At 40.9% G+C, this 532,556-nt stretch overlaps 1 protein-coding gene, 1 long non-coding RNA gene and 1 other non-coding gene across 8 annotated transcripts; 2 read left to right on the plus strand and 1 right to left on the minus strand.

Annotated features, from left to right (window-relative positions):
- Positions 1-5,720: 5,720 nt before the first annotated feature.
- Positions 5,721-405,140, plus strand: EBF1 (EBF transcription factor 1). 6 transcript variants are annotated; one of them, XM_067031999.1, is made up of 17 exons: positions 5,721-6,004; positions 10,792-10,910; positions 13,109-13,265; positions 13,822-13,885; positions 14,520-14,575; positions 25,311-25,384; positions 35,109-35,177; positions 261,113-261,194; positions 278,141-278,282; positions 306,328-306,461; positions 324,741-324,867; positions 370,555-370,643; positions 387,091-387,156; positions 388,159-388,336; positions 388,991-389,170; positions 392,925-393,119; positions 401,945-405,140. In XM_067031999.1, exons 2-17 carry the CDS (start codon positions 10,819-10,821, stop codon positions 401,974-401,976), a joined length of 1,737 nt encoding a protein of 578 aa, XP_066888100.1. In that variant the 5' UTR covers positions 5,721-6,004; positions 10,792-10,818; the 3' UTR covers positions 401,977-405,140. The 6 variants fall into 6 exon arrangements, with proteins under 6 accessions (XP_066888100.1, XP_066888101.1, XP_058918904.1 ...); XM_067032000.1 differs by having other exon boundaries at positions 5,867-6,004; positions 278,141-278,258; positions 306,331-306,461; XM_059062921.2 differs by lacking the exon at positions 5,721-6,004 and having other exon boundaries at positions 9,918-10,910; positions 278,141-278,258; positions 306,331-306,461.
- LOC136794065 (uncharacterized) lies at positions 384,730-394,081 on the minus strand. Its single transcript, XR_010840290.1, has 3 exons — positions 393,922-394,081; positions 392,648-392,741; positions 384,730-385,001 (listed from the first exon to the last, which is right to left on the minus strand). It is a non-coding gene; the product is annotated as an uncharacterized lncRNA (long non-coding RNA).
- An 11,515-nt stretch (positions 405,141-416,655) lies between the features above and the next one.
- LOC131756527 (U12 minor spliceosomal RNA) lies at positions 416,656-416,805 on the plus strand. Its single transcript, XR_009335693.1, has one exon. It is a non-coding gene; the product is annotated as a U12 minor spliceosomal RNA (small nuclear RNA).
- The last annotated feature ends 115,751 nt before the right edge of the window (positions 416,806-532,556 follow it).

Raw genomic sequence — 532,556 nt, forward strand, 5'->3', positions numbered from 1 at the left:
GTTGAAGAAAAGAAGCACTATCTTCTTAAGAAGCAGTAGCTTTAAGTTGGGGATCATTATGAAAAAAATTACAAATGTCTCACAAAATAGTGCTGAGGATAGAAACAAGATTCTTGTACTACTGTAACATTGATTTCTAAAGCTGAAATCACCCAAGTATCTTGGAGTTCTAATTTAGTAGAACTGGATGGCATCCTAAGATGGTCTTCTCCAACACTCTTATTTTCCAGATGAAGAAAGTAAGGTCTGGAAATGTTAATTGATTTGCCCTAGATCATGTTCCTTAAACACAAGTTGATAAGTCAAGTATTTTTTCCCTTTCCCCAACCTGAAATTATAGAGATGAACCCAGTGGAGGAAGAAATGTTTCTCTGTTCCCACATACAATTGCTAATAAGAATCTCTTCTAATCAGAACCTATAAAATTCCCTACATTGTGTATCTGCAAGTGGACAAAGGGCCCACTGGAAATTCTTGTGAAAGTCTAGCAATGATTTTGACATTCCTTTTCTGCCTATCTAAAATTCAATTGTTTTGCCCATTTCAGAATTTTCAAAATGATGTTTTAATCCACAGGAAATGTATTAATTGAGTAAGAAAATAAGATACCAATTTCTCATTGAATAATTTCATTATCTGATTATTCTATTTAATTAGAAGTGGAAGTGTACTTTTCATCCTAGGAGAATTTTCACATTGTCCGCAAAAAGAAAAAGAAAGATAAGCTACCTTCCTAGGCATATTAGTCAGGAGAGGCTGGATTATGCTGCAGTAAAAAAATCTCTGGGACATACAGTAACAAAAGATTATTTCCCATTCACGTTAAAAGTCCGCTCTGGGTTGGAGGGCTCTTCACTTTTTGCAAAGGGTGGCAGGTGGGGCAAAACTCCATCTGGGGGTGGCCAGCAGCTGTGACACGGGGAAGGGGATTTGGTGCATTGCACACTGGCGCTTAAAGCTTCTGCCTATAAATAACACATACTGCTATTGCTGATTCCTCATTTGTCAAAGCAGATTACAAGGTCACATCTAAATGCAGAAGGATCAGAATACTTTCCTCTTACTATGCACCTGGAAGGAGAAAAATCATAATTTTGGTGAGCATCTCTAATGGCTACCATACTAGGAATACAAAAAGAAGAAAATAAACAGAACAGGACTCACAGCCCCACAGCACGTGACCCAGCTGTCAAAAAGCCAGCGTCTCACACCATCAGTATGAATCAGATCCCCAATCAGGGGTAATAAAATACCTGTCAGCTATACAACAAAATCTCTTAACACATTAATTTGAGGCAGGTAAGATTTCCTGAGTCCATTTCTTCATCTTCATACATTAGCATTGCATAGAATAGGAAGCAGGTACAAATGAACTAAACTAAATGTGGGGCTGGGATGAAGTTTCTAGAAATTCATTGTGGGCCAGCTAAATGGGGCGACACATTTATGCCTTTTGTAGATTTTATTAGACTCATTTCTCTGAGGAGAAATCATGATTATACCAATCAATGGAGTCTTTCTAAAATAATTTGACAGTAGAAAAGTTAGAGTCCGATCAGACAGAAAAGTTCATATTCACTTAAATTGCTAATAAGAGTAATTGTTTAATGGGTCACTTTACAAAGGCACCCTGAACCTTTAAAACTTAGCCTTTTGGGGACATGTCTGAAGGTCTGGAATATGTTTAAACAAGCTTCATTTGTTTCTTTTATTTAGGTACAATTATTTGGTTAGATACATATTTTTTAACTTTTAGTGTATTACTAGCAACAAAGTGTTTCAAGTGGGGGGAAAAACTAGCCCAGAATGTCCACAAAATTAAAAAATAGAGTTTTGTACTTTCCAGAATAATAAGCACTTTTATAGTCTTTGTTTAAATCCTTCTTGGTAAAAATCTACAAAGGAAAAGGAAAGGCTGAGAGTCAAAGTCTGCTGATTTACTGTCTAATTATATCTCCCCCCCCCTTAAAATCTTATAACAGAGCAGGGTTAACATTAACACCCTAACCACAGTAAACCAAACATATTTTATTACATATTTTATGCTCAAGATGAAAATGGAGATATAATAGTGAGATAATTTTATACAGAGGTACCATGAATTCTCTGTGAATAGGGGTAAGTCGATTTTGTGTTTTGTGCCTTAGTTTCTTAAGCTATCATTACTAATTATATAAATAGCAAACTACTTTTATTGAATATTGACTACAGTACCAGGGGCTGTACCAAATACTTTATATTTTCCCCACACTTATTCCTTACAGCAAACCTACTTTTACAAACAAAGAAATTGAGGATGAAATGACTTGACCAAGGTCACCTATCTAGTTAACAATGGAATCCTCTTTTGGGATAAATCGTTGTGGTAACAGTTCAACTAAGGTATCTGATAATTGCAGTGTTTTTCTAATCCAACTGTCCTGGAAAGACTTTAAATTGGCAGTGGTTCCGTTATTCATAAATATATGAATGCCCACTCTGTGCCTGGTCCTGTCTTAAAGCCTGTAGATATAGAGCTGAATAAATTTGCAAGGCACAGAGGTTAAGAAAAGTGGGTTCTGGCATCAGACCAACAGACTTGGTTTGGGATCTTCAATGCGACCTTGGACAGGAACTCTAGCTTCACCTGAAAACTGGGAAATTATACTGATGCTTACTTCCTGGTTTTCCTGGTAAGTTAAGTGAGATAATGAAAGTCAAGTGTTTAGAACAGTACATTGCATAAGATGCTCCATGATATGCTCTCAGTAAATACTAGCTTTTATTGTTATTTTTGTCATTGTCGTTCGTGTAAGCAACAACAGACATTGTCGAGGAGCTCCCTGATTAGGGAGGACGGGAAGACATTTAAAGGATATTTCCTGTCCAATATGATATGAACATTAGGCGAATCAGGAAAAGGCGTGAGTGACTGCCTATAGAATGGGTTTGGAAAGTTTTCGCGGAAGAGGTGAACTTGAGCCGGTAATTGCAAGGGGAGAGGAGCTTCTCCAGGTGGAGAAGGGTGTAGGCATTCCGCTCCTGTACAAAGGTGCGGCGGCAAAGGTGTGTTTGGAGGAATCTCTAGGCTCTGGCGAAGTGGAACTTTCTAGTGAGGGCAAGAGGAATGAAAAGCGAATGGAAAACCAGTAGTGGGAACTTGGGTGGTCTGAGCCAGGAAAGGCTCTGCCTTGGGCGGCAGTGACGGGAGAGAGGCAGGGTGATCGCGAGGTGGCGCTGTGGCTCCACGTAAAGGGAAGATTCGTGCACCCCGCGGGTCACTGCATGCCCAGGGCAGCCTCGGAGAGGCGGGGCAGGGCGGTCTTGGTGGGCTTGGCACCATCTTCATACAGCCACCAAATAATGACGGTGATAAAGATAATAAATACGCAGATAATCCGAAGCAGTCTCTTTTAGGACACACGGCATCAATAATCAGAAACTGTCCACGAGGAACAATTAAGAACGTGGAACTGTCCAGCAGGGATCAGTGCGCGCGCATCCCGGATAATTTGTGGACCCCGGGGGAACCTGCCTCGCCCGCCTGGAGCCGAGCTGGGCGCTAACCTGTAGCCTCTGGGCGGTTCCTGCGTCCCATGGACGACCTCCTGCTACCTGCAGGCCAAAGGAGCTACAGTTTCCACGACTTCCGTGGGGCACTCAATCCGCATCCTGCCTGCACCTTTCCTCCGATTGGACCTGAGATCTTTGGGGGACTACCTCGCTGTGTTTCACATGCACATATGGACACACGAATCACATATGAGCTCAGGCTCAGACACATGTACGATGCTTTTGCACACACATTACATGCACACCCACTCACATAAACGAGGAATGTCTACACGTGACACATGCACACACTATACACATGCACTCGTGTACTCACGGTTGTGTGCAACAATCCTCCTCAAGCACCCAAGTGTGCGATGTCACTCACTGCCACACACTCGTGTTGCACAGACCCACGATATGCAACCACTCTTCTTTTGTACAAACATTTGCACACTCACATCACACACATCCAACAAAGACCTCCAAGCGCGGAGCGGTGTGTAAATATCCAGTGAATTGCACGTTAAAGAAAACACACTCGAGAACTTTTTGTGACTGGGGCATCTCGAGGTTGTCTGCTAAACTCGTCCTCTCTTCTACTTTCCTCTAAGCAAACAGGCCTTCTTCCCTTCTGCTCCACATCCTCGAAGGCCTCAGTTTCCTTCTTTCAGATTTGCACTACTGAAGGGATGCTAATTTCCAAACAGCCCAGCAACCCCCGTTCTCCCAACCTGGAGTCTCCTTCCGTGCAGGAAGCGAGGGCCATTCAGACTCCAGAATCAATCAGCCTGATCAGACTCCAATCCTGCGGGCTGGAGGACTGTGGGGAAAGGTCAGGGGAGGAGTAAGGTCGCGCCCTGGGGCAGCCTTTGACTGGGACCTTTCTGGCAGTGCCCCTAACTGTGTTCTCTCTGCACAGAGTAACTTCAGCTTTTAGCTATGGTCATTCCAAAGCCATACGGCCTTCCTCCATTAAAGCGCATCCGCAGGTGTCCAGATTTCTGCCCTCTGATGGGCGTTCCAGGCATCCCCGCAGTCTTTCATTTAGTCTATTTCAATTAGGCGACTTTGCGTGCGCCTGGAGCTCTAAAACTTCAGCTAGGGCTGGGGAGAAGCGGCTGACTGGAGGTCACATAACAAATATGGCAGAGCCAGGGCTGGAGCTGGCACGACCCTAGCGCGCCCTGCCGCTGGCGGCCCCGAGAGACGCGGGCATCTGTATCTGACCGCTGGAATGCGCATACAGTCAGCGTATTAGGGCTTTTCAGAACCGTTTACCCTCCTCTCTACTCTCTGCTGCCTGCCTTCGGGGGGGACAACTTGTGCCCACGCTCCTTTCTCATCCAGGACACCTACAGGCTCGAGAGCTAAAAGGGTCTTCGAGCCATGGGGGGCAAGCACCAAGGCGAATGGGGGAGATAAGCGCCGAAGCTGGGTGAGTGGTTTGGATCCAAGGTTCAGAGCATAGGCTCTGGAGAAATTTCGGCTCGGCGAGTTTATTAGCAATGCGGCTGTGGACAAGTTGTTTCATTTTAATCACAGAGCGTCAGTTTTCTCACCTGTAAAATAGGGGTGATCTTACCTGCCTTGTTTGTCTGTTGTGGGAATTCAGTGAGTTTATGCCCATAAAACCTTCAACAGATAGGATCTATTCTTATCTGGGGGCCGCCCCAGAGGAAACCCGAGAGTCTGCAGGCTCAATCCGGGAAAGGTTTGTTCGAAAGCCTGGCCTCAAGCCCTCGTCCCATGCAGGCTAAGCGCTCCCAAGCCAGAGCCCCAGCGGTGTTATTTGCCTGATTTCTACCTCCTAGCTCTCTGTGGGTGACTTTGTCCCTCTCTAGACCTCAGTTTCCCTGTCTGTGCTGTGGGAAGAGGCACGCTCCCAGAGTCTGGAAGTATCAGCCAGACTGGGTGAGCAAACCGGGGCTTCTCTGCAGCGCTGGGGGTCGGAATGAGGGTTCATGGTCCAGGGAAATGACTCCTTCCCTTTGCCGCTTGCCAGAGAGGACTGAGAGCAAGGAGGGAGGACAGACGGCTTTGCGGTGGAACCGTGGCCTTCTGCTCCTACGCATTCCTCGAGGGCAGCGGGTAGAGGCATTAAGAGGGCAGGGGCAGGGTTTTGCCGCGGGCGGCCGGGATCCGTTGTTTGACCACCCCCGCCGGCGTGTGGGTGCTGCTCAGGGGCCACTGCGGAGTTGCGCCCCGCTCAGATCCTCTCTTTCCCAGGGCCCCGGGCCACCACCCGCCACCCACCTATCCCTCTCCTCTTTGGGGCAGTGCCTTGGACTCTGTCCAACCCTGCCCGTGACTCCAGGCCGCGGAGGGACGCCTTCGGAGCCGGCCGCCTGCGGCAGGACTTTGCGCCATTGGCCTTCATCGCCCCATCTTTCCCTTTTCCCTTCTTCCCAGCTTTGAAGGAGGCATCTTTCCTCCGGTGTCACTCTGAGTGGTCTCTGGCTAGCGGCAAAAGGTAAGCGGCATTTCCCAGACAGGCGGCCCTTTTGGGGGCGCGTCTTCATAAGGGAGACCGAAACGAGAGAATTTTCTAAATGACAGGTCCCAAGTCTGGCCTCCTGGGGGCGGACTAGCGGAGAAGATTCCCTCTTTCCCTGGGACGTCCCCCTAGTCTTAGCTGGGCAGTGTTTATCTTGTCTCCGCTCTTTTGGGGAGCGGGTGTGTTTCTATTTGCTCTCCCCGGGAGTTACCGCGGTGACTGATGCTCTTCAGGAAACGGAATTGATCTCTTTGTGCCTTAAGAGGGTTGGGATATCCAAGAGTGAGAAGGTGTCAAACGTCGGGGTGGGGAGAAGGGCTTGCTCACAGGGCCTGAGTTACCCCCAGCGCGGGGAGACCCCGAGGGCTGGGCAGCCTTGTCTACTGTCTGGAGCAACTGAGAGGAAGTGGGTGGACGCTAAACCGCGCCCACCGCCAGGCGGAAGAACCTCTGAGAAGCCCTGAGGGAGTCTTCACTCCAGGGGAAATATCAAGTCTTTCCAATTGCTCCTTCCACATATAAACTCATTCTGCTGTATATTTTCCTCATGTACATGTTCTTTACCCCTCACTTTCTTCCTCCTTAATTCTGCAGGTCTGAACAAGGCCTGGAAATCTGCATTTCTAACAAAATTCCTCCTTCCCCCATTTGATTAAGCTGATAAGCAGGGTTTACCTTGTAACTGACTACCCTGATAAGTTACCCTAAAGTCATATCACAGATATGCTACAAAGCCTGGGCAATGCTATACATACAAGTTTGTCTCTCCACAGAGGATGTGACTATAATGTAAAAAAGCACGAAGACAGTCTCAGTACATACTTTATAGTCACCCCTGTACACATATGTTTTGCTTTCTGGAGATGGTGCAAACCTTACATGAGGGAAGACGGAAAAGCGTTTAAGGGATTTTTCAAAGTTTAAAACTGCCAGTGCTAGTTCATTATTCACCAGAGGAAATCCACAAAAAGGTACCATTCTGCTGGCCTGGGTGTTGTTTCCAGTTTTCTATCACCCTCTTTGTCTCTTTTCCACCTTCTCTTTAGCTTCCTTCCTACTTAAACATTTATTACTGGGTAAGAAAGCAAGATTGAAAGCACAAGGATACCCAGAAGAAAAACTAGAATACACTCTGCTTGATTAAAATAAAGTACACTCACCATCCCAGGTGAAGTATCTGCTGCCTCTGCATAGCCAAATGGACTGGGTTGTATCAAAAGATACCTGCCCCCTTTTATTTTTCCTCCCATGGCCTGGTGGATGTGGAGGTTGCCTTCCTCTTATTTAGTTCCTGTAGATTACTGGGTCTGGGGCAGGAATTGGGCTTCCGAAGGCTTCTTTCTCTGGGCTATTTTCTCTTTTGAATCACATAGCTTCAGGCCCCTCCACAAACACATCATTTGCAGAGTGCTTCTAGATTTGCCTGATCCCCCTAGAAATCCATCTGTTGTGTTGCTGTCACTGATCCTGGTCCTCAGAGTGGCTGTGTCTCTCCTTTCTCTGTCACCTTTGGCAATGATCTGATGCCCCATTGTGTGTTCCCCATCACTGGGGTATGTACCTCACCAGACTCAACTTGAAGTCCTAACACTGTCTACTGGAGAGTGAAATGGAGGCTCAGGCAATTAAAGTGAGGGAGATCTCGGTCTTATGCCAGTGCTACCTGGGACTCTTTTCTTTTTTTTGCCGCGGCCTCTCTCCTTGCGGAGCACAGGCTCCGGACGCGCTGGCTCAGCGGCCATGGCTCACGGGCCCAGCCGCTCCGCGGCATGTGGGATCTTCCCGGACCGGGGCATGAACCCGCGTCCCCTGCATCGGCAGGTGGACTCTCAACCACTGTGCCACCAGGGAAGCCCCTCTGGGACTCTTTGATAGGAGGGTGGCCTCTGCTTCCTGGTCCCCCTTCTCTGAAGGATCTCCTCAGAGAAGGCAGGGGATGGTTCAGGATGGGGAAGGGATTGGCTCTGGGGACCCTTTGGGCCTTGGAGGTTAAACTTGGAGCTTTGGGAAATTTTCAGCAGGCCAAGTTTCAATTGTGCAATTAAATTCTTTAGAGATGGAGAATGTCCAGCTTCCCCTTTTCCCTCTTCACAAAACTATAATCCTTCCAGTGTTTTCACCAACATACACCTCATGAACATCTACTGTGTGCCAGGAACTCTGGTGGGTAGAGCGGGGATCCTGATGGATCAAACAGATCTCTTTGAGAGCTTCTTGGAGGAAATGGCATTAATTATGGTATCAGGGAGGAAAAGCTCAGCACATTAAGTGGTCCAAATTAAATGATATGAGACTGGGTAGGCTTTGTGCACAAGAGATAAAGCAGTGTTGAAGACAGTGGCCATGTATCCTCAGGCCTGAAACACAGTCTTTCAACTAGTTTATGAATCTGGAAGTGGCTCCCACTTTCCTGCTCTGCCAAGAGCACTAAGTTTAACTTCTGCCTGTCTCCATTCCATTCAACATGAGCATGTGTACTTTTCCATCACTGACCCCACGAGCTCCCTAAATCAAAGGGCCAAGAAAGGCCGGCAGAAAGGGGACCTGGATTTCTGGCAGAGAATTTCCCCGAAGGAGCCCTTAGCAGATTTGGCTGCAGTCAGGGAGTTCCTTTGAGGGCAATGAAACAGAAGTTCACCATGTGCTTATTAGAGGTTACAACCTGCTAAAAAATGATGGGGCACGTTACCCAGAAACATCTAGCTATTTCCTTTGCCAGCCACAAGCTTATATGTTGAAAGGTCTGAGGAAGGAGATCATTTCATCTTCCCTTCCTTCTTCCCTTCTTCCCTCTCTCCCTCCCTTCATTCCCTCCTTCCCCGATCTCTCTCTTTCTTGACAGGTGGCAGAGGCCGAAGTTTGGGGAAGGTTGTTCAAGCCCCCCATTTTAACAGAAAGAATGAGGAAGAGAGAAACCTACACCAAATAACTAATCAGAGACGTTGTTTTTGCTCTGGTAGTTACTCTAAGGACAAAACTATTTGGTGGGGCGGTGATGGGGTGGGGATTTATTCCGAGCAAATTTTAAAACGCAGCCTGGCACAGCTCCAGTGCGAGCATTCGTTAGGTAAACGGTGGTTTACCTATCCCGCGGGATGCTCCAGAGAAGTGAGCATGTGAGGACAGTGCCTAACGCCGGCGGTCTCCAGGCTAGCCGCGGAGCGAGAGGCGTTTCAGTGGCTTGGCTAGGGGCAGAGCCCGGGTCCCCCACTCCCTGGGGATCCACAGCGCCTTGCTTGCCGGAACCCAGGGTCCACCCCTCCCTCCCAGCGTGGAGGCAGTGCCGTCCGCGATCTCCCAGCGCCGATCTCACACACCCATTTTTCCAACCCACCACCCCCTCCTCAAAGCGAAGAGGTGGGCACCTGGCATGCGCGTCCTGCTTTTTCTGCCCGGGCTCTCCCGTCTCCTCCACTTTTGCCCCCGACGTCCCAGAACAGCGGAGCAGGACACGGCCCTGGGAGGGTGCAGCCTGTGCGCCTCGAGCGCGCTCAGGGCGCGGCGAGGATGCTTAACGGACTGCAATGGCCGGGATGCAGACCCCAGCTCAAATCCCTGAGAAGAATATCCTCCTCCCCTTCCTTCTGTCTCCCTTCTCCTGCCCGGCTCTGCCCAGCTCAGCCCCGCTCCTCTCCAGCTCGGACACGGGTACTAAGCGATCCTTCGCGCGCCACTTTGCGAGGAACTTTGGCCGGCTCCCCTGCGCCACCCGGAGAGGGATGTTAATGAGGGAGCGTGGCCCTGCGCTGAGAGCCAGCAGGCTCCTGCTCCGCGATTGGCTGCGGAGAGGCGGAAGGATGACGTTATGCAAATGAAGGGGCGGGCCATTGACGCTCGGGCCCCGCCTCCTCCCTTTGGGGTTAGTGTGCTTGTGTTTAGCTCTGGGGAGAGTCAAACTGGATTCCATAGGGAAAGCCTGCAAATCACTTCTACTTTAGCAAGGAGAAAACAGAATCTCCATTCAGCAGGGTCCACCTCTCTCTCTTTCTCCCTCTCCTCTCCTCTCCTTTCCTCTCTGTCTTTCCCTACCCCCCTCCCCCTTCCCCCCACCCCACTCTCCCTCTCTGGTGTATCTGTCTATGGCAACCAGCGTCCTCCTCATCTATACGTACTGAAAGGAAAGAAACATCTTTGGTTGGGAGAGAAGGAGGAAAAAAAGAGAGAGAGAGAGAGAGGAAAAACTTGCCTGGTTGTGGAAAATGACACTTGAAGTAGCAAAGCCGGCAGCGCGAGTTGAGTCTATTGTTTCTTAAATTGCCATCAGGGTTTTTTTTTTTTTTCTTCCTGCTTCTTCAAGTGAACGGTACCTCTACAAAAGGAAACTCCAGCCCCTCCTGTCCTCCACCGGCCTGTGATCATTACAAAAAAAAAAAAAAAAAAAAAAAAAAAAAAAAAAAAAAGCAAAAAAAAAAGCACCCAAACCAAAAATTAACCAACCAAACAACCCCCAACAGCCAAGCATACATCTCTATTTTTTTAATTTTGGTCTTTTTGTTGGATTTTCCCTTCATTTTTTCTCTCCTTTTTTTTTTTTTCCTTCGGGTTATCGCTCAGTTTTGAGCGAAGGTTTACATTTTTTAAAAATTTGCTTTCCAGCCCGCCTTGATCTTCTAGAGCGAGTTCAACAACTCAAAAAAAAAAAAAAAATCTCTGGCTGGCGTTTTTCTTTCTTTTTTTTTTTTTTTTTTTTTTTTTTTTTTTCAAATTTTCAAGGGGGAGGAGATTTTCCACAAGAAAAGGTTGTTTTCATGTTTGGGATTCAGGAAAGCATCCAACGGAGTGGAAGCAGCATGAAGGAAGAGCCGCTGGGCAGCGGCATGAACGCGGTGCGGACGTGGATGCAGGGCGCCGGGGTGCTGGACGCCAACACGGCGGCGCAGAGGTGAGTACCGATCGGGGACCGCGGCCGGGGAGGCAAGCCGCGAGCAGCAGAGCCGGGAGGTGGTAGCGGAAGCCGCCGCCGCGGGGCCGGGCCGCGCTCTTGCGTCTGCCGCTCGGCTCTGCTCGTCTCCGGGGCTCCGCGCTCCCCGGCCGCTCTGTCTTGGTTGCCTGCGGCCGCAGAGGCAAGAGCTGCCTGCGAGGAGCCCGCGCTTTACCGGCACTTTTCCCTGCCTGGTCTGTGACTGTTTTCATTTTGTTTTAAGCCTGAAGAGGCGTCTCACCAGTATGATGTTGGATATCTGTGTTTTTCTGTGATTGCTGTTTCTTTTCAGGCCGCCTGTCTTTTCTTTCTTTCTTTCTTTTTCCTTTCCTATTTTCTTCTTTCCTTCCTTCCTAACTTTCTTCCTTCCTTTCTTCTTTCTTTGCTTTTTCTTCTTTATTTCTTTCCTTCCTCCTTCCTTTCTCTCCTTCGTTCCTTTCCTTCCTCCTTTTTTCTTTCTTCTTTCTTTTCTTCCCCCCTTTAAAAAACTTTCCTTCTCCTTCCTTTCCTCCCTTTCTTCCTCCCTTTTTCTTCCTTCTTCCTTTTCCTTCCTTTCTTCGTTCCTTTCTTCCTCCTTTCTTTACTTCCTTTCTTTCCCCCTTTCCTTCCCTCTTCTTTCTTTCCTCTTCTTTCTTTCTTCTTCTTTCTTCACTCTTTCTTCCTCCTTCCTCATTTTCCTTCTCTTCACTCATTTTCTCTCCCCTTTTTTCTTTCCATTTCCCCCTAGAATCATCAATTATTTCTCCTCTCTGGTTCTCTCTCCCTCTCCCTTTAGCTTTCAGTTTTTCTTGGTCCACCCGAAGAACAACTCCTAACTTTAATTTTGATGTCTCCTAAAAGTTTTCCCCACCATCTATGACCATGGCCCCTTCTAGCCCCTCTGCCACTCTCAGCTCCTGCATGCTAGGCTGTGTGGCCTAGAGGCATTGCTTTTGGAGATTGAACTGGGGGAACTTTCCTGGGCACCCTCAGTACCCTTTCTGGGGACTCCTGGTCCCAAGTGAGAAATGGTCCCCTCCTTTTTTTAGGCCACCAGCTGGGCTTGGGGGAATGCGGGATCTGGTGGCTCCATGCTCTCTCCGGCCCAGAGAGGGCGGAAGGGGAAGAATGAAGATGACTAATTACATCATCCTCATCTTCTCCGGGCTGGGGACAAGTGTCCACAACACTGTTCCCATCCCCGATGATAATAAGGATGGGGGTGGTTGGTAGTAAGAGTGAGTTGGGTAACTGGGCTAGAAGCGAAAGTGTGTGTGTGTGCGTGTGTGGCGCGTGCGTGTGTGTGTGTGTGTGCGCGCGCCCTTGTGTCGGGCAGGTCGGGCTGTCAGTGGCCGCCCTGCGCCCCTGGCGCCCGAGGCTCCAGCCCCCGGGAGGGTGCGCTCAACCGTCAGCCCTTATCCATAGGATTGCTGGAAAGGGTGTGAGGATTTCTGCGGAACAGCGAAACTTTGTCAGGACAGGTCTTTAAAAAAAAAAAAAACACCCAATTTCCTTTCCCACAGCGACCACTCCTGACTGCTCTGAGTTCCACCCGCAGATCCTTTTTCTCCACATGCTTCATTTGTGGGGGTGGGGACAGACGGCTTCCCGAGGCCCGGCACCCGCGGCTGGCCGGGGGCGGTGGGGGGAGGCCCTGCACATGAGGTTTCCCGGAGGATGGCTGCTGCAGCGAGGAGCTGAGCATGTTCCCCATCCATTCTCACCTGCCCACGGGAGATTCGAGGGGGTGGCGAGAACCAACTCCCATGCCCACTCTCCCTTTAAGTTGTAAACGACCGGCTTTATTCCACGATAGCGCTTCACCTCATCCACCGCTACTTTTCTTCCTCCCCACGCAGCGCGCGTCAGGTTGGAGTAAACGCGTACAGCGTTTTACCTCGCGCAAAACCCAAACAAAACTTTCACACCTCTTCGTCAAGTTCGGGGGGCGCGCAGGCCCTTGGCGGGCGCGCAGGTCCTCGGCGGAGAGGACCGAGCAGGCGAGAGCACGCATGTCCCGTCGCCGGGTGGGCCCGGGGCGCCTGAGGGGGCGTGTAGGGAGCCCACAGGGCGTTTTGGGGCCAGAGAAGGTGTTTGAGGGTTCGCGCGTGTGTAAGGGGTGACAAGGGGTCGCGGTTGTTGTCCCACTTAGCCGTCTAACTCTGCGTCTTTGGCCGCAGCGGGGTGGGTCTGGCCCGGGCTCACTTTGAGAAGCAGCCGCCTTCCAATCTGCGGAAATCCAACTTCTTCCACTTCGTCCTGGCCCTCTACGACAGACAGGGCCAGCCCGTGGAGATCGAGAGGACAGCCTTTGTGGGGTTCGTGGAGAAGGAAAAAGTAAGTGGGCGCAGCGCCGCTGCCCCTCGCCCCAGCCGGGGAGCAGGCTCAGGCGCTTCGGGAGGCGAGCTCCTCGCGAGTGCAAAGCATCATAACACACTCCCGCTCGGGGTCCCCCAAGCCACTTCCCGTTCAGGGCGAACCCGGACTCCTAGTTCCTGAGGTTCTGCTCCAAAAAAGCTCGTGCTGAGTCCCCAAAGATGGAGCAAGGCGAGCCCGGCTTCGCACTCCAGAGTCAAGGGCGCTGGGGATGAGCCCGCCCTCGACCGCGCGACCACGCGTGGCTCCTGCCTCTGCTGGCCCAAGCTCGAGCCCCCAGGCCCTAGGAACGGGGTCGCCCGTGCGAGCCCCACGGAAGTTTTTAGCAAAAGTTAGAGGAGCAGTAAGGGTCGGGAGGGCGGCAGAGGGGTCACAGTTGGCCGCAATTTCTGCTGCTCCCGGGCCTGGCCGGCTCCCGGGGTCCCTGCCTGGGGAAGGTTGCCTCGAAGTCGGTCCACTAGCTCACGCCGACCTCTCTCCTGCGTCTCTTGTGTCTTTGCGTCTTGCTGCAACCCAGGAAGCCAACAGCGAAAAGACCAATAACGGGATTCACTACCGGCTCCAGCTCCTCTACAGCAATGGTGAGGCTCCCGTCGGGTCTGCGCCGGCACCCCGGGGCTCCGGGTGAGGGTAGGGGGCGCGGGGAGCTTCAGGTGGACGAGAACCCGCAGCAAAGCTCAGTCGTCCGCCATCCTCGGGGTGAACCGGCCTCTCCTAAGTTTCGCCTGAAGCGGTTTCACCTGAGGAGGTCCTGAGTGGCTCTAGGGCGGCGGCATTAGCGGACGCGTACCTGGGGCCAGGTGTGGCGCCTTGGCCCCCGCTGGGCTGCTTTCTCTCTTCTTCCCCTTCCTAAGGCCGCGTTCTTCCGCTTAGCATAGACTTCATGCCCAAGTCCCTTGAGTTCAGGGGGCTAGAGCGGTCAGGGCCTTGGTGGCTCCCGGAGAGCACGCAGAGGGACTCCAGCCGTGGGAAGGGAGAGAACCCAGGTGGGGGTCCGCCTTATTCCCAGCTGCTGTGCTTGGGGGTGGGGCTGCCTTCCAGACGCGCTCGGGCTGGGCCAGAGGCCCTTCTCCGGGAACTGGGGAAAGGGGGTCCTGGCTGTGCTTCTCCGGGACAGTCGGAGTTCCATCAGCCTTGGAGCCCCATTCTTTGTTTCCTGCAGATCCTCTCTCACTTAATTCTCCTTCGTTCCCCTATCCCCCGCCCCTCCCCCAGGAATAAGGACGGAGCAGGATTTCTACGTTCGCCTCATTGACTCCATGACAAAACAAGTAAGTTTCTTAACTTAGTCGCGGGGGCGACTCTACGGCCCCGAAATTTGGGAGAGTCAAGACGCTGGCTACTCCTTAGCGGGAGGGCTGGGACTCGAACTCTCAATGCCAGGGCGGACCGCGCTCTCAGCGTAGCCTTCCAAATGCCCCCAAAGCACGTTGACTCGCCGCGTGGAGGAGATGGCTCGACGGCTCCTTCTTTATAAGGGAAATTCGGACCTTGTGATTTAAGACTACGGGGTGCTGCGTGGGGAGAATATGGGTTGAACTTCCTTTGACCCGGCCGGGGAGCCCCAGGGGGCGCAAAGGTGCCCAGAGACCCTCGTGCAGATCGGGCTGAACTTGTGAAACCCAAACCATCAGGGCCTCCCCCGGGAGGCAGAGGTAGAGGAAGCGGGTGAGGGGCAAAGGCAGCTTCCCCAGAAATGGTGAGATGGTCTGAGAGCGCACTTGACCCACTCTACAAATTTTTTAAAAAAGAGATGGTGGTGGTGGTAGTGTTGGAAGACGGAGCGACAATTGTTAGAAGATATTTTGCAAAAATCCTCCTGGCTTTTGCCTCCAAGTTTGGCAAGAAGCCAGGCAGCATGAGTGAGCTTGTGGTCTTAAAGGTACATAGACGGCATTTTCTTAAGCTCCCAACACGCGGGTGCCAAGCAGTATACATTAAGTTTGAGTTATGGTTTAAAAGATACAATTATGAGCCGAGTCAGAAAAGAGGTCTGACGTTTTTACGAGGGGCAGGAACATTTTTTCTTTTTAATTTTAAGAAAAAGTTTACGAATAAAATATCTGGTTAGGTAGGTGGAGGATTTCGTGACAAAAAAGAAGACAGTTTTATTGGGTGGGGGAAAGAAATCAAAACAAAGAAAAGTTACCCATTGTGTACTAACCACCAATTTAGTGAGAGGGTTAAAACTGGTTTGCTTGGTTGCGATTTTAAAATATTCCCTTTAAAATAATGGATGTAGTTTTCATAGATACTGGCTTGGAAGGTTTCAAATTAGAGTATACATGCATACTTAAAAATTGTTTTTAGATACCCATGGCTTAAATATGTTGTGTAAAATGCACGTTAATAAGCTGTTGGGAGTTTTAAAATCTACTTAGCAAGAACCAATTTAATAACAGCTAATTGTAATTTTTACCTTTATTTCATTGTGAACCAAGTAAAAAACATGAGGGTATGACATGTATTTTTTTAAATGATAAATACATATCTCTTGAAATCTATTTCAAATTATTAGCTTAAAATATTTGACTTTCTTAAAGATCTGTTTTATTTCTTAGTTGATTGTTCAGAGTAAACGCACATTTATGCTTTTACTCTTGGTATTATTATTGTTTTTTATTATTATTACTACACTGGTTTTGATCATTACATAGGATAATTCCCTTTGATTTGGACGCTCTGTATTTTGTTAAATATTTTTCCTGCCAAGCAAAAAATGCAAAAGCCTTATTTCAGTAACTTAAAAAAAATGATATCAGAACAAAAATGTCTTAAGTGGAGTTTTGTTTTTAAAAAATTGTCTTTGATACCCTGGGTATCTTTTCCTGACATTCCCATCAGAAGAAAGACAAGATGGGAGGGGGAGAGGGAAAGTATGATTTCTAATACATATTCTTTATGTACTTATTAGAATTTATTTTTTAAAGAATAAAAACTCCCCACAAACCAGTATGTAAGACCTGTCTGCTTGTGAAACATTGGCCACTTAAATATTAAATTATCGGCAATTCTATGAAGTGAACAGTTGTAAGGAGCACAAAATTAGGACATGTTTGACGTGATAACTTCTCTCAAAACTTTATTTTAGGCCCCTTAAACCAAAAGTGCCACAAGAATTGATCTTCCCATTATGAGATGAACTGACTTTACACAGTCTTCTAAGGTGGAAGAATAATCTTGATTTTTATAAAGCAATATATCTAATATCATTTTACTAACAAGGTCATAGAGCTTAAGAAAAACTATAGCTTCAGGCATTCTTTGACTCCTTGGTTTCATAAATTCTATCGGTGTTGGGTGTGGGAGTGGGAACAGAATAAGATATAGTGTAGTAATAGCAGGTATAAGAGAGTTACTTGCCATACTGTGACATCTCACTGAAAGTTAAAATTATAAATGTAGGCAATTATATATTTTGGTGGGGAGTGACCTGAAAAAAAGGCTTAGTAATTATCTGAATTTAGTCTAAAAATATCAAGAAAAAAGATTTTTCCAGGCATACCTGTTTGCTTTCATAATAGTTGTCTAATGCCTTCTCTGTAGCTTTTACTTTGAAAGGCAATCCCTGCTCGTTATCCGGTTGCTTTTTCCTTGATTATGTGCTGTAAGAGTTTGGGAAGTAGGTTAGCTTCTTGTGTACACAGCTAATACAATAGTCTTCAAAAAAGCAGATCAACATGAAGAGCATGACTTTCCTTAGCTGTGACATAATTATTACATTTTAGCTTTGATGAGTAAAACAGTGGATTCTCATCTAGCTTGAAATTATTCTGTGATAATTAAATGCCAAGTCTGATTTTTAAGTTTCTTAAATTTTTTATTTTAGTTAAGTGTGCAGTGACCCCTTCAATCAGAAGTAAGTCTTGACATAAGGTGACCGATTAAATGCTTACTTTTTTTTTCCCCTGTGAAATTCGTCCAGGTAGATAGACTCAGGATTTTGATATTTAGAGTGCTGAATGGGATAATTTCAGTAATGTGATGAGTTCTAATAACATCATAAATTTCAGTGGGAATATCTAAGCAGAGTTCAAGTGTCTTCTCTTAGCTGCTTATTTATTGTAACATTTTTCACATCAGAGATGCAGCTTTATGTATGTGATGTCATATCTTTGACTCAGAAGTTGGGGTTAAAACTTGAAGGGAATTCTTTGGCAAGCAAAATTCAAAACTAGCTGTGCACTTTATATTTTCATAGAATGTTCATGATCTTGGGTAGAGTTAGCAGCATTGAGATCAAACAGAAATGTACTCAATCAACCAAGATGTATTGGTATGACACAGTATTTCACACCTTTTCAAAGTGTCTCATTACACTCTTTGGGGTAATGACTCTTAATTTTGGACTCTACCAGGAAAGGGAAAGCTTTATTAGAAGTGAATGTGTAAGGATCTAAGCCCTCTTATCCCTATGCTTTTCTTATAAAACACTAAGCATATAATTATATTTAAAATATTTGTCCACCAACTAGAAAATAAGAAGCTTGCTTTTGGGAAGGGTTTTGCAAAACCAAGTTTAGCTGGACTAAAAATAGGGTGGGGTTTTTTTTTTTTGGTTTGTTTTTTGTTTTGTCTTTTTTTTTTTTTGTCATTGCTGTTTTTGGTATTCCATTAGTGAGCATGCAAAAAGGCCTTTAGGATCCAGAAGTTTATGGCTGTTGCATCCAGAAATGGTATCTACTGCAGAAACTCAAATGAACTCAGTGGGAGAGGTCTGAGTTTTAATGTGCCTCAGTTCAGATTTTCCTGTAGTATTTGATATATAATTACATTCTGTGATTGCTTCAGTGAGTTATCTTTAAATAGTTAAAAAAAAAAACAACCTTTAACTTACCTGCCCTCTTACCATCTTGCTTTGAAAAAAGGGACATTTTTATAATTCAAAGAAAGAGTACCAATTCCATAAAGTTATCAAAAACAAAACATTCCCTGCCACCAAACCAAAGCTCTTTTTCGGAAAGGGAAAAATAATAGTCATATAATCCTTGTGTGTATGGATTTGAAGGTAGGTGATATGGTGAGGGGAGCCCTAAAAAGTCCCAGCACTGTGGGAAGTCTAAGGTACAATAATCAGAACTGCTGCCATAGTTCTCCTTCCACCTAATCTTTATATGTTTGTTCTGATGTTCCCAGTACTTCAAGTTATTGATGCGAGTGCACTTTTTCTGATTGATTGTTTCATCATATCCTGCCACAGCTACGTAGATTTGATTAACAACCCTTTCTGTTCATGGTTCTTCATTGGTAGATAAACACATTTTTAGTGTATCAGTAAGTTCCTAAGGAATTCAACTAGGCCAGCAGAGAGGTTCTTTCATATATTTGGGGAAACAAACAAAAAATGACAGGGCAAGTTTATAGTTAGGAGCCATATTATAGCAGCTTTCTCTCTTCTTTGGTAACATGTCAAAAATGCAGGTGATTTGAATTTCCTTGCACATAGAGGAATGAAGAAGTTTGGGATTTTTATGCATGATCAGGACCTGTGTTTGGGAAAATGTAAACTCATCACAGTGGAAAATGTGTTGTTTGGAGTCTGGGGGTGAAAACAAAGCTGATGGTTTTGGAGAGATTGCCTGAGCCAGATGGCCTAGTACTTTCCCAGTCTGGCGGTCCAACTGCTCCCTCCTGGATAATATACAGCCATTTGTTCAGGGATATTTACGCTAGAGCTGTTTCCATGTGAATGTTTGAACAGCATTAAAAATGAACGTATTAGTAGTGATGCATTTATCGAAATTGTATGACTACACGGATAGTCTATTCTTATGTCTTTACTTATATTGCTGAGAGGAATGAAGGAGGGTCTGGATGTTGGTGAATGGTTTATATAGTTGTTGAGCAAGAATGATTTGGTCTTAGTTATTAAAATATGTAAGCATTTGGAAACTAATTGAAGTAATGGTAGCACCTACCTGGAAGCTCAGTTGTGAAAATTAAATGAATTCATACATGGGAAATGCTTAACACAGTGACTAGCATACATTAAGTGCTTAATAAATTAGCTGCTTTTATTATTTTACTATTATTATCCCATTTAGTTGACAAAGCCAGTTGTATCTACTAATATAGATGTAAATGTAGTTATCATATGAGTGAAATATCTTTTATTACTGCTAGAAAAAGAAATATTGCATGATATTGTTAGAATGATTCAGTTTTTATCTTGGTGTTTGAATAATATGAGAGATTTTATTTCTTTGAGACACAAAAGATGCATTCTGAAGCTAACTGCTTTTGGTACACATTCTCTTTTTATTCAGGGCTGTGATGTAACTGAACAGCATACTGAATATGATATCATTCCTTTGCAACTTTCCTAATTCAGTTCTGCAAACAGGCCTGCTTAGCTGCTGAGCTTAAATTACATCTTTGTAATTTGTTCACCAGTAGCTAAGCTGCTAATTGAAGCAAAATAATTTTTCATTTTATTTCACTATTAATTTTGGATTGCTGTTTGACACAATTGTTTATGAAACGTCAAATTTGTAGTGTTTTCTTTGGCACAGATTAATTTTTAACTAAGGCTCCCTCACCTACTGGAAATTTCTCGAACCGCATTAGCTAACACTTTTTTTTTTTTTTAATGACAAGCAGTGGAACTTGGTGGTCGAAAGTAATGATTAATAATACAGCATGTTGATAATGTAGGTGGTCATATTTTTTTTTTTTTAGTTTTGATTCTTGGTAATTTGCTGCCAAAGTCGTGTTGACAGTCTGTATTTATAGGACACTTTACTTCTGGTTGAAGGAGATACTTTGTACATTCATGAATGTATTCTTTAAGGTGACAAATTAGGTTTGGCCTTTTATTTTGTATTTGGAAAAAAGAGTGATGTATTTTCAAGGTTACTGTTTTGATTTAAATGAAAAATTAGGAGTTTTTGTTAGTTATAGGTAACCTATCTACCTGTCTTCCTCCCTCCCTTCCTCCCTCCCTTTCCTCCTCCCTCCCTTCCTTCCTTCTTCTCTCTTTCTTTCTTTCTTTCTTTCCTTTCATTGTCTTTTTCTGTCTTTCTAAATTAATGATGACAAGTCTCCGATTGTTGGTTTGTAAACCAAGAAAGACTCCTAATGAAAACATTTTGTTCCTAAAAACCTTTCAGATTTTAATGAACCAAAGTCAAAAGTATTCTCTTTGCCCATTTTATTTTTGCATGGAACACAAAGAGTTAAAATTATTAGAAAAGTAAACAAAGAAAACTGTGCTCAATTCTCTGTATTTCTTTTGGCATCCCATTGAAGTGTGATCCCTGTGTAAGTTCACCGTCTATTTTTTGTTTTACTGTGTGGTCTTTATCCATAGTAAGTTTCAATTAACTTTTAAGACCCAGTGATATTTTAGAAAAGTGGAGATGAACCACAATTCACAAGATGCCTTCTAAAACAGTGGCAACAGAGGCAGATTTTTTCTATTGATTGATTTCTTTTCAAAGATGGTATAGGTTAATGTGTAATTGGGCATTTGAAACTGATGGCATTTCATCCTCTCACAGCAAACCTTCTGGCACTGTTGTTGTGTAAGGATGTGAAAGTTTAACAATTCCTATTTTTTCCTTCATTTTTGTTATAAAAAATTATTCTTGAAAAAACCCTCAATCAGAAAGTCAACAGAGTATTAAAAATAACTGTGATATTTCATTATGCTCATTAGAGGAGAACATTAAGAAAAGGGAGGCTAGTATATCAGAAGAATAAATCTGCTCCAAATATGTCAAGTTTTGACAACTTGTTTATCAATTTCACTAGGTTTTTAAAGTTAAGATAAAGTTCGTGCTGTTTATTCTTTTATTTTTATCCTGTACAAGCATTCCTGCCACCTTAAGGGATTTATTTGCATTGGCAGGATTAATGTAAACATCGTTTTCTATTTGATATTGTATTTTGTTATTTCTTAGGGTAAAACCTCAACTTGCTTCACCATCAATTCATTTATTTAAATAATATATTTGATATGCTTTCTCTCCCCCTCCTGACCATCTCTGTAACAGGCCTCCCATCCTTACTCCTGATGAACACACTGACTTCTTTAAACCACTGTTGTTTTTGTCACTCTCACAGCAGACTACCTTCCTCCCAGTGAGCAGACGCCTGACTTACTATGGAGGTTGAAGATAAGGCTTCTTCTTGGTGTTCCATTGTCTAGATCCTAAACCAGCTGTCTATTAAAATGGTTTCACTTAAAGTAGTCCGTGCTGTTTATATGCTTCTGTGATCTCCCAACTGATCTGGCCTCAATGAGCTTCACTCACACCCCACAGAGGCACATATTTAAATTGGGGAAAGAAGCAGAAACTTCTCCCTAAGCTGGTGTTAGAGAACCCCTTTCCTTTCAGGCTCTAAGTCTGGGTTTGCTGAACTGTGAGCCAGTCTTGACGTGTGTACTAAATGTACGTGGTAGAGATTTGCTATGTGTAAAAGCTGGAGGGAGAACTTGTAGGCATTTTTATTTTTTATTTATTTATTTATTTTTTGCGGTACGCGGGCCTCTCACTGTTGTGGCCTCTCCCGTTGCGGAGCACAGGCTCCAGACGCGCAGGCTCAGCGGCCATGGCTCACGGGCCCAGCGGCTCCGCGGCATGTGGGATCTTCCCGGACCGGGGCACAAACCCGTGTCCCGTGCATCGGCAGGCGGATTCTCAACCACTGCGCCACCAGGGAAGCCCTGTAGGCATTTTAAAAAAATCTGTTTTATTGTTGACACTCTACATCGGAGACGTTCATCAAAATAGATTTATCCTGTTTTCCTAATTTGGATCTCATCAGAATGTCAATTTCTTGGACCATACTTGTGGTGCGTGTGGTGTGTGTGTGTGTGTGTGTGTGTGTGTTTTAACAAGCTTTTTCAGTAACAAAAACTGCTTAGGTGAGGTTGGAGGTGGAGCTGCCTTTGACAGAGTTTCACTGTGTAGCTAACTCTATTACACTGAAGTTCTAGATTACTCTATTTCCAGGATTTTAGTTCTACTCCTTAGGAGAGGGAGAAGACTCTGTTTCCCTTGTTTTTATTTCAGAAGTCACAGAAGCAGCAAGCACTCCTTTATCTGTGTTTATGTGCTGTAAAGTATTGTTCTGCTGAGTCCCCAAGGAAAGGGACAGAAGAAACTTCATGCTTCCTTCCGTCCCCAGAGTTTAACTATTTCTGAGCAAATCCAAACTCATGCTTTCACTTTTCTATGCTTGATGTAGAGAAGATTCTCCGTTTTGACCCTGCTGCCAGAAGCGAAGTGGCAGGTTGACATTTCATAGAGATGTATTACGGAGGCCCTGGGCCTTCAACAAATGATGTTCAGTCACCAAAGACAAAAACATGGGATACCTGGGAGACCATGGGTCATCTACTGTTTGGGGGGACGTCAACATATTTTCACTGCAGCATATTTTTAATTGAGTATCATCATGGGCCCACTGATTTCAGTGGAACCAGCAGCCTCAGTAAAAAATAATATTGGTATTATCTAGAAAGAGTCAAAATGAGAAGGTCTGATGTAATTGATACTCCTTTCTCCTCCCCAAACCATTTTTTTTTAAACAGGAAGGAAAACCCCATTAATACCTGTGAATTTTATTCACCAAGTTATTTGTATTAGTTTAGCATGACAGAAAACTAAAGTTGAAACAGAGGTTTTCAGTGGTATTAAGAGAATACACAAAACATGTAGTGATAATGGGATTTCTCAGAAATGTATAATAGAAATTTTAGCACCATGTATGAGATCTCATCAGTTATTTACAGTGTTTCTTTGATTTTTTAAGGCAGTGATTGTCATAAATAAAGCAGGCAGATAAAAGTTTTGATTTTTAAAACATTTTCAATTTACTTAATGCATTTTCTCGTGTAAAGCAACTACCTGGGTATTTAAAAGGTCTTTTAAGATTGCAGGAATGCATCATCAGTGCATGCTAAAACTAATGGGTGAACATTTAAGTCATAATATGATGTTAACATAATCTAGATGATTTCCCCAGAAGATAGTTATGAATTACTTAAAGTGAAGTAGTAACTTTACAGTACACACATCTGGCTGTGCTCTCTGATGGGTGGCAGGCACCCCCTTAACCAAATAGTCAGAGTTTACTGGCATTAGTGGAACTAGTTGACAGTGTGATGTGATACAGGGAGAAGAACTCAGGGTCACGTCTGTGGTGTTCTGGCCCTGAACTACATAACTTTAGTCTAAGTCTGAGGAAACATTAGACAAACCCAAATTGAGGATGTTCTACAAAATAACTGGCCTATATTCTTCAAAAATGTCAATGTCATGAAATACAAAGACTCAGGAATATTCCTTATTGAAGGAGATATGACAACTGAATGCAGTGATTGGTATTGGTTTTGTTGTTGTTGTTTGCTATAAAGGACATTATTGGGTATTTGGTGAATCTCAGATGTTTAGATTAGATTATTGTGTCAATGTTAATTTTGTGATTCGGATAATTGTGCTATGGTTATGTAAGATAATTCCTTGTTTTAAGGAAATACATACTGAAATATTTAGGGCATCTCTGCAGCTAACTAATAAATGGTTCAGGAAAAGAAAATAGAGAAAGAAGAATAAAGCAAATTTACTAAAATGTAAACACTTGAGGCATCTGGGTAAAGAGTGTCTTGGAATTCTTTATATATCCTTACAACTTTTCTGTACATCTAAAATTATGGCAAAATAAAACATTAAAAAATATAGGGTTATAACAGGTTAACCATAAAATGCTTTTGATGGGCCAATGGTAGAGAAATGTTTTCTCCTTATGCAGGTACTTTTTGTCATTTTTTTAATTTGTTGCAATTTTTATTTTGTAATGGAGTTAGGTAACAAAGTCAGAGCTTACTCTGAAGGTCTGCACACATAGTGTCATAAGCTGTCCTCCATCATTTACAGTTCTAAAAGTCTCAGGTTCATAAACAAGCACATTCCAGCCAACTATAAGTTAGTTACTGCAGTTTCTGTGTATCCTAAAAAAAGGATAGTCTCTGGTTAATTTAAGTAGTTTCATCACCAAGAAATTGAGAATTATCTCAATGTGTGAAAGTAATTTTGTTAACAATTTGAAGCTGTGTTATATTAGCACTGTGCAGTGCTACGTTGTTAAGTTAGTTAAAATGTATCCCCATGGAGAGCAGTGTTCTACCCATAGCTGTGAGCTTTTCTTTGGCCCAGGTGTTAACATGTAGATCTGCCAGTAAGCAGAGGTCTCAAGGAAACTTCCTGGTGACCTTAAGGAAAATGTTTGTACACATATTACTAAAAACAGACAGAAATATCTTGGCTGGTGAGGTGGTTTGGGACTCCAAGTTTTGAGAGTTAGATGTAATTCTTCTTAGTTGAGGGAGATAACTATGGCTTAACTCCCCCCACCCCAACCCTGCCCGTCCCCCAGCATATGCGGGAGAGTATTACTGTTTGGGTGGTTATACACCGCAGAGAGCACATGTTTTCAACCTGTAGGCAGGAAGGATTTCCCCTGATTGATGAATCATCTCAAGACAGTGAGTAGACTCATTAACCATACCCTCACTTGTTTTCTACTACTTACCTCTAGAATATTACATGTTGGAGTTGGAAGTAGCAAAATGAGGCGACAAATACAAATCATTTAAAAATAAAATCCACGTGCTTTTCTATATTTTAAATCACTAGCATCTCAATCTGCTAAGACTTCTGGGTTTTTCCTTCCCCATTGATTAGATTTATTTTTATTCTGAATTGAAGAGAGAATTGTGGTTGTCTTGACAACAGAAGCCCATCTCATACAAAGATCCAAAGATGTGCGTTATAGTAAGGTGGTTGATGGGACAAAGAGGAACATATCCCCTTCCACTCAATTTGGGTTGATCCTTAACAACTGTCTTAAAACAATCAGCCCAGTGAGGGCTTTGGCTCTGAAAGCTAATTGGCCTTGCGGCAGTGGTGAATGGTCAAGAACTTGACTGTGGTAGTTTGTCCTCTGCTACTTGGTTCCATTCTTAGCTCAAATCGTGCCTTTGTTTACATTTGTTTACAGGCCATAGTGTATGAAGGCCAAGACAAGAACCCAGAAATGTGCCGAGTCTTGCTCACACACGAAATCATGTGCAGGTAAGAAATACCTTGTTCTTTCCCTTTAATTAGCAAAGAGAAGATGAATTTGTATCTCAAATCTAGGTGAATTCAGGCCTATTTTTTGGTATATGTTTATCTTCTGTTAGACAGTCTAAAAACTTTTAGATGTGAGTATTTGGTAGTAAAGTGTCAGGCATCACAGTGGTTCTCAATTATTTATTAGATTTCATCCTAAAAGACATACGTTTCCATTTTGATATCACATTGTTAATGGGCACAAAGCAGTGCCCTCCCCTTTTTCCTTTCTATCGAGTAAAATACAATGTAACTCTTTCAGTGTTAAGATATGTGCTCAACTGCATTGCTAGTAAAATAAGAGTTCTATTGATGTCAGCAGAAACCTCTGTTTGGATAAGGCTTGAAAGTTATAGTTCCCCTTTTTAATTCTTCCACTTAAAAATGTGACCATCGGTACATAGGCATCAGTCCTCCCCACACCAACCCTACATCTGATCTCTTAATCTTAGTTACCTTTATATATAACTATGACAATGTAGCTAACATTTCTTAAATGTAGCAAGCTTTTGGAAGGATGGCAAAGATGAGTCACTGAAAGGTATAAACATTCATGTTGTCCACAAATGAGTATCTTTATTTTTGTCTGAAGCTACGTTTGAAACCAGGCAAGCAAACCACATTCACTTCCATGGCCTCAGCCAACCCTCCACATGGGAGAGACTAAACCAGAGAACAGCCTTTTAACTTGCAGTTTAGGATTCTAATTCTTCGTAAAATAACACTGGCACTTTGCTTCTGATATATTCTGCGTAATTGGATAAAGCATGACGATGACACTCTGCATCAGGGAACGGCTACTAATTGCTTTGTTAGCCACGCAGGCTCTCCTGGCACAAAGCATGCTTGGCTCCTGACTGTTACTGACCAAACCATTTAGGACTTTCAGCTGCTGCTTCGGCATGGGTGGGTTTATTTGCTGCCCACAGACTTGTGGGGAAAGCAATCTGAAAACTCTACAGGTGGAAATAAAATAGAAGAGAGATTAATGTGTTTCCTTAGTGAAGTCCCAAGTAGTAACTTCTTCTATATCTATAATATGTATGTATGTAAAAATTTCTTTTTCTCCTTTTTAAAAAACATACTGCTAATATATTACTCTGAAATATACAGGAGTTTCACAAGTTTTCACTTTAGTGATTTGTAAAACTTGTTAATTGTTCCGAAAACAGGTTGCTTTTCTCTAACTTTAAAGCAGCAACAAAATCCAAAAATATGGTCATGGATTTCTTAGAAGATATTATTAGGCAAAGTTAGTGTTATACTGTATACAACAATTGCACAGCTAAAGCTGAGCTGCACTCTTCAGAATAAAATGAGTAAAATCATTTTGAAAAGCATTAAAAAAATGACCTCCTTTGTATTACTATTTTTCCAGCCATATCCCTATTTTATCTTCCCACAATTAGCATGTTGTTAGGATGAATTTTCCGTATTCTGTTCCATGTGATTCCAGCAAACAGGAGACAGGAAGATGGATCTCAACCAATAGGCCAACTACTATCTATAAATCATAGATTTGCATCTCATATCTGTACTTGTTTGGACTATGCTAGAAATTATTCTTAAAATACTTAATATATATTTTGCCTTTCACACACAAGCCTACACTCTGTTAATGCAATTTATATTTTTCTTGTTCTTAAAATTCATTGGTCAAAAGTATTTTATGATGCTGGTTGATGTGCTTTACTGCTGATGTTCTTTCTATTTTTTAGAAACATAAAAATAGCAAAAAATAAAATTCTCAAGCCACTGAGGGCAAATGATGTTTGTACTGCATGGCAAAGAGGGAAGAGCCATATTCAAAATGTCATCCTGCTAATGTTACAGATGATGGTTTTCCTGGCTGCCTATAGATGTGTAATGTGTAAGGGGTATTGTTTGTTTACCAGGCCTCCATGACCCTATTACACAAGCCTGTCATCTATTGTGTGGCTAACAGTCTTTTAAATCTGATGCTCTTTAGGGGGCTTTAGGAAAAAAAATACTCACTTTCCACACCATCCTATTTCTCTTGATTTCTTGCCGATTGTAAGTGGAAGTTGGGATGTGCTGAATTTGCACCAGGGGTGCAAATGCAGGCTCAATTATAAGCATAAAATTAGAGTCTGTTCACCATTAATCAGCCTGGCTAATTGCTATGCACCACCATTAACCATATGGTGTGAAAGACAGCCTGCTCTCCCCAAGATGAAATTTCTTCACTGCAGACATGAAATAGTGAGGGCCCTGGATTTTAAAATAGGTTGTTTTAGATATTTAATTTCTAAACAACTTTCTGCAGTGCCTTCTATCAAGGCTAAAGGCACAATAAAACTTTGCATTTATGTCACAAATGAGGTATATTTATAGTATGTTGGAGCTACGGATGAAGGAGACACAGAGAATTTAGATAGACAGGAAAGGGCTTGGGATGATTCTGTTTTATTGTCATCAAAGAAAAAAGAAAAAGAAAATAATAAACACCAGGGAATTGTGTATTCGGTGGTTACAAATTTTAAAAAATCAGTTTTGTTCTGTTGAGAGGGTAACCCTACTGCATGAGCTGTCTAAAGGACTTACTGCCATGGGATTGTTATTACTGTCTCTCTTTGAGACAAAACCCCTTTGACTTGATGGCATAAAACTCTTTCCATGGAATTCTGGGAGAAGTTCTGTATTTTTGGTAAACTGGAATTTATTATACCAATCATCATTATGACATTTTGCTAATACTTGGTGATTAAACTCTTAAAAAGTATGGCACCATGAAAGATTTTTAAAAGCAGGATTCATTCCACAAAGCATTTGATTATAAATGCATCTCCACATCCTGTGTTTAAAAAGTGAATGGAAAATAGGAACTCTGCTTGGTAGGTGAGTCCCGTTCCCAGCCCCTCAGGCAGGCCAAAGCAGATTTTCTCCCTTTCCAGTGAACAGGACAATTGCAGGGGATGGGTGCTGTATTTAGGAAGGCATTATTTTCCCACTGTCAGTGCCTAACCTGTTGTGGACCATGAGCTCCCAGGGTTAGCCTGGTCCCTTTGATATGGCTTGTTCTTCCTCCTCTTTGGCTGGTTTATTCTCATTTTTTCCTTCAGATTCCCACTTTAGCATCCCTGGTCGTTGGCCTGAGCAAGGTCCCCTTATTATGCATTCCTGTAATATCCTGCACTTTTCCTTCATAGCATGCAGCACATTGTAATTGTGTGTCCAAGGCCTGTCTTTCTTTGTTGGACTAAGAGCTCCTTGAAGACAAAGAAGTTACCCAGTTTTCCTCTGTTTTAGTTGCCCATGTGTGAAATGGGGAGAAACTATTACTTCTCTCATAGGGTGGTTGTTAAGATTAGATACTGTAATCCCGATAAATGCTTATTGTGGTACCTGACACATAGTAAGTGCCGAATGTCTATTGTCATTATTAATAGTAGCAGCAGTAGTATCAGTATTGATATGAACAGAAGCAGTGGATGGAAGTAGTGGGAGCAGTAGTAGCAACATCTGCAGTGCCTGGTTAAGTACCTGGCACAGAGCTGCTCAAAGGGAAAGATGGTAAGAGAATATTGAAAGGAAGGGAAGTATCTACTAAAATGTTAACATGCTTTCTTCATTCTAGGTGTGCTGTTAAGGACATTTGCTTTCATTCTTTTAGCATGTACTATGTGCAAAGCACAGTGGAATGAAGAGCCAAAGAGGACTGGCCCCTATAGTAGGAGAGCTGACAGGTTAGCCTGGGAGAATGAGACCCATAAAACAGATTACTAGACAGCACTGTAGAAAGGGTAGACAGGGATAAGAGGTGAGGCCAAGGACCACAGCTGCTCAGAGAAAGGAGGACATACTTGCAGGTGGGTTTTAGCTGCAGGGATTGGGAGGAAGGTGAGACAGGACCCGGATTTTAGAGGGTGCATGAAGGAGCGTTTTGGTCCATTTGTTGGCAGTCCAGGCAGGATTTCTCTGGGGAGAGGTCTGCAGATGGTGGGCCTTTGGCCTGAAGCTGGGCAGAGAGCCAGGGCGAAGGATAACCAACTTCTGGAGTCTTTTCTCAAAGGTGCAAAGTAAAACTATGGGCTTACATGGTATTGACAAGGATGGGTGAATAGAAAGAGAAGAGGCCATGGATACGTTCTTGGGAAACAATCTCATTTAGTGTGTTCGAGAATTAGGAAAAAGAACCTTGAGCATACAGAGCATAGAAATAAAAGGAGGGTATTTCAAAGGCAGGGAGCCGTCCATGTAATAAGTGGAGGGAGATCCAGATAAACTTGAATACTGAGAAAAGCACCAGAAAGTCACTGGTGAACTTCAAGAGAGGACATTCAAGTTGGTGCTGAGGCCCAGAAGCCAGCTTTTATGGGGTCCAGGTGGCAAGGAGTGAAGGCAACTCTGGCAAGGGGACAGGTGGACAGTGAAGAAACCAACTCAAGAGAAAAGAAGGAGTGTGCCTTTTTTTAAAGAATGGAAAAACTTAAGTTGGTTAACTGAGGGAAAGAATGAGCTTATTACTATTAATCAGACTATTCAGATAATTCAGATAACTCACATATCTCATTCTCTAGCCACTTTGGCTAAATGGGTAAGATAATCTTGCTTTCTGTTGTAAAGCTTGGAGATGGAGCTGATGCTTTCCTCCACTTGAGAGAACCTCTACTTATGGGAAGAAGTTCCATGTCCCTAAGATGCAGATCTGCAGGCCTCATGACCAGGAAACAAGTATATGTTTCTTGCCGTGAATTATGAAGCCATGTGTCAGTGCATTAGAGATATGCCACCTGTGTCATGCTGCGAAGGAAGAAACTCACAAGCTTACTTTTCCCTGGACTAGCTTGTCCGAGGGATGTACAATCTTGCTGGGGAAAGGGCTGCTCTTTTGAGTCCACAGTGTATGTAGCACTGTGGGGAGACCCAGGTGCTGGGTCCCCACTCCAGTGATGGGCCACATTGCTCTCCTGCCACTTGGATTGCAGGTTGCGAAGGGATGTGAAATAGTGGGAATCCTGCTCTGTGACAAAGCAAATGAGGAAACTCCAAGCCCCCTGACAGATTCCTGCTTTAGGAAGCAAATGCCAGGTCTGTGCCTGGTGCAGTGCCTGACAAACACAGTAGGAGTCTAAAGAACAGCATTTGAAGGGATGAAGATCCATCAGTCACACAGTAATGAGGACGTGATTAGCACTGTGATTTCTTCTGTTAACCTGGTAACTTTTCCCTTGAAGTGCTTTTGCATCTGTTGTTCCATGTACTGTATTGTTTCAGCCTGAGACCTCTCCTGCCTTAAACACAAGTGAATCTGTTCTCCCTTCATTCTGTCCTTCTTGCTTAATGCCTGCCCTGTGTATGGTGGTGGTTGGTACCCACCTTTCTCAGTCCTTCTGAGTTCAGTAGAGGGACATAGGGAGCAGTTCAGCTTGGAGCAGGGAGGAAAGAGAAGGAAGAAAGACCATCACAGGGAAGGAAGACAGGTCCTTGCCCTGCTTGGCTCTGGGTTAGAACTAGGGAGCTTCAGGGGGTTAGATGCCAGCTCAGCCTAAAGGAAGACCTTCCTTCCCCAATTTGCAGTTGATTTTTAGTCTTTTAATAGGAAAATAATATTGCAATACAAAGCAGAAGACTTCAGGAGTACAGAAATAAAATATATATCCTCTATACTTCCCCACTTATTCCACTCCTTATAGGCTATTTCTTTGAAGTTTCTATTCATTCATTCAAAAACTACTTCCAGAGGGCCTACTGTGTGCTGCACTCTGTTCTAGTTGCTGGGGACTCAGGGATGAACAGAAGAGTCTAAGACCCTTGTACTCAAAGATAGACAATAACTAAGAAGACAAATATAAAATATAATGTGATGAGTGCTAGGAAGAAAAGTGAAGCAGGACGAGGGGCTAGAGAGCTCTGGGGGTAGTCAGGGAAGGGCTTTTGCAGGCTGTCACTTTGTGCAGAAATTTGAGTGAAGTGAGGGTGTGAACTGGCTTGTGAGACTATTTGTCTCTTCCCCTCACTCCCTCCACCTCTGTCAGTGTTTCCTTTTTTTTTCCTAGAAGTAGGACCATACCGTACATACTATTCTGCAGCTTGGCTTTCTCAGGTCATAATATGATGTAGACTTCTTTCTGTGATGGTGTGTACAAACCCACCTTCGTTCTTTTTAATGCTGCACACAGTTACATATTTACATGTATATATGTACACACACATATATGTGTATGTGAATATATTTTATTTATTTATTTTTATTTTTTTTTTCTTGCGGTACGCGGGCCTCTCACTGTTGTGGCCTCTCCCTTTGCGGAGCACAGGCTCCGGACGCGCAGGCTCAGCGGCCATGGCTCACAGGCCCAGCCGCTCCGCGGCACATGGGATCTTCCCGGACTGGGGCACGAACCCGTGTCCCCTGCACCGGCAGGCGGACTCTTAACCACTGCGCCACCAGGGAAGCCCTATGAATATATTTTTTAAAGTGGGCTTAAACTGTAGACACTGTTTTGTTGCCACCCCAGACGCAGAGCAGAGCCCAAGAATCCCGTTTTGGGGATGATGACTGCGTGATGCAGTGACGTGACTTGAGAGGCAGGAAACCTGTTGGGCTATTTTTCATACTTTGTATAAGGTTTTATAAATGATAAATGACCTCCAGCCCTTTAGTCTGTTTTCCTTTCTTCATTATCCCTATTTTATTCCTATTCTATTAGTCCTTCTACACTTCTGTTCTTCGCATCGGCTTTTTTCCCTGGGTCCCTTGGGGCACAGCAGAGAAGGGTGGTTCTCAGGCTGTGCTTCAATTCAGCTGGCTGCACTCCAGGGCATTTTTATTTTAAGGGGATGAAGAAAGTGCTTAAGGCACAGGGCAAATCTCAGGCCTAGTGTGGCCCTTGCTTGGGGAGGTGGTCTGGTGTATGGGGTGGGGTGGAGGTGAACGTTCCTTTCCTCAGCAGTGTCTGCTCAGAGGGTCAGCTTGGCTTCCTCTATCTGCTACCTTCTTATTTTCTTGGATTGTATTTTCCCCAGTACATTACATTCATTCATGAAGTCATCCAATCCACCAACCAATATTTGAGCTTCTCTATTCTGTCCCAGGCCTTATGCTACTCCTTAGGTAAATAAAATTGACAGTGTGTTCCTTTATGAAGCATATGATTTAGTAGGGGAGGGAGTGGGAGGAGACAGTGACAAAAAAATATGCAAATATATATGTAAGTATATAATTTGCTTTGTGTTTCATGCCCTGAAAGGAAAAACCAGAGGAACCTATCAAGTGTCAGGGCCAGCTTCTCTGAGGAAGGAAGGAGCCTAGAGGCTGAGGCCCAAAGAGGGGGTAGAGGCTGGCTAACTAGTCAGGGCTTGGATGAGGAGCAGTCCAGGCCTGGAGGCTTGCCCGGACCTGGGCCTGAGGTCAGACTGAACGTGGCCCATTAGAGAGATTGAAATTGGCCAGTGAGGCTGCAGCTTGGCAAGTTGGAGGAGAGTGACAGAAGACTGGGAGGTGGTCTGGCCATAAATGTATTCTCAGTGTGGTGGGAAGCCATTAAAAGGTCTTGGGCGGCGAAGTGACACAGTCCAATTGACATTTTGAAAAGATCACTCTGTCATGGGGCGTGAAGAGTAGAGACAGAGAGACCAGGTGGGAGGCCACTGCGGGAGTTAAAGCGAGAAGTGAAAGTGACTTGGATGAGGGTGATGGCCGTGAGGAGGGAGAGAATCAGATTGTCTTGAGATGTAGATTCTAGTCTGAAATTATCATCAGGTGAGTTGGAAGAGTCCCTGGAAGGCATTCAGTCCAAGCAGGACAATGGTGAGGGTTTGACCAATGGAGATTTGCCCAGTCACTGTTTTGAAAAAGAAAGGAACAAATGGAAAATAGAAAGGAGAGATAGGCCTTCCCATGCATTGCTTTTATCCCTGGGTAAAGACCTGGGCTCTGTCCATGGGCTGCTTTTGGAGACCTGAGCCCTCACACTTAGAGGTGGGTACCACAATTGCCGCATGTTACACGTGAGGAAACTAAGACTCCAGGAGGTGGAATACCTTGCTCCAGCTGCCACAGGCCGCTCGGATTCCAGAGTCGGTGTGCTTAACCACTGTGCTCTTCCGGCAAAGCCCTTGAGATGTAGGTGCAGGGGAGTAGAGTTCAGGGAGGATGGAGTTTAGTTTGTGAATTATTATTATCATTATTATTATTTGTATGCATTTCAAAGACTGTACTTCTCATTCCCTGGTTTCTTCATCTTAGGGATTGGGATCCTTTGGGCTTTCTATCCCCAAAGTACTAGTATAGCAGAACTCAGGCCTGGAGGAAATAGTTTCCTCTGAATCAGAGAAGGAAAGGCTCTTAAGGGAGTGGCATGGTTTTTAGCTGGGGCTTTGACAAAGGAGATACAATTCTTGCTGTTGTTTTCTGAAGATACGAGAAGCAAATAGAATGAGCACCAAATATGGAAGCTGATTCTCTTTTCAGAGATATAGTTACAGCCAGAAGAGAGACTTGCTAACTTTGCTGAAAGACTCCCTGTGCAGGCGTATATTTCTGGGTCCTGAAAATGAAGTTCAGTGTTTGTTTCTCTCTAGTAGCTCTCTAAATTTAGGCTCTATGATTCACTAAGTCGAATGAGTCTGTGTGTATGTTTGTGTGTGTGCATGCGTGCTTGTGTAAGTGAGAGGGAGAAAAGTGCATATTTTATTTGTGGTGCAAGGCAATGTATAATGCTTGGAAAACTCCCTCACCTCCTTGACTGATCAGATACGTGCTTTTATAATGTACCCTTGGGTATAGACTGGCCAGTGGACACATTTCTTATTTGCAGACAAGTCTCAGATGGATAGTTTTCCATTGACCATGGGTAGTTTTCAAAAACCCTAATTTTTCACTTTGTAGAAGCATCTCAGTTTAAGAAAAAACTGTCAACTTTAAGGTCACACGTGGGGTGGGATTTTGATAGTAGATGCTTTTCTTGCCCACGTCTGCCTTTTCTCTGACCTAATAAAGAGCGTCCATTGTCAGGCTTTTGCCAGGCTTTGGAGCAACTGTCCTAAATACTTCCAGGAAACTTGCACAGTGACCAGAGCAGGGCACAAAAGCCAGAGGATGTGTGGATCTCTATTTTCTTTCATCTTGCCTCTTTGTCTTAATTATTGTGCTGTACTTTTATTCTTACATTCTGAACATGGTTCAAAAGCAAACAGTTATAGTTTTAGGATTTGGGAAAGGTTGTGGTTGAAGGAAACGTCTCCCATAAAAGAGGAAGGAGAAGAAAAAGGAATCCATTTAATACAAGATGACTGGAGGGGGAGAAATCACTCATACCTCATTATTGACGCGTTCCACACAATTAATGTGATCTTGAGGGAAGAGTGTTTAAGCCACCCACAACCCTGAATATTCTCATTGGGTAGATGTAATAATAATGCATTTCACAGTGAACTCTTCCAATCCTGCGGGCAGTGATGGGAAGACCCCATCTTAGGGCTGTCAGTCCTCGCTCCGTGGGAGTCCCTCTCCCTCCCTCCTTTGTGCAGGGAGAGGTTAAGCCTGGCCATTAACCCATAGGTGACCCAAATAGAACGTTCTGTCTCAGGGATCCGTTGATTGCCAGGTATGGCTTTGTGGTAATTCTAGCATTTGCAACCCAGCAATTTGAACCTTCTATCTGCCTAAATGATGATTTTACATGGTAATGGTTGTACTAAATCCTCTTGCTTTTCTCCATAGCCGCTGTTGTGACAAGAAAAGCTGTGGCAACCGAAATGAGACTCCCTCAGATCCAGTGATAATTGACAGGTAGGGACCGCTCTACTTTCTCTCGGTTCTTTTTCCTCATTATAATGAAACACCTGCCTTGCGTGGCTCATGGGTGAGGGTTAGGAAAGCATGTGGCCGAAATTTGCCTGTTGGTCATGACTTCAGCTGCGCCGAGCTATTGCGATTCCTGGGAAAGCCATATGGGATGTTCTTTGGAGGCCTGTTTTCTTGGATTGCTCCAGTTTTGTGTCTGATTCACGCTCCTAAAGGCATATTTTCTTCTTTCTTGACTTTCTGTGGCTCAATGCTCGCGCTGTGCCAGGAAGCTTCAGAAATAAAATAATAATAGTTTGTGATTTATGAAATGTGGTTGGGTGCTTATAAATATTTAACTTTTATTTGAAAAATGTTTGAATCATTATCACTTTTAGCTACAGTAGTTCTGTTGGAAGCAATCCATCTACATTTTAAGGTTTTATTTATGCATAAAAGCAGTTTTAAAGAGATCTGTGAACCAAGATTTTCTACAGTAATTTCCCGTTTGATTGTAGCTCATGCTGCCTTGTAGTTGATTAATTTATCCTGCTTGTCTTAATTATTGTGTTTTTAAACAGATCCATATTACTAATCTGACATGACCAAGTAAATCACTGTAGAACAATAAATCTGTTTTAGTTGTTCGGCGCAATTTTGAGTCAGTGTGTGCACAGATTATGCAAAGTTGCATTCCAAATATTCGTTTTACATTTTAATTATTGAAATTCATTGTATGGAAACATGTATGATAAACCATTTGTTACATAGCATTACTCATTGGGAGTTAAATGGCCTGGAAGGTTTATAGATACTGTCAGTTGTCAGCTAGGACAAGAGCTAGCACCCTCCGTTAGCTGGAAGAGTCTTGCAGGTAAGACTGACTGATCCCTCATTGAGGAAATCAACAGCTGAACAAAAGTCCCTTTTGGGGTTTGGTAATAATGATTTTTGACACCTCCCCCCCTGCCCCCCCCACCCATCTGTCTTTCCAATTCTTTACTTTTTGGAGGCTTGCTCTGTCATTTTTCAGTTGACTGAAAAAGTGTTTGCTTTACTGTAATTTGTGACAAAACATCGGTTGTTGATTTTGACTTATGTGATTCTTCAGGCTTAAAACTAATTTTGATTGCCAAGTAGCTTTATAAAACTTACATTTCAATCAGATATTTTAACTAAATATCTTTCACTAATACTCACCAAAGACATATATCTTTGCTTGATAAGTGAGGATTAATATCTTTGATTCAAAGTTAAAAACATCGTCGGTTTAGTGTGTAATGAAGTTGTGTGCTGCCTATAAAATTAGCATAGCATGTTTATCTACAAAAGCAGACATGCCATTATGTAATTTCTTTTTTCTGCAATGGCAGGTAAATCTTCAAATGAATAAGATAAAAAACAAATATAACCTTTATGTTGTTTGTTTCACTTAAATACCTCTCTTCAAAATGCCATTTGTTATTTTATGCAGATTTTACTCTTCTATCAAAAAGAAAGTGTTCTGATCAAAGGACCAGCCCAAATATTCCCCCAAACTTTGAAACTATCAACATTCGGTTCTGCCACACAGTTTCTTTTGGTTCAGTTGATGACAAGAGCCTTACTTTGCCACCCGCAATGAAAACACTTTTTTTTTGCTTTTGAATGGGTTAAGCTTTTAAGTTCTTGGTTTGGTTTTAAGCCGTGACTCTGATATAGAAGGTTGATATGACTGTGGTTTGAATAACATTTGATTTTGACCTGTTTCTGTGGGTTGCGATGGCATAAGAAACTTGACTCAGCAGCGCTGTAATTAGCCCGGCCCGTGTTTTTGAAACAGGATTGTGTTACCTGGATTGCATTAGTGTGGCTTCTATTGTTGCCGCCTTGCATCTGTCCCAGTAGGGTACTTAAAACCTTTTCTTGGCTGGGGTAGTTCAAACAATTTAGGCAAAATAAGTATGCACTTTATACTGTCGGTGGCTTTAGAGATATTACTCATGACATTTATCCTTTTCATTTTTTCTTTTTTGGTTTGACAAAGTAGAAAACGGTGTTAGCCAATCTTGGTCTCTTAAAAGAAGAGCACTTGAAAAACGTCTGAAACCCAGGGTATCTGCGTGAGTCCCAACATATGTTTATTTGCTGGCTGTTGCCACTGTCTCCCATGAACCGTCTTTTCAAGCAGTGATGCCAGCTGATATGCACAACCCCATTTAGCTATTTTTATTTGCATCTGAGTTTTCAGAATTTATTTGTCCTTCAGTCTGCCAAAGGTTTTAGAAGCTCCAGTCCTGTCTGTGCTGATATGTGAAACTTCCATTTTTAACAACAAGCGAAGAGAATAACAACAGGAAAAGAACTTACACAAGGAAGGGCAAAATAGAAAAGATTTTTCAATTCCATAAAATTGCTGCAAAGGAAAAAAAAAAATGATGACAACCGTGTTTGAATTTCATACTTTCCAATTTGATTCTATATTACCGATTGCATAATATCTGTGTTACGTGCTTAGGGTTTGATTTGCTTTCAGATTTATGGATGCGAATCCCTGCATATTTTGTAAAAATAGGTTATGGGGCCTGCATTCAGTAGCAATAGTAACTGTTTTTACAAAATGCATACAATGTGCAATTATAGAGCTGAGGGTACAGGCAGTCCTTGTGTTAGGATTTAGCATAGGTTTAACACGCAATCACCTTTTGGGCACCAATAATTTTTAGTTCCCTTTGCTTGTCCTTCGGATTTTGGAAGAACAGTGCTATTTTTATCAGTCAAAAGACTTTTAGCAGTGGTTATTCAGGAAAACTATTTATAGGATTGATAGAAGAGGCTTTCTGGTCATACGGCAATGGTACAGGGTAAGCTATTTCTGTGTTAAATTTTGGCTGTATTTTTTGCTGCCGGTGATTTGGGGACATCAGGTCAGCATACTCTATCAAAAAAGTGAAATTAACAAAATCAGCAGTTATATACTGTGATTTAGGAAATGTGTTTCTACTTTCTTCTTTTATATTAGCGTGTGACAAAGTAAGAAAAATATGACCCCAACTCTTTTTACGATTGTGACAATTTGTCAAGTCACTTCAAATGAGTTTGGAGGAAGATTTCTGTAAATGTACAAAGTGGGCATCTGGAGTTGACTGCCAGGTTGTATTTCTGCCTAATGCCAAATGGCTTGATTGAGAATTATAAAAAAACAGGCTGTGCCCAATGATCTAGATATCTGGGCTGTGTAGACATGGGAAAAGTCAAATGTGTTATGTTTAATACCTGATGACCAGGAGCTGATGACAGCAAATTTCATTATCATTGAGGTAAAGGGCTATGTGTGGTAATTATTGTTAAAGTAAAAAGCAAAAAATGACTTGCAGTTATTGGATTGAGGTGGAGATTGATTTAACATATTCACATAGCAACTCATATTTGAATTTAAAAGGTGTGCAATAAAATTCATGTTTAGAAATTGAATAAATTGTAGTTTTATTAAAACATTGGATATCCTTATGTCCTAACCTTTTTCCTTGGAGTTATCTTAGTTCAATAAATAAAACCTCATTAGGCTATTCCCATTTCAACGAGTTTATTAAATTTTGCAGGAGTAATTAGCATAAGCTGGGCTAATTTTTCTGGAAGACTAATGAGGGAGGTTCTTAATTAGGTTTACTTTGTAAGAATCAGAAAAGATGATAATGACAAAAGTCACATAGGGTAGTATGAATTGGGAACCCAGTTTTTCTGAATTCATAAAAACTTCCATTTTCTATGTGGAAACTTATTTATACATGCTTGAACTGAATATATTAAGTGTGCAGACTGTTATTCCTTATCTAGTTAGTTAGGATTACTGTGCATTCTAGATTTGCTTCACAAAACTCTTTATTTTCCTTTGAGCAATGACATGGATGAATACAGATGGTCTTACAAAAACATTTCTTTCTCCGAAGTATGCAATAGGATTCCTTTCACATAGAGCCCTAAAGTTTCTGGCCAGATTTGTGTCACTTACTTCCAGTAGGGCAGGATAGGGGATGGCTCAAAACTTGATTGTTTGTTTGTTTTTTCAATTTAAGATCAATGTGATTGATGAAATAGTTGGATCACTAAGCAAAGGGAGAAAATAAGAGCCCAGTTCTTCATTTCTTTGAGCTGTGGATCATGAGAATTGACAAGTGGACTGTTTTCTTTTAATAGATAGAAATAATAAAGGATGAAATTCCTCCTCAAATTATCTTCTCCTGTCTTGTGTGAATTTAGACATAGTCCTTTCGGGATATAATGTGGCCTGAGTAACTGGAGAGTTTTGGGTCCCTCATGGCCAATATTAAAAACATGGATTTTTAAAGCCTGCCAACTAATATCCCTCTAAAGATTTTGGGTTTGCTTATTGCAGCTTTAACAGATTTGTCTTTCTTTTCCATTTATAGGAATCTCTGTATCTACATTTGAGATGTAAGCCCTGACATGCAACATTTTTAAAAAAATACATGAATTTTGTAACATGAAGAATTTAGCCTGTTTGGAATAAGCTCTTTAGGCCACACTTACCCAAGGGTCTCCTAAAAAGAAAAAAAGAAGTGTATATTTGTTTTTTTTCTAGGATTTTCTAAAGACCTTTCAAAACTAGATCACTTTCACCTAGGTGACACTAAATGTGTTTTCTTTATGATTGTTGTCTGAAATAGAATGTTCAGGCAGGAGTGAAAATATTGTAATGGCCATTTTATCTGTTGATTTACGTCAGGGTTGTTCAGAGAAACAATTTTATTTAAGATCCATTCTTCATCTAAGAGGTTTAAATGCTGTAATAGGACTTTTCAGAAAAGCGCAGTGTTGTCTTATCACCAAGCTAATTTCTTGATTAAATCCATCCTGATGTGTTTATGTAACATATATATTCACTTGTATAATAGGAAAACAATAGTAAAACTTTAGAATTAGAATATAATTGAGTTTTTTTTTAAACATTGAGCAGGGTGGGCTATATTCTAATTCCTATATCTACAATCCTAAAATGGTGAAGGCATCAGGTTCCCTCGACAGTAAATGATTTCCCTGTCCTTTATAATATAACTTAAATCCAAAAATTCACTAAAAATTTTTCCTTTATTTTCTGTAAAAAAATAAAATCCTCAACTAACATGAACATAAACATACTTTTATTAAAGTTGCAGATGAGGCTTTTAGTCAGAGTTTCATGGCTTTATTTCATTGACCTTTCAACTCATTATTTTGGTCTTCATCAGTTTTTAGAAGGACCAACCACTAAACATAATCACTCTGTAAGGTGCACAAACAGCTATCTGGGGCTCAAGGAACCAGAGGTATCAATGCATTTATCAGATTTCTGATATGCCTTTTATATTGCCTGATTTCCTAACTTTGAGTGCTCCATTAAAATAAAAGGAGGAGGAATTCACTCTTTAAAATTGCCGCAGGCAGGATAATTGCAGTCCTCTTGGTTGGTTTGAGAGGTTTGTGTTTTTCCAAAAGTGAAAAGCTAGCGCTGACACTGAGCATGAATTTATGGTTGTTTATTAATCGTACCATATTTAAACATTTGTTTTCTCAGTGGGAATTCATATGTGATTATTAGCGATGAGACTTATGTGAGAGACTATCATTCTAAATTTTATCACATATCAGATAATACCGTTCTGAATAGGAGATGAGCCTGTACACTTGTGTGCAGTTTGCTACCGTGATAAGAAAATAATGAATACAAAAAAAAAGAAGAAAATAACGAATACAATCAGCTAATAGCAGTCTATATTCCATTTGCTATCAGCTGTTCCCAAATACACAACCAGAATACATTCAAATGGATTGCAAATATGCTGACAATATATCTTAATGCAAAGGACTTTTACATGGTATAATACTACTGCAGACACCACCGTATAATGAACAACAGTGGTTTTCCTGTAAAAGAAATAATGGCAGCAACTTCCAAGAAGTGTATTTAACGGAGCTTCAGAGAATCAGCAGTGCATATGTGTAACTAGCCTGGGTGTCAGCCCATGGTGTGGGTTTTAAATCCCATGTCATCATAACTTTGTTTTTGTAACAGTTCTGGAAAAATACAGAAAAGCAGTACAAACTCCTCTGTATGTCATCTAACAACTTTGCACAGTTTGTGATGATAATATATCATTATATTAAATACGCTTTTACTTTTCTAAAATAAATTGCTTAAAATGGGGAAAAAAACCGAAATCCCTCCCCAAATGCAACTCTCCATTGATAAATTTTACTTGTTTTTCCTTAGTGCAAGCACCTGACCAAACTCTTTAATAAAAATTGACCAGATTTTAAAAACTCTGTTTAGAGGCTCATGCGTATAAAGAGATGGCATTTTGGTCTTTTTAATTCGCATCAAGTATTATCTGAAATAGACCATTAATTTTTCCTTCTGTCTCCTCCCACCACCTCATCCCTCCCTTTACAAACTGTGTAATTGTATACCATCCTGGACAATATAAAAGTGACCTAAATACTCCAATTGCAATCAGTGAAATATGGTGAACAGTACAGGTTTGTCTTTGGTTGCTTGCTGCCTTTAAAGGTGTGTGTAGATGGAGATAAATCTCCCTCGCAAACTCTTTCTCCAGTTACAAGCCTTTGTCCAGAGGTAAATGAAGGTTTTAACGTTACAGTACTTATTGTAATAGAATTTTAATTGCCTTAACCCTGCTAATGTGTGAAGCTGAGTGTGTGTGTGTGTGTGTGTGTGTGTGTGTGTTTCATGAGGAGGGGAATCAAGACAAAAAAAAAAACCCTGCATATTTTTCCTGGAGGGAGAGGGGGTCACATATGGTAAATGATGCAAACTTAATGAAACTGGTTCTTGGGACGAGAATGCCATTGGTGTTTCATCCATGTAATGTATATTCCACTTTCAGTGGGAACAGAGTGATCCTCAGTGTGCTTTGGGGATTTTTATTTTTGAAGGTGAAGTGCTTGGTTCCAGGTCCAAACTTGCCTCCAAACCCTACTTGGAAAGATGTAACTAGACAAGCTGGCAAATTATATAGCTTGATCCCACACAATAACCTCTAAAATGGCACTTGGTAACTATACCATCCTGCTAACTGTTTGAGGCACAATAGTTTTGTAATATAATATAAAGTAATAGTGTTAGCCAACACATCTTTAATAAGATATTGTTCGTGCCTTTGCCATATGCTACAGAGCAGCCTCTCACTCGGTGGGCCTTTTGATTCCTCTCAATAAGATTATTTCAAATACTCTAATCCTGAATCATTGACATGAATACAAAAGCCTAGTGACATCTAATAGATGCCTCTTAGCTTTGCTTTTCCTCTTGTTCCTTTCCTTTTTCTTCTCTTTTTACCTGACAAAAAGCTTATAGACACTTGGGCTCTGTCTCTCAGTAGCAGCATGGGGGGGCTCCTCATGAGATATAAAGGAGGAAAAAGGACTGACAGAGGCCCGATAAGCTACAGAGTGAAGGGCCATAGATTAAAAGTAAATGCCAGTAAATCCTACCCTGTACACTTAACTTGTCCTTTCATTGTTTTCTTTAACACTTTCCATGCCAGGAGAGGGAAAAAAGAGAAAATAATAATCACATTGCACGTGTGCATTTTTAATCTGGACATGGTTACTATACGTATCGTATAGTGTTTTGGCAAGATTCTCAAATTTAGGTTCATGTCAACGTTATGGTGGTTTAAAAAAATGCCCCTTTAATCAATATCAAGACTCCCTCAAGAACTTATTTTTTTTGCTCATTTGCTGCTTGATTGACCAAATATTGATACTATCTATGTCTGGTGGGGCAGAGGGTGAGTAGGTCAGAAGAGCCCTTCTGTAGGGTATGAACACTCATGACATGGCATTTCCAGGTTGAAGTAACTTTTTCTTTTCTTTGTATTTATTTATTTATTTTAATTTTACTCATTTATTTAATTTTTGGCTGCATTGGGCCTTCGCTGCTGCACGCAGGTTTTCTCTAATTGCTGAGAGCGGGGGCTACTCTTTGTTGCGGTGCGTGGGCTTTTCATTGCGGTGGCTTCTTTTGTTGCAGAGCACAGGCTCTAGGCGTGTGGGCTCAGTAGTTGTGGCTCGCGGGCTCTAGAACCCAGGCTCAGTAGTTGTGGTGCACGGGATTAGTTTCTCTGTGGCGTGTGGGATCTTCCCGGACCAGGGCTCAAACTCATGTCCCCTGCATTGGCAGGCGAATGCTTAACCACTGCACCGCCAGGGAAGCCCTTTCTTTTCTTTTTTAATCAATGAATTGGAAATGATCAAAGTGAAAGATCAGGATATCTTGTTCCGTGATGGTAGCTTCTGCTTTTTTGTGTGACTTTGCTCCCTGCTGTGCTCCAAGCATTGCCTGCACTGGACGGTGCCTTCTACACAGGCTGGAGGTGAGACCAAGGCAGCAGAGTGCAGGCGGACAACTTGGCTAATGGTCAGAGGTTGTTTGCCCTCCACCTTCCCAAAGCAACCATGATTTGACTAAAGCTTTTTTTTTTTTTTCTATCTAAAGATCAGACTATCATGCTACTTACAATTTATTTATCATTGTTCAATAGAACAATAACTTCCCCCTATTTTGAATATGCTTTCTATTCATTAGTATTCTGATCTGTTAGTAGTATTTTAAGGCATCATTTCTGATAGTCTTGGATGCACTATTGGTTGAAGTCCCCTCACAAAAGGAAAATTTTGTTTGAAGAACCGTGGACCTGTGTCAGGTTTGGTTCCTCTCACATGTACACAGACACACACACACACACAGACACACACTTGTTACAAAGACAAAAACAAAGATGAAAAATGAGATGTCTCTTTTTTATTTATTAGGAAGTTCTTTAGAAAAGAAAGTTGGTTAAGAGTTATCTTTGAAGCTTTTACAATGTTGAAAACTTGTGTTTCGCTACATGTTTTTTTTTTTTTTCTTAAAGCCAGATTCTAATCTCAGGTGTATGGCGTACATCTCAGAATATCTTTCAGAAAATTGAGTACTTCTTTCTGTGGCTATAGGAGTGGGAATGTCCTCTTCTGGCCATCCGGCATGTTTTCTTGAAGACCAGCATCTGAATCCTGGCCTATGAGCACCTTAAAACAAAACAAACAAAATGCCTGACCATTGTGAATTTAATAGTAACTTACATCTGAATGGAACCTGCAAAGTTATTGGTGACCTTTAAGGTGTAGTATTTCAGAGAATTCTCTTCACACAAATGTTAGGGCACAAATTAACTCAATTTTACACATATGTAAACTGAGGCACATAGCTGAAGGAACTTTATTAGTGACAAAGCAAGTGATTAGAAAATCGGTGTTCTAGCTCTCAGCCTGATCTTTTTCCTTCTCAGTTGAGCAGCTGAAATAAAATACTGCTTTCAGTATTTCATGTAGCCTCATTTATTTTTCTTGGTATCCACATTTCATCCTTTCCATGAATTAATCTAAACATTTTTACCTAAACAGTTTTCTTAGTAGATCTGGCACTTAACTTCTGGGATTAAAAATAATAATAATAATATAACAGAAATTGTTGTACTCATTGCTAGAGCAATATTTGAGTTCTTGTGTCCTCATTTAATTTGATGAGTAAACCATTGTGTGTTTCACTAGGGGAGAAAACAGGCACTAATCCAAAGAGAAAGCTGGGAAAAGGCAGAGTATAATGGAAAAGGCCTAGAATTTGGAGTCCATTGGCGGAAAATCAAATCCCTCCACCATTAATTCCCAATACCTGAGCCTCATGGGGTTCAGTTTTTTTCATCTTTGAAATGGTAAAATCATCTCAATTTTGAAGAATTTTGTGGGTTAAAATACCTAGCACAGAGTTTGGCACATATTAGGTGCTTGAAATCAGGCAGCTCTTGCAATCTGAATATAATATATTCCATGTGGATTGTTATTCTTAATGTGATGATTGCCATGGTACTTTCTAATAAGCAAAATTACCTTACTGAAGTTTATCATGGTGACTAAGTCCTCTTGGAGGAGTTACTCATTTTTTTTCTTTCCACAAATATTTATTTAGCATCTACTATATGCCATGCACTGTCTTCAGGGTTGGGGATATAACAGTGAATAAGACACACATGGTTCCTGCCCTCATGGAGCTTTTAGTGCCTCAGAGTCGGAAAAAAAAAAAATTGGAATAGTAAGTGTAGAAAAGAATATATTGATTTTTTTTAAAAAAATAGGAGAATGTTATTTCAGATAGATAGAGATCACGGTGCAGAGGAAAAATATCCCTGGGTTCAAAGATGCCTGTTAGTTCTTACTCAGTGGTATTGAACTTGGGCAAACTCCGTGGTTTTATTGCACTCCTCTGAGGCAGTCTACACATCGGTTAAGACCACAGGCTGTGGAGTCAGACTGCCTGGGATCAAATCTGAGCTCTGCCAGTGTTAACTTCGGGCTACGATCAGATCGCCTCACTTCTTTAAGTGCCAGTTTCTTCATCTGTAAGACTAGGATAGGAGTAGTAGTTTCTACTTTATAGGGTTGTGGTGAGGAATAAGTAGATAATGCATGGAGAGCACTTAGCACAATGCCTGGCACATAAATCACATTCAGTAGAAGGTGGCTGTTATTTTTTTAAAAAGGGCTGGAATGAAAAGATCTCTAAGATGCTTTCCAGCTATGAAATTCTGATTTGAGTTCCCTCTGGTATTGCTGAGGCTGATAAACTCTTTAGGAGGTAGGCTGTATACCCCAGCGGGCAGTGGTTTGCGTGTATTGGTTGCTGCTGTATCCCCAGTACTGAGCACATTTGCCTCACTGCTGTGTAGCAGGTGCTTAGAGTATGTTTTTGTGAAATGAAAGAATGGAACTAGAAATGGAGTTGTTGAATCTGGTGGTCTCATCTCTCTGCCTAAAGATAGGCTTGTTATAACTAGTGAAAAGTGAAAAGGCACTGCCATTAAAGAATGATGAGAAACAGAAAATGTAAGATAAAATATTAAATTTGTTACAGTTAAAAATGTTAATCTTCACACGATTACCATGCAAATCCTCTCATTGCCTGTTTAACTGAACAAGTAAATCACAGAGCAGACAAGTGAAAAACCCTGCTGTTGACATTCGCACAAAGCACATTTTTAAGAATAAATTCTGTTAACTAGTATGTCTGTTACACACGATAATGTGAATTTAACATGCACACACACACACAGTATCCTCTTAAGAGCTCACTGTTTTTTCTTTCAGGCAGGTGTGATATTGATGTGCTACTCTGGTGATTGAAGGGTTAATGAATCTCCCCCCTCCTTCCAACCACCCCCCCACCCCCGTCCCCCACCTCAATCCCATCATGTGCCTGGTTGACTCTGAAAGAAGGGGCTTGAAGTTGCCCACAGGGCATCCCTTTTCCCAGCCTTCTCCAAGGCCACCTGGGCAGATGGGAGCTTGCCTCCTGTCCTTAGGACACAAAATCCAATCAGGCGCTGTGTCTGCTGGTCTCGCTGACCTGTGTGCGAGCTGGGAAGAGGGGGAAGAAGTAGAGGCCATTTACTGTTTGATAGGCTGCATCTTTGTGGCTTTGGGGGCTCCTGTGCATTCTTGAGGAAGGAAGTTCTCCCTTATTTTCAAGATAAGGTGTCATTCATGAGAGCAATGTGCTGAACTAATCAGGTTAATTGGGAGGCCCTGGATTGTCCTTATTGAGCCCCTCTCTTCTTCCTGTTAAAGGCAGATAGTGCAGACAGATAGATTACACATATTTTAGTTTTCCCCAAGCCCATGAAATCTGTAGGCGTTCGGGGAACGTAGCTTCAGTCGAGTGTCATTCAGGCTATCAGGCTGTCGGAGCATGGGTTCTTATAGAGCAGCACAGTATTAAAACAAAACACAAAAAATAAGCTCTTCAAAGGTCTGATATCTTTTTTGTTTCCTCTTAATGTTGAAATAATGTCAATGTTTCACATCAGCCGGAATGACTGTTTGTTCTAGAATCCAGATGGATTCCTCCCCAACTATTTTATTTAAGGTTGAAACTTAAAAAAAAAAATCTCATCGTGATATGCCATCATTGACAAGGAGTTTCTCCGGCTGTGTTTCGATTCTTCGGCGTCTAAGCCGGACACTGGGGGCTGTGGCCCTGACTAATGGCATCTCAGCCTCCCCTTGGAGCTGCAGCATGGAGAGAAAAGAGAGCTGCTTCCACCGAATTCCGTGAAGGGCGGGGATCCCTCCTCCTCCTTCTCCACTCCAGAAGATTTGTCATAGTTTAATTTTAAACACTGTCATTGACTATTCTTTCTTTCAATCCCACCTCTTTCCTCCTTTTTTTTTTTCTTGGAAGTTCCAGGAATGACTTTAATTATCTCCACAATCAAATTCTCATTGCTGCCTCTGTGAAAGTGTGTAGTCATAGATGGCAGGGATTATTTTCTTTAGCACTTGGGGATAGAGAAACCGGTTGTTTCAAAATGAGAACCAGCTGCTTCCACAGAGCCCTATTTAACGGGGAGCCACTTTGTACACAAACCTTCACTCAGGTCGGTCATTACGCCAAGCCCCAAATCAGCAATGTTTGGTGTATCACCCTTTATTAAATGTTGACCGAGGAGTGATTTAGCCAATAAGATAATAATAATAATAATTTTTTTAAAAACACACCCCATGTCTTTAATTTGCTTCTGCCGAACGAACACTTGGATTTAGAAGGAGCACATCTCAAACTTCCTCCTATGGTAATTATACTGTATACTAGTTTACCACTTCTCATAGATGCCGTGTGTGTGTGTGTGCGTGTGTGTGTGTGTGTGTGTGTGTGTGTGTGTGTGTGTGTGTAAAACTTTAACCCTCTCTAAATCTAGAAAATAAAATTAAGCTCCTCTTTCAACATAATCTTTCATCTGACAAGCACAGTAGATAGATGAAAGGTAGATAGCCAAGTTGTGGGTCCCATTAATAGAACCAATTGGAGGGCAGAGATAACCACTATTATCAAACATCTTTTATGCCATCCTGTAAAATAACAATGAGGGTGATATACCATATATATATTGCTGTCTTTCTAGCTTGTAGAAATTGGTTTGTTGTCATACCATGTTAATCTCTAGCAGCACCAGATTCGATTTGAAATAAGGAAAGTACTTTCACAGTTAACTGTACAAAATACTTTTGAAGCGTACAAAGAAGGGAAAAAAAAGCATAAAAGACACGTAAAACCACAGTAGATATTCACTTATGGGAATGATTTGTTTTTGAACCTGGGTTGCATTTTTATAAGATAACCTAATTTGGGGGCTGCAACATTTATTAAATCAGGGTTTGAAGGATTAAAAAAAAGAGCAGCTTCATAAAGATTTTTAAAAATCTAGTTTAACCAAATTTTGCCTTACAAAAGTGAGAGATTACTTTGCATTATTAATAAAAATATATGGCTACTTAAAAAAAATATGCTTTAAAAATTTTTTACAATGACAGTAACACAATCACATAATGTGAAGAAAGGATAAAAATTTAGAAATTTATTCTCACAGGGAGTTTGATCCGTAAGCTGAACACTGATATATATGATTTTACTTGTTTTATTTTTAGGATTTCCATGTTGAAACATGGTTTGTGGAAAACCTTACCTAATGATTTTTTTATTTCTTTGTTTACCAACTACTTTGATTATGTAATATCCCCTTAGTTCAAACTGTAGTTCTATTGTATATTTCCTCTATCTGTATTTTTAAAAAATTCTGTGGGTTTTTTAATATAAAAAACAAATAACTGTTATATTTCCAGTCACTCAAATTTGAACTGAATTTTACTTCCTGTTTCAAAGGTCAGGGCAGGCTGACCTCAACAGCAGTGTGGAGGCTGCTGAATTATTCATATCATTGACTTTGTGTCAGCTTCCACATTTGTGGAGAGGGATGTTTTATTCATTTATCTCATTTAGGGTTCTTCTCTGCACCTGTTTCTACCATTAAGTACCCTGTAATTTGCATTTGATGCTAATTTAGTTTCATATCAGCCTGGTCCCCCCTTGTTAATTTAATTTTCTAAGACCCTTTTCATTACAGTAGAACTGTTTTCCTCTTTAAAGCAAACATCTATACAAGTAATTGTATAAACTGCCTTTTAAATAATATCTTTTAGAAGATTCCATCGTTTAATTCCTTAATTCCTATAATTAGCCATGGTTTGATTAATGTTTCAAAGGGTTAAATTAAAATGCAGAATTACTCAAATGCATGCTTGAATAATTTCTTACATACAGTAGTGTTAGTATTTCGGTACTCTTCCTGATAATTCTCAGAACAGTACGTCTTAACAGCAGTAATTTTCTTTATTTAGAGTTCTGTTTAGTTTACTAAGAGTAGTTTCTTTCAGATCACGGTGTTCTCAACTTTTTTTGTGAGGTGTTAGTTTTTTCTTTCATCAAATTGCTGATAGACAGTGGCTTAAAAATGTTCCTGCAACATTAATAATGACATACCCCAGATAATCAGGGTGGAATTAGCTCTGATTCCTTAACATGTCATGGAAGTCTGGTATACTGAATTTCAGGAAACTGTGTTACATTTCATGTCTGTTTCTCCTTTTCCCAAGTCTTCTTATTTCTGTCTGCTGTTCAGAGTAGATTGCCTGGGAATGTCTCAGTTTCCCAGACACAGTGGTTTTAGCAAGCTTTTGTTTGTATCTACAAGTACCCACTGGGCTTCATTTGCCACCTAGATATTGTAGAAATTAGATGTAAATTGTTTGAGGGGGGCTGACTGAAATGGCGCCTACTGTGGTCAGAGTGGCCATGTTCTTTGAGTGTCCATTGGGGATTTGGAGGTCATATAAGCCAGGCATGCAGCCCCGCCGGTCTGGGAAGAAGAAACTTTACCTCAGTCCTTTCCCTGTAACTGTTTGTAAGATCCTTGACACAAACATGGCAGTATTCCTTATAGACTCCCTTAGAGGTGGGAATTTAAAACGGGGTATGAATTACAAAATCAAATTCTAAGGTACATGGAAATGGCAGAGAAAGAAAATTTGTGACAGGGGCTGAATGTTACTAAGAAATTAGCCCAGGCTCTACAGTGGCCCTTCACTAATCCACTGGGTTGGATTAGTTTTATCTCTTGCTGATATTCTCCGGGGATGCCAAATGGTGTAGATGCTTTGAGTTCCAGGAGGATTTCAGGTCTATTGAAACTGGAGTTTGAAGGTGGCTTCTCTTGTTCTCTCAGTTATAAATGATTCCGGGGACTCCCACAAACAACTTTGTAATTTGTGGAAAAGTGAAAGGGAATCTCGGTTTTCTAGTAGACAGCTTCATCTGTCTGGTTTCAAGAAGGACTGTGGGTAGACGGTTTCCCAAGGGTCCCCTTCAGCTGGGGACATGCTGTGTATGCACCATCACTATGAATTTTTTGCATCCTATGGTGTATTAAGCTTGCTTTATGTTCTGCTGATGGGCCTAAAATAAGGTGAGAATTTTCAGCAATGAAATGCAGGGTCTTTATTCATTAGCAAAACATGTAGTTACTGACTCCCTCCTCTTTCCCCTGCCCCGTTTAGATATCCTTTGTAGTTTGGGCAAGTCTGGGAGCTCCACCAGAAATGTCTCCTTGAGGTTTGATTAAACAGCCAGGTTTAAAAACAATAAGGAATATTTGCAGAGCTCTTAAGATGGCAGGCAAGGTTTTCCCACCCAACTCTGGCTGATGCTGGGAATTCTACTGTTAGAGCCTCATCCTTTTAGCTAAGAGCTTTTGATCTTTACTAAGACATATATAACTTTGGGAAGGCAAACACTTTAATTCTATCACTCATTTATCTCTCTGAGGGAATGAAAGAAAAATTTTACATGGGTTTGGCTGTTTTCAGTTTACGGTCCTACTCTTTGGCCTACATCATTTTAGTTCCCATGGCAACCCTGTGAGATAAGCAGGGGGTTTTATACCCATTTCCTGGAGATGGAGAATGAATAGTTTAGCTTCATCAAGCTAATCAATAAGCTACCCAGGTCTCAAGGGCAGGTCTTCTGAGGAATCCAGGTTGTTGTAGGAAGAGACAAGGTTTCTATCTGAGCTGAATGAACTCTCAGAGATTACAGTCCAGTCCCTTTATTTTACAGATGAGAAAGCTGGGGGCAAGAAAAGCTCAGTAACATTGCCCAGAGATCTAATTAGCCTCAGAGCCAGGACCTTAAGCCAAGTTCCTGGCTCTGATTCCAGTGGCTTTTCTGCTACTACCCTGGGCCATCTGGATCCTGCTCTGCTCTCCATTTCACCTTGTGGGAGATCAGCCTTAGGGAAGTGTATAAGTTGTATTTTCTGGATTTGGGTCCAAGGAAACCTGTGAGCTCGGCATCTCCAAAAAGGCCCAGCATGGCACACCACACATACAAGGAGCACATGTTAAATTGTTTCTAAGAAATTATAACAGTCATGGGGAGGAGGAAGCACAGAACATCACATCATATTATATTACTTATTTTTTAAAAACTCACATATTTCATTCATTTGCAAGTGTGCTTGTTCATGCTATGTCATAACACCATGCAAAAATAGCATTTTCTGTTTATATTTCATCAATAGTCATCTTTCAGCAGGAATTTTAGAAAAGTTCTTTCTATTCTAGATGTCTCATCATGAGCAGTTGTCTCTATTATCTTTGTCTGGAAGGTACTGACATAAATATAGAACTTGGCAATTTTCAAAGTTAAGTCCTAATTTAAAAATTATCTTATATTTAAACCTAAACAAATTTAATAAACTGTCCTTTCCAGAAATAATAATAAAGGAAATGCATTGTTATAGAATATAATTCGGAAGAAATCATAGTGAAAGGGGAAAAAAAAGGACATTGAACTTCTCCCTGCTCAAAACTCCCTTTGTGTAGAGTGTTGCCTGAGCAGATTTGTCACACCTTTTGAACTGCCAAGGAGGGGCAGAAGTCTGGGATGTGATGCTGAGAGAGACAAGTAGCCCCTGACATAGTCTGAAGTTGAGCTGCCAGAGAGTAATTCCAAAAGGCAGAGGGGGATTCACCTGGTAAGCTGGGGGTGAGGGGTGGGAATCAGCAGCTTTTGTACTTCTTCAGGATATGGGGGAAAGGAGGAAGCAACAAATAGCTCAACCTCTGAATTCTATGCCTATCTGGCCTGCATAAATGATTGGGCTGATTTGGAAGCATTTTCGGTTTTCTGTTTTGCTTCAGCTCTGTGACTGCATGTAGTGGCCAAGAGCTACATCTTTCTTTCCTGCATCCACTATCTGGTTATTTAGGGTCCATGCCCTAGTTTAAAAAAGATATATCTTCTTTTCTTGTTCCCCAATTATCATAAACAAAAAAGCTGGATTTGCTTGTGCTCCCAAATATTTGGTTGTTGGAACCCAGAAATAATATTCCTGTTAAACCTATTAAAAATTGTTTCACTATGGGGTATATTCTTGTTTTCATTCACAGAGGCGATGAGGACAAACACCCGTTGATTTCATTGACCTCAAATAGGAAAAATGAACCAGCATGTTAATTTATTCACTAAATGTTCATGAAGCATCTACTGTCTGACATAAATTGTAGCCCCCATCCCTGAGTGGGGACTGCCCTGGAGGTACCATGTGACACTTACGGTGCACTCACTTATTAGAGACATTGCATTCAGTGTAGAATCCCTTTCTCTTTTCCAGATCACCACCAGTTCCACTGAATCATTCATCTTTCTCCTGCCACCACCTGGCCCCCTGCCCCACTCCCAATGTAAGATTTGAAGTAATTCATTATACATCAGATTCAGTGTAGGTTAATGCCCTACTGTGCTAATTTTTGATCTTCAAGATACCCAAATTCAAGAATGTCCTTCAGTTATGAGCCAGCATGCTTTGGTTCTATTATAGGCCTGGTAAGTTAACTCGCTCATGCTGAAGTTGGGTTTTTCATTTATGATGAAAATGAGAAGCAACCTGGTATAGAATGCTGAACCAGGACAGAAGAGACCTGGTTTTTAATACTGCCTCTGCTGTTTTTTAGATATGTGAGCCTCAGCAAGTCTCTTAACTTCTCTGGGTTTCAGTTTTCTCATTTATAAAATGAGAGAATTGGACACTTAGGATCTTTAAGATTCCTTCTCTCTCAATGGTTCTAATCCTCTATACTCCTATAAATCTGGTCATTTCTTATATGTAACATTGAACGGTAGCCTATTATTAAACATTTGCTTGGGCATCACATGTACTGTACTACAAATGCAACCTCACAGTTAGAATTAAACAACCAGCAATATTCTCAACCAACTTTTATTCCTCCTTTATTACCTTGGCCCAGGTATCAACTAGGTGATAAGAAGGTAAGGCAGTAAGCACAGCCCACATCTATTGCTAAGATTTATATTAAGGCAGGCGGCTTTGGGGTGAGGTCTTTAGAGGATGTACCTTACAAGGCTAATTGAGTTGGTATATTTAAATTTATTGGAAGCGTAACTTGGACAAGATGGGGAAGGGATCTAGTAAAATGAAAGCTGTGGGCTTGTAAAATGTGAGGCACATGGACAGACACTTTCATCTACATGAGATAGTAACCAGCAGAAGCTGCCTATAGGACATCCCAGAGCGGTCTAACCGGATTCTTCTGGTTTAGACTTGGCTTCCAGGTGAAGCGACTAAATGTTGGTATATGTATGAAGATATATGATGAGTTGCACATAGCACATGCTCATGCAATAATTGTTCATTGTCAGCATATATATACTTTTGGGGAGGATAGTGTCCTTTAAGGCCAAATAACTCTGAGTATCTTTAGAATGAAGCTATGAAATTATATGCTCTGCCAGTATCCAGTGCTTGTATATGAGAATACAGTGGATATCCCTTAAGCTTAAAGAAATCAGAATCTCACAAAATCTCAAAAACAACTTTTTTTGGTCATTATGTGCAGAGATAAGAGACTGAGAAACAAACTTTGTTCAGGATAGGAACAAGATTCCATATATCTATAGCTTTTTTTTTTTTTTTTTTTTTCGGTACGCGGGCCTCTCACTGTTGTGGCCTCTCCCGTTGCGGAGCACAGGCTCCGGACGCGGAGGCTCAGCGGCCATGGCTCACGGGCCCAGCCGCTCCGCGGCATGTGGGATCTTCCCGGACTGGGGCACGAACCCGTGTCCCCTGTATCGGCAGGTGGATTCTCAACCACTGCGCCACCAGGGAAGCCCTATAGCTATTTTAAAATGTGAAATTCTTGAATCCTTTCATAGAAACATTGTAATATTTTGACAGATCCTCAAGGAAACAAATTTGTGAGTCCCATGCATAATAACTTTCTGAGAATTCCAGGTACAGAATAGGCCCTCTCAGGCTTTCCTGTTTTTTGTTTGCTTTCCTTCATTTCTTATTTTATGTCTAATAAACCTTTACTTTAAGCAAGATCAATTGTTAAACCAACTACAGAGCTAAAGTATAGAATATTAATTCTATAGTAATGCCCTATAAAAACCAAAAGAAATCAGACTATTAAAAGAAATCCATATGTCTCTGGAATTTTTATTTAAGTTTATATTAGCGATAATGACCTTGGTTCTAGGGAATTCAGCAACGATTAATGACCAGCAAGGGGTCACTGGCCCCATGGTGCTTTGGGCCAACAATCCCTTCCAGCATGGATAAGAACCGGTCATTTATCCCAAGGAAGTGCCCCCGAGGTGAGGTCCTCATCCTTTGCCATCTGATTATAATTTAACCTCAGCTTTTAAAGGGCCCGGAGGAGCAAAGATACAATGGGTCCGTGCTTTCAGTTTTTTAAAGAGTTTATTTTTGCCATGCAATTCATAATTGAGTATCATTGAATAGAGTTGTCAAAAAAGGTTGATAATTATGTTCCTTTCTTTCTGCGGTGTGTGTACTCATTTTCTGTATCCATATTTGCTGGCTTTTAATGGTGTAGAAAGCATCTGTGTATATTCTTATACTCATATTGTGTGTGTGTGTGTGTGTGTGAGGGAGGAGGAGAGAGAGGGAGAGAGAAAGAGCTGTTAAAACACTCAATGAAGCATAAACAGAATAAAATAAAATTTAGGTTACAGGAACCTTCAGTCAAATAAGTTTTATTTGCCACTTGGCAAGGATGTAGTTCTGTAATATGTAAAATATGAGACTAGAGGCAGAGTAAAATTAATCTTTTCCTGGGGTACAGATGACCGGAGGCATGGTGACTGGCCTTGGCTTTTACATGTTCTATGTGTTATTGTTGTAATTCCTATAATTACTGTTGATGATGGTGATGATAATAGCTAACCCTTATTAAGCTGCATATTTGCTAAGTATTCTCTCATTCAGGCCTTACAGTAACTCTATGTTGGGAGTATTTTTATTTCCCCCCATTTTATAGATGAGGAAACCAGCCTTCTGAGAGGTTAAATAACTCGTCCAAGGTCACCATAGCTATTAAGTGGTAGAGCCAGGATGCCAGTCCTGCTGTGTCAGACCCCAAAGATCAGGGTCTTAATCATGACACCATTCTGCCTCTATTTAAAAACTAACATTTCCATTTTCTGAGCACAGCCTTTAATATATTCATTTAGGCAAATTTCCATCTTTTGCTGGCATAATCACTATTCCTTTTGTTGGTCATTGCTCCCCTGGGCTTCCCTCAAACATGGTCAGAGGTGCCCCGGACTTTTTAAAGATGGAAGAAAGGCCACATGGCCCTGCATAATTTGACCGAGACAGCTGTGCAGTTGGTTGTCTCATTTAAATTACAACCACAGAAAAGATGTGCCAAGCTTCATTGACACAAGGCTAAGGGCAGGAACACAAAACGGTTTCCTGAACCTGCGCTGGGTTACTGCCAAAGGTAAGCAGCCACGCTCAGCAGGGTCTCATGGACCACTGAAGAGGCAGCAAGCTTCACTAAAACAATTATCCCTCCCTGGGCCTTTTCTAAAGGTTTGCAGCTCCAAATTCTCAGGGTAAATGATCTTCTGGCTCTTAATTCTAGCTTGGAATGGCTGACCCAGGAAGGAACTTGAAGACAATTTGTCTGAGAGTTAGGGAGAAAAACAAAGATTTGAGATTTAAAAGGTTGGTGTTGCAAAGTATCATCCTGACAGGCTATGGCTCAGATTTAGAGAAACCCCAAACTGATTTGCTGAAGGCTGAATGCAGAACCTTGTAACCACAGACCACGGAGGCATTCATGAGACCTGACAAGCCTACTTTTAATACAGAATCTGGTACAAAGTTTCATGTGTGTATTTTGGGTTTTTTTCTGTATCTTTTGGAGTTGAGTCTGATAGTCCAAATGGTAGCTTTCATGTGCAGTATTTCCCTCTTTGCTTTGAGATAGTTTAGGAGCTTTCCAGGGCTGTGAAGCAATAAATCTATATCTACGGGATATATGATTTCTTCTTTTTTCGGTGGAATTTTTACATAGTATATTTTTCCCTGTTAAATATATTTTAACATCAGTTACTTTGTTTTCTTTTTCATCTTTCCAAAACTTCATTCATGGAAGATGCTTCCCAAATCAGATTGGGTTTTATTAAAATTATTATGTCTTTCTGAAACAAACATATTAAATCTTCTAGGAAAGTTCATTATAGTGATATAATTTTTTTGCTTTTTGCATGTGAGTGTATTATGGGCCTGAGTGTGTGTGTGCCATGTAGGTTTCTGTAAACATGTAGTATGGCTTTTCTATTGCAGCTATTGATGACAAAAGAACATATTTCGAGACTAGTGAATTTTTAACTAATTATGATAAAAGGGAGGTGGCAGAGATTACCTTTTTTTCCCCCTTATAGAGAAAAGAATTACAACAAAGTGAATGAGGCCAAACCGTGTGTGTTGCGCTGCTGGGGGCTGGGCACCTCTGCAAATCGGGGATAGGCTCCAGGGAGGCCCGGAGAGGGAGTGCACGGAGCCTTTCCCCCCCTACCCGTGCTCTCAGTGGTGGCATTGTGGGGACTCATGAATTACTTCTTACAGTCGGGGCTCCTTGCTATAAATCCAGCCTGGTGCCGAGAGCGCTGTGGGCAGCGGAGCACAGAGCAGAGGCCGCGGTGTTTGTGTTGTTGTTAGCGACACGTAGCGAGTTCCTCCGAAACGGAAAGGCCCAGGCTCCAGTTTGTCGCCAGAGAAAGCCGAAACATGAGTCGCACATGTGCGGCGGGAGCCGCTGGCCGCCGGGCGCGCAGGGGGAGCGCCACCGCCCACCGGGGTATTTGTTGGGGGGAGAAGGGGAGGGAAGGGTGGGAGCAAAGAAAATAGCTCCGGGGGAACCGGGCAAAGGATGCCCTGACCCTTAACTGTTATTTGCTTCCCCGTTACTTGTCTGAATACTTGAGAGAATTTACAAAAAGAGGTACCCTTTGTGATGTGGCTTTAAATGGCTTTCTTTCTCAGGATATTCTGTGCCTGTCTTGTGGTGGGTTTTTCGTGGGTTCCTTGCTTAGGAAAGGTCTTCTATCCCTTTAACAGGTAGAAACATGAAAAAATGTAAATGTAGGGACTTTAACACTTCTCTCCTTCCTAACATTCATATAATTGCTGTTAAGCCACATTGAAAACCCTGGGGCCTGGTGTGCACCAGGGTAAAGTTACATTTCACAAGCAGAAAATTGACTCACCACTTAGGAAAATTGGCTACCAATTATGTGTCAAAGACTCTAAAGTCCGACCTGAGGTTTTCTTTTTTGCCAGAAACTGGAATTAAAAAGAGCACAGGCGTCCAGCTTTGTTCCCTCTCCCCGCTCCCTGAGCGACTTCTTTCTTACAGCTGAGTTTCTGAATTTCCTCTTGAGGCTTCTGGCCAGGGAAGAGGGCTCCTGGCCCACTGAGGGACAGGCTAGAAGGAGGAAGGGAGGCATGAGGAAAGGAGTCCATCAATAGTTAGAAGTTCAATCATGCACAAGGATTAAAAAAATTCTGCTTTATGGCACCTGGGGAGAACGTTGCTTTTGCCCCAGAGAAGCTGACCCAAGGTCTGAGAGCTGTGACTGAGGCTCCTGGGGCCGAGGGGTGCTGGGGAAAGAGATGCTGGGGAAAGGAGGTGTCCTGGGACATCTGCTGTCTCTGGTGACATGGCACCACGTACAGAGCCCATTCAGGAAGCTCAACGATGCCTCCTGTTGTAGGAGGGGTCACCTGGGCTGGAGGCGGGGGTGGATCCTCCGTCCTATGCGGAAGTGAGTCCTGGAAAGTAGGAGAGAGAACAAGAGCAAGAAAGGAAGAGTCAGGGATACAGAGACCACCAATGGAGGGAGAGAGGGTGGGGGGAGAGACTGAGAACATGGGGGAGAGAGAGAGACTGAGAACATGGGGGAGAGAGAGAGACTGAGAACATGGGAGAGAGAGAGTGAGAGGGGAGAGAGAGAGACTGAGAACATGGGAGGGGGAGAGAGAGGATATATGGAGGAGAGAAAGCAGAAGTAGATGGAGACAGGAGGGTGAGAGGGGAGAGAGCCAGTGCGCTGTACATCATCTTTTATCTCCCTACCCCTCCTCAGCCACTGTCCTTTGTTTCTCCTCTGTACAACTTATCACACTCCTTGCCTTCTTTCAAGGTCAGCTTTCTCTTTCTGTTGGAGTGGCTTATCCCAAGTTTTATTTCTAATGCCTTGAAATCAAGTCTTATTTAGTGCTTCATTTTCTGCCTCTAGAGGGAGAGAAAGAGAAAGCGTTAGGACTTGCCAAATTGAGTGAATCTGCTGTGGTGTGTTGGAGAGAGTTAGTTTTCCAGGACAACTGGGATGCACATTCATATTGGAGATGATCCCAAGATAAGCACCCCTCCTGACAACAGGATGTGATATGTAATAATTTTAGTGAGAAAAACCATCCTTGTTTTGCCTTCTGGGAAATTTTATGCTAGCTGTTTCTGTTTGATTCTAACTTTGGAAAATTTCCAGGCTTCTCAAGAGCCAACCATCTTAAATCCTCAATGATTTAGACAGAAAAGACTGTTTTGTCTAAGGGACAGCAATTCTAAGGCTGAGTCTCACTCAAAATATCTAATTTCAATTTAGTACTGGCTTCTTAGCTGGAACAAAGAGAGAAAGAATTTATACTTTGCAGAATAGTTAGTTCACCTCAAAGTCTTTATTGGGTTAAAAAATCTGTGGGTATGTGAATTTTTCTTATGTAGCAGTTCAGAATGCATAAAAGCTTGTTTTTCTAATTAAGACTAAAACATTTTGAGTGTTTTTCTGCCATCTCACATATTTAAGAGAGCTTCTCTAGCTTTAAGAATCTCACAGGCTCCCTCAAGTGATGCTTAATTAGAGAAGCCTTCTATCCACTAAGTATTTTCTTAAATGTATAATTGATTGTGCAAGGAAGGAAGAGCTGCAGGAGTGGAAATCATACATCATTTCATTATTAATGGCAATTTATAAATAAAATGCAGACTTTGTCATGCTAATGGATAGCTGAGTATGTTTCAATCAGAAGCTTTTTTTCTTTCTTTACTGTTCCGGGATGATTTGGGGAAGTTTAGGTAGCATTTAATATACTGACAAATATGTTCTAATGCACTGGGCCAAGGTTGGAAAAAAGAGCCAAATCAAACTGAAAAATGCAAGGGGATGTTGTGACAAAACCAATAATTTGGGAAGCCACATACATTACTTCCTTTCCTTTTTGCTATAGTGAAGAAGCTGTATTTTTACCTGGACTTAATTTGCAAGACATTCATTTAGCACTTACCATGTGCTCTTTGCATGCAACGTTCCACAGATGTCCTCTTCATAGAACAACAGAACTGGAAGAGCTCCTGAATGGCCCTCGCCCTGTTTTCAGTGTGGAATTCATTAGCCAGAGTGAAAGTTGGAGTATCTCATGGACACTGAAATGGCTGCTTTTGATTAGAGACTACCTTCAAATAGTTTGAACTTCTCTTGAAAGTAAACCTTCCACAAGGATTTGCATGCAGGTAGTTTATGTGAGCATGATCCTAGAGAGCAGGATGTGAGGAGAGGGAGAACAGGTAGAGAAGAAAAACTAAGATAATGGTACATTATCAAAGTCACTGGGTAGGCAACAGGTGTTTGATCCTGTTGGGATCTCCTAAGAGGCAGATTAAATATGCCTCCTAGAATTATGCTTCTGAAAGACAAGAGGCTGGGGCATGTATTTCCTGGCTCCTGTTGCCAAGGTTGAGGGTTGTCCCTGGGTGCACTGACACCTTGACAGTTGTAGGCTGTGCTTGTGTTCAGGCCAGGCAGCTCCCTCAGGGTTCGCATGCCACGGAAGGAAGCCTTCTTGTGATGGCATGAAGTCAGGGTGAGATATGTGGCTGAAATCAGAATGGACCACAAAGATGGGAGGCAGGTATCAGAGACATCTGTTAACAGAGGCTGAGTAGGAAAGCCTATGGGAAGGGAAGCTTCTGGTGCCTAATAGTCCATCCTTTGTTCTTTATTGAGCACCTGCAGTGTGCATGGGCGTTGTAGGCATTCAGTGATTCTTTGTTGACTCCATCAATGAGCACACAAATTCAATAAATATTCAATAAATGTTTGATGAGTACTTATTGTATGTCTGAAGGCTAGTCTGTCTTCTTCCTCTAAGTGTGTTCATGTTGTCCAACCAGGTGCTGTGATTTTGCTTTGAAAAAATATGGTACCAGAATGTGGAAATATGGTCCCTATCTCTTGACAGGTCCAGGAGATAAAAAGGTGAATGAGACACGATTGGAGCTATGTGTCTTCAGCCTGAAATATAGACCGTTCTGGGGTGGGTGACTCTGTTAGATGTTGAGCATTTGCCTCTCCCCAGGAAGCAAGGATTAGAAAGCAGGTTTGGATGGGGGATTTTGGGGAAGGAGATACAGATAGGGTTCCATGAGTTGCCTAAAAGTTTTGGGAAGGGGAAACTCCTGGGGGGAGGGAAATAGCATGGCAACTGGTGGGAAAGAAGGTTGGAAAGAAGGTCGGGGTTACTGTGTGAAGGCCTCTAAAAGCCATGATAAGAGGTGTGGGTTTTCTACTGTAGGGAACCGTTTTTACATAAAGATGGGGAGTGGGGGAACCTAAAATCCATGTTGAAGAACTCAGTGTCCAAACATGAACTCTTAATTCTGGTTCTCAAACCACATCATCTTCCTTCTATTATGGACAGATTTCTCTGTCCCTTCAGTTGTCGGAACCTGGGAATTATCCTTGATGCTGCCTTCTCCCTCATTCTGCACGGCCACACTAGGCATCTCTCAACTCTGTCCTCTCCACACTATCCCCACCACTACCATCACTCACCTTGGCTCCTGCCCTATCTCCATGTTGGTGTCTCTGCATCCATTTGGCCTCTCTAGAATCCACTCCTCCACACAGTAGCCAGAGTAAGCTTTTCAGAATTGACATCTGCTGGTGCTCTTCCAGAGCTTAGAACCCATCCGTGATTTCTTATTCCTCTTAAGATAAAGACCAAATTCCTTATATGCTGTGCACATTGCTTGTGTCAGGGACACTCCCTCCTGTTTTGATAGCTTAAGTTCAATTCATCCATTAGGTTCTAGCTGCCTTTCTTTGGATTCTTAGACACTTTTACTGACATCTCCAGCTGGGTCAGTTCCCAGCATAGTGTGCTGCAAGCTCCATGAGGCCAGAGGCTGTGGCTGTTTCATTCCTTCCCAGTACAGTGCCTGACACTTGGTAGGTGTCATATTCTACTTCTGTTGTAGAAGCATGTTTGAATTAGCAGTGTTCTTGTCGTCATGTGGACGACTCGGCACAGTTAAATGAATAGCTAAATTCCACAGTACAGCTAATGGGTTCAATACAACGAGATTATTGAGGGTCTTTTTTTGTGTGACATCCTCTTGCTTGTAAGCTAGTGAAACAGAGGATTTTCCTGCTCTCACATGTCTATACCCTTGAGAGGTGTAGATGTATGCAAACAGAGAGCTCACCAATAAGATGTGTTAGATAGTGTAATAGAGTATCAGGGAGCACCCATATCGGGAACTGATTAATTCTGTATGGGGCGAGGGAAAGCTAGGAAGAAGTGATATTTGAGTTGAATTTGGAGGGATGAGCAGCGCTGTAGAGAGTGGAGTCCAGAGGCAAGGAGACCAAACTAAGAAGTTACTGGGATAGTAAGCCCCAGAGGTGATGAAGTCTTGGTGGCAGGAATGGAAGGGAGTGGGCAGTGAACAAAGTGTCAGATTGGCTGTGAGGGGTGAAGGAGAAGAGAACCAAGGTGACCTGCCTCGATCATTTTCTCATCCATCCCTTTTTACGGTGGGAGGTGGGAGAATTGAAATGATCTAAATATGGTTTTATAATGTCCGTTTTATCTTGACAGGACTTTATGACAACTTTATCTCAAGCTGCATCATTTTCAATAGCAGTTGGATTGTAGGATACACAATTTGATTTTGCCAAACAGCTTTGGACTTGCACCCTATTTCATTGTCCCTGAGTTTCATTACCATCATTGTCTGCAACCTAATTCCATTTTTATTGGGATCACTCATTAAGTACCTTAAAGTTATGCATGCAGTAAATTCACAGGATAAACTATGCAAATAAGAAGTACCTCTCACCCTAGTCCTAAATAAACACTGTGGGTTTGTTAAATAAATTTGGGAGTTTCAGATCATTTCTTTTGTGTAATGAAATTGTAGCCTCACACTTCCAATTCAGCTAGGACTCTTTTTTTTCTTCCTTTAAATTCAAGGAGAAAAAAGAATATAAATATTTGCATTTTGAGTCAGAAAGGGAGGGGGATGTAGAGGAGAGGGATGAAGAGGAGGGAGGGAGGGAATGTATACAGCTTCTTTTTTGGGTTTTGGCACAAAAGAGTAATTCCCATCAACTCAGCTTGGCTAAGAGAAGCCTTTGGATAAGAATTTTTGAGATCTTTGACTCTTTTCCACATAAAAAAAATTTTTTTAAATAATAAAAAGAAGAAATTACAAATGATCTGGTCTTGAAGGCTAAAAGTCTAACCTTTGATGTTGGCTTTTCGGAAGTTAAATAATAAACCACAGTTTTTTTTTGTTTCATCCCCCTTTTTTTTAAAGAGGGCTACTTTATAAAGCCTATTTTATAATAAGAAGAATGAAAACATAAATAAAAGACAGTCAAATATTTATACAGTTATTCAAAGGATTAAATGTATTTAGTAAGGTCCTAAGGTTATTTAGTATTTTCCCCTTCTTTGGAGTCTTTGTTTTTAGCTCTAGTTTATTGAGGATATTTTTTTTCCTGTGGTTTTGTTTATAAAAATTAACTAATTCCCTTATAATCCTGGCAGAAGTTACTTTAGAAATTTGCAAATTCAAATGAATGAGAGAAAAAAGAGAAGGTACAGATGAGATAAAGAAATATATATTTCTAAAAATTTATTTTATTGAAGTATAGTTGATTTACAATGTTGTATTTCTGCTATCCAGCAAGGTGATTCAATTATACATATATATATTCTTTTTCACATTCTTTTCCATTATGGTTTATTACAGGATACTGAATATAGTTCCCTGTGCTATACAGTAGGACCTTGTTGTTTATCCATTCTGTGTATAACAGTTTGCATCAACTAATCCCAAACTCCCAAACCATCCCTCTCCCACCCACCCTCTCCCTTGGCAACCACAAGTCTGTTCTTTATATCTGTTTCATAGATGAGTTTATTTGTGTCATATTTTAGATTCCACATATAAGTGATATCATATGGGTATTTGTCTTTCTGACTTACTTCACTTAGTATGATAATCTCTAGATCCATCCTTATAGCTGCAAATGACATTATTTCATTCTTTTTTATGGCTAAGTAGTATTCCATTATATATATGTACCACATCTTCTTTATCCATTCATCTGTCAGTGGATATTTAGGTTGTTTCCATGTCTTGCCTATTGTAAGTAGTGCTGCTGTGAACGTTAGGGTGCATATATCTTTTCAAATTATAGTTTTTCTGGATATATACCCCGGAGTGGGATTGCTGGATCATATGGCAGCTCTATTTTTAGTTTTTTGAGGAACCTCCATACTGTTTTCCATAGTGGCTGCACCAATTTATATTCCCACCAATGGTGTAGGAGGGTTCCCGAGATAAAGAAATATTTGACTAATTACTCTGCTCTTTATATTATACTGCTTAGTTAACACCAAGTGTTATTGAATAAATGACAAAATAAAAAATGAGTAATAAGCTACCTGTTTGACTCGTAGATAAAACATCAGGGACCCATAGTCTGGAATAATATAATTTTGCCTTAAATTTTATATTACATGGATACTCTCTGTGGCAGTATATATGTTCACATGTATTTTCTCCCACTTAAATTGGGAAAGATCAAAGTTTTTTGTAGAGTTTTAGTTTGTTTCATTACATCAGAATTTAAATATCCAGACAGCAGTGTCTGGTGGATTAAAACAACAACAATAACACCAGCCACAATACCTTGATTCACTTACAGCTCTTTGAAAGTCCCAATATAGTAACTTCCTAGCTGTTTAGTAAATTGGAGGTTGGAACCAAATATTCTCCACTAAGATCATCAGCACTTTCCACTTAGGATGAATTAAATTTCTGTGAAAAAAAACATGAATGGGTAGTCTATATAATTAAACATTCTGGTTAGTAGATAATGTCTTCATATGGTATATACAGAATATCTCTTTCGGGTATGATAGCATGGATATGATGAATATAGTTTTATTCAACAATTATGTATTTTATAAAGCCCCTGGGAGAATGGTGTAACATGGATTCAACTCTTAAAGAACTTCTCACCTAGTGTCATTTTTCTATGATCTAGAGAATACCTTGGTGACTTGCTGTGAATTAGGGTCATAATTATGACCATCATTTATCATTGTACTGTGACTGCACAAGTGCCGGTTAATAGAGGATTCCGAATGACAGAATGCAGGATAAATCACTTCACCTTTTCCTGGAGCAGTGTCTTGGTGAGCTGAAGCAGAAGCAGAGAATGGAATTGATATCATTTCCATCTGTGAGCCCTCATGATGTATGAAGTGCCTTGAGACATTTATGGTTTTGTTGCTACCATCAAGACCTTTGGCAAAGTTCTAAACTTATTCTAGTCTCTTCTTTCTTCCTTTCTTCCTTTTTTCCTTTTTTTCCTTTTTTCCTTCCTTCCTTCCTTTCTTTTTCTTTCTTTTCTTTTTCCAGCTGTTTATTTTTATTTTGTTTTGAGATGTTTAAATGAAAGGCATAATTTGAATCTAAATTGTGGTTGTCAGATCTGGCTAGAACAATAAGACAGTGATAGCAATTTGGGTTCTCCTGGCTATGTATTTTGTACTGAATTCCTCAAGGCAAGGGTAAGTTTGAAGCAGTGGTTCATTCATTCATTCATTCAGTGAGCATCTACTATGTGCCAAGCAAAGACTATTAGAGACACTGCATAGACTTTACAGTCTAGTGGGAAAGACAGTCATTTAAAGAATCACATAAACAAAGGTGAGGTTACAATTATGTTAGGTGCTATGAAGGCAGGTGCAGAAGGATGATGTAAGTGCACACATATGTCAGGGAGGAGATCTGACTTACGGAAGGAGACAGGGAACGTGGCTCCAAGGATGTGATAATCAAATGGAGAGCAAATCTCTATGTCTGCCTGCTCCTTTTAGTCAGAATTCCATGTGGCACAGTAGAAGTAGTATGGATGTTGGGATCAGATGGACAAAGGTTTCAAACTTGTCTACTAACTAGATGTGTGACCTTGGATGAGTAACCTCATCTCTTTGAAACTTAGGCTTTTTAATCTGCAAAACAGGGAAAACAGCATCTATCCTGCTGGATTGTTTGGTATTGTAGAAATATTATAGAAATAGTACTTTCCTTAAATGCCTGATTCCGGTAGATAGTAGGTGCTTACTACTGTTATTTCATCTATAACAAGATGTGAGTTATATAAATCAGGCCTTTTCCTTTCCAGAGAGATCTTTTTAAAGGGGCCTTTCCTGACCACCTAACCTAAAGCAATTTCCTATCATGACATCTTGTTTAACTGTTTCTTGTACTGTTATATTTGATAAATAAAAAATACTATATGTAACACTTATGCTATGCAGCATAATAATAAATCAAAACCTGAGAACACTCTACTGAAATTAATAACTTAGTCTTTTTGAAATTTAAGATATTAATACATGTGAAATCTATGGTATAATTCTGTTTAGAAGATGGATTTTTTTAAGGAAGGCAAAAAATATGGTAATTATTTTAAACTTCAATACAGTTTCTGTTACTTGGGTACCAAGAAACAAACACATACAAAGACATACACACACACACAAAGAAAAAAATTTATTTTTCCTTTGGGAAAACAGTGATATGCCTAAGCTGGTTTGGAAGAAGTTGATTGTTTCCCAGCCAGAATGATATTTGGGATAACAATTTGAATTGATTGATCATGGTTTTAGGTGAATAAACTCTGAAATAGGGTCAGTTTTAGATGTATAGAGGAGGAGGCTCTGGGCTAGGATGCAGGAGGAACACTGACTTCTGGTCCTGGCTTTGCCTTTGCCTTTGGCTGGGCACTTGGGACTTGTTTGCTTTGCTTTTCTAGGCTTCAGTTTCCTCACCTCTAAATCCAATGGACAAAGAGTTTAACAGTCCTTCAGACCATTCCTCTGGGATCTGTGCTTTTTCTCAGATCTTTCTCTGCTTGGTGAGCAGAGGGTGCAGACAAGGGCCAGGCCCCAGTGAGTGAGAGAGGCTGCAGGTGTGTGTCCCTTAATGCCAACGTGCTGTCTCTGATGGGTTGGCGCCTACGGCAAGCTTCTTTGCATGGGAAAAAGTTCCCTTCCAATTACACAGCAGTTTTGTGGTGGCTGAGGGCTATAATGGGAATGCTTTGCAGCCAAAGCACTCTCATTCATAAATTCCACTGTGCCACTCTCTAATTTTTTTCTCGTTTGGATAGATCAGTATTTTGTGGTTCTCTCTACCACAGCCATGCAAGCAAATGTGAGTAGTTAAATATTGTCATGGCATTTAAGTCTCTGTAACAGATGGAGTTGACAGGGTCAATCATAGCAGTGTTCGGTGCAGTAAATAAAAGTAGATTGATCCTTCCAATGTCTTTTAGAAAGCTGACTTTATAATGAAGTACAGGAAGAAGCTGAAGATGGGAGCTGGTGTGTTTCTGGTTTATTTCCTTCAAAATAGATATTTTATCTTGATAAAAGCCCTCTGTTCATCACACACAGCTAGATACATATGCTGAACATCAACCCTTTCTGCAGGTGTGAATATCTATTGTAAATCATGGAAATTTAGGCTGCCTATTTTTTTAAAAAATATTTGTTACTTCTGTTTTTGCAACTTGCGTTATTCCTGGGTTCCCTTGGAAGTGACTAAACTGCAGAAAGCAAATAAAAGGAAATACTGTTCAAGAATAGAAATATATAAAATCACCACACAGAATCCATATGTGACACAGACTATTTTAGTATTTATTTATTTTTTAAACACGAGAGGTATATTCCCTCAAAGTCAGGGTATCAGTCCCTTTGGTGGTGATCTAAAAGATTTATGCTTCATGAAAAACCCATTCCTTTAAGAATCTATACCCTTTGTTTGTGTGGGTATGTATATTGCACAGAGCATTAAAAAAGCTAACATTTGCTTTTTGCCATGCAGTGTTTGCTATGTTTTCATGCAATGAGGGTTAAGCTTAAGTGTAATTTCAGAATTACTATTAGCTTATTAAAGCATTGAGGATTGGTCAAACTCAGTTCAGATTACCATGGATGTGTGTGTGGATGGGTACTGTGGTATAGTGAACCTGTAGATCATAACTCTGCCAAGGATTTGCCTCTGTATTTCCCTTTGAAAAAGATGACTGTTCCTCTGTAGATTATGTAGCACAGAATCTGTTTCTAAACAGCTCCAGTAAAATCTGTTTATTGGTGTCTCTTGTCTACATACAGCCACCTGTCTAAAAGCATAAATTCATATGTATAGAGTGGTCTGGTCTCCCCTGCATAAGTATATGTCACCCCCATCGGCATCAATGAAAGCTGTGTGCTTAGCGGCAGGAGAATAGATTCATATGCTGTGAAAAGGTGTGGAATTCTGATTTATGGTCTGTGTTGCTTTTAATGGATATACCTGCAATGGCCACAGAGCTAAAAACTGTAAAGTGTTAAAACATTTTACAGTGCAATATAGCCTGCTTGTTAGTTAAAAGCACTACCAGGGAGTGCATTTTAGCTAACTTTGGTGGTATTAAAAATACATGTGGAGTATCTTTGCTTTCTCTTCTCCACTCTTTCTCTCTGTATTTCTCTGAGCGTGCTTTCCCTGTTCAGGGACTCACTGCCTGTGACCTCTGGGGCACCGAGGGTGGACATCCTGTGTAGCTTGAGACAAAACTAAAATGAAAGATTAAGGCAATTCTGAAAGATTTCAAGATAGGCTGCTGCCAAGTGGACTTTATAATTTTGTTTTTGTTTCTTTTTTTTTTTTTTTTGGCTGCGTTGGGTCTTCGTTGCTGTGTGCTGGCTTTCTCTAGTTGTGGCGAGCATGGGCTACTCTTTGTTGTGGTGCATGGGCTTCTCATTGCGGTGGCTTCTCTTGTTGTGGAGCATGGGCTCTAGGCGTTCAGGCTTCAGTAGCTGTGGCACACAGTCTCAGTAGTTGTGGCACGCAGGCTCAGTAGTTGTGGCGCACGAGCTTAGTTGCTCCACAACATATGGGATCTTCCCGGACCAGGACTCGAACCTCTGTTCCCTGCATTGGCAGGTGGGTTCTTAACCACTGCACCACCAGGGAAGCCCCCAACTCAACTTAAAAAGAAGAAAAAGGAAAAGAAACTAGTTTCTTGAGTCACCTGTACTCTAGATCATAGATAGCCATTTTGGTGTCATCCTCAATGGATGCAAAGTAGCTAGTGCTTTCAAACTTTTCATGCCAGGGCTCAAAAACCTTTGCAGAATCATGTATTAAAACGGGGAGGGGGAAGGGTAAGCTGGGACAAAGTGAGAGAGTGGCATGGACATATATACACTACCAAACGTAAAATAAAAAGCTAGTGGGAAGCAGCCTCATAGCACAGGGAGATCAGCTCCATGCTTTGTGACCACCTAGAAGGGTGGGATAGGGAGGGTGGGAGGGAGGGAGACGCAAGAGGGAAGAGATATGGGAACATATGTATATGTGTAACAGATTCAGTTTGTTGTAAAGCAGAAACTAGCACACCATTGTAAAGCAATTATACTCCAATAAAGATGTTTAAAAAAAAAAAAAAGAGTTCTCAACACAAGGGAAAAAAAAATTTTAAGCATTTCCTTTTTCTGCCTCTCACTCAGCCACTTGGAGAGCCGGAGAGGAGCAGCATTTCCTAAGTCAGTGAGGCGTCAGTGTGGAGCCCTAGTTCCTTCGGTTTATAGGCAACGGTCAGCTTTGTTTTGGCAGATTATCCTGCAGCCAGTGCTCCTTACCCATAGCTGAGGGCTCCAGTGGTCAAAGGTACAAATGCCAATAAAAGCACCTGGATCCATGTCCTTCTGTGTAGTTATTAATTGAGGTGGCTTTTAAAGAAATCCACGGCACTTTAGAGAATGGTTAATATTATGTTTGAGCAGAAAACAATTTCAGGTAAAAATTTAGGATTACCTTAAGCAAAGCTTTTTGTTTTGTTTTGTCATCATTTAGAGGTACTCCAGGAATTACTTTAAACTTAACCATATACATCAAGAACTGGTGAGCTGGGACTTTCATAGTGGCACAGTGGTTAAGAATCTGCCTGCCAGCGCAGGGGACACGGGTTCAAGCCCTGGTCCGGGAAGATCCCACATGCCACTGAGCAACTAAGCCTGTGCGCCACAACTACTCGGCCTGTGCTCTAGAGCCCACGAGCCACAACTGCTGAGCCTGTGTGCCACAACTACTGAAGCCCGTGCACCTAGAGCACATGCTCCACAACAAGAGAAGCCACTGCAATGAGAAGCCCGTGCACAGCAACAAAGAGTAGCCCCTGCTTGCCACAATTAGAGAAAGCCCGCGCACAGCAACGAAGACTCAATGCAGCCAAAAATAAATAATAAATAAGTAAAATTTATTTAAAAAAAAAAAGAACCAATGGGCCTCATTATTAGAAATGCTGGGTTGTATACATTCAATATTTTATGCTTTACATGTTTCACTCCCTGCCCAATTCTTGCTTTTAGGTGAGCATGAATCAAATCCAAAGGGATATTTTTAGCTATTTCAAGAGCTCTTGCAAAGGAATAATAGTATGAGTTGGTTTTAAGTTTCATGGTAAAACCGCTTTTAATATTTAAATAATTTTTCTTCTGAAGTGGGGCAACTTCAGTAAGAAAGTTATTTAACAGCTAAGTTACGTTAGCAACTGACTTTCTTAAAATCTGGAACAGTGCTAAAATAAAGTATAATATAATATTTAAAATAAATGTACCTAAGACCTGTGAAAATGCTACTTCATAGCATTTGTAGGGAAATGTAATGCATGCAAAAGTATACAGTAAGTTATATAATAGTTTTATTTTAACTAGTACAATATAAAAACCTGACATGCTGTGAAAAATAAATAACTTTTTGAAAATGCATTTTCCAGGTATGAAAGTAATATTGAAGAACGACTGAGGTAATCACTTTTGTATAGATTCTGAAAGTGGAAGAGAGGGGAAGAATAATTTATGATTTAATGCATAGAGTTATACAAAGGTGTGAAAGATTTTCTTTTCTGTGGGACCAGGAAGAATGTGCCATGCCATTTTGCCAAAAGACTCAGGGAACACAGCTGACATGTGAGCAAGTGCTTGTAGGAGTCTGGGCCAACTCATTTATACCCTGGACTCTCTTTGTTTGGGTTTTGGGTTTAGCAGATTGAGTGAGTGCATTTCTTTTTATTCCTTCACAGGAAAAAAAAATACTCTTTTGGCTGTTAAATTAGAATTTTCCAAAGGAAGTAAACATTCCATCTCAGGCTTCTCACACATTCTGATAAACAAACCACTTTGAATCACATAATGTTTATACAAAGGAAATAGCCTCTCCATTTTATGGATGAGGGACCAGAGAAGAGGAGACTTGCCCAAGGTCATACAGCTAGTCAGCATCTGAACCAGAATCTTTCTACTCAGTCCCATTCAACCTCCTGGTAAGAGTCACTGCAGAGTGTCTGAGACTTTCACAGGCAGCTAGGTACCCAGGCAGTAGATTGAGGGGAACACTGACAGTGTTGCTGATAGTCTTGCTAATATAATAGGTCAGGCAACTCAAAACAAACCAAATGTCACTGGGTCATTGGCAACCCTAAGAGTGGCTCTGAGGTAGGGTCTTAGTCTGCCTGCCTTAGTCTCTATCAGTTCCTCCCAGACCTCCTCAAATAAACATACAGTCTAAGTAAAAAAACATTTGCTTGCTGTGGAACTTAGCTTCTAGATGAGTTTTTGAACTCTCCTCACTGCAGACTCCCCAACATAATGACTTAAAGTCCTTTTCTGTTGTATTCTAGAGTCACCGCTGCATTAGGTTTTGTTTAGGTTGTTTTAACCCTGAGTCTTGATATCTCTCTTTGGTATGATTAGCTAGGTCTGTCTTGATTGGAGAATATATACATAAAAAGTTATTTTCATTGACCCTAAAAGTCTGAAATATCTGAGCTGTTACAAAACTGCTCAGTAGAGAAGATGGGAGTGGGGGTGAGTGGGTTTCCCTCTGCTGCTTCCTATGGCTTTTTGACTTTTTGTCATGAGGTTTGTAGGTCAAAGGAAGAGGAAGGTGAGTCTACCTTTTTATCTACCAAAAGGGATGGTGGTGGTAGGCATGGGTCAAGGGAGAATAGGCTACTCAGATAAGGAGAGATCATGAATCCCTTCGATAGCAAGGAACAAAGAAAGATGAGGACAAAATAAAAATCAAGGTACTCTTCCTTCACAGTTTCCCCAAGAACTATGATAAGTCCTTCAAAAATAGCCTTGGCCGCCAGCATCTCCTGTCACTCTGTCATTGCCCATGAGCCTAGGTGATGGCATTTGCATAGAAATAGTTTTTGCAAATGAACATGGACCCCAGTCCTATTTTGCTAGAAGATCTAAGGGTGTCTGATGTGGCAGGTGGGAAGGTGACACTGGTTCTCGTTGCTAAGGAAGCTTGGGGAATCCAAGAGGTGAGTTTGTCTTCCTTCCTTTCAGAAGCAAGGTATCCAGAAGTGCTGTCCTGTCCCTGATAAGACGAGGGAGCCGTTGAAGCACAATTCTGGAATCCTTCTCTTCTGATCTTTTACCCGCTTTCTTCAGTCTCTTTTCCTGCATCATAACCCCCATCCCTCATTCTGCACACATGAGGCCAGTGCTCCCCAGGAGCCAAGTCTCTTCTGACCAGACTCTGAATAGAGTGAAGTAGTTTCATGTTCTTCACCACTGAGTGGAGGGAGGAGGAGGAGAACTTCCATTTTAGAACTTTGGGGAGATCAACCCAAGAACTGAATCTTTAATGGGAAAATTCAAGGTCCTCTAAACCCAAGAGAGATTTTAAGGAGTGGGTGGTTATCACAGTACTTTTGTGTATACATGAAACTGGAAAGATCAATAGCCTGGAAGGTAAATTCTGATACCCTACATCCTTCAGTCCCCCCCACTCATAAGATGAGACTGAAAAAATACATCTTACCTATGCATATGAAATAGGGGATCTGGTTAAATAATGTAGCCAACATTACTTATTATGTGCAAGACTATTGTGGTCATCCTTATGGATAGATGAGGAACACTGAAGCTTAGAGAAGGTAGGTGGCTTGTACAAAGTCCACAACTAGTTAGTAGAAAAATTGTGATTCAAATCCACGTAGTTTAATTTCACTGTCTATGTTCTTAACCGCTGTTCTATACAGCATCCTGCAAATAGGGTCTAAGATCTTTCCCTCCTGTGATTTAGAGCATCACATTTCTGCTGATAATTTAAACTTTGGTATTATTGAATACCCAGAACTGCCGACTGGATTTTCTGACTTGGAACTGTCAGCTTCTTCCTGGCATTTATTTTTTGTTTGTTATGGTGGTTTTTACTGATGCTCCATACAGCAGAAGTAAAGCTGAGAAATTTTTGATGATTTGGGAATTTTCCCTTTTGCATAAGCTTTCAGTTGTTGTTGGTTGATAAGCCTTTGCATTTATTGCCCTCTTGATGAAACAGTGCCCTAAACTCAGCTGGCTTGGCTCCTCTGTCTCTGTCTGTCTCTCTTTGATGACTTCAATGAGCCAGTAATATAATTAAGTGCCCAAAATAGAGAATACCTAAGGCTTCTGTTTTTGTTTTTTGTTTTCTCATTTTTATTGGTGTATAGTTGCTTTACTCTGGTTTGTTTCTTATTTTCTAGTAGGAAATATCCTCAATCCTTGATGTTCTCTTATATATGTTTTCCAAAGCTCCATGTTGAGACAGGTCTTTGTTTATTGGGGAAAAAAATGGGGAAAGGGTACCATCCTGAGTGGATCAGGTAGGTAGGAACCATAGGGCCGGAGGATTCTGTGCTTTGCTCTTGGCTTTCGTTACCTGGAGCTCCATCATGAGTCTCAGAGTAGACTGAAATCCTACAATGAGGCCAAAAGTGAAAGGAAAAACAGGACAAAGAAATCTGCAGGGCACGGGGCGGGGCTTGCTTAGCAAGGGCGGTGGAAAACAACGACAATGAAGTAGCTTGTAGCTTGCTGCCTAATATGTGTAAAGCGTTGGTACAGGCAAGATGGAGTTAATTCAATAAAATAAATATAAAATACTCTCTCCTCTGTCAGTCCGTGCTGGAGGCGGGTCAGAGGTCACTGAGCCGCTTCACTGGAGCACTAATCGATTTGCTGTCAAGGTGGCCTGCTGGGGTTTCAAGCTGGAGAGGAATTGAGAGGAGCTCTGGCCCAATTTCCATAATTGCTCACTGCCTTTAGTGTACAACCTTTTATGAAACACAAAAAATATATCATGGAATTGTATTGATTAGCCATTGGGCTGAATAATTCACTTAGTATTTATTACCTGACCCCAAGAGGTTAAATAAATCCACTATCTAACTTGGGTTTGTGAGAAATATTACTTATTCATTGAAATGTGGGCTGATTATTGCACAATAGGCCCGTATCTTTGTTTCTTTATTTTGCCATCAAGGTTAAGACTTCTTGCATTCAGGGTGGGGGGCAATAAGTCGGAATGAAGAAAGCATTGTTTGAGTTCTCCCGCAAATAAGCCTAAGATCACTGCCGAATATCATTTTGAAGCAGTTTTTTGATCTCGAATTTGAGTCATTTGAATCATTTCAAAATGGCCCCAAACTTTATGCATAATGATTATATATAGACATAAACCTGGTTTTCATTGCAAACACTACATTTTTGTAATAACAGGCTTACTAATGATGATGACATCCAAGCCCATTTTTATTATGTCATTTTTGGAAGATCATCCTGTTATAGTAAATACTCATAAATGAATTGTTCCAGGAAAGGAAGGAGTGTTGGGAGTGGGTGGGTAGGAAGACTCTTTCAGTCTTAAAGATGAATCAACCATGGACAGATGAGTGATATTCATTCCAAAAAAGATGATTTCAAGTAACTTGAAAATATGATGGAATTTAATCTGTAGGGCATTTTACGAATTTGTAAACTTTGAGGTCATCATTAATTATTTATAGGCATTTACATATTTCTTTTACTCTGACTAAAGAGTCAATCCATTTTGATGTGCTATATATCCCAGTCACATACAAATCTCATTATGTTCTCGGTTGCCACGAGTCTCACTGTCAAGATTCAACTGTTCCTTGCCGCGCAGCCCTCCCTCCAAAAAACATTTTTAACTTTTGTGTAAAGTCTTTCTTCAGTTTCCTGTCCGCATCCTCCAGCATCTCAAAGCATTGTTTTTGAAGTTTAATGGAATTTGTTGTAGGTCAAGGAAAGGAAGCCACGTGAAGCTTTTTTTTTTTTTTTTTTCTTTTTTCTCTCTCCCTTCTGTGAAAGGGAAAGGAAAAAATCATTTGAGTTCAGTGCTAACTTTGTTAGTTGATCGTTTAACATTTCTGTATCCAGGATCTAACCTTCCGATTAATGGTAGGAAAAGCCTGGGTTCTGGTGTTTTACTCAGAATCTGCCTTTCCTGTGCTGTGGAGTGGAAGGAAGAGACGGCTGCAAAGCAGGGACAATACGCGCAGAGCTTCCTAAAGCATGTTCAGGTGTGCCCCACTTCGCATCTTCCATGTGGCTGCCCATGTGAACTTGGGCATTGCATTTAATTACTGTGTTCCATGTTAAAATGATTTGTTGATTACCACTTTGGGAATTTCACCTTCGAGTTTGGGTGTTTGGTCTCTATATTTGGCTTGGGGGTGGAGCGGATGTGGGAGGGTGGAGAAGGTAGGGAAGGGAAAGAGAGAGGGAACCGAATATCGGAATTTTTTTTTAAGTGACATTTTAAGTCTTGCTTTCCTTCCCCTCCCTTCTCTCTGTGTGGGGCTCAGTTAAAAGGAGAACATAGTTAACGAAATGACTTGAGAGCTCTTGATAGCCTCTTGAGTTAATTTGGTTGTAAGCACTGAACAAAATGCGTTCTCTGGATATGCTCATTTCAAGTGCTAATCGTGAATGCTAAATTTTTAAGGAAGCCAGTGTCATAATACTGTTTATAGCAATTCCAAAATAAATATTAGTGAGATGCTTTAAAAGGACAGGGTGGTGTGAGAGAGAGAGAGAAAGAGATTTTTCTCTTCATAGAATTCTTCTGCTATTTAACATGGGCTCTGCCATAAGGCTCCGGCATTGCCTATATTCAAGAATAATAATATATAGGTGAGACATCTATGTAAGAGATTAGAAATATCATTGTTTTATGCCCGCTTTACATAATAGTCCAAGGAAACTAGTTAAGAGCTGGTCAAGGAACCAGTGGTATGTTTTGATTTCTAAATATAGCTGTTTTTGGTGGATGAGGAGAATTTATTCCTATGAAATAAATATAATGGGAAGAGGCTGGACTTTAGAGTCAGATGGTCTTGGGTTTGAATCCTGGCTACCACATGTACCTGGATGAGCTAATTGACTTATTTTGTTTCTTTAATTAGTACAGTGGGAGGAATAGTACCTACCCATACCGGGTTGTGAATTGAGGACTGAGGATTATAGGAGATGATTCTGGCACATAATGTATGAATAAGTGGTACTTGTACTACTACTGTTCTTTAGAAAATTAAGCAGGGATGTTTGTTACTGGTCTTGGTGGAGATTCTAAACCTCAAACAATTACATATTCTAGAGCATTCCAGAATGTATTCACTAGGTAACCTAAAAAGAAAACACAGTTTGACATTTGGAAAAAAAAAAAATCTTTTTTTAACAATTAAAATTCCTTCAAAGAGGGGAGGAGTGTGGCAGATTTTTAACTGCACCCACAAATATGGTGGTTTTGTTTTTTATTTTAACTAAAAGTGGCCAAGATTTCCCAACTGTTCTATTTTTACAAATTTTAAAAGTTTCATCGCTGGGTCAGATTTAGGGCCTGTGTGGGAAACGGCACTCTCTGCCAGCAGCACTGCAAGATTCCTGCTGTGTTGTGGTTTCCATGTATTTTTACATTCCATGCATTGCTGAACTGTGTATAGAAGGGAGCTCTAAATCACTGGTGCCTTATGCGAGTTTGCAACCTTTTGATTTGAGCTTCAGAGTTAATGCATTATTTTAAAACTGGGGATTGTACACGAAGTGACTGTGCCCCGTATCACGCCTCCTCCCCTTCTCCCAGCTCCACCCTTCACTTCCCCAGTTGAGGTCGAAGGTAAACTTTATATAGCACAGGAAACATTTGGGGCTGCTAATAAACACATGTTACAAACGAGGAGGCTTTAATTGTTGGATGCGTGCATGCATACTTGGGCTTTGAAGGAAGCCTGGTTTCGATGGGGAAGGCAAGAAGGGAGTTACTATTTCCCTCTAAAGTACAGACTTCTTAAGGACAGATAAGGTGTCTTAGTGGATTCCAGGCATGTTGTTGGAGAGTTCAGCCCCCCATCTCCTGGGCCCTACTCTCTACACGCTCCACATGTCCCGTCCACCGTGCACTAGCACTACAGCCATTTAAGTCCCCATCGAGTCCAGGTCTGAACATGTCACTTCCGCTCACAGACATTCACTGGAGCCCTCTTCCTCCTAAGTCAAGTCTAAATTATTTGACCTGTGGGCTCAAACCACCTTTCAGCTGCATATTCCTCGACTGTCCTCCAGGTGCCTCACGCTTCTGCAACCCAGACTTCATTTTCCCAGACCAGTCAGCTCTTTCTTGCCCATCTCCAAGTCCTGACTTCCCTTCTTCCTTCTTCTTCCTGCCTTTCCTACCTGGCCCTTCATCCCTCCAGAAGGAATCCCTCCTGCCTCTCTTTACTGCTTTATTTGGAGTCAGATCAATTTTTAAAATCTATTTATTCAATCAATATTTGTGGAGTTTCTCTTCTCTGCTAGCTCCTTTGCTTTATGATGGGATGCAGATGAAGATGATAATAATAATAGCAATAATAATTTTTAAAACCCCAGTCCCTGGCCCATCAAAGTTATTTTAAAATATTTTTTCTTTAATAAGTTATAAAAGTAATTTAACTACATTTCAGAAAAATTAGGATAGAAATAAAAAGGAGAGATAGATTCCACAATTCTGCAATACTCATCATATTGCATGTTTAATTCATGTGTATTTTTAGAAAGTTATGATGGCATAACTACAATTTTGTATTCTTTGTTTTAAATTCCTATATATATGTATAAATTCCAATTTATATATGTATATAAAATGATTATGATATATAAAAATATAAAATTGCCCATGTCTCTATATATCCCATATTCAGTGAATAATAACTTGTTTTCCTATTTTTGAAAATTGAGGGGTTTTAAAATTTTTTATTAATGTAAATAATACTGATGAACATATTTATAATTATATTTATTTTTACAATTTGGTATTTCCTTAAGATAATAGTTTCTTTTAAAAAATTAAGTATCAAAAACTTCCTTTTTAAGTAAACTCTGTTACATATTCAAGAACCTGAAAATATAAAACAGAACTGTGCTGCTGTCATGGGGTAGGGTATCTAAAACCCTACCCGTTCTTTCCCTTTCAAAATCACCAGAGACCTTGAGGCACCTCTGCCGAAACCTGGGGCTTTGCAGGAAATACTTTGAAAGGCTTGTGATAAATCTCATAAGAAGAATTACTTCTTCAGACCTTATAAACATTTTCATGGCTCTCAATGCATAATGGCAGATTGTCTCCCAACAACTTGAGTTTCCAGTGCTCAGCTCTATTGATTATTTGTGAGAGTATCACTTCTCTAGATTTTTGTGAACATTGTACATTATCATTAAATTTACTTTTTTAATAACTTAATAGATGAAAATTGGATTTAATATAGGTATACACTTCTCTCATTACTAGTGTGGTTGGACATTTTTTCTGTATGTGCATTTATTATTTTCAAGTTGTTTTTGTGACTTCTTTATTTCCTTTTCATTGAGGTTTTCTTTATTGGAATCTTAGTATTTTTTTTTTTTGGAAGCTTAGTATTTTGATTATCAATTGGTTTAAATCTTTATATGGTAAAGATAATAGCTATCTAGAAATAATGTCTTGTACATATTTTAGGGTTATGAAACACATGTGATTGATTCTTCCATTTTGTTTGCAAAATAAATACCTAAGATTTCATTCTTATAAAACTCTGGCTGAGCCCACTGAGGTACAGGAGACTGTATTTTCCATGGCAACTGGCATTGAGTCTTATGTATCAGAGATTCTGAAAGTGCTAGTTGGATGGATAAAGTTACTATCACAGCTGCTTACTATTTTCCATCCTTAATCCTCATTATGATCCTACTCGTGTTCTCATCTCCAACCCTGCCTCTGTCCCCATTGCCCTGAGCCACTTCCACCACACTCTGGCCTCACTGGCAGCCTTCTGACATGCCAAACCTGTTCATGCCTGAAGAACTTGCTGTTCTTTCTTTCTGGAACTTTTCCTGCAGAACATTCATAACCACCTCTTTCTTGCTTTTCAGCTCAAATGTCACCTTCTCAGAGAAGTCTTTCTTGTTCACTTTTTCTCCCACCTTCCCTTCCCTCTTTCCGTTCAACCATCCAACCATCCATCCATCCAACCCTCCAGTCATTCTTTAACAAATTTCACTGCATCCACATTATGGTGCTTGGTACAGGGAATATGGTAAACAAAACAGATGAAGTCCTTGTTCTCATTGGAATATCTTGTTTCCTTGTTAATTATATAATCCCTTCACTTCTTGCTATAGAATCCATGTGAAGAAGTACTTTATTCTTCTTCCTCACTATTACATCCTAGCCCTATATATGCTAAATAAATATCTGCTGAATAAATAAATATTTCACCCCTCGTCCCCCCATGCCCCCAACATGGTACCATTTCAATTGCTTGGAATGTTGATGGCATCTTTTCAGAAGCTTAGACTTTCATAGCCTAGAAGTCCATTTTAATTGGATTCTCTCTACCTTGTCACCACATTCCTGGATAGACTGAAATTAAGGGGTGTTCTCCCTTTCTGCCACCCCAAGTCTTCCTGTTCCCATGCTGCCACCCACTGGGTTTGGCCCAGAGGATGTTTTCTTCTTTAGTGCATGAGCCCAGCTCTCATTAGTGTTAATGAGGGGGATGCTCTCTCATCTAGAGCCTGCTGGGATTTTTCAAGCACTAGCCACACACTTAAAATAGAGACACTTCAGAAATTAGGAAGCAGTTGCACAGAGCCCCAACTTCAACCTGCTTTTAATAATAGAAACCCTTATTTGCCAAGTCCATGTCAGTTTTTCCCTTGCAAGCTTTATTTGGAAAAGGAATGGGCTGAAGTTCATTCTTCCAAAAGAGAGTAAAGGAAAGGTTCCTATGAGCTGGGGAACCCTGGGCATAACAAGCCAGGGTTGGAAGTACTTTGTACAACTCAGGAGCTGCAAAGATCTGTGCAAGATTCAGCGCTGGTCCTCCCTGCTGAACAACTTCCCTGTGAGGGTGGAAAATTAGGACTAGAGGAGCAGGAACCAGAATCACAACGTCCTTATTTTATAACATTATTTATTTATTTATTTTTGGCTGCGTTGGGTCTTCGTTGCTGTGCGCGGGCTTTCTCTAGTTGTGGTGAGGAGGGGCTACTCTTCGTTGCGGTGCGCGGGCTTCTCATTGTGGTGGCTTCTTTTGTTGCGGAGCATGGGCTCTAGGCACGCGGGCTTCAGTAGTTGTGGCTCGCGGGCTCTGGAGTGCAGGCTCAGTAGTTGTGGCGCACGGGCTTAGTTGCTCTGCGGCATGTGAGATCTTCCCGGACCAGGGCTCAAACCCATGTCCCCTGCATTGGCAGGCAGATTCTTAACCACTGTGCCGCCAGGGAAGCCCCATCCTTGTTTAAATCAATGTTTATCGAATGCCAGCTACATGCTGGGCACGGTGCTGAGTGGTGGGAAAATGACTGTGATTAAGACATGGACTAGAGCCTCACAGTGTTAACATTTTGGGACAGTGCTATTTGAAGATCACCTGTGTGTGATTCACTTTGGTCAAATGAAGAGTCCCGAGCCTCTGCCAGAATCAGAATTTCTGGGAACAGACAACTGAGAATTTTCATTTTCAACAAGTTCCCCTTAGATTCTTTTACATGCTGAGGCCTGGAAAACAGATCTGGTAGCGTAGGGAAGAACGACAATAAATAAATATTAAGTGTTTGGTGTTAAGCCAGAGGAGGGTCTGTCAGGGCAGCCTAACCTGATGTGGGAATGAGCAGTGGTCGGGGAAGGCTTCCTGAAGAAGTGATATTTCTAGTGGTGACTAGGAGGGGATGGGGGCTAGGACTGGTTTAGGATAGACCATAGATTAGAGGAGGAATTTAGTACCTCTCTGAGAAGTATTCAGGTTATCAGAGTGAATGGGCATAATATCCATGTGTTTACCAAGAATAAGGAATGGGAGTAGTATGCAAGTAGGAATTTCGTACTCATGAAAAAATCAGGCTACATAGACAGTGGCACTTCCCCTCCTGAAAGGCTGGGCATACCCTCTCCTGTTATCTAATGGAGGGACAGATGCATCCAGGATGGTCATGAAAATATGCCCTAATGGTACAGATAGATGCCTGAGGCCAGAAAAGCCAACTGGGTGGAGTTAAACAAAATTAGGCAAGACCCAAACCAAATGCAATAGACCCTGTTTCTTTTTTCTCTTCACTTTTCATTTTGTTGGATCCCTCTCCCCACGCCCCAACCTCCACTGCGGTGGGAATTTGTGTGTGCTGTAGACAGATATCTATTTTCCTTCTTAGCTTAGAGACACAGGGAAGGTGTGGAAGATAAAGGCAGATAAAGGAAGGCTTGATGGATAGAAAAAGAAGAAAGCGGCACTAACCCCATGCTTGTCTATCATGTCATTTTCTTCCTGGATAGAAGTTCTAAAATATATTTGCTGCTCTGATATCATCAATGTCAATATCTAGAGTTGCATTAAGCTTTGGGAAAGAAAAGTTTGAGAATATGGATGGCTCCTAAGTCTTGTCGTTCTGACTTGTACAGTGCATGGAGAACTGTGAGTCAGCTTCCAGGTTTTTTTTTCTGTGCTGGGAAACAAGGCCTGGAGAATCCGTGGGAAGGCAGGAGCAATGGTGGCCAGACTGGGAGTGCACTTCTTTTTTTCTTTTTTTTTCTTTTTTTTTGTACACAGGCCTCTCACTGCTGTGGCCTCTCCCGTTGCGGAGCACAGGCTCCGGACGCGCAGGCTCAGCGGCCATGGCTTACGGGCCCAGCCGCTCCACGGCATGTGGGATCCTCCCAGACCGGGGCACGAACCCGTGTCCCCTGCATCGGCAGGCGGACTCTCAACCACTGCGCCACCAGGGAAACCCATGGGAGTGCACATTGATGGAGCACATGGGCCATGGATTCTGTTGGCTGCTGGCATAGGTTTTGCCATCTTTGCTGGTTGGAAATTTTATTTTTGCCCCCGTGGTTGTTAACTCTTATGTTTGCTTGGTTTGTAAGCACTGACTGGCTTCTCTCCATATCCTCTTCTTTCTCCTGTGGTCTCAAATGTTCTTACACTGATCTGGCCACTTAAAAGTATGAATTTCCTGATTTGGAGTTATTTGTATTCATCCTGGAATTTTTCTTCCTTAAGTCTCAATTATAAGATAACTAGTCTTCATTAACACAAGAGCCCGCTCACCAAAATACTTGCTAAATCTGGCTGTAGAATTTGACTTCATGACCTTTTAGGGTGGTGAATGTCAAAGACTGAGCCCAGGGCAGTGTGAAATAATAAACAACTGGGCTGTAAGATCCAGCTTGACGGGCATCATCTGAAATCACCTCCCTGAATTTATTAGCGTTAATCAATCCAGGCTGAAAAACAGAGCTAGGGAATCTCACCCACCATGCTCTATTTCATTCACACTTACATCAGGTAATAGATGTTTCTGAGTTTGTTTCACTGGTGGATTTTCTCGAGGCAATCAAATGTGTCCCCAGATGGACGTTCCTTGGATGTAACTTGAAAAGTGATAAAATGCCCAAGAAGAAAATCACCAAGTTGTTTCACTTGAATTGCTCAAGGCTTTTTCCAAAGGTAAAACTTATTCCTCTTCTTCCAAGGTGTATGTTGGCAGTGACTAAAGTTAGCAGGAATCACATCTCATTTCAAACATCCAGGCAGACCTGTAGAGATACATTAAGGAGACGACCCATTGAAAGAGAACTACCTATAGAAAAATCTTTCAGGGTTCAGGCTAGGGCAGCTGCTCGTGACCTGAAAGATTGGAAATAAAAAGGCCACTGTTAGTTCCACGTCAGTTCTCAGAGTGAATGTTGCAGAGTGATGGAGGGTGTTAAGCTGTCAAATACTAGCAAGGGTTAATAAGGTTAAGGAAGAAATAAAAGCTGGTCAACAATAAAGCGGTACGGATAAATCAGGTCCAATAAATAAAGCATGTCACATCATGTATACACTATGTGGGAAAAACAAAAATCATAACTCACATACTCGAGCAATAGATGTGGAATTCTTCAGTGAGACATCCCAGATTATTTCCTTGGGCATCTGGCGTACTCACTTGGAGACCTCAACAGCCCTCTTTCCTCTCTGGAAATCACTTAATCGCTTCCCTTGTGGGAGAATTCTCTAACATCAATCAGAGAGTGTAAATGTAAGAAGAGCAGATTCAGTGTAGCTTAGCACCTGATGTCAAGGAGAGGCCGTCATAAACCACTACACCAAGGAGGTGATTCACTTTAGTCTCCTTTGACCTCAACCCTGGAAAGGGAGGTCAGATAGATGCCTTCTATGTGGGCTGAGTTTGCCCAGCTGACTGGGGAAATACCGTGGCTCAAGGATTTTGCCATGTCTTCTGTACGTTTCCTATAAGTAGTGCAAAGTGTTGAGGACTGTGTAGCCGAATTGCCTTCACACCCATAGATACTTGCCACTGACCACATCAAGGCTTCCAGAACAGAAATTTCAGAGGCAAGATGGATCATTTTACCTACGTTTGTTAGTGCCAGGTTCTGGCTCGGTTTTAAGTAGTTGATAACTGGGCATTCTAGCTGACCCCTCAGCCTCCATTTTATTACTTCCAGACCCATGGGCTATGGAGAATACTTCTGATTAGTAGCCAGTCTCACTTAGAGATGATTCTATAAACCATAAGTACAAAGAGTCATGTGATGTATTTATTTTTTAAAGAAGCATAACCCCACTTACACATCTAAGTGAGTAATTGCCCTTTTGGGAAGCCATGGGCTTATTTCATCTCTTTAAACCTTGTTTGCCCCTCAGCTTGTAGCATTTTACTTTGAATATCCTTGAGAGAGTGATAAATCTTCATTTTGGGCAGCTGTGTTTGGAAAGAGCCAAATGTTAGAAGTCAAACAGGTGGTCAACTTGGATGAGTGTTCTTTGTTGCATTAGATTATAAAGTATGAGTACTGATTTTTTTTGGTCTGGTTTTGTGTGCAGTAGTACTGTGAAGGAATTTCTAAAAGAGAAATGCCAAAAAATTGTCCAAGGCCATAAAATTGGAAAAACTGCCAAGTTACTCCAAGGTTTAAGTTCTGGTAGGCATGTTGGTTAAGCATCAGCCTTACCCTTTTACAGTCCCAGGTTGTCAACTGCCGGTAAAGTTTGTGAAAGGTGAGGTTTCTGTTCTCACGAAGCATTTTGCAGCAGGCAGTTGGAAGTCTATGAAAAGTGACTTTAGTGGCTTCTCTGCTTGGATCTGTTGAGCCTTTGGAACTCCAGACATTGGCTGAGGAGTGTGTTGGTTTCTAGGATCTCAGCATCAGGAGTGGCCCAAGTCACAGAGATTTTGTCTGAATATTGTTGGCTTTTCCATTCTAGGAAATAAAATTTTTATTTTCAGCCACTATTTTCACCAACAATTCATCTTACCTTGCTTGAGTAATCCCAGTAGCAACCTACAGAAAGAATTTTGATTCCCCCAAAAAACTCATAAAGCTGTGGATTGTCAGGAAAACATGCATGTTTTTCATGTGCCCGTCTCTTTTCTCCCCATTTTCCACTCTTTCCCCAACTCTGCACTTAACCTTGGAAGGTTTTATTTAGGAAGCAAGACCTGATCATTTCTACATGGATTAATTTCCTATCATCTGTCGTACCTCATGCTATTTCATGGTAAGCAATACATTTGTGACTGTTCTTTTAGGATGCTTCTGGCTTTCCCTATAAATTTGAACAGAGTGCTAGAATTTTGTTTTTGTGAGTACAAGGCAAAGTAATGTAAAAATTAAACAAATATAATCCTTTCCTATATCACTAACTGCACGTTCCACACCATACACATATGGAACTTTATAAACATAGTGTGGTAGAGGAAGGGTTCCCCTGTTCCAAAGACAACTCCTTGAGGATATGTTTTCAGGACCCACGACATAGTGAGCTTTTATGGATATCACTCTAAGGTAGAAGCATAATGGGAAGACTGATGGAAAAAAGCATAACCTGGGCATCAGACAGACTGAATTTGAATTTCAGCATTTTCTTTACCAGTGAGAAGGCTTCACTTGGTTCAGTCTGAGTTTCATTTCTTTATCTAAACAACAGGCGTATTTCTTGTTTCCTAGGGTTTTTTGTACTGTATCTATCATGTAACTATCTTATGATAAAATGAGCACTCAATGATCTCTTAATTCTCTTCTTTTGCCGAAAGTTATTCGCATAAAATGAATTGCACAAACTTAGCATAATTTGGGGGGAGTGAGAAAATTCTGGCATTGATGTAGAACATAAATTAATATTTGCTTAAGAGTTCTCTTTTCTACAAGTGAAACATAGCTTTTTATTACTGCAAATAGCCCCAAGCTTTCATAATTCCCAAAGTGAGAAATAAGTCCAGGACCTTTGCTCTATTAAAGGAAGAGATGAGAAGGCAAGGGCCAAATTCCCGGCCATTTGGAAGTACAGTGATTTCATTTCACAATCCCTTTTCATATTTTATTTAGTGAATTACAAAATATTTTTTAAAGTCACATGCTAAAAAAGAGAAACCTTTGAATATAAAAGTTCTTGCACGTTCTCATCTTTTTAATGTCCCTCTGTTCAGCTGCATCTCATTGAATACCACTGAGTTGAGGAATCACTTTGAGAAAATGATGTTGCATTGACCAAGCAGCCTGTACCTTTATCCCCCGTGGCTCGTCTTCAGAAAACAGAAAAGGCTCTGTTTTCAGTCCCTGTCCTCCTTCATTATATACAAACTGCAAGGCAGAAAGCCTTTTTGCCTGTCCTCTAATTCCTCAGCCCATCCTTAATTAGCGTTTTTATGGTTAATCCCTACCATATATCTTTAAGAGTTTCACATGAGTCGGCTCCCTACAAGTTTTATTGCATTCAGAATAGAGGCAAGCTGGCAGTGTGTGATGGTGGGAATATATACAGTCACCAAGAGGGGGTTGGCTGTTACTTGTAATTGATTGCTCACTGAAGCCTGCCGGCGCACTTTACCCCGAGGCCTCACTTTCCTCCATATGCCTAGTGTCAGAACTTGGGAGCCAGCTGGTCAGTCAGCGCACATCCTGTGGGAAGCGGCAGACACAGGCGGCCGGGTAGCCATCAGCCTCCCTGAACACATTTCCTCTGTGTTTTGATAATAGTTCTGTAAGCTTTAATTATGCTGTGTGACAACACATTCATGAACTATCAAAATAAATCCTTTGAGGAGGTGGCTGCTAACAAGTTTTGAAGCAACAGTGCTCATTGCAAAGAAGTAAGGAGCGAGGCAATCAGATTTTTCAGGATCCCCCCCTTGACGTTGAAACCAGATGAAACGTTCTCTTGCTTCTTTTATCAAGCTGACAAATGCTCCTTTGAAAGCTGTGCCCTTAAGAAGTTAACTGAAGACACTTATTGCAACACTCGAGTGTATCTGACACAAGGGCTTTACAATTAGCAGCAGTAATGCGAGCATAAAAGCTGTGCCTCAGTATTGGTATATAATGTGAAGAAACACTGCAGGGTCCATTAAGGCCATTTACAGTTGAGACGGAGACTAATGGTATTAAATTATTACAGCTATTGCTAAAGGGGCATTCTAAGCGAATCCCTTCCAGCTGGGTTGGTTGTATATGCTCTTTGTCAACAGCACAGTCCTTTAAGGATATCCTTATTGTTCACGATCATTTAGCCGTGATGCCGTGTGCTTTACTGAAGGTATAAATAACACCCAACAAAAAGACTGGGAATTAGTGTCTGTTTAAGCTTGGCTTAGAGTAAAGTGGAGCCGGGTCTTTCTTGGGCAAAACCCTCTTGTCTTTATACACACATACGTGGCCTGTGGGCCCTCACATGGGATTGTCTGTGTTCATGAACTGAGTGTGACAGCATCCTTTTGCCTGGCTGCACGTGCACAGGTAGACCTGTAAGTCAGTTAGAGTTACTTGCATTGTTCTAATGCAATGGTTCTGTTTGGAACTCAGCAGATTTAAGGGAATTTGAGTGTCAGAAAAGAATTCTGTTTGAAACCCAGGTCCTTAAGAAATAAGGGCAATTTATAATCTTCACACATTTATCTCTTTTTTTACCCTATAAATGTGATTGCCCTCTATTGGGGTGAGAGAATATATGAATTTCCTTCAAGATTGTTTCCTTCAACTGTTAAGATATTTTAGCTCCCCCAACACCCAATCAAACAAGGGGAATTATTTTATAGAACAGCTGAGCCCTAGTCTTTGGTTTCAATTTACTAAAGCAAGGAAGTTGCAAAGAGAAATTTGGAAATAAATTCAAAGTTGCAACTGAGCTTGAGGAATGAACATAGCATGAATTAATAACACCAGAGGCACAAAAGAGAGAAGACTGAAGCACACAGAGGCACCCGTCTTCTCAGACAGGAGGCAAAGGTCATTGCAAATAAGATTAAATTGGTTGCCACATTCAGTATATTCATATATATTACAGTTGTCCCTTGGTATCTGTGGGGGATTGGTTCCAGGACCACCCTCCCAATACCAAAATCTGAGGATACTCAAGTCTCTTCTATATTTGCATATATTCTAGGCACATACTCCTAGGAATGGCTAGGTATACCTTAAATCATCTCTAGATTACTTATAATACCTAGTGTAGTCTAAATTCTATGTAAATAATTGTAAATACAATGTAAATGTATTTACATTGAAAATAGTTGCCTGTGTGTGCAGTGAACTCAAGTTTTGTTTTTTGGAATTTTCTGGAAATTTTTTTTTTCCTGAATATTCTCAACAGTTGGTTGAAACTGTGGTTGGGCTCTGAGAACTCACATGGATAAGATATCGTCCTACTCTTGGGGAACTTAGAGCCTAGTGCAGTAATTCTCAATCCATGCATCTTTCCACTGAAATAAAAATTTGTTTGCAAGGAATTCAAGGAACTCATGATCTCTTTGAGGCCCATCATTTGATTTATTGATCTAAGGTTAAGAATTGCTGCCTCATGGGAATTGTGGGCCATAAGTTTGATTTTGGGGGTGCTTGGGGCTTAAAATCCTGGCACAGGAGTTTGACTGACATGTAAGGCAACAAGGAGCCACTAAAGAGACCTCCAGAGAAGGTTAAAAATGGGCCATTGTCCATCCACCTCATTTTTAGGTAGGGAAGCTGAGAACCAGAGGTGGAGGTCGCTGCCCAAGCTCCACCAGCCATTCCTCAGGGCTCTTTGTCATCCTCAGCTGATTGGATACTGCCTGCCTGGCTCAGGGGCTTTGGGAACGATCAGGGTGGCAACAAAGGATGCAAGATGAAAAACTGACCCTAGGTTAACACCTCCTTAGCAGAGATACCCCGAGAAACAATCAGAGATGGTAAGAGAAAAGGAGACTTTAGGAGGAAGCTAAGAACAAAGGCTGGAGCCACTGGCATGAAAGAAGCTCAGCCAAATACAGTTTTCATGCACATGGCTGTTGACACATGAGACACTTCCAGTGAGAAACTTCTTCTTGAACTTTGCAACAAAGTAGAGAATCTTTGCAATCTTTGAAACCTTTCACTTTGGAAATATCCACAAAACAAATGTGAAAAACAAACATTAATGAGGCAGATATAAAACACTTTGGAGAAAAAATAATTTAGCATTTTTATAGTTGCTATAGAAACACCTCAGCCCTCACTCTTGCTAATTAGTTGGATTTTACACATTTTATATTTGGAAATGCAAATCAGTTTTCATAAATTATTACCTTTTTTTTTTTGCTTATAGTACTGTTATGCAGATACACATAGAAAGTCTAGGATATTATTTAGTTATCTAGTGTGACATATGTAGTTACATGAGCCTGACGTTTATATCCACAAGACACTTCTTAGTTTAAATAGTGTCCTGTTAAGTGTTGTGGTAAATCATACAGAGATTTATAAATTTTACAGAAGAAAATGAGAAAATGTGAATGGTGGGGTGTTTGACTAAAGTGTTTTCTCATGGCGTCTTGAGAGAGAAGGGGGGGTGTCTCTTCCCCAGTGGACTGTAAATAATAAACATTGAAAAACTTTTCTCTAGTCGTGGGAATTATGGTTGGTTTGGGTGTCTTCTGAACTTTTGGTACTAAACACTCGCCATCTGTAAACACTTACTGGACTCTCCCTGATTGGAGAAGACACAGAAATATTTGGAGAAATGGGAATGAAGGACAGGTCCAAGATCCGGAGTGGCTTGTAGTCTTGTGGAGAGGAGGTGAGTGAACACTCAGATTCAGTCTGGGGATTATAGCTGTATTACTGTTTTCAGGCTACAGTCAGAAGACAGGAGGAGTGAAGCTGTAGATTTGGCTTTATTATTGAAAAGGGGGATTCTTGGACAGAGCTGGGTTCAACCCCTAGCCCTGCTACTTACTATCTGTAAGATTTGGGGCAGGTTATTTGACCACTCCAAGCCTGTTCCTATAAAATGAGGAGAAAAAGAATGATTTCTACCTCATAGAGTTTTTGTGAAGAGATAACAGAGTATTTATGAAGTGTTTCCTTTGAGCCCAGCCCATTACAAGTGCTAAACCAGTATTATCTATTATAAAATTATTATCACAATCGATTTTCATCATACATGCATTTATCCATTTTGTTCAACTATGTGTGGCTGAACAAAAAATAAAAAAGAATGCTGTAAGGAAAAGAACAGGGTCAATAATATTCTCCTTTCCATTTACAGTGTAACTGCCTCTGATTGAGCTCTAGATGTAAATTTGCTGATAATCAGGCCTTTGTATATATGGATATTAATGCATCAATATAGGATTGTAAATGTATGTCTAACACCCTCTATGTGTAATTTGTGACTTTCAGGCCTTATTTTGACTTTATGTAATTTTTATCTTCTGCACTGACTTTAGAAGCTAACTCCCCCATCACAGCTGAAGCTGCTGTATTATAATTGTGTTGTTAGTGTTATTATTGGCCTGAGGTGAAGGAATCAGTAGGATAGCTGATAGGATGACTTGAACCTTCTGTTGCGACCTTGAAATAAATCTAGATGTCCCTGGATGATTTTTGATAAGGAGAGAAAACAGGTAGCAGGGAAAAGAGGTAGGAGACTTAAATGTCGATCGAGTGTGAGGGAGAGAGAAAAAAAAAGGGGAGAGGCTGAGGTGAGAGGTGTAAGGAGGTGCTGTGGCCTTTTGCCAGGAGGTCTTGACAGGGCTGGTGGAGAGAGGAAATGAGTCTCAGAGAGGAGACCCAATGGGTGATTAGCCACATGTGGGAAATAAGGAACACAGAGAGAATAATGTTTATCTATGCTAGTATTTTTAGAGAACAAGGTCCTTCTAGTGATGGATTTGAATAACATGAGGTGTTCTAATGCTTCTTAGCCTTTTCAGTCTTATGTCCTCAGTTATTTGAAAAACAGAGTAAACAGGATCACTTCCTTCCCTGGGCTGATTTCCGTCTTCTCCTGAATCAATAAGCAAGGATTTGTTTCTTCTTTGTGTATATGACCCCATTTAAATTCAAGGTTCATGGTAACATAAATGGCAAGTGGGAGGAAAACAAATAAAGTACAAATACATAAATATATTTCTTTTTCAAAATTCGCCACATTAAACAAGCCAGTAGTTTTGATGTTATCTCCATAGGTTGTGGCGGTGCTCTTTAGTATGCCTACTGGGGTATATGGCCAGGCAGGAAATGTAAGGAGCTGAAGCAGTAGGGAGTGATTGGGACTCTGGTAACTGGAAAGCCAATGCTCCTGTTGAAGGGAAGTGCTGTAGCTGCTTGTCAGCTCGACCTGCCTGCTGCTGTTGGAGCATCAGAGCCCAGGGTTACCAGACAGGACCTTTCAACAGAAGCCAGGAACTGGTATTTTAATGTGAAATCTGATTTTAAATGATGACAACCAATTAAAAAATTAAATCGCTGTCAAAGTCAAAACAAAATTATTCTGTGGGTGGCCTGTTTGTCACTTTTTTTTTTTTTTTTAGAGCTGCACTGGCCAATATGGTAGCCACTAACTAGGTAATGGCTATTGAGCACTTGCAAAATGGCTAGTTCCAATTGAGACATGCAGTGAGTATAAAATAAGTACAGGATTTTGAAGATTGTAAAATATATTAGTATTTTAAAAATATTGATTGTGTGTTGAAATGATAATGTTGTGGATATGTTAGATTAAATAAAACATTTATTTAAATGAATTTATCTTGTTATTTTAACTTTTAAAAATTTAAATGACATATATGGTGTGCATATGTGGCTTGCATTCCGTTTCTAGTGGACAGGTTGATCTAGAGAATTTGAGCTGGGTTTCCTTTCTGTAAGGCAGTCTCTAAGTCTGTTTGTGGTTTTCTGTGGGTAAAGGTCCACAGATTTTTCCACTTGTGCAGTGCTTTCTTTCTTCTTAGATCAACCTAAAGGTCAAGAAAGGGCTACTTTTTTGGTGAGTCCTCCAGCCAGGTCAGTTTTGATCTAAGGATAGAGCTAAAAGTGGATCTTATGTCTTCGCTTAGGTTTTGGTTGGCTGGCAGGTATGTACCCACCTGAGTCCCAGAAGTGGTGATGCTGACATCTGGTGTCCCAGTCATGGGCACAGAGGCCTTGGTACCTGTGTTCTTCAGAAGCATTGGTGAACGACTGGGAATCACACTTCTTTTGTTTGCCTTAGTGTTGCTTGAAAGCTTATTTTTAGTGAAAAAAGAGCAAACATTTGAAACTTGCCCAAGGTGCCGATAAGCTGTCAGCATCACCATGGGAGTCACGTGATGCTCACATTTTAACTGATTCAAATGATTCAGTAACTAATCAAGGGTGGTGGCTGGTCAGTGGGGCCACAGCTAGAAACGCCAGCTTGGAAAGAGGGAAAGCTGCTGGTCAGTTCTTCTCTCCAGTTTTTCAGAGAACAGTGTGTTTGTGGATCTAATCAAGCAAAAGCACTAGATTCAAATCCAGGAAATATTGATCCGCCTCCTAGGTGCTAGGTTCTGTACGGAATGTCTTCACAGATGTTACCTCATTTAATTCTCACCTCACGAAACACATCTAGCAGCCTCTATTGAGCTTTTATGTGCTTGATATCAGAGAGGAAAGTAGGAACATGTCAGAATCTCCACCCATCCCCAGACTTATGAGGGCTTTAATAATTTTGTGAAAGGCAGGATAGTTTGAATACCCAGATATGAACATATAGACTTCTCCTTAATCTAGCTCAATGGTTCTCAAATTTTAGTTGGTTGTAAATAAAAATCCACATATGTGGTACTTTATGAATGATGAAAGTGATTTTCAAGGGTGATTTTGACTATGTGTGATTTTTGCCTTCCATGCTAACTTTAGGGCTTGACTTCCTGCCTGAGATGTAATTCTTCTAAATGTGTAAGAGTTCTCAGTGTGTGATTCCAGGTGGCTAGACACAGAGATGGGGGTAAATAGCCTCTGTTTCCAGAGCTTAGAGAATAATGTGTTCTTAATGTGAGGTTTGGTGGGGTGCAGAGAAAACCCACAGAAGCTTAGGCAGTCTCAGTGTTCCTGAAGCTGGGGAGTGGAGGGCTGACCAGTCTAGGGGAGACATTGTTTGGGAGTAGAGAGGGCAGCAGAAGGCAATGTGGAAGGGGAACCAGCTGGCTCCTACAGCTGCCTAGGTTCAGTGGCCCACAGACATTACAGCTCCCTCCAGGTGCTTTGGCTTCACTTAAGCCAAATTCATGTTATCTCTAGAAGGATGTTCAAGATCAGCTTTAAGATGAGCCCCTGCAGCTTCCAGTGGTGTCAGTTAGAGGGCCTACAACTTAAAACACAGCCACCTGGATGTTGGAGCTTGGGTGATTGTTTTGGATACTGAAATTCATCAAATGAGAATTTACCATGAGTTGTGTTGTGCAAGGAATTTGGTGGTGGTAAGCTAACATTCTTTGAGGGCTTATCATTTGCCAGAGACTGTGCTAAACGTTGCAGTTACAGCATAGCTCATCTAATTCACACAATCCTCTGAGGTAGGTATTACCCATCATGTTTTATAGATTGGGAAATTGAGAGAGGTTAAATAATTTGCTCCAAGTATCACACTTTTCTCTACGTGACTGCGTCAGCCATGGTTAGGTATAGCTGCAAGTAAGAGAAACTGCCTTGATCCTCCAAAAAAACAAAAAGAAGACAGTGACCTAACTAAGGCAGAAGTTTATTACTCTTACACAAATGAAGTCTGGAGGGAAGCAGTCCAAGGCCTCAGGAGAGGCTCTGCTTTATAAGCCCTCAAGCCAGGCTCCTTCTACCATATTCTTCCACCACCTGGAGGGTGGTCTCATCCCTGCTGTCCAAGATGGAGCCGTGGCTGTCACAATGGCATTCCTAGTAGCAGAATGGAAGAAGGAAGAGGGCAGGGTTGGCAGTACATACAGCATTCTGTCTGCATCTCATTGGCTGGAGCTTGGTCACATGGTTACCTAGCTAAAGGGACTTTGGGAAATACAATTTTTATTCTGGGCAGTCATGTGCTCAGATAAAAATTGAAGATGTTATTACTTCAGATAAAGAAGACAACAGATATTTGGGGTCAGCAATAGACTTTGGCCGGCACAGTGACCTTGGTCACATCACTAAGACTCCTCTTGATTTATCTGTAAAATGAAAATGGTGATAGTAGATTCTAACTCCAGGGATGTTATGTGGAATAAGTGAGGCTATTTGGAAAGCATTTAGTATAGTTTCCCATAGCTGGCATCGTTTGAAACATCATAGCTATTTTTAATTATAAGATGACCGATCTTTCCTTATTTCTGTTAGTTTTGTGTATATGGTAACATAGTTACTAGAGAAAGATGCTTATTTTCTACATTTTTTTCCTTCATGTTCTATTATCACTCTTAAACAATACTTTTGAATCTTTTGGCTACCCTGTGACCTTAGTTCAATATCTATTTTCTTGTCAGGCTGAGGTGGTAAGATTCACTGATCATGAATTCTAAAAGATTTGGAAAAGAAATCATGAACACAATGTCAAGTTGGTTTTCCTTCTCTCTGTTGATTCTCTCACAGATGGTTTCTTTTTCTTGTAGAACTTAATTTTACATTGTGTGCTTGGAAAGCCGGGTGTCAATATAACCACAATTTTAAATAACTTTGGAATTTACTCGTTAAAGGAAGGGATTAATTGTGAAACTTTACATCCGGATCTGGATCTATCATGGTTGTCACTATATTAGATTGGGCTTAAAAGAGAGGCATACATTTTAAACCAGAGGCTTCTGTTTGTTTTTTTTTTTTTTTTTTTTGGAACATGGAAGACTATCATTAAAATGCAACACCTTTGACTGGGAGGTTTGTGGGCTAGAGAGGTGTGCATGGGACAGAGTGTTATACCTTTAGTTTGCACCAGATCTTGACAAGTTATGCAGGAGATAGGGATGCATTGGGTGCTAAGCTAAACCCCTTTAGTGTTGTCCCTCTGGATGAGTCTATCTGGATTCAGTCCACAGTGGCAGTGGTCTGGCCCCTCTGCCTCACTGGCCCAGCATTCTCAGCCCTCCAACCACATCAAGCTCCCTGCTGCCTCAAGGCCCTTCTGCAGTTTAATCCCTTTGCCTGGAGGGCCTACCTGCCCTCTATGCCTACCTACCTGCTCCTCATCCTTCATACCCCACTTCCAGGAAGCCTCTCTGAGCTCTCGGGTTGGGCAGGCTTCTTGGTATTTACTCATAACACTGGGCTGCTCTTTTTTTCAGTGGGCCCATCTTGGGCTGTAAAGATATGCTTCTTAGGTGACACTTGATTTGTGTCTGCCTTCCCCTTTAGCCTGTAAGCCCAGTGAAGGCAGGGACAAGGTCTGCTTTGGCTTAGTGCTAGGACTCCTGTGTTTGGCCTGGTGCTCAACAAATATTTGCAGAAGAAATGAATTTGGAAATCAATAAATTATCTGTGGGTCATCCTCTGGTAACTTATAAGACCTCCCTATAATCACCTTTTTTTTTTTTTTTTAAGCTTGGCAGTTACTTGGTGAGTATCACGGATTCTAGCTAACATGGAAGTTTAATGTTCTTTGCATCACAAGTCAGCATTTTCTAAGCAGAGACTAGAGGCACTTCAGCCCAGCCTGGTCTGGTTAGAGCGAGGCTAAGTCAGGAGGCTTCGGGATGACATAGAAAGAAAGGCAAAGAATTGGATCTCTAAGGTTATGCGGTCCACATTAAAGAGCAAGATTTATTTTCATTGTATTTTTTCTTAACTGAGGGCATCTTATCTAGTTAGACAGGCTTATTTGGAACCAGATTTTGCTCTTTGTGACATTTGGAATTAATATGAGGAAATATTCTTTGTATTGCCTGGTGTTGAAATTGTCAGTAAACAAACTCAGCAGTCAAAGAAGGGGGAGCCCGGTAACAAAAGACATTGTTTCTTGGTGCAGAGGTAAACAAGAGAGTTTAGAACAAAGGTTTTCTCAAAATAGGCTTTTTAGCAAACTTTGGAGCCAGGCTCTTGAACTCCACCCGACTCTATTCTGCTGAAGCGGGGATGCTGATGATAATACTTGTTATTTTAACCAGCCCCCAAAACTTACCAACACAAACACTGTCTTAATGTCTGGGCTGACAGCAGGGCTGGGAAGGTCCTTATAGGATCACAAAACAACTCGGGCAGTTGAGGGCTTCCGGCAGCCAGCTAACAAAAATATACTCTCAGGATGCAGCTCAGGGAGGCGTGGGACCCACACAGCAGTGAGCCTGAAAGCCAGCCTTTCCGTTTTTATAGAGCTTCACCCTTCACATCTGGTGGAGCTGTGACAATCAGCGTTAGACCATTTTAGAAATCAGATACCCTGGGTACCAGGAAGTTGATTTGCCTTGCACTTCCTTAAGAAAACACACATTAATATTTAAGCTGGGTTTTCATAAAAGAAGGGTTGTGTGTGAGATGAGAAAAAAAGTCAGGGGGCTGGGAAAACGCCCTCAGATACAGTGACCCTGATGCAATTCAAATTGTCCTCCAGATTTGAAAAGGAAAAGGAGAGGGGCTCACCCACCCCCAAGGGCTCATGGCATTTGGTATCTACTATTTTATGGCATGTGTCTATAATTTGGAAAGAACTGGATTTGAAGTTGTAACTTCCTACCCTGTAAACAGAAGTTGGAGATCCATGAAGGTTACCTTCTTAAGTGATCCCAAGAAACAGCGTTTATGATTTCTCCCTCAGTATTGTTTCTTGGCAGCTTTTTTCAATTAGAGGGCCGTGTGGCGCACATCTTCCCATTCCTGGGCTCATGGCGGCCCTAGCGCTCCTGGTTCAGCCTTATTCATTTTCCTGCCCTCCTTGGGGTCCGCTCTCTCTAGAGATGACTTTGAGATTGTATCAGATAAATCGGGTGTGACAATCTTGCTAGTGCCATCTTGAATATAGAGTGTGATCTTGCTATGTCTCTAAAAGAGTTGTGGAGACAAATACAGTTCTTAAAGGGGAAAGGGGTTTTTCAAAGATCAGTGTACATGGTTTACTTTAAAAATAAACATTTAAAATTACTTTGATCTTGGCTGTCCAAAAGTTGCAAACTAGTCATGCTTCTGGGGAGTATTTTCTGGGGTTTTAAACCTAGTGTAGACCATTTCCTCTTTGCTTGCAAGAAGATAAATAATTTTTCGAACAATAGAACACATGAAGAAACCGTTGTGCGAGTAATAGGCAGGTAGGATATTGAAGGTGTCGTAAGAGCAGAAGTTGGTTTTGCATTTGCAAAAAGAGATTTGCTAACTTCTCTACGTAAGGTTATTCACCCAGATTTGAACCCTGCAAACTGCATTTCGTCTCTATGTTTCTATCCACCCACCCTCTCATATCCATTCCATCTGCAAGGATATCATGACATTTTTTTGGTCAGATACCTTATTGAAAATTTGCTCTTGCTTTGCCCTGGCATGTCTTCAATCTTTTGTTTCAATAAATAGACTTCACTCTTTTGGACCATATACTTGCCTGCTCATCAGGCATCATCATTTAAATATGATTCCGGCATTAACTGAATATCTGAATGTATTTAGTATTTAGTGTATTTAGTATTTAGTATTTTGGTACAATGATTAATATTTTGAAGATTGCCTGAATTTTAGATTTTGATTAAGTAATACACAATTACAATGGGAGTAAGTTCTGATGTACTTTAAAAACCCAACCACAAATTATTTGAAGATAAAATGAAATGATTTTGAGGTTTTCCAGATGTTTCTTCTGCATGGAAAAGCAAGTGTCAGCTGTACTAACATCACGTACTATTTAATCCTTCAACTATTTTTTTTTGCTAGTTTTATGTGTACTGTATAAAGTGGTTATCTCATGGATAACAAGAAGCTGTCCTCAATAGATCAGCCATCTTTCTCGTATTTATACTGTGAATTTTGTTACTCTAAGGATTAAGGAGGCAAGTGATCATTTTCAAGGAAGATGCTTTAAGAACAAGATTGACTTTTTCAACTGGCTTCCAATGGCATTTATTAAACAGGGCTTACTTCTTTTTTTAAGTATAGTCATGAGGTTTGGGGGATGGTGTTGCATAAGGAAATTTGGGTGGTTCTATGTGGGACTCTTACCACTGTGAAGCAATTAGCTGAAAACATGTGCTCTTTCTTGTACAGACAGAACCACATCGTGGACAGAGGATAATCTGTGTCAGGATATTTGAATTCTAATCTGAGATCTTCCACTAACAAGCTATGTGATCCTAGGCAAGGTGCTTAACTTTTCTGGGTGGTGGTTACCTCACCTATAAATTGAAGAGGGTTTGATTTGACAGAAAATTCGAAACATCTAAAGAATAAATAAAGGCAAAGCTGCTGTACTCAAGGAGACTGAGCCTGGGGTAGCATTCCACTGGCTGGGTCTCCCCTCTCAGCCGCACAATGATCCTGAGACCCCTGGAGCATCGTGGAACCCAGTGTGGAAATCACTTCTACTGCTAGCATTTTACATTCCTTATGTCTAAAAGAGATCATGTTATCTAGAGTTTAAAATGATAAAGGCCATTTTGACTTCTTTCAAGTTTCCTTTTGCTGATATTGCATGTTGTAGAAAACTTGGAATATATGGGAAAGTTTGAAAAGGAAACCAAAATAATTCATTTGTGTTACTACCTGCAGATATACATTTGAAATACATTTCCTTTTTTTCTTTTCCTTTTCTTTTAAATTTCTTATCTGTCTCTCTCTCTTTCTGTTTCTTAATTAGAATAAAGTACATATATATTATAAAATATAAAGTACATGTATGTTATAAAATATATATTATAAAATACATATATTTTTGAAAAAGAATTCTAGTGATTATCATGTGTCATAAACTGACGAGTATGATTAACTGCAAACAAATAAAACCTGACCATCTGTATATGCTGCTTTGAATCATATAACTTCTATTCATATGATGTCATAAGAATTTTTCTATGTCATCCAGGCGTATTTGGAAAATATTTCAGTGGTGATTTACTATCTCATTAACCACCCCCTCATTATTGGATATTTAGGTTATTTCCAGTTTTTCATGGCCATAAATGTCATCGTGATGAATATCTTTGACTGCCACTCTGATTTCCGTCTTAGGATAGTTTCCCAGACAAAGAATTTCTAGGTCAAAACTCTAACTTCTTATACGTCTAGTGTATATTTATTTTATTTTTCGTTGGTCCTCCTTGTTTTAGTAGAAATAATCCCTTATTCTTATATGTGGAAATCTGATGAATTGTTATGTGAAATAGTATTCTGTAAAGTAGTGAACATGAAGCAGTTTTTACAGATTACAGAATAAAATATGTCTCCTGTGTCACTATTAAATTGAACGTTGTCCTCATTGAATGTTGTAGCAGAGAGTTGCTTTCCAATTTGGAGAACATGACCTGCAAAATCAATGCCAACATTTGTCATATAACTGGGATCTATCTGATTGCTAAGGTTTTTCTTTCCTTATCATCTTATGATACTTACCATTGGCTTAAACAAATAGAACTTATGTTGTTTCCAACTCCCTCGTTTCTGAACTTCTATTTTTGAAAAAAAATTTGGAACTGTGTATTTTGTGGGGAGTATAAATGCATATTTAAGGTATGAATGCTTCTTTCAAGAATCAGTCTGCATCTTGGCTGGCAAACCTCTCAGGTGCACAAAGGGGCCCTGGCTACTTGGTCATTCATGGAGGAATATATTTTGAAACTACTTTCTTGACCTTCTTCTAACTTGGAGACAAGCACATTCCTCACTTTTTCCCAACCAAAGCGAACAAAATTTTCATGTGCAGAGTGTGTTTTCAGTGGATTAAACCCAAAGCTATGTTGTTCTAGAGGTCTTAGGACTGCTTATGTAGTGCACAATAAGCTTTGTAGCACAATTTAAATGTTGATTTTAACATATAAACAGTTATCTAGAAGCATTTCAGAAAAGCTCTTTTTAGGAATTGGCTTAAAAGTATATTGGATAATGATTTTCGAAGCATGTTTATTTTTTTGGTGTCTTTATTTAGGCATATAAAGTTTTTCCTTTTACTTGGACTCCATAAAGAAGTTCTGGGTCCGCCTTCTCATTCTCTCTCTGTGCTCCCTCCCTTCCTTTTCCAGCTGTTTCTTTTATTCATCTGAGACATTAGACGACATTCTTTATTTTGCCGACAATGACTTATTTATACCTAATTGCTTGGATTCTGGGATTGTTAGGAAACTGTATTGACAATGATGATTTTCAGTTGTATCACAATGAGGGCACATGAATTAACACAGATCCCAATCAAAACATGGCAAGCAAGAAACAAAGCCCCCACCAATGGCATGTTTCTCACATTGCCTTTGTTAAGTGTTGCATTAATAAGAAGGTGACATTCTTTTGAGAAGTAAAGCATATGTAAATAGGAGGAGTTTTTAAAAATAGAATTCTGCAAGTCAGACTCATTTTTATGGCTTCATAAGGCAGAGAACAAGTTAAACAGAAACCTTCTGTTTAATAGAGAATAGAAATTGGAGTTGTTTTCCTGCTTCATTTAGGAGCCAAACTTTCTTATGCATTGGGCATAGCTGGGTATGGTTGGGTATAAGTCTGACAAATCGATTCTGTGTTTGAAGTCATCACCATCGAGAACCCAAGATGGGCCTTTTTGGGCACGACCATGATTGTTTGTATGAGCTTGTGAAATTGCAAACCTAACTTCTGGCCAGCATTAAAAGTGGTATTATTTGGAATGGAGTCCCTGGTTGCTTTGTGATTTGATGATTATGGCTCTTGATGTATTTCTCTTTCTAAGAGGGGAATAAAAATGCTATACACACTAATGACTGAATTGGTTGGTTCCACTTATAAGCCCCATACAGCCTCTTCGCCATTCAGCCTTTTCCAAGTTAATCTATTGTAAAATTAGATTGTAAAAATGGACACACTTGCCACCACCCTGGGACAGTAGTGAAGGACTCATGATGTCAGCCCCACTAAACTCCCTAGGGGAAATCATTACATAATTCATTTGTGGTGTCACCCAGCTCCCCAAAGAGCTTGGCTTCCTTTTCGGTCTCAGTTATCTCTTGGAAGTGTGACCCTTCTGGTTTGATTGCCCTGAGAATGCAGTGTTTTCTCTTAATGCTGAAGCCCCTTCTTTTCAAGGTCTGCGTCTTAAGTGGCAGAGATGCAAAAGCAGCTCTCTCTACAGTGTTAATTCAATTCTCCTCTATGCTATCATGCATAAACTGAGTAACACATCCAGTGGAGAAGACAGGAAGAGAGGGGTCAGGAGGTGTGGGTTCCAGTAAAATTTAAATAGCCACTGCACTCTTAATGTTAAATGGTGAACGCCATCCATGACTGTTAGTACACAGGACAAGTCAATTAGATGAACTGATTTTTCATGGTGTTGGGGGTTGTAATTCAGGGATTATTATCCTATAGGCAATTCAAGACTAGATTTTGAGGGGAGGCAGTGAAACTTTTAAAATGGATGGAATATTTTTTTATTAAGTCATTGAGATTTTCCTAGGGCTAGGCTTTTATCAAAATCGCACAAGGATCCACAGGCCAGGAAAGGTTAAGGAACTGGTGCCTTCCATCTTCATAATTTTTTAATGTCTTATTTTAAAAGTTGATGTTCTATTTCCTTTTATGCAGAAGAGACAAAAGCAGGCACAACTCTGATATCCCTTACTCTTTCATTTCTTCTCTCTCTTGGATGCCCAGTAATAAATGTACAGGAAAGAAATATAAAACCCTATCCAAACTCAGCTAATAGCTCTGAGAAATGCACATTGAGAGTGCTTTAAAATCAGGTTACAAATATAATTTTCAATTTGCTGGGGAGAAAATAGGAAGGAAGAATCCTTTGGAATACAGAATAAATTCATTGTATATACATTATCGGTGTGGGTTCATTATATTCCTTGTTGGCCTACAGCTCAACACGTCTTTAAGAAGCAAAAAGTGTGCACACTGTCCCTCTTGATAATATTTAGGGGAAGGCACACACGTTGTGAACTACTGTGAGTTGGGCTCTTGAAGTCAAAGAGGCAGTAGATGAAGTTTCATTCAAATTTTAAAGATGAGCAGTGTTATCAGTTAGGGACACTTAGGAGATTTGAGATATTTACCACTCTTGTGGATTATTTCCTCCCTGGTGGAGTATTCTGAATGAGTGTCAAGGCCTTGCCCTGATAGATTCCAGAAAATACATCCATCTTAATTTGCTGTGAAGCCTGGGAGCCCTGTATTGCAGTCTCTGGTTCCGTGTGACCTGTAAATCCTGGAGTTTGTAGGAGTGTGCTGTTCCCTTTTTCAAATCCCCCTTTCCCACAACTGATTTTTATTATTTCGTGACATGCTGGAAGTGTTGTGGGGACTATTTAAGAAGTACACGCAGATGTATTGCTGACTGGCTACTTACTGAAAGAGTTTCACATTATGTTGAGTCTGGCTGTTGATTGTAAGCAGCTTTGCTAGTTTTACCTCAAACTTCTCAGGACTCTTAGCCTTCCCTTCTCCTGAAAAATCCAGGATCAACTGAAGCTGTTGAAATAATATGACAGTGTATCTGGAGAATTCCACAGCACTTGGTAGCTAGTAGGGAAACATTGTATTTACTATATAACAAGGTAAGCAGTTGCAAAATGAAATATGGCAACAACTACTACCTTTCCACCAAGTGACTTTGATACGCTGCAGTGATTTATTTTCTTTTTCATTTTGCTACTTTGTAGCAAAATAATGGACAAGAAAGACCCGAATTCCAGTCCCAGCTCTTCCAGTCATGGCTGTTGTACCTCAGGACAGTGCTTTTGCTCCTCTGGACTTTCTTTTCCTCATCTGTAAAATGAGCATAATATTATCTGCTGACTTAATGTGGTTAGAGTGAGGAGGAAATGAGAAATCAAATGGCTACCACGTTATAAAGCATTTTAAAGCCAAATAGAGATTGCTCTTTCCTTGACAGAAACTCTCCCAACATTTCAGACTTAATCAGTAGACACGTATCTTAGTGGCTCACGGTTTCAGCTCTGGAGTCAGACGGGGCTGGGTGAGCATCCTGGCCATCCCACTTACTCATATGTGACCTTTAACAAGCTGTTCACGTAAGCCCTGCCCCCGTCTTCCTCATCATTAAAATGGGAGTAATGGTAGTTGAGACCTAACAGAGTTGGAAAGTGGATCAAAGAAGGTAACTGTGCCTAGTCCCATGCCTTGCATGTGGTGAGCGCTTAATAATGGTGAGCTCTTGTTAGGGTTTGGGTCCCTTTACCTACATCATTAAGAATGAGAACTTCCTGAAAACAGAGCCCTGCACATGTGATTTAAGAATACATGATACAGGGCTTCCCTGGGGGTGCAGTGGTTGGGAGCCCGCCTGCCGATGCAGGGGACACGGGTTTGTGCCCCAGTCTGGGAGGATCCCACATGCTGCGGAGCGGCTGGACCCGTGAGCCATGGCCGCTGGGCCTGTGTGTCCGGAGACTGTGCTCCGCAACAGGAGAGGCCACAGCAGTGAGAGGCCCGCATACCACAAAAGAAAAAAAAAAAAAAAGAAAGAATACATGATACACAGGCAAGCTGTCATCTTAAGAAGGAAAACCATCCAGGGTCTGCTGGTTAGTCCTCAATAATCACCTTCTATTGTGATCAGAGTGGATCTCCACGTGGTGGCAGAGGACCAGCTTTTCTACAGTTCTCAGTCCCCTATGCCTTCCAGTGGTATTCAAAATACTTCATGATCCAACTCAAGAAATTTAGCACATCTTCAGAATAAATTATTATTGTCATTAGCACATTACCACCGAAGAAAATCTGTACAGGAACAGGATGCCCAGAGTGAAATGGTGTATGTTCATTAGCTTGTGAGCACCACATATACGAGGATGTTTTTGTTTTGGTTGTTGCTTTTTGTACACCAAAGCTAAAAGCAAGACACACCGGATGGTGTTTGTTGACTTTGCTCCTAACGGAGTTAGCAAAGATCCAGTTAGGACAGTTCAGACAGGCAGAAAGATAAGTATGCCAGTGCCCAGAAAAGTCACAAAGGTAATGCCTCCTGATAAAAGGGCAAAGGTGACCAAGAGGGAACCATCTTACCTTTCTTCAGCTTATACATGTAAATATGTCTGGCAATGAAAGCGCTCCTAGCCTGCATTATGAGTACAGAAATTGAAAGGAAAATCTATTTTGGTAATTTCCAGGAGACTTCCTTTTGATGCGGATAGACGTTAATCAACTTTCCTATCCAGCTGTAAATTAATCCTCTAACTATCCATCCAGTTCACTGCTCTCTTTCCTGATGATTCTTGTCATATGTGGTTCAGCACCTGACAGATCACTTTTACTTTACAGCTTTCCCAAGGTGATAATTTCTGGCGTTTTTACATGACTATGTATACTAAAGATGACGTTTTGCTTTAAAGGAAGTATAGTTTTAGGCGCCCAAATTGCTTCATCCTTTTGAATAGCATTCCTTCCTCCTTTCTACATATATGTAAATATCAAGTATTTATGTATATATAAATATAAAGTATTTCAACCCTGAAACCAAACTAAAATTTCTTCCATTAAAGGGTATGTTCATTATGTACTTTGAGACAAATGCCCTATGGATCCTTAAACCTAAGCCTGGAAAATAGGAAATAATTCACTCTGGCTTGAAAAGGGTGGGGATTTCTTTGTTTCTTTTTATATTTATTCAGGAAAAGCTGACAATCGTCCCACATTAATGAACTACACCATCAATCACAGTGTGGACAATGGGCGGAAAAGCAAGGTATATGTCAGGCTGACGGCATATTGCCTTTTTCAGCGAGGGCATGGCTGTTTATAGCACTTTCGTTGGCAATTCCTTTTGCACTGGCACAGGAATAGAAAGAAGAATTAGAAAGGCAGCCAGTGGAAAGAGCTTTATGTTTTCAAATTATGGAGAAAAAGTAATAGGGGAAAATTGAGAAATGATTATTTGTGTAGTCTGTGTACCTATCCCACAGAACTTAAAAGGTAAATGGAAAATGGGAAAAAGGGGGGTTTCTTTTATCTTTCGTCTCATTCTATAGGGCTAGTTGTCTTTTCCTAAGTCCATGCCAAAAGGTTCAAAGATGGTGTATGTCAACTGCATTTGAACCCTGAAACTATCACAAAACTGAATTGGTTTACTCCACCCTGGTTTACTCCATCCATCTTGGGTTAAACACACACGCACGTGTGTACGAGCTGGTGATTGATAATGAAAATGACTTCGGTGCCCTTAGGAAGTAATAGAGTTTTCTCTCTTGTCTGGCTCCTTCTCTCCTAGCACCAGCTGGTAAGAAGAGAGCTGAGCCCTGGTGGAATCACTCTGTCAGGCAATATTATGGTAAACTGTGGCTCAGACCGAACAGCCTTGTGGCCACATAATCCAAGAGGGGAGGCCAGCCTCATCTCTCTTTTGAGGGGCAATTTCTCCTCTTTTTCAAAATCTGAACAGCTTTCGCCAGTGTCAACTTAATAAGTTGGCCAAAAAAGACGAGATGAAGGTGATATCAGCAGCTAGTAATTATTAAGAATGCGTAATGTGTTAGGGACAAATAGCTGTGACTTTTTTTTAATGGAATTCTCATAACAGCCCTGTGAGGGGGAGGAGCACCGTTATTGTTACAGATAGGAAACTGAGGTTCAGAGAGATTAAATGACTTTTGCAAGGGGCCATACAGTCATTGCATGGCTGAATTGTAATGTGTGGGCTTCTCTTAACTACAGATTCCAGTTTCTTCAAAGCTACACCAGTGCTTATCAAACTGTAAGGCCTAAGGACCTTATACTCTTAAAAATTCTTGGGACTCCAAAGAACTTTTGTTTATGTGGCTTATATGTGTCCATTTTGACTGTATTATAAATGAAAATGAGAACTTGAAAAAATGTTTATTTATTCATTTTTAAATGACAGTAGCAAACCCATGTTTGCTATTAACATGTTAATACATTTTAACATGTTATGCTATCATAAGTAATATATTGTAAAATGGGTAAAACTCTATTTTCTGAAGCAAAAATAGTGAGAAAACTGGAATTATTTTACATTTTTACCAATCTTTTAAAAAATTTCTGGCTTAATAAAAGACAGCATTCTCATATTTGCTTCTGCACTAGGTTGCTATATGTTATTTTGGGTAGAGTATATGATGAAAATCCAGCTTTATTAATGCACATAGTTGGGAAAAAGAGGACTGTTTTAATAGTTTAAAATAATTGTGAATATTCTTTTTTGATATTATACCAAAATTTTGACCAGTGGTAGTTTCTTAAAAGTTAGTTGTAGTGTTCAATCTGAAACCAAACCAATGAACTTTTTTATACTCTTTATATTAAAGCCCATTTGTATATCTTTCACTTTGAATGGATCTTTTATCCACCATGATTTTGTAACATTATGCATTGGTTATTTGGAAAATATTGGTCCCATGAATTATGTTCACTGAGCTGAATGACATTTTATTGTACAGTATTGAAAATTCATACTCATATTCATTAATATCCAAATCAGTCTCAACAGAGAAGTTATTAGGAAACTTTCAAGCTCATAGTGGGGAATACAAGTTTCCCAAAATTCTAATTTTCACTTGAAAGCTTGAATTTTATCATTGGCAACATATGACTGTCAGTTGTTTTCCATGAAGTGACAGTTCCCCTTTGCTCGTTTTTAAGAAGATATTTGCCAAGTACCCAGTCTGAATAACCATTGTTTGTCAGTTGTACTCACAAGTAAAAATGGTGTTCTACCAAAGAAAAAAAAAAAAAAGACCTGTTTAGCTCACAATTCAAATAATTGCACAAGTAGTTTACCTGAATATTATACTTTGGCATGCAGCAGAAAGCTCTATTTGTATTTCCCATTTCATCTCACAGAATCTTAGGAAGATGTAAGAAGGGTTGAGATTTAATACAATTTAATATTTTAATAAAGTTCAAGAAAATTAATAATTTTTGCTACTTCATCAAGAACATTTTAAGTGAAATGGTTTTTATGGTTTTTTTGTGTGTGCAAGTGTGTGTGTTTACTGGATGGTGAAGGATACAATGACTGTTGAGTACGGTTTGGTGGCACTGCCTTGATTCTCACTAAAGCATCGTCATTGCTTTATCCATCATTGCTTTTGCAATTCTGTACAAATGTCAGTACAGTGGTATTATGAGGAAAATAGGTTTGCCCTCCTAAAAGAGAGTCAGAGACCTTCAGGGTTCCATGGGACCACCTTTGAGCTGCTTTACACAATACTGTCTCTTAAAAATGCTGGTGATGTAAGAACAACTTTCTGTAGCAGGAAAAGAAAATAGTAGGACAGCAAAACAGAAACTAGTTGGATATTATTATTCTTATAATAAAATTTTAATGTGTATTTTCATACACATATGTTTCTATAATGGTAAATAAAATGTTGGTAAGTTTTTATTTGTTACTAAATCTTTGTGCTTCATTTCAAATAAGGAAGAAAAAGATATTTACTACAGATCAGCGGAGAGCATACTTTTGAAGCTATCAGCCACTGCTGAACTTAGTTTTCACTTTTACCATGTCAACATTGGAACTTACTGATTCTCTGTTTACAATTCTGAAGACTAGCTATTTGGAATAGACGTAAAATACTTGTGTATAGTTGTAGCATTTTAAGAGGCAAAAAACCACCAACTTCTCACAAATGCTTGGAAAATATTCTTCTCTGTAACCAAAAACATCTCATCTTAGCCAAGAGAGAGAAAGTCTGAAGACTGATCCTTTGACTAGATATAAGGAATTTTCTAAAAAACTAAGCTTAGCAACTAATCTTAAAAGACTCTTAAAGAAGAGTCCTGACTTTGTTGAAATGAAGAAAAGTTGGAAGTTTTATGGAAACTGATCATAACTACTACTATTTTAAAAAAATTATCCGTCCATTGTTTGGAATGACCATTGGCCGTATTTCCTATTCTGGGGCATTACACAGACTCAGAAATTGTCTATGTCTCAGGCTGCAACATAGATAACTCTCAGAGTTGAGTCTTTGGGTAAGAGCTGTCAATATGGGTCTTTCATTCTGTTTCTTTTTCTGTGAGAATTTTTTTTTTCTTTCAGAGAGAAAATGAAACAGAAAAACTCTTGTGTGTGCTTGAGGTTCATTCACTGCAGTCTGAGAAGCGTGGTATTTGGGCTGAGCCTTTGAAGCTTCCATGACAGATAAATGCTTAGGGTATAGGCACTAAATTTTTCAGGTTGTGGATATTTTTCAGTAGTAGGTGAGAAGCATGCATAATATACTTTGCAATCTGGCACAATTCGGGAATCGAAGGTCTCTTTGATCAAGTCAACAACATTTCCCAAAGTGTGGTAAGTTACCAGCCTATGTACCAGTGTTGGCCTGTAAGATAATTTTAGGAGACCCACAGACATTTTCCATTTAATCATTCTACACCTATTTTTATGATGATCTTCAATTAGCTGGTTTTCTATGTATAGTTTCCTTTGAAAATAATTTTACTTAAATGAAAGAGTGAATCATTTTAAAGTAAAATTATTAAGTAAATAATAATAACAGTGGTGGGTAGATTGGCAAAAGATATACAAATGTTTGAAGTTTGAGGAAGCTGAGATAGTTCAGATGTGTTTAGTGCATTCATTTACTTATCCAACACTATTTATTGAATGCCTGCCTATTCTAGGTACTGTGGACTCAGCAGTCATTAAAATAAACAAAGTCCCTGCCCTTGTGGAACTCACATCCTAAATGGGGAGGATAAATACATATCTAATATAATATCAGGTAGTTAATGTTATAAAGAAAAATAAAGTAGCGCTGGGGGCTAGAGCTTGGTAAGGGAGCTATTTTAGAGAAAGTTGAGGGAAAGCCTTGTCGGGAAGGTTGCATATGACAAGAGACCACCGTGAGTTGAGTTTAATTCACTTTAGCAAGTATGTGTTAGGTGTTTGGCTCTGTAATACAAATATAAATAACACTGGTCAGAAGAAGATCTGAATGGGGTTGCAGAGCTAATAATTTAATAGAGCTAATAGTTTAATAAAATGGAATGCAATATAGGAACATAAGGCAGATACTTTGAGAGCACACAGGAGGGGAATGGCTGTCCCCAAGCAATGAGAAATGAGGTCCCAGAAGGTATCCTAGAAGAGGTAGTTGCCCTGAATCGAATCTTTCAAAATGAAGCCGAGTTAGCAAGGGAAGGAGATGGTGGGAGGGTGGGGCCATTTACAACAGAGATAACAGCCTATGGAAAGGTGAAAAGCATTCCTAGTAGGTGGAATCTGGATTTGGGGGGATTCAGAAGTAGATGGAGGGTGTGTAATTCTAGGAATATACATTTGCAATTTTTTGAAAATTAGAAGCTGAAAAATACTTAGTACTAAACTATAGAGAATGCCCAGTGTTTCCATTTATTCAGAGTGTGGTTGAATGTCCTGTATCATTCTGAGGCCCAGTTAAGAGAGTCCTCTGCTCTTGGACTCTGCTCTTCAGAGGGCCCCAATTTGGCCCCCAGCCATAACCCTCCTATGGATGAAAGGTCCATGGGGCCATCAGGAACCTGCCCACCCTCTAGATCATGCTCAGAATTTTTGGCACCCAGGAATTTGAACCCCCAAAGGCCCTGAGCCCAATTCCAAAGGGCCTCCTGGTTCTCTCACCCAGGTCCACCCTCCCAGGGTGTGAGGGTCCTAGTCTTAAGCGGGAGACAGAGGGCTGCTTGTAGAGGATGGGGAGGGAGGTTGGATGTGAGGGCTGGAGTATTCATACGGGTGCATGAAGCCCCTTGAGATGTGGATCTGGGCAAGAGGTGGAAGGAGAAGAGGGCTAATGTGATGGGCTGGTCTCTCTGTGTCACCAAGCTCTTGAGTGGGACTTTGAAGAGTTCAAGAATTCTAAAGTGAAACCTGGCCTTCTAGGTCATTATGAAGGAATATTCATCAAGAGACGAGGTATAACATATTTCACTTAAAGTTTGTTTTATAGCTTTGAAATATTTAGTCATGCAGTATGTGAGTCTCCTTTTATTAGGTATGGGCCTGAGTATCATAATTCTTTACATCTGTTGCCTTTAAGCTAGAAATACAGTAATAATTGATAGAGATGTCCAGTTCCTCTAAGACTACTTGAGCAGAATTTTACTAAATATGCAGTTTTTTTGAGAAATTATATTAAAGTTTGCCTTACTTTCCATCATTTTTCCATGACTTTGACCTCCTCATTACCTCATAAATTCACATCCAGAATTGAATTAAATAATTTAAAATAAGCTCACATTTTAAAATCACTTTTAGAAAGCAGATTTGGACAAAGTAAGAGAAATACCCCCCCCCCACACACACACACACACACACTTTTTTTCGGTAAAAGACAGGAGTCATAATGTTCCACACCAATATCTAAACTATAATCTTTGTGATTAACCTACAGAGTGAAAGTTAATTGAAATGTTTCATAAAAATTAGGAAAAATTATGTCAAAACCGTCACTAATTTACCAAGAAAGTATATTAAGAAATTATATGCTTACAAGTTTTTAAATAAAATTCTTTCTTGATTTGATTAAAAATACTAAGTACTTCCAGAAAAATTCCTTTCTAGATAAAAAGATCCAAGAAATTAGCATGATCATCAGATTTATCCAATAAAAAAAAGGGCGTAGGAAAGAGTGAATTCCAAATAAGTCCTGTGTAATGCTCCTGAAAGCCATGAGGTCACCAGTAAATTAAAGTTGGATTTGGGGCCCAGAATCTGTTAGAGCCATTTATTTTCTCGAAGGCTGGAGGCCAGACTCCCAGAAGCAGGGCTGAGATCCTCAGGGAGGCTGAATCCTCTTTGTTGCAGAACTTGACCCATCATTGCACCCCTGGAATCAGTAGGTTTGAGCTAACACATTTTGGGAGTCTCTGTGCATCATGCAATAAAATTGCATTGCGTGTCTCTGACCAGAGATGAGATCATTTTTCTTAGCTCATAGTTTCAAGCCAGGATCACCCTACCCATAGGTGGAGTAGGACAGAATGTCTGTGCGCTGTGATGTGAAGCAGGGGGGGGACCGCAGATTGTATCATTCAGCTACCCTGTGCCAGGCAGGGTGCCCAGTTCTTTCTTTAACTGTTCAATTAATCCTCACAACAACCCTGCAAGAAAGACAGAGGTTGAGGAATATATCCTAGCTCCAGAGCTTCACAAATGGCAGATCCTGGAGTCATAGTGCTGTTCACGTGATGCCTGATCTAGGCTCTTGCTTTGGCACCATGCTGAGGGATGTTGAAACTTCCTCTGCCCTGGGATACAGTTCTGCCTCCTAGACTTGCAGGCTCAGAGGGACTTGGAGTTTATACAGTCACAGGATTCTTTTGGTGCTTGCATGCCCACTGCCCCAATCCCAGCAGGTCCAAGCCAAACCTATCTAGAGCCCTCCGATCATTGATCCACCACTCTGCCGAGAAATTTCCCCTTCAGTGACTATGCCACATTGAATCTTAGTCTCTTGTTAAATACAACATGACCCCAGGAAGATAAATAAATAAATAACTAGGTTCAGATTATTTTACGTCACTTGTATGCAAGTATCCAAAGAAGATAGTATATTGGGGAGAAGTAGGAGAGGGAAAATCTGGTCGCTGGGGAAGGCCCTGGCATATCCTTACTCTAATTTCATACCACTTTCTCCCATACCCCTACTTCTTGCATCAAGGAAGAGAGGATTTCCAAGACAGAAGCTGACTTTTTTCCGAAGCTTGGCCAAGATAGGGGAGGGGGTGCCTGTCAGACAATGAAGAGGGATAGCCAACTAGAATATCCTCACTTCTCTCAGTCCATGGCTATTCACCCATGAGAGGGCTCCGTCCACTCTGAGTGTATTGCTGGAGACCAGAGCAGGCCTGTCATGTATATAATTGATGGTGTTTTTGAAATGTTAAATCCAGAATGCACTTCCAAAAATCAAAATATGCTGGAAGAACTCACTTTCTAGTTAAAGATCTCTACATGATGAGGAAAAAAAACCAACCCTAAATTTTCTGCATTGTTAGTTTGAATGTTCAAAAATCAAAATGAACTGGCAAACTTAATCATTTAATCTGGAATGAAGAATTCTAACCTAATGAAAAAAGTCATTCATGAATTTTCTGCTTTATTAGTTTGAGAAAAATTGTGTGTGTGTGTTTTTGCCTTATTGAGTCTCTTAATGTAATGTTATATTTGAGATTTTGAGGTAGAAATGAATTTCTGATAAAATAACCATTCAAATGATGAAATGTAAAAATGGTAATGAAAGATCAGTCATTCTCATTACAAGGCATCAAGTTAATATGATACAAGTGTTAAAGTTAGACAAAATTTTTAGACTTAGAGTTCCAGGAAATACAGTACTTTACTCAAAAGGAATTCAAGTGATGTTTCCAGAGTTGTCACTGGCAGAGTAGACCCTGATGTCAGGGGATGCACTTCACTCCACAGTTTGTGTTACTCTTTTGCCTGTGGTTATGTTAGCACAGCCCCCTGTAGCAAGGCACATTCACATTTTTTATGGTGGACTTTGTAAGTTGAAAGGTCCTTTGTCTCTAAGGGCAAGAGTTCAAAGAGGCTAACGCTGGCTTACTTGCTGGATTTGGGTGAAGCCACTCTACAACAGTAACCAAGGCATAGTGGGAATCAGATTGTTCATTATGCCTATGGAAAATTGGGTTGTGCTTCAGTCTACTCCTATATTTAGAATTTCACCTTTGTCTCTCATTGTTGGGAAAATTAAAGAGGAACTCACAGTCATTTAATTTGGTGGACCCAAGAGATGAGAGATGTCCCTCATGTTGTCCCCCCTCTAAGGGACACCTACCTGCAGGCTGGATAAACCCGTCCCACAAAGGGTTTGAGGGGCTTTCCTAATGCCTGTTCTCTGCCCCTTTTTCCTGGGAAGTGGGAGAGCCAACATTAAAGTGAAAGACGAGAACCCAAGTAACTCACCCCACCTTCCCATTTTCCTTGACAGCAAACTAGGATCATTTGTCTTCAGTGATGAAAGTAGAGGGAGATGTTCAGAGGCAGGTCTTTCATGTGTCTGCTGGTTGACCTACGTCAGCCTTATTTCCTTGATGGACTCTCTTCTCCCCATAGGGCCGGAATTTGAGATTTTCAGTCTGGTTTGTTTTGTCCCTTGCTTCTGACCACAATCTAAGTTTGTTCTTTGGTTTTACTTTTGCTGGTTTGTGATTGTGGTTCTCAACTTAGGCTTGATCGAATCAGAGAGAGGGACAATGACAGTTACTTTGCACATTGCAAGGCTTTCTCTCATTTCCTTTAAAATTCAGAGCAATCTTTTGAGGCTCATAGGATAAGTATTATTAGTTCCATTTTACAGGTAAGAAAAAAAGGCTCAGAATGATTGAGGGCCTCGTCCAAGGCCATTCCACTAGCTGGTGTCTGCCTCCAAATATTTATTCCATTGTTTTCCTCACTAACCACGGTACTTCCCCTTAACACTTATTTCTGTGAGTAGAATTTTTATTCCTACTTTTCAGCCTGAAAATACTGAGACTTTAAATCTTTTTTCCCCTTGATAATCCATCGATTCAATAGCTGAGCCAGATACCAAGCCCAGACCTTCTTGTAGGCCACACTCACTCCCTAACAGGTCTAAAGAAAATGCTCTTAATATACCCCTTAGTGGAGATACATCCTATAAAATTACATTTCAGCAGCAAAATAAACAAGCACAGTAATTTTGGTGTGAAATGTGCAAAGTCTTATTTACAGAACATCTCATGATACTGTTCCCAGATGTCTTTTTAAAGAAAATTTTAGTTACATGCAAAGGAACTGAAAACCAGGAATATAATTGGTAAGAAACGTAAATCTGTCCAAAAAAAACAATTACAACAACTTGATGAGATATATATTTTCTCAGCATCAGCATAAAAGAAAGAACATTCTGATCCAGAAATGGTATGTAAGTAAATAAACTTTAATTGGTTTGACAATGCCCCTTTTCCTGGCAGTGCCAAGAATCCTAGCATTATAATTACACAGTTCTGGGCAGACATGTGGTTTCCATTAAGAAAGACTTGTGATTGACTGAGTTCATGAGGCATGTCAGAAAAAACACATCAATGTCTTTATAAGAAGGGAAGAGAAATGGATCTAAATGTATTTATAACTTCACAAGATACACATTCATAAATTGTTCCAAAAGGGCATACATTTCTTTAATTCTGATGACAAAAAAAAAATCATTAAAGAAAGCCATTGGGAGCATTTTGGCCCCTGCTTCTATATGAACTCAACAGTTACTTGCATTCAGGCAAAAGGGCCACCTTTTGCCCTTACAAGGATTTATTAAAGGGTTCTGCAAGGAAAATGTTGAGGAAAGTCTTTGTTGAATAAGCTTTGGCTTTATGGGTCCTCGGGGTTTTTTTTTCCCCCTTTAAATGGCCTTACCATTAACAAAAATATTTTTCAGATCCATTCTCTCTTAGCCCCATGTGGGAAGCTGGGAAAGGGCTTGTATTCTCCCTCAACTCTACCCCCAACCCAAATTTTTAGAAGAGGAAACTGAGTCTTGGGAAGTTAGTTAAGTTGCTCAAGGTCTCAGAGCTAGTAAATGCCTTTAATTTAAAAAGTGTTGCAAAAACATTGGCGTGGGGGTGGATTGGGTAGGTGGTGAGGGGCATTTTTAGCCCTTGTGTTGTGCAAATGCCAAAAAATCCACAGGTAACACAGAGGAAACTTTCGAAACAGTTTAAGTTTTATTGGCAGAAGGATAAAACTAGCTAGGTTGGAGAAGGGTGAATTTCCTGCAAGAACATTTTAAACCAAAACCTAATGACTTGCCTGAATCACCTAAAGTGACTAAAATATTGAATAGTTTATTTTCTGCTTTTTCATAAATACTTTTAAGATGACAAACATTTTTAGGCCTGCCAAATACTGTCATCTTTTGGCAACGTTAATATCTCAGGCTTGATCTATTTTCATGACAACAGAATAATTGTGTGCGTGCGCGTGTGCACCTTTTCTTGAAAAACATTTTGTCAAGAAGTGGCAAAACATGTGGTAGTGTTTTGAAAAAGACTGTTTCTACAAAGGCATCTCTTACATAAAATATGAGATTTTTCAACTTATTTTAAATAAACCAGTGACTTATTCAATGGAATGTCTCAAACAGTTTTCATAAGCGATTCAGATATTTTTAAGCAGCCATCTGGTATGCTAGAGTGGATATGCAAGATGTTGTAGTTTGAAATTAATGGAACAATGCCTGTGATGTAAATGATAAAAAAAATAACAATGAATAACAGCTACTATTTATCAAGTGCTTACTATGAGTCAGGCACTATGCTCTGTGATACATTTATTTTATTATATTTATTTTATTTATTATATATTTATTATATTATTATTTTATTTATTTTATACTTTCATTAGTATTAGGCAATAGAGATTATTAACCCTATTTTACAGATGGAGAAATTAAGGCTCAATAATAAATTGCTCCAAGTTGCACAGACAGTAAAACAGCAGGACTGAGATTTCCTAGTTCTCTCTCCCGCCCCTGACATTATTTCTCTGTTGCTCTTTCTGTAATGACTGGGACCCTGGACCCTGAGGCATATAGCATGTCCTGTGGCTAAGGTTCAGTGTTAGGATCCATTAATGGAATTCTCATACATATAATTGGCTCTTGTTATCACCTGGCTCACCAGTGCTCGGGAAAATGGAATGTGATGGGTTTCATTGATATTAGCCTGTGTCTAGAGTTGCATTATCTCTGACATAGAAGCCAGGAAAATACAAAGCCTTGAAGGACCACCTTATAGAAATAGTATAATTCTGTTATTAGCCTATGTTTTCATAATTGTTCCAGAAAAGTGAAAGAACATTCACATCTGCCCATCCTAGCCCTAATTCCCCTTAGGTGTAACTACAGAGAGTGACAGACAAGGAGACCAAGGCACAGGGAGGTGCAGGTCACACGGCTAGCTTTTGCTTGAGTTGAGGCTAGCAAACTTGAGTCCAGTTCTGGGTGGAATCACATTGCCTCTCAAAGCCAAGCCCAGTCGTTCATTTTCCAGGACTGAACTAGTGACATTTCAGTGAGAGCCAGTCTTCATGTGGCTACCCTTTGGTTTCACCACCATAGTTCAGGCCTGCCTCATTACACTTCTAACTTGTCTCCCTGCTTAGAAGTTTCCTCCTCTGACCTGTTCCTGCACACTGCAGCCAGGGAAGCCTTCTTTGTGTGCACTTCTGATTATGCCTCTTTCCAAGGAAGGGACTTCAGCTAGCTTCTCAGAGCCGTGACTGCTGAATGTTGGCTCACGGCCTTCCTGATATGAGCCCAAGGCCTGGTTTACCTGGGGTGTCCCCCCAACATGCTCCACTCCAGGAGAAGAGCGCCATCGTGCCGTCATGGTGGTATTTTTCCGGGTATGTACTTTATACTGTCCAACTTGCCCTTTGACCCTTACCACCCCCCACCCCACCCCCTACTCCCACTCCAGTGTTTTGAATCCTTCCCATCCTGTGCCAGGAGGTTCATATCTTGCTTCCTCCTTGAAGCTTCCTCACCTGCTTCTTAATCACCTTCTCCAACGGCTCCTGGGCCATCTACTGTTTTTTCTTGGGATCTCTCGTGTCACTTGTCACTTTCCACCTTGCATTCTAGTTGTTTTTTTTCATGTTAAATCTTCCTGCTAAGGCCATAAGCTCCTCACAGGCTGTGCCATCTAGAGCTTTGCCCAGTAATAATGAACCTTATAGCACTCAGCATGGCAACCTAGGTAGTCAACAGTTGTTGTCTCGAATGACGGAAGGAGTGAGTTATAGCACGTCTTGGATGCCATTATAATCAAGTTAGTGTCTGGAATGAGAGAGCAGATGAATGAATGGCTGTGATGGACACTTGACCTCTCACAGGCCCTACCAGCATCTTGAGTGGAAGTTTTGAAATGGCTCTGCTGTCCTCTGTTCTTGGTACTCACAGCCACTCTGCTCTCGGTTATCAGCTGGGTTTGGAGCTGCGCATAAAGAGAGGAAGACTTTTGTGAGCAGGGCTGCACCTGCACTGCACTTCAAGTTTCTGTCTGTCTCCATCTCAGGGATGCCTGCATTTGGTTTTAATTGGCGGTGGATTACAGTGATCGCCATGACTAAGCACTTTGTCTGAGGGATTCCAAGAGCCTCATGGCCATTTGTATACATCATTTGACATGAAGACATTTGTGTCTGCTCTCCAGTCTGACAAGAAATTGCCCATCGTTTGGCATCAGGGCAGTGATCTCCCATCCCAGTAGCCTGCATTCAGGCCCAGTTGAGCATTTTATTTAAAACCAAGAAGCCCAGATCTCTGACCTGGGGATTAAAGAGGAGACTTTGCAGAAAGCTCTCCTTCCCCAATCTGTCCTTTCCAGTTTCTTGCTGGAGCAGAGGGTGCAAACTACAGCTGTCCAGCTACTGTGATATTGGAGGCTCATGGCATGCTTAGGTGTTGGGGTGGGTGGGAGGATTTACCTGGTCTCAGAGAGCCGGGAAGTCAGCAGTCTCCTGCTGGGTCTCAGAGGCTGGCGAGCAGTGCTTGCATCACAAGTAGGACATGTCAGCAGTCTTTCTCCTGGGCAGAGGAGAGGACTTCCACCTGTGGTGGGCAGGACCAGTGGCTGGCAGCTGGTTTTCTGTTGGAATTGTGTAGGAGCTGTTTCAACAGGAGACACCAGCTCTGAGTGAGGGGAAAGGAGAAGACCCCTTTGAGGGTTTTCTCCCTTTCTCTCTGTGTCACTCTGCTGGCTCCATTTTGCCTAATTCTGAGACAGAACGAGAGAAATAGAGCAAAGTATTTGAAGCAGGTTTCTCTCCCCTGCATCAGCTAGGGGCAACCCTAACTGGCTGTGCCCTTCTCTATATTTATATTATTGATATGCTCTGGGAGACAGACTTGGGAAGAACAATGAGACCTATTTAAAGCCTCTTGGAATTGCATCAACTAGTACAATAGCAACCCCATCCACTCAACTGCTCCCTTCTAAAGCACGTGATCTTTTGGTTACAAGCAGTAGAAGGGGACTCTTGACAACTTAAGCAAAGCAATAGGGATTTACTGGAGAAATAACTGGTAAGCTTAAAAGTCAGAAGGGTTGAGTAATTAGGTGTTGGAAAGATGAGTATGTAAGGTAGCCCTGGGGATTGGGGTCATAGGAAGTAATGGTCTCCCAGGATGCCACCAGCCAAAGGCCTGGGCTCCTACCATTTCCTCCTCTGTGTTCTACTTTTCTCAAGATTCAGCATCTCAGGAGAGAGAAGTCGATTGGCCTGACTTGGCTATCAATTCCTCTAAGATCACAAAGAATGCACCACAGGCAGTTCACCAAAGGAAAAGTACATTTACAAAGAGATGATGGAGGGATTGGGCAGGTAAAATAACAAGACATCTGCCAGAATGGGCCAGGGCTACTGCAGATGGGCTCACAGCTTCTTCCATCTTTCTGGACAGAGATATTCATTCATTTATTCAATCAGTCAGTCCACCTACTATGAGCACCTACTACGGGGCAGATAATGTGCTCCATGCTGGGAATACCATATTTAATAATTCAGTTATCCAACATATACATGGAATCTAAAAAAAATTAAAAATGGTTCTGAAAAACCTAGGGGCAGGACAGGAATAAAGATGCAGACATAGATAATGGACTTGAGGACACGGGGAAGGGGAAGGGTAAGCTGGGATGAAGTGAGAGAGTGGCATGGACATATACACACCACCAAATGTAAAATAGATAGCTAGTGGGAAGCAGCTGCATAGCACAGGGAGATCAGCTCAGTGCTTTGTGACCACCTAGAGGGGTGGAATAGGGAGGGTGGGAGGGAGACGCAAGAGGGAGGGGATATGGGGATATATGTATATGTATAGCTGATTCACTTTGTTATAAAGCAGAAACTAACACACCATTGTAAAGCAATTATACTCCAATAAAGATGTTTAAAAAAATAATTCAATTATCCAGAGTGTAAAATGTGTTCTAGAGACAGGAGTTGGGGAGAATGATGTGCCTTCCCTACAGTGCTACTGTAGTCAGCCCATGGGACACCATTCCTAATTCTAGTAAGTTTGCGACATGCATAGAAGGGGCCCCAGGGCCCTTACTGTCCTTCAGGAAGTTCTTCATATGTCCCTATTCCAGCTTCTTCTCATGTTAGGTATTTCTTCTAGTGATATTTTTTCTGTATTTATCCATATGGTTTTCAGTATATTAACTCCAATTCATTTACTTTTCTTCAGAAGTGCTCTTATATTTTTTTCCTGGACAGTTAGTTATATTATAACCCCCATTAATCTTCCAGGCACCCAAAGACAAATATAACATTTCTACTTTTAGGGGTCTTCCCTGCCTAGTTCCTTGTTGAATGTCCAGTCATTGAAGAAAGCTCAGGGTTATTATGGAGCCTACGTATAGCTGTGTGACTTTGGAAGTCTAATGAACCTCTCCGTACCTTCTTCATTCTCTCATCTGCCATATGGGGTAATCCCTGTCTCACCTACCTCATTAGGCTCTTGGGAGGATAAAATGAAATAATGGATGTTAACAGGCTTTATAAAGTTAGAAGTGTTCTTAAAGCCCAAGGAAATATTAGGATTCTGTAACTTCAAGGTAGAAGGCTAAATATAAGGAGTGATGACTTATAGTAAAGAAAATAAAAATAATAACAATAGTAGCCCAAATTTGTTCAGTGTTCATTATCCTCCAGGCACTATGCTCTAAGCCTTTACATGGATTATCTCATGTAATGCCCACCCAGCAGCCTATATGGGAAGTACTAATGCTATCTCCATTTTACAGAAGAAATGGAGGCTCAGAAAAGTGGAGCAGTTTGCCCAAAGGCACGTAGTTAGTGAACATGGGAAGCCTGGATTTTCCTAAAAATCTGTCTGCTTTATTGCCCCAACTAGACCAATGTTTCCCCTGTTATTTCTTGAGATCTCTTAGTTCTAAGATGGGACTCTTCATTGTTAACCCAGGGTTAGAAATGTGGGTGCTGGAATCAGACAGCCTCAGCTTTCAATGTGTCTAACACTTCAGATGTGTGTGATCTGAGTTATTTAGTCTCTCTGAGCCTCAGCCTCCTTACTGTGAAATGGTGATGATAACATACCTTATTCATAGGGGTGTTTAGTAGAAGTACACATGAAAAGCTATAAAAAATAGTAATAATAATCATTATTAATTGGATGGTGAGTGATTGAATTGCTAAGCTGGGGTCCAGACAAGAGTCTTATAAGTCTGGCAAATCCAGTGAAATGAGAGAGGTTAAATTCTTAGGAATTTGCTCTCTCCTTCCCCCAACCTCGTGGCTTGCAGAAGTCCCCAAATGTGTGGCTCCCTGACTGAATTCAGCCCTCAGATGCTTTTGGTTTGGTCTGCAGAATATTTTAAAATTTTGAATTTAAAACTTTTGAATTGAAAATTCGGAATTAAAAGCTAATATTATAAAATCAGAAGATTTCACATTCAAATCTGTGTACTTGGCTTTTCTTATAAAATTGGAGAGTATGTAACCAGGGGCTCACATGCCTGCCTGGAAACCACCACCCCTTTGCTGAGTATAGCTCCTCTCTTTACATGGGGGTGTACGCCTGTTGTGTGTTCCCATGGGCGCTTGAGGTTGAGCCCCCTGCCTGAGAATCATCTTTGGAAAGCTAGGGGATGAGATAGAAGTGACTCTTTTTAATAAAAATGAAAGAAAGAAATCTAGTCCTGAAATCATACCTGTTCCTAGTTTTTTTCATTATTTGTCATCAGCATTCTCTTGCATCTGTCATACCATGAAGTAGAGAGCAGCCAAGGAAGGGAAGACCAAGGAAGGGGAGATGAAAGGGAAAACCAGGGAGAGAGATTTCTTAACTAAGCTGGGGAAGGAGATAGGGGCTGGGAGAGACAGCATGGCTTGTGGCTCAGCACTTATCACGCCGTTGCCCCCTGAAACCAAGGGCTGTGCTGAATGGAAGAGCCAGGCTGCTCGGAATGGCTTTGCTGATATGCCATTCCTGGGGTAAGTAGTTATTGATGAAGGGGCTTAAGTGGCATATGGAGAAGGCCAGCCCTAGAGCTGATGCTCCAGGCTTCTTTCCTGGGGGATTTGCCCACGGACCTGCCTGCACTTGGAGTCAGGAGCTGAACTTCAGGGGTTCCTTGGCCTTCCTTCCTCTTACTTTCCTTCTCCCAGGTGCTGGACTGGGAGTTAGAAATCTGGATTGTTGTCCAGAATTTCTGAGTTTAACTCTGACGCCTCTGTTTTAATGGCTTTATTACTGATCTGAGAAACAGGAAAGCAGCTCATCAGTAGCTTTTGTGGATAATGGTTGTTTGAGAGGTGTCACATCAGCAAAATTCAGAAAGCGTATTTGGATCTAGAACTTTGAAAGAAAGAGAGGAAAGGTTTGAAAAAAAAAAAAAAAAAAGAGAAAGTAAAAGCAGGGAGAAAACAGACTTCTGCATTTCTTATACCCTTTTTAGTGGCTTATTAGGATTCAGAAATGCGACCACTTCCAAATGGTCACAAAGCTAGTTAGTGGAAGAACTATCATGAAAAGCATAGGTTGTCAGTTTCTCAGCTCTGGGTGCTTTCTCTTATGCCAGGGTTTCCTTGCAAACATCGTTCTTATACCTCTTCCATGATTTTTACCATACCCTTGTACCACTGTACTATTTAAAAAAAAATAAATTTATTTACATCAACTCACTCTTTAAATTTGAATTTATTTGAAAAGGAGACTTTAGGCATTGCAGTAAGTGCTAGTTTGGTCTCACCTGCAGTAAGTGGAAGGTAACCACAGAATACACGCAAGGGAAAGAAAGCAGCATTGTGATCTTCTAGCTGGACACTGCTGCCTGCCAGTAGCTCTGTTAAACGTGGAGGTTGGCAAGCGTTAGGTGTTCAAGAAATGCTACCACCCAGCGGATACTCTCTCACTGACTTCAGAATAAAGAGAAAACCGAAAAGGGACAGACTTTCTCACTGTGTGATTCAGTGCTATTTAATGCTTATGTTCTTGCATCACTAAAATCACCCTGAATACATTATTAGTAACTCTTTCTTTGCCTTAAAAAGGTGATATTTAGAAAAATACTCTAAAAAAGGGCCAAGTCCCCACAAAATAGAAAAATGAAGTTTAAAATGAGGTCATCAGACAAGAGACTTGAGAAGCCTAGAGAAGTTAGAAAGCCGGAGTAAATCTTTGACAGTATCATAGAAATCAGTTTTCAAACCAGGTGAGAGTATTAACATTTCTGACTTTGGCTACTGGGATATATTATTATTAGCACTCTTTGCAGGCAGTGGTCTCCACTAAAGTGATAAGCTGAATTCAGAGGAGCTCCAGGCCCTAAAGGGTTCCTTTAGATATTTCACTCCCTCTTTTGTGATTCCGAGTTTGATTTGGACATTTATGAGATTCATGGGAAATCAGCTACTAACTAAAGTGCCCAAATATCATAACAGTAACCAGCAGTTTAATTCTACTTTATGTTACTGAATTTCCACTCTAAGAGACAATTCTCTCTGTTTTACTTGATTTGGTCACACATACAAAGTTGTAGGATGAGATTCTGCTAAGATAAAGTACTAAAATGCTCTCAGGTATTATTAAAATGACCTGTCCTAGGCTTGGAACCTGTTTATTCTAGGTTTTGGTTGAGTACATTACCTCTGGTTTGGTCATCACCTCCCCCTTCCATGCTCCCACACCCACCCGTGTGGTAGCATTCACTTTCCAAATTGAAATATTTGCTTCTTATTCTCTTTGATTTCTCAAAGACATTAGAACCGATAGGGAGCTTTAGTCATTTGGTCAATACTCTTTGATACATTTACCTAAGTGGCATGTTCTTCCCTGTGCTGTTGCAGCCACGCAATAATTAAATGTACCTTCAAAGAGTATTGAAGGTAGGTAGTCTTTGAGCTTATTGCTTAATTAGTTCAGGTTTGTCCTATCATTTCCCATCACTGTGCAATCAATACTACTCTAGAGAACATTCCACCAACATCGGAAAAAGATGCCTCCTGCGTCCACAAATGATGCAGCAGAGTTCAGATCGGGCTGTAAATTAGTCGTATTGGAAATATCAAGTCAGTCATACTTTCAGAGAGCTTGCTGAGTGAATGTACCTCTTCAAAACAACTTACATACACAAAAAAACCCTACATGCTTCCTTGGGGCCCATTCTTTCTTCTTTCATGTTTTCAGGTTACTAAGAATTTCAACCAAATGAAAGATATGATTTTTTGAAGGCTTGCTGCCAAAGGAGAACCCTTGTGCTATTTTACCACTTCTGGGCCATCACAGTAATTTGATTGAAATGAAAAGCTGGTATTTTCCTGACAAGAGCTCTGTCCCGGGTCTCAGGGAGTCTGAGCCTCCATGATGTATATCCAGGGCCTCTTATCAGATGAAGTGTGGATGACAGGCCCTGTGAAGGCTCAGCCTCACAAGGTGACAAAACAGTATTTCTGAGCATTTTTTGTGTTGAAATTCCTTCCGGGATAATTCTGGTTAAATCAAGAGCTTCATACATAAGATGCTGGGTGGAAGTTTGGCCCTATTTAGACCACAATATCTATCTTTCCCCTTGAATACCAACTAGATTGTTTTCTCCAAACCGAGGGATAACAGCTATTTCATTAAATTGCTTTTAGCAAGGGAGGAGCTTTCAAAAAGAGCCAGCTAGATTTGTGATAGAAAAATACAAGTATGGCAAAAGTAATTAGACTGTGAGTGCTTTGTTAACAGGGATTTTCGTTTGGTTATTAATTCATTTATTCAAGAAATATTTATCGAGTATCTACAATGTGTCAGGCACTATGCTAGGAACTGGAAACACAGCAGTAAATAAGGCAGACAGAGTTATGGCCCTCAGGTAGCTTAGTCTTGTTAATCTTTGCATCCTCATAGCCTAACACAGTGTCTGACATACAAGAAATAGTCCCTCAATAAATGATGATTAACTTGAGTAGAAAGTGTGCCCAAGTGCATCTTCTCCATCTGGGTTTTTACGCTTTGGTCAATCGGCACCTTTGATTGAGCCTTACTGTGCAAATAATACTATTAGTAACAACTGTAGTGGCTAATGGTTATTTAATAAATGTCAAGCGATTTGCATTCATTAGTTCCTTGTCTCAGGGCACTTATCTATTTGACCTAGGATTTCTAAAGACATTTCTAGGCGTGTTCCAAAACCTATCTACCCTTTACTACAGAGTTTCAATTAGTTTGTGGTTGGTCTAGGCTGCTAGTAGCTGATTTTGAATCCTCTTCCCCAAGCCATACATTAACAATTAAATCCCACATGCGTAGCTTATGTTAGGTGCATAGTAGGCACTCAAAGTGTCTGCTTGAGTGATTTGGATGCAATTTAAAATGATGCAGTTAGGAGCCTTGCTGAGATAAATCTTCAGATCTTTATAATAATGACTTAAAGTTATTATTGAATCCTATTTTGCTATAAATGTCTGGTGGGCCCCCCCTTTTTTTTTTGAAAGGTTCTAGCAGCACCGTTTTGATGAAAAATTTTAAAACAAAACAATAGCAGTTTTTCTAAGGCCATCAGTGCAGTTCTGCAAAGTAAGCTTAGCTTCTTGTACTGTTTTGCTAGTTTAGGGATTACATCATATGTACAACAAACACATAAAACCTTTAAAAATACAGAACTCATAGTACTTGAACGTTTGTAAAGTATTTTTAAATTAATATTTAATGAGTTTTAATATTTTAATATTGTACTGGATTTTAAGTCAGAAAGTTTTTCTCGTATTAGATGGTGGTGTACAGTATTACTTCATGGGATAACGTTTAATTAAAATACACTAATTTATGTATTTGTTTATTAGCTTTATCCCTAAAGCAGAGAGAACCCCTGCATGATTTTATGAAAAATGTTAATGAGGGCTTTGGCATCACTAATAAAGTTAAATTAGCATAGGCAAAAATGTATGCTTTCACTTTCATAACTTTATAAAATAGATCTTTAAGATGTTGATTTGACATATGATAGAGATCACTTTTCAGTGAAAAGATTAAACTCCCATGAAAACAACCTTCTATTTTTCTAATTTCCTTTTGGCTTTATTAGGTTTTACCTGATTTGTTCTTGTCTCAAAACACTTTCCCTTTTTTCTGTAATTGCAGGAGTCATTTTGATGCAAGGATACTGTAGTAAGATTTTTTTTTTTAACATTTGGAAATAGTTAGCTACCCTCACTCAATATGGTCCACTTTGAGTATTGATGTAGCAAATGAGAAACACCTTACTGAATTGTATATATTCTTTGCTGATTTTGCTTACCCCTAACTTAGATTTTACGCTCCTCAAGATTGGGGCCAGGTTTTTGTGAACTTTTGCTGCGGTTTTGACATCCTTCATATTTTAGAAATAAGCAATTTTATTATAGCTGTTACTTTATAATTATGGAACTCATTAGCTTATTGTTCCATTTTTTAAAAATGTTTAAATCTTTTGATATAGACAAGGAGAAAAAAATACGAGACGAAATGGCATAGCCCAGTTTTTCTGAGTTTTATCTAAATGTTCTAGATATCAGTACACAAACACCTATTGTTTTTACTGCCCTGGGTGCCATGGATATACCTTCAATAGCATCATGTTTCCAACAGAAAAGAAAACAGATTCGAAATACATTAAAAGGGGAACAGCCCTGAGATATTTTCTCTCCATTCTTCTTTTGTTAGTTATTTATATTCACACTTCTTCACTTCACTACATTCCTTAGTAAACAGCTTGCAGGGGGGTTGACGTTTGTTAATGAACTGTCAATAAACACATGTTCTCCCCGACTTCTTAAAAAAGACTGTTTTGGGGGTGAGCATGCGGGTTTCCAATTCCTGTTCACGCCGTGGAGACACAGAAGGAATCTTGGCTGAGGACCCGGCCTCAAAGCTGGGCACGGCTTGCTGTCACGTGGTGGGAGCGCAGCCTTTGTGCCGGGAGGAGAGCGGCAGATTTTGATAGAGAGTGTGCTAGCAGTTATAGGAAGAAGTGGGGAAGTGTTTGGAAACAGGGCTGCTAGCATTCCCAACAAAGCTGGAGAAGTCTCTCCAAAGAACAAAAGGCAAATACACACTCAGAGTGAGGACTTGCATCTCTGTTGACATTCGAGTGAGTCAGAGGCTGACCCATGTTTGGAGAGAGAGGACAAATAATAACATCTTTGTCCAGGGAAATGGGTTCCAGTCATTTTCTCTACTTTCTCCTGTTCTTTTGCTCTCTTTGGCTCCTCTTTGCTCTCAAGAGCTAAAATCTCCACTGAAGTGTCTAATGAAGTCCTTATGACTATAAAATACCAACAGAGAGGAACCTCAGTCATTTGAAAAAATAACACTTTCTTGTCCACTGTGGTCCACCCCAGTGACTTGTGGGCAGAAGGTGGGCAAAAGAATGATGCTGCAGCTGGAGGCTGGACTTGGTGGAGAGGGCAGAAGTACGCCCTTTCATTGCTACACTACAAATTAAACAAAAGAAACTTAGAACAGCCTTTAAAGAAACCTATTTATAATTTCATTAGTATTATTACTGCCTTCTATTCAATTTGAAATAAATTGTCCCACGAGCAACAATTCTGGAAATCTGTGCTTTGGAAAAAAAATGTTGTATTTCCCAGTATCCTTGTCTGGTGTGTGTGTGTGTGTGTGTGTGTGTGTGTGTGTGTGTGTGTGTGTGTGTGTGTGTGTGTGTTTTTCCTTAAAAATTTCATGCATTGTTAGGGAAGAAAAGTGTAGTCTAACTCACAAATGCATCCTTATTCTCATGTATATTTGATACCGGCCCCAGTCTAATCTGATAAAGTGCACTTTGCCTGTGGTGTCTTACAATAAGCTGGCTGCATTAGTGCCGGGAAAAATCAATACCGATTTATAATTTACCATCGAAAAAACCTATCACTTTTTATGACCCTCCATCCTGGCTCATTAATATTACATTAAAACGCACACACCCACTGCAACAGGGGGAAATTGTAGCTTGTCAGGTCTACAGCCATAAAGAAACCTTTAATTGGGCTTAGTTTGGGAATTCAGGCACAGATTTTGTTTATTTGTTTTCTTTTTAATATATGATATTTACCTTGGTGGATTTTAAGATGATGCATAATACACCTATTTTTCTGGAAAGAAAGAAGAAAAGCATGTCACAGAAATTCTGAAATACACTTGCACATAGCTCTCATAACACACATTTTAATTGTACCTAATAGAATCCTTCCCTATAGTCTCCAGACCCTTTTTACTTGCTTTTTTCTTTTTGTGTGAGTGTGGAATTTCTTTCCCCGTGTGGCTGCATTTCACCTGATGGTATTTCTCTTATCTTTTTGGCTTGTCAGAGTTGATATTTATCCCCCACCCCCAGATCACGAAGAAGCTAAATGCCATCTTTTGCATTGTCTGTCTCCCAAAGAAAGGATGCATAGTTGGTATTTCTTCCACACTGAATGGAGAATATTACGCTGACCCTGCTCAGAAACTGAGTGATTCTTGCAGTGCTTGCTCTAGTTCCCCAACAGAGAACTATATTGTGTGTGTGTGTGTGTGTGTGTGTGTGTGTGTGTTTGTGTATGTGTCCTCCATTCTTTCACCTTAAAGAAACCCCAAAAGAAAAATGAAACAATACTCTTCCCTTAACCAAGTCTATTAAGCAGCTTTGCCCTCATGTGTTTTTAGACTTAAAAGTCTTATATCTAAATTCTTTCCAGATAATGTAAAAAAAAAAAAATGATGTCACTGTTTATGTTGGCAGCCACAAGGGACTCTATTTATTTCATACTATTCAAATAGTTTCCAGGGAATTTTTCCTGTTAATATCATGAAGAACCAACCCTACCACACGACTTGTTCCCTCTCCCCCACTGCCTGAAAGGTTAAGGTCTTTCCAACCCCCATCCCCAAAAGAGGTAAAATGAAGTGTAAAGCAGAGCCAAATAAATAAATAAATAAGGGGAAGGGGAAATTCAGTGTGTTCTCAAGTGTGCAGTAGATCCACACACCATGCAGCAAATACATGTCGTGATTGGGTTTTTAAAAGACGTCCGCCTCGCCCCTGACTGACAGGGCCTATTGATTTTTTAGGTTTCTGCCGTCATCGGTTTCCAACCTCACAGCGGCCACGTGTCGGGGGTCAGGGCGCACCGGGGCACAGTGAGCCAGCCCTCACCACTTCCCAAAGTGAAGGGCTGCTGAAAGAAAATCAATCATGTCATAAGTGAGAAGCATCAAAAATTTTCCCCCTGTATGGCCAAGACCCATCAGCCTGTCTCCACTCAGTAGCTAAGGTTAGGCATCTGTCAAGTCAGACTAGGTGAAAAGTATTAGAAATGCCAGTTAACCCATGGGTAGACTGTGTAGGTGTGATGCTGCCTCTTCCCTTTGGCCATCCCTGGATGACAAGTTTGGCGTTCTCAGTTAATTCTGGAGCTGGGCACCCGTTTTCCATCCCCTTCGCCTCTCTGTCTCTCTCTCCTGTCTGCTTCCTCTTCTCCAAGGAGGGGTGGATTGGAGCCTGCTACCCTGTTTACTTAAGAACTGGGGAAGAGTCCTAATAGAGGCTTTCCCTCAGCAACCCATTGGGAGGGCAGCCATGTGGAGTTTTTACCAAGTCACAGACTGTATATCCTTAAGCGAAACAGATTTTCTCCACCCGATTTGTATTTAGCTTTGGAAATGCACATTACACGGATAAGTTTAATTGTAAAATTAATTGTGCACATCACATGGTAGAAATTTTTATTTGACCACTGTGCTGATGCTTCTGAACTGATAGGACTCTAAGTGTTCCTCCTGTTCAACTGATTGGGAGAAAATATAATTTCCCCTCTAAGAGAAATGATCAGGAATATGCCATTCATTTTAAAACACCTTTTTATATTTCTTACATTCCAAATCTACATAATTCGCTTGTACAGTTTGGAGAAAGAAACAATATTAACTGTCTAGCTTGGAGAAATCCTTTTATATGTTCCTTCTAATTCTGCATTTGGTAATTGGCTAGAATGTAATGATAGATACCTTTCAAGATATAAATTATAGATGATGTATTCTGTGGGAAAAGGCTAGGTTTTGATTCACAGATTTTAGATTGCGTTTCTTTTAATCAGTCAGGTTAAAATGAATAGTTTTGTTTGCTTGTCTGTTTAGCTGGACAGGAAGTGTGGGTGGGAGAACCAGGGCTGCTGTTAAGCTGGCCGCACTTCATGCTTTCCATCCACTGAATGTGTCTCTTTTCAGGCTTGTCTCTGTCGGTTGACACTGGTCCATGACAGTCACTGTCAATTTGAGACCAGTTTCAAAGCTCCTGAGAAGAGCTTCTTTTTTGGAAAATCTGCAGAAGGAGCTCATTCGGGTGGAGGGGCAGATTCTAAGATCTCCTCCTCTGCTTGGGATGACCACCCAAGGAGCACTAGAGGATCCTGAAAATGGATTGAATGGAGGGCTGTGTTGTAACTTTCCACCCCTAAATTGACATTCACTGCCTGAACCAAGATATATACACACTAATAAATATTTTAGCTCTCTATGCTTCAGTGATTATGCTGGCCGTTCCATACAGATAAAAAGACAAAATGTTTCTTTAATCAGTACTGTGATGTGAGACCCTTAAGGTAATAGTGCTTGAAACTATTAGAATCGGGAAGATATTGACTGGCTTGCTTTTGGCATGGCAATTATAAATACATTTTTAGGTTACATTTTATGGGTTTATACTAGTTATTCTAACATAAAAGAAATTTGCTGTCCAGAATTTTAACAGAGGGGAGAACGATCTAGCTTGAAATCCTTAGCCATCCAGGCATCAGGGGCTGCTAATATATGATCTAATTGTGATCAATACTTTTCTTTTCTAGTTTCTGTAATGACAAGGCCTTTGCAATAAAAACACTACCATCTTTTTGAAATCTGCAGAATGATAAATGACCCAGGCCAACGGGGGTGGTGGGGGGGAGTGTAGTGTATTTTACATTCCTAGTGATTTATTATGGGTTTGTGAACATAGCTGGTGTGAAATCAAGCTCAGGAAAAAAAAAAAGAGGAAAAGTACCGGACAGAGCAATCCATCCTGTCTGAAATGTTAGGTTTAAGTCCCATTACCACTGATGAGAGCTAAGTACTCTCATCACAGGCTTAGGTGCCCTTGAGTATTTAGATTCCTTTTGTTACATTACAGGAAAGGGAATGAAACCAACACAATGAAGCAGTACTTTGCTGTGTACGAATGACTAGGTCAACCTAACTCATGTGTTACATAAAAAGGACCAATTCGATTCTGTCTTGACAATAAATGAAAGCTTGGCTTTGAAGGTACTCTTAGCTGGGGCTATTTGCTTTCAGAGACAGTATATTGGGCAGACTCTGGAGGCAGGTTATTTCAGGTGTAAGAAGGGAAATCTGCTCGTTTTATTAACTATTAGGGACTGAACTTCCTTTGGTGTAAAGCCGAGTCCACTCATCCCTGACCTCGTTTTGCCTGTACAGGGGTGCACAGCTGTCCTAATCAAACCCAGCTGGTCCTTCAGACCCAACAGGTGAGGTTTTTGAGGACGCCCGGTAGAGATTTGTGAACTCTATAGTGTAAAAAGTGAAAAATGTGTCAACTCGAGCCCCCTGTCAGCCTCCACCCCAGTTGTTTATATCTAGTAGTGTTTCTCATGTGGTTCTGGTTAATTTTCTCCATCTTTCCATTTTTGACTTCTGTTTATAGGTTACCTGTGATATTTCACTTCAGGCCAGCACTTAGTATATAATATCACTGATGTCTTTCAGTCCTCCTTCCTTTTCTTTCTTGCTCTTTTTCTCCCCTCTCTTTCGTTCCATCCCCCAACTCTTTTTTTCTCTTTTTTTCTTACAAAAACTAAAACTCTGTTAAAAAGAGTCGACAAAAAATATGAACACACTGTATAGCATTCACAACTTTGGGGCCGATCCAATGTATTTTCTGCTGTGCACCAGACAGACCCTTGCATCTCTTAAGAAAATTTCCAGTGGAGCATTGAAGTGAATGCTTTTTTTTCTTATTAACCAGAAAGTGTCCTGTTTTCCTGCCTTAGTAAACACAGCACACAGTCAGTACTAAGTACCAGGGCTAAGGGCTCTTAATCAAATGTGTTTTCCTTGTTCAGGACTGTGGACAGAGATACAGAAGGTGTAGGAGACTAGATTTTTACATGTGATTATTAATCATCTCTTTTCTCCTGAATTAGGCTTGAGATGAAAGGGGTAAAGAGTGTTTTCTCCTCAAATACCCAATTCATCCTATCAGATTTCCCACAGTGACTTTCTCCACTAAGGTCTTAATGCACTACTGTTAGAATGTCTCATCAGTGACCAGAGCTGATGGGGTCTTTGAACATTAGACAGTACCCATTAGTCAAGGTCCCTGGGCTAACATCTTCTGGATGGCATTTTCTTCTAAGTGTGCCATTAGTTAGTATAATGGACTGGTGTCTGTCAGCCTTTGGGGCAGCAGAGAGGAGCATGGAAGACCCTTTGTCAGCAGCATGGTCTGTATTTTTTCGCTAACCTGGGAACATGTTCCCAGCAACATTTTTAGCCCTTGAGAGACAATAAATGTTAATGGCTTAGTGAAGTCTTTGTGATCTCCCAGGTCAGAAATCTTTTTTTTTCCCTTAAAGTCTCGAATAAGGATTTACAAAATACTCTTCAGAACCATTATAGTCTTTTGGGTAAATAGTTTTCATTTTAAAACATTTTTATAATACACACACTTTAAAAAGTGTTCTAAATATATATTTTTACAATTGATCATGACAGCTCCTTAAAGAACCATTATTGCCTATCAGGGAGATAATGCGTATGTGGGTATTCAAGAAATTGTCTTCAAAAAAACCCCATATCAAAGCTGTGTATATTTCCAATGAGAATTTTTTTCTTACCAGTAAACTTGAGAAAATTATGTAAAACAATTAAAATTTAGACAGATCATTACAGTGAGACAGTTCAGAATTGAGGATTTTTGAAATGCCTCTCAAATGGCAATTTAGATACTCCAGGCTGTGAAAGATGAGAACTGCTGGCTCCCCTTACTTGAGACAGTGAACATAGGTTACCAAAGATTTGGGTGATTTGCCAGACTTTCTTCCTCAAGCCTGTGTGCTTTTAAAAGTGAAGAGACAAGGGATTGATTTTGTTGGGGCTCTCTGAATCATAGGTTGTCATCTAATCACAGAGGACTTGAAATCAGTCAGAATAGAGTAACTACTTGTTTGTTTCTTCAGACTTTTATTGAATATGTCACTGTGTTAGGAATTAGAGACAGAAAGAGAATAGGCTGCATTTATAACCTTGGGGAGCATGTAGACCTGTAGACACAGTCAGAAGGGTAAATTTGACAATGGAGACGTGAATGAATGGGAGCCCCTGCAAAGTGCATTAGAAATAAGAACGGGGTTGCAGTTTGTAAGATTTGGGAGTCTGCAGGTTTCTTCAAGGTGCAAGGTGGGGCAAATAATTGAGGGTGCGGATCAGATGGGGTGAGATGGCAAGACTCAAAAGGTGACATTGTATATGATAACAATAACAATGACCACGGTTGCTACTCCTACTACTCTTAAGAGTTATTAGGCTTTCATGGAGCTCTTAGCGAAGAATAGTATATGAATTACTGTTTACTTCAGAGGATAAACTTTTAGTTCATTCAGCTAACAAATAGAATTGCATGTCTTCCGGGTGCTAGTAATTTGAAGCATAATGATAATAGACAGGGTCCTGTTCCCATGAGACTGTGGGGCCTGGGGCTCAGACATTAATTTTAAAAATCACACACGTAAATGAGAAATCTGTAATGGGATAAGTTCATAAAAGAGAGGACACTCGGGAATTCCCTGGTGATCCAGTGGTTAGGACTTGGTGCTTTCACTGCCATGACCCGGATTTAAGACCTGGTTGGGGAACTAAGATCCAGCAAGCCATGAGGGCACAACCAGAGAAAAGAGAGAGAGAGAGAGAGAGAGAGAGAGAGAGAGAGAGAGAGAGAGAGGACACTGACTATTTGGTTGATTTCCTGGGTTGGCTTAGTGGAGATAGAGGACTGTGTGTGTGGTGATTTGACATGGTTAGAGAGGCCAGGGAAAGGCTTGAGAAAGTGGTAAAAGAAGAGTGAGGGTTAAGCAGGTGAAGGATGTGGGATTGGAGTGGCAGGGTGCAGAAGAATATTCTAGAGAAGGGAGGTGGGAGGGAAGAGGGAAAGGAATGAATGACAGGAGGAGAAATGAAAGCTAAGGGAAGCAGTAACATCCTTCCTCTCTTCCTTTCTTGTCCTCCTTCATTCTTTTGTTCTTTCAACAAATATTTATTGAGTACCTCCTAGCATCCAGGCACTGGGGATTCAGCATGAATGAAAGAGTGAAAAAAAAAATCGCTGCCCTCTTGGAGCTTATGTTTTAGCTGGGGGGAGACAGACAGACAGACAGACAAACAAAATACATCAGACGTCTAATGATGATAAATTCTGATGAAGAAAGTAATTCAGGAAGTGGGGAAAGGGAATGTTTGGGGTGGGGTTAGAATTGTTATTGAAATACAGTAGCCAGAAGAAGCCCCAATGGATAAGTTGGTAATTGAGCAAAGCCCTAAAGGAGCAGAGGGTGTGAGCCTGGCCAGGGGAAGGGAAGGCAGGGTGGACCAAGCAGTGTGAGGTGAGAGAAGAGTGTGCCTAATGGTTATGATGAAGAGTCAGGAGGACAGTGTGGCTGGAACAGCACAAGCGAGGGAGAGAGTAGTAGGCGATGCCGCCAGAGGCATAATGGGGCCCTTTTGGTGGCCCTGTGGGCCATATGAAGGTCTTGGGCCTTTACTCTGTGTGAGATGGGAAACCATTGAAGGTGGAGGACAGATAGACGGGAAGGTTTTCAGACAACAAGGGAGATGTCTACCCAGTCTTTAATAAGCACGTAAATCCTAAACTTAAGGGAAGCATTTCCAGCAATGGGCATTTGAGTATTCGAGGTCTCCTGGCGTTTCCTGAATGAAACCCTAAATAAAACCACTGCAACTTAAGATTCATTTTTTTTTAGAATGGCTTCTGTGTCAGGTCCACTAACAGGATTTTTAAGCTGACCTTGTTTCATAAAGATGTATTTTGGAACATATACTTCGCCCCCATTAAAGATCTGCTTTGATAACCCCATTGCTAAAATTCTGTCTAAACTGTCTAGTGATGTGACAGTTGTGTACCCAAATATGCAGTGTGTATGCTCTCTGGGTGAGGGGAATGAAACAAACTCAGCTGAGGCCTGAGTGACAAGGTGTTCGGCTGGAAGGGGGAAAGAGAGGGGAGGGAGAAATCCCAGCTGGGAATGCAGATTGAGGTGGACAGGCTAGACAGTGGCCTATCCTGATAAGCACCTTTCCACAAAGGTCATCAGTCAGTCATGAAGATGCAGCCTGGACACCTTGGCTTTTGTGTAAACTGAAGTTTCATTCTCTAGAGGAACCCATGTAATCTCTGAAAGGAAGGTTAAAAATGACTGTGTCAATTAGCGAGATGACCAAGAAAAAGAAATACGTAAGTTACTATCCGTATCCAAATACATGTTTACCTGTTCTGTTTCCCTTTTTTAGCTATATTCCTTTGATTTTCATCGTTGATATTAATCTTGCAACACTAGGAAGGAATTCCAAAGTTACGACTTAAGGTTCTAGGCACTTTTCCAAGGTGGAGGAGAGAGAGCATGTCCAGAGCCTTATCTCTTGAATGCAATACTGAATAGGTGTTGGGTCCCTGGTCTTTAGAGACTACAACAAAAATCTTCTGATGTTTATATCTCCTCAGGCTTTGATACCATTTGTGATGTCTCTGTTTGTGGTCTTTTGGTCATCTTCTGTGGCGTTTGTTCTAGAAAACAAAAAGGTTCTTATGAAGCTTGCAGCAAACTCTCCTTGATTTCCAATGAATATTCATCAACACAGTCAGCCAGCTTCTTTATGCCTTGACCTGGGGTGGGGACTGTGTGGCAGCCCACACAGAAGCCAAGAAGACCCTAAGAAGGGAACCACTGAGAGCTGGTAATCAGCCCACTGAGCCCAGCCGGGTCCTGGGCTTGAGGCTGAAAAGTTATTCCATTGATGTTTGCTTGTTCAAGTCCACGTTTGCTTTTCTTACAGGTCCAGCTCCCAAATCTAGTTGACTTTTTACAATTGCTCTTTTGGCCACAGAAAACCAGAATTCACAGGCCTCCTGGACAGGCAGTTTTCCAGGACCAATAGGAATAAGAACAAATAACACTCACTCAGTGATTTTTTATCATCAAAGTACTTTCTAAATATGAACTAAATCTCGCAAGAATCAGGTTAAGCATTGTTATCCCCACTTTATAGATGGGTGTGCCCAGATTTTATTATTCTGAAGATAGATTTTGAGTCCATGATAAGTGTACTTAGGATTATAGTCAATCGAAGATGAAAAGACCTATTAGGTCCCAGGATTGCCCCTCCCTCTCCACCTCCACACAACCAGAGCAGGAAGCTCCCTGCAATCTACTTTCTAGTGCTTTGGCCAGGCTTGGTTTAAACGTCCCAGGGGAACCTCCCTATAAGTCTAACCTTGGAGAAAGAATCTCTTTCTAAAAGCTGCTTTTGTGTTCTCAGTGCTGTGACCACCCCCCTCTGATGAAAGGCTCTTGGAAAGTGAGAGGAATATGGTTGGAAGTCTTTTTTCCTTTTTCTTTTAGGAGAACTACAAATTCCAAGAGTCACATGGGTATCTTTTCCTTTAAGGGTAGATTTTTATATGCCTTTTTAGGTTTGCTAACAGACATAAAGGATTTTGAGTTACGGTTGGGACATGAGCTCATGAAATTAGTATTAACTGCTTTAACCCGTGCGTGCTCGTGTTTATAGAATAAGCAAGTCATAATCGCTGACCACAACCATTAAAATCTGATGTGAGTCAACTTCGAGTACAAAGCCTTTCTATAAGCCAACCCTCTTGAAGCAGAAATGATCACAATTTAATATAACAAGAATAATTAATAAGGAGTGTGCTAGTGACCTTGAATAGTAATATTGTTTCCTTTTTCTGTAAGCAAACCGGGCTATTTTATTATTATTTTAGTGTGTAATTTGGCATAAACACTCCTTTTCACATAATTTCCCCAGGTGACTTTTGTCTCCTTGGCAATTTCCGGCTTTAATAAAGAAAACCTAATTAAGAAGGAGCTGTTGATTGGTTTGCTAGTGTAATTAACACAGGTGATGCTAATGAGTTTCTATGAAACTGGTGGCTTATGGGGGAAATAAACAGACTGCTGTTGCATATGGTCCAACTGATATCTGCACTCCGGAAGAAACGATGATTTCCCAGTCTCCTGTGAGGGGTTTGTGGGCATGGAATAGGCAGATAAAATATTTTATAAGATTTATTAGTGGAACTTGATCAAATTAGGAGCAAAAGTCTCCATGTTAGGCAATATTAAAAAATCTGATCTCTGGTTGTACTTGTTAGGGCTGTCGTTCATGTGCCTAAAAGGGGCAGATTCTTTTGTCTGAGTTGTGTTTCTGCCTTTTAATGTAGGCATTTGAAGTTGGCAAAGCCCCCAGAAGACTTTCTAGAAACACTTTAATGTTCATTCTCTTCTCCCTGACTTTGCCCATTAACCCTTGAGGATGAGTTGACCAGGAGAGCATATGGAATTCCTGCAAAATTTAAGACTGCTGAGAGCCTCCTTTCCTGGCCTACAACTGCTTCCTGAGGAACTCAGATATTTATATTTTCAGTGGCGTCCATGCTAGCCTGGTCCACCCACAGTTACTTAGAAGAAGGTGATTTTCTCTTTTTTTCCTTTCTTTGTTGGGTTAGGAGGAGAGGTGGGGACTGTGGTTCAGGTTTCATTTAACAACTTTATAGGCTGAACAAGATTCATGGCATCAGTGCAAATTTTCTCATTGTAAATTCTACTCAGCATACCTGGCAGTTATTTTGATAATTTATGAATACCTGGCTCAGTTTCAAAATAGATTTTTGATGTCATTGACATAAAAGACCAGTATATAATAAGACCTTTTATGTTTACATAGTTTTTCTGGACCTCTTCCCTTTTTCATTGGTGTGTTGTCTTCAAACTGGTTTTTGAAACATGTGTTTTCTCTTAATTTTCATCTCATTTTTATCATCAGCTAGTTAAATCTTTCTTTTTGTTCTCCTGCCTCCAGAAATGCCTGTTCTACTTTGTCTCTCGTCTATTGCTATGTGACAGAAAAGCCAGAGACATTCTGTGTCTAGCAGTGCACCTCCAGGGACATCTTTTGAACTCTCATAATTTGTATTTATTGCCACCCACTTTGTAAGTTCACAGTTTAATTTGCCAGCAGTGGCAGTGTTAGGCCGACACAGTAAAACAAGATAACGTTAAAATGTCAGAATGAGAGGGGGCATGAATGATGCATTACCCCTACTAGGACTTGCACTTGTCATTCCTTTCCACCAAAGTGATGTTAACTACCTTTTGAGAGCTTTATCTGACTGGTATTACTCAGAAATAAGATCATTAGTTCACTGTTCTATTAGGAAGCAGCTATGCTTGATTAACTCTTCTTGGACTAGGATCTCAGTGGAAGCATTAAATGAATCGTACTGACTTAGACATCTAGAACTAATTTATAATTATTTTTTTGCAGTGATTGGTAGTTGTTGACATGTGTTTTTCCATGATGTGGTACTTAACAGGGACGAGTTAAACCTGAAACAAGTATGTTTGAGGTGCACTAAAAATCCACGTTTCAGGGAGGGTCTTCTAGATTTTTCAATATTTTCCCTCAAGGACAGATGCTAAGCCATCCTTCTTAAGAGTATCCAGGTACAGTTCATTCACAAAACTTTTTAAATTCCTGAGTTTTGGAAATTGGCCCTTTTGACGTTTTCTCAGAATCATTGTCCTAGGAAGAAACTGGTTGAATTCATGTTTATTCATGGTGGTGATTTCATGTGCAAGAAGCAGGGTTAATGTGTGTCTTGAGGAAGCTTCCCAAGTGATAAATCTAAGGTATTGGGACAGAAAACACCTTTTTCCTTTCTTATTCCCCAAAACCACAGCACCTTTCTTTCCCTACCTAAATTATTTTTCCCAGTCTTGCTGCTGTCTGAAATTCTAGCATATTGATTTTTTGAATTCTGACCAAATACATAGCTCTCTTTCCCCTTCCAAACACATACTTGACACTTGCACTTTAGTGTAAGAATCTTTTCAGAGCAGGTTTTGATAGGGAAAGTACTGAAACGCTAGGAGGTGGATATGGGCATGACACTGAAGAAGAGATTTGTCCTAGAATAAGGATCTTGATGGTAGTGAGGCCTCAATTTGTGTCTCATAGAAAAGGGCTTCATTTTACAATAAGATATGTGTTTATTATGGTCCACAATTCAAGACAGTTGTATTTTAATTCAGACTTTTTGAAATAAGATTGTTTTTCCTTCTTGTATTTCACAGCAGAGTTAGAGCTATATGGACCGGCCTGAGAGGGACCTGCGTATCTCTTGCACCTCTGTGTACACAGTGCCTCGTTCTTCTAGGGGCTCAGTATGCATCTGTGAAATTGAATGGGTGAAGCTATCGCTAAAGAGCAGTCCTCCCCAACCCCCCTCAAGTATTGCTCTCTGAATGTCTTATTTCCTGAAAGGGCTTTTTATCTGTGAAGATCCAGAAACTTGGGTTGTTATTGCAGATGCTGCTGATGAACCTGGGGTTACCCTGAGCATATTAACAGCACCATCCCATTATGTTCCTTTATCATATACTTGACATCTGCCCTAAGTTACTATCCTTCACTATCTCCTCAAGTCAGCATATGTTCTCTTTGGAGATTTCTTGGCAGCTAACCCTTGCTGTAGGTACAAATGAATCGGCTTTCAGCTATTTGTATAAAAATGTAACTATGACTTGCTCTAAGAAGATGATTCAGCACTTGTTTTCAAGACCAAGCCAGGTGACTGTCTTTGGGGGAACAAGTTTCACTGGATATCAGTGTGAGAATTCAAAGGAGGGCTTGGTTTCAGGGTAGTGATGATAAAACCCTAAGAAGTACAGAAAAGAGAGTATGTGTTTTGTTTGCATTTCTTGGGTTTATTAATTGCCTTGTAAGAGTATACTTTTTGTCAGGGTGAATCACTTACAGTGAATTCCAGTTTGTTGATATTTTGCTCTGTGAGCCTATTTTTCAGTGGTTTTGCCCTGTATTTCCCAGAGAACTGATGCTCTCTGAGAGTTGGCTATAATGCTGCTTTTGTAGAGAGGAAAAATGAAGACAGAGAAAAATAAGTAGTTTTCTATAAGCTTATGTGAAAAGGTAGTCATCAAGTTGGAAAGACATTTTTTCCCCTCTCATACCTCTCTGGAGGAACCTTTTGATCAATATGGGTCAGGCTTGACCAAAATTAACGTTGGTTTAAAACTGCTCTCATTTGGAAGTCCCCTTCTTAATAGCCTTTCTTAGAAGGGGAAGTTGGGAATACAGTTCTAAAAGAGATGTTTGGCCAAGAAAACATGAAAAATTTTCCCCATATCAAAGTTGAACATATGAGCATGTGCTTCAAGGAATCAACAAATATGACTTCCCCTAGAAATAATTGTTGTAACTGAATTATGATTACTTTCCTAAATCTGCCTCTCTGCATTATTCAAGGTTTCCTGTGTCCTGCATTGTCCCAAATAGAGAACAAAATGAAACTCTCACCAATTTCGTCTACATTTTTTGCTCTAAGCCAAGGCTTCGCAGCACCATTAGGATGTAGATTATCATATTTAAAACCTGTGATGACACCGCTGTACCCATCTGAATGATTAATCTGCTCATTAAAAGAGTGCCGATGGGCTAGTCTAATTGGAACATGGATCTTCTTAAAGGACGTTACAGGGTCGGGAATAGGAAATATTACTCATAACATAAAGTAGGGATTAATTATGCTACCAAATGCTACCATGTGAAATTTACATATGGGTCTGGTTAGAGACAAGGATTAGAAAAAGTGTAACATCCCATTTTCTAACTTTTATGTCAACTTTAAGACAGGTGGTGTGTTCCTACTTTAATCCCAAATCTTAAATCAACATTTGCAAAAGCTGTTATAAACTCAAATGCCACAGAAAGCTTAGAGGTTGGGATAAATACAGAATTTACATCTGTGAATCACTGATTTAACCATATGGATTTTTAAAACAATTGCAAAGATCCAAAGCTGCAGAGCAATCTTTACTCTCTGTTAAACCCTAACTTCTGAATGATATTAATCTTCCTAGAGGAGAATGAGAGATGAACTGGGATCTTTAAGAAAATATGCAAATCCACTGAGCACAAGTTTACAAGGGTTTTTTAAATAACCTTCCTTTAAACAAATAATATGTATAAAATATGTAAGAGGATTGCTGTAGTTGCAAAGGGGACTGGAGATTCAAAGCTCTACTTCAGAGCTTGTCTCTGTCATAGGGATCTTGCGGGTGGACAAGTTAAAATACCTTATAAGATGGAGGTGATCCTAGGATCTTTGAGCCGAACAGAATCTTGAAGGTCTTTTTTCCTAACTTCTTCATTTTAAGGCAAAGAAGCATAAAGCTTACACAGCTAGTGACAAGCCAGAGCTGAAAACCAACGTTTCTGACTCTAGTTAGAATAGTCCAGTGCTATTTTTGGTAAACGACATGGCATCTCTAGTCTGGTTACTAAGTATCTTGACACATCAGATTATTTGTTTGATGCGTCATGTCTTAAGATATCTCTGTTTACTGAAGTCAGTCTGTTTGACAAATGTGAAATACACTCTTACACATCTTGAGGATTTGTTGCGTTTCATGACTTGAAAATTCATATTCCTTTTTACCTGTAGGCAGGTGTCATGTCGTATGTATAGTAAAAATGGAAAGTTGCTGCTCCAGTGTAAACGCTCTACCACGCTGGCTGGGCTAGCGGAAAAAGAAGTGACAGTCAGGGCGCTTGGTTATCAGTTGGTCCCCACCTGTTTGAAGGACTGAAAGGACTACATATAGTTTTTAGGGTGTTGCCAAGCTTAGAGAACTTCTTTGGGTATGACCATGTGATATTGATGTTTCTGGGACTGGGGTAGCCTTAAGCTGGGAATGTTGAGCGTAAAAAGGTACCCTCACAGGTTATCAGTTCAAGCGCCTTCATGCTTCTGGACCCTCTTAGCCACCTCTCACGTTTGTTCTCCCCTCTCCATCCCATTGCACTTGTCTGATGGAATTGACTTCACCATCATCTCTCACCCAGATCACTATCGGAACTTCCTGGCTACCTCTCAGCCTCCAGTCTTGACTACTCTCCGTCTGTTGTCTACACAGCAGCTAGAAGGATCCTTCTAAAACCCTTCTGAATCACTCTCTTGCTTAAAACTGGCCATCACTTGGACGGTCTGCCTCTTCATTGTCCCAGAGAGAAAAGTCCAAGCTTCTTAGCTCTGCATATAGCATCCCTCTTGGCCTCATTTCTCACCACTCTTCTCCTTATGCTGGACCACCTTGTGCTGATACAAACTCGCCATGCACTCTGAGGTGGCTTTTTTCTTGGCACCTGTTTTTTGCCAATAACTGGTATGTCCTTGGCTTTCTCCTTGCCTCAGTTTTCATCTGGCTGTCTTTGACTAACCTCAGGGCTCAATTCAGCATTAGCTGCTCAAAGAGGCCTTCTCGGACCCAGTGATTTAGGACAGTGTGCACCCCGTCCTCTCTCCTAGCACTTTCTCACCGTGTGGTGATGCCTTACCATACGGCTCCTCCCACCAGTGGGCCCCCTGAAGGTAAGGAACATGTAGTGTTGTTTATTGTATTCCTATTTCTAAGTACTGTGTCTGGTTCAGAGGGGGAAATCAATAAACGCTGAAGGAAGGAAAGAAAGAAAGAAACTCTGACAAGAGTTTTCAGTCTTGTAAGTTGTGCAGAGGGAAATGTTCTAATGTTCTTTGGTTCCCTAGTCCATCATATACCTTCTTTCATTAATATCTGGATAGTGCCTTTTTACATCAAGCTATAATGTCTTGGTTCAATAGCTTTGTTTTTTTTACAAAACAAAGTTACCTGGATACAGTAGAAATCAGTTGACCACCACCTTTAATAACACTGTTTCTCTAGGGTTATCCGTGATGATTTCACTTCTTTGTAGTATGTTTCGCATGTAGGCAGAAGCCTGTAATCAAAAGAAGAAGTTGGAGAGCTGTTTTCAGTTGGAGAGAAAAGCCTTTGTCATGGGTTTTGGAGTATTCTTTAAGCTTGAGTTGTGGCTTGTCTTGGCGGTCAGTTCTAAAGATATTCTTGCTGTAATCTGATGTAAGAGAAAAATTTTCAAAGAAGCCTGTATAGCCATTCTGTGAAAGTTAACAGTGAAGTATCATTGCAGATCTGTTGGAAAATGTTTGTTTTCTGTGGTCAACCTCTGAACATTTTTAAGACTCAAAAGTGGTGTTCAGAGAACCTTTCTTTACAAATTCAAATCTGGTGGAATACCATAATTGTCCAGCGGTGGAAGAGACATTTGAGTATAATATTCTTCAGCGAATATCATTCATTCCTAGACCTCCACAGTCTGCAAGTGAAAATACAAACTATAGGCCACCAAGAAGTTGGAGACACGTTATTATAGTCAAACCTTGTTGACCAGAATGCCAGGAAAATGGAGCAGTTTGTGAATTTTTTTCCAGCCTTGCTGGTGGAAAAGTAATTCTATCTCTTCCTTAGTAAATAATGGGCTGGCTGTAGAGATGTGATGTAAGAGGCATAGGAAGTTAGGCTGGATGTGACCTAACTCTTGGTATCACTGACTTGTTTTGCTAAGTTACTGAATTGTGGGCCTTTTGAGTCAGCAGGGAACTTACCAACAATCTGATAAAACCTCATCCTTAAAGAAGTGGAAACACGGGGCGCAGAGATGAATGAACTGGCCCAAAGTCCCAGAGCTAGGTGATCCCACAGCTGGATTCATACCTGGTCCTCAGACTTCTAATTCATTGTTCTTTGCCCTTCAGTGTGAGTCCCTTCGTGGGCTTTAAAAAAGGCTTGCTTTTTTGTTTGTTTGTTTGTTTTTCCTGATTATGAACTCATTACAGAAAGCAATGCTAGTTAACTGAGGAGAGTGAATAGGATGTGGTAAGTTATAGTCTGATGAAACAACACTTTACTGTAGTGACACTCTGGTTTATAGTACCGAGGTCTTCCTGATTCTATAAATTCATAACAAAACACTTTCCCAGGGAGTGTGCAGACTCAAAGTTGCAGATGGGCAGCTGTAATCATATCTGGCTTGGGGAAGCCTTTTGTCTGGGAGGTGCAGTGCTATTGCCTTTTAGATGGGGTGTATGGTCTGCGGGTTGCCCCAATCCCCACTGCTCCCAGCAGCTTCTCTCTGTTAGGTTACTGGCCTGGTCTCAGACGCTTGAGTTTAGTGTGATGGCTTGTTTTGTTTGGGGCTTACAGGATGGTAAGCTGGAGATGCCCATTTTATTTTGAAAACATCTGAGAAGGGGGCTCCATGTATAGGATGAGCTGGTTGTTGACAATGTTGGTCACATATTTGGGAGCATACTGCCCCTCAAGCTGCTGGTGGCTTTATCAAATCACTTACACCAAGTCCCACGCTCCCATCAACGTCAGTCCAAATATGTCACAGCTGGCAACCTTCAGCATTTGTTGGTGCATCGGCACAGATGCAAGGCATAAGCAAGTAAGATTAGTGCATTTGCGCCACTAGTCAAGTTTATACAAAATATTTCCAGGTATCAAGGATTTCCTGTTTTATCTGGAAAAAGACTTTCGAGGATTTAGGGTTTCCATTTTTCTCTCTTCTTGAAAATGTCTTCTCTCTCTTTCTCTCTCTCTCAAAGTTAGACAAAAAAAATTTTTTTTTTTTTTAAATAGAGATGACTTCCACACATGGGAGTTGTACTGGTTGGTGGGTGGTAAGCGTGTCATTTATCTCTTGCTTCTAAAATGATTTTAAATTAAAAATTTTTTAATTAAAAGAACATGTTCTTGGGCTTCCCTGGTGACGCAGTGGTTGAGAATCTGCCTGCCGGTGCAGGGGACACGGGTTTGTGCCCCGGTCCGGGAAGATCCCACATGCCGCGGAGCGGCTGGGCCCGTGAGCCATGGCCACTGAGGCTGCGCGTCCAGAGCCTGTGCTCCGCAACGGGAGAGGCCACAACAGTGAGAGGTCCGTGTACCACAAAAACCAAAAAAAAAAAAAAAAAAAAAAAGAACATGTTCTTTGTAAAAATTTTGAGAGAATACGGACAAGTAAACAAAAATTATTTTTTATCCAAAGACTTGAAAAAAATCTCTCTTAAAAAATCTCTGTTTCTACAGTTTGTTTCAGAATATTTTCTATGTATTGATAAAATTGAATTACATATACTGTTTTGTATCTTGCTTTTTTCATTTAATATGTTGTGACATTGTGAATATTTTAATGTATCTCATAATTTAAAAAAATAATTGCACAGCATTACCTTCTATAGATATAACTTATTTAACCATCCCCCTTTTGTGGAATATTTAGGCTGTTTTCATTTTTTTGAGATTGTTAAAATGGGGTGTGATTCCTTGAAGTGTAATCTTTGAATTAAAGGATATGGATATTTTTAAGCCTTCTGGTACGTTACTAAATTCCCCTCAAGAAAGACTATACCTATTTACACTTCTACTGTCATTTAAAAAAAATATTTATTTATTTATTTTTGGCTGCACTGGGTCTTCATTGCTGCATGTGGGCTTTTTCTAGTTGCAGTGAGTGGGGGCTACCCTTCGTTGTGGTGCGTGGGCTTCTCATTGCTGTGGCTTCTCTTGTTGCGGAGCACAGGCTCTAGGTGCGTGGGCTTCAGTAGTTGTGGCACATCGGCTCAGTAGTTGTGGCTCGCAGGCTCTAGAGCGCAGGCTCAGTAGTTGTGGCACACGGGCTTAGTTGCTCAGCGGCATGTGGGATCTTCCTGGACCAGGGCTCAAAGCTGTGTCCCCTGCATTGGCAGGCAGATTCTTAACCACTGAGCCACCAGGGAAGCCCTCCCACCATCATTTTAAGAGATTTCGCTTTACTGGCATCCTCAACAGACCTCCCTCACTTAAAAGCCTCTGCCAAGTTAGTAATTTGAAATACGTTATTTACTCCTATTTTAATTGGCATCTTGTACTTATTCCCGAGGTTGAATATTTTTCCTTGTGTTTTTTTCATTTATCTATTTTATTTTTTGTGAATGGACTATTCATTTTTTTCCTTCTTTTTTCTCATGGATTTTTAGTTAGGTTTAAAGCAATAAACATTTATTATTCACATGAATTCAAGACCAACTGTAGTCATCTGAAGGCTTGACTGGGGCTGCGGGAACTGCTTCTAAGATGACACACTCACAAGGCTATTGGCAGGAGGCCTCAGTTTCTTACTACGTGGGCTTCTTAGGGCTGCTTGAATGTCCTCATGGCATGGCGACTGGCATCCCCAGATTGACTGACCTGAGTAAGGGCAAACAGGAAACTTTAATACCTTTTATGATCTAGTCTTGGAAGTCACACATTGCACTTCTGCCATATTCTGTTTGTTAGAAACAAAACACTGACTTTAGCCCACATTCAGGGTAGGAGAGCTAAATCCCATCTCTTGGAGCAGCACCTCTTAAAGAATTGGAGGACATATTTTAAAACCACCACAGAGCCTATCTTTCAAAAATATTTTTGCAGTGTTTAAGTATTTTCCTCTGGTTTGTTATTGGTTTTCCTTTTTTTCACATTCAGCGATTTAAAGTTGTAATGAACTTAAGTCTAGTAATCATTTCCTTATCAAAATCTTAAAATTGTTCCATGCTGGTTGGTCAATAGTTGCTGCTCTGAGCCTCCCATCCCTTCCTTACCCCTCAGTTCAGACCCTTCTTTATCAATTAAAAGGGTCTCTTCTGGCACATTGAAGTGGGTGGATGTGATGCCTCCCAGACTGAACCGCTGGTGTCAATGCAGGTGTTAGTCCTGCTGTTTTGAATATCAGCCCTCACTAAGGACATGTAGGCACAAGGCTTCTTATTCTGTTCCACTGATTGGTCTGTTCAGTCTGATTTCACTACTGTACAATTTTAATTTCTGTAGCTATATAATATTTTTAAATATTATAATTCCTTTCCATTTTCATAACTATTACTGATTATATTTTCATGTATATAAACTATTGAATCATTTTTTAGGTTAAAATAATTCCTTTAGGATATTGAGCAAAATTTCATTGAAATCTGGGGAAGTTGACATCTATACTATATCTGGTCTTCCAACCTCGAATGAATATGTATGCTCATTTATTCAAGTCTTTAATATCCTTAAGTAGAATTTTTCTGATATTTTTGGTTGGGCTTATTCCTGTTTATTTTGACATTTTTTTCTTGCTTTTGGGAATAACATTTTCTGAAATACAGGCAAAATGGTTTTTATGGTTACTTATTGTTCATATATGCTTATCATTCTGGGGTTCTTTAAGGCAGCAATTTTCCAAGTTTCAGAAAATAAAAATTTGCTCAAGTCCTTTAAATACCTCCTTCTCCCCCTTGGATATGATTCACACAAATTCTGGTTGCTGACATTGTATAACCAGTTCTGAATGACTTCAGGACAGCTGGAGTGACATGGGAATCATACAGGCCAGATTAAGGCTGATATCCAATATACCAGCCTTTGAATTTCCTGTTTCTGAATGTTTCTGCTTGAAATTACTCCTGGTTTAAAATGCGAATGGCACATGGCATTGAACCTGGGGAATGTTGGTAAGTTTTGAACGGTTTGAAAACCGCTTTTCTGGTTTTATATATAAGATTCTCTCATCTGGATGGGAAGCTTGTTCCAGGGAATACCAGGCCTTTACCCCCCAATATTATAAAAATGATTGGGTGACTGTTAGCAAAGCAGTAATACCAGTGGGATGTGTATATTAACCTGTCTGTGGGGGGAAAATGCTGAGAGCAACAGGCCTATAATTTAGGTAATAGCGTTAGTCTATGAAAAACATGCTGCTTTTGCCTTGATGCTAATCAGGAAACCATCATACAGTCTTCCCTCACTGAGCAAGGGCAGGACTTAAAGGAAGTCAGCTGTCGTCATGTTTTTGAAGAAGAAAAAAATGAGAGGTGAACTGAACTCTGTGATAGGAACCTCACTCTAAAGCTGCTTCCTGAATTTAAAGGTGTGGTAGTCCAATCAGTAGCACAAATTGGAGGCATCTGATTTGCATGGATTAACAGGAGTGGGTCACAACCTTCTGATAGGTCAATGGCACCACTGGGGATTTGAAGGAAACTTTGATTCTTCCCCTTTTCCCCCTCTACCATGAAGCAATCATGCTGTTCTATTGTAAAAGAGGATCCCTTACTTATAAAGCCAAGCTTGTCATTTAAATTCATCCAAGTTAGGACACCACGGAGCTCTGTCAGATGTCAGTCTCAATACAGCAGGAGAATGTTTTTCAACAGCTTTCTAACCCCTTTGCCAGGGAAACACAGAGGCCTGGATAAAGGGGGAGGGGCAACTGACTGGGGCTTGGAGGGTTTTTACAAAGGCAAGATTGGAATTTTTCATTTAAGAGAGGTTTTCTTTTTCTTTGCTGCTGCTTCTTATTTTTCCCTTTTTTCTTTAAGCCTTGTGTAAAAGATATTTCCACAAAAGGGGAGTGAAAAAAATCAGATTGGTTGTAAAGACTCCTTCATTCCAGGGTCTCCTTGAAGGCATTGAAGCCTGGGAGTGAGGTTGGTACTTTTTTGCATCAGCGGTGCTGGCTGTTTGCCAGTCACTTCCCTTGCAAGATATTGTTTGGCTTGAAGGTAACTATGAAATGTTTGGCAGAGGAGCGGTCCATGGCAGAATATGGACAAAGAGAAATGGAGATTTTTCTGATTAAGCCTTCGAGGCCCTTGGTGCCCAGATCTGATCAAAATAAGAGGCACATGCCATCAAATTGGGGCTCAACCTGCACTGAAACACCTCGGGTCAGGGGGCTTCAAAATGGTAGTTGCAGAATCAGGAGCATTTTTCCTTAACCGTATTTAACTAAATTCTCAGGAACTAGTTTTCAGGAATTCTAAAATACTTGTTTGACACTTACTATTTTCTATATTTATTAACAATTTTTTACTCAGCATGTCCTATAGGTCAGATACTATGCCAGGCCATCGGGACCCAACTTGCTATGAGAGACTTGGCTCTTGCCCTCTTGGGACTTCCTCTTCAGGTCTGCCTCATCAGTTTGCTTTTCTTATGCGTCTTGGTCTTTACAGTTTGAATTCCTGGCCCTTGATGAAAAGGATCAATATTTCATACTTTCTTTCATCCACCACCATGCTTAGCTTTGCAATACCTTACAGATGGGCTTGGTAAATAGTTCTCCTATTGTTTGATTCATTATTTGTGTGATGTTTAACCTTTTGAAGCCTCAGTTTTCTCCTCTGTAAAACAGGATAATACTACGTATCCTAGAGGGTGCTTGTGAAGAATAAATGATACAATGCACGTAAAACACTCAGCAGATAGCATGGCAGAGGGTGCTCAGGCAGTAATTGGGAGCTACTGGTGTTTTCATTAGTGTAGAAGTAGTGGAGGTATTAGAGGGAATGGTAGTGGTAGTGCATGCTTAACACCTAGAACCTCTGTTCTTGTTAATTTCATTGGAATCTTTCTACAAGATTTTGCACTTCTTCTTTTAGTAAGCATTGTCAATTTCAAAGAATCAATGACTATTTGGATGCTTGGAAATAACTTGGAAGACACTAAAGTCATGATCTGAAGCAAGTTCTTAATGGCTGTTGTAGACAGAATGACTGGAAGGTATGTGTGTGTGTGTGTGTGTGTGTGTGTGTGTGTGTGTGTGTGTGTGTGTGTGTGTGTGGATTTTAAGATAAGTCCTGCACTTAAGCTTCCAGTTAAATTTCCAGTTTTGGATTCCAGTAGCCAAACGCCTCTTGAACTTTCTGCTTTCTTCTCTCCTTTTAATGGCACAGTTGTCCCTTCAGAGGTGATGTTGTCATGCTCCTCCTGGTGAAAATGTTCAGAGACCATTAGGCTGCATCTCAGTGAAAGGCAACTGCAGCATGTGATTTCACCTGTGAAGGCTTTTGACATGACAGTGACGTGTCCCTGCAAAGTCGCAGTTTTGTTGGAATAATAGTATTGTGGATCGGATTGTGTGTACTAGAGTTCCACTTGGGTTCAAATGTTGGCTTTCTTATTTATTATCTTTGTGACTTGGGGCATGCTTCTAAATCTTAAAAACACACAAACACAAATCCACATGTATTTATATTTTTATTAACTTAATGCAGTGTCTGGCACATTCAAGCAGGAGCTTGTGAGAAACCAATATTTGTGGCATAAATGAACGAATAACCACTGTGACTACATTGCCTCTTCCTTTCTAATGTCATTGCCAAACGTGTTTTTGCAGGTCGTCTTCCTCTCAGTTGCTTGTTGAACCTGCAGCACCCTCTTAGAACTGTCCTCAGTAGTAGCACTCTTCCACTCTTTGAGGGTTGATTCGAGTTTTGGAAACAGTTTTGGTGCCAAGGCTGGTGTAAAACATCAGCCTGTTACAGGCCATTTTGGATCAGAAATGCTGTGTGCCTGTAAGGGAGCTCCAGTGAGGTGTATTCAGAACTCTAAGCTGCAGATGCTCTCCAGCACAGCCTCCTAGAGAAACGGGTTGGGATGGGGTTGAATTCATCTTGATGTGCAGTTCAAGTTTGTTTAAAAAGCAGTCCCACTTAAAGTCTCACTCTGGCCTCTGTGCTTTGGAAAGAGGGGGAATGAGATCTGGCTTTCGGTGAAATAAAAAGCAGAGGGCTAAGATCCCAGGCTGTCAAGTTGGTCCTGGGTTTGAATCCTGCCTCTGTCATGTACTAGCTATAAAACCCAAGCCTTCTTATACTTAAATCATCTACTCTGTAGTTACTTCTTTGTAAATTTTTATCCCTTAGGATTGCAGGAAAGAAAACGTGCTTGGCACCTAATACTCCATGTTAAGATTCAGAATAATTGCCTTTTACCTTATTTCAGTTTTCTTTTCACATATATACAAGGCTGTAATGTTCCTTGGCTTCTGAAGTGCTAGAAAATAAATTCACGTGAAGCATTGCTGCCTTGGTGCCTTACTGTTTTGATCTTAAAAACAGTACTTAAAAGATGCTGTCTAGAATGGAATAAAGACGCAGACCTACTAGAGAATGGACTTGAGGATACGGGGAGGGGGAAGGGTAAACTGGGACAAAGTGAGAGAGTGGCATGGACATATATACACTACCAAATGTAAAATAGATAGCTAGTGGGAAGCAGCCCCATGGCCCAGGGAGATCAGCTCGGTGCTTTGTGACCACCTAGAGGGGTGGGATAGGGAAGGGTGGGAGGGAGACTCAAGAGGGAGGAGATATGGGGATATATGTATATGTATAGCTGATTCACTTTGTTATAAAGCAGAAACTAACACACCATTGTAAAGCAATTATACTCCGATAAAGATGTTAAAAAAAAAAAGATGATGTCTAGAAAGGGCAGTGCCTCATCTAGAGGACTATGTTGCTAATTTTAGCATCTCAGGCATAGTGAAGCTGTCATTTGAGGTCAGAGAGGCCACGGGGCCACACCACCTACCACACTGCTACCAGATTCCACGAGGTTGACAGAAAGGTTAAGCTTCCTGGAATCTGTTCTCCACTGCTCACCCCCTAGTTAGGTTAGCAGTGAGTACCAATGGCACTTCTGTCAGAAGCATTATTAAATAGGGGTGCCCCTAAGAACATTTCATTGCAAATGGATGGCACATTTGTTCTCATGACATGACTTTCAAAAGCAAATTAATTATAAACTGGTTGAGGTTAATTTGGTTTGTCTGAATTGTGTGTTTGCAAGGCCTGGGAGTACATTTGGCACTGCTGCTGGCCCATTTGGATTTTAATGTCTTTGACAAGCCACAGCTTCCTTGGCCTGGGTAAATTACCCATTGCCACACTGTCGTTTTACTAGATTGTGCCAGAGCGACTCTTTAGCTTCCGGGAGGATCTGCAGCTTGCAGTCCTCACCCCCGCCCCCATTAGCCGCGTATCGATCTGAACGTTTACCGAGAAGCTGGAAACTGCAAGCTGTGAGAGGACACCCTGAGAAAATGATGGTTAATCACCTAGAAAAGTTTAACTATTTTGCATCAGTACAATAATACATAGGCACATAAGACTTTCAGTTCCCCAAACCCAAGAGGTGGTTTAACAATGTTGTGTGAAGTTTAACATCCTGCTATACATATACGTATAAAAGGCAGGTTGGGAAAAATACAGTAAAATCCCCTCTCTTGTGCAGAACTCTGTGCATATTTTTTTCCCTAATTATGGAAAGTGCCTTTTTTTTTTTTCAAGCCCATGCTTTTAGCATGCTTATGAAACTCAGCTGTAAAACCAGGGGTTGAAAATCCGGCAAGGCCACCGGCTTCACTCACCTTTGACTTTTGAGCTTCTCGAGACTTCTAAGCCTCTGCCACTGGCTCATCCTCTCCCCGACCACCACCGTGGAACTCCTCACCCCTTAAGTCTCAAATTATGGTGGACTCAACTGGCAGAGTGGCAGCAGACTAATTAAGGGAAAAGAAGAAAACCTTTGGGTGGCATCTCATCTTCCCACACTGTGGTTTAAGTTCCCCCCCGCTGCCCCAAATCTTCCTCTCCCTCTTCTTCTAAAACAATCTGTATAGTTGGCAGTTTTCTGAGCTCGGGAGATAGCCTTCCTGAGATTTGAACTCGTGACTCAAGGCACTGACTTTTGTGCAAGAAAGAGGCCCAAGCTCTTCAGACCAGACAGGTTAAAGCCCTCTCAGTCTCTGTGTTTCTGCTGCCTCTTCCCGAGCACAATGATCTCTGACATTTATTTATCTGTGAGGCTTGCAAAATCATGGTCTGTCATAATGGTAAATAAAATGTGTTGGAGTTAACATGAAGAAGAAAGGAGCAATTACAACTGCTTAAAACAGTCTTAAAATATACTTAAGCAGAATTTTGCCACGTAAACACACAATTAAAGCAGGAATTTGTGATGGATGCAAGGATATGACGGTCCTAGACATACTGTTTACTGGTGTAGTTAACAGATGGATAAGTCAACTGATCCCAGCTGTGCAACTTATAACTATAAACTCATGTCTTACTAGTGATGTATGTCTGCAAGTAGCAACGTATTACTTTCTCTTTAACTCTTGACTATTTGCTGGGGGTGACTCCGTAATATCCACTAGCTTAAATAATAAAACAAAAGGATTTTTAACGGGTTTCCTCTTTCAGAAGTGGTAACCAAATATCTAGAAAAGGGTACTTTTGTGTAGGAGTTCTTCTAAAGGACAAGTTTAAATCTGTTTACTTTTTTCTTTTAGGTTCAGTTATCTAAGCCTTATATCCCAAGCCACAGTTTTCAGATATTTGCAGCTAATTAATTCTTAGGGAATCTAATCTGAATTGAATTAATTTTCCCTTTTAGGGCACATGAAGCAACTTTTAGGTAAGAAAAAAAAGGGAAGAACAGCTTTTGTTGAACAAAATTCTTGCAACTAATGCAAAGTAATATTGCCGTTCCTTTCAAATAATGCAATAACAAAACACCGAATGAAAGCATTGCATTGTATTGTTATATTTGCTGTTTAAATAATTTAGCTGCAAAAATCTGAAGGCTGCTTTAGCTGTAATTAATTATTCATTAATGACATGCTAATTGCACAATACTTTTGAATATTTAACAAAATGCAAAAGCCAGGCTCTGAAGTTATGTTTTTAGTGCAAGGGGGGGAAAAATCCTTTAGTCCATCACTCCGTCAGGAGGACAATAAAAGTCCTTTTTCAGATGTGAGGTAAAGTAGTAGTAGTGGCCTACTTTCCATTCTCCATCTCAGTCCCCTTTTGTGCAGGGGAATATAATGTCCTTATCTAGACTTAACAATTGACAGGGTGGTAAATCCCTTGACTTTTGTCCAAATGATTTCTCTACAAAAATGGGTTAATTATCGCCTTTCCCTAGCTTTTTGACTAACAAAAGGCCCTGGATCTCTTTTTTCCTTTCTTTCCTATTTACTGTAAGGAGCCCTTTGAAATGTGATAGTTTAATCGGCAACACCTTCTACAGGGGGAACACTGAGAAGCTGTCCTGGCTCTTGCCTGGAGCTCAAGTTGCTGTGTGAACATTACCGTGGTTAGGAGATATGACCTTTATTATGCCAAAGCCATCCTGGACTTTGAGGATGAAAAACTCCTGAGTGCTCGGTAGTCGACTTCATTTGTTTCTGTTAATAAAAGCTGGCGGGTTTTTAACAGTGTCTTTTAGTGGGTGGGATGACTAAAGGGCACTGGTGTTGAACTGGCTGAGTTGTGTTTCATTAATTCCCGTGCAAGGCCGGGAGTTCGCATCTTTCCGCACCCTGTCTCTGTTTGCCGGCTTCAAAGCTCCTCATTGTCTCTGACCTGTAAGTCAAGGATAGTCTTGGTAGTGGATAAGCAGGAAACAGGGACTGGCTTTTTTCTTTTTATTTGTCATTATCACCATCTTGGTCCCAATCAGAGAATCCCCGGCCCCCAGTTCAGTACAAGGCAGTGAGCTGTGTGGCAGCTTGTCCTTGTGGTTGAGCATATATTTCATGCACTAGGGCCTACTTACTCAGGGATATTTTGCATTTGACTCGCATTACTATTAATGGCATTTATGAACGCACACTGGCAGGAAGAAGACCCCATTGCATCTGTGCATTATCAGAGAAATGGGGAATTAGCATAGTCCCCTGTCTGGTCCTTGATGGATTTTACTCTGCCTTGGAAATACTTAGCAATTAAATGAGAAATCACCATTGCAAACATTCACCTGCTAGGAAGAAAAAAGAATGGAGAAAAGAAGGAGGAGCATTCACTCAAGTTGATGCCAAGTTCCTTCTTTTGCTTTGCATTATCTCATTTCAGAAATGTTACATCTGCTAGAAGCCATTGTTCAATGTGGCAATATAGTAGAGTCACTGTTTAGGAAATGCATGGCATCGTAGACCCACCCAGCCAAAAGTGTGTCAGGGTCAAAAGTGTTTATGGTCCATTTGGGAAGTCACAGCCTGCTAAGTGAAAAGTGAAGGTAATGCAAAAGGGTGTATGATTCAGCACCACATGAATCAGAAAATGGTAAACTGTGCATTGAGTCCAGCCCACAGTCAGATGTGTTTTATTTGACTTATATCTTTTTTTAAGTTTGAACTAATATTTTTAAATTGAGAGATTTATATAAAAATCCAAGTTTCCATCTTTTCTCAAAAAGTCGGAAGGTCTAGCGACACAGGGCTTCCATTCCCACAAGGCAGCAGTTGGCTGGAGCTATGTACCCTGGCCTTGCTCTCCTAAACTGGACACCACCTGTGCCTGGTTTCTACTTTGGGATAGGGGGGATTCAAGGTGGGAGTGAGGTTGGGTTAGAGTGGTCAGGGATGTCTGACTTTTGGATAAACTTGATCAAATTAACCCTACACACTCTCACAGTATTCAGCCATGATGAGACTTCAGATGGTTCACATCACTCATTTGTAGCATTTTCCTTTCTCGTTTACAAAGATGTCACACCTGAATGGTATCTGCCAGGTCACTGAGGAAATACCTCTGTTGCTTTCTGCATGGTCCTCAGATCAATGTCTATTTCGCCAACATCTGAATTTCTTAGGGTATCTTGTATTTCCTTTTAGATTTCAAAATAACTTTCATTAAGCATCTCCTTTTTGCGAGACACAGGGCTGGGCACTTTTCACATGAATCAGCTCCTTTTTGGTTCCATTAAAACTGGACTACAGCAGATGTTAACGGAAAATATTGGACCGCTGTGGTGCAATATTTGCCTGGACTGAAGTTTTGTTGGGAGATGGCAGCGTGAAGAACAGGTTGCTATTCTTCACTGACTCTGGACCTTTCCTCTACCCCGAGTACCTTTTCTTGAGTCTGTTCACTAAGGCTTAATGAGTGAGGTTGTTACATAAAACGTTGCTTCTTCCCAAGTCCTGACGTGAATAACATCCAAGGGAAGTAGGTAGGAGTGCCAGGAGAAGCCAATTGCATGAATGTTAATTAGAGACTTTGGGGCCCGGAAATAGAAAAGCAGCGGTAATCCATTTCTCCTTAGTCTACTGCCTCTGTGAAAGTTAGCCTGAAACCTTTCATTTTACTTAGCAGTATTAGGGAAACATCTGTGACCAGGCACCATCATACACCTCTGGGAATTGCTTAAAAGTGATACAACATTAATCTGTCAAGTGAGAAATACTGCTGTGGGGAGCATGACTTATAAACCATGTGAATACAGGAACCCTTTTTCCTCGAGGTTTGAATTGAGCTGGGGAAGGGTGGCTACCAGAAGAGAATTTGTTCTTAGTGTGAATTAGGGGATGAATATTCAACATGTGACAACTAGAGCATGGGGGTTCTTGGTTAAATACGGGTAGGGTGCATTTGAGTTGGAGCACGTTCGTGGTTGGGAGACTCATTCAGTGAGCATTTATTGAACACACACGACGGGGAAAGCCTCGATGTGTTGCATACACTGCCATCTGAACCGGAGTCCCCCAGTGGCCAGCTGTGTCCAGATTGGGCATGAGTCAAGTTTTGTCTTCTGCAAAATTATCTTGTTGAAATGGCCTCTTTCGGGAAAAGCCAGGAAAATGCTTTAAAAGAGCAAGAAGAATGCTAAATGGGCACACCATCACGGTATAGGAACTATGGTAAAACAAAAATTAAATCTGCTCAAATGCTTTTGTGGATTAATAAGAGAAGTGATTATGGATCAAGATATTAATATTCATCCACAAATTGAGGAAGAGTAGGAAAAGGTATAAGAGAGGAGATGTAACTTACTATTCTCCTATACACACAGATGAAATCACAAATGTCCAGTATAAAAACAGGAGGGGCCTTGAAATCCATTGGCATTTCCAGAAAATATTCCATGACCTACTCCTGTTGCAAATGTGCCTTTTACCATTGCAGGGTGATAAAATGCCACGATCCAGCTCCGGAGTACAATTAGGGGCTTGTGTGATACAGCAGGCAGCCATTCCATACTTGAGAGTTTTCACTGTATAATTAAAATAAACTGAGGGCAGGAGACAAGAAATGAAGTGAGGGAGGAAGGTCCAGCTGAAGCATATTCAGACATGACATTTTCTGATGTCGATAACCATCAAAGCTTGGCTTCTCTGTCCAGGAAGACAAGAATGTCACCTGTCAGTCAAAGGCAGAGCCGCCAAACGAGCTTGAGACTGAAGGAAGCCACGTAGGGTCCATCTGGCTCTGGCAGAGGTCAGACTGGCCTCCTCTCAGGCTTTAATTGTGCTTTCTTTGTGTCAAGGGTGTCCACATCCAGATTTCTTTTTTTTTTTTTTTTTTTAAATCTTTATTGGAGTATAATTGCTTTACAATGTTGTGTTAGTTTCTGCTGTATAACAAAGTGAATCAGCTGTACATTTACATATATCCCCATATCCCCTCCCTCTGGTGTCTCCCTCCCACCCTCCCTATCCCACCCCTCTAGGTGCACATCCAGATTTCTGATGAGTACTGATGAATACGGAGAGATAGCAATAGCAGGTAGTGCAAAATTTGCTCTTCCCTTTCAAGCTGGGATTCTAGGCCATGCTTAATCCCAGTGGAATAGATAAAAATAACACACCCGAGAAGCAATCTCAGAAAGACTTGTATTTTTAAGAGCCATTTTAAGCAGTTTTGGCCCTTATTCAGTATACCTATGTAATGCCCCTGCTCCAATTGCATACTTCTTTTTTTTAAAGCATTCCAATGTACATTCCTCCATGGGGGGCTTTGTTGCTCTATTTATATCTTGTAGTAAAGCAACATCCTATTCTTTGACTGAGCAGAAGCTGCCCTTGGTCTGCCCTCAGTCCTCTCCTGACATCACAGAGACAAGCAGATGTGTGAGAAGAACCCAGATCACCCTGAGCAAAGAAGGGAGTGAGTGTCCCACCCTGAAGAATGTTGGGGATGTTTTGACACCACCCTGCATCCTCCCTCCTGCCCCCAGCACAGGAAAAACTGGAACGTCTGTTCCCCATGGCAGTCTGTCACTTTTGGCTCCTGAATGGTGTTTAGGAAGTACACCTACCCTCTAGGAATGAAGGATTTATTCTTTTCTGGATCATTACAAGTTCTTCAGCATATGCTAATATTTTTCATGTTTCCGTTTTAGAGAAAAATATGGAGAGGATTAGTGTTTTACAGGCCAAGGTTGGATTTTAATGGAGTAAGGATGCTTAGCTCTTTAGTGAGAAACTGTTAAAACAAGCTGCTCCACACTGCTACTGTTCACCCCTCATTTCTACCTATGAGGGAAATGATTCTCATCCCAAGTCTATTTCAGGTATAGCTTTGCCCGGATGTGATTACTCATCCTTACAATTTCTGTTGGCTGCAATCCTTCTGCCTTTTGCCTCCCAAACTCGGGAGTTATTGGTTGCCATGACATAGATTAGAAAGGACCTTAGTAACTGATGAATTTAAAATACATTTGTCTCTCCGCCTTACACAATTCCATTGCTTAGTGGCTGCCTGGAGTACTTTTTTGAGGAGTATAGCAAGAAAAGAGTGCTATGATAAAGCAGTGACGTCTTTCCCGATACAACAATACAGCAGAGTGGAGTGACTGTCAGGTACTTTTTTTTGATCATTGATTTTACCTAATCTTCTTATTTTCTATAGATCATGAGAGAGGTGATTCTAAGTGACTTGATGGGCCATGACTTATAGCAGTTGTGCTGTGTAGAATATTCCATTGCTTGCCGCTCCCTGCACCCCCCCCCACCGCCCCCTTCCAGGCTGTCTTCTGCCTTCCCTTTCTGCTTTCCCTTTCAGCTGAGATTTCAGGGCTGGTTCAAAGTTCTCCCAGGCATACAGGCTGCTGCTTAGAACAGGCATGAGCACGCTCTTAGTAAAATCTACTCAGCTTGCCTCTCCTGATTCTAGACGCCACATGGATTCTGAAAGTTAGGTAGGAGCTTTTATATTCGGATTCAGTAAAGGACCTGTCCTGTTTAGAAGCATTTCTGTAGGGACAGATCTGAGCAGGGTGCCACTTAATAACACATAGCACAATTGGAATTAATGACTAATTTCTGAATTTAATTGTTTTATAACTATCTATACATAGATCGTAGGCTCCGAAAGAGCGGTTTCATTGTCTCACTTCATTTCAGTGTCCTCAGAGCCCAGCACAGTGCCTTGTACATAGTGGGTACCCAATAAATACTTGCTAAATTAATTGAACAAAGGACCATCAGGAAACTTTTGGACTTTGGAGGCCAGCCCTGAAGGATCCCTAAAGACTGTCTAGTTAGGATGATGACTGGCCTGTGTGTCATTCTGGCCACCCTTTGCATTAATGTCATAAGACAGGAGATGCAGTTTGTTCAGATGACTGCCCTCGATTCATCTCTGACTCATGATTAGTCAGTCACTTAGAACAGTGTTTTCTCCTTCCCTCCCTCCCTCCCTCTCTCCTTCCTTCCCTCCCTCCCTCTCTCCTTCCCTCCCTCTCTCCCTCCCTCCCTCTCTCCCTCCCTCCCTCTCTCCCTCCCTTCTTCTCTCCCTCCCTCTCTCTCTCTCTGTCTCCCTCCCCCTCTCTTTTCTCCTCTTCCCTCCCCTCCCTCCCTCTTCCTCCTCTTCCTTCTTTAAAAATATTCTGGCCCTTTCCTTGACTTTGCCTTTTCTAACATTCTGATCCAGAGATATATGGCGTTGGGCTTAGATCATTGCAGAGACTTTCTAGACAGCCACCGCGCTCAGCATCTCTCCCTTATAGTATATTAAACCACATGGGTGTGTGCTTCCTTAAAGACCTCCTTATCATAATACTCCTCCTTCAGAAACCTGCACTGGTTCCCTATTTCCTTGTATGTGAAATTAAAACCCCTGTTGGAAATTCATGATAATTGGTAATCTTTCCATTCACCCAATTCCTAGTGTCCACTGAGGCTTAAGAACCACTCTCATTTACTGAGGGCTAACCATGTCTCAGACTTCGTGATAAGTGCCTTTCCCCTGTGGGGCTCTAGGTCTTGCTGTTATTCACAATTCATAAATAAAGTTACTGAGGTTTAAAGACTTTAACTATAGGTGGTTCTGTTTCATTAGTCGATTGCCCAAGGTACCACGACTAGTCAGTGGTAGAGCCAGGATTTGAATGCAGGTGGTCTAATTCCAGAGCTCGAGCCCTTGACAGACAGCTAGTTCACGATTTTATGCTTGCTGTACCTTGTATATTACCAGATAGGGGTTTAATAAGTATAGTGACATGTGCTAAATCTGGTGAATATCTAAGGACACTGCTTCACAATGGTAAGAAAGCATTTTATATAGCACAGTATATTTATTTTTTATTTTACAGAGCAGAGTTTCTCAGTGCAATCCCTTAAATGATTTATGTGTTAATATCTGAATTTTTACCTACTTCTTCCTTTCTTGTTTTCAATATTGGTAGTAAAAACATATTCCATGTTTACAAAACGCATCTTTTCTCTAATAGTCACATGCTTTTTGTTACCTCAGAAAGTATTAAAGACAATATCAGCTGGAAACTATTTTCAAATATACCAAGGTTCCCAGACTTCTAAGGTATCCTTGGATACTTGGGAGGAGAAGCTGAGTTTGAATAATTCAGTGGAAACCCCGGATGATGTATGTGTGCATGAGTGTGTTTTTGTCCACATAGTATGTGTATGCGTGTGCCAGGAAGAGGAAGAGGACAGACAGACAAGATGGATGAACGATATTATTAAGCTTTGACTATAGGGGATTGCTTCATTGGTTGCTTTGTCTTGGAGTAGCCAAATTCCTGCCTCAAGAAGTCATATTTCTAGAAGAGGTTCACTGCATTTGGACACGTTCCTGATATGACCTATCCAGTCTTGATTGCGTGGATCCAACCCCTCACAAATGTGTGTGTCTGGCATGAGTATCTCCTTCACTCACAGCAAACCTGAGGATTTGGTGCTTGAATGGCTCCCAAAACCCCCTTGTGCCATATGCTCATCCTTTTCATTTACTGTCCACCCCAGTACACCTGGTTATAAGCAGCAACAGATGATTGTTTTCACTTTTGTCTTTTCCTGAGGCCAAGAGCTTTACCCTAATGATCTTCAAGGTGGTTGACATTTCCAAATAAATTCTGCTCAGATAGACATAACTTCTCACAAGAAACTGTCAGGAGCTATCTCCTGCCCAAATGTTACCAGATAATGATCATAATAATAATCAGTTTCAACTCATCCACAGGCCATTCTTTCATCTGGAGTAGTTTGAGACCAGGGATAGTCCACAGGGAAGAACCCTCGACCGGGGATTCGCTTCCTATTAAAGCCCATCCCCTATTTGACCAGCGAGGGGGCAGAAGACTAGCTGTGCGGGGAGAGCCCATTCTATCTCTTGCCCCTTATAAAAGGCTGGAAAGAAGGTGCCTTGTTAATAAACAGCCTGTCATCTTTGTCTCCACAAGAATATTCCAAGAAATACAGCAACCAAATAGCTTAGCAAAATTGTTGAGATCCTGGGCTCTGGAGTTAGACAAACCTAGGTTCACATCTCAGCTCTACCCCTTGCCAGCTGTCTGGCCGTGGGGATGCCATTTTACCTGTCTAAGCTATGGTTTCTTGGTTTCTCACCTTGGGCTAATAACACTAGTGTGCTTAAATGGCCTAGAATCCTATAGTTCTGCAAATGGCAGTAGGTGCTGTTGTACTTAATACTGCTCTCTAGACTCACCCCCATCTGATGTGGGACCTCTCATTCTCTGGCAAATCCTACCCTTTTGGTTTCAGCAGGTGTGTGGGCTGAGTAAACATCCTCCTTGGGCACAGTCTGCAAGTAATTGTCTCCTCTCCCAGGTGAAGCAGGTTGCAGGTGCCAGCGCTATACCACTCTTTAGCTAGTTGCTTTGTGGTTCTCTCACCAGCAGAGGCTGAGGCTGACAATTCTGCTAAATAGAAGTGGGGGCAAGGGAAGACCCTTCCAGGATGCACCAGGGCAAGCTCAGCCATGCACCTGCCCACCAGGTAAATGAAATAGTAGGGCTGGAGTTGGAAGGGGCCCAACAAAACCCCTGGGCACAGCCCGTAGTGAGGAGAGCCATAAGAGGGCATGCAAGTGTATTTCCTGAGACTATTTCAGAATTCTGAAGTAGAATATTCCGACTCCAGAATCCAGGGCTTTTGTTAGTTTGGTCGCTGTATTCCTGTATGGGATCCTGGGGTCCATAGATCTAAGAAGGATGGATTTCCTCAATGGCAGTTGGGTAAACAATTTCTGAGGCAAGGGGCCATTTCATAGCCTCCCAGCTCCCCTGGGGAAGGTAGATGTAGTTGGCCCTCCGAGGATACTGACTGCTCACACTGGTAGGTTGCTTTAAAAATGGCAGACTACAGGTTTCCTTACAAATTATAGCTCACATGTCCACTTCCTACCAAGTCATACCACGCAGCAAAGTCTGATTATGTCACTCCCTTGTGTATGTAATAAAGTCTAAACTTGATATTCAAGAGACTTTGTGATCAAGATAGCTTCTTTACAGTTGAATTTTAGTTTAATTCTCTTCTTGAGCCAATGGTGCTAGAGATTTTCAGCTTCCGTGCCTTTGCTTACTGTGGTCTTTCTATCTAGTATTACCCGCTTTCTGGGTCATCTCCACATCTCATGATCTACCAGCCTGTTCTAGGAAGTCTTCCCAACTCCATTTCCCCAACCCAACTGGAAATGTGTGTCCTGCCTCTGAATTTCCATAGCACTAAGTCTGACAGCCACTTTTACCTTTGTACCTTGGATATAGGTTATTTATATGTGTATCTTCTCTCCCTGCCTAGTCTGTAAGTCCTTGAGGATGAGTTTCTATTCATCTTTGCATTTTCCAGAAGACCCAACCCTTGTCCTGTGTATGTTAAACACTCAGGTATGCACTGAATCTGTGAGAAGCATGAGGTATCAATGGACCCCTTTTAATGTGATGCTTCTTGATTCATTTACCCTGTGTGCCAGGTCTCAAAGTTACAGCAGAGTATGATATGGCCATAGCTCCTGTCCTCTTGTGGACTGGTGGGCAAGTAGGACAAGTTAACACACGTTGTATTAAGTGATTCCACAGAGATAAGTCTGGCATGCCTCAGATGCTGATTGGAGGGGCCCTAGCCCACCCTGTGCCAGATCAGGAAAGACTTCCCAAAGCTAACATTTAAGGCCACGTCGTGAAGGAAGAGGATCAGTGCAATGTTATGGATTGAATGTCCCCCTCCCCAGTTTGTATGTTGAAGCCTTAACTCCCAGTATGATGGTATTAGAAAGTGGGACCTTTGGGAGGTGATTGGGTTTAGATGAGGTCATGAGGATAGAGCCCCCATGATGGGATTAGTGCCTTTATAAAAAGGGGACAAGGGACCAGAGTGTGCTCTTCTCCTATGTGAGGATAAACAAGAATGAAGCTAGCCGGTCTGCAAACCAGAAAGGGGGCTCTCACCAGGACCTGACCATGCCGCACCCTGATCTTGGCCTTTCCAGCCTCCAGAACTGTGAGGGATGCATTTCTCTTGTTTAAGCCCCCTTAAACTGTGGTATTGTGTTATGGCAGTCTGAGCAGGTGAATATAGTAATGGAAGTGGGGAGAGCATGAGAGTGTTTGGGACGGAGGGAGCAGCAGGGACAAGTCCTAGAGGAGGAGGGAACACAGGTAGATTGAGAAACCCTAACAGGGGTACGATGCTGGAGTGGAGGGGTGTGGAAAGTGAGTCTGCAGAGGTCGTTGTGGGCACTACAATCCATGTTAGAAATATTGGACTCTCCTCTGAAAGCGAAAGGGAACCATTTAATCGATTCAGAGAATATATTAAAATATCTCAATTTTGTATTGGCCACTCAGGGTCCCACAGTAGGGATAAAGAGTGTCTTTTGAGTTGAAAGGGTCTCATACAAAATAAAACAAAAATATCCCAGTTCCAGGAGCCAAGACTAAGGCACTTGAGCCAGAGAGAAAATTCCTTCTGCAAAGCTACGTTTTGCCTTCAAGTGGGAACACGCCGAGTCCACGGTGAGACATTATCCTCACGGCTCTCGGAGCCGTGGAGGGTCTCTTGAAGTGAATGGGAATGTTTCTTGAGTGGCGTATTGAGAAAGCACAATGGCCGGGGGGGTGGGGTGGGCCGTGGCAGCGCTCTCAGCTTTCGCCGGTGGGTGCCTGATGAAATACATCTTGACATGTCATTGAAGTGCGGAGCCTGCGGCCCCGTGAGGTCACCTGTCCCACCCCCCGCGTGGGCAGATTGTTCCCCACTGTCTTTCTCTGCTCTTTGTCCAGCGGCTTTATGCACCTCAAGCGATGGGGCTTCCACCGCCTCCCTTGGGAAGCTGTTCCGCACTCGGATTGAGCCTGCTTGTAAGAAGGTTGCCCTGATCTGCAGCCCAAGTTTTCCTTTCTGTAATTACATCCCATCCCTCTCTGCTCTACCCCTCCGCGTGACCCCGAGCAATTCTTTCTCTTCATCGGTGTGCCTACACCCTTGCTCGGGGAGAGTATTTGATCCCTGGTCCTTTGTGTCCTCCCTGAGCTTTGCTTATTCCTGGCTGGTGCTGCGGGAACCCTTATAAGTAGCTCCTGCTGCTGCTGTTCTGTTTAATCCTTGTGGCTTCCCTTCTTTTATTTCTGTCCAATTTGCCTATTTCTTTCAGGGTACTGAAGAGCCCAGAATGAATCCTAGGCTTCCTAACCATAGTATTTATTAATCTTTTATATGGCAGACTTTCTCAATGATGCTAAACTGGGCTGCGTGGAATGTAAAAATCATTTAGAAAGACAGAGCTGATGTGAACCCCCTATGATAGGACTCCGTGCACTTCAAAGAAAAATGAATTTGACTCTAGGGATCAACCCCCCACCCATACCTCAGTCCTCTGATATTCATGCACCTGCACTTCATTGTACTATTGAGGGCAGAGAGGGTGTGAATTAAAGCCACGGAGGGATGGGAATGACCCTCCCCAACAGGCCTCACTAAATCCAGCCTATTCTCCAAGGCCAAGCTTTCAGGTTCGCTACTCTACCACCCCTTCTTTGATCACACTGACCCCCACTTTGGTACGACCAGATAACAGTAATCAGTCCTTCCTATGAATTTCTGTGGCACTTTTGTAATGCTTACTTTTGTGGCACTTTCTGTTCTCTATTTTGTTCATATATCCACTCAGCACACATTTGTCTAGCACGGTCTCTGTTCTTGCTGTTATGGCTCATGCTGGGGGAAATGGAAGACCAACAAGATTAAAACCCAGAGACAGAATTCTTGCCCTCAGGGAGCTTCCCATGCAAAGGAGGAAGCCAGTGCACAGCCACAGACAGCTGCTGGTTGGAGATGGGCCGGGAGGACTGTGGAGAGGGAGGGCTGCGGAATAGATTTCCCTTCCCATCGTGGATCGTGAGTTCATGCATGTGGGCAGGATCGCTGTCCGATGCTTGGGTGCCCTTCACGATGCCCAGCACGTGCCTTCAACATAGTAGGTGCCTAGGAATACCTGTGTGGAGCACTGAGACATGCCAGGCAGTGTGCTAAGCACTTTTTATGTGTATCTGATGAACTCATAAACAACTTTAGTTACTTTTATGATTTCCATTTACCAAGGAGGAAACCAAGTCTCAAGGATACAAAGCAACTCACCTGAAGTCCCACAGGTGGTGAGTAGTGGAGTTGACGTTGCATTGAGATGCTTCATCTCCAGTGTTCATTCTCCTGTCTGCTGTGCTGTGTATACTGATCAGCCATTCATGCCTGGCTGAGTTGGGAAACCGAGGCAGGAAAGATGTTCATGAGGGAGGGAATACAAAACCATTTTCCTTTTATGCCTGATATCATCCCTGTGCTGGTGCTGACAAACAGCAAGAATGGGATCAGCCAGGCATTTTGTACAGTCAGGCACCTTGGGAGCACACACAGATATTTATTTATCATTGGCTGTGTCAGGCAGAGGATGGAAAACCAAGCTTCTCCCTTTAAAAAAAAAAAGAATCCAGTAGTATCATGTACATCCAGCCGGTCCATCTACTGGACCAAATCCTACTAGGGGGCAGAGGAAAATGGCCATCGAGTGCAAAGAGAGCTGAATAAAAATGGAACATGAGTCATCTGCATATTTGGAAAACCTCTGGGTATTTAGCAGATTTGGGGTATCATGTTGATATTGTCTTGTGTACTCAGCACATAGTAGGTGTTCATTACACATTTGTTTAAATGAATACATGGCCACCACTTCTGTTCTGGTATATTGTATACTTTCTGGGGTGAGAGTTATTCTGTTGTTTAAGTGTGATCCAACCAAGCAATGGCTAATTGTAGTGATGGGATAGTATGGTCATTTTTATTTTTATTTTTATTTTTTTTTCTTTTTTTGTGGTATGCGGGCCTCACTGTTGTGGCCTCTCCCATTGCGGAGCACAGGCTCCGGACGCGCAGGCTCAGCGGCCATGGCTCACGGGCCCAGCCGCTCCGCGGCACGTGGGATCCTCCCAGACCGGGGCACGAACCCATGCTCCCCGCATCGGCAGGCGGACTCTCAACCACTGTGCCACCAGGGAAGCCCAGTATGGTCATTTTTAATGGAGTCGCTAAAGGGAAGAAAATTATAGTGTTACTCTACCTTTTTGTGTATGCTGCCCCCTTATTAAAAGACTTTTAGGGAGATAGATCTAGTTTTTCTCCTGCTTACTCTTTTTTGTCTAACTGCTAGAGTGTGTGTGTGTGTGTGTGTGTGTGTGTGTGTGTGTGTGTGTGTGTGTGTGTGTGTGTGTCTGGGTGCAGCAAGAACCTGCAGCAGTGAATGTTGGTTGTTCTACTAGCTGACCTGTCCTGGGTTCACTAATGCTAATCTGGGAGTGGACAGCAGCACCTGTGCCTGTGGTTCCTGGGAGGCTCAGTGGGCAAGTGGGGTGGCCGTGCTGCAGCAAGCACATTTGTGTCATGTCTCTGGAATGTTCCTCAGCTCCTTGGTGCCCATGGCCTGTGTTCTCTGAGTTCACCTTAACTGCGGCCTTGGAGCACAGCCTCTGACCAGCTGCTGCCTCCAAGATGCCTCTGGCAAATCCCTCCTTCTCATCTTCTCTTAGTCAGAGGAGTAGGATTAAGGTCAGGGAGCCAGATGAAGGGCATGTGCCTGCCCATCACCTCCCTAGGGCCAGGCAGAAACTGGACCCATCATTTCTCAAGATGAACACAGAGTCCACTTTCCTTTTTAATAGACTTTCAACCGTTATAGATTAAAAATATATAATGTAGCCATTAGTAGCTCAATCTGGAGCCAGCCTTCTGGGTTTTCACCTTAGTTCTATCACTTTCTTGATGAATCTTGGCCAAATTAATCTCTGTGAGGCTGCTTCCTCTTCTGTAAAATGGGGATAATAATAGCATCTACCTTGTAGACTTGTGAATACAGTCATATACATAATGCATTTAGCGCAGGACCAGGGTATAAGTGTTACTTCTGCTTCTTTGGCAATGACATTTAGTGGATACTGTGTGCCAGGCACTGCGCTAAGCCCTCCACATGCATTATGTCCTTTGATCTTCATGACAGCCTACTAAGGACACTGGGGCTCCGAGAGATTAAATAACTTGCAGGGGTTCGAATTCAAGTATGATGCCTAAATCTGCATTTTTGCCCAGTGTTTGACACTGCCCATTGCAAGTCCTGGGCATTTGAATGGCTTGTTTGAACTGTGGAAGACCTTTGAACTTGAGAGTTGGGGAAAGAGGAAGGGAGAGTCCCAGATTTTTCACCCCCCGAAGCTTCTATTTTCCTCTGTCTTCCAAATAACCTCCCCTCCTAACTCTACAGAGTAACATGTCATCTATCTTCCAGGCAACTTCAAGGAGCTAATCCAGTCTGGCAATAGGGAGGTTGCTCCTGTGTGTGAGCGTGTGTGTGTGTGTGTGTGTGTGTGTGTGTGTGTGTGTGTGTGTAGTGTACTGTATCGCGCTGCATTACAGAGGTTGAATGAAGGAAGGAAGGAGCCAGCGTGCACGTAAATGACACACGGCTCTAAAGTGTGAGTCATCTTCCATGAGCATTCAGGAGGGTCTGTGTCATCATCACTGCCTGGTAATTTACTGCACATGTACTCATACTCCCAGCTCATATGCATTCTCATTTACTTATATGTGTGTGGGACGTGGTGAAGATGTCCTGTGACTCCATAGTCTGTTTTCATCTGTAGTTTAGACACTGAACAAGGGCGAGGTTTGTTTTTCTGTGATCCAATAAAAGAGCAAGACACAAAAAGAGTCATTAAAATGTTGTGATGTTACTACAGATCGTCATTCTATGTCAGTGTAAAGCAGAGGAGGTGCTTGTTAGAAGGTCTGTTCTTTAAATGTATTCACTCAAGTTCTTTCCTTTCGGGGTATGAGCAGATCCAATTTATTGGTTTTGGTGTGTTTAATTCAAAGTGAACCAAAAACACCCCAAAAGATCTCAAGCACCTGTTTCTCCAGCTCTGTGTTAGTTTCCTTAACTTTTCAACCCGTTTTGAGAAAAGCCATGAACGGTTTAGAATTCATTGGCTCAGAGAGGTTCCGTCACTTTCTGAAAGTAATGGGTAAGCAACAGGATAAAGATGCAAACCTGGGTCTCTTTATTCTCAGCTCTCTTTCCTCTTCCTCACGGCTCTGAAGAGGTTAAAACAAGCAACAAACAAACAATCCATTAATCCTTTGATGAAGAGTTTAAATTTATTTAATTTACTCTCCAGTTGGGAGAAATCTGTATTATTTTCTGAGCCAAACCCACATAAATCCAGTTGGGTTAAGAATGTGATTGGGAAATGTTCGGCAAACAATATATTGATCGCCTCATCTCCGGCTGACAAGGTAGCTTGTTGTGCATTTCTTTCCCTGTCTTCCTTTTTGTTGTAATTATGTTATCCTTCAGAAGGATGATGCTTGCCTATTGTGGTAAAATTTCACCTTGTAGCTGGATTCTCCCCTCTTTTCTCTAGTGGAAAACATTTTCAAACGTTCCTTTGGGAAACAATCTCAGTAAAAAAATTTAATTGGACATCAAAACATTTTCCCTTCTGTGGCTTGAATTTTTATTTTTCAAAATTTAAATAATATACAATATGTATTGATAGATATATATAGACAGTTTCTCACTGATTTAGGTAAATAACAACAACAGCACAGCCAAAAAATAAGCCTTGGCCACACGTGTCCTTAGCTCAGTGCAAACTTCTTTAACCTAACTGGAGAGCGGCTTCAGAAGTTCCGAGGAATCAGAGACAAGAGTGTCCATCATCGGTAATAACCTATAATGGAAAAGAATCTGAAAAAAAGTGTGTGTGTGTGTGTGTGTGTGTGTGTGTATGTGTATGTGCATGTATATATATATATATATATATATATATATACACACACACATATACTTTAAGATATATATATATATATCTGAATCACTTTGTTGTACACTTGAAGCTAACACAACATTGTAAATCAATTCTACCTCAATTAAAAAGAAAAGGAAAAAAAAAAAGTGTCCATCACTGTAAGAGGAGTAAATGAAACCTTTAAGGAAAATATCCTCTCATGAGGATCCCAGACAGTTCTGTCAAACAATTTAGGACTTCAAATGTTGCAGTCTTCCCTCGTACAAATCTGTAGGACACTTTATACAAATGGAGATTACTACTCTGGTTATAAAATGTGAAGGCATCTTTTAAAGGCCTGTTCTGGGAGTGCTGTACTGAGAGTCTCATAATAGTAGTTCCCAGCATTTCAATGTTCTCTGAGCTTCCTGGGGCTGAACAGTTATGCAGTTAATAGAGAAAAAAGTGTTTAGACTGATTATGTCATAAATTATATAAAGCTATAATTTATAATTTATATAATAAACTATATAAAATTCCTAATACCATGGGTGCATTCTGAAAAAGATTATCGAATTCTACTTTTAATATTTTTAAATGACTAATTTTTTACAAAGTATACAAAGTATAAAGACAAACATTCAAATTGCTTTTCATTCTGTTTTCAAGAGTTAACCGTAGTTTGCACTTTGGTATTTATTTTCTACTCGTTTTTAATGCTTATATAAATAAATGTATTGAAATCTGTAAATATGAGCACATACCATATATATAATGCCTAACGCCTTTAGTCCTTGTCTTTGTGGTTGTTATATTTATTAAGATGTGTTCCTTGAACATGTTTTTTAACGACATCATGTGGCTATATCATCATTTATTTAACCAATCTGCCAAAGTTAGACATTTAAGATTTTAATTTTTCATTATTATAAACAGTGCTTTGATGAGCATCTCTGATTTCCTTATGATAGATTCCTAGGAGTGCGATTGTGGGATCAAGGGATGTGAATGTTTTTAAACTCTAGATGCGATACCAAAGTGCTTTCCAGAGAGGCCTTGCTGGCTGATACTGCCCCCCACCCCGCCTGGGAGAAAGTGCTCACCCACCACACCCTCACTGGTACTGAATACTAACGTTTATTTAAATCTTTGCTGTTCTTTTGAGGAGCATCTGGGTGATTGCTAAAGTTAAGGTGGAGAAACCACAAAGAGAAACAGAAGTTTAAATTCCAGACAATAAACCCAAATTGGCAAAGGCATTCTGATTCTTCTAGAAACATCCTTCCCTTAATTCAAAGATGAGGATTTCTTGCTTCTACGAAGCTGCCTCAACACTTCCCAGCCTCCTGGAGTATTAGGTGCACCTCAGCCTCTCAATGTAGGCTCTCGTGTTTCATTAATGCACAGTAGATAGGGATTTAGAGCTTTTACCACCTTGTGAATACTTCTGAGCCATTCTAATGTTTTTCCTATGCTCAACCCTCCAATAAAAAGCTGCTGACCTCTTGCACTTTCATGTCATACAGAGCATTTTGAGCTTCCTCTGCAGCTAACTGGTTGAAAAATGGCAAATTAAGTCAAAGTTTGATTTGCTCCATAGTACTGAATCTTTCATTTTCCTGAGATGTTTTAGGGAATTGGTTAATAATTTTGGTGGAGACAGTCTTTGAGACATTCCATGAGGTCACCTAATCCAGCCTCCTGCCCCAGAATCAAACCAGCCCAAACCAGGGATACAGTGAGGAAGGAAAAAGCAAATTTAATTTCTCAGTCACAGTAGTTAAAAAGTATCTTGAAAAAGTCCACCAAACTTCTGTTTGTCCTGATCTGTGGCTGGGCAGCCAGTTTAAAAAAAAAAAAAAAGTGCAGAATCTGTTTAGTTTGCTGTAAATTAGCAGCACTGTTGTGAAAGAATCGTTACTGCTCTAAGTTAGGAAACTTGGTGGGTCAGAATGGGTTTCCTTTGGCATTAAAAAAACTCTATAGACATGGAAAGCTTTGTGTAGGAGATAATCACTGTTGTCTAAATCCATGTAAGATGTGAAAGTTGCTACCTTGATGAAGGGTTTGTCCTTAGTGCCAATCTCATTAAAAGAGAAACAGAAACCTTGTAGCACTTTTAAATTTGTACAAGATATGAAAATGGGCTATTAATGGAGTAACTTAAGAAAATCAAGAGTGAATATTTGGAACTGCAGAGGTGGTATAGCTTGGTGAGAAGGAGAGGATTATGCCTGGCTGCCTGCTCTTCCTCTGACCTGGGCTGAGTTACTTTGCTAGTGTTCCCTATCTGTAGAATGGAGTCATTTTATTGCTTCCCCCTTTAGACCTCTCAGAAATGTGAAAAATCATTTTCAGTTCTTAGGAAGCATGGAAATTCACAATGTGATAATTAATTTCCCGAAGTGGGTCGTACAACCAAATTGTACTTGGGAGGCTGAAACCATTTTAGAGGAAGAAGTCTCCAAAACATCCTCATTCTTTTTCAAATCAAATGCTGAATGACACAGCAGCGCAGCCTCTGCTGTGGGTGGTGGGGCTACTGAGGCAGCTAGCCAGGAGGCGGGCAGCGCCGTGCTGGCAGAGCAACAGCATCAGTGACACAGTGGCCAGACTCAGAGGAACATCTTTTCACCCCTCATCACTCCCTTTGATTCCAGCTTTCCTTGATTAGTCATTTGCATGCTCATTTTTGTTCTATTTCTCCCTGGCGGGTCTGTTAATGACTAAAGAGGGGAGACTTAAAAAAAAGAAAACAAGTCAGAGTGAGTCTTGCTTGCTAAAGTTTTGTTTTAGGTCCAGTAATTTTAATTGACAGCAAAAGAGAAAAAGCATGCAACAGATACACTTAACTTGCGTTTCTAACACTCAGAAGTACAGTGCTTATGGTAATGAATTTTATCTATTATGAGGGAAAACAATCACCTTTGATGACATTATAGAATAAACACATTTAACAGCATGCTGAATTGCTGAAGTATCATTTTCAACGACCTCATTAGTGTCACTTAATTAAAACTTCCTGCTCTTGACTTTGATGCTGGTACAGGCAAAAACACAGAGGGAATTGAACAAACAACAACAAAAAAAGGTGGGGGGTGCATTTTCTAATGATAAATCGCAGAGGTTGCTAATGAAAGCAAATTATGTACCTTTTTCCTGCAACTCCGATAAAATAATATGAAACACACAGCAACTTTGCATCAAACAAATTAATCAGCTGTCAGCAGATTTGCCTTATAATAATAATCTCTTGCACTTATTGATCATTTAAAAAAGGGGGGGCTTTTTTTTTCTCTGTACACAAGCATTAGGTTGGTGATAATTAAAGCTTCAGCTTCAGAAATGCCATAATAACTGTTAATTAGCAGGATGCTATTTTCAACATAATTTGCTAATTAGGCAGTGAGCTGGTATAGTGTATATACCTAATTATGAAGGGTCTTGTGCTGTAGACACATGTGACTGGAGTGTAAATGACACCATTATAGGGGTCCTAGCGAATTTTTTGAAAATATAGTTTGTTTAGAGTGCTTAGTTCTTTGGAGACTTCTTAGTACAGGGAATATTACCCTTGGCTGTTCTGCATGAGATTTAGAAGAAGAAACAGTATATAGAAATATACCATCTCTTTTATCTAGACAGTGGACAGACAGGATTACTAATTTTAAAGGGGCTTTGTTGCCTAGTGCCTAATGCAAGGGCTGATAATTTAGGCACTGAAGTTGTGCTTTCTCTACCAGTAGAGAATTATTCTCTATTTGTCTGCCACACACAATTCATCTGTGCACCAATATGCTGTAAATCTTTTAATAATACTCTATGCCTACTGAACCTTGATTTTTCTGCCACAGGCTGATAACCTAAAACATGTATTTCTCTGCCTCTTCCGGTCTCCTCTCCCTCCTGTGTTTCCCTCTGTCATAAAGAAAACCTAGACTTTTCAAAAATGTATGTTTTTTTTTTTTCTACCTGGATTTTCTCCAGCCCATTTCCTAACGGTCTTGGATTTAAAAAAATTTTTTTTAAAGAGAGGAATGATAAAGTATGAAAAGTAAGGATGAGCTAGCATGCAAAAGCCTTAAATTATATGCATATTAGTTATATTTATGAGTTTAAATTTGGCTTTTCAGCAGAGCATAAGCAGAGTGAGATCATTTGCAGATATATAAACTGGCTTCCTGGATCATAATAGCCGATTTCTTTTAAATGTTTTACCTTGTTTCAAATAAAACTATATTTCTTTATTCCCTTTAAAAGAAATGAACGCTTAATTCAATAATAAATGAGCTTCAGAGCAGCACAAGAGTCACTTAACTTAAATCTTTTTGTAGAGGTTCCCACTTAAGCAGCTTGAAAGACAGTAAATCATTCTGGAGAACGGACATCCCAATTTCACTGCTGCGCTGTAGAGAGCTGAATTAATGGCCTTTTCTTTAGAATGTATGGATGCGCTTTCCAGCTGCTGAGCCTGACAGCGTTATAGCTCAATTAATGTGATTTTGATGTAATTGCAGATAGGGAACGTCGTGCCAAAAAAATTATCCTTTTTCCTAAGAATTACATTTTATCATCCAGATGTGAAGAGGAGAGCTTTGAGGCTGAATATACGTAACAGGGACTCTATTTTTATTTTTAAGTAATAGATCTCTGAAGGATGGAGAGAATAATGTCAACAGAGTTATTTGTTGAGCACTTACTATGTGTCCTGCAGTGTGCTAAAGACTTTACTCCAACATATCATTAAACTTCCTGTGAGGCAGGCCCTATTGTCATCCCCATTTTACAGATGAGAAAAGTGAGTCAAAGAGAGATCAAGCTAGTTAGGGGCAGACCTGGGGTTTCAACCCCTGTGTGTCAACATCCTGAGATCTTAATTAACCACTATGTGGATTGCCTCTATAAACTGTCATCAGAGGCCTCTGGCAGAATATGGTGGGAATCTATGAATGTTGAAATGCTTAGACTCACTTCCCAGAACATCACAACATAGTGTGTGAGAAATAGGTTTTAGTCAGGCTGCCTGGGTACGAAGCCAAGATCTGCAATTTTCTAGTTGTGTTTGACTTTAGACAAGCTATTCAAATCCTCTGAGCCTTAGTTTCCACAGCTGTAAAGAGAGAATAATAATGGAGAGACTCTCACATAATTTGTCAGAAGAATTAAATGAGAGACTGTGTACAAAGTGCTTAGAACTGTGCCTGGAACATAGTAAGTGATCAGTAAGTGATAGCCGTGCTGACTGTTAGCTCATTGTAAGCCAGCAGGGTCATCTGTCTCGTCCAGTGCAATTTGCTTTGCCTCATCTTATCTATTGGGTGCAGGCTGCGTCTGAGAACTTGGCTGCTGCCAGTGTTTTCTGGGAAGAACCCAGAATGGCATTTAGCTTAATATGGGCTGTGCCTGTTATTGAGGTAAGAAGCCATTGCTTTCTTGTTTGGAAGCCATTTTAATTCCTGTGTTATTAGAATGGATAGTGATGCTAACTCAGAAAATGATTAGCTGGGTACCAGTTGCTGTATATCGCGTTACTCTTCAGCCCAAGCTCAGCTGACATCCATGGGGAAAGCACTGCTTCAAGGCACCATCTGGGACTCTAGGAGACAGAAAGAAGAACAAAATGATGGATTTGTGAACTAAAACAAATTCAGGAAACCTGTTGACTTCACTATAGGAAATCCAGTTAAGAAGATAGCACCGAGGGCTTCCCTGGTGGCGCAGTGGTTGAGAATCCACCTGCCGATGCAGGGGACACATGTCCGTGCCCCGGTCCGGGAAGATCCCACACGCCGTGGAGCGGCTGGGCCCGTGAGCCATGGCCACTGAGCCTGTGTGTCCAGAGCCTGTGCTCCGCAACGGGAGAGGCCACAACAGTGAGAGGCCCGCGCAACACACACACACACACACAAAAACAAAAAGCACCGAGAATGACGATGACGATGATGATGTCATTGATGGTAACTGACATGTAATGAGTAGCTACTATTTGCCAGACACTGCAAAATTATCCCATTCACTGCTCCCAGTATCTCTACAGATAAGAACTAGTGGATCCCTATTTACAGCAGACGAGGATGAAAGATCAAAGAAGTTAAGTAACTTGCCCAAGGTAATATAGCTGTAAATGTTTGTCTCTATCCTCTCATCTCAGCCACTGACCTCTACCGCATAGATGGGGAGTAGCCTCCTGAAATTAACCCCGAGGTCTGGGCGGAGGGAGGCATGAAGAGATCTGGATTACTTTTACTTCTCAGTGTTTCTTGCATCAACAAAAAAGGCCCACTTACCCACTAGCTCATCTCTTTGTAAATAGTAATGTCCTCTATTTGTGGTTATACTGATTGAGTTGCAATTAATAAATTACTCAAGTCTCTGTGGCCGAATTTGTTAAACAATCTATTATACACAAATAATGTACAATAATTTTTGGGCATTTTCATTGCTATGGGTCAATAATTTAACTATGATTAGCTCTTTGTAAATAATACACAGGATTGGAGCATTTTCATATAATAATCCTAATTTGTATGGTGATGTCATTATTTCTTATTGTTACCTTCAGAATCAACATGTAAAGATTAATATTAAATTTTGACAGCACATAGATGCATTTATGTAACAAAAACACCATCATTTGCTCATAGGTGGACCTGAATAAAAATGAGCTAGAGTCCTTGGTATAATTGTCAAAATACAGACAATATGCATAGGTAGGCTTCATTATTTTTGCTGAAAGATAGTTCTGGAAAGGATTTTTTTTTATTGTTGGAAATGTAACTCATATATTAGAGGCACATTTTAATGGTGGAAGTGTAAATACAATGTATCAAATAAGTACTATTTGCTTTCATGATTTCGCTTTCTAGTAAGCCTCCAAGTTGGAGGCTTATTGAGTGAAATTCCTATTGTACCACCTGGATCCGTTTTCTTATTTCTCTATCCCACAAAACTTAGTTCCTGGACAGGTGAGTACTGGGAACAGCATCTTGGACTGTGTCTGCTCACATGTATTAACATATTGATTCCCTTCTATGAGCACCATCATCTCCTACTTTGCAAACAGTGGGATAATTAATTAGTAATGAAGTTGCAAGTAATACCCTCTCATCTCCACCCACCACACCCTCATCAAATAACAATAGTTTAAGGTAGAAGTTTTTTTTTTTTTTTTTTTCCTCCTGTCTAAGAAGTCTGCAGATAGTTTAGGGGTAGGTGGTGCTCCATTGTGTTGGGTCCCTGGCTTCTATTTTGTTGCTCTGCTGTGCATGGCTTCAATTCTCAAGGTCACCTACTCTCAAAATTAGCTGCTGGAGCTCCAGCTTTTGTCTCCACATCATAGCCAGAGGAAGGGGAGAAGAAGGGCAGGACCCTTCCCTTATAGGATACTTGAGGAAGTTAGTCTTACCGCTTTTCCACACATCCCACTGGTCAGAATTAGTCATATGGCTACACAGGGGGTCAGGAAAGAAAGGGAAGCTCTGTGATCAACTGAAAATTATGGGTCCTATTACTAATAGGCTCTGCCACACTATGTCTTATATTTCAGGAGTCGTAAAGCCTTTGGGAATCTGATGAAAACTGAAACCTCTCACCTGAAAAATATACATAGTGGATTTTACAAATAATTTGAGGGCGTTCAAGGACTTCTTAAAGCCCAGGTGCCCATGAACCCCAGTTAAGAACCCCTTGTTTCAAAACACTTTTAAACTCTCATTAATTTATTCAATTACGCATCATTTATTAACAGATATTTATTGTGTACTCACTATATGTTTGCTTTATTCCTGGCAATAGAGAGTTGAACAAGATCTGCAAGTTCCCTGTTCTGATAGCTCTTGCACTCCAGGGGAAGCTAGACATTGAACAAGATCAAAGTGATACATGCTTTAAGGAAAACAAAGCATATTGATGTAATAGAGAGTTGAGTAATGGCCCAGGGTGGCAGTTACTTTGGATTGATGCAGTCAAAGTTATCTTTTCTGGAAAGGCAACCTTTGAGCTGAATGAAATCTGACTGATGAGACAGAACTGGCCATGTGGTGAGCTAGGGGACGAGAGGAGTTCTCTCATGTAGTGAGAACAGCATGTGCAAAGGCCGTGAGGTGAGAAGGAGTTTAGTATATTTCAGGAACAGAACGAAAGCTAGGCAAGAATGGCATGAGATGGGCTTAGAGAAGTAGGCAGGGACTAGGCAATGGTGAGGGCTTTGTATTTTATTCTAAGAGCATTGGAACCATTTGGAGGGGAGGGGAGGATGGGTGTGTGTGTGTGATTAGGTTGGTCATTTTTTAATAGATCATTCTGGTTGCTACAAGGAGAATGGCAAATGAAACAGACCATAGCACTGGACCATTCTGTTGCAGCGGATATAAGGAGAGAGGGATTTACCCTCAGCTTCTCTTGTCTGTGTTGAACGAATGAAGGAGATTTTTCTGCCCAGTGGCATCCAGAGATTCGTCTTGTGCCAGGGCTTTCTGATGTGGCTTTAGCAGAACCTGAAAGGCTTGCATATTTAGAGACACAGGCAAACCACATTTAAAACCACCTTTGTTCTGCAGCGCCCCTACGTGAGGGATGGAGAGAGTTCACAGTGAAAAGGCAAGAAAACCACTGGCAAAATGAAGCTATGGTTCATCAGATAAGCTGTCTTCTCCACCAATTGTTTATTCACCCATCATGGGGCAGAGCAGATGTTAGCAGGCTACTGGGGACCAGGGTGAACTCAGTAGGAGAATGTTGGAGGATAAAAAGTTAGATAACTAAGAACATATGATTTTATCTTGTAAATCTCACAAGGGACAGTGTTTCTGTGAATGACACATCTGGGCTATAGGGAAAGTCTCCAGTGTTTAAAACAACAAGCGATTAAACGCACAAATCTGTGTGAACTTAGTTTCAAGTACGATCATTAAAATGATGCTGAAGCCAAAAGGGCTAAAAGAAAGGGGTGAGGATGATAAGCCATGCCCTGGTTTGGCTTTCTGCTCAGAGGCAGTGGCTTTTGAATCTTCCTTAACTAGCCAGAAGCCAAGGCTTGACTGGTTTATCACCAGTTCATGGTTCATGAAGTGTGTTTAAGATTCAGAATCATGGGCATTTGGATCTGAAAGGGACCTGAACTAGTCCAGTCCTTGGTTTTACACATGGGGAAAATCTGAAGCCCAAGAAAGGTGTGACTTGTGTACTGTTTCTTGATTTAATGCTATTTCCTCTAGAGCTGACTTAAAGGAGCTAGTAGTATATCCTTTTGGTATAATGTGGCTATTTTCAAATCCTGCCCCCTTCCCCAAACACTTTTATTTCTTGCCCAGGTTTGCAGAAGCTCAGCATAGTTATACAGTTTAATCAAAACAAAATTTCCTGTTTTGAAATCAAATTGGCTGAGTGATCTGAAATCCACCCTCCAAAGCAAGGGAAATTTCCTTAAAATATTTTGAAAGCTGCAATATTTTCTCTCAGCCATAACTGAAAGATGGATTCATTTTCAGCTATAAATATGGACTGAAAATTTAATCTTTAATTTTATGAGAAAAGGAAAGGGGAGGAGGAGATTTTTATGGATAAGGCAAGGTTGGACATTTACTTCATTTAGAATGTGAAGGTTTACAGGTGCCTGTGAAAATCTTTAAAAAAAATTTCCCCCTTTGGGAGGGTGATGCAGTGCTTATTACCTGGACCTGGAGAATTTTAGAGCTATAGGAAAAAACTGACAAAAAGAATTCTCTGAATCTGAGCGGCCTGGCTCTGCTTTGATGGAGAGGCTCCTAACCCTCTTCCTGGGGTTCCTCCAGTCTGTTGGAAAGGCCTCGGCTCAAACCGTGGAAAGGCTTTCTGCATTCAAATCTCCCCTCCCCCAATGGACAACATAATTGGTTAATTGTAGGCTCAGCCGTTCACTTGGGCTGCAATAAGCCACTTATTTCTTACTTTGCAAATATAAGTGGGCACTTGAATCCTCAAAAAGTCCACTGTGAATTCAGTTGTGTCCAATTTCACCTGGACAGAGAGCAGTTAGGAAAAAAAGTGAAAATAAATAATAGTCCTTGAAATAAAATCCCTCTGAAATCTGCCTCAGGCTTTCTCACTCCTGAAGAGACAATAACAGAAACAGATAGTTCCCTTAAAAAAAAAAGTATATGAAACATAACACACACAAATATCTCATTAACTGGAGACTATTTTTCTCCCAGTGTCCCTAATGTAGAACAGGGTGTACCCACCTGCTGGCTTTCAGCTTCATAACTTTCTGTAAGTCTACTTTTCCAATCCCCTTGATCTACTGTGTATAACTTAATTGGCTACTGTACCTTTCTGTGGAAAGAATGTGCTAACTTCTAGAGTGGTGCGTTAATTCTCTTTGTTATCCTCAAAATGCGGGAGAACTAGAAGATCCATTTTAAATGTCTGCCCCTCACTGACTCTGTCTTAAAGCAAAGTGGAAGAGCTGTTGTTTTCCTACATCCTTTTGATGTGGTTGGTTATTGTTATGTTGGGTTCAAGAGACCTACCTGGGAGATGACGGATGCAGACACTTTGCCCCCAGTTTTCCTTAGTAGTACACAATAGCATTGAGAGGGTCCTGGGTTGCAAGTTGCATTTGGGGGGAATTCCAGAAAAGAGAAGACTGTGACCTCTGTGACTGCACAGTGTCAAGGACAGATGGGAAGAAGGTATAAATCAATATATGTCAACTGCACAGATGGTATAGCCATACAGTGTCCACATCCTGATTTTCCATCCCCTGAAACTGAAATTAATAATGCCTTCATTATAGGCAGTAGCTGCCAAGCAGTTGAGAGGACCCAGTGCACCTCAGGGCACTGCTCTGAGCAAAGTGTTTGAAACAAGTCTCTCTCTCTCTGTCTTTCTCTGTCTCTGTCTGTCTGTCTGTCTGTCTGTCTGTCTGTTTCTCTCTCAAGGTTAGCAATGCTCTGGATCATAAAGGGCAGGAAGAATCATCTTTTGATGCTGAGTTATAGATTAAACAAACCAAAGACAGGGAGACTGTGGTTGCTTCCTGCTTTGTAATATTTTTATGCCAGTGCATCTTTTCCTAGGTCCTGGCAGTGCCGTAGTGAGAGGGTTAATTTTAGTGTGCCAATTATTGAGCCTGGGGTGTTGAAGATCTCAGACAAGGGTTGGAAGTGGAGTGTAAAAGAAAAATAAGCAACCACAAACCGCCAAAACAAGTATTGGCACACCTCTACAAGCTCCAGCTAGTAATGATGAATTCAGTATTCATCACATGGACTAATTAATGCACGCTAACACATCCCAGTGCAATTTGCAAGTCACAGATTGCATTAGGTGATACAAATGACTCATTTGTGAACCTGAAGGATGACCTTTGGCAGGACTATCTGCTGACCTCAAAAATATTAAAGAAAGGTTATTTCACCTTGCCATTGTCTCCAAATGCCAAAATAGCCCAATTAAAAACCTTGACTTGGAACCATAGGAGCAGATGCAAGTCCTAAAGGGCATTAATTATTTTCAGTGTCAGCTGGTTGTATAACTGAGGCCAAATGAGAGTTTGGAAACCTATTAAGGCACTGTATTACATGCACTGGGTCTCAGATTTGAATTCAGAATAAGGCTCGATTTCATCTATTTAGGCAAGCTGTATAGAATTTGTGCCGGCTGTCCTGTTAAGAATTAAGGGCTAACGTAGGTGAAATGAATCTTATCACCCTCGTTTGGGGTTCTCCCCTCTGCAATCATCCATTTACTTTCCCAAGTCTGTTTGCAAAAGCATCGTTAGTTACCATATTGTGAGGTCAAAAGCATAAACGTGTTCAGTATTAGTTTGCTTCCAAGTGGACTTTTTTCCCTCTCTACAAGCTTAAACACTACAAGGATTCTGCAGTGTTTTCCCCCCAAATGTGGTGACAGATGAAGATATGTACCCAAGCTAGGTTCCCAAATGGCTAATTTCTACATTTGTTTTAACAACACACAGATTTCCAGGCAAATTGAAACACAAGGACCTCAGTATTCATGCCATTCTCTCTAGTTCTGTCATTTCTTTCTCCAGATAGGTGTTAGTGAGTCAGACCAGTGGAATAGCCTGCATTCAAAGGAGAAGGGGCAAGTCCATGAGACGGAATTGGCTCGCAGGGGTTCCACTGGCTTGGGGAAAGAGTTTGCCTGATGCTCGTGGCTTTCACATCACCAGTTTTCACAGTGAACATTGACTGTCCAGGTGGCACAAAATGCAAGTGCTTGAAGGAGTAACACATTCCTTTTAGCCTCTTTACAGTTGAAGTTTAAGATTCCGTTTTACCATCATCTACAGTTGAAAGGAATGGAAAAGGAAGATTTCACTCCTAGGAAAAGACAGAATAATGTGATCGAAAGCCCAGGGGATGGGGGATCAGACAGATCTGGGTTAAGATCCCAGTTTGGTTAGGCGTTGTGTAAACTTGAGCTTGTAATTGAACTCCTCTTGGTTTCAGTGTCCTCACCTGTGACTTAAGAATAATACCTGATGGGATGGTTGAGAAGATCAAATGAAGTCATATATGTATGGCATAAGAGGTGCTAGGAAATTGTAGCTATCATTATTTTCATTGTGGGGAATTTAGGAGCATGTTTTCAAAGACACGTTTTTTCCTCTAGATTTTCCTTTCTGCACTTCTGTGGGGCTGTGTGCAATGTATTGATAACACGGCTGAGATATCTTAGTCCGATATTCAAAAAACTCTGCAGTTGGGAATTTGCTAAATCTTGATACATTTCACACGCCTATCTATAAACTGAGATAATAATACCTACCACAATGTGGTTTTGTGAGGATTAAATTGGATGATGGATGCATGTAGTGCTTAGCATTTGGTAGGTGTTTGATATATGAATGAAACCCTATTACCCGTGCTTCCAGGACATTCCTGTCCTTTGTCCCCACATATGCTACTAATGAGCCTTTGGTTGAGAGAAGATGTAGTTCTGTTTCAAGTCTTCTTCCCAGGCCAGTTCACTGGTGTTTTATTCTGAAAATGAGCACAGTTGTTGGAATGCATCTTCTCTAAGCATTGGAGTAATTTCTCACTCTCAAGGTTGAGGGAAGATCTGCTTCCCCATTTGGTGTCTGTGTTTCTCCATTGTTTGCCAGCACATTGTTTGGCGATGTCCCCTGTTACAGATCCAAGAACGGCAGGCACTGAGGTTGTTCTCACTGGCCCCTCAAGTGTGGTTGATCTTATCGATGGGATAAGAACCCTCTCAGGGGTTCCCCCTCAGGCTACTTAGACCACATGTTACCCAAGTAACATGACTACCGTTTTCCCCTACAAGGTTGCTATTATTCTGAACTGCCTTAAAAAAATTCTAATTTTATTATAAGATCCTCATAAATGCCAGCAGTTAATGAAAGCGGGTTTATTTCTTGCTCTATGGGAGGTGACCACCCATGTCAGCCTTGGAGGGTGTCTGCACATCCTTGCAGGCCCAACAAGTGGTAAACAGATGGAGTCTGAATGCAGATTTTTTTTTTTTAACCAAGAAAAAAATTCTTTCTTTCACCAAATAAGATTTTTAACATCCATTTGCAGAGAGCTCTAGGCCATGGTGTATTGGGAGTGTTGGCTCCATTGATAATGAATGCATGAGCTGAAAGGCCACACAAACTCTATCAGTAGCTAATTTGTATATACAAGCCCACCCTTAACTTAAGTTTGGAGAAAACATGCATTTTCAAATGCATGTGCTGCCTTTGTACCAGAGTGAAACTTGCTATTGAGAAGCGGCTTATCTTTATTTTGGTATACATGCCTCACCCAGCACACAGGATGCTCTCTTGGGTATCTGGTGATTAAGTCATAAATTCATGGTTACACCATTCTCTTCAGAAAGGAACTCAGTTTAAAGGACACGCTAAGTGTCAGGGTGGGGATACACGGGTGAGAGATTGCTTTAGTTACATAAGTACTAAGATAACTTTATCATAAGGTGGCTTAACCATAAAGGCAGTATTCCACTGAGGGATCAGAAAATTATTAAATTTCAGCTTCTCTTTCTCCCTTGGTCACAATCTCTTTTTCTTTCACTAATGTTTTTTCTTTCAATCTCTCTCTCTTAGCCCTGCTGCTAATCCATCATTCCATTTTACTGGTTCTTAGGTCTTAGTTCAGGGTATGATCACCTAGGAAGCTACTTAAACATGCAAATTATGGGACTTCACTCCCAGAAAGTTTATTTTTTATAAACAAACTGGATAGGGTCCAGGAATTTGCTTTTTAACAGATTACCCCACCCCACCCCAGGAGATTCTAGCATAACTAGTCCTTGAGCCATATTTTGGGAGCTGCTAGACCATGCTGATGGAGACCAGTTTGCTTCCCCGTGAGCAAGGTTGAATGGTACGGCAAGACTGAACATAGGAGCTTCCAGCAGTTTGAAGAATTTTTTTATCGTTGTGTCAGTGGAATCCTTTTAAAAATCTTATGTAAAACTTTGTCTTCAAATGAAATCAGACACGGAGCTCCCAAATTAAACCTAACCCAAGTGGAGGTGCTCTGGCTGAAGAAGGAGACTGGAGGACACTGCTGCTTGCTCTCTGTCCTCTCATCTTCAAGTGCCCCAGGGCAGCTCTGCAGCCTTCTTGGGGTTCACTTTCCCCTTTCTTCCCAAGTGAACCAAATGAAGGCCTGGCTCCCTGGGTAGAGGAAAGAGCACCTCCCTAGGACGTCCGAGTTCCAGCTCCAGCCTTGCCTCTACTTTGCTGTATGGCCTGCACCTCTCTGAGCTCCAGGAAAAAGAGGGGTTTGAGCTAGATCAGTTTTTCTGGAAGTTCTATTGTTCACAGAGTACCCTTGTGACGTTTGCTGTAGATGAGTAGCACCTAGAGTATTATTTACTCCATATTTGTGTTTATAATAAAAAAAAAATCTCTTCACCACTTCTTACCTAAATATTCACTTAGGTTTGGAGCTAGGCAGTGCTATCTGTGAAAGCAAAAGTTTGATGCCTGTTTATCGTTTTTCTTTGCTAATACACTTAAAAATAACATTGTAACCACAAAAAAAGTATAAATCTAAAACCAGTCGTGGCATATAAACCTTGAGAAACATTCAGCTGGAAGATCTCTAAATGACCTCCCTGCTCTAATATTCAGAGGGGTTAGTACCTAGATAGGTCTCTCTTGTTATTATCTTGGGAATTTGCAGATGGGGTAAGTTATAGGGAAAAACAAAGAAATCCTCTGGGTACCGGAAACATGTGCAAGACTAACAGGGGTGGAGAGGAAAAAAAATTGCTTGTACTGCTGGGAAGAATGAGAGCACTTGAGGCTTGGAGTGTATGTACAAGGGATTTAAATGGCTCAAAGAGAGTTTTTAATATTAATTTTGTGGAGACATAGGGCCACCAGCTGCTTAATTTTATTTGGGTCTAATAGGGAGATTAATAACCAAGAACATCACTGGTTTCGTGTTTGTTTCTTTCATTGAGTGTCAAAGAGCTAACAGCTTTTATTACAGATCTCCCAGGGCCGAAGTTGGCTAGTTAGGATAGTGGCAACACAGGCCTCTAGGGCAGAGTCCAAGGAATGAACCTTACCTGGTGCCTGTGGTGCTTTGAAAACTGAGCTCTAAATATATGGATTCCAAGAGACACTTTGTGGGAGGCAGTGGATGCTAAAGGGTTGCTTTCAGCCCACATTGTGAGGCAGTGGATGCTAAGGGTTGCTTTCAACCCACATTGTAGAACGAAAGAAAGACAATGTTAATGACCTCCTTGTTCCATGCGAGGGGCGGGGACAGTGACTCCAAATGTATACTGGCTGAGCTGGCTTAGAAATGGCACAGGGAACTTAACAGTCATGGTGGTCCAGAGCAAGGAAATGAAAATGTGATAGTAAAGTGAGGGGAACTGTAGCATAATTCAATATGTCCAAAATCCAAGCACATTGTTATGAAATGGAAATCAGCCTAGGAAACATATTAGGTTAACAGCTTAGGCTCCAGAGACAGGCAGACCCAGAGTTCAAATCCTGACTCTGCCAAGTCCTGGGGGTGATTCATTTGTTTTGCAAGGCACCCAATCTTTCTGAGCCTTGGTTTATTCACCTGTCAAATGGATGTAATATGTACTGCCAGGGTCACCTTAAGTGTTTAATGACTTAAACAACTTAGCACGATGTCTGGCATTTAGAATATTTTAAAAGTAAATTGTAAGTGTTTTTTTAAAAAAAGTCACCATCATCATTATTATGTGATGGGTTTATTTTATTTTATTTTATTTTTTATTTTTTGTGGTACGCGGGCCTCTCACTGTCGCGGCCTCTCCCGTTGCAGAGCACAGGCTCCAGACGCGCAGGCTCAGCGGACATGGCTCACAGGCCCAGCTGCTCCGTGGCATGTGGGATATTACCGGACCGGGGCACGAACCCGTGTCCCCTGCATCAACAGGTGGACTGTCAGCCACTGCGCCACCAGGGAAGCCCCTATTTATTTTTTTATATCAAATCAAATGACTAGTATTATTATGACTAGTCTTATTCTTTTTTTTTTTTAACATCTTTATTGGAGTATAATTGCTTTGCAATGGTGTGTTAGTTTCTGCTTTATAACAAAGTGAATCAGCTATACATATACATATATCCCCATATCTCCTCCCTCTTGCATCTCCCTCCCACCCTCCCTATCCCACCCCTCTAGGTGATCACAAACCATCTAGCTGATCTCCCTGTGCTACGCGGCTGCTTCCCACTTGCTACCTATTTTACATTTGGTAGTGTATATATGTCCATGCCACTCTCTCACTTCGTCCCAGCTTATTACCCTTCCCCCTCCTTGTGTCCTCAAGTCCATTATCTATGTCTGCATCTTTATTCTTGTCCTGCCCCTAAGTTCTTCAGAACCTTTTTTTTTTTTTTCGATTCCACATATATGTGTTAACATATGGTGTTTGTTTTTCTCTTTCTGATTTACTTCACTCTGTATGACAGACTCTAGGTCCATCCACCTCACTACAAATTACTCAATTTCGTTTCTTTTTATGGCTGAGTAATAATTTCATTGTATATATGTGCCACATCTTCTTTATCCATTCATCTGTTGATGGACACTTAGGTTGTTTCCATGTCCTGGCTATTGTAAATAGAGCTGCAATGAACATTGTGATACATGACTCTTTTTGAATTATGGTTTTCTCAGGGTATATGCCCAGTAGTGGGATTGCTGGGTCGTATGGTAGTTCTATTTTTAGTTTTTTAAGGAACCTCCATATTGTTCTCCGTAGTGGCTGTATCGATTTACATTCCCACCAACAGTGCAAGAGGGTTCCCTTTTCTCCACACCCTCTCCAGCATTTATTGTAATTAGATTTTTTGATGATGGCCATTCTGACTGGTGTGCGGTGATACCTCATTGTAGTTTTAGTTTGTATTTCTCTAATGATTAGTGATGTTGAGCATCCTTTCATGTGTTTGTTGGCAATCTGTATATCTTCTTTGGAGAAATGTCTATTTAGGTCTTCTGCCCATTTTTGGATGGGGTTGTTTGTCTTTTTGACACTGAGCTGCATGAGCTGCTTATAAATTTTGGAGATTAATCCTTTGTCCGTTGTTTCATTTGCAAATATTTTCTCCCATTCTGAGGGTTGTCTTTTCATCTTGTTTATGGTTTCCTTTGCTGTGCAAAAGCTTTTAAGTTTCATTAGGTCCCATTTGTATATTTTTGTTTTTATCTCCATTTCTCTAGGAGGTGGGTCAAAAGGGATCTTGCTGTGATTTATGTCATAGAGTGTTCTGCCTATGTTTTCCTCTAAGAGTTTGATAGTGTCTGGCCTTACATTTAGGTCTTTAATCCATTTTGAGTTTATTTTTGTGTAAGGTGTTAGGGAGTGTTCTACTTTCATTCTTTTACAGGTAGCTGTCCAGTTTTCCCAGCACCACTTATTGAAGAGGCTGTCTTTTCTCCATTGTATGTTCTTGACTCCTTTATTAAAAATAAAGTGATCATATGTGCATGAGTTTATCTCTGGGCTTTCTCTCCTGTTCCATTGATCTATATTTCTGTTTTTGTGCCAGTACCATACTGTCTTGATTACTTTAATTTTGTAGTATAGTCTGAAGTCAGCGAGACTGATTCCTCCAGCTCCATTTTTCTTTCTCAAGATTGCTTTGGCTATTCATTGTCTTTTGTGTTTCCATACAAATTGCAAACTTTTTTGTCCTAGTTCTGTGAAAAATGCCATTGGTAGTTTGATAGGGATTGCAAAGAATCTGTAGATTGCTTTGGGTAGTATAGCCATTTTCACAATATTGATTCTTCCAATCTAAGAACATGGTATATCTCTCCATCTGTTTGTATCATCTTTAATTTCTTTCATCAGTGTCTTATAGTTTTCTGCATGCAGGTCTTTTGTCGCCTTAGGTAGGTTTATTCCTAGGTATTTTATTCCTTTTGTTGCACTGGTAAACGGGAGTGTTTCCTTAATTTCTCTTTCAGATTTTTCATCATTAATGTATAGGAATGCAAGAGATTTCTGTGCATTAATTTTGTATCCTGCTACTTTATCAAATTCATTGATTAACTCTAGTAGTTTTCTGGTAGCCTCTTTAGGATTCTCTATGTATAGTATTGTGTCATCTGCAAACAGTGACAGCTTTACTTCTTCTTTTCTGATTTGGATTCCTTTTATTTTTTTTTCTTCTCTGATTGCTGAGGCTAAAACTTCCAAAAGTATGTTGAATAATAGTGGTGAGAGTGGGCAACATTGTCTAGTTCCTGATCTTAGAGGAAATGGTTTCAGTTATTCACCATTGAGAATGATGTTGGCTGTGGGTTTGTCATATATGGCCTTTTTTACGTTGAGGAAAGTTCCCTCTATGCCTACATTCTGGAGGGTTTTTATCATTTATGGGTGTTGAATTTTGTCAAAAGCTTTCTCTGCATCTATTGAGATGATCATATTGTTTTTCTCCTTCAATATTTTAGTATGGTTTATCACATTGATTGATTTGCATATATTGAAGACTCCTTGCATTCCTGGGATAAACCCCACTTGATCATGGTGTATGATCCCTCTAATGTGCAGTTGGATTGTGTTTGCTAGTATTTTGTTGAGAATTTTTGCATCTATGTTCATCAGTGATATTGGCCTGTAGTTTTCTTTTTTTGTGACATCTTTGTCTGGTTTTGGTATCAGGTGATGGTGGCCTCATAGAATGAGTTGGGGAGTGTTCCTCCCTCTGCTATCTTTTGGAAGAGTTTGAGAAGGATAAGTGTTAGCTCTTCTCTAAATGTTTGATAGAATTCACCTGTGAAGCCGTCTGGTCCCGGGCTTTTGTTTGTTGGAAGATTTTTAATCACAGTCTCAATTTCAGTGCTTGTGATTGTTCTACTTATATTTTCTTTCTCTTCCTGGTTCAGTCTCAGCAGGTTGTGCATTTCTAAGAATTTGTCCATTTCTTCCAGGTTGTCCATTTTATTGGCATACAGTTGCTTGTAGTAATCTCTCATGATCCTTTGTATTTCTGCAATGTCAGTTGTTATTTCTCCTTTTTCATTTCTAATTCTATTGATTTGAGTCTTCTTCCTTTTTTTCTTGATGAATCTGGCTAATTGTTTATCAATTTTGTTTATCTTCTCAAAGAACCAGCTTTTAGTTTTATTGATCTTTGCTATTGTTTCCTGCATTTCTTTTTCATTTATTTCTGATCTGATCTTTATGATTTTTTCCTTCTGCTAACTTTGGGGTTTTTTGTTCTTCTTTCTCTAATTGCTTTAGGTGTAAGGTAAGGTTAGGTTTATTTGAGATGTTTCTTGTTTCTTGAGGTAGGATTGTATTGTTATAAACTTCCCTTTGAACTGCTTTTGCAGAGTCCCATAGGTTTTGGGTCATCATGTTTTCATTGTCATTTGTTTCTAGGTATTTTTTGATTTCCTCTTTGATTTCTTCAGTGATCTCTTGGTTATTTAGTAGTACATTGTTTAGCCTCCATATGTTTGTATTTTTTTTACAGATTTTTTTTCCTGTAATTGATATCTAGTCTCATTGTGTTGTGGTTGGAAAAGACACTTGATACGATTTCAGTTTTCTTAAATTTACCAAGGCTTGACTTGTGACCCAAGATATGATATATCCTAGAGAATGTTCCATGAGCACTTGAGAAGACAGTGTAATTTGTTGTTTTTGGATTGAATGTCCTATAAATATCAATTAAGCCCATTTTGTTTAATGTATCATTTAAAGCTTGTGTTTCCTTATTTATTTTCATTTTAGATGCTCTGTCCATTGGTGAAAGTGGGATGTTAAAGTCCCCTGCTATGATTGTGTTATTGTCTATTTCCCCATTTATGGCTCTTAGCATGTGCCTTATGTATTGAGGTGCTCCTATGTTGGGTGCATGAGTATTTACAATTGTTATATCTTCTTCTTGGATTGATCCCTTGATCATTATGTAGTGTCCTTCTTTGTCTCCTGTAATAGTCTTTACTTTAAAGCCTATTTTGTCTGATATGAGAATTGCTACTTGAGTTTTCTTTTAATTTCCATTTGCAGGAATATCTTTTTCCATCCCCTCACTTTCAGTCTGTATGTGTCCCTAGGTCTGAAGTGGGTCTCTTGTAGACAGCATGTATACAGGTCTTGTTTTTGGATCCATTCAGCCAGTCTATGTCTTTTGGTTGGAGCATTTAATCCATTTACATTTAAGGTAATTATCAATATGTATGTTCCTGTTACCATTTTCTTAATTGTTTTGGGGTTGTTATTGTAGGTCTTTTCCTTCTCTTGTGTTTCCTGCCTAGAGAAGTTCCTTTAACATTTGTTGTACAGCTGGTTTGGTGGTGCTGAATTCTCTTAGCTTTGGCTTGTCTGTAAAGGTTTTAATTTCTCTATTGAATCTGAATGAGATCCTTGCTGGGTAGAGTAATCTTGGATGTAGGTTTTTCCCTTTAATCACTTTAATTATGTCCTGCCACTCCCTTCTGGCTTGCAGAGTTTCTACTGAAAGATCAGCTGTTAAGCTTATGGGGCTTCCCTTGTATGTCATTTGTTGTTTTTCCCTTGCTGGTTTTAATATATTTTCTTTGTTTTTAATTTTTGATAGTTTGATTAGTATATGTCTTGGCGTGTTTCTCCTTGGTTTTAACCTGTATGGGATTCTCTGTGCTTCCTGGACTTGATTGTCTCTTTCTTTTCCCATATTATGGAAGTTTTCAACTATAATCTCTTCAAATATTTTCTCAAATATATTTAAATATATTTCTCAAACATATTCTTCAAATATTTTTCTTTCTTTTTCTCTTCTTCTGGGACCCCTATAATTCAAATGTTGGTGCATTTAATGTTGTCCCAGCGGTCTCTGAGACTGTCCTCAATTCTTCTCATTCTTTTTTCTTTATTCTGCTCTGTGGTGGTTATTTCCACTCTTTTATCTTCCAGGTCACTTATCCGTTCTTTTGCCTCAGTTATTCTGCTATTGATCCCTTCTAGAGAATTTTTAGTTTCATTTATTGTATTGTGCATCACTGTTTGTTTTCTCTTTAGTTCTTCGAGGTCCTTGTTAATCATTTCTTGTGTTTTCTCTATTCTACTTCCAAGATTTGAGATTATGTTTACTATCATTATTCTGAATTCTTTTTCATGTAGACTGCCTATTTTGTCTTCATTTGTCTGGTCTGGTGGGTTTTTACCTGGCTTCTTCATCTGCTGTGTGTTTCTCTGTCTTCTCATTTTGCCTAACTTACTGTGTTGGGGGTCTCCTTTTCACAGGCTGCAAGTTCATAGTTCCCGTTGTTTTGGGCATCTGCCTCCAGTGGGTAAGGTTGGTTCACTGGGCTGTGGAGGGGACTGGTGCCTGTGTTCTGGTGGATGAGGCTGGATCTTGTCTTTCTGGTGGGCAGGACCGCATCCGGTGGTGTGTTTTGGGGTGTCTGTGACCTTATTGTGATTTTAGGCAGCCTATCTGCTAATGGTTGGGGTTGTGTTTCTGTCTTGCTAGTTGTTTAGCATAGGGTTTCCAGCACTGTAGCTGGCTGGTCGTTGAGTGGAGCTGGGTCATAGTGTTCAGATGGAGATCTCTGGGAGAGCTTTCACCGTTCCATATTACGTGGAGCCAGGAGGTCTCTGGTGGACCAATGTCCTAAACTCGGCTCTCCATCTCAGAGGCTCAGACCTGGCACTCAGCCAGAGCACCAAGACCCTGTCAGCCACACAGTCATATAGATGGACTTAAATTCCTCTGGGAAAACAATGGGGAAATCCATGCTCTATATATTTGCTGTCACAGTGTGTAGCCCTCAAGTAGATCCAGCTACTCCTTCAGTCAGTGCTTTGGGTCTGAAGACTGGCTTGAATCTCTTCTTTGGGGCTTAGCCTGGTTTTGTTTGCCTGTAGTGGGCTGTGTGCAGAAGTTTCGCACCTAACACGTGGAATTAGCGTTCCCAGTGAAGAATTGCAGCGAGCAACATGACAGTTTGGCACGTAGCCCTGTGGAGAAGTGCTGCCCAGGACACCACAGTTCAAGATGGTGACAGCAGGCGCTGTGCACAGACGCTGCTCCTCACCCCAGCCTGAAGCTCCAGGAGCCCAACTAGTCTTATTCTTGAAAAATTATTCCTTGATGGTCTTGAGTTACCATGACAGGATTATGCCCACATGAATTCTGATTAATTTTTCAGGGACAAGAAGTCTTTTGGATAGATAACTCCCGTCCTTGGAATTAAGGCACTTCTCAATGGGTGTAGGAGAACTAGATAGAAGTAAAGAACTATGACTTGCCTCTATTCTGCCAACATCAATGAAATTTGGAGTCCCCTTTGTCAGCAAGGAGGTCACTGGTAGTTGTCATGGGCTATAGGTGTGGAAGGCATGAAAGAGCAAGGTCTGACAGGAGGCTGTGAATCGAGAAAACCAGACCCTTGCTCTCCCGAGACTCCCAGGAGAAGGTTCTTAATACACTTTCTCACCTGCCAGTGAGTGTGAAAGCCCCCAAATGCAGACCTAGTCTTGATACCAGTGGCACTTTTGCTTTGAGTTTTGGAATCAATTTCTGGAAAAAGTAAAGTAAGTTTTTTTCATAGCTCCTTTTCTTGTTTTTACTTACTCTGTCTTCATGTTAATTAACAACAACAATAAAAGAATGCCAGCATTCTCTTGTAACATTAACCCTCTTCCCTACCTCCTTTCCTCCTCATTGAGAATGCGATGGGCATCTATTTCTTTAGGGTCCTTCTGTGCCCTTATTGTTAGTTTCGTAACTAAGAGTTGTGTGTGCCTCCACGGAGTCCCCCTCCTCCAGTTGTTTCATATAAATGTCCAGTTAATACTGTTTAAAAAGTTCTTGTTCCTGGTCTTTCTGAAGAAAGAAACAATGAAGGGAAATTGAGACGGCCCCACTGCTATGGCTGTATCCTTCGCCTGTGATGCATTACCATAAACTTCATTCCACATGTTTTTGGATTGTCTCTTCTTACATTTATCCTCTGAATATTGTTTCCTTTTGTTACAGCAACAGCTGGAAACGGTAAATTTGTGTTTTAAGCCAATGTTTTCTTTTGCCCTGGCATTTCTAAACATTTATTTTCCTATGAGCCAAAAATACCAGCAAAGATGCATTCTGAAAGATCTTCATCTCACGCTGCCCATCAACCTCCAATGCTGTCCCTTTAAATGAGGCCCCCAGAGTTCACTTTCTGAAGTTCATTAGCTTGTGTTATCAATAATTTAGGATAATACTCCAGTGGAGCCTGAGTGCCTGGCCCGCCCTACTTTCACTGTCAGTTTTCTCATACCCTAGCAGTCCAGTGAACTTGATAAGTGTCCCATCATCCTGTTAATCAAATTACTTATGAACTAAAATTGACAGTTTTCATTAATTATAAAGGATTATTCTAATTGCAATTCAAATTTATTCATTTAGAACAGACGGCATTCAGTAATATTTCAGGAAATTTGCATATTAAATGGAGAGGGTCGTCTATTAAGTATGGTAATGTATGCATATTTCCTTATTTTTAACTTCTAGGCCATATGCACTGCTGCTACTTCAGCAGGTGAACAACCAGAACGTGCTTAATTTGTTCAACAAACACAGGGGCCAGAGCACATCTTTTGGCACTCGGCACTGGCAACCTTCTACCTTTACTCCTGCTCTTCCTTTCCCCACCTCCCACATCCCTGCTCACAGCCAAAACCACGGTTGATCTTTCGAAGAAACTTTTTTGATAAACCTGGGCATTCCCCCCCTCCCTTTTCTTTTTCTTAAATGTAGGCACAGCTGGTAAGGGTTGATTGAAATGTTTTGCCATAGAAGCTGTGTTCATTAATTTCTTCAAGATGCTGAAGTAGGCATTAAGGTTGCCGGCTGGAGTCCTTCCCTGTGACATGTGGAACAGCAAGGGGCCTAATAGTCAGCCTTGTAACATCAACTGGTTACCCCCCTCGTGCGGCATGAACCTTTCCCCTCCAGTGAAAAATGAACCTGTCTGAGACAAAAGCACAAACCACGCATGCAATGAGACAGTGCCATTATTCACACCCATATAGGCTGTTTTCAGAGATCATTAAAAATCATATCTCCATGATATTAATAAGCACCTTCCCTGATCCAGGTCTCGGGTAACAGGGAGGTATATTTAGAGCCACCCCACCACCTACCTAATCTGAGATCATGAATCTGGGAGGGAAAAAAAATGCATGTAAGATAAAGGCTAACAAGCTGGTGTGCTAGGAGCCACTTGGCTTTTTAAACAGCTGGTGTGTCCCAGCGTTCCTTGCACCAGTCCTAGTGGGGAAAGAAAGGCTGTGGGGCCCCGGCCACATTAAGTTGTTGCTGGTGAGTGTTGCCTCCATTCCTTAGGAATTACTGATATCTGGTCTTAATGATTTGACTAAAGCATCTGCCAGCTCATTCATCTCCAAAAACTCCCATTGAATAACTGATTGCTCATTTAGCTTGGTTTTAAGTAGACTTGTTTTTCATTTTCTGCAGTTAAACTAAAAGCTTTGTTGTTTCACATACAGATATTTTATTTGCTGAGCATATTTATTTCAGTCTGTTTGTATAGCACTAGCGCTTTCGTGACCATATGTTATTGATTGAAAAGCCTCCATGAACTCGAATTCTGAATAGGCACTGTGTCCTTGGGAGGCGACCAAGAGGCAGAGATGGAGGGCCTGCTCACTGCCTTGCCAAACCCATCCTGAGCTCCCTCCCCACCGGTCTCCCTCCTCCCAGGCAATACATAAACCAGAATTGGTGTAGGGTCTGATTCTCATTCTTCAGATGTTCACACAACCTCTCCCCACATCTCAGTGGGAGCACACAGAACGATGATTCCTCTTTTTGGGGTACAGCCACTCCTGCTAGAATTACTAGGAATGACACCGAGAGAACAGACCGCCAAAGGCTACTTGAGAAAACACTGATGGAAAATTCTCAGAAATCATTCAAGCCCACTGGCGTGTATTGAGTCAAGGGAAATTTCCCCCCTGTGTAACATCTTTTCCTCCACTTAGTTCAGCTTTAGAACCATGAAAGCCCTAGTCTTAATCCTTTTTCTGATGAGAGTTAATTTTCAATGCAAGGTTTAAAAAATTTAATTGTCACTGATTACTGACATGCAATAGTAAAATAATATAAAAGAATGCCGCAAATGATTAAAGTAAAACTTAACGTATACATTTAAAAAATCCCATAACTCTACTTTTGTTATGGGAAATATTAAGTTGCATAATGTGACCCAGTGGTATAGGATAATTGCTTAAGAGGCTGTATTATACAGATATTTTGTATATTATATCCTCATGTGCAGTATTTCTGGTGATTAATTCCTCAGCAGAGGGAGGCTCTATTGAACGGATGTTGATTATATAAGAATGTGGACCAAAAGTGGTGCCAGGAATCGAGAGTGGGCACAGGTATGCCAGGCATCCTCTCGAAATATTGGGAGAGAATTTCTCGGGAATTGCTGTGCAGTCAGTGTCCCTACTATCTGCAAGAATAACTATTAGGTCACCTACAGAGTGCTACATATTATTTGATGGAGGCTTATAGAGAGAGGGAAGGCTAGGAATGCAAGTGATGTATAAACATGATATAGAGCTGATGAGGTAGATTTAAGCACAGTGGAGGGAACTAACCTCTCTGAGCTCCATTTTTTAATATCTGTAAAATAGAGCTAAAATTTGCTCTGCCTTTTTCATGGGGCTGTTGTGTAAATCCCCTGAGAACCGTCTGTTTCCCAAACTCTCCTGTTCATCAGAATCACCTGAGAGTAGTCAAAACTACACATTTCCAGGCCCTTCTGTCAAGAGATTCCAATTCTTTAGGTCTGGGATGAGGCTTGAGAATCTGTATACTTAGATATTTTCTGGTGATTTTTTTTTATGATCCAGCCAATTTGGAAGGTATATACTGTATGTTAAGTGCTCTATAAAATACAGTACTCTGAAGGAGACAAGACTTTCAAAGTAATTACAAAGTAGTTCAAGACTGTACCTTTACATAGCATGAAATTTTAATGGGAAAAACTCTAGATTATAGGCATTCCAAGCATTAACTACGTTCTGGAATTTGAATTCTGGACAGGTAAGTCACTGGGACCTGTTGATAAAAAGAATGGCTGTCTGAAATTTGCAGTGTTTGTGCAGGAATGGGACCTCTATGTGTCCATCCAGAAGGATCCATGAGGAAGAGCACTTATTCTCCCTGCCCCCCAATAAGACATGTACAGCCCAGACTAGTGAGATGAGCCCTCAGTCAACAGCAGGTGCTTTTGAACCAAATATCTAGGTCATTCTGTGAATGTTCTTTATAGTCAAATAGAATCTGGAGGTGAAACTGTCATTACTTACTAAAGAAATGAACTTGGAGAAATGGAAGAGAGAGCTGTTTCCTCTCTGTGAAAGCATATGGAAATGGTGATAGCGTTCACGTACGGCTGTATTTATTAACCATTATTGACGCAGAACCATTTTGTACCATGTCAGAGTAGAATAAATTGGATAACAATGGGATGACAGCATCATCTAATCTTTTATCAGTGTTGCTTAATGGTTACATTTTAACTGCCACGTTGGGCTCATGGAGTGGGTGCTGAGATTCTTAGCTCCCGGTGGTCCTGGCTAAGGATTAAAGCATGAGTAGTAGGTATCCTGTCCTACGTGAGGCACTCGCAGGCCTGGGCAAGGTGGGATGGGCTGAGTGACGTGATTTGCTCATCCACTATGCTATCTTAGCTGGAAATGCCTGTTTTTTTAGGTTGCAATAGTTATAGATTTTAGATTGGTTTTAGGAGAGATGGAAAAAAAGATGGGTCTTCTTTCCCTTTCCACCCCAGGGATTGTGGCAGTTTAATAAAACCCCTATCTTCATCAAGCACTTTTTGTTCATCATCTAGTTGTAACTAGTGGACTGCCATGCTGGTTAGAGAAAGAATTAAATGGTTGTGTCTCTGACCTCTGGGAGCTGACAGCTTTAGTTAGTCATACGGAGTTAGGCATGTAACATAGAAAGATAAATGAGCAAGATTGAACACTAAAAGAGTAAATTTAAAAGATCCAGGCATTTTGTATAAAATGGATGTTAAGTTTTAGTATTCAGTACTTTAATGAAAGGGAGGAGATTTGTAGAGGCTCGCTGTTCAGACGGGTGACTCACTGGGGAAAGTTTTCTGGCACTTGCTGCAATTTCAGGATGCACTTTTGGTGACAGAAGATAGAAAGGAGCCTATAATACTTAGGAGAAGGAAATTTTCTCTGCTGAGCTGTAAGCACCTGCTCCAGCTTCCCCAGAAGCAGAAGCTAATTGGAAATAGAATTTTGTAGATTACATAAGGACAGCAGTGCTTCCTTCTGGGGCTACATCTTGGACTTTACAATTTCCTACTGAATTATTGCAGCAAGCTTCGCCAGCCTTTGTTTGGGGGCATTCCAGGACTTTTCAAGATCCAGCACAAATCGCTGGGGTGTGCATCTAGAAAAGAGGGGGCTCACTGTCTCCAGGCCTTTCCGTAAACCGTAAAGGCCATTTGTTTTGAGAAATATTTGAAGATTGGAAAAAAGATTACCAGGCATTTATGAGATTAGTCTGAGGGCATGCATCAATTAATTTTTCATTGAGCAAAGGAAATCACATCTAAATAAAATATATGGTTTAAAAAATCATCTTTGCTGCAGAGATTAAACATACTGTTTCTTTAGTACAGGATCTAATGTCACCAAAATAACCAAAGCTCACAGGTCTCCGTGAGGAGCATTTTCCAAGCAAGAGGTGTGTTTAAGATTTAATGGTGCCCCACCTCCCTCCGCATATCCCTATGCTCGTTTAGTTCCATGAATTTCTAAGTACTATTAATGGAAATGAAATGTGTCTCTTTCTAAGAGAAATATTGACAGAAGATTATGGTTGTGTGAAAGATAGGAGGATAGGTCAACATGTAAAAGGCAATTTTATTAAACTGTTATTATGCTAGATTTCAGAATAGTCCTTTTCATCTTTGGAAGGACCGCTGCTTGGTGGATGGCCTGTTTCTGCTTGGAATGGTGAATATTTATTTCCATTTTACAGATTAGGACACTGAGACCAAAGGAGGACAGATTGTTTCTGGCTAGTGCTAAGAGTTGGTAATAAAATGTCAGACTTATTCACAGCTCAGTCTTTTTTCCAATCTTAAAATATTTCTCAAAACAAATGGCCTTTGCGGTTTATGGAAAGACCTGGAGACTGTGAGCCCTCTCTTTCAAGATGCACACCCCAGGCATTAGGATAGTAAGCCCTCTTCATTTCAAACATATGCACTTGGGAAATCAGGAAACATACATCTGATTATATTAGAAACCCTCAAACTTGCTCTTCTGGTTTGGGCTCTGGTCTTTCCCCTGTTTCTTAGCTGATCTGTAGCTGCAAAAGCCCTCATAATGACTAGTGCCACTCGTCCTAAAGAACAGGGTACCAGAAGAGGGATGAAATCTTCCTGACCCTACCAATGATCAGAGTGTGCCCTGAAGCATGAGTTTTGATTACGCTTAATTTAGTATGCATAACTTCAAATGGTCCTAATGGTCATAAAATTATCTGGTCCTCTTTAATATGTAGCCAGAGTTCTTGGTGCTCTAGTAAGCTGGGGTATTTTTTCACATAAGCCCTTGTTTGGCACTTATTTCTAAAAACACAAGAAAACAAACAAATTTTAAAAATCAGAAAAACCCCAAAACACTACAACCCTAACCTGAGCATATTTTCAGGCTCCATCAGAGAGGAAACTCAAATATTCGGTGTAGTTTATGACACGTCCATACATTTCCCATCTCACATTTCCGTTGTTCTTTTTTGCTGCTGCCTATGAGTTTCATTTCCCCGTGTGCCATAATATTAATGTTTTTCCCTGCTGGCTTCCCCGTCCGGGGGTCACAGCTCATGTTTCACAGCACGAGACACCCAACCATAAATCTCCTTTAAATAATACAGACGGCAGGAGGGTCACTGTCAGGAGAGCCAGTCAGTCTGAACAAAGTGGCATTGATGCATGGCAAGTGGAACAGCTTGACCACAGCCCCGCCGGACAGGTAGAGTATGGAGCAGCCTTTAGTTAAGGGGAGGGAGGCAAGCACTCTGCAAGGTTCCAAAGAGCCAACCAGTTGTGGTTCTCAGTAGGAGTTGGCTGCCAATCATGGAGGCTTCCTGAAAATAATCACACCTCCTCTTCCTGGCTCTGGCTGGACCACCTGATTAGCATAATTTGTGTTTGGAGGTGCACACGCATCTCTTTGAGTGTAAATCTGCATTTCTTGAGGCCTCTTAGCCATATTAAATTAAAACGAAGTTGGGAACTGCCAAGGTGGAAGTAACAACGCACACCTGATTAGAATACATGCCGTGCTTGTGGGGAAGCTGTTTCCCTACTGCAGGACTCAGCATGGTTAATTTAAGGGGACCAGAAACGGCTTGGTGAAACTCAAACCTCATAGCGGGGGTTGAGTTAATGGAAGCCTCAACTTTCAGAGGAGCTCGATAAGATGGGGAAGGAAAGAGCTGAGGGTTTAGCCAAGGATTTGGTTTGTAGACAAGAGTTATAATCTGTGGACACACGGACCAAGGTATCATGTTAGGATAATATATCTGTGACTACGCCTTTTGTGAGCAAAGATAATACACGTGCAAATCTGTATAGACACATATAGAGGGAATATGGATAATGTGTACAAAGATACACATTATTATTATTATACACAAAATTCATTTGTGCATAAAGATATGTAAGATAATTAGTGCATGTATCACACCTCAGGAGTTTGGGAAATAACTGGCAAGCATACAAGGTAATGTGTGTTACAAGTAAAGATGGGGCTAGTGAGAGGAGCCACAAAGTTCCCCCTGACATGGTATTTCAGGATTTATGTGTTGCTTATCGGTTGCCAAACTCCAGCTCAGTAATTTTCATCTGCCAAAACTTCCTGGTGGGCTGTTGGGGGGAAGATCAGCATCTCATATTTTTTTTAGACTCCTTTTTCTGCAACTATTTAGTCACACTTTTGAAAAAAGTCGGTGTGACTTCAAATTCTTCAATTACTTAACTCAATGTAGTGGTATGGGGTGAGGTTTCCATAGATGTGATTTCTAGAATCTACCGCCTACCTGATAAATTCACTGAGAACAAAAGAGTATACATCCATTCAGGGGATGATTATGCTGGTTTTGGTTGGTTACATCCCTGAGCATTTGTTACTTTTTATATTGTTGGCATTAATTGCTACTGTGATGTCATAATTGCTCAAAAAGTACATTTTGTGTGTTGGTAGTGGTGGTGGAGGAGAACTGATTCTCTTACTCATTTAAAATGACAAATGATATTGATTACTCAACAATTCATCTAATGGAACCAGGAGACACATGAAAATGGAAAGGTTTTGGTAATATTAACATGAAATCTTGCTTATGTTCAGAAAGTTTTGCTTTTTCAATTTCCTCAGTTTTACACAGGACATCTCAGAGATGAGTAAATATGTTACAAAATGACTCTAAATATCAGCTGACCATTTAATAAATCTAAAATACATAAGCATTTTCTAATATTTGTAAGCAGTGTGCATAATTTCAGCCTCATCTTTTAAAGTTCATTAATAAACGTATATTTGCAATTCTTTGCAAAAGCCACTTTTTTTTTGTTTGTTTCTGATTTTATTTATTTGGAAGACTTTTTAGACCTAAGGGGAATGTACTGATAGCATCCTGTGTGTCTGTGCTGTTGCCGGACACCATACTCCCCTCCTGGTCTCATTTACCTTACTCTGTAACTGTCTGAATCCCTCTTAGACTAACTGCTGGTTGAAGGCAGGGCTGATGACTGTCTAGTTCACTATTGTACCTCTGGTTTCTAGCCACAGTTACTTTTAGGGTGACCTGCCCTGATTGCCTGGGGCTTTCTTGGTTTTCTCACCAAGAGTCCCAACTCCAGGGAGCCCCCTTGTCCTGGGCAATCTTGGCCCTTAGGTGCTCATCAGCATCTGAATAAATGAGATATCTGTAGGAATAAATCATCCTCCAGAGGTTACAGAGTTATGTGAGAGAAAAGTACACTCAGCTCCTGTTTAAAATTCGCATGATATATCTATACATCATCTCCTCCCATCCCCTATGGGATGGAGGGCAGGGACTGTGTCCCTTCCATTTCTTTGAATTTCCCACGGTGCTCTGGAAACCCTTCAAGTTATAACTCAATCAGGCGCTAAACAAAACGCGATCAAATAGCAAATTGTTCTGTAGTGTCAACTCAGACTCTGTTCCTTCCTGGCTCTAGGAAGTTGGGCAAGCTACTTGCTCTATCATCTTTCTCTGTTCTCCTCACTTGTAAAATGGGGATGGATGATAACAGTACTTTCCTCACAGGGCTGGTGCCAGGATTCACTGAGACAAAGGACAGAGCACAGCGTCTGCTCTAACAGCAGGTCTGTGGTGTGTGCAGACTCTTTCTCCTCCTCCCCTGTACCCCGTTCCTCCTCCTCCAATACATAACGAATACTGAGTGTATTCAGGTAGGTGACAGAGTCTTTATGGTGGCATGTCTTGTTAGACTGAATTTGGAGTTATTTCTGTGTAGAATGGTTACCTGGAAAAAGAATATCTTTCTGTGTATATGATCGGTTTCTAAAATGCCGCATCTATTTTACCCAGAGTCTACATGACTTCTTTCCACATGGCCGGGGTTAGAAAGACAGGCAGCCAGGCAAGCGAGCTGTTACAGGTGGGACAGGGTGAACAGGAAACAACACCCAGACTGGCCAAGAGGGAAGCTTTGGGCGGAGCCATATTGATTCTACCTTTACCCCTCTCTCCTCACCGAACCACCCTCCCCATGGTGGCAAAGCTGGGACCTGGTATATCAGTGGCAAAGTTTATGTGCAGCTATCCTTAAAGGGACTAAAAGTATACTTTGAAAAAGTAAATCAAGAGTGATTTATAAATAGCTCCTGTTAATGAATGTATGTGTTTCGTGGAAATAATCTCATAAAAATGACAGCTTTATTTTTCTCCCTTCCTCTGTGTACCCATATCCTTCCTGCTACCCAATAAATGGGGAAAGGGCAAAGGTTTCCTTACAGGTTCCTTGTTTTCTTAATTTTTCCGGTGGCACACAGTAGAACAGAGAGGAAGTGTCACTGGAACGCCTTTAGAACTTGAGTCATTAAATCCCCTTCGCCCCAGCCCTGGCGACATGACACATATTTCAATAATGAGCAAGAAAAATTGTTTTATGATAGTTTAATAAAAGCAGAAGACAAATGTTTGCCCCTGTGCAAAGGAACTGAATTACACACTTCATGAACCAAATTAGTACGACAACATTTGGCTTTGTTCAAAAGGTGATATGCATTTACGGGCCCATTTTTTCAGCAAGTTAAATATGACACATGCCAAGATTTCCCTGAAGTAAATATTGTAAATAATAAAGACTCTGCCAGGGAAAGCTGAGAAATGACTTCATCCTTACCCAGTTACGCTGTGGTGCCAAGATGCCACCGTCCGAACTCTCCAACAAACTGCCTGTTTCATTGACTCATCTCACGATTAAGAGAGCGCAAGGCCCTTTAATTTTCCAATAAGAGTCAATATTCCTCAATTCTGGCTTAACTAAAATATCCACATAGGAGCTAGGGCGTTTTATGGCATAAGCAAATTTGATTACCAAGTAACAAAATATATTTTGAGGACAGTTTGGAGTCACACAGCAGAAATGTTCATGTGAAGAGGCGCAAATTGGGAGATTTTTACAGAAAGTAAAAACTATCACTCTAGGCCTAACTCTTGTGGTCCTCGTTTAGTTTCAGCTTATTCTGGTTTGACTCCAGTTAAAGTTTTCTGCTTACAAAATGGGCTGAATGTATTTCTTCCCTCCATTCAGATTTGCTTGTGAGAAGCTGGGGTGATAAAGAGGATGCATTGAAATGCCATAGTTAATATGAGAATTCACAGTGCGGGCAAGTGCAAGTCATCCATTTAGCTCTAGGCCATCTTATAGCAGTTCCTGTAGCAGGGCCCTCTATTGTCTTGGTGCTGGAGAAGAGACAAATGCAGTTGCTGCCCGAGCCAGGCAGTAATATAAATTACTTGAGGTTTGAAACATGCGTGAGGGAGTGGTGGGGACTGGGGTGAACTGGTGAGCATGTGCACTCTCTAAAGGTAGAGTCCCTGATGAGTCCCAGCTAATTGTTGCCACGCGGGAATGCGGACCTAGTATTGCTAGAACATCTTATTTTCCAAGAAATTTGAGAAACCTTGATTTTTCTATGAAATCTCCCAAGTTTCAAATGCTGGTCAATAAAAAAGCGAAAACAGGAAAGTTCTCTGTCCCAAATAAAATGAAGGTCATGGGGTCAGAGTCTGTGACTTTTGCTGCTTTGCAGTTTAGGACCTGTAGCAGGGCAAATCAAACATGCCGTGATGGACAGCGTGACGTGGAAGAGATGAAGAGGGCAGCTTGTGTGGTTGAGGCTGAGCTGTTTGCCAGACTCTGTCCTCAGCAGTGCATGCTTCACCTCATTGTTTCCTCCTACCCCCTCAAGTAGGTGCTATGAGTAGGTGCTATTACGTCTCCTGTTTTACAGATACAGAAACTGGAGCCCTAAGAGACAGAGGTGGAATTTGAACTCAGACCAGCTCTGTGGGCTCCTGAGCACCACACTGCAGCTCCCCCACCTTGATTTGTTGGTGTGACCCAACAGGAAGGAAAATGGGATGGAGTCAGGCACTTGGGTTTAGGTGTTGCGGTGGCCCCCTTCCTGTGAGAGTGGGTCCTTTTCTGACATTCATTCTGAGCTTGCACGTCTCACCTTAGCAGGTGGAGGTAATATCACCTGCCCAATTTGCCTCGCAGGCTGTGGGGAATGATTATACCAGGAGTAAGTGCAGAAGAGCATGGAAAATTATGAAGTGCTCTGTCAACACGAGCGGGGGGAATAGTGCTCATAATTAATCAGAGGATGCAGAGAGGTGAGACTGTAAATCCGCTCATTGTCTTTGGATCAAATACAATTAAAAAACAATCCCTTCTTGACTCTTCAACTCAATAAAGTGTCTATTTGTAGAAGTGGCTTAAAACTGAACTCACTTTGAAAATTAATCAGCCACCGCGAATGGCTAGAAAGTGAGCGGACTGCATTTATTTTAAGTGAAAAAGAGCAAGAGAGAAAGAGATCCACCAGCTGAACAGTAGTTAACAGCCCAAACCTTGCCCGTTGTCTGCCAGGCTCGTGACAGGGAGGACAGAGGATGAAGGCCCCCCCGCTGCCAGCGCCTTCCACACCCCCCAATCAAGAGACTCCCCTTCAGAGAAGTCAGGGAGAGAGACCGTTGCTGGCCCAACTTGGAACTGTTAATTGATGCTGGCTGGTAGGGAAAACTCATCATGACCCAGACACAGTGAACATTTAAAGAGGAAAACAGAGACATACTTGCAGGAAAGGTGGAGGGAAAATACCCCAAGGATGATGCAGAAAGATGTTGATGCATGGAGGCAATGAGTAATCTTCTTATTTATAAATGAATGAGCTGGCCTGGGGAAGGGGAGTTTTGTGGATTATCATCACAGTCCCATGTGACAGGCTTCCTCACTGAAGGGGCTCTCTCCTCACTGACAGCCAAGTCCATGCAGTGTTTTCCTCTTCATCTTGGGGTCTCAACCTAATGGTGGTGCTAATTTGTCCCCTGAACTTCCGTTAACTGAAGATCCCAGCTCTTTGAACTTACGAGATCTACTTTGTTTCAGGAAGATTTCTTCCGTGAATTCTACGGGTCCATGTTTTTCCTCTCCTCTCCTCTTTCCCCTTTTGCTCCAGCCTGGCAGAATCTCCCACTACCCTCCCACAGAACCTCTCCCATCTCTGGGATTTGGGTCAGAATATCGCGCGCCCCCCCCACTCATTTGGAACCCTTGCCTGCTCTTCTCCGTGAACAACTGTGTCTTTGGGGACCATGTTGAAATCTGCTCTGCTCCTAGGAGAAGCTTTTTTTGGCCTCACCCTACTCTGATCACTCCGTTACTCAAGTATGCTTAGGATTTGGGCAAAGAGTCCCATCAATACCTTTGCTCTGTGATTGATCTGTGCTTCATTTAGAGGTGGAGTTTTGATGGCATTGTGTGATTGTCTCTCTAATTTGTGAGAGGCCTTCATGTTAGCTTCCTAAGAATTTTTTCTCCTTTCCTATAGCAAAACAAACAAACAAACAAACAAATAAGCCCACATAGGCAAGCACTCCTTTATTGCCAATCAGTGGAGGGCCATATATTGTAGGGGTAAGAGCATGGATTTTAGTATCAGAAAACTTGGTTTTGAGTTACCTCTTTACTATTTAATGTTGGTATAAACCTGGCAAGTTACCACCCTCCTTAAACCTGCATTTTCATATCTCTAAAAAGGAAGTTAAGAGAATACCTGCATCATATCCCTAGCATATATCTTGGTAAAGTACCCAACATATACCTTGGTAAGCTCTTAATAAACGTTAGCTATTTTTATTATTATAATAGTAAGTTCTTGTTGACTGACTGAATCTATCACCTAACACTTTTCCTGGCACACAATTGGTGAATATGCTCAGTGCTAGATGTTGAATGAATGAACAGAAGAACACATGATTGAGTGGATTCATGAGTTTACTTGAGCTAGAAGACACAGATGTAGTCACCCATTTATTGTTGACTACTTATCTGGTGGCAGCTGGGAGTATAGCCGTGACTAAGGTAAACAGTATCCCTGCTCTCACGGGCTTAAATCCTAGCAGGGACAGACAGATATTAAACAAGTTGAATAAATAACCAAGGTAATTTTTCAGACGGTAAATTTTAGTGGTCATAGGTGAATATGAGGAACATTAGCAAGAACTAGTTGACTATAGCCAACCTAGTGGAGACCAGAGAATGGGTTCAACTGTGGGTCCAGTGAAGTGTGTGAGAGAGAAATTATTCTGTGTTACTGCCAAGAGCTAGAACCAGATCCAAATGGTGGGGATGAACAAAGAAGTTGAATTTGGCTCTGATTAATTGAGGCACTTCTGGTTCACTCCTAGTCTAGGAGTGGCATGGACTGCCTAGAGGGCAGCAAGAGTATCATTGGAAGAGGAGTACAAGCAAAATCTAAGGGATATTCTAGCACCATTTGTAGCACTGTTTTGGATAATCTCTAAGGTTCTGTTCAGTGTAAAGATTCTTGGCTTTTCCACTATCCAGTTGACAGATGAGGATGTCTCTTAACTTCTTTTTGATAAACTCTAAGTGGTATCTGGGGGGAGGTGGTTGTGGTAGAAGGAAAAGAACATAGGCTCTGGGATCAGATAGAGCATGGTTCAAATCCCAGGTCTTCTACTTACTGTTTGTGGGACCTTACTTCTCTCAACTTTACTTTCCTTCTCTGTAGAATGGGTAGATTTATAGGAATGATGTGAGGATTAAATTAACTAAGGCATGTAAAGTACCTTGCATAGTACCTGGTGTCTAATAAATGGCAATCGCTGTTACAATTGATATTTCTGTGGTTATTGTGATTATCACCAAAACTTGGGAGCAGTCACCTTACTCCTGCCAAGGCAGTGACTGGGGAATCAGTCAAGGGAATAGCTCGAGGTAGGTGGGGAACAGGTGTTAGCTGTCATGTTGAAAAAAATTAAGGGTCGGATACATGCTACCAGTTTCCAAGCCCAGTGCTCATATTATCATCAAATCAGAACTACCCAGAGAGCTCTCTCTCATCCCAGGTGACAGACAGTTCGTTTCTCAATTTTTCCCCTTCTGAGCTGTCCTTAGTGTTAATTAAAATTTGATTTGAGTAGGAAAGAAAACGTTGGGGTAGAAGATGATGGAGGAGTAAGGGCACAGTATGATTTGTTTCTGCAGCCTCCCCCCCACCGCCCCCCAGCTCAGCACTCAGGCCTCCAGGGAGATGGCTCTGATACTATATTCATATATGCCATTGGATCCAGATGTCTTTGAGCAAAATATAACCCCAGTGGGAAAAACGTAAGATCCGCTTCTCAGATAAGAACCTGCCAGTTCTTCTGGTCTAACATGACTTTGTGTAAAAATGCCCTGCAGGGAGGGAGGGCACTCACAAACAGAAGAAGCATGACACACATCTGGAGGGAACCCAAGCTGGGAACCTGAGGGCCTGACCATCTGCCAGAGGGCCAGATGCTGCTGCTGGAAGCCTCTTGCCTCCCGGCTTGTCATCTGGGTCCGATGATGCCATCCAAAAGAACCACAGAGTGGGAGGGCAGTGAGCAATCCATCTTCTCCCACCCACAGTTTTGTATTGTGTGACATGGCCAGGGGGGGCATGGGGAAGGGGATTAAAACATTTGCCCACAAAACTGCACCTTCCTCATGGAAAAGGCTGTCCTAAAACATATGGCTCTGACCACCCAGAATGTATTAATTGTGCCATTAAATATCCCTTTCTTATTCTTTAGTCTAAATAGAATGGACAGAGAGGTTTAGCTGTCTAATTGTCAGTGGGAAGTGCCATCTTCTGTCAACTTGGCGGTGTATTGAGAGTGTCTAACCGACCGCATTGGTCTTTACATTATAGGATTTCCCATACTGCAAGTGTTCTTCCTATTAACAGCTTTGGTGTCTGATTTTGGCCAAAGCAGATCATTGGGATTCAGAGGGACATCCTCTTCTTTTTCAATTGCAGAAGCAATCAAGAGTCTGTGCATACGGCCCTCATAAAAGGAGAGTGATCAAAATCACAAAATCACACACACAAAAAGGACTCTTAAACTTCAGATGAGATTACTGCTTTCATGTGATTCCCACCATTCGAGAATGTCTTTCCGCCTCATAATTGCTCACTGATAGATAGACGACCCCCTCAGACAGTCTATCACTGCTCTGCAATGTGGGCCCTTCCTCAGGCTTCACTGTCTTAGTGTGTAGCAACTTCTGCTGATTAGAGTTGCTTCTGGAACTGAAGAGCTAGGTTCCTGAGAGATAAAAAGGATAATTCACTGCTTAATGTGGGGATTCAACCTCAACTGAATGCAGTGAGACTAGTGGAAAGTCTGAGGTTTTTAAAATAGCAGAAGTGGGGAAAATGAAAATGTGATGTCAATTTATATTCAACATTGTCTTCTTTCCTTTTAAAGCTGACAAATGTCCCAGTTAGAAAAACCTCTGGTATTGGGGTTGTATGAAAAAATGAAAGCTACATTGTGAAAATTAAAAGAAACATCTCACTCTAAGACTGGGCAAATGCCTCAAGGCTCCGTGGTGGGAAGAACTTCTGATTCTGGTTGGTGATTCACCTCATGTGCTTCAAGGCCTTGGGCACATTTGACTACAATGAGTAATTTCTGAGAAAGTATAGTGAGGGGCAGGAACTTTTCTGCCAGTGTCAGAAATTCTTAAGTCTGATGTCAAATGTTTAGTAATGATGTGGAACTGTTGCCAATGCAAATATTGGTAAAAGGAGAGCACCTAGAGATATCAAAAAAGACCAGGGGCCGATCAGACCCAAGATGGATGTCTCTGGTGTTAGTAGCTGATGACATACTTTCTATAATAATAACACCATTTTTAATATTGTTTTAATGTTTTGAAGACCAAGGATGAACTTAAAAGCCATGGTCCTTAAATAGCAAGAGGTTAGAGTCTTCTGGGGAACTGGACTCTGGCAAAACATTTCCTTTCACACGGTTTCGGAATTGACAATGACCTTACAATGGCAAATTGTAGTGGGTAGTGTTTGTCAATCACTCTAGACACCTTGTCTGTCGACTTTTGTATATCGTCTCATTTCCTCCTTCCTGCAGTGGAGGTACTATTAATATCCCCAGTTTCCATTGCTGAAGCTCACAGCACTCTTCACTGGCTGAGATGAGACATTTTTCTACTTTCCCAAGCTCATCATCTTGATCTTGTAAGAGGAAGGTGAAAGTGATTTGGCCAAAACAGCCCTGGAGATGGGGACAGAACTTGCAGATGCAAAGCTAAGTCTTGTGGCTCTAGGCCAGTGCCATTTCCACCTTTGCATGATGGCTCTTCTGAAGTTTTGTTGCATGTGAATAGTATTGTCAACTTGAGAAGTTCATTTATTGATTTCATGTGTCTAAGAGCTCTTCTCTAGAACTAGATGAGAATAAGAGCTGTTTTAGTTGTCTTACAGTAATACCGAGTGGCTAGTAGATCCTTAATAAATACAAACCGACTGCTTAGAATGTCTCTTGAGTTAAATGTGCATTGGGCTGAAGTCAAGGGACACAAATTCTAGCCCAACCTCCATTATTGTCTGACTGTATGACCTTGGGCACATCTCTGATGCTCTCTCATTGAGCCACCTGGTTAGGCTGGGTAGAGGGGAAACATCCAGGTTTCTCCTGATTCCCCAAGGAGAAAGATGAGGTATCAAAAAGCCTTTGGGTTTTTTCTAAAAAAGATTTTTAAAGGCTTAGTAGAGTTATTTTTGGCTATAGTTTTGGTGGTGTCATGAAAGAAGGTGGCGAGATGATGGAAAACAAAGCAACCATCCATGTGAATGTACCCTATGTGTGTAAATATGTACAACACATATGCACAACATCAGAGAAGCAAGAACTTTGAAATCATACACTTTAAGTCCCAGCTTCTGCCACTTAGCTGTGTGGTCTTGAGCAAATTACTCAAACTTCTTAAGCTTTGATTTCTTCGTCAGGAAATTGTGGATAATAACACTCCCCTTAAACAAGACTAAATGAGAGAATTAAGAAAAACAGTCAGCACATGGGACATTATGAGTCAACAGAAACGGCAGCTATGACTACTATTATTGGGTATTTAGTCTTTCAGAAATTCGTATAAAGACTAAGGAGATACAATAAAGTATGGGGCAGAGCTGCCGCCCTATGGATACTTACTACCTAATCTGTACTAGATAAAGAAAAAAACCAAACCTACTTACTATCAGTGTAGCAAATAGTATTGTACAGTAGATAAATGAATAATATAATCCTCCACATAGAATCATACCATAGTCCTCAAAAGCTCTTTATCCTCAAGTGATTAAGGAACATTTTATTTTGATTGCAAGTGATTTGAAACTTGCTGTCTGTGAAGGGTAAACAATTCATATTATTTTCTCCGTTTATTGTCTTCATGTCTAAAGGATCTTTCCTTGTTCAGCCTACCTTTGACCTTAATTTTTCTTTCATTTGTTATCTGTTGTGTAGAATACTTGGAATTTCTGTCTTCTTTCCCATCTTATTTGAATTTCCTCCTCTTCCTTGATCGTATTTCAGGAGAGGAAATGCTTATATGTGTCCATAGTTCCAAAAGTATAATGTGGCTGATCTCCGGAGTTTTATTTTTAGAACTTGGAAGTTGCATGTCAGCAGCTGGTTGGGGAAATCAAACTTCAGATACGTTTACAACTGGGAGAGGTTTCCACCTCTGCCTCAAGGGATCCAGGTTACAGGTTGGGTAGCTCTGGCTATAATAGACTTCAGAACCTCCTTTGGTTAGGTCCCTCCTTCCCATTCGAATTACTTACCCTTGTGCTCTCCAAAAGTATCTTATTTATTGGTGGTCCACCGCTAGAATGATGGCGTTGTCCTCAGTCCCTGACCTGGGCACTTGACTTCCCTTCTTTAAGCCTCAGTCTCCCCGTCTGCAGTTTGGGCTTAACACTCGCGATAGTTGTGAGTGTTAAATGGGGTAACGCATGTAAAATGCTTAGGATCCATAGTAAGCACTCAGTAAATGTTAATTGAAGTTATTATATCATCCTCCAAATATTACTTTTTCTGCTTTTGTATACTTTCAAAATGCTGTGCAGAGTATTTTGCTCATAGTGAACACTCAGTGAATAATGTTGATGATCAACATTTCCTACTGGCATCTGACTTATTACTGATGTTTAGAGTCCTGTAAAGGAAAATGAGAATCCATTTTCTTCAATTGGCAAATGAGGAAATTTGGACAAGATTATTACAGACAGAAATAGATTTTGGTACTCATGATTTTATTACATTTAATATTCATATTCATACATTTCACTGATGGAGTGTTACATACTATACAGTATGTATAGTATATGCGCTGTATTACCTTTCTACAATCTAAAGAATTCTGAATTGTGAAACATATGTGGCTCCTTAAAGGGGTTCAGATGGGGGATTGTAGATTTAGAGATAAGGAGGAATTTGTTCTCTATAATGCTTTTGTATACATTAGCCCATCTGATTGTTGCAGAAGTCTATTGAAATAGGTAGGGTAGGCACAAGCTCTGTTTTACATGAGGGAATGAAAATTTAGGGAAGTTATATGACCTGCCCCTCTGACACGGTAAATGGCTGAATTCCCATGTTCTTTCTACAACAGTCTCTGCTCCTCTCTGTGAAGCTGAAAGAACAACTAATCCTGCCAGTAAGACCATGGAGGAGGTGATATCAGGTTTGAGCTTTAAAGGATGGATCACTCTCTAGATCCACAAATAACTAGAAAGGGATGGACTGATGATTCTCGCTTTGGGACCTTCTTCATGTCACAGAGAATAATCTGCCTCTTGACTTAACCCAGGATAGTTTTAAGAGATATGAGCAAAAAAAGGGGAGAAAAAAAATCGGAAAGGGATAAAGTTGTATTTAGGTGTTAGGAGAATTTTGCTTTTTTTACTTCTCTGCCCTCTGTCCTATGTTTTCTCATGTTTGTGAATATAGATGATTTAAAAAAACCAAAGGAAAAAACCCTCAATACCCTTTTCCCTAACTCAAGTTTGGAAAAAGAACAGAAATCAGATTTGATTTGATTCAACTAATACCTATTCTCCCAGCATTATATTTTTGCATCAGAATTGTACGGAGAAGTTTAAAGATTGTTTAATTATACAATAAATAGTCTGTGAATCCTATCACTCTTGCCTGGAACTTGGAAGTGGCATTTTAGAAGCATATTAATTTTTTAGTAGAGACTTTATTCCTTTGGTCATTTGCAGGACTTTTAATATTTTGGCCAGAACTGCATAAAATACATTTTAAATGAAGCTTCTCAATCCTTCCTCCTTTTTAAAATGACATAAGCTTCTATTATTTTAAATGTTTTAACAGAGCTCTTTGAAGAACACCACATCTCTGCCACATTTCTCAGATAATATTGTCCTACACCTGGAACATGAGCCCTATTTTAAAACGGTAATTTGGTCCCTGAAGGGCCCTTCAGGCTCTGTCCTGCTGCCTGCCCTGGCTGCACTGTCTAGGAGTAAAGCCCAAGACAAATCGGGCTGGATTTATGCAGAGTAATTTAAAGTCTCCTGCCTATTCTTGCCTTTCTTTAGAGAATAAACTTGGAAATTCATTTTAAGTCTGAAGCATTCTTTGGACACCTGATTTTGTGATTCTGTTTTCTTCCTTCCTCCTCACAGAACCTTTATTAGAATGCTGACGAACCTTGGCCTCAGCAAAGGATTAAGTGAGCAGATTCTTTGAGCAATAAATCTAAAGACATATTAAAAGCAAGGAAAAGGGATTTCCCCAGTGTTTTGGGGGGATTTATAAGTGCCAAAGGCTAAACAACTTACAAGAGAAGTAAGATTGTCCCTTTTCCCAACCTGGACATGTTCTAATATTGTGACACAGGGTAGAATTAAGCTGGCTTACTAAGTAGAAACATGTAACATAATTGAAAATGCACAATATAGAGAGGAATTCTCAATACAGTGATGTCCTGTTGTAAAGATTACATTGATTTATAAGGAATGCCTTAACTCCTAATCCCAGCCATGCAAGACCACTGAGTCGAGTCTTTTACAACCAGGGAAAGGGAGAAAAAGGCTTAATAATATATATTCGCCAAATTGAATATAAATTTGGAATTGGTGGTTGAGCAGGCCATTCATTTTTTCTAAAACAATGTAGCAATGAAAACATTTTTTATTATGTTTTGACATGTGGATTTTCAAAGAAGTTCAGGCATTTTCTATTTCAGAAATGATGGGTATAGCCAAATCATGGAAGAGTAATGAAAATGAATGGTGTGTGCGGGAGAAGAATAAATATTGTGGGATATGAACTGTTTAGAAAAGATCAGCAAAGAAGAAAAGTGTCAGGCTGGTGAAATAAAACCTAAGGAATAACCTTATGTATAAGGTAAGGGTGAGAAAAAATTGAGGTAAAAGGGGACCTCGGAATTCATGCTGGCGGAGCAAAATCATTATAGCTTGACATCAAGGATAATAAAGAATAGAAATTGAGTGCCCCATTTCTTTTCCTTTTTTCTTTTTCTTTTTGTAAATCATGATATCAGGGACAGTCATATCATAAGCTCTGATCAATATGGGGAATTTTGAGAGCTGTTTATGCACCAAAGAAACAGATCCCAACCTTGGCCAAGTTCTGAGAGGTCTGTTGATCCTTCCACTGTAACTTTTTTCCTTCATACCTGTGAAAGGGAAAATAATATTCATCACTCATGCTGAATTAGGTGGTATATAGGTGGAAGAAGGAAATTGTATTGAACAGAATATTAAGTGTATCAGGCAGAACTGTAAATGTGTGTGTGTGTGTGTGTGTGTGTGTGTGTGTGTGTGTGTAGGAAGAAAATGGGGGGGGTTCTTTGGAAGATAATATTCCCTGGTATGTTGCACAATCACAGTAATGGTGAATAAAATCAATAAAGGCTAGGTTGACTGTATATACACAATGAGGGGAGCTTTTGATTGAATAGTCACCAGTTGGCAAAAATAAACAAATGAATAAACAAACAAACAAATATTTAAAAGTAAAATAAAAATAAAGCCAATATTGCCCTTTGCTTCATTTGTTTTTCAGTGAGGCAAGAAGAATGGAAAATAAAATCCCCCCACATATTCCTAGTCCATAAGAATTGGAAAGCTATAGAGTAAGACAGAGTTGAATATTCAGGACATTACCAAGGAGAATTTACTGAGCCAAGAATAGCAAACTACTGTGTAAAAGCAAATGTACAGTGTATACATACATACACATAAACACACATATATACATGTGTATTCATACATGGACACGTATATAAGTACATGGATACACAAACACACACAAATGCACAATTTAGCTGGCCCTAAGAAGGAAAAATACCAGTGAAAAAGATTAGCCCAAAGATGAGACTTGGGAAAGTGGTGGCTCTGACAATGGCAAGGCTTTAGCACTGAGTCCACTTTGATTCCAAAGAAAAAATAACAGGGGAGAGCTGCTGGGGAGATTTATTTTTTGTTTGCAGAGAATGAGCATTAGGGGGAAAATACACACATATGTATCGATAAGAAAGGAAGAGGATTTTGCTACCACAGGAGAAGGTTGAGCTCCTTCCCATAGTCATGGGTATGTAATTCCTACTGAAATCAATTTTCATTGTACTGAGTTTTCTAACTTCAGAAGTTGGCAACACACAGGAATGGGGTTTTAAAAAGCCAAAATAAAGCAGTGGCAAGAGGGAGACATGGGGTTTAAAAAATGCCACTCCACTCCCCCCAAATCAGAAACCATCGTTGTGTTCAAACAAAGACAAGCAGAAACCCAAAACTGAGTGTGAACAGTGGGAAATGATGAGCTTTAATGTCCCCTGACTTCAGAGTAGTTTGTGTTTCTTTTGTGGAAAAGAGACTACAATGTACTAGTTTGTTTTGGGGATTAGCTTCCTGAAAGGACAGAAAGTCTGTCTTGTGCTTCAAATTCGAGGTATTTTATTTGTCTTTAATATTTTAACATTTCAGTCAGGGGGAGGAAACGAATAGTGGCCCTTTGAATGCCCATAATGAGATACACACTAGCCCAGGTTGCAGAGAAACAGCAGTGACGCTAAGTGGTACTAAATCATGTCATGAAGACTTGGCTAAAAGGAGGGCAGAGCTAATGCCATCAAAGCTTATCAAGTTTTATTTTAAAATGTTAAACAGAAAACCTACACCTTCAAGAGTGATCCATCCCCAAGTCAAGAGAAAATGGCACAATTTCAAATGCAGAATATAAAACTCTCATCTGTTTGACACTAGACTCAATAGCAGGTTGGTAAGGGCAGGAGGGGGGACCAGAAACAAAGGCAGCAGACAAAATGAAAAGTATAAATAGAAGTACTGAATATACAGTAACCTGGAGGAAACTACTATAATGCTGCTTTCAGTACTTGTCTCCATTTATAACAATGAGAAAGAAATGACTGAGGTATGTAACAATTCTAGAGGGATCCCAGGCTTAGACAGGAAAAAGGCCCATGTCTTTTTTTTTTTTTTAAATCGCTTTTTATTTCATATTGGAGTCCAGTTGATTAACAGTGTTGTGTTAGTTTCAGGTGTACAGAAAAGTGATTCTTTTTCAAATTCTTTCTCATTTAGGTTGTTACATAATATTGAGCAGCGTTCTCTGTACTGTACAGTAGGTCCTTGTTGGTTATCCATTTTAAACATAGCAGTGTGTACATGTCAATCGCAAACTCCCTAACCATCCCTCTCTCCCACCCTCCCCACCGGTAACCATGAGTTTGTTCTCTAAGTCTGTGAGTCTGTTTTTGTTATGTAAATAAGTTCATGTTTATCATTTTTTAAGATTCTGCATATAAGTGATATCATACGATGTTTTTCTTTCTCTGTCTGACTTACTTCACTCAGTATGAGAATCTCTAGGTCCATCCATGTTGCTGCAAATGGCATTATTTCATTCTTTTTATGGCTGAGTAATATTCCATTGTATATATGTGCCATTCTTCTTTATCCATTCCTCTGTCAGTGGACATTTAGGTTGCTTCCATGTCTCAGCTATTGTAAACAGTGCTGCAGTGAACGTTGGGGTGCATGTATTCTTTCAGACTATGTTTTTCTCTGGATATATGCCCAGGAGTGGGATATGATATTCCTTTTTCCTGTGTCTTTAGAAAAGAAATAAAACAAAGAAACTAATACGGGCTTGTTGGGAAGTTTGCACAGTTCTGAGAAGCACAAAGAAGTGGCTGGTGGCTATTTGTTTTGGTGTCACATGTGGGATAAGGGTTTTTAAATGAATGAGCAAATGGAGATGATCTTTGACTTTCTTTGTAGGAAAAGAGTAATTATTATTACAAAGAGTAAAGGCTTTGTGTCATGAACAACAGGGAGTAAACAATTTAAAAATTATATGAGTACGTCATTTAGGGAAAAATCCAATGTTGTTTGACCCCTTATAATATTCCTTGGGTGAAAGTTTTTGCTTTGCAGCGTTCTTTTGCATCTAGCATATATATTTTCTTTCTACTCATTCTCACAACAACCTGGGGGATTAGAAGGGCGAATATATTGTATCCAATTAACAGAAGAAAAAGAGTAGCAAAAGTGAGTAGAGAAGACATAGATTTTGCTTTGGCTGTGCCAGTAGCTCACTTTGTGTCTTTTCACAAATTCCCTTTATCCCTCAGCATCTTGGATCTACAAAATGGGAGTGTTTGAGCAAGTAATTGATGAGGCTGTTTGGCTCTAAATTCTAGGAATCATTGGACGCCTACTATCCCTAATAAATTAGGGATAGCAGAGGTTAAATTTCTCTTTTCTTGCTTCAGCATCATAATTGCCTTAGATGCATTTATTCTCAAGGTTTCTACTCATCTTTGCCAACCTTTTTGAGGGTTCGCTCCCCTCTTTGTGTATACAACATTTGGCAATAGAGCAATTACTGAGACTTAAACAAATTCACTTTAAACATTTAACCTTAAGAAATCAAAGTAGAAAGACCATGTGAATACCTTCAGCTGTTCCAACTGAAAAGCTAAGCTTAAGTATCTTTAGTAGAATTTTCCAGCGTCCTTTCTTTCAGCCATTTTCTGCTTGCAAATCCACCCACCCCACCACCACCGCTGCCATCTATTGATTTGGATACTAGTGGTTTATTCAGCAAGTATTTATTGAATACCTTCCATGGGCAGGCAGCTTATTGTATTAAGCATTTGAATTAGCATTACAGAATGCCGGTCACTTTCTAAAAGGTGAGGTTTGAGGTCCTGGGAAATCAGCCTAGTTTTTGGTAGTGATGCGATCAGATCTTGCTCAGTAAGGTACACGCTTGGAGAAAGGCTCTAACACAGTCATTGGGAATTTGATGACTTGAGACATTGGTGAGATGAGGGCAGCAAGGGAAGAGAATTATTCAACGTATTGGTGGGAGAAATAGAAGAAAGAAAATTCTACTTGTGTTGATTAGGAGAAGGACACATCTATGCAGGGTAGGGCAGCAGGAGGAAAATCTGGTGGGAAAGTGGAGAGGTGGAAGGAGGAAGAGAATCTTAGGTTCATAGGTGGAGGTGGTTGTGCCTATTTCTGGGGTGGATGAGGTCTGAGGAGAGTTTGATTGTGGGAGAGGTGAAGGAAGACTAGCAGAAATACACTGAAGCAAATTCATATAGAGACAGAAATCAAACCTTTTTGGTTACTATTTTTTTTCCAATTGCAAACTTTTCTATTCAGAAACGTATCAGTACCAGTTCCATGGTCATTAATATAATTTGTCAATTTTTATTGGGATCCGGCGGAGGTATAACTTTTAAATTGAGAAGATATAGTCATAGAAAATGTTTTCTGCCAACTCACTGAACAAATTTAGCACACTGGGTGTGAACACTTTCTGTAGCTATGCAGATTTATTAGCTTCATATCTCTAGACTTGGTGCACGGTCTTGCCCCTTAGGAATGTACAGAACTTTTTATGAGAACAATTAGGCCCACTTACGTTTTATTTGCTATGTTACATGTGAGCCATAGTCAATACTCTGATATTTTGATTTTAACTCAGACATCGATTTCACACCCTACATACACAACATGCACACATACACAGAAGAAAAAAAAAAGAGTGAATTTTAAGAGCCTCTTTTATTTCTTCAACCAAGAGAGAAAAATGGAAAAAAAAAAAAACCCTCAGAAGTAGGAACTGTTCATATATGTTGTCTTTGTGGCTCTCTTTTGGTCAAATAAATAATCTGTAAGGTTCTGAGGGCAAAAGGATGTGACTTCTGCTGAGCCCTCACCTGCCAGCACCCCTCCATGCAGTCCAATTTAGACATTTAAGTGGAGAAATCATTCTCCCCTTTCCCCTGGAAACAGAGCACCCAGTAGTAAGGTTAATCATTTGAATTTTGCAGTTCATATTGAGGCAAAACAGAAATAATTCTTCACCTCGGACCTTGGAAATTTGTTGACAAACATTTTAGAGCTCAAGATTAGACTTTTCTTCCCCTTTGAATCATAAATATGAAAAGCTTTAAATATATTATTTCATAACTTGATCTCCCACCAAAGTGAATCCCACTAGACGATATAAAATGGAGTGAAAAAGCACTTCTAGAGTAGCAGGTTAGAGTGAAAATAAACAGAGGAGTGTAAAAGGAGCTTCTGACCACAGAGGAGCTGGTTGGGATGATGGTAGAATCTGCCCATGAAGGTGGTTATTCAAAGAGGTAATTTCCCCATAAGCTTTTCTTCAGAGTTGTCTCAAAAAATTTATAAGGATATTGATCTAAGTTACTACATATGAAAATTAGTTTAAAACCATTTCTGATCAACAGGACATTCCAGAGACGAGTCTGACCATAAAGCTCACTAATTCTACAATATTACAGTATACTTTAATAGGTACAATGGCTGGTTCTGAGGGAACTATGTATAAATTGAAATCTCTTTTATTTTTTTAAATCTAGGGAAATTAAACTATGGTAAATTTTGGTAAATTTCAATTTGTACATGATTAATAAAGGCTGTATCATTGGCCTGACTGTTATCACTTAGCAGAAATCCATGCACCTGCTAATTTTGTTGATCTTAGTGATCATATCAAAATGGGGACGTGTGGTCTTATAAATCCACGAAAAGTTATTAGGAGAACAGAACAGAAGACATTGATTTGCTCAGTCCTTAGGCTCTGGGATTGGAGTTCCCCACGGCAAACACCCTCCTTTATCCCCAAATCGGAACAGAAATGCTTGAATTTGAGGCATGTGTTTGTGAATCTTTTGGACTTGAAAGCCCCAATGCAAAACAAATGCCCATCCGTCTAACTTGGAATGTTATACTTCAGAAAATAGCATGGAATTTGTCAGTTATTGATGAGTATTGCTGGAAGACACAGAGCGCCTGGCTTTAGACCAGCACTTGATTTGCCAACACAACACACGTCTGTTGGGTTTCTAAAGTGTATGGTTTTGCCACTGGTCCCTACTGCTTTTCCAGTGCCACACGCTGATGACAGAAATACCTCGGATTATGACTTTTCTTCTAAGAGGCTGCACAGATAACAGCTATACATCCTTGCAGACAATCTGGAAGGCAAGCTTGATGGGTCCCATTTAAGGATCAGGACGGGAGAGTTGGGCACCGGCGGCAGCACACTTTTCCGTTCCCGCTGAGCGCTGCGGCAAGGCCAGCTTCCTAGGCCTGTTTCCTCTCTTCCTCCTGCCTTAGAACAACCTCCTTCAAACTGTGCGTGGAGTTGGGGCTGTGGAGTCCTGGGGACGGCACAGGGGGAGAAGTACTTCAATACATACTTTGCATAGTAGACCCGCTGGATTCAAGCACACATTTGCTGACATTTTACTATGCTAGGAAGAGAAAAATTAAAAAGATATAGAATATCATGGCAGCAGAGAGTAATGATTAAGAACATAGACTTTGGAGCTTGGCACACCTGGGTTTTAGTCCCAGTGCTGCCACTTGGTAGTACAGCTCGTAAGGGTCTTGCCCAGACTTTGTGGGCCTTGTTTCCTTGTCTGTAAAGGAGCCGGAATCTTGCCCACAGAGGAGTTAGAAGGATTTTATGAGCAGATGTGGGCAAAATGCTAGCTGAGCGTCTGGCCCATAACACATGCTCAGTAAACCTCTGATAACATGGCGGTAGTAATTACTATGTGTGCCATTTCTGCTCTTCCAACTCCCCTGAAGCCTGGGTGTTATTAGCTGATTTTCTCCCTATCACAGACCCAAGAGAACCACTATCCACCAGCTTGATCAGCCCCAAATGTGGATGTCATCTCACATACTGTAATTTTCTAGGTTGACTCCTAATAATTAAAATGGATGAGACTTGATTTAATATCACTGCAGCTATTCTATTCCATGAGCCAAATGCTTCTGAAAATACTAGAACAGTGACTTAAGCATTCAGGGGAGAAAATGTTAACAAATGTGACAGTGTTGTACCAGAAACTTTCAGAGGCACAGGGCATTTGGTGTACCTGTTGTGGCAGGTTTGTCCTAGAGGAAGGTGGGATGTGTGTACGTGCTGGAGTGCACAGTCTCCAGGAAGGCCCCTCTGCCCCCAGTCAGTGCTGAGCTACCCCATAACTTTTTACCCTGCTGAAATGAAGCTGGTTGGTTTCCACCTTGTTAGTTCATGGTGTATGTGGCTTTTCTGCCAGACTCTGAGCTCCTCCAGGACAGGGGTCATGTCTTCTTTATTGTAGTGTCCTCCCTGATTCCTTACACAATGCCACAGGGGTTACTAGATTTTGGAGGCAGGCAGAACTCAGGTTCTGCAGCTTATCAGCTGTGTGGTTTGGGCAAGCTACGTCACCTACCCAGCCTTCGCCTCCCCATTTGTAAAATGGGGCTAATTACTCTTGTGGGATTGTTACGAGGATTGAATACAGTAATTTTTTAAGATACTGAGCACAGTTCCTGGTACCGATTCAAGGCTACCATGATGGAATACATATCATGTGGCCGAACACAGTACCTTTTCTATAGGAGGGGCTCAGTAGGGCTTGCTGAATGTTTTTTAACTACCCATATAGCTTGAGCATGTTTATCTACATTGATGTGTATGTGTATAAATATAAAAGTGAAGGGAGGATGTATACATGTTTGTACATACACATACATGTATACCTACCATAAATTAGTGTCCCTCTATTTTGTGATGGCTTACCTTCACTTTTTCCAACATCACTTTTTTTGAAGAAGAAAAGATTGATAGGATCAGTGTTAGTGGTTGCAGGCATTTTATGAGCTTGTCGATTGTCTTCTCCATAAAGAAATAATAAAACAAAAAAAACGAAGGAGAAAACAAACAGAAAAGATTGAGGAATGGAAACAGAGTCATTTTGCCCACGTCCTTTTTTTTTTTCAAGGGCTGTGTCCTTACCCACAGAGAAGTAAATTTCTAACACCACACCATGTGGATTCAAGCATGAACAACAAGGCTATGTGACGTTTTGGGGTGTACATGTAGTGCTGGGTACTGGGCAGTGTGTGACACGATCGTGTGTATTGCACCATGAATATCCCTGTGTTAGTGAAACCTCCTATTGGAGAAGATACGTCGAAAGACCACTATCTTTGTAGTCCAAAATCAATTGCATCTCTATGAATTATTGAGTTGTTTGCTACCACTTTCCTGTCCTTTTTTATTCTAAGGGCGCTTTGCTGTGCTAAGGTTGGATAAGAATTTTTTTCATTTAAGAAACTTGGTATATCTTTGTCTGTGTATTGTCACAAAAGAATTAAGAGTGTCCACCTTTCTCCACACCTCTCTTTCCAGCTTGAGCATTTAAATGTTCCAATACTTGGATTTAGCCCTTTGCTGGTTGAGCACCAAGCTTCTAGCACATGGCAACCCAGAACATGTGGCAGGCTCTGGGGACTCCAACTCATCTTAAGGAGAAGACACTCATTTTTCCTGTGACAATGAGCATGACATTCACGTGCTTGCATCCAGTACCATCTTGCAGCTTTTATACCAAACGGAGAGACGTTACTAAATGAACATTTCTTGCTCTTATGTAAATAGATAGATTAATGGCGTTAAGTGAAAGCCAAGGCTGACTGAAATGTTAACTTCCTTATGGGGTTTTGAGTTTCTCTTATTTTTGATAAATGGACCAATCTGGCAATAAAATCCTTGCACAGTAGGTTAATAATGTCATAGCTGAACTGTGAAATAGTAATGTGTGTACCATCTCTCAGCAAACAATAATCCTTGAAGCCTGATAAATCTATTTCCAACCCAATTGCTGTTCATTGTTACCCACGACTCCTTCTTTGCAAATACAAAGCAGTTTTGTCACATGCATTTTTAAGCAGAGGCAACTGGGAAGGCAAGGGCACATAGGCCTGTGAAGGCAGGGGGGACAGATTCCTTTTCAGCTCTCCTGGGCCTCTGCTGCCCTCAATGTCTAAAGACCCTCCTCAGGATTCCTGCATTGCTGGTACGGGGGCGCTGTATAACCTTCCGATCCTTCTGGTGCCCAGAGCACTGATGTGGTGCTACAGGCAGAGAAGGATTGGGACCTAGGAAGCAAAAGTGTACCCCCAGGCTCTTCAGTGTTCATTGATCACTTAGTAGCAGGCAAGGTTTGGTGCTATTTACCCCAAATCCCTGATGACAAGAGAGGCGATGGAGACACTTCTCTACACTGACTTCCTGTAGAGCTGGGAATACAGAATCTGGCAAATGCCTGCCGGCTTCAGACAGCCCGCAGCACACACACACACTGTGCGGAACACTTCAGTGCTGCGGATTCTAAACAAAAGACAGCCAAATGCCCTCTTGCTACTAAAACGAAGGAGAATTGGGCCCCCTCCCCCATCTTTAGCCAGTGGCGGTCAACTCCAAGGTAAAATTTGTACTGTGCTGCTAAAGAAAGAGAACTGTATCCAAAATCATGGCCGATTTTGAGGGAATTATTTAAGCGTCAGAATCTAAGTAGCTTGGGGCAGTGCACATAAACTTGACAAACAGGCTACTTTAGTCCTGTCTGACTGTATCAGCATAATAGGGCAATGAAGCTTTTATTCATTCAAAGAAAGGTTGAGTTTGATTGGCAGGGCAGGCTGCCTGCGCGCAAGTGGCTCTTTTCCCCAACACTTCACTGCTATCAATTACCGTTTTGAATACGAAGTGTTTCTAATGTAAAATAATGCCAACCTCTGCCTCTATCCTCAGGCCAGAAAGCTTCTTTGTGTTATTTATTCCTAGTATGTGACTGCTCTGAACCTTCCTCTCTCTGCTGTTTTGTTTTCCCCCTCTTCTTTCCTTTCAGTATCTAAACGATGTAACATTGCCGGCAGAAGTGAGGTTCAGGCAGAAAACATTCCTGTTCTTTATTTTAATCAATAATCTCCTGGGTGAATGACATTTCTACCTTAGTGATTTAAAATCAGGAGACCTGGGGATGTCCGTGCTTGTGAATCACCCCAGGTTCCAGGAACAAAGGAGGCATTTTTGTTTTTTTGTAATTTCCCCTTCATACTACAAGCAACTGGGCCCTGAAGTTGATTTCATTTAGCAGTCAACTTCTGTCTAGAAAAATGTGCGCAACTGAACCGAATGCTGTTCTTATTTAAATCGGCAAGTGATTTGCTTTAGCTGCCATCTGTTGGCCAGTTAGCTATTTTAATTTGGTGCCGGGGACATTACCTGACTTTGTATATTGCACTTTGATCTGCATCATGTTTGAGAAATGTCTGAAAGTGACTCTAAGGGAGAGGACTTTGAAGGATTCTGTTGAACAAATATGTACATATGTTAATACAGCCCTGGGCATACAAGCGTGGCAATATACAAATGTGTATATTTACAAACAGCATGTGTTACATCTTACCTAATTGTCTTTATGGCCAGACTGATAATAAATCCTTCAAACTTTTCTTTCCTCCACATTTCCAAGTAGCCCTCCTCATTTAAAGATCGTTAACTTTGAGCTTTCACGGTATCCTTACCCATTTTTCCAAAGCTGGAGTTTCTCTTGTTTGAAACCCTGTTGAGCAAGGCTTGGATGCCAGGGACAGTGTGGTGGAGGACCTCTGTACTCCTGAGGTACACCAGACCCTCTCTTCTGTCCTTTCTCAGAGCCCCCAGAGCTTGGGAGTGTTTATCGAGGCAGCAGGGCGGTCTGAAAAGTGTGCAGGGTAAGGAGTCAACAGGCCTGGATTCTTGTTGGTGGCTGAGCTTCCTGTCACTAGTTAGTTATGTGATTTGGGGACAGTCATTGAACCCATCCGCACCCCCATATCCTCGTGTGTAAAACGAGGTGATTGTACCGTGGAATCTCTAACTGCCTTTCCTGCCCTAATGTTCCAGGGAGCCTCGTTCAGGAGAGAGAAAAGAAGGCACGTGGCCCAGTCTTTGCCCTCAAGTGTCTCACAATCTTATTGAGACCGTAGGAATTATTCTTATTCGCAACTCATTGTAGAACCACTGGCGCTGATCAAGTGCTAGATTGCCCTCCTCTCTGTTTTTTTCTCTCTTCATTAATAAAATCAAACTTCCTGCAACTTTTGAACGTGATTTTATTTTTCTCAGCCTCGCCATTCATGTGATGTGCTTTTCTACATAAGCTTCTTCCTGTTGGGTCTCTGTAATATTTGTTCTGTGTCTTTCTTTTCTCCATTTCATTAATACTCAGGTAGAAGTACACAAGGGCATTGCCACTTGAACTTGCCTCTCTCGGGACAGCTTCTTTGCCAAACTCACCTTGATGCATGCAATTCTCCCTTGGGTGTGTGTACTTACAAGCGCTAAGTAAGACTGAATGTTTTTTGACCACATTGAAGACATATGAGGTGCCTCCAGTTTATATGTTCACCATTATGACCATTGATATCATTTAAGTGCCTGGTTTCATACTGTACAGACCAACCCTCCTAGTCAGATATTTACACACAAAACATTCAGGCAACAGAAGGGACATATCTGATCATAACAAGGCAGAAAGGATGGTAGAAATCCAGAAAGAATGAATCATGGAATATAGACTGGACAGAAAAAACTGTGTTTTAGTTTCAGATTTGTAATGATGGGAATCTATGTTTTTCTTCCATTTATTGGATTCTTGGAGTATGGGAAGAAATTTAGGCTGGCTAATAGTAGAAATGGGTGCTCTTGGGCAAATTATTTAACTTGTCTGAGCTTCAGCTTCCTCACTGAAAAATGAAGGCAATAATAGTATATACCTACATTATAGGGTTGTTGTGGGGATGAAATGACATAATGAGATAAAATGAGATAAAGCATATGTAGCAGGACACCTGGCCCACAGTATGCATGCAGTAAATATTTTCTCTTGTGGCTATTGTTATGTGGAAGTCATAATACCAGAAACTAGTGTCTTAATTGGAGATATTCTCGTAGAGAATTGGGGCACCAGCTAAGACTTTGGGAGGCTCTGTAGTCAGAAATCACTCCAATCTATCCAGTAAACCTGGCTCTCTCAACTCTCTGTTGAGAGAGTTGTAAATGTCTCATTTACAGTTTTCTTTGCTGAGAGTTATACATACAAATCTGTCCCCACCCGATAGCAGGTCAATATGCTCCTCATTTTAGTGGGAAAATTGCAGGTGAGTTATGACTAGTGAAAATACTTTTGGGATTCCGCATTTGCGTACTCAATTTATTAGTATTTTCTGGGTTGTTTTCTGCTTGCACATTTGTTTAAACTTCCTCCAGGAGCAGCAGCAACTCCCTCTGGAAGGGAGAGCTGCCTGACAGAGTTGCACTTGGTTTGGGTTCCATACAGCAGCCACGTGGGGTTATGTTCTTTTCCACTGTGACTCAGGGGTTGGCATTTGAGTTCTATTTCTTGTTGGTTTTACGGGCATCTGAAGCTATTATTTCCATAGCAAGATATGACAAACGGAAATGACTTCTTTTCTAATTATTCTAATGAGGCTTCCTGAGCATTACTGGAAAGGGAATCCATGGAAAAGAGTGTATCATCGCCAAACTTTGTACTTGCAGCATAGACTTAGGTCTAAAAAGGTCTTCGAAATAAAGTATCAATTAGAAAGGGGGTGTGTGCACATGTGTTTGTAGTATTTGGTCATCGTCATAACTCAGGGTCACCAAAATGTCTCTTTAAAGGGAGAACAGCCTAATCGGAATGAAATTATTTAGTCTCTGTTTCTTATGAAGCTATAATAATATTTTTGAACAGTCAGCTGAATGCCTCCTAAGTTGCCTGGGTGACTAAAGGGCTTAAAAAGTTCTTCCATGGAGATAAATAAGCTGTCAATTCATGATGAAGAAAATCAAACTCATGGTGTTGATCTTGGCGGAGGTAGCTGTACAAGTATGAAAGAAATTTTTGCCGAGATGCAGCACAGCCCATGTGTTAGCAGTTAGCACTGCAGTGCCACACTGCGCCTCTGCTAGCCTTTTTGAAAGATAAACATGGTTGTCAAAATAAAGAAAAGAAAAGATTAACCCATTCAGGTGCATGTAAATAATAAATGACAGTCCAGCTACTGAGAGTCTATAGGAAGAAAAGAGGCAAGGGTCCAGAGAGTGGTTTTTAGTCAGTTACTTGGGTTTCCTTTTCAGAACATCTTCTCAGGCTTGGGCTGGGAAGTGTGGGATGGAAGCTCTGAAGTGAAATCTGGGTGCAGTGGGAAAAGGAGGTGGCACAGGGAGAGGCTTAAAGGAAGTATGTGCCAAAAGCCGATGGTTTACTTTATTCCTTACACTTTTACAACATCACGGTGTATTTCTCTGAACTGTGGTCTAGAGCCACGCATATTTTGGAGTGAGTACCTAAAAGAAAATAGCAAACAGGATAATTCTGTTTATACCAGATTAGTGCACTAGTGTAAAACGACCTGCGGGTGCTGTCCTCCTGATACTAAAATCCAGAACTGGGCATGAGCAGGGAGAGAGGGAGAATCATACAACTTTTATTTCCTTTGTGTTAATAAAACCCAAAGAGGGCTATTAAAACACAATACTAGCCTGCCTATCGGCTGCTGTGGTAGGTGGTGTCTCAATTTATAGCTTTGGGCTTTATAGTTATGCCTCAAATCCAACACGAGGGGAACACCCAGTGGAGCAGTGGCCCAGACCTTTAAAACTGAATAATAGGGGAATGCCAGATATTTTATGGAAAGGTATTGTTTTTCTTGACATTCTTGTGGTGCAGGTTATAGCAACTTCCTTTTTTTTTTTTTTTTTTTTTTTGCCCTCGGAGGTCTGACACAGCAGCAGGTACAGTAAGATGGAACACGTTGTGTCTCACACTTAGGAAGTCTCTGGTAAAAATCAATGGTTCTATGTCCTAAAGTTTCTCATAGCTGAGGCTTAAGGAGAGAATTCAGCAGTAGCTTGCTGAAGAGTACGGCCAATGGGAAGGGTCATGGGATTGAGGGTAGAAGATACTCTTAACCTGTTGAAGCCTCTGTTTCTTCATCTTTAAATGGCGACAGTAATGGTACTTACCCATTGGAGGTATTGAGAGGCTAATGGAGACAGAACCTGCAAAGCATAGTGCCTGCCTTTTTGCAAGCTCTCTGTAAATACCTGATGTTGTTACTGATTCTTTTTGTTGCCAATATTCTTATATCTTATTGTTGGTCCTAGTGTTTCAACTAATCATGTGATATTGAAGATGTTCTAGAACAGGGGTCCCCAACCCCCGGGCCATGGACCAGTACCAGCCTGTTAGGAACCGGGCCTCACAGCAGGAGGTGAACGGCGGGCCAGCAAGTAAAGCTTCATCTGCCGCTCCCCATCACTCCCCATCGCCTGTGTTACCGCCTGAACCATCGACCCCCCAACCCCGGCCTTGGAAAAATTGTCTTCCATGAAACCGGTCCCTGGTGCCAAAAAGGTTGGGGACCGCTGCTCTGGAACATTTTTTAGCTGCTAAACTTTTCTCATCTGCAAAGTGAAGGAGTTGGGCCAGATGATCTCTGAAGTTCTTTCCTATAATGAGGTCCTAGAGTTCTCAAGGTCCATTGTTTTTGTTGTAATCAGGTGAAAAATGCCCACATTCATACCAAAAGTATCAGAAATCTAGAGCTCTTGTATGAAGGAACTGGGAAAAGCCTGAAAAGTTTTAGGTTGTAATTAAGAAAGTGGATTATGCAAAATTGACTCAAGGAAGGCAGTAGTGCTTTTCTAACCACATGGATATTATCTGGGTATGTGTAAATAAGAGATGGGTGAAAAAGATGAATACTAATCTCTGCAAAATTCAAATGAATATTAACTCTTATTCAGATAGTGCAAGTACGTTGCATAGAGAAATCAGGACAGGACATGAATTCTTATGATTTCATTTTTTTCAGCTGTGCACATCCTTTGGTTACAGAAGCAGCACAGGACTTGTGGTTTTGCTCATTTCCTAGTAAAGTATGACATCTGGGCTTCTTCTTTAAATATAGTACCTTGTTTGCTCAGGCTTATGGCTCAGTAATATTTGTTTTGTTTTATAAATGTAGTGAAAGCCGGGATTACAGGTATTCCTCAAGGAATAATTAGAAATAAAAGCTTATTTATACCAGGGAAGTTTTCGTGTAGTATGTGTTCTTTCTTGAGTCACAAAGAAGTGATACTGGTTTCAGTTTCAATTGTGATGCATTGGAACTCTATGGTTTTTGTAGAGTCCATTTGGAGAGGTTAAAAAAAAAAAAATCACTCAGAATTCTCTGCACAAGTTCGGGTTAAAAATGGCTTGTTCTTCCTCTACTTCAAGCTCTTCTACCCTATTGGCAAGTCTGCTCCTCCATTCCTCTGTGTTTGGATTTTAAGAAATAAATTCGAGAAAGGAAAAATATATAACTATGGGCACTGTTTCTGTAAAACAAAGGTGTGCCAGGGATCAAAGAGAAGCCTTGTCTTGGAATACAATTTGGCCACAACTGCCTGGTGTGTGTGTGTGTGTGTGTGTGTGTCTGTGTGTGTGTGTGTGTGTGTGTGTGTGTCTGTGTGTGTGTCTGTGTTCATCTCTCCATGATTCATTCTGAGCGCTGTTTTAGCCTTCATAAAATATTCATGCTAGTTGTGCATGGTTCTATAATTGCCATCTCAGGCCTTGAATTATTTATAGGTTGTACTGTTCACATAGTCTCATTTACTGATAGAGAAGATAACACCATACGAGAGGATCCCAAACACTCTGAGGCCTGTTACTTTGCATTAAGTAGTGGAATTATATTACTGTAGGTGTAAAACGCTGGCCTTTTTTTCCTCCTCTCCCTTTAATATATCATTTTTGTATTTATAATATGCTAATTGTCAGGAAGCTGATAAGCCTCATAATTCCTGCCGAGTTTTGCAGAAATCAAGATGTGGCTGAAATGATTTAGCTCTTGATCCCAGAATGATTGTTCTAAAAAAAACCTGTCTTTACACACAGCATAATTTATTGAAATGATGTATGACTCTACATGCATACCTGAGACCTTTTGTTTTGTACTATTGATCAGTTTGTATGTCTCAGTGTTAACCAACGTGGGGTTGGTTTAGGTAGACATTTACAAGGAGGCTTTCAAGCTTGCTGTCCCTAATTAAATACTGATTCTCAATTTGGTTGTGTGACAGTTTCTCTGCACCTATTTATTTTACCTTCCTAATGCTCCTTTCCCTTTTCTGCCAACTTGATCTCTATTCCACATACATCATACTGTTTTGAAGTTTATTCTAGGGTGGGACGATATGGTGGTTGTATCTCTTCTCTCTTTCTTTCTGTGTGTAATTTAGTTTCAAAAGTACATGCTAATGTTAATCAATATCAAAAGCCAGATTTACCACAGAATGTACTTTTCTAGTATTTCAGTATCATTTTCCATGTTTAAAGATGAAAAACAGAGAAATTCATGGCAGCTCATAACCTACTGCTGATATATTTTTGTTCTCTCCTCCACCAGGGAAAACTCATGAATTTTCTGCTGGTTTAGGAACTTCCAACTCTTTACAAATCATGTAGCAAAGCTTCCTCCATCTCCTCTCCCACACCTGATCAATCTTTTCCCTCCAGCCTTCTTTCCATCACACAGGTTGCCCTCCTTCCTGTGTGTGATGTGCATTTCCCACACCTGTATCAGCTGACTCACTATTTCTCAAGTATACCTGCAGGCTGCTGCTGGTACATGGGATGATTTTAAGTTGGCAGCCAGACGATTTTTAAGTGGTACCCAAACTTAGCTTTTAATAACGCTAAATCAGGTAAGGAGGAAATAATTCCATGTAAAATTTCTTTTAGTCCTTCTAACTGGGCCAAGGTATCAGTTTGGTGCTAATCCGTCTTTAACACCTCTCTCACACTTGCTTCATCTCCCTATTGAATAAATATGCTTTGGCAGGAAACAGTATCTAGCCAAAGTTTAGCTAATATTTTTGGTTTTGTTTTTATTGACTTTTATTTGTATTACTTCCCTTTATTTAAGGCAAGTGGCATTGGTTCTCATTCATAATGGTAATACAAAAGTGTCATTTAAAAATAAATTTATTGGGAGTAAAAAAGAGGTGAGTCAATATCCATAAAGTATTAAATAAATACTATTAGAGGTAATATGTAAAAATGGCGAAAAAATATGAAAGTGCTTTTATGAATGATTGAAGTTTAGAGGACAGTCGGATCATGCCAAGGCAGTGATGAATCGTTCCAGAGAGCTAGGGATTCAGGAGAGCCAAAGAGAAGGATAAGATTGAGTGATGGGCAAAAAGAGAAATTGATATGATGGTGAGATGAAGGCTTTTTTTTTTTCTATCTTTGTTTTTAGACAGTAAAATTCTACTAACTAAATAGGGTGCTATTCAATTTTTTCTTTGTTAATGAGGATCCACCTTTATGGATAAAAATGTTTTCTAATGGTGCAGGAGTCCCCTTTCCACCATAGTAAGACAGTGCCGGGGTAAAATTGACTATCGTTAATGAATGAAGGCTTTTAGGGCTCAGAGAGGTTGTCGTAAACCACAGTGGATCTTATAGATTAATGTTGATAGGAGTGTAGGAAATCAGTGTAATTTTTTATAGAAGAGCCCTTGGACAAGCTACATTTCTCAATAAAGCCAGAATATTAGCTTGTTTTGTTATCTAAAGAGAATGTGCTCTGGAAGACTTCTGGCCTGTGCCCAGGGACAGCGGCTGGCATGTCTAGTGGCTTAGCACGTCTCCATTGTGCTTGAATTAGTGCTGGATAGCAGGGCTCTGATTAACTAATATTTCCCTAAAATTTACACACAGAAAAGTGAAGTATGATTGAAGATGAAATTAGATTACTGTTTCATCTGCTCAGTGTATCCTGTGGAGTAAATGCCTATGTCTGTACACTGAGGGGTGGCTGAGGAATAAATTATATAGTTCTTTAGGAGCTCATGGCAATTCACTTGAAAAGACTGAATTGTATGCTAAGCAGGTTTTAAAATTAATTTTTTAAATTCAGATGGGAATGTCTTCTAATTTCTTAGAATCAGAAAAGACCAAAACCTTTCTATTTGGGTAGATAGGGGAGTCTTGTCTAAAGGCAGAAGAGGCTTAAGACTATCTTGAGGCTGGGATGACTGTCCCTCCTGGCTACTGGTTAGCGTTTTAGCAACAGAATTGAGTGGTGAGGCATTTTTAAAATTTTCTCAGCCAAGGTTTTGTGTTTTGGAAAGCCACGGCTGCAATCCCACCAAGCACCTCTGCACCTGCTCTGGTAACAGTCTTTCTTCTTTTAGGCTTTTATCCCATTGGTTCTGACTATTCCAAGCTCGGGCCTTGTGATTCCTTGAAGTTCAGTTTTGGTGGTTTTTTTTTCAATTTTATTTTTTAACATCTTTATTGGAGTATAATTGCTTTGCAGTCGTATGTTAGTTTCTGCTTTATAACTGAGTGAATCAGCTATATGTATACATATATCCCCATATCTCATCCCTCTTGACTTCAGTTTTAAAAGGATGAATTTGGTGCATTGTTGTAGAAAAATGTCCTGCACCTCAAGGCCAGGTCTGAGGAAGGTTGTGGCCCCAACTCTGCTGCCAGTGAACCATGTGTCATTCAGTAAGTCCACCAAGCAATCTGTACTAATTTTTTATGGATCCATCATTCACTGTTCACATCTATGGTGATGGAATTCAGATCTTTGGTCCCCTTAGGAAGTCAGAACATCATTTGTCATAACTTAAACAAGACTGCTTATTGAACACTTTTAATTTCTGCCTCCATAGACATGTGACCATATGTAGGAAGGACTCTCACTATTTCCTCCCTCTTCTGATTGTTCTGTATATTCTGTTCTGTTATGTAAATATATCTGTTAGCAACAGTTGTGTTAATGCAGTTGAATGGCATTTTTCCAAGATAGTCAAAGCATATCTAGAACATTATTTAATCAAAAAAGGGAGGAAGGTCGTGAAGAATTGTAGAACTTTGTTCTTTCAAAGTCTCTGATATTTGACTCTGATATCTTAATCTGTTTTCAGCAGCCATCTGCATGTCACAGGTTAAAACTCTCCAAGCTTCTGCTGGTCTTAGACTCATATGACTTGAAGTGAAATGAATGACCAGCTCGATAAGCCCCTCACTTCCCTGGTATTTCTGCCAAGTGGTGTCTGATCTTTTCTTGAACACGTACAGTGATGGGGAACCCACCATCTCATAAGGTAGCCCATCTCACCCTTAGAGCATTCTTTCCTTCTGTCGAAGAGAAATCTGCTTGATGAAATGTTCACTCTTTGGTCCTTGTTCTGTCTTATGGACTTTTAAAGAATAGATCTGCTGCTTCGGCCACAGAGCAAATGGTTCACATATTTTGAAACAGCTTTCTTGCCTCATCAAGGCTTCTCTCTTTTATTTATTTATTTATTTATTTGCCTTTGGGTGATTTTTATTATTTTTCGAGTATTTTTAAATTTGCATTAATGAGCTTCTATTACCTTTATAAAGAAAAATAGACTTGAAATTTAATGATAACGCTTCTCTCTTTTTAGACTAAGTGTCTAATATCTTTCAGATTTTCTCCCTGTGACATTGAATTGAGTCCTCTGACCTCTTGACCACTCTATGCTAAACATACATGAGTGCAAAGAGCTAGACCATTAGGTCAGTCAGATGTCAATTTAGATTCCGGATGAGCTACTTACCTTGCCGTGGGGTCATGGCTCTGTGGTTAAGCCTCAGATTTCTCATAATTAAAATGGTAATACTATTTGAAAATGTCTACCATCATCCAGGGTCTATAGTAGGTACTAAATGAAATTTTATTGCTTCTCATTGTTAAACTTTTCTCTTTGTCTATATCTTAAATTATGACATCCAGAAATGATGTGGTACTCCAGGTGTACTGAGCACTTTGGAGAGTCGAGCAGAATCTTCATATCACCTCGGTTCTGAACACCACATTTCTAGTAATATGGCTAAATGTTACTTCATCTTTATTATATTTATTTATTTTTAAAATTTATTTATTTTATTTTTAATTTATTTTTGGCTGTGTTGGGTCTTTGTTGCTGCACGCGGGCTTTCTCTAGTTGCGGTGAGCAGCGGCTACTCTTCGTTGTGGTATGCGGACTTCGCATTGCGGTGACTTCTCTCATTGCGGAGCATGGGCTCTAGGCCTGCGGGCTTCAGTAGTTATGGCGCATGGGCTCCGTAGTTGTGGCTTGCGTGCTCTAGAGCGCAGGCTCAGTAGTTGTGGTGCACGGGCTTAGATGCTCCACGGCATGTGGGATCTTCCCGGACCAGGGGTCTAACCCGTGTCCCCTGCATTGGCAGGTGGATTCTCAACCACTGCACCACCAGGGAAGCCCCTACTTCATCTTTAGCTGGAGTGGAGGACATGTGCTTTTCTCTTTCAGGCCCTCTATATCTAGCCCTTGCCAAGGTGCTTTGGCAAAAAAACTTTGTGTTGACACCGGGTGGACTGGTTGTTGATAAACAGTAGCAGCTTTGAACATGAAATCCTCCTCTTTATGAGTATTTGGCATTTCGTGGAATTAGAATTTTGCATTCTCTGGATTTTCTTGGCTTTCTTCAACAGCCTCCCTACCTGGTTCCCAAAACAAGACAGCAGGAATAAATATCACCCTGAAACATGCCTCTTTTACATTCAAAAGAATGGCAAGCAAACTGGTATCCCCTAGAGCAGCAGAGAGTGGACTCTCCACTCATCTTCATGAAAGAATAAAGGTAATCTTCCCAAGTTCACAAGATGGAGAACTGAATTTCCTACGTACCAGTCCAAGTCACTGGCCTGGATGAAAAGGCAGGATAGTGAAGCAAAAAGGGAATGGGGAAACTTTGGAGTTAGGTGGGTCCCCAAAGATAACAACAAAACAAACAACAAAAGTTAGGAGGAGGAGGGAGTATGGGAAGTGCCTATGAGGACCTGTACCAAAGCTGGAAAAAGAAAAAGGACACCACCCACCACCAATATAGAAAAACAAATGCTTTGGAGAAGAGGAAACATGAGGGTCTCATTGATTTTCTGTGACAAAGTAATGTTGAAGGGGGGGGCGCATCCTCCCTCCTCTGCCCCCACAAACTGAACACCAATGTCCGTCTCTACATTGGGCTGGACTCAGAACTGTGGATTTTTCTCTATGAGGATCCGATCCCTTGGGTCCCCAGATAAGCAACAGCATATTGTTATGCAAATTGTCCCTATTCCCTGCGGGTTTTGCTGCCCCTTGTGAAGACCTCTGCTGGGAAAAGCGCTTTTCAGCTGTCTCCTCCTGGGTTGATATCTTTATAGAGCGGCCAGAGCAGACGGCGTTCTGCATTTCTTTCCACACAGTGCCTAAAATTTTAGTGTCTTCTATTTCTGCCTCATTTTTACACATACACACACCCAAACACCCAAGTGCCTTTTCATTCTGACACACCCCAGAAGACACCAGCCCTGGAAGGAGAAATAGTTGAATGCCTCACTCTTTTGGCTTCCCAAGGAAGAGTACACATCATCCTTCTTTTGTTTCCCCAGCTCTCTTTGTCGAGGGAACATAAAACCTCTTTTGGTCACTTTGAGTTGGTTTTGTGAAGTTATTTTGAATCTTTTCAAGAGTAGGTTACAAGTGAATGCTTTCAACACCACACATGTTGCAAATGTCTCCAGTCTTGCTTATGCCATCCCCACCCCTTGCCCCCAGCAAGGTATTGCCATGGCTCTTGTCTGCGGTGCAGCATTTTTACCATCTTTACTGCCCAAAAGTTGTGCAAACATCAGGAAACTGGGGACACCAAGTCATCACACAACTTTGTGCACTAGTCCTTCCAGTTGGCTGTGTTGTATGTGACCCCAGACCGTACTTTGAAACCATTTTCTTGAGCACCAGACATTGCCCAATTTAAAAATAACAAAAGAGCAATGCCCTTGCATCACTGACAGTTTCTCTCTACTCGTTTAGGGTGTGTGAAGGGTGTTAACACTTGAACTAGACAGTCCCAGACCCCAGGGAAACAAATTGGCCAATGTGGTCCCCAGCAGACCAAGTGCAACTCTCTTTTGTAATAAACATGTAACGAGGACATTTTTGCTGTGCTTATCTTAGTTTCCTTTACATTTCTGAGTGATATTTTTAAGAAAAAAAAAAAGCATCATGTTTAGCTCTCTAATGTTTCTTGTATCCCGATGAGAAGGATACAAGCCACACCCAAAATTAAAGTCTTTATAAACTTTGAGTTTATAAAATATGAATCTTAGTCTAGACATTCAAGTTAAAGCTCTTATTTATTACTATTAATTTAATGGTAGAGTAGGGGAATATGGCAAAACATTTATGGAAGCCTTTTTTGTTGTTGTTGTTGTTGTTTGCTTGCTTCTTGAACATCTGTACTGTAAATGTTGGCTACTGGATTTGAGCTAAAGCCTTGGGATAAAAACCACATAGAGAATTCCCAGATATAAATGTACACATATAACTGTGCCTTCAGGGGGAAATTTTTAGAAAAAGTTTTTGTAGGCTTTGTATAGTCAGGTATAATGGTATCTTCTGAATCTTGTAAGCAAGTAGAAAAAAATAAGTGGAAATGGGTTCTGAGAGATAATGGTTTGGAAACATGTCAAAGCGGAGGCATAATGAGGACCCTGTAGGATCCATTCCAAACTATGCAAGTACATAATTTTTCCAGTTTTGTTCATTTTAATGTTATGACAATTAGTTTCTGAGGTTTAGATAGGATGTCATGGAGAAAGAAAAACATAAAAAAATCTAACCATATGCAAGTTGTAATACTCGTCAAAAAATGGAGAGTTACATTTTTCCAAAATCAAGGCAGGTGGAGAGAGATGTCGTCTGCACGAAGGACTCAGCTCTCAAAGCTGCAATCTTGACTGTAGACTGACTCCCACGGAAACCCCTGGTCTTCTGTGCCCCGGACTTTTATCATTGTGTATAGTGCTCAACCCATATTTATGAGGATCCGGCTCTTCCCTCATTGCCAGAGCTGCCTTGGACATGGGCAAAGTAATGAAAAAGGGACACCAGTTAAAGAAACATCGTCTCTCTTCTTGAATCTTGAATTAGATGACAAATATGAAGGTCAAGGTACACCCAAATTATTTACTAATGATTTTGTGAAATATGAAGTCATGGCTTAGAAGGCGATTATAAATTATTCAGGTCTGTTTAGAAGTAAATAAGTACCTTCCCCCACCCAAACACCAAATGACCATCAGTTTTGCCATAAAAATGCAGACCCTTCCTCTAACTGTTGGTATTTTTGGCATCACATCGACCCTCCCCTTTTCATCAACACCACTGGGGTTTCATTATTAGTTAAGATGTCAGGTTGTCTTGAAACCTGGCCAGGAGTGATAGACCAGAACTTAAAACAAATTTGAAGTTGACATTGACCACATTTATGGGATTGTCATGGTTTCCAGTGCTGCATGTTTAATATTTGGAGAAGAAAGAACGGGGGTTATTACTCAGCTCCTCACCACAAATTATGCATCACATTTATTCCACATTTGTGTTTGTGTGTGTGTCTGTGTGCCTTGTTAGTTTGTGTGGATATGTCTGTGTGTGTTTAGATGTATGTAATATGTAGCTATATGTGTGTGTGTGTGTGTGTGTGTGTGTGTGTGTGTGTGTGTGTGTGTATGTATTACTGGTGTCCCCAGTGTATAGTTTATAGTTTGGAAAGAAATCATCTTCCATCATTCGTCACTGCCTAGCTGTTGTAGACTGGCCCAGAACATCATTTGTTAACTGTGACAAAGCCGCACTCATAAATGCCGACATGTTACATTAATTTATAGGCACTGAGTGACTTATTAAAAGTGACGTGTGAAATATAACAGGGCCCGGTATGGATGATTAGGTTTCGGGCTTTGAATTGTTGACAAGGCAGGGGTAATGAATTGCGGGACACCAGCTCCTGCGTTTCCCCCTCATTAGTCAGTATTAGCTGCATTAATAGTAATAATTGGATATATTCATCATTTAAAATGTTTTAATAAATGTTTGGACAGTACCCTATCGGAGCTGTCAAATATTAGGCTGGAAGCGTTGTGACAAGAGAAAACTGATGATGTTCCTTAGGTGAGAGAGATGTGCAGCTTTGGAGGATGCCAGCCTTGACTTTCTACTCCCTAAGGAACTCTGAGTTCAGATGAGCTAGGGATACACACCATGGAAATGGGGAAATCCAACTCTCTCTGCCTCATAGGACATTTCTGCTGGAAGGCTTTGAAGGAGGACAGAGGACCTGTCCAGGATTCAGGTCTGTGACTGGTTTGCTCAAGATGGTATTCTGGGAAGAGATTAATTAAGAGTCCCATTGTTGAGCCAAGGTGGCTGTGCAGCTCTAGGCCAGTCCCTTCACCTTTCTGAGCTTCCGTTTCTGTGCTGATGATATGTTTCATTTGGGTTCCTTTGAGAGCTTTGAGAGCAAATGTGATCCTTTGAGTCTACGTAGACCTTTAATTGACTTCCCCCTTCCTTCACGCTTAGCAGTATCTATTGAGGACTGATGTGTGGGCTCTGATGAAGACTGAAAAGGTGGATGAGACTTTTCTCTAGTCCCGGGAAGGTGATCCCCAAACACTGTTCAGTATATGCAGCATGATCTGAGTCATATGGACAGGGTTATATTTCCTACAGTAACTGGGATCTAGAAGCATCCCAGTTTCATGGTTTAGCTCTTTATGGCTCTTTCTTTGTTACTGTGATCAGATTAGGGCTATTGTATTATATACAAAAGACATAGGGGGAAAAGGTCCAGTCTACATTCACATGGCTCCTAACCCCAGCCCATTCCCTGGATCCCTAATGCAAACACAACAAAACAAAGCAAAAAAAGAACAAATGTGTATTTAACTTGCATTCGAACAAATACAGATTTTAGACCAAGATGGAGAATGACTGAGGTCCCATCATCATCATCATCATCATCATCATCATCATCATCATCATCATCATAAGTAATAGGGCTTCCCTGGTGGCGCAGTGGTTGAGAGTCTGCTTGCCGATGCAGGGGACGCGGGTTCGTGCCCCGGTCGGGGAGGATCCCACATGCCGCGGAGCGGCTGGGCCCATGAGCCATGGCCACTGAGCCTGTGCATCCGGAGCCTGTGCTTTGCAACGGGAGAGGCCACAACAGTGAGAGGCCCGCGTACCACACACACACAAAATAATAATAAAAATAATAATAAATAATAATAGTAAACTTTATTGAGCATTTGCTACATGCCATTTATGGCCCTTTGGACTTTACATATATATATATATATATATATATATATATATATATATATATATATATTCTCTTATTTAATCCTCCCAGGTAGGTATATTAATTCTCATTTCATGCATGAGAAGACAGGGGCTTAGAGAGGTTAAATGATTTGCTCAAAGCCACACAGCTGATAAGTGGTAGAGCCCAGACTGGAACCTAGTTTGTCTGACTTCGTATCTTAGCCACCTGCTCACTGCCCCTAACATTGTGGGGGCCTGCTTAGTTCTGATGGCATAATTCAGGAGGGATGTCTTCTAATGAGGGAGTATTTGGAAAAGGATGAACAGGATGGTGAAGCATTTGGAATCTTGTCCTAAGTTGGTAGAAGAATAAGGTTTGTTTATTTGGAAAAGAGGCCTGGGATGTTAGAGTGGCCAGGTGAAATTATTTAAGGGTTATCCTGAGGAAGAAAGTTGGGTGTTGTTCTCTGGGCCCAAGCTACAACTGAAATTCCTGAAGGTGAATGACAGGAGAATTCAGTTCTCAGGAAGAGGGGGCCTCCTCACAGAGCTGTCCAGCATGGATGCGAAGGCCAGCCTCCCCCTAATGGGTGCTTTCTGTCACAGCTTGAAAGATCCTGCTCCCTCTGGGACATTTCTTATCACTTTCTTCCTTACTTACTATTCTTCAGTGGCCTTTGCACTTGCAAGAATGCTCTTCACCTAAAATTTGGCATGGCTCATCCTCATCCTTCAGGTCTCAGCCAAAATATCATTTCTGAAACCTTCCCTGACCACCTTCTTTAAAGTTCCCCCCTTTCTACCAGCAATCACTTCTCATCTTTTCTCTTCTAATAGCTCTAATCAGTAACTGACATTATCTTGTTTACTTGTGGGTTTTTAAAATAACTTGCTTTTTGTCTCTTTTCCACACTAGAATGTCAAATCCATGAGGGGAAGAGAGCCTTCCCCTCTCTGCAGTCCATCTCCATCTCCCAGGACAGTTCTATGGCCAGAGCATCATTTGGCTGGGACATTGGAGAAGAGATTCCTTCTTTGGGCTGGAAGCTGTACTAGATAACGCCTATATTTCTTGCTCATTCTTGCAGCCTGTGAGCATCTCAGTGTTACAGTAGTTCCCCTTGTTTCTTTGCCTTATCAGAAAGACAAGAGAGTGTTTGAGATTTTATAAGACCTCAGTATCAGCTCTTGTACGGTTTATAACCAGTACTCTCTTCATATCTAAGATAACCCCAAGTTAATGGGTTTAATTTGCTCCCTCAGTAACTCTGTGGGAATTCTCTACATTTATTGCCAGTGAACTTCATGTTCACGAGTATCAGCATGACATTTTGGCATCACTTATGTAAAATATGTTTAGAATGCACCAAAGAAAAAGTTTGGATTATACCAATGACACTTTATAGAATTGATGTTTATTACAGATGATATTCCCCATTTCATGAATATTAAGATTATTGCCACATAGTATGAAACTATGGATGTTTTTCATTAGTACAATTTGATTTTGCAAACATTCCAGCATATGGTTCTTTACAATAAGTCAAGATGCTCTGTCCACACAGGTCACAGCTAGAATGTTCTGGTGTCCTCAGCTCATTTACTCTGGTCTTAGTTCTTTCTCAGGTGTAGGTAGCATTTTACCATGCTACCTCCATTATTTTATCATGCTACCTACATGCTTGTTGTTCTTTCAGAATTAAGCACCTATTTATAAACTCTGTCCCAGGTTCTGAGGATACAGAGATGAAAAAAACATGATTCTTATCTTCAAGGATATTTACTGTGTAGTTGGGGAGGTCAGCAAGTAAGTAGAGAGTCACAGTCATGTGATAGACATGGTTCTGGAGGAATGTGCCAGGGGGGCCCTGTGGTGGGAGATTGCATATCTGCCTAGAGGAACTTGGGAAGGCTTCTCAGACAGAGAGGTAGTGTTTGTGGTAATTCTTGAGCTACAAAGGATTCTTCTAGATCAGGAGTGGGCTGGAAGGGGTGGGAGGTCCATGTGAGGAGGAAGAAAGAGCATTTAAGGAGGCCTGAGAGAGCTCAGAGGGTTTAGGAGACATCGTTTTGTAGCATAGGGAAACATAAGGGACAAGGGATGAGATGGAGCTGACTGCGTTGCTGGAGGCCAGGTCATACGTTGTAGCTTTTGTTCCATGAGACAGTGAGAAGGCATCATAATATCAGTTATATTTGAGGCTGATGTCTCAGATAAACAAGATAGCTCCAGAAATCAGAGGCACGGTCTTGGAGAAAGTCACTTGTTGGAGAACGTTAGTCTAACAAATGACTACTGTTCCTGATGGGATGGTCTTGTTTAACAGTTTCCAGGTATGATTTTAAGAAAATGATAACCATATTGTAGGTCGCTTGCTTTGACTTTTTCCAAAAGCCTTAACTCACAATAGGATGCCTACTCTACAAAGAATGCTATTTCTCCCAGAGCATATGACTCCATTCAGTTTTTAAGCAGAGATCTTTTTTTTTTTTTTTTTTTTTCCGGTACACGGGCCTCTCACTGCTGCGGCCCCTCCCATTGCGGAGCACAGGCTCCGGACGCGCAGGCTCAGCAGCCATGGCTTACGGGGCCCAGCCGCTCCGCGGCATGTGGGATCCTCCCGGACCGGGGCACGAACCCGCGTCCCCTGCATCGGCAGGCGGAGCCCCAAAGCAGAGATCTTTTAACATGGGCTTTCTCTCACCCTACTCTTGGATATGGCATCTTGGTGGGAGCATGGGCCTGGTGGAAACGCTGACCATGTTCAGTATGTGACTTCCTTTGCTCTAGTTGAATCCTTTTCTCAGCGCTGCAGCAGGCTCAGTGATACCAGCATGAGCACTGGTGGCAGATAGAGAGCTTCTCTTCGGCCACCTCCATTTGTGGTTATTTATAACTCCAGATGTTGACTATGTTGTCCTGGGTATCCACACATTCTATGACTGCGGGAGAAACAGGTTAGACCTGTGGATATGCAATATATCCTCTGTGTTTAGTTAGTTAGTTTGTTATAAACATGGATGCCTGGAGACTCTTGGACCACTGGGCACAGCAAGCTCCACTGTTTAGAGTTTCTCCAACCTGGTTTGGCTGAATCTCGATTTACCTTGACTCATGTCAACGTTGTCAAATGAAACCACATTTATACTGGCTTTCAAACAATATGCCACTTTGACTTGGCAGTTCTTGTCCTAGGAAACTATAAGCAAATATTCAAATATGTGGGCAAAATTTTATGTACAAGGATGTTTACCAAAGTATATTTATAATAGCAAAAACTTGAAAGTAATCAAATAATAGATTTATTGAATACTATATATGATGAAATATTATAGAGTGAAAAAAAATCACGTTTTGAAGATTATTTGACACCAGAAAAGGATATAAAATCTATATAGCATTGTAAAGTTTATATATACATGAAAAGATTGGGAAAAGATGAGATAGAGGTGGTTTTAATTTATTATTTTGAGTATTTAAACTTTTTTCTTAGCAATAACTCAATTTTTATAATCAGGAAAAAGCTAGATAGTATTTTAAAATATGTTAAACTGGAATTTTTAAGAGGAATCTACATTTCAGATGCCATATAACAACAACAACAAAAAATGATAGTGCGATGCATGATGGCAAGACAGTGGGAATTTCTAAGGTCAAACTAAAACTGCTTTGGCCTTAGCATCTTGTTAAGCACCAGAGCAGCATTTATTTAAGGCAGCATTTGACTAAGCTAATTCCAGACATTTCTCTCCACTCCTGTGCAGTTGGTTTTAAGTTGCAGAGGAGATTTCTGACCCAGGCCAATTGAGGGAGTATACATAAACATGGGGTTTATTTTGTCAGGGATGTTCTTGAGAGACTCAATTTTTTACTGATCTTTTTTGTTCTTTGTGGCCATTTATTTACTTTTGAAAATACCCCCGCAGATCCTCACTTGAGTGAAAAGGAGATCTGTTCTCACGCCAGGGCTCCGTCACCAATCAACCAGGCTCTAAGAATTGACTCTAAATTCGGTTACCGCTGTTTTTAACATTCCAGCAGGTTGGCTTGCTTTCTGTAAATGAATGATGTTGCTTCCCATATTTTCAGAAAATCCCACCCATGTTTCATATTCTGTGCTTACCATGTAAAAGAAGGCATTAATAATGTTTCTCCCCACCCTCCAGTTTCTTTTATTCTTGTTTCTTTTTTGGCTTGCCTTTAACTGAGGTTCATGATGATGAAAGTTCTTACCTGCTACCTTGAATCCTCCAGGAAACATAAGAGACAATTGACTAGAAAAGGTCTGAATTGATTCTACTCATCCCTTTAGTGAGTACGTGAGAAGAGAGGAGATTTACAGTTAAGGTCCTAAATCAGAGCTGGCTGTTAAAGTTTTTGTTGAGGATTTAGGGAGGCTAAAGCTAAAACTGAGTGTCATCTTGGAGGTTAATCCACCCGGCTCTGGAATGCTGTCCCGCTGCCTGTGATAACTGACATGGTGGAACAGCTGAGGTGAGAGGCCCCGAGTTTGCTTGTGTGCGGGGCTTTGGAGGTAGATGAAATGATGGCAGTGCCAGGGTTCTGAGGCCAAGGTGTTTATTCCCTGAGACAGAAGATGGTCCATGGGCTAGGGCTGAAGGGGAGCAGTAACAGGTGACTCTGAGCAGTCAGAAATGTCACACGTCTGTCTTGCAAAGCATTAAGCAATAGCCCTTTTAAAGTTCAAGTTGACCACGTGGACTGAGGAAAAGTATGGCAGTGAGGGAGTCAAGAGGCTGAGAGGGCTTTCTTGTCCTTCTAAAAAGTGAAAAGCACACAGTTGCACGAAAGAGAATCATGCAAAGATGGCACCCAAGTCCATTGCCGGTGGATACCACCTTCCACATGATGGCACCTTGTCTCCAAACTCTGAATGGGACCACTTTTATACTCCAAATCCTCATTCCTGTACCTGAGAGCCAGAGTGAGTAGTCAGGCAGAGTAACAGTACCCTTCACAAGCATCCTGAGTACCCTCTAAATAGTGATAAGCTGGATACAAATTATGTAGTAAGCAAGAACATGATTTTTGACCTTAGCCAGACCTGGATTTGAACCCAGGCTCTCTCACTTACTATATTTGTGACCTCAGACAAATGGACTATTAATACCATCTACCTTAATAGTTGCTACCTTAGGGTTGTTGTGGGAATTAAATGAGATAATATTAGTAATATGCTCAGCAAATTACCTTGCACATAGTAAGTGCTCAAATAATAGTAATTCTAATAAGAACACGGATATTAGTAATCACAGTATTATCATGGTAGTAGCAGAAGTAGAAGTACTATTGCCAGTACTGTAGTAGTTTATTTATCAATACTTGTCTAATTTCTATGGAGATCCTGAAGTAAATATTCGATCAATGTCTGTTCACTCACTGTACAGTGGATGTTTGTGATGCACAAACAAGATTCTGCTGAGCACTATGGAGGATAAGGGATTGTATAAAACATGATCCCTCCACGTAGATGCTTATGATCTAGTTGGGTAGTTAAAAAATGTAAATGTAGATAAGCTAAGGGACCAGTGTGGTATAAACAAAGGCTGTGGTAACTTAGTGCTATTTGGGCCAATGTGATTAAGGAGGCTTTGGCATTGGCCTTGAAGGATGGATTTGATTTCCTTTCAGTAGACAGAATTCCATGCAATGGGAACAGTATGTGCAGAGGCTTGCAGGTGGGAAATAACAACCTTTCCGGGAATGTTGAGATGCTTGACCAAAGGTTAAGTGAAGGGCAGCTTTGGCTGAATTCGTTTCAGCCAGGCATGGCCCCAAACGTGGTCACTGAGATTAGGCAAAGTCTCAACACTCATAACCCTCCTGGATGTTCACAGCCAAGTGAACCAATCAGATTCATGCATAGATAACCTAAATACAAATTGACCTTGGGAAGAGCCCTGAGAAAAACACTTACAGATGTTGGATGCCTTAGGTGTATGGAGAAGTGAGACATTAACTCCAAATTGGGAAATCTGGGCAGTCTTATTGGAAGGGGAAGAATCTTAACAAGACCTGTAAGGATGGTGGGACTTGAAGAGGGAGAGAAAGACATTACGGATCAGAGGAACAACGGAGCTAAAGCTTGGAGGTTGGAGAGTACTCTTTTATTTCCCAGCGAACATGGTCGTATCATGTTTGTGGGCTCACAAGGTTATTCTACTTTGGGATAAAGACCACTATAGTTTCCCACGTGTCACCTGGCTAAAATGGAAGGCAGATGAGGAAGACCTCTCATCTGCTATTTCTTCACATTCCAACCAAGATGGGTGTCTTGTAGGGAAAATGAATTGGGCCTGATTCTTCCCTTGATAAACAAACAAAGGGGAAGATGATTGCTGTGGACGTCTCAAGTTACTGATGTGTCCCAGGCAGAAGTCTGTCTGTATTCTCTATGCCTAGGACTCACTGTCCAAGGAAACAGGAGAACTGTCCATTTTATCCATTGTCTCCCATCACTCACCCAGCCCCACTCTGACCTCATCAGGAAGGGGTTACCTTCCATTAGAAGTGAACCAACTACCGTAACACTGAAAGATCTATTCAAGGTGAAGATCCTCTCCTTCGCTCTGAGCCCCTATCTTCCTGACAAGGCTGTAGACCATCTCAGTATGAAATACAGAGGCACAATTTTTTATCTGTGTTTCAGAAAAAAGGGAGCAGGAGTTCAGTCTCTACTAAATGTCATTTAAACCTTGATTTCTCTACTACTTTGCTGCATAAAAGAACAAAATCAGGAGAGAGGAAAGAGCAAGCTCAGTGTCTTCCAGATTTGTTATTTGATGATGACTTTGTTATCTAATGGTGACTTTGTGTTGATGCGTGTGTGTGTGTGTGTGTGTGTGTGTGTTCCCCCATTCTCTTCACTCTTGAACCAACAGGTCTTGAAGAAGGCAGCATGTGACAGGCAGATCTGCTGTTCTCTTTAAAGAATTGTGGTGTCTCAGCTTCTGAATTTCTTAGGCACCTGAACTAATGCTAGTTTACCACTAGAAAGCACTGAGTATAATGCGAGTGTCATATTACAATTAACACTAATTCTGGTGGCTGTCATCACTTACTCTGAACAGAGGATCTCCACACAAGTATGACACCGTTATGGCTGCTAATTCAAAGGCATCGTGTGAACTATGACAGACCCTGGTGCACCTTTTATGCGTATTCAAATGAATGAAGTCTAGCAGTTTAAATGGAGTAGAGGGAGAAAAAGTTTTAACACATTTCTGTAGATAAGCCCAGGAAAGGTCAACTTGGAAAAAGAAGTTATGTTAAGGAAAGTAATTAAACAGAGCCAGAGAGATTGAATATTAGTGTTTTAAAGAGTAAATGAGGATAAATTCTGTTAATTATGTGACTTCTTCCAGTATTAACGTGATAATAAAGTACTCTAATTCTGGAGAGGCTTGTCACAATCCCTGCTAAAGCAGTGACCCTTCTACTAGGTGAGACCAAGCAGTGACTTATAAAGCTTTCTAGCAAAAAGCAAGAAATCAGAGTTAAATGGATTTTTTTCTTAACTCTCTGTGTTTAGTACAGAAAACCACTACCCAACACCGACCCGAGACTGTTGGTGAATGGACTGTCTTACTTGAGACACAAAGCACTTGTACTCGCTTTTATGTTTAGTTCCTAAGGGAAGAAATGTGAGCAATTCAGAGTATAAATAGCCCAGTGCAGGATTCTAGTTCAATGATTAACAGCACCAAAAAGATTATACTTAGGATGTTGGTGAAATTTCAGTCTTCAAGATATGAATCTTATAAAAATTGATGCCATGGTGAATGAGTGGGAACTTGTGTTAGGGCAGCAGAGAAATGAAACTTGATTGTTTGCAACATTATAATTATGGTGGGAGCGCAAAGGAGAGAGTTTGAGGATATTGGTTTGGGAGGGTCAGGGCAGTGCCCTAATACATGTAATGTTTGAACTTGGTCTTGACTGATGATGACTAGTTGCTCAGGTGAGAAAGGATGGTAGAGGGAAAGAGGAAGTGTGCTAGGAGGAGCCATAGCATGTGCAAAGGTGCAGAGTTAGCAAAGCAGAGAGAGTGATGAATGGAAGGGAGAAGTGGTCCACATAAGCTTGAAGGTGCAAAATGGGAGGAAGAAGATTACAGGGGTAAGTTTGGTCCAGATCGCGAAGAAGGGGGGTGCTTCAACAACAGAAGGAAGCTTAAAATTTTTCAAAAACAAATAGGCATTTGCACAGATTTTAGCACATAGTGTCTGTGGACAGAGAGAAATACAGTAGCTGTCAGTGCATGTTGACTGCTGTGTCCTCCAGGAGCGTAGAGAAACTATGTGCCTGGAGAGCTCTGTTCCAGCTCTTAGAGCTCAGGCTGCCTAGTGAGCCCCTGTGTTCAAATCTTGTCTATACTTGCCAGGAGCTGTCTGTTGGTAGACAAGTTAATCTCTTTGTCATTCAGCTGTTTTCTTCCCTGGAGAGTTGGGGCGAGGATGGAGGGTGAATGGGTGGATGGAGGAGTGTCAGGTTGCTGTGAGGATTAAAATAAAGTGTGTACTCCCCTATGTTCATAGCAGCACTATTCACAATAGCTAAGACATGGAAAAAACTTAAATGTCCATCAACAGATGAATGGATAAAGAAGATGGGATATATAGGTACAATGGAATATTACTCAGCCATAAAAAAGAATGAAATAATGCCATTTGCAGCAATATGGATGGGCCTAGAGATTATCATACTAAAGTGAAGTAAGTCAGAAAGAGAAAGACAAATACCATATGATACCACTTACATGTGGAATCTAAAATATGACACAAATGAACTTATCTGCAATGTGGAAACAGACTCACAGCCATAGCGAACAGACTTGTGGTTGCCAAGGGGGAGGGAAGGATTGGGAGTGTGGGATTAGCAAATGCCAACTATTATATATAGGATGGATAAACTATAAGGTCCTCATATTGAGGACAACTATATTCAATATCCTGTGATAAGCCATAATGGAAAAGAGCATGAAAAGAATATATATATATGTATAACTGAATCACTTTGCTGTACAGCAGAAATTAACATGTTGTAAATTCAACTATACTTCAATCAAATTTAAAAATAAATAAAGTATGTGCTAAGCACAGTATCTGGCACATAGTAAGTACTCAATAAGTATCAGCTATGCTTTTACTCACTACTATTTTTCTAAAACCCAACTTTTGGTAAAATATTCAGTTAGGCTACTTTGGAGCACTCTTTCCCTTAAAAAAAAATCAACCATTATCAGAAGGAAATTGGTATTCTGAGGCATGGTTAAGAATCATCGCAGTAGAGAGTGCATGCACACTTGATCCTATAATGCAAGGAAGAATGCATGAAATCCCATGTTTTCCCAGACTGTTCCCTTTGAGAACAACTTATCATCACTATCTTTGTAAGGGAAGATCCATCTTTTTGTAAAAAAAAAGAAAACCCAAAACTCTCTATGGGTTCAGAGAAATGTTCTGGAAGTGGACTGTTTGGTTGGGAGAGAACACATATGGGGTTCAAGCAGACCCACTGCCCTCCACAGCTCCTAGCCTGGGATTGTCAGGTTTCAGTTAGGGGCCTCTTTGTTACACATCGTAGCCATCTGAGGAGCACCCCAGACGAAGATGAAAACTCAGGGAGAATTAGGGACCTCAACTGTAGCCTTTCGCACCCACCTGCAACTTCTCTGCTTAACTCTGAGGATGCTGTGCTTTCCATTAGTAAGGAAAACTATTCATTTATCACCATTTTTCTTATCTCCAGCATGTTGTGTGGGTCTTCCCACCAGAATTAGGAAGCTAGCCTTGAGTCAACTGGGAAAGACATTGAAGATCAAGTGTGTGCATTTTGGGGTGGGGGGGGTGTCACATCATGGTCTCCTTTCAGCAGATGACCCTTAAATATCTCTGGGGCAGGATTCATTTTTGTCTGTCACCCTCCAAGGGGTTCTAACTGGGAGTGATGGGGAGAAAATCCTTTTGTTTAGTCACTATTATTATTTTTTTAATTTTTACTTTGTATTGGAGTATAGTTGATTAACAATGTTGTGTTAGTTTCAGACACACAGCAAAGTGATTCAGTTATACATATACATATATCTCTTCTTTTTCAAATTCTTTTCCCATTTAGGTTATTACAGAATATTGACTAGAGTTCGCTGTGCTGTACAGTAGGTCCTTGTTGGTTATCTGCTTTAAATATAGTAGTGTGTACATGTCAGTCCCAAACTCCCAATCTATCCCTATTAATAATTAGGAGAATCAGAAAGTTGGGAATTCCCCCAGGCATTCATTCATTCACTTACTTGTTCATTCATTTCCCAAATATTTTAGTGCCCAATGTCGAGCCCTATCCTAGGCTCTGGGTAAAAATGACAGTGATGGGGACTGAAGGGAACCACAGAGGTAGGATGCAAGAAAGTCATCCCTGGGGAGGCGATGTCTAAGGAAGATCTAAAGGATGAGAAAGAACTGGGCCAGGTCATTCCAGGGCCCAGAGTGAGGAAGAGCTTGACATGTTTGTGGAAGTGAAAGGAAGACCCCAAGGCTGGAGTCGAAATAGAGGCTGCCACTAAGCAACTGAGTGACTTTGGCCATACCACTTGACCTCTTTGAGCCTCAATAGACTAATCCATCAAATGGGGGCAACTCTACCCATCCCCTAACACATCTTTCAAGAGTTTTTTTGAAGAGCAATTCAAGAAAAGTTAGAAAAGAGATGATTTTTCAAGTGAAGCATAGTTTAAAAAGTATACCATTATTTTTTATTATTGACTTAGCAAAGAATTATTGCTAGTAGATCTTAGCACAAGTTTGAATACCTGTTTTTCATCTAAGGAGATTTATCCCTGGAAATAACAGAAGCCCACTCTTATCATATAGTTTCACATTTAACTTGGTCCAAGGGTAGGCAGTGAGCCCTAAACTATAGTCTTGCTCTCTGTTATGAACTATAACCTGGCGTCAGGTCCTGGTTCTGCTACTTACAGCCTGGATGAGATGTTGAACTCTTTTACCAACCTCTCTGGCCTCAGTATATTCACCTGTGAAATGGGGCCATTAATAGGACCTAACTGTCTGGGAGTGTCAGGATTCATTGGAATGATCCCTGTAAATGCCCAGTGCCTGGCACCTGCTGAGTGAAATGGAGGATCTCGGTGAAATCCTGAGTGATTCCCATGCTAGTGAGGCCGCCCAGGCTCATGTGTCCTCCCATTAAATGTAAGAAGGGAGAAAACTTGCTTGTACCGGGTTGGTAATATCTTCTTCCATAGACCTTGTTCCAAATTGCAGACTTTCCAGGCCACAGACTCTTCAGAAGCCAGGAGGAAGGCACCGAATCAGTTGTTTTGTTTCCTGCATGGTTAATTGGTTGTAAAATGCTAATAAAACTTACTGCTTCTGATTGAATTAAGTGCCCTAGGAAAACCAGCTCTGAACAGGTGGGCGTGGATGGTTTTCCCTGTGTCTGTATTCATGTCCGTGGGCAGCCTCATGCTGATAAATGTGCTTCTGGGTGCAGATGTTTTTCCTAACTTTTCCCATCACTCAACATGTCAGCTGCCAAAAGTCTGGGGGAAAATCAAGCTTGAGTACGTCTGGATTTCAGGTGACAAGGATTCTCAAAAATAACAAAACAAAACATGCCATTACCTCAAACGCAAAAACTACTTTTTTTTTTATTATGAGAGGAGTCCCATTTAGTGGAACCACAGGGCTCCTTTTTTTTAAATTACTTTTTTAAATTAAAAAATGGGCCCAAAGAAGCTCTTCCCTAGCCTCACAGACAAATGACTTGCTGCTAATTTGGTTATTACACTTTAGAGCAAGAGATGCAAACTGGGACTGCACTCCCAGATCTGTTATATTTGGCCCTTATATTGTCTGGAAGATTGGCAGACTTCACACTTAATATGTATTTCCAGCTTCTCTCAAAATGGGAAGCTCTGGCAACACTGTCCCCAAGTTCCCCCGTGGAGTCAGTTAGCTGGAGAAGAGTGAGGCTGCCCCACGTGGACCAGACATCCTCTCTTCAGTTACTACAGTTCCTGGTACTGTCTAAAGTGTTACATGTAGCCTAGTTCACTCATTGTTGTTACCTGCCTGGAGAGATCTGTCTGTCTGTCTGTCTGTCTGTCTATCTATCTATCTATCTATCTGGACCGAGAGTTGAGAGGGGGCCATAGCATATTGAGATTGTACAGCCTGAAAGTTACCAGGGCTCAATATAGTAGAATATTCTCTCTCTTTCACATACACTTTTTTGGGGGATCCTGCCTTTTGCTACCTTCTCAGCTTCATCATTCTGTCAACATCTCCATCTCTACTTTCCTCCTCCTTTCCTGGAGGGCATCGGATGATGTGAATTCCTCTACATTCTCTCCTCCTCACCTAGCAGAGTTTCCTTGTCCTGTGATCTCTATTAGGTGGGATACTAGTAGATTTTATTCTATTATGGTTTCATCTCGAAGAATAGAATTTTCCAGCACACACAGCCTCACATTTTTCCAGGTTCAACTCTGAGAAGAATGGAGCCCATCTCTGTTTTGAGCCACTCAGGCAAAAGTCCTCCAGCTAGTTTGGATTGGGCCTGATTGGCTTGACTTGGATCACATGCTCATCTCTAAAGCGGTTATATAGTTGAGTGATGCCATGACTGGTTAGGCCTGGATTACAGGCACTGCTGTGGCCCAGGTGTGGAATGACTTTATACTGATGAAATACAAGGACTCTTGGGTGAGAACACGGAAGTTTTTCAAAAGAAGCATGGAGGACTGTTATCAAAAATAGAGGAAAATGGATTCTGGGCAATCAACTCACTGATTCCTTCCACAATCTTGACCCATTCTCCAGAGAAAAAGTATGGATAAAACTTCGGATACAACATTCAGGTATTCAAGAGCCGTATGTAGACCATCCAGTGACTCTAAATTAAGAATATCTGGACTAGATAAATTTTAAGTTCTTGTCCCATTTTACTAAATGATCAACCAATTTTGTGATAAAAGCTTCTTTGGAGTTTTGTTTCCAGTGTTTCTGGTTTAAACTGAAGCTGTTTAAGAGTGACTTGTTGGGAGGGGAGGGCAAGGGAGTGTGACCTGTGAGCTGCAAAACACCCTCAGAAAGTCTCAATTATGTCATTGTTCATCTACAATATTGCTTTAGTTTCATATTCCATCAGCATCCTTATGATATCATGAGAAATAGTGCTTAATAACATGTCAGACTCTATTTTGCATTATGATTTTAAGATGATAAATTTCTTCTTATATTTTTATGAACTAGAACACACAGACTTATTGGATCACCCATAATATAAACTGGAATAATTTGAAGCTCATGAGATTATTGTCAGTGCTCTGTGGGCATGATGCCCACTGGTCATTTTTATTTGGAGACTGATCCTGAGCTTTAAATCCAAATTAAGGAGTCACTTGTTTTTGTCTGAACTTCACTTATGTGGCATGTTGGAATGCAGTGATTTTTTTCAATGAAAGCCATTGCTCAAATTAAATTCATTATCCCCAATGGTGTGTGAGCCTGGAGGATGGGAGGCAACACAGAATGATGCTGAGATTGGGATGAGGAAGGATGTGTCCAGAAAAGTGAACAGACAAGGGGAGTGAGATTTTTAAAAAAGGGATGTTGATGGTTTAAATAGGCTTTGAAATAATTTTCATCCTAGCAAGACTTTTTGCTTCTCTCTTGGGGAACAGCTTCTTCAGCTGATGCCTTTATCTTTTCTTTCCTTTTTGGTAGAAAAATGAGCTTATTTCTTTTCCTTGAAGCAAAAATTTGTCAAGTATCAGCTTTCCCTGGCAACCAGGAACTCCTTTCTTTGTGGCTTATATTGGACAGGAGGTGGTGTGGGTGAATGAATTTAATTTTTCTTTTTACCCAGAGGTGATTTGACATAAGTTTTTACACCTGGTTTCAATGACACATGATTAGATGTCCATCCCTTCTGTGCAGTTCACTATTTCTGGTGTATAACTTTGCATTTGTCACATGCTATTGACATGACTTTTGATTTTAGAAAACAAATTAGATATCAAGGCTCAACATTCAGTGTACATCCGAATTATCTGAGTATCTTACCCCCTAACCTACTCCCTTCAGCGCAAGTTTCCCAGATAATTCTGCCATAGGTGGCCTGCACTTTGATGAGCTTCTATAAGGGCAGGGGTGAAGTTGTCTTCTGTGCTTGAGCTTGGCACGTAGTTGGTGCTTAGTTAATACTTAATGAAGGAGGGACTGAATAATTTAATGGATAACTTAAAGAAATAAGCTGAACCAAGAAATAGCAAATCACCAAGAGCTTTAACCATTGGGTTTCAATGAAGTCGTCAGAAGGGTATGTAGAATTTTGGAGAGAGGTGATCCATTTCATACTATTAGTTACATGACATTTTGTCCCTTTGGATTATGCTTAAATGCTTTAAGACCAGTGGCAAGTTTAACTTAAATAAAATATTTTAAACTTTGATGCTGAGGAATTGTAAAGTAGGAAATTGAGTATACCAATGGTGTGGAATCTGCCCAGTTGATACTCTTTTATGAATTATACATATGAGAAACTAATAAATGATCTACATTTTACAGAGTATGAGATGGATAGCTCTTAGGTGGTTCTTATTTTAATCAACTGGAATATCTTAGAGCATAAAGACTTTGGCAAAGACACTCATCATTTTTAGTTCTCAATTTATCCATTGCAAAATGGGGGCAGCATTCCCTAGATTCTATTCTAAATGATATTCACTTCAATTTTTACAAAAATTAAGTTGTTTGTCTCTTCTTAAAGTAATGCCTATTCAGAAGAAATTCAGAAAATAGAGAAAAAATAGGAAAAAAGAAAGACGTGATCTTTGTGCTGTAATTCAAAGTTAACTGCCATTAATACTCGTGGTCAATCAAGTCAGATATTTACTTACTGTTTTCCAAATACAGCTGTACCTGGTGCTGTGGGGAAGACAGAGGCACTCTAAAGGTGTCCACAGTGCTATGGAGGGGGAAGATGATTACTCAAGTGACTGGAGTACAGAATGTGAAGACCGAGTGTGACCAGATCTGTAGCAGAATGGTGAAGGGAATGATTAATTCTAGGTTCTTGGGCTCAGTGCATTTAAACTGCACCTGGAAGATAAGTAGGATTATGGGAAGGTGAGATGGTGTGGGGCTGGGGAAGGCATTTCAGACCCAGGAATCCAGCCTTTGGGGAAGGCAGGAAGGAAACTTCATGTTCAGGGCGCAGGGTGTATCTCGACATGAGTGAAGCAAAGAATGCAGGAAGGTAAAGAGTAGGGGACCAATGTGACTGGAAAGGTAAAATCTTGACATTATTAGGGACTTTGACCCCCTGATCCAGCCCTGGCCGGAACACTCACAACAGATTAATACTTTATGAGTAGTCAACCTTTCTTTGTAATTACTCAACAACCCTATCACCTGCAGAGTCCATTTTTTTCCCCTGGAAATTCTATTTTTAAGTGGTTTCCTTAAAAATAAAAGTTATTTTTTTCTTTTGGAGAAAAACTTGAACCAAAGTCAGTGTGATCTTAGTACAGTTTGTATTAAGGGAAAAGAACTGGTACATGTTAGGCTCTCTGGGAATATTTATTGTTTGAGTAAATGAATGACACTGAACATTTACAGTTCATAAAGTCTTGAAAAACAATAGTGACTTGGGTGTTCAAAAAAACCCTCATGTTTCAGTTACTGTGGATTTGAACTTCTTGATCTTTCTCTGGTGTCGGTCACCTCCACAGGGGAAATTAATAGCGAAACTCTTAGAGTCCTTAGGAGGAAAAGTGAAATTGTAACATCAGATTCTAAATGAGTCTGCTTTAAAATTTTATACACATAGGTATTAAACAGAGGGGTACTAAAAGCCTTTTATTTTCAACCTGTGGCTTTCTGTCTGCAAGAAAGACATTCAAAGATAGTGACTTGTAGAACTGGTAACCACAGATAGTATAACTAAATCCTTAAAGGTGATGTTCACTGACTCCTCCCAAGAGACCCCAGTTACACTGATTTTGCTTTGGCCATCATTCTCTGAACTTGGTTTGACTCTATTACCAGACCCACTGGTCATTAATTGTGGTTAAAATGCATTTGAAATAGGCGAGGGTGTTCATAAGCAAAATTGAAACACATTAACATTTATAATTGGGAATATTCTAGTGGCAATACCAGAAATTTGTATGGTGACTTCAGCTCTAATCTTGAATGAATTTGATGATGCTGATAAGACAATAGCTAGATATAGTCAATGATCTGTACTCCCATAATATCTATCATATATATAACATACAAAGGAATGTAGTTTCATGGATGTGGGTTTTGGAGCCAAACTGCCTACATTCAAATCCCAGCTCTACCACTTACTTGATAGGAAACCTTGGGCAAATCTCATAACCCTGCAGTAGTGTTATCTATAACATGAGAATTGAGATAGTACTTCATAGGGTTGTAGTGAAGAGTAAATGGATTAATACATGTAAAGCACTCAGAACAGTGTCTTGTACATGGTATACTCATGTGTCTGCTGTAGTACCTGCTAAGTTGAGGTGTTGAGGCTCCTCCTACTTCACCTTTTAGGCCGGGCTTTGTGGGATGGGTCATTGTTATTGAAACAAATTTGCCACTGCATTTGCATTTTTTCCATCCTGGGGAAGGACCCAGAAGTGCCTGTCTCAGATCCTATCCCTGGGTCTGCAGGAACTCTGTGCCATGTGATTCATTGCAGATCATGATCCTTGTAATGGAAACAGTTTAAGACAAATACATTCTCAGTCTATGCCCAGCCCCAAGAAGGACAAATACTTGGGTTTGTTTTGTTTTTTAATTAATTTTTATCGGTATAGTTGATTTACAATGTTGTGTTAGTTTCTGCTGTACAGCAAAGTGAATCACTTGTACATATGCATATATCCACTCTTTTTTCGATTCTTTTCCCATATAGGCCATTACAGAGTATTGAGTAGAGTTCTCTGTGCTATACAGTAGGTCCTTATTAGTTATCTATTTTATATATAGTAGTGTGTATGTGTCAATCCCAGTCTCCCAATTTATCCCTCCCGCCTTCCTCTCTGGGTAACCATAAGTTTGTTTTCTACTTCTGTGACTCTATTTCTGTTCTGTAAATAAGTTCATTTGTACCATTGTTTTAGATTCCACTTATAAGCAATATTATATGATATTTGTCTTTCTCTGTCTGACTTACTTGATGCAGTATGACAATCTTTAGGTCCATCCATGTCACTGCAAATGACATCATTTCGTTCTTTTTTATGGCTGAGTAATATTCCATTGTATATATGTACCATATCTTCTTTATGCATTTCTCCGTCAATGGACAATACTTGGTTTTGTTATCTGCCTCATTCCTGTTGCATATCAAACTACTAGGGTGACTCAAAATGCCTGCCCAGGGCCAGGGTTTGTACCTTAATGCATTTAAGCAGGAAACACTTGGCATTTGAGTAATCTTCATAAAAGAGTATCCCTGAAGATGAATACCTGCTCTGCCACACCAAGTTCTACAGTTGTTTGGATGTGTGATGCTTTCTCATTTAATTTCCAGTCTAACCTTTATAGCAGTTGGTGTAAGCTACAGCACCCTTGCTCTGGCTTCCCTTCTCCATGTCATTTCTAAAGAATTGTGATTTATTCTTTCCCCATTGGCCACTGGTTATTCTGTCTTCCCCTCTCACTCTCCTGGTGCTTTTTCCCACCTTTCAGATTTGACTTTTAGCACCAGGAGAACTGTTTGTTATGGATCCTTTTACTGAAAACTATTTTAAAATTCTTTATTCTGCTGCTATGCTATCCCAAACACCTTTTTCTTTCTTTTTGGTAAATCCTTGCCACTAATTATGTCCTTCTATTACGGCCCAGCTTGAGCTCTGAGGTCATGGATGCTTTTCAGTTTGATCATGTTCGTCCCTTCAGGCTGAGAACACTTTCCAAAAGTGTCTAAGATCCCAGGGACCTTGGCCAGGGGAAAAGGTAAACTCCTTGAAGTCAGTGGCCAAGAATAGGGGCAGCACATGCTCTCCCTCTGGGATCCCCAAGATAGAGCCACAGCTTGGTATCATTCCACCTCCCACTGTGGGAAGGGAGGAGAGAATGTGCCTCATCTGCACAGAAGCCTCTCTGTGAGCCTAGTTCACCCCTTCCTGCCTTCCTCATCTCTCAGACAGAACTGGGGGGGTTTGAGTCAAGGCAGGTCCTCTCTCAGCAGCATACTTGAATATCAGGAAAGGAGAGGAGGTCAGCCAGGCAGTGAGAAACCTTTGCCCTCACAGAGGTTCAGCCTCCTCAGCCTGCCCTGGTGGCATCCCTAGGATTTTGGCAGACTTAGGGGTATCATATTTTCACATGCATGAACGGTACTCTACAACTTTTCCTGTGGACTAGGAACCCAAAAGTGTTGACATTGAAAATAAAGTTTTCTCTTTCTAGCTGTTTTCGTCCCCTGTTTTGAAGGGAGATCTATTTTTCATGGCAGCGGCCATGGACTCGTATTTACCTCTTCATGGAGGGCTCCCATGGAGTAGTGATGGTATTTCTGAAACAGTCTCTGGCATCTCCGGCGGTCTGGATAGGGATAGGTACTTTCTGGTTAAATATTTTTAATTTGAGAGAATCCTTGTACTCCTGGAAAGTCTTCCTTGGTTACGTCTGGGCAGTAGATCTGGTCCTGGAGCAGGCAGTTCTGTGCTTCGTCGTCAAAGCAAAGAGGATGGCTCAGTCTATGACAGGGACTCCTCCAATGAGGCCCTTTGAATCATGAGGCATTTCTCTCTCTACCCTCCGGCGAGTGTGTGTGGGAACAGCTTGAATTTCACACAGAAGGGACCCCACAGTTGTTTCCACACAGCTGTTTCCTTCACTGGGCCAGAGTGAGTCTCCGTGTCTTGAATATCTTTGAGAAGGATCGTCTGCCACATAACCATCTGTGGGCATAAGTCAGAGGAACTTTCAGGGAGACTTAAGACTGCAAATGGGGCTTTTATGTCTTAGTTTAGGTGTGCCTTGATGCTTTTCCTTTACAGTCTGGACATTATGAGAGCGGCTGAAAACGTCCAGACATGATTTTTCAGAATTTGGGTGGGGGAGGGGAAAACTCAACCTGCTCAGCCCAGATCTATTGCAACACTTTGCATAATAATTAATGATGTATAAGCTGTTGCCTAATGGACGGTTTTACTGTGTATGTCCTTCAGTTGTGACTAGCTGGAGTCCTCTGTGATTTAAGCTACTACCTCTCTCCTTTATGTCTTGGCCTTTGGGTAGAGCTGCTGTAGTCATTATTATCTCTGTTTGGTTTCTTTTTTATTTCTTTTTGTAGGTCACTCAATGAAACCTATAGTTCTCGTCAGTTACATAGATCTTGGCTTCTTTTCTTAACCTTAGCATTCAAAGAGAGAAGAATACCTTCTGTACCTGAAAAAATCTCAATATCTCTGAGTGTTAGGCAGTGAGCAGTGGCCAGGGACAAATGATAATGAAAATAATTATCTCTTCTTCTATGCCAGGTACTATTTAAACACTCCACATATATTACTCACTTAATTCTCAATAACCTTCTGAAGTAGTTTCTTTTATTGTCCCCATTTTAAAGATGAGAAAATTGAGGCACAGAGAGGTTAAGTAACTTTTCTAAAGTCACACAGTTAATTAAAGAGTAAAGCTAGAATTATGATGAAAGCCACACCATGTTGCTAGGAGGGAGGTACTGTTATTCCCATGTTTTACTGAGGCCACTGAGGTTCAGGGAATTGTAGAAATTTACCCAGGCTTGTCTTATCTTTAACCCAGGCTCCTGTCCAGTATACTCTACTGCTGTCTTCATTTTAGAATGTTCCCATTTCTATCCTTAGGAGGTCCTGGATTCTGTTTAGTTGTACAAATATTTACTGAAAACCCGTTGGTTCTGAGTCTTGTGCCATGTGCTGGGTATACACAGATAATTTTTTGTTATTTTACGTCCTCGTATAGATGGGTCATATCCTGTTGGCTAATTTCATCAACTTTCCTTTTGGGGGAGCCTAGTGGTACCTTTGGTATCCAGCACCGTGCTTGTCACGTGAAAGCTACTCCTAATACTGAATATCTATTGGTTGGTAAAATGTGATACAAGGAAATCACCGAATAAACAATTATGTTCTACAAATGTGTGTGGTCGACTCAGTTAATGTTCAACGATGGGTAATGTCCTACATTAGCCTCATTGGTGAACCTAAACACAACTTTCAATAGGATGTAACTTTTGGTTTTATGACTGTCACTTTCCTAATTGAGGTAGTAGACTAAGTAGTGCAGTAGCTCCAGTGTTGAGCTTTTATTGGGTTGGCTTTTGAAAAGCTAACACTGTATTGGAAAAATCACACAACTAGAAGTCAGGACATGTGGATTATAGTTTTATCTCTCAGAATGATTATAGCTGTGTGAGTATTGTCGTGTCTTCTGATCTCTCAATTTTCCCATATGCACGACGAGGAAGATAGACTCAGTATTGGTTTAGGTCACTTATAAAGTCCTATAAATCACGGAGAAAATTCATACCATGATGAGTCCTTTGGGCTAATATAGGGTATTAGTTTAGTTTTGACTGTAAATAAATATCTTAATTTTGTTGAGTCTTAGTTTTTTTACCATTCAAATGGGTTGATCATTCCTGGCCTGCCTAATTTGTAGGACTTTTGTGAGTATTTAGTGAGATTCTGGGTATATAAGTGCTTTGGATAATATAACACTGTATGAACACAAGACATTATTCGTATTGAAAGTTAGCGGAAAGGTGTCAGGTTTCTCGCCACTCCTCCCCTCTACCAAAAAAAAAAAAAACAAAAAAAAACCCCTGGAGTTTGGTCCTGGTTGGGCTGTTTCCTGTAGTTTATGGAACTCTTTGGAACGCTAAAGGGTCAATAGGGGCTTTGTCCTGCCTTAGGTCAGTTTCCCACGGTTGGGGTAAGGCTGCACACTCTTTCCCCCCACCCCGACAACGTTATCAAACACACCCGACACTCAAAATGTGGTAATTTGTTAGACAAAAGTGAGGTTTTGAGTTACACTAACCTCCGCATTGTTCAAAGCACCCCCTCGGAATCTGAGATCTTCTCCATAGGCCAGCAGAAGTGCACGTGTCCCCCAGGTTTACAAATGCCTTAAAAACAGCCTGATAAATCATCCCCCAAGTTTGTGTACCATGTCTAACTTCGTGTCTCGGTGGGGATATTTTTAACTCCTGCTTCTAACTCCTCTCAGTTCCTTTAAGGAAGTGTGATCCGAAAGGGTCAGACATTTGGCATCTACTTGGGGGCAAACTTTGAAAGAGTTCCTGATGCTCCCCCTGGGGCAGGGCTGCCTTTCTCCAAAAGAACTGGCCCTTCAGAGTGTCTTTGCCACATAAGGGCTTGTGCGAGGCCCCAGGCACCAGTTGATGCCGTCTCTTCCCCACGACAGATGGTCAAGCCTTCAGTTTCAGCTAGTGATCTGCTGTTGAGAGGGCGGGTAGGAGATTCTGCCAGCGTGCCAAGTGACAGGGCTGCTTAGGGTAATGGGGATCTGGTGTGTGCCCGGCATAGCTTTTGTGCTAACGATGGGCTGGTGACAGGCGCCTCGCCCCGGCTCATCGCTGAGACAGAAGATCCCCTGCTCCCTTGATTCTGTTTCTCTCTGGCAGAGCTAGCGTCCTGTTTGCCGGTCTTTCAAAATCCATTTTGGCACCAGATGGACCCCCCCCACGGTGGCTAGCAGTTGTCTGACTTGAAGATGTCAGAGGGTGTGCTGACAGCTCCTTCTAACACAACCTGAATCTGGCTGTCGAGTCTGGGCTCAAATAGCTTAAACACACACAGGCAGCAAATATTATCAACCCTGGGGAACCGGGAATGGGAGCTGGGTACCCACTGGATGGAGAAAGGCAGCGACGTCTCCCTCCACAATATTCATGTTGACGGAGTGGAAACAATCGTACTAATAATTAGTCTTATGATTACACTTATTTGTGCAATTGCCATTATAGTACAGTTGCTGTCAGTGGTACAATTAGTATTAATATCAATACTGCACTACTTCTATTATTATTAAAGCTACTATAGCATAATGGTTAAAAGCACAGGCTCTGTGCAGATTTGAGTTGATTCACACTTAATAACCTTTGGGCAACTTAACTTCTCCGAACCTCAGTTTCCTCATCAGTAAAATGGGATTAATACTAGAGTTTATTTAGGAGGCTTGAGTTGGGAAAATGCATTTAAAGTTCTTAGCGTTCTGAGCACGAAGTAAGCACCTAATACATGAAATACATGATTATTATTACTGCCACCATCACCATGCTTACTGTGCTCCAGACACTATGCATCATTGCAGTTAATTTTCACACTTGCCTTATATGGTAGGGACTGGTATCATACCCAATTTATAGATAAGGAAAGTGTGGTGCAGAGAAGTTCAGCTATTTATCAAAGTCACACAGCAGTACCTGTCAGAGTTTGGATGGGAATCCCAACCAGCTATGTTTGGAAGAAGCAGCCAGTTTTCACATTTCAGGTGTCTTTGGATGTAGGCTTGAACCCCAGCAAGATGGCAGACTCACTGTCCCGACCTCCACCACATTACACAGAGTCTGACAGCAGTGTGTGATCACTAGGACTACCCAGCATTTGCCTCAGAGTTCAGAGGAAAGGGACAGTGCAAAGGCACTTAGGATGGTGACCACTCTCTCAAACTCCTTTCCTTTCCCCCAGACTACTACTGAAGTGAGGAGTCAGCACGGGCCAGTTGGGCTAGGGAATGACAGAGTTGCTCTTTGAGCTGGATTTCATTTTACACAGTCGGGTTTCAGCAGTATTCCATGAGTCATTTGTCTGGTTCAGAATGTTGATAAACTTTGGCCTCTGTGAAGAGAACCTGGAAGTAAGGATGAAGGATTGTTCAGAAGCCAGCTTTTACTGATGGGCAGTTGAATGTTGCATGATGTTGAAAGAGCCATTTCAGGAAGATGTTTACATTTTAAAATGTTATTTTTGGGTTGACAAAGTCATTGTCTCTCTTCAAAGAGTTATTCCCACGCCATACTTCCCTCTTGGCAGATTCTAAGAGACCAGAGAGGAGAGAGATTCTGCTGGGATATCTCTCAGTTTGGTTTTCAGAAGTTGGCCGAATTTGGTGCATCTTTGTGCTATGCTGTCATTACAGAGGTGTTACTTGGTTGATAGGCTGTGTACACAGAGCTAAGTCCGGACTGAGGCATCCTGGAGTGATAGTTCTTCACAAATTATGTGTATTGAAGAAGAGATTTTACTCCAGTGTAGACTTGAAGTGGAGAAAAGGTGAAGACAAGAAAATTCCTATGGGAATTTAACTAATCAACATTTTAATGCAATGTAATATTTTGGGAAAATATTTGGGCCTGAAATTCACAGCACTAAAAGTAAAAAGGAATAAAGAGCTTTTGGCAGCTTTTAATATGCTTCTTTCCCCAAACGTAGGCGGGTGGAGAGGTTTAGTTGTAGGTGGCCAACAAGAATGCCCAAACTGGACACTTTTGATCCTTGCTGCCTTTCCGTGATGAACTTTAACACCTGCCAGCTAAGAAATAGAGAAATAACTCATCTAATTTATCACCCAGACCAGGACACTTTTGAAAGTTAAAGTGGGTACTGTTCATACTTACACTAATACAACTGGTGTAAACTAGAATTATTCCTGGCAAAATGGGACCTTTGGTCACGCTAGCCAGTAAAACCCATGGATCTCACTCTAGAATCAATTCAGAGATCAAGGTGGTAGTGAGGCAGGACGTTCCTTCTTCCATCACAAATAGCTTTTGTCTATAGCATGCATGTAAGGAAAACATACGGGGTATGTTCAAGAAGCCAAAGGACTTCAGTCACTATGTGAATCTTACCTACTTCTCATAAGTACTACTAATTAGAATATTTTATTTGTAGATGCTAAGATAAAAAGTGTTTACCATCTCCTTACATTCATCTAGCATGTATCTTGCCGGTTCATCATCTGTGAATTTATGGGGCTTAAATTACATGTTGTTGTCGGGGACTCTGAGTAATTCTCAGGCAGTTATCTCCAACTGGACCCTGCCTTAAATTATGGTGAAGACTTACCCTCTTTATGAGTGAAAATACTTCCTTGGGGGCTTAATTCTTTCGTGACATCTGTTGGCAGCACGGAGAGCATTCTCTTCATAAAGAAGGTCCAGCTTGGATGCAAAACAAAGGCTAAAGCTTTAAACAAAATACTGGCTCTAACATCATTCTGAATATTTCAGGAAACGTGCAGAGAATAGAATGCATGACCCAGAAGTGACTTACTACTTTTTTCCCTTCTGTGTCAGGACTGAAATGCTAACCATGATAATTTGTTTCTTCACAGGTTCTTCTTGAAATTTTTCCTCAAGTGTAACCAAAATTGCCTAAAGAATGCGGGAAACCCACGTGACATGCGGAGATTCCAGGTGGGTCTGTCTTGTCTTTCTTATACCTCAATAATGACATGAGTATTGGGAGAGGGTAAAAGAGTCTTAGGTGGAGAAGAAACAGAGTATCATTGTTTTCCCAGAGGTGAAGAGCAGGTGAGACTTTGGGTCCCCAAGTCTCTGTACTCTAGCAGTTGTTGTTTTTATTAGAGAATAATTAGGACTGAGCCACCTGCATTCACTGGTTGAAGCAGTGGTACCCTTTGAGCCTAGTTTGGCTTCCCAAATGGACTCATAAGCTTAAACCACTGAAGGTTAAGAGAAGTACATACAAAATTATGCATCCTTTTCCGAAAGTTCTGCAGGTAAGAAAACTGGTAAATAGGAGCTTTGTGCTGTTTTGGAATGATGTCACCTTCCTCCTTCCTTTCTCTCTGTTTTCCTTTTCCAATCTTGGAAATTGTTGTCAGTAATTATCTATTAAAAATGGACCCCTGAAGAAGCACGGCATATCTAAGGGTATGGGTGACACTCAGTCTGTTTCAGAAATGTCCTTGTACAGCAACATGTAAATGTTTTCAAGCATCAGTCATATCTGCCACCATTTAAAGCATGAGTGGTATGTTAACCTCATATAATTATACATTTACTAAAGGAAAAATGATGTGAAAATACATGTGTTAACTTCCAAGACACAGACATGGTGGTTGGGTTTTAGGAAGGGTTGCTAAGTTCTAGATACATGCTTCTCAAGCCCTAAAATGCTGAGAATCCTCTGGGGATCTTGTTAAAATGCTAATTGAGGTCTGAGATGTGCTTGAAATTCTACCTTTCTAACAAGCTCCCAAGTGATGGCAAAGCCATGGACCACACTTTGAGTAGCAAGGTTCTAGACCCTTGTGTGTTGCTCTCCGTCTAATTTTATGACTAACTCATTTGCATGGTCAATGTTAGTTTCTCTGCCAGAGTAATGATTCATCTATGGATGCCCATGGGGTCTGTCAGTGAAAAATAGCATGGTGTTTAAGGTATGTTCTTAGGTATAGTTAGTCCGCTTTAAGTGTAGATTGAAATATATGATCTCTGAGGGGATCTTGACAAATTTTAGCTGCATATTCTCTAATGGGAGAAAGGGAAGGGATGATTCTGGGCACTGATTTTTGGATGTCAAGATCTCTTAGTCTCCAAGATGATTATTTTAATTTTAATTTTTATTATTGTTATATTTAACATCTTTATTGGAGTATAATTGCTTTACAGTGGTGTGTTAGCTTCTGCTTTATAACAAAGTGAATCAGTTATACATATACATATATCCCCGTATCTCTTCCCTCTTGTGTCTCCCTCCCTCCCACAAGATGATTATTTTTAATAGGTGAGACTCAGTAGTCTCATGAAAGAACAAATTCAGTAGAAAGAAGACATTTTCTCCTGAGATTCTGAAGCAGTTCTGGAAATCATTTGGCCTTGCCACCTTTTGTCCTGACAGATAAATGGGGAGAATCCCTAGATTCCTAGTGTCCTGGAAAATGTTTCTCCTGGGGAGCTTCTGACCAAGTGGGTAGACTTGGGTGCTTTCATTCCCACCCAGGACATTTTGTGTTGAGTTGGAATCAGCTTTGCTGGTGAAACATGTGATGCTATTAAGTATGTGTTGCTAAGTGTCTTGGAACATGAGGTTGGGTTTCAGTATAAACTGTGTTGTCACTTACCTTGGCCTTGAAATGGGCCATAGATCTCCTTTGACCAAACTTGGATTAAGAACAAGACATATCCAGGCACGAACCAACTGATGTGTGATAAACGTGTCTAGTAGACATGTGTGATGCCTTATGAATACTGGGATCAACTTTGCTGTGCTTCTCAGGGCAGAAGAGTTAGAGATGGACTTTGGTGACACCAGGAATCTAAAAGAGTATGTGTGTAAGACTTCTGGGGCCTTGTTTTTCCTCACAGGACCTGCCAGTGAAATGTCTGAAAGCTTTGAATGATAGGAATGTAGCTCTTGGATGAGATGAGAACCAACTCAGTCTATTATTTTTTAGAGTATCTAGAAAGCTTTATTTTTACAGGCAAAATAGTTATTCTTTGTTTAGCATAAGGGCTATTGAGTCAAGGAGGCATGAGTTAGATTTCTGCAAAACCTCAATTTCCTGAACTGTAAAATGGAGTAAAAATGATGATTCTGTTGATTTTGCAAAAGACAGTATTTTGTAAGCATAACTAATTTGCACATGATCAAATATAAATGAAAGCTTTTGGAGAGAATATTTTCTATAAACTAAAGCTGGGTCATTAGTTCAATATCGGGTTTCTCAACCTGGGCACAAATGACATTTTAGACTGAATAATCCTTTGTTTGGAGGTGGGGGTGAGTTTGTCCTGTTTATCACAGGATGTTTAGTAGATGTCATTGGCCTCTACCCACTAGATACCAGTAGAGAGACCATCCCCCCACCTCAGTCATGACAGACCACAGTGTCTCCAGACATTGACAAATGTCCCCTTGTGGGGGTGGGAGTGCAGAATTGCCCCTGGTTGGGAATCACTGGTTTAGTCCTATACCTGATGACCTCTGACTCTCCCTGGAAATATCCAGCAGCTTAAACTCAAAGAGCCCTAAACTCCATTGTCAGCCTCGGTTTTTTTTATGCGTGAGCCACCACCCCAAGCTTGCTTCTCTTCCTGTGTTCCCTGCCTGGGTTCATTCCTGACTGCCTTAAGTGCTGGGGAGATAACTGTTTACATTTGTGTCTGCATTCAGGGTGTTCCATAGACATATGTATAATTATATGTGTCCATGTGTGTACCTTGATGTATGACTATGGACATTGTCCATAATGATGATGATGAAGCTAACATTTATTGGGTACTCACTATGTGAGAGGTGTTGTGCTAAGTATTTTACATGAGTTATCATATTTATCTTCACAATATATGCAAATAGGGTTTAGGAATGTGCAAATAGGGATTATTCCCATTTTACAGATGAGGAAACTGAAATCTAGAGAAGTTAAGCAATTTGCCCAAAGTCACCTATCTACTAAGTAGTGAGGCAGTGATTCAACCCATTCAGTCTGACTCAGATGTTCTCTAGTGTCATGGGACAGTAAATAACTTGTCCAGAGCCTGTAGGCAGATACTTAGTGAGGCAGTAAAGAGGTTTCTTGACATCTGAGAGCCCCAGTGGCTACCTGTGGATATGTGTTAGAATCCCGGGAAAGCTGAGGAGCATTTTCAAAAGGGGTATTTGCCCTGAATAGAACCTAAGGATACCGTCTGCATGCAGGACACTGGGATGACAGCAAAGCTCATCAAGCAGTGCGTGGAGTTGCGTGGAAGGGGAAGAACTTGAGCACTGTTTCTGATCAGAGCCACAGTACTGGTCAGTGTTTATTCATATGAACTTTAGAGAAAGAAGCTGTCGCTCAGCAAACTGCCTGCCCTTCACCTAATCGATGGAGGTTTTAGCCAGTTCTCCAGGGCAAGGAAGACCCCTCACCCACCAAATGAAGCCTGAGTCCAGTGGCCCCTGATAGCCAGAGAACTCTGTTCAGAAATCACACTGAAGTTCCCAACTGTTAGGACTAAACCAAGACGGGAAGGATTCGTCTTCCCTGCAGCTACCCTGGCTGACAGAGGTGTGTCCTAGAAACATTAGTGGAACTTTTCCTATGAATAGGCATTGATTTCCATCACTTTACGCTAATTGGGAAGCTGGTTTCAAATATTTTGATGTCACTGTTGCCTCTGGGCAGGGGGTGGGGGGAGTGAGAGAGTGTCATTTCTACTCTTTACATCTCAATGTGACTCTTCCCTGTTATACTGAAAACACGAGGCCTGGAGACATCTGAGTGAGAAGGCACTCTTCTGCCTATTCAGTGGGCTCCCCCCACCTGTCGTGGGTGCTGCTTTTTCTCTCACCCCGTTTTGTATGCTTACCAGGCCAGCCTGATCTTCATGCAGCCATGCCAGAGCGTGTCTCCTCTGAACGGCAATCAGGGGCCTGTGTAGGTGACTGAGGAGGACATAAGAAAGGTTGTTGATCTCTTGACATGTAAAGACATTCTGTCAAGCAGACTCAGACTCTCAGCGACTGAGCTTCTGGTGTGTAAACAGAGACTGCTTAATTACACAGGTCATGTCAATTAGTGTGACCTTAGCGTTTTCAAGAAATTAATCACTTTCTGTAGAGCTCGGCTGTGTTCATACTTTAAGGCAGTATGGAATAAACCTTGTAGAGAATCTGGTACAAAATTTTTTCTTTTTTTTTTTTTTTAAATAATGGATGTTTTCTTTTGAAATCCCCAGGCTGTGGTTAGGGTAACAAACTTGCTTAAATACAACAGTGGATACAGGCTTCATTCAGTTCTGGCGGGTGTGGGGACATGGGGAGGAAGAGAGAAGGAGGGAAAGCTGTGAATGAAGACAGCTCATGACAGGGAGAATTTCACTGTGACTAAATGAGCCCATTTCTTCATCTTGACACTAAAAACACGCTAATGTCAAAGGACTGTGTTAAAGCCATGTCACAGGTCTGGTTTTTAACTGACAGGAGCTAGACAATTCAAGGTTAAGATTTAAAACCTTATCAATAGCTTTCCTTGTTGGGGCTGGCAGAGTGGGGTGTTGAGGGGAGGAACAAGAATTGGGTACAAGCTGTCATCATAGTAGATACCGTAATACCTGGAGACTGGGAAGTAAATTTCCAGGATCATCTTATCTCTTTAACAAAGTTTTCCATAGGATGTAAATCTCTATCTGTGTATAAATGTTAGCTCTATAACTACATGTGAGCATAAATGTAAGATGTCTTTGTTCCTGCATGCATGCCTACCCTCAGTAGTATTTTTTTTTTTTTTTTTTTTTTTTTTTTTTGCGGTACGCGGGCCTCTCATTGTTGTGGCCTCTCCCGTTGCGGAGCACAGGCTCTGGACGCGCAGGCTCAGCGGCCATGGCTCACGGGCCCAGCCACTCCGCGGCATGTGGGATCTTCCCGGACCGGGGCACGAACCCGTGTCCCCTGCATCGGCAGGCAGACTCTCAACCACTGCACCACCAGGGAAGCCCCACTCAGTAGTATTTATTGACATTGGAGGGGGTGAGTGTACCATGATGAACAAAAAAGACCGAGTGTTTGCCCTAATGAAACTTATATTCTAGTCAGGGTCTATTAGTTAGGTTAATACTAGCTGCTATAAGAAATAGACCAAAGAAAATATAATGGCTCGTGTACAAGAGAAGGTTATTTCTTGCTAATGTAATGGTACAAGGCAAGTGTTCCTGGTTGGTGAGCAGATCTTATACATGAAGTAGTTTGGGGACCTGTGTCCCCACCATTCCCTAGAACCTCGTTGTCTCCATCCATCCAGTTGAAGGGTAAAGAGTGCATGCAGGGGGCACGTGGACTTCTTAAACCCTGGTCTTCGAAGTGATCCTTGTCAAATCTGCCCACATTCTACTGGCTAGAAGTCTGTCACACAGCCATGTGTGGGACCTGAGAGTGTCTAGTTGTACTACCCAAGAAGAAGAGAAAATGGATGCATAAGGAAAGATTACCATCAGCTGCTATGCTGTATACAAATAATTACACATCATTAAAATTTTTAATTATTGCTGCAAAGGAAGTGAAACAGGATATTATGAGAGAGGATACCAGTGTGAGATCAGGGATGGGAACCTACTTTAAAGCAGGTGACCCAGGAAAACTTCGGAGGAGGGGACTTTTAAGCTCAGAGATAATGGATGAGAATAACTCATCCTGAGAAGAGCCAAAAGAATTTTTTGAGCAGAGAGAACAGCAAGGTCCCAATTCATGTTTATCTCACGTTTATCTGAGGAGATGAATAATCTTTCACTTACTAGTCATTTGGAGTGAGGGGGTAGGAAATAGGAGAAACGACCAGGTTATTCTTCCCAAATTCCCACCAAAAATGTCTGGTCTTTCAAAAATGATGACATGGTAAATGACATTAAAAGGCAGCCCCCCCTTTTGGGTGAATTCTATAAATTTTGGAGAATCCTCGTTACTTATTCAGAAGCCCACAGTGTATGATTAGAGGATTCTTAAAATATATGCCCAACCCCTGCAGTTTTCGGTCTGCTTTTAAAGGCACTTAAATAAAGAAGGAAATATTCTTATCCCTTTTCTTTCTCTCCCACTGTCCCCCACCCCCTCTCTTATATTGTTTTGACAAACATCACATCTTGCAATTAAATTCTTTACCAACAGAACGCTAGGGGCCCGAGCTGCCATCACTCTCTTCCTACAGAATAATTTCAAGATGCACCATGCTGATTAATTATACTGAAAGCAGCTCTAATGATAGTTTCAGAATACAGGATTAATTCACATAACATGGTAAATACAAATGGTGGATTTTCAACCTGATATATTAAACCATTACAGCTTACTGGGCAAATATGTATTTTGGCATGAGCCTTATGCTGGGCCTTGGCAGAAAATATGCATCACTGAAAAGGAATCCTTATGAACGGGATTTGTTGAGTGGTAGCTCTTCACTAGGAGGAAATAAATTCCTACATTAAGTACAGTTGCTATTGAAAAAATGTAAAATACATTAAACGATAGCTAGAAAAGTGTTTGGTTTAATCAGTGTTGCCAATGGATATTGGTTCTGAGGATGCCTATACTTACTGGGACTTACCAACAGAAGGTATTCTTATATTCTTCCACTTTTTAGGTTGTAACTTATAGAACTCTTATTATGTGTGAGACCCTGTACTAAGTGTTTTACATGTATAATTTTATTTATTTTTCTACCCTTTTCCCCTTGTTTACTTACCTCCAAATGGGACATTGGCCGCCTTTCTCTTCCATCATTTCTCTTCCCCACATATACTCAACTCATTCCTGCCTCAGGATTTTTGCACTTGCTATTCCATCCCCCTGGAAATTCTTCCACCATATCATTGAATGGCTGGATACTTCTTTTTTTTTTTTTTTTTTTTTTTTTTTTGCGGTATGCGGGCCTCTCACTGTTGTGGCCTCTCCCATTGCGGAGCACAGGCTCCGACGTGCAGGCCTGGCGGCCATGGCTCACGGGCTTAGTTGCTCCGCGGCATGTGGGATCTTCCCGGACCAGGGCACGAACCCGTGTCTCCTGCATCGGCAGGCGGATTCCCAACCACTGCGCCACCAGGGAAGCCCTGGATACTTCTTATTAGTCAGATTTCAGCTAACATGTCACCTCCTTAGAGAGGCCTTCCTAATCATCCACTCAAAAGTAGCTCCCACCTAGGCGTCACCACCCCCCCTTCATTTTATTTTCTTCTTGGAACTTCTCATGTTCCAAAATTTGCTTTCATTGCTTTTTTATTTATTGTCTGAAAACCCTTTTTTATTCCCAATGGGAACTAAGCTCTTGATGGGCAAATACTTTGTCTTGTTCATTGCTGCTTCTCCAGTACATAGAATAATGCCTGGCACTTATTCCTATGATTAAATGACTTATCTAAGGTTACAGACTAGTAAATGATAGAGTTGGAGTTCAAACTCAGCACTGCCTGACCCTGGAAACTGAGCTGATGACTAATATGCTACTTTCTTTCTCCCAGTTTCCATACCTGTGTGCCACGGTCCCATCGGCAGAGAGCACACATGGCAGTTCTGTATGTTTGGGCTTACTGATACTTAAAATGGCCAGTGGGAACACATAAATGGAGAGCACCAGTTAAATGCCAATGACACCATCAAGAGTTATCACAAGTATCCTGATCCAGAGAGAGAAACTAGGTTCAGATCAATGATGAGCTTTTTATGTCTACAGTGTGTCACAGTTCAGGAGACAGTAGCTGAGTCTAGTTTCCAGTAGTCCAAATTAGTCTAGCACAAGAATCTGAGGATTTAGAAGTGTCTGTTCTTGTCTTACTGTTAAAAGAAGAGCGATTTTTGCCTTGAGCCTTAAAGGGCGGATTTAATTCAGCTGTTCGCTCCCTCACTCCTGCAGTTCCACTCTGTTACATCCTGTAGGTTCATGCGTCCTCAATAATTTTTAATGAGTTATTTGGGCTCTTTCAACCAGATAGAAACTAGCAATCAGGCTAGTTTCAGAGAATATCTCGTTTCATATCAGTCAAGGATATTTTAAAGGACAGAGTTAATGAAGACGCAACTGCAGCAGACCATTTTTACGTAAATAATACCTAAAGTGTGGTCAGCCAGATAGACACAGCGAAGTGTACCGGAAGAGACCAGAAGCAGGGGAGAGAGGGCCTAAGCCAGGAGCTTGTCTTGAGAGGCCCGAAGCTGTTGTGGGTGAGAGACGTGGACCTGGAGTCTGAAGTTTCCCTTCAAATTTGCCTCTGCTCTTAATTTGTCCTATGGCCTTGAGGTTGTTTTACAGTCTCTTGGACCTCAGTTTTCCAAGCTGTAAAAGGAGGCATTGGACAAATTTGCAGTATCATAACTACTAAGGCCTCCTTTTGTGATTTTCTCCTACAGATGTCTTATGGTGACATATTTTTCAACTTAATTGCATTTATTGAGTAAGAATCACACTCTCTATTTTAAAATTAGTCAAAGCCATGTGAAACTGCCAATTTAGAGATTCTCATGTGCGTGAGATAACCGTGTTTCCACATAGAACTGTTATGATCCCATATCAATACAGGAAGGTTACTGAATGTTTTGATATGCATACTTACTATGGATGAATTTAGGATGCCCTCTCTGAAATGTTGTCCCCAGTACAACATTAGAAAACTTGTAGTTGGAAGCCACTAGATTGGCTGATCTCTTGGATCCCTTGTGACTTGTTGGAGGAGACTATAAAGAGTAGTTCAGTAGACAGCTTGGGATGTAGAATGTGGGCTGTGTGAAGTAGAGGGTAGAATTTTGATCAGTAGACTTTATTTTGTAGAGCAGTTTTCGGTTTACAGAAAAATGAGGGGAAAGTAAAGAGAGATCACAAATACTCCCTTAATACCCCCTCCTCAGTTTCCCTTATTATTAACACCTTGCATTAGTGTGATACATGTGTTACAACTGATGTGCCAATATTGATACACAATATTGTTGTTAATTAACATCCATAGTTTACACTAGGACTCACTATGATGTACATTCTTTGGGTTTATACAAACTCATGATGTTATGTATCTACCATTACAGTATCATATAGACTGGCTTCATTCCCCACCCACCTCCCAAATCCTCTGTGCTCTACCTAGTCATTCCTCCCTCCCTCTTCCCAAACTCCAGGCAACCACTTATCTTTTTACTATCTCCATAGTTTTCCCTTTTCCAAAATGTCATGTGGTTGGAATCATACAGTATATAGTCTTTACAGGTTGGCTATTTTCATTTAGCAATTTGCATTTAAGTTTCCTTCATGTCTTTTTGCTCCTTGATAGCTCATTCCTTTTTTATTATTTTATTACTTTTTATACATTTTTATTGGCATATAATTGATTTACAATGTTGTGTTAGTTTCTGCTGTATGACAAAGTGAATCAGCCATATGTATACACATATCCCCATATCCCCTCCCTCTTGAGCTTCCCTCCCAGCCTCCCTATCCCACCTCTCTATGTCATCACAAAATACCAAGCTGATCTTCCTGTCCTGTGTGGCTGCTTCCCACTAGCTATCTATTTTACATTTGGTAGTGTGTTTATGTCAGTGCTACACTCTTACTATGTCCCAGCCTCCACTTCCTGCCCCATGTCCTCAAGTCTATTCTCTACATCTGCATCTTTATTCCAGCCCTGCCACTGGGTCCATAAGTACCACTTTTCTACATTCCACATGTATGCGTTAATATACGGTGTTTGTTTTCCTCTTTCTGACTTATTTCACTCAGTATGACAGACTCTAGGTCCATCCACCTCACTACAAATAACTCAATTTTGTTCCTTTTTATGACTGAGTAATATTCCATTATATATATGTGCCATATCTTCTTTATCCATTCATCTGTTGACAGACATTTAGGTTGCTTCCACGTCCTGGCTACGGTAAATAGTGCTGTGATGAGCACAGTGGTACATGTATCTTTTTGAATTATGGTTTTCTCAGGGTATGCCCAGTTGTGGATTTGCTGGGTCATATGGTAGTTCTGTTTTCAGTTTTTTAAGGAACCTGAATACTGTTCTCCATAATGGCTGTATCAATTTACATTCCCACCAACAATGCAGGAGGGTTCCCTTTTCTCCACACCGTCTCAAGCATTTATTGTTTCTAGATTTTTTTGATGATGGCCATTCTGACTGGTGTGAGGTGATACCTCATTGTAGTTTTGATTTGCATTTTTCTAATGATTAGTAATGTTGGGCATCTTTTAACGTGTTTTTCGGCCATCTGTTTGTCTTCTTTGGAGAAGTGTCTATACAGTTCTTCTGCCCATTTTTGGATTGGGTTGTTTGTTTTTTTGATATTGAGCTGCATGAGCTGCTTGTATATTTTGGAGATTAATCCTTTGTCAGTTGCTTCGCTTGCAGATATTTTCTCCCATTCCATAAGTTGTCTTTTTGTCTTATTTATGGTTTCCTTTGCTGTGCAAAAGCTTTGAAGTTTCATTAGGTCCCATTTGTTTATTTTTGTTTTTATTTCCATTTCTCTAGGAGGTGGGTCAAAAAGGATCTTGCTGTGATTTATGTCATAGAGTGTTCTGCCTATGTTTTCCTCTAAGAGTTTGATAGTGTCTGGCCTTACATTTAGGTCTTTAATCCATTTTGAGTTTATTTTTGTGTATGGTGTTAGGAAGTGTTCTAATTTCATTCTTTTACATGTAGCTATCCCGTTTTCCCAGCACCACTTACTGAAGAGGCTGTCTTTTCTCCTTTGTATATTCTTGCCTCCTTTGTCAAAGATAAGGTGACCATATGTGTGTGGGTTTTTCTCTGGGCTTTCTATCCTGTTCCATTGATCTATATTTCTGTTTATGTGCCAGTACCATATTGTCTTGACCACTGTAGCTTTGTAGTATAGTTTGAAGTCAGGATGACTGATTCCTCCAGCTCCATTTTTTTTTCTCAAAGTTTCTTTGGCTATTCGGGGTCTTTTGTTTCCATACAAATTGCAAAATTTTTTGTCCTAGTTCTGTGCAAAATGCCATTGGTAATTTGATAGGGATTGCATTGAGTTTGTAGATTGCTTTGGGTAGTATAAGCTCATCTCTTTTTTTTGCTGCATCGTCCTCCATTCTATGGATTACCAGTTTGTTTATCCATTTACCTATTGAAGGACATTCTGGTTGCCAATGCCTTTTATTTAGTCGAATTTTTTTATGGATATAATCATAGATTCACATGCCGTTGTTCAAAATTATACAAAGGGATCCTGTGTATCCTTTACTCAGTCTACCCTTATAGTAATATTTTACAAAACTACTGAGCAATATTACATTGTACTATACAGTATTCATACAGGATATACACATTGACACAATCCATCCATGTTATTCACATGTCACTAGTTTTACTTGTACTCATCTGTGTGTGTATGCTTTTAGTGCTATAAAATTTTACCATGTGTAGGTCTGTGTATCTTTCACCACAGTCAAGACATTGGACATTTCTGTCTGCACAAGCATCCCTCCTGTTGTCCTTCTATAGTAGCCCCATCCACCTTCCCTCTGTCCCTAATCCCTGGCAACCACTACTTTGTTCTTCATTTCTAAACTTTTGCTATTTCAAGAATAAATAAATAGAATCATGCAGTGTACTAGTTTGCTATGATTGCTGTGACAAAATACCACAGACCAGGTGGCTTAAAAACAGGAATGTATTTTCTCAAAGTTCTAGAGGCTGGAAGTCCCACCTCAAGGTGTCAGCAGGTTTGGTTTCCTCTGAGGCCTCTCCTTGGCTTGCAGATTGCCACCTTCTCACTTGTCCTCAAATGGTCTTTCCTCTGCATGAAGGAAATTTTTGTGCCCAAATTTCCTCTTCTTATATGGACACCAATCAGATTAGATTAAGTCCCACCCGAACAGCCTCATTTTAACTTAATTACCCCTTCAAAGGCCCTATCTCCAAATACAGTCACATCCTGAGGTTCTGGGGTTAGGACTTCAACATATGAATTTTGTGGGAGACAAAATTCAGCCCATACTATGCAGTATGTAGCCTTTTGGTATTGGCTTTATCACTTGACATAATTCTCAGGAGATTCATCCAGATGTATCAATAGCTTGTTCCTTTTTATTGCCAAGTATTATTCCATAGGATGTTGCTTAATGCCTTTTTATTTCATGTACTTCTGGCCAGTGCATTTCATGCCTCATTATAAAGGGCTCTGAATTAATGCAAACATAGAATAAGCTAAACCCCGAGGTAAGGAAGGCATGTAATAGACCAACTTTAGCACTAATATCCTTACACCGAATTATCATATATTAGCATTGAAAACCAAGATTTATAATTTTTAAATCATTATTCAAAATTAAGTTGCTAAAGTGGTTACATTTTAGAGAGAGGTACTGCCTACCAAAATATTCTAAATTTAAATAGCGAAAGTATTTTTATGATTTAATTTTCCCCCGGCGCTGTATTTGTTCTAGAAATATTTAAACATACAGATTTCAACTCTTTTTGTTGCTTCTGTCCTAACCCCTTCTTCCACATGAGCTGCTACTGTTGTTAATGTGATCTGCCACTCATGACTGAATTTAGCTGCTTGTGTCTTTTTGAAAATCTGCTCATGAGACAGAGATCATGCTTTATGAATCTGAGATAATATAGTTGGGACATACAAAGTTTCCGGCTTGAAGGGAAGGGAAGAGGGACAATCTAAGGAATGATAGCAAGGAAATAATTACCAACAAGAAAGCTCTCAGAGAACCCCTCATTCAAATGAAGTATTGGGGAAACTAGACTGCATTGATAAGATGCAGAAAATTTATGGACTGTTTTCAAAGCTGTAAGGTTTTATTTCATTTCAAGCCTAGAATGTAAAAGACCAATAGGAAGATGGTTTATAGAAAGCAAAATTACATAAACCGTTGAAACTTGCAGTTCACAAGAGATCTAAATTATATAATTATATATCATGAGCACGAAGGTCTTTAAATTTGTAAGATTTCAGTGTTAAACTGATAAAGCAGTGAATGTAGAAGAAACAATTTCTCTGGCCTTGTACTTAAAATAACAGTTTATAGGCTCTTGAACTTTTTGATGAGATCACCAACAAAGCAACAACTATGCTACCACTGCTAACATTTGCTCTATAAGAACTGGGAACCATGCTAACCACTTTAAATAATATAAGCCTCACAGTAACCTTATGAGTTAGGTACTACTATCATTTCCATTTGAGAGTCAGGGACACTGGGGCTTAGAGAGGTTGAGTTACCTGGCCAAAGACACATCAGCTAGGAAAGATTGAGAGTCAAAAGTCATAAATTTTGTGTTGAATTCTTTCTAATTCTAAACAGATGGGGGTAGATAGTAAAAATAATAACTTCAGGGAATTTAGATCCAGGATATAACAGAGCAAATTTCTGAACCACTGATATGAGCCAAGAAGTCAGAAATTTCATTGTAAAATCTCCGAAGTCTGTGGGTACATGTGCACTTCCCTTCGCTCTTTTTATCCCCTCACCTGGAGGGTTGGATGCAAACTGAAGATACCATGGAACACACTGGGTATTCATCAGCACATCTCTGGATTGCTATACTAAAAAGCCATGCCCCTCCCCCAAATAGAAATTTACTTCCAAAAAATACAGGGATAGAAATATATATGTATACAACCCTAAACATGTCCATCTGGCTTAATACTTATTTCAGGAGGAATAAATTGGGCATCCTCATGAATAAGTTGGAAAAACTTATTTCAAAACCATTTGATAGCAGCACCGTCCAGTAGAATATTCTGCAATGTTCCATAACTGCCCTGTCTATTATAGTGGCCTCCAGCCACATGTGGCTACTGACCACTTGAAATGTGGCTATGGAAACTTGGGAACAGTGGAATTATAAATTTTACTTAATTTAAATTTAAACAGCCACATGTGTGATTACGGTATTAGTACAATTCTAGAGAGTAAAGTTTTAATTATAACAGATATCATAAAATTCTAAATATACCTGTTCCTCATCTTACCCTGGGTCAGGGGAGTGAGGAAGGAGGTTGAAAGGGAAGGGGTGGTCGAGTGCAAGTGTAAAATCATTTTCCACGTTTATCTGTCTCAAATTCCAACTATTAACTATTAACTATTTAACGATATCATTTCCAAATTGGAATGAGAGAAATTATTTCGGGGTAGGGAAGTTAAAATGTGTTGTGTTATGAGTTTTTGAGGAACATATTAGGTGTTTATTTTCTAGAAATTAAAGGCATGAGGGTTCTCTGTATCATCTTTCTCCAATTGTAACAGGTCTTTCAATGAAATGATCTTACTGCACATGTGGTCTTGGTGATCCTTCTCTTACCAAGAAAATAGAAACATATAAGGTGTAGTTTTTTTTTCTTAACCGTTTCGATATTTTTGTTCAATGTAGGGACAGGGTCTTTAAATGATACTGAATATTTTAAGCCTGTAGCACTCAGTCTTACAGGTGCATGATTTTCATTGCCTTTTTTTTTCTTAAGACAGACATCTAGAATAACCACTTTCTGTATTTCCTGACACTGCGAACAGATACCGTTTGTCATTCCTTTTATAGTTTCTTCAGCTAACGACTCCAGTGACCACTCAATTGTGGTCTTGCAGTAAATCAAAATTTCTCTGAAAGACCCAGCTATGTTACCTAATTGTAAATGCCCCACGAAGTCATCTCCTGAACTAAAAAGAAAAGTGAGTTTCCGTTGCTTTAAATAATATGGACTCTGCCACCACTCATAGTACTTTTTGAAAATAAAAGAATAGAGAACTTTCTTCTCCTCTCCCTCCTCCTCCTCCTCTTCCTTCTTCTTTTAAATTAACCTACAATTGATGAGACATACACAGAAACTTCAGGCTGTCACATCTGGTTGATCAATCATGAAGAAAGAGAAAAACCACTTTGCAAACTGCTGCTTCAAACTTACTGCATCCTTCCATGAATGACTTGCCCTGGCTGGAATTTGGGTTTCACAATGACTAAAGAGAATACCCTGAGTCCCTGAATGGACTCTCTTAATTGTTTACTTTGCATTTTAACAAAATAGAGATAAAAAATAAAATCAGGGGAGGCTCCAAGTCCTGCTGGGGGGGTTAAGATGAAGACCCTGAGGGAGGGTGGAGGAGATCCCACAGAAGCCCTCCCCAGCAGTCATCCCTGGGAGACCCCACAGCAGGATGACCACAGTGTTGCTTCATGGGTCTGAGAAATACGAGAGCCTTGATAAAAGGAGCAGGGCCTTGCGTCCGCAGACTGGAGGGCCTGAAGGAAAACAACAACAACAAAAAATGTGGTTGCTATCTTGAAGGCAAGGGGGAAGGGAATCCGCCATATTTTGCCAGGATGCCTTTAGGTCAAAGAGGGGGACAGTGGAGCTTCTAAGTATGGCAACCATTGGTGGAGGTCTACAGGATTGGGGGCAGGGTGCTTTGCCAGGCAGGGCTTATGGTTCCCAGGCCTAGCGTTTTCCCCTCTGCCCAACTCAGGTGATGAAATCGTAGCATTGCACAAGGCTCTAGAAGTCAGGGTCCACTTTCCCCAACTTGGAGAAAACTCTTCCTCAGAAACTGGGGCCTCAGAATGTGCCAATCCTTGTAAAACGTTTCACCTCTTCAGGGGCTTAGGCGTCTCAAAACCAAGAGCAATTAAAGCATGAGTCTTTCCAAGCAACCGGGGAATTGAGCAAAAATAAATCAGAAGACCTCAGCCTTGGCTCTGGAGGTTCGCCTCATTATGAGAGCAGATCTATTAGCCCTCTTGCCATTGTCTTTCATTTCTCAAGTGAGGTGATTCTAATTAAATTAATCTGCATGTCAATCTATCGGTGATCAATCAAGGAGCCTGAGGTCCCCCCTGTGCTGCAGGGAGCTTGCGGCTGACAGGGGCTGATAATGGAGGAAGAAATAAACTGTGGAGCAAAGTTAATTAGTCAACATAATAGGTGGATTAAACGGGAGCTGGCTGATTGCTGTTTCCCATGTCAGAGCATGAGGTGGGTGCTGAAGCTGCAATTACAGACAATTATTATATTTGGTTGTAAGAGGTCGCATGAATAAACATATCTCTGTGGGGTTGGGTTTTAATCCTCTTACCCATTTAATATAAGGAGAACTGTAGGTCATTTCGTCTCAGTGTTTTAGTCAAAGTTCTCTGAGAAAACACCTTTGCCTCTGTCCCTTCCGGCAAACTCCGTTCAGTCAGTTTATGAGACCGCCACAGTAGCTGAATGTACCTTGGGCCAGGGCTACCTTTTTTTTTTTCTCTTTTTTTTTTGGCTTTGAAACACAGCTCTAAGTCCCTTGATTAGCGTGGATTTTGGGTGGGGTGGTGGTGGTGATGGTGGTGAGGGGGGCTTTGGTCTGATTTCTGATTAACTAAACTAATGTGGCAAGAAAAAAAGTACAAGAAACCCCAGAAAGACCTGGGAGAGAAAGGTTCATCCCAGCTCTCACTGAAACCTCTTTTTCATTTCTCTATCCCCTTAACCCTGATGCAGTGGTGGTGGGGGGGGCGTGGAGAAATATTTTAAAGATTCAAAAGATTTTTATTTGCATGATCAACTGTGATATCTGCTTCAGTGTCTAAACTGAAGGGCAATTTAGGTCAAACACAACCACCCTTGTGTAAAAAAAATATGCTAATAAAGATCTTCCTGTTAAAATTATGGTTAACAGTGTACCTTCTGCTGTATAACTATAAACTGTGCAATTTTACTTAAAACTGCATCAAAAGCGTTCCTTGCCAAAGACCCACTCATCAATAGCTCCTCTTGTTAGACTTGTACAGCATAAGCACCAGTTATTATGTGAAATAGCTGTGCAATTTTCTTCAGCTCCCAGCTGTTATTTATTTAACTTGAGTTTATTACCCGCCATGCTTTTATATTAAAATGTTCCTCCATTTCTCTCTTCTGTCTCCAGGTCGTGGTGTCTACGACAGTCAACGTGGATGGCCATGTCCTGGCAGTCTCTGATAATATGTTTGTCCATAATAACTCCAAGCATGGGCGGAGGGCTCGGAGGCTTGACCCCTCGGAAGGTACGCCCTCTTATCTGGAACATGGTAGGCGAATCATTTTCATTGGTTGGCATTGCTACTTTAACTGTGCATTTATTTGGTTTCTTTCTTACAACTCCACCACATGTTCTACCCCTTTTCAAATTTCAAATGTCCTGTTGGACAATATTGATGCTGAGTATTTAAAGACAGGAGGATGTCTTTGAGGCCCAGCCTGTCTTGTTGCATAGCTCCCTACGCTGGAAATGGCTGACACATCCTTCCTTCAGGTTGAAAGATAGAGGGAGACTGGACCCCTGCTTTGTTTTAAGCTCCCACTTGATTAAAAAATAATGAAAGGGGCTTCCCTGGTGGCATAGTGGTTGAGAGTCCGCCTGCCGATGCAGGGGACACGGGTTCGTGCCCCGGTCCGGGAGGATCCCACATGCCGCAGAGCGGCTGGGCCCGTGAGCCGTGGCCGCTGGGCCTGCGCGTCCAGAACCTGTGCTCCACAATGGGAGAGGCCACAGCAGTGAGAGGCCCGCGTACTGCAAAAAAAAAATAATAATAATAATAGGAATAATAAATAATGAAAGGCCAAAACAGGGCAACAAAAATCATGATATATTTTAAGGTTATGGTTGACCTGGTAGTATAATGAACTTCGCTGTCTTTACAGTCCTGCTGGTGTAGCTCTGTGACTACATAATTAACTTCATTTGGAGATAAGGTCCAAAGTCTAGGTTGGAGGTGTTTTCTGAATATAAAGTCCAAACTAAATGTCCCTCCCATGCCCTGTGCACACCCCTACCCTCATTACCAGATGATACAGTCTGCTTTATGTAGATAGAATTTGGTGGGGAGAAATCACATTTGTCTTGATTTTATGGCTAATGAGTTGTACCCTTGAGTGGACTGGAGGAAATAAGGCAAAAATTTGAACAAAGGAAAGTAAATGCCACTCAAAGGAACTGTAGGCTGGATTTAGCATATGTCCAAATGTTTCTGTGCTGCATGTATATATAATGTATCTCTCTGTTCATCCATTCATCCATCCACCCACCCAAGAAACAGTGACTGAGACTCTACTGGATATCAGTCAACACGGTAGATTTTCTCCAGTCTCCTCAAATTAAATTCTTAACTCATTTCCCCACTTCACTTTCCAGTTTGCTAGGTCATCCAGATTCTTTTAAAAACACTATCACACAGACTGCCACCCAGTTGTCTGATTTTCTGATGGGCCATGAGCTGTTTGTGATATAGTTCATAAGGTAGAAAACTCCTTTCCCTGTCAGCGCCCCAATTTAATAAACACACCACTGTCATCATTTTGCCTGATTTTTTCCCCTGCAGTTAAGGAATACACAAACTGTACTTTTAAAATTAATTAGCCAGGTGTAACACTCTTAGAAGGGATTCTTTACCAATCCAGTGTTACAGTCTTCTTAAAGTAAACCATTGTATTTCAAAAGCTGCTTCTTTATGGTTTCATTAGTGCCGAGATGTATGGATATGACTTTTTGCAGGAGGCCATTTGGAACACCTGCTCATGATTACATTCCTAGTTCCATTTCTGTACTTAAAATTGTTCTAATCCTCATTTTACAGTAATGTTGCCTTTTAATACCCTTGGAGCCACTTCAGGCATTGTAAGATTAGAGATATTTAGGTGAAAGGAAGAAGGAAAAAATAGGTAAATACTCAGTCGGTACAATTTGGACAGCACTAGCTTAAAAGCTAAAGTCTTGTTTTCGACTATGACTGGTTAGTTACTGTCCTGTCCGGGAACATACTTGACTGTCAGTTTGGTATCTAACAGTCATGGATTCACAGTTTCAAAATGTGCTCCAAGTGCAGACCACATCCAGCTCCCATGCCTGCCCTTGGGAAGGTCGTAGGAGAGCACACGATGCCTTGTAAATCATCCCTCCACCAAAAAAAAAAATCCCAACACAAACCAGTAAAAAATAACCTGCTAGCCAGTACGCCTCTAGGGCTTAGCGGTCAGGAACATTATTTGACATCATGATGCAGAGGAAAAAGAGCCTTGAAATAGGAGCTGGGAAACCAAATTCACGTCTGAGCTTTATTTCTGGCCTTTGTATGACCTTGGACAAGTCGACTTACCTTTTGGGATCCTTAGTTTCCTTCTTGGCACGGCAAGGGATGATCTGTAGGGGGTAAAAAAAAAAATGTGTGCCTTGGGTGGGGGCAGGTCACGTGCACAGGGGAAGTGGGCTGGGTGGAGACTGCGGAAAAAGGACAAGTTCATGCTCTGCTGACCCCAGCCCCAGGCAGTTGTCACCCAGGTCAGGGAGAGCCCGGTGGGGTCAGATGCTCCAGTCTGACCAGAAGTAAAACTGTCCTATTTTTAAAAAAATTTTTTTTGGCTGTGTTGGGTCTTCATTTCTGTGAGAGGGCTTTCTCTAGTTACGGCGAGCGGGGGCCACTCTTCATCGCGGTGCGCGGGCCTCTCACTGTCACGGCCTCTCTTGTTGCGGAGCACAGCCTCCAGACGTGCAGGCTCAGTAGTTGTGGCTCAGGGGCCCAGTTGCTCCGCGGCACGTGGGATCTTCCCAGACCAGGGCTCGAACCCGTGTCCCCTGCACTGGCAGGCAGATTCTCAACCACTGCGCCACCAGGGAAGCCCTCTCCTATTTTTTAATTGCTGGTAACTACTTACAAATGTTTTAGCCCCTGAAGGGAGGAACAGGGAGGAAAGTCACTTAGGTAGAAGACAGCCACAGGCTCATATTTTGAGATCTCTGCATGAGAACGTCGCTAAGCTGCCTCCCAGCTCAAATATTCTCCCTTCTAGGTGAACATATTAATATTTCAGCTGGGCTAGCATTTTATTCTAAGTTTTAAAGACAGCATTTTATTCTTCTGCTGCAGGTGACCAGTCCACAAATGGCCATGTTCTTCTTAGCGTGTCACTCAAGAAAATGATGACATTTCACAGTTTATTCATGGTTAACCATCACCAGGGACTTGGGTGTGTCCTGTCTCCTTCAGCCAGGGGGCCTCCCTCTCACCAAAACCTGACTTCACTTCTATCCAGAAGAATAAAAAGGCAGACACTTTGAGGTTCTGAGTAATGACAATAATGTGGAAATCTGCTCCTCTGCAGAATGAATCAGCCAACCACACATAACCACCCACTCATTTAGACGCTTCACGCTGATACATAAATATCTACTCAGCGGAGAGTGACTGTGGGCTCTTCATTGGTGATGTGTGGGAGTGGACTTAGATGCTAGTTCGCATCAATTTGGGGGCATGGTAGTTCTTCATCTTGCCATTGAATAATGCCCTGTTTAAGACTCACAGAGCCATGGCCCTCCTTGGCCGCTCCTGCCTCCACCCCACCTCACACAGCTGCCCCACCGCGAGACCGCGCGCAGCATTTTCACCTCCTAGGTGACCCGTAGGAGTCTTGTTTTCCCTCCTTCTGGGCTCCCTCCCATCTTATTTACAGGTAGCCGGAATTATTCTGAGCCATTCTGCACATCTCTGTTTGTCTCACGCTTGTCAGAAGGTTGGAGGAAAGTCCTCTTCTTTGGCTCATCTTTCTGCATATAAGAGAAATAGTGACCACGCGTTACATTCACGCCTTCTTCCCTGTGTGACCCATGGACTCACAGACGTCTGTGCTCAAATAACTGTCCCTGTATTTCACGTAGGAGAGTTGACAAAGGTGGATTTATTTCATAGACTCTGGTGTGGTCCAGAGAGGGGGAATCCTGGCATGCTGGATCTCGTGGTGATTGCCCTCCCTCCTATTTTTTTCTTCATTCATAAATACTGAGATTTCCTTTGGCTAGATATTTATGAGCGAGTTTAGGCCAGTCAGGTTTTTCTCTTTAAGCAACAGCTTTGTAGAAGATGTACAGTTGTGGGGAGAAGCAGCCTCAGAAGCTAACTGCTCTCAGGATTGTGATTTTTGGAAAAGCAGAGGCTTGAGATCAGAGCTGCTGAGCTGCCCCCATCGACGGTAAATGCACAGCTCTGGCCTGTGTGCCCCTCCCACGCCTTCCCATTACTTGGGCAGACTCCGGGGCCTGTGTGCTGGGGACCTTCAGAGGGCCTGCGGAGCGTACTATCATTGCTCTTCTGAGTTTCAGGTTGTGTTTGCCTGAATGTAAGGCCTAGCGTGGCGTCAGTTTCTCTCTTTCTTTTTCCCCCTGTGGCAAGAAGCAGTGCCCTCAAAAGCTATAGTGCAGGGACCCTGTCAGCTTGCATGCGCTAACACTTTATTATCCAATGATCTAATATGCAACAAGGCGAAGTGCTGGTGCTCATCATTCTGACATAGAATGCTGGGAGAAGTGACTAAATTACTTTCTGGACCATTAGCGCTAGCAGCTATGGTGAACTCACCAGCAGCATTTATGCAAATGACTGTGAATACACTACTGGCTTTGTTAGGGAGCCGGCTGACAAGCAGTTTAAATGCTCATTTTTTTTTTTTTAGGGGACATCTTTTTTTTTTTTGGCATGCATGTGTTTTTCTCCCTCCCTCCCTCCGCTCTCTCCCGTTTCTGCACTGTTGGGGGACTTGCCTGCTCCGGGATCATTGGGAAAATCTGAGCAGCCCGGGAGCCTGGCCAGCACCCTTTCTGGGAGTGGAGTTAAGGCCCCGATCTGATGTTCTTCAGATCAAGGGGTTTTTTATTTAATTGTTATGAATTTGTACAAACCTTCATATTTATTTGAAAAATCAGTAGAACTGTATTAATCAAGAGTTTTTTATTTTATTTTATTTTTTTGAGAAACAGTTTGAACTTTTTTTCCTTTTTTTTTTAATTGGAGTAAAATTGCTTTACAATGTTGTGTTAGTCTCTGCTGTACAGTGAAGTGAATCAGCTCTATGTATGCATATATCCCCTCCCTCTTGGACCTCCCTCCTCTTCTTTCCTCCTCCATCTAGGTCATCACAGAGTTTTGAGAAGATGAACATTTTGCTGTTCATGAGTTCTGACCTGAGGACTTAGTTTCCTGGCTCAAGCATAGATGTTTTAAAACACCTCGCTTATTAAAATGGAAAGCGATTGAAATTTAGCTTTGTGGGCAACAGATACAAATGAATTAAATCTCCCTTCACAGTAATTACAAAGATTGACATGTGAAGTATAATGGTGCCAGGATCCCAAAATAAAACAGAAGTGGAGTTTGGTCAAACTGAAAATCCTTTGTAGAATAAAGAGTGGTGTTAGACTTGCTGGGCCTATCTCCTTGCTGTAAGTACAGCAGTAGAGAAATAGAATCAGATTTTCCCCACCACCAGTCAGTTCTGACCTTTCCATTGTAGTGGCCCCTTCCAGCTGCCCCTGACAATATGGTGTTATTCCTGCTCTTTAGCATTTGACCTTCTTTAATCCTTTTGCTCCAGACAGAAGCAGTTTTTGCTTCTGTTGGTTGCCCCTGGGTATCCGGCCCCATTGACTCCCAGCTGCACTTACATTTGTTGTTTTCTGGACATGTGGAGAAAGACAGTTCAGGCTTGGGGAGATTACTCCAAATTGAGAGACAGCATGGAGCTTCCAGAGAAACAAGAGACTCCCTCTCCTCCCCTCTTTGTGATGAGGCCCTAACAAGTGGCAAGTAAGTGTTGGTTGGATCTTATAGGAGGAGGATCAGCTGTCTGACTGGAGAGCTGGATCCCAGTCCTGACTCTGCCATTAACTAGCTGCGTGACTCTGGGAAGGTCCTTTTGCTTCTCTGGCCTCAATTTTTGTATGTTTTCTCAGAGCTGGGTGGGGCTGTCTCTAGACCTTTTAGCATGCACTATTTTTTGGTGCTCTGGACTGAAGCCATTGACGCGTGCCTTTGCTCATCTGATACCTCCTGAGGTGCCTTTGGAGAAACAGGTCTTCAGGAGAACAGAGAAATCCACTGGCTGTTTCTAGAATAGCCCTTTCTTAGGTGTCAGTAAGAGATCATTCTTATGTCATGTCGGTAATGGATCATTCCTTCATATTAAGCATCTATTACATGCCAGATGGGGAGCTAGGTGCAGGAGCCCAAGCAGATACAGGCCCTGTCTTCACAAAATTATGATGTAAATAGAGAAGAAAGACACTAAACACAACTTACAACTAACTCATCAGACTTGTGGATGAAAGGGGGACCGTAAAAGGAGTGAGGAGGAGGGAGGTGTCAGGAAAGACTTCTTTGAGGAAATCTCATTTATGCCAAAACCTAAGAGATGAGTAAGTTTTCCCCTGACAAGGGGACAGAAACAAATTTCCAGGCAGATGGAATAGCGTGTGCAAAGACTGTTTTGCTTAGGTGAGTTCAAGGAACCAGAAGCAACCTGTGATGGTTCCTGTTGCTCTGGCCACTGAGAGCAGCAGGAGACGAGGCTGGGGAAACTGCTGAGGGTCAGATCACGCAGGCCTGTGTGGATGCTCAGGCCGTGGTCAGTGACAATTGTGAAATGTCACTTCTGGGGGCCAGGCAAGGCTTTTAAGAGCTCAGTGTCAATTACATGGACTCCTAGTGTGTCGTAAAAGCCCAGGGCAAGATTGCTCTGAGTGGCTTATAACCTTGCCCTTCCCTGCCAGCCTTTGGAAGCTCATGGTGGAGATGGCTGTGCCTTGGAGCTGTCCCCCTGATCACTTCTCATTCTACTAATAGTGCATGTGTTCAAAATAAGAAAGTCCAACATTTGGAGAGTTCTTTTTCCAGATGGTTTTGGCTTATTAATTTTCTTTTTTCAGAAGTAGCTTAGAAATTTACTTTCTGAACTCGTAGAGACTTACCTGGACAAGTGAAAGTAAACTAAACAACAAAGAGAAACATGCTGTCCCAAGTCTCTCGCTCCCCTGCCACCATGGTCATTGACTGAACACACGGCTCACGCTGAGTGAAGAGCCACTGAAGTACAGACGGTCATCTGACACACCCTTCATATTCCAGAGAAGGAAACAGACCTGGAGAGAACATGTCACCTGCTTACGCTCACATTGCTAGTTTCCATCCAAATCCATTTAGAGCTCTTTGCTCTTGCCCATGGTATGCTGGCCGGCAAGTATGGGTTTTAGGAGTTGCACAGATGTCAGAGGGCATGGGGTCCATCCCTGATGGCTTTCCAGTTCCGGTTGGCCTAGGCTTGCAGGGGTCTCTCTACGATTCTGAGGATCATGAGAAGAATGTCTGTAAAATCTCACCAACTTCCTGACAGAAATGCAATGCACCTTCAAAACACAAGGGCAGAGGATGAATGCTCAGAGCTTTTCATTTGGACAATGGCCCTTTATAGGACTGGTGTTGGTGCAGAACTCCAGCCAGCCCCACTTAGGTAAGAGCATTTTGGTGAAGGGTCTAGTTTAGCAGAAAAATACGGATGTCATCTTTTGTTACTGAGGGTGGCGTGTTACATCTTATCAATTGATTTTCCTACTTGAAAAAGCAAGACAGATGCAAGAACAGAACGTTAGGATTAAGAATATCCAGATGTGTCATAAAATAGAGGAAGGAGGCCCCAGATTTTCAAGCATCAAATCAGGCCTTTTTCTTTGAGCAGCGGGGAAGGTGTCTTTTGTCTTCCCTTGCAATAGAAAGGACCCGGCAAGAAGTCAAGATAATGAACAAGGATGTAAGTGAAGACTGATTTTCAAAGTATCCCTTGAGTAATCCATAAAGCAGGTAACACCAGAAATCCTAACACTGGGGATTTGGTAGCCAGCAAGCTCTCGGCATCAGGCAGATTAAAGAGTTCATGAGCCACAGGTCACTGCTAAGCAGGTGATCTACTTTATCTTTATTTGAATATGACACCACCAACAGCATTGCCGACAAAGGAGAAATAGTGCTCAGACTTTGCTGCCCTGCTTAATAGTGACCATGCCAGGTAGTAATATGTATTCTCTTTCTTCTTATTATTGCTGTTGTTGATATGATTATAATCAGCTAACATTTATGGAGCATTTACTGTGTGCCAGCACTGTGGTAATCATTTTATTTATATCATGTCATCAAATCCTTCAACAAGTCTTATAAGCTATAACAATTATTATCCTCATTTTACAGGTGGGAAAACTGGGATTTAGAGAGATTAATAACTTACCCAAAGCCACAATTAGAGGTGAACCTGGGAGTCAACCCCAGGTCTACCTAACCACAGAGCTCTGTGGAATAGTGGTACTAACTATAATGACACAAACACTCATTGAGTTCTGACTGTACTGGGCATACAGTGCTGTGGGCACACTGCTGTAAAGATGAGGAAAATGAGACTAAAGAGATGTTAAGTAACTTGCTCAGAGTTGCACAGCAAATATGTAGTAGATCTAGGATTCAAACCCAGAGAGCCTGGCTTCAAAGTCTGTACTTTCGACTACTTGCTCTATACATTATGCTGGTATTCTTTGCATCTCTTATCCTACTGTTCTTATTTTTCCTCAATACAAGTGAGGCAGTTTTGCTGGTATCTTCAACAGACCTTTCAAAAGTTAGCCCAGGTATATCTTTTTTTGTTTCTAATGGGCATATTGTATATGTTTACCTTAGAGTTTATTTCCCTTCAACAGCGTATTTTTCTCATGGCTGTAGTCAAATAAAGAAAATGCTGGGGTTTTTTTGCTGACTGGTATGTTTTCCATGGGGCTGGCAAGATAAGAGCGAGACTTGTAATATTTTATTTATTTGCAAGGATGTTCTAATTCATCTAGAAGTCGTTTGCTGACCATATGGACTCCCTGGCACGCATACAAGGTAGAGAAAAACGAGAGCAGGAGAAAGTGTGAGATTTTGAGTTAGATGACAGTTCGGATACTAACAGTCTCCTTGTTAGGGCACTGAAGGGTTACTAAACCTCGTGCCACAGGGACCATGGGAAACGGAGATGGACTCGGGGAGGCAGTTTTCTTCTATGAATTTCTTGAGAAACCTGTCAACTGTGGGAAACTTCCAGTATTTGGTATTTTGTGTGACCTAATAAATGACTGAGCCACACCTAACTTATTTTAATAAGCACACAGTGTCAGGGGAGGGGGTGGGGTGACAGAATGGTGCTTTCTGCCTCTGTTTCGGACCGAAATGACAGAACTTTTTTTTAAGCCTAATTTTTTGTTTTTTTATTTGGTTACAAAAGCACCATAATTCCAATCGTGTTTATCTGCATAATTGATTGTTTCAAGCCAAGGGCCTCTTCCTAATTACTTTATACTTACTTGAGAGTATCAAAGGATTCAAGTGATGTGAATATGCAAATGAGAGCTTCTATGTACTGGTCGTAAATCTTATTAAGATGAGATATTTAGGGGCACTGACCAGGAGTGGGTTTGAAACATTTCTTTGTTTGAACATTTTCATTCATACATGCAGAAATATATGAAAACAGAGCACTGTCCCTACTTTGCCACGTGACCTCCACTATGTACTTTGATTTCTTTGGGCCTCAGTTTCCTCATCTATTAAGTGGGGTTGGCGACAGGGAGCTTGGTGAGCCCTTTAAGCCCTGATGATTTGTTGTTTGAACACCGCTGATCTCCTGAGCTGCTATACACACACTGCTTTGGTGAGTGACCACCAACATACCAAGATGATGTTCACTCCACAGGACACGTCTGAGGCCAGCTTCCTTTTGCCTTGGACATTTCTGCAGGAGACTGACAGTGAGTTCCAGGAGGCCTGGAAAAACCACACGGTGTGGCATACACAACCACTTGTGCCTTAGGTAGCTCTCACCCGGCGTTCTTCTCTCTGAATTCCTTCAGCTGATATGGTGTAGTGTTGAATTCACTTGATGGTTAGCAGCTAGCTTTTATACTAGGTTTCCCATGCAGTTAGGTGATAGAGTGAAAAAAAAATTCAAAAAAGTTTTAAAAAATTGTTATGTCTATCTTAATGCATAAGCAAAAAACAAAAACAAAAAAAATCAAAAAAACAAAGCACTCCCAAGTTGTGGTCTCACAGCTATTCTTTTTTTTTTTTTTAACGTCTTTATTGGAGTATAATTGCTTTACAATGTTGTGTTAGTTTCTGCTGTATAACAAAGTGAATCAGCTATACGTATACATATATCCCCATATCCCCTCCCTCTTGCGTCTGCCTCCCACCCTCCCTATCCCACCCCTCTAACCGAGCTGATCTCCCTCACAGCTATTCTTGCTGAGGGCAAGATTGAATTTAAAGAAAAAGTAAGTCAATGTAAACAAAAATAGCAACTATAATGTTAATTAAGTCATAGAGTAAGTGGTAGAGGATGTAGCAAAATCAGGACTGAAGCTTGGGAAACACTGTTTTGGAGGGCTTAGGGGTTGGGAGAAGTAATACTTTTTTCATGTCACCAGGAAACAGTATAGGACCCTGGGAAACACTTTTCTTTTTATGAGTCAAATATTATTTTTTAATAGAAAACCTTTTTAGCTCAGTTTACCATGAGAATAGACTTAATGTCCTCACAGGATTTTGAAAATCAAAATGTCTCCCAAGCTGTTACCTCTGTTTTTATTTTTAAACAAGTAATGTCTGCATGTCAGAGAGCAGAAATTAGTGTGGAAAGGAGGATTTGAGTCAAGGGAGAGCATCAGCCAGGGTCCACCCAGGCAGTGCATTATGATAATATATACGGAACCAGCTGGACGCTGAGCAAAGCTGACATTGTGTTGTCAGGGGCAGAATCGCCCATCAATTTCCAAGATAGGATTTGAGTTCAAATGACAGAAAGAGCAGCAACTGTGTTGAAACCGATGCATGGGGGAGGGGCGGGGCAGGCAGGAACCAGCCAGGCCTAAAGACAGGAAGTGCTGGTACCTCCGGAAGGGGGGTGGCTCTGTTTTCTCATCTGGCTGCTACCCTTCCTTCTAACCTTAACATCTGTCAGCAAGATCCACCTGGGCCCTTGCATGATTAGAGCCCAGTGCAGGGGGAGCTTACTGGTGCTAATTTTAACACCCATGAGAATGGAGTGCCTGCTGCTAGAAGGGGGACCAGAGCAGCCTAGGAAATCCGATTCCACAGAGCCACTGCCTTATCCAGTGAGGAAGCCCAGTGTGGGTGTAGTGGCAGTTAATAACCACTGGAAGATGTCTCAACTTTTTTTAAGCTAGTCTGTTTAATGCCTTAATATGTTCATAACTCTGATGATTCTTCTTTAGTTCGTTGGCTTATTTGTTCAGCATTCAGTCACTCATCTACTTAAATTTATTTACTGACTGCCTACTCTATTAGACAATAGAGATGCAGAGGTGAACAAGGCAGCCACAATTGTTGACACTATGAGGTATACAGTCACGTGGGTGTGCATATTTATGTGTCGATATAAAGCAAATGATTGCACATAGAATTAATTAAATTGAAATAATGGTAAGCACTCTACAGGAGAAATACAGACTAAGGGAGCTTTAAACAAGGGAACTCAGCCAAGTCTGAAGAATCAAGGACACTTAAAATTTAAAATAAGAAGGAAGGAGTAGCATTTCGTCAAGAAAGAAGGAAAGAGCAATTTAGGCAGAGGGGAAAGCATATCCAAAATTCCACATGGGAACAAAATTTTAGAAGCTTAGGGGAAGAGTAAGCTGGGACAAAGTGAGAGAGTGGCATGGACATATATACACTACCAAATGTAAAATAGACAGCTAGTGGGAAGCAGCCGCATAGCACAGGGAGATCAGCTCGTTGCTTTGTGACCACCTAGAGGGGTGGGATAGGGAGGGTGGGAGGGAGACGCAAGAGGGAGGAGATATGGGGACATATGTATATGTATAACTGATTCACTTCGTTGTAAAGCAGAAACAAACACACCATTGTAAAGCAATTATACTCCAATAAAGATGTTAAAAAAAAAAAAAAGAATCAGCTTAGTGGAGACCTAAATGGGAAAGTGGCTTAGGTCTTAGATCCATTTTTGAGAAAATAAATTTGGAAATTTCCCGTAGGTTGCTTTCTCTTTGACCTGGAGAAGTGGGTCCAATGTATTTTCATAATCACAGGCTAACAGAACTCTTTGCCCAGTAGAATGCTAACTTTTAGACCAGTGTTTTGAGTGATGGTGATTTTGCTGTTATGATAGCAGCCTTTGAGCGTTTACTAACATCAGGTTTAATGCTGAGCACTTTATATCATCTCTTTTAATGCTCTTAACCACCATAGGAGGGCACTACTATTACTCTCTCCATTTAGCAAATGAGGGACACTGAAGCCATCTCTCAAAAATTTGATTGTGGCCAACAAGAAAAAAAAGAGTCAGATTTTTGTGTCTGCAGCGTTTGGACCTCCAAGTAGCTGACGCAGTCGGCCATCACCACTGTTCTTTCCCACTCTTTAGTCATTGCTGATTCCCTCACATTGGACTTCAGAGGTGGAGAGAAATTCTCCTGCCATTTGATCATGTAATATAATTCCTGCTTCAATTGAAGCAAATTGACGACGTTACTCAAAGGCAAATTGAAAAGCCAGATCTGTGCTAAATCCCCAGGGTACGTTAGTTGGCATGTGCAGTGATATATGGGAAGGTGCTTTTCTGGGTTAAGATAAAAAAATCCTGGTATCACGTCACGCTATCAGGCACCCCATCTCAACCACTCTGTGCCAGCCCTGCAACTTGAAATACTCAGTGGACAGAAATGAAACTTTATAGAAATTAGGTGATCATCATCTTTATCAGATGAATATGATGCCATCAGCATGATTCTAGCGTCCTCAGAAAAAAAGAGATTTACCTGGAGAGGAGCAAGAGAAAGTCTAAGGCATGGATTGTAGGGCTTTTCTGCCAGCCTGCCTTGGGCAAGTTGGCTAGGAGATGACCTAGTAATTAAAATCCTGCTTAAACGTATGCTGCTGGTCAGTCATAATGAAGGCACCAACATGGGAAACCAGACGGTAACCAGAGAAGGAAAAGAAAAGTGAAACACAAAAGTAACACTGTCGAGACTGCAGGGCGCAGAAATAGAACTGAATTGGCCGAATACTTATCTGACCACTAAGCATGAAAGTGGAACCCAAGTATGAATATATTTTTACCCCAATCTGTGCAATTAATATTTTATGTGTGAACATATGCTCCTGTGTTACTGGCTTATTTAATTGACAGTTGCAATCAGCAGGACGCCAGTTGTTCAAACCCACATTCTTGCCCCGTAGTTCGGGAGCGAGACGTGCAGCAGGAGAACATGGGGAATAGAGGCAGAGACAGCGCCAGGTTTGGGGCTTCTTCTCAACACATCAGTTTCTTTCATCCACCTTGGGGCACAGCAATTAAAATGTCAGAATACATACAAATAGCAGTAGACTCTGGCTGTTATTTAGAAGAATGATTAAAATTAATGGGTTGGTACAAATCGAGAACTTTCTTTCATTCCTTATTATTCTTCGGCTACTTCTCTTTTGAGCGGAGTTGGGAAGGCAGCAGGCTGAGCAGCTCCTACGCACTGGTTTGGAGGCAGATGCTTTTAGGTGTGTTATGTGTGGGGCTGTGGGGGAGGGAAATGAGTGCCAGCGGTTCCAGAGTGTTTTGGCATTTCCTAGCAGAGCAGGAAAACAGTTTGGGTCATTCTTTTTTAAAAAATTTATTTATTTTTGGCTGCGTTGGGTGTTTGTTGCTGTGCGCGGACTTTCTCTAGTTGCGGTGAATGGGGGCTAGTCTTCGCTGCGGTGCGTGGGCCCCTCACTGCGGTGGCCGCTCTCATTGAGGGGCATGGGCTCTAGGCGCGTGGGCCCAGCGGCTGTGGCTCGTGGGCCCCAGAGTGCAGGCTCAGTAGTTGTGGCACACGGGCTCAGTTGCTCCGCGGCATGTGGGATCTTCCTGGACCAGGGCTCGAACCCATGTCCCCTGCATTGGGAGGTGGATTCCCAACCACTGCACCACCAGGGAAGTCCATGGGTCATTCTTTGCTAAAATATTCTGGCTGAATCAACACGCCAGCTGTGCTCTTACAGTAACTGTTATGTGCAACAAATCTATAAAGTCAGACCTCAGATCCCTCTACCTTTGAGATCCCTCTAACTTTGGCAGAAACCTAGAAACTCTTCTTGGTTTGGTTAGCTAAAGCCTGTGGAATCCAATCCTTGTTGCTCAAAAAAAAACAAAAGACAAGTTGGGGGGAATGTTATTAAGGTACTGTTTTAGGATAACCTATTTAATCAGTAAACTTTAATTATTTTCTTTATATGTGCAAAATTCTATAATGAATACCACTGAGATGGATAATGTCCAAGTTGAAAATGAAAGTTAAGGGGAACAGCCCTCTGCCCTACAGTTTAAAGATGTAAGTTCTCATAGTGCTGCTATCACTTATATTTGATGGTTGGACTCTTGACCATGTGTTTAGCAGCCCAACTTACAACAGTAGAAAAGCTTCTAAGCCTCAAAGTCTGGCAGTATTTTTCAGTGTTCCTGTGTTTAAATTGGCACTTGTGGTATTATATTAGGATGCCATTTTTGAACTTGGAAACAGAAGAAGGTAAAGAGAGATTTTACTATAATTCATATGTGGGGCTGAGTCTTAGGGGGAAAATAACTTTACTTGGAAATTGAGGAGTAATATTCTGTAAAGTTAATAAATATCCACCCTCTATCTTGGGAATAAGGAATTTCACAACTAAGATTTTATGGGACTTTGGCTGTGTTTACATGGTCGAAGTGAATATTCTAGCGAAACTGAGTGGAAATTTCAGATAGATACCAAAATTGAAGGGTAGTTTGGGTATTTTAAAGATCTGACTTTATCAGCCAATATGGATTCTCAAAGTTTCAAGTGCAAGTGAGTCTCCGGGATTCAGTTACCTCATTTGTAAAGTGGAATTGAAAATAACATCTCCTTGCCCGCCACTTGGGGTTGATATTAATTGTGATAATTGTGGGCAACCCCTTTGAAAACTTAACAGTGCTAGTTAATTGTCAGGTATTTGTTAAGTGCAGAGCACTGACTATCCAGTTTGTGAATGAATGAGGTCCCTGCCTTCAAGGGATGTGTTGATAGTTGGGTTGTTTTGCATATATATATACACATGCCCAGCTGTATACACACACACACACACACACACACACACACACACACACACATCTGTTTGTATACAAAGATAAAAGTTCAAGAAAAAGTGAAGTAAGTGACAAATGAAGGAGTTCAGTGAAGTTTTAGTGTTTTGTAGACTGGGATAGAAACAGCTTCCCACAAAAGACCAGCCTTTCAACAAAGTACTGTTTGGGTGGAAGTGAGTGGTATAACCTCCTTGAAAAGAAATGGTGGAAATGTGCAAAGCGTCTTTGGAGACAGTGTATTTGGAGAGTCCGCCATCATCATCTTTATTTTCTTCTTCCCGATCTTCCTCCTCCTCCTCTGGCAACTCCTCCCCACCTTCCTTCTGTCTCACGTTTATTCATTTCTTCCTCTGTGCTGAGCTCTGTAAATTTAGGTGAACTCATTTCAACCTCACAATAACCTCATGAGGTGGGTTCTCTTTAAGTATTATCCCCAATTAGAGTGGTAGAAACTGAGGCATAAGAAAAGTAAAGTAGGGGCTTCCCTGGTGGCACAGTGGTTAAGAATCCGCCTGCCAATGCAGGGGACACAGTTTCGAGCCCTGGTCCGGGAAGATCCCACATGCTGCGGAGCAACTAAGCCCGTGTGCTACAACTACAGAGCCTGTGCTCTAGAGCCCGCAAGCCACAACTACTGAAGCCCCCGTGCCTAGAGCCCTTGCTCTGAGACAAGAGAAGCCACCGCAATGAGAAGCCCGCACACTGCAACGAAGAGTAGCCCCCACTTGCCACAACTAGAGAAAGCCTGCCCACAGCAACGAAGACCCAACACAGCCCAAAATAAATAAATTAATTAAATATTTTTTTTAAAAAAAAAGAAAAAAGAAAAGTGAAGTAAGTTGTCCAGGCTGGTAAGTGGAGAAGCTGGAAGGTGAGCTGAGGCCTCCTGAATCCAGAACCAATGGTCCCAAGTGCTGCTGAGCCCTTCTTCCAGTTTGGGAGAGGTGGAGGATGAGGTTGGAAGGGGAGAATCAGCCAGACTTGTAAGGGTGGACTTGATCCTGTAGGCTAAGGGGAAACGACAGAAAGCTTCTGAGCAGGGCAGTATTGTTTTGAAAGTGGGCATCAGAGGCAGGTTAATCTGGGTTTTGGTATGTAGATGGGACTTAGCACCTAATTAATAATCTGATAGTAGAAATGAATCACAAACAGGCAAGTGCGAGTATTTGCTCTTTGCAGTCCAGATAGAACAGCCCAGGCTCCAAAGAGTAATTTTTGAGGCGGCCAAGTCGGTCCAACATGGAGTTCAATGGAAGTGGAGCTCCCTCTCTTTTTTGCTCCTCTGTCTGGATAAGTTTGATGATATACATCCTGGTGCTTGTGATGTCACTGATCATCACCACGGAAACATCTGTGCTATGACAAACACTGGAGTGCAGCATCACCGAATGTGTCAGGGAGGAGAGGAAACTGGCTCAAAACGATAAGGTTCTCAATAATAAAAGTTCACTCAAATACGTTAGCAGTAGCCGCCTCGGTTGTGGAGAGAAATGTAAGTAGTACTATTCTGAAAAGCACAAGCAAGAGTTGTGCATTACTAAAGGTTGGACAAGGTTTATTTTGAGATGCTGCTCACATTCAAAGCGTAGTTTCCTTAAAAAGTCACTATCTATGCTGTCTTGCATGATGACAGTAGAAATCCTTCAGGAGCACAGAGCTCGTCTCCCAAACTGCTTATAGAAAATCTGCACAGTGGAGGAGGGCTAGCTGGGGACTTCTGTGTTGCTCTGGGAGAGGGATTGAACAATCAGAGACAGAATTGACAGTGGTGTGGTTTGTGTCTGTTGTTTGATGAGTCGGTGGCAGTATTAGTCATGGAGTTTCAGAAATTAATAACTAAAAGATGATTGGCCCTCCAAGGATTTATAGAAGTTGCACACTGATGGATCAGATCATGGACTGAATCCAGCTCTAAGTCATATTTAGGTTTGGTTTGCATGTTGCTTTAAGGAACTATGTATTTGTGGCTTTACAATTAAAAATGAAGATGTTTTATATGAAAATCTGGATGTGCACATTCTCTTAATATTCAGAAGAGCTGGTAGTGCCACATTCTCAAATGGAAACAATTAGGTTAAACTGAGAAGTTGTGTCCCTCTTGGGTAGGGGATACACTCTACAGTTGGCCACACTCCCCACCTCTCCCATTGTGTTGCCTCTAGCCCATTTTATTTATTTACCTTCCTGCCTGGCCCTGTGAGCACTTGATTTTGTGATCACTGTTGGAGGGATTAGAGATGAATTGTTCCTAGCAAAGTTCCTGGCATGTGGAGGGCACCCCATAAATGGTAGCTCTGATTATTCTCTGTCAGTGACAGGCTCAGTTATTTACACTTGAACCATAGATCAGCACTGTCCCATAGAAGTTCCTGTGATGATGGAAATGTTCCATATCTGTACTGTCCTCTGTGATAGTCACTAGTCACATGTAGCTCTTGACCAATGTGGCTAGTGTGACCCAGAAAATAATTTCTATTTTTGGTTTTATTTATTTATTTATTTATTTTTTTGCGGTACGCGGGCCTCTCACTGCTGTGGCCTCTCCCGTTGCGGAGCACAGGCTCCGGACGCGCAGGCCCAGCGGCCACGGCTCATGGGCCCAGCCGCTCCGCGGCATGTGGGATCTTCCCGGACCGGGGCACGAACCCGTGTCCCCTGCATCGGCAGGCGGACTCTCAACCACTGCGCCACCAGGGAAGCCCAATAATTTCTATTTTTATTGAATTTTTCTTAATTAAAAATTAAATTTCAGTAGCCACATATGGCCAGTAACTACCATATTGGGCAGAGCAGATTTAAGTAATGGGTTTGAACATCCAGTACAGTGTCCTTGTTTAGGATAAAATGTGGAGATTAGGTGCCTGGACTGTGTTTGGTCGGCATGTTTATTTTACAAGAGATTACTGATAGTGGGCTTCATCAGTTAGGATCACCTACTTGGTACCACCCCTTATCACCTGACTAGAATTCTTGTCCATTTAAGGAGCCAAATACATATGTTCTACCAATAAACCTAAGTCATCCTAAGCTTGAATGGGAAGTGTCACTGCTCTCTGCCCCCTGACTGTTCATCAGTTCAGGGTATTGTGTATTTATAATAACTAGACCTATGTGTAGAAAAGCCTCAATTTTTGATTAGCTGCTTGCTGCTGCCATTCGTGATGGCATAGAGCCAGGAATTAGGTTTACCAAGGGGACTATGGAAAGCTGATGGAGCCCTGCTAGACTGCTAGGGGGATCCTCTCTTCTTTGGGCTGGGGCTGCACAGGCTTCTGGCTCTTGCGTTTCCATCACAAGCATAAATCCAACACATCTAATGACCACATTGACATAAACCAGCCACAATGTAGGATTCTGAATGATCCCTCTTTCATGCAGCTTATTTATTTGTTTGCACCTTGGTTTGCTTCACTGAGCCCAGCAGTCAGAGCCCTCCCCTTTCCTTTGTCACAGGGTTGGAAACCCCAGAACCATCTACCAGGCTCTGGCCCATTGGCAACTTGCCCCAAGCCAGCTTTTCCAACTGAGAAATGAGTAACTTCACTGCTTCCAGGGATAGATGCACAGGAGGGCAAAACAAACATCAGCCTGTTTCATTGAATATGGAGCTCTGAATTACAAACCCCCTCCCCCAAGAAAGCCTCCTTAAAAACATAGAAAACCTAATGAACATGATAGAAACAGCTGTTGTAGCTAATTTTATCAAACGGTGACTAATACTAATCCTTTTGAAATGGAGAAAAAGAACAAAGCATACATGAATATATTCTGCTTGGATCATTCATCCAGTCGGAATTATATGTCATCTCTTCTAAAAGTCAGATCTGCAGAGAGGATCCAGGTCTTGCTTTTCTATCTTTATGTGCAAACATCAATGTAAACCCCTATTAGGACAGTGAATGGAATGAGTCCTAGAATTCAATAGGAGGAGTAAAACAAAGCCCTCTAACAAAAAAAGTAGATTCTCCATACTTTTAAATTCCTTCTTAGGAAAATTCTTCACAAAAATATTTACTAGAAAAAGACCAAGCTGATGTCAACTGAGACTAACTAGTGAAATGTTAAACTATCTGCACACATCTCTGTTTTGAGTGCTGAATTTAGTCTGACTCCCAGACACAAGGAGGCTAAAAATTCATATTCAGATAAGGAAAGGCAAACCTTGGAGAACAGATGGAGCAGAGTTCAGCATAAAGGTTTAATCCTATCAGGCCGATTCCTGTATGACCATCTGGATAATCCGGCACACACATTCAAGGCCTGTTAAAAATACGGCTCCAGCCAAGATTAGCGTCACAGATTTTCCACTAGACTTGCTCATATTTGACTTTATGATTTTCCAGGCCCAGGAAGATTGCTTGCAAATAAACACTTGAGGATTCCATGAAGAAGCAGTGACGTGTTTTGTTTTTTTTTTTTACCTGAAAACTGTTTCCTTTTTTCACAATAATGGGTGTCCTTTTTTGGAAAGTGACTTTCATTTCCATTCCTTCCCTGACTTTCATATCTAGAACTTTTCTTATACCAGGATAATCAGGAGAATTGGGCTAAAAATAATTTTGTGCATGAAAGCTCTCATCAGGAAGAAAAGAGTTACTTACCTACTGTATAATCAGAGGCAAGTGAATTTACTATTGTTGCAACAAATATCACAATTGGATCCATGAATAATTCATTTTGAGGATTCTCCCACCCTCCACGATAATTTTTCTCTGTTGCTTTGCAAAGGGGTGGCTGTCAGTCATAGAACAAGAAAAAAGAAAACGAAAAACTGATGGCATTACTTGCCGTGAGCTGCTCTAGTATTAATATTTTGTACATGTTAATTTTGGATTTGACAGGTCAAACTTGAGGTGGAAAGCAGTACATTCTCACCTCTTTGAGTTATAAAATTCTGAGCTCCCGAAGTGTTTTTGTTCATTTATTATTTGTTTGTTTGTTTGTTTGTTTGTTTATTTTTGGCTGCGTTGGGTGTTCGTTGCTGTGCGCAGGCTTTCTCTACTTGCGGCAAGCAGGGGCTACTCTTCGTCGCGGTGCGTGGGCTTCTCATTGCGGTGGCTTCTCTTTGTTGCAGAGCACAGGCTCTAGGCATGCAGGCTTCAGTAGTTGTGGCATGCGGGCCCAGTAGTTGTGGCTCGCGCGCTCTAGAGTGCAGGCTCAGTAGTTGTGGCACACGGGCTTAGTTGCTCCACAGCATGTGGGATCTTCCCGGACCAGGGCTCGAACTGTGTCCCCTGCATAGGCAGGTGGATTCTTAACCACTGCACCACCAGGGAAGCCCTCCTGAAGTGTTTTTAACAAACAATTTTTGCATATTATGAAACAATGCTGTGTTGCATGTCATTAAATCAAAAAGCCTTCAACAAGTCTTTCAAGTGCAATTTAGAAGTTACAGGTACATCAAAATGTCAAGATTTTTCACTGTTAAATTGTTAAGTCACCCTGTGTAGTGAACCTGCACAAAGCTCTGGATCACAAATAGACAAACTCAGAAATCCCAAAGTGCTTGTCCTGGAATGTTCGGATTATGATTGTTGCCCCAGGATTTCTGTACCAGGATTTCTGTCCTTCCCTTGTTCAGATCTATGTCCACTCATTGTTGAGGAATTTTGCTAATTCAGAACAGAATAAGAAATCTGCAAAATAAATGGGAAGTAGATATGATTTGGAATTGCTCTGTATTTAGCAAATGGCATAGTTTGGAACTTAGGTATTCTGCTAAGTTTAGATATACCTAGACAGCCCCACTGGGTTAACTCTGCCTTGATGTAGATGGATATTAGATCCATGTTTCCATCTAGCAATTATGAATTTTTCCTTCACTTGTTTTCTGAGAGAGCCATTAATGTCAAAGCAAAGGGCTTTCTTGCCAAATGAAGTCACTTTGGAATAAAGGATGAAAAACACTTGAAATTCTTGAACTCCTCATTTAATATTTAATAGATTTAATTGCATCTGGTGTTGAGAAATATCTATATCATGGGTTACAGTTCTCCTCAGAGTGACAAACACACCATCACACACAAACACACACATACACACAGGGGGTGCAGGGAGAGAAGGAGGGAGGCTCTTTTGCATATATAATATGTGATTCTTTGCCAAGTAACATCTAGATATGCTAGTGGATGGGGCAATAAATTCAGACCAATAACAAAACCAACCCCAATAAAAACCCTAATAAACAATAAAATGCTTAGCTGCATAAAGCAATTACTAAAGAAAATAAAGGAAGGCAGAAATAAATCTGGTTAGTAAAGTTAAAGTAAGAGCATAAGTGTTACAAAGACTGCTCCATCTTGAGTGAGGAAACTGTCAAATTTGTTTATCTGTTTATTAGTTGACTAGGAGTCTGTGGTGAGGTTAGCATTCTGAAAGTGAAGTTTGCACCCTCTGGTGCTAGGGTTCAGGTCAGGCATTATAACTGCTACTGGTTTCTAAGGCTTCCAGTTGGAAAGTGGGTGAACCCAGAATAGATTCACTTCCTGTACATGGTGAAAATACACAGGGCCAGGTTTCCCAGGGGGTCAAACCCTCTGTTTGCCCTCCTCCTGGCCAGCAGCTACTGGATAGCAGGATCAAAGAATGCAGGTGTTGCTGCTGATGAGCTGTGAGCAGTCAGGAAAATCATCATTTCACTTTAGAAAAGACCAGCTAAAATAATAGCTCCAATTAAACAGGAAGGGCAGATAACTGTGCACTGAGCCCAAGTGGGGGTACTTTGTATCCCCATCCATCTCTGAAACAGGCTTGCTCCCAAGCACAACCTTACCAAAATCAAGTAGATACAAGGGAGAAAGGCCTGAGATTTTATGAGGTCACAGGTGTCCCATAGAAATGAGCTGAGCTCATGGGTTTCGCAGCATTTTCTGCCAAGTCTCAAGAATTTGGGGCAATAACATTAAAGTTAATTCCTCATTTCTGAAAAGATTGCCATTAATATTCATTCCAGGCTAATGAGAGCCTTAAAAACAATTCTATTTTGTAATTACTGATGCCAAATCCACCTCCTCAGTAAGCTTAGCTATGTTAGCAAGTCACGGGGTTGGAAATTTCCTAGGGAAGTTTTACAATATGCCTCATAATCTGCAATGGTGAGACTATGGTGTATTCTAGTAAATAAACTCTGGTTAGTGGGGAACTGATGATGACAGTAGTTGTTATTATAGCAACTAGCGTCCTATGTGCATGGGACATAGTAAAACAGCAATACCCAAGCAGGCACTTTCTGCATTTTGCCAGGAGTCTGTGAGGTGGGTACCACCACTGCTTAAAGTGGGTGACTTAGAGAGGGGGTAAGTGACTGCTTCAAGGTCGCACTGGGTGCTAGATGTGGAACTTGAAAAGCTGGAGCTCTGGCCCATTTTCAGATGCTGTAATACCCTGAATGTTAAAATCAACTTAACATAATCGCATCTTTCTGTCTTTACTCAGAAGCCATTGAGGGCTGGTGCTGGCATCTTCACCTCCGTTGTAAGCATCAATCTCTGCTCTGTAGAAATGTTCATCAGTAGTAGAGAGTTCTGGTTAACACAATGCTGGAAAAGGAGGGTTTCCATTTTTTTTTCCATATACCATACACAAAGGAAATGGAAAATAACATTACCTCCACTTCAGTGGAACTTTATTTTGAGATTTGGAGTGGGATTAAAGCATTTCTAAATTTGTACCTTTTACCAACTGATTGAGCATTGTTTCCCCATGGTATTTAAATACAGGGATAGAGAAAAGAGCCAAACAACACATCTCTAGTGAGGCTTCCGTAATGGGACATCGACTGTCACAAAAGCCTCATTTTGGGGATAAGAGATGGTAAATGCTGCACCCAAGTCATCTATACAGCTACCCCAAACAAGTGAGGTATTGATCACAGTACAAAGAGATTTCAGAGGCAAAAGTAAGAGCAGCCCCAGGACCCTGTTGATAGCTGCACACACCACTAATTCACCTCAATGGGCAGGCACCTCTGAGCTCAATTAACCCTTATTCCCAAGGGCCCCCATAAACCCCGAGGTAAACATGGTTCTCCCGGCCCTGGCTTTCTATCAATGAAATAGATCATTGCTATTGGAGGCTGAGGGGTGATTCCAGTTTATAAATTCACCTCACTAATAAAAAGCCTGATACTTCCCAGTGTGGGTGAGCAGGCATTCGAATCTTGTAATACTGATTCTATAAATCAGAAAATTTCAAACTGCTGAGGTCATCCGTGATTTCTTCTGCCTTCCGTGGCTATTGGAAGGAAATATAAACTCTCTGGAAGTAGAGCAGGTGCTAGCAAATGTCCCCTGGTGCAATTGTCTGCACACAGAACATTAGTTGTTAAATATGTACTGGAGCCTGAACGATTTCTTTCTTTCGTCTTTTTTTTTTTTTTTCCCCTCATTCTACCCTCTCTTTTCCTTCTCACCGCAACCATTGTTCAGAAGCAAATTGGAAATCTGGTAATTAGGCCCCGACTCACGGTGTAGTATTAGAGTTCCAAGCCAAAGTTCAACACCCTGAAATGAAATTTAAACCAATTAATCTGTTAGATTTTTATCGCTTGTCCGTGTTTTCTCAGCAATTCCCCCAGCACGTGGCCTTTGATCAACTCTCATACAAACGCTAAAATGTGTGCCTGCTGCTAGCAAGATGGGAATGACATTAACATGGTACTCATAAAACAATCAGAGCAGAGAAGCCCTCAAACAGGCAGGGCATAGTAATATTTAATAAAAGCGCACACATAATCTTCAGAATTAGCATTTTGCGCCTTGCAGTACCTTTGGGAGAAGAGCTTTTATTTGTGGAGTGATCATTATTATAACAAAGAAGAGCTACCTAATAATTTCCACTTTAACTCTGCAATGTGCCACGAGCATTTCAGAGCCATTATGCTAAACTGTGGTGGTATAATCATGTTATTGTCATAGTTTGAAGGAAGGAAAAATCTCCTTTCCTTGGGTAGCTGTTGTGAGTGGGAGGAGAGGTTTAAAAAAAACAAAAGAGAAAAAAACACCCAAACTTTTATTTTTAATGACATTTAGAACCAGGAATTGGCTTACTGTCCTTGTGGAGACCCAGAGTGTGAAAATTCATTGGTGAGGAAGAAAGACTCTTTCATTAATTAAATCAAGATTTGGCCGGTAAAAGTGGTTTTGTATTCAAATCCACTCCTCTCCACCATTCCATAATATTTCCTTGGAGATAGAATTGTATTGATTATTACACTCCTGGGCTGGATTGAACTCTTTCATGAGTCTTTTCACCTTCAGATTTCACCGAACACATCCACCGTGCCTATTATAAACTATCTTCCCTCTGCATCTCTCTGGATATCCTGAGTGAAAGAAAAACAAGTCATTGCAGATGTTCTCCGAGCTTTCTCAGAGAAAACATACCCAAAGAGAAGAAGGAAGGGTGGGCTCAGGGTCTGTTACTTAGCACATCTGAGCTTAAAAAAGAAAAAGTAGTATCAATTTGCTCTAAAACGTATAACCTTTATCTCGCACAGAATTAAACTCTCTGCTGTTACTTTTTTAATTAAAATGTATTACCTTAGTATATGCTCACTGGAAAAATTCAAACCATACAGCTATCTATAGAGTAGAATTTAATAGTCTCCTTTCTCTAGTCACCTTCCTTTTTCATATGGACCCACTGGGGACAGTTCGTGTACATCCTTCCAGACTTTTGTCTGTCATACCTGTTCACACATACCTACACACGCTCATGCATATAGGTTAATAGATATCAGGTTTTAAATTAACAGAATCACACTATTCATCAGGCTACAAATTGATTTTGTTTTACTTACTGACATATTTTGACATCTTTCCATGTCAGTTTATAGAAAATTTTTTTCATGCATTCTAATGACACTCCACATATCCTATGGTATGGATGTACTATAATTTATTTAATCACTCCCTTATTGGGGGCACCTAGACTCTTGTACTGTTTACTGTTGATACTGCAGTGAACATTTGGGTACTTGTTATTTTAGGCACGTTTGCAAGTACTTCCTGGGCTGCTTTTAGTCTGCCAAGTTTGTATAAGATGGCAGCCAATGAGTTAAATTTAAGTCCATAAACATTTTGTTTAGCCTACACATTAGAAAAAAATATTGAATATATTGAATTAGTTGCCAGCATTTAAAGATTGGGAAATTTCACATAAAAATCTGGGTTCCTGGCTTCTTTAGAAAGGTCAGAAGACCAGGTCACACTGGGATTGCACCTGTGTGGGGATACCAATGGCTGGAGCTTCCCCAGTTCGGTATCAGCAGCCATCCATCTCATGCTTATTCTGAGACCCTGAGCTGCTGTATTCATTTGTGTTTCTTGCCTTGGCCTGTATGGATTTGTGAGGTCTTAACAACTGCTCTTGAGCCTGATTCATTTAGCTAGTCACAGTGTTTTCTACCCTGCATTATTGACATTACAGGGTTCTTCATTTGCAGGACTGTCTCATGCATGAAAACTTAGCATCCTTGACCTCCAGGTACTAAATGCCAGTAACATCCCTTCCTCACCCCTCTCAGTAGGTCAGCCCATGATTCCTTTACATATTATCCAGTCTTCCCAATGGGGGAGTGCCACAGAGCTTCCTCTCAAGACTGCCATGACACAGATATATAGGAGCACTTTTGGAACCCTTTGAGGTCTCATCTTAGAAAGGGCTGCCCGACTGACTTGTTTTGAGAATGGCACTTAGTTCTCTAAGCAGGGATAGTGGATTGTGTTGAGCATAGAGGTAGGATGGACCCAGGGGTGCTACTCTTTTCCTTTAGGACTTCTTCCAGGGCTTTTTTTTCCTCCCCCCAAACTAAGAAGATGGTATCGTATATTGTTTCCTTACCAGTTTTTCTCTTGAAACTTGGTGCTCATTTACCTCTGACTAGTTGACATGTACCTTTCTTTCTGGATGGTTTAAAACATTATCACTTTCCTTAGGAAATGTTTGAACACATACACACACATCTATACATATATGTACTTACATGCCTTCTATATCCTACAAATAACAAATGGAAAAAAGAGAGCTGGGGTCAAGTATAAAATTGGCAGTTCTTGACCATGTTATTATAACTTCTTTACAATAGGAGAATCTGTCAAAGATAAACCAACACGCCCTTGTGCCTGCTTTTGTGCAACTATGAGAAAGCCTGGAGGAGTCCATACTTAAGTAAAGGAACAGGCTTGTGTGATTAAAAAATAAAATTTTAAAAATTAAAAGAAATCCCAAAGCTAATACAGATAATAAACACCAAGATTATTTTGTGGTTTATGAGGGCAATCACAGGGTCAGTGTTTAATGATACTGTTGGATTCCACACTTTGCCATCAGGCAGAACTCTTTCAAGACCAGTTCAGTTAAACCAATATTCTATTCTTCTCAGAAGTATCCGGGGATATAGTAATACCTTTTCTACTCCACTCTAGCAACTAAGTACTTATACAGAGTTAGAAATTAAGAATTAAGATTTTGAGACATTAACTAGAATGTTTCCAAACTGCTTATATTTTAAGAATTTTATATAGTTGTTAAATGTAGTTTATTTCTCTTATAAACTGCTTGGAATCATGCATCATATTCTACTATTAGTTTAGGAGTACTCAATCATGCATTTAAACGTGGTTACTTTTAAAGGAAGATTTTACGAAAAAGTCCTATGCCTGTGGAACATTGATCACAACCTTTATATGTGTCAAAAATTGAACAAGAATTTTCAAGCCATGAATCATTTACATTTCCTTGATTAATTATTTTGTTTTTAGGAGAAAGTGGGGGAGAGAAAAGGCATCTGAACTGCCCAGTTTTTGCTGTAAATAATGCATTGCTGTGAGTTCAGCCAACATGAAATGTTTAGTTTGGATATTTCCAAATTTCTCTGTACAATTTTATAAGGTAAATTTGACTCAAAATCAAACCCATTCTGCTTGTTTGTGTGGTGGCACGTGAACAATGGTTCCAGCGGGCTGGGCTTCATATTTTCTTTTCTTCTTGCAAAAGTTAAAGCATGACATTTTTCCAAATTTGACAAAGTCCAATAATGTTTTTGCCAGTTTCTTCCTGTTAAAATTAACTGGTGCTCTCATTGGCTTCAATACTTGGAAAGTCAGTCTGGGGTACTTAATAAACATTTTATTAAAGAGGAGGGTCTCATTTTCTCTCCTTAGACAATATCTCCTTTGCTTTAGAATTTTGCTTTGTTCCTTTTCATAAAAGTGATCATGAAAACAGCAGCATGGCATTGTGGAGTTAAAAATCCTCAGTGGTACGAAAGTACTCTCTGAGAGATTTCATTTTTGCCTAGTAATTCTGTTGAAAGCACGCCATGCTCATCAGGCAAACCACCTCTAGTCTGTTTGGAATCACAGTATTTGCAAATTATTTCCCATCTCCAAGGGCCATTTATAATGGAAAGAAAGGAGATAGGAAGTTTTGAAAAAGCCAATTCTTGGGTTTTATGCCTGGGAATGACAACAAAGCAAAGGTCATGGGACTTTCTGTGGTTCAGCCCTGACTCAGCTATTTGGTTACATAATTCACCCTGAGTGACCTGCATACTTTGCATCTATAAAATGGGATCCATGACATTTATTGAAAAAAACTTAGTGACTTTTATTCAGGAATATTGCTCTGTTAGTGGTACAGAGAGAAGGCATGGAACAAGAATGATGTTCTACTCCAGCCTCCTCTCTTTCTTCCCTTCCCATCAAACAGCAATGTTTATCTAAAAAAATGTATGAGTGTTCTTTTCAGGAGATGTATTTAATTATGAAGCAATTCTATGAGGTTTCCAGTGTATTTTAAAACATCACCCATTTAAAAAACTCCTTAGCATTTCATAAATTAAATTTTGCTTCTACATTTTATTTCATAAGATTTCAGGTTTGAAAAAGATTTGGATAACATATATGTAACTTAATAGAAACAATGAAAAGCATGCTTTTAAAAACTAAAATTGCACCCTGAGGTTTCAGGTCCTAATGTGACTAGGAAATGCTGAGATCTTGAGGGACTTTCTGTTCGTGAAAAGATAAAAGATTTTTTTTTTTCTTTTCCTCAAGTCTCCCATCATTAAAGTTTGGTTCTAACAGCCGACTCCTTCTCTTTTTCATGTGTGTTGAAAAGCAGCTACTCCCTGTATCAAAGCCATCAGCCCGAGTGAAGGATGGACGACGGGAGGTGCGACTGTGATCATCATAGGGGACAATTTCTTTGATGGGTTACAGGTCATATTCGGTACCATGCTGGTCTGGAGTGAGGTAGGTGTTGTCTGAACATTAATATCTAATAGCTTGGTCTAGTTGAGGAGACTGTCTACACTTGCATTTCTAAGAGAGTGTGTAGAATTTAGAGATGGCAGTCTGGGTGGCCCAGCTCCAGTCTACAGAACTCTGGAAACTAGGAAAGATGGGTTGGGTTTACCAGGAGGCATCACTTTCTACTGGAATGACTTCCATCCACTGGCCCATCAGCACCAGGAGAGCTTCTGTTTTGTCATTTGTCCTCATGGGCTAGCCACAGTGTGGAGGTCCTATTATGTATTGGGAATTGGAAAGGAGATGCAAAGTCACAAAATATATAGGCAAAGCCCTGTTCAAACTGTAACAAGGTAGTAATCTGTGAACATTTGTAGATGGAGTCTATTGTAGGACCATCTTCAAGCATCACCATTCATGTGACAGTAATAATCCAGGTGTAGGTGGTTCTTGACTTATTCAGTGACTCTTCATCAGCGAGTGAGCAGTTTGCCAGGGGAACCTAGAAGAACCCAGGGCTCTTTCCAGACCTAGGAGCTTATACCCCCCAGGCATCTCAGTGTGGGACTTCAACCATATGAAAATGACTATGCTCTATTTTTGCAGTACTTTCCAAGCACTGTGATCATTATTTTAAACTGCAAGTTGACTTGTCTGGCAATAATCAACATTAGCTCAAATTACAAAACATGAGTATCACCATTCCTTAGAAGCCATGGCAAACTTGCCTTTGCTTTCTAAATTCTGAGCCTCGATTTCTTAGCCAGCATGCCCAGAGCCCCTTTTCTTTCATCTCCCCAAAGTTTAGAGTAAAAACAAGGTTAGAGCTGCAAGAGACCATTGAGCTCACTCATCACACACACTTTACAAGTGCTCATAGGATGGCTAAACTTTATTGAGACTTACTATATCCTGGGCACTGTGCTGAGTTCTTGACATAGATCATCTTAATCTTCCCTCTACACCACAAGGTAAATAGTCTTAACGTGTATCTTTTCTTGATAAGGATACTGAGACTTAGACATATGTAATTACATCACCCCCAAGCAGCCACCCAGAGCCCATGGAATGTGAATGATAGGTATGTGGCCATACAAAGGAGTCAGTAGCGGAACTGGAGCTAGAACTCAGAGTTTCTATTTCCATTCCTGGTTGTCCTCCCGTGACACCACTATTTAACCCATCCAGATGTGTTTTTTTTTTTTTTTTTGCTGTGCGCGGGCCTCTCACTGTTGTGGCCTCTCCCGCTGTGGAGCACAGGCTCCGGACGCGCAGGCTCAGCGGCCATGGCTCACGGGCCCAGCCACTCCGGGGCATGTGGGATCTTCCCGGACCGGGGCACGAACCTGTGTCCCCTGCATCGGCAGGCGGAGTCTTAACCAGTGCGCCACCAGGGAAGCCCGAATATGAACTTTTTATCCAGGTCATAGCAATCACAGTGAGGCCTGAGAAGTGGAGCTCAGAAGCAAACATATTCTTGACCCCTGAGAATAAGTGGGGTTAGTGTGACGCTCCCTTTACAAACTCATGCCTGTCTTAGGCCAGGTGCACCACGTTGGATGTGGAATAAAGGACTTCAGCATATCAGGAAATTGTTAATTTTTCCCTCCACCTTGTCAAGGTCCCCCAGTTTCCTCTCAGTGCCCCCACTTCCTTGCCCTTTTTGGGGAACACGTAAGGGAGGTTAAATTCTACCTTAGATTTATCTAAATTGCTTTAAAGGATCTGTTTCCATATAAAAAAAATCAACGCAAGTCATGAAAAGGAAAATCCACTGAGGTGATACCTTTGTCCTCCTCCCTCATGTGTCCCTCCACTACCCCTGCCTTGAGTGTACCAGAAGCCCCTCATGATGGATCTGTGGGATCCAGCTGGGAGGTGAGGGTTGGAGGGCACAGGCTCCTTCTTTGCCCACCTCCTCCTCCCAAACTGCTCTCCTTCGTGGGTATATCATAAATCAGCTATGACTCTTTCCTGGTGAAAGCCCACTATGTAGTTTCCCAAAATGTTTTAGCTAATATTCTTTTAAAATAAATAAATCCCCTGCAACATTAGCAGTTGGGCATCTGGATGGAGGACTTTAATTTGGCCTGCTATCATCATGATGGTCTGACATTTGGAAAAATGAGTCTTGCAGAGGTGAACTTTTTGTAATTATTCTAAACTATTTATAAATTTAGATTTTCATCCAGGCTATTTGACAGATATGATGTTCTCTCTTTTTTAGTGCAGGGAGAGAATCTGGTGCTGCTCCAAATCCCCAAATCCATTGTATACTGATGAGAAATTGAGAAGTAGCTCACATTTACTAAGGGTTTTCATGAGTAGGCACTTTACAGGTATTATTTTATTTGATTCTCATTATAGCCCCATGTTAGATACATGTAAGTAAACCAAGTGTCAGAGAGGGTCAGAGACCCACCATCACACTGACAGATAGGGCTAGAGATGGGATTTGAACCACAATGTATGTTTTTATGAAGGAAAATACAAGTCCAAGTTAATGAGAGAGCAAATACGTAGAATCTTGAGAGTGAGGAAGGACAGGAAGAAGAGAGGAAAAAAAGACATGTACAGTAATCCAAGTGGTACAGTAGTAGGAGTAGTAATAGCAACAGTAGTAGTAACTATGACTGTTGTTTTTAGTCAAAATTAAATTGTGTCTTTTATTTTGGTAGGGCCCAAAGAAATTGGGGGCTATTTCTCCAGGCATCCACTTGATAGAATCAGAACTTGGTAACTGTGAATATTAAGAGAAGATATCTATGAAAGTAGAGTATGACTAATATTAGCTAACATTCATTGAGCACTTAGTTCCTGCCAGGTACTATGCTAAGTGTTTGCCATGGCTCTCATGTGAACCTGGTGACAGCGCGCATGTGTAGCATGTATAGCATGCTGTTCTCATTTTACTAACCGGGAAACTGAGCTTGGGGAAGTTAAATAAGCTGTTCAGTTATCAACTGGTGGAGATGCGATGTGAACCCAGACAGTCCAAATCCAGGGCTCACCTTTTTAACCATCCACGATTTAGCCTATGCCAAAATTTTTACCCTAGGGTTTTACCATATCAGACCAGGGTGGAATTGCCATTGATGCCTTATACTTGATGGTATCTTAACAGTTAGTATCACCTCCCAAAATAAGCTAGACTTGTCATGTAGAGAATCAGAAGAGCGGTCCCTTCATTTTCTAGTTGTATAAGTTTGTGGGTGGAGCCGTTGGCTTATAGGAAGAACTTACCCTATGAAGGGTATATGCTTCGTGTTAGAGGCAGAAGACAACCTCTTCTTTTTCTATATAAATGACTAAGTTACTTGTATATTTAAGGCAGTTAACCTGTCTGGGCCTCTTCTCTAGAGTAGGATCCCAGTCTATCCAAATTCTTTGTCCCTGGCCACATTTTCTCTTGAGGTTATGCCACCTCTGAGATCTAGTACTTTTCATTTTAAGTAGACTTTTATCTCTTCTCCATTTCTTCACTCTAGCTCAAAGCATGCAGGAAGCAGGCTGGTGGGCCAGGACAAGGAGATAACATTTTAGATTAGCAGCTGATGCTATTATTTGGAGTCTTTTTTTTAGCTAAAGAAGTTTTTAAAAGAGCCAGAGAAAATAGGGCTGGCTTAATTTACCCTCATCTGTACCCTTCCCCTACCAACCCAGTCTTTTGCAAGTGAGTAGTTCATTTTAGCTCACTGATTGCCCCCAGTTGGGAAAAAGAAAGGTGGCATTCTCCTGCTCCTAACTCAGGGCTGCCTTCTGTGAGCTCCCAAGTTTGGGGTGAACCACAGGGCTTTCCCATGAATTTGGTTTGCCATCTTTGTTACTCTTCCTTATTGCTTCTTGCCCTTTCTCCTCTCTTTCTACAAAGCAAACTATTTCCCTGATACTCTTGTACTCCTTGTCATGTCTTACACCAGAAGACTTAAAAAAAGAATCTTTGTAGTGTTTTATATATAAACCCAGGGAAACCAACAGGGTTGATATGTGCTAATGTTTAACGTGGGTTGAATTTTTTTCTTGAATACACGTGTACTTCATTGCTTTTGCTTTTCTACCAACCTGTGATTTGGAGGGGCAAGGGGCTCCTGCTACTGGTTTGTAGAGCTAATTGTTATTTTAATATCTCCTTCTGAATTCCTCTAATTTCTAAACAATGAGTACTCGTTGGCTTACCAGATGGTGTGGAGCACTGGGGTAGGTACTATCCGTGATTAAAGTTAGGCTTTGGGGGATCTGGTATATTATTTAGAAAGACAGCTTGCTCTCATGTAGCATATTAGAGAGTTACATAATATATTTATGCAATCTAGAGTTAAATTTGTGGTTTAAAATTCCAGGCAAGGTTCTAGAAGGCAGAGAGAGTAGTGTAGTCACAGGTAGACTGTTCGAATAACCAATCAGGTTTCTGTTATGTCCAGGTGGATCTCTGTGCTGGACATTTTAGGCTCTCACAGTCCTTTTAATTAGTCACTGAAATACCGGAGAGAATTTATACAGCTTATGGTGTTTAAGCTGCCTGTAAAAAATGTCCAGTGGTGGGATTGGCAGGGAGCAGAGGGTGGCGGGGATGGAAGACAACCATCCAAGAAAGGGTTTAGATTTCACGGTGTAGCAGTGGTCTAGGAGCCAGATAGTAATTATAGTCCTTCCATTGTACAGTCAGAGCACCTATATTTTAGTCATTGTTGGTCACTGGACCTCCATCTCAACATCTGAAAATGAGGGTCTTAGACCAAATCCTCTTGGAAACCAGCTACAATTCTAGTCATTCTTTTTATCTAGAATTCACTCCCTTGAAAATCCCCCAACAGTAAGAAGGGTGGGAGTGAGGATGGGTGGGAAGTAACTTCTTCCACTGTTGTGCTTCACTTTTAGAACACACTTGCAGTATACAATATCATGTTTATTTTGAACTTCATCAAAATGATTTAATTAGCCCCCAAACTGGATCTCCCTATTGATATCTCTTCAGTCCATATTTTCACTCTCTACACTTCAGACTCTCGTATCTGATATACACCTGAGACTTATACCACAATGTTGCTCTAATTCATCTTCCAGACAGTTCTATGGCATATACCAGTTCTTTGGGATTTTGAAAGGCACCCCATGGCAGATGGGGGCGGGAGGTTTTTCCCAGTAAATTTGGGAAATGTTGAGTCAAACAAATTCCACTGGTCCTGTCCTAGAGCTTTCGAGGTACTTATATGCACTTTGACTATCTAAGACATAGGATGCAGCATGTTCCAAACTTTGTGACCACCGAACCTTTTTTTTCAGGGATCACTTTACAGGAAGATATATTGATAATGGCTGAAGTATATTGAGATTTCATGTTAATGACGTAAAGTCATGAAACCCAGTTATGAAGTGATTGGGCTGGGGTAGATGTAGGAAAACCTGAAATATTTGCAAAGTATTTTTCAGATTAGAGCAGCAATGTTTGGAGCCATTATTGTTTGATATTACAAGGCTCTGAACAGAATTTCTCTCATATTTTGCATCTGGTTTTAGTCCGTGCACACTTGACATTAGATGCCATGTGATTTTGTAGGACAGCTATATTTAAAGATTGCCAGGACCACTTAGCTCAAATGGGAGAAGCCAGAGTTACATTACTCTATGAACCAGTGAGCCTCATCCAGGGGCCATACACTGTCTTTTTCATCCACATGAATGTTTCCTTCAACTGCATTCCCAGAGACAGGCAGAATGCAAAAGTAGCCACTGTTTGGGAAATCTATGGCTGACCATAGTCAGGTAACTGGCAGTTTGTGGGACTGAGAAGCAATTTTGCTGCTTGAATCCAGAAGTCTGAAAATAAGGTTTTAAATGCAGTTATTGATTTCTCCTCTTCTTCCTTTCCATATCTACTTTCTATTCGCATTTGTGCACATAGCTCAGAGGAAGGACTGTAAATTTAAAAAAAAATAGTATTTGCTCCTCTGTGACATCAAAAAATGAATGACTACAACTCATATATGCTCCCACTGTGAGTTTCCCAGGCCTTATATCCGGCCTTGATTTTTACTGAACCACATGTAGAGTCACAAAATTTTGAGGGCTTTGAGGAGCATTTCCAGTCATTAACTGCAGCTGCTTTATTTTGAAAGTGAGAGAAAAGAGGTTCCAGCACCCGCCGGTGCAGTGACTTGTCGTGAGAATGCCTTAGCTAGTTAGTGCTGGGATTTTAGCCCATTTCTCCAGACACCAACCTCACTCCCCATTCAGCTTTCTCTTGTACCAGGATTTCTCGTGACATTTCCCTAGTTTTTTAACATACTTCCTTATATTGACCAAACCCTCCCAAGTCTTATACATAATAGTATCACAACTCTAACGACTATTACATATAACACATTTATATGAGATACAATTCTACTAAAATCAAAAAAATTAAGAAAGATGGAGAAAGACATTGTATCAAATATCTTCTCTTTCAAAAAATTTTAATATAAATAGCGTACAATGTACAAATAGCTGTGTCATCTACTTTACATATATTGAAGCTTACAGGTATAAGTTTAGTTCAAAGTTTATTAAATGCACGGGTTTTAAATAATTCCTAATTGCCTACTTTTTCCTAATTACATAAGTTGCCAAGTCTTTATTCAACCTGTACTTGTTGATCATATATTAGGAGGAAGATGCTTACTGCAAAATTTTAAACTTCATTTGTAAAGAATTAAAGGAGTAGTCTGAATCACTTGCATCAAACTTTGAATGTGACTTTGAAGAATACCTTTCAAGTCCAAGTTATTTCACAGGGAATGATTTCTAAATGAGCCAGCATATTTAAAAAACAGATTAAAAATAGTCTAATGGCTTTTTTAATATAGTTACATAGTTACAACCATGCTCACCTTATGCTTTCAAATCCTCTAGTCTATATTGTTATTTTTAATGACTAAGGCACTTTAAGTGTATCCTCTATGTTGATAATTATTGGTTAGGTAAAAGCACCTTTAGGTTGACATTTTCAGCTATTTATTTACAGTGCATTCGGGAGGTACACATATGTGCCTATAACTTGAAAACGGATAAACCACAGAAGTGTGATGTGTTTCTAATTTTAACATGAATCAAAGACAGAATTCGCAGCTGGCTGCAGTCATGTGACTTTAATGAAGAAAGTCAATATTTATATAGTGTTGTGCTCATTTCATCCATGTGCTCAATGCTGATTGCTGGAATGGCTCCCTGATGATCTGACCTAAAGCCTTTCTCCTTATGCAACCTTACTGGCTTCCTCTTTCCTAAAGCCGTAACTCCGTAGTTTGAGATTCAAGCACAGCCCTGTAAGCCTCTGACCTTTCTTTTCAACATCCTTACCCACCATTCATGTTAACTTCTGCTCCAGTCACAACGAGTGATTGGATAAAGATGTGGCTCTTTATGCCTGCAGTTATTTTTTCACCTCTGCACTCTTGTCTTGTTTATGCTGTTCCTCCTTCCACAATGCTTTTCCCTTCTTTCTGGCACAAATCCTTCCGCCCTTTACGATACAGAAAAAAATCATTTTTGTCTGTGAAATCTTCCCTCACAACTCTAGATATTGAATATTTTCTCTTTCTAAATTCCTAATGGTCTTATCTGTACCATCTAATGTTCTTATCACTTTCTATCTTTGATTATTGTGACATAAGGGGCTGCCCTCTCCCTTGAAGGCAGGATCCATGCTGAATTCAGCTTAGTCTACAGAGTCTAGCACAGAGCCTTACACTTCAGAGGCATTAATTTATACAAAAGAGTGTTGAATGACACTGCTTCTCCTTTCATTCATTCATTCAATCGACAAATGCTACTTTTTAGCATCTCTTATATTCAGTGCTGCTTCATACTGTCAGTACCTGATAGATTGCAGTGTAGTTTTTGTTAATGCATGTATAATTAGGTAGTTTATATTTAGATATATTTATTGTGCAGTAAGGATGCACATGAATACCTTAGTGTAAATCTGTTGGTTATGGTGAGGATTAAGTAGTAAAAAAACTAACACTTTTTAAGTGATTGATACCAGTGAGGCCTTCTCCTAAACTCATTATAGGCGTTAAGTCAATAAATCCTTTAATAACACTAGTTAGATAACTAGCCCTTCCCCCTTCCCAGACAATGAAATTGAAGGCCAGAGAGGTTGAGTGACTTTCCAAAGGTCCCACAGCTGGTAATTTGCAAAACTTGGGCTTGAACCAAAATCCTTCTGACTCCAGAGCCATCTTTTTTTTAAACCATCTAAAAAGAAGGTAGTGAAAGCTCATTCATCCAGAGAAGAGTGTTCTAGTCACCACAACTCTCCAAAATTCAGCATGAAACCAGAAGTGAGCCAAAAAAAAAAGAAAAGTAAATATATGAAATAACAGACTTTGAGGTAACCAGAACAGTAATTTTAAACCAACTATGTTATCTGTTTTCTCAGGTCATAGCAAATTAGAAGGAGCAAACTAGAGGCGGGTTGTTAGAAGCAGGCTCAGTGACAGCAGAAGTGACAGCTTAATGTCAAGGGAAGGAAAGGGAAACCTAAAAAGCAGATGAAGAACTATATTACTGCGCAGCATGTTAATGGCTGTTCATAATGACAGTGACCCTGAGTAGTCAAGAAAGAGATGGCAATTATATTCAATATCTTCTGTCTGAAATAGCATGATGTGTGTAATGCATCCTCGAAAGACTTCATTGAAAGCAGTTGTGGTGGCACGGTATTTAAAGGGGGTTGGCTTCAGTTTTCCGCAGAACTCACTTCCTGAAGGGATGTGTTAAATCAGGAATTACTGAGTATATGTGCAAGGATCACTGTAGATAGGATGCAAATAGGAACTATACCACTAAAGAATGTGAGAATGAGTCACTGTTTAGCATCTTACAGCTTTGATATCCTTTTCTTAGAGCTCTGAAAGAACCTAAAAGACTTTCTGGTGAGAGGTGAATTTATTCCCTGCTAGTCCACCTTTTGGTTCTTACGTTTTTGTTCCTAATTCCTAATCTTTTCAGGTAAAGATTCTTCCCTGCAAACCACCAGCTTTGATGACATACAGCCCCTTGCAAAAATGTGTCTGGACTTCCTTTTTCTTTTATATTTTAATTGTCAAACAAACAAAGCAGCAACCTAGGACACTAAGCCAGGCCCAACTAGGGAATGATACTCCTTCTTGACTGAATGTAGAAAAACAAGCCTCGAGAAAGAGCCCATTGTGCAGTTTCAAACCACAGGGGCTGGCGTTACTGGTGTCCAGTCCTCTCCGTCTGGAATACTCTGGACCTCAGGAACTTACCAGTGCTTTTCCAGCTCCCAGATGGTCAGGATGGGATCCAGTCTTTAATGGTGCCCAGCTGGCACAAGATTTACATCCTGGGAAGAGAGCTGGAGAAAGTTTATTTAGAAAATAAATTAACGAAAAATAAATAAATCGATCAACCCACAAAACCAAAGGTAGTTGAAGCATAATGTATTTATTTTAGCCTTTTTCTCCCCGATCTGTTATTTTGAAAGATGATCTTATTGCTGTTTTGTCTTGTACAATTAACTGCATTGATTTAGGGACCTGGCTGGTTTCTCGGTCAGAAGAATTGGGTAGTATATTTTTGTGAATGTTTAATGAGGCTACCAGCAAGTCTGTCGGGGCAAAGTTAAAACAATTTTTTTTCTTTAGTAAAAAGATTTTTTGAATGGGGTGGTATTGATGATATCTTTTTGGTAGATTCATAAGGGACGTTATTGAATCTTTATCCTAATTATTAGTGGTGGTTAATGATGTCACGGTATTTATTCATTCAATGTTCAATAAGTATTTATTGAATGTCTGCTAGGTCCCAGGCACTCTTAAAACTGGAAACAGAGTAGTGAAAACAAGAAAGACCAAGTTCGTTTCCTCATGGGGCTTATATTCTAGTTGGGAGATGCAGGCAATCAATAGGAAAATAGATCTATATCTCTCTTCTGTGTGTCTGTGGCTATGTCAATACCTATGTGAGAGACATTTCAGACAGTGTTAGGAGATACTACTGACTGTTAAAACATAGATTTTAAATCCCCCTTTAACTCAATTTCTGAGACTTTAGTTTCAAAAGTCTCCTCTGACATTCATACATAAAGTTTATCTTTGGGAATTCATGTGACCCAACATATTTTGCTAAACATTGGTTTTGTTATTTTCTTGAAAGGACAAAAGGAAACCAGAATGTTTGTGAAATAGTAAATGCTTCCACGCGCTTTCTCTCACGTTCCCTGAGAAATCATATACTGCCTTTGAGACAGGCAGTTCTTGGGAATGAAAAAACTCTGGGTTATGAAACCCAGAGAACCCTGATTAGGGAACAAACCAGAATATACTGAGAGAGAAGAGCTGGCATCCCCTGATTTATGTTGTATCCACTTCAGGGGAATAGAGATAAAATATGTAGGTACAGCCAGCACAGTCCCCAAGAATATACACTGATCATATTTTAACTTTCTTTAAGAACTCCAGAAAATAATATTTTTTAAACACCATGTTTAACTACAGAAAGATGAATGCCCCAGAGTGGAAGGAAAATAAGTTTTCTTGTGAGGTCACCATCACTATGGTGTCTCTTTAAAGCTCCTTAGTCAATTTGGTTTTGAAGCTTTAATTATGCTTTTATATTATAGTTTCCTTATTTAAGTGTCTGTTTTATGTCCATCACTTAGCACCCCCTGCCTATCTCAAAAGAGATGGATATTATTATCCTAATTGAGGAGGAGGGAGAATGCTGTGAGAATTATTAATACATAAATTAAAACATTAATCTTGAAAGTGCTTTAGGGTCCCTAGAGAAGCTCTACCCAAACACAAAGCATATTTAACATTATTGTCTGTACTCCCACAGAGCAGGAGCTGGTGCAGGATAAGATGGTAAAGTGAGGCACAGAGGGTGACACTGGGTGAATGGGCCAGTGTACCTTAGATCGCAGACTCTTGGAGGCGTAACACCTAAAAACCACTGTACCAGTGCCCACTTTAGCTTTTGTCTAGTCATAACTGTTAATTTTTTTCCCAGAGAAGAAACTTGAATTTTTCCTTCCTTTTACCCCTTCTCTTTAAGTCTTTGCTTGTTTTGGAGTTTTTTGTTTTGTTTTTACTTTTTAGTGTTGAAAGTGATTAAGGCTAAAATATTAAGTACTAAGGGTGGTAATGAAAAATCACTGGTACACTTTCTAGTAATCCCAGTTATTTGTTTGGCTTTGTGGCATGGAACTTCAAATTGCATTTATTTCATATAGTTCCATTGGTTGGAAAACGTGCATAAAGGCTTATCTTGGAATTGCTCTTTTGTTTTGCTGGGACATAATTCTCAGCCAGCCTGTCACCAATGAGAAAGGTTATTCTGAGGACCTGCTGTGTTCCCAGAACGTATTTGAATGCAGGAGAGGCTGAGGACCCATTCCACCCTGTTAACAATGGAGGTAGGATGAAAAGTACAAGTGCCAGGAATTATGGAAAAACAATAAACAGTAGTAGGGAGGGACAGCTGTGGTTGTATAATGGTGGTCATCAGTCAGGCAGATTTGATGATTCTTATTGGTTCCCTGGTCATTTTTCTTAACTTTCCTGAAATTCATTTTTCACATCTGTGAACCAGCTACTACCCCTGCCTGTCCCTAATACTATAGGACAGAAATCACTGAAGGAGTTTCTCACAGTACGTGGCACATAGTAAGAAGACAATGAAAAGTCACTGCTGCTGAAGTCACCATCAAGGTCATCACCACCATCCATTTAGTGTGAGCTACAGGGATACAGATAGTAAGAGCTACTGGCTCTCAGAGAAGAAGGTGATTCCCAAGACTTGTCCTTTTCCCCCAGAATTCTCCAACATGTCTCCATTAGTATTTTAAAATACTAGGTACTCTCATTCACCCACCACGTGGGTCACACTTTTGATCCTGCTAGAGACTTTTATAAAAACCACTTGAAGAATTATCCTATCCTGTTCCCCTCTTCTAGACTCCCAGGCTTTGCATACTGCCTCTTTGGGGTTTTGCTTCCAACCCTATGCATTTTTCATGATTCTTTGTGCACCCATAGAGGGAGTTGTTCCTCTTTCCTGTTTCCCACTTCTGTCAAGGACAGGCCTCACCCACCGCCCCCCGTGTCTGCATCCTGTCTCTCACGGTCACAGCAGCTTCACTTTGTACCCAGAGGCCACAGCAAGCGTGCCTCGCCTGGCCGACCACTCGGCACTCTTCTGCTCTTGTGCTCTGAGTCTGGAGAAGAGAAAATGCTCACACAGGCAGCTCGGAGGGAGCAAAATTGCTGTTGCCGGCAGGTCCTTGGCATGCTGGCAGCCTCTTCTGGGGCCTTGCAGAGACCATGTGTGTTTCTCTCATTGCTATACCACACTTAAAAATGATTGCTTCTGATTATAATATTAATGCATTCTGATTGCTGAGAAGCCTGAAAATTCAGGGGGGTAAGCAGAGGAAAATATAATTACCCGTAACTTTACCATCTAGTGGTAACATCTCTTGACACTTTGATGATTTTTCCTTTTGGTCTTTCTTCATGCAAAAATATATCTAATTCTCAAATAATCACATGCAATACATATTGCACAAAACTGATAGTATTCTACTTTTGATTTTACTAATATTTTTCTCATAATAAAAGTAATACCTATACATGTATGAATTTATTTATTCCAGAATTATTTATATGATTATTATTTCCTGTGCAAGCACATGCATACTCTCTCACACACACAAACACAGAAGTACACACACACACACACACGCACACGAGGAAGAATCAGGAGAGACAGAAGATATATCACATCTAATGTCATCAGTCTAGAAATAAACACTGCTGTTGGAGCATTGATCTTTTGTGGCCCACTTTTTAGTATTGCTTAACCATTTTTTTCTGTTTCGCCTTATCCCTTCTCGCTGGAATGAGTCCCAGACCTTTAGACATCTTCTTTTTTACCACTTAGATGATATCTGAGCAGTAGTCTCATGTAGGGACCTGAGTGCTGGGCCAGTTGGATAATTAATTTTAAGAGCAACTTAGGGAATGAGGGTTAAATATTATCAGGTTAAGAACAGTGGGTTCTTATGGATAGGGATTGCTTGCTTAATGCAATCCAACATGTAGTAGAATTCTGGTCTAATTTACACAAGTATTTATTTCAGAAATGTTTTGGAAATATCCTGTATGTAAGGCATTCAGTTAAATACTTCAGAGGATACAGATATGAATTAGACCCTGTAGCTGATCTTAGGGACCATCTAATGGGAGAAAGATGTGTAAGAAAATCTTATGGCACAAAGTAAGATAGGATGCTAAGTTCTATAGTATACATTCCATAATTATATAAATTCTTACCAAGGTGCAGGTAACTGTGGATCAGGTAAAACTTATTGGAAGAGAGAGCATCTGGTGAGGGTCTTAAAGAACAAGAAGAACATCAGTAGGGGAAAGTTTAGGCAAGAAATGGCATGAACAAAGCAAAGATGTTAGGCAAGGCTGTGGTGTTTTCATGTATCCACATGGCCTTCAGAGTGTGGAAGGGCAGAGTGGGTAGGGTGACTAGCAGGGGTGATCAGCTGTCAGGCCTTAGAGCACCTGACTACCATGCCAAGGAGTCTGGACTGTATACCATACACAAAGGGGGCAGGTTTTGAGTCAGGGCATGATGTGGTGAGGTTGATTTGAAGAAGATAATTCTGGTGGAGAAGGTAGAAGTCGAGAGAGACCATTTAGAAGGCAGTTATAATATTGCAGTCATCTGAGTAAGAAAGGGTGACAACCTGAATAGGATAAAGAAGGCAGGCAAGGGGCCAGTGGAATTCAGTGCGGGGTAAAATCAACATGACTAAAAGAAAAGTTGAAGGGAGGAAAAAAGTAAGATGATCCTGTTTTCTATTTTGGGTGATTCAAAGGAGAGTGTTCCCTTAGCTGAGAGAGGGAACACAGGAGCAAGAAATACACTTATAGGTAGGAAGATGATAAATTTATCTTGGGTCCTGTTGAGATTGCGGTGGCAGTAAGACATGTTCAGGGAGATTCTGTTACTCTGTTGTTCGTAAAAAATGTGGTGCTTGGCCAAAGAGATCAAAGCTACAGGTGTAGATTTGGAAGTCAGTTTAGGCGAGGTGATTGAGCCAATGAGTGAATTCAAGAAATGTCAGGCAAGTGAAAAAGAAAAAGATCTAGAACAAGACTTGTGAAATTTCTACAGTTAACAAGTTGGCAGAAAGGAATAGTTGGCACATGAAGAGAACAGGAACCAATGAATATGAGAGGAGCCCTGTAAAACACTTATTTACAGGTGTAAGAGATGGGTTTTCTTCTACTGTTTCAAATAATGTTAGTTAACTTGCTTGACCCTCAACATGTCTCATCTGGAATACATATCCCATAAGGATGGGTTTTAAAAGAGTGAATGTGAAAGTGCTTAGATAAACCATCAGATGCTCTGCAAGTCTTAGGTCTCATAATTACTGTCACAGAAATGGAGAAAGTGTAGACTTCCAAAAAGGAAGAAAGTAGTGTCAGATGCTACAGGGTTTCAGAAGAATATTTATTTTTAGCTCGTTTGGTTTGTGATTTAAGGAAGTTAAGTCAAAAGAGTGAATCTGTTCTCTAATCACTTAGAATAGAATTTCCCAAAGTGTGGGGTACATGCCCCCCCTGGTTGTACAGGAGACCATTTTGGATTCGACACAGACATTAAGTAGAACTGAATCACATCATTAGAAAGTGATTTTCCTTTTATTTCTCTTTTAATCCCTCTGATTTATGTTAAGGGACAAAGTGTCATTTGGGGCAAACAAGTCTGTAACGTCCAGCACTAGCTCAACTCCCTTTTCAATAAACCCACACAAGTTGTCAACATTATCTAGCTAGGATTTAACATTATATTAACCTTAAGATTACCACCCACAGTTCCTTCTTATTTTGGCAGGGGATACCATTCGCTATAATAATATAGCTTCCTTTTAAAATAAGTTATTTTAAACAAAAAGTTAACCAATTAAAAATTTTTAAGTACATAATTGTATAGGTGGTTTATAGATATGGCAAAACTAAGAAAGTGGTATTCCAATGATGGAAGTTCGGAAAATTTAGACTTACTAGAGCCCTTCCTCCTTCTGTAACTTAGAGGGGCTGCCTTAGTTCAGCCAGGTTGGAACAATGTGGGAAATTTATCCTGAGATGGGGGAAGGGGGTTGGAGGTGGGTCTTGAGTTCTAGACTTCCAAATCTAGACCCTGTCTTTTTCCTAAGATGTTGGGTCAGTTTTTGAAGCCACTAGACTTTTCTGGACTTTTGTGTCCTTCGCTAATGAAATGAGAGTGTTAGTTTTAAATGATTACTAGCTTTCCTTCCCGTAATATATACTGTAATTCTTTGAGTGATTAGTAATTAAGCCTCTGCTTTCAACTGACAGAAGTTAGATACAAGTTTTTCCTTCTGTAAGCCATCAGTATCATGTGTCAGTGCTAGAGCCTGTTCCCAGACTAACATCCACAGCAAGGAAAACATCAACAAATTCACTCTCTAATGATGATTCATATTCTACCTCATTTGTGAAGGATAGTTATTTCAAGAATGAATCCCTGCTTTAGTTAGAGTGATTGATTAAAGCTGAAAATAAAACTGTAAATGAAAATTCGTTTCTATTTCCTGAGCCTAGTACTTTATGCCAACACCCCACTCTCTTAGTAGTTTCTTTGCAGTCATATCTAATCAATTTGTAAGGCCCATGAATTTTGTTTCTTAGTGTATCAACTCATAGGTAATAAGTACTTATGCTTCAAAAGATGTCTTGATTGTCTGCTGATATCTTTCCATCTTTTAAAACGTATTTCCCCTGAGAAAAGGGAGGGCAGGTGAAGTATTTTGTAACTGGTTGAAAGTTCTCCTAAATATTATCGTGAATTAATGTTACTCTACAGTCCAAGTAACTCTTAAGATAGAAGCATACTACTTACTTGGAATATAACTATATGGCAACTTCCACCATCAAAAACATAGCCAAGGACCAGGCAGTAAATGAAAAATGGATATAGCATGTAGATTAACACACACACACAATCTTCGGATCTGAAAATTTTGAGTTTGATACTACCTTTAAAAAGTTTAAAGGTATGAATATAAACAATTTCTTTTTTATGATTAAATAGGAAGAATTTGTTCCTGTCATTTTTTGAACTGCATTGGGGTCACTTTTTTGCTCTTATTTGCTCTAATGAGGGTGATTTGTGCAAGCAGTTTAACAATTTATGATTCTGTTTTCACATCTGAAAAAAAGGGATAAAAATACTTACGATCGTTCTGACCAAATTAGTGTATACAAGTAAAATCCTCGGCAATGTAGTAGATAACCTAGGTACTCAACAAGTGTTAATCCCAACATTGCAAAAACACTGTCTGATCAGTTGAGATTAAACATGCACTTGATTTTGGAAGATCATCTTTTACTGCTCTTCAGAGCCTCTTTTCTTCTCCTATTCTCTATACAATAGTAAACTTGATTTCCTGATTTCGATGCTTAAAGATTAGAAGAACAGTATAGAAGATGCAAAGGACAACAGGAGGAAAAAAGATCAAAAAAATGAATAAAATAGAAATAATTTAAAACTCATAGGTATCCAGGGCCATTTAGTGCAGGGGAAAATAGCCCCTCATACCTCAGTGGTCACTTAAGGCTTTTCTGTATTATAGAAGATATATAGATCTAAGATAAATAGAGCTTTGATACAAGGTATAAGAAGGGGTGTTCCAAACGAAAATCTTGATTTATCAAGGCTAAATTAAATTATATATACTTTGCTTACTTTAGAAAACATACAATGCATTTTGGAAGAATTTCAGTATGAAAAGGTCAAAATCTTAAATATTTTTTGTGCTTTTATGGATAAACCCTTAGCCGTCTGAAAAACTTAGCCATGGAGGGCTCAGTCTCCGGGGGTTTCACATAAGCACGGTATTACTGAAGTGTCTTCTGTGTATTTCCAGCAAATAAACTAAGGGTCCACACATTCTATGGAAGAGGATAGGCATTTCTAATTACTAAGATAAAATGATTTTTATGCAGATGACCTTTATGTTTCAAGAAAGAGCATTTGAAAGAAATTACTTGCGGATTTTAGCAGTAGCAACTTTCTTAACATTCTTTCTGCCAGGACTTTGTGCTAGGACAGTTTACCCAGGCAGGATGCAGGAGCTGGAATTTGTGGGTGTCACCTGGATTCTCATGGTGTCACCTGTGATTCTCTGGGCAAAACATTTAAATTTGCACATTGAAACAAAAGCCCTTTCTAAGTTATAAGAACAGCACAAACATGACTTATTATAAACTCAAGTGATCACCCATTGCATACTGACTCAGTACTGCAGCACTGATCTAAATGCGTCCGAAAGGAGTAACGAATGGGCTGTTGCACACACCACAGCTAGAGAGCACGCAGAGTCCAGCACCATCAGAGGTCAGCCAGTCAAATACCAGGGCTGGGGTTTTCAAAGAACCAGATAATGCCAGTTTTATGGCCGTTAATAACATTTTAGTTATATAAACAATGATAGAAGTACTAAAAAATAAATTCTGCTTTGCAGTATACTCTGGCTGCCAACAGGGTTCAGAAATGACCTTTCTCATTGTGCACGTGGCATTGCATAATGGACCACTGGTCATCCTCCAGCCCCCTCCCCAACTTTCCATTTCCCTTTTATGGACAGTCCTTAGTTCTGCTAGATCCCTCAGCTATTTCAGGGAGGCACATTCTTGGGTTTCCCCTTTAAAGCTCTTTGATTGTGCTTCTGGTAGTTAATGCACCAAATGGTCTTCAGGGGCATTTCCTACATGTGCTCTGCAGCTAATCAGAGCACCTTGGCCCACTGATTTCCTACCTCTGTGTTTTGCACATGTTTAAGGGCTCACTTCAAACACCAGGCCCACCAGCTTCTGGAGAGGAGTGGTAGAGCTCAGCTCTGATTTGGGTGTCTGCTTCAAACAGATTTTCCAAAGGATATCCTGTAGTAGATAAATCATTTCATTAGGCCAGGTTCACTTTTCAAACCAGGAAGCAGAGTGCCTGCCGTGTAGGAAAACTCAGATAAAGTTGTTATGGCTGTGCTCAGAGCACTTGTAAATATTGTCGTCAGTGTCTTTTATACAGGTTCCATCACGATTGTATTTAAACACTGACAGGTTAATTATGTGTTTGAAGGCTATGTTTATTGAGAGCTGATAAGAAACATATGAAATGAGTCCTTTACATAATGCAGTGACAATGTTTTTTTCCCAAATGTCTCCCCCCTAGTTGATTACTCCTCATGCCATCCGGGTGCAAACTCCTCCTCGGCACATCCCTGGTGTTGTAGAGGTCACATTGTCCTACAAATCCAAACAGTTCTGCAAAGGGACACCGGGAAGATTCATTTACACAGGTAAGAACTACTGCAGATGGTGGACAGAGCTGCCTTGGCCTTGTGGGTTTTTGATGCTATCTTGTATGTGTGTTATTCTAAAATCTATTTTCTCTTAAGACCCACTTTCTTTCTCCATTTCACCCTATGTATGACCAAATGAGGTGCTACTACTACTACTACTACTATTATTATTTAAGAATTCATCTGGGTGTCCGTGTTGAATGACAGGATCTGTTGAAATCATGGGTTGGATACCTAAAGCAGCAGCATGAGAAATAAGGGAAGAGGAAGGGAGTTCTCGACAATCCTGAGTCTCCCTGGATGTTAAACCATCTGTTTGGTGGTTCGTTTGCTTTGTGGAGTAGGGATGTGCTTTAACGCCCAGTACGACATTCTTCTAGCTTGGTCATGGCATTTGTATTAACGACAATTGGTGATTTTTGTATTTCATTCTGGATTGATGCTTTCTTTCCCTGTAAGCTGCATTTTTCTCCCCCCCCGCACCGCCAACCGACTGCCCCCTGCCACCCCAAACAGCCTTGGCACATGGACCTGCCTTGCAGTAAGAAGCTAGGGTTATAGGGTGAATGTGAATTTCCTCCCGTCACATGGAGAGAACCAGGCATGTTCTCTATGGAAATACACCAAGTGCATAGTCTGAGTGCCCAGTGTGTACCTGAAGAGATCCTCAGATTGTTGTGTGCAAACCAAACAATCTTTAGGGAACCAAAAAGATCCCTACGAGGGATCTTTTTTGCAATCCAGGTTCTGATTCAGCAGCTCTGGGTGGGACCTGAGACTCTGCATTTCTAACAAGCTCCGAAGGTGAGGTGGGTGATCCTGGTCCAGGGACCACCCTGGGAGTGGTAACATTCTAGGTCCTCTGCTAAGTAGCAGTCATCACTGGGTAGCTGTCTCCAGAAACTGGCCCCATGTTTCCTTCTTCATTCAATAAAGGACCAGAAGGCCAGCTTAAGTACAGAGTGTAAGTTGCTTTCACACAAGGAGACTCCAGAGCATGAAGGAATAACTGTGCTAGCACATCCTAATCATAACCATACAATTAAATGGACAAATTTTATTTTGCTGTGACCTTTCACCTCGAAGCATCTTTCCTTTTGTATTTTAACACTAGGAACAAAACCGACCATGCTTATTAGTGACTCTCCACCCCCCCTCAAAATTATAAAAACAATGAATGCATCCTGACCCTTGGAAATGCCTCCCAGCCCTTTAAACAAAATGCAGGTTTGGTGCCTGCCTGCCTATTAGTTTTAGTTAATTGAAAATTATAGGATTGACCCAAGAGGAAAATTTTGTTTGCACTCCAATCACTTTTACAAATTAAGGAAAATTACCACAATTTTGTTTAGCTAAGGTTTCACACCGAGTTCAAGAAATTAGCTCAGCCATCCCAACAAAGTCAGCACTTTGTTAGTGAGCACTTGAAAAAAATAATAGTCTATCTGGAGTTTGGTGCTGTATACAAACGAAGCATAGAGAAAGCGATGATGCTTTATAGAAGTAGGCCAAGTGTTTTTAATTAGGCTCATTGGTTCAGCGTAAGTTTTGAAGAACAATCAAACTAGCAGATTAGCTGTTTCTTTTAAAGCTAGGATTTCTTGCCATTCATTTTTCCCATGAGAACTTCCACATAGCGCTATTTTTTTTTTTTTTTTTTTACAAGCCTCATTATGGGCCTGCAGGAAAAGGACCAAATGAAACTTCTGATACTGTAACATTCCCCACCATCATTCCGATGGATGGGAGTTTTTCACAATGTTCTTCACTGAACTCAGTGTTCTGGAACATATTACAAAACCACAGAGGCCAAATGTTTTCTCTGAGGAGTTTGGACTCTGTTTTTGGCCGAAAACATTTAGGCCTCGCTGGCTGCTTATTTACTCTGCCATTAAGGACAAGAAAAGGAGAAGAAAAAGAAGAAGAAGAAAATGCTCGTGTGATGGGAGGAACGAGAGGCGATCAGGCATGATTCCGCTTTGGTGACAACGTCCCTGCCCATTAATGGTTCCATTTTGTGGTCAAGACTCCTTTAGAAGAAATTATTTTTAATCAGTGTTCAACAAAATATCCCCTTGAGCCACCTGGCCATAAAAGTTAAAAAAAAAAAATCATCCCCATTAAATTACTTAAGTTCTCAAAAGATAATAGCTAGGGGACCCATCGTTATTGGGAATTTTTTTAACCATTAAAAAAATTGCCATCAATTTAAGAAATCACATCTTGGAAAACCTGTATAAGACGGGAATTAAGATCAAAGGTAAAAGCTGTTGACTTGCAAGTCTAGCAAAGTAGTTAAGGATAAGAGAGAGAAATCCTGGGTGTGCACTCCAGGATTTCCCTCACGTGTGTTAAGTGTGTGGGAAATTTAAAGTATGAAAAAATGCTTCTGCTGATCTTGCCTCAAACTGTGGGCAATAGACAAGAAGACTTAGTTTTTTAAGTATTCTAAGAGAGACTCTCACCTCTCCCTGCATTGGAAAAATAAAATTTTCAAAGAAAGTGGTGCAAAACCTTCCCTGTTGGTGTAGCTGGCTGTTCACAGTCACTGTGACATTACACCATTTCTAGCAAAAGGGAGTCTCTGTTAATTTCTGAACCACACCTGGAACTCTTGATCATTATCATGAAGTGTTTATGGCTACTGCTGCCGAGCCTCTGTGATTTGCTCAGTTTACCTCTCTGCTTGTCACCACTCTCTAGCGGAGGCACAGAGATGGGTTGTAAATCCTCTCTGTTCTTCATATCCGAACAACCGCTCAGCTCATTGGAAACCTTCAGCCCTCCCCTTCCGTCCACCCACAGAAGCTCACATTTCATTTTCTTTAACATCCACGGCATTTCAAGATGTGAGGCTTGGTTTTCTGGATGGGGTGAGCTAACAGTTGTTTCTTAGTAGAATATCACTTGGAATTTTTCCCTTTAAAAAGAAATGTCCTAGGACTGAAAAACAACAGCCCAAACTAAGGCACTGTTGTTTTCTGAGTGTGTGTGACAGGGTTTGGGTGTGAGTATGTGCAAGTCTCTAAAAATCTATAATAGATGAAAAAAAAACCCCCACACAACTGAGACAGGAACAGCCTGGCCTAATCTATGCAAATAAAGGCAGACTATTGGGGGTGGGGGGAAAGAATCTGACTAAACACAGATTGCTTGCAAGCTGGCCCCACTGGTAGGGACAGGAGGGCAGCTCTCCATCTTTGTTCGGTGCTTCAGACCAGGGACACGTGAGGTGTTCTCAGCTGCCAGCTGTGCGGTTCTCTGGTGTTTGCCCAATCAGAGTGAGGGAGCAAAGTGAAGCCCAACTGGATCAGAATAAAAAAGTTCAGTAGCGCATCCCTGATCTGATTTATTGCGGCCAGTTATTCTTATGTAAATGTAGAGCAAGGCTGACTTTACATGTTAAATCATGTTTTCTAATAGGAGGAAACAAAAACCCTTTCTAAGGACAGGACTGTTTTCAAAGCCCTCTCTAATCGTGTGTCTGGTCCATCAGTCCAATGGGAAGTAAATCCCCATAAACCTCCACTGCCCTGGAAGGGGTCTCGCCAACATCTTTGTTCTTCTCGTAGCTTGCTTTCCTGCAGTTGTTATGTCTTGAAGTGACTTGGATCTTTTAGAATTGTAATCTCTCCCACTAAACTTTAAGTAACCTTGGGAGCTGATAAGAGACTCCCAGGAGCCTTTAGCTGCTTCTTCAAAGTTCTCAGAATTGGTTTTTCCTCATAAGAGGTGGCCAAATCCAAATGTACTTTTTAACTTCAGTCCAGTTATTCCTCCACTAGAGGGGCTGCTGACTTTGGGAAAAATATAACTGGAGAAATGGGCCACCAGGCCAAAAGTTGGGTGAAAGCCCCCAGTGGATGATCATCTAACAGCTCAGATGTTTGTGTAGGTCACATCTCAAATCCCTTCTACCACTGGGTTCTCCTATTCTTAATGTTTTCCACCAAGCTTCCTGCCCCTGTGAAACATACATAATCCTTCTTTGTTAGTCTCAGAATCCACTTTGAAATAAATATTCTTCCTGGAAATGCTTCTTGTTTGTACCTCATGCTCCAAATTACTTTGCATGTAGAAGGGGCCATGTTGGCTGAATATGTTCCATGAAACTTGATGACATGTATCATGTCTTTCAAATTTTCCTTTTTTCTTCCCATTCCTCTTACGTTCTCCCTCTGCCTCCACTCTCTCTTCTTCTTTCTTCCCTTCTCCCTCTTTTCATTCCTTCCCCTTAGTCTTTCCTCCCTCACTTCCAAGGAGATGATGTAGCATAGCGATTGAGTCCTTGGGTTTAAGAGATGATGGGTGTAGCTTGAACTCTCAGCTCTACCACTTACCAGACAGGTTATTTTTGGGACATTGTACGGTGGCTCTGAACCACAGTCACCTCATCTTTACATTATCACAGGGAATAATAACTAGCTGGGGTTGTTCTTAGTATTAGGGAAATGTGTATAAAGCACCTAAGGTGAGCTAGCATGAGCACTTAGCCAGATATTAGTAGTTTCCATTAATAACTGATGACCATTATAATTATTCATTCATTCATTTGTTGCTGAGTCCCTACCGTGGTGTAATATTTTATATGTGTTGTTTATCTTCTCTACCAGGTTCCTAGAGGTCTAAGAAATGTCCTTTAGGAATTTTAGTAACAAAACTGTAGTCATTGGTAAATTAAAGAAGCAACATCAATCAACCACAAATATAAAGAGCACAGTATAAGGCAGCAAGAAAAAGATTTATAAATGTGATGAGAACAATTTTGATATAACAAATATTTTCTTAGAAACCACCTCAAACAATACATATTTTAAAAAGGCAGCCCAGATTTATAAAGTCCTCAGGTGTTGATTTTTCAGGAACAACACACACCTGTTCTCTTATTTCCATCCCAAATTTCAACCCCTGACCTGGAGGCCATAGTAACATGGGTACCGTCTATCACCAGCCCCCTTCAAAGGTGTTTAGGTTATAATCAGCTTCAATCCCCGTTCAAGAGGTTTCGGGGAGAAAACTCTGTTTTTAGTTCTTGGAAACCTCCTGCACAAATGAAGGCTGCCATCCTGGGGATAAACAAAGTCATCAGTTTTAGGGAAGAAGTTTGCACCTAATGAATCTCTTGTTCTTTAGCCTCGTCTTAAACTAGTTCATTGCCAGATTAATCTTCTGAAAAGCCACTTTCATAACATGTCCCTGCAGAGAAACCTTCCCTATCTATACTCCCTGTATGTAAGATGTAGCCCAGACCCCTGGGCTTGGCATTCACAGCTCACTATGCTCTGGGCCTGGTGCTTCCTTGTCTCCACTCAAACCAGCCTCCTAACTATGCCTCATGCTCACTTCATGTTTAGCTACCTTGGACATGGTGATTCCTCTGTAAGTTCCAGTTCAAATTCTTATTTCCCCTCAGAGGTGTTCTCTGGCCACAGTAGCAAGTGGCCAGGGCACTGGGCTGAGATCATGGAGGTCTGAGTTCTAGTCCCAGCCCTGCTGCTAACTGGCTGTGAGATATAGGACAAGTTGCTGACATGCTCCAGACTGCAGTTTCTCCGTAGTAAAATGAGCCAATTGGACTAGGTGACGTTGATGTTCCCTATGGCTCATCTTGATTAATTGGAAGAGTCTCTGTCCTTGGATCTCTTTTGTCGCATGTGCTTAGATGGCTCATTCATCATTCACTTCCTTCTACTGTTGGCTCTCTTCTTTTGATCTTAGGTAGACACATCTCAAGAAGTCCACAAGCTGCTTGAGGGAAGAGCGAACCTTCCCTAATCTTACACTGTTTTGCCCACTGTGTTGAAGCACCTTGACTTACTTGACTTACATCTTACTTGCAATAGGTGTTCTCTAATAATTGACTGACATATTGCCCAGAAGCAATGGGTCCTCATTGATTTTTGTGCTCTGGATGACAGGGAATGTAAATAAGAGCTGTTAATTAAGAATATATCCCTTTTAACTCAAACTTACATGTAGAGAACACAGTCACTGGGGTTTTTGTTAAAGAAAAAAAAAATGGGGTTCGATCTATTTTATATATACACTTCATTTTTTTTGTCTGTAAAATGAGGATATTTTAACAGTACCTGCATCTAAGGAGTCAATAAGTAAATATATGTGACACACTTCTGGCAGTGCCTGGTACAGTATGAATGCTCCCTAAAAGTAAATGCAAAAAGACAGAAGCAGACAATAGGAATGCTTCTCTTCAAAATACAAAGAATTGGTTGTTAGGGCACATTTTGTTTGGTATTATATGTGTGCCAGCTTTCATCTGATTAAGGAAATTGTTTCTTTCTAGGCGTTCGAGTCAGAATCAAAAGATCTCGGTTCTAATTCTGATTTTATGACTTTCTTTTGTTACTTCATTCACTCATCTCACAAATATTTGTGGATTGCCTGTTCTATTCTAGGCAGTGTTCTAAAACCATGTTGAGCAAAACCACACACAGTCCCTTTTTTCAGGGATCTTGTAGTCTAAGAGGGAATGTGGATATTCATAAATTTACAATTTCAAACCTGCTAAGTGCCCAGAAAAACAGAAACAGAGTTTCAGACAAGAATAAAACAAAGGACTGCCAGTCAGTCAGTTAGAGGTATTTTCTCTCAGATAAAGATGCATGAGCTGAGACTTGAAGGATGATTAAGAGTTAACCTGGCAATTGATGAAGGATAGGGGTCAGGTGGGGTGGGGGAAAGAAAATGAGTGCTCCAGCCGAGAGAAGCATGTAAGAAGGCTCTGAATGGGAGGAAACGTGGCATCTTGGAAGGCTGTAAAAATTCCAGTGAAGCTGAAAATTCAAGAGAGAGGAAGAGAATGGTGAGAGAGGAAAAGAATGGTGAGAGAGAAGATTGGGCAGAGACAAGCCTTTGAAGCCTTGTAGCCAGTGGGAGGAGTCTAGTTGTCATCTCAAGAGCAATCCTTAAGTGGTCAGGTGGATATAAGCAGACTTTCATTTTGGGAAAATAAAAACAAAAACAAAAACCTCTGGCTGAGGGCTTCCCTGGTGGCGCAGTGGTTGAGAATCTGCCTGCCAATGCAGGGGACACGGGTTTGAGCCCTGGTCTGGGAAGATCCCACATGCCATGGAGCAACTGGGCCCGTGAGCCACAACTACTGAGCCTGCGCGTCTGGAGCCTGTGCTCCGCAACAAGAGAGGCCGAGATAGTGAGAGGCCCGTGCACTGCGATGAAGAGTGGCCCCCGCTCGCTGCAACTAGAGAAAGCCCACGCACAGAAACAAAGACCCAACACAGCCAAAAATAAATAAATAAATAAATAAATAAATGGCTGACTGGAGCACAGGAAACCAGAATGGATGTTGGAAGACCTGTTAGGATGCCATTGCAGTATTCCGGGAAAGAGATTTGATGACTTGACTTTGGGTGGTAATGGGTAGAGATGGAATGTAGTGAGAAGATTCAAGGGGGTATTTAAGGGGAAAAGTGGACAGGACCTGGAGATGGGTTGGATGTGGGGGTGAGGGGACGGAGGGCTCAGGCCCAGATTTTTTTACTTCCTCCCACTTAATAGGCGGTGGGGTCCTTCCTTCTCTGGGTATCCAAAGGGTCTTGTGAGTATCAATGAAAGAATGGGCATGAAAATGTTTTGTAAAGGGTAATATTCTACACATATGTTAATTGTTATAAAGACGGGCCTAAGCAAACTCAGGAAGAATTGGGGAAAGGAAGGCAAGAAAGCGTTTTCTTTTATATCAGATTGTTTTCACTTAGGATTCAGCTGAAGGAGGGCTGTGTAATGAACACTTGACTAGCAGTTTTGCCTTAGCAGTGTCCTAATTGGAAAAGACCCAAGAAGAAAGAAAAATTAACAGGCTGCTCCTGTCCACATTTCTCAAATATTACTCCAAATGAGCCATTTACACACAAAGAAAAGAATTCAAGGCAGAGGGAATGTTTATTCTTTTTGCTTTTGTGATCCAAAGGCTAAGTCCCAAGCCTCTTCTCCTCTGCCAGAGGGAATTTTTTCACGAAATATGATTGCTCCTGATCTGATGTACGTTGATGTGATTGGTGATCCTGAACCCACTGGCGTTTGTAAATTTAAACACTGTTGGTGCCATAATGGGGACAAACAGCAACAAGAATCACTAGAAGTAACCCATTGCACTTCTGTGACGTCTGTAAAATGAAAGCCGTTTCTGCAAAGAATAAAGCTGGTCTGAAGGAAGCATATTATTTTGCATATTTTATGTACATACTTTCCAAGAAATACGACCTTTATTTCCTTTTTGGAGTGGAGTATAATCAGGACTTGAGTAGCTAGTGTAACGATCATTAAAAGGGACATTTTCACTGACATTAGAGGTCTAAATGGCCACTAGGCCTTATATACAACCTTGGCTTTTTCCTGTCTACCCAGAGTTAATAAGTGATAAGGCCAGGAGAGAGATAAATCACAGAAATCCCTGTCCAAAGAAAACATATTGACTACAGCCAAGCAAATAACAGACCATAACCAACGGTCCCATTCATCATTCATGTAATAGGGATATAAAGTGTTTCCTACCAATGAAACTGTATAGAAGGAGGCAGATAAGCTTCCCCAATCTAAGGCATGTGATTTGGTTATTAAGGGACATGAACTACTTGTCACATGGCTTTAATCTTTAAGATGTGTTGCCATTTCTAAACTATAAATTTCTAGTCAGGGATTAGAAAGCTATTAACAATAAAGGTAGGAACTGAGCTTTATATGCATCCTTGCCAAGCTAATGCAATACTATAAAGTCTTGAGCCTCTAATCTATTTAGTATAATATAACATTATTTGGTTTTCAAAGCCAATAAACTATTTGGAGTTTTTCAAGGCTGTTGTTTTTGTTTTTTACCCAGCATCATGATAAATTAACCCTTCAGTTTTTAAACTATGTACCTTGAAACGGAGGGCAGTGGGTGAGAGGGAGATGAAAATAAATTTCTTTCTTTTTCTCCTTTCCTAAGATATATTCCAAATGTTTGATGGAGGATCATTTTCTATTTTATTTGTCCACAGTTACAGTGGTACGGATACTCGTCTTTCTGTTCATTGTTAAAACTAAGTGGTGTGGTGCCCACTAGAGCATTAAAACTTGTTTTTCTTTCTTTATTGCAACGTTTCACACACTGATTTCAGATAATTTAGGAAGCACCAACAGAAAATGATTAAAATAGTATTAAAATTGCCCACATTTCTGCCAGTTCTTTAAACATAAACAATACATGTTAGCTGTTCATATTATTTTTAATGGCATATGTCTTATCTTTTTCCTATGCAGATTATCTGCATCATTACCAAAATAGGGTGATACCTTACATAATATTAATTTGTTCTTTCACTTAACTATCATAAACATCAGGGCATTATGAATTTAAAACAATTTTTAGTCTCTCATAATCATTTCACACTTCAGTAGAATCTCATCGTGAGATATATCTTCATCTTCTCGTTAAAGCATAGGTACGTTGAATCTGGGTTCTCATCTCTTTTTGTTCCTGAGAAACCTCTAGCACAGGGTCATTAGTCCTATACCCTCGTTCTTGGCATCCCTTTTGGTTGGGATTCATCAGCCACCCCAGCTGACTGCATGGAAGTAGCTCCCAAGGCCTCCTGTCTCAGATGGCCTGAGTCTGAGAGGTTGGGACCAACCCCCTGACACACAGCTGTTTGTTCTACCTGAACCACCTCTGGGGGTCAATGAATTCTGTAAATTTCCCCCCACTATGTGAAGCACGACTGTACTTTCCATAAGTAAAAATGAGAACTCATCTAAAACACTTATGTCTGAAACTTAAGTCCAAAATTATGACAATAGGTGGGGCGATGCAGGCCCCTCCCAAACCACGTTCCCCAGGATAGCAGCATTTCTCACTAGAGTTTTGAACGCCTTTCCTCTCTCTACCCTGTGGACTTCCAACAGCCTTTCTTGACTTCTATACTGTTCTTTCCCACTCCATCTTCTTCCTGCCTGCATTACTAGAATGTAAGGCATGTTTTCCCCCCTGAGAATCTGTGTAAGGCTGACTCTATTATTGGCCCATTTTAAAGATAAAAACACTTAGAAAGGTGAAGTGCCTTCCCCAAGGTTCTGTAGTTAATAAATGGAGGAGCCAGGATTCGGACCCTAGTCCAAGGATACCATAGCCTGCACAGCTGTAAACCCCCTGGGGTTTGCTTTCACTCATTCAGTTTTGGAATTATATGATCCCTTAAATTAGATCATTAGTGATGGGAGAGTGGGTATTTCTAGGACAGGTGAGGTCTGACAGGACCTGGAGCCTTACATATTTTAAACAAATTGTATCATTATGAACATCATGCATATTCATATAGGATAGAAAATTTTAAAAACATGAGAAATATGAAGAGATCCATTATCCCATCCCTCTGTTAATATTTTTTAGTCTTTCTTCTAATATTTTTCTCATAAACTCTTATGTATTTTTATCAGAGTGAATCACAGTATATGTATATAACTTTGTATCCTACTTTGTAATTTGAATTGTAAAGTAAACGTTCCTCTGTTAGTTCAAATTCCTCCTAAATGCATTTTAGTAGGTATGTAATAGTCCATTTTGTGGCCACATCATAATTTACCTAGTTGTTCTCCTATTGTTGGATAACCACAGCTTTTCTTTCACAGAACTTTCAACACCATATATGCCAGAATAGAGTATATATAACACCTTGATATAAGGTGTTCCCTCATTTTCCTAACAAAAGGTTTTCTGTTTTAGGACCATGTTAGCCATATGCATATTTATAGATACCAGTGAATTATCAGTTGTCTATTTATAGTATTTCACATGTTAATTAAGTATACATATTTAAAATCACATACATAATTTACAACATTTATAAATATAACTTTTTCCACCTTTAGGGTTTACACTTCTATTCAAACTCACTACAGCCATCTTTAACATTAGTGCTTTTTTAAAATTATCAAGGTCAGAGCCATTTTAGTCCCATCATATTCTCTTCTATCTTAGTTGTTTGAGATCTTTTTGAATCTGTACATGATGCTTTCACTGAAATTTTATCAAAGCCATAACTAACCATTTGCTGTATTTTAATCTCCAAACATAACCACTTCAGCAGTGTTCTTAAAGCTGATCTTTGAAAGTCTTGTTTTGAGAAACATCTGTAATGGTGGGAGATCCAGGAAAAATTCTACACTTATGTAAGTTTTCTAATCTTCCTTGTTGTTTTTACTCTCTTCTTCAGGTGACCTCTTAAACATCACCATGGATTATAGTTGGGTCATGCCCCAAACAGTACCTAGTTTAAAAATAACATAATTGGGAAAGCACTTTGTCTTAAGAGAGACTTTAAAATTATTCAAATATATAACAAGGGGACTTTTTTTTTAGAAGGGTATTCTTTCCATATGTGTCAGCACATTGATCCATCTTTCCTATTGGTGGGTCCTATGGCATATGCGATCCTTGGTGTGAACTGAATACTGTACCACATAGTATTTTTGATTTGAATAAAGTGGATCTTAGTGGATCTTCTATTAGTCAGGGCACTGAAAGTGCAGGTGGAAACCATCCCATTAATGTCAGATTGGAGAATTTCTGCCAAACCTCTCAATGGTGAGGGAGTAGACAGAATCTGGGACTCCCTAAATCGTGTGCAGAAACAACAACAGAAAAGCAGACTTCCCCTCATACGCACTGCTCTTTGACCTCCAAATGTAACTCCTGTTACATCAATTGTGGCTTGCTTCTTTATATCACACGTGGAAGGCCTGACCTGCTGGGGAAGAGCACCTGGGATCAGCCTCGGTGGTTAGTGTCAGGAAGCCTCAACTCCCAGTTAATATGGAGTTAATTTAGGCCTTTGTTTAGTGCCAAAAATATACTTACATTAAATATCTGCACAGAATAAGGCCTTCCCACTCATTCTACACATGCGCATAGTTTCCTTTTAGTGTTAGCTGATTTTTAAAATACTCACTGAGGCCAGGCGGACTATTTGAGATTATTGGGAGGTTTGGGTGGAGGAAAGTGTCCCTGGAGAATCTGTTCTGAGCAAGCTTGTATGTCTCATACTTCTCCAGTTTGTTCAAGACTAGAAAAATGAAATGTGCACTGACTCAGAGGAAGAGTTGGAAATTTTGCTTAATAAAATTATTGGCATCAAAGCTAAAAAATTATTGTGACTTGTCAGAAAGTTATATGTCAGGGACCAAAGTACAGCCTTGGCTATTGAGCCTCTTTGTCTCATCTTTGTCTTATGTCTGTGTAATTAAATAAATTTACCTCAGTGCAGTCTGTACAGTTGACCAAGACTTTCCCATTCAAGTCTCTTTTGTAAGGTAGGAAGGACAAGTATTTTTACCCATTTTCAGGTATGAAAAGTGAGGTTTAGAGAGAGGTAGAGAACAAATGTATTGCTACCAAGCGGGGGGAAGGGGGTGGGATGAACTGGGAGATTGGGATTGACATATATACACTGCTATGTATAAAATAGATAACTAATGAGAACCTACTGTATAGCACAGGGAACTCTACTCAGTGCTCTGCGGTGACATAAATGGGAAGGAAATCCAAAAAAGAGGGAATATATGTATATGTATAGCTGATTCACTTTGCCATACAGCAGAAACCAACACAACATTGTAAAGCAACTATACTCTAATAAAAATTAATTTTAAAAAAAGTCATTTAGGTCACCTAGTGATGGGTCTGATATCAGATATATATCACTCCAAGTAACTGATTAGACTTTTTGGTATTTCATATTTTTACATCTACAAATGGACTTAAAATACTTCACTTCATTTTTTAAGTTTTCTACGGTTATGATTCACTAATTAGATTGGAGTCTTCTAGAGTCTTAGGCTGCTTCTCCAGCATTGCACTTTTATTATACATAGCAGTTTTATTTTATTCATAGCACTTACCACCAGTTGCTACAATCTGGATTATTTCTTTGTTTACTTGTGCACAGTCTGTGTCTCTCACCAGAATATAAGCTCCATGAAGGCAGGGTCCTTGTCTGTCTTGTTCACCTCTGTATTCTCAGTGTCTAGTACAGTGCCTAGCACAGAGTGGGAGCACTCAATAAATGTTAGTCAAATTAATGAATGGAAGAATGTATGAAAAAATGATTGAAAAATCTAGCCATAAATTTATGAAATGTGAGCCCTAAAGATAACCTAATTACCCAAGTTGTTGATTTCTTTATACAAGATGAAAACGAGGCTTACAGAATTTAAAAGACTTGGCTAAAGTCACTCAGCTGGTGGTAAATCTTTATACCAGAGCCCTTTTCTTTGGCTTGTCTCCACATTGTGTGGAGACAAGGCTCATTTGGTTATAAAGAAACTGTATGGCTCATTTGGTTATAAAGAAACTGTATGACTGTAGATCTCTGGAGTTAAGACAGACCCCACTTTGAATCTAGCTATCTTCTTAACCAGTCTGAGACTCTGTTTCCTCATCTTTAAAATGGGAATGATAATATCTCATATGATTGCTGTGAGGATTCCATTAGATAATGCACGTGGAAAGCTTAGCACAGTGCATGGCACGTAGTAAGTGCTCACTTAGTGGCAGATCTTATCAAAACAGGGTCTGAAATAAACAGACGCTTATAAATCTGAGTTTTAGAGCTGAAAAGGCCCTCAGAGATGTCCTGAACCAATCTGCCCATTTTGCAGAGGAGGCTACTGAGGCTCCTGTAGGAAGAGCCTTTCCCAGACCGACATATAATTGATTTGTATATAGAACCGGAACAAATAATACATAAATGGAGTTAACTAATTATTTTGTAATGGACTTCCATATTTATGAATATGTAAAGACATCACATTTTTGCATGGATATAAAAATCATTCAACCAACATCACCATAGCATTTAGCAGGCTCATTTTGAATTCTTTAAGGTCATCAATCTTTGACCTTTCAAAGAAAGGGTGAGATAGTATAGCATGTTTGATTCCTTGGGCCTCCAATATGTGATATGTTTTTTAAAAAAGTGTCATGGACACCATTGTTCTGATTTGTTTACATTCTTGACTTTTTGTTGACAAGAGAAGAAGGAGCTTTTCTTCGCCTCTGAGTAAATCAAAGTCTGAGAGGAAAGTCAAGTGCCATTTTATCATTGATGAAGTGGAGCCTTGCAATCTAAGGGTGTTTTCTTCATCCTATATTTTTGGGAAAGCCCAGGTTATGAGCAGGACATCTATTGGTCACCAGAAAGTATTGGGAAACCTCATCGGACTAGATGGTCATTTTCCCAAGGTCCAGATCAGGGAGGGACTTGGCGGGGTCTGCCTGAATATACTGTCCCCACCACATTCTCATGTCTAGTGCCTGTAGGAACTTAACGAGGACATCTGTGGACCCTCCACTCTGCCTTTAAATCTCAGTTCTCTGGAAGTCCTTGAGGAGATAAGATGTGTCAGGCTTTGCTGCATTTAGTGATCTTACGCTTACTAAGTGGGCTTGGAGGCAAAATCACCATCATTAGGGGCAATGAGAGGGAAATACTTTCAAGATGATGGTAACCAGGGACAAGATTAAAATCTGCTTGGGAAGAGAGCTCTGCTATGTGCCTGGCACAGTGAGGTATTTCAATTACTGTTTGCTGCCTGACTGGCTGACAGTGAATGAACATGTGAATTGTTATAGGCCTCTCCTGAAGCTATCTGGGAAGGAGGGTATCACTGTATCAGTGGCATATCCCAGTTCATAAAAAAATCCAGATTGTATAAGGGGATTCTGCTCTAAATCTTGCTTGGGGCTTATGTTAGAATTCAAATAAATGAGTTTTTTGGGTTTTTTTTTTCCAGGCCTTCCCCAAAAGGCACTCAATTGTTGGTGAAAAACAAAAATGGGCTAGCTGTCCATTGATGCTAAATGTAATGAGTAGAGTAAAAAGTAAAATATATTAATTCCACTTTCCTAACTGCAGCTAATTAAGAGTGGCTCATTTAAAACAGACCTAATTTAATCTACTAATATAAGTATTCAATTAAAGTTGTTCCTACTGCTTTCTTCTCAGACTACTTTTTTGTATACTTAGATATGATGCATTCATGGTGTGAATCCTTCTAAGAGTCCAGGTTGTAATGGAAAAGTGGTTTCAGGACTTGATAATTGCCCCAATTAAATAATACATATGTAAATGGAGATTTGAGTGTAAATTGTTCAGGCAATGCTATAAGGAATTGAGTCCCTTTATCCTGATACCTTTCAGCCAATCAGAATAAAGTGCTTCTCCTTTTATTCTATACCACTTAGGACAGTTTATCGCATTATTAAGTACATATTACAAGAAGCACATTGTTGTTTAAGACTCATTGATTTAAGCAGAACTATTCTTACAAAGTTTCGTAACCTTTTGCATAAAAAGAGAAGAGGACGTATACAATTATAAAACCTTAATGTAATATAACAGCCTATAATATAATATCCTCCCATTTTCTAAAGAAGCCACCAAAGATTTTAATGAGTTTATTAGAAGTACTGTTTGTGAGTTCTGGGATGTCATGTTTAATTAGACTTCATGGATTTAAGTATTTCTTTAATGAAATCTGTAGCTTAATTCACCACGGTTATATTCCTTATCCTCCTGCCCTTAAAATGATTTTACTTTATTTTTATTTTGGGTGGCATTAAAAAGAAATGAAAAACTATGATTCTGCCTCATCCTCAGATGGATATAGTGAAAAATACAGTGCTTATTATGAAGTTAGTGTGAATTGCCATGTAATTACCACTGGCTGCACTGTAATGATTATTTAGTTACCACTGACTGAGCATCTCTGCCAAATAACACACATTATTTCATAGGAAGCATAGAATTAAGTCATCCTGGAGCTCACGGAGGGAGTATATACCCGATCTCTTTCCTGAAGTGTGGGTGCTGCTAATGTTAACAGCTAAATGATCAAGCTTGGAGCAAACTGACAGCAGAACAGGGTATGAGTTTACATGATTTGATTTGCTGATGTTTTAAACACTTAGCAGGGGACAGCTATAGAAGCCAATTAAATCTCTCCAAGGTGCACAGATTTATCTCCTTTGTGAGAAACAATTTAAGGGAATTGTATTGGCCCTTAAACTGGAGGGGAGACAAAGCATTAGGAATGAAATTTCAGATGCAAAGTGCTGATCAATCGTGCCTCTTTCTGTGTTTTTTAGCTTTGCGTTGTTTGGGCTGCTGCTATTTTAAAGGATTTGCACTTTTATTTTTGCAAGCACAGGGTTATGTTAAACTTTTCCCCGTAAAAAACGTTCCTTTGGCTATTGATTATGATGTGCCTTTTAACAAGGCATTGTGTCTAAAAGAGTAAAACAAAAACAAAAACAAAAACATGTCAGTACATTCCATCCCTTTCAAATACTGCATCTTATTTAGTGTACCGGAATTCCCAGTTTAAAGTAATCACAAAATTTATGGAGAAACGGATAAAAAAGGTTGTAAAATATTGATTTGGGGAAAATAATAACACAACTCATCTATAATAAGAAGAAAAATGAAGCAATAATTCAGGGGGTATCGAGCGGTTTGCTGCTGGGTGTATTGATCCAGTCCTTACAGTATAAGATCGCACCTGAGATTGCTCTGAAAGAAAGAACAGCATTCCTCAGCTCATTATTTCTCAGATACTATCACCTTGTTACATGGGCCTTGCAGAGAGTTGGGATTGTTGCAGCTGGGACAGTGGGACCCGCAATAATAATAATAAATAAATAAATAGCTCAGAAATCTATATTGCCTTAAATCCACTGTGCCTGGTCTTAATAACATATTGGCTCTGATTTTATAAATTCTTCATTGCCTTATAGTAACTAATGACAATTCTGACACCATGTGATTCATTTAGGGACCAAAGAGATCTTCATCTTCTGTAATGGGCTCTCATATTTGGAAAGAATTCTTGTCTTGTCTGAAGACATTTGCATCTGTTGTATTTCTTCGTTAAGTCACTAAGTTGAAAGCAACACATTTATGCCACTTCGCTTTGACATGGCATCATTTTATATTTTAAGACAATTTTTGGACTAGGCCATAGTATTGTCGTTTCTGAGCGAAATCTTTAATATGGCCTGAAACTTTGACATTCATATTCACTGATCATGAATTTATAAATTTATCTCTAATGTTTAAGATGTTGACACATTAACTCGACAATATGCAGTCATCACTGTAACTCCTTAAAATGGTAGAATGTATTTCATTGCTGAAGAAGTCTAGGTTCTTTCTAGACTTTGATTATCCTATTAGTAGTGAATATTTTGCTCTATTTTATTTTATTTTATTTTGGAGGAGAGAGTGGAATAAGATTCCAATTCCAATTTAATAAAAAAGTTTTGATACCAATTACCTTCCAGGCATCTTTTAGGCTCTGTGACCCAGAAAAGTGAGGTTCTTCCCTTCAAGACACTTATATTCTAGTAAGAGAAGGAAGGCAACATGGAATTTAAGAAGTAAATAACGTAATTGTCAGACTGGTAAAAGTGTTATGAAAGAAATAAGAAGTGTGATCTGGTAGAGCATAATCGGGCAGGAGGGCTTCTTTAAATAGCAATTAGTACAGTAGAGTTAGAACAGTATATAAATGGATATTGCTTCTAGCCTGCACAGCATCACCCAGACACGCTTTTGTTTCTAAGCATCTGTGGATTTTCCCCAGTGCTAAAGCCATGCTATCATTTGCCCAGAAGCTTCACTTTCCCTACCCCATCCCCCAGTCACTCTGTGATATCATCTAGAAATATGAGCCATGCCGGCTGACTATGTCCTCAGCAGATCAAGCTTCCTGAAATTTCAATAAGCATTGATCCATGTCATTGCACCAGATCCTTGAAATTGTTGTTTCTATAATATTTGTCTCTCCATTTCTGGCTCTAAAAGAAAAGAAAATTCTGTGGAACAAGAGGCCAATGCCTTGTGTCAATAAAGGTGGATGGAGAGGGAAGGATGGAGAAGCAGAAAGAATAAAACATTTAACCATCAAGACTTACTCACAAAATAGCTTTCAATAAACTGCAAAGCATACCCCTCCTTCTTTATCTACAAAGTAAGATTGGAAGTCATCACTGAGTCTTAAACTGTGAATATTGAAATTGCAAGATGTGTGGTACATTTAGTGGAGACACTAGTGAAGTGCAGAAGTCATTTAAACGTTGTCTTTTAATTTTAAAGATTTATTGGCTGCAAGGAAAGAGAATATTTATAAGCATTCTTAGGTATTCACAAAACACGTAGTTGCCAAACAGTACAAAGAATGGAAAGAAATCATCATTACGAAGCTGGATGATTTAGGAAGTGTGGTGATAAATATGGGAGGGGCAACATATTATCTCAGCCCCTTCCAGCTCCACATTTTTGAGTCATGATTATCAAGTGTGTCACTACAGGGAGTATGCTAAGTCATTTGGAGCTAAAGGAATGTTAGTTTTAAAAGAATAATCAGGCAATGTTTGGGAAGTACACATACTATAAATGATGTCAAGTCATCTTAGCTTGAATAAATATATACTGTATAATTGCTTCTACCCTCTAATTTCTCGTAATGAAAGGAAAGTGGCAAGCAACAAGAAGGCAATTAATTGCAACAATGATTACTTAGCTTCTGCAGTGCCCGAATTAAAAAGAACACTAAGATTACTTTTTCTAATAGATCCTATTTTTAAAAAATCATTGATGCTTTTAAATGGCAGCTGTGTTTGAATCATTTTAAAAATGCTATTTATTTGCTTGTTGGCAAACAGATTGTCAAAATGAACTGTTGATTGTTTAGTATGGTCCCAAATAAATAGAAATAAATATCATATCATAGCTCATCTATAATCCTTTTCTGCTGTGTGCTTCTTTTAATTTGAGACAGGCTGATTTTGAAAAACAAACTTGTGGCTGTCACTGTGATTTTACTTGTGTGTACTAGTTCTCTCTTGTCAACACAGAGTCTTGAATACAGCGGTACCCAGTGGTTGTTGAAGGAATGAGTGGACAAGAGCCCTGCTCTTTGGCTTTTGACAGGTTACTTCACTACTTAAAATTCTATTTTCTTATATTGAATAATGGGGGAAATAAACGTATCTTCTTCACTAGTTTGTTGTAATGATTAAAATAGATAATATGAGTAAGACATTTAGCAGATTATAAATGGTGTACATTAAGGACTCAAGAAATGGGAGTTCTTATAACTGATGACTTTAAGTAGTTCTCAATCTGTGAATTGATTATCTGACTGTCTATTTCTATTGGGTTCACCAGAGTATTTGCAGTGCCTAGTGCTATTTCTGGCCCAGAGTAGATGCTCAAAAAACGTTTGTTGACTGAATGAATCCCCCGATTCTCATTAACAAATAACAACAGCTATTGCTGCTAACACTTAAAAGGTACTTACTATGCGCCACTCACTGTCTTGAGCATATGACATATTTTTAGACATCTGTTCTTAAAAAAATACCTAACGCTATGAGACAAGTACCATTATTATCCCCACATTCCACGTGAAGAACCTGAGTCAAAGAGGAGTTAAGAATTTGCTCAAGGTCACGCAACTAGAAGGTGGCAGAACCAGGATTTGCACACTGGCAGACCGGCCTCAGAGTCTGGAGCATATAGCATTATCATCAGTATTTAGCCACAAAGGTAATATGAAGTGTGGCACTGGGTGCTGATCATTCATTCTTTCTTTCGCTCAGCAGACATTTTTTAATCATCATCCATATTTTACTTACTGGAGATACCATGTATCAGATGGGCACAGGCCCTGCCCTCGTGGAGATTATAGTCTAAAGGGTCTGATTTTCTCAAATGTCAATTCATCCCATACTTTCCTCAGTGACTACTAGAATGAGAGATACTTAGAGGTCTTACTTGATGCAATAGAAGTAAGGCTGTTCATGTGCAGAAATGAGAGTGCAAGGGTAAGCCTAAAAGGGAGACAATTAGGGTGGCACTGTGATGATTCTTGTGGGTTACGCAGCACACATCCCTCCTTCTCTTTAGAGAATATAGGATGCATGCCTTCTGAAGCCCTAGGTCCTACTGAGGCTTTCCAATTCTGTGAGCAGATGTGTGGCCTTGTTATCTGCATCACGCCAACCTCTGGGTCAGAGCTGAGCCAAGCATTGCTCCAGGCTAACCATGAGAAGAAAAGCCTCTGGCTCAGCCCCTGGACGAGGGTGATGGGGTATCTGGGAAGAGCCCACTTTATTTTCTTTTCTGAGCATCTGGGTCAAAAGTCATCATTTTTACAGAAAAGTCCCATCAACTGTTTTTTGTTTTTTGTGTGTTTTTTTAAAAAATGGCCAGAACCGCAACCTCAAGGCCACAGGAATTAGTGGCCAATAAATGCCCACATTTTAAATCTGTCGCAGAATTCCCTAAGAATTTGTATTACTGTTCAGACAATGTCACATGCGTACATTTTACTCTTCTCTGCTTGTTTCTCCTATTTGGACTTTCCCTCTTCATGACTTAGTTCATTCGGTCCTCATTTTCTTTATTTGCCAAATATTTATTCAGGAATGAAAAATACACAGCTGGAAGCATAGCGTTTGCATTTTGATCACCTCAAGCACAATGTCTGGCGGGGAGTAAAAAGTTTAGTAATAGTTGTTGAATGGACAGATTGATGGATGGGTGAATAAAAAGAAAATTAGAAAACCATTATGTTTATACTTAAAGAGATTATTTTTAATTAGGAATGGGTTCAAGCAAAATATTCAAAGTAACTCTTGAAGAAGGAATAAGTCATTCAATTTTAAAAAAGGCAAAAAAAAAAAAAAAATTAAAACCAAATCAAATTTGTCCCAGTAGAGTTGAGTGATTTTTACAAAACAAATCCATTGATTTAGATCTCCCAGTTTTGTCTGCCGCTGGCTAGGGTCACCAGTCAAGATGACTGATTATCCTGGGAAAGGTTCTGTAGCCTATCTCATAAACAGAAAAAAACTCTCTCACACTTGGTCAGAAGGCAGCCCAAACACTTCGCCTCCAGAGGCTGGGAAAATTTAGCTGTGGTTGAGATTTGGCCGAAGGGAAAGAGCCTGGATCTGAGGGGCTCAACCATGACCGGGTGGGGTGAACCCACCTCCAGGGCACAGCACACTCAGTAAGTTAGGACTCTGGGCCAATTCCAAAACTCCCTAAGGTTTGCTCCTAAGTTTTCTGAGCTGTTAAAGTACCACAGACATTTTGTCCAGGTTAGAAATTTCAGGAAAAGAACCAGAAAAAAAAAAAAGAAAAAAAAAAACTGATTTCACACCTTGTTTTTTTCAATAGAAAAGCCACCAGCGGTCTTGATCTATACCCTTTCATTTAGAGTCTTAGGTGATTGTCAGGTGATCTTTCACCAAACTATGGTTTGAATATATGGGTATAGCGTTCACGTCTACTGTTAGACCCTGTCCTAGATTCCTTCATCAGTCTTCACAGCGTCTCCCGACATCCCTCCATGGCAGCCATCTTCCAGGAAGTCCTTTCCCCTCCTCCTTGTTTCCCCTACCGATGTGCTCAGCTCTTAAGTGTACACTTGCTTTGTGCTCGGCATTGTACTAGGTCCCTTGTAAGTCTCAGGCTTTTAATTCTGTGAGAATTCCAGGTCCATGAAATACCTCAAAATGCCCTCTCAATTCCTGTCCTTTCTCTTGCCTTTAGGCCTTCAGCTAACTAATCCCAAGAAAAGTTTAGGAACTGGAAAATAAAATTAAGCTTCTAAAGCAGACAAGTCTGCTGTTCCCTTGAGTTTCATTCTCTGCCTTTTATTGAATGCCAACTATGTGCAAAGTATGGTGCAAAGGCCCAGGGATCCAAATATGACTCCAGTGCACAGCAAAAATAAATAGAGGGCAGGCTGCGTTGGCACATGATGCCAATCAAACTGATAAAATGCTCTGGTAGAAATCTGGATAAATGGCCAGGGGGTGGGGGTGGGGTGGGAGGGCAGCCAGCCTGGGAGTCCAGGGAATTGGGGACTGGGAGAAGGTTTTGCCTAGGGGACTGAGGGTGTAGGATTCCTTTCAATTCTAGTCTCCTGCTTTCTCCCCTTGTTATTGAGCTCCAGCTTCTCAAAAATGGGCGGTCTTTATATGTGAAAATTATATGTTTTAAGAAATTCTGCCCCACGCATCTCCCTCTCTTTATTTTTACCTCTTAGAATATGTTCTACACTACTCCAGAATTTATGTAAAAATGATTTCCTAAGCTCATCGTTTGCATTGCTCCTCCCTGCCCTTATTCCATGCTACTCCCCTGTCCCCGCCGAGAGATTTGAAGGCATTTAGGGTATTTTTCTTTTATTCATCTTGTTAAGGAAAATCCTGAACATTCACTTGCATTCAGTTTTGACTAAGAACAATTACCTGCACTGAAGTGAGTAAAGCTTCGTACCTTCATCCAGTGTCACCCAGACACTTTTTCTTAGAGAGAAATAAGAGCCAAATATCTGGGGGGCTTCCCTGGTGGCGCAGTGGTTAAGACTCCGCCTGCCGATGCAGGGGACATGGGTTTGTGCCCCGGTCCAGGAAGATCCCACATGCCACGGAGCAGCTGGGCCCGTGAGCCATGGCCGCTGAGCCTGCGCGTCCAGAGCCTGTGCTCCGCAACGGCAGAGGCCACAACAGTGAGAGGCCTGCGTACCACAAAAAAAAAAAAAAAAAAAAAAAGAAGAGCCAAATATCTGGGGATCCTTGTCAGGTAAACAGGATGATATTTTTGATCTGATGTCGTAGATGTGGAAACAAGGCTGAAGTCGGAGGCACAGGTGAGGGAGTTCTTATGGATAAATGTTTGGAAGAATAAATGAGTGAATGAAAAATGCCTCGGCCTTGGTTTGTGAGTAGTAAGCCTTCTCGTTTGCTTTCCTCTCAAGATGCCCTTCTGTGGATACCCCTCTAGCTAGCTTTTTGCCTTTTTTGAGTATTTCGCTGTGAAATCCTCCCATTTTACTGCATCATCATTTCGATCAGACTATATCATCAGTCAAACACTGCGGACTGAGATACACATGAGGTCTGTGCACAGTGAAAAGTCATTGCCTGAGGGTTACGTAACTTGATTGCTACAGGTAGGGAATAGCCTCTTTACCAACACATAGATTTATTGACTTCTGGATGGGAAAATTCAGCTTTTATATTTCAAGAGAGTAAATCATCTCTTGTTAATAGTGATGCCTTCAAAGGACATTTTGGATGGTGAACTTCTGCTAGAGCTTTGTGCAGTAATATGTAAAATATGCAGTTGACCAGAAGTTTGCAGTTTTGACTAATAGAATTATTAGTCAATGAGTAATACTCCAAGTTTGCCAAGTCCCAGTTTATAGCTGGACCTTCATAAGTCAGAACTTGGTGTTCGAATAATCAGAGGCACTCTATACTTGGAACTTTAGCCCCAGATAGAAAAATTTTAGCAAATAGTACTTTTTGGCCCAAAAAGACTACCTAAGCGTACAACATTACACCAAGTACTTGTGTTAAGGTTTGATCTGCTTTGTTTATAGGATACAAATAAAGCACAGGTGATCTTTGGTCGTCACAGTATGAAAGTAAACATTTTTGGAAGTAGAAATTGGAGGAAGCCATACTGGTGCTATTACATAGCGTGGGCCCTGGAGCAATTTGATCAAAGGAGATTGAGAATTGTGATGAAGCAGTTTATTATCTGAATAATATATTTTGCCTTATACTTAGAGATAGTCTACATTGTGGATTAGTTGAAAGCAGTGGTCAGTTGAAGGAATGAAAGAATATATTCAACCCCAAGTTTGGCACAAAGGAGAACAAAACAGCTGGTTGATTGATTTCACTGTTTGCCTTCCAGCTGGTAGTTTTGGTGTGGTAGACACACATCATGGGCTTCCTGTCTTTAACATGCTAGTTCTTGTCTGCTCCCTTGAATACAGAAAGCATGATGGTCTAACTCTAAGATTCTAGCCAGAACTCAGCAGATGGCTATAATTTCTTTCCACTAAAAATCTCTTTCCTGTCTTTTGTTCTGTTTCTAGGTGTGCATTCCAATGATTTTGATATTGTTTTCAATATCAGTAGTTCTGTAGTCAGTGGCACTTTTGGAGAGAATAAGATGGGGATGTACACAGCCTTTTCTTATTAAGAGATTTCCTGTTATACAATGCATTAAGGTTGTCGGCTTCTACCCTGTTTCCTTTCATTCTTTCTTTCTTTCCTTTTTAACTTTAGCTTGTTTCACCAGAGGGAGAAAGACTAGCTCAATTGTATTATCCTGTTAGATTGCTTAAACCATGTTTAGATAAAAAATTACTCTACGCTTTTCTTACTACAGTTCATGATTTCCATTTTGTAAGGCATCTTTTCTAAATTTTGTGCTTTATTATTCTTGCGGTGTTGAGCAAGCGAAAACAAACTCTAGTTCGTAATTCACTTTAAAGAACATACCCTTTCTTTCTATTTTCTTGTTAAAACCAAATTGTGTGCAATTTGTAGAAAATTGGAACCACATTTTTCACTTAACTTTCCAAAATTAAAATTTATGGGGAAAAAGAAGCAATAAAACAGTTACAATCTGGTCATCTATAATTATCTGTGTGGTTTGAGCAGTTCCACATTTGAAAAAAGTGACACTGAGAACTTATCAAGATTTGACAACCATGGGACCTTTCACTTCTCTTTTGCTGCTTTGGAGCCAAGACCTCCACAAAATGCTAAAAGTTATACTATGAATTTAGAAATTAGATGCATGAAGAGTAACTTTGAAATCCATACAAAACAATAGACAGTGTCTAAAAATAGTTGTCTTCCTCTCTCAGTAATGAAATTTATTACAGTAAAATTGACCATTCTAGACCGTTATTTCAAGTGTTGTCTCTGATTTCAGTTGCTTTGACATTCTCTTGTCATGCACTACCTGGTAGGAAAAAAAACCACAGAGCCAGTGGGACGTGCTATTTCTATTTATTGGTGCTGCCATGGCTGTCTTGGTACCTCCACTTCCATTGCTCCTTCTGTCCTTATGGATGCCCCAGGAAAAGGATCCTGGAAGACATTTGAGTGCTGAGCTACAACTTTTTTCTCAGAATAAATAGTTTTTTTCATTGCCCCGCTCTTTTGATAATGCCATCTCAGTGTCTCCGTATCATAACAGTAAAAATAAGTTTTAGATCCTGAGAAATTTAACACTTCAACTCTAGTTCTTAATATTTCCCTTTGTGGAAATATGCCCATATTTGGAGAACTTGATGCAGCCAGGGTGAAGTACTTCATTCACTGGCTTTTTCACTCAGTACACATTTATTTTACACCTATTTAGTTCTGAGTCTTATGTTAGAGTCTAAGTATAGAGTAGCAAACAAAGCTTTACACACAATACTGGCACATAGTAAGTATTCCATTGAACATTAGTATCATCAACAACATTCCTAGAAATGGATGATGGACAGATCTTTGGCAAATATGGAAAAACCATGTAAAACTACTACAGTCCTGAGCACTGACCTTAATTCAACAGAACGTTACACCCCTGCCCCAGATGAGCTTACCAAAACACTTACAAAAACTCAAATGTTTTACATGTATTTTGTCCATTTCTTCCTTTGTAATTGTATTCTGATTAATACAAGTCAAAATTTCATTTTACTTATTAAACGAATAATGTAAGGATTTACACCATGTCATATTCTTCTAAGCATTTTAAAGATATTAATGCATTTAACCTCCTAACATCTCTATGAGGTAGAGATGTCCTGATTTGACCTATAAAGCACTGAGACATGGAACGATTAAGTCGTTTTGCGGAGTTACTCAACTGGTAAGCGGACGAGCTGTAGTCAGACCCAGGCAGTCTGGCTCCAGAATTCATCCCCTTAACTGTTCCACTGTGCTGTCTTTCAGAAGGACTTCGATATCTATATAACCATATTCCTTCTTTAAAAATGTGATGATCCCTGAGTGTTCAATACTTACACAAGTCTGGTAGGACTCTGTAGAAAACTCACCCATAAATGGGTAGATTTTCAAACAGGAGCCAGAACAGATACCCCTGGCATGTGAGGGCTCCCAGATAACCTTGAACCAGGAGTAAACAAAACATGGGTCAAACCTACCATCCAATGCCAGTTTTCCATCTGTCCATCTTTCTATTATTTGTTTAGTAATTACATTATATATTTATGTAATTTTAGTGATTATAGTATATATTATATAGAAATAATATAAACTAATTACAGAAAATTTAGGGACTAACAGGATAGGATAAGAGAAATGAACATTGTCCAACACCCATCACCCAGAGATAACCACTGCTAACATTTTCATATATTTCTGTCATATTTTTCTACGTGTAACAAATATATATAAACATTTTTTTCATATTTGTGGTTATATTGTGTATGTGTATACACACACAGTTTTATATCCTGTTTTTTTCACATAGCCTACTAAGCATTTTCCCACGCATTACAACTTCTCCATAAACATAGTGTTAAAAGGCTGCATAATCTCCCACAGTGTGGGTTTACTAAATTTATTTATCCATGCCTCTGTTGCTAGATATTTAAGTTGTTTTATATATACTTTAAAAATGATACACTCCTTGTTCTCTTTTCTATCTTTGATGCTTTAAAAACCATTGTCATTTCTGGCAATTAAACTTTCTAATCCCTTTTAAATATTTAAAAACATTGTTTAAGTGGTTCCTTTTTGTAGAAGGTAGAGTTTAAAAAATATTTGAAATGATTTTGTTTTTATTATTTTAGCATTTGTACTCTACGATAATGCTATAAAATATAGAATAGTGGAAATAAAATATGTCTAAGTGTACAAATGAATTTGTGATTAGCCTAGGAAACTATATCTAGCCATGAAATGAGCATATTATAAGCTCTTGTATATATTAATACAATCAGCCATACTTTTTAATGTTTAAGTGTTTAATCTATCAATGTCCTTTCTCTTTTTTAATCACCCAACTGCACACTGGATTCATTTGGGATAATTACCTGTGGTACTAAATGTATATTATCTGCTCAGTCAAGAAAGAGATTGGAGGGAATTCAGAAATCAATAGTAATAAAGTAAACGGAGGGAATGGAATCTGTTTCCTCTCAGAATTTATTTGGATCCACTCTACTAAAGACAGGGACCCTGTCTAATGGACTTTGGACAGAGGACTACAAATAAGACCCCCTGGGGCCAGCAGTCCTTTAAGAGTTGATCTGATATTTCAGTAAATATCCTACTGTTTGAATATAAAATGTAGGTCTTTAATGACCCCAAGAAAGCTTGACTTCTGTTGTTTACAGAATTTATGTTAGTTTCTCTTTCAATGTTTGTATATCTCCAACTGGGTGTGCCTCTGGTATGCCCACCCTCCCTTTGGCCTTCATAAAACTATTTTTGACAGAGGATTGATGTTGGATTCACTGTCTTATGCTAACCACAATCGTATTGTCCAAAGGGAAATAAAATCCAGTGCCCCATATTGCTGACTATAAAATAAGCTCTCTATAAAGTTTCAGTGTTGGTGTCATCATGAGGAAAGATAATTTAATACTCGGATTGGGACAAGTCAATGGCACGTCGCCTTCAGCACAAACGGGAGCGTTAGTTTACCTTGCCCAGACCTCTAAATATTCTGGCAGGCAAATGAAACTCAGAGAATTGGCATGCCCAGCCTTCCTTGTTCACATTCTAAATCCCAAAGCCAAGAAAATATTCCTGCCACGTAAAGGAAACTCATAACTGCTGTTAATTCGGTGTGTGTTTATCTCCCTCATGTAATACTGTTATTTTGTTTTCTCTAAATCCTAAACTGTCTGGGAGCTTATGGGGTTATGCCACAACTAATGCCATTACTAGCAGGTGAACTAGAACCCTACTTTCACATCATTTCCTACCAAATGTGGATTTCATTGTAGTGTGGTTGGTCTGGGATTCAAATGACCTGATTTGGTACCTTCAGTACCAAAGCCCAAGGTCAAGGCTGTGGCAAGTCAGGAGTCTCCCTTCTGTGCTCAAGGAATTATAGTCACAGTTGATTTTAGAATCGTGGCCAAGGGGAACATGGTCAGATTCTGAGTTTATTCAAAAGCAAAATCAGGCTTTCTAAAAAGATGGCATTGCCTATTTTGGTAAATGGGTCTTCCTAGTGGTTTCTGACAATTTCATGACATTTAAAGAAAGTGTTGATAGAGCCCCAATAGTTCCCCATGCAGTAAAAAATATGCTTATATCTCGTACAAAGTCTAATTATAAATATCTTCATCATCAGAGACATAATCTCACACCCTTCTGACTTCAAGAGGCTACACGCTCGGTAAGAGATCCAGCTGGCATAATTCTCCCTCAAGAAACCAGCTGCCCCTGGCACAGAAGGGCAGTTAATCCAGGGTCTCTTTCACGGGTACCTGCCGTGCTACAGGGAGCCACCTAACGAGAGTCTTTTGGGGACACACCTCAAGACCTTGCTTAGATCTTCCTGGCCTGGAGAGAGAAAGAAAAGTGGAACTTTGAAACAGACCAGATATCTCCAGAGAGAAAAGTGCAAACAGTTTTTCTTTCCCCCTTCCTTTTACCATTAATACCATCTTTTTACGTCCACACGACCACTTGCAAACCTCGTCTTCCCTCGTAGGCACATTTGAAGCCTGCTTAACTGGCATTCCAAGAATGGCAGAATGGCATTATTTGTGATTCCCTTGCAGCTGACACAGAACAGTGCTGGAAGGATGTCAATTTTGCAAGGGCAGCATTATCCGCTGTCCCCCCTGCTCAGCCCCAGAACTCTCGTTTGCTGGTGAAGAGGAGCGCCTTGATGCTCTCCCTTCTCTCTGCGGTCCCCTCCCCATTCCTGCTGAATCTCACATTCCTGGCAGCACAGCCCGGAGAGTGCCACGCTCTATGAAAATGGGGCATTAATGGTTTGTGAATTCGAAGATAGTTAACTGCTGTGTGCATTCAATTAAGATGAGTTTTCCAGTGAAAAGACAACCCAGGAGGAGAGGCTTCCTTCTCCTTTCTGGGGTATGAGCAGTTAATGAAGAAAGCATATCAGAATTCTTACCTGTGTTACCCAGAGCTGCCTCAAGATTCCATACAATTTTCAAGTTCCTTGATTAAGGAAAACTTGCCAGGTGAGATTAAACAAGCTGGAAGGTAGTAATGGAGAAGTGTGTGTCATTTCTCATCTCTTTTATGGGTGACATCACCACCATCACCACCATACACCTCACAGAAAATGGTTTTGGGCTTAGGTGTGATCCATTTTGGAAAGTTTCCCTTTTTAAACTCACATCTTCCTGGAGTCAGGTCTTTATGTAGCCTATGTGGGTATACATGTATACTTTCAAGTCAAAACCAGATAGTTTTGCTTGAGACATCTTTTATTGTTTGTTTTCTTCCATGGTACCTTAAAGGCAAGATAACATCATCCCTTCCAATGTATTAGCTAAATGCTTCCACAGGGGCGGCCCACTGTAAAGGGTGAATAAATGGGTGGGCACTGGAGACTGCCTAAGTTTGGATCCTGGTTCTACTTTTACTGCTGTAAAATTTGGGCAGGATCCATCACATCTGTCATTCTCAGGGTCTTCCTTTATCTGTAAAAATGGTGATGATAACAGAACAGACTTCATAAGGATGGCTAAGAATTAATGATATTTAACATAGTACTGAGCACAGCTTCTGGTACATTCTAACTATGCATCATTTCCTATGGGCTACAATTATTATCAGGTTTCCATTTCAAGAATTTAGGTCAAGTCAGAGCACATTGTTTTTAATTCCAGGGGCCTTTGCAAAACAGACTTTAAGAAAGATTGGCAATGGTTAAGAAAAAAATGTGGACACTTTGTAGATATGCTCCATGATACTTCAAGATCCTGGGAGGCTTCGTTGGTCTTCCTTGCAGTTAGTATTCATTTTATAAAATGGCAGGGCCATTTGGCTTTGAAATGGTCAGTAGTTACAGGAGATGGATCTTTCAATGAGGATGTTGTCTAAAGGGCAGGTGTGATGTCTTTTTTCATAGATATAACCCAGTCACACTTCTTTTCATTGCCTACCCACCCCTTGCCATCTCAGTTTTCTCATCTGTTAAAACAGGAATACCTACCTTTGGGGCCATTGAAGAAAAAAAAATAAGTTAAATTTAAAATGCCTAGTACTACTTCTCAGTAAATGATCCTTTTTATTTTAAATCAAGCTTACATGGAGGACTCATGTGGGACCTGGTGTGAATTAGGTTCCAACATTTGAGTTTTTTCTTCTGGATTCAACTCTTAACTAGCAGATTGATCTTGCATTGATCAGTTAGGGTCTCCAAGCTTGGTTGTGTTTGCTGTAAAAGGAAGGATCTTTGCAGCAATAAAGTTCTGAAGTTGATTGAATGTATGTGCTTTTGCCCCTCTACCTGACTGCATCAAGATCAAGTTGTTAATTCCAGCTTAGAAAGGAGACTTAGAAGAATGTATTCTTCCCTAAAAGTTGTTTCGGTAGCTTTTGAAGAATGCAATCCAGTATGTTTGATTTTGTTCTTAAAGGGTCACAGTACCTATTGTCCCAATATAATCATAAAAATTTTCCATCTGGGAATTGGTCAGCAGTTTATCAAGCCTAGTCTCTGCCCCTGCAGCTATGCCCCAGCCCTCTGAAAAACCCAGCAACAATATCTGACACAGTGGCCTCAGGCAAAGTAAATTCCACACATGGTGTTAAATATGTATTTTCATTTCCTCTAAATTCACCAGCCTCCAATGGGACAGGCAGATTGCAGAGAGAGAATATGGAAGAGAGGTCAGTTCTTTTCCCTTGTTCTCATTTATTATTCATTTTAAGCCACCCCATCACACCCATCAATTTAGACAGAATTGGAAGATTCGGTTTGGAGAATTTCAGTCTCTATTTCCAGTTTGAAGGAAGAGGAGGGTCCAGGGGAGTCAGAGCAAGAACAGCGTCTTCTTGAAACACAAGGTGGCATTTCTGAAGTTTGACAAGGCTGGTGTGACTGCTGTGAGCCTGTGTCCACTTGGAAAAATAGTGTTGTTAGAAGTGGTTTGTGTGGCCACCGGGCCTCCATTTGGAGATGCCTCCAAACTCATGATGATTTGGTCTCTAGACTTAATCTTTCATCCTCTCCACCCACAGATAGCCAAGTTGCCCTGCAAAAAGCTCATACCCATTTCTAACCATCAGCGTCCAAGAGTACTTGCATTTCCGTGCTCATTGCTGTCATTGAGAAATTAACCTATAGAAGTCACTTTCATTAGTAAAACTTAGCCTGCTGTTGCTTTACTGGTGGGCTAATGCTGTCTTCAGCATCCTGTCAGAATGTCTGTTCAAAATGCACAAACCTTAGGAGAACCATTTACAACTCTTAGAGGGCCTAAACAAAGATATTAACTAAATGTTTTCCCAAGAGCTGGAAATAATCAAAGGCAGCAGGTGAAAACAATCATGATATCTTTACACATGGGCTGTGCCATGCCATCCTTAAAAGTTCTTGTCATAACTGTGGCTAAGGCTCTCCCCCACCCTACACCCACACGCCCACGGTATTTCATGTGGATTCAGGAAGCCTCTCAAGCATTTGGGATGAGATGTGAAAGATCACAGCCTGAAAGCAGAGGCTGGTTTATTTCTTCTGCGCATATCACTGGGTTACCGGTGTTTGCTCATAGATCAACAGCAACAGCCAGAATTTCCTTCACCTCTTGGACAGTGTGGTCCATGTTCCAGTTAGACCCCCTTACTTTCTTCTTCTTCTACATTTGGAGAACAAATTATACCAGCATGGTGATTACTCTCCCATGAAGTTTCTAAATCCCTTTTCTTGAGAGCCTGAATTCAAATGGGAACCTGAAAGCCTTGAGGTCAGTAATTTAGTGACTGGTCCATTCTCTTTAGCTCTTGAGAATTGCCATGGCATTCCTGGGGTACATTCATTAAAGTGCTTTTAAACAGAGGCTTGGTAAAGATATGCAACATAAATATTCTCCTGTGCACCTGGCTTAGGTGGGTAGCTTCAAGCTTCTTGCTCGCCGAAGGTCAGAACCAGTGTCATATTTACAGCAAACCCACTTATGATGCTGCTCCCTTTGGTTTTTATCGTCACAGTAGGTTTAACCTGACCAAGAAGTAATTACACCGTTATTTTTTATGTGGTGCTTTATTACTTGCTTTTCAAAATTGGATTCCAGCATCTCCTAAGCTAATAGCAACAAATGTCTGATTGTAACATTCACTGCATCAGGAGATGTGGGGTTATTGCGGAAGTGGCCACATACCCATTGCCCACACAATAACTGTTAATCCAAAACAAGTGAATTGCTTAACTAAACATCTATTGATTGTAAGTCACCAGGGACCAATATTAAGACCACCGACATCCAAAGGAGAAGATTAAATTCTGGTTACATAAACAAATGTATTTTGTAAATGTTTTGTGGCAAGGAGACCCAGTCCTCCTGGCTCACAAGTCCAGACCTAGAGTGGGTTAGAAACAGTAGCACCTCACTGGGGTGCTGTGAGGGATCAGCTGTGTTCCATCCACTTCTTAAAAGACAGGCATCAAGATTGGGAGCAGAAAATCTCGACAGCCATGGAAAATCCCATCATCCTCACCCCTCCCACTGTACTAACAGAAATTGGCCAAAGCTAGCGGTGAACTTCGCATCATAGTTTTTGTATCAGGGCACCTGGAGTTCTACACTTTCCTTTAGGACTGAAGTGACTCCAATCAGGGCTGAGTGTCCTCTCCTCTCTCTTATGCCTCTTGTGATTAGCTAAGCTTCAGTTGGGCAAACGGGTTTGCCATCATCCCTTGCTTACTTGATGTGTTCAGACCTTTGTATTTGGGGGTTATTGAGTGAGACAAAAGAGAACCAGAGCCTCTGGGTTAAAGCATCCACGAGTCTTCATTTTGGAGTGGTCTCCTTTGACAGCTTCTCCCCAGACCTCTCCTGGTTGATTACCCAGCTACACTAGCTAGCGTGGACAATTTTTAGCTCCTCATTTGACTTCAGTGACATTATTCTCTCCTGATATTCTTTCCACTTTTTTGACCTGCCTTTGTTATTTTTGTCTCTGAGTCTTTCTCAAACTATCCCTTAACTGTTGGTGTTTCCCATAGCGCTGTCTATCCTTGGTTCTCTTCTCACATTGATGTTTTCAGCTGTTACCTATATCTCAGTGTTACCCATAAAATTAACTCCATCCTTGATCTTCTTTCTGAATATCAGTCCTTTGTTTCCAACTATCTACTAAACATTTTCACATGGATATCCTATTGGTACCTAAAATTCAGCACGTCTGAAGTTGAACTCACGATTTTTCCTGCCATATACAGTTTTCTCCTTCCATTCTTTATCCTGATAAATGGCCACTCTGTTCATCTAGTCAGGGAAATTAGAAACGTCAGAGTCATCCTCCACTTTCTTCTAATCCCTCACATCTACCATGTTACTAAATTCATGTAATTTCTGTTCTAAAATATCTCTGAAATCTACCTTTTCCTCCTTTTCTCCATGACTACCTCATTATTAGTTGGTCTTTCATTTTCCATTTGGATTATTGTGATAGTTCTGACTTTAAAATTCATCTTTTACTGGACTCCTATGGTTATGTCTTCGAAATATAGATCTAATTGTATCTCTCCTATGATATGGAACACCTTTAATAGCCCCTTGTTACCTACCAGGTAAATTTCTTAGCAAGGCATTCAAGGCCAATACTATTACTCACAGTTACTCTTCAACACCCTAATCCCAATATATAAGCTATGCTCTTTCCAAACTGGAATATCTCATTGTATCTGACACATCATGTCCTTTTATATCTCTGTGCCTTTGCTCTTGCTGTTTCTTTTGCCTCGGATTCTTTTCCCACCCTTTTCAGTAGAAAAATCCTACTTATCCTTATACATCCAGCTCAGATATGACCTCTTTGGTATATGTTTCCTTGGCTCCAGTACAGATAATTATTTTTCCTTCTTCTGTGCAATGTACTATTACTACATTAGTAATGCTACAGTTTTGTATCTTTTTGAGTGGCTGATTATAGGCCTGTCTTCCCTGGATTATAAACTCCTCAAGGTCCAGTGATTAGGACCTCCTGCTTCCTCTGCAGGGGGCACGGGTTTGATCCCTGATCAGAGAACTAAGATCCCAAGAGCCACTGCATGGCCAAAAATAAATAAATAAATAAACTCCTCAAGGGCACATCACAGTGAGTTTTCAAATGGAACCATCTGCACCTGGAGAAGCATAGGGAACTGGACCTGTGCTGTACTTCTCTCTCTTTTTTCATTTCCTTTAGCACTTGGCCTCGTATATAGCAAGTGTCCAATCTTATTGAATTAATTAAGCAATGTAAAACATCTCAAGTGTGGGGAAAAAAATTCCCAGTTTAATTAGGTGTCTCCCACCTGTATTTTATTCCCGTTTTGTCACAAAATTTATATTGTTTTAAAACAGTTATGTTCTATTCCAGACAGAGCTGTGTTTCAGAATAACATTCGAGAATCAGAGGTGGTGGAATTCTTTGAATTGTAGTTTCCAGTTAGTGTGAGTAGGGGGAAGAAAGGCTGAACCCCAAGGACAAGTGAAGCATGCCCGATGTTCTCCTATAATACTGCCTCCTCACATTGTATTTACCACATTGTTGTAGAATTCTGTTTCTATCCTTCTACCCCTCTAGACTCTGGAGTTTCTTGACAGTGGGGAATGTGTAAATATGTCTAATTAATCCTGTATTCCGCACATCTCCCCCATTTTTAGCACATGTCAGGTATTCTGTTATTAGTAATTACAGCTGCCCATTGAGGATTTATTGTGTGCAAAGCATCATACAAATGGTATCACATCACATCTTCACGTTACATATTAGGAGACTTAAAGAATGTGACTTTTCCAAAAGGCACATAGCTGGTCAGTGACATAGCCTAGATGATAATCTAGCTCTGTCTTACCCCAAAAGGGTTGGAACTGAGGCAAGAAGTGGTATGTTAGAGAAATGGAAGTCAGATGAGGGCTGGAGTAGGACGTAAGTTGGGACAAAGAAAAGAATTAGAATAGACTGCACATAGAGGAGTATACTGGGAGCAAGAAAAGCATTAGAAGAGTACTGCAGGTCCAAATTGTTAGAGGCTTATCCTGGAGGCCTCTTGGTTATCCTAACTAGGCTGTTCTAGCAAAGAGGTTAAGATCAGGGCTTGGGAGGCAGACTGCCTGGGCTCAAATCTCTAGCCTTTCACTCATTAGCTCTGTGGATCGAGGCAAGGTGTTTAACTCCTTCAGGCTTCAATTTCCTTCTCTGTATAACAGGCATAACAATAATACTTCCCTTTGGGGTTTTGGTAAAGATCAGATAGGTTAGTCCATGTAAAGTGCTTGGCACATGCTAAGTCCTTAGGAAGTGTTAGCTGATGCTCTTATTAAATTAATAATACAAGAAAAGACACAATGCATGAATGCAATGGATTTTCATAGCATCTTCGCATTTAGTTGATTCTACAGTTCTGAGTAGATCCATGTTTCCTAAACTTACGCACCAAGGTGTCCCTTCGAACATACAGGGGTGATGTGGGGTATTTTAAATTTGAGGGAAACAAGTGATACTTTAAGTCTGTCAGGTACCAGACAAACTGCTAGTTTGAGGTAGTTCATAACTCAACATTAGATCGCACTGTGTTCCTTTTGATGGTGTCATAGCTTTGCAAGGCTCAGTTTTTAGCAGTCGCTGTGATTCAAGGAGGTGTCCTGAGAAAATCAACGTGGAATAGAAAAAAGCGCGTCAATGTCCGATCTTACTCCAGGCTTTGAGAAGTTGTACTGTGCTCAACAGGAGCACACATCCTGTGAGTAAGTTCTTGTGATTATTTTAGGATGAATTGAAAGTATTATTGTATTATTTTTTCTTTCCATTTCTTTGTAATTTTTTCAAATGGCTGCTAAGTTGTTAGGATATAAATATCAAGGATATAAATATTAAGATGTTAGGATATAAACAATATTAAGCTGTTTGGAACTAAGTAGTTAATTAAACAGAATTGTTGGGTGTTTCTTTTGGCTTGAGGGCTCTGTGAAAAGATTACTGAGGCACCCAAGGTACTGTGAACAGAGAAAGTTCAAGAAGCTCTGGAGCAGACAATGAATAGAGATATATTCAGAATTGTGTTAAGGCTATAAAGGGAAGGGTTCCAGTGTCAAACATTCAGGCAGAGGAGACTTTCTGGCTGAGTCGAAGGCTAATGACATGCAGTAAAAATAATCACTTAGGTTGGGTCAATACTGCAGAAGTCTGGCTTCATTTATTTTATATCAAGTGCTATTTAGGTTGGAGTTCAGGCTGGCAAAAACCTCTAGGCTTATCTGCAAGACCACTGTTAATGCTCTACATAGCATGCTTGTTATACGTTCTCTTTGAGTCCATTAAAATATAACCAAATAAGCACTTAATCCTCTAATATCTGCCAGTTACAAGTACTTTCCTGTCTTGTTAGGAGAATTAATGGATTATTTGGAATCACTTTCATGTCACTTTTCTTGGGATTTTTTTTCTCCCCTCCCAGTCTGTCTGCAGAACTCTGCTGTAACTTCATCATCCAGCTCTTCTGAAACCTGCCCACTGGTTTAGAGGAGACAGCTCTGTGACAGTGGCAGTAGTTTTTTGAGTTGTCACATAAGACCATGATATTAACAATCATAAGTGGGACCTCGGCCCAGAACTCTGTGCTCAGTTAGCAAAAGGCGCAGAGAAGGGTTTCTGAGCTTTGGAGCCTGACTCGGTGCTCTTCCCTGCTGAGAGCCATATGATGCTGGTAGCTTGTTTTAGGAGAGTAATAAGTATTGTTGTTTAACAATTGTGTTGTTGAAATTCAGCTCCACTATGTCTGACAGTATTTATCTAAAATACTTTCCCTGGTGCGTGTTCAAGTTCCAGTAAACCGTGTCTTATTGTGCGACCTTTTCATTTTCCAGTGAAAAGGGATCAGCTCGTCAGATAAAAGCTACAAGCCAAAGTACAGGAAAAATGCGTGCTCAGAAAATCCAAGCATGATTGAAAACAAGATGTGTTAAATCAATGCAGTTTATCGCCTGCCTATTCCCGGCAATTGCTGTTCTAAGCTCATTCTGAACACACGCTGGATGATAAAAGTACAGTGTCAAGCACTCGCTGGGGTGGGAACTCAAGAAAACATGTTTATCAGACAGGCTGGGTGATTTTACCCCCTTGAGAACAGTTATTGTCAAAACTCTTTGGGAAGAAATCTAAAGAACAATTATAGAAGGAATATTACTCTTGTTATAGCAGAAGATATGCCAGTAGGGAAGAAAATGATGGATTTATCTTTGAACTTTAAAGAAGAAAGAGTGTGTTGGCCTCCAATATTTAAAACACTATCATCCATTACATGGCGACAACCATCCTCTTCTCATTCAATTGAGCAAATCTGGCTTTGAAACCTAATCATAAATGAGGCATTAAAAAACAAACAAAAAAACTCCAAAATGAAAAAGATTGAAAGGCAAAAAAAAAATTCTGGAGATAGTCAAGCTTCTGTTTGCTTGAGGGATTTAATTTTAGTTTTATACTTGCATCAGATTTGGAAATCTAAATTAAGTATCCTGGAAGGCCAAGCTGTACAGAGCACATCGTATGCAGTAACAGGGGCAACTTTTCTCATCAACTTTATCACAATTAGAGAGCAATACAGTTTTCCCTAATTATTGTACATTCACCTACTTCCCATTTTAGATAGAGTATAACCCTGCAGGGCAAAAAGTGGGTCTGTTTAAGAAATGCTCCACTTCTGCCAGTGAGTTCTCACCAAGGATCTTCTAGAAAATACCAACTGGTTGTGATGTGAAATAAGTTGGTTTAATGTATCTCAACAGCATTATGTGTCTCTGTTTCTCAAAAGACAAATCAACTTTTGAGAGCCCAGCTCAGACCTGTAAGGAGAAGTTGATGAGACAGAAAGCACAGTTTCTTGATTATTTGTGGGGCAAGTTTAAAATGCCAGGGTGGCCTCTCCAACAGGTTTGTGCTTGTTGACATGGTAAGCTTTAAGAAATCAGGCCAAGTGATTGTTCACCCGTTTGAAGTCAGGAATCTGGCACAAGGATTCCTCCTAGTGCTGGATTTCTGTTTCACAGATATTTAGTAAAACAAGGTGCCATTTAATTGATTTGGTAGCTGGACTTGTCAATATGCTGCAAATTGAGATTTATCAATATGAAAATAAAATAGTCATCTTGGCATAGTAAGTGAAGCACTGAGGTTTTTGTTCTGATTCATGTACCCAGCTCTTTCTGTGCCTCAGTTTCTCACCTTCAAATTGGGAGTAATAAATTTTGACATTTATGTCAAGGGCATATTGAAAGACTCAGTGGGGTAATGTCTATAAAGCACTTTGATATTAATGGGAGAAGCGTCTTATATGACCTCGGGGTATGTTTGAAATGACACTTCTCCAAGTAATCATTGTGATCATTAACATCTATTAAAAACGTTCATAGGTCCTTATAACTTAGAGAATAATTGAGTTCAGGATACACAATCTTAAAAATGTGTTTTCTTCTGCAGATGCCTTTAAAAGTAACCTGTCAACATGTAAATTGGTATAAATTTCAGGAAGGATAGTTCGAAAATATATGTATCAAAAGTCTTGAAATGTACATATTCTTTTATCTAAGAATTTCTCTTGAAAATTTTGAGGAAAAAATACATCCCCATTAACGGGGGATTTGTTGCGTAAATTATGGCCATCCATATAATTACAATATGCTGCAACCATTAAAAAGAATGAGGTGGATATAAATATGTTTATAATCTATATTTATATAAAACAGTATTGTAAGAATGCCCAAAAGCCTACATATTAATATAAATAGTGATTATATATGAGTATATATATTATGAGGCTTTTTTCCTTCTTTGTGTTTCCTTTGTATTTTTTATACAATAAGAGTATATTCCTTTTAGACGTAGCAAAACAGTAAAGCTACTTCCATTTTGAAAAACAAAAGCGAGTCACTCAATTCTTGCTTCCTGCTCTTGATTGCTTTTGCTTCTGGAAGAGTTATTAATTTCCTAACATACGCAAGTCCTTTGCATTCCAAGTGACAGTCCTCAGGGTCTTCCATCGCTTTCTCCCAGAGCCCCTGTATTTTTTCATCCTGGGCTCTGATCCACTTTGCAGAGCTCTTTTCTCTCTTCAGTCTTTACCTTGCAGGCTCTGGCTCCAGTCTCTGTAAAGAGAACGTGGCCGCACAAGCCAACAGTACCTCTGATGGTACCCTCGGTAGAGAGAAGTATTACTTCCTTTGCTTGATTTTTGAATCTTAGTGTTGTTGCTCCACATCAAGAGGTTTGAAAACTACAAATAAGAGATCAGAGCATGTTGAAAGCCAGTTTGGAAATTTTCCTTTGGCTCCTGTATTGGTAAATTCTGCCCATGTTGGCTTCATCCTGACACCCTTCTGGTTCAGTTATAGCTTTCTGCAGTTCAGTGAGCCTCTTCCCGAAGCTCTCCTGAACCTCCTTCCTGAGGCAGGGTGCCAGGCTGTGAAAGCATTTCACGCCGAAAGCAGGGGCTCTGCTTGCAAGGCACTTGGTGTTAGGTTTCTTAGGGAATGTATCCCTTCCAGGAAGAGATGACCCGGAATACCATGTGTGCACTAAACATCTAGGTGAGGAATGAAACAACCAAACGTCTGGAAAAGCAATGCATTTCTTCCTTGACCGTATTTCTGGCTCTTGTTTAGGTTTCTGGTTGATTTTGCGGTTTGTATCTTTTAAAGTTAGTCTTAAAGATAGGTTCGTGAAGATAACTTGCTGTTTTATTGTTTACCTCTGGTTGTTAATTTAGTGACTGAGGGGAAAAATAGGGCCATTATGGAACAAAAAGACTGCCTAACACATATATAATAACTCTTATGCCCAGAATGGATCTGCCTTGAAGGGAAATGCTCCGCTGTATTCCTTTAGTTCAAATATAGAATAGTCACCAGGGAAGCTTGGAGACCCAGGTGCTGGTTTTATCATTGCCTTTGCTATGAGGCTTTATTACTTGGCATAGAGTCTAGATATTTGTTTGGACATTAAATGGCAGTAGAATATAAATATTACCTTTCTAATATCTGCATTTCTTTTTATTTCCAGTCAAAATGACATCATGTCACATAACCATTTAAAAAAAGGAAATTAAAACCCCAGAAATATGTTAAAGCGCTACAGTGAGTCACTGAGCTATGAAAGCAGGGGAACTCTGCGCGCTTACGTTGGAATGGCACCCAAAACCTCTTTTCCCCTGACGTTTAGGAACACAACTGTCCTGCCTTTCATCTCCATTGTTTCCAGAGATAAGTACTTCAGAAGTTAAGGAGGACAGAGGAGTGTTTTCTCTAAAAGGCAACTCTGAAAAGAGAAAAATCAGTTCTAATAACTGAGAATGCATTTGTCTTGACTACATGGTTTTAATTTGCAAATAAATCTCCTTAAAGAGAATTTTCTTTCTTTGATGTGTTTGTGGATTAAAAAAAATAAAAAAGAAGACGACTAAAGGCATGAAAAGGCCACAATTCACATATACATTTGGTAAGGATTTACCCATTACCAGATGTTTTGAATGAATTTTATAATCTTGTCACTATTAGTAGGACATAAAATCTAGTTGTATTATTCTAAATTTTCTTTGCATATAGCGTTTCATGCTGCATGAACATTTGGACACTGTAAATAGCTTTGTATAACCAGAGTTCTTCTGTCTTGACCAGAGAACCTTGGTTGAAGCCCAAAGGGGAAGGGCTCTGCATAGACTGGTTCTGTATGGAAAGTTACTGGTTTCCTTTAGGGGAGTCTGAGATTGTGAGACTGGGTAGGAACCCAAAGCCATTTATAAGCTGACCCCACACAAGGCCACATGAAGTGGTTTGATGTTTTTGAAAAATATTTAACTATCTTTTCCCTTTTGAAAAGTAATGACTTTGATACAGCTGAGCCTACTTCCTCCCTATACCCATTCCCCAGTATCCTATCATAGCTGTGAGAGGACCCTTCTGAAATCTCAGCTGATACATCTGCCCTACAAGCTTGCTCCTGTGTAGAAGCATTTATTCTTGCCTCTTATGCATTTATAGGAAAGTTTCAGACTTCCTGTAGGATATGTACACAGCTCCATGAGGTCCTACTTAGCTTACTCAGCTAATATGTATCTACCTCTAAGTTTGAACAGGACACTGGAAGACATCTTGAATGCAAATCTTTGTGGCTTCCCAGTAGCCTGATCTCTCTATAAATCCACATGGTCCTGTGAAGTGTAGTGTGAGCCTAGAGTCAGAAAAGAGGAACAGCGGCGGTGACCCACCATCTGACCATCAGGGAGGCAAGAGAATGGATTGCTGAGCAGGAGGGAAGCCTGGCCATGGGAGCTGGAACCAGGTTCCAACTCTACAATCATAGTAGTTCATTTCTTCTTTTTTTTTTTTTTTTTTTTTTTTTTTTTGGTACGCGGGCCTCTCCCTCTTGTGGCCTCTCCCGTTGCGGAGCACAGGCTCCGGACGCGCAGGCTCAGCGGCCATGGCTCACGGGCCCAGCCGTTGCGCGGCACGTGGGATCCTCCCGGACCGGGGCATGAACCCGCGTCCCATGCATCAGCAGGCGGATTCTCAACCACTGCACCACTAGGGAAGCCCAGTAGTTCATTTCTGAGGTGAGATTATGTACACGTCTCAGAAAGTTTATTTTTAAGGGATTATGTGACGTAAAACAGTGAATTCCTACCAGTGCCATCTGAACACTTGGTAGGCACTAGAAATGATTATTGAGTCAATGGACAATTTATTATCTTGTGGAATGTTTTTAATGCCCTCACTTGTCCCATTTTATTATGCTGATTTAAAAATTGAGGGCTTTTCTTCCTTGGGATTATGGATTTTGCTAAACCTCTGAGCCTCCCTTATTCCGTTACCACCCCTAACTGGTTTAGGAGAACACCCTCTCAAACCCTGTTGAAAGTGTGGGTTAGGTACTTGGAAGTGGGGTGACACGAGAAGCTCTCATCATTGCATTCCTTTTGCAGTTTACAGTTTCATCTGTTTTTTCTTTTTACAACCTAAGATACTCATGCTTTATTTGTGGTTAATTGTGCGCAGTTAAATTTTTTTCTTTCTCTCCTGGATTCTCGGAATTGTTTCAAGTTTTAGGGGGAAAAACTTGACTAGTCCCACTTCTTCTTTTGGTGCCCCCTGAGCCCTGTGCTTGAATACAATGAGGTCACTTTGTTGAAGGATTAACTTTATATTACATTCTTGCAGAGTAGATGTATGTCCCTAAGGTACGACTACCCCCACTGATGAAAATAAATATGCCATTCTTCACGATTCCTCCCGGTTACTCTCTCTGTTGATTTTCACAGAGTTTATGAATAGTCACATATTTATACAACTGGCCAAAAGTATACTACTTATTTTTCTTATGGTCTGTAATAACCTAGGCAATGTTATTAAAGGGTATACAGACCCTTTTGCAGGCAAAGTTTCTTATGTCATTACTTTATACAAGCAGTTCAGATTCCATCTTGGGAACACTCTCTTGCTCTTAACCTTTTTCTCTGATTATAAAAGTAATATATGTTCATTGTGGAAAATGTAGACAATGCACAGCATAAAGAGAAGGAAGAAAAGCACTTCAAGTCTCACTTCTTAGAAATAACTACTGTTAGGCAGTTTATACACAGAAACCCTTTCTTTATTCTCTGTATATGTTCATTTAAAAAAAAGTAACCATACTGCACATATGCTCTTGTAATCTGCTTCTTGACAGCAATATATTTTATGCCAGTAAATTTTTTTTCCTATTTTTTTTTTTCCAAAAGCATTGCTTTTGAGGACTGCCTCATATTCCTATGGGTGTGCCGTAATTTAACCATCCCCCTCCCTAGACAGTTAATCTGTTTTCAGGGTTTTTTTTTTTAAAGTAACAATCTCTATCAGATGGCCCCTCTCACTCAATAATTGGTTTAGTTTTTTTCTTTAGTCACTGCAATCAGAGAAATCATCAGGCACCTTTGAATTTAAGACAATTAAAGAACAATTTAAGAACTTTGCTTGCATATCTTTAGTGTTATCTTTGTTTACAGCACTAGACAATGCCATTGTAATATTCAATATGTAGATTGAGGGCAGGTTAATATATTAAAAAATACGAGTGTAGAGCAAATCATAAAGGCATGGGAAATAAATTAAAAGCCTTTGTCCCTCTACTGAAATATTTCCTCTCACATAGCATACTTCCATAGACTAGATGCTTATTTTTCTTTGAATAATGAGTTTAATATATCTAATTCAATTACTTTTTCTGGCAGCAGAATGGCTTCTCCTCATCTCTTTAGCTATTAGCTCCATATGATATTTGAATCAGTTCTTTTAATTGTGGATACTGAATGTCAATCATTCTGTTGTGAGTTTGTTCCTATGGTCAGAGAAACATATCCTCCCCCCAATACATCAGTCATTCAATTAAAAACTATGGGTTTCTTGACACAGTAGGAGTTAATTCATTATGCAAACAACTGAAGGGGTGGGTGAACAAGTCAAGTTTTATTGCTGGCTTACACTGAAAAATAAAACCAAGAATTAGAATTTTCAGGATGCTGAATCATATCTTCAAGTGTTAAAATGATACATTTAATTGCCTAAAGCTATTTTTATGGTTAAACATCTTTGTTGGCAATTAGCCTTATGGGTGGGAGATAGATGTGATGTACAGCTTAACCTGGGCGCTCATTCCTGTCACTCTCGGGCATTTCTTTATTAAATACTGGGATTTTATGAGTCACAGCTTCCCTGTGTAAAGAATTGTATGGCTTTTTCTCTACAAGTCTAATTTGAAAAAAAAAAGAATTTTTCTCAAGGGTTTAGAAAGTAATTCATAAAATGGGAGGAACAATAAATATTGTGCCTAAACTCATGTACCACTATATACAGAGAGATTTGGTACACCTGGGTGTAATTTTAGTTAATTTCCACACGAGACAGGTTGAAAGTTTACAGTTTGGAAGGGGGCGGGGAGAAGGTGGGGGAAATGGCTAAACCTCATATTTGCAAAAATGATTACATTGTCTTAAATGGCTACACTATTAACAACTTCAACAGGCATTGCATTTGGGAAAAAAAAATCTTAAAAAAAGTTACCTGAAGTTCACTCCAACTTAAAATATACAAGTGAGGAAAAAGTACTTACTCTGATTTATATGTCTTTTGGAGGTGTAATTATTGGCTTTTTACTCACCTATGTAAAACAATGTACTTTTGTAAATGGATTTCTGGCCACTTTATGCAGCCTTTTCTTTTCTTTTCTTTCTTTTTTTTTTTTTACATAAAAAGTAAGCACTGTCAATCAAGGAATTTTAAGGTTTATTTCCTCTTTAGAAATGATTGATAGCCTTTTAGATTTACAAGTTGACAAGTTAAAGGGTTCTATTGGTATAATTATGTACTAAATTCACAGTCTTTCAATTTAAATGTCCTTTTAAAACCACAAGATTATCATACCTGTATTTTGAAAAGTGGGCCAGTCAGTTTGGGTTGGTATACAAATTGCTTCCATTAGCCTCGGGACCTATTTGAATTTAATACAGTTTTTTAAAGTTACTAGTAGTATGAATCTTACTTTTAAAATTTAGGTTAATGGAAATGCATTTTAAGTAAAGCATGTGGTGGCAACTTGTTTTCTAAATGTATAGCTAAATGTCAGAACTACAAAGACTCTCTTTCTTTTTATTCAGTATGGGAGAAAATATGTGGTTGAGTACTTTGGTTACATGAAAAAAAGAAAGGAAGAAAAAAACCCGCTCATTACTTAGAGGAGATGGGGGATGTGGGTGGAGGACAGAGCCGCCATCTTTTCCTGGTCAGGCGAGGAAAGCTGGAGATATTTCATATGCTGGGGAGGAATTTCAAAAGTGTTACACCAGAGCCCACTTTGTATCGAGTTGAATTTAAGGATGCTTGGAAGAAGGTGTAGTCGATATGGGTACAAGAAGGCCCATTGTCTCCAAATATTATTACAGGTTTGCTCTTCTTTTAGTCTTTTAAAAAAATTCTTCTTGGAGAGCCAGCTGCTGTGAGCTAGTGCTCCACAGAGGTTAGCCTTTTCCTGAAATAATATTGATATTGGTGAATCAGTCTTTCATCTTCGATATGAGGGTGTCGTATCAAGGGCATTTTCAATACCTGTCTCTTTTCGGATTCTTAGAAGAGCCTTTCTGGCGGGAGGAGGTCTGGTCTCCTCTGCCCCACCACACTTAATTGCTCCTGATGGCATTGTGATACTGTATCAGCTGAGGTCCACTTGATATTCTGTAGCTAAGCAAGTACTTTTAATTCTGCTCTTTATAACTGTAGATACCCTTGGCCAAGCCCTCCAGTGTTGTAACTCAGGCTTCTGACTAAAGGGAATCCTGAAACCTCACACCAAGTTCCATTTTACCTTCCATTTTCAACACTGTAAGGAATATAGAATTTGTCCAGAAGAGCAGAGTTTAGGACCTGCTACTCATATTCTTTTGAGTGAGTCAGTCCCCACCAAAAGGGATCATTCGTCCAATCACGTTATGATCTAATTCAAAAGTATCAATGAATCTTTGGACTTCCCAGTTATTTCTGCACCAAGTGTTGCAAATCATGTGCTGTTTTATTTCCTGAAATTGTTCTAATTGTATGACTTCTTCATTGCAGCACTTAATGAACCCACCATCGATTATGGTTTCCAGAGGTTACAGAAGGTTATTCCCCGGCACCCTGGCGACCCTGAGCGCTTGCCAAAGGTAGGACACCTCCTCTTTGGGTTAGGGTCTCTGGAAGCATGGGCTTGGGTGATTGGCAGAAAACTTTGCCATTGATAAAAGTTAGTTCATAGATAAGCAACTCAATATTTTTGTGCTTTGTGTATTTAGTATTATAAGGTAAGCAATAATCAAAGTAGCAAGCACTTATGTGCCAGGTAATGTTTTACTTATATCATGTCATTTCTTCCTCTAAAAAACCCTCTGAGGTTGGTGCAATTACCACCTCTATTTTAGAGAAGAAAATAACCAAACAAAGAGAGGTTAAATCATTTGCCCAAGGTCACACAGCATGTAAATTGCTAAACTGAGATTCAAACCCCTAAAGCCTGGCTCCTAAGTCCAGGTTATTAATCATTATATCGCATCAGTTCTCAAGAGGAAAAAGAACATTGCTTTTCTACCCCCATGAGGATCTTTACTTATTTCTGGTGAGGAGAGAACAGCTAGAGCTCAAAGGAAAGTATATTGGCACACCTTGCACAGGGGCTACTAAGACGTGAGTCTGTTCCCTCCAGAGTCATCCCACCTAAGACACAAGTGGGAGAAATTAGACACAAATTCAAGATAGAGCAATATATGTCATACAGCAATGTTATTAATTGCCAATGCAGAAAAAGAAATGCACATTTCTTGGTTTCTATTCTGTACCTGTTGTCAATGTCGGGGATATTCCCATCCCTGTACCCAAGGAACTCTGACCCCCTGTGGGAGAGAAAGCCAAATACAATGCCATACAAAACAGAAAACAATAGGTACATTTAACAAAAGTGCAACCAAAGTTCTGGGAGGACTCAGAGGAGAGAACAGTTAAATGCTGAAGAAGTTCAACGAACAGAATTGGTCGAGCTACCATTCACTGTTTACTGATAGCAAAATGAAATTTCATTTACTACACAAGTAAAAATTAGTATAAATTAAATGAGTAGAGGAAAGGTCCTCTCCATGCCACAGCGAGTCTAGAGATATGTCATTTCCAGGTCTGTTTCTGCTCATAATACACTTAAAGAAATGAAGTTGGCATCCTTCCTAGCTCAGTGAACCTCTTTGGGGGATCATTTCATCATCATGTCTTACCTGTGGGCCCTGCTGCACTGAAGGGGCAGGACCACTATCAGAACAGGCCTGTCCAGGAGAAAGCTGCCCCTCCCGCCAAAACTGATGCACAGATGTGAGGGGCTGGGGGGTGGGTTAGGGGCACTGCCTGCCCAGAGAGAGGAAGAACCGTGACATGCAAATTCTGCCCTCTCCTAGACCCCAGGGGAAGACCCACAGAGCCTTCAGTCTCAACCCTGAGTTCCCTTCACAGCCTCACTTCCACTGAATGCTGTTCACCTTAAAAAAACATCTTGAGAGCATTTCACCTGAGGAAGAAATCATATGATGTGTTGGTCTGTACATATCCTTGTATTTGAAAGGGGCCTCCACTTTACACCTCCTTCCCTTTCACCCTGACTTATTCTTGGTGAGCAATTACAGAATCGGACAGTAATAGTGAACGACCCTCTGCTTCCACAGATGGGTGTGCCATGGAGAGAATTACCTTTAGGTTCCTTTGTCTGGCAAGAACCCAACTCCCTTGCATTTCCTATGGGAAAATAATCGGTCATTTTATAGCACAAAGCTGTAAATAATGTGTGTCCACCCAATGGTGGGAAGAAGCCATGAGGGCATTGCCAGATTCTTCCCATTGTTTCCATTTGGGGACAATTTTCACTTTCATTTGGCATTTGAAGTCCCTAGAGTCTGCTGAAGGGACTGGAGAGCTCTGTGGTCTGGGTCAAAATTCTTTCTCTCCCCCCCACCAAATTCTTAACCTCTCGTGCCTCAGTTTCCTTCTCTGTCAAATGGAGATGGTAATACTTCTACTTTGGGGGGTTGCTTTAATCACTTCTTTAGCAGTCAACAAAAGGTGGCTATAATTATTTGCCATTTGAGTGAGAGTGGGACCCTGGCTTCTGAGAGCTCTCCTACCCAATCTCTGCAGAGCAGGAAGTCCTAATTCAGGTCAGCAGTGGAGTGTATGGTTTATCTTCTGTGTCTTGGTTTCTTCACCTATAAAATGGGAGTGAGATAATTGTGCCAGCTTCACTGGGATCACATAAGGATAAAAAGAAGTAATCCTGTGGGTGCCTCAGCATAGTTTCTGGCCCACAATTGCCACTCTATAAATATTGATTGAAAAAAAAGGAGACAGATTTGGTTTAATGGTTGAGGTGTACAGCAACCAAGCAGGACTTTTCTTATTCATAAAGAAAGGAGAGAAACAGGAATATATGCTTGAGTATTGTGCATTTACTTTTAATAACATTTTCATGGCTGCACATCACGTTCAGAAACGTTGAACAAATAGCACAGGCACGTGTCACTTTGTCCCCGGTGGCCTGATGGTGAAATTCCCAGCCCCGTTTTCCTGGGTTTGGGAAGAGTAATCAAGGACACAATGGGTTTGTGTGTTAAGGAAACACTCCACAGTGTGCATCCAGCCACTGGACCGTGCGAGGACTTTGGCCAGAGCCCACCCCAGGAAGCTCTCTGTGTGACTCAGATCAGAGTGGTGTCCTCTTGGCTCCGAATGTGAAGGTGGAGTGAGAGTTCAAGAGCAGGGTCAGGAAGTGGCGGATGGAGCCAGCACAAGGTATTCCTGTGGACCTGGGAGATTTACAGTCCGGCTGTCCATTGTTAGGGGGTGAAAACGGGCTCCGCCTTTCTTAGAATCATGGTCAGTGTTTGTAAAACAGGAGTGTTTCAGTGAGCCACGGACCACACACCTTAAAAAACAAACTCCACTTTATTAAACCCATGTGTTTGCGAATAGACAAAGCTAGATTCATACAACCACCCACATATTCTGTCAAATGAAACTGCTCCAAAGACCAAGCAGACAGCTTTCCATAATAATATGCCTTTGTATACTGGCTTGTGCTTTTTCAAAGGACTTGTACATGCGTTGTTTTATTGGAGCCCCTCTCGTGAGAGAAGTCGGGAAAGCAGACATCATTCCTATTTACCAAATGAGAAAACGGGAGCAAGCCGAATCCTGCTCTGTAAATTATTTTGTCCCTGAAAGCCACCATCAGTGATAGTTGCTGTACACACAAATTTAAAATACTACAATTATGCTAACCCCAGATGTGCTTTGGTTTCCTTTTTCATGTGCACGTGGAGAAGGGCAGGCTAAGGTTTTTCAGCTGCAGCATTCTATTCTGTGTTATACAGACGTGCCTTCCCCTCTGGATCCTGGCAGGCTGGAGAGGAACATGTGACCAACTTTGGGGCAAAGGCTGACTTTTCTTAGAATGTAGAGGTGAGGAGGATGGGGACTGCGGTCAGTCAGAAACGCTGAGATGCTGAAATGCACGAGGCCATCCAGAAACATTGAGCAAGGAGCTGTCTCTGTTTTGAAGGCCAGAGGTGTCTCTGTCCCCTTTCGATTTGTTAGTTGTCTTCCTGAGTGGTCACTGAGCATTAGCACAAAGGCACCGAGCTTGGCTGGCATTCCGTGTGTTTGCGGTGAATCCCAGGGAGCAGGTAACCTTTGCGTCATGCCCTCGATGTGCGTGGCACGGCTTGATCAACGATTTTGAAGGGTACTGAGGCCAAGAGAGTGGACTCTCAGGTCGGGTGGACGTGGATTTTGAAAACCACTTGCACTGCTCCGTGCACGGGACTCACCCTTCTCGGCCCCGGTTTTCTCCTTTGTAAAGCAGCTGTCCCGCAGCATGGCTCTTGGGCGTTAATGAGATAATGTACGCAACGAGGTCTCTCTGACATATAGTGAGACTTCGGTAAATGGGGGCTACTATTCCCTGCAAGATGGGTACTCCCCGTTTCACAGGGTCAGAGTTCCCAGAGGGCTGGTGGCATGCTACCACTCACAGCAAGCACGTGGGAAAACTGAGATTCGCACCCGGGGCCTCCGGCCTCACTGCATCAAGTTCCCATTTCCCTCCCAGGTCTGGAAACCCAAATACTTCTGCGTTGAGGTGACTGGCTTCTCTCACCTGTCTCTCGCCTAACCTCAGCCCCGTCCTACTCAAATACGCACCAGCTTTCTCTCATTTCCCCACCCAGAGGGGTTTGCGTGGGGACCTCCACAGGGCAAACGTGTTTTTTTCTTCCAGAGCCAGTCCCTCTTTTAGAGAAAATAAAGCAGTTTGAGAAGAGTAACAAAGGCGGCATTTGTGTGTTTTGCTTTATGGAGCTGAAAATATCTGGTAAATTGATCCAGTGGGAGTAATAAATACACATTACTTTATCTTGTTCTTCATGTCCTATATCCCTGAGCCTTGATAGAGCAACACCACTTAATAGACTTAAAAAAGAGTAATTACACTCATTGGTTGTGTGATTTTTCAGCCCTCCCAGCCCTGCCTGACCTTCTAATTTAGCTCACTGCGTCTAACTAATGCATTTATATTCATCTTTTATGAAGCATGTATAGTACAGAATTGACTTTAGAGCCTTTTTCAAGCTGTCCTCCCCGGTTTCCAGTCTGGTGAGCTGTAAGGAGAATGGGAACCATCCATCTCCCTACATCCGCACCTATAGATAACCCATACACACGGCTCACAGCATTTTCTTTATCCTTTATGAAACATAATAAAAAGTAGTTATTACATTTTTACTTTAAAGCTTTTATACATTCTAGCATTATTTACAGCTAAACATGCAGGCAAAAGATGCGAGTGTTTTTAAAATGATTACTGCTAATGTTTCTGCTTGTCAGAAGTACTTAAATTTTCCTGCACTTTGTCTAAAAACTTAGTACTGTTGCCTTTTAAGAACAACACATTTAAAAGATCTTGCAAGTCAGATTTGCAAACACTGCTGACAGTTTGTGATGAATGATATTGCAAAATTTGCAAGATGTTTGTCATTTCACACAGCTGACATATTAAGGAACAGATTAAGAAACGCGAAACCCCTATGGAAAACAACCATCCCAAACAAACCTCAACCAAACCTTGAACCCAGAGAGCACACGCACCAGAATCTCTCACCCGGGTTTTCTCTCCCAACTTCCCCCTCAGCCAGTGGAACCCAATTGTTCTCAGTGCATTTTCTCTCACCATATGGTCTGCTCATTACCATACACTAAGAGTCCATATGGGAAACTTGTGAAATGAACTGTATTCATTTTAACTGCCAGATGAGCAGCCTTTTGCTTTGCAAGCTTAGCTTAAGTCATCTGCTGTCTTCGTGTTGTTATGGCAACACGGTACCCATAAAAAATTCTAATCTACTGTAAGTGATCACAGTATTTTAAGTGCTTGCCTATAAGTGCCCTCAAAGGGGAGGAAGGAGGAGGGGGTTATCTTTGCCCAAGGAGCAAAGGGTTGTTCTTCACTCCAGCAGGTGTCAGTAAAGAAGCTTGGTGACATGGAGAGCGAGGTGCTCGGGTGTCCGTGTAGCAGGTGTAGTCGATGCCATGGTAAGGGAGGTGGATTGCAGAGGAATGGTTGGTAGTGAGGATGGACTGTAGACCCTTTGGGTGGGTTGAGAAAAAACACTGACTGTCGGACACCATAGTTCTCCCAGCAGACACATGACTGCTGGTGTGGTGCACCCCGCCATGAATAAAACTCAAGGTTCTGAACAACGACACAGGCAGCAGTGCCTCGTGGTAACTTCTCCTGCACTGGCGTGCAAAAAAAAATCCCAGCCTCCTCTTCCTGTACATGGGAATTAGTCATTTCTAACTCTTAATGCTAATTAAGAGTACCTTAAAGTAATGGAAGTAGGCAGCAACATCCTTAAATATAAATCATTTTCACCTCCGCAGGCCACATGATATGTTTCATCTCTGTCGCTCTATCTGTATTGAAAGTGAATGTTTATAGTCTCAGTTCATCAGTTCACATTAGCCTCATGCTGAATATTTAAACACAGAACAATTTGAACACACCACGAAGGAAGACAGTGACTGCACTTTCATTTGGAACAGCAAGGGCTCATCTAATAATAATTTAGTAAATCAGCCATTTAGTGGCTCAGTTGTGCACTGCATTGTGCCAAATATTATTCAGTTCCACTGTACACTTGCAGAATTGAAATTCAGCCTCTAGTCACAGGCTCGATGGAGAGACGAGACCCAAAATCACCCTCCCTAAAGAGCGGTCATGTTAGTGATTTATCATAAATACAGAGCTGGGGCAAAATAAAACTGCAGTTGGCTGTATACCACGTATTCTAATTATGCTTTTATTGTTTTAGTCTTTATGCAAAGACTGTCCATAATTCAAAACCTGCCGTTGCATCAGTGAAAATACAAATAAGAAATTTTTGCATAACCACATTGCCTGTTAGCAGAAAAGGGGATGACTAAGGGTTTCAGAAAAGGATAAAGAAAAACCGTATATCTTTATCTTCCACACTGTGACACTGGACGTGCTCTCTCGTCTTATTCATTAATTTATTTATTTTTAATTTCAAGAAAATCTATTAACATTTTATCTGGGACCCAAAACGACTCAAACAAAAAAATATAGCAACAAAAGCAAATCATACAGTATACTCAGCTCTTAGGAAAAGCATGCTTGAGTTTGATTCCAAAAACCATTTTGTCTCTGCATTTTCTTGTCACAAACACACACTATGGAATGCAGTTCTTTTTGCCCCTCTCTCCTCCGTATCTGCCGGAAAACTCATGGGCAAATTCCACTTCCCCATTTTGGTGATATGCTCAGTTTAGGGGCTTGGTAGCCCCTCCTACTTATGCTTCTTTTGTCAGGGGAGTTTAGCCTAGTTCTGTGCACCCCTGAAACTGTATATAGAATTTTGTGTGTGTGTGTGTGTGTGTGTGTGTGTGTGTGTGTGTGTGATGAGTATGCACATACATGCATGCACATATGCACATATTTTTTGAGGGGAGTGAGATGATAGCTTCATTTAAAAGGCCATGACCCCCACAAAAGTTTTAATTCTCACTTTTTTTAGATTATTTATTTTATCTTTAACTGACTGACTCTGCAGTAAGTTACTCTGTCGTTATTGAATCATGCCCTATTTAGAGATGAGGAAACTGAGGCTCAGAAAGGACCACTCACACAGCTGTTAGGGGAGGCTTTCTACCTCACCAGACGTCCTCACCATTAGTCTGTTCAGAATCTTTCCCAGTGTTTTTGCAGATAGGATTGCACCTCAAGGAGCACTCGAAGCATTGACTCTAAGAATGCATATAATTTGCCCAAGTTCTCTGGAAAACAAGTGAGGGTTATCAATATTATTGCTGCCTCTTGCTCAGTAAGCACTCACTGTATGTCTGCTGAGACAGATGCTGGCCTGAACTGTACTTCACAGTTGAGGAAACGGAGGCATGCATTTACAATGCTAAAAAAATGGCAGAGCAAGGATTTGAGCTGGCTCTATTGGACTCCAGAGCCTTTATCTCTAAGCACTGCTTCCTAGAATTAAGAAAAGGGAATTTTAAGAAAAAAGGCAATTTTGTAAACCAATTTTTTAAAATCCCTCAAGCTTGGCCAGCAGGTAAGGGGAAGGTGCTAGCGTAGACTGAGGGTAGCTCACAGATGGCTTAGCCAGGGGAAAGTGGCAGCGGAGTTAAAAACACACACATACAAACCTGGGAGATAATTCTCTTTCTCTTTAGCCCCAGAGTCTTTGCTGTAGGAACTTTGTAATAACAGTTACTCCAATAGCTGAATTCCAGAACCTCCTTCAGGTTCTTTTAGCACTGAGCTCTTGACAAGGGGGGGCACTAAGTTTAACCTTTGTATCACACCCCGTGTACAGGGGCTTTGAATATAATTACTCATTAGTTCAAGGAGAAGTCATAGGAGGAACCAGGGGCTCATTTCTCCTCCTAACCACCCAACATCCTCCTCTTCAAGACAGAAGCCCTTAGAAACAGAGACACTAGAGGGCCTCTGGCCATGCTTACTATTTTCAGCCTTGAGTAACACTTCAATTAACCACTGAAGTAATAAGAAGTGAGCCCCAGCAGTCTTGAGGCCGTGGATTTTAATTGCAGTTATAGTCAGGACCATCTGTAAAGCCTTGGGAATCATCATTTACAGATACCGTTCTTCTGGAGGTACATATCATAACTGATGATGTTCAACAATTTAAGAAACCAAAAGCAACTCTATTTTTGCCTTCCTTAGATATCCTTAAAGTCTAATATAGTTCCAGCCTGCACATATCAGTTACTCAAGTTTAACTACATGTACTTGTCCAAAACTATAAGTATACACATATATTTGTATACACACACACCAAACACATACACAGACATACAGGGACATACATACGACAATAAGTCTCTTTGTTTACTCAGTGGTCCTTTTACTTTCAACCTAGATATTTATTGTCCTTCGCCCTAGGGAAAGGGAAGCCACAGCTAAAAGACAAAGAGAAACACAAGTAGTTAATTTCTGGCTTTTGTGTTTCTAGGAGCCCAGGCCTTGGCAACTTAAAAGAGTTTCAAGGGTAATTTTGACTCTAGGCAGTTTTTGTTTCATGTGCTGACTTTACAACCTAGCCCTGAAAAAGCCACCTCTGTCCACAGCCTGCTCTTTAAGCAGAGACTTTCATCCTGATCAGAAAGTCGATTTCCAAGGCCACTCAGCAGGATCTAACCCAGAGCGTTGGTCTTAAACCAGTACAATGAATTGGAATAAGAGCCAGCCAGAGGTTACCAAGTTCAGCTCTGTACCTCCAAGCAGGTCCTATTCACAAGGGTGCAGACACCATTTTTCACTGTATTTGTGCCGGGAAGCACCCCAGGCTCCCATTCACCAATTACCATGACACCATTTAGAAGAGAATGCCAGGAGACCAAAAAGAGGGGGGAAAGCCATCGTCATCACTCTTCTCAGGAATACCTGGCTTCACAATTTATACTTAACTGCTGACACTTGAGAAGTCGAACATTTTGGTGAAATGAATCAAGTGTAGTGTTTCTTTTATGAGATCCCCTAGCAGGAAAGGGAGGTTTGGCACCTCGTGGAGACCAAGCTTGGTTATCCATCATAGTAAAGTCAGCTGTCCTAGCCAGCTTCTCAGAGGTCACGCGATTGAATCAGCAGCTCATACAACTATATTATTGCTTACGGAACAGTAATTGAGGCACCAGATAAAAATTACCTGGTCTAATAGGCAGTGAACAATTTTCAGTCAATAAAATTATAAGCCAAATCATTCATTTCATAACACTCTGGCTAATTTATTTGTTGACCTTTTAATATCCATAGCTCTTCAGTGGTATTAACTGCAACTCAGACAAAATCTCTTGTTCATTTCACTTTCATCGATTTTTTTTTTCCATTGAGGCAATAACAGCTGCCTGACAACAGCCTTTTCCTTTCCACTGTAAAAGTCAGTCATGTAAGTTAGTATGTCTTACGTTGATATAGCTGCGTTAGCTTACAACCTACCTTAATTTCATGTGATTCAGAAGCCTTCCATGTTTGTAACAAAGGCAAAGCTTTCGGGTGCGTCTCCAGCCACGCGGCACGATGATACATAATCATGTGTTTGAGAAGTTAAGAGGGGTGTCATCTAATCTGAACACAAAATCAACTTTAAAATTAGAGGAGGTTCAGAAGCCCCCCCCTTCAGGCCCCTGCATCTTCTTTAGACTAGAACACTTTCGATGCCTCTTGTGTGGACTAGCAGTAGACCCTTTCAAAATATTTAATTCCTTTGTTTTGAATATTTCTGCAGATTTTGATTATGGTTTGAATTTTATTTTTCTTTAAAGACTATGGGCAATGAGAGTGTACTAGAATGTTCAGTAAGCTTCAGCTGAAGCTTCTTCTGTAATAAAATGCTATGAAGTCTTTAGAATGCAGGGTTGTAAAATATAATTGTTACACATTTGGCATTTTATGCCTCCGTAGAAATAACCACTTGCTACCTACACCTCATCTATGCTCCTCCTTTCCATTTCAATTTACTCTAAAGTGGTCCTTAGCCGTAATGAGAATGCCCCTTTCAGCGGAAACATGTTTAATTATATCCATGCTAGATGAGAGTGACTCTCCTCTCAGTCATAGGGCTTCTGAGTAAAGTGTGTTTAAAGTGTGACAATAAAGGTTTCTAATGATCTGCGGTAAGCTCTATTTCGAGAAGTTCATATTACCAGAAAAAGTGAAAAATTTAAGGAATGTCTCAGAGGATCGGAAGCTAAACAGTGCTCGAGTATTATTTTGGTTTGTTTTACTCCTTCCCTCACTGCCTTCATTCTATGATTTTTTAGGATGCAAAGTCTACCATTGTGGAATTTTCCATTTGGCTGAATAAACACAAAGGAAGTTGGGACATAAAACTACCCTCCACAGAAATACCTCTCAGTCAACTAGGATTTATTGCGTTGTACATCCAGCTCTGCAGGAAATGGGCTGCCAGAAACTTCCAATCAGTTTTTCAGCTTTTAGACTTTCCAATCAGTAGTGTCACCCACACTTTCAGAAGCAAGTGGGGAAAGAGCTAGAAGTTAAAGGCTAGTAAGCTGAATATACTGTTTAAAATTTGGACCCAATAGTAAACTCCAGAGTGAGGAGGTGAACAGATTCAGTACTGATTTCATTGATAGGTGCTTATCAACTTTAAGTCAGGAGTGATTTTGAACCCACTGTATCTTGAATCCCCTGATAGGGCAAAGTAGAGTGGTGATAAATGGGTGTCAGGGAAATGTGCAGTGACAGGAAGGTATTGTACTTCTTTCTCGGGAATCACCCAGGTCAACTTGACTTTGGTAATTGATGCTTATGTTTAGCTTCTGTTTTCTTCTTTGTCACTCAAAACATTATTTTCTAACTGAGGGAGCATAAAGCCAAGCACAGATTGTCTTCCCAAATTACAGAAGCATCCCTGGGCTTTCATTTTATGAGGGACTTCCCAGAGTCTCAAAATCTGATTCTTAGATTTGAAATCAATGGTATATTGGTAAACGGGTACCCATCTGGCTTTATGAGTTGGTCTATATGTGCTCTGAATGAAAGAAAGTTCAGGCCATCTCCCCTGCTCATCTGGGATTGAATTACTCAAAACATGGAACTGGGTTTATAAATGGGCTCAGTATTGGATGGTTAGACAGCCTTCCCATTCTCTCTGGAAGGCTAGGTGGGCCCAGTGAATATGAGCTTATTAGCAACACATTTGAGATCAGATGCTGCAGAGAAGATTCGCATGGAAGGTGAATAATCCTCAGAGGTTTTATTGTCATGAAATGGAAGGAAAGGTGAATTAGCCATGTCTGCATATCAGACATGATATGCCTGGTTCCTAAGAGTGTGCAAATACCTAAGTATTTCTAAGAGCCTAGGAGTATAGTTAATAAAAGGCTGATGTACATCAAGACAAACCTCATGCTGTTAGCAGCCTATAACTTGAGATAATGTCTGTACCCGACATGATTCATTATATTAATCACAAAATTAAAATGTAAGTACAAGTCAGCAGGAGTGAAGGAGCAAATTCACTTAAAAAAAAGTGGTATTAAAAAACCCCCCAGTGATCAAGACTTGACCTTTGGGAATTTATATATTGGATTTAAAGGTCTAGAGCCAAATGGAGCACCAAATTTAAGTCTTCTGCTTTTATAAACTATGCCAAATACATGACTTGGTCACTTCCTCATGTAAATTAAGCACGCGCTTTAAAAAATCAGTAACGATCTTAGAATGAGCTCTTCAACAAGAATTTCTCAAGGGCTGTGGTTTGCTGATCATAGTGCTAGGGGCTTAGAGAAGGAGATTAAGACCTCAAAGAGCCTGTAGTTTGGTTGTGGAGATTGTAGACTCACACATTTAAGACCAGAGCAAAATGACCCCACAGTGTCCACTTCTGTGCAGGGCTGGGCGGTGCAGTCAGCACTACTCTTCAGAGGAATGAGAGAGGTTAGGAACTGGGGTCTCAGTGAAGGTGGAATTAGTTCCGATAGGATAGTGTAATTATGAAGAGCTCAGGCTCTGATGTCTAACAGGCCAGAGATTGAATCCCTGCTCAGCCATTCATTAGTTGTGTGACATCAGGGCAAATTGGTGGACCTTTCTGAGTCTCAGTTTCCTCGTCTGCCAAATGGTGATACGGAGTCTCACCACGAAGACTGAATGAGTTAATGTTTCCCTTTCCATAAACAACAGTTATGTTTTCCACTACTCTACTACCACCACCAGCACCACCTTCATTATCAGGCCCTAGAGGATGAGAAGATATTGTAAATGTGCACAGACTGAAGCCAGCTTCCCAAATAAAGTAAAGGCAAAATGAGTAAAGGTACGGAGATAGGAAGGAGCCCAACATGTTACTTCTAGGCTGGGGAGGACTAACTAGCCCAGAATAGAGGGCAGTTCTTCAGATGTATAGGGAGAGGAGATTGGATAAAGAGGGTAGGACCAGATGGTGGCGGAAATCTTTTGCAATCCCCACAGAACGCTGTTACCTTAATTCTGGGAAGATAGGGTGCCTTGAAAGGTGCTGCAGAGTAATATCGGTGTGTGACTGCTGGGACAACAGGAAGTTCAAAAATTATTTGCTAATTGATTGGGTTGCAACATACGAAGTAAAGCCAAATCTTCTCTCTGCATTTGTAGCCCATTCAGTACTTTCATTATAAAGGTTCCAAAACATAGTAAAACTTGTACCAATTATACTTGAACTGTTTCTCGAACCCCACTCATCTTTGTATCTTCCTAGTGTTTCTACTAACTCTAAGCAGATTTAGTATGGTTCATCCTTTTTTTTTTTTTCTCTCCAGATCCCCATTCACATAATCATCAATCGATGGTCATGGCAAGGCAGGTAAAGACAGGTTTTAATTGAGAAAGGAAATAGGTCAGCAAAGAGTTGTTGCTGTTCTTAAGGAGTAGACATTTTCTCTTTCTTTAAGAGAGAAGAAATCCAAAACCATGAAAAAAAAAATAGTCTGACTCAGGATGTAGGTTGGAGAACAAGCATTAGCTCTATAAGGAGACTCTGGGGCTTTTCAATATTGAGGGTACTGGTATATGTCTTCTTAATTCCCCAATGGGATATGTATTTTTTTTAATCCAAGGATAGGATTAATTAACTTAGAAGAGTCTAATCTCTACCCTCATGTTTTAAACTGCAAGCAGCGAGATGTTTTAAACATTATGTAAAGAAGAGAAAATCTCTCCTGACAAATAAATGCTTTGAAAAATTAGATATTAGTACTTGTCAAGTGCTCTCTCTTTTCAGAAATATTAAAATTGCATATTAGAATGGAAGGATCCTTACACGATGCTCCCTCCTAATGTCGCAAAAAATAAGACTTTAGGAACAATTTCAGAGACAAAAGATTATATGAAACATCCAGCTTGTCCCCTTATGGGAAATTTCTCTCTTTACCATCCCAGGCTCAATCATTTCCTAATGTGAAATTACAGATTTTTCAAATTACCATATAAAACTGCAAAAAAATTACACTTGTGACCACCGAAGAGATAGCATATACTATCAATTTGATTTTAAGAGGCATACATCTTTCATACTACCTGTCATTTTTATAATGCCTTTTACAAATTTAATCAATACATTTTAACATTCTGTATACTTTAAGTGCAATATACAATAAATATTCAAGTTTCATCTTAAACATGCTTTAGCCTTTAAATTGTTAAAACTGCAGTGCCCTTTCAATCTACTTACATAATGTCATAAAATATACATTTCAAGGTAAATGAAGTCAGCTACTTCAATTTAGTCCCTCAAACTGGTAGTAAATGAGAGGTTAACACTATGGTGCCAAAACCATTATTGAGTAAATTTAGCACCTTGGACAGCTCTGTAAAATCTTTATTGCTTTCCTGACCTGCTCGTCATGTTCTGTCTGTGCGTTAGTGGCTCTCAGCTCTGATTGAAAGGCAATATATTAGATCCCCAACACAAACACGCTTGGGGGCTAGTTCACTGGGAGCGTAATGACATGGAGGTGAGAGCAATTTTCTGGTCACCGGAATCCAAGCACCTTGCAGGTCTGCTGCACTAACTCATAGAGGACACAGAAATTTCCTTTCTCCTTCCCATTTGCAGAAATAACTAATAGAAGCTGAATCACACTGGCAAAGCTGAGCCAAACGTGGACTCCCCCTTAAACCCCATAGTTGATACCACGATGAAGGACATTTTAAAATAGGCGAGATATCATTTAAGGGAGTCACTTCCAGGATACAAAATCAGGTTCACGCACTGTCCTCAAGACGGCTGGTCTGGAGCAACGCTGGCTGCTGACCCACCTACGGTGGCAACGTGCCTAGTAGAAAGCATGTCCCGGCTCTTTGTATTGAAGAAGGAGGCAACTCTAGGAAGTGAGATTCACAAGCTTCATTTTCAGAGGATTGAATGGTGATGAGAGCTCTGGGCATTGAATAAGGAGAAGAAGGAACAAGTAGATTATGTCATTGAAAAATGTTATCACCAAAAAGACATCAGTTTAAAATATACAGCCTACACTGATAGTTGGAATTTTTCAGGCACAAAAACTTCAAAGATCTTGGAGTTTATTGTGGAGTTTACCTTCCCTCCTCCCTGGTTCTGTGAAATTAATTAAAAGAAGAAGCACTGCTTTAAATCCTCAATGATACTGTTCCAAGATTGAAGTTTGCAAGTGAAGTTTCTGACTGCACCTTATCTTGCTTTTGACAAACAGAGACTTGTATTTTTTTTCCCTAAAATGAAAAGAAAACTATCTTCTCTGCCAAGCCCAAACGCTGGCATAAATATTTATTTGAAGAAATAAATTAATATAGACCCAGAGAAGTCAAATTTTGGTAAATAAACTAACTTGATCCTGTTTTGTTTTCATCCATCTTTCCTAAGAGCCAGATAAAGCTGTGAGGTTTTAGTGAAGGCAGCACAAGCTGATTTGATCAGGGGATAGGGTTTACTGTGCCCATACCATAGTAAATTATTAACAGCTGTTGTCAGACAGCACTGCAAACAAAAAGTGGTAGATTATCTTGTAGCTTGCATTAAAAAAATAAATTATTTCAGATGTATTGATTCAAACCCCATTGATTATATAATGTTTTTCACTCCTTATATGAAAAATAACAGAACTGTTTTATAAATGGGGTCTAGCAGCTTAAGGCAAGCATAAATGTTTATTGAGAACTGAAAACCCCTCTATCTCATTTTTGAATTTAGGACATTATATATGTCATAAGTAGTTACTGCAGTATGACAACTATTTTATCTTATAGAGAATTTAAAATCGAAAAATGCTAATATGTATCTAAAAGCGTGTCATTTCAAGAGTTGTTCAAGAATTTTTGAAGAGGCTATGGTGACAGCAAAATGAATGCAATTATATCCCTATTTTCTGATCAGCGTCTGCAGTATGTGAAAATTGAACAGCACTGCTTCTCCATGCAGAAATCTATTGTGTAAAATGTTTAAAGTTAAACTTCTTTTTGAAACTTTACCCACAGCAAAAATATTATAAACATATCTTCTTGCAAATCACTTCTGATAACCACACAACACCTTCATGTTTGCTTCTCTGATAAACCTCCGTTTTATTTGTATCAAGCTTAACTTTTCACATTCCAGTATAAATGGATCTGCAGAAAATTAGGGCTGAATGAAGAGGGAACGATTTCTTGTGGTTAGAATGAAAAAAAATTACCACCACACACATTTTTGTAGAGCACCCTATATTATTAAAAACAAGCATGCTAGCTTAATATGGAAGCCCACCTAAATGAAAAGGAGACATTTTTTCTTCAACTGGAGTGAAGAGTGGAACATGTAACTAGAAGGAGAATGAATGAGCAAATGGGGAAAATGACAAACAATAATGAAATAGCAAAGGATCACTATAAAAGAAACAGACTCTGCCAGTCATGAAAATTGGTGCGGAGGGAGCTTCCAGGGGCAGGAGAATTCTTCTGTAAGAACCTCTGACAAAACAGTGCATTGCCCCAGTAGATGGGTTTACTACATCACCCCCTTATATCATGACTCTGCCATGCAAGGGAGATAAACAAAAGAAGTTTAATGCTACATGCTTCTAGTTGTTGAAGAGTGATTGGACATCTCTTGAAAATGACCTGTCTGATAAGGTCATGTTTCCTGGAATAAGCAGTTAAGTGCAAAATAAACACATCTTAGGGATTCATAACATGCACCAACTGACATCCATCATAGTAATCTAGTAAATGACCTCGCAGTTGTATTCAGCAATAAACATATGAGTGCTTTATCGTGCTTATGGAACACTATTGAGTGATGTATTTTATCTTGCAGTACCAATGATGCTCACCTTTTGACTTGATTAAGTGTGTACGTGAATAGGGATAAATTGGCGATTTAACGCCATTCGGGGGTTCTTTTAAAGCAGTGCATTGGCAAAGGATGGCCAGAGGAAAGTGGAACGTGATCATGTGAAAAGATAATGACATCCTGCCTTCACTCAGAGGATTGTATCTGTGTTTCTCCTTGACAGGAAGTGATACTCAAAAGGGCTGCAGATCTGGTGGAAGCGCTGTATGGGATGCCACACAACAACCAGGTGAGCATACTGGGTCTCGAACCTTCCACATTCAACTGAAGTGCCTGGAGTCCTTATTAGAATGAAAAAGTATGAAAAATACAGAAGCTCTTGCACGAGTTCAGAGTATAAGTCATTCGGACCTAACGGATTGCAAGGCCATTCAAGTCTTCTCTCTTCGTTTGTAAATCTTTTAACGCCTTTTCTAGGGAATAATTTTTTCTTATGAGAAAAGGTACTTTATTTAAAAGGGCTCTTCTGTGGGAAGGTAGTTCATCACTGAAGAAGAGAGTTACCGGTGCTTATTTTATTCCTCTCAGGTTTTCAAGAAAATTTAGGAGGAAAAGGGGGGTTTAATTCTTCTCCTAAAAAGTATAATGAGGCCTGAATATTGTCTGCTTCTATTTCGTAGAGTAACTCCATGTATCTGATTCAACTTGCTCAGGAAACTGAGTCTGAGAAATCCTCCTTCTTTTCTTGTGTCACTTGAATCAGCGTCCAAGGGACACAGTCCCATTAATACTCAGGGACACAGGGCATCATGTAAACTTGCCCTTAACTTCATCTGGGGAGATGAGTTGCAGGGTGTGTGTCTGTGTGTGTGTGTGTGTGTGTGTGTGTGTGTGTGTGTGTGTGTGTGTGTGTGTGACCCCAGAGTTCTCTGTGTTACCTGTGGGGAAGGAAAGCCCCAGGTTTCTGTCCTGTACTGCGAAGTAGTATAGAGGACTAGCTGAGTTAATGGGCTTTCAGAGTCAGATGAACAGGGTTATGCAGCCCAGCTCTCTCCTTAGATAGGTAAGTGTCCTGAAGTGAGGTCTTGGCCTCTCTGAGCCTCAGTTGCCCCATCCGTGGTATGGGCGTGATGATGATGAGACTGAACACACAGGTTGCTTGAGAGGGTTGCAGAAGTTAGTGCCGTTAACCATGGAAAGCCCTAAGCATGGCCTGTAGTAAACACTTGGAACGTGATACTCCTGGGAATCTGACTGGGCAGCTAAGGGGGATGTTCTTGTTACTTTTCAGGAGATTATTCTGAAGAGAGCAGCTGACATCGCAGAGGCCCTGTACAGTGTCCCCCGCAACCACAGCCAGCTCCCGGCCCTCACTAACACCTCAGTCCACGCGGGAATGATGGGCGTGAATTCCTTCAGTGGACAACTGGCTGTGAATGTCTCCGAGGCGTCGCAGGCTACCAATCAGGGTCAGGAGTCCCACTCTTCCCCTCCCCATTTCCCTGCCCCTTCCCAACCTCAGGCTACCCGACCCCCATTTCTTTGGCACAAAACAGTGTTTATTTTGAAAAATTCTCCCCCCCCCCAAAAGGGGAGATTCCTAGTCTGTGTGTATCAGATATTATTGTAGAATTTTGGTTCTAGCCATCATGTCTGGTAATTTGGTGGAGGGGCTAGAAAGGATGCATGCATTTAGTTATCTCACCATTTGACCTTTCACTGTAAACCATGAAGGACAGATCACAAGGAGGGTTGGAACTAAAGTTCTGGAGGGGCCAGAGCACACCATCCTTGCCCAGAGAGTAGGAACCGGTTACCTCCAGGGTATTATGTCTCTTAGATTGGGATTTATTTCTGTTCCCAAATGATAAGTTATAGGTCCTGCATTGCCACTTCTCACAGGCCCGCTAAGTATCTATGATCTCCTGAAAAATGTGTCTTTTGCTCTCTTCCCATTTTAATCACGGAGCTAGCACCACCAATCCACCCATGAATCACCTGGCCCCTTCCCTTCAGGATGCGGTGATGGGGCAGGAAACAGAGACCTTCCTTTCCCCAAGCTTCTCAGACCCGCCACTCATCTGGACGCTACCCTCATCCTTGGTTTTGCCCCCGCCCCTCAGGTTTCACCCGCAACTCAAGCAGCGTATCACCACATGGGTATGTGCCGAGCACCACCCCTCAGCAGACCAACTATAACTCGGTCACCACGAGCATGAATGGATACGGCACTGCCGCCATGTCCAATTTGGGCGGCTCCCCGACCTTCCTCAATGGCTCAGCTGCCAACTCGCCCTATGCCAGTAAGTAGAGATGTGTGTCCTGTGTTTCTGCACGTTTTTGCTCTAAGAACTGGGCGTCGTGCTGTGTGGCCCACTGTGCAGGTCTCCCCGGTCCCCGGTCCGAGGGCCCCTGCCCCGCCAGGCGTAGACCCAGGTGATGGGACCAAAACCAGCACTGTCCCCAGCAGGAATCTCTGCCCTCCTTGCTCACCGTCCTCCCCATCTCCCTCACAGAACTTGGCTGCAACCAAAACAGCAGCGTGATGTCATTGCAGGAACCCAAGCTTCCAGTCAGATGGAGTTGGGTTTGACTCTTTCTTCTACCGGTTACTGACTGGTGGCTGTGGGCAGCTTCATCTCCCCTCTAAACCTCAGTTTTATCTGTAAAATGGGGAAGGAACCAGCACCCGCTCCCATACAGTTGTTGTGAGACTTGGATAAAATAATGCATGTAATGAGCTCGTCCTGAGGCCTGGCCCATAGGAGATGCATTCAACAAATCTAGGTACTAATCATAATGACAGAATGATAATATTAAGTGGTGCTGGTAGTATAGCATACTAACAACTATCCAAACTTAAAAATCTCTTTTTTTAGTGCTTGGAAATTTTTTCCCCTTTGTGTTTGATATATACAAAGAAAAAACGAAAACTGAACAAATCGAAAAACACACTTTATTTTTTTCCAAAAATTTGGCATGATGAAAAAAAATTACACACACACACACACGCGCGCGCGCGCGAAATTGTTCTTTGGCGTCTCGTCCCTGTCTTAAAGAAGCTTAGCTTAAAGGATTTTTTTCTGCAATGTTTAGATTGCATCTAAAGAACCTCAGGGAACTGGCATCTTTACATATAAAATATCATAGGATGTGTTGGCGCAATCTCTTGATCGCCCTTTGAGGATTTTTACATAGAAAACCAAGTTCATCTTGGACAATGTGGGTGGCTCTTCCGGAGTATAAAATATGTAAACTCTTAGAATTTTGTGGGATGATAGCAGCTGTGTTATTTGTTAAATGAAAGAATGGTCATGTTTTTAAAATGAGAGTCTCAGCTAAAAATACGGAAAACGATGCTTTCTCTGATAGTGGAAATGTGGAGTGTGCTAGGCTGGTGAAAAAGGGAAAGCTCGTTCTTGGCCTTCGTGAGAAGTTATTTCTGAAAGTCATACTTAGGGCAGTTTACCTTCTTGGTGAATTTGTAGGCTCAGTATGTGCTAAATCTCTATATTTCTTTATTTCTACTTGATCTACATCGAATCAGCAGCTTGTTGAACATTTAAAATTCCCCCTAATAATCTGCATATATTACGTCTGTCTGCTTGAACATCAATGTTTGGGGTCAGTTTCACATTAGATTTTGATTCATCAAAAAATTGTTTCTCACAGATCTATCATTTCAGTGTTCTCCCTTCTACTCAATCAGAAAATGTTTCAATCATGACCTGAAAATTAAAAGATGGCATTCTTAATTAAATCAATAACCTAATTGCTATGTGGTAGCAATTCAGTTGAGGGGCTTGGATTGCTCTGTCTTCCCAAGCCCTTGCAGACACCCAGCGACTTGAGCCTGAGATTGCATCCGTCAGACTACAAAACTTTGAACGTTTAATTTCCATTAATTGATTTCCTCAGTGCTCACAAATATAGTATTAAATTCTCAAATAGGCTCTCAGATGGGACAGTTTTATCTGCATAAATGCAAATAAAACAATAAACACAAAGCCCAGCTGATTTGAATTTTTGTCTCCATAATATTTAATTATTCATAAACCACTCATGTTGAAAAATTCCAAAGAGAATAAAAAATAAAATAAGACATTCTGCTGGTGAACACACTCTCTGGTATAGTGGCTGGTATCTAATAATGTTATAACAAATGGAACTGCTTGACTATATTTCACCCCTTCCTCTGTTAACACCCCCTCCCCAAACTCCCCACCTCTAAATACACATAATGATCGCATTTGCCAAGGAGATTAATTGCCTTCCTCAGTGAACCAGCAGGATTTCAAGTCTACGAATATTTAAAAATCAAACCTCCAGTGCAGGAGTTTTGCAATTTAAATGGGTGTTATTATTGAGCGTATTTTCACATTTACAAATCCTCAGAGATGTATAAAAATGCTGGTCTCATTAAAAGAAAAAGTACAGTTTAGAAAATGTTTCTGAAAATTCTGATGATGGCGGCTCTGTGTTCTGCTCCATAATAAAGCATCCAGTGCGTCTGGATTGTGTAGTGCTGAGGGCTGATTACAAGGGGTCATTTCCCACTCTCCCCTCCAACCCGATGGCAACTGCTGTCTGTGACCGATTTGATAACCACTTCCTTAACTTTCCAAAGCCAAATTGCCTAACTGGTGTGCTCATGGGAAGGGGCCTGTCCGATGGCAATCTGTTTGCTTAGCAGGGTAGCCTAGTAGAAAGAGCACTGCATTTGGGTTTGGTTCCTGGCCTCACCTTCCAGCTATGGCCCTGGGGCGAGTCACTGGACTGTTTTCTGAGTCTCAGCTTGCTGGGTTTGCTCCGGTGTCAAAAGGATGTTACAGGTCCCAATTTAAGCTTGCTTGGCCAATGACACAGACGAAAAGGATATGAAGATTCTTGCAGGTGATAAAGCAATATATAATGTTTATTACATAATGTGAAAAATAATACAGTGAAGGAGGAAGTGCCTAGAATTTGAATTAAGTGCCTGAAAATCATCAGACAGGATTCATACTTTTTCCCAGGAGATGGAGGAAATGGAAGGTGAGTGTGTGATGGCACCAGTCCTGAGTGTAGAGGGCTTATCATGTGCTCAAAAATCTGTCTCCCAAAATGACCTGAGATTATTAGCAATTATTAAAAGATGAATGTAAGGCCAGGCAGAGAGGACCGTGGTTGGTGGAGAAGGTGCATCGCCCAAACTCTTTCCTATCCCCAAGCAGCTAGGTTTTCTCTCTCTCTGAACTGCCAAAGCTCTCCTATCATTGATAATTCACGTCCCCACCACTCCCAGACTGTGAGTAATTACATAAGGCTCCAATCCTGCTGCTTATTAGTTCATGCTCATATCTGTACAGCTCCGCAGGGGACAGAGAGAATTTGGAACTTTGACTTGTAGTCCTGCGTTATTCACACATGTTGCACGTGGCAGACTGTTTACCCACCTGGCTTCCTACCTACCTCTATCTGTCTTGTGGAGCATGAAGATAGAGTCATATCCTTCAGGAAGCTGTAGCTCCATGGGGAGACAGGGGACACATACACACCACCATCTGCCAGTGCCTTAAGCTGGAATCCTGGTGTTGCCTTCAGCTCACTCTTCTTCCTCACACCTCTCCTTCCACTGGTGACCACACTCTCTCAGGCCGGCCTCCTCCTGTCTCTCGTATCCCCAGACCCTTTGCTAGAACCTTAGTTTAGGCCCTACCTGGAACGCTTCCCCTGACACCTCCTCCATGAAGCCTTCTTTGGTCTCCCTTCCCTGCCTCCCCAGAGTTGGCCATACTCACCTTCGAGGCTATCATGTGGTACTCTACCCCTTATAAGAGCACTCTTGTCTCCTGGCTTGGGATGCTCTAGCACGCTGCCTGGTGCATAGTCGGCCTACAACAAAAGGAAACACATGCCGAGTGCCAAATGATGAGAGCAGACAAGACCCTCAGAGTTCAGGGAAGGCTCCTGCTAGAAGGGCGGCCTGAGAAGGATGGGTGTCAGGGTCGGAGCTGAGCTGCCTCGTGTCAGGACACCAGGAGAGGCACTGATTTCTCTTTTCCCATTGCCCCTTAGTCGTGCCATCCAGCCCCACCATGGCCTCCTCCACAAGCCTCCCCTCCAACTGCAGCAGCTCCTCCGGCATCTTCTCCTTCTCACCAGCCAACATGGTCTCAGCCGTGAAACAGAAGAGTGCTTTTGCGCCTGTGGTCAGACCCCAGACCTCCCCACCTCCCACCTGCACCAGCACCAACGGGAACAGCCTGCAAGGTAAGCCCCAGGCCCCACCCGGGCCAACCAGACGCCCTGACTCACCTTCCCAGGGCCTGAAGCAGATGCGCCACTGTTGCGAGGGGATCAGCCTTGGGCCTGCCTGCTTTTGTCCACCCTCATCTATTCTGTTCCTTTGTGTTTGCCCTCTTCGGCCCTGGTCCCTGACCCCACACCCACACCCCAGGCATTCCTCCTCTGCTGGAGTTGCCTGAGCAGTTCTCTTTCCAACTCCAGCAATTCTGCTCAGGCCTGGGATTTGCTTGAGAATACTGTTTCCACTTACTAATGCCATCGTTTCTTTTTGCTCTCTCATTCCCTGTGTTCGCCATAATCAGATCAGTCTTTTGTGGACTCTAGCAAGTTCTCCACTGCAGGGTCTCTCCCAGGACTGGCCTTCTCCTGAAGTAGGTTCCCTTCCTGTTGCGTGTGTCAGCATGCACATTTGGTGGGGCTGATAATGGGGAGGGGGTGAGTTGGCCACGCCAGAGCCCTGAGCTTACAGCATCTTAGACCAAAGACCCAAGACTTACTGCTGGGAACCAGAAACCCCAAAGTGCTACTAGAGGACTCTGGTTCATATCAAAACTGTTCGATTTCCTCCCCCTCACGGAATATGGAAAATAACAGAGTAACCAAATTTCAGGTGACCTTTCTATTCATTGAGAAGAAACCCAACCTTTTAAAATGGGTCCCACCATTTCTTACACTTTTCTTACTGGCACTGAGTTGTGGTGTTGACCTGCATGACCTCCCTCCTTCCCCACAGTGGGAATGTGTGTTCAGCACTCAGAGCCCCTACCTTAGAGACGAGAAAGCGAAAGGTTAGTGAGGTTATGGAATGGCTTGACTTCCGACAGAGGTGGGTGGCAGAGGCTGGCTTCAAACTCAGGCTCAAGAGTTCATCTCCTCCCTCCAGCTTCCAAGCACTTTACTGCTCAGAGCGGGTTAAACAGGATGTATCCAGGATTCGTAAGGCGGCTGGCAGGGAAGTAAGATCAATAAAATCATCAGCTGCCATTCCTTGAGCACTGACCAGTGCTAAGCACTGAGCCTGCTTTATCTTATTTAATCCTCACAACTTCCTGATGAAACATGAGGACAGTTATGATCTCCATTGTACAGAGGATAAAACTGAGGCATAAGGAGAGAAAACATCTGCCCATAGGTGTAGCCAGAAACAGTGGGGATGAATATAAACCCTCAGGGTCTGTGCCCTAACCCTTAGCCTACCCAGCGCCGCACGGAGCTTTCCTTCACAGCCGGCTTGCCCATCTTCACTGATGGAGGTGAGTCATGGAGGTCGAGAGGGGTCGGGGGGCAGCCCTGTTTCTTACGTCTCTATCTATTTATACTTCTATACACGTACTCTGTACAGGACACTTTTTACACTGATGTAAACTTACATCCATTCTCTTGAAGACCCTATGAGGTTGGTACTACTCCCATTATATACATGAGGAAATCAAGGCCCCATTTGCTCAAGGTCACGTATCTAGTAATGGTGGAGCCCAAACTGAACCCCATCTGTGTGACTCCTGAGCCTGAGCTCCTGCTTCCTTTTCTGACTCCATAAGGGCTCAGCAAGGCACTCCTCAGAGACCTGCTGGCCAGTCTGCCCAGCACAGCCAAGGTCAGGGCCCCTGCCCCCTCCCTGAAATATACATACACTGGCACAGCCATCTTCTTAGAGGGAAAAGGAAAATAATCGGACTGTAGAATGACATTTCAGGCAATAGTACTTGAAATAGGAAATGCCCACCCCACAAAGGGGAGCCACCCATTCACACAAGTCTCTTTTTCCCCTAAAAATAATGCTTTGGCACGCACGGTACACCTCCAGCTGGCAAACTGAGGATATAATGCTTAAGCGAACATAACTTATAACGGGTTTAAGTAAGGATAAAACCCATGGAAAGCAAAAATCTACCATTCTTGAACTGCCAATCACAATGCTTGTTAAACACAGACTTGACGTCAGGAAGAAGGTATAACGGGGTTTGTAACCCGCCATGGAGGGCTGGCGCTTGAGAAGAAAAGGCCCATGGCTCTTGCAGGGTCACAGCTGTATCACTGGCCACTGGTGACTGAAGTGGGCAGCCGTTCTGTGAGGCCGAGTGTCTTTTCATGCCATGTGGGCCAAGGCGGGAGCAGGAAGGGACTGAAAATAGGGACTCAGCTTGAATTTTAGAACCTCCTGGATCTACGGAACTTCTGGTGGTGTAGGGTGTGTGTGTGTGTGTGTGTGTGTGTGTGTGTGTGTGTGTGTGTGTGTGTGTGTGTGTGTGTGTGTGTGTGTGTGTGTGTGTGTGTGTGTGTGTGTGTGTGTGTGTGCGCGCGCTTAAGTAATGATGAAATGGTATCGAGACAGGGATGCATAGAAAGTTTGTGCATTTGTCACCCCCAGGGCATTTGTAACCCATGTCTGCACAGATTCTGAAAGTACAGAGACTGCTCCCTGCTTCTGATCAGCAGCTGAGTCTCCATCACATTTCTAATGCACAGCTCACAGCTGGGAGGGTTTAGGGTGTGACTCAGGGACACGCTTTGTGCTGGATTTGCTATCGTGGATGACACTGCCCTTTCCTTCTAGTAGAGCATGTGTCCTGGAGATGCTTTCTGGTGGTTTTTGTTTTTCCAATACTGTCATGTATCAAACGTCCCTAGTTTTGGGGAGGTGGCAGCAGAGGAGGAATGAGTAGAGAAATTAAAGTCACGTTAACTGATACCATCTTGGAAGCTGTCCTCCCTCCTGCTCACTCCACTCCTCAGCATCCACTCACCAGGCAGGGCCCACACACCTGGGATCACACGTCTGTCCTCTACATGCTGTCCCTGCGGACATGGGTGTGATGCATCACTGTTTTCAGGGAGCTCTTGTCTTGGAGTCTCCCCTGAGAAAAGTGACAATCTGACTGGAGGCTGCTAGACCCATAACTAAAGAATTACTTCATCTTCAGCTGTCTAAATTCCACTTCTATTAAAAAAAAAAAAAAGGACACAGGTGGATTATAGAATCGGGGGTGAGAATCTCTGAAGTGTTGCATTCCTCCTCCTCCTTTTCACTGTTACAGTAACACCTGCTTCATTTGGACCCACCTCGTTCAGAATTGTGATCATTAAGACAGGGCAGGTGATGAAGGAAGAGTTGGTTAAGCAACCTGACCACATAAACAAGATTAGAGGTGACACATTTAGGCTGTTTTAAGTGTTTTAAAGGTCTGTTTACCTCCAACTACCACTCTGCTAATTGTCCATCTTTCTTTTTTTTTTTTTTTTTTAAGCCAACTCCTTAAAGGCCCTTTTCCCCAGCAGCCCTTTCTCAGCCTCCTCTGGTGACGGCACTCGTGTTTATTCCCCAACAGATACGCACTGTGGTCTCACATGATGGTGATGACAATGGTCACAGCCACTAACGTGGGAGGCTTCTTCCCAGCCTGGCTTTTTCACTGTCTCATGTGTTCCTCCCAGCCAGTCTTTTTTTTTTTTTTTTTGCGGTATGCGGGCCTCTCACCGTTGCGGCCTCTCCTGTTGCGGAGCACAGGCTCCAGACGTGCAGGCTCAGCGGCCATGGCTCACGGGCCCAGCCGCTCCGCGGCATGTGGGATCTTCCCGGACCGGGGCACGAACCCGCGTCCCCTGCATCGGCAGGCGGACTCCCAACCACTGCGCCACCAGGGAAGCCCCCAACCAGTCTTAGATATAGGCTGTCTATTGTCCCCATGGTACAGATGCAGAAACTGAGACACAAAGCCAAGCTGGCTCATCCAGAGTTATGCGGCTAGCACATAGGGGGAGCCTGGGGTTAAATCCCAGGCTGACTGACTACTATGTCAGCCCCTGTGCTAAACGAAATGGTCACAGTCAAGCCACTGGGCTAGGACCATGTGGACCAGAAAATGCTGACCTTAAAAGCTTTTCCTGTGTTAGGGGAAACATGACACCACGGGAAAGAAAGCAGATCTGTCTGGGAGAGGCTGGATGCCCAGCTGTGGAAGTTCAGAGGAGGGAAAGATTAGGGAGAATTCAGAGCAGCCTAGTGGAGAAGGGTGCCTTTGAACTGGACCTTGGGTGAACGGCAAGTAGGACTTGGGACCAGGGAGATGGGGGAGGAGCATTTCAAGCAGAAGGAACAAGGATAACCGGAGCCAGAGTCCTGTGTAGGGGGCTGTGCACCCTTCTGCAGCACAGGCACCAAGAAGCAGGGAGAAGCTTGAACAGGAAGTCCTTACCTGGGAGTCAGAAGCTCCATTCTTTACTGATACTTTAAAATTCACAGTTTCTACTGTGATTCCAACTGGTTTTCTCTCCCAGGTAGCTAAAACCTTTGACGATTTATCATTTGTCTGAGAAATTTTTTAGGACAAAGCAACTCTATCATCTCAGTACTTCTGGGGTCCCATAGATGTTCTGTTAAAAAAAAAAAAAAACAAACATTACGGTCAAACAAACCTAGAATGGTGTTTACTAGATGGTGTTTACTGCATCACTGTCTTGGAGTCACAATGCACGTATGTTTAACTAAAGGCTCTGAGACACCCTGTGGTTAAACAAAAAAAAGAGTCTCCCATTTTGTTCTCTGCACTTCTTTGCCCACAGAACACTTTTCCGAATGTTAACACCAGTGAACATCCCATGGAAAACCTGGGAAATTCAGACATATTTTGAATTTAAAGATAAAAACACAGAGAAATCTCTTTCCATTCTTATCTAGATTACATCATTGATCAATCCCGATCTTAGAGTCCCCAAGCATGTCTGTTTTCAGAGCCCAAAGACCTGAGTCACCTCGTACGCTCAGCTATTGTCCTGGAGACATCCTTTCCCTTCTCCTAAAGCTGTGCCCCTACAGCATGGATTCTCTGCAATTTCGGGCCTCAAAGGACTTCACTAATCAAGAGACAGGCAGCTCCAAGAATGCTGTCACCATGCCATTGGACCTGTCCCCAACGTGGGGAGTTGAAACCCTAACCATGTCCTAGACAGTCTCCGCAGCGAAGAATTAAAAACAAAAAGTCCTGGAGCTTCCCTGGTGGCGCAGTGGTTGAGAGTCCGCCTGCCAATGCAGGGGACACGGGTTTGTGCCCCGGTCCAGGAGGATCTCACGTGCCGCGGAGCGGCTGGGCCCGTGAGCCATGGCCGCTGAGCCTGCGCGTCTGGAGCCTGTGCTCCGCAACGGGAGAGGCCACAGCGGTGACAGGCCCGCGTACCGCAAAACAAACAAACAAACAACAAAAATAAACGGCCAGAGTGATTTCACAAAAATTGTCCGCACACTGTGCTGCTTTCTTTCCCCACCTCCTTTAAGTGCAGGCTGGCCAGCCTCACCCAACTATCTGCAGCCTGGTAGCAAATCTCCTGGAATTGTCTTTCTCTCCATACACATGTTCAGTTTGTGCAAGCTCTTCCCCCCATTCTGTTCCTGATTAGCTCCTCATTCTTTCTTAGACATATGGTGGTTCGAGGAAGACCACATTCCACCCTCTCACTCCAAACTCTCCCAGCTCGGCAAAACTTTCCGTTTTGTCTTTGTTCTTATCACACTGAAAACTGCACTGCCTCTCAAACCAGTAGTTTTCTGCACTTTGGTCAGGGCACGTGCTCACCCAGCAGCCAGGGGAATGAATGGCAGAGCCTCCTCTGTCTCGTGAGGTCTTTGGCACATGTTACTCCCTGAGACGGTCGTGTCCTCATGGAAATCTTCATGGGCCCCACTGGGCCACGTGCGTGTACCAGTGGCATTTCTGGAACATTCTAAGCCTGAAATACCCATCCCTCTCACCCATGTAAGTAATCTTGGGGATTATAGCACGGATACAAGAAAACCAGCTTCTAACATTCCGGGAGCTTCCCTGCAGTCGTGCAATGAGGTTTCTTTATTAAATGGCCACTTTAGAGGTGCCTAAATTCAGAGGCCACAAAGGGAGCTCCTTTCCCCAAATTTACTCATCAGTGAGCGTTCTGCGTCTGGAGTTTAGGAAGTGATGGATGAGATTTAGGGAGCTGTAACCCCGATATTACGTGCAAAACTCTGGGTGTAAGTACCTCTGGGGCTTCTTCTGGAGAGAGGTTCCCTGGCTTTTGTTAGACCCCCAGAGGAATCTGAAGGCCAACGAAGGAAAGGTAGGAAACCGGGGGCAGACCACAGCCACCCCTAGCCACCCCCAGATATGTATGTTTGTTCATTTGGTTTTAATTTTAACTTTTTGCTAACATATATAGACTGGGCTATTTTATCTTTTAAAAAATCCACCTGTCCACCTTCTCTAGAAGTAATTCGATAGCTGGGGTGACTGTGGCAGCACCGGGGGAGCAATTAGAGTGCCACCCACCCTATAGACATCAGTCCTCACGGAGGGGACCTTGCTCACTCATGGTCCCAGCCTGGGCTCTCAAGGTGCTGCAGTTTTTGACTGCTGTGTTCCAGACGAAGCAGCAGTTATCTGTGGACTCGCAGCACATCACTTAGCTTTGCTTTATAGCTTTTAATGTGGCCCTAATAGAAGTTTAATCTAATTGATCTAACACACTACTCCGGTAGCAGAACACTGAGTAGCTCTTTTTAAAAAAAATTCTGCTCATCTAGAATTTAAAAAAAAAAAAACAAAAAAACAAAAACCTGATGTTTTTAGGGCCCAGTTGATACATTTTGGCTGGGTCCACTGATGGAAATAGCAGGAAGTTGGTCATTTTTCTACTTTGCTTTGTATCATATTGACGCTGCCCTATGTATGCTACAGGAGACTGCCCTTTAATGCCAAGCACACACAGTAGATTTTGGCGGAAGGCATAAGGAGACACGCTTTTTTTGCCAGAGGGTTAGAACTCTCACGGAAAGGCCTGCCTTTAGTGAAGGTGCCTGGACGCACCTCCAGCCTGGAGGAAAAGATCCTTAGGGAGGCAGGAGCATGCTGAGCTGTCACACTGCAAAGACCCTCTTACCCCCGCTACCTCCCCCTTGCCTTTGGAGCTACAGCATCTTGAATTCTCAAGGCTTGGACTGAAATACCCAACTCCCCATTTCAGTCAAATCCAGGGCTCACTTGAATCTTAGGGGGACTGCATCTCCAATGGATCCCAAATCTTTGGGGGTTTAAGTTGGTCTGCATTTGGCAAGTGACACTTCCTGTTTCTAAGAAAAATGGCTTATGATGGCTTACAAAAAAGACTCCAGGAGCTTTTGGACTGCGAAACGGCTCTTGCAAAACAACATGTGGATGATTTACGTGTAAATGAATCAGAAACATGTGGATTAAATTTCCTTGTGAATACAGATGGGTTTAAAAATTAACAGGAAAAGTGTTTGGCAAAATACTTTTTAAAAAAAATTGAATTGAAAATGCCAGGGCTGGGGTAGGGGAAGCAGAGGAACGCGGGGCACACAGGGCCTCAGAGCCTCACCTGGCCTTCCGACGTCTGCTGCAGGATTTGTGGTAGTTGGGGCTCGCTTAAAAACAAAGGCACATTCTCGCAGACATGAGAGTTGGGAAATTTAGAGGGTCACTTCCTAGATGCAGTCACCACTGACAAGGACATTCATTTAAATTTAGAATTGCCAACAAAAAGAAAGCAATGACTTCCTCTCTCTGCCTGACAGGATGCAAAGATGGCTGCCTCTCGCTTCTACTGTAAGCATTGCTCTCAACTCCACATATTTCAAAGTTGCCCTCCGGAACTCTACACTCATCCCTTTATTCCTCATACCCATCCTGTGAAGTGTTCCATATCGGATGGTACCTAGTTGATATGAGGAAATACAAGCCCAGAGAAGTTAAGCAGTTCGCACCGGTCACACAGCTAATTTAGCAGCAGAAGTTAAAAATAACAGCAGCCCACCTCTACTAACTAGGAGCTGATCCGGGCTAAGCACTTCGCACTGGTGGTTTTATTTAAATCTCCAACAACCCTATAACAATATCACGGCCCTTGCAAATACTGATACACTGCATTTCTAGCTGAGGAGGCAGAGAGGTTCAAGGAGACAAGCAACTAGCTCTGGGTGGGGGGGGGGGACGACATTCCCAGCAGGCAGAAAAGCCAGGGGTGGAACAATGTCAGATTCCATGCTTTTCTAAATACAGCCGTGTGTGGGCTCCTAACACGGCTTTGCAAGATTTTTGATTATCCCATATAGCCTTCCCTTTGCCTAGGATCTCTCTTTAGCTTTCCTAGGCTACAGTTTTCTAGGGACATGGTCAGACCATTCCAGAAACCCTGAGTGAAGCAGTGGCATAGAAGACATCCTGCGTCCGCATCCTCCAGCGAACAATGCCTTCTGGAGCCAGTATCCCCTTCTCCCAGGCCTGAGGACCTAAATGGAGTCACTCAGATTGCTGCTCTGAGCCTCCGTCCTCGTGCCCACACAAAGCACAGGCAGAGCCACGGGTTGTGGGAGAAACTACTGGCTGTTACAATGGACCAGTTTTTTATTGTATATTTTGGAAGTGAAAGGGAGGGGAAAAAAAAGTGACAAAACTGAAAATTCTCACTATTTTGCAAGCGTTGGGCTGCAACTTTCCCAGCAGTATGCAAACTATGTGACTTTCCAGTTATGTTTTAAAATTGAAATCAGATTTGGAGGGATGCTTAGGATCTTCTTTTCTGTTAAAGACACATACACATGCTGACATACTATCATTCTTAATAAAGTACATGTATACTTTATAATAAAAACTCCTTCCAGGGAAGATGAGAAAGCACATGTGTGGCTAATATGCAACCAACATAGTGGTATGTGGGTGTTTTTTTCCATCTATTTTTTTTTTCTCTCTTTCAGTGAGAAGTTTGGATGCAAAACCATTTACTCTTGTCTTCTCTTTTCACAGCGATATCTGGCATGATTGTTCCTCCCATGTGAAAGAATTGCCTTGAAGAATTTTATTAATGAAGAGGTTGGATTCTGCTACAGAAAGTAATCTGATACAAGTCCCAGAGTGGAACTTTTAACTCAGGCCTTTTTAAGAGGAATCACAATAACTGCAGATTTTTAAACAAACAATATCACCGACCTTGCAAATACTGAAATTGGAAGGGATCTGCTAATGCAGGGTGTTGGTTACAGTTGTTACCTCCCAAGACCTTGGGGGGATATATTTATTCTGTGTTGATAAAAGCAAATCCTCTTTTTCTTTCTCTCTCTCTCTCTTTTTTTTTTTAAAGCTTAACTCGGCAATCATTTGTCTTTTATAAACCATAAAGCTGTATACAAGGGACACTATAAATAAGACTCCATGTTTTAATTTATGATGTTTTTAAAGCTGTGTAAAAGGAGAATGAAATGGTGATATTTACAAAAAAGTTTAAAAAGAAAAAAAGAAAAAAAAAAAAAAAAAAAGCTTGTATGGGACAGAATAGGAATGCCAGTTAGATTTTTTAGAAAACTAAGGGTCGGCTTTTGCGCCTTAAAGCATATCAAGTGGTAGTTACTCGGACAGTGCATTTCCAATATCTAACTTAACATGCCACCCCTTAGCAGTGCAAGCTTATTTCTCTCTTTTGTATTGTTGTCTTAAGTAACTGTGTAAATAAATGCAGCCTGGAAAGTTAAAAAGTGATGTAAGTGATCACATTTTCCCCTTCTACTCAAAAATCCAGTGCCTCTAGACATCTTAAAACTGCATATTTAAACCTGACAGCACTCTCTCTCTCTTGCTTATGTCAACTTCTTCGGAAGCCGATGGCCTCTCGAGAGCTTGGTGGCACACGTGCTGTGTGAGAATCTCCTTTGAGACTTCATGGAACAGGGTCAGGCACAGAATTCCACATTATGCCCTCCAGTTATCAAACCAAAATCCCACATACACTCCGCCATTTACATGGTTAAAGTTTACTCATCCTAAATGCTGACTTCATACCAATCCTTCAAAAGGTGACAAAAGCAACATGGCAGGTATTTCAGATTTCCCATCCGAGATAGCGCCTCTATCAGTCGACCCTTACCATTTGTAACATAGTAGATTGAAACGACAGGTTAAGTGCTTTGGAATTAAGAATAAAAGGAAACTGGGAGAAAGGAGAAGAAGGTTGAGACCTCCAAAACATGGTTTTCTGTTTGATGGGAATTTTTGCTCTCATTATCTGGGAAGTGTTCTTAAAAATAGGAATTAATAGCAAAGATGCAGCAAAGCTCTGAGGATGCATTTGCCTGATATTTTTTTCTTTGCTGTTGTGTTTTGTATGTAGTTATAAATACTGTAGATTTTTTGTGATTTTTTGCCAAAGTTGTTGTTCTATTTATACATTTTAATGTCTTAAGACAGTTTTTCAATATCACAAAAAAAGATTTTACTGCATATTTTGCAAAGAAAAAAAAAAGCTCACTACCTTTAGCTTGCACATACTTGCAAAGTTAATTAAAAGGCTTTTTGTTTTAAAGGGGATTTTGTAAGATATCCGTATAAATAATGTATTTATCTTTGGAATTTGTACATTGCTTTCCCCTTCCTCCTTTTCCTCCAACTCCCAGTTTATTTTATTGTGTATGTTTGCTATGTGAAAAGTGCGTATTTGTTTGGCCACCTGTAGTTATATTAGCTGTTTCAATGTGATTTTTAAACATTTCATTTATAGTTATTTTTAGTATTGTTTTAAACCATGCTTCATTTTTTTAATTTTCACCCAAAAGCCATTGTCTATTTTTGTATTATTTGTAAGTTAAGAAGTTTTTTCCAATATATGGCAAAAAATAGTAGCATATTATTCTTGTAGCATTTAGTTCTGTAGATTTAAAAAAATGTATCCTTTGCTTTGGAAGCTTACAGAAAAAAACCCTAATGCTGTTTTACTCTATTAATATGCATGGAACCTCTCCCTTTGGAGTGACGCATTTTGTGCATTAAATTCCGGGGAGAAACTTCATAGAAATCAATGAACATACTTTCTTTCCTAAGTCTGCTTGTATATTTCCTCTGTCTTTCACATAAATATAAACCAGCAGATTGGATGCCTTAACAATGCAAATCATATTCATTTCACTTGTACATTGTAACTGTGCACCAGAACTGTCAGTCATCACTAACATTCTAAGAAAAAAGAAAAAGAAAAAAAAGAAAAAAAAAAAAACAAAGAAATCGAAAAGCACAAAAGAACTGTTTTGTTACCTTAAGACAATGTAACTTTTTCTAGTAGAGCAAGAAATTTACAACAATGCTGCAACTGTGCATGCCCCCATATGGATTTTGCAATGGTTTTCACTAGACTGTCAGAGTGCGATTTTTATGGGTTGGGGAGGGTGGGGGAGGGGTGTTGCGGGAGGGAAGGGAGGGGAGCAAAGCTGATTTTTCTTGGTGAGAAATAATAATAATGATTAATAATAATAAAACTGGAAAATGTAAGCAAAGTGGACGCATTGCTTCTCGGTACTCAGAAAGGTTGTCCGAATTCGTGTGCTAAGCGCTGGCCTGAAGATGTGTACAATTTAAAGCCATATTTTGTCTGGTGAGCCCCTTAACTGTTTGTGAAGGACCCGGGTCAGCCGGTGAGGTGTCGGGCTCAGACCTTGACAACAAACGCCACCCACTGTCAGCCATGTGTAGTGGTTAGAACTTTTCTTGAAAGTCCAAAGAGCCTTTAAAATGTGTATAATTTGTGTTCTGTTGCCTCTATTGATATTGATTAGAGGAAAAGACGTTCTGGCCCTCTGACCCTCTCTCTTCTACACAGAACTTTTTACAAGTAAAAGATGTTACCCTAAATACAGAATATGGCTTTAAGAAGAAAATGAAATAGTGAATTCAATTAAGATTTCAGTGGGGGGGGGCGGGGGGGAATACAGCTTCTGGATGACTGGATTGCAGAACATACCCTGGCCTCACATTGTACTAGGATGCAGCTTAATGAAGTCATCTCTAAATCTAACCTTTCACCTTCTTATCAAACTTTTGGAATAGACACACACTGTACAGTTCAATTGTTAGAGAACCTAACTACTGTAGAGATTGTTATAATTTTTTTTTTTTTTGCAAACATTCAAGCTGTAAAAACTTTTCAACTTTCACAATATTTAATTAAAGTTACTTCCTGTCTGTGATGGCAGCTCCTAGTTGTGTATTCATTTCTCTATTTCAGATGAGTCCGAGTCCAACGTAATGTAAAAGGTCTGTGTTTGCAATTACTCAGGACAGTGTTGACACCCAGAGAAAAGCAGCAAGAGTAGTCTGGGGACACCCACTTTCCCTCTTTGTCAATCCTTGGGGATTTGCTAATCTGGGATGCAAATTGAACACACACAGCGTACTGCTGCCCTCTGCTGGCAGCAGCTGGACGCGCAGTGCCCATACTGGCCCAAGGAGAGGCCAAGAGCCCTAAGGATTACAACTAGGCAAGCAATGAGATCCCCCGGAAGTGACTAAATTATGAAACCAGGATCTGGCCACTCTGGAAAGCCATCCTCCGTGCTGCAAGTCTGAACCAAGCTATTCACATACAGCTGCTAATTAATCCCAGTGAGCCTTCTGGTCAATTAATTATGTGCCCTGGCTCATTGATGAGGAGGCATGTGTGAACACAGAACCTTCTATGATCTATAGTTTTAAATCCCACGTGGATAAGACACTTTTCCTGTTGGATAAAACCAAATTTATCTGCAGTCAAACATTCTACAAACACCCAATAGGTCCCTGATCCTGTAAAACGATTTCACTTTAAGTTCCATCATCATCATAAGTCTTTCCAATTGCACATTCAATGCTTTCCCTACTTTTGCAATTACTGGACAGAATGAGGTTAATGATGCTTGTAAAATGCCTTGAAAACTCAGCAAATAGGCCATGGACCAACAGAAACTTGATGACCAGAGCTAATAGATCCTCCTACAACCACCATCACGATCATTTGTAGTGTGCATTGCTGATACACTTTTGCTCTGGATACAGCCCAATCTGAGGTAATGAAAGAGGGTAATGAATAAGTTAATAAGTAGAGAAGCTACTATCTTCTTCTTTAAAAGAAATCTATGTTGATTAGTTTGGTCATACAATATACATTTTTGGAATTCTGTATCAGGTGCAGGTCTCCGTATTAGATGCAGAAGATTAAAAAAAAAAAAAAAAAACGGAAGAAGAGGCCCCTGCCCTCAGGACACTCATAATCTCAGACAAGAGAAATCTATACTCAAAGCAGTTTAGAATGTTTAGAGCAAGACAGTCATGTCATAATGCTCCACAGAATAAAATAGACATCCACACCTCTACATACTGGTTTCTACTCTCCTTAAGGCCTATTTCCTGGAAGCATCCATTCATTCATGTAGACCTTGAGGTAGTTTATTGTACATCTGGCACCAGGTGAGGCCTGGTAGATTCTATAACAAGCACAGCAACATTGATCCTGCCCTCACGGATCTTACAGTTGAGCGAGGGAAGGAGACATGAAGCCACTGTACAAGTCTAAACTAACAAACTGATAATGGTGGTGAAGAAAAAGTCTAGAATGCTCTGAAAATATATTACAGTGGGTTCTGATTTAACCTGTAGGGTTGGGGAAAGTTTCCAGAGAAAGTGACACCTAAGATGATATGTGAAGGATGAGGTAAGCAGGTGGGGTGGGCACCTTAAGCAGAGGGAATGAGGGCAGATGTAAGGATGTGGGCTTTGGACGTAGATATGGCCCATTCAGGAACAGAAAGACTGTGTCTGTAGAGTACGCAAATATGCAGGATGGCACCGTGGAGCTTGGAATAATTCAATTCAGAACACGTCCTGAGGACCTACTATGTGCTTGGCATTGTGCTAGATGCTAGGATGCACTAGACAAACCAGTCATAGGTCCAGCCTGTAGGGCCTCAAGCATAGCTCATAAACTCAGTGCCCCATATTAGTCCACAGGGACCATGCTGGTAAACCATGAAGTGGGTGAGCCGGGGTAAGAACAGACAAGGAACACCTCGCTTGCTCCAGGCAGCTGTTCCCACATGGGAATGTGGCCCCAGTGACACCCATCTTTCATTTTTCAAGAATGCCAGATATATTATTGAATTATTTTTTTTTGCTGTGAAATTCTCATTTTTTAAATGTCGTCATCTAAGTCAAAAATGGTGCTTTCAAAACACTGCATTGGGCAAACAAGGTCCACGAGCCTCTAAGAATGTCAGTTTGGGACTTCTGGCCAAAAGACAAGTTACTAAAGGAGATGTTTACCCAGCTTGACTTGAGGGTCCTTACTGCTAAGTCCTAGAACTAGGTCAAGGAAGGCTGCAAAGAAGGGCCTGCCTGAGGGGTGCAAATAGACGCTCTCCAGGTAGGTAAGGGAAAGCAGGACATAGAAGGCCATGCTCAATGCCTCTGGAGCTGGCTGTAGGAGAAAATCAACATTAAATTAATCAAAAGGAATAGGAATCTGGGAAAATGGAATATATAATTGTGAAAAAACTCTATATCCTACAGTAGCCATGTCAATGTTAAATACACAGATCACTTTTTTGAAAAATCTCCTTTTGCCTTGCCAAAATGCCCTCATCAAAAAGTTCATCTTTAAATAGATGTCCAGAGAAGTAAACTCTTTCTGGCACACCATGCTCACGGCCATGCCTGTCCTAGCAGGCTCCAAATCACTCACGTTCTCAAGAATGTTGCTCCTGAATTATCATCCTCTCCCTCCAACATCTCCATTTCTTCTTCCTCAATACTGCTATCTAACCAGTCTACACAGATTATCTCATCTTAAAGAAAAAGAAAAAACTCTTTGACCTCACTTTGCTTTCAGTCTGCCCATCATCTTTCTGCTCTGTTTTATAGCAAGTCCTCTCTAAAGAGGTGTCTGTGTCTTTCTCTTCTTCTTCACCTCTATCCTCTTATTGTCCATATTACAATAGATGTTTGCTGCAACAATGAATAGTGGGGAGTCTTAAACACTGTAAACAAGGGATCAAACATATATTTTACAAGTATCCTTGTAGCTACCTAGAGAATGAATTGGAGAGAGGCAGAGGGGAAAGAGAGAACAATTAGGAGGCCATTACCATGGGCAAGGCAAAAATGCATAGCTTGGACTAGAAGAATGGAAAGAAGGAAAATAGATACGATTAGATGTATTTAGTATTGTGATTATAGTCAACAATACTGTATTGTATACCTCAAAGTTGCTAAGAGACTAGGTCTTCAATGTCCTCACCACAAAATGAAATAATTATGTGATGAGATGGAGGTGTTAGCTAGTGCTATGGTGGCAATCATATTGCAATTAACATGGTGTATACCTTAAACTTATGCCACGGTAAACGTCAAGTACATCCCAATAAAAAAATATTTAGTGGATAGAACAACTAGGATTGGGTGACTGATGCAATGTGGGGATAGAGGGAGAGGAAAAAGTCAAGATAAAACTCAGTTTTCTGACTGAGGCAACTGGTATTAAAGAAATGGTCGATTTCTCTATTTGGGCTGTTTCCCTGATATTGAGCTACGGAGCTTGATGGTGAAATCCCTTCCTACTGTTCCCTTTGCTTTCCTTCCCTCTTCCAAGTATGATCCTCTTCTCCAGAGGCTTCTATATTTACATTAGGAATGAAATTCAGTTTCCGGAACTGGAAATATTTTGCTACTTTTTTTTTTTTTTTTTTAACTCAAGCATCAAGCAGTTTTCTCTCTTCTCTCTGGAGAGTTATGCTACAGTGGGACTGATTTTTATCTACTTGGCATACTTTTTTCCCACTGATTGTAGAATTTCCACATTCTATATTAAGAAGGAACGTTCTGAGCCCTGGAATGAACCACAGGCCTGAGAGTTGACCCTCTGCAGGAAATATCTTGCACAGGGAATTATGCTATAAGGAGAATCCAGTACTCCACAAAAGAGACAACAAAATGTCAACAAAAAGGAGGGAGTCCCAATGAAGTTGATTCATTCAATAACATAGATTTGGGTGGGATTCTGCCAGGAAAGTCATGCCCATAAAATGAGGGAGAGCAAGGAGAAATGAATTAGAACCAATAGCCGTGACTTCTCTCACACATTTGTCTATTCAGTATATTCTTACCGTGGACCTTCCCTGTGTCAAGCACTGTGCTAAGGGCTGGGGTTTGACTGTATCTTAAATAGACCCATTTCCTTCCCCCATTACTACCTAAGGATTCATATCAAAGAATCCCAGGAACATCATTTCATACTGTGACAAATGCTGCTGTAACCCTAATATATCTGAGCAAGCATGTGGCTCTATCTCTGCACACATTCAAGCCTACTTCAACACCCACCTTTAATTAAAAAGAAAAAAGGATCCCTTATTCAAATCCCTTAAAGGCCATTAAAAAGAACCTAAATGTAAAGTCCACAGCAATACCTACTAAAATTCTCTTTCTCCTACCATCCTTTTCCCTACTCCTCACCTTACTCAGACACTATTGTTCTCAATCCATCTGACAAAAGCCTATTCTGAGTTTGCATGATTTTTCTTTTTACCTCCTCACTTTCCCCATCTCTCTCAATGCATTGTTTTCTTTCTCTCGTTGCATTAAGTCCTTCTTCCAGCAAGAAAATCTTTCTTCTTTAGCAGAGCTGGGGAAAGGGGAGATACTGGACTGGCCAAGCATGATTTCCTTTGGCAAGCTGGGAGAGGGGAAAGTCCATAAACACTTCCTTGTTAATCATGTTTGATGTGTTATACTTTCAGGGGCAAGAATGGGGAGCCATGAGCACATAGAGCAAGAGTCATGGATGTGCTCCTGTTTGAGCGAAGAGCTGAAGGAGCAGGAGTCAGCAGGGCAAAGCTGGGGGTAGCGCAGACAGCATTCCGAACAGAAGCAGGTCACCCAGAGTGGAGGACTGCTGCCATTCGAACCTTTCCTGCAGAATGCTCCCCCTTCTCACTTCATCTCCCTCCTCTGTCGTGTCCTTTTTTCTGCCTTCCAACATGGTTTCCTTCATCTCTGTCTATGCAACAGTTCTGATCAGCGTTTGGTTCACTGGTAGCTCTTCAGGCAGAGCCATTACCTTACTGATTCTGGTACACCTCTGGGGAGACCCTCTCCTTCTCTTTACCTTTACTCCTGCTTGCCCCATGGATTTATTGCATGGGGTTCTAGGGATGTGGTGAAATTTTCTAAAGAAAATTCTAAAGGATTTCTAAATCCTTTAAAAGCAGCTGAAACCAGATGAAAGGTTAGGGGTCCCCAATATTGCTCTTTATAATTCAAAGGTAAACATTCCTACCCTACACTTCATGCCCTAGAAATCACCACAGCCCAAAGTGCTCAACTGAAAAGGCCAACACTGAGCTCCTATTTCTTCCCACAATCACAGTATACTGTGGCACGAGCTCATGTCCAGGAAAATCAAGGAGGTGGTATGAATGGCACCTGGCATTCCTTTGTCAGGGGCCTATTTTTACATGAGGTGATAGTCTATTAACTTTATGGAATATGTTTATTAAATTCTCATAATGGTCATGAAACAGGGGTGTAATTGTCCTCAACTAAAACTGAATTATTCACCAACTTTGTATTAGGACAGAGGGTCCCTGCTGGACCTTGAAGGCCATTTATTTAAGACATATGGGCACAACAGTTTCTCTTATCTATGGAATGAATTAACCCAATAATCAGTAGATATTGAAAATGACTTCAAAAAAAGAAGTCACTCAAATTTTCTAATTCTCAGCTTCTCATCTATGAAAAAGAACTGATAATAAGAGTATTTATCTTAAAAGGTATCTAAGAAGATAAAGTTAAATAAGCCACAAAATGAGTTATCATTCAGTGCCTGGAACGTATTAGCCAGTCTGTCAGTGTTAGACATTGTGATTCCATTGTGTGTGTGTGTGTGTGTGTGTGTGTGTGTGTGTGTGTGTGTGTGTGTGTGTGTATGGATGGACAGATAGATAGATAGATCATAATATGTTTAACTGATTTCAAAATGATAGACATTAAGTTGTTTCCTATTTCTTGATATTATATGGCAACATTATGATGGATATGCTTGATTTTAAAAAAGTTCTTGCAAGTCCTTCCTACTTCTTAAAAGCTAACAGTATAGGGCTTCCCCGGTGGCGCAGCGGTTGAGAGTCCGCCTGCCGATGCGGGGGACGCGGGTTCGCGCCCGGGTCCAGGAAGATCCCACGTGCCGCGGAGCGGCTGGGCCCGTGAGCCACGGCCGCTGAGCCTGCGCGTCCGGAGCCTGCGCTCTGCAACGGGAGAGGCCACAACAGTGAAAGGCCCGCGTACCACAAAAAAAATAAAAATAAAAAAATAAATTAAAAGCTAACAGTATAGTATCCCTGGCATCCACAGCACCACCTCAAGAAAGGATTCCTCCTTTAACAAGAAAAAACTATCCCAACAGATCCCAAATCAAACCAGAAGATGATTTGTGGCTGATGCTTGTCGTAAGTACAAGAAAAACAAAGATCCCCCAAATCATTATACTTTGGTACCACAGTAGGTACCAGTGAGTTCCAGACAGGAAAGAAGAATCATTCTGAGTACTGTCATATGTCAAAGGAAGGGGACTCTGGGCAATAAATTTGCAGGGCAAGGACCTAGCACTGATGCTGAGGATGAGACAAGAAAAAGGTTGAGATGGGTAACTCAGGGACACAAGGGAGAGAGTAAAGAAATATTTCTTATATGTTGGCATCCATAAGTAATTTCATGACGGGTGAACCTGCTAAGCCCTTTCATAGTTCAAAAAAGATAAATGAAACAGGCTTAGGTGAAATTAGATGAAATTTAGACATGATTAACACAGTTATGGAATGGACTATTAGGAGCCTATCTGCACTAAGAACAAGAAATCTCTTGAAATCACTTATCCCTTCTTTGCTCACTCACTCTAACATGTAAGTGCCTAGTATGTGCCAGTCATTATGCTAGGAAATGAGTGTAAGAGCATTTGGACGTGGGCAATAATTCAGTACACAAAAAAGCAAATTAATAAGCAAACATATAATTACATGTTGAGAAGAGCCCTGTGAGGGAAACTGGCCTGGATGCTGTCTGCCTCCTCATCTTACTGATGTTGGGCTTGGACATGTGACTTGCTGAGGTCCATGGAACATGAGCGGACATGATACAGGCAGAGGCCATAGACGTGACTGTGAATTCTGACTAGGTTCTTACACTCCAGAGATCTGCCAGGAGGAGAGCTTCCTCCAGAAAGCTGTTGAAATGTCAACCTGGATCCTGAAGTGTCTACACACAGAACAGACCAGGGGCAACTGACATCTCAGAGCTGAGCTTCACTGACCCTCAGCCTGAAGCAGAGTCACCCAGCCATGCTGACACTAGCAGCTGTTCCTTGGATCTACTGCCCTGCAAATCTGCAAGGGTGAGACTTAAAACTTGCTGTGGTTGTAAACCCTTGAGTTTTGTAGTGATTTGTTATGTGACATTATTGTGGCAATAGCTGATTGACACTGAAAGAGAAGCCTAGAAGTGGGTGCAGTTATAAGAAGAAGCAAAAACAAAATTTAGTTTAAAACTCAGTGGTGGGTGGTGAGGAACCAATGGGAGGTTGGGAGAATCACGATCTGTGTTATACAACAGAGAAAATATTTAGTAAGAATTTAGTAAAACATGTAGTAAAGGGAGTACCCGAGATAATCTAGACAGGAGACCGGGAGTGGAGTAAAGAGATTTGGAGACGAAATATTAAAAGCCTGAGCTGGCTGTAGGTAGCCACATTTGATAAGGTGCTACATGAAAGAGATGAGCTCAGAAAAAAATAGTCCAGTTTACGAACACAATTAAGAAAGAATACAGAGAACTCAGAAAACTGGGCACATGCTGTGTTGGAAAACGATACTGCCTTTCATCTCTAGATTCTTCATCCAGTAAAATATCCTCTAAGTAAAATACAGCCTAAAGGAAAAGACCAAAACAGGGACATAGCCATTAAGATACAGCTCAGGAACATAGTCTAAACCAAGAATGTGGCCACCATTGTCTTTGTTAAGACCTCTAAAAAGGTTAAGCAGATTCCTTCAGCTGGACGAAGAGCCTTCCAGAAAGATCACACAGAAGCCTGAGGTGCCCAAGTTAAGAAGCACAATTACCTCTAAAAAGAAAGGCATTTTTGACAAAAATTATGAGTATGGATTCAGTGAACAGAATTCAGTGGAATTCAATACATAAACAGTCCACTCAGTTTTTGAGACAGCTGTATTGGCAGTTATGTAGCCATGCTGGATTAGAAGAGATTGTGGTCATTAGAGATATAAAAAGACATCTGAGTCACTCACATTTCTAACAGGCAGGAAGCAGGCTGAGAAAGTTGCTCAGTTACTGAGAAGGAAAAACCCTTTCCTTGCCCTTTCAGAAATGACTGCAGAATAAATGAAAAAGAAAGGGTCTCCTGAAGGCAGAGCCAAGAGTTGTGGAAAAAACAGTTGTCTAAGAATCTACTTCAAGGAGGCAGAATGTGGGTGGAGTATAGTACCCCAACCCATTGATGTTGGGTTAGCCATATGACTTGCTTGGACCAATGGAATGTCAATGGATATGATGGAAATGGAAGCCATGGGGCATGCTCAGATGGCTCTGGTCTGGCAGCATTATTGTGGCAACAGCTGACACAGCAATTCCTGCTCTTGCATAGAATTTGGACCATATGAAACTAAATGACCCTGAACACCCAATTAAAGCAGCTGCCTTTAGTCATCTTCTCTGACATCACCACTTACTTTCTTCATAGCCTCTTTCTCTTTCTGGAATTATCTCATTTACATATTTGTCTATTTGTAAATATTTTTATTTACTGCCTTATATTCAAGTGCCTAGAACTATTCCTGATGCATACTAATGATAAATAGATGTCCTTTGATTTAAAGTTCCTTTCTGTCTCAAAGAGTCTATAATTCTCACAAGCTTAGAATGCATTGGGGATATTATGAAGACATTGTTTTTTGCCTTCAATGACGCTTCAAAATACTGGTATCATTAGTTTAAAGGGTATCTTTGATCAGAGATAGTTATAACTCATTGGGAATACCCATATCATATGGACTCTGATTTAGTAATTTCTGGACAAAAGCAGGAAGTGGAATCATTTCCAAGTAATGATTCAGGAGAACAAGTAATCAAGGAGACAGTCTTCTAGACTGACTTGTGATGAGCAGAAGACCACAGTGTCAATTCCAGCACATGCATCTTAAATTGCTGATAAAGTTGTCTATATAGGGCACAGTGATAATTATTGGAGATAATGATGGAAACTGATGAAGTCAAAACTAGGCACCACAAAATAAACCTTAACTGTAAGGAATAAAACCCAAGAAACGTCAAGCTATCTTTCTCAATAGCTATCAATGTACCTCTGCATTTTTTGTCCATGGAGATCTCTCAAAGTTGAATCGGTTTCTTTATTCAACTGGCAGTAGGCTAGGTGCTGGGAGAACCATGGCGAGCTAAGCCAGAAATGGTCTTTGCTTCAAGGAGCTTTCCATTTAGTAAGAGAGGCAGACCTTAGTAAGATATATATGTGACTAAATGCAGTATGTTAAACCCTTCTAGGGGCCATGTAGGAGGACAGGAAACCAAGAGATCATCTAAAGACAGACTTTCTTTGAACCATCAAGGAAAGCTTCCTCTGAAAAAATGGTGTTCAAGCTGAGATCTGAAGGATGAATAAGGCAAGAAAGAACATTACAGGAAGAATGAATATCATGTGCAAAGGACCTGAGAAAAATCACTGTGGCTGGAACAAGGGAAAGACAGGTGAAAGATGAAGCTGTACAGATGGCAAGACCCAGATCACAAAGAGCCACGTGGTAAGGAGTCTAAAGCGTGGTTTTTGTCTAAAGCATTGTTAAAAAAAAAAAAAAAAAGCCATTGAAAGGTTGACTGAGAAATTTATCAACCAGCTTCCAAGAGACTTAGGTAGACATTGCAGACAAATATTGGGGGGCACTTGGAAGATAGTTCTCAAATATTGATAACTCTCCTCCACTAGTGAGCACCTCTGGGCTAGAACCAAGGAAGAGTTCTCTTTGCCACATCTTGCCCAGGATGCTATGTGTCAACTCGTAATGGTTGGTTCACCTTTACCTTTCCATGAAGCCCATTATGTTTTAAACAATACCCATCAGAGCTTGTAAGCCTTGATATTTATTTTATTTCAACTATCACTCTTTTTTGTCAAGTCTAGTCTCATGCACAGCAGGTGAAACTTAATGGCTTAAGGAATAAATAGAAAGCTGACGGGCTCACACCCATTAACTAATGGATTACTAAGCAAAAGGGACTACATTCCACCCCAGTGCACTTAGCCCAGGGTTGCTAGGAATTTTAAAGACTCCAAGCTAACTGCTTCACGGGCCCAGGGGAAAAGAGCTCAAACTCAAGAATAGTTCCTTTGATAGACAGGTGAATGAACGTGGCTATCATTATGTAATCACACAACTTAGGAGTTGTTTATTATCGACTGCACAACACATTCTAGAAACATACTGGAGACACTTGGCCTGCCAGGTTGGTACGTTTGTTGGCTCTAACCTGGCAGACGGAAGGAACCTGATGGGAAAATCACTTAATCCGCTTGCTTGTACTCACTCCACTGGTGTCCCAATATTGCATGGGAAAATACGTAAGGAAAAGTAGGCTATTTTAAATACATTTCTTTGAAGTAAAGGTGCCTGACATTCTGTTATCTGGAATGCTCCACAACTCTGTAAATTAGCCATCTTGCATGTTGTGTCCAGACCTTCTTTCCACAGTCTTGAATCAATTGTTTCAGATATATGTGTCTCGTTAGCATCCGAGCAATGCAATCACTTTTTAAAATCCCAAATCTCATGATTTTATTGGGCTATCAAGAGCTTGATTTGTGAGCAGCGGGAATGGCAAAGGAACCCATGCCATGGATCACATTTTGCAGAAGGTGTCCAGCAGAAAGAAGAAACCAGCAAGTGAAGCCCCAGAAACACACACACAAGGTGTGTTTCTCACATATCAGCCCAAGCAAAGACTATCGCCCATATAACCACCTCTGAACACCTTTATTTGGTGGATTAGGGGGTGGGAAGGAAGGGATTGAAAATTAATGGCCTTCAAAGGAGATTCTGGACAAGTTAAACCCAAAAATGGGGTGTCCATAAAAGGGACCAAAAAAACACAGCAAGAGGACTGCTATTTGCTACTAGTCTCACACTGAGAAAAATCAGTTGCTAATGATCAACCTCGATCTTTGCTCTGATCCAAGGCTAAAGAATCATAGACCTTTACGAGCTGAAGGGATAGCCTTAGAGATTATTTTTCTAATGCCCTTACAAGATGAAGTGACTCAGGAAGGGGCAGACTAAAGTCATATATCAAGGGCAGAGCTGGCCCCAGACACCGCCCCCCCCCCCAAATCTCCACCCTAGTACGAGAGTTGACGTTCTCACTCCCTTTTTGTGCTCCCCTAGTTTCCTGGGCAGTGAGAACAAAAATTTGTCACAGGAATTTTGGGGTTTTTTTCCATGCCACATGGCATGTGGAACTTCCCCAAACAGGGATGGAACCTGTGCACCCCGCATTAGAAGCGTGGCATCTTAACCACTGGACCACCAGGGAAGTCCTGTCACAGGAATTTTTAAAGCTAAAGGATTGAATTTAAAAAGTCCTCTTCTATGCCTTAAACTTATGAGTAAGGAAAATAACGATTCGGGGTGACGCCCAAATCCTCACTGCTAATGTGAGATGAATTTTTGAGCGGGTAAAGGTTGCCCCTGCGGTGACCCTCCTACTTTGCGGGATGCCTGGGAGTTGCAATCTGCCAAAAAAAAAAAAAAAAAAAAAGTCCTCTTCTCACTGAAAGCTTTTCCCAAAATAATATCCAAGAAATATTAAAATATGTCCATTTTAGAAAGCCCATGTACAAAAATTCCTAATTTTTGAAGTCAGCTTAATGATCTACCCAATAATATACGGACAGAATTCCCCGGAGGGATCAGGAGCAGTTAATTAGCAAACAGGCAAATCTAGGCTCCTCCTTACCAGCACCGCATCCAGCTAGGAGAGAGAGAAGCTGTCCTGCTAGAGTCTGGACACTGGCGAATGCTTGCGGCTCTTTCAAGGCAAGAGAGGATGGCCCTTCCTGACTGCCTCTCGGCATCTCTTCTTATTCTGCTTGCCATTAGCAGCAAGTGTGGTCTGCTTAAATCCCAAATCAGACCATGTAATTCTCCATCCTAAAACCTTTCAATAGCTTCCCATCACTCTTAGAAGGAAACACCTGCCTCTTTTGGCCACTGAGCATTATGGGATAGGAGCCCTGTTTATCTCTCCAAACATATCTCGTACAGGTCTCCCCTTGGCTCATTATGCTCTAGCGATATGCCATGCTCTTTCCCACTATACGTATGACCTTTGAACTTGCTCTTTCCTCTGTCTGGAAGGATTTTTTTTTTTTCCTTTCTCTGTGTATATCTGCTATCTTCTTATCCTTAAGGTCTCGGCTCACATGTCACTTTCTCAAATGGACTATCCCTGAATCTCCCAAATCTCAACCCTTTTCCAGTCCAGATGGCTCCTACCTCAAGCCCTATGTTTCAGTCTTCCAGTACTTAGCCCGAGCTCCGATTATTTTATTTGTCTGTTTGCTTGTTTGCTTGTCTCTCCCATTAGAATGTAGGTACCACAAGGACAGAAGCCACATCTGTCATGCTCACTATTGCATCCTCAGTGTATATTACAGTGCCTGGTGCAATGTAGGTGTCAGGAAGTATTTTAGGGGGAGTAGAAAAGAACCTACCCTGGGAATAGAAAAGGACAGAGGTTATGACTACAATTTTTCGATAGAGAACTGAGGCCCAGCACTTGCCTAAGTGGATCAAGAATTAAAACCTAATTTCCCAGGATTTACTGGTACTGTATGATAATTGGCAGGGGTTTCCCCAAAGCTGCACCTCTAAGCAAAGATGCTAGAAAGGGATCCTGTGGAGTTCATGAAGCAACATGGTGCCCTCCAAAGCTTTTGAGAGACTTTCTGAGGCTCTGTCTGTCCTTCTCCTCCTCCTTCTTCTTTTTATTTTAAATAGCTCTAGATCTAAGGAGAATTTTTTTCTGAGTCAGCCTCTATTCATTTCAGAGAGAGAAATTTAACTCTGTAACCTATCTTCTATGCCTCTCCCTATCCAACTTCATTTAATCTCTCTAGTCCGCAGACTGACAACATAAAAATAAGGTCAAGGTGAGGAAGAAGTTTTCATTTCCCTTATATCATTCATGACATTTTTATATGCCTCTCCCTTCTAAGAATGTAGACTATATAATGTGTTTCCCCTTTTACTTTGGCTTCTAGGGAGCTCAGGAGAAAATTTAAACTTCAACCACAAAATTTTATAAACAGTATCCCCTACTCAATGTACATTCTTATCATTCCCAATTTTAAACGGATGGGACATAAATTAAAGAAAAATTAACTTAGAAAATTGATCTACTGTTCTTCCTCTCAATCAGTCTGTTCATCCAGTGAGATGACCAGAAGAATTTCTCTCTCTGCCACCCTTTAATTTTGGCTCTGAATTACCAGCTTCATTCCATTTCACTTCATATTCTGAGCTCTTATGCTACAGATCTGCTCTCATAAGAAGTAATCTGTTCCAGTGGCAATGTGTAGAAATAGAAGATGAAAAATAAATATTTACTATGTGCTAGGTGTTGTGCACATCTTAGTTCATCTACATCACCTGATAACACTAATGTAATTCACCCAAGGACCTGGAAGCTTAGAGAAGTTCTTTAATTTGCATAAGGCCACTGAGCTGTTAGGTAAGTGCAGTACTGGGTCTGATTCCAAAGCTCATGTTGTTCATGACAGCGCTAATTCAAAGACTATAACCTGCCATGTAAATGATCTGAAAGACTGTTAAAAGGAACTACTTAGTAAGGATGATCCTGGTCACCAGCATTAACTATGTACACTATTGTCATTGGCTCTTGGTATGATAGAAAAGTTATTTAAACGGTCTCTAAACAAAGGACAGGTGAATTAAGCTGGTTAATTAGCTGCAACGAATATTTAAAAAGGGGGGATAGCTGGTTTATAGTGGCTGCACATTTTTCTTTTCTTCCAGATTTCCCTTCTCCATATCATCCCCTTGCAACAGTCCAAGTTTCAGGTTCTGAAAATGACGGTGACAGGATTCAAAGCAAAGAGAAAAGAAGTTTCTTTCAGGCTTTTGTGTTTCAAAAACCCTTACAAAGAGGGTTCTAGGCATTCAGAAAATGTCTGGGAAAGCCATCATGAGTAAAGCAAGGAGACTCCAGAAGAAGTGGGCTTCCCCTGAAGACCAGAAAGTTCCTCTGGACTTGAGGAAAGGGAGAGGTGGAGGGGATGTGTCGAGGCAGAAATGTGAGGGTTCCCACAGAAGGGCTCTGTTCTCTGCTTCCTCAGAGTGCCCCCAGACCCCTGGAGAGAGAGTGGGCAGTAGGGCATGAGGCAGATGGTCTACACAGCCTGGTGGGGATTTCCATGCTTCAGTGAGAAACCTGGTCACCCAACAGCACTCCTGTCCTCAGGAGCAGACGACTGAATTGCCAGGGCTGGGGGATGAGACTGAAGAAAACAAGGGATGCCTCAGCAGCAACCAGCTTGGATTACAAGTGAGGACCACACAGGCCACAGCAACTCAGAAAAGATGCTGAGAATGCTGCTGAGCTGACCTCCCTAAGTTCTGGGAACCATGCTGATCATCTAGACCTAAAACTCACCCTTGGGGAAGAGGAACCAAGGAAACCCCAACTTGACAGAGATTAGGTTTCTGCCTCCTCAGTAGAATCGTCTGTGAAACCAAAACTTAGTTTAGAAAAAGGAAGAGTTCTGTTTCTTGTACATCTGAGGGTATGGACGTCAAGCTGCATCAGCTACGCCCATTTCCATAGGGCCTCTGCTCATCTACGGCATCGGAGACTCAGCATCTCAACACGGACCCTGAGCTACAGTATCCACTGGGTAAGGAAGGAAAAACCTAGCACCCTCCCACATTCTCACAGTTTGCAAGGGGAACAGTCTTCATATCAATATACACAAGACACTCCAGACTGCAGACATCAGAGTTTGCTAGCCCACATGATCAGACTGTAGCCCCGACAGCACGGGTGCTCGATCAGACATGTGTGGGTACATGGCTGCCACTTCCATCAGCAAAGCCTCTCCACCCAATTTAAACTGAGTTTCAAGTTGATTTTGGAGAAAATGTATACAGTTTACAGGTTTAAAGCCTTTGCTTCGTCCCCGAGGACAAGCAGGCGAGGGGAAGGGAGTGAGGAACTGCTAACATTATTGAGAGGAGAGAAAAGCAAGGCATCCCCAGGAGACAGGGAGGAATGAGACCAGAGATGCAAAGAGGGGAGATGACAATTGTCAGATGAGTTTCATCACTTGACTTTGCCTCTACCTGTTCCCAGCTTCTCGGAAAAATTGTCCTTTGGGGTCCAAACTTTCCGTTTAGCCCAAAGATGAGTGAGTAGAAAGTTTGAGAAAGTTCTTTCAGGCATCTTGGAGTTATGCATGCAGGGAATGAAATGACATTGTTTCCGCTTTCAAAATAAATAGAAGAGTTTTTCGTCACGGAGAGCTCAGAAATGAGAAGTGAGAAATGGCTGAACCTTCAGACTCCAGGAATCCCACAGCCCTTGTAAGCAAACAAATCTCAGAGACTTGGGAGAAAATAATCTGAATAAAGAAGATGCAGGAGTTTGAGGGGGGTGGGGCAGGGAGGTAAAGAAGGTTCTGTTAGCAAAGTGAAACTTTTTTAGTTTAGATTCCATAATTACTGGGGGGAATGGAAACCACAGGCCAGTTCTTATACTCTTATTTTTATACTCTTCTGTTCAACCACCAAAGAGAACAAAATTCACCTTGGTAGGCCTCTAGTCCTTTATAATTTTCCAGATGAACTGTATGGTTCCAAAAGGACACAGCTTTGTGCTTTTCCTTCTGGCTTCCTTCCTTTTGAAAATAAATGGCTATTTTAAACACAACATCTTTAAACACAAACAACAAATAAATACCTCTAAATCTGGAAAAATAGCAATTGCAAGAAAGATGCAAAAATGGGTTGTGTATACTGTACAGGGGCTGAGAAATTAGTGCAAGGCACATTTTCTGCTGATATTTCTTAATCAGTAAGTGCCTCATGGGTCCAGGGTGGCAACATCTGGTGCAGGTTATATAGCTACGATGATGTCTCTTTGGGTCTCAATATTCCTTATTGATTTAGCAAATATGTAGTCTGGAAAGTGGGCTACCTAATACCTATTTCCCACTCCGTGCCCACGTGGCACCATCACTAACTTTAAAACATGCCTCACCTCTTTCATGCCGCCCTGCAGACAGAGCTATAAAATGGCAGAGGCAGGCACACGTGCATGCACGAGACATGTGCTTTAAACATCTCAATCTATTACCTGTCTGGGTCTGGCAGGCAGCAAGCATCTTGACTGCTCTGCGGAAGCCTATCCCTCCTGCCCTCCCACCCTCTGATGTGCAACCAGCTGAGGCCAAATAAGCCACTCTATAATTTCAATTGTAGGCATCTTTGGAGATGAATGCTTTGGCAGAGAGGTGCCAGGGTCCCCATTTGGACTCCATAACGAAGTCCTCAAAGCTGAGAGATTTTGCAGAATTTAATGGGCTTTGGGGACAATTTTACAGGCTGATTTCTAGGAGCACAAATATTCAAATTTCTCAGTCCCTATTTGAAGGCACATCTGAAGGTGCACCCTACAACCTGTGTGTAGCAGGCTCTTTTGAATCTTGTCCTTGAAACAAAAAAAGGGAAAAAAGAAAGAAAGAAATGTGGGGCCCCCTGGGACTTTGCCAGCAGAGACTCTGGGTAAGTGCAGAGAGACTGCAAAGCCCTGCCAGGAGGCCTTGGGGCTGGAGGGAGGAAGTGGATGAGAGAGACTGGAGATGAGAAGGCCCTTCAGCAGCCATCGGGGAGGCGGTGGGGGGGAAGAAAGGGAGACATGCACTAAAAACAACAGAAACACAGGTGGAAATGGCCTTGTGGGAAATCAGCCTGTCAACAAACAAAGCTGGAGGCTAGAAACCACTGCCTCACCAGCCCAGCTCCTGGGCAAGGAGATTGTTCTGTAAATAAATTAGCTGTGGCTTTGACTGCTTGGAAATTAATACTGACACCATGAAAGCTGCAAATGACTCCCTTTTATCAGGAGCAGAAGTGCTACACTTCGCAAAGGGATCTTTTTGCCATTCCGCCTCCCCCCGCCCCCTGCTTTGTTTTCTCCGGGAAAGTAAATTAGAGCCACTTACATTAGCAGCTCAGGTTAAAGAAAGGGGAAGAAGAAAGAGAGAGAGAAAAAAAATAGTTTCATTTCATGTACCAGTGGTTTAGAACTTCATTTAGAGCTAATCACACATCTTCCCATCACAAAACTTCCCATCTTCCTCTGAGCCATTTCTGACAGCAACACAGCCTACATTGCCAACTGGGAGACGCAGGCACCCTGAGCTTTGCTGGAAATGCACCAAAGGGCTAGGCAGAGGGTCCTGAGGTTTCTGTCAATGGTCAGGGAAGTTCAGTCTCTGGAAAGAGAAATTAACTTGTGGCCAAGTAAGCCCGGAACTAATTGTTACGACCTGCCTGGTGTGGGCTTTTCCAGAGGATCTCAGGCATGTCTTCAGCTCTGGCTCTTCCTCCAGAAAGATGGCTGAACTTCCCCCATCAGAAGATAGGAGAGGAAAAGCCCCAAGTTCATTCAGTGGAATAACTGCCCTTATGAATGTGACGCCAATGGGCAAAGCAAAGGCCCCGAAATTTTAATCATGTTTATGCTCTGATTAGAAATTACAATTTCTTTCTTTCTTCCCCAGTTCTACCCTACTACCCATACTCTCCCTGCCCCCAACAAAACAGACTAGACATCTTAAAGAATCAGACACTTTTAGGAAAATTAGCACATTACAAATTCTATCATTCAATATCCTATTAGTTAAACCTCTCCCTTAATAATTTCCATACTTTTATGGTTAAATCAAAATTGATGGAAGTAAGAAGGATTTTGAAGTCTCATAAATTCTAAAAGTATGCTCTGGGCTACCAAAGGTACAATTATTTGATCTAATTTTCCAGGAAATTACATGTTGTTGCTTTATGCCCTGGAAAAACGATAATCCATACGTAATGGTTACGATGACTATAGTATAGCCAGAATTCTAGATTAGTGAGCATTACTCCAACACCACCAGATCAGAGGCTTTACTGCACATTAATTCTTTAGCTGGTATAGAGACAAGATTACTAGGACTCTTGTTGCTACTTTGTTACAGGTACAAACTCCCAAGTAGACAAGAAACAAAAGTCAAAAGAAAAGTCAGCCCTTGGACATCCAGCAAATAAAAACTATTTTAAAGGACACATTGGGGATCAGCCTCAAGGCATCACTACAAGTTGGCTGGTTGAAGTGAAATAAAGAAGCTCTGACTAGCTGTAGAGGCCCTTCAAACTTTGAGAACTGAGAAGTACCTGGCAACAACTGGTACTGGAAATGACACAAGGAAAGCAGAGGAAAGAAAGTGGACCTGTGTCGCCAATGTTGGGCACATTAGTGATGAGCCACAGTGGTGACAAAGGGACGCGTGCTGCAGCAACAGAGATGGCACAGCCCATCCTGCTGTCTCCCTCACCCCTACACTGCAGAACAGAGCTCTTGCCAGGAAGGGCCTCATTTTCATATGAAGGCACTAGGATGTGTGTGAATTGGCATCGAGGGGCCATTGGGAAGCTCTCTGGACAGTTGCTTCATGGGAAATAGACCAATTTGCCAAATAAGCAATTCTGAATAACCAATTTGTCAAATTGTAAAGTTTACAGAATTCATACTGCATGAACCAATATCTAAAGGCTTTGAGGATTTTTTTTTTTCAAAGTTATAGTTTCAGCAATTAGGAAAGTTGTCAAAGATTGGTGAAAATCAACATGCATGTAAAGGCACCATTTGGGAAACAAATCAAGCCCACCAAAAAAAAAAGGATGCAAATTAGCATAGAACTGCATTTAAAAGGCATAGATATCCTTTGTGTCTGAATGGTTGAGACTTTTGAAATTTGAACCACACAAAATACACATTTATTCAAGCTAGTTTAACAAATCATTGAGCTAAAAGATGATGGAGACTCAGTAGACTGGACCCAAATAAAGCGTTAGAGGAGAATGTCATTCTTTTATATAAATCTGGACTCACGACATGCACAGTGCTCCTAATTTAAAATAGAAAAGAAGTTTTCATTCTGAAGATTCAAAGGCGCCAAAGAACAGGACAACATAGGCTATACTGGACTTAGACTGGTTTCTGCCAAATGCCTGCGGCAAAAGGGTCCGTAAGGTCTTTTAGACCTGGTTTAAGGCATTTGTCTGAGAGTATTTGGTGACTTGATAACTTGTCAGATTGGTCATCTGGTGAATCTGTGTTTGGAAAATAGACCTAGAGTCTGCCCACTGGTCCTCAAATGCACAGTGGACTGTGTTGAATGTAGCTGGCTGGCATAGGGTGGGGGTGATAAGCAATAGCTCATTTAAAGGTGTACAAACAGCAAGATGCTTTTGCGTTTTAGCAGTCACTCTCACTACGAGGTTTCACGGCTCAGCAAAGAACAGAAGAATTCCAAAGTTGTACTAAATTTAAAAGAAGAAAAAATGTGCACAGGGATACAACTTGTAACCATGAAAATAGTAATGAATAAGATAATACATAATCATTTTCATCTATGATATAATACAGCAATTTAGGACCAGATGATTATACACAATGCTTGATCTTCCAAGCTTTTTTGAGAACAACACAAAAACTGAGAAATATTCTTTATCTGTGCATAAAGGCAAAGGGCTGCTTTCTATTTTCTTCACGCTCTTTGACAAACCTGGAGAGTCTAGACTACTACCCCCTGGAAATATGTCCAAGATTCTGACTGCTTAACAAGCAAAGGCTGCCAGTTGCCCATAGAGTAACTTGGTGAAAATTAGAGAATGACATCTCTTCCTTCAAGATAACTTATGGGGCTTCCCTGGTGGCGCAGTGGTTGGGAGTCCGCCTGCCGATGCAGGGGACGCGGGTTCGTGCCCCGGTCCGGGAAGATCCCACGTGCCGCGGAGCGGCTGGGCCCGTGAGCCATGGCCGCTGAGCCTGCGCGTCCGGAGCCTGCGCGTCCGGAGCCTGTGCTCCGCAACGGGAGAGGCCACAACAGTGAGAGGCCCGCGTACCGCAAAAAAAAAAAAAAAAAAAGATAACTTACGGGTCAGAAAATGACTGTAATGTGCTAATTTTGCTCCAAGTGGATACTTTACTGTCATCTGAAGAAAAATTGTCATAATAGTTTTACCAATCTTAGTGATGTCGACTATGTAAATTATGTTCCCTTAGATATGACATCGTGTGCAATCTGCACAACTACACATGGGGGCAGTGGACCTGGGGGCAAAATATGGTGGGAAGATGAGACACAGACCTTGGGATATTAACTGTAATGGAAGGGAAGACGATAGATAAGTGGTCTGATGTCAAAGGATGGGCACCAGCTTAAGAGGATATGGATTACCTGTAACACTACAAGTGCTTTCCCAATGACCACTGCTAGCCTAAGATAGAGTTCAGACCTACCTCATTTCCTTTCAGTCCTCGCCGGGAATACTGTTGTTCTGATTTCTTAATTCTACTAATATTTCAGAGTCTATTTTGACTTCCATTTTTCATCATCGAAGCCTGATACTTCTACCCCAAAATGATCATCTTCCCTTCTAAGTTATTCACAATATTTATCATGCATAAGATATGTATTGGCATGATTACAGTAGATGGCTGGCACTCACATAGTTAACATCCTTGTTCAACCATTTGCTAACTTTCCAAAACGTGCAATTCAGAATTACTGGTCATTTGGCTGAGGCAGAGATTTTAAACTGCCATTCCTCCCGTGTGGGAGCCCTTCTAATCAGCATTCACTCAGTAATGTTCTTACTCCATGCATCTTATAACAAAATTTTACATATTGGGGGATTCACATACGTCTCTGGACTTACCCTTTTTGAATGTCAAGCGTCTATTCTATATTCAGTTTGGTTGTTAACAACATACCATTTTATATTGTACAGCATTCATTTGTGTGAGTCTTACCTTCCCCTTGAGGGCAGGAATTATGTTACATATATTTTCTCTTTTTTCTAATACTTAATTCAGGGCATATAAGAAATTATTTGCAATAAGCACTTACTAAGGTTAAGAATTCACTCTATGACAACATTCTAAGCACCCCTCACCACAACATGAGTGCTAGTGCCAAAATATCTGTGGCAGATCTCACAAGTGATTTTGTCCCTTCCGTTGGCTGTGACTCAGAGGTGAGACAAAGAGGAACTGAATTTCTTCAGAATGCTTCAATATACTAATTTAGATCAAATTGTATAGATAGCGAGGTTTAAAGGTTCCATAAATTCTTACCCACCAGACTACGCCCTCACCTTTTCAAATTTTTAGATGAAGTTCAGGGGAATTTAGTGGAATCTAAACAGAGTTAAGTTCCTGGTGAGCAGTTATGAGGCTATGAATCAGGCGACTCAACTTTTGCTCCACTGATGTCCTCCATGAAGCATTCTGGGGAATCCTGACGGGTCAAATCATAGCCCTTCCAGAAGGAAGAGAGGTCAGAATGTAAGGAGGAAATCAAGGGAATGATGACACTGGCTATTATACAGCTCCAAAAAGCACCCCCCAAGTTTTATTTCATGGGTCATTAGTCTCACTCAGGAGATGGTCAGACATGCTTCACTTTCCCATAAGTGCAAGAAGCACACAGAGTAACCTGTTTGGAGAGTAAAAAGGTATTACTAATAATGGCATAATAAAGGCTTCATTTGGTCTCACCTGGGCTTTTCCAAATATATATATATATTTGTGTGTGTGTGTGTGTGTGTGTGTGTGTGTGTGTGTGTGTGTGTGTGTGTGTGCGGTACGCGGGCCTCTCACTGCTGTGGCCTCTTCTGTTGCGGAGCACAGGCTCCGGACGCGCGGGCTCAGCGGCCATGGCTCATGGGCCCAGCCGCTCCACGGCATGTCGGTTCTTCCCGGACCGGCGCACGAACCCGCGTCCCCTGCATCGTCAGGTGGACTCTCAACCACTGCGCCACCAGGGAAGCCCCTCCAAATATATTTGCGCAAGGAACCCTAACCCCTTTTTGGAAACACTCATTAGCATCTTCCAGAACTCAACTCATGCTCCATGGACTGTGCACTGGGGAACAAAGCTTTGGAAAAGGGAAACAAGACAGCCAAAGACAGCTGGTGAAGACCTTAATGTATGTAATTATTAATGATGATAATTTAATGTGCTAAACAATATATACCTGGATACAATGTTTATATATAGTTGGCTGAGAAGAATTTTTGCAATATATAGGATATAACCTGCAAATAAATAATAAGGCAGCTTGAAGATAAAATAGCTTAAGCCTAATGTACAACAACTAAACTTCCTTACACTTTAAGTGATAGGAAGCAAATATATGCATAAAAACACACCATTGATACATTTAGTAAAACACACAGCTGGTCCACTGCTTTCCTCTTCTGTAACATAACCAGGATTCCCAAAATGATCCCCATTATTGATCAAGAGCCCACACATAAAATCAGGCAAATTACTTGGAAAGACAAACATTCTAAGGATTTGCCTCAAACCTCAACCTCAGGAGTATAATGTGTATATATATACACACAATGTAATTTGTGTTATAAGAAGGTGGGTGTTTACTATATGGGAGAATTAACAAGAGATATGCAGACAAAGTATGACTAGAGTGATAGAAAAGTCCAAAGCACAAGGTCAATGCCTCCTTTAGAGTTCTTGAATAATTGTATTGACAGAGCAACTTCCAAACAATACCAGAACAAGAGGTAACATTCCTAGGACAACTTCCTTCTACACTGGAAAGTCTTTAATGTGATATACTTAAAAATCCATATTTTCCAGAATCTGGGACAGATTCACCTCTTCTCCAAGAGAGGACAAAGGAAAACCTTTGACTGTGGAAGACAAGGAGTTAGGTGAGTCTAGAGACAAAACAAACAGATTAAGTCTATTCCACTGAAACAGAGACACATAATTTCTCTCCAGAGAATACCAAAGACTGACAAAATAAACAAAGAAATAACATGTTTCTTAACTTGTGAAATGTGGCAGCCAATGGCACATGGCAAAACAAAATGCAAGGAAACAATGTTATAAGTTTTCCAATGTTGGTAGCTAAGGAGGATGTGGAAGGCATATCTTTTCTCTTTGAAAGTAAGTGCTAAAAAGAAGTCTCTTTCAAAAGTCCCTTTGTAAGAGAGCTCTTCGTATTTTTACCATAGGCGGTACTTTGCAGTTTGGGGACAGGAAAGCAAAAAAGCCCGAGTCAACTATTCAGAATTTTCTAGGGTACCTGCTTTGTCTGCAAACATCCTCCTCCGGATAACAAAACTGTCAATAGAACCAATATCACTTTTACTCTTAGGCCACGTCATGGGTACATGACACAGATGTGACCACTAGGTACACCCCTTTCTTTTCTAGCCATAGTGATTGATGCAGGGATGTGCATAGGACCTCTGGTGGGCCAATGAGAGTCATACCCGGGGCATTTGACAGAGCTAGTGGGAGAGAGGTGCTCTTGTTTCCTGGGGAGATTACTAACCTAGGAGGCTAAAACCCCAGAGCAGCTGATACCACCTCTGCTACTATTTGGTGAGGTCTCATCTGAAAGAAAAGCCAAGGGTGAAGAAAACAGGGCTAAAACCTATAGAGAGACAGATTCTTGGTATTATGTGAATGCATTGGTCTGACCAGGATGAACTTTTCACCTACGTGCATTAATAAACCACCTTTTATGCTTATCTAGTTTGAAGTTTTCTTTTTTCTTTTCTTTTCTTTCTTTTCTTTTTCCTTCCCTCCCCTCCTGACCCGTCCCTTCCCTCCTCCTCCTCCTTCTTTTCCCTTAGCAACCTAACAGTAAAGAAGATGAACCTAGACCAGTGGTTATGTTACTTGATTTGAACAAAGAGCTGGTGACTATGATTCATGAGCAATAAGGAAGCTATGCATAGAATAATCACAATCACTTTTAGGGCTGTGCTCAAACAAACACACTCCTAAGTTTGATGAATAACTGATGGTCAACAAATTCATTATGCTGTGTGGTAATTAGTTATGGATTTTAAGTAGTTTGTATACTTTGTTCTAAGTACTTCATATACATTATGAAGAACCTGGCATATGGCTGGCATTCCACTTATGAAGGAAATAAACAGGACTTCCTGTATTTGTTTTGGCATGTTCAAATTTATCTATAATCAGATCCTAGGAATGTTGCTAATAGTTTATTATTTCTCAAGCAGGAGGACAGAGATAGGTTGAAACATAGTTTGATGTATATATTAGAAAACAAAGAGTTAATATCCTAAACAGATAAAGACAAAAGGGACTAAGGAGTCAGTAACCAACCTGCAATGCTGATAAGCAAAATTTTGTTTCGAGGATGTTAAACAAAATATTAAATCTTCAGAGAGAACTACTTCTTTGAATTTTAGGGTTTCTTAAGATTTTTAAATTTCTCTTCCTCAGTCCTTGAATAAAAAGCAAATACTTTCTACAATATGTCAGCTCTAGAAAGGATTATTCAGTTAATGAAGAGAAATGGTTATTTACTGGAAAAGAAGAAGTCATATTCTTATCTTACTCCACATACCATACTCTATAAACTATAGACAGACGAAATGTGAAAAAAATAAAACAATAATTAAGAAAAGATGATTAAATAAATAATTTATAGGAAAATCAGGACAGACTTGCCTTGTACCCCCAAAATGGTATAAGGAAACCAATAGGCAAGCAACAAACTGGGAAATAATGTTTGAAATACAGAGTGGACAAGGGGTTGATATTCTAAACATGTATCAAGTACATAATACGCAATTCACAAAAGAAGAAATATAAATGGCTGATGCACATATGCAAACAATGTTCACTTCTTGCAGGAATAAAAATTACAAAAACAATAAATCAAAATATAATTTCTTTGGCCCAGTAAAATGGAAAATATGAAAAAGAATCATAATCCCCAATCTTGGCAAAGGAATGGCTCCTTCCATAAAATTTGATTGGAGTACAGTTTCGGTATTTTTTGGAGGATGATTTTAAAACATGTACTAAAGGCTTTTTTAAAAGTTCAAAACTGCATTCCTCTTCACCAGCAATTCTACTCTTATGTTAAAAAAAAATAGAAATGAGTACGATGACTCATCGATGATATATTTTAACAATTCATATGAAAGGTCAAGTCTACAAACAACCATCATGCCCAACAACAGAGGACTGGTTTAGTAAGATTGGATATGTTCCAGCAATAATATTACATATTGACATTGGAAGATGGTTGTAGCATATTATTAAGAAAAAAATCAGATTATAAAGTAGGGAATATAGTACAATACAATTTTTGTAGGAAAAAGAATACACGTACTCAAGTATGCATAAACATGGAATGGAAAAGCATAATCTAAAATACTAACCATAATCATTTGGGGTTAATGGGTTAGTGGGACCATGGATATTCATTCCTTGCCTTTCTCTTTGTATTCAGAGATCTTTGAATGGAGTATATATGTATAACATACATACAGAAAGGTACACACATCATATGTATAGCTTGATGCATTTTTCAGGAAGTACACAAGTGTATACAAGTCAAGAAATAGGATATTTTGGTACCTCCAGAATTCCTCTTTTTCCTTTTTCTAGTCACTGATAATTCTCCCAATTGTATTACTATGACTTCTAGAAGCATAGAATGGTTTTGCTTGTTTTGAATTTTATGTAAATGACATCATACAGTATAAAGTCTTTTGTATCTAGCTTCTCTCATGCAACATCATGTTTATAAGATACATCCAAGCTATCGTATTTAGCTCAAGTTTGCTCATTCTCACTGTTGTAGAATATTCCATTGTATGAACATACTACAACTTACTTATGCAGTCTACTTTTGATGGGGATTTGTATAGTTCTCATTTGGGGGTTACAATAAATGGGGCTGCTACGAATATTCGAGAACATGTCTTTGTGTGAATATACATACGCATATTTGTTGGATATATACTTAGGAACGGAACTGCTGTGTCATAAACATGGTACAATCAGCTTTAATAGATACCTCTGAATAGTTTTCTAAAGTGATTGTACCAATTTACTGTTCCACCATCAGTATCTGAGAGCTACACCCTAGCTTTTGTTTACTCTGTTATCCAACTCTTCAGGCAGTTGCGATGTTAATCAATTGACTCTATTTCTTTTATACAAATGCTCCCCAGGAAAAGGTTTTTTACATGGCAAGCACCGAGTCAGGTTAAAAAAAGACAGCCTCCCAAGTGAGGTCTTCAAGGAAACACCATATAGAACAAAGAATGGGAATGAGGTTTGAAGGAGCTCCAACACCATATTTCCTCCTTGTTTCTACCTGGCTGATGGTTTTCACCACTCTAATGGGCTGTGGGTTTTCAAGGTGGGTGGGAGTGATATGGAAATAGGGCAACCTAAAATGCCAAAAGGCCTCTGTCCTTACTGAGGTGCAATTACAATTCTTTAATAAATGCTCCTTGGATTGTTGTAAGCCTTTGATTAATTTCCAAGTTCTAAAAAATTGATTCTGACAATTTTTGCCCATTTTCTCACTGCTTTTGTGGAGGAGATAATTTTTGGAAGCCTAAGACTTATTTATTACTCATTGTTGCTGATATCAACTCAATATGCCTTTTGAGAATTTAATCCTCCCCCCAATCCTATGAGACAGATATAATTGTCGGACCATTTTACAGGTTATGAAACTAAGACTGAAGGAGATTAGGTAATATCCTCAGGGGCACAATGAGTAAGTGTCACTGGGGCTCAAACTCTGGTTTATTGAACTTCCCTGCTTGAATCTTAGCACCACATTTACTACAGAAAATTGAAGGAGGGCAGCAAACAAATGCCTCCAGTTTTGGCCCTCTTCATTTCGGACCCATTTCAGGAAGTGCAGTGGTGTTTGGAGAGTCCCTGGCATTATTTTCCTTAGCCTAGGAATCCAAAGATTCTGCATACAGAAATAACATGCTCTGAGGTTCTGGAAAATTGGTGTTATATAAGAGGCAGTACACTAGAAAATAATATCTTACAGCACTCTCAGAAAAATGCCAAACAGGCCTAAACTATCATGTCCTTCCTGGGGGAGCTTCCTTCATGAGCAGGAAGGACCCCTTGCCGTGTGGGCTGGGTTCCACGAGTCAAGCTTTTTAGCTTACATGGCTGTCAGATCAGAGTTTGTCCTCTCTCAACTCCACGATTAAATGGAAACAAGAGCCGGGACTACACCAACTTGAGGAATAATGTTCTTCTCTGCATGTTTAACCTTCAGAAGGATTGTTTTGTTACTTCTGTCACCAGAGTCTGTGGAAACAGGGAGCTCCATTTTTCAAGAAAGGGATGGAAACAGGACTCACAAGCGGTCCCAGATTCACTCATATGAAAACAATAACACATTCTGTGACTTGGAGGTCTGAAGGTTTATGTTGGCATCAACTGGAATGCTAATGTGCAAAGAATCTGGTCTCTCCTCTCAAACACTAACAAACACCAGTCATTTCCTACTGATTGGTTTCAACCTAAAAAGCATTTTGTTGAGCCCAAAAGAATAGTTCATTTTAGAGTATTTAGATTATGCTGATTACTCACTTATGAGCCATAAGTTGGTCAATGAAGAACAGATTGCTTCAACTGTGTATCCCACACCCACTCACCACCATCCCCACCACCACCCAGAATTAATACTCATAAACAGAACAAGTTATCACAGGAAAGGGATCTACAGCTTTCTTAAATTCTTCATGACCTTTGGCATCTCAGGGACCGCTTTGATCATAGGATAGAAGCTGTGGGCATCTTCTCCTGTGAAATGGCCCTACTTACAGAACTGCACATTCATCTCAGGGCTCACAGGCTCTCCAAAAGCTCATTCATCAGTGAGAAGTTGAGTTCTGTGGTGGACCTTTGTCCAGGGCCACTAAGGCCTTGGTCATACAGGTTTCAGAGTGCATATCATAGAACGACTCTGGACTCTTCATCGGCCAAATTCTGCTTTGACTTCAGAATCTGGCATTCACCCATGAATGTGGACAATCATTTCTGGAAGACTGCTATCAATTGTGTGAGCAGATTCTGACAGAGTATAGAGTGTCATGGGATAAACTGTGGCCCCAGCCATGTCATGGAATGGCACGGATTGCTTAGATATGTGTGTGATTGGTATTTATCAAAGGGTTTTTTTTTTTTTTTACAATAGATAGCTCATCATTTCCTATTAGCATGTATGGGAGATATTAGTGCAGGTATTAAGAAATAGGAAAACAGAAAATAAGCAACTTTCAGGTCATTTTAAATATAAGTAAGTAAAGTAAAATTATAACTAGGCGACTATTTTAGTTTTCACTTTTCTGCACTGATGAATATGGAAGTCTGATTACTTACAAGCACAACTACCTTCTTTGCATTGAACTAACTTCAGTTCAGTAGGTACTGGTGAGTAGCAGGGAAAGGGCAGGCCACATGGTGCACTGGGTTCAAGATGGATGAGGTTCTTGAGGAGCTTACAGTCCCATGGGGAGCACAAACACGCAACAGATAGCTTCCTACACGTACCAGGCTTGGTCTCGGTAATACTGGTACCCAAGAGGGCTCTGGCAGCACAAAGTGTGGTCCATCTGGGCAGAGAGAAGGTGACTTGAAAAAACAGACTCTTGAATGAAGAACAGAGGGCAAGGCATTCCAAGGGAAGAGGACAGGGTTCTAAAAGGCATGAAGCAGCTGGTGCACGGGGGTCACAGTGAGTTGTGCTGTTTGACTTGAGTGTGATGTGTACCTGGGGACATGGGAAGAATGGAAATGAAGAGGTACGCAGGATGGATGGTCTTGTTTACCTTTACAGGAATAAGCCTTTGTCCAAGAAGGCCCAGAAAGTTGTGCAAACAGGGTAGTGATGTGGTCAGGCCATGTTTTAGATGGTAGAGTCTGGCTGTAATAGGGAGGATAGACTTAGGGCAGGAAGAGAAGACCAGGAGGGAGACGGCTGTACCTGTCAGGGTAAGAGGTGGTGAAGGCCTGCCCTAGGGAAACGGTGTTCAAGGCAGAGAGAAAGGGACCAGCTCAAGGAAAACTTCAGAGAAAGAATTGCTAGGATTGGTGATTGATCAGATGTTGGAGTGAGGAAGATGGTGCATAAGTATGGACAATGCAGTACCATGGGAGGTTATATGGGACCAGGAACATCTGGTGTAGGAGAAGAAGCCTTATTGAGTTTTGAGGTGCAGATGGAGACACCTTGACAGTATCTGAGAGTGAAGTTAAGGATGGTGGTTAAAACCATGGGCGTAAGAGATCACGCAGTGGAAATCAGTAGAAAATTAGAGTCCTTGATCTTTTGCAGTCATAAACTCCAAGGATAGGAAGGCGAAATTGACTTTCTTGCCACAAAAGTGCCCCTGAGCACACAGACACACATGACTTTACTATTGCTTCAGGGGGCCACAGAGTTCCAGCTCAAATCTATGAAGAGTGAGAGGAGCATCCTAGGCTGGGAGGTGAGGAGTGTTGGCGTCAAGTGTCTGGCTCATGGGTCATGCAAGCCTCACCTCCTCCTGACGGCTCTGCCAAGGACACCTGAGCTTGGAATAGGGGAAAAGAAACAGGGAAGGCTTAGTGACGGCTGGTGCTCCCTTGGTTTGGGGGCCGACGGCAGCTCTGGAGAGTTGAAAATTGCTGAACTGAAAAACTGCCTCTCCTTTCCTCCAATTTTTCTGCTGCCATCCTCAGACCTCTGCCTCTCTCACCTTAGCACTCACAGATGCACGACGACAAACTCATCCTCCAAACGTGTATGTGTGTGGCGGCAGGGTGGATCAAAAGGAGGTGTCTGAGTTCTTGCCCAATATACGATTGTACAGAATAATTTTTCCAAGGAATGTTTATACTCAGTATTTCTACTACTTCTATTACATGCCCATAAATTTTCTGTCTTGCAATTTATGGGAGGATCTCAGCCAGGGAAGAGGTAATGGATGTGCCTAGGATCACAAAATAATTCAAGGAGGGAGATCAATGGCAAATCAAATGGCAGGCCCATTTTCTAGCTGTAAGATTGTTAATTCAATCTAAAGATCCATGGAAACATGTCAAAAGAGAACTAAAAGTGAAGTATAATTTTCTTATCCTTATTAAAATTTTCTTTAAGTAACAAACAACCGCAACATCAGTATAACGACCTGTCACTTTCAGACAAAAAAAGAAAAAGAAAGATCCAGAAATAAATGTTCCTATGAGTTTACCGTTAACCAAGTTTGGCTTTTATTTATTTTGCTATTTTTATTGGCTTCTCTATGTTTTGCTTTAAGAGGGCACAGGTGTTTGAAATGTATCTTAATGTGCCTAAAAAAATCCATAGGGTTAAGGGAGAGGCTGAATTTACTGAACATCTGCCATACACCAAGGATAGCTCTATACATATGTGCTTTAATTTAACATTCGCAGCAAATTTTTAAACATCATTGTCCACATTTTATAGATGATAAAAGATAAGATCAGTGAGATAGATAGATCTCACCCATGGTCACATGGCTTACATATGTCACAATGAGAACCTATATCTGTCCAGTTTCAAAACAAATGTTTTCCCCATCGCACCATGCTGTCTGCTTTGCACATGATAGAAAGCTCAGGAAGCTCAATGTTGACCATCACCAAGTGAGGGTAAATGTTGGCACAGTCCCCTTGCATGTCACAGAAGATGAATGCTGCCCCCTCCCTCTACTACAGTCATACTTCTCTTTTCCTTTCTCTCCTTATACCTCTGCTCCCTTGCTCCATATTATTTAATCTTTTCTCCATTTTGCTTCTTGAATTTTCTAAAAGAACTAAGAGCTAAAGACTCAATCCTTCACAGACTCAGTCATATTCATTCTTTCGATCCCAGTCTCTGTAACCTCCATGGTATTGAGGGAATTGAGTGTAGTAGTTCAGGGTAAGAGTCCCGGAGACAGATTTCGCTGGTTGAAATGCCATCTCTGACACTGACTAGTTCTGGGAGCCCACACCAAGCCTATAACCTCTGCTTGCTTTCTTTCTCTCTCTCTCTCTCTCTCTCTCTCTCTCTCTCTCTCTGGCTCTCTCCACCACATGAGGACACAGCGGGAAGGTAATCATCTTGGAAGAAAGAAAGAGTCCTCACCAGAACCCAACCATGTTGACATCCTTATCTCAGACTTCCAGCCTCCAGATCTGTGGGAAAATAAATGTATGGGCTTTTTTTTTTTTATGGCATCCTGAGATAAGACACACAATTTGGGGACTGCCGTTTTAGACTGCATAGTCTGAGAGGGTCTCTTTTAAAAGCTGACATTTGAGGTAGGACCTGACTGCTAATAAAAAGGCAGTCAGGTGAAGATCTGAGGTAAAGGAGCAAATCTGTGAGTAAGAGGGGTGTGTGAGGAAGACTGGGCCTTTGTATAATTATGGCAGAGACAAAACTGGACATCAGTTCGTCTCTCCTCCTTTCCCCTTCCGCAGAGTCTACGAGTAACGCCTCATGCTCTGGAACTCAGTGCCCTTAACTGGTACCTTCAGTCCCTATGGAACCGTCCATGGTCCTACCCTTCTCAGAAAGACTTCTGGGCTTGTTATTTTCCTGATTTTCTTTCTTCATCAAAAATTGTCTTTTCTGTGTCCCATTTCCTCAGTCACACATATGTGCTAACATGAGTAAGGGGCATAAATTACTCTTCCAGAAGCCATCTGCATTTCACAGCGACCTACTAAAGGCAACGTGATTATAGACAAGTGGCAGAGATGAGGAGATGCAGGCATCATGGCGGCCTGTGAGGGCGTATTTTAGAGCAAACGGATCTTACGGTACCTACACTAGCCAGCAGAGCGAGTTCCATATTCCCTTTCAGGGCTGGCATCTCCCATGTGCAGAAATTACTGACTGCCTAGAATATACTCCAAACTGACACTTAAGAAAGAATAAAGACTTCTATTTCAATTCCAAACACAACTGAAAATGGAGCTAGGTTGCGATTTAGGGCAAATATTGACAATATCTCCAATAGACTGTATCCCAGGACATTTATATAAGCTCTAGATTGAGTAATTCCTTGTGGAAGGATTTTGGATGAGTATCTGAGTTTTAAATGTTGAACCACACAGGAGTTGCTGAAACCTCCTTAAGAAGCTAAAATCTAGTTCCCAAATCGCAAGAAATTTGGCCAAGGAAGATATTAAACAGAGTGGTGTCACTAGTCAGAGCTGATGAAATGCAAGTACGGAGATGGCACCTATCAAAGGGAAAATTAGAATAAATGAATATTAAAATATTTAAATCTATAATAATGTGTTCAAAACACAGTTCTGAAGAACATTATCATTGGAAGTGAGAAACCAGTGCTAAGTCACTTACCATCTTTTCTAAGCAACCTTCTTCCCCTATCTCATCGCATTAGGATAATATTAGTTTCAAGTATAATGGTGCAATTTTAACTGTACTGCACACAAATGGCTGGTTCTCGCTCTGACAAGGGTTAGCCAAATCCCTCTAGGCAGACCTTTAGCATGCTACAACGCTGGACAAACAAGAAGGAATGAGGCATTTAGAGATTAAAAATATGTAGTCAGGTCACCCAGTAGATTATATTTATCTAGAGAGAGGAGGAGAATGCTTCTAAGTTCTCTAGTTTAGTGGCTACCTTTTTAAGAGTTAAAAAAAAAAAAAAGAATGAAAAAACAGAGACTTTGCCATTCTTGAAATGCCCTAGACACCGCAATACCTTATAGAGTACAATGTAATAAGACACAGCACCAATCTAGATATCTGATTTTTACTGTTAATCATCTGAAGGATAGACTTCTAATACATGAACACACACACATGCGCTTCTTTAAAGTTCTAAAGGTCAAGTTAATTTCTGCCAAATAGCATAGAGCAAATACATCTTTTTAATGCTCCATGACCATTATCCAGTTTTCCTAGTTAGAAAAATGGAAAGGGTAGTGGCTACCTTGAAGGTTTCTGTGAGGATTAAATAAGGTAGTGACTGTGGAACACTTAATACAGTGCCTGTTACACAGTAAGGACTTAGTAGAAGGCAGCTGTCATTATTACTATTATAATTACTATTAGCCACATGGTAAATAAAGTGACTCACGTATGAATGAGAATTGAGGATCCCAAAGTACTTCCACATACATTTTTACATGTGAACCTCAAAACCATCTGGTGAGAGAGGCAGATAAGAACCCTCCTTCTTGCAGAAGAGTAAGTTAAGACTTAGGAGAATAAGCTACTTGCTCAAGATCCCATAACTGGAATACAACCTAGATCTCCTATACCCAAGTGACCCACAAAGCCTCCCCTTGTTTTTCTTAACTCTTAATACCCGGGACTTGCATCTACCCATTCACTCATTCAACAAATATTTAACAAGAGGCCACTTTGTATGAGGTATTGTTTCCGATGCAGAGGCCACAGGAGGGAACAAGACAGACAAGGTGCTCCTGGTCATGAACTTAGCTTCCCATGTGTAAAGGGGCTTATGGAGTTGAGACAGAGAATAATGAACAAATGTAATAAATAAGCTACCTAGTGTTATAGGCTAAATTGTGTTTCCCTCTCTGCCCCAAATTTATATATTAAAGCCTTAACCCCCAGTATATTCTGAGAAAAGTGAGTGGTTTTGGAGATAAGCCTTTAAAGAGGTGATTAAGTTAAAATGGGCCTGCTAGGATGGGCCTTCATGCAATCTATTTGGTATCCTTATAAGAAGAGGAAATTTGGACACAAGGAGGGACACCAGGGGTGTGAATACAGAGAAAGGACTATGCGAGGACACAGCCAAAAGGTGGCCATCTGCAAGCCAAGGAGAGAGGTCTCAAGAGAAACCAAACCTGCTGACACCTGATCTTGAAATTCTAGCCTTCAGAACTGTGAGAAAATACATTTCTGTTGTTTAAGTCACCATGTCTGTGGTATTTTGTTATGGCTTCCCTAGCAAACTAATACATCTAATAAGAGAAGTTGATAAGTACTCCAGAAAAAAAGTAAATGAAGAGAATGCTAAAGGTGATGAGGAGCTTTGGAAGAACAGATTGCAATATTCAAAAGGGCCTTCGATTGGGAAGAGAAGATTTGAGCAAAGCTTTGACGAAAGAAGGGGAATTAGCTACAGAGATATTTGGAAGAAGGGTTTTTCAGGTAGAGGGGACAATTGGTACAAAGGCTCTAGGGTGGAAGTGTTCCAGGTACATTGAGGAACAATTGTTGCTAGAGAAAAATGAGCAGAGGTAGCAATAGGTGAGGTCAGAGAAGCAGAGGAGGGGCAGGTCAGGCAAGACCTCGTAAGCCATTGGAAGAGCTCTGATTTCTGACCTGAGTGAAATGGAGTTGCCAGGTTCTGCATGGAGTGACACTACGGCATATATTTTAAAAGAATCAGTTTGGCTTCTGTGTTAAGAATAGACTTAGGCTACACTCAACATTTTGTGGTGACCTATAAGGGAAAGAATCTGAAAAAGAAGATATATGTATAGCTGAATCATTGTGCTGTCCACCTAAAACTAACACATTATAAATCAACCATACGTCAAAAAAATAAAACTGCTAAACAATTTTTAAAAAGAACAGATTCAGGCTATTGCAGTACTTCACCAACAAGAGATGATGGTAAGTTCAAACTGCAGCAGTAGGCATGGAAGTGGTAATAAGTGGTCAGGCTCTGAATCTATTGTGAAGGGGAAGCCAACAGGATTCCCTGAGAGACTGGACCTGAGATATGAGAGAAAGAGAAGAGTCAAGGATGACCCCAGGTTTTTTGGCCTGAGCAAATGAAAGGACATCTGTATCCCTTCTGAGATGGGGAAGGCTGCAAGGAGAAGTGATAGGTAGAGGAAGAAGAGTCATTGAATGTTTGAGGCATTGAGTTTGACATATCAGACATCCAAACGGAGACATTAAATTAGCAGTCTAAATTGGAGTTTGAAGTTTGGAATAGAGAACTGTGCTAAGGATAGAAGAGCCTGAGTATAATAGAGACAAAACAAAAACCACGACTGAGACTCAGGGAACCCTGGAAGGAGCAAATCAGGGAGAAGAGGAAGAATCAGCAAAGGAGACTAGAATGAGCAACAGCGTCTTGTGTTGCCCTGGAAACCAAGCGGACGGAATGTTTTGGGGAGGAAAGTTTGCTCAGCTGTGTCAAATGCTGCCATTAAGTCAAGTAAGATGAGTTCTACGAAGTGACCTTTGGATTTAGCCTGGAAGTCACTGGTGACCTGAAGAAAGAAATGTCTGTGCAATGCGAGCTTGGTTGGAGTGGATTTATGAAGATGAGAGAGGAACTGGAGACAATGAATATGAGCAACTTCTTCCAGCAGCTTTGCTGCAAAGGGGAGCAACAAAATGAGGCAGTATGGGTAGAGGAAAGTGGGAGTCAAAAGGAGATTTGACATTTTCTTGAAGGATTTTTCTTTTAGGAGAAATACAGACTGTGTGTATTCCTATTAGAATGATCCAGTCGAGTGGGAAAAATTGATGAAAAGGACAAAGAGGAGAGACTAGCTGGGGTGATACCCTTGAGGAGGTCAGCAGGATGGCGTGTAGTACATCGAACTGGCTTTCACTAGAAAGGTGCATAGTTAATGTTCCTGCATAGCTGAGTGTATGTGCAGGTGGGGCTTCCTGACAGCTTCTGTTTTTCTCAGCGAAGAATAAAGAACAGTTATCGGTGGAGAGTCAGGTCGGGGAAGAAATGCTGATGATTTGAGGCTAGAGAAGATGTGACAGAATGACATATCTGTTTGCATAACAAAGTACCACAAACTGGGTGACTTAAACAACTGTAATTTATTGTCTCACAGTTCTGGAGGCTAGACGTCCAAGATCAAGGTGTCTGCAGGTTTGTTTCTTTCGAAGGGCCCTGAGGGAGAATCTGTTTCACACTTCTCTCCTCGTTAGTTTCTGCCAATCTCTGGTGTTCCTTGGCTTGCAGAAGTATCACCCTGATCTCTAAACTTCATCTTCGCCCTCCCTGTGTATGTGTCTGTGTCCAAATTTTCTCTTTTTTTAACAAGGATATCTGTGATGTTGGATTAGGGCACACCCTCATGACCTCATCGCAGCTTACTAATGACATCTGCAATAATATTCCCAGATAAAGTCACATTCTTAGGTACTGGGGATCAGAACTTCAGCATATGACTTGGGGTGTGGGGCTGACACAATTCCATCCCACTGGGAGCAGGATAGGCTAGAAGTATACTGTGCTTGCCTGGCAGAAGAAAGCACATAACATTTGTGATCATAACTCCGAAGTGAGTCCATTCAGCTTGGGGAGACCATTCTCCCCACCCACATTCCGCAGCATGAGTGCAAGTGCAGAGGAGAAAGAGAATGAAGTTAAACCAAGCCTGTGCTTTTCCCTGATAAATTCAGCAAGGAATTCAAGGATGTATGCCAGTCGGTGACTGTTATGATTTACTATGCAGTTTAAGCTGGAGCAGGAGGGAAGAGAGAACTTGAAGGTGGTAAGGAACTGAGAAAAAGTGTTAGGGTCAACGGATCAGGGTTCTTGGTGGGGTGGAAAGATGAAGTTGGGACACTTGAAGAAAGAAGCTTGAAGAAAGAAAGAAAGTCACAAAGTAGTAAGAAGAGAGTAAAGCATGTGAAATTGAAATACGATGGTGTTGGGTTACTGTTAGTTACAAAGTCTCGGGTATGACAAGGGAGTGGTTGAGGCTGGGGAATGGACAGGATTGTTGAAGGAGTAGAGGCCATAGTATTGAGAATCCAGTATCTTGGAAGCTTCATCTATGCGTATGTTGAAATTATAAAGTTTCCATTCATTCATTCATTCATTTCTTCATTCAAATATTTATGCGCTGGCCATAAGGGAAAATGGAGTTCTACTGAGAGCAAGGCTCATGAAACTCAACAAGAGAGCCTGTCTAGCCCAGCTCTCCCTGCCTGAGCCTAGAAGATGGTCTTAAGATTAGCCTATATTGAGTGATTATGGGAGCAGAAAAAGAAAAGAAAAAAAACTGGTTGAAGTTAACTTAGAAATTCCTTTGATGCCCAGATAAACAACCCAGAGTAAAGTAAAAATCTCACGCTCTAAACATCCTTCACTGCTTGTTTTAAAAATTATTATTATTATTTGGTCTCCTTAGTAAGCTTACATTCATTGTGTTGATATGTGTGTTTCCTGGGGTTCTACACACTCCAAAGTCTGAAGAGTAAGCAAAAATAGTGCTTCTGCTTAAACCCTTCACAGTTTATAGCCACATTTACATAACATTAAATAAGTCAACAAAGGCATCATTAGCTCCCATTAAAATATGAGTAAAGAAATTTAAACGAACAAGACAGGCTAATTGGTAAGTAATGTTGTGTATCAAAAATTATGACTGTAAGATACCCCAGTTAATGAGAAGCCCTACAATCATGTTTACTACGTATTTAAAAATTAAATGAAGGCAAATAAAAGTTAACAGAAAAGATTTTTCCCCTTCTTGGATGCTATTGTGTCTGTTTTTCAAAGTTAAAAGTAATAAGGATTATTTTAACCATCCACCTCGACATAAGATCTCCTTATAATTGATGTGATTTTAACCTTTTTTGTTCTACTTGGGTCATAAACGTGGAAGCCATAGCCCGGATAGAGGGCAAAGGCAGAACTCTTTAATTACATAGGCTGATCTGGTCTGATCTCAGGCCTTGGTTGTCAGAGGAACTCGCTCCCTTTCCTTTCTCTGTGGGGGTCTGGGCCCAATCCTAGGCAAAGGGTGACCTGCAAATCGGCCTCAGGAGGAAAGCAGTGTGGTCACCACTGCAGGCCAGAGGGATGGTTGTTCTTAACGTTGTCACCTAGAAGGATCACCTGGGGTGAAACTAAAAAATGCTGATGCCTGGGCTCCACTCCAGACCAATTAAATCAGAATGTTGGGAAGGGGGGCCCAAGCATCTGTTGTTTAGAAAAGCTTCCCCATTGATTCTAAAGACCAGCCAAGGTTGGAAACCACTCTCCTAGTCCTCTCATTACTCACATAACAGGTCCCATTTACTGAGTGACCTGTATATACAAGGCTCTCTAATAGGAACTTGAGCAGGTTATTTTTTTTTCTTTTCTTTTCCTCAAAAATTTATTATGACAATTTTCATACAGCAAAGTTCAAATAATTTTACAGTGAACACCTATGTAAAGATCACCTAGATTATACCATTAGTGTTTTACTATTTGGGGTTTTTGTCATATATCTGTCCCTCTATCTATTCATCAATTCATCTATTTTTAAAAAAATATTTCAAAGTAAATTACAGACATCCGTACAACTTAAATACTTAGATACTTAAATACTTCAGATGCATACCATTAACGAAAGTATGATATTTGTTTATTTTTTCTTTTAATGTAAGCTTTCCAAAAAATAAAATGCTCAAATCTTAAGTGAATATTCACTGACTTTGGACAGAGGCATCTATCTATGTAACTCAAACTGCTGTCAAGATACGGAATATTAGGCAGGTTATTTTATACTTGATTTGATGTAATTTAAGCCTTTGCTATTTAAAGAGACTACAAAGAAAGGGCAGTACTTTATCCCAAAGAAAGACCACCTAATGGAGGAATTTCAGACACTGAGTCTTTAAGTAGAAAACTACTTGGGAAGGGAGAAAACAAATGGAATATCTGCCTGGCATCCCTCAAGTGATTCAGACAGGGCTATGTCAAACCCGGATCGCACTGTGTGATGTAGGCACCTTGTGGATGGCATGTCCGGCATGGAAGCCATCTTGCAACACGGAGTCCTATGGACTGTGTGTATGTGTGTGCGTGTGTGCGTATGCGCACGTGAAATGAGAGAAGATGTGTTTTGGACACTTTGTTTAGCTCAAGACACTAATATTTCTTTGAAAGTAGATGTATTTCTTTAGATACATCTCCTCTGACTGGCACAGTCTGTAATAATAGATAAGACAGCTGGTCCTTCCAAATGAACTGAGAAAACCCACATCACAGGCTGTATCAACTGCCCTACCCCCTCACTCTAAATCCAGAGCTGCCCAGGTCCTCAGAGCCTCCACATTTGATATTGTCTGTGGAGAGACGTTTCTAGAAAGCAGAATATTACGGGCATCAAGGCCTTTAAATGCTAATGGCATGAGAAAATGCTCTTGCTTCTAAACTCTGAAGATCAGAGTTGATTTGGAAAACCAAAAAGAGTTTTCAACAACACATCCAACTTTTAGTAAAAAAGATACATCTTGTATGACTGTGCCGGGGTTCTCCACTTCTTCCCTTCCGTTCGCAAAGCTGTGCTCCCGGGCACAGGGGAGCCTACACGTAGGTACTCTCAGATGATGACTTTTCATTTTGTGGCCTGAGTTATGAACCCTCTGCCTAGAAATTTGAATCTGACCTTTCTCTTATGCTGGAATGGTCTTCACCCTACGTCTAACACATGGATAACTTCCTTCCTTTAAATTTCTTCAGAAATCCCAAATCCTTCTACAGACTTAGTTCATTCATTGGGTCATTCAATAATGTTGAATAATAGTGACTAACAACTTACTCTTTGCTACACACTGGGCCAGGTGCTGGGAATGCAGTAGTGAACAGAGCAATTGTTGTCTTTGTTCTTATGAAGTTTTGTCTCACAAGGAAGGAGGATAGTCGACAGTCAAGTAAACAATTACTTTCTTGCAATTGATAATGTTTTGAATATATAACAGAAGGGCCTGACCTAGTCTGTGAGGTCTGGTGGGGTTGAGGGAAAGGAATTCCTGAGGAAGTGCAGCTCAGATAAGACCTCAAGAATGAACTGAACATAACTGGGTGAAGAGCAGAAGTGAGAGAACTTACAGCAGAGGCCACAGACGTGCAAAGGTGCTGAGGCAGCAAAGAACAAAGCAATTGCCCTGAACTGAAAACAAGGAGGTAGGTCATTGGAGTAGTGGTCATTGGTAGGTCTACTGGAGTAGAATGAGCCACAGAGACAGGAGATGACACACACACATGCAAGGCTGGTGGTCTTAATAAGGAGCATGTGTTTTATTCTAATTACAGTGGGAAGATGTTCTTGTAAGAATACAAGTGAAGATACAGTGAAGATATTCTTATAAGCAAGTGGGTGATATAATCAGATATGTATTTAAAAAAAATTTACTCCGGCTGTGTGTGGAGGTCAGACTGGAGAGAACTAATGTTGATATTCAGATTGACTATCTTGGAGACGCAGTTATCCATTGATGCAGATGATGACCTGGGCTGGGGTGGGGGCCTTGAGTGTCTGAGGTTAATAACAGCTCATGTGCCCCTGCAGGTTCTTGTTTACCACGTCCACTTGAAAGTGCGAATTCCAGTCCACGGACTCACAAGGCAGATACGGGCCTTACCAATAAATAAATACAAACTGGCATGCCTGGGAACTGTATATGGCTTGAAAGACCAAGAGAAAAGATTCTTTTACATTAGCCAGCTGCACAATGGAATAATACACAGACCTCTGTGAATCATTTCATGGTTTATTAAACAAAATTCTGTTTGCCATTGGCAAGTTAGGAAAATAAATGTCCATGTTTGTTTTTACTTTCTGTCTCTTTGGTTTTTTCAGAGACTTATAGCCCGAATCTTAGGGCTGTCCTTGGAGACCCGGGAAGCAGACCTGGATCCCCAGTTTTGAATGGCCCAGTGAAATCAGTCACAGATCGTCATTAACCCCAGTGAGAACAAAGAGGAATTCTCCATGTTATTCTGTCATCAGAGCAGGCACAAGGGCTGCCTGCCAGGGCCTGCAGGTACTAACCTCTTATTGTGCGTTACAGCTCCAGACCCCTCGGACCATCGGCTCTTCCCAACCAAGAGAATGCTGTGAAGGATCCATGGGCAGAAGAGCTTTGCCTTTTCTGAGAAGTGATACTCTACCAGTATTTACCTATAATCTCATTCAAGATGTGTGTATGTGTGCTGGGGAGTGGGGGGGATTTAGTTGGCTTAATCCTATTTAGGTGTCTGGTTTCTAAAGAGGACAAAAAAGCTGAGCGTGCACCAGAATTACTTGGCGGATTTGTCACAACACAGAGTGCTTGTCTCCACGCCCAGAGTTTTTGAGTCAGGTCTGGGGTGGAGTCTGAGAATCTGCCTTTCTAACCAGTTTCTGGATGATGCCGAAGCTACTAGGCTGGGGACCATGCTTTGAGAACCACTGGTCTATGTGACATAGCCCCACAGATCAGCTGTATTCAGTGAACACATCAGCTATCAAATGCCTCCTGTGCCTGGCCCTGTTCCTCCTCCAGGTGTTTGAACATCCAGTTTCTTTGGCTTGGAAATTTTCTGGAGCTTTCCTTACCTCCAAGGCTGAGTTCGTCTGGGCTCCTGGGACCTCACCTGTGCTTTCTCCACCATGAGTTTATCTATCACTTTGCCCTCCCTTGGTGGCAGGGTCATTCTCATTTTTCTGTGTGCAGCTCTTGGCACATAGTAAAGGTTAATGTAAGCAAAATCATCAACTTTTGGTAAATGAATGAATGAATGAGTGGTTCAGAATGGATCTTTGACCCAAGACATCTTGGCAGCATCTAGAATGTTTACCTGGAACTGAATCATATTTCTACTGACTTCATCATTTAATACCATATTTAGGGCCTCTAATATGTGCTCTGTTTTATACTAGGTAAGGCATTATCTCTGTGGGCAAGGATTTTAAAATCCAATTATAGCAAAGAAAACAGTCAAAAAATTACAATATGAGGATAACCTTTACTGTTGATTGACAATATCTAAAGTCACTAAGCACTTCAGGCATGGTGAAGAAAAGGTCATTTTTGCTGTGCAAGTATTAGGTAAGTCTTTGATCTGATTTGTTTATGAAATCAGTGGACTCATTCATTTATTCATTTACCTTATTCATTTCCTGAAATTCTTATTAAAGGACTGCAATTTGTTAGGCCAGGCCCAGGAGAATCTCAGCCATCGTAAGAAGAATTAGGATTAATTTAGTGTAAGCCATTTCCAGATACTAGAATTCCCCTCAAAGCTTACCCATACCGGATGGCTGTTCAACAACTACTTGAATACTTTTAGCAACAGAAGACTCACTACCTAATGTGGCAGCCAATCCTTGAATTACTGCTGACTGTTAACCTTTCTTATATTAGGATGAGATCTCTCTCCTTGAAGTTTCTACTACTGGCCCTATTTTGACCTCCTGGAGTAGCAGAGGATGTTTTATTTCTCTTCTCCTGACAACACACTAGATAATGGAAATGGATTTGGCACAGTGGGGCCCAACATGGACACAGGAGCTAGATGGCCCAGCTTTGAATTTCAGTTCCCAAATTTACTAGTTGGGTGACTTTGGACAAGTTCTTAACCTCCCTATGACCCAGTTTCCTTATCTGTAAAAAATGATGATGATGTTATGCTTCAAATGTTTCATTTTTGTTTTGAAGGTTAAAAAATGTACTGCTTGCAATGAATTTAGAACAGGGTCTGGCATATAATTAATGATCAATAATGTTAATTGTTACTGTTACTCTTATTCTTTGTAAAGAGGTCTCTTGTCTTCTCACTTTTAGACTAAGTATCCTTTTATCAGGCTACCATGATATGGCCCAGCACTGGCTGATCTCATCCCCCTGGTCTTTTGCAGAACCCAATGTGTTAGACCCAGTGTGTTAGATGCCTCTTATGATGGTGATCAGAGCAAAGCCCAACACTAGGGGTTGTCTGAACAACACAGGATAGACAAGGACTATCCTCCCTTCTTAATTCAGCTTTGTAATAGGAGGGGTTTTAACAATAACAAAACATACCTTAAGTGCCTATTATATGTAGATATTTTGCTAGACTCTTTAAATGCATCATTTCTCACTCTTATAACAGCTGAGAGGTTGGACAGGGACATATCACTATGGGACAGAGGAACCAGGATCCAAACAGATCCCAGGGCTTCAGAAGGGGCTCTCTTGCCATCTCCATGCTGCCTCACTGTATACAGTGAATTCCAAGAAACGACAGGACCCCTGACTTAGGCAGTCAGGTCAAAGTTGTAAAATGAGTTGCAAGCCCTGCAGCACCGGCTGGGGACAGTGTTCAAATTACAGCTTTATTTATTCATTCCTGCAATAGCTCAACTCTCTCTGACTTGCTCCCCGAGTCTCTTGAGTCAGGCAAAGGAAACACTCTTGGGCAGAATATAATAAAACCCTGAAGCCACTCAGAGGACCAAGCCTGTTGCATTTCAAATACCAGTAAGATGGGAAAGTTAACATCAAAAGAATGCAGCACATTGGGCATTACCTTCTCATGTCATCCAGGCATTCCTGGCTCCACATTACAATGCTTCTTACTATTAGTGAATACCTTGTAATAATAAGTGTACTCCCTCATCGGCACTGTCATTAGCAGGGACTGTTCAGTGGATTAAAAGCAGCACAGCTGAAAAATCCACAAACAATAAATGCTGGAGAGGGTGTGGAGAGAAGGGAACCCTCCTACACTGCTGGTGGGAATGTAAATTGGTGCAGCCACTATGGAGAACAGTATGGAGGTTCCTTAAAAAACGAAAAACAGAACTTCCATATGATCCTGCAATCCCAGTCCTGGGCATGTGTCTGGAGAAAAACATGATCCAAAAGGATACATGCACTCCAATGTTCACTGCAGTGTTCTTTACAATAGCCAAGACATGGAAGCAAGCTAAATGTCCATCAATAGAGGAATGGATAAAGAAGATGTGGTACATATATACAATGCAATATTACTCAGCCATTAAAAGGACTGACATAATGCCATTTTCAGCAACATGGATGGACGTAGAGATTGTCATACTGAGTGAAGTAAGTCAGACAGAGAAAGAGAAATATTGTATGATACCGCTTACATGTGGAATCTAAAAAAAAAAATGATATAAATGAACTTATTTACAAAACAGAAACAGACTCACAGGCTTAGAGAACAAACTTATGGTTACCAGGGGGGAGGGTGTGGGGGAGGGTTATTTAGGAGTGTGGGATTGACATGTACACACTGCTACATTAAAAATGGATAATCAACAAGGACCTACTGTACAGCACAGGAAACTCTACTCAATATTATGTAATAACCTAAATGGGAAAAGAATTTGAAAAAGAATAGATACATGTATATGTGCAACTGAATCACTCTGCTGTTCACCTTAAACTAACACAACATTGTTAATCAAACTGTGCTCCAATACAAAATTAAAAGTAAAAAAAAAACCCCAAGAAACAAAAGCAGCACAGCTGACATTCACCGAGCACTCACTCCTCTGCGCCAGGCTCTCTGCTAAGCACTGAAGGTCGTTCTGACACTCTGACTACTTGTGCTAACGCGGTGAGTGAGCCACTATGCTGTCTCTCCTTCTCAGATGGGAAAGCTGAGATTCAGGCTGGTCAGGGTTAAATTCCAGGCTGTCTGACCTCCTTTGCAGCCACAATTCCATCTTGGAGCTGTTTCTACATGGTTCCCATTTTTCTCTGACTAGATATCCAGGAGTCACATCCCCTCCAAACACCCATACCACTGCCCCCACCAGAATGAAGGAAGGGCCAGATGGAAGCCAGGGGTCTCTGGCAGGGCCCTGGAGGCTGTGGGCCTTCCCATGGGGCAGGACACAATCACCACCCTTTAGCCACATATGAGCCTCACAGAGAGGTCTTAAGGAAGGACGTGGCTCTCCCGAATAGAAGGATGCCAAATATTAGTAAACACAACTCCTTTGTATATACTTTACAAAGCATTGTCATGGATATTAAACTATTAAATGCTCACAATGTGAGGAGGGTATAGTTATCATCACTGTTTTTTTTTTTTTTTTTTGCGGTATGCGGGCCTCTCACTGCCGTGGCCTCTCCCGTTGCGGAGCACAGGCTCCGGACGCGCAGGCTCAGCAGCCATGGCTCACGGGCTTAGTTGCTCCGCGGCATGTGGGATCTTCCCGGACCAGGGCACGAACCCGTGTCCCCTGCATCGGCAGGCGGATTCCCAACCACTGCGCCACCAGGGAAGCCCATCATCACTGTTTTATAAGTGGATCTGAGGATGTGAGAACAGGTTTGTAGCCAGAATGAGGTAGGGGCAGGACCTGAGCTTTGGAATCCCTATGTATTTTTTTTTTTCCTTTGGTGTCTTACATTTTTAGCTTTTAATTTTAAATGGAAATATATGTATAATACACTTAAACATACTAGGGAAAAAGGGAGACTATAAATAAGCAAAGGAAAAAAAAGTAAAACTACCCCAATCTCTGATTTTAAGACAATCTCTGTTAACATTTTGGTCTACTACCTTCCAAACATATTTTTTTTTCAAAATACATATATTTTGCATTTTTTTTAAAGAAAGATATCATACACATTAGATCATGGCCCATTTTTATTTCCCCCATGATATACTATGTATGTGTTTGCATGTTAGCATTTAGGAGGCTGTGTATATAACCACGATTCATGGCCCATTCTATCCCACTCTTCAGTCTCCTAAAGTTAAACAAGGAGCCCCTATTCTTCCAACCCGTGCTCCATGTCCAAGGCCATTCAGGGAGTGATGCACCAAAGAAAACACAACAAAATAAAAAGCAAAACGTTCCCTTCCCAACAGTTTTAGCAGGAACCTTAAATCTCTGTCCTGCCCCTGCCCTAAATCCCACTCCAACCGAAGCCAGCCTACAGTGTAGGGTAGCTCCAAGCTGGAATGTACCATGAATTCAGAGAAGCATCTTAAACTCCATCCAAGCGCGGAAATCACAAAGGGATTCCTATTGCCTTCTTTGGGACAGGTTTTTGTGTTTGGTAAGAGAAAGAAAGGCCTCATGTTACCGTATTCTGACCACTCTGATAAGGGTGAGGTCTGCAATCTTAGCTAATGCCCCTAAACCTTTGTAGTGGGCAAGGAGAGAATCCCACCTGCTGACTCGGACTCTCCCCAGAAGAGAAAATGCACCCAGCCATTGATGGAAGACCTTTCCCAAGCTCTCCCCTTACCAGGCATTGTCCCAGTTATAACTAGATAACTCTCTCTGTGTGTACATCCAGGCCCCGCTTGCTGCCCCAGGATAACGTTTGTCATTAGAATACAAACTACCTACTTTGGAGGCTTGTCATTCTCTGCCAGATCAGATGAAGTTTTCTCTTTAAAGAAGAAAAAAAAAAAAGAAAGAAAGAAAATAAGAAACAGGAAAAAAAGAGGCTGGAGAGAAGAGATCAATAGGGTTAAATATGTATGGGGAATGTTTTAAACGAATTTGCTATACTCGCTTCGTGTTGTATTGAGGCTTCCATTTTTAGGCGTCGTATTCATTAATCCCCCATTCTTCTTTGCTCGTGTGAGAGAGAATTTCTAAGTGAAGTACACTTCCATGCTTTGAATCCATGCCAACAATCAAAGGTATCCAGCGGGACTGCTGAACGCAAGAGAAGGGCTGGTGGAATCTTAATAGCTCTGGGAACTCACTCACTCCTTCCTCTCCTTGGAGCCCTATTAATAGTACAGTTGGTAACATCAAATGATTTTGATTCCCTTTTTCCACAACTGCTATTTTGGCTCCTTTGCCATCTTCAAACTATATTTCCCGTGGTAATTATTACATTTCCTTTATTTCCAATGTCAGCTGATTTTTCAAAGGAAAAAATCTATCACACCATACAGCTAAAGGAGCCAAAATAGAACAATTTGTTACATTAAGCAAATATTTATTTGCATAATTGTGACTCCCATTTCTGTATTAGCGCAGCAGCAAAACCAATAGTCTTCAATTCAGAAGGACATAGTATGCAAGACCTTATGTCTTACTGGAGAACAGCCAGTGGGGTAAATAGCAATTATCGTTCCCTCCAAGGCCAATGTCCTCTTGCCAGTTAGAAATTTTCTCTACCATACCACCGGCTGCCCCTTACTTTATTCCCTCAGGGAAAATTTTTGACATGTTTTATAGATTAAATTCTATCCTGATGTTACCTTTAAGATGAAAATTTGGTATAAGGTTAAAAACAAACTAGAAACCAGAATGTGAGATCTTTGTGTTTTTCTGGAAAAGGGTCTCCAAAAATAGGCTCAATTTATCCTAAGAGAGATCAACTATCTCTCCTAATAATTCCTGAAATAAAGCAGGTAAATCCAAAGAATTCTGTTCATTTGTTATGTTATTGCCTGAGCCTTGCTACCACACAGATTTATGCAGGAGGTGGGTCTGTTCTAGGTCTCTTGAAATGGGAGTTGACAATAAGACAGTCTCAAAGCATGAAGTCTAAAGGTATGTATATTAATTTATATGAAGTTGAATAACCTTTGTAGTTAAAATGTATAAAACATTTATTATATGTTGACTCAATGTGCTGCCACAGATAATACAATAAGGGGTGATTTTGTTTTTATACAGAAAAGAATTTTCAAGATCATTTCATGTTAGTGAGCACATGAAAAACCATACAACTTAAACTGAGAACGAGTCTTTTCTCAACTGGAGAATCTATAGCTTTCTGATCTAGGTTCTTGGTCATTTAGGGGAAAATATCTAATATCAGAGGTGACCCCGAGATTGGGCCTTTCAAGATTCAAGCACACAACTATGTAATTTGAAGAGCTTAGTTGTTTACAACAGGAGCTGTGCAGTCACATATGGGGAAATATCAACCCTGGCACTTAGAGCTGTGTGACTCTGGCCATGTAACCTGACCTCTGGGAGCATCATTTTCCTCACTTGCAAAAGGAGATCAGGAAATGCCCATCATCTGGGGTTGCTGTGACTTTTAAAGAGATAAGATATACGTGAAGTGCTTAGCAAGGTTCGCAGCACATGTGTCAACCAATAGTCTTCACCGTTCATGTGTGTGCTAAAGTTGTTAAAAAAAACAAAAAACAAAACTAAAAAACCCCTTACTTCTCAGCTCAGTATTTGGGAAAGCCACATGATAAATGAGAAATCCAGGCACCGGGTGGGAGAAGGGAGGTGCTAGGTAAGGTGTGGGAGGGGTTGGTGATGCAGAAATCCATTTTAATCGCAATTTGAAACTAGAATCTTGACCTTCCAAAGCGGCAGCATGATCTTTTGTCATCAGAGCCTCCATTAGTCAGAAGTAGGGACTTGAAAGTAAGGTAGTTTCTTTCAAATTATTCACTAGCATACCACAGGGATCTTTTTCTCCTCCTCTAGAATCTTCTGCTAAGGTTACGGAGTTTATGGTTCCCATAATGCACACGTACAGTATCTATTTCATTTAATTTGCTATTAACACTTGCAGTTTCACTTACTTCAACACAGCTGGATAAAAAGAATTGAAATCAACCATCTAATGGTAGAACTGGAATGTAGCTATTAGCAGTTTCAATTGCCAACCCACCGTACTCTCACCTTACTTGTGTCGTGGCACAAATTCCACTCAATACACAATTATTATACACAGATTTCTGCCAAGCACAGCCACTACGCTTTCCCCAGCAAACCCATGTCTTACACCGACTCTGCTGCACCTCAGTGTCACCCAAGGGTGTAAGAGACTTTTGTAAAAATAAACAAAGTAAACAATTTTTAAAAAATCCCCACCACTGTATATAAAAATTTATATCTGTACAAGAAGGACCTGTATGAGTTCTAGTTACAGAAAGTCACCTACATAACTAGCTTAAACAAAGGAGAGTGACCTATTTCTGGGTCTTAGATGGACTAGAAATGGAAAACCATCCATTTTCGAGCCATCTACGCTTACCATGTTTCTCTTTCTGGGAACACGTCATCTTATATCCTTTTCTCTGTGCAGTTGATCAAACTTCCCACTTCTCTGGGCAGATTGGCTTTCTCTGCTAATCCTCTAGCTTGCAATGGGCTGAAAAAGCCTCCCCTCTTCCCTTTCCCATCTGAATGTGACCTTTCAATTTAGGAACCTGCCATTGTCTGATCTCAGGCACTGGGTCTCTTAGTTCAGATCTTCAAAAGAAAGACAGAATTGGATGTCATCACCTAATCCATGGACCAGATCCCCTGGGCCATGAGTCTACCCCTGATCTAACCAGCTGTAATAGGGGAGAGGTAACATGGTACAAGCCTGCTGGCCTAGACTCAGCACTCACAAACATGTCATAATGAAGCCACTGAATCAAATTTCTCACTTACCCTCTCAACAGAAAGAGTACCCGCTGGTAGTGGGAACTCACGATGTAACTCTTCAAACTACTTTCAAAATTAAAACCCAAATAACCTGATGCTTCTTCAGAAGGCTTGTGTTTCAAATGCTCTTAAAATTCTCCCATTTCTTCCCATTCTGATTCTTTCTAAACTAAATTCCTTTAAATGGGTATCTTCTACTGGTTTCTTTAGGCTGTTCACTTGTGTCAGAGGACACAGTGTAATGATGTCAGTAGTCATGTGGAAAAAAATATTTTCTTCCACATGACTGGAAATTCTCATTTGAATCTAGTTTTATTTTATACAATGAAAATTGTGGACAAGCTGATGAACATACAGTTAAATCACTTATGCTGAATGAAAATTGCCAACACACACAATATCCCATTGTTTCGCATTAATTCTGAAAACTGTTCCAGAAATAATATTTTCAGGACCCTCCCTCTTTGATGGGGCCAAAACCCTCTTGTTCATCTTTCAGTATATAGCTAACGACAGAGGGCTATATCAAGCTCATTGTTTATTCGGACAAAGCCTTTCACTTCCATAACTTTCCTTCCCTATGCGGGAGGGAAAAACTGGGGGTGGGGGTGGGATGGGGTGGGACACAAGGCTCATTTTGAAATGTATGAGAGTTGGATACTCCCAAAATTCCAGCAAGATTACACACACACAAAACTCTCATCTGGTAAATATTACATTCTGTTTTTGTCTTTGCTTTAGTTTTTACACAACTTGACAGTTTGTGGTATTGTGCCACATTTCAGAGCTAAGGTTTACAAATATCTGGCTCATGGGCAACATTCCATTCCCCCACGGCCCCCAGTGTCTCCAGGATAAAGTGTTTGCAAAATACCAACCGAGGTGGAAAACAAGAGTTTTCCTAGAGAACAATGAGGGTAAGCAAGGCATTCTGCTTCACAAGTTTCCGCTGAAGGAGGGCCTTTGGGCCTTTGGAAAAGTTAACCCACTTGCCATCACCAAGCGGAACTTCGGAGTCTTAGGAATTCTTGGACCCCTCTGCTGAGTGGCCAGTTAAGTGGATCCCTTTAAGTCCCTAGAGATGTAAAAATAAGGTATCATAACAATGAAGTAATACAAACTCTTCTGTCATTTTAATAGAGTCTTTTAAATCCTCCTTCACCCCGGATTCTGTCCATCTAGGAATAAGAAAATATTTTCCTTTTCTGGTAGATTTCATGGAGGAAGAGGTAAAAAGATCATATATCAATATATTAGTTAAAGCACAGGGAATAATGCTTAGTACTCTGTAAGAGCTAGTTGAGTTTTTTCTTTCCAACAATGCCATCATTTCTATGTTGAACATCAATGTATACAGAGGAAAGTTATTTTTAAATGGTCAGATTTTTGATGTTTAATTATAATAGATGATATGCCATATCTCTCTGTCTCTTTTTGTTATCCTTTCTTCTCTTCTTGTTTAAATGTTGCAAAAAGATATTGGTACATTGTCCAAAGCAAGAAATTCTAGTGTTATTGTAACTCTTTTTTAATGAAAATGTCAAAACTGAAGACTGTTGTTTGGAATGCTTCCTAACAACTCTAGTTCCTAAGAAACAAACACCAAGTATTCTATATCATAGGAGATGCCCCAAAAGGATCATTATCTTTCCCTGAGGGGATTACCTCATTAAGTCTCCAGAACTTGTGGCATTATTAACCTGCATGGGGGGAGGTCCATAGATTCTCAGGAGGGTCCAGTTAGTCCCTGCAACTGTGTACAAACTTGTGTATGCATGGGTTTGCATTTTCCTAGGAAGAGGGCCAATAGCTTGCATCAGATCAGATCATAATATATAAAAAGTTAATAACTAGTTATAACAGGGGAATGAAGATAGCCAGAGTGAGGAAGAGTTCTATGCAGAATTACGAAGGAAGCAAAGTCTCTTTCCTCTAAGCATATCCTTTCCTCATCCCCACACTGGCCTTTATCCTTTCTCAGACACCAAGCACCCAAATGTAATCTTTCCTGACTTCCCTATGAAAACTTAATCTTGATTCCTAATTCTCTCTGAAAAATGTACGTAACAGAAAATGTTCATAAAAGGTTTCTTTTTGGAGACTGAAGTCTTCATCTAATGGGAATAACTAGGGAACGAGACTCTCAGACTCTATCAGCTGGTGAGTGCTCTGGGCTTATGTCATTTGTTTACAACCATGCTGTCCCAGAGTCACTAGAGAGATGTGAAAATCATCTTCCTCAAGGCAAATGTGAGAGGTGATTCCACTGGGATCCTAGAGCCTTCAGTTAGGTCATCCACAAATAGCCCTTGAGCATCAACTCTGTGTAACACAGTACTGGTGGCCACGGCAGAAGAAGAAGGCAGCTCTGGCCAGCAAGAATCTAGCACCCATGATAGAACAACACGAGTTGGTATCTCCACACAATGGGAAAGGAGTACATGGTTATTCTGCACTTACTGGTGCCAAGCGTGGTGCCAGACACACTGATGGGATAGAGCCTGGGCTTTGTATCAGGCAGAACAGGGGTCAAATTCTCACTGTACCACTCAACGAAAGGAGAGCCTTGGTCATGTTGCATAACAGCCCAAAGTCTTAGAGTCCTCATTTATAAAATGGACATGATTGTAGTACTTATCTTTTAGGATCACGATCAGGATTACACAGGAAAATATGCACATCAAGGGCATAGTATGGTCTCTGGTACGTGGTAGGAACTGAATAAATTTTAGTTATAACTGACTCTCTCACTGAAACTTCCCAACTTTAGATGGCAGGTAGAAGCCTTCCTATTTTGCAGAGGGAGAGACTGATGTTAAGAAAGGAAAAAACATGACTGAAGCCACATGGCCTTTAAGTGGCAGAGTTGACCTCTTTTTACTGTACAAGAAATTTCTCCAATATAGTATGCATATCACTGATCGTTTAATGCGACGCTAATGTGAATGGTAAGTGGGGAAATAGTTATGCATTTATACTAATGCATATAGAAAAATATAACTACTACCGATCTCATGTCTCATGTGTTTAGGATGAAACTAAGTATAAAAAATTAAGTTGATGTAAAAACACTAACAATACAGATGAGACAGTGAAATGGCTCAAATTATGAATGTGATTTACAGAAGAGGGAAGAGAGAACTATCTTCTCATTAACGTACAACAGGAAAAAGATCAAGAAAAGGGTACAAGGTTGAGATTCAGACATATGGGCTGGAATATATATATTTTTAATTCATCCTAGAATTTCAGTAACACGTCCTCACTACAGCTGTTAGAGATCTGATTATGGCATTTGCCTGTGACTCAAGCAGTTAGTTCCTTTCAGAGAATGTTGGTACTCCACATCACCTAACTAATAACCCAGTGAGGAGACCACTGTTAATGATTCTCATTACAAGAACCTTATCAAAAGAAGGCTGGGCCTTGGAGGGCCTGTGTGAGACACAAGGTAGAGACCCTATGGAAATAAAAGAAATAGTGCACCCGATTTTAATCCCAATGTTCCCTTTAGCAAATCCATCAAACCCCCATAAAGTAGCAGCTGGTACCAATTTCAATGCTATGAAATATTATCGGTGGATGATGAGGTTTCCAACCTGTTTTACCGTTGCTTTCTTATAAAATATCTTTCTCCTCCTTCTTTCAGTATTTTGTCATGCAGCATTAAGCTTTGGTGCGGGAGAAACAGAAAAGTAGGACAGTTGTTGATTTCCCCTCTCTTACTTGTCTTGCTCTCTCACTTTCCACAAAGGGAGCTATTTTTACTTTCAAGAGAGGAATGAGGGGGAAAGTCCTTATAGAGAAACCCAGTTAAGCCAGTGAAGATTGGGAAAACAATGCCATAAACATGGAGGTCTCATGTAAAAGGAGACTGCATTTGATGACCAGATGGTGGGAGGTTCAAGTCTTTCCTGTATGTCCAAGCTGAGTCGCCCTGAACAAGTCATTTAAGTTTTCTAAGCTTAAGTTTCTTCATTAAAAAAAAATACCATTAAATACCCCAATGTTGTCATGAAGATTAAATAAACACCAGGTAAGCAAAGAACCTAGCAGGTAGTGCTCAACAAGATTTAGGCTGTTTATCCTTTCTCCCTCTTGTCATGTCAGTGTCCTGTACCATAAGAGTTGTTATCCTGTCTCCATTTCTTGGTAGTAAATGGAGATGTTCTAATCTAATTCCAAATGTTTTCTTCCTGCATCAGGCACTCTGGCTAAAGACCTATTTTCCAAACCTCTGTCTCTGAAAATTTCCTGTCTAAAAACTGTCAACACAGGCCTGTGAAATGTTAGCCAAAATCTGCTTTCATGCAAGAGCAAAGTCTTACCATATCCAGGGAGATGAGCTTTTCCATTTGAGGTGCCAAAGGGCTGTGCACCTCCCCAAAAGCTCATCCATTCTTAGAAAAGTCATTTAACACACTTCCTTGGAGCACTTTCATTTTCATGGCATGACAAGAGAATGTATAATTACTTTCAACATTCTTTTCCTTCTCTTCCCCTGAACATGTATACATATATTTTTTTGACTTCTCAGCACCACCAGAAGATTCCATGCATCTGCACAAAAAATTTCTGAACATTTGAATATCAGTTGCTGGCCTGTCCCTCCCATTAGGAGACCTGGTAATATTTAGATTCTAGTAGAGGGTTTACAAAAGTAAACTACTCCATCACCTTGGGCAAAGGCAGAGCTGGTATTCCAAGGGTAGAAGATACCAGGCAACATGAGAAGGATCTAGTCTATATTTATCACCTTCTCTACCTACACCATTGTAATCCAAGCTACCTTGGTCTTTTGCCTTGATCATTAAAATGGTCACTTAAGAAGTCTCGTCGTATCTATTTTCGGGCACCTCTCTAATCCATTTTCTAAGGTGTAGCCAGAATACTAGTTTCAAACACAAATGAAACACCAGGTCCCCACCTATTTAAAATCCTTCAGTGAATTTCTATTCCCAAATGGATAAAGACTAAAATCTTTAACATGGCTTTAAAAACCCTTTATAACTCTTCTGTTTCACTCTTTCCTGGCCTACCATTCTGTCTTCACTTGTGCAACCTCGGTACATGCTTACAGATTACATAGAATACAAACCTAATGCTTGTAGACTATGTAGAGCACAAATTTACTGCTTGTAGGTTAGGTAGAAGATAGATCTAATACTCAAGTTTGGGACAGATTCCTTTGTGATTATACCCTCACATTCCTTTCCAATATATGCTTGTCCTAATTACTGTATACAATCATTAGCATCATTATTTTATTAATTTCTCTTATTGGACTCTAAGCAAGAACATTAACAAATTTGTTCATCATTGTAATTCCAAGAGCTTTGTTCAGGGCCAGAGATATAATAGTAATACTAACTAACAACAGCCATCATTACCCAGTTCTAAGCACTTTAGATGTTAAGTCTTAATTTTCACAACAACCCATGAAGAAGGTATTATTATCCTCCTTTGACTAATGGAGAAACTGTGGTACAGAGAGGTTGAATAAGCTGCCCAAAGTTCCACAGCTAATAAGTGGGACATTCTGGGTCTTGAACCCATGTAATTTGGTTTCAGAACCCATGCTCTTAACCATTACACAATCTCCTTCTAAAGTAGTAGGTGGGGCTCAGTCATAGTAACTACTCAATAAATATTTGTTAATTCAGTAATGAATAATGAAAGGATTGTTGCTTAAATGACCCACTGGGAAGCCCAAGGCCCTGGAGTCTGTTGAAGATTGGAGAGAAAGCCATCAAAATGGCATAAGAGCAGCATCATCTGGCAAACCGATGCAGTAGTGAATACCAAAGAAGCAGCCCTCATGAGCTGTGCTCGTTATACTGGAAGCTGCTGCGTCTTTCTTGCTGTTTGGAAATGCTGGCAGGCAACATCTCCGCTCCTGACTAAGCAAGACTAAGTTTAAATATAGATGAGGGCTCTAAAAATGCTGCTGTTGAGGCTGTAACAGGTGACGGTATACATTTTTTTTTGTAGGTAAGCACATTACAAAGCCTTTGAAAGTTGAGCCTGAACAACGACTATCCTTGAGTGTTTATCCCCAAGAGTTTTTAATGAGATGCTGGGGACCACTGTCATTTACTGAAGGATTCGTGTATTTGCTGTGAATGTCAAGAGACTGAGAACTTGTCTATTTACCGTGAATGTCAAGAGACTGACATTCATAAAGATGAACAAATATCTTTTACCTACAGAGGCTGTGCCTTCGAGGAGGTCATCTGGGGCTGATGGCAAGTGAACAGCATAGAAGAAATTCTAGGGGGATTCTTTTGTCATCAAAGAACAAGGAAAATGGCAAAATAAGGATTCTGCTGACCTCTTTAAAGGATTTAACATTTGGAGAGTTACTTTCTCAACACTTGGTCAACAATACGGACAGGGGACATTTACACAGACCAGAGCAGAGCATGGGTCGGCAGGAGTGATAAACAAGGTGGAGAAGATGGAGCCCTGTCCTTGGAGAGCTGATACTTTAGTTAGGAAGGTCAAACACTCAAGTAATGTCTCAGCAATATTTCCAAAACAACTAACACACCAGGGCAAGTGAAGTGTGCAAACTGAGTGGGGCAATGCAAAGAGGACAGTGGGCAAATCACTGTGTGTGCTATGTTAGAGATGAGATAGAAACACAAATATGATTTTTCTATTCCTTAAGTAGCTTAAAAATGCGATGTGGAAATAGACACATAAACCCAGATGTGATAAATGCTAAAACAGAGGTACCCAGAATTTCAGAAGTCCAGAGGAGAGGGACTAACTTGGAGTGAGATGGGTCAGAGAAGCCTTCCTAGAGCTGAACCTTAAAGCATAAGGAAGGCATCATTTGTGCTGGTGGGAAGAGATGTAAAGTGATGAAGATGTATTTCAGGTGACACAGAAAACCAGTGGTAATGCTAAGATTTGAACCCAGGTCTATCTAGTTCCAAATCCCCTATACTTACTACTACACTAAGCAGTCTTCAAAGTCATTAAATACCTACTTAGTATTTGCTATGTGCAGATACTATGCCATAAGGTTTGGCTCCTACTCCTTTAATGTACTAATCTTGACCCTTAATTACATAAGAGCTTAAATGATTGAGCCAACAGGATAACTTCAAGTGCTTGTTTGTTGCTAAAGCCTAAAATCTGGCATAAAGTAAGTACTGAATAAATATTTGATGAGTATACTGAATGGACAAATAAATGAGTGTGTACCTCCATGCACAGGTGATAAGAATGTAGAGACAGATAGACTGATGGATGAAGGACATGGAAGAGTTCATCTGGAATAGAGTTTTGAGGGAAAGGAGGACCATGAAAGGGCAAAGAGAAATCAAAAAGAGGGAATACAAGGGCAAGGAGGAAACACTGACTAGGTTAGGCACAGTACTCTCACTGTTTCAGTCAAATGACAGCCATATTATCAGTGTCACTGCCAGGCCCAATGTGGTTTACTAAACATCTACCATGTGCCAGATTTCATATTATGCCTTTTTGTACATGTGGCTAATCCTTACTACAGACCTGCAAGTCAGGTGGTATGATTTCTATTGCATAGTTGATGATATAGCTTAAGAAATATTTGTAAGCTGGCATAGCAAAAATAGGAGACAGAATTAAAATTCAGGTCCCTTGACCTAAAGAACCCGTGTTTTGTTGGTTTTTTTTTTCAATATTCTCCCTTCCAAGGAGCTGCTAACTGTAAGTATCAGCCACACGCTGTACACTCAACCCCTGCCTAAGTTTACAATATAAGTATGGCCATAGGCCTAGAAACTACCTACTTTTCCATACATTTCAATCTAGATATGATACAGACATTCATCTGTCCATTTGTCTGGGAATTTAATGTATTGGCCCTTGATTGTATCATTTCAAGTAGCAAAAATTCTATCCTTCACTCACTCCTAATTATTTATTGACCACCTATTGTGTGCCAGGTAGTATTCTAGGTGCTGGAGTTACTAGTTAGGCCAAGAATGTGCCTTCAGGAATCTTATATACTAGAGGAAGATGTCCAGAGAAACAAACAAGTAACACAAATAAGAATTTCCAATTATGCTAAGCCTATGAAGAGAATAAGAGCAAGTCCTGGGAGAGCTCGTGACTGTGGGGAGGGAAAGGCTACTGAAGACCATCTTCCCTGAGCAGTGGCCTGAGTGATGAGATGAGACAGTGATGAGATGAGACAGGGGGAACAGCATATCTGGGGGAACCATGTTCTTTGAGAAAAGAGTAAGTACAAGGGCACTGAGATGGGAATAAGCACAATGAGTTTAATAAACAGAAAGACCCCAGTGTGACTTGATCCTAGAATGACGGTGAGAAGAGTAGGAGGAGGAGTTGAGAGCTATAGGCAGGTAGTCAGGGGACACACCAAATAGGACCTTGTAGATGATGGTAAAAATTCAATTTTGGTTGAAATAAGAATCCACTAGAGAGTTGTATAACTGTAGGAAACAGTCTCCTAACCTCTTGATAGAATATAGATTTTAAAGGACAAGGCAGAAGCAGGGAGACCAGTGAAGGGCTGCTGCTCTGTTCAGGTACAAGGTCATGGTGGCATTGACTAAGATGGGAGAAGTAGGGATAGTGAGAAGTGATAAAAATCTGGAGTATATTTTAGAGGTAGAGTTGATGGGACTTGCTGATGGAGTTACTGTGGCATCAAAAAAAAAAAAAAAAAAAAGAGAGAGAGAGAGAGACAGAGGATTCTAGTATAACACCTAGGTTTTTGACCCAAACAACTGCATGAATTAAGTGCCATTTCCTGAGATGGGAGGGATATAGGAAAGGCATGTTAGGTTTGAAGGGAAATGAAGATCTGTTTAATTCATGCTATGTATGAGGTGATGTGTATTAGATACATAAGTAGAGATGTCACATAAGCAGTTGGACTCAAGAATGTGGGGCTCCAAGGGCAAGTCAGGGTGGAGATAATAATGAAGACATCATCACAATACTGAGATTTAAAGCCTTGGGTCCAGGAAAGAGCCCCAATGGAGCATGTCAATATAAAGGAGAGGAGGTCTGAAGACTGAACCTTGGGATGCACCATCCTGAGGAGGTTGTCTGAGAAGGAAGCACTAGCAGAGGTAAAAGGAAGACGAGTGGAGTGTGGGGTCATGTGAGCCTGGGGAAGAAAGTGTTTCAAGAAGAAAGCAACAGTTAATTGGTAGGAAATATAACTGAGATGCCAAATAAAATGAGCAAAGAGAATCTGCCATCTTAATATAGCACCAAGGTAACTGTAGTTTTGTAGACTGCATCCTGCACAAGGACTGTGGCTATGGGAGTGAGATCTACTGCATCCGTGCACCAACATCTGGTGGCTCCTTCCCACTTCAGGCACTTCATACCTGCTGTTTCCTCTACCTGGAACACTCTCCCATCATTTTCCTCTTCCTTGCAGCCCTTTCCTCTAAAACTAATTAATTTCTTCTCATGCCTTTAAGCCTCAGCTAAAACAGCTTTGCTTCTTCCTGGAAACCTTTCCTGACTGCCCAAACTTCTGTACATATTTCTCACTAATAACAGCAGAAATGGAATTAAACCATTTACTAGATAATTAATCCTTCCTGACTTGCCTTCCCTGCTACTGTGTAAGTTCTGGGTAGGCAGGACCATGTCTGGATTGTTTATCTCATGATCTCCAGGGCCCAGCATAGTGCCAGACACACAAAAGATTCAATATCTCTTCATTGAAGGAAGGAAGGAAGGAAGGAATGCATGAATGAATTGTGAGGCCTAATGAAGTCATCCTTGCTCCCTTCAAAACTGGGTGGCTGGACCTAGAATCCTGCCTCCCATGCTCCTCAGCATCAGTTAAAATAATGTGGATATTGGCAACTTCTGACTCACAGTCCTGACCCTCCATCTCCCTCACCTCCATCTTTGCCTCCAGCCCCCAGGTCTATCACCTCTTTGGTAAGGCAATGGTTCTAAGATTGCAGTACTTGGGACTCTTTCTACTCCTATGTCTTTATCATCTGTGACAGTGTTAAGACCCATCACTTGTATTTTCATGTTGCCTGGCAACACTGCCATGTCCACAATGGGAACATACTGATCATTCAGAATAAGTTATGATTCCTATTAAAAGCTTGTGAAATCCAAGGGGAGAAAAGTGGCAATTGGTCTCATGAGGCAGTGGATCTCAGCCTTTTTTCTCTCACTATACCCATGATGTTCACATTCATCACATTTTCCCAAGGGCTAGCCATATTTTGACCCTCAAAAACCTCTCCACCCCACAAAATAAAGGAGTGTGAAGAAGCAGAAGCATTTAAATAGACACAATTCTACAGCTGGGTCAGTAAAAGTCATAAATACAGTAGGTTGAGGGTTAGTGAAATTCTTGGTATAAACTAGAAGCAATTCCACACTTTTCTTTCCTATTCAAGAAAATATAGTTTTGTACATGAAGGACAGTGACACAGTTATCATAACAGCTTTGAACTGGTTGTAATCAACAGAAGAATGTCTACAATAAACATGAAAAGTCTTGGCTTTTATCATGATATAAACAAATAAGTCTTTCATTTTTCCTCAGTATGAAGATTCCTATTTTGATAACTACCTTATTATATATTTCATGAATTTTAATTTTTCATGACACCAAACGCTACAGTAGTAAGAACTGTTGAGAATGAATCAATTTGACTAGGTCATGGGGTACCTGGACATACGGTCCAACAGTGTTCTGAGTGTGTCTGTGAGGGTTTGGTTTTGGAAGAGATTAAAATTTGAATCCATAGACAAAACAGATTGGCCCCTCTAATGTGGATAGGCTTCATCCAACCAACTGAATACCTGAATAGAACAAAAAGGTTGAGTAAGAGGGACATTATTCTGCCTGTTTGAGCTGGTCACTGGTTTTCTCTTGCACTTGGACTGGAACTTACACCAATCGGCTCTCCTGGTTCTCAGGCCTTTGGACCCAGAATGGAACTATACTATTGGTTTTCCTGGGTCTCTGGCTTGCCAATTGCAGATCTTGGGACTTCTCAGCCTCCATGTTTGCATGAGCCAATTCCTTATAATAAGTTTTTATTAATAAGTATATATCCTATTGGTTTATTTATACAAATTAATAAATATCCTATTGGTTCTGTTTCCCTGAATAATCCTAATACAACTTCTTATACCCTTGAGTTACATCATGGTAATTCCAAGCATTTTCAATAAAATTTAGCCTGGTGGGTTTTGTATGATGATACTGGTTTAGTGGCTAAAGAAAATCAAAAGTTGGTGATTTGTGTAACACATGTGGAAAGCCAAAAGCAGCTCTTCCTTTCATGTTCTAAACAGTGGTTTTCAATGTGTGGTCCTGATTAGCAGCAATACACCTATTTGAAACATATTAGAAACACTATTTATTAGAACCCATCCCAGATACTGAATCAGAAACTCTGGAGTGGCAACCAGCAACTTGTGTTTTAACAAGGTCTTCAGGTAATTTTGATATGTTCTACAATTTGAGGACCACTAATCTAGAATCTCAACCTAAGCGTTCATTAAGGAGAGAAGCAGTAGATTTTAAATTATGGGGCCAACTAAAAAAAAAAAAAAAAATCCCCAAAAACCAGGATTCATAATCCTCAATTCACCAAGACACTGAAGAATAGGTAGCCATCACTGTAAAAACAGTGGTCAAAAATCAATTGGTGTGAGAGGGCAGACAGCAGAAGCAAAAGGAGCTACAATCCTGCAGCCTGTAGAACAAAAACCACATTCACAGAAAGATAGACAAAATGAAAAGGCAGAGGACCATGTATCAGAGGAAAGAACAAGATAAAACCCCAGAACAAGATAAAACTAAATGAAGTGGAGATAGGTAACCTTCCAAAAACAGAATTCAGAATAATGGTAGTGAAGATGATCCTGGACCTCGGAAAAAGAATGGAGGCAAAGATTGAGAAGATGCAAGAAAAGTTTAACAAAGACCTAGGAGAATTAAAGAACAAACACTTAGAAGAATAAAGAAAAAACAGAGATGAACAATACAATAACTGAAATGAAAAATATACTAGAAGGAATCAATAGCAGAATAACTAAGGCAGAAGAATGGATTAGTGATCTGGAAGACAGAATGATGGAATTCACTGCCATGGAACAGAATAAAGAAAAAAGAATGAAAAGAAATGAAGACAGCCTAAGAGACCTCTGGGACAACATAAATGCACCAACATTCACATTATAGGGGTATCAGAAGGAGAATATATAGAGAGAGGCCCGAAAAAATATTTGAAGAGATTATAGTCGAAATCTTCCCTAATATAGGAAAGGAAATAGCGACCCAAGTCCAGAAAGTGCAGAGAGTCCCAGGTAGGATAAATCCAAGGAGAAACACACCAAGACACGGTCATCAAATTGACAAAAATTAAAGACAAAGAAAAATTATTAAAAGCAACAAGGGAAAAACAACAATTAATATACAAGGGAACTCCCATAAGGTTAACAGCTGACTTCTCAGCAGAAACTCTACAAGCCAGAAGGGAGTGGCATGATATATTTAAAGTGATGAAGGGAAGAACCTACAACCAAGATTACTCTACCCGGCAAGGATCTGATTCAGATTCAACAGAGAAATCAAAAGCTTTGCAAACTAGCAAAAGCTAAGAGACTGCAGCACAACCAAACCAACTTTACAACAAATGTTAAAGGAACTTCTCTAAACGGGAAACACAAGAGAAGAAAAGAACCTACAGAAACAAACCCCCAAAATTAAGAAAATGGTAATAGAAACATACATATCGATAATCACATTAAATGTGAATGGATTAAATGCCCCAACCAAAAGACACAAACCAGCTGAATGGATACAAAAACAAGACCCATATATATGCTGTCTACAAGAGACACACTTCAGACCTAGAGACACATACAGACTGAAAGTGAGGAGATGGAAAAAGATATTCCATGCAAAATGGAAATCAAAAGAAAGCTGTAGTAGCAATACTCATATCAGAATAAATAGACTTTAAAATAAAGAACGTTACAAGAGACAAGGAAGGACACTACATAATGATCAAGAGATCAATCCAAGAAGAAGATATAACAATTATAAATATATATGCACCCAACATAGGAGCAGCACAATACATAAGGCAACTGCTAACAGCTATAAAAGAGGAAATTGACAGTAACACAATTATAGTGGGGGACTTTAACACCTCACTTAAGCCAATGGACAGATCACCTAGTCAGAAAATTAATAAGGAAACACAAGCTTTAAATGACACATTAGACCAGATAGATTTAATTGATATTTACAGGACATTCTGTCCAAAAACAACAGATTACACTTCTCAAGTGCACATGAAACATTCTCCAGGATAGATCACATCTTGGGTTACAAACCAAGCCTCAGTAAATTTAAGAATATTGAAATCATATCAAGCATCTTTTCTGACCACAATGCTATGAGATTAGAAATCAGTTACAGGGAAAAAAATGTAAAAAACACAAACACATGGGGACTAAACAATACGTTACTAAATAAGCAAGAGATCATTGAAGAAATCAAAGAGGAAATTAAAAAATACCTAGAGACAAATCACAATGAAAATGCGATGATCCAAAACCTATGGGATGCAGCAAAAGCAGTTCTAAGAGGGAGGTTTATAGTAATACAATCCTACCTGAAGAAACAAGAAAAATCTCAAATAAACAATCTAACCTTACACCTAAAGGAACTAGAGAAAGAAAAACAAACAAAACCCAACGTTAGTAGAAGGAAAGAAATCATAAAGATCAGAGCAGAAATAAATGAAATAGAAACAAAGAAAACAATAGCAAAGATCAATAGCAAAGAACTAAAAGCTGGTTCCTTGAGAAGATAAACAAAATTGATAAACCCTTAGCCAGATTCACCAAGAAAAAGAGGGAGAGGACTCAAATCAATAAAATTAGAAATGAAAAAGAAGTTACAACAGACACCACAGAAATACAAAGCATCCTAAGAGACTACTACAAGGAACTCTATGCCAATAAAATGGACAACCTGGAAGAAATGGACAAATTCTTAGAAAGGTATAACCTTCCAAAACTGAATCAGGAAGAAACAGAAAATATGAACATACCAGTCACAAGTAATGAAATTGAAACTGTGATTAAAAATCTTCCAACAAACAAAAGTCCAGGAACAGATGGCTTCACGGGTGAGTTCTAGCAAACATTTCGAGAAGAGCTAACACCCATCCTTCTCAAACTTCCCCCAAAATTTCAGAGGTAGGAACACTCCCAAACTCATTCTTCGAGGCCACCATCACCTTAATACCAAAACCAGACAAAGGTACTACAAAAAAAGAAAATTACAGACCAATATCACTGATGAATATAGATGCAAAAACCCTCAACAAAATACTAGCATGCAGAATCCAACAACACATTAAAAGGATCATACACCACAATCAAGTGGGATTTATCCCAGGGTTGCAAGGATTCTTCAATATACACAGATCAATCAATGTGATACACTATATTAACAAATTGAAGAATAAAAACCATATGATCATCTCAATAGATGCAGAAAAAGCTTTTGACAAAATTCAATACCTATTTATCATAAAAACTCTCCAGAAAGTGGGCATAGAGGGAACCTACCTCAACATAATAAAGGCCATATATGACAAACCCACAGCAAACATCATTCTCAATGGTGAAAAACGAAAGCAATTCCTCTAAGATAAGTAACAAGACAAAGGTGTCCACTCTCACCACTGTTATTCAACATAGTTTTGGAAGTCCTAGTAATGACAGAGAAGAAAAAGAAATAAAAGGAATACAAATTGGAAAAGAAGAAGTAAAACTGTCACTGTTGACAGATGACATAATACTATACATAGAGAACCCTAAATGCCACCAGAAAACTACTAGAGCTAATCAATGAATTTGGTAAAGTTGCAGGATACAAAATTAATGCACAGAAATCTCTTACATTCCTATACACTAACAACGAAAGATCAGCAAGAGAAATTAAGGAAACAATCCCATTCACCACTGCAACAGAAAGAATAAAATACCTAGGAATAAACCTACCTAAAGAGGTAAAAGACCTGTACTGAGAAAACTATAAGACACTAATGAAAGAAATCAAAGACACAAACAGATGGAGAGATATACCATGTTTTTGGATTGGAAGAATCAATATTGTGAAAATGACTACACTACCCAAAGCAACCTACAGATTCAATGCAATCCCTATCAAATTACCAATGGCACTTTTTACAGAACTAGAACAAAAAATCTTAAAAATCTGTATGGTGACACAAAAGACCCTGAATAGCCAACATCATCTTGAGGGAAAGAAATGGAGCTGGAGGAATCAAACTCCCTGACTTTAGACTATACTACAAAGCTACAGTAATCAAGACAATATGGTACTGGCACAAAAACAGAAATACAGATCAATGCAACAGTATAGAAAGCCCAGAGATAAACCTATGCACCTATGGTCAACTAATCTATGACAAAGGGGGAAAGGATATACAATGGAGAAAAGACAGCCTCATCAATAAATGGTGCTGGGAAAACTGGATGGCTACAGGTAAAAGAATGAAATTAGAACACTCCCTAACACCATATGCAAAAATAAACTCAAAATGGATTAAAGGCCTAAATGTAAGACTAGACACTATAAAACTCTTAGAGGAAAACATAGGAAGAACACTTTTGACATAAATCACAGCAAGATCTTTTTTGACCCACCTCCTAGAGTAATGGAAATAAAAACAAAAATAAACAAATGGGACCTAATGAAAATTAAAAGCTTTTGCACAGCAATGGAAACTATAAAAAAGACAAAAGACTGGGAGAAAATATTTACAAACGAAGAAACCAACAAAGGATTAATCTCCAAAATATATAAACAGCTCATGTAGCTCAATATTAAAGAAACAACTCAATCCAAAAATGGGCAGAAGACCTAAATAAACATTTCTCCAAAGAAGACATACAGATGGCCAAGAGGCACATGAAAAGCTGCTCGACATCACTAATTATTAGAGAAATGCAAAACAAAACTACAATGAGGTATCACCTCACACCAGTCAGAATGGCCATCAACAAAAAATCTAGAAACAATAAATGCTGGAGAGGGTGTGGAGAAAAAAGAACCCTCTTGCACTGTTGGTGGGAATGTAATTGATACAGCCACTATGGAGAACGGTGTGGAGGCTCCTTAAAAAACTAAAAATAGAATTATCCTATGACCCAGCAATTCCACTACTGAACATATGCCCAGAGAAAACCATAATTCAAAAAGACACATGCACTCCAATATTCATTGCAGCACTATTTACAATAGCCAGGTCACGGAGGCAACCTAAATGCCCATCAACAGATGAATGGATAAAGAATATACAATAGAATATTACTCAGCCATAAAAAGGAATGAAATTGGGTCATTTGTAGAGACATGCATGGACCTAGGGACTGTCATACAGAGTGAAGTAAGTCAGAAAGAGGAAAACAAATATCATTTATTAATGTGTGTATGTGATATCTAGATAAATGGTACAGATTAACCTGTTTGCAAGGCAGAAACAGAGATAAAGATGTAGAGAACAAATGTATGGACACCAAGAGGGGAAAGCAGGGCCGGTGGGGGATGAATTGGGAGATTGGGATTAACATATATACACTAATATGTATAAAATAGATAACTAATAAAATCCTGTTGTATAAAAAATAAATAAAATAAAATTTAAAACATAAATAAAAGAAAAAAAAAACAAACAAAAAAAGAATTAAGTGGTGGCAGCAAGATTAAGCAGATTGCAAGACTTTCCTTCTAAAGCCAAGGATGCATTTTCTCCAAATAAGATTGAAGCAAATTAAAAGTCAAACTATAAAATATGAAATATAATAAAGGAAAATTGGCTTCTACACAAAGTGTAACTAAATCTATTCAAAACATAGTTTTGAAAATTGGCAGCTGGTGCTGAATTCATCAGAAGATGTCTGCCGTAAGATTCCCACCAATGTCCCAGTTCAAAATTATATATAATATACTCATATATAAACTTGTTACTGAGAAGCGTGAGAACATCAAGTAAAGCATAGTTTTTGAATCCTCCTCCAAGAAGACCAGGCAGCTCAGAAGAGCTGAGATGGTTCCCAGGAAGATTAGGATTTGTGGAGAAATCCCTTCGTCTTAACCCCCACTCCATCCCACCCCACATGGCAGCGCAGGCTGAAGACAGATCCCTGAACCAAGCTATTGGAGCATTCAGAAGATGCTCCCATGATGCCTGACACCTGGTCCTAGAGACCATGAAGTGAAATGGAAGAAATCAGGCCAATATTTTCAAAACCTCCCAAGGGCAAATTACCTGAATTCACTGGGACACTAAGGCAGCAAGTAACAAGAACTAACTCCTGGCCAGTTTAAGGCAAAAAAAGGAGAATTTGCTATGAGATAAAAAGGTGTCTTATAGAAATCAAGGGCAGGAATTGCTTGGATCTCAGGGTATAGAACTAGGAAGTTGAAAGGAACTCTCTCCATCTCTCCCTTTCTCTGAACTTTGTCTCTGTTTTGTTCTTCACTATCTCTGCAACTCAGGTACATGTGGCTGAATTTGGCCACCCCCAATTTGAGTCTGCATGTTGACTTCTAGGCACACAGACAAGCTGACTCTATCTTCTCTTGGTCCTAGTTATAGATTTCCAAGAAAGAGAACCACATGACCCTGCTTGCGTCATGGCCAGCTTTGGCCCAGTTTGCCAGTGAGGGTATAGTCGTTCATTACAGAAATGGCTGTTAGGGTCCTTCCTGGAGGAAGGAAAGGAATAGGCAGTTCCCAGAATAACATGGGAGTAGATGGCTCTGTGGTTAGAAAGATACCTTAAGATGACTACTGCCCTACCAGAGAAGTATATCACCCAAGACAAACCAATTAGCTCTCTCTATCTGAAAACCTCTCAGCTGGTTAATGGAGCTAATCTGGAAAGGCTGCATGGAGGAGTTGTTTGTAGCATCTCTTATAGCACTAATTTTCAACGTAATGGTATATTGGGATGAATTGAGAAGCAAATAAGTGGTCACTCACCAAAGTTTGCAACTTTTGACTTGCCTTAATTACCAAACTATTATCATCACACCCAATCCATATGGTGAAATTTTATAGAAAATCTTTGGTGTAAGTATCATAATGCAACTCAAGAAACAATACACCATTGTCTTCATTTATTTGAGTATTAAAGCCAGAATTACACAACTCATTCCTGACAGTACTTTTTACTACAGTATTTAACATCTTTAAAAATATAACAAGGGCTTCCCTGGTGGCGCAGTGGTTGAGAGCCCGCATGCCGGTGCAGGGGACGCGGGTTCGTGCCCCGGTCCGGGAAGATCCCACATGCCGTGGAGCGGCTGGGCCCGTGAGCCGTGGCCGCTGAGTCGCACGCCCGGAGCCTGTGCTCCGCAACGGGAGAGGCCACAGCAGTGAGAGGCCCGCGTACCGCAAAAAAAAAAAAAATAAATAAAAAAAAATATATATATATAACAAGATTGCTGTTAAATAGAGTTTTTCTTACTTAGGAAAAAAAGAGATTTTTTTCCCTGTCACGATAAATCCAAGATTTTTGATAGGTTGGTGGGATTCAATGTAAACAAAATGGAGAGCCACTAATATGTACTACATGGGATGGATAACTAAGATTTGCCTGGATTTTCCCACTATTATCAGGAAGAGGGAAAATCATGAATGTACTTTTCTTGAAGCAAAAAGTATTTATATAAATTTTAAGATTCTTCCATATCTCATCAAGTAATGAGTCATGTCTACTATCTGTTGTTGAAAGAAAGTGTCTTAAAGTACGTATATAGAATTCACTGTCCTTTAAAGTCTCGCAAGAATCTTCTGGATACATAAGTCCCTTTATAATATGTTTTCTTAATCATGTACATGATCCGAGTAATTCTGGATTTTTCTCTCTTGTGACTCTTTTCACTTTTTTGTTCTATGATTTGTGAATATGTCTACATAAAAGGATTTAAATTGCTTCACTGTATAGCATAACCAATCACTCCCACAAACTATCTTATAAAATAGTACCCTGAGCTAAGATTAGGAACTAATCTTTCCTTTCAAGGTTCAGATTCAAAGAAAGAAATCATTTGGCCTGTAGACACACAGAGGTACGTCCACCCCCAACATAGTCCCCTTTGACTCTAGGATAGACCCTGTGATTTCTGAATACAAATCAAGCTTATAAAAATAAAATAATCTGAGTTAGATGGCAAATTAAACCATTCTAAGTCAATAGCATCTTAGTCCCAATTACTTTGTTAGATTTTAATGGAGCCAAAACCAGAGCTTTAAGGGAATGTGATACAGATCCAGTAAGCTAGAATTTGGAGACTTCATAAGACTTGAAAAGAACATAGAGAATTGAGACACTTGTCTACTCAACTATTTTATAAAACCCCAGGGCTCATTGTACTGTGCATTTGCTCATCAAACAAATTTAGTCAACAAATATGAATTGAGCATATACTACCGATGTAACGCTATTCCAGGCGGTGGAACAAGAGAAGCAAACTCTGCTTGGTGGCTGAAAGAAACATACATTTCCTAACTTAAAATCAAGAATAACCCCAACTGTGTTAAACTGCCCCTTGGTCCAGGGAAGTTTATGTCATAAACCAAAATAAAGGCACTCCTTTAGAAGAACCTCATTATTATCAAAGATTCTTTGAATTTATAGGCACTTATCAATGAAGTGTTTAACACTTAGGTGCTATTTTATTTTGGATCATGGACTCGATGGGATGGTTTTTCTTGAGGAATCTTGGATCCCAGCTGTTAGGATCAAATCCATAGAGATAGGAGGAGTGAATTTCCCTCTCCCTCTCTCTCTCTTCCTGATTGAAGGACTTTATATAAACTTGGTTATGGGTGGGGAGGTGGAATCACGGGGGCTCAGAAAACTCAGCAACAGTCACCACTGCTTCTCCTCTTTGTTGGTCCAAAACTGTGACTTGGATTACCATGGTTTGGGAATTGAAATTCTGACATGAACAATTAAATTCTGTATTTATGTTCCTAGCAATTTCATCTTGTCACTTGTGGTTTTCTTCAAATTACAAAACAATTAAATGAAGAATTTGGCAAAGAAATTGAACCAGATGCAAGTTTCTTGTCCTCACTCCTTCCCCCATTCCCTTTTAATGGCAGGAAAAGGAATGTAACTTTAAGTCTCCCCAGCTCTTCAGCTGTGGAACAGCTGAACAGGCATCTTGCAGGAGAAAGTGTCTCTTTCACTAAAGAGTGTGATGTAGTGTTTTATCTGCATTGTTGAAGAGGAAAGCCCTTGAAGTACAGAACTCCCTAAGAGACATGAAACACACACATACTCCAACCTCAGCATTTATTATCCTGACATTGCAATTTAGTAAACAAAAGACACAAAAAGTGTCATTCCAGTCTACGTTTTGGTAAACTATATATATGAGGGGTTCCTTAAAAACGTAGTAAAGTTGAAAGCTTATTCTTAAATATAAATTAAGATCTAACATCTAAACTTTTCTAGTATACATCAAATGATATTGTCATATCAGTTTAGAGGAATACTCAGAATTTTAATTCTTTTCTCCAGGTGGACGGTGCATAAGAGCAAATGCATTTCATATACCTCTCACATTCTGTATATCCATTTCATCAGAGAGGTAGAGAACTTATTTTTGATGGATTTAGATTTACCACTTGCCTAAAATCTTTGCACCTTTTAAAGATCCTTCCGTTTGTAGCACTAGCAAGGAATCTGATAAATAGGCCCAGGATGCTCTTACAGATACTTGGAAGATGAACTCCAAGCCATCTGAGAGCAAAGCATCTCCAATCAGGTAATGCAGTGCAGACAATTTGGAAGACAATATATATCAACAAACCCAGAAAGTTTGGCTGTACACTTCTCAAAGCTAAACCCAAAGTATCATGTTACATTTCATTCTGAAAGAGGCAACAGAGCCTCTGCATAATGATTTCCTATGCTGAATTAGACAGAGAAAGAACTTTCCCATTTTTCCTGACCCACAACTTACTATCAGGCAAAAAGGCTATTAAGTGGAGGAAATGCTATTTGCTTGAGTGGTTCCACTTTTTGTCTCCAACACCTTCCCCCACCCCCAAACATACACACTGACTGAAAACAAAGAAAGGTAACCTTTTTGAGTTTTGCTTCTCCTTCTAAGGAACAAGGCAAGGTGGGGAAAGTAGTCTTTTGAATTAGACAAAAGTGGATTCTAGGAACACTGGCTGTGAAACTTACTAGCCATGGGATCTAGGACAGGTAATTTTCTCTGTTATATGATGAGACTGATTATGAGATATTTTCTCTGTTCTAAATGGTTTTCTCATCTTAAAAAAATGGAGAAACACCATCACTTACATCACGAAGTTACTGTGAGGTAATGTATGGAAAATCCTAATGAAGCAATTCTCAGCAGAGGGCAGGCATTGCCTGAATGCTATCTGTCATCATTGAAATCAGAATTCAAGCTCAGCTGAAGTCCGCCTCTGATGACCTCCTAGTATTTGCTCCCTCTTTGTGCTCACAAGATTTAATGTCAGTACTTATGCCTGGTATTTATTTATTCCCTGGAATTTAAATTACTTTAAAAAATATTTATATTTTGCCTAACTTTCCTAAACAGAATGACTCTTCTTTTTAAAAAACATAATTTTTCTGTACTACAAAAACAACACATGTTCCAGATAACAAATTTAGCAAATTGATATAAGAAAGGTAAATCAAAATCATCATTGTCTCATGCCTAGATGGTAACATTTTGGTGCATATCCTTCTAGGTTTTTGTTTGTTTGTTTTTTTGCTATGGGTACATATCTGGCTATCATAGTATAAAATGTTTTCTTTACCTATTTTCTCCCAACAAATATAGAGAACATTTTAGATGTTCTCTATAAGAGAACATTTAATGTAAAAATATTCTTATGAAACACTGATTCTAATGACTGCTACTATATGGCTGTATGGATCTAAGGTAGTTGAATCAAACAATCCCCTATTGTTGGATATCTAGGCTATTTCCAAATTGTTGCTTTAATAAACCAAAACTTTTTAATGCAAGATTTTTAAGAGGAGGATATATCTTTTTTTTGCGATTTGAATGCCCCATCTGTCTAGCATACAGCCATGGATCAACACAGTAAACATCTGTGGATCAGGTGTGTTTGGGATTCAGAAGTATGGATGAGAGTGAACCTCAGAGACTGGGTTGTACCAGAGGCTCAGTGTGGAGGGCAGACATGGCAGCCCCATCCCTATCTATCCTAGAGAGCCACATATTTGTTTTAAAGACCACCACATCTCGGTATTTCTCTTTCCACCTGCCTCTTCCCGGTGGATCTTCCTGAAGCCTTCCTTGTCTCAGTAAACTTCCAAAATACATAACTATCTTACCTTAGTAGCCAAGCTTTGGCTGTGTGTATGTGTGTTCACCTTTTTATTGAAGTAAAACATACATAGGAAAAATGCACATGTAAGTGCAATTCAATGAATTTTCATAAACTGAACACACCCATGAAACCAGCACTCAGATCAAGAAATAGAGCATTTCCAGAACCTTACAGCACGCCCACTTACGCTCCCTTCAAACCGCTGTCCTAACTTCTAACACCATAGACTAGTTTACATGATTTTGTACTTTGTATAAGTGGAATCATACAATTCATACTCTATTTTGCCTGACCTCTTTTCTCAATATTGCACTTATGAGATTCACCCAGGTTGTTGTGTGTTGTTCATAATTATGGTCAGTAGACTGTTCCATGTGCGACTTGAAAGTGGTTTTTCAACTTTTATCTTCTTCAGCAGTAGAAACTTTCTTTGACACAAAGCCTCATGTGGGATTCCATCATAGGAAACACCAAATAGGAGAGAAACTGTGCTGGTAGGAGCAGGGGTGGAAGGCCTGGATCACCATCTATTACTTCCCTTTGACCCACTCTCTACTGTCTCCAATACACACTCAGCGCTATGATTGTGACTGAGTTTTATTTCTGCTCTATATTTTTCTCTATTTCCCAAAGAAAGTTTTATATGCATACATATGTATGTGTGTGCATGTGTACATCTTTGTCACCTTTATCCCATGAAATACTGTCCATTTAAATGCTATGCTGTATAAGTCTCTCAAAATGCTATATTTCTCACTTCAGCCAGTAGGGCCGTGACAGTTATGACAAAACCACATCCAGGTCTGGGATTGGAAAAAGTCTAGGGTGAAATGTTTACAGAGAAGAGAAATCAGCTAAGATATCAATGTGGTGGTTCTGAGTATCTATGGGCCAACACAAGATGCCTCCTTAAAAAGGGGGAAAAATGGTATCCAAACACAACCATGGTTCACATCACCATTTAACCAGCTGTCTGCCTTTATTGGAGTCACAGGAACAGATTTGTCCTGTAGAAGGGGAGCTCTTTCACTGGGACGTGAGGAAAACAACCAAAGTGCAGTGACTGTCATCCTTTATAACCAAGTCAGCAATTGCAATGCTCAAACTGGATGTGTTTTTCTTGGCATGGCCAAGCTAAACTTTTGTCATTCACTAAGCAGACATCCACCAAATTAGAAACATTGGGACAGGCAATTTCTCTGATGTTTTGGTTTTAACAGTACTGATCTGTAATTATTTCTCCAAACAAAAAGAAAGTGTTTGACAGAGAGATTTAAAGACCTAAAACAACTTTCTTATAGGAAACACATGCTTCTTCTCCAAATTAACACACACCATTATGCTAATAGGATACTCAGCAAGTGGAATTTGCTAGGGATTTGTTGTGGGGAGAAGGAGTGCTGAGGGGGTGATGAGAAGGTAAGAGACAACTGACTTTTTTGTTAGATGTCCTGAACAGATGCCAAAAGAGTGAAGTCCAACAAATGTGTCCTTAAAATGACCCTATTATACACACTGGGCAAGGATCTGTTTTTCATGGGATTGTATAAAGTTGAGCTTCAGAAAACACATGGAGAAAGAATTTCTGGTTTGTATTAGTGCCTTCTCACCTATTCCCTATATTGGATTATATGGCTCTTAAGGTTTGAAGGCAAATAGGTTTGTACACAGGTAGTGGGGGCGGGGGTGTCTTTGTAACTTCTGTGGTACAGCCTGATGTGAGAACATAAACTCAGCTCTTTCTCAGAAAGCACTTCATCTTCGTTCTCATTTTCTCTCCATCTTCAAAACCGACCAAAATCTCCGTGATGATCAGAAAGAAGTGACACATCCACATCAATGCACTTAGTATATACTTGGAGATACTTGAATTTAGAAATGAGGCATTTATAAAGCACAGTAATAGTCAGGAGGAAACTTTTACAATTAAGTACTTTTGGTGATTAGCAGCACAAAGCTTGATTAAAAAAACAATGAATTCTAGGATGTTTCAGTAAACTTCTATATTACTATGCACTTAAGGGGTGGTTTCATTTGTGTGATGGTGAGTAGCCAGGAATGAAAAGAGAAAAGTGCAGGGAGGAAAGTTTTTGCGAAAGTCATGCTTTCTTGATTTATTTTTTTAATAAAAATTAAGAAGAATACTGCCAACTTTTTTTCCCATTTATCATTAACTCATACATTCCCTATCATCATCTTTATTCTTAGGAATTGCCTCCATATATTATTTGACTCTATCCAACTCCTTTCACTCCAGTGCTGGTCATGGCAAAAATCCCCAAGATCATCAGGGACCCAGAAATTTTCTGGTTTGTTTGCTTTCATTTGTTTGTTTTCAAGGTGTGCTTTCCTTTGTTTTTGTTTGCTAAAAAGAACACTCCCTGCCCAGTCCATCCCCCCAATAGCTTTCAGTTTGTTTACAAAATATGTTCAGGTTCCATTTCTGTAAGTATCATATCCATATTACTCACACTTGCACTTAGCACATTCCAGCCCCACATCAAAATGTAAATGGTACCAGGAAGGGACATCACTTTAACCTCTTATCAATTATCATTGCTTCCATATGAATCGGGCTATCTGCCTATTTCTAGAAAAATTAATCACTCCCTCCTCAGAGAGCTGCCATATAGACCAGTTTTCTAAGTACTTTCCAATTTCATGTAATTGCTCCTTTCAAAAGGATGACTCATTAAACTTTTACCTACTTATTTTATTTGTATACACTCATAATATTTTACATAAATTGAAATGTCAACCAAAAAAAAAAAAAATCTTGTGTCAAAGCATGCGTCGTGCATTTTCATTCTGAAAGTACGGTGTAGGCCTGGGGAGTTTGCATGTCACCAGCTTCAGCAGTCACTGGGGTGTGTCACAGTGGTTTGCATACATGGCCCAGCTTCCTCCCCAGATGATGTCTCCTCAAAGACAAAGTCCATTGCTGGTGCTCAATAAATGTTTCCCTATGATTAGTGGAGGACAGGATTCTAAGTGGGCCACGAAATTTGGATTTAAGAAATAAATGAACCCAACAACATGTATGTGCACTGGTCTGGGTAAACGTGATCTGACATAGAGAATTACTGGAGGAAAAGTGGTCCGAAACAACAAATGACAGCACGAGACTTTTAAAGCAGAGGTTCTCAATCATCTCAGGGATGATTCTGCTCCCCACAGAATATTTGGCAATGTCTGGAGACATTTTATGGTTGTCACAACTGAGGGGATGCTAGTGGCATCTAGTGGGTAGAGTCCATGAAGGCGGCGAAACATCCTACAATGCACAGAACAACCCCCATAGGTCAGAATTACCTGACCCCAAATGTCAGTAGTATGGAGGTTGAGAGAACCTTCTCCAGGGCATTAAGTCAGTGGATTTGGGTAGGAGAAGTACAGGTGGCGTGGGGCTGAAACCCAAAAAATAATAAAATAACATGCGTAAATTATCTCCTTAATACTGCCAAAAATTCCTTGAAGTAGAAATTATCATTATCATACTTTATGGATGAAGAAACTGAGGTACAGGAACTTACTCAAGGTCATTCAATTGGCATCTGAAGCCAGGGTCTCTTAATCTCTTAACCACTCCTATAAGCTTTGCCTCTACTGGGATAATTTATTAGATTCTCATTTCCAATTAATAAAATTAAAGATAGCATGCAAAATGTAATAGCATGTTAAAATGCGGTAAGAGTAAAACAAATACAAAAGCATCATGGCAAGAAAAGGAAGAACTATAAAATGCCAGAAGTGAAAAACATACATGGGTACCTATTGACTAAAGCTACCCTTCAAAGTCAGCTCTGAATTTTCAAGTGGACAAAGCAAAAAGCGAACTGCAATCAGTTACATAATGCACATTGCTCATAAGATAAAATGTCCACCAGCCTTACAAAACTAAACATACTCTTACCAGAGGATCCAGCAATAGAACTCCTTGGTATTTACCCCCAAGAGTTGAACACTTATATCCACACAAACACCTGCACACAGATATTTATAGCAGATTTATCCATAATTGCCAAAAAGTAGAAGTAACCAAGATGTCCTTCAGTAGATGAACGCATAAATAAACTGCGATAAATTCAGCACTAAAAAGCAATGTATAATCAAGACATGAAAAGACTTGGAGGAAATTTAAATGCATATTACTAAGTGAAATGAGCCAACCTGAACAGGCTACATACTGTATGATTCCAACTGTACGACATTCTGAAACAAACAAAACTACAGAGACAGTGAAAAGGCCAGTGGTTCTCAGGGGCTGGGGTGGGGTGGGAAAGGTGATGAATAGGTAGAGCAAAAAGTTTTAGCGCCGTGAGACTACTACGTATGATACCATAAGGGTGGATATATGTCATTATACATTTTTCTAAACCCAAAGAACGTACACAACCAAAAGTGAAGCCTAGTGTAAACTATGGACTCCGGATGATAACCATGTGTCAGTGTAGGATCATTGGTTGTAACAAATGTACCCCTCAGGCGGGGGTGTCGACAGTGGGGAAAGCAATGCATGCCCGGGGGCAGGAACTATATGGGAACTCTCTACACCTTCTTCTCAATTTTGCTGTGACCCTAAAACTTGCTTAAAAAGCAAGTCTATTTAAAAATAAAAACAAACAAACAAACAAACAAACAAAACCCACCAAAAAACCCCAAACAAAATCCTACTAGTAACTCAGCAGGAATCAAAGTTTGCCAGCTCAGAGCACTGAGAAGCCTTTCTCAGAGTCTTCCTAAGTAGGCTATTACTTGTACCTTCAAGAATATCTCGATAATAAATAAAAGAGTGAGTTTTGTTTGGCCATTTTTCTCAGCATCTCTCAGAATCCAAAACAATTTGTTCAAAGTGACGGATTATACATGGTTCAAAAGGGTCCAAAGGTGCAAACCTTTCATGGTCTGACTGAGATTAGGTACCCAGACCAGAAGGATGGGTGGGCTACAACACCATGCATCAGTCCTTTTGGGATCCTCACTTTACCTTTTTAGAACTCAGTTTCCACATACGTAAAATGGGAATGTTAATAGTGCATACCTTGTTAGGCAATGGTTTATCATTTTTTAATCCATTCAGCAAATACTAATTGGATGCTTACTTCATGTTTGCCACTGTCCGGGGCCTGCACCTGGGTTACAGAGACGAACAGGACAGTTATCATCCCTGCTGTCACAGAGTTACAGCTTAACGGTAGAGAAAGAGATTCACCGACACATACAACATAAAATCATACATCCAACAAACATTTACTGAGCATCTAGAATGGGTTACGCACTGCACTGCAATGGATACATCTATCATTTTGTTGTTGCTTTAAAAGTGATCACTGTAAACAGTTCTGTCTTTTTGGATTCTTGCACTGAGTGGGGGCTGAGTGAAATGGCTAAGTGACTAAGTGGAGCAGATGTGAATGAGGAGAACTGGTAGGGCTGCTCCTATTCTTGCAAAGGTCTCGCACCTTTACTTGAGGGTGCAACATCCATACTGCAGTCTAAGTGAGCGAGGTTGTCCTGAAGGTGTGCAGTGTCCAACCTGCACTACTGGACTCTCTGGCACTTGAGCCCAACTATCCACCCATCTAACTCTAGGCTACGAAAAGCATTCAGTTTGGTCCCAAGAAAACCAAGAGCAAGCTTCTTCAATATAGGATCAGATAAACATGCACTGTACAAAATCATGGTATTCCTCTGAATGTGCAGTGTTGAATCTATCAGTTCCACGAATCCAATTTGCTCAGTCAATATTACTAATATCCTCCAATGTTCAGCTCTGGCAGAAGGTACTCCTTTCCTCCCTGAACACTGGGACATAAAAGAGATTCATTTCCCTTCTGAAAGGAAGATCTACCAAGAGAAAAGGGAAAGAGAATGTGTTTTGTCACCTCTGGGCTAAAACCATTGTATTTCTCTAAAAGCAATCATCTTTAGACATTACAATGGCACGTGCACGGCACCGGCACCGCATAGCCTTTGTTTCAGTTGGTGTGCTTTGTCATTTCCACCCCAGTCTGGATTCATTCTTCTCCAGAAATCTCACCAATCTCAAAAATCGAGTTTGATTTTTCCTATGAAATGACATTTGGCTGCACAAACATGCTCAACTGTATTGAAGGCACAGTCAAGAACAACAGCCTCTCAGTGATACAAACCCAGCCCGGATGAGAAACATCAGAAGCCTTCAAACTCCCTACGCTTCCCCCCCCAACCCCCGAAGAGTTCAAAAGGTCTAATTCTTTCCCACTTAGCTCTTGTCCATTCCCAGATCTGAGCTGGGAAAGGAGAATGCAAGAGTTTATTTTAAATTATAGTTGGCTTTAAAAATTCACTGTGTTTTCAATCCTGAGAACGAACAAAAGAGAACTGTAGTTATCTAAAAAGACAGAGAAAAGGCTGTGCTCTCTAAATCATGCTATAATCTGCAACTGTTTTGTTATTACTAACTCTACCTAGTGTACTGTTAGACAAGATATATTATCTGGAAAGCTTACTTGACCCAGAGGGAATTTCTGTTCCAAAACAGCAAATATTGATGTGCATTTAATTGATGTTCAAATGAAGTTCAGCCTCTCAGAGATAAGATGTTTAAAGATACAAAACTAACCTGTTAAGGGGAGATACAGTTGATAATATGCTAAAAGATTGACTAATTTTATTGATAACACATATTTGCAGAACTAAAGATAAAGCTAGAGCTTGCTTTTTGACCAAAAGCTAATAAATAAAAAGATGTTTCTAATTTTTATAGTAAGCTTAAACTTCAGAGATTTTATATTTGCCACCCAGCAAACAAGTTCTCTCAAAACTTTCAGGAGGCAAAATTTCTGATCAAGGGAGGCAAGACTTTGATAAAAACCCTTAAAAATGGAAAGGCCAATAATTGCACAATTAATTAAATTTATTATTCTTTTTGTGCCATGATGAACAAATGCCAGTTGTAACATTAATTATGACAATGATATGACAGTTACTGCCTAAGCTATGAGCTTATCTATACTATGTTTTGTGTTTTTCTTTAAAGAAGCATAAAACGAGTATGACAAGGAGCTATTAGTTACTATGCACTTAATCAAGAAAAGATTCATGGAGAAGAAAAGTAGGCTTTTAGGTTGTGTCCATTCATACCTACCTACTTTAAAAACTAATATGAAAGGAATTAAACAGTATTTTGTTTTAGTTGCATAGTCAATTGTCCTATCACACCATGTAATGGACATTAAGAACCTTCTCCTGAGCAGTACCTTCCAGAACAAGACCAGCAAAGAATGGGGCCTTTGAAGAAGAGATGTGATGTTTCGTCCTTCTACATTATTTTCCTTTCCACATTGGCATTGAACTAACACCTAGAGATATGTCTCCCCGTATTTTTTTTTTTTTTTTTTTCGGTACGCGGGCCTCTGACTGCTGTGGCCTCTCCCGCCGCGGAGCTCCGGACGCACAGGCCCAGCGGCCATGGCTCACGGGCCCAGCCGCTCCGCGGCATGCGGGATCCTCCCGGACCAGGGTACGAACCCGCATACCCTGCATCGGCAGGCGGACTCTCAACCACTGCGCCACCAGGGAGGCCCTCCCCGTATTTTAATAAGAGCATATTTTTAATTGTATAAAAAGCTTCAGGGTAGTACCTGAAAATAGAATACCCCTAAGATGCTAGGGTCTATTTCATATCAAATGAGTTGTTTATTTATGGCATCAATTTATTTTTCACTTGGCAATTACATAAAAATAGCAATAACATGGCAAGGGAGATGATGCGATTGATCCGCATGCTGAATTATTCATTCGATTTCAGCTGTTGACTTCACATCAGACATCTCCCAATGTACAGCGCATAAATCATGAGGAGTCCTTTTGCCACAGCCAAGCAAAGAACCTATCTCATGCTATTTGTATCCATTTATGCATACAGCCTGGAATTCCTGGTATCCCCTTATCTAGGTGCAAAGTGATACCATACATCAAATGCTGAAGGGTAGGGCTCCAGCAAATGGTCTCCCGGAAGTGGCATTCTCTTCTGAGGAAGGTCAGTTACTGGACTGACCACAAAAGGACGTAATTTTCTAGATTCACTGTGTAATTGTATTCACAGCACCAAAATCTCAGCAAGGTACAAAATGCTCCTGGTGCAGGATGGTTATTGTGAGCAGTTGGAATCCAAATCCTAACCTGCTGCGGTTGCTCAAATGGTCTCCACCATGGACCAGACTGAACTTCTTGCCTTCACATGTATGAACTTAAAGGATACTTGAGTATGGAAGGCTTCTCTCATTATCTAGGGTAAGTTAGGGACCTTGCTATGTGATCTCATGGCATCTGTATTTCCCTTTATGGCGTGCACCCATGATACTTAACTGAGTATTATTACTGGCTTAAGGTCATTTGTCCCCCAGACTAAATACCTCCATACCTCTCCTTTTCCAGTCTCCTCACCTAATTGCTGGCACATAAAAGACACTTGATAAGAATATTGACTGAATAAGTAAAACCCATTCTCACCACTCAGCAATGGCTATAGCTCTCTTGGATACAATAATTCTCTTCATTGATGAAAAGGCATTTGTTAACCTTTAAACAAATATGCTCGTAAAACATCAAATAAAATACCATTATCTCATCCCTCATCATTTTCTAATCCTCTCATACCCTACAGGTTTGGCAAAAATACTAAATTAACTTAAAAGATTTCACTCAGAATAGAAATAACCATTTCCTAAAGAATCCTTCCATCAGAATACTATGCCTCTGTCTTTGTTCCAGGAAGCTGAATTTGCAATATAATAACAAGATCTACTAGCTTAATATAAAAAATATATAATTTCATGGTCTAAAATCCCCTATTCTATGCCCAAAATGTTAAGGGTGATTTTGGGGGGTTGTAAGGTGATGGGTGATTTTTTAAAATGTTTCCTATGTTTTCCAAATGAATTTAAGAATAGGAATTTTTTTACTTTTGGAAGTAAGAGGGGAAAAATTAACTACTAAAAGACCTATTTCCAGACAAAGGAACTACTATATTAGCAATGTAAGCAATATTTATGCTCTGGACTTGGTAAGAGATATAATCATATCTATTCAACAACGTAAACCTCAGTCTATGTGTTTCTCCCAAGTGCCTATAGAAACAGTGGCAGTTACAAAGTCACAGATTTAGATGTAGAGAAATTTCTATCATTTGTTTGAATAGTGAATTTTAATATTTTTGTTTTTCTACTGCCCTCCTTCTAGCACTATGGATCTGGCACATAGCAGGGACTCAATGAACATTTGTTGACGTACTACATGAGTGAATAAATTTCTTCATCAGTAAGCTTGAGCTCTGAGAGGTTAAATTACTCAAAGAGGCATCATAACTCAAAGTACACTGTTGGATATTCCCTTGGCCATCTTGCCTTTGTCCCCAAGTGTGCCCCTGTCCTTACTCACTGAAACTCGATTTTCTATGGTGTATTGGAGATATATGACATCAGAGCATTGCTGTCAGATACAGCAAACTATTATTCCCTCAGCTTGTCTCACCTTCACTCCTGGCCAAGCACTGGGCTCTGGATACTGGGCAAAGGGAAGGGGAATCCTGCCAAGTGCTAAGGGAAACCTGCTTTGCCTGGCTGCCAATGCTTGGGATTTGGCATGCTAAGGCATCTGTTGTGGTTGTGGATTTGAGTTGAGTGATTCCTGCTGAAAACACTGTGAATAATTCTAACAATTGCACTGCATGCTGTTGCCCTGCTCTTTCTCTTCCCTGGGTCATGTTTCTAGCCACAGACGATTAGTAATAAACACTAATCAGTAAACTGGTCAGAAAAACAATGCCAAAGCCAAGGTCTGCCAAAAGTGTGCTCAGAGGATACCAGGTTCTGATTTTGTTTTTAAGTGGGTTGGGGGGAAGGGGGTGGAGGACTGAAAAAGAAAAGCAGCAGCAGGGAACTGATCCTCTGGCAGGTTAAGCATCATCAATCTTTCTTGTTTTCCGAAGCTAGAAAATACAGTCTTAGAAAGTTTGTGCCACATTATTTGTTCCACATGTAGGTATGTGATAGAGGTTGCATCTCCCAGAAGGCTCAAATTAGGGTCTTGTTTCCTGATGCTTGGTAGCTTTCCATGTTCGTTTGTTGACTATAAAAATATATATATATATATATATGTATTTTTAGAACATTGCCTGTCTAAAAATACACCTGCACCTAATGGAGAACTTTCTCCTAATGAGAACACATCCCCCATCTTTCCTAGGCATCAGGAGCAGAAACTGCCTTATTGGATGAATGTAGCCAGTGAGAAGGACTGCAATGTTTATGCTTAGCCCCATTTAAATGATCCTTAAAAAAGGATCATTAAAATGAGTAACATTAGTTTTTTATTTTTTAATCCTATAGTATTCAAACAAGAATATTTCTCAGTGCCGCTGACTCTCTTACCCCATAATCTTTGTCCACAACAGCCACTGCATATATACCTGATATGTGTTTGGGCCATACTTCATCTTAAGAAATATCCAGCCCTCCAACATCCAAATTTATATTTCTTCTCCTTGCAGGAGAATCATCATCATCAAGATCATCATCATCAATGTCATCATCCTCTTTAACACTGAGTTCTTACTATATGTGAGGCACTGGACTAAATAATTTACACAAATCATTGAATCCTCACAAAAGCTCTATGAGATAGGTGCTAGCATTACTTCCATTTTACAAATGAGGAAATCAAAGCTTAGAGAGGTTAAATAGCTTGCTCAATATCATACAGCTTATGACAAGTAGAGTTAAATGCTAATGCAGGCATCTGATCCAGAGCTCACGCTCGTAAACGCTAAGATAGAATTAGAAGCTTGAGCAATCACAGCATCTCAAAGAAAGAGGGAATTTAAAGTTCATCTGTTCCTGAGATTCTTAGGCTTAAGTGGTGTATTAAACTCATGTAGGAAACTTTTTAAAAACTGGTGCTCTAGTCTCATCTGAATCAGAATCTCAGGTGGTGGGACATGGGTATTAGTAACTTATGAAAAATCCTCAGATGATTATAAGATTGGACTGAGATTTGGTTCTCAAATTTCACCAAAGGTAGTGTCATCTGAATGTTTTTTAATATAATAGCTTTTTTTGAGATGTAAGTCACATATCATACAGTTTGTCCATTAAAAGTATTCCATTTGATGGTTTCTAGCATACTTACAGAGTTGTGCAACTGCTACCACAATCAATTTAGAACATTTTCGTAACCCCAAAGAAATCACATATCCACTAGCAGTCACTCCCCATCGCCCCCCAATGCCTCCTAGCCCTAGGCAACCACTAATCTACTTTCTGTCTCTGCAGATCTGCCAAATATTTTGGCCATTTCATATAAATAGAATCATAATATGTGGTCTTTGTGACTGACTTCTTTCACTTATCAAATGTTTCCAGGGTCTGTCAATTTTGCAGCATATACTTCATTCCTTCTATGGCTGAATAACATTCCATTGTATTGATTTATTTGTCCTGCATTGCATTTTGAAGATGTATATTCCTTAGACCTACTTTATTAGACTCTTTGGATTGGAGCATAGGTTTCCAATGATCGTTCAGATTTGGGAATTACTGAATTCATACTCATCCACTTACCACATTTTTACATCCCTCCAAATACTGTGCTTGAATATCCCCCCTGAGAAACTTATTGCTGGTTGCTGACTATCCCATTTGCGGCCAGTACTGACAGAGAATTCTCCATTAGCTAGATCTTAACTTCTTTTCCTTAGAAAACAGATCTTTTTCCTGCTGGTCCAAGTTTTCTTTGCAGAAACACATACATATTATACATCATCTCTCATGGGATATTTTAAGAGAATTCTGACGATGATCCTAAGACGTCTTTTCTATAAGCTGAACGTTCCTGACTCTTTTTAATGATACTAAAATGAAGTGGTTTTGAGCTCTTTCATCTTACTGGTGGCAATCAAGTTGAACTAAGTGCCAGTATAGGTCTCTTGAATCATAGTGCCATGAATGTTAAACCTAACATTCTGAATATGACCCAGGCTCACTTATAGGCTGAGTGAAATCTAGCATATGTAATCCCCAAGTAAGGGGCATATCACACAATACATCAAGTCCATGTGCAGAATCATATGCCAAGCAACATAGGCCAGCAGAAATATCCAAGAAAACAATTTAAATCTTTAATGACTCTCGAAGGATAGGAAGAGAAGTACATTGGTCTACCATACACACTGAAAATGTCCTCTCTTCACCTATGTCATTCCATGTCCTGCACACTGATGACCTCTAATCTCCCCCAAACTCACTCCCACTCTCAACTCCCAACCAAGTTCTTTTTTTATACCCAGATGTGAGTGTAAAGGTTGGGTGGGGCTTCATCTCTTACCCACCATGCTTCCTTTTTCTTTTTTCTGTTCTCCCTTGATTGAATCTTGTTCCTTTCCAAACAAGACCTTCATTCCTAGCATTTCCATTTTTCCTCTCCCTCTCCTCTGCACTGTTTAAGCAATACAATAGCCACAGCTTGGAGTCCTTAGAGAGCAAGGTGAGAGAGCCCCTGAGGCGCAAAAACAGAATGCTCCTTAATGAGTGAAAAGAATGGAAGGTTATAAACAAATACTGTTAGGCTCCTGTCACCACAAAGTGGGAAGCAATCTGATGTAAGTTCAAATACACCAGACATGCCTATCTTCTCAGAATCTCCTAAGTCCCAGGTTCCCCAAAGCATTCAGACTGAACTCAATGTCCTGTGCCTCCCATGATGTTCTAAGGATTTTTCTCCTTCCAGACTCCTGAATCTCATTGAAACTGTGTCTTTCCCATCTGAGATGGTTCCATTTCAAACACATTTGAAAACTCTTTTCCTTTGGGATACAAGACTCATCCCTAATGGAAGCGCTTAATGGTGGAGTTGTGTGACTCCAAGACAAATATAAAAAAGATCCCCTGAATATGTATTAAAAGAAAACTAAATGAGTCCCCAGCAGGTATACCATGCAGAAGTATTTAAATTTTGTGTGCTGCAATAAATAGAAAAAGTGACCCCTGTCTTACACAAATTCTGAGCTTACCAAAGGGATTTGTGAATGATTTAACTAGGTGATCAATTAATCTGGCAAGAGGTTGCCACCTGAAAATTCAGAGGCCTTCATGAAATGGACATTTGCAATGATTTACAAAAGCCTTGGGCCTCCTGAACATTCTCTATGTGTGAAGTGTCTTTAGTTCAATTTTAGAGAGTTGAATATTAGCATTTGAATCTGCAAGTCTTTAAAAAAGCATGCTGGACTGAAGCAACTCCCCTGATCATTTGTGATCAATAAGCAGGTAACTAATGTGACTTTTCTTAATAGGAAGGCAAAGATTACTCAGACAAGTTCCAATGGCTTCTTGAATTTTGGGGCAAACAGAACTCTAAGAATGAATGAGTTAAGGCAATATACACAACAAAATTTACTCAGGCCTCATGTTGTAGGGGGACTAGTAAAGAAAGGTTTTCAGCAGCAAAACGGGGATTCAAAACCAGCTTAAGCACCAGGAACTCCTTTGGGAAACCCACGATGTTAAGCTCTTTTCCTTCATTATCTCATTAGTCCTTACAACAGCCTTATTAAGAAGGTAAATCAGTATTTCTTAACCCTTATTCTGCCACCTACTAACTGAATGTGAACATATTATTTAATTTGCCTGTGCCTCTGTTTCCTCATCTGTAAAATGGGCATAATAATAGCACCTACTTCAAAGGTTACTGTCTGGACTTAACGAATTAATTTATGGACATCTGTAGGGATAGTTAATTAATGACATATTAAGTGCTCAATTATTATTATTTCAGGATGGCTAGGAAGAGAAACCAGTCAGGTAAAAAAGTATAAGAATGGTATAACTCAAAACAAGAAAAAGCAAGCACTGTGAACGAAAGAAAGAGATCCTAAATGAACAGCCCTATTATGTCATAGCTAGTCAGTGAAGCAGGGATTCAACCCCAGACCTGCCTGACTGCATCTAACCATGACAGTACAGGGACTCTTAAAATCAGAGCCCCGTGGAAGAGAGGTTCTTCACCCTCTGTGCACATTAGAGTCACCTGGTGAACTTTCAAAAGGATAAAAGGATACCCGGGTTCTACCCTCAAGGATCCTGATTTGATTGGTCAGCCTGGGGCCTGAGCATCAGTATTTGTTAAACGTATCTTAGGTGATTCAATGTGCAACACATCTGAGGTATATATTACAGTAAGGAGAAAGGATCTAATCTCTCTCTGGACTTAACAACGGCCATCAGTAACCTGGCTAGCACCCTAATGGTGGAGTTGGAAAAAAATCAAAGTGCTGTTGTGCAGTTTGATAGTTTCTGTCCTGAGAAAGAATAAAACACAAAACATAAACACACAACCCCTTGCCCTCAGGAAGGCCCACTTGCCTTCAATATCCCCAATCTCCCTGAGCATCATGGCAGCCAAGAACAGAGATGAGGACAAACAAAGACTTCCTTAATTTCACTGTTAAATGGTAAAACAAATGAGCCACCTCCAATTGCTTGAATTTGTGTGAAGAAATGTGCTCATGCAATGGCTCTTTTCTCTTTCTCCTAATCTTTGTGTTTAAATAGAGAGGTATTAAGTAGTTTTCCTAATCCTTCCTTCCAAATAACTAGGGATAAAAATGCACTTCAGTATTTGAATTTTCATCCTTAAGTGTCTTGCAAGGGTAGCAGATCTTCAGAAATCAGTAGGAAACTTATGAAGAGCCAAACACCATTATAACAAAAAAAGTGAAGGTGGCGATAGCTTCGTTGCTGAAGTCACTCTCCAAACGAGGTAACTCTCAATCAGAACAATAATGCAGTTTGACAACTACTAGAGAAGCACACCACAAAGACTCCCCCAACCTTCAGAACAATAAATGACATTAAATATTAGTGGGACTTGAAAAGTCAGGTTAGCCTTTAAGTAGCAGGTGTATTTCACCCTCAAGCAAAGACAGGAAGTGAGCAGAGGGTGAGGATGTGACTCTGATTGGGAAGGCCAACACCAGAGGGGAAAGAACTGAAAATGATCATATCCCCATTCATATATATATATATATATATATATATATATATATATATATATATATATATATATATATATATATATCTTCCTGGAAAGAAAAAAAAAAACTTTCCACGGAAATTGACTATTGCCTGCCTGTAATCCTACGCCTTGTTCTGAAACTAACTGGTGAGGCAATTACATAGCACAGAACTTTTGGAATGTGTCAGACACTACTGCTGAGGAGCCATGAACAAATTTTAGGGGATTCATGGATGGATTTTAAATTTTTTGATAGTTTTATGTTTATTGAAATGTGTTTTAGGAAAATAACACACTCAGTAACACTGACAAGTATTGTCACTTAGAATGAGACTAGAGTAGATATTTAAATGAAGTTGATAAGTATATTATCCTAAAATCTTGAAGGATGATGGAACACCAGCATAGGAGTGAAAAGAACAGGTGAGTTAAGTTCCTGCTCGACCTTTTACTAGCTGAGTGACTTTGGACAAGTCATTTAACCTCTACGAGCTTCAGTTTCTTCGTGTTTAGTGTAAGGTGGTCTGTTAAACTCTTGGAAGCCAGAGAGGATTAAAAACTCTGATCTTACAAAGGAGCTGCAAAGATGCTCTCACAGGACCAAATATCTGAGACCAGATTGGTTGTTATTTCTAAAGCACTGAGGAGACATCATGTTATAAGCGAAAGCACATTCACAAAAGTTAGTTGGTCAGTTTGTGGTCATTTTATTAAGAAGCCAGAAGAATTTAATATTGACTCATTACTATGGGGTGGAGCGGGAGGGTACATAGTCCTTGGACCTTTTATATTGTGTTCCCCATTCTTTATCATGAGATAATTCTCATGATGTGGCGCCATGGTCACAGATAAACATACATTAGCCTGGGGCAGATTATTCCCCAAAGCAGGACATTTCAGACCAGCATAACAGCTAAGGACATGGGCTATGGAAACAGATTTGGGTTTGGATCCCTGTTTTTCTGTTAGTAATTATAATACTCTAGGGAACTGAAATAACTGAAACTCAAATAACTCTAGGAGGCCTGAATTGTCCCACCTGTAAAATGTAGATGTAATACATACCCCATAGTGCATTCTCTTTCTAAACTGTGAATGGAGACGAGGTTTGTTTTTGCTCATCATGGTAGAACCACAACAAATGAATGAACAAATGAATGAATAAGAGGCTGTGGGGATAATATTAGGTAGTACCTGATATAGAGCTCTCAACAGCAGTGAGTGTTCATATTTATCATGGATATCTGTTTTGGTAACTCTTAACCCTTGGGCTTCTGTAGAAGCCCATGACTTTGTCATGTCCCCACCCGTGACTATAGTGATTGGTTTGGAGATGGGTCAGTGACCTAATTACAGCAGTGAGACATTGTCTAGGAGTCTTGGAAAGAGATCATCAATTTTCTTTCTAGGAAATGAATCAAAGCAAAAGGAGCATCTCGGACTGCTGCAGCCGTTCTTTGAGTATGTGGAACCTATAAAAAGAGCCAGCATTGAGGGATAGGTCACTGGGAAATGGAGAGAAACAGGGTCCTAGTGACATAATTTGAGCCATGCAATAAGCAATAGGTAGAGTCATATCTACCCTGCTCTATTTGATTACTTAAACTTTATTGAAAGCTTCTTGTTTGCTTTACAGCTTACAGCAATTTGAGTTATGCCTGTTGCAACAAAAGAGTCTGGATACAGCAACATTATCATCATTGTAAATAAAATAACATTATCATATCACAAATAAAATAACATTATTATCATCATCATAAATAAAATAACAAAAACTAGGATCAAGTGTCTGCAATTCAACAACTTAACATTTTTAGTTTTGCTTGGGCAAAATTTGAGAGAGGACTTAGCTTCAAGTTTCTTCAGAACACAGCCACTTCCTTCTTGAATGGCTCATATTGATTCTTTCCTGATGTCCTGAGAGATGGGGATCTGGCTAACACAAATGTTTAGAAAGGGAAGTGTGTGCACACGATGCTTTTCTTTTAAATCCCGTAAAACATCCTGTCTCCCTGGTAGACAAACAGGTCAGCCATCCTTTTCCCTGGCAGTGACTGCTTTCAATGCATCACTATAATTTTCTCCTTCCCAACTGATCTGTGTGGGACCACCTCCTCAAATCACAGACAAATTACTCCTGAAAATAACATCTGGGCCCACAATTAAATTAGTTCACACATCAGAGATTGCCCATTACAGGACACTGGACACATGGTATGAAATTTGAGCGCTAATCAACTGCTACCTTGGAAATGAAGTTTGAGGCATCAAGGGGAAAGACAAATCCAAGTTTTCCTTTTCTCCACTTGAGGGGTTTGGGTTCAGTTAATGGTCTATGATCTAGGAACTTGAGAACTATTTTCATGGTTTCCATTTGCATCACCCAAAGAATAGAAGTAACTTGTTTTTAAAACTCATTTGCAATAATTATATCATACAACCAACAATGATGAGTGATATAAAATCACTCAACAAGTATCTAATGAGCTTTTTTTTTTTTTTTTGAGAATTCAATGTATTAGGTACACAATAAAAAGGCGGAAGGAAGACACAAAGATGAATGAGACATGGTGTCTGTCTTCAAGGAGCTTACAGTCTAGGAGAATAAAACTCAGTGCTGGGAAGGCCACTTGAACCACAGGTGGGTACACACCTATTCCTGATAAAACTTTAAAGAGTGACTCTGCAGCAGTTAAGTTCATGATTTCTGGAATCCAACAAGCATGGGTTTGAGATCCAGCTTTTCTACTGATACTTGCTCAGGGCAGTACATTTAATTCATCCTTCAAGCTCAGTTTTCTCATGTGTAGGATGGGTTAGCAGGAAATACCAAATGCAAGTGGCTGCTCTCCAAAGATTAAAAGAGCTCACATACTGAGAACACTTACTCTCATGCTTGACGTAAAGAGAACACTCAATATATTTCAGCTCTTATGATTTTTAAGAACATTCAGCATTACTACAATAATTGAGCTCTGGATAGTTGAAAAAAAAAGGGCAAAACAGATGTACTTTGTTTTAAGTAAATACATTGCACCAACTTCAGGAGGCATCAAAACACAAATTCCAGCAATAATTTGATAATTGTGAAGCTTGAATAGCGACATTTATCAGAAAAGTATGGTGTTCTATTAGACACATCACCTCTGGATAAAGGAGAAGTCATTGGTGAAAAGCACAGAAGGAATAAAGGAAGTTTAAAAGAAAAGTTTCTTTATCCACTAAAGGAACACTTCTAGTGATTACTTGGTATTTCAGGTGTTACCCAAAGGGAAGTTGGGAAATAAAACTTCAATATAAAGCCATAGATTATCAGAATTATGTTCTATTCAACAATTTTTTGGAAAATTAATAGTAAAAATAATAGCACCTAACAGTTACTAGGCATTCACTATCTGCTAGGCCTGTTGTTATGCATCTGGTATGTATTAATTAGCAATAATAATATTGACACCTGCTAACATTTGATGGTTTACTATATACATAGGCAAACACTTTATCCCATTTAAACCTCACAACAACTCTCTATGCTAGATCTTATTATTTTTCTAATTTTCACATGAGAAGTCTAGGGTTTCCTCAAAGTTAAGGAGCTTTGTCCAAGTCCATATAGCTGGTTGATGGCAGAGCTGGAATTTCTTAGACCTAGATCTTGTTTGCTATAATATACTCATTGGAACTAAAGAGATAGAATGCAAATGTCTAATACAATGTTTCCCAGTCTTTAGAAATCACTTTAAACTTGAGATATCCAACTATCACTTTCATAAGCATATGTAGGCACAATGGTTGAACTCCACCCTAGAAAGTTCATTAAAATAGACATGAGAGTGACTTTTGTCTCAGGAGGTCTTTAATTCCAGTTCAGTTTCTAATGACAAAATCACCCACCAGTGCTGTACACTGTGCTTAGCAACATATGACTGGTGGCACCATATGCAAACGTGTGCCATGACCCATGGTTGAGAGCTGCCGGTCCAAACTGAAGACTGAAGGGCATCACAGGAGAGTGAAGCCACCTTTTGCAAGTCCTCTATCCTGTCACCTCCATCCAGCTGCCTCCTTAAGAGGCCACACACTTTGCTGAGTAGGTGTGGCCTACTTCATTACGGGAAGTAGGATGGGACTGGTATACCAAGTCCTCTTTTTTTTTTTTTTTTTTTTTCTGTTTTTCCTTTTTTTTTTTTTTATGTTGGGGGTAGGAGTTTATTAATTTATTTTTGCTGTGTGGTGTCTTCGTTTCTGTGCTAGGGCTTTCTCCAGTTGTGGCAAGCGGGGGCCACTCTTCATTGCGGTGCGCGGGCCTCTCGCTATCGCGGCCTCTCTTGTTGCGGAGCACAGGCTCCAGATGCGCAGGCTCAGTAGTTGTGGCTCACGGGCCTAGTTGCTCCGTGGCATGTGGGATCTTCCCAGACCAGGGATCGAACCCGTGTCCCCTGCACTAGCAGGCAGATTCTCAACCACTGCGCCACCAGGGAAGCCCCCAAGTCCTCTTTGAGGATACAGCAATTACGAGTGAGTGGGCATACACTTAAAAGAGGTGGACAAGTGTTCCTGAAGTGACACACACTAGCTACAAAAATACAACAAGGAATCCCACCCAGAATACGGGAAGATTTTAGATTTAGTGGACACTCCATGGACCCATGTGGTCATGGCTCTCTCCCTGACTTCTCCCCAAGGAAACCTATCTCCAGAGAATGACTGTTCTATTAAAAGAAAGCACATTTGGGAAGAGAGAGGAAATACAAATTGAATCACATGTATTCCAACCAACCCATTATTTATTTTATGGCTACACTTTAGTTGGACAAAAATGAGCAACCCAGGACTGGAAACCCTCATCTCATTTCACAACTCCCTCCTTTCTGTTCCACCAGGTTTTATTATTTTAAGAGTTTAATGTTGGTCCTTAAATTTAAATTGGGAAGGCTGGGTAACTCACTCAGCATAATGCTTTTATAATTTCAGTTATAAAGTGATGTGACAATTGAAAGCCAGACATCTTTCAGTTTCCTAATACTGTGATCCCCCCGCAATTTTTTGTTAATATAATTCCAGAGGAATATGTTGCATGTAGATTCACCCTAGAAGTTATCCTTCTGTAGGCGGCAACTCAAGCATTCAGGAGTCTGTCCGTGACTAATCCCTCGTACACAAGAACCAACAACATGGAAGATGAACAGACCTATGTTTTAAATAAAAGGATACAGGAAAACTATTTTCCCATGTCCTGGTTAAAACTTTGATATTAATTCTATGCAAACTCTATAATATACATTCAACCAACAGTTGAAGCCATTGACTATTCATGGAATGATGCTAGGCACTCAGGGAGAATTCAAAAGAAGTGGAAAGCATAGTTCATTTCCTCAAAAAACATTTACTCTAATTGGAGAGAAGAGACATGGAGATAGCACTCATTAGGCAGGTAGGTTTCAAAGTAAGCTTATAGATTGCTCCTTATACTTAAGTAGCAATCAGGTAATAGAGACAAGTCAGAAAAGGAAGTTATACATGTAGGATAGAATGAGGAAGAAAGTGCCTAGTGGAACGAAAACGTACAGGGTTTTGAAAGAAACAAAGGATGATCACCAAAAGGGTCTTTAAGAATAAACACGAATAAACAGTCTCATATTATCAAGTAATATTTTTTGAAGTACTCAACCTCCTCTAACCTGTCCAACAGGTGCTAGGGGCTAGAAGGGAGGAGAAAAAAATAACATTTTGCCCATTTTAAAGAAATGGCTGAGAAATCAATTCCTCAGAGTTCCATACCAAATTAAACACATTCCCTGAGCTCAACTACCTTGTGAGCCACCAGCTGAGACAAATTGAAGGAAACTGGCCTCTTTTTACTCCTCTGGGCAGGATACATACTGAGAGCTGGTAAATGCCAGACATTGAAGGTACTATGTTTAATAAAAAATAGTGGTTCATTTTTATGAGCACTTCTAATTATTATTATCTTGATTTTACAAATGAGAAAATGAGACTCGAGGAGATTGAGTCACTTGTCTGTGGGTTGTCTAGTCCTAACGTCCAGATTCCTCATCCCCCTCCATCAGGCTCTCCAAGTGGGGGCTTGAAATACCAGCATCACGAGGGGATGCAAAGTCCCAGGCCCACCCCAGGAACCCCAGGGCTGGGGCCCAGCAATCTGTGTTTTTAAAAGCTTCCCAGATGACTCTGATGCAGGCTCAAGTTGGAGCCTGTTTACACCATTTCTCTGACTTTTTGGGGTTTAAATGGGGTTTAGTGTAAGCAGGGGGGCAGGGAAGTAAGTCTTTTAAACTCAGCATCCACGGGAGGACCAGAAGCTTTTGAGTATCTCTGAACTGCTGATGAGTCTACACCTGCCAGCCAGTCTATAAATGGAGCAGCTATTTGTGAATGAAGGCACAGGCTGGACACAGGGACGAACTCCTGTGACGATGCACTCCAGGGTAACGGCTGCCAGGCAGAGGTTACAAGCCTAACCCTGCTATCAACCAGCACTGTGACCTTGGCTGAGTCCTTTAACCTTTCTGGGCCCTAATTTCCTTATCTGCTCCAGAAGGCCACTGAGTTACATGATTAGCATCGAACCTTCCTGCTCTAAAACCCTTTGTCTTAAGGCCATCATTGCAGGGTGATATATTCAGTGGCAGCCTAAGAATCTGGGAAGAGAAGATGACCCAGAGGCTTAAAAGATTCAGGATGGTTTAGTATTTAAGGAGGTGGGCGCTGAAGCTAGGAAGGGTCCAGACTGGAAGAGAGAGGCAGAGAGGGAAAACAGTACATTCCAGATGTGGGAGCCAAAGATTAGGGACAAGGATGAGGCGAGCCAGATGTGCATGTGAGACCAACCTAAGCAGATGAGTTTGAGTACTGTGGAGACAAGGGAGCAAAACCCTCAAAGAGAGAGTTTTTACGTTGACTGAGCAGTGGAGCCATCAAACGCGCTGATTATTGTTTTTCCTTTAACCTAGTCATTTTCCATCAGGGCCAGTTTTGCCCCTCAAGAGACATTTGGCAATGTTTAGAGATGTTTCTGTTTGTCACAACTGGGTGTGTGTATTGGAGAGGTGTTACTGGCATCTAGTGGGTAGAGAACAGGCATGTTGGGATGATGCTAAACACCCTACAATTCACAGGACACCCTCCACCCTACAACAAAGGATTAAATGGCCCAAAACGTCAACAGTGCCCTGGCTGAAAATCCCTGACCCAGTGGACGAGGCCTAGCCCCATACCTAATAACTAGAAGCAGCAGATAACGACTACCATGTCACGTAGGGTTCTAAGCACTCTGAGGCCTCCACAACACCTTGTGCTTACATTGTTTTCAAAACAGATTTTATTTTTTAGAGCAGTTTTAGGTTCACAGCAAAACTGAGCAGAAAGTACAGAGATTTCCCATATGCCCCCTGTCCCCATAAACCCACAGCCTCTTCCCCTATCTGTGCTTACTTTTAGTAGCTGTTTTTTTTACCTGTAAGAAAACAGGCTTACAGAGGCTCTGATATTCAGCCAACAAGGTGTGGCCCTGGAATCTGGACTAGAGTCAGCAGAATGTGAAAGCCAATGCTTCAGAGCATTACCTAGTTCCTTCCACAGCCCTGCTGCTTTCCTTACTGAGTTAACCTGTGAGATCTGTTGTGAACACTTGAGGCAGGAAGGGGGCCCCCGTCTGCTTCTGAGGACCCAGGAGCCTTTAATTCAGAGTCCCTCGGCTACTTAGACTCTGACTGTTATTGCATAGGATGAATCGAGAAGCAGCTAAGGCAATGGAAGCACACAGACCTCAGAGTGACAACTGCTTGATGAGAGTCTACATGAAATGACTGTTCTCCAGGTATTTAAATGCCTTTGTGGCCATTCCTCATTCTTTCCAGAGGAGTCCTGGGTATCAGCTGATAGAAGAGGTGAACCGTGAAAAATGCTGGGTTTCAGTCAAAGTAATTCTATTAGGGGCAGAAATGGCTTGCTGAAACACAAGGAAGGGAAATCATTTGCAGCATACTAACAGCTGGGCCCAAATGACATCACTCACCAAAATCAAAGGAAATGAGCTAATCAGATATGCACAAAAGCCCTTTTTGTTTGCTTGCTTAGAAAGTTACAATTTGCTTTAAAGCAAGAGGTGAAAAAAAAAACATCTCTTTGAAAAATTTTGGCCCTGTTATTTTGCTTCTTTAAACTGTTTTCAGTGATTGGAGCAGACATGAAAATAAAATGCTTGAAATGTTCTCAGGTCTCTGCATATTAGGAGGAATTACCACAGGAATGTTATTTTCACAGGTTTCTGCCAGACCTTTGATGGTTCCTCAGCCCAAAGAAGTTATTCATGGGTCTTTGTACACTATACCCCTACACATTTTGAACTTCCCTTTCTGTTTCATGGCAAGTTCATCCAGTCCCGTGGTTGAGTAAATGCATATTAAATTAACGGTAGAAGTCCTGTGGGTAAAAAAGAAGCTTCTTTTATTCTTAAATAAAAGAAGCCAAAGGCAAGGAGTTCCAAGTGACCCACCTCATAAGGGCAAAGAGGGAAGATCCAGCCATTCCCCAAGGATGCAGGCAGGAGGTGGTGCCAGGCAGGTGTTGGGTTTGGGACACTAGTATAAGCAGCAACAGAATGAAAGGAACGGAAGACATCGGGTTCTAGCAAAATCCACCTCTGCTGCTTCTCCTGGTCTCTCACCACAGAGCTGAGCTGGTAAAACGCAGCAGAATTGTCCTGTCACATGCAGTGACCCAGCTCAGTCCTCAGTTAGCAGCTCTTTGAAGCCTCCCCAAAAGGAAGGCTCTCAGGGGCCATTGCTCTGAGGTGATAAGGTGCAGTGAGGGAGTCATCGTTTGAGGTTATGGAGTGGATGGGGTGGGATCCAGTTAACTGTGAGGTACGCTCTTCCCTTGAACTAATCCTGAGACAAACTGGGTTAGCCAGACTCACGGACAGTCCAGCTGCAAGGCAGAATAAAGAAACCCCCCACTTATAATGGGGCCTGAATGGACACCTGCAAGTGTCAGGGCCCAAGAGGCAGAGGTCCTTCCTGCACTCCCTCACCAAGGCCTCTATTTAAGCTCTTCCTAGGGAAAGGGAGATTTTATGGCTGCCTATGGCAAAAATAACCCCATAGTTCCTTTAAGAATGTTTCTTTTATTTATTTTTTTTGAAGAAAAAATAAAAGTTTCTCTATGAGTCTCTGGAAGTTTTATGAAAGGTCTTTTTCTATGACTGAATAAGAACAATAAAAAACCACCTTATTAAAAAGTAAAGAACTTGAATACACATTTCTCCAAATAAAATATACAAATGGCCAATAAGCACATGACAAGATGCTCCACGTTAATAATCGTCTGGGAAATGCAAATGAAAAACACAACGAGACAGCACTTCACCCATTAAGATGGCTACCATCAAACCAACAGAAAATAACAAGTGTAGATGAGAATGTGGAGAAATTAGAATCCTTATGCTCTGTTGGTAAGAATGTAAAATGCTGTAGCTACTGTGGAAGACAGTGCAGCAGTTCCTCAAAAAATTAAAAATAGAATTACCATATGATCCAGCAATTCTACTTCTGGCTATACATCCAAAATAACTGAAAACAGGGTCTCAAAGAGATATTTGTACACCCATCTTCATAGCAGCATTTTTCACAACAGCTAAAACGTGGAAGCAACCTAAGTGTCCATTGATGGATGAATGGATAAACAAAAGGTAGTATAAATATACAATGGACTATTATTCAGTCTTAAAAAGAAAGGAAATTCTGACACATGCTACAACATGGATGGACCTTGAGGAGGACATTATGCTACGCTTATCAGAAGCTAGTCACAAAGAGACACATACTATCCCTCTTATGTGAGGTACCTAGAGTAGTCAAATCCATAGAGACAGATAGGAGAATGGTGGTTTCCAGGGGCTGAGGGCAGGGAGGGAAATGAGTGATTGCTTAATGGGTACAGAATTTCAGTTTTGCAAGATGAAAAGAGTTCTAGAGATGTATGGTGGTAACGGTCGCATAACAATGTGAATGCACTTAATACCACTGAACTGTATACTTAGCAATGGCTAAGTTGGTAAATTTCATGTAATATGTATTTGAGCACAATTAAAATTTTTTTTTACTTTTATTTTTATTTTTTGCGGTATGCGGGCCTCTCACCGTTGTGGCCTCTCCAGTCGCGGAGCACAGGCCCCGGACATGCAGGCTCAGCGGCCATGGCTCACGGGCCCAGCCGCTCTGCGGCATGTGGGATCTTCCCGGACCGGGGCACGAACCCGTGTCCCCTACATCGGCAGGCAGACTCTCAACCACTGCGCCACCAGGGAAGCCCCACAATTAAAATTTAAAAGTCATTCCCATGAGGTGTGGCTGTGGAGGCGGCAGCTATCTATGTGATCTGAAAAAGTCTGATAATAATAACACGATTACAATCTACTGAGTATTGACTACATGCCAGGAACTGTACACAAATCTCATTTAACCCTCACTACAACTCCACAAAATGGGCTTTATTGTTCCTTTGTTTCAGATGAAGGAAATGAGGCTCAGAAAGGGTATATATCTTTTCTATCATCACATAGATACTAAGTGGTCTGAGGGTTTGAACCCAAAACTGTGTGGCTCTGAAGTTCACACAGCTGACCACACGCTGCCTCATGTAGATTCCATTCATTAAGCCCCCTAAAGGAGGCATTATCATCCTCTCATTTTTAAGAAAATGAGGACCCTGAGGCTCAGAGAACTTACATGGATGACAGCTCTAGAAAGAGGCAAAGCCGGGATGCAGAGTCAGGTTTGTCTGATTCTAACATCCTATCCTTGGTCCACTACATAACACTCAATTGATTTTATTAATTTTAAAACCAAACCTGTATCTTGCCCAATGACTTCCATCTTGATTGCAGCGTCTTCCCATTTGAAGGCATAGGAGATAACATTCATTAAACTCTGAATAGTAGCCCATATTTCTAAGTACTTTACATGGATTCACTAATTTAACCCTCACAACCACTCCAGGACGTAGACTCCATTATTGTCCCCATTTTAGAGATGGGGAAACTGACGCACAGAGAGATGAAGTGAACTTGCCTCGGACATAAAGCCAGTGGTTGGCAGGGTGAGTATTCAAAGCCAGGCTGGCGGGCCCTGGAGAGGTCATGCTCTATAACCACTTAGCCACACTATGAAATTAGAATTAACCTGAGGATTTAGCGGAAAATCTACACTGGAAAACTTTGATTAAACAAAATACTTAGTGACGGAATGGAATGATACACAGGAGGGCTAGTTTTCTGGAAACAGAAAATCCTATCTGCTATTTGTTTAGCTGGATTTGTTCTCAGGCAGTTCAACTGAACTTACTTGTATTTCTTTTAAAAGGTTGTTAAATACTCAGGCTGCTATGTTCAACAGCCCTAGAAGCTATCTGAATCATCTGTAGTAAAAGTTGACTGCTGATAAAAGATGCTACTCTATGTGCCCCAGCAACATGTTTCAGGGCAGTTTTGAGGTTCTCTTTAGAGTCCACACATTCTGAGTTAAGATGAGGCCCTTGCCTGTGCTGCTATCATCTCTTGATGAAAAACTGTGGTGTAGATAGGACACCTCCCTGGGCCAAGTCCTGGACTGGTACCTCCCAGATTTGGTATAATTTCAAAAGCCTCAAAGTGTTGGGTCATTGAACCAGTTCTTACCTGGGTGGTCTAAAGTCTGCAGGGGAGGCAGAGCCTTCAGTGACCATCACGTTCAGGAGAGAGCCTTTGGCTTAGTGCATTCAATTCTCTGTGGTATTAGTGTTATATATCAATGCTATCTCTAATACTGTATCAATTATTTATAGAATATAGTATTCTCTACAATATCTCTAATGCATGCTAGAGTTGAGGACCAACTGCTCTAGATCGAAAGAAAGAACAAAAGGAAAGTCTATACACAAATGTCTGGGTGTCAAACATTCCACCTTTGGGCAACCTTCGAATCCTTTTGGCTACGATGGAGGATGAATGAAGAATTCTGGTGTTCTTGATTGCCTGAGGGTATAATTTTGTCCCACTCTGTTTTAATATTCAACAGGTGTAACCTTAATATACAGTAATGGATTTGTTTGTGGTTGTGAGTCGTACCACATAAGTGCGTGTGTGTGCGTGCGTGCACGCATGCATGTGTGTAGTATGGAGGAGGGTATGTGCTCAGGTTGTAAAGCGAGCTCCTAAGTAATGGGTTTGCTTCGCCCTCTGCTTAGATAAATCTACTGCAGCCTTCAGGCAAGGGGTCCAGTGAAGGGCAAACAAATACAGTTCAACAACAAAAATTAACTGACACATGACTCGAATTCCTTATTTGTGTCTGTCAGAGTGCAGGTTCTACCTGATGTACAACTGCCATAGAGTAGTGGTAGGAGTGGGCGCTGGACTCAGAACGCCTGGGTATAAATCCTGGTCATGCCACTTACTAGTAGGGTACCTTTGAACAAACTACTTAACATGGGTAAAATAAAGATTAATTTAGGATAAATTAGATAAATTAACAGGGTTTGGAGGACTGAAATGAAGGGAAATACAAGAAAGGTGCTTAGAACTGTTCCTGGAACATGGTAAGTGAGTGATAAATCTTAACTCAAGAACTTGAAAATCTTATTTCCCCTGGTTCTTTGAAAGCTGCCCAGCACTCTTGCTAAACCTTACCCCCATTTCTTCCTCTAGTCCTATGGCTCTCCCCCTCTTGCTGCTCCTGTATCTTCAAAAGCTGAAAGAGCCATTATAAAGGGGAAAGGCCAGGAAGAAACTGAATGCATAAAACCAGAACTCTGGGATTGAGCAGGAAGATGTCTAGGAAAATTTACACTTTCTTTTCATACACACATAAGGCATTGCTATCATCTCATTAGCTTCACTATTGTTGAAAGCAAGCTCCAAAGAGCAAATAACAACAGGAGCTTTGGAATCAAAGACCTCTGGGTATGAATCCTTGCTTCACTAAGGCCATAGCAAGGATCTGACATTGACAGAATCTCTGTTTCCTTTTCCATAAAGCATAACTGGTAATACTAACCTTACTGGGTTATGATGAAGTTTCAAGTCATTAATACTATAATGTGCTGGCATGTAGTAAGTGCCCACTAATCAGGACTCATTGTTATTATGTTTTTCTAGTTCTACAAAAACAGGAGGCAGTGTGGGAAGAGAACATTAAAGGAGACACTGTCAGAAAACAGGAAACCTATTTTCAGCTTTGCCCCTAAAACGACAGCTCCTAGAACTTCAATCTTAAGCTTACTGGTTCTTGCTGTTTTACCCAGAGTCAAGAAATTCTGCCTCCTTGCGAAGAATCCACCCTTTTTCTAGAAGCTGCCTAAGAAAGAGGGAAAAACAAAGCCTAGTTTCCCAGGTTGCCACTCTGAGCATAATAAGAGCCACTTGGAGGGCCTATGCGCAGAGGACAAGGAAGCGGGGGGAGGGGGCTCAGGACTGTAGAGGAGGGGGTTTGGGCCCCCAAGCGCCAAGCATCAGGCTGTCTTCCAGGTCTAATTGCGGCCCATTCCTGAGATCTGTCGTCATTCACGGAGCCATGATGTGAACGCCTCAGCATTATGGGTGGAGAGGAGTTAGAATATCTATGAAAGACACACAAAAACACATGCTGACCCCTTCAAACCTATGACCATATTCTAAGTGGAGCCAAACTAAATGAAATCAAGGTCTCTGTCCAGCACTCGAGCGCCAGTGAAAATAGGAACCCAGTGTTTCTCTAAATTCAGAGTATATTACCTTAGTCATAAAATTGGGGACTTTCAAATCTAATTTGTTCAGCGCTAGTGCCGTTGAAGGCTGGGCAGGGTTCCAAAGGAAATCACCTCCACGCAAACAGAGATTAGCAGCTCTCCACTGGAGACATATGGGAATGATTCCCTATAATCTCCAGTAATTGTGGCTGTATTACATTCAAATCCTGTTTTCAATTTTCTTAAACTTCTAGACTGATTGTGTTATTAAATCATGCTGGCTGATGTGTTTAATAAGGACCTATTAAATGTTTATATAATTAGGGAAATAAATATGGGCTTTTAGTCAGATTGCCCAATGGATCTGGTAACCTATTGTTAAAATAACAGCCCTGCTGTTGAATCTGGGTTCCCTGACTACAAACACTGGTACTCACTTTAGAATGCTATCCCGGCTCTCAAGCAGAGGTCTTTATTCTAACACTCCATTCGCTAAAGAATTTGCCTCCCCCCTTTGCACTCCACAAAGAAAGAAAGAAATTCAAAGACTAACTGGAAGATGTGGCTTCTTGGCTGAGAAGGAATGTCACCCCTGCTTCCAGTGAAGTTGTGACAACACCAGTTTCCAGCGACGACCCAGAGAGACCAATTTTGTTGTTGTTGTTATTGTTGAACTATTCACCTGGCTTAATTTCAAGCGGGAAATTGCACCAAAGTTCTCCAAGGCCTTCAGTATGAAGATATGATCAGTCTTTAGAGGGGGAAGGAATACTTGGCTGGGATTTATACAGCAGGGAGAGAGAATGAAATCCATTCTTCAAACAGAGGGGCTTACTTAGGAATGATTTCTCTATTGAATCTTGGTGATCATGGATGATTTGAAAAGTACAGTTCTCTGAGACATTGCTCAGACTGGTTCAGTAGCTATTGCTTCCTTGGCATTTGAAAGCAAAAACTAGCAATCCTTGCAGAAGAGATCCGGGCATGGATGGCTAATGCCATCTTAAACCAGAAGGCTCATAGGGCCCAGGAGTACAGGTTGCCAGCGGAGGGGGATTTGCATCCAGCTCCATATTCAGTCATGACTTAACCTGGGAAAGGTGTTTCCCTATCTCTGAGATGGAGATGTTAACGATATCCACCTCCGTGGGTTGTTCTCAGGATTAAACAGGATTATGATGCATGTCAATCATGGTGACTGGCATGTGGTAAGGTCCCAAAAATGGTTGCTAAAAAAAAAATGAGAAGTGAAGAAGTAGAGACCAAGGTCCAAACCTATGATTTCTTTTAAAGGGCTAACAATAGTTATGATAAGTAAGTTAAAAAATAAATACTAACACAACATTAACTGTCTGAGCACACTCCTAAGTGTGGCATTAAATGCAGGACTTCATGATTCTCATCCAAAGCAATTCCCTAACACAGACACAAAACCATAACTTCAGTCGTCCCTGCCAAAACCCTCTCAGCCACCTGGCCCTAAACCACAGTTTCCTATACCCTCCACCACAGCTCAAGTAATTCTGTTATCTGCAGGGCAAAAGCAAACCCAAATTTCTTGGACGAATTAACCTTTGAGTTTCCCCTAAGGAAGGGGAGGGCAATTAAACAATCTTTCTGGTACTTAAAAAAAAAAAAAACCCTACAACAACAAACCACATCATTATCTTGGTATAAACATACCCCCTTAAGATATTTCCAACAAGTGTGTTAACTCCCTCCACTCGCCCACTACTGCCACCCCCATGCCAGAATATTGCAAAGCGATGTGGGAGCTGGCCTGGTTTACATTAGGGGCTCTGAAAGGTTGGAGGAGAATTGGATAGAAGGTTAATATTTGGCAGAACCTTGTAAATGACCTGATTGTTAGTTTATATTGCCTACAGTCTCCAAATCACTGCTGCTTGTCAGAAAGGCCCCAAGTGTGGCCAGGGAGTTATACAACAGCGGTGTCACAAGCCAGCTCCATGGAGGGACACGCTTACTCTGCGTGTGTGTATGTGTGTGTTTTCCTTGAGTGTGGGCACAGGTAGCCGGACGTCTTTGCTTACGCCCAGCCAGAATACAGCAGAAACCCAGCACGGCAATGATTTTTACAGATTTTTGTGTGTCTGCCCTCAGGGGACCTTCTCCCAGTCTAATTGTCTAAGGGGATTGTTTCCTTGTGGGATTTTATTTCAAAATGTTCCTGTTAAAATTTCTCTCTGAGGGGGAAGGAAAGAGAAGATGGAATTTAAAAAAAAAATCTCTTTAAACACACAAACCCACAATCATATAAAAATTCACCAGTGTATCCTGAAATTAATAGAGGTGTTTTGAGATGCATAGATTTTTAAATTATTTGTCTAAAGATATGTTTAGAATTGATTATATTAAAGATGCATAAATCTTGGGTTCCCTGCCCCACTCCAGTGCCTTGGAAATGAATTCAAGCAAACCAACTGAATTTTAAGTTAAGACAAACAGAGGGAGAGATCATTTGTCTCCAGTTATACATGAAATAGCTTCTAATAGCAGATGCTGAGTTCATGAAGTAGATGTTCGACCCCCTTTGATATAAATTCCATCATCAGCTCACAAAGATATTGTATTTATGCATAAGACAGTGCTCTCTAACATGAACTCCTATAAATTATGAGAACAGAAAATCCAAATTTATAAGATGCCATTTCTGGATTTATTTTTAACACTCTCACTCTCATATTACCAAACAAATGCCACATTAGCAGAGCCTGAAAGCTTTTTACTGGCATAAGCTACTACGGCCATGAAATTCACAGCACAGGCTAGGGGTGGGAGGGTAGGTACTTATGAAGAAGCAAAGAGAAAGTGTGAAAGGGACCAGGGCTTTGGAGCTTGGGAGGTCCCAGAGCCTGCTGTTTGCTTTAGTGTAGACAAGTTCATCATTTTCCTTTGAAGGAAGGCACATTACTTGAGCCATTAATGATAGCAAACGTAGGTGATTCTTTTTATTTCCTAAGAAATATGAGTTTGTGTTTCCCCTTCCAAATCCCACACAGTAGCATCAGACCCAGTTCTCCTCGGCATCTTCCACTAATTCATTCAATAATTCGTGTGTTCATTCATTCATTCATCAGGTATTTATCGAATGCTTAATATGCGTCAACCGTTCAACTGAGAAACTGAGGACAGAGTCTAATAAGGAAAATGGTATCGTGTAATAGTAAGAACATAAACTCTGGAGCCGGTCTGCTTGAGTTATACACAAATAAATAATAATAATACCAATAATGTTGGCTAACATTTATAGAATGCTTATTTGGTGCCAGGCACTATTCTAAATTCTTACATGTGTTAACTCATTTAATCTTCTCAGAATCCTATAAGGCTAGATATTATTATTTGCTTATTTTAACAATGAGAAAACTGAAGTTAAAAGTAAGTCCTCATAGTGAGTAAGAAGCAGAACTAGTATTTAAATCCATGGCTTCCAGGCCAGAAGATTTAATCACTATCTTGAAAGGAGTAGATGCTCCTAAATGAATCAGTCAGTCATCAATCTTCCAGCTCTGTGCTTGATTGACTGTGTGACCTTGGACAAATTCGTTAACCACTTAGTATCTCGGTTTTCCCATCTATAAAATGGGGCTAATAACAGTGCCTACTTCATATCGTCAAGGTGACTATCAAAGGAAAAGTTCTACCTGTGCAGCACTTAGAACAGTCCCTGGAACAGGAATGTGCTCAGTGCCCGCTTAGTATTGATTTATTATTATCATCATAACTTGATAAATCTCTCCTCTCTTTCAGTTCATAAAAAGGATGCATTAAGACATCAGGATTTAATTCTCTTACAGAATCTGGTTGAGGACTGGTCAGATTCTAACACAGTTATCAACCAGCAGAGATACCAAGAATGTTTTAAGTCATAAACGTGATCTGACTGATCCAAACCAAAACACCAGAACAGTCTAGTAAAAATTGCTGCCACCATTTTGTAGTTCAAGGAAAGTTTGGGGTGATGGGTGGGTGGGATTCAGTGGCCAGCTCTCTGAGACTTCAATCTTCCATCCAAGTCCCCACATAGGGCACAATGTCCCCTGCCCCCCGATTATCAGTCTCTCTTCAGGAAAGGCTTAAGGCAGTGCCTCTGAGTACTTAAGACCTTTGACTGTTTCCTCTTTTTAAAACACCCAAAGGCTGTGAGTGCAGGCTGCTAAAATATCAAAATGCACAAGAACATTCAAATGGCAGCTACTCCGTTAAGAGCTCATTCTGTCCAAGGCGGGGGTACCAACCCCCTTGTTGTTTATTCAGTGTCTTATATTCTGTCTCAGACAAAGTGCTTGGTGGCAAGCAACAGAAACTGAATGGGGGTGACTTCTACAGGAAAATAATGTATCAAAAGGATACAGGGGAAAACACCAGTGGAAAACAAGCACAGAAACTGTGAGCCTGGAAGATGACCCTGACCTGTCACAAAATGATGTGAGCAGGATAGTGCCAGCTCTGGAACTTGTATCTCTGGACCAGGCTGTTTTGGGAATCATCCTTCCCCTGATTTCCGGCAAACTACATGTTACTGTTCCCACCCCCATCGCTGCCAAAGAACTTTCCATAGGCCCTGCTTCTTTGCAGCTCTATCTTTAGGTCCCAAACTAGGAAGAGTTACATATGACTGGCCCAGCCTAGGTGTATACCCTTGCTTGTCTTGAAAGCAAGTTTCTGGCATTTTCAGATTCTGCAGAAGGAGACAGACTCTGCCTGTCTCCATATCTCATAAAGTGGGGGATTCCAAATTAACAGGGAAAAGGTTAGCTGCTACCAGCCAAAAATAATGTCAAGAGTCCAGTATATCTTTCCAGTTTGAGCAGTGATTCTCTGGGGATGATTTTGCCTGCCTCCACTCAGGGATATTTACAATGTAGGGAAACATTTTCGGTTGTCACAAAATTTCGGTTGTCACGCCGGGAGAGGCGTCACTATCATCTAGTAGGTGGAGGGCAGGGATGCTGCTAAATACCCTACAGTGCAAGGGACAGCCCCCAACAGCACAGGATTAAATGGCCCCAAATGTTAATAGTGCCAAGATGGAGACACCCCGTGTCAGGCTGAAAGCTACATGTGGACAGGGACCCTCTCTGGTTTTTCTCACGGTTGTGCCCTGACAGTCATCGAAGGAAGGGCTCTATGTGTTGACTAGATAAATAAAAGAAAGGGGGGTGCATTAATAGATGTCCTTGATTGTCCACCAGTGTCAACAGCAAAGGGGCCAACAGACTGTTATTTCTTTTTGTTTCTGATTTCCTCCTGGTCACCATGGCTTCTAACCCATGGCTGTCCATGAAACAGAAACCTAATACCTACGTGTCAAATGAATATACTCAGAGTAAAATTCAGAGTCTAATGAACGTCTACAAAGCCCTCAGTGATCTAGCCTTCCTTTTACTTCTCTACCTCCTCTCTTACTATCTTCCCCCTTGCTCACCCCTGCTCCAGCCACACTGGCTTCCTTGTTATACTTCCTCACATGTCACCCACGGTCCTGTTCCCTCTTCCTGGCGTGTTCTCTGTCCTCTCTACTTCCCAGGGAGCTGCACGGTTCACTCTCTCACCTCCTTCAAGTCTTTGCTGAAATGATCTCTTTCCAGGTATGCTTACTCTGAGCACCCTAAGAAGATGCCCCTGCCACCCCAACCTTGGCATTATTACCTGTATACTGCTCCTTTTTCTTTAAACAGCTTTCTATACAATTGCTATATATATATTATATATAAATTTAATATGTAATAGATAATTGATACATATAATTGATATACAAAGAACTGTGCATAATTAATATGTACAACTTGATGAATTTGGACATATGCAAACACCCATGACACCTCCCCCACAAGCAATGTAACAGACATGTCCATCACCTCCAATAGTGTCTTTGTATCCCTTTGGTTTTTGTGGTAAAAACACTTAGCATGAGATCCACCCCCTTGACAGATTTTTTTTTTTTTTTTTTTTTTTTGCGGTACGCGGGCCTCCCACTGCTGCGGCCTCTCCCGTTGCGGAGCACAGGCTCCAGACGCGCAGGCTCAGCGGCCATGGCTCACGGACCCAGCCGCTCCGCGGCATGTGGGATCCTCCCGGACCGGGGCACGAAACCGTGTCCCCTGCATCGGCAGGCGGACTCTCAACCACTGCGCCACCAGGGAAGCCCCCACTTAACAGATTTTGAAGTGCACGACATTGTACTGTTAACAGTGGGCACCATGTTGTACTGCAGATCGTTAGAATTTAGTCATCTTGCATAACTTAAATCTTACACCCATTAAATAACTACACTGCTTTTATTTCCTACAGAACTTATCACTTTCTAACATACTCCAGAATTTACTACTATGTTGTGTTTATACTTTATTATCTGTCTTCCACCACTAGAGTAGTGTTTTTGGTTTATCTTGTTCATGATGTATCCCAGTGGCTAGAATGGTGTCTGGCACATAGTACGTGCTCACTAAATGTTTGTTGAGTGAACAAACAACTAAATCAACCCCAAGACACGGGACAGAGTGAAAATTCAAACAGTACCCTCAAAAGATGTTTTAACATTCACAGAATGATAGATCCATAATGGTGCAACAGATGCATAGGACTTCTGGGTGTCTGGCAATGTTTGGGGCTGATGCTGGGAGCAAAGCACTGGCCGTGCCAAATGCAGCCTCCTGAGGCTTACTGGGTGTCAGAGAGGGTCCCAGGGGGGTTCCAAAAATAGCCTCTGTTTCTCACAAGTCTATGAGGAAAATATTAGTATCTGAATTTTACAAAGGAGGAAACTGGGGCTCAGGGAGATTATGCAGCTTTCTCGAGGGGAACTGAGCTGGAAAGCAACGAAGCTGGGATAATGATCTGGTATCCAAACCTTGTGACACTGAATCCTACCCGGAAGGGCTGTGAGCTTGGCGGGACAGTTCTCATGGTTCTAGATCTGTGGAGCCTGCACCAAACGGCCACGTAGAGGTGAAGAATTTCCAGATTAACAGGCAAAGAAGGAAGCAAACTCATAGTGTCACCACAAAAGACAACTCACCAAACCACCATTTAATTTTCTGGCTACCTAGTAATAATATACTAATGTATTGTGTATACATAACGATTTCATATTAACCATCTGATTAGCACCTATAAAACCGGATGCATTATTTAGACCAGAAGACTTGTCCCTGTTTCACAGAAAAGGAAACAGAAGCATGGAACGATGTAGTGACTTGTACCAATAAGGGCAGGAGCGGAATTCAGTGTTCTTTCTGTTATTCTACCTTGCTGCTCAATATAAAGTAGATAAAGAGTCATTCTCATAAGCAAAAAATATATATAGGTGTGTACATGTGTGCACCCATGTAAATATAAATGTGTCTGTGTGTATATATGTGTGTGCATATGCACACATGTGTTTGAGTGTGCACGTGTGAGCGTGTGTGTGTGCACGCGCACACGCGTGTGTGCAAGCCCCAGATGCTAACCTCATGCTGACCATCTCAACGCTTAGGTTCTCTGTATGCTCCAGACACAGCTGAAATTCAAGAAGTGTCATCCTGAATGAGGTATGAGTCAAGACGTCTGGTCTCTAGAAGTGACCTTCTCACTTTCCTCACTTACCAAAAAAAGAGCTTGGTCATGTGATCTCCAAATTAGAATGATTTCCTGATCCTAACATGAGCCTCTGAGTTTCTGCCCATGCTATTCTCCTCCCACAGTTTGTTCTCTCACTTTGTCCAGTTAATTCCTATTTATATTTCACGTCCTAGCTTGAACTTTACTTCCTTGGGAGGGTTATACTCTCTCATAGAGCCCTGCACTTTCCTTTGATGGAATTTAGTATAGCAGTTTGAAACTATCCTTTTATTTGCATACTGTTTGATCAAAGCCTGCTAGGCTATAACTTGCAAGAAAATAGGAGACTTGTGACTTTCCCTTGCTGCCGTATGCCCGGGGCCGAGCGCTGAAACATGGTAGCTGCTCCATTACCCTGTGCTGATTGAATGAATGTGGTGCAAGACCAGGGCTTGAGTTCAGTTTCCACTAATAGGAGTTTGTGTGAGGAGTAGCACCTCCTAAACATCAGCAAACCAGCAACTACTCTCTCTCCATAGCAACATTTAAAGATTAACCATATTTAGGACATTTTGACTTTTGACTAACTATTTCAATTCTTGTAGCAGATTGAAAAAATTCTTATCAGTAAGCTTCTGGTGAAGCTATGACATAAATGTCAAACCACTAAGATTTCTTTATTCTACTGCAGCCTTGCTTTTCTCCCATACCTGATCTGTATAAGAGGTGGCCAAAAGCTCTCAGGGTGATTTAAAAAATGAAGAACACTTATCCAAAGAAATCGAGCAAGACTTCACTTGGTAAGATTTCTTGGGAGTATGTATTTGCAAAGCCACTTTAGCTAACCACATGGGATGTTTCATCTCATGACCTTATGATTCCCCCCAGTTTTAAACCAAAGTATTCTGCCCAGCTTGGTCAGTTTCTTTCTTCATTACACTTAATGCCAAGTAACTTTTGGTCCATTTCAAAAGTTAAATCTGTGCAGCAGGGATGAAGACTGACCATCAAAGCCAATCAAAATACCCTTAGGTCTCGGGTGTTCTTGTAATGGCAGCTTCCCTGGGAAAAACATACAGCCTCTTAGGGTGGCCACTTTGAACATGAAGAGTGTTTATGTGGTTTGTTTTTTAAGACAGCAAAATTACTTGGTATAGTCACAACTCAAAATGTTTTAAAGTTAGGTGATCAAGATAAAACCGGTTTTCACAGAACCTTATCGTATTTGATTGAGACCTCTTGATATTATTCATGGGAGGTGAAGCAGTAAATAATGCTATTTATTGATATATTCCTTTCGCTCACGAGGCTGTAATGTCAGAAAGATTGAGATCATGTCTTTCATATGACCGCTGTAGCCTCAACCACGAGCGCAGTGCCTAGAGGCACTGTAAGACGGTGCCGACACATTCTCACTTGCCCGACACAGTCTCTGTTTACTCTGGGTTGTTCTGGTATAATTTTGCTCTTTCACTCTTGAAAATGTCCTAGTCTTGGACATGAATTACACAGCAAGAAGCGTTTTTGACTGTATCATGGGTGAAAGGATGGATGACTGACTGACTAAACAAATGAGTCACACATCTCTCATCCGTCTGAGATGTGTGATGAACAGATAAGCTGGCTTTCTGAAAACAAAACCAAAAAAAGCTCTGATTGGTAGTACTTGCTGATTTCTGTAGTGTAAATGCTCCCACTAAGGCTGATTCTAAGGTACCAATGTTACATCACTGAATATGGGGTTGGAAAGAATGGTGTGAGCTTCCTAGACCACTGTTCCAGTAGTTCTAAGTTATACATATGTGAGATACCACATTGAAAATGAGCATGTGGTTCGTTCCAGGAATGACAGTAAACAAAGTTTAACAACTGATATGACATCAGAATGGAGGGCGGTCTAACTGCAGATATGAACTATAAACGACAAGTACAACAAAGTAGAGCATCCGGCCCTCTGGGGATTGAAGCCACCACTTTGACCTCATCTGTCCTGTGCACTCTCTTCCCAAATGGACTGACTTAGTTTGTCAGAGGCAGGGCAAGGACAATAGCAATATGACTTCCAGGTCCTGTAGTAATCTTTTGGTGTTTCCCGGAATTTTGAACAGGAGCAGACTCGTCCTCCCCTGTGTGTGGTGTACTCTCCAAAGCTGCCAGTGGATCAGAGAGCACCACAGATCCATGCTGGGAACGCCTGCTGGCCTGCCCTACTGGAGAACATCCCACAGTTTCTCTGTTACCTTGATGTGGAATTGAACTGTAGAGGAGTTAGACAACATAAGCTAAAAGTATTCTCAACTTCGCTTTGATTTAGGTAGGGGAAAAATTTTTTTTAAGATAAAATAAAACATACTCCCAGACCATCAAGACCACAGTTCTTAGAAGATGTGGGCAAACTTTCAACTCTGTCAAGAAATAGATAGGTGCTCTAGTCGACAAACTGTTAAAGGAAAATGAGGACAAATCAAAACTCTTCCTTGACATCTGTCTTAGTCCATGCGGGCTGCTATAACACAATACTGTAGATTGAGTGGCTTATGATCAACAGAAATTTATTTCTCATAGTTCTGGAGGCAGCGGTAGAGTCGGTGTCTGGTGAGGACTGGTCTCTCGGTTCATAGACAGCTGTCTTCTCACTCTGTCCTCATAAGGGGCGAGGGAGCTCTCTGGGGTATCTTTTATAAGGGCACTAATCCCATTCAAGAGGGCTCTACCTTTATGACCTAATCACCTCTCAAAGGTCTCACCTCTAAACACTATCACATTGGGAATTAAGTTTCAACATATGAATTTGGGGGGGACACAAACAATCTATAGCAGCATCTTGAAAGTCGGATGAAGGAAGCCTAGTGAAGCTGCTGCTTTGATGCTGGAATGTATCCCGCGTCCTCTGCAGAGAACAAAGATGAGCAGGCAACATTCCTGAAGGTTGTTAGTCTCCTTAGGTAATTGATTCCTGGATGTCACTGTCTTCGTACGATGGTTAGGACATGCTTAGTAGATAGGAGGATGCAGATAAAGGTGTTGCCAGTTTGGAGAAGCTCTATACATAACCAGAATTGACTGTCACCTACATTGCAGGATTTGGAAACATTGAGAACTCCCATATCACACACAAGGGCTGACTTCATGGGTATGCAACCCACACAGCTACACAGCGTCCCATACTTATAAGGGCCTCACCCTTGGTTTTATGCTCTGCTGTTGCCATCTTGAAATTCTCAATAACTTCTGAACAAGAGACCCAGAAATTTCATTCTGTGCCAAGTACTGCAAATTGGTTTGCTTCTTTCAAAAGGGCCATTAAAGGAATTAAGGTTTGAATTTTTCAAATTGTCTACCCTGACGACTTAAGAGTTGCCATCAGTGTGTATCGTGAACCACCAAGAGACGAAGGGAAGGCCAACAGAAGTATGTATTACTTTAATCAGGAAGGATGGTAAATTTCTTCACCTGTTGGCAAAGATATATCTTATCTGAACAATTAACCCATTATAACCAATCAGAAGACACAGTTGGGAGGAAGCAACTGTGGGGCACAGAAAAAGTGGGTTAGCACAGAGAGGGTAACTAGAATAAAAAGCAATTTATGGAGGGAAGCCCAAAATATAAAATAGAGAGGCAAAGACCAATTTCCCAAATTTGCAACTGTTACTTCTATATTGCCACCCATAATCCCCTACATTTGCTTCCTTCTTTTTCCCCTTTCCCCTTCTCCTCCATCCCTCTATTCTTTCATATAATCATCCATAGACCTTTACAGTAGACAATGAAAAATATAATGAGAGAGAATGGTAAAGTGCTTTGAGAGTTCAGAAGCGGGAGACATCACTCCTAGCTGGTGGGAAGATGCATTTGGAGGAGTCTGCTTTGTAGCTGGTTCTTGGGAGCTGGTAGTGACTTGGATGCAAGGTGATAGGACGGTTTTCTAAGGAGAGAAGACAGTGGGAACAAAGGCATGAAATGAGAAAGCCTGGGGATGATTACAAAGAACAGTGCATTGCTTTGTTCGGCTGGAGCACAAGGTTCATGACGAGGAGCAGCGCAGAGCAGAGCTTTCATTTCTCCCTCTATTGATTCTTTTCCTAAATATTTCAGGTGAACAGAAGCCACAGTTTAGAGAAGGGGATGCTTAGCCAAGTAACTAGTCCTTAGCGACCAGTCTCACCTCTACCTTGTGCTGTGACATACTGCAAATTCCCAGTTTGGAAAATGTATCAGTCAGGACAGGCTCAGTTATATTGTAGCAATAAACAAAGCCCAAATATCAGTGGCTTAAAAATGTTAGCAAAGGTTTCTTTCTTTTTCATGCTCAGCTGGAGGCTCTGCTCTGCTCCATGCTGTCTTCAGGCAGAGATTCAGGCTGAAGAAGGACCTCCTGCCTGGAGCTTTGCTGGTTGCTGCGGGAGGGACCAGGAAGAGCAAGCCCTACACTGGCCCTTAAGAGATTTTGCCCAGAGGGGGTTCCTTTTCACCTCCATTCTCCTTTCATTGGCCAATGCAAGTCTTTGACCACACTCAATTTCAAAGAGCCAGAAAAGATGCAATCTTACCATGTACCTAGCAGAAGAAATACTGGGGATATTTGATGGATGGTACTAATAAATACCACGGAGAATCTCAAGCTGATTTGTCACCAAGATACCGAAACACTTGCTTCAGTCTATGTATAATATGATCGGATGAGTAGTTTTTTGCAGTTTCGTATTTTGGTGCTTTGGCAATTTAAATTGATAGATTTATTTATATGTCTGAACAGAACTTTTTAAACAAATTTTTTAAATTACTACTAATTTTGTTTTCAAATTCAAGTTACCTGGGAACTGTAAACATTTACATTATCCCAGCCCTCCTTTATTTCTCTCCATTTTACACAGATGTCTACAGCCTGAACCACATGATCAAATATTACTTATGTATTAACTGGGAGTTTTCTCTTTCAGGGATGAAAGATGCATCACCAGTTTCTTCTCCTTTGCCCAATACAGACATCACTAATCAATTATGGCCCTCTTTTTCCACTGAACCCAACTTGAATTCTTCTCAATAGAGTGTTCCAACTAGCCACTGCCAGTTAATCACTATTTTTAGTGAGATAAAACCAACTTATCATCTCTTATAACAGGGAAAAAAATGCTATCTAAAACTCAGACTAATTTCTCAAAAATCAATAGCATATTAATGGAAACTTTAGTTTTTCACCTATTTATTGATTAGTTGATTCTTTCATTTATTCAACAAATATTTATTAAGAACCCAGTCTGTGCCAGGTACTGTTCTAGGCACTGGGGTTGCTGATGGGCGTGACAAACATTGTCGCTTCCTCCCATGGGTTCTAATATTGTTAAGTATGTCAATGAATTTGTGTTAGAAGGTTTTGGGAGCAAGAGACAGAAGTCAAGGGACAGCAGAGAAATCTGAAGTTGGAGTAAATGAATTTTGACAGGGGAGAGGAGAAGCTGAGAGCCTGAGCACTCCAGGGGGTAAAGCCAGAGAGGAAAAAGTAAATGTTTCTAGTAGCAGTAACAAAAACTGTCCTCACTGACTCTGAAGCTCCAATCAACTGATTGCTACTTACTTGTATATTTGCTAAGACTTGATTTGGCTATCCTTCCTAGAGGTAACTGTTTTTGTGGATACATTCATTTGCTTGTTCATTTTATTTAGTCAGTTATTTATTTAGTCAATGATTTACTATGTGTCAGATAATAGATGATTCCATAGAAGTTTAAATACAAGTAAGATAAAAATCCTACCTTCAAAGAGTGCCAGGCTGGGGTCTGGAGGGCTTGGCAGGGACAGGGGAGACCAAATGAGAAGGCAATAATTACAAGACAGAGCAATACTAGACGTGATGGTGCCACAGAAGAAGGAATGATCTTTGTTGGTAGCACAGGGAAAGCTTTGAAAAGGGCTGGAGGAAAGCGAGTGGATTTTTCCATGAGGAAGAGGAGGCCAAGAACCTTGGGGGAAGAGAGAGGGACAAAGCAGGACAGAAAGTGACAGATTGGAGTGAGCCTGGGGAATGTGACAGTAATCTCGCCAGTTTTGGAATGTTTGAGTGCAGGAATGTTGAGTTCAAGAAGATGGGGTTTGGGAAGATTTGTAAAGATTTAAGCCAAGGGAATAAATGAATTTCTTAGGATGGGGTTGCAGGGCTAAGCAGGAGGAGCCTGTGAGGTCCTCCTGACACCACTGAAATCAGCACCCAGGATGCTGCGCACTCCATCTGCATGTGGAACTACCCCGATGCTAATGGTGCACTTTTCTTTGCTCTGCCCTTGGATTCAGGTTTCCTCCCTGATCTACAACCCTTTGTCTGAAATGCAAAATAATACGACCTTTGCAAGGGGACAGTGTGTTCTTTCAAAAAACATATCATAACTGCATCGAAGGGTACTCGCTCAGTTGGTGGTGTGAAAATTTTCATCTTTTTAAACCCAAGGCAACAGACCTCCACAGCACCAGAACACCTGTGTTCTCAAGGTCATTTATGGTTAGAAGCCCAGAGTTGTAAGTATGTAGAACTTCACCTTTTCATCACCGTGAGGAGTTGGGCTTGACCTTGAGCCATGTTATCTTCAAGTCTTTTAAAGTGTCTTTGTGCAGTGGATGCTAAAGGCTGGATTTGTACGCTACTCTTTGTTTGTAAGTACAGAGACCCCTGGAACTACCTGAGGCCACAATGGAAGTTCACTGTAAGGATGCTATTTGTAGCCTGTGTTTCAGGCTACATTTCCTCTTCTCTTAGGGTCTGACTTTCTTTGTTTGAAGGTTCACCTGGGTGGTGAAGCAATGCTACGTGCTCACTATAACATTTCCTCTTCCTTGACACGCAGAGAGACTCTGTTTCCCTGCCTCTCGTGTAGTTATGTTTGAACCACCTCAGTTAATCCTGGACAAAGGAATGCAAATGGAAATGATGTAAGTCTTGACCCTTAAAAATATCCCTTGTGACCCTCCACCTCTCTCTCCTGCCACTGCAACCTGAAGGCTGCTCACATGGCATTCCTATAGGCATGAATAAGAAATACACTCATAGTGTTAAGCCACAGAGATTCAGGGTTTGTCCACTGTGGTAAGTAGCACTAATTTCCTACTACTACCTCGGGGAAAACCTGATTTTCCTCAGCTAGTAGGGCTCAAGAGATCGACCCTAGACCTAAATAGACATTTCTCCAAAGAAGACATACAGATGGTCAATAGGCACATGAAAAGATGCTCCACATCACTAATTATTATAGAAATGCAAGTCAAAACTACAATCAGGTATCACCTCACACCAGGCAGAATGGTCATCATTAAGAAGTCTATAAATAATAAATGCTGGAGAGGGGGTGGAGAAAAGGGAACCTTCTTACACTGTTGGTAGGGATGTAAATTGGTGGAGCCACTATGGAGAACGGTATGGAGGGTCCTCAAAAAACTAAAAATTGAGTTGCGATATGATCCAGCAATTCCCTCCTGGACATATATCCAGAGAAAACTCTAATTTGAAAATATACATGCACCCCTATGTTCATAGCAGTACTATTTACAATAGCCAAGATACGGAAATGACCTAAATGTCCATTGACAGATGAATGGATAAAGAAGATATGGTATACACACACACACACACATACACACACACACACACACATATACACACAATGGAATATTATTCAGTCATCAAAAAGAATGAAATAGTGCCATTTGCAGCAACATGGATGGACCTAGAAATTATCATACTAAGTGATGTAAGTTAGAAAGAGAAAGATAAATACCATATGATATCACTTATATGTGGAATCTAAACTACGACACAAATGAACATATCTGCGAAACAGACACAGACTCACAGACATAGAGAGAAGTATTTGGAGTTTGGGATTAACATATGCACACTATTATATACAGAATGGATAAACAACAAGGTCCTACTGTATAGCACAGGGAACTATGTTCAATACCCTGTGATAAACCATAACGGAAAAGAACAAGAAAAAGAATATATGTATAACTGAGTCACTTTGCTGACAGCAGAAATTAATACAACATTATAAATCAACTGTACTTCAATGAGATTTTAAAAAGAGAGAGAGATGGGCCCCACTGAGACCTTAATCTTGGTTCTGCATTCCTAGGGGAAGAAGTCTGATTGGTCTTCCATTAGCTGAAGCCATGGCACAGAGCCCATGGCAGAAATACAGTTTCTCCCACAGGAAGCATGTGGACTGAGGGCGTGAGAGAGTCGGTTCTTAGAAACAGAAGATACATTCCACATAGGTGGGCTGGACAAACAACTCAATAAGTATCTAGAATTTTCCCAATATACTTCAGAGCATTAGCAGAGAGAGAGACCTACATCCAACATCTTTGGAAGGTTCTAAGCTCCACTCTTGCCAGTTTTGGTCTTTTGGATGTAAGCAGAATTCAAAAGGACCACTCCTTTCTGAAGATCCTTCATCACATCCCAGGATCCCTGTCATGGCTGCCAAGGAAGCTTGCAGCTCTGAAAGGCCAAACTGGGAATCCAACCATGAAGCTGCAACTCATTTTCCATGCACCACTGAACAGATGTCAGACGTTAATGAATTTGACTCAGTACCACCCAGGAGCTGGATTTTGTGGACAAGAGTGAAAAGGTTCCAAGTCTATGACACAGCTGGGCACACCCTCCATTCCTCAGAGAGGAGGTTCATCTTCTGAGGGAAGATGAGGTCTTGCCACCAGAGAATCCTTGGTCAACACAGTAGATGCAGCTCCTGTCCAATCCCCCAGCACTTTTCTGTAAAAGCCTCCTGCCCCATGGGGCTTTGATGTTTTGTCAAGACAAATGAGCATTTGTGGCATCACCCTCCCCTGACAGCTGTCTACAGAGGCAGGCAGGTCTGATCTGCAAGTGGCTCGTTCAACATGTACAAGAATCCTCCAAACCTTTTCGAACTCTCTGGCCTTAAATGCCAACCATAGGGAGGGTGGTGGGAGTGGGTGGTAGCTTAAAAACCTTTTTTTTTTTTTTTTTTTTTTTGCAAGAGGGATGAGGAGGTAGCTGGCAAGACTAACAAAGCTCCTTAACAAATCTATGAACATTCTAGAAAGGGAGAGCCAGAAGAGTTTGGAATATGAAGCTTTGCTTGAGGGAGTGAAGAGAATCTCTGCTGGGAGGACAAGGACTGATGTCAGGACAGCACAGAGACTGACGGGAACCGTGGGAGACGGGTGATTGACAATAACCCTGCTATTTCCACCTCCAAAACCCAACTTGAATCCACCCGGTCTCCATATCCACTGCCAACGCTTTTGGGGCCTCCCAGGCTACTGCAACAACCTCCTGACTGCTCTCCCTAATTTAACTCTTGTCCACTTCCAATCCGTCCTCACCAGCAGCCCAAGTTATCTATTTAAAACTGGAGCATCAGCCTCCCTTGCCTAAGATTCTCCCAAGACTTAGAAGAAAGCCAGTTCCTTACTGTGGTCATGAGTGGGCTGGCCTTTGCTTGCCTCCCTGTCCTCATCTTATTCCACCCTCTCTCACGAGCCACCCTGCAAGCTCACTGGCCTCCCTCAGTTTCTTGAAGTCACGTGTTCCCTCAGTCGGGCGGTGGTGCAGGCTGTGCTTCATCTTGCGGTGGAAGGTCTTAGACAGGTGGCCTCCTTTCCAAGCGTCTGTTTCCTTCTCTGTCATGGAGATAAGAACGACCTCCCTCATACTCCAATAAAGATGTTAAAAAAAAAAAGAATGACCTCCCTCTTACACTTTGTGAGAGGATGACACAGTGCATAAGAAAGTTCTCAGTGGCGTGGGCACATAGCAAGTGCTCAAAAAACGTTAGCTGCTATTATTATTACTAATAATATTCACAGTATTGTTATGGTTATTATTATGATTTAGCTCATTTAGGCATGAGCCCAAAGCCTGACTGCAAAAGAGTAAACAGGCCTTTCTCAAGGTACGTGTGTGCACTTTATTTTTAATTGTCATGGTGGTACACAACCCCAGCCTTCTGTTCTGTTCGTTTTATACCAGACAGCATTTTACCACAAAGAGCGGCTGCTGTTTCTCTAACGGCAGACACACACTTAATGCTTCAATTTCCACTTTTTATTTTATATGTAATTTAAAGCCCATGGTGCCTTAATTGTAAAATAGGCCTTATTAAAATAATAGCTTGAAAACCAGTGGGGTTCCCTGTGCCAAGCAATGAGTGTTTTTAGCTTAATGGCTGTTTACTAGGACTTAAAAAGAGACACAACCCAAATAAAGCTGTAAAGACATTTCCAGTGTGAGTGATGGACTGAGGACCAGCTGATACTTAAGCTCTCCCCACCCTCACATGGTTTTCTTTCTTTTGGTGCTGTCGGGAGCGTTGCTCAGAAATCCAAAGCACATCCTTTGCTGCTTTTATGATTGATGAGGCGGTGAGGATACTTCAGTGCGAGTAAGCAACATGGTGCTTTGATTAATGATACTAGTGGGGCTCCCAGAAGACCAAAGAGAATAACACTGTTATCAGGAAACAACTAAAGTTGCTGAGAGGGACAGCAGCTCCCAGCCCTGTGTAGACCTCTAGTCATCCATGGGTAGGGTAGATAGGGTCTTTAACGCAGCCCGAACCCAACCTCTCCTCCGGAGGGCCGGAAGCCAGCAGAGAGGGGACCAAATGGCATTATTTTCCAGTGAATCCAGAAAACTGGCACTGAGCACAGTGAGGTTTCCTGGAAATCTCAGAGGATGAAAGATACGTGAGCTGTAGGAGTCTAAGGCTCTATCACATCATGATGGGTTGTTTTCAGTGTAGATCTTTCTCAGACAGCAACAGTCAGATGAAGAGATTTTATAGTATAAGAAAAATAATAGCTTCTATCCACTGAACACTGACTTTATGTGCACTTATACTGAATTCTCATAATAACCATGAGGTGGGTATTACTATTATTCTTCTTATTTTATGACTAAGGAAACCCGGAAAGACTCTGCATAGTACAAGTCCACACAGCTCTTGAGCTGTCACTATGCCTCAGATCCAAGATGGCCCCATGTGTAAGCCTATGCTCTTGGCCACTCCCCAGCTTCCAAGAGGAGAGTTGGGGGGTTCATGGGAAGACATCCAACCAGATTTCAGAACACGTGGGTTTTAAGTCCTGCCTCTGTTGCTAGCTATGTGACCTTAGGTGAGACGCTTACCTCTTTGTGTCCCAGTGTCCTTGAATAGGAAATCAGATACATCCTCTCTACCTCACAAAGCTTTTGTGAGGATCAAACAAATTAACATTTACAAATGCTGTTTGCAAGGTAAGAACCCCAGTGGACTATTCATTATAGCTAACCTGTTAAATGAACCCACATAGAAAAGCATTTATAAAGCAAATCAGCACTGAAAGAGCCAAGCAAATGAAGATTCCTGATTCCAGAGGAAACCAATATAATTTCTAGCTCCTAGATGTATGACTTCGGGTAGATCATATGATCTCTCTGAATCTCAGTTTTCTGCCCTGTAAAATCAAATAATACCCATCTTTCAGCATTGCTCTGAGGATTCCATGATATTTGCCCACAGAGCAGCCTAAATACTAGCTGGCACATGTGCCCCCGGATGCTGGCTATTGTTATTACCTCTTTCATTTCTTTCCCTTCAAGCCACAGTACCCTCTTCATCACCCACTCAGGCAGGGCTGTGCCTGACTTTCCAGCTGTCTCTGTGAACCTTTGCAGCATTATAGACTGGAAAAGGAAATATGAGTCCAAGAGTGCCCCGAGGCTCCAACACTGTGGTTTTAAAAGTCAATACACCTGTCAATAGCAGGACTCCTGGCGTCTCCAGGGACCACCCATGGCGGTATTGCTGAGTTTTGCAAGCCACCCCCGCAAGGAGTGGTGATGGGAAGTGCTGCCCAGAGCAAGGGCTGTGTCATTGTCAGGCCAGAGCGTCTGCAGCCTCCCTTGTGAACAAGGCAAGCCAGCCCACCTGTGCCCACTCCTACACCCCACACTGTCTCAGTGTCTGCACAACCCTTCACACCTTACAAAGTATGTTCACATCCCACGTACCGGACAGTGAGTGGAAAAACCAGGGAAAGACATAGTGGCCACTCTGGATCAGCCTGGACCAAAACTCCAAAGCAGAGCACGACAAACAGCAGCAGCTTTCACAGTGTGTGAAGCCAAACAGATATGGGTTTGAATCATGGTTCTGCCATTTCTGAGTTCTGTGAGCTTGGGCAAGTTCCTTAACTTCTCAATTTTCTTTTCCTTCTCTAAGAAAGTAGTTGAAGCATAGCGGTTCAGAAGGCAGCTCTGGCATTAGAATGCCAGGGTTCAAATTCACATCCTAACTGTCTTCTCAGATAATTTACTAATCTCATTACCTATAGAATGAGAATGAGAGGCTGCTGTGAGGATGAAATGAGATTAAAAATATACATAGAGTCCTTAACATAGTAGCAAGCACTAAATAAATGTGGGCTGTTGTGTTTGTCGGGATGCATCAAGCTCTGCCTCAGACAAAAATAAACCTTCACACCTCAGTGGATTAACACGACGAAAGTTTATTTCTCACTCATGTGAATGGAGGGACTTCTCTATCAGGCAACTTGGGGATCTAGGATCTTTTCCTCTTTGACACTGCCCCATCACCCTGTGACTTTCAAGTTTGCCATGGCCGAGAAAAAGAGGTGAAGGAGGCTCCACGGCGCCTGCCTTTCTCTGCGCAAGCGCAAGCAGATGTGCCCCATGGCATCCCTACTCACTGTCCTGCAGCCAGAGCTGGTTCTATCCCGCTCGTCTCACTGCATGGAAGTGGTTGTTTCTGTAAATTAGGCTAAGTACCTACATCTCGCTGTTGCTGTTAAAGATTAAATGAGGTTGTGTATGGAACGATTAGCACGATTCCTGGCACATGGTTAGTGCCTGTTGTGTGCTCTGATGATGGTTGCTACTTTTGACTCAGCGCTGGTCTGACTTCATTCAGTGCAGTTCTGACTCAGATCAAACCACTGAGCCCTCCTAACCATAGTCCACGGTAGGTCCCAGGTACTCTAAGTAACCATGTTTGCCCCTCATCTTTATCAATGTGCCCCTACCTTTCTGCATGCTTCTTCCCTCTTCCAGTGCCCCCAGGGTGCCCAGCGTGCCCAGGTGAACACCCAGCCATTAATGCATCTTACCTGCATTCCACCATGTAACAGCTTCAGTGGTACGTGATAATTTTTGATGTTCAGAGCCCTCTCGTGTGTCTCTTGTGACACTGTACTGATTCATTCAGGAAGTTCTGATTGAATGCCCACCACATGCCAGGAACTAGACCAGACACTGATGCTCACAATAACCCTGGAGGGTCACTCAGAATTCTCAAGCTTTTTTTTTTTTTTTTTTTGAGCAAACTGAAGCTCAGAGGGGTTAGAGGACTGCCTCAAGCCACAGAGCCTATCTGAGATGAGGGCAGAAACAACTCTGGATGACTTCCTAAAAGAGCCCTTTCTACTCTCCTCCTTGGCCTCTGCAGTTGACCTCTGTCTAGTCTCTGAAGTGGTTACACACATTATGGGCCTTTCCTAAGCCTTATTTATGCCTCTTTCCATCAGTGATTTAAACTTGATAAATTTGTTAATTCAAACTAACCCCCTGCAGAAAATAACAGCTCGACATGCTATTCCTGTTTGGAACATTCTCTGGCTGAAGATGCACCATCTTAGCCCAGAGTCTGCTAAAGACTAATGTTTGATATCAAGCACTCACCCAGACACTGCTGATGCCATTTGCAGTCACGATAGATATTGGGGAGTGTCCCCATGTCATAGTGCATAAGTAACAGATTTTCACACAAATGAAAAGGCTGATCTTTCCAGCCTCAGTGGCAATATCCAAAAAGTGATGACTCAAATGAACACTGAACTCAAGAAACCTGTACTCTACATGGGGGTTCAGGACCAACATACACAAAGAAGGCGCCACATGGAGTCCTTCATACAAATATTTTTTTTATGCTTCGTAGCACCCATTCACTGAATGCAGATTCCTGAGCCAGGTATGCTAGAAATATGTAAATCCTCACAACCAACCAACACGTGATGTCAGGATTATGTAACCGTATTTTCCTTTGCAGATGAGAACAATGAGGTTCAGAGAGATTAAAGTGACTGGCCCAAGCTGCAGAGCAAATGTCAAAGTTGGAATTTAACTCCCAAATTCATGACTTTCCATACTACCATCCAACAGCAAGATGCCACAGAGGGAACTGACTTTGAAAAGAGCTAAGAGGTGGTTGCTCTTCTCACAGAGGTTCCCAGGGCACTGGCATATGAATATAGCATCTGAGAGGTGATAGATGAGATAGATGAGGGTGAGGCCAGCCAGGCAGGACTCTGCTTCCACCAGAGAAACTTCACTGTTGTATTTTCCACACTGGGTTTTCTCATAAATATTTTGTTTGAAAAAATACGTTCTACTGCACGAGGTAGAGAGAAAGAAAGTAAAAATGAAAATCAAAAAAGAGAACTAAAAACTATAGTTTTACTACCCTGATCTCAATTTTAGGAATTAGACACTAAAGCTCAAGAAGTGAACAGATTTGCCTAATGATCAGACAAAGAGCTGTAGGTGACAGATTGTGGTTTACAGAAGCCTCAGCAACCCTTTTCTGTAAAGGGCAAGATGGTAAATACTTGAAGCTTTCCTGGCCACGTAGTCTCTGTCACAACTACTCAACTGTATCACTATAACGAGAAAACAGCCACAGACAATACATAAACGAATGAACGTGTCTGTGTTCCAATAAACTTTATTCACAAAACAGGCTGAGGGCTGGGTTTGGCCCTTGGGCCATAGCTTGTAGACCTCTGGTTTAGAACAAAAGATTCTTGACTATTTATTTAGCACTTTCCTGTAAAAACAAAGCTTCCTCCTAAAGGACAGAAGAACTATACAGCCCTGTTATTTTCTTAATGTCGAGGATAAATGGAAGACCAAAGCTGAAGAGTGCATGAGGGTTTTATAAAACAAAGCATATATAAAGAATAAGATAGACATCAGACATGTTAGCATGGTTGGGGGTGGGGAAGTGGCAGTGGACCGAGCTCCTGGGATGGAGCAGAAAAGGGAATCATAAAGGGTCCTGCCCAGATAATGATGTTAATGTGCCATGAACTAAGAAGTGTGACTAACTCGACTCTCTGCACCCAAGGTCTAAAATAAATCAATTTATTATGGAACTGGATAGAAGTGATGGTTGCATAATATTGTGAATGTACTAGATTGTATACTTTAAAGTGGTTAATTTTATGTTATGTGAATTTCACCTCAATAAAAAATTCTAAAATATAAATTAATAATTAAATATAAGAACAAAAAGCTTGAAAATGAAATGGTATGGTTCTATGTACGTGATCTTTCATTTTGCTTCATGCCCCAGAACTGCTAAAAGTTTCCTTGGATGAGGGAGGAAACCATCTTCTGTGGCAGGTGGCAGTGTGGTGTGATTCCCTTACTCATCATTTACTGAGCTCTTCTATGTTTCAGGAAGTATAACTATACTCATTTCTATTGCTGTGTAAAAAACCACCCTCAAGATTTAGTAGCTTAAAGCAACAATTATTTATTATCTCACAATTCCTACAAGTTAGGAATTTAAGGAATTAACTGCATGATTTTGGCTCAGGATTCCAGATGAGGTTGCCGTTAAACATGGACTAGGGCTTCAGCAATCTGAAGGCTTGACTGGGTCTGCTGGACCAGCTTCCAAGACAGTTTACTGATGTAGCTGTTGGCAAGAGGCCTTAGTCCCTTGCTAAGTGGGCCTCTATCTGTAGTGCCTTCGTGGGGCAACCACTGTCTTCCCCCAGAGTAAGTGATCAGAGAGAAAGAAAGAGAGAGAGCAGACCTAGTCCCCTAAATAAAATATTGTTAGTTCCACCCTACTCTATTTATTCTAAGTGCTAGAAACAAGTCACTAAGTCAAGCCCATACTCAAGGGGAAGGTATTACATAAAAGCATGAATACCAGGAAGTGGAATCATTGTGGGCCTTCTTAAAGGCTGTCACAGTGCCTTAGTATAAGCTCTGAGGATACAGTGGTGAGCTAAAGAGCCATCTAACTTAAAGTCTAGTAGGAGAGAGAGACATATACCAAGCTATACTGCACATGACATGATAACTAACTAGAATAAGACAATGAAGGAAAAGACAGTAAGCTGTATGAGGTATGTAACTAGAGCATGTCTCAGGAGGGAAGGACAGGAACAGAAATCCAGTTGTGAGGAAGGTACACTTTTGTTGAGGTTTGAAGAATGAGTAGTAGTTAATGTTAGGTCAAAAACATGATGGTTGCCTCAAAAAGTTAAACACAGAGTTACCATATGACCCAGGAATTCCACTCCTAGGTATACACCCAAGAGAAAGGAAACATATATCCACACAAAAACTTGTATATCAATGTTGATAACAGTGTTATTCATAATAACCAAAAAGTGGAAATAACTCAAATGTCCATCAACTGACAAATGGGAAAACAAACTGTGGTATAGCCATATAATGGAATACTACCTAACAATAAGAACAAAATATGGATACATGGTACAATGTGGATGAACCTTGAAAATATTATGATAAGTAAAAGAAGTCAGACACAAAACACAACACATTGTATAATTCCATTTGTATGAAATGTCCACCCTAGAAGATAGAATAGTGACACAAAGGAGATTAGTGATTGTCTTTGGCTGGAGGTGGGAAAGGGCAATGGGAAGTAACTGTTAATGGGCAGACGGTTTCTTTTGGGGGGTGATAATGTTTTACAACATATTGTAGGCGAACATCATACTCAATGGTGAAAGGCTGAAAGCATTTCCTCTATGATCAGGAAGAAGACAAGGATGCCCACTTTCACCACTGTTATTCAACATAGCTTTGGAAGTCCTAGCCACAGTAATCAGAGAAGAAAAAAATAAAGATAAAAGGAATCCAAATTGGAAAAGAAGAAGTAAAATTGTCACTGTTTGCAGATGACATGATAATATACATAGAAAATCCTAAAGATGCTACCAGAAAACTACTAGAGCTCATCAAGGAATTTGGTAAAGTTGCAGGATACAAAATAAATACACAGAAATCTCTTGCATTTCTATACACTAACAGTGAAAGATCAGAAAGAGAAATTAAGGAAACGGTGCCATTTACCATCACATCAAAAATAATAAAATACCTTGGAATAAAACTACCTCAGGAGACAAAAGACCTCTACTCCGAAAACTATAAGACACTGATGAAAGAAATTGAAGATGACACAAACAATGGAACGATAGTCCATGTTCTTGGATTGGAAGAATTAATATTGTCAAGATGACTACACTACCCAAGGCAATCTACAGATTCAATGCAATCCCTATCAATTACCAATGGCATTTTTTGCAGGACTAGAACAAAAAATTTTTCAGTTCATGTGGAAATACAAAAGACCCCGAATAGCCAAAGCAATTCTGAGAAAGAAAAACAGAGCTGGAGGAATTAGGCTCCCTGACTTAAGACTATACTACAAAGCTACAGTCATCGGGGGGAGCGAGAAGATGGCGGAAGAGTAAGACGCGGGGATCACTCTTCCTCCTCACAGGTACTTCAGAAATACATCTACACGTGGAACTTCTCCTATAGAACACCCACCGAACGCTGGCAGAAGACCTCGGACCTCCCAAAAGGCAAGAAACTCCCCACGTACCTGGCCGTGTGGATTAAAGTGCCAAGGGCACTCCAGCCAGGTGTCAAGGCTGTGTCTCTGAGGTGGGAGAACTAACCTCAGGACACTGGTCCACAAGAGACCTCTCAGCTCCACGTAATATCAAATGGCGAAAATCTCCCAGAGATCTCCATCTCAACACCAAGACCCAGATTCACTCAAGGACCAGCAACGAACAGTGCTGGACACCCTATACCCAACAAAGAGCGAGACAGGTCTACAGCCCCATCCATTAGCAGAGAGGCTGCCTAGAATCACAGTAAGGCTACCGACATCCCCATACACGCCCCCAGACGTGGACCTGCCCACCAGGGAGACAGGATCCAGCCTCATCCACCAGAACAGGGGCACTGGTCCCCCCAACCAGGAAACCTGCTCAACCCACTAAACCAACCTCAGCCACTGGGGACAGCCACCAAAAATAGATAGAAATACGAACCTGCAGCCTGCAAAAGGGAGACCCCAAACACAGTAAGATAAGCAAAATGAGAAGACAGAAAAACACACAGCAGATGAAGGAACAAGATAAAAACACACCAGACCTAACAAATGAAGAGGTAATAGCCAATCTACCTGAAAGAGAATTTAGAATAATGATGGTGAAGATGATGCAAAATCTTGGAAATAGAATAGACAAATTGCAAGAAACAGTTAACAAGGACCTAGACGAAATAAAGAGGAAGCAAGTAACGATGAGCAACACAATAAATGAAATGAAAAATACTCTAGACGGGATCAGTAGCAGAATAACTGAGGCAGAAGGACGGATAAGTGACCTGGAAGATAAAATAGTGGAAATAACTACTGCAGAGCAGAAGAAAGAAAAAAGGATGAAAAGAACTGAGGACAGTCTCAGAGATCTCTGGGACAACATTAAACGCACCAACATTCGAATCATAGGGGTCCCAGAAGAAGAAGAGAAAAAGAAAGGGACTGAGAAAATATTTGAAGAGATTATAGTTGAAAACTTCCCTAATATAGGAAAGGAAATAGTCAACCAAGTCCAGGAAGCACAGAGAGTCCCATACAGGATAAACCCAAGGATAAACACGCCGAGACACATAATAATCAAACTGTCAAAAATTAAATACAAAGAAAACATATTAAAAGCAGCAAGGGAAAAACAACAAATAACACACAAGGGAATCCCCATAAGATTAACATCTGATCTTTCAGCAGAAACTCTACAAGCCAGAAGGGAGTGGCAGGACATATTTAAAGTGATGAAGGAAAAAAACCTACAACCAAGATTACTCTACCCAGCAAGGATCTCATTCAGATTTGATGGAGAAATTAAAACCTTTACAGACAAGCAAAAACTGAGAGAGTACAGCACCACCAAACCAGCTTTACAACAAATGCTAAAGGAACTTCTCTAAGCAAGAAACACAAGAGAAGGAAAAGACCTACAAGAACAACCCGAAACAATTAAGTAAATGGTAATAGGAACGCACATATCAATAACTACCTTAAATGTAAATGGATTAAATGCTCCCACCAAAAGACACAGACTGGCTGAATGGATACAAAAACAGGACCCATATATATGCTGTCTACAAGAGACCCACTTCAGACCTAGGGACACTTACAGGCTGAAAGTGAGGGGATGGAAAAAGATATTCCATGCAAATGGAAATCAGAAGAAAGCTGGAGTAGCAATTCTCATATCAGACAAAATAGACTTTAAAATAAAAACTATTACAAGAGACAAAGAAGGACACTATATAATGATCAAGGGATCGATCCATGAAGAAGATATAACAATTGTAAATATTTATGCACCCAACATAGGCGCACCTCAATACATA

This window comes from Kogia breviceps, chromosome 4 (assembly GCF_026419965.1).
Source record: "Kogia breviceps isolate mKogBre1 chromosome 4, mKogBre1 haplotype 1, whole genome shotgun sequence".
Classification (NCBI taxonomy): Eukaryota; Metazoa; Chordata; class Mammalia; order Artiodactyla; family Physeteridae; genus Kogia; species Kogia breviceps.

Bases quoted from the DNA above. Each gene is read 5' to 3' on its own strand.
- EBF1 (XM_059062917.2), top strand. From the start codon at position 10,777: ATGTTTGGGATTCAGGAAAGCATCCAACGGAGTGGAAGCAGCATGAAG. The intron at 261,195-278,140 runs GTGGGTCTGTCT...TTCTGTCTCCAG, and splicing joins GTGACATGCGGAGATTCCAG to GTCGTGGTGTCTACGACAGT. The intron at 387,157-388,158 runs GTGAGCATACTG...GTTACTTTTCAG, and splicing joins GGATGCCACACAACAACCAG to GAGATTATTCTGAAGAGAGC.